A 576,716-nucleotide genomic window follows, 5' to 3' on the forward strand; every position below is an offset into this window, starting at 1 on the left:
TGCTTCCCTCTCTCTCTCTCTCTCTGCCTGCCTCTCTGCCTCCTTGTGATCTCTGTCAAATAAATAAATAAAATCTTTAAAAAATAATAAAATAAAATGTTTAATAAGATCCCTAGTTGATTTGTACGTAAAAGTTTGAGAAGTGTCAGACTGACTAATTTCAAAGTCCCTTTCTCACTCTAAAGTCCTATGTGCCTTTGAAATGTGTTAGGTGGTTTCTAAGAGAGCAAGGTACATCGTGGAAAAGTTGTAGTATGTTAAAGACGTAAGGTAGGTTTGTCATATTAACTACAAGAAATCTAATAAAGGAAGAAACAAAAGTCTTAACAAAGGGCAAAAAAAGGACAAATACTGAACTTACATTTATTTTTACAATTATTTGATTAATTTCTCTTTAAATGGTTTATATATTTCTTTTTTACTAACCGAAACTAAGAGCCTAGACAGTGCTTGGCATATGTCAAGCATTCCATAGTTTTTGACTGACTGACTGACCAGCAGACTGAGAGGTTAGATGCACTGTCAAAGTGGGTATTTATATGCCTCTGAGGACAATTTAGACACAGAGAGCTCAAAAGGGGAAGAATAATTTGACTCAGATGAGATGGCTCAGACTACCTAAGAAACATTAGAATTCATGCGAATTTGGAAAAGGAGGGTCTCAGAAAGTTCAGTTGGTAATTCATTAACTTTCTTTATAATTGGGGAAGCAGCTAAAGGAAATGCAGTTCCACATAATTACAACCAAAGAGGAAGAGCATGTTGAGGAAATAACAGGTGATTTTGGAGAAAGTGAGTATGCCAACTCCAAATTTACAATAGCTGAGGATCGGAGTCTTGGGGAAGCAGCTTTACATATAAAAAGAGCCTAAATGTTAGGATTGTGCAGATCTCAATTGAAGCTTCCGCTTTTAGACTGTGCAGTGGAATGACTTGAGACATTTTCCTAGTCTTCTCTGGACCTCTATCTTTAAAACAGGGTTGGAGATGATTACGATGGTGATTATGGGTGGTGATGTTGCTGTTGGAGCTGGTGGACACAGAACTGGCATCTTAATGAGTATTCGTGAAAATCAAATGCCGTGATGACTACAAATGGATGCTATAGCATCCAAACAGTGTTACACAAGTGACCATTACTCCTGGATCTTAGGAAGGAAATGAGAAAAACTCATGGGACTGCACAGTGATGTTCTCTGAAAAGCTCAGGTAATAAAATAATAGGGATAAAAATGGTAGGCAGAGGAATGACTTCCCAGAGTGAATACAAAATTTTGAGACCATTAAAAAAAGAGGCAGGAAGGCCACTTGATGAATGTGAGTATATGCTTAGTAAGAAAACAATAAAAATAAGGTAGGTGAAAAACTGCTGAGGACAATAGAGGGGGTATTCGAAGCTCTGATGGAAATCTAGTCAAAACCAGGTGGTGGGTATTGGAGAGGGCACAGATTACATGGAGCACTGAGTGTGGTGCAAAAACAATGGATACTGTTATGCTAAAAGGAAATAAAAAATTAAACACACACGCGCGCACGCACAGACACACACAAGCACCAAAAAGAAAATATCAAGGAGGGACAGGAAAGTCTTACAGCCAATACTTTAGAGCCAATAGTGTAACAATAGAAGTAACAATTCACAGGAAAACTCTACCCATAATTCTCACTTCCTATCATCTCTTTCTTTCCTATCTTTCCATCTTCCTATATTTTCAGGGAGAATTAAAGTTCAAGATGAAGAGAAGGAAAACAAAGGAGAGAAAAATAGTCATCTAGAACTCCCAACATCCAGCCTCCCATCTTATGCTTGAATTTCCCCCTTTATAGCTGCCCAACAAGCCAAAGTTTTAAACAAATTCTAGTTTCTGAGGATTCACCACATCTTTAATCAGATCGTTTCATTTTGCATGGCAAGAACAGTTAGAAAATCTAGTCTGTGTAAATGCTGAGTCCAAACAAGTCTTCCCACACCTTCCATCAGCCTGGGTCCCACCTTAGTGTAATTAGGAACAAACTAACTTTCTCTTTATGTAAAAATTACTTCCATATTCAAAGATTGCTACCATTTCCTTCTCCAAGTAGACCTCTCACTTCTTCAGGCTTAGCCCTCTTCTTTTCCTGTAACAGCTGGATCCTTGAATTTCTTTAGCATCCTCTGAAAATGTTTTCACTTGATTTTAACCAAAAAAATGTTCTTCCTATTTAAAAGAAATGGTGAGTGACAAAGGGCAATTGTTCTTTCGTTAAAGGAAAATTAAAAGTGTCAGAAGGAATTCTTTGAACTTCCCTCTACTGAATCCACTTGAACCTGTTCCCCACCTTTTCTAGTATCTTGAGAAAGTGATCTCCTAAGAAGAATTCCTCTACCAAGGCTCTGCACCGCACCACTTCTGCCCCCCTAGGCAGACATTGTCAGAGATCCCTCAGTCTTCCTTCTCGCAATCTCAACTCTCCTGTTCATAGCTGAGCTTCTCCTCTGTTCTTACTGCCTCCATTTTTTCACCTCCCCTTACTCTTTATTCTCTGAAAACTGGCTCTTAGGCCATCATTTTACTGGAAATGATCTAAGTTCACCAGGAATATCCATATTTCTAACTAAAGTAAGTATTTTTTTTCTTTCTAATTTTACTTCATCTCTCAGCAGGATTCAATATTATAGAACACTTCTTTCTTAAAATATGTTCTTTCTTTAGCCTTTTTAGACACCAGATTCTCTTAGTACACTCCTAGTTCCTTCACTTTGTCTTTCTTTCTTTTTTTTTCTTTAAGATTTTTTATTTATTTATTTGACACAGAGAGAGAGAGAGAGAGATCACAAGTAGGCAGAGATGCAGGCAGAGGAGGAGGGGGAAGCAGGCTCCCTGCTGAGCAGAGAGCCTGATGTGGGGCTTGATCTCAGGACCCCGATATCATGACCTGAGCCGAAGGCAGAGGTTTAACCCACTGAGCCCCCCCAGATGCCCCCACTTCGTCTTTCTTAATCTTCATAAGCCCAACCTTTTTATATTTCCTCATTAAATAACAGAGATCCCCAAGGGTTAGTCCTATACCTAACCCTCTTTTCTCACTATATAGTTAGACATGCCCTGCATTAAGTACCATGTGTATGATCTACGGATACCTCCCAGACCAGGCTTCTTTGCTTTCCAGACTATCATACTCAGTTGTCTCTTTCACATCTGCTTGAATGTCACAAAACACCTAAAAATCAGCATACTCCAAATTGGAATCATTCTCCCCCTTCACCAACTAGTAGCTCCCTGGTATTCCCTCCCCCGCCCCCCTCCAGGATCTTACTTCACCACTTCCCACTTGTGTGAGCCAAAAACTTGGAATTTATTCTTTAGTCTTGTCTTCCTTTTTTCTTCTCTTAATCATCCATCCCCAGAATCTGTAAGTGTAACACCTACGTAATTCCGCATCCATGCATTTCTCTCCGTCTTCACGGTCCCACCTCAGTTCGTATCATTTTGGCTGGACTATTTCAATCATGCACTAACTTGTCTTCCACAGTTTTTATCATTCTCTCAGGATCTGTCCTCCACACCGTAATTAGAAAGATCTCTCTAAAATTCAAGTCTGATCTTATCACTTCCCTGTTAAAATGTTTGGGGGATTCTCATTGTGTAAGTAAGAGCAGAATTCTTTAAATTTCCTGGGAGAGATAGCCTTTGCTTGCCTCACCAGGTTCGTTTCTTATTATTCCATCATCTCTAGTCAAACTGGCCCTCTCTCAGTCCCTCCTAGGCGCTTTGCTCCTTCCCACTATAGGACTTTGGCAAATGTTGTTTTTATAGTCACAAAGTGCTTCCTTCTCTCTTTCCTCATAAATTGTCTGAGGTGATTTCTTCTAATTATTCTCATGGAACTATAATTTCCATCCTTTAGAGAAGTTCTATCAGTACTGAATAACACATTCACTTTTTAAAAGTTTAACATCTGTCTCTAACTGCAACTTTATTCAGTGACAGTAGACTTTTCTGTTTGCACACCTCCATATCCCCGAGTCTAGTAGGATCCCTGGCCCACAGTATGTACCCAGTAAATACTTGTGGAATACATGAGTATACGGATGGGCCTCAACATTACCCTTTCACAGCTGCCGTGTTCTTTTCACGTGTTCTTCTTTCCTCCTGGAATACAGCCCTTCCTGCCCTTCCTCTCCTCATGCACTTGGTCTGTGGACCGCTCTTTTATCATTGAAGACTCACCCTTGAATATTTAACCTTGTCTTTCTAAGAGAAGTGAGCCTCCAAGAAAAGAGCGAGGTGCTCCAGGCTTTGTGTTCTTAATGTGCATCTCTACTTTAGCCCTTCTTACAGTGCTTGAGTATTTTATGTGCTTATCTGTTTTCCTATATCCTCCAGTACATAAGGAGCAAGAACTATGTCTTAGGATGTTGTCTGCGGGGCACCTGGATGATTCAGGGGATTAACCCTCTGCCTTTAGCTCCAGTCATGATCTCAGGGTTCTGGGATCAAGCCCGGCAATCAGGCTTTCTGCTCAGCAGGGAGCCTGCTTTTCCCCCCCTCCCTCCTGCCTGCTTCTTTGCCTACTTGTGATCTCTCTTTCTCTGTCAAATAAATAACTAAAATCTTTAAAAAAAAAAAAAAAGAATGGTGTCTGCAAAATATTAGGGACTCATTATGTGTTTATTGAATTAAACAATGGTGGTGCTAAAGAACCATTATTTGAAATAGTAGATTGGCCCCCTGTCCTCCTCCACTGCTCTATTGACATACTTTCTGAAATTGTGTATTTATGTGAAAAAGGGCAGTTTTCTTTAGCTAGAAAGAGATAAGCCCTTAACCAAGAGTACACAAGTACCATGCTGTTCTTCTAGACTTGCCAAATAAAGCAAAGAGGTGTTAGGAGAGCATCTCTGTTCTTTAAGTCATTTCATGTTTCTAGGTGCATTATTTGCCAGTGTATTGGAAGGACTTACCCATGTGGTTTTGACTCATAATTGCTGATCTTTGAGAAATCAGAAAGAACACAAACTATGTCATAAATCTGGGTGTGTGTGATAGGCAAATATGACCCCAATCATTAGAAAGAAAGATAGAATCTAGTACAGATTGTCAATCATGACACCAATTGTCTGAGAAATTCTAAAACAGATTATTAAGATATGGTTTGTAGGTCGTTTGGCAAAGGAGTTCTCTAAGATCGAGTCATGCTACAATGGTTTCTTTTCTCAGTCAGAGTTAATAGATTGTACCAAGGAGGCAAGTGCTTTAGACATGATATGTCTCAATTTCACGAAAGCTTTTGATCACATTTTTCCTGATATATTGGTGCACACTAGTGAATTTATAGTGGACTCACCGTCATTGCCCATGGAACACTGACTAATGGACTGATGCTGATCTAGAAGGCTGCTGGTGACTTAATACATCTCCATTCCTTGTCTTGTCCCAGTTAACATTTTACTAGGAGTGTAAATGAAAATATAGAATTCATATAATCAAAGGTTTAGGTAACAGATCCTGGGGGGTGGTGGGGGTCAAAGCTAATGAATTATTGGAATCATAATTTAAAAGGATTTTTAAGCTAAACACAATGTATGTTTTAGAATTAAAATGAAAAATATAAAGATTTTTCCCATATGTGTATTGTCTCACTTAATCATTATATATAGGAGGACAGCCTTTACTAGCCTTTTTTTGCATGCTTGAATGTGCTAGACCCTTTTCATAAATTGTGTCACTTAGTCTTTCTAAATAATCATTTAATATAGGTATCATTCCTCCATTTTACAGAAAAGAAAACTGAAAATCAAACCAGTTAAGCGCTTTCTCCAAAAGTCTCAAAAGTGGGGTTACAGCTGGTATGTACACACAGGCCAGTCTGACACCCTAGCTAGAAATGCTCTTTCCTATACTCCATTGGGTTTCAAATGAAATGTATCAGTAAAGTGTAAATGCTACACTTAGTTGAAGAAACCCAATGCTTCGAGTGCAGAACGGAGGAGATGTGGTTTCACAGTGGTTCGTGCAAAAAGGTGTGAGGGTTTGTTTGCCTGTAAGCACCTTATGAATCATCAGAGTGAGTCACTGACTTCTCCCCAAATGAATAAAATCTTGGGCTATGGACCAGTGCTCAGAACAAAGAAGGGCAAGAATCATACTGTGCTCTACCATGACTGAAATACGGTGCTTGCTTCTGGGACACTCATCCTAAGAAAGCACTGTTAGTGTGAGCAAGTCCAGGATGATTTGACCGGATACATTTAAGCCCCATGAAATATGGCTGAAGGAACAACAGTGCAGCAAGCATGCTACCTCTAGCTCTGTAGAGCTGACATTTGCTAATGGGTACTGTGGGCAAACACCAATCTAGAAGTTTTCAGCCATAATTCATTTAATCCTCACAATAATTTTTGGCATAGGTTTTGTTGTTATCACTTCTGTTTTACAGATAAAGAAACTGAGGCACAGAGTGGTTGTGAGTGGTTGTCTCACACTTCCCGGCGTCACAGCGTCGCAAACTCTGAAAGTGTGACTCCTATCTTTAACTGGAACAAGAAATTAGAAGAATTATATACAGTATTTGGCTACAGAAGAAAAAAGGTAAACCAGAAAGAATGCTCTAGAGGACCACAATTAGAATCTGTCTCAAAAAGAATATTGCTTTATAATATCTCAAGAGAATGTTGCTGAGTTCTCTGTCAGTACAAGCTTTCAGTCAGGCATATTTTTGAGGGATTTGCTGCATTGGAGCAGTATAGGCTGATATGACCTACGTGTTTCCTTCTGTTTCCTTGAGCTCAGTGTCAGCATGACTCCATATTGGTGGAGTGGAATGGGAGCATTTATCCCCTTGGAATCTTACGGTATGTGTAGAAAAATCTAGATTAACTGAAGCTAAATTTACAGAACCCTAAATTAATCAAAATATACTCAGCATTATGCTTTTCAAAGACAGAGGTGATTTTTTTAAAAAGATTTTATTTATTTATTTGACAGAGAGAGACAACACAAGCAGGGGGATGGGCAGGCAGAGGCAGAGGGAGAAACAGACTCCTTGCTGAGCAGGGAGCCTGATGCGGGAGTCGATCCCAGGCCCCTGAGATCATGACCTGAGTCGAAGGCAGACGTTTAACCAACTGAGCCACCCAGGTGCCCTGACAGAGGTGATTTTTTTAAAAAAGTATTTTCATATTCATTTATCCTTTCATCTGTAAGAACATACATCCAGAATGTAGAGTCCCTCCCATATGTGACACTATATCTGATCCCATCTTTAGTTGTCTACTGCTCATTCCATTTAATTATGAGAAAATTTAGGCTCAGAAAATTTAAGCGATGCCCAAATTCCCACAACTAGGAAGGGGCAGAACAAGGCCTGTAACACGGATTTATCAAACCTTGCTTCCCCCAGCATACTCTATTCCTTCCTTAAGAAAATCGAGTAGGTGGATATAGTTCACAAATAACTTCAATAACAAGGTTTTTTTCTTCCTTGTTTCTTTAGTCATTCCCTCAACAAACATCACTGGCCGCTCCTTTCACTTAGGGCCAACATAGTGTCGTTGATAGGGAGAAACACAAAGATTAAAAAAGAAACAAAATGAAAAACATCATCCTAGCTTGGAGGGGTTCAGTGTTGAGTACGGAGACAGATCTTGGAAACAGTTCTCAGCGATCCAGTGAGAGAAACGAAGAGTTAGCTTGCCTGGAATGTACATTCATCTCATCTTCCTATTAACTGGGGCCTTCCTGTAATCAACATCCAGGTTTATTCAACAAATGTGTAAGTTTAACTCTGTTCCAGCCATGGTGCTAGGCATCCTGGAAACAGAGAAAAAAGCACCAGACCTCACAGAGGTTACAGCTGCTTGGTTTCGGGCATTCTGGCCAGGCTCTTGAGATTCCCATGTAAGAAGTTAGAGAACATGAAGATCTATGTTACTTGAGAGTTAGGTTAGAAATCAATAAAAAAGACAAAAATGGAATACAAACAAAATTACTATTGAAAATAGCTATACTGGACATAGCATACCATATCTCCAAACATCCCCAATGGCACCTTTTGTTCTTTCCACCTGTGTTGCAACAAACCAATTTTTATTTATTTTTATTTGTGTGTCTCCACTCACGCTCACTCCAGAGCCTACACTCAAGACACTGAGCTACAGAGAGATGTGAGAGCTGCATAGAGTAAAGCTGGAGATACAAAGGGCATTCTCAAGCAACAAAAGGGCTAGGTAGAATTGTTCTCTCAAAGACGTGGAGAGCAGTTCATGCCCTTGAAGTGATAAAGTGAAGTTTGAGGGGAAGGCCAAAAGAACAGGAGATAAGATCATTACCTGAGAGCCCAAGTCCTAACCAATGAGCAGAGCCAGGGGGCAATGCTCAAACACCAGGGCAAATCTGGCAAAGAGCACGGGCAATGTGGGATCATGAGGTAGGGAAGGCTTGTGAGCCATAAGGGAACCCTTGATCTTTGCCTGTCCTCACTTACCTCTCAGAAAGTTTGTGAGTTCAACCTCCCATTTTTATTGGGGGCAAGAGAGAATAAGATGGAGAAAGATTCTTATATCTCTCTTGGATTCTTATATCCCTCTCTTGGGAGAGCAATGTTTATAATTGCACAAAGAACATATTAAGGAGTTCTGTGGTTTTGAAAGGAGATTTCTCCAAATCATACCCCATCAACAAAAGATGAATGTTAAATGTGGTGCAAAAGCTAGGAAAAATAACTGGTTTTGCTCCTGAGAGGGTGGTTCAGTTGGTCCAAGGACAGAGTGAAGGGAAAAGAAGGAAGGAGGCAGCCGTGCTGTCCAGAGAGCTGCATCGTGTTGAAAGCAACCTTCCCAGACCCAATGGCTGCTTCCATAAAATTCTATAAAATCACAAAATGCTTGGTGTGGGCAGATCTCTTGAGGAACTTCCTGAAGAGGCCACATTTTGGGTCAGGGATGATTTGGGGTAAAAGAGAGTCCACATGGACGAGTAGATAGGGAGCCTACTTGCTGATAAGTTTAGGATTTTTGTGACCTCTACCTGACCTTCAGACTCATATAGCTCACTGCCTCCACAACATCTCCACTTGGATGACCAAAAAGCACCCCCATCCCCACCAAAATCTGTTCCCCTCCAAATGCTCCCCATCAGAGGAAACATTCCTACCATCCAGTGGGCTGCCCAGGCCACACTCTTGGGATCTTTCTCACTCCTTTTCCTGTGCTTCCATTTTCAAAGACATCAGCAAGTCCTCTCTGCCCCACCTTGAAAATAGACCTCAAATCTTCCAATTCTCAACCTCTTCTCCCACTGCTAATCTTACCAAGTTCTTGTCACTTCAGAGGATGACAGCGGCAGTCTCCTAACTGGTTTCACCAAGTCTGTGTTTGCCTCAGTGTAGTTGATTCTCTTCACAGCGTAATCTTCTAGAAATGCAGGTCTGATCACGTCAATCCTGGGCTCGAACACATCTAATGACTTTGCAAAGTCCTTACAAAAGCCTAACCGCTCTCTGTGATCTGGCCGCCAGCTTCATTTCCTCCTCCTCTCCCTTACCTGGCCTTCCTCCAGCTCTTTGGAGTTGATGGGCACACCTTGTGTTGCTGCAGCCAGTCTGCACCATTAGCAGGGTGGGAGTCTAGGATTCCAACCTGGGCTGGGGGACTCCAGAGCCATTGCTCTTAAACCACTGTCGCTTGCCAACCCCGTAGCACCTATCACACTACCCAATAATGTAGTATTTATATTCTTGTTTCCTTGGGGTCTGTCTCCCCCACTATGAAATATAAATTTCATAAGTGCAAGGACTTTGTGTGTTTTGCTTATCACACAGTGCCTGGCACAGGGCATTTTATAAATATTCGTGGAGGAAGTGAAGCCTTAGCTGATTTCCATATATAATGGCTGACATTGAGGCATGTTTTATGCATTGTTTACTAGTCCTTACAGCAACTTCATTACTGGGTTACTATTCATAGGGTTACTATTATGTTCCTCATTTTAATGAGGAGGGAACTGTGGCTTGAGGAGGTTAACTCTATGCCCCCCGTTACACAGCTAAGAAGTAGAAAAGCAGGGATTTGAACTGGGATCTGTTCACCTTCGGAACCTAAGCTGTTGACCCCTGGGCTGTGTTTTTCCTACTACCCTAAGGTTCTTTATTCTCTTCTCCATGTGGCACCAACCTACACCAAGGAAATAATAATTAAATAATTAATATGTTTGAAGAGCTCAGAAAGAAATTAAGAAAATAAAAATGTCTTAGTGGAAAGCATTAAACTTTTTATAACTGGGTAGTACTTGTTCAGACATATAGTCTCTTCCTCTATTTTAGAGAGAACTTTGAGGTACAGAGAGGTTGAACGAGTGTCTGAGGCCCCGAAACGCCATGATGTTGAGAAAGTACACCAGAGTAGGGAACTGGAAACTCTTTTGGTAACTGTGCATTATGGGTTGAATTATATCCTGCCAGATTTATACATTGAAGTCCTAACCTCCAGTATCTCAGAATGTGACTTTATTTGGAAATAGACATAATTAGCTAATTGGATGTAATTAGTTAAAATGAGGTCATACTGGAGTAGGGTGGGCCCTTAACCTAATATGACTGGTGTCTTTATAAAATGGGGAAGTTTGGAGGCATACAAACACTGAGAACGCCACACAAATATGAAGGCAGAGATTAGGGTGTTGCATCTACATGCCAAGAATGTCAAAGATTGACTCAAATTATCAGAAGTTAGGGGAGAGTCATGAACAGATTCTTATGGACCTCAGAGGGAACTGTCCCTGACACCACCATGACCTTTGGACTTCTAATCCCCAGAACTGTGAGATAGTAAATTTCCACTGTGTAACCCAACAAACCCCTACCCCTCTCACCCCTCCGGTTTGCAGTACTTTTTTATGGCGGTTCTACAATGCTAATACACTGTATGATCTCAAACGGGTCACTGACCATCTCTGAGCCTTAGTTCCTTTATTTATAAAAATAAAGGGGTAGACCAGATGATCTCTGTGGCATGTTTGGTTCTAAAATTACATTCCTCATTCCAGGACTCAGAGATCAATACCTTTTTAAAAAAACGTATTTATTTATTTATTTATTTATTTGAGAGAGAGGAAATTTCAGACAGACTGGGCACATAGCCTGATTCAGGGCTCAATCTCATGATCCTGAGATCGTGACCTGAGCCAAAATCAAGAGTCAGACTCTCAACTAACTGAGCCACCCAGGGTACCCCTGCCAACATTATTATTATTATTTTTTTTTTTTTGGTTTGAAAAACTTTAGACATGGGTTTCCATTTTACTCTAGTATAAAACCACTGGATTCAGTTCAGTTTGACAAATGTATATATGTTCCAGATATTAGCATTGGAAATTCAGCAGGCAATAAGATCCAAGTTCTGGCTTCAATGAATTATAGTCTTTTGGAAAAGACAGAAACGCAACTTCAACATATAGCACGTGTTAGTAATTATAATATTTTACAGAACCTTATGTATATCAATTCATGTAATTCTTGCATAACCTGCTATAATCTAGGTATTATTATAATTATCTTTATTCTACAGATGATAGAGCTGAAGCACAGGAAAGTTAAGTCACTTGCCCAAGGTTACACAGCTAATTACATAGGTAAAGCTCAGCATATTCTAGGAGCTTTAAGGAAGAGTCCTTATCCCAACCTTGGGAATCAGGGAAACTTCCTATAGAAGGACACCTGATCGAATCTTGAGGAATGTGAGAGAACCAGCTTGGAGAATTCTTCACAAGGGGTACAGGACCCATAAAGTGTGGGTTTATAAAGGGAATTTGCCAGCTTTCCTGCCTCACCTGGGTTCCACAGGTTTTAAATCTCATGATCACTGATTTAATCAAGCTCTAAGACACAGACTCCAAGAAGTGGCAAAGAAATGGTGGAAAAGGCCTGGGATTATTACCTCTACCTAACAAATTAATAATCCCCATGTGGCTATAGCCCAGAGAGTAGGTGACTTGCCTAAAGTTGTCACCTGACAAATTAATCCCCATGTTGCTACAGCCCAGAGAGCAGGTGACTCATCTAAAGTCATATGGTTAGTAAATAGAGGAGACAGGATCGAAACCCAGGCCACTTGACTCTAGAAACCATGCAATAAACCCCCTTCCTTCACTTGAACTCCATTAGGCTTTGTTCAGTGGACAAGAACTTCCATGACTTCCAACTCCTGTCAAAATAAGCCTGTGGGAAAAGGTCAAGGGAAGGCCATCCTGTGGATTTCTGACAGTTCCTGACTCTGTAAGTCAGCCTTAGTCTCCCACACATTGTGTTAAGTACTAAGCTATCACCCTTGGCCTTGGCAAAGACGCCATAGTCATTTCTGCTTCCGCAGTAGCTCCCTGCCATTACGAACGCTGAAATGCCATCAGAGATAAGGGAATGGGTACACTTATGGCCTCTGCTCTAGAACCAGATGATTAACTTTCTTTTAGATTTATCTTTCTTGTGGTTTTCCTGAGAACACAATTATGATTTTGTGGTCTGCAGGGTAGATGGTGAGCAGCTCGGCAGACTGCAAGCTCCCGGCTTCTAGAGCTCCGTCTCACTCGTGTTTGGGCCCGGTCCCATCACTGTACCCGAACCAGCACCTGTCCATGGTGGGCGCACAATATCTGAAGACGGTCGTTGCGCAAGAAAGCTGCTATGGCCTGAATGTTTGTGCAACCCCCACCTCTGAAATTCATCTGTTGAAATCCCAACTCCCAAAGATGATGGTATTAGGAAGTGAGGCCTTTGGGAGCTGCTTAAGTCGTGAGGGTGGGGGCTTCATGAATAGAATTAGTGTCTTCCTATAAAGGGGTCCAGAGAGATCTCTAGCCCTTTCCACGGAGCAAGGAGCCTATTTCCGGCAGCTATGATCTGGGAAGTGGGCCCTCACCAGAACTCCAGTAGGCTGGTAACTTAATTTTGGACTTCGCAGCCTCTGGAACTCTGAAAAATAAACTGTTGTTTTTAAGCTGCCTAGTCTGTGGTACTTTATTATATAATATAATTTATAATATTATAAATTTATTATAATATTTATTATAATAATATAATATTATAATATGTTATAATATATAATGTGGTACTTTATTATATAATAGCCTGAATGGGCTGACAAAAGCCTTCGCTCCAAGCACAACTCTGCAGGAGCAGGAGCTCTCCACTCAGATCACACGTAGAATTACCTGGGGAAGATTTTAAAAATCTGGTCACCAAGGCTCTTGGGAATTCAGAAAGAATCTAGGAGTGTGGGTGGAACCCAAACCTTAATATTAAAAAAATATATATATATATTTAGGGGCGCCTGGGTGGCTCAGTGGTTAAGCATCTGCCTTCGACTCGGGTCATGATCCCAGGGTCCTTGGATCCAGCCCCATATCGGGCTCCCTGCTCTCCAGGAAGCCTGCTTCCCCCTCTCCCACTTCTGCTTGTGTTCCCTCTCTCGCTTTGTCTCTCTCTGTCAGATAAATAAATAAAATCTTAAAAAAAAATTATTCTTCAGGTGACTCTAATTTGCAGCAAGGATTAAAAACCATTTCTTTGTTGAAAACATACCTGCACATGTTTATAAATATTTATAGCTGGAGACATTATAAAAGTCACACCTGTGACAACGCTGACCAACTCACTTTTGTCAGTTAGTCTGTAAGAGCTCAGGGATGGTGGGTGTGGAATCAGAAGTCAAGGATGGTTGCTAAGTGCTGTAAACATTAGCTCTGGAACCCGCAGGCTGACTGGATGTGTGGTATTGGTTCATCTCACCTTTGTAAAGAAATTCAGTTAATTTTAGTTTATTGAGTGGAATTCTAGAGCAGACCCACTAACTGGTTCACAAACAGTTCCCTGTGGCTAAAGTAGTACATGTTATCCATTGACTCATTTGCAGCCTTCCTCACCACACACATACACACACACACACCCACATGCACACATACTTCTTAGCCTAACATTTTTTAAAGCTGATTTTAAAATTTCAACAAAGCATTGAAGTATTTTGCCTATGAAATTTACAAAGCTCTTTCCAGAAAGTAAAGCATAACCATATGATCAATAGGAGACTCCATGAATCATGGAAGACCACGAGAGTCAACCAATGGTCTGTGAATGGTGCTTGAAGAGGTCTCTTCGGACCTCAGCATCTTCGTGTGTCAAATGGATCAGTGGGACCGTCTGACTACATGAAGCTAATGTTATGCGATTCTGTGATTCCTTTTTCTGGAGGACCCAGCCAAGTGGGAGATTCCCTGAGTTTATCTAGTGATTTAAGCTTTTTCAGATTCCTTAAAGCCGTTCTGTTTGCTTCTCTGTAATCACCTCCTGCATCACTGAGCTCTGCGGCTCTTTGCTAAGAACATGTGAAACATTCTAAGCTCAGGGACTCTTTGGACATGGATTCTGAAACTTCAGTTGACAGGCTGGCCAGGCAAAGTGGTTGGTTTTCTTTGTGGGGCATGGTAGGAGAGAAGAGAAAGATCTGCTTTTGATAGGTCAGAACTAACCACCAAATAATGGGGCCTACAGTCTAATCTAATCATGCTTTTGTTTATTCACTTCATATAAAAGTCTCTTACGAATGCATCTGAGCACAATATATAATAATAATACTATAACATACATTGTGAGAAACTTTTGAAAACAATAAGATGTCCACCTGAAACAATGCAGTGTTCATAGACATACAGCCCATTGGTCATGCACATTTGTGCCATTTCTTTAACTAGTGAGTTACAACGCTGAACTGAACGCGTGGGATATATTTTACAGATGGAGACTGAAGCCAATAAGAGGCCTAACAAGTGTTATCAGAAGCTTCACATTTGCATAATTTACTACATCAGTTCACATTTTATTATAAAATTCACATTGTTTTATTGTTGGGTTTTTTGTTTTTTGTAATTAATTGGAACATGACATTCCTGCTTTAAGGGCAGGCAGGAGGCTTTAGCTTTAAAGTCAGTAGTTTGGGAACACTCAGAAGAACCATCTGTGAGCGAATGTAGTGTTGCTGTTTAAACCAAAGCCACGACGGTAGGAGAACCCAGTTAGGACCCAACTCATGCGGACACGGATTTGGATAGAACGTGGGTGAAAACTACATCCCCTTGCCCCCTACCCCTATCAAACTATACAAAAGTAAAAGCTTAGTATAAACCATTTTAGTATCGAATGTGAGAATCCTATTTCCAAAACCGGTTCGCAAAGGGGTTGTGCAGTATGAGCAACTCAGGGAAAAGAGCCGACCATCTGAATAAAAGCCCACAGATGTCCTCACCAGGGAGGGGGTCGTATGTCTCTCTTAAGCGATGTTCAGGTTATATAATACACAATACAAAACGTTACAAGAAAGGTCGCAACTCTTAGGCAGAGTTTTCTACACAAATGTAACACCACCATTGGCAGGCAATGTTAGATATATAAATTAATAACTTACAAAACATTACATTATATACATGGAGTAATAAATATACTGTTATAAACAGAAATGGAGGTGTTAGCGCAGAAGGCAGTGCAAGAGAAAGACGGCAGCGTCAAATTGGAAACGGTGTGTCACTGGGTAGAGAGCAATGGAGGGGAGGGGACAGGATGGGGGGCGCCGTACAGAGCCCAGTGGCTCAGGGCTTCGGGACACAACATGGCGCACGGCCTCACTGAGGGGAATTTTACACAGACTGTTATTGGGAATGACATGACAAACCCTTCCTACCTCTTAGTTTGTTCACTTTTATTCTGTTTGCAGCACAAAAAGTGACATTCTAAGAGGAGAAAAATATACTGCTCTAAGCGGGCAGACAGAGAGAAGTTATACGAACAACTGTGAAGCTGGATGGGACCAGTGGGGAAGGAAGTAGAATGTGGTTAGAAGTGTATCCTTTCTATTTGCAAAAGTAACTGTAGTAAAGTGAAAGATATTGCCCAAGAAAGAAGGAAGACCGTTTTCTTTCCTTTTTCCCCCCCAGAAAGAGTCAAAAAAGTTTATGTCAACTTTGAACGCTTCTCTGTGTAGAAGTTGATACTAAACTCTAGGTATTCAACAGGCATTTTAAAGACGTGAAAATGTTTTACAAAAAAGGCACACAGGTTGGCAGACAAGGGGACAGGTGAGCAGATTTATAAATGAAGTTATTAATCAGTCAGTTCGGTCACTAGAGGGGACAGATTCCCAAAACTTAGTGCAGAAAAATCTCTCAGTTTTGTGTCTTCCATTTTCAAGCCATTTACTCAGGATCTGATCTTGGCCTTCAGTACCAGATAAAGCTTCAGTTCTCCACTAAGCTTGCATATAAGGCAAGTCAACCGTGGCATTTTCTGAACTGCTGTTTGCTTCATGGTCTCGCATTCTGGCTCCAAACTCAAGTAACTGGAAAGGCCACGTGGCCCTTGTCCCGTGCAGGCCTACGCCCCCACGATGGGCTGGCCCTACCATCCAGCTGGCATGCTTGTCAAAGGTGGAATGTTCATCTCCACATGGAGAAGGTGATTATGTGTCGATCGGGGACTTGTCTTCTGCCCCAGTGTCTCCATCAGTCTCTCCTAGTGAATCCCTATGGTCAGGGTCGATCACACAAAGTGTCTTTGTGCTGCTGAAATAATTATGACCTTCTCCCTCTTTGTCAGGGCCTTCGGAATCCTCCTCTTCAAGGGTCAGTTCAAACTGAAACTTCTCCATCAGACCCTGGCAGTCTCTGTTCTGCTCGTCCAGTGGTGGGGAGGGACTCTGGGGTATCATGCTCTGATACCAGTTCCTGTTATCTTCTAAAGTATCCAGAATGTCCTGGGCGTCAGGCTGCACTAGATCTGCCCAGGTCTCCCACAGTGGGTGTACGATGTAGTCGATGAACCGACCCTGGAAAAAAAGGAAGGTTACACATCGATTATTACGACGGACTCCTGAAAACCAAACAAGCTCTCCTGGTTTCTAAGCAAAGAAAGAGGCACGAAAAGTCAAGAGAGATCGAGAATGATAGATTCTTCTATTTGAGCATATACTATACAGTACACCCTATATACTGGGTGTACTATATACACTATTGCTATACAGTACACCCTATATATTGGGTGTACTATATACACTATGGCTTTTACGTCCGCAAAGTATTGTTACCCACACTTTACAAAGGAGGAAACTGGGACACACTGAGATGAAGTATCTTGTCAAAGATCACAGAGCCAGGAACTGGTAGAGCTGGGACTTCGACCCAGCTCTGTCTGGTTCCAAAGCTTCTGTTTGTCTCACTCTAACTGACTACTTTTCCTCTTCTGTCTGCCAGAGAAGAAGTCTGGATGTAACCCTGGCCGGGAATGACTTTGTCACCGCTTGGATTCTGTGAGTCATTCTCCAAAGAAGGAAGCTCCAGGTCTAATTGAGTTCTGACTCAAGATTCTTTCCCTGATAAATTTAAAATATTGCCGCCACCCAAATGAAAAGAAGACAGCCCTGACGACTCTGAAATTTCTCGAGTTCCGTGGAATGTTTTTGTTTGCAGACGACTTTGGTAAAACATCTGAAGATACTTCCAGCGCCTACACAAACAAACATCCCCTCTGTGGACACGTCTGCAATTGTCTTAGATCCACAGGGTATGGTCACTTCCATCAGGAGAAAGGAGGGAAAATAAAAACAATCAAGCAGTTCCTTTGCTCGTGTTCCTGGGAATAAATACAAGGCTTATGGCTCTGTGACGGTTTACACAGGGGCCGTGCATCCTGCATGAGCTCCTCTGTGGCCTTATGCTGACCTCTCCATTGTCGACAAACAGGAAACATGGGGGGGTGGGGGCAGGTTGTGAAAAAGAACAGGCACTAGTTGAGTGAGGGACTGGAATTCCCCTGTCCTGGTCTGGGGGCTGGAGAGATGCTGGGTCTGGATTCGGAGGTAAATGAGCAAAGCAATGTATATGCTTCCATGGGACGTGATCCTGCTCTCTTTCCACACTATGGGTAACCTTTCCTCTTTTTTTTTTTTTTTTTTTTAAGATTTTATTTATTTATCTGACTGAGAGAGTTCACAAGTGGGCAGAGAGGCAGGCAGAGAGAGGGGTTCCAGAAGCAGGCTCCCCACCGAGCAGAGAGCCCGATGGCAGGGCTCGATCCCAGAACCTGGATATCATGATCTTAGCTGAAGGCAGAGGCTTTAACCCACTGAGCCACCCAGGTGCCCCGGGAAGCCTTTCCTTTAACAACATTCTTGTTTTTTGCCAAGTCGTGTGATATATCAAAATTCATATGTGACTCTTTTATATCTATATCTACCCACATCTGTATATTTGTATGTATTATCTATTTATCATCCATCGATCTATCTATCTATCTCTCATTACCTTTCACCTATCGACCTTTCTATCATCTCTCTTCTCCCTTCCGTTGCTTCCCTAGTCTTAACGTAATTCACACCAAAGTCAGGGACAAAGATCAGAGACCTGCAGTGAATCTGACTGCAGATATTCTAATATTTCTCTTGCTTCCACCCACTCCCTTTTCCTTCTTCAGGTGTATTTAATGGATTTTTGAGACTATTTTCAAGGTGTTTTCCAGGGACCTGAAAAAACAAGCTCAAGGCATTGGAGAAAATGGAATTGGCTGAATGCTGTGCAGTCATTTCCTTTCTTCATTTATTTTGCTTCTGCTAAATGCTCAGCACTTTTTTGAATGGTTGCCTTTAGTTGCTTATTTGCTGGGCCCTGGGAGGAGAGAGCTCTACACATCCTAAGAGCACCTAGTCAAGGGCTTTATTGCCAGACAACTCAGACAATGCTTGCTGGAGCCCATCTGCGGAAAACACCAGAGTGTACCATGATGTCATGGCAACAGGGAGACCTGCCTACAGTGATGGGAGAGTGAAGAGCTCTGGGCAGAGGGCAGCTGGGTCGATCAGGAGCGGTAAAACGAACCAGCCTCTCCATCTGATGCACTGGGAAAGTAGCTGCTGTGTCCGTCTCACAAAGCTGTGTGGGGGTTCAAATAGGACGAGGTCTGCGAAAGTGTGTGGAAAAACCACACAGAACACCATATAAATATAAGCCATCACAGTCGATAATAAATGGGAATTATTCTAGTTAATGAATTAACTAACTAATTGTTTGAATTAAGGCCTTGGGGGATTTGAATGGGCCCTGACAACTGAATGTTAGGATGCATTTTTATAGCATATTAGAATTTTAGAGGACTTTCACAGATTGTAAACTCATTTCCCTGGGACTCTTTTAAAAAAAAGCAACAAGATAATAACTGCAAGGGAACTTTGCATTGATATCACAAGTATATGTAAGTTTGGGGGTAGCAGGTAATGGGAAAAGAGGGTAAAACTAACAAAAGCACTCCTCATGCTTTTGTGCTAAAGACTTGGCATAGTCTGTAGACCCATTCTTAATCAGGACTATCCAGCTCGGGCCATTTGTTGCCCTGAAAAAAATAACATTTCAGCATGCCCTGAAGCCTTTGTAAGGATACTGATACTTTCTAGTATTAGCTAGAGGTATCTGAGGCATTTCTGCATCCCCCTGCCTCCAGCACATTGTCCCCAGTCCTTGGCGCACAGGGGATTTGTAGCTTTGGACACAATCCAAAGATGTCAGCATGTTCTCAGAGGTAGAGAAGCAACCTTGGAAGGGGACACAGGACGGGGCATTGACTGTGAGGGAGAAGAGGTACAGGAATGGGATTCACTCTTGGCAGTGCACTTGATTATGGAGAGACAACAGACACAGGGCAAAGAAAGCAAGGATAAGAGTTAAGTACTTGGATAAGGACAGGGATAAGAGAAGTCTGGAGGGATGGGGAGGAGGAAACAGCTCTGAGTTGAGGCAGCTGGATTTGTTAATGTCACCGATAGCTCTCTAAACTGCTAGAAAATACACAAACCAAACTTTGATGAGTTTCCGAGGACGGCTTTCCCTCCACCCTATGAAGCTGAGTGTAATGGAGAAGGCAAATGAGTCACAAATAGAATGGAACTAAATGGGTTGTTGCTTCCGTCTAACCTCAGGAGTTAGATCGAACCCTCCAGTTCGACAATCAGCAGAGCTCACAGAAACTTTGAAAATTTCGTATTAGATACCTGGGATTTTTCCACAGAAGCCGTATGCTTGTCACACATGGGGCTAATCTCCATTCCCCTCTCCCTCTCTTTGTCTCCCTGCTGGAAAAACTCCTCCATGATGCGGTCTGTCCATTGCCGATACAATTCCAAGGACTTGGTGGGGTTGCTCAGGTCTGCACAGTGTACCATGTTGCGAAGGACCTGGAATCATCAAGTTTTGAAAAATCCCATAAAATACAGTGTAAATACTACCAGAACATCTCATGCCTCTTGTACTAGTACATTTGGTACCAAACCCGAGAACGTTTTAGTTGCATTATAATCGTGGTGTGTGGACCAAAAAATCCTATTACAGTGACGCTGGCCAGACTTGGTTATTTACCATTATAGGAGTCCTGAAAAGGAAAACGTTGTGTCTTCTCAGATTGACAGTCATTGAATGTAAAAATTGGAAGGGACATGAGAGGTCAAATGCTGCCATCACTTCCCTTCCCCAGTTTGGAAAAAATGCAAAGAATTACTCAAAGTAGATGTCTTCATATTTTCCACTTGCGGAAAGAGACCAGCTGATGGCAGTTTGTATAATCAAAACAGACCTAACAATCTTCAAGTCGATGGGATTTATATCCAAAAGCGAGCTTTTGGGACCCACAGTCACGTAACCACTATTACAAGTGAATTTTGCCATTTATTTTTAGAACGCAGCCCAATTCAATAAATAGGGTTATGTTTTTCTTCATAAATTTGAGGATAAACTTGAATGTCCATTTTCCTTAGCTTGTTCTGAAAATAAGGCCAAGTTGTAATAATAACCAGATACGCGGCTAACTGAACCAATGTTTGTTTTCATTTTCCAACTGTTGTTTGGTTTAGCTTTGCAGTAAATCAAAGGTTCTCATCAAATACCTGTATACGATCCGTGTAGTTGTCCAGGAGAAGAACACCAGAACTTGTAACTTTCTTTGTTTCTACCATTGTCTTCAGGTCTGCCAGCAGGCTCATATGTTTGGACATATCAGTTGCTAACACCTAGGGTAAAAGGAAAATGAAACTCTCAGGAGACTTATCAGAGAGAACGGTGTTTCTCCTCCTGGGAAGGGAAAGGTAAGTGAAGGATGTAGAAAGGAAGTCTTACCATGTCGATAACCATTTTCCTGAGCGTCTGGCGCTGCTTCTTGGTGAGATTCTGGAAGATGTCACAGTGCTCTTCCTGCAGCAGTTTGAAACCCACAGCAAGGTGATGGTTTTCCAACACAGATTCATCATTATACATCAAAGCGAGTTCTGAATCTAATAAACAAGGGAAAATGATGACTTAATAAGAAAGGGATACAATTCTAACGCTGGCATAACTTCAGTGTGAAATCAGATCCAGTTCCCTCCAAATGATGTCAGGAACCAAGACCCACATGTCATTTCTCATCAGAGAAAGTTTCCCTTTTCAAGGGGAAGTAGTCCTTTCCCAAGCCAAACATGCTTATTGTAGATATTGGTGCATAAGCTTTCTCTTTGACTAAAATTCATGGTATTTTAAAATCCTTTTTCTCCTTCTTCATTTCATATGAAGAATTTAACATTAGGTAAGTGCACTTCCGAGCAACTAAACCCTATTTTTATCTCAGTTTGTAATTTCCTTTATGTCTTCACACATTTTGTGCTTTAGAAAGGAATAAACTAAAAATGCCACTAAACTTTATTATATGTATTGGGATTTTCAAACCATTTCACTTTTTTATAGATTCCCCAGTCCTGTCCCTTTTGACTTTTTGATTTTTCAAAGATGATAATAGTGTCAGTGTGAAATTTTTGTTTTGTCCAAATAATTTAGCTCTTTGGAGTTTTCTACAAATATGGTGACAAAACACTAATAATTTTTTAGAATAATCTTGACATCAGAGTTTCTGTCCTCTGGCCCTGTATGTCAGAAATAGCAACATCTGGAAACCTAAACGACAGCTTCCAGCCTGCCATTCACACGGAAGAAGCACAGACATCTTTTGTTAGGCAGAGCCATGGTCTGCACTGGACAATATGGTCAACAAATTCTGGAGGGAACATTTTTCTCTTAAGAAAGAATAATAGCCAAGTGATGGTGACAGGTTACTCATTGTAGATGTTGTCACTCATACCATTGCTTTAACTGTGTTCTTCGTGTTACATCCTCAGAATACGTGGTAGGATATATGAAGACACTTCAGCACTCCTGCCCCGTTCACCCTGTGATCAGTCCCAGATCTGCAAACTAGATTTCTGAGTTCTAGTGCTGTTGGTGGCTGCAGCAGAAAGACCATTTTCTCTGTGTGAAGCTACTGGCCGTTATATGGATTGATCTGTGACATACACTATGCCCACTGATATAATCCAATAGCCAAGTAGTTGTCCGAAGTTTATACTCTTTCAGTAGAAGAACAAGGTTAAAAATGAATCTACCTCACATCTAGATTATGCAGATATTTTGATGTAGGATAGGGACTCTTTTATAGTAAGGAGCTCAAACATTTCTATAAAATCATCAGCACTTGAAATTAATGATGACCACAACTGGATAGCCAATATTCTCAGAAGAAAAACGTACTGAGATTTTTAGCCTTTAGAAATAGTGCACTAACTGAGAAAATTCATGGACTTTCATTAGCATGGATACTAAACATTTTCAGCACGACAAAATCACTGAGTATAGCTTGGGATCCTAAGGCTGGACCAGCACCCAATGCCACTGAGGTCATCTTCCCTAGTATAGACCAAGCATTCCAGTGCTTTCTTTGGAATCTTACTTCTCTGGAGATTCCATGCTCATTTGGGCCTGTTTTCTTAGTAGAGAGGGACACCAGTGGGTCACCAGTGGGTCACACATACCATGTTCTGTGTGAGAGTCCTGCATAACACTGAAAATCATTATCGCATTACACCCAACCTTTCCTTGTCCTCACTGAATAATTCCACATTGGTTACTCTTTCCTCATGTATTGTATTTTCCAACTGTTGAATACTTTTTATGGCTCCCCTCTGACCCTTTCCAAGTTCTCCATGCCGCTAGCTCAAAAATAATGTTGCCAGACTGGACACATTATCCAGGAAAGGTCTGACCAGCCTGAGTGCAATGGAAGGATTACTTCATTATTATCCTTATTATCATCCATAATGAAAACATCAGGGGGGGAAAAAGTGAAACAATGAATCATACAATTATCTAGTAGTGAACTCACTCGTGTTGATGAGAAATTGGTTGGAGACTCCAGGGTGATCAACGTCATGGATAGCAGCTGCAAAAATGGCGGCCAGAATTTCCAAATCGGTGAAGACAGCCTGTCGAGCAAAACAAGCTCATTTAACTCCATGTCCCACTGGCCTATCCCGTGTATTCAGCTTCACATTAAAGTATCCCATTTCAGGGGCGCCTAGGTGGCTCAGTGGGTTAAAGCCTCTGCCTTCGGCTCAGGTCATGATCCCAGGGTCCTGGGATTGAGCCCTGCATCAGGCTCTCTGCCAAGCCTCTCTCTCTGCCTACTTGTGATCTCTGTCCGTCAAATAAATAAATAAAATCTTAAAAAAAAAAAAAAGTATCCCATTTCATTCTTGTGGGGAGAAGGACTGTTTGCTGATGTACATAATGTTTCAATGCACTGACTGAATGGAGATTCTATCCATCATCATAAGGTCTAACATGAAAGGGATGATGGCGGAAGCTCATGCGCACATCAGGCTTATGGGAAGGCATTAGCACAGTGCTCATAATGAGTGGCCAGGTGGAGCCTGATGTTTGTTTCTTGGGTAAGTGGTGTGGCAGAACGGTGCTTATGTAACACAAGCACATACAAGTCAAAAAAGCAAGTTAGACTGGCTCTTCCCTGAGATATAACAACATTCATGTTTCCAGGCTGAGTAACTTAGAGAAGAAAGGCTAAATTCCAAACTCGTAAGACTGGCAATAAATTATTTTCCAAGGCTTTTAGCTTCAGAAATAATTTATTATGCAGGGTGGACAGAAGCTTTCAGGTATTCATTCATTCATCCATTCCTCCAATTCCTACCCACTGAATGTTTACTATGGGCAAGATCTGAGAACATCCCTAAGAAGTGGAACTTGTGCCCCACTGCTCCAACTCCCTCATGCCATGCCGTGAAGCTCTTCTGCACCCCCTTGTCTACCAACACTTAAACCTAGTATTTGTGTAGGTATATATTCCTTCTGACTAAAAGGTCTTTCTCTGACTTGAATGGCTTTCTTCATCCTCTGTGATTACTTAAATCTTCTGATCCTTCAAGTGCCAGGTTAGTGTCCCCTCTCCCATGAAGGGTAACTGCTCAAGGACACGTTAAGCTCTCCCTCCTCTAAACACGTGTGGCCCCCGGTGGTCAATTTCTGGCTCCACAATAGGTATCCAATCAGTAACAGCAGGTAGTTGATGAACAGTGTTGGCCCACTCTATAATCCTTAGAACATACAAATAACACTATTTCTCTCCTTCAGGGGATAAAACAGCCTCAGCTCCATCTCACTTTCCCATCTTCTTGGATTTCTTTTCTCAGGAAATATGGAGCCCAGACAACAGTGCTCTGGCCAGTTTAATCTTTCTTCACCTTCCCAATCTGGTGGGGCTGATAGGGGTTGGCAAGCCCCTTCTAAAGTAAGCGTACACATTTTGGAAGGACCTGACTCCTGCTACTGTATGTCAAAGATATGGCTACTAATATCGGTGCATGGAAATGCATTAATCTACTCAGGAAGGAGTCACAGCCACCTTCTAGCAAGATGTCTAGCAAAACGGAACATGGTTTCCCTCTGCTTCAGCATTATTAATTCTAGATATTCAGTTACTTTTTCAACCCACAGAATCAGTTTTATGAATTCTTAGGAGAATAAGCCTATGAATGTTTATTCTCAATAGGAACCATATAGGAGATCTTATATTTCTCTGCTATGCAACACAGTGTTTGGGGTGGTGTAGGCAATTCAGATCAGTATATGCATACTGAAAATAAACTACATACTAGATGCTGAACTCGACACTTATTAGATACTGGAGACACAATGAAAAATAAAGCACCCTGGGGGCACCTGGGTGGCTTATTTGGTTAAGTGTCTGACTCTTGATTTCGGCTCAGATCATGATCTCAGGATCCCGAGACTGAGCCCTGGGTCAGGCTCCGCACTCAGCAGGCAGTCTGCTTGAGATTCTCTCTCTCCCTCCCCCTCTGTCCCTTCCCCCACTTGTACACACACACAAACTCTCTCTCTCTCAAATAAATAAATCTTAAAAAAAAAAGCACCCTGTTAATTGCTTGATAATGAAACAATTTCGAATGTAAGAGAGAGTTGCTCTGATATTCAAAAGCAGCCTAAGTAGAAATGTCGGTCATTTTTATTAGCAACCCAATGGATGGATGCCACGCATCATGAAGAACTGGTTCAAGCATGAGCCATTATTTCTGTAAATACAGTACATGTGGTACATAGCACTTTTTAGAAGAGGATGGGCAGGTATGCAAAACAGATCATAACTACTCACATCTAATGCTGGCGTAGAAAGGAGAACATGGGTTGACTGGGCTACATCAGCAGCGTGTAGGCTGTTATGATATGCCACATCAGAATGGTAATGGTCTTCTAAAGTCATCATGTAGGTTACAAATGTATCAGATGAGATTTTGAATGTCTTGAGGAGATCTCTTTCCTATGCAGCAAAATGGATTAGAAAACAAATAAGTGGATGTCCAAAAATGAGGAAAAAGCCAAATCAGGAAAATAAACTGGGATGGGGAAAAATAAATCATAAAGAGCCATCAAATTCAATAGGCAGTCTCTCTCCTTTTTACTCACCTGGAATATGGCATACATGATGCAGGTGAGGGGCCTGTTGTGGGAATAGCCAGCCACATTGAAGATGTTAAGGCCCCATTTGTTCAGGTCTTCCAGCTCCTATCACCAAAATTAGAGGAATTTAGGAACAAGGCCAGTTTTGTTAGCATGCCTCCTTATTTTTATTGAGTTTTTGGAGAATGGTTATCTAAGTCATTGGAGTGTCTATATAGAGTGTTCTAGTTGCATGAAAATTTGAAAATGGAATGGCCTAGGAGGTTGGGGGTCCTCTTCATTTTAGTTGTAAGTTTCTGTATATTTTGTCAGAAAAGGGAGATTGTGTGTCTAATACATAGATCTACTTGCTGACCTTTTTATTCTACACATCAGTCTTCAACCAAGTTGCTTTCCAAGATAGCTCAAGTGGCTGCGGGTCCCTCCAGCTTCATTTCCCTGACTCTCCTCTTTCCTGATCACTGGTCTATTAGTAACAGCTAGAAAACCATCTTGGGAGAACTCCTTTGCCCTTTGGTTATGATCACAAAGGGCCAGGTCGGGGAGACTCAGTTGCTAGAATGTGTGGAAGTCAACCTTAATTTAATGTAAAAGGCCATGAAGAATACCAGCCGTGGATTATTCTATCTTAGAGCTCTTGGGCCACAGACAGACCTGGGAGAAACATTATCCAGTCCTGTGTTCTAGGATTATTCCAGGATTATCTGATTAAAGGAATAATTTATTCCATTCTGAATTCTTGCCCGGAACAAAGGCAAGAATTCTTGCCCCTTGTTCTAATGGCATCTCTCAGAAAGCCTCACTGAATGTCCAAAGTTTGCTCACAGCGAGCTCATTTCCTATTGACACAAGGCTGCAAGGACCTCAGTGGTCACCTTAGGCAGACCCCTAGGGGACGTGTGAATTTTTTCTGTGCCTCCCTCCACTGGTGGGGTTTGGGCTGTGAGTCAGTGCTGTCAACCTCTCTCCTTTCTTCTCTAGCTCTGCCAGTCAGTGCAGATTTTCCAACTAGTCCTTGGCATCTAGTCCCGGATCTGTTCTCTATGACAATTCATTCCTGTCTCCTGGACGTCCTGTGACTTCTCCCAGTGGGCCTTTGGTAGGAATCTCATTCTCGAGGAACTCCCATTTACAAATCCAACTCTGAATAAAAAAATACAGGTCTTTTGTTGTAGGAAAAGGGTTCGAATTTGGTGCCCAGCAATGGACAAAGGGACCACACCAGCCCTTCTCACCATATACTCTAATCGTAAAGCTACAGTGATTGCTGCTATTTTCTAGCAGATAGTTTCAGGCAGCCGCTTGCCATAGAGCAGAGAGCTGCGTGCACACACACACACACCCCGCTCAGACATACCTTGGCCAGATGATCTTCGTTTTCCGTGTTGACGCCAAAGCGTGAGATGCTTGTATTGTTCAAGCTCGAACTATGCATCAGTTTTTTCACGCCGCTTATCTGGGTCATGAGCTGTTGCTTTTTCTTTTTCTCTCGGTCCTTCTGGGTGGGAGATGGAATCTCCACATCATTCTGCTTGTCTGCAACAAGCGGAAACATTTTTCAGCCCCCACATGCCAATGAGAACCCACTGCAGTGTCCAAAACAACATCTAATGTCCTGTAATGGATTTTACATCTGATAAAGGACTGTCCTACATTGTCTCACTTGACCTCCAGGATGATCCCGTGAGTTTGATGGGAGAAATGGGACAATTTTTTTCACTTCACTTTACAGCTAAACAACCTGAGGCCCAAAGGAGTGAAATAAGTTGTCCAAGCAGGACAGGTAGGACTCAAACCTCCACATTCTATCTGTTGTGTAATTTAGAATTATGCTTCTATATTTTCCACGTAGGTCAACGATATGTATATGTAGATTTTTTTACTTGAATAACTTATATGTCTGTGTAATAGAAAAGGTACGTGCAGCCAGGCCCAGGTTAATAAAAAAAGGCTTTAGTTCTGCTTTTTAAAATATATATATATTTTTTATATTGTATTTTTTAATTAAAAAAAATCCAACAACTTTAACTGGTTATAACTTGTCATTCAGTTTAGATGCGCAGAGTCTGTACATTAGAGAAATAAATGGTTTACAATCTTCAAATAATGACGTTTAAGCCTTGCTTATTACCACCACTTTGAGGGTTCAGAGGGAAAAGTATATCAGTTTACTTCATGCCTTATTTTTATTCATTCTACTAATTAATAATAAATAGTGCCTCTTGGTTGTCACAGGCATTAAATTTATTAAAATTTTATGCTTATTAAATTATGTATGCTTATGTCATTTCATCATTTAAAAAATTCTGCTACAGGGGTGCCTGGGTGGCCTCACCAGTCGGTTACGCCGGCTGCCTTTGGCTCAGGTCAGATCCCAGGGTTCTGGGATCGAGCCCCACATCAGGCTCCCTGCTCAGCGGCAAACAGCCTGCTTCTCCCTCTCATCTGCCTGCCACTCTGCCTACTTGTGGTCTCTCTCTCTCTCTGACAAATAAATAAAATCTTTAAAGAAAAAAAAAACCAAAAAACTCTGCTACAACAAGGTAACAGCAGAACTACGATTAGCGACGAAAACCTCTATCTTCTCATAGAAGCTCTTCCCTCTGTATCAGGCTATTAAAAGTATCAGTAGCCAAATATCCCATTTCATTTCACAGGGGCCTTTATCATGAGCCCCTGCACTGAAAAGTGCATTCACTTTTTCCAGCCACAGGGATGCCTGTGAGTTCCCAGAGGCAATCACTTACTAAACTGCTTTAACAGCTACTTCACTGAACTAAATTACACCCTGTGGCTGAAAGAGTTAATGCAGTTCCCGGAAGTTCTACGTATATCTCTGCTTGTTAGAGTAAAAATTAGGACAAAGACGACTTCTCCTTTAGAAAATGCCATGTTTCTGGATGGCATGCTGGGACCTGGACTATCTGCTTTCTACTCTTGCAAGATGATGGCACAGGTCTCATGTTTTCCCCAGAGACCTCCGTCTGTTCCTAGGACCCTGTGGACAAAGCATCAAAGCCAAACAAACACAGAGGGACCGGAGCAGGGGCCTGGACACCTCAGCACCTGGAGCAAGGCTAGTCTGTATCCCTAGCATCCCTGTGTTCTCTGTAGATATCCACAAGCTCCGAGCCTCATCAGTTTATGACTTTTGCCTAGGGAGGAATTTTAGTGGTCATTTCAATTGGTTTAGGGGTTTCCAACCTGCTTCAGCATCAGAAGCACCCAGGGAACTTTAGAAAAAGACAGATTGATGAGCCCTACCCAGTCCTACTGAATCAGTACATTTCGGAAAGCTTCCTAAATGTCTCTGATGATCAGAGCCAGGTTTGGGAATCAATAATAATTCCACACTCTCACTTTTTGGATGAAGTCAGCAATTTGTTCAAGCTCAAAGGGCAATTTATTCAACAGATATTTATTTTGCAATTACTCAGCTCCAGACACAGTGACTTAATAGCAGAGAAACCAAGCCTTGAGGTTCCTGTTAAAAATTTCTTTCTGGTCTCACAATCTCTGTCAAAAAACACTATATATTTTATTGTTTATGACATTACTTTTCCCTCTGTTGCTTCACTTGTAATAATTGTAATTTTCTGCTAAAACGAAAGGTCATAGTAGCCCTTGTCTTTCCCAACCCTGTTCTTTACCATTCCTCACGTCTGGTTATCTAAGAGGCTGTCAGATTCCCCTAGGCCACTGTAGATAGAGAAACCGCTAGTGGGCCTACCAGCTTTCCTCCATGTTAACTAACGATTCTTTGCAACAGCCAGTAATTGAGCTGAACCACTACCGTGTCTGGAACATTACAGTAAAGAAGAAAGCCATTATTCTCAGACAGCACCAATTTGACATTAATGGGTGTTTCCCTATACACGCAGGCGCTGGAACCACTGATGGGTTTCCTTATTCTGAATTTCCTGTTAAAAGCGTACCAGTGCATTGCGGAAATAACCTGAAACACGGACTCAAAGAATCACCATGAACACTTAGCGAATTGACATTCCTAGGATGGTTAGAATACAGTGGGGAAACAGTGAGATGGCGTAAGGCAAAGAAACAAACAAACAAAAAACAAATGCAAAATATGGTCATGTCAAAACTCTGTTAATGGCCTAATTTGAAGTGTTTTTCTTACTAGGGCTAAGCCTTTAATCCTGCAAAATTTCTAAATTCTTTTCCTTGAATCTTTGAAATTCTGTGTTTTAGCTTTGAGATGTAGTCGGGGATTTACAAGAATGAGTTCTTCTCTGTTGTGAAAATACTTACTAAATTATAATATCATATCTAAAAATCTTGCTTCGGCTGTGCTCCCTTCCTGCAGATCCTGCTTTACTTCCTCCTGGGCCAGCAACCTGGAGCTCATTATCCTGTAAGAGCATCAGTAAGTACCTACTTTGGTAAATGGACTCCTGCCTGCCTTTCAACTTGTCCATCTAGACACCATCCTCTTAGATGGAAATAGCAAAAGTTTCCCAGATCTTTGGAGTAAGGGATTCCCTCCTTCCCAGATGACACATTTTAACATTCAATGACTCTTAGTGCAAAAATGCTCTTTAATTTTAACTTAAAACACTGAGGTTTTTCCCATTTTTTTGCTCACTGAGATGGCTGCCATGACAAAACTCTGACAAAATTCTTTTATATTACTGGGAAAGGCTAAAAACATATTTTATGTTTAGGTTCAACAATCATGGTTCCTTAAAGATATCGCTTCAGAAGACTATAGCTATTACTTAAATGCCCTTTAATGTGATTCTTTTATATGGTCTGAGTTCCTAACAACCTTCTTTCCTAATTAAGGAAGTGACAGAGTGTTTAGGTCTGGGAATTCAGAGAGCAAAGCCTTAACTTCTGGCTCAGGGACAGGGTAGTTAAGTAATCTTGATTAGGTTACTTGCCCTTCTGGGCCTAGTTTTCTCTCCCATAAAATGAGGAAATTGGACTACAAGGTCATTAAGGTCCCTTGCAGATTGGATAGTTTATAAAGAAGGCTTCATTCATGCTTCTCCAGGACTATTCCTCCAGGAATATTTACCCCACAAGATAGGATTAAGAGTTCCATGTCCCACATTTGTAGTTTGGAAGCAAGGTTGGTTGGTTGGCTGGTTTGCTTTTCAGGATTATCCAACTGCAACCCTACAGTCCGTTACAGGGAATTTGTACCGCCAGGTATGTTTTAGCAAAACTGATCAACTCAGTCATATCAGAGTCAGAGAATATTGGAGCTGGAAGTGATCCGAGACGCCACAGATTCCAACTGCCTCATTGTACAGATGAGGCAACCGATGTTATCTTTTGTTGATATGAGGGATTATTTTTCCTCCCTACATTTCCCAAGAATATTTAAAATTTTATTCTGTCTAGTCTGTTTGGTCAGAACTACCTTGCGCACGCGCGCCCACACAAACACACACACACTCCTAAGGCTGAGTCTCTAAGGATTGAGATTCTAACACCTTCCCCAACAACCTTTATTTGATCATGTAATTTTGGGAATAACAAGAAGCCTAAAGATTGGTTTTCCTCAAGAGATGTGCCAAATGGCAAATGAAACATTCAAGAGAGCGTTGATGTTTGCTTGTTCTTGAGACACACAGTGTGGACCCTGAGAGCTCATCCTTACCCTCTTATCAGCTTTCTCATTTAATAGCTTATGATGATAAGAGAGAGATCAGTCTGCTAAACTATTCTTGCCGTCCTTGGTAAGCGGCTGGTGAAAGCTGCTCCAAGTGCACAGAGCTGTGTCCGTGAAGTCTTAGACGACAGAGGGCTCCTGCAGCCTTCTTCCAGTCCCGAGAGTGTCTCCCGAGACGACAGACAAGCCCTGGCATTTTAAAACGCAATGTTTGTGAGAACAAAAATGAATTCTTGCACTACTCGACTTCTTCTTCTCCCCCCTAGTCATTAACCTGGAAAATGTTAGACTTCCAGTTCATGAAAAATTCCTGGGTGTTGCACAGAGCAGAGTACATCTAAAAGGGACAGTGGAAAGGGCGCCCGGGTGGCTCAGTCATGACGCGTCTGCCTTCAGCTCAGGTCATGATCTCAGGATCGTAGGACCGAGCCCTGCAACAGGCTACCTGCTCAGCAGGAAGCCTGCTTCTCTCTCTCTCCCTCTCCCCCTGCTTGTGTTCCCTCTCTCTGTGTGTATCTCTTTGTCAAATAAATAAATAAAATCTTTAAAAAATAAAAAAAAAGGGGGACAGTGGAAGATGCTTGTGTTCAAAGGAACGAAGTGGGGGGAGAGTGGACTGATGGGAGAAGAAAAGGATTGGTCTGTGACACCTGCTGTTCAATTAGATTCCAGCTGCCTCTCAGAACTAAGCTATAGGAAAATTCTTCTCCTTTGTTCCTTGACAAAGGTGTTGTAACTGCCACTGGAGCAAACCAGGTGCGGAAGGCACCACAGAGAAAACAGCTGGAAAGGCACTTGTTAATCGCGCCCAGCCCACCTGCTGCCGGTTAATGTCAGGGGCTCTGCACTAGGCTGATCAAAGATTGATCTGCTGATAGCAGAAACGGCTTTGGAATTAGAGAAACAGGATTGATTTTTAAAAATAAAACCAGAAGAGGTGTGTGTTGCCCTAAGGCCCCAAGGCACATGGTCATGGACTTAAAAATGTGTCTCCATGCCAAAAACAAAGGGAGGTGTGATGTTCAGCTGTAAGAACGGGTTGGTTCCCTGAGTAGTGGAGTTCTGTGAACGGGCATAATTCAGCGATATTTGAAAGTCAACAGAATCAGCATCTAAATGTTACCTATTTATTTTAAAGTACAGGTCTGCATATTCTGCAGACCTTATTAAAGAAAAATACCATCCAAATAGCTTCACGATACAGTAGAATGGCTTTAAACACATGAGCTCAGAGATCCCAAGTAATCAGACAAGATGCCTGACAGGGGTTGAGGATCTCCGATGCAAACCTGTTCTGACAGCGTCATGTGTTAAATACCAGCAATGTGACAACACAGCACAACAGATAAAAAGCATCAGATTGGGAAGATAATGATGCAGCTTGCAGAAAGCCCAATCTTTCAGAGACAGAAGATTCTTCTCTTCCCATTGATCTTTAAGAAATAACTTAGCAAGGCAATAGTCAAATTACTTCCAAAGCTTGTTCCCATGGGCCAAATCATCACACTGTTATTCTCCAACCATATCTCTTACAAACCACCTAAGAGGAAATATTCTGCTCCAGGTCCAGTTATTGGGAGGATGTAAAGAATACCATGTCAGAAGAGCCCATAGTCTGGTCCTTCAGGTCTGGATGACCGGACCCCCAACCCCAGCCCCTTCAGAGGTCTCGGCCAAGATGAAAGTGGGTAGGTGGATAAGGGAGACCTGAGGTACACAGAAATACAATCAGCCTATAATAATCTTCTCTCCCTGATGGCATTCTTTTTTCTTGAAAACAGCTTTCTGCTTATTGCTTTTTTTTTTAACTTTAAATGTTCTCCTTAGTTCTTAATCGAAATGGCTTTTTCTGTGACTTAACCCCATTCCAAACTCACAAAGGGTTGTTGCTGATGGGTTGCAGAGATTCATATGGAAAAATCTCAATTATGGAACAGGTTTCCCAGTTAATATCTTACCTAAGAAGGTATTTGAAATATATTCAGAAACCTGGTTCCCTGATCGGCTCATCTCTGAGAGGTGTGTCAGCTCCCGGTTCAGCATTCTTTTGAACTGTGTATGAAGAAGAAAAATATATTATTCACCTAAAAATTAGCAAATGATCACTTAAGATGTTTTCAACTTTACTGAGAACCAAGAGATTGGAGGAGCAGATACAATTAAATAAATGATACTGCGTCTACAAAACACCCCCTTAATGCAAAATCATTCCAATGTCACCCTAGGGAGAAAAAGAGGTTTTCTTAAGATTTCTTAGAATTAACATTTGATTTCTTCTGAAGATGCGAACATAGAAAAAGGAATTTCAATAGAGGTCAAGACAATTTCACTTGAAAAATGTAACAACTTTTAAAACCCATTTATTAGAAATCAACTCGAAAATATTACTTGAGAGATTATATGTGAAAAGTTGAAGAGAACACTAAAGGGAAAAAGAAGCATCCTTTAAAAATCAAGCTGCAGAGAAAGAATCGGGTTAAAATACAACACAGTCTACTCGAATACGATGTAATATAACATCCCCTTATTATACAATAAGCAGCCTCCGCGGGCTAAGGGACAACACAAATTAAATCGTTACAGATGTTTTTCTACTTCACAGAAAGCATACAGATGTAAATGTTTCACATTCTATCAAAGACACATAACAGAATCAAATGAACCCACCTTGATGTAACCCCAAGATACAGATAACAAATAGTTTGCCTCAGGCATTTTGGAATGCTCTCCTTGCCACAATCCACAAATCCCTTTGAAAGAATTCACTGTTCTGAGAGAACAACCCCGAAAAGGACTGGGAAAGCCGGGAAAGCCGAGCAGATTCAGTGGTAAAATCATCAAAACTTATAAAAGACAGAGTCTCCAAAATTTAGGGCATTTCCTAATCCAAACAAAGCCCATCTTCGCACTCCATTCTTACAAGAAGCTTATGCTCCCTGCTTCTTTCCTGGCAGAGAGAGTCATGCAATCAGGAATTGCACGAAGGAACGAGAGTCTGTCTAAATGTATTCAGCTGGCTGGTTTGCAGCACTTATGAATTATGAATAGTCCTGGTGGCCGAAGGGGTTTCCACTCTAGATTAGTCCTGCTCAGCTGAACTCTGCAAGGAAGGAGCGATTCTTCTTTCCTGAGGGGTTGCCAGACTGGGAAACACAGCCATCTTTTAAAAAGGAGAAGATTAAAATGGAGGAAGCCCCATGAATATTTAAGTAAATCTGAAGTCAGTACCCTCCCCCATTTCGACTAGGTGTTCTTAACCCTCTCTCCACTGCACAGACCGTCCTCCACACAGTCACGCTAATGGTTTCAGAGTGATGGTGCATTTGAGTCATTTACTTTCTCAACGTTTAAAAAAAAAAAAAACTGAGAACAGGTAAGAACTGTGCCTGTCTTCATACTAGGCTTTCAGAATACAAAGATTTTTTTTTTTTTTAAGCTAGCTTTTGGGAGGAGTTTTTGCACACTGATGGTGTGTGACAGTGCCTTCAGCCACCCTTTACAATGAAACAAGTGGGAACAGAATGAACTTATTTCACTTAAAAACTACTTCATTTGTGGGGTGCCTGGGTGGCTCAGTCGTTAAGCATCTGCCTTGGACTCGGGTCATGATCCCGGGGTCCTGGGATCGAGCCCTCTATAGGGCTCCCGGCTCTGGCGGAAGCCTGTTCCTCCCTCTCCCACTCCCCCTGCTCTCGCTGTCTCTCTGTCAAATAAATAAATAAAATCTTTTTTTTTTTAAAGCACTTCATCTGCAGAATGCCGTCTTCTCCATTCCATCAGCTCATTAATATGCATACTAGATTGCATTCGACAAATGAATCAAACCCCTTAGACCTTTACATCCAGGATCCGGAACGTGCTGGGAAACATAAGCTATCCTTTGCTGCATGAAGGGTGAATTACTTGGGTTATGAAGGACTACACTTTTGGTATTTGAGTATTAAACATCGTTTAATTCTTGTTAGCAATATTTAGGAGTTACACTAAATTTTATTTCATTTTAGCAATCTAGGCCATGTTGAGAGAGTCCTTCCCTTCCTGTAGACTCGAGCTCGCTCTCCCCTCTCCTGCCCTCCTCCCTCCACCCCCCCTTTCCTCGTCAGCCTTAGACAGCACGGGCTGGAGGGAAGGCCAAGAGGAGAGTCCCACCGCAGCGAGCTTCCCAAGCCCATCCCACTCCCCTCCTTCTCCCTCCTCTCCGCTACCCCACCCTTGGACTCTCCGAAGTTCAAGAACAGCCTGCTAAAGCAAGAGCAAAGCACCATGGCAACAGCCCCCACATGCAATTGGCTCTCTTTCCTGTGAGGCTTTCTCCTTTCAAATGAGCATCCTGCACCAACAATGACTTCACTTCAAGCATCCAGGCCCCCGTCATACCACTGCCTGTGCCCAGGAGACCAGGGCCTTTCTAGCTGAAGGCAACGCAACTTAGTATTGTTGCCTGCTGGCTCACTGCACTATGCATTGTTCTCCGAGAGGTTCTGGGGGAACCCTGCTTGCGTATGTGTGTTTTCCCGTGATACAATATGTAGTTAGCAGTCGCCAGGGATGTCCGGATCAATTGTCTCGGCTGTTGTGTTTTACTGATGGAACCTCTAGGCAGCTTTGAACTCCAGGTGAATCGTGTAAGTTCCAAATTATTTATTTTTCAAGACAAACCTGCTTGGTCATAGTGGCCTCTCATTTTTACTTCTCAAAAGTCAGGCCCCTATGCTCAAGACTTGGAAGCCAGAAAAGACAGGTTTGTATGCTCTGACTGATCAGCTAAATTTTGGAAAAGAGGGAGACTATACTTGGAGTGCTGCTAAAATGTCTTGGAAAAAAGCAGAGACAGATAATTTCTTAAACTATCTCTCTGCATAAGACTTAACCGCAGGTAACATTCAAACACTCCATCCTCATTTGGTTCCTTCGGTTGCTAAAATATTTAGGAAGATTTTGGAGTCAATCAGGTTAGTACTAGTTCTAATAAAACCATTTTATCATGTATTTGATAAATACATTTTGAATATCTAAAATATGCCAGGAAAAGCATTAAAGATAGAGAAGTGAAAAACAAACAAAAAAACCCAAGAAAACAAATAAAAACAAAAAACAAAACTAAACTAAAAAACACCCTTTTAATTAGCTTTCACCCTAGTAGGAATAGTCAGATACATTGGGGCATGTTCCTTGACCCCAACAGTTAACCATCTGGAGAGAGTGGGGCCAGTTCTTTACTAGCTCTGTATAGAAGCAGGGAGAAATTCAATAATAAAAGACAAGGAAGGGAAAGACTTTTCTCCTTCCTTTCTTTCTATGACCTCCCACGGCCACAAAAACCCTTGAGATACACTGTTACTCAGTCCCAACATGGGAGCCGGGGAAATGGCTCTCAGCTACAGGGCTGAGAAGGAGCCAAACTCCTCACTTTTCCTGCATTGATTATAGAAGGAGTAAGCCGTGTAACTAATGACAGATGAATACTATCTCCTCCTTCCCTCTCACAGCTAAATTGCTCTCCCATGAGTCTTTTGCTACGGGCATGGCAATGCCACCAAAAAGTCAAGTCATCCTAAGGTAATCCTAAAGCACATAACGTGATGAAATACACCTATGGAGGTCATTCAGGGTCAGAAACTGACCCAATCCTAAAATGCTGCTTAGCAACAACTATTGGTTTCACTCCTCCATGAGGGAGGGCCCAACCACACTGGCTAAGGCCATCAAGGCTCTCATCAAAAAGGATTCATGAAGGGCCCACTTGTGTTGGGCTCTGTATAAACCACGGAAGGTAGCAGACGGGAGCATGTTTTCCATTCTAGCAAACGTAGAGGACAATCAGGCTGGTTAGCGCTGACCGTGCGATGTAACAGACCAAGGGGTAGAACAGATGGGAACTGTGTTTGAGGTTAAGGCTGAGGAGACAGTTGGACAATCTGGCTTGGCTTAGTTGGGTTTTCAGGGTCAGACCCCCATATGAGAGTGTTTCTGTTGAGCCAGAGACAGCCACAACGCAGTAGACAAATCCTGACTGTCAACTGTCAGCTCTGACCAATAGTCCTGTGAAGTCACTTCACCTCTCATATTGAAATGAAAATGATGCATGGTTTTCGGTTCTAGGCCTTCCAACCTGAGCCTGTCATGATTCTAGGACAAGTTCCATTGCATCTCCTATAGACTGGACACAACACTAACAAGCGACGATATTTCCCAGAAAGCAAAGTTCTCTCAAAACTACTGAGAAAAATAACCCAAATTGGAAACGCTTCAGTAGGCAAGAATAAGTCCCCAACAATGGGGGTGGGGGGGAAGCATTTCTAATGCCTTCAGAGTTTGATGTTCTAAGACTCTTGCAGTCTCCCTGTCTACTTATCAGGTTGGGTGTCCAGTCTGGATAGGAAGGTAGAAGAGTTCCTGAGCGAAACTGTGTCCCAAGCACTTACAGGGTTGAAAGGGAATGGACGTTATTTATTTTATCAAATGCAGCAGGGAAATCCACAAACAGGAGCACACTATTTCAAAGATAAATGCGTCTTTACTACCTAACGTACACGGATCCGATTTTTCTGTTAAGAATCTGCCTTCACAAGAAAACCCTGTTAGAGCCTACCTAGAAATAATGTCCCTAGAGGAAATGGCCAAAGCCCCTTTTGAGCACAGACAGCAAAGTTTGTGAATGGACCCTTAGTAACACAAATTCCTCCAATGCTTCCTTAAGCTTACGCCTGCCACTGGATACGCGAACACTGTTAGAAATTGTCGTTCTTTTTTGAAAATGGAAAAAGATATCATTCTCTATAAATGCTTTAATCTTGCTTGCCTCGAATATATCTGCTCTATCAAATCACACGGGAATGTTTTTGGATAGGCTACCTTTAATAGTGGGAAGTTATTTAAAATATATAGTAGCAAATGTGAAATTCAATTATGATATGAACGTTTTGTTTTATGGCCTCAATTTTTCTTTACCTTCAATGCTACATACAGAGATTATTGTCTTCCTAGCCAGTTTGTGTGTATGTGTGTGTGAAACGATGAAACCACTCTATCGTTTTTCTAGATTTCTCATGAGAGGACCGGTTTGAGCTTTGTGCAAAGACCCACAAGCAACCTAGGAGCTCTCTTGGTAAGGAGGTCTTAGCTACACTAACTACACAGGAGGCGAGGAGCAGAAGGATCTCAGAGATTCGTCCCAGTTCTAAAACTTGGGGGTTTTACATTTCTAAGAATAAAACAATTTAGAAGAGTAATCATATGAGGGGCTAGTATCAGGCACATAGAAGAGCTACTTTTAAGACTCATTTTGGATTGTGAGGGGGTGACCTGGATGTCACCAAGGAGAGAGCCTTTAGTGACCCACTCTATCTTCAGCCGATCAAAAACTAGACAAACAGGCACCTTCCTCGCATTGGTAACCTCACGCTGAAGTCAGAAGGTAAAAACTGTGTGGAGAAAAAAAAAAGAAAGGAAAAAAAAAAAAGAGCCAACGAGAGGAAGACCGCTCCAGCAGTTACCCCTGTGGGTGGCCGTCTACGCAGGAGCCCATCTGTGAGACAGGCGCCTTATTGTGTGGGACCTTCCTGTTTTTGCAGTATGAAACCACTGCCCAAGTCATTAAAGTCACAATGACTTTATTAGGGACTGCATTTTGACTCATATTTTACACTTTGTTAGTCACAACTTAATCAGAATTCCTGGGCATCGGGAAAGCAAAGGGGCTGAAAATTCCTCCTCAGAATGCTAGCGGTGGTAGCGGGAGTCACAACAGCTCAGGGCAACCCACACGTCAGGAGGGCTGGTCTCTGTCTCAGTTCTGGCACAAACTCCCCGTGTGATCTTGGGTTAAGACAAACTGACTTCTGGGGGCTCGGGTTGTTTTTAACGATGGGCATGGCTTCTTTTGTTATAAAACGGCTAATTTCAAAGATTCTTTCTGATTCCAAAGCACTGCTTCTTCATACCCTTTTTTTCCCATGGAAAGAAGACACAAAGAAGTGAAGAACTCTAATTGCTAAGTACCTACCCTTTTTTTTTTTTTTTTTTTTTTTGCAAAATCTGATGTAAACAAAAAAAACAGGGGTTTACTGTATTTTCTCTAGAACCCTTTATCAAACTGACAATTTCCACAATTCTTAACATTTCAGATCATCTGGCAGCGAGTGTTCCGTCTCTTGTCTCCTTTTGCTCTTTCCCTATCTATCATCTGTTTGAAACTCCATGTCACTGTTTAGCATATTTGAGAGGGAAATTAAGTTGAATTGAGTGAGTTGGTAACAGGATTTGGGATGGAAGAATATGCCACTAGTTGTCCACTAACATCTCTCCACTAGAAACCATAGTCCCATGATGGGCCATACCAGAAAACAAGCCCTGGTGTGTGAGTATCTGGAGCACACCGCTGGTACACGAGGGAATAAAGTGAGGTCATTCTAACTGTCCATGTGCCACATCAGAACGAAATTCATCTAAGCACACCAGAATTGAGTGATTCTCTTCTTAACTGTCCAGAGATGTAGTAATCCACAACAAATAAAGATTGAAAAAGAAGCACAAACATCTCTGGCATATTCTGCGACAAAACATTGGCATTTATGATGAAGCTAAAATTGAATAAACTCCATTTGCTGCTTAAAGGACAAGATCTGCGTGACATTTTAAAAGTCCAAAGAGGGACAGACCCATTAGTGTTTTCTACACAGAACTGAAAAACAAAAAGCAAAGCAAAGCAAAACAAAACAAAAGACCCTCAAAAGAATTTAAATACAACACTCTACAACTTGACAGTAGGTCTTAAACAGCCCTCAAAATTAGTAGGTGTTTCTTTCTACCTATTTATTTATCCTCTTTGCTGCTGTCCATTTTTCTTAGAATTTCTGAAACTTTTCAAGAGGAGATATGGCACAGAGTATTGGGACACTCAGAAATGGACCTCTCCTACACCCAAACTAATTCCCTTAGAAATGTTTAGAAAAACTTCCCATGACTTAACATTCCCTTAATTCCAAAAGTTGTTGCAATGATATAATTAAATAGACAAAAGACACTTTATTTATACCCAAAGACGTGTTGAAATTTTAGGTAAACAGTAATTTTTTGTTAGTATTAAGTGTGTTTTAGATAGTTCATGTCCCAAATATCCCATAAAGAGACTGGATTTAAAAATCATATACTCATATCTTGTTAGGTTTAGAGGTATTGTGTATTTTAAAATAATTGAAAATTTTCAAACTTGTTCCTTTTGACAGAGGTCTTTCCTTCTGGTGAGAAACACACCACCACTGTCTCTGTTACTAGAGCTTCACAGTTTCATTTTATGTAGTTGAGCCACTTCTTTTATCTGGCTGTTAATAGAAATAGCATCCCCTCCCCTAAAAAATGAGAGATAATTTGGCAAATCTGGGGTGCTGGCCTGACAAAGATAGCAAAGGCCTTTCTACAGCAGATATCATAAATCATTGCAGCCAGTGACAAAAAGCAAGGAATCAAGGTACACTATTTAGTTACCCTTTTGTTTCTGCATTTAAGCCATCTATCCTTTTTCTGTGCATAATGGCTAATATTTAACCTCAAGCTTCTAAAGCCAGTTCTAAGGCCATGGGTGTTAATGTGATTCCAAAGCAGATGACTAAGGTTTCTGTCGAACCATTTCATGGCCAGAAGTCCTACAAGTTACTATTTTTTTTTAGAATTTTTTATTTTTTTATTAACATATAATGTATTATTAGCCCCAGGGGTACAGGTCAGTGAATCGCCAACTTACTATATTTTTTAAATTAGAAATCTTACCATGGACTAGACCCATACCCATCCAGTAGCGTCCTCTACTGACCAGCAGAAAACAAGATCTATGCCTCAAGACCTTCACATCTGACTTGAAAGTCATTGATGCAGAACCCCCAATCAGGTTGAGCCCCCAAACAGATGCTTTCTTTTCATAATCCCATAACTATTAGTCTTGACTCTCTTTACGAACTGATTTCCAATTTTAGTTTATAATGTCTCCTGGTTTGTTTAAAATTCTGCACTAAGTATTACCTTAATAGAATCCTCAATATTTTTGCAGCCACAAATACCTACCATAGCTTGTTTTTGAGAACAATATTCTACCCTTTTAAATACATCATGTGACATGTATTGTGTTTAATATTAATTATATTGATTTCTATTAACTATGTTATGTTCACATCCCCTTTGAGATAAGAGACAATGTGATGCTTCAAAGCCTGCCAGGGGAATCATTACTTCTGTTTTCACAGTTTCCCAGCACTGGAAATTTGTAAGATCAACTCTAGGGACCATCTAATGAATAAAGGAAACCTATGGGCTACATAGACTTAGCATTTTATTCCCTGAAAACATGTAAGTGATCTGCTCTGGCATTTTGGTAATCCCTACACTGGACTATGCACTTGCAAATTGAGAAGAATCTGCCACGTGGTGGAGGGTAGAATGTATTTTTAAACTATAAAGGATGAAAACAATGGTCTCATCTAATTTTATTCTATAAAAAATTCTATTGTGCATTTCATTTTCTTTTTTTTAAGATTTTATTTATTTTTTGAGAGAGAAATAGAGCATGAGCATGAGCAGAGGGAGGAAGACAGAGGGAGAAGCAGACTACCCACTGAGCAGAGAACCCGATGCAGGACTCGATCCTAGCACCTGATCTGAGCCGAAGGCAGACGCTTAACTGACTGAGCCATCCGGGTGCTCTGCATTTCACTTTCTTATTAGCTACCATAATTTAAAATAGATGGATGAATGCTCTGCACAACACTGAACCCCAAGATGTATAGTTTGTTGGTTCATGGAAGGCTAATAAAGGTAGTATCAGAGCTGGAAGTATAGGTCACACATGAAGTAGAGGGGGTTCTGGTTATAGTTGGCCTTCCCAGACAGTTCCAACAGCATAAAGGGGACTCTAACAGCAAACTCAACATCATACTAACATGCCATCGGGTCAGGTGAGCATCCAGCTGAGTCTGCCAATAAAATTCAAGTCTGAGAAACTTGGCAAGTCACTGAGTCTCTCAGAGACTAAGTTTTTCCAACTTTAAGACTTTAAAATGGGTTAGAAATAATATATGTATGACTGGCAAAGTGTAGCATTTGTCCTTTATCTCACAGGATTTACACTTGATGCTTTATTTCTCAGTTTTGTCTCTGAATTTAATTTGATTTAATTTAAGAGGCGGGGAGGAGAAGAGGGAGAGAGAGAGAATCTCAAGCAGGTTCCATGCTCAGTGTGGAGTCGTCGCAGGGCTCGATCTCATGACCCTGAGATTATGACCTTGAGATTATGACCTGAGCCGAAATCAAGGGTCAGATGCTCAACCAACTGAGCCACCCAGGAGTCCCAGTTTTGTCTCTGAATTTTGAAAGAATTTGAGCTTATCGTAGGGTCTTCACGTGGGTTTGCTTTTGGGTGGAGCTTTCAGCTGGCTCAATGATATCCAAACTCATCTTGTTGACACTAGCTGGTAGAATTCTAACTACAGAATTCCCACAATATGCTACCGTAGGTGTGACACAACTCTATGTCATTTTGATTACATGACACACGAGTTACTCATAGAAGTTCTGGCTCTCTGGTTGACATTTAGATTATTCACCAGTCTAAGGAGTGTAAACCAGAATGGCCAGAAACGTAAATGAAGCCCATCCAATGAAACCATAACTCAAAATGGCCTGGGGTTAGAACTGTATCATTAAAAAAAAAAAAAAAAAAAAAGCCTATTCTGAGACGTCTCGCTGTTGCTAACTCTGTCCATTCATGATTCCATGACTTAGCCAAATTCCTCAAATAAAGAGACTTTAGAACTCTTTGTGTATGAACAAAAGCCACGAATGGCCACCAGTTGCCTGAAATAAGGATAAGTGCACCCAATATTCATCTTGCTTAGACTGCCACGGTTGAGGTCAGTCCAGTAACACATCCGAATTAATTGAATATGTGCCTGGGAGAGCAGTGAGAGGAGTATCAGCAACATGTCAGGAACGAAAAATACAGCCAGACAATGACAGAATGACTAAATGGCTACACTCCAGACACAACAGATATGTAAAGTGGCTGGGTTTCAGACACAACACGTGTTCATAAACATGTTCCCAGCTGAGTGTGCATCGCCAAGCTCCAAAGGGCTCAGATCCTTGGTCACAGGATGCAGACTTTCCAAGAGAAAGGTTAACCAAATGCTCCAATGCTGAACCAAACAACAGCTCCAATGTGCTTCACATTGCTATTCACAAGAAAAGAGCATTTGATCCTGATGATTTTGTTCTCTATTACCAGACCCTGAATTTGGAAGAAGGTTCAGGAGCAAGCTTTTGCACTTTCTGAGGGTAGTTTGAAGAGTCATTGTACACCAGATGGGAGTTTCTCACTCAACTGAACAATGAGAAAAATGAATTGGGCGTGGCAAGCACCTGCACAGGGCACCGGTGTAGTAGTACAACAGAAACAGGATTCCTGGGTTCTAATGGATTTGCTGTTAACAACGTCGTTGCTTCTGGACAAATTAGATTCCATTTCTGAGACTCATGCAAGGGATATTTATCTGAATGTCTACCACGTGTCTAGAGTTATTTGAAATTCTGGGACTACTCTAGCAAACGAGTTCATGTTCCCAATAACCTCATAGTCTAAACGGAAGAGATGAGTAAAAACCAAGTTTCATGACAGAAAAATCAAGATCATGAATTTGTGACAGCCAATTGTAAAAACCCACAAGGTACTGGGTTAGGATAATTAGAGAAGTTCTCTCCAAAGAGGTAACATCAGAACTGAGGCCTGAAAAATAAGAAGGGACCTGGATTGAGCTCTAGTTTTCAAAGTCTATGATTACGTGTTTTGTTACCAAGTTGTATAAGAATATAACAAATTACCTTGTGGATTTCCTTTAACTTTTATTTTTAAATCAATTGACTTTGGGGCAAAAAAGAACAAGATTTCATTCTAGGGCATCAGCAGTGAGTAGCTGAAAGGCTTGGACAAATCAGTGATGTCTCTTGCATCCTGTTTCACACGGAAAAGGGGGATATAGTAATGCCTTCCTCCTCGTAAGCATCAGAATGAGATCACACAGGGAGAGCTCTGTGTAAGCAGGAAAGCCCTCTTCAGGTATGTTTCCTTACCTTGCTACCTTGGATCTGGCAACACAAAAATAACAAACAGCAACGCATTTAGAGAAAGTGGCCCTTTATTTAATGCTCTATCCCAGGACCATAGGGAACTTCGAGAGCAAATAAGCTTTAAAGTGAAGAAAGGGGCCTTAAAAATCCCCACATCGCTCTACAACTAATATTCCCTTGGGCAGAATCAGAGTTCTCTGGGAAATACAGTCCTGGATCACAGGGCTAGATTTGAAAAGCAGAGCTCAAGACAGAAAAATCTTTCCTGAATTCTTCCTCACTAATATTTGCTCCTCTTTTCTTACCTTTATGAAAAAGGGCTCATATTTTACTTGTTTTAACCCAACATATTCTCTTGCTTTAAAGAAAGACCATTCCTGTCCAGAGATTCATGTTTTTATTTATTTTTTGCAAAACTCTCTTATTTTAGGATTTACTAAGGGCCATTAAGGTTGTTTCTTGAAAAGCAAAGTATGGCCTTTCTTAGTTTGAAAACTGCTCTATGCCCCATCTACAATGCGGCATTAGACAATGACCTTATCCTGTGAACATAAAGGAGGAGAGTATTAACAAAAGAGTATTTTTAATTAGTGTAATCAACATTAGATAATTTTTTTGAGATTAAATTATATTGATTTAAAAATATTTTAAAAATCATACTGGTAAAACCTGATGAGATTTCAGGGAACCTTCTGTGCAATGGGTAAGAAAGATGCAAATAAATTTCATGCAACTAGATCCTGAGTGTGTTAAAATACAGCAGGGAAAAATTCAGTGACCGCTCACCCTGTCCCCAACATAAATGAGTTACTGGACTTGGTCAAGTAAATGCAGATATATTTAAATCATTCTGACTTGGTTACAGAATGGAACTGGCAATAGCAATCAAACAGATAAGGGGCTGAGGCAGGGAGAACACACTGTGCCCTCTTAGCTGGGTAGATGGGTAGCATCCGGCTGGCTACATATGTGTCTGAGCAATGAGCAGGACACCTAGAGCATGTGTTGGGAGACCTTTCATTAGTGATCTGTCAGAGTCCCTAGCTTCTCACAGTCAAATGGGTGTGCAAGAGCATACCAAAAATTCATATTAACACTGGATAGTCTAAGCATGTTCCATGAAATTTTTGAAAATACTAAAAAATATTTCCATCTTTAATATCATGCTGTGCCCAGCAGCGAGGTCATTACCTGACCTAGAATCCATCCAAAGCCCTCAGGTCAACACATTTCTTAAATCACCCAATCAAGAAGAATTTCAGAGAAATTTTTTGAATAAGATAAAGCCCAAATCAACCACCACCAACTGACAAAAGCCTTCACCTGTTTTTCGCTTTTCTCCTGAGCCTTACACAGAAATAAAGCTATGACTCTTTGAGACTTTTTAGTCCTACCACTGAGCTTACACAGAGTCTCAAAAAAGTCAAGACACCATTGCAGGCCTCAAGAGCTTACAATCTGGAATAGACTTACATAAAACCTCAGAGAACTAAAATACTAGTTATGATACTAACCAGTAAGCTAGGTAAGAGAATGGTTTATGGAAATCTGGTCAAAGTCAGAGTACCTAAGTCAAGGTTTCAAAAAAAGAAAGCCAAGAAACCTGGCACTAGGAGTAGGTTCATAGTATGGGCTCGATGGTGCATTTGAGTCAAAGGGAAGTCTTTAGGGCAATGGAATGCCAAGAGAGAAGTAAAGGTCTATATTTCTTCATTCTCAAATTATCATAAAACTCTTACTTATATTCTTAAGCCAGGTTTTCTTACTTTCTTTTTTTTTTTTTTAAAGCCAGGTTTCAATAGATTTTCTGACATCAAGGAAAGAGAAGAAGTTGGAAGTCCATAGTTTGGCCAGTAGGAGCTACTAAAACTTAGTATCATTTCGATTATGTGAAGATAAAAATGTTAATCCTGGCTGCCTTTGCAAAATGAGATTTTCTTTTCTGATAGTATGCATACATAGTATATTTTGATGATATATACATATATTTTAATTCAGAAATTAAAACAGCAAAATGTGAAAAAAAAAAAAAAAAGCAATGCCAAAGGCATTTAAAGTAACTCATTCCAACTATTTCCTTCCAGATTTTGAGCACACAGTTTTCAGGAATACTAAATTAGTTCTCTTTACTTGAAGTCATTAGGACGTGGATAGCTTTCACTCAAGAAAGGTAATGAGGACAATGAGAAGGTTAAAATCAATGCAACTGATAGTGGGACCATCCCATGTCTTTAAGTATAATCAGCCTTTTGCTGAAGATGAACAGCAAAGTGGATTTGTAATCGGACCAGTATTTCACTACCTTAATCTTCTGCTAATTAACCCTGTGACTCTGCAGAAGTCATATCATAATGAAATTATATTTTATTTAGATTGTGTTTTATATTTTACAACGATCTTCAGAGCACATTAAATATTTAATCCTCAGTTTCTATCATCCTCATCTATAAAATACAAGGACTTCAAATCAATGATATCTAAGGTTCCCTATTGGGTTTAAAGTTCTAGGATTTTGTTTAAGGCAGCCATGGGAGACTATAACTGGAAAAAATATATTTTGATCTTTTTCTGGCTTGGTTTATCACCTTTCACCATCCGTACTGACCAAAGACATTACATAGTCGCCAAATGACCATTTCACTTTGCCCTGTCTGATTAGCTTTAGCTCATAGCCTATATGGTTGAGTTGGAAAGGTATTTTTATTTAATAACAACTTCTCTTTTTACTGTTTTCTTTTCCAAAGTACGTAACTAAAATTTACCTTTTCAGATAGCAAATGATAAAAACTCTTGTCATATATCTATACCTTCTTAAATTGGTTTAATCATTTTTATGACCGATATCTGTACTCAAATTTCAGTTGCACAACTGCTGAAGGTTATAACCTCGTACACTATGCTGCTAACAGTAAAAGGAACTTGGCCATTTAAAGTTTTTAAGAACATTTTTAAGACTGCCGTACTTTGAACAGCTAAAAAATATAAGTGAAACTGAGCTGCGAAGATGAAACTTATTTTCAATAAATTCGCTGAACTTCAATTTCTGAAGGCTTTAGGTTTCAAAGGTGGTACATTTCTAAACTGCAAGTAATAATCAGAAAGAAACACAGGACTGATGAGCAGAAATCCATGATTTATAGCCTTTAAAACGCAGCTCCATAAAAAGAAAAAGACCATCAGGAACTTCTTAAAGAGAAGAAGATTATCAGGCACTTCCCAAAACAGAAACAAAAGAAACAGAAGTTTTACTGTCTTCTTCATTTCTAAATAACTTAACAGCCCTTTCTTTGTGGAAACACTTGGCTACTTTAAAGTAAATCAAACAAAGGAAGTTACAGTAAAATATCCAGGAGACTAAACAGTTTGGCACCAGTGGAGGGAAACATCACGTACAATTGGGCAAGACAGAGAGGGCTGGCAGGTCCCTGAAAAATGCTAAAGTGGAGGATGTGCTGGGACGCACATCCACTGTTGGCACAGAGCCTTCCAGAGTGTGAAATCTATTGACTGTGGCACAAGTCTGCCCTCGCAGCTTCGGTTTGGTGAGTCCTGGCTTCCAGAAAGCTGATGTCTCTCCACTTGCTGAGCATACTTTTACGCAGAAGGCAAACTGTGGGAAGATCAGCCCAAGACTAGGGTCCATCCTTGGCTCTTCTTTCATAGAGAACAATGGTACCAATTTGGGAAGACTTTTAGATGAGGACGCATTCGAAAAAAAAAATTAAAGGCAAGAAAGAAGTAGGAAAAAAATGTGAAACAGACGTTTATTCCATTAAATCACTGTAATTCCATTTTTTACAACTAGCATTCTGGATTTATATTTGATACTCCAAACATAGTTGTCTGATTTCCCCCCCCCCCATAGGGACAGAAAGGCTCCCCTTAAAATGACTTATTTATCAGATTTTGATAATATAATCTTGTCTTACCAGCTAGCCAGGGGTGCAGCAATCAAAGGTAATGTGCCCTGACTTCACTTCTATTTCATTTGTAGAGATTTAATCAGTTTTTTTTGCTAGTTTTCAAGTGAAACTAGCAAAAAGATGTGTGGGGGGAGGGCTGGTGAATGGATTAGACCTCAATGAAGGAAATAGTTCTGTAAATATCAATGAAGAAGTATTTAAATTAACCAAAGGAGATTGAAAATCAAAGTTACTAAAAAGCACTAAACTTTCAAAATCTTTGATTTGTTAAATTTTCAAAGAGCAGAACTTAGAACACTCGATTACACAAGAGCCCTGTACTGGGCTCCGTGCTTGGCTGGAAGCCTGCTTCTCCCTCTCCTGCTCCCCCTGCTTGTGTTCCCTCTCTCTCTCTCTGTGTCTCTCTCTGTCAAATAAATAAATAAAATCTTTACACTCTCAATAATACAACTTATTTTGTCATAGAAAGTAACTGAGATAATGCCAGATAAAAAAACAGCTTAATCTTCTCTTTCTTCTTTGTTGGAAGACAAAATGTAATGCAGACAGTCTATATCTTACCTCTAGGAAACCTCCCTGTATTAATTATTGCTACTGAAGCACTGCTCCTCTGTTTCATGGTCTTGGGACATGTGTTAGAAAGGATGTAATATATGATGAAATTGCCCCAACTTTTTGGATGATAATTTTCAAAAAAAGAATAGCCTCTCCCCATTTTTTTTTAAATGTTGGGGAGGGGGTATAAAAAGGGGATTTGGGGGTTGGTTGTCTTTTAAACAAAACTTCATTGTTTTCTCTTAGGCCATGTTAGAGAATTGGGGAGAACAAATAGATCCTGAATTGAGCAAACCTGTCCACAAGAGGCAGCAGATTCGTTTAACACTGTTATTTACCTTTTTGATGAGTGCTTTACAGCCATCTTCTGTAACTATGGTTATTCTCCTCCTTATTATCTGTTAACAGACACTGCTTCCCAGCCAGGGAGACTGAATTTAAGGTTATTAATGGCTGGTGTGGAGGCCCAGAATATGGTCATTGCAGACCAGGATTCTGAACCAGACCTAAACAAGCAATGATAGCCAGAGTTCCAAGAAGAAGACCTCCCAGAAATGACAAAATTTCCTTGTAAGCGTTACTAAATACCTTTCTGTTTCGATATTTATCTGTCCCACCGGGATCAGTGACGGTGAGTCAGGTGGCCCTGGGTGTGAATCCCGCTCTCTTCTTCACCTTAGGCAATGTAATTCAACTCTTTAAACCTCACTTTACTATAAAATGGAGACAAGAATAAATAGTATGTATTTCCGAGGGTTGCTGAGAGTATTACTGACAATGTAGGTAAAGGGGCTCAGCACCACGTCTGCACAGATAGCAGAAAGCTGTGAAATTAGTTTGGCTGTCGACACTGACTGTCCCAACCATAAATGCAAGAGCTGCAAGACCCCATGGAAACAGTCTTCTCCAACTATTTCGTTTTGTAGATAAAGAAAGGCAAAGATTCCTAATGAATTAACTGTTTACAATAATATTCCTAAATGGAGGCAAAGCTAGACTTCAAACTCATGGCTTCAACCTAGGCTCCTTTCCCTTTGATGCCTCCAGTTCTATGTAAGTCTGAGAGAAAAGAGAGAAAACTTGGATCGAAAATGTTCAAGTGTCCCAGCTGGCTGTCAGAACTGATTTTCCTTCTATTCTTCCCTCGAATCGAGGTCATTTCTAACATGTGCAGGGCCACATAAATAAGTGTGAATAAAGACAGAAATCGAGCTACCTCCAATGCTCTTCCTACCTCAACAGACATCCCTTCCTAGCAGCTGGGAAGGTCAACGTGAAGTACACATTCTTGAATTTCCTGGTTATGGCCGTGCAAGGGGACCTAGCTCCAGGACCGCGCCCTGTCCCATTTCTTCCCCCAAAGAACACGCCTTCCCACACCCTTCTGACACCACCTGCCCGTACAAGCTCCTCCCACACACTTCTTTCAAGCTCAACTGCTGCTTCTTGGCTACTCTTTGGGCCCAAGTGAGTTCCTGCAGCATCTCTAGGAAAGAGACCTGCACAGGCCCTGGAACAGGGTTCAGAACCATTGGGCAGAGAATGCAGGGGCCCAGTAGATGCAACGTGGTCCTGGGCAGACACCACAGCTGCCCCTGGGCCCTGCTGGCTTCTCACCTCCTGCAGCAAAGCGCAGCCAGTGGACAAACCCAGGCTCTCCTAGAGCAAAGGATCCAGGAAAAGGACCCCTCGTGCCCTAAGGGTGGGAATGCTCTGTTTGTATCTTTTAACTTTGGGCAAAAGTAGAAGTAATCCCCTCCAGTGATTGGTCACCTGCCTATTATCTTCCTGACATAGCTCTGAGAGGAACCTGTTGACCAAGAAGATCTATTCCCTTCTTGGTTCTGCTGGATCTGACATTTCCCATACTTATTGATTATTCAGTTAGAAAGAAAATGACTCGCCCAAGTGTGGGGCAAACAGCCTATCAGAGTCACATTCCAGTATCCTGCGGCTTGAGTCCCGAGGGGCTCCAGGCTGATAGAACTATATGAGTTTATTCCTTTCCACCCAAGAGCACAGGCAATTATCTGCCTTTACTTTCAATACTCTCGTGCAGACACACCTGAAGAACCGGAAAAATAAACCTGCGTAGCCAGAAGGACTCACTTCCCCTTTGATGGTATCTGCTGCTGACTTCAGGATACCTTCAAAGGAAAAGGACCTTCTATCTCCCTGTCTTATCTTACAGATTTCCTTAGCAAACCTGGACTGAAGGGCTAGGTCCTGAGGCTTCATTCTAAAGACTCTACTGATAATATGCAGGACTGCTCTTCTCAACAATGAAACTTGCATTTTCACCGAGAGAGGGACCAAAACCTTTGTCCTACACATAAAAACAGCCCAGGACAAAGCTGGTCAAGAAAGAACAGGAGAACCGGAGAGTGTTTTGGGGGAAGTCAGGCTAGTGATAAGCTGCTTGAACAGAGCTCCTCGCTGAATACCACAGCATGTTCATCTTTTGAAAAACCTTCAACATGCTGGGTATAAATGACCCCTTTGATACTTTCCCCTGAAAAGTTGAGGCGACAGACTCTGCTCCTGAGTAAAACTCCCTGTCCTTGCCAGTCCCAACTACGCCTCACTGGGATTGTTTTGTGCTGGGCCTTCCTCAGCCACTGTTGTTGCAACTCTGTACTTTTCTGACGGAGTCTGTCAGGAAGGAGACAGGAAATTCTAGTCACCCGCACAGCAGCTGCGCCATTCCTCCTATCCTCCTCCAATGACGTCGGTTGGCTTTGGTGACACGAGGTCAGGAACTGAGCCACAGCGAAGGTCAGGAAGATAGGTCAGTGTTTATGCCGTGGTTGGGCTGGGGATCCTGCTGGGGCTATTTGCTTTCTTCCTTGCTATACTGTTTCTCTTTCCGTTCCTCTTTTTATAATGCAGAGCCAAAGCATCCTGTTTTGAAAAACATCTGACTGTTTTGTCACCGAGGAACTCATGCTCTGATGCGTTTGGGCTGAAGTGTAAGACAATTCTTCTAATTCAGGAGGCGATAAAAGTTGAAACAAAAATTAATGAACAAGTCTAAGAAGCCAAATTGTCGTTACAGAAAACAGTTAAAACAGTTCTAACACGTCTAACTGAACTTGGGCTGCTGGCAGAAGGTTCACTTGACATCCTTTTCATCTTGCAAAACAATGTCATTGCCTCATAAAGCTGCTGAATTTATTTCATCTTTGGGGAAAAACAACCTATAATATTAACCCGGCTGGCTGCATCTTTCTCTATAATCCTGTAATTCCATCTGGCCTGTGGCCAGCATTAAGAGAAATGAAGGAAATTGGGGTCTAGAAGGAGACCATGTTTCTAGAGGTCACAGAAACAGTTCCTTACCTCTCAGACTCTGAAATGCACTTGGGAAAACCAGTTATCAACTTTGAGTCACAATTTTCTTCAAAATATAAAAGGGTTGAGAAAAACAATAAACACACAACCCTACCCAGACGGGGTAAATATGAAAGACTGCTTGTTTTTCCTGCACTGGGCATGGTCAACTCTCTACCATTTGCACATTCCCAAACATCCCCCATGCAAAGAACTGGCTTTCCCATCACCGCTGTTGAGTAGGTAAAAACTCAGTAACTCCCTTAGCTGATCAAAACTAAGGGCATATAATTTTTGCAAAGATGTAGTGGCTGCTATTAAGAAGTCTTCATTTATTGAATCTTTACTACCCAGCAGGTGCCTTGCTGAGTGTTTCAGATGCATTATCTCATATAATCTTCACGGTGACTCAGTAAGGTAGGTACCACTTTTATCCCTGTCTTACAGATGAAAAAAATTAAGACTCAGAACAGTTAGGTAAGTTAGCCAAGGTCAAGTAGCTAATAAATAATAGACATAGGATTTGAACCATGATCTTTTGACTCCAAAGGCCATGCTTCTCACATACTTCCTATACAGAATATCTTCACACTCCCATCCACATCTATAACTCAGAGATTTGCCATGGCTCCTTCGTTCAGTGAGGGGAAGCAAAAGATGATCAGATACAACTACATAGTGATGATGATGATGATGATGATATTTTTAAACAGTGACTTGGATGGAATGTTCAAATAATTTCAACCACATTCAAAATTAAATGTGGGACTTTATTTTTACCACAAGTAATTAGGTCCCCCCCACCTTGCCCAAAACTGATATAGATCAATTTCTTTTTGGTGGCCACAAAAATATTCTTATTGTATTATGTTATATGTGCCATAGATTAAACTTTACCTGAAACAATTATATGGATAATCAGGATTTGTTGGGGTGGGGGGGACATGGTTGCTAAGTAACAAGAGAAAGAGATCTTTTACAAATAAAAATGACTTCAGCTGTCAGTTGAGCCTATTCCTCCTCTGTATAATTGCTTTGCCCTGCAACCTTTCCACTGTAGCTGCAGAAAGTAGGTGCACGCCTTCTCCTTAAGCTAACTGTGTCTGCATGAAGGGTTAGCTCTCTCTTTAGGGTTAGCTCTATTCAACTTTCATTGCTTCCTGCATAGGACACCATAAAGGAGGAGCGGAAGCCTTGAGTGATTGGAATTCTCACCAGGACTTACACAGTCCTTGGTCTCAGAGCCTTATTGACCACTACACTGAATATGGGAAGTTTTTAAAACAAATTCGCAAAACAGATGATGTTTAATTTCAGCACTCCAGACAGAAACCGGATCAGAATCTACAAGGCATCAACACTCAAAATGAAAAATAATGACAATTTGCAGCTTCTCAATGAGAATTCTTTTTCTCTCCTGGAGTTAGTTGGCTACTTTATCTTAGTAACTCAAGAAGAAAGTTCAGCATGTCTTTTATAGCAAAACCTGCTGAAAAACTACCCTTAAATATTGAATCTACATCTCAAATGTGTATCAATGCTCACAACATGCAGTAAATAGAGAATCTGTTCATGTTCCAAAGTAGGCTAAAGCATGTGTGAAAATCTTTTCACTTGCAATCTAGCGTGGTTTGGAGAAGTTACGCAGTTAAGCCCTCCTCATGGGGAAGCAGTTGGTTGAGATTTACAACAGTCTGGAAAATCCCAGAATTTTGTTTTCCACTTGAGAACTTCAGAAAAAAGTCAGCAAATAGTTAAATCTCAAAACTTTTCTTCTTTTTTCCAACTTGAACCTAAACTAAAATTTGGGAGACTTATTTCATTTTCTGTCCTTTTGTTAACCAAGAAACAAGAGTAAAAGGAGTCCGTTCCTCCACCCGTAGCCCCCTTCAAGATCTCCTAAGCACGCAAAGCTCCCTCTGCTCAGATCCTGTGAGCAAGAACCAATAAGCCTTGATAGGAAAGTGATACTTTTAACCCCAGGAGAAAGAGAAGAGGGACACACATTCCCTAGTAAACCTCGGGGCTGGAAAGGGCATGTTGGCAGGTGTGGAGCAAAAGCTTTTCCCGGCCCCAGAACCATAGGACAGTAAGACAATACCTCAGGCTAGGATGATTGGGGGTTCTTAAAATGTGTACTTATAAGGGTAGAGAGTTAAGGTTTTCCATTAAAAACAAAGCAGTCAGTATATACATAAATGCACACACATAATATATATTTATAAAATTAACATTCTCGGCGGGGGGGGGGGCACAAACAAAAGCAGCAACTCTCACTGCATAAATTAGCACTCTAAACCCAGGCGTTAATTAAACAAATGATATAATGATAGATAATTAGAACTCTTCTACACTAAGTTTTGTCTGGGGATTGTAAACAAAACTATTTCTTTGCAGTACGGGTGGAACTTAATTTCAAATAATTCTACTTTGAAAAGCAGCAAACTTTTAGGAAATAAATTTCTTTTTTGGAGATAAAGTATATTTGTTTCTTTTCTTTTTTTTATCTTAGGTTATGCCAGCATCACAAAAAAAATGTCAGAAAATCCCAGAATGTCCTTCTGAGAATAATTTTGGAATTTATAAAACTTCAGGGCGAACCATTTCTCCACTGATATACGGAGGTCACATTATTTTCTTGTCCAAAAAACATGTCTAACACCTGATTGCAATGTCAAGTGTTATCCAGTTTACCGTAGGAATTCACTCCGATGTTATCTTCCTGACCATTGTTTTTTTAAAAAAGGGGGATTTCATTTGTTCACGAGTAAGCTTTATAAGCACCCTCTCCCCTTAAACATACACCCAACTACATCAATAACAAAGAAGTTTGGTTTCTGGGAATTCAAGCACACGGAGGACTTTTTAACTTTTGCCGTAGCATCCAGACACTCGCCAAGGGTGGCACTTGGGGACAGAATCTTCCGAGGCAGCTCAGCAAACTCATTCTGACCGCCGGTGTCCTCGGATGCACCGCGGCCGCAGGCAGAGGCCAGGGGAGCCCAGGGGAGCGAGTGGGGGAGCTTTCAGGAACACGCTGTCATCTCTTACCTTGTTCGAAGCCATCTCACTGACAGAGCGGTAGGTCTGGATGGTCTCCAGCTGGTCTAAGCACCAGTCCAATTCCTCCAGCGTCTCCATCGCTAGTTTTTGATAAGATTCTTCTGCAAACAAACACACAGGCATGTAGTCAGGCTGCAGCGGCTGCAGGCTGTCCATAGCCGAGTCCCCGCCGCCGCCGCCGATCCCGGAGCTACTGAAGGTGGCCCCGTGCTCCTTCATTATTTGCGCGCCGACTCCTTCCTTCCAGCGCTCTCCACCGGGAGAACAAATCACCGCGGTGCTCTGCCCGGGACGGCTGGTGCCAAGTTTTCACCACCGCCCCCCGCCCCCCCCCCCCCGCGTCCTCCCCCCCGCGGGGATGAGGTGTCCGCGATCTACCAAGAAACTTCCTCTGAGGCAGGAGGCGGGGAACCATCTCTTAGAAGCTCATCTGCATACATGCGTCCTAAAACTAAAGGCAGAAGCAGTGAGTTTTCTCAGGCTCTCGCTGCCTTAGTCATCCTGGGGCTCTTTAGGGTGCGTGATGTCATTTCTGAGTGTTTGCAGTCTGGAGGAGAAATGAGGAAAGCCTTTTCTCATTCTGCTTTTCTTCTAAACGAAACACACACCGTCGACCACATGCGAGAGGCGGGGGACCCCGAGTTGCGTTGGAAGGCTACAGAGTCATTCATTCCCGGGCATGTGTACATGTTGGAGGAACTTTTAACTCGGCAAGCTCTGACCCACGCAAGCGAGAGGTGTAGGCTCTTCCTCCCCAATTCTGAATCCCTCCTTTAAGGAAAGGCAAGATGAGGTTTCCCTGATAGGAGAGGGTCTGAGAGAAACTGGAGTTTTACAAGAACACGTTTACTGGCCCCAGTAGGCAGCTCTTGTTATACTAAACAAAGCTTAAAACTTCTCTTCTGCAACTGCCAGGGTCACAGGGAAATTCTGAACCGGACTTTCAGGTGGAGCCTGATGTGAACACTGCAGATTTTCACTTGGATGAAAGTCCCGGGGTGGGGGGGGGGGGGGCTCTGATTTGTGGTTGTGGGACTCAGGACTTTCTGGAAATACTTCTTGGTGGTCCATTCAAAGAATATTGTTTTTAAGATCAAATGTGTTGCTGGATAATAAAGCTCTTTCTGAATGGTCACAACATGTCACTCCGTACCCAAACGTTTGTGAGTCTAAACTAAATACTCAAAAGACTATTGACTTAAGAACTCTATGTTAATAAACACTGAATTAACTTTATGAATGCTGGATGAATGAACGAGGAGGCTACAGACAGTGATAAAAGTCAGTCAGACTCTCCTGCATCCGTGCCTGATTTTGAGGGGAACAACAGTTATTCATTCCATCAAGCTTTCTGCAATGCAAACACACAGTAGGCACTAATAAAATTAAAAATCTTGTATGGCATTCTATTACAGAGATGATGGCATACATTCCTGTCAAATTTGGAATACATATTTCCCATGTTCACACAGAAATCTAAGGGAGACCACATACCCTTTTATTATTATTTGACATTTTCTGTGTGTGACGCTCACATTTCGAGCAGAACAGAGAATTAGCACAAGAGAGACCCCAGGGGACTGGGATTGCTTGTCCACAGATGCACACTTCTGAGAACAGATGTTTTATTTATCCCTCAAATATGCATACACCTCAGGATAATGTGGGGTTAATATTCAATATCCTGTATGTCATACTTAAAAAGCCACAAAACCACTGGAGGTGACTTCCTATTTTTTTTCACACTCCTCAAAAATGTGCAGACGAGAATTGAGGTGTTTTCAGTAAAACTCATCTGAAGCCAGACTTACACATAATCTTCTTCTCCTTCCCTCCTCAGTCTTGCTGGGCTGCTTCAACATGCAGAATCTCACGGCTTACTCTGTAGCGCCTTCCAACTGCCCCGCCCCCAGTTCCTTCCAGAGAACACTTCTTCCCAGGAAGCTTTTCCTCAACTACTTTCTCATCCCATCCCCAGCCTCTCATCAAAGGAAAAGTCCAAGTACTTCTCAATTACTTGGGCTTTACTACCTTGGTGTCTTCTGCATCACAATCCCCGATTTTCAGTACCTAAGATGCTCTGAGCCTTTTGAATGGACTTTTGAATGGACAATGACCTTTTGAACGCAAAAGGACTGTAAGATGATCTACCCCATTTCGTTCATGGAGAAGGAAAAAAGGGATCCAATTTCCACTCAGGGTTGACAATGGAATTATAATAATTATAGCAGCAGAAGCACTAGGAAGGAGGAGGACATTTCAAAGATCCACCAATACACAGCTCATCCACTGTCTGTGACCCAGCACAAGCACAGGTGAGCTCCCAGAATTGGTACAGTAGTGACATGCCCGTGACCAGCCAATGCATGTGACAGGCCCTTACCCTACTGCCCTTTCTTATTGTGGTCAGCTACAGTATTTTTTTTTTTTTACATTTTTTTTAACCTTTGATTTTTTTTTTATCTTTATTTTTTTATTTTTTATTTTTTTATGAACATATAATGTATTTTTATCCCCAGGGGTACAGGTCTCTGAATCGCCAGGTTTACATACTTCACAGCACTCACCATAGCACATACCCACCCCAATGTCTATAACCCCACCCCCCCTTCCCAATCCCCTGGCCCCCAGCAACCCTCAGTTTGTTTTGTAGCTACAGTATTTTTTAAGGGAAAGTTTTCTGAAGTTAGTGTGAAAGTTATTGAGGATTTGCTCCTTTTTAGATTCTTTTATTTTTTTCTTAAAGATTTTATTTATGAATGACAGAGAGAGACCACCAGAGAGGGAACACAAGCAGGGGAAGCAGGAGAGGGAGAAGCAGACTACCCCACCCCTACCCCCAAGCAGGGAGCCCAAAATGGGGGTCGATCCTAGGACCCTGGGATCATGACCTGAGCTGAAGGCAGATATTTAGTGACTGAGCCCCCCAGATGCCCCTCCTTTTTAGATTCTTAATATATAGTCAAGACTCTGTGTCCCATTTTAGACCCTACCGCCTACCAGATACTCGGTAAATATTCAGAGGAACAGAGACTAAAGGGCCTGCCTGAGCAGCCTGCAAATACTTGGCTACCCAGAGACTGAATGGGGAATCTGTAGACTGTGGAGAGAGCACCAGCTTTGGAGTGAGACTCATGTATTTTGAGTTTCTCTTCTACCATTGACAGTGAGATCCTGGAGCTCAGTTCCCTACATCTTAAAATAAAGATAAGAATACTTTATAAAGGGATTAGAGACAGAGTGTATAAAGCTTCTGGTAACGGTAGCCAGCTCTCAGTAGATGAGCAATACATAGGAGTGTAACGATTAGTGCTAATCCAGTAACCCAGAGGCCTGGCATTTGGGAGTGGGGAGGAACAGGAAGGGAGAGAGAGGACTTGTGCACCCCAAGAAGGGTTTTACAGGCCCAATCAGCTATGTAATTTGCAGGGTCCAGTGCACAATGAAAATGGGGAGAGCTCCTTGTTCAAACAGCAAGAAAAGTGCTGCTGAATGTCAGAAAGTATGAAGCTCTTTTTCTTTCTTCTGGAGTCTCTCTCTCACCTTGTCATGGTGGTCTTTTGTTTGTGTGTTTTTGTTTAAATAAACTTTTTATTTTAGAATAACTCTAGATTTACAGAAAAGTTGCAAAGCAAATACAGAGAGTTCACAGATAACCCACCCTGAGGTTTCCCTATTGTTGACATCTTACATTATTATGGCACATTCAGCACAATTAATGCGTGGTCTGCGTCTTTTATTTTCTCTCTGATACTGTGTTCCCTCGGGCATAAGGATACCATGAGAAGAGTGCAGAACTTCACAGGACCCCGGGCCCTGTATCTGGTGACTAGGGCAACAGACAGTTCACAAGTTACGGGGGTACCCCTAACCACCAGCTGCCAGACTGATGCTCTGGGGAAGTCAGACATTTCTCTTGCCCACAGTACTGACGCCTCACTCCACAGCAGCTAGTCAGTTCCTAAGGATGCTACAAGCTCTGCATTGAGGCATACTAGATACCTAGGTCAGGGTAGGACAAGAGGCTCCCTCCCACCAAGACATAGCCCATCTCCCCTGGTACAGATGCCAGCCCAGTCCAGGATGGCTGCTACCATGCCCCATCTGAGACTTGGCAAGTCACACATGCCCAGCTCAGACCCTCTCTGCACCTGCACCCAGGGCCCCTCTGTGAATGGATGGCAAGAATAAGGGATGCTGGATGAATTTAGGGGTGCCAGGGAATCCAGGAAACGGGTAGCTGAGAACATGTCCAGGGGAGGCAGGCAAGTGGCTGAAAAAGAGTACGAGAGCATATGAGCCAAGGCTCCAAGCCACTGGGTATACTCTATTTTCCCCTCAGACTTCACTTCCGAATACAAGATTAAAGACCAAATTATTATAAAATTCAAGACAGCAGCGAATGGCCCGGCTGGATGTGGGGCTCTCTGCACCTTGCACAGGCTGCCTGCCCGTGAAACTGGTCATTTCCTGTCTTGCAAAGATGGCTCTGAGAAGGAACAATGCTTAATGCCACAGAAGCAAGTCTCAAGGGGCTAAGAGCAGGTGATGGGACCACGTAGAGTCATGGGGTTGACTCTACATGGTCCCATCACCTGCTCTCAATGCAGAGCTTGTGGCCCTATTTGTCACAAATTTCCAAAGGCACAAAGAGAACCAACCTCCTATGTGTCCTTCCCTCTAAGAAAATGGAAAAGGAACATTTACTTCCTCTTGTAAGTCTGGTAGGTATTGCATTTGACCCTGAGAAACAGGAAGAGAAGATGGGTAAATAATTATAGTTAATATTAATCTGGTAATAATATGTGGCATTCATAAAGCCCTCTTCCCAAAGGAGCGCCAAGCACACTACTCATTTATCCTTGCAACATCTCTGTGATAGCCACCAAAGAGGTATGATTATCTCGAATTTACCTTAAGGCACAAGCCAAGAAGTCAGAGGTTGAATTATTTAGAGCAAGATTCCTGGCAAGACCGTATCTTGGTCTATGAACTAAAGGATTCAGCTCTGCACTAAAAATGCACAAATCTCTGAAAATGCTGATTTAAAGTGGTGTCTTACCCTTGGGTATTTTCTATTTAAAATTGTGTAACTGCTTTCTTAAATGTTGTCACCTTCTTGAGTCTCCTCTTCCCTTTTCTGCTGTATCTAATGCAGTCAGTAGCACAGGAAGGCTGTGCAGTATTTACTCTGAAGACCTGGTGTGGTTCTGGTTCTTCATCTTGCTTCAGTGGCTGACCTAAGGCAAGTTACCTAAGTGTGCTAGGACTAAATTTCATTATCTTGAAAATGAGGGTTAAGAAGAAGACTTACCCTATTATCACACGGAAGGTACAATAGGTGAATGCACACAAAACCAGACTGTTGACATTTAAGTATTGTGCATGTTATGTCAATAGCACAGTTATTATTACAGATGGGATATAGGTACCTTAGAGAGAATTAGAGAGAAGCAAAAATTTGAAATGATAAAAATGTAAAAAGTCACATTTTTACTAAGATCTCCATTATTAATGAGCATGTCTGTTCATATATGCACATGGAGATCATATGATACAAACTGTTGAGTTCTATTCTTTTCCTCGGTCAATGAGATCCCCTTTTCTGTTTTAATACTTTTCCAATTCAGCTAATGGTTACCCCACATTCCAATTTCCCCAGTTTTTTCCCCACACAAAGCCAGTAGAAGTGTGTGTGTGTGTGTGTGTGTGTGTGTGTGTGTGTGTGTGCGCGTGTGGAGAGAGAGAGAGAGAGAGAGAGAGAGAGTTGTTGGAAAGGACAGACCCAGAGATGGGATGGGAAAGGGTAATGAGAAATCTCAGCCTGGTTACAAAGAGCTAACTCCTCATAGCCGGAAAACATGGAAATAGATTTTAGCAGTAATGAAGTTAGTGGCCCAGCTAATAACAGACCTCAAGTGCCCTAAGAGTTGGCCCCTCACTCAGTGTAGGCAAGTGCAATTTTCCCACTGATCTCTGGGAAAAGTGGAGACAGAGGCCCCTTCCACACCTGTATCATTTAAACTTTGAAACCCTAAGTGTCATAATTCTAATGCAGATGAGAATTCAGCAAGTGCGAGCATCACATTATAGCCCAAATACAATTTTTTTACACAATAACTCAATGCATTTTTTATTGCATATGATTGACATACAAAAGAGTGGTGCATGTTTAATATGTATATCTTGATGAGTCTGAAGATAAGCATACACCTGAGAAGCTGTCATCATAAACAATGACATAAACTTAACCAACACCTCTAAAAGCTTTCTCCCTCCCTCTGTGTGTGTGCATGTGTTATGAGAATAGTTAACATAGGATCTACCCTCTTAACCAATTTTTAAGTATATGATGCATTATTGTTAACTATATGCACCACACTATACAGTAATCTTTAGGACTTAACTCACTTCCATATCTGAAACTATGGACCTTTTGATCAACACCTTCCCAATCCCCTTTCCCCCAAACCTTGGCAACTACCGTTTTACTCTCAGTTTTCATCTGTTTTATTATTTTAGATTCCTGATACTAGGGATCATTCTAAATGCAATTTTAAGATAGCTCTGTATATATCAAAAACCTATCAATCTAGTCATTCCACTTTCTACCCAAAGATAGCACACAACAAAGAAATGTAAATAACCTCTTATTTAGCTGCCTCACATAACCCAACTAACTCTTCCCAGTAGCAAAGCTGGTAGTTATTTGCAAGGTTGTGTAGTAGTTAAATTAGTCAGAACAACTCCACATGCAAAAAGAGATGAATCTAATAAATATAAATATCAAGCAAAAGAAACCAGATATTGCAAAGTGCATAAAAATGGGATTCGACATATGAAGTTCAAAAGAGGCAAAAATGAATCTACAATATCAGAAGTCAAGATACTAGTGACTGTGGAGGGTTAGTAACTGGAAGGGACTTAGCAGGGGTGGGAGGGCTTCTACAGGGACTGGTAATGGTCCATTTCTCCCTCTGACGACTAGTTACATGAATGTGTTCATTTTATGAAAACTCAATGCCTCCTAACACTTGTGATTTGCGCACTGTTCTCCATCTTTCTGATTTTCCAAGCATGCTTTCAACAGATAGTCCCATCTAGGGAAGCCCACTTGAAAAAACAAAGAACAGGGTTTCTTTAAAAAAACACCCATTTCCTTTCCTCTTGTTGAACTATAGCAATGGATATCAACAGAATTCGAATAAATCCAGCACAGCTGAGAAACACCTCCTCCAAATGTTAGTTTATATTGCATAGACCAGCATACTCCTATGAACTCAAAATTCACATGGCAGTCTGACCCAGACGTTCATAAATCCTGAGGGTGCCATTCCTTTATGAGCAGTGTAACCTCAGACAAGGTATCCTGGCTACGCCCCTTTCTTTACCTGTAAAACAGGAAGACGGCATAAACAGCTATGAGAATGAAGGGAAGCAACCCATGCCAGTGTTTGATACAGTGCTAGCATGTGTCAGGAAATTTTTGTTGCCCTGACCCCGTCTCCCCTATCCCCAGCTCTCTCCCTGTTTCTGGTTACTTTCCTGCAGATAGATTGCCACATATCTGATAGCTGAGTTGGGTGGAGTTTTGGCCTGGTCCTAGGGAGAGGAGCATGTGTAAGTGGCCATGAAATCCTGAAGTGTCCCTCCCACCGTCTGACCTCAGACAGACCTGCCTCTTGGTTGGGTTAGAGTTTGTTGGTGTTCACTTCTAAAATATAGATCTGGCCTGATATATCATTCTGCTTTCACTGAATCCTGACTGATAACACCAGACCAGTCAGTGGACCTTCAGCTGTAGAGAACTGTACAAGAGAGCTGATTATTTATTCACTCCACAAAATACACTGAGTATTTAGTATATGCCAAGGCTGATGTTAGGGGCTGGGTGTTACAGCAACGAACAAAACATGGTCCATTGCATTGAGTGATTATATAAGAAATGCCTTTCCCATTCTCCAGAATGGTCCATCTGTTGAAACTGGGTGCCTTAGCAGCTTCCTCCCCACCCCTGCCCCCTGTCCCAAATGTATACATTGCCTTGGTGAAAATTAGAAAAATGTGCCCTCTCTTGGCAGACACAGCAGAAAGCTTGGGAAGTGACGCATGGGCTGAATTTCAACTCTCCCCATCACCTGGCTGAGTACCTTTGATCAGTATCCAAACTACACCCTGACCTTACGCAATGGCCCAAAGACACATGGGTTGGGGGCAAAGCAGCATGGAGCTTTCCCCCACATGACCGGGAGTGCTCTGTGAAGGCGGAACACGGAACACAGAGTTACAGAAAATCCACACTTTTAAACCCCCAAATAAAGGAAACCCTTGACATTGAAAGGAAAAGTATCCCAAGACCTTCCCTAGCTCTTAATTTTGAATACCATAATAACTGAAATAGCATTAAATAGGCTCTAGAAAATAGCTTAAAATTTGAATTTGATAGACTAATTATTACCCTTAAATAGTTTTTGTTTTTGTAGACAAAACTTCTAAAGCAAGGATTCCACAGCGGGGAAAAAAATATTAAAGAAGACCTTCATCAGGGAAACTAAGAAACCACTCTTCTGATCCTTGGAAGTGAGAAGCGTGTATTAATTGGATTCTCTGTATTCAGCTTATGACTCCAGCATTAGCCACAAGCTTCTAACCCTATAAATGTCTTCTCTAGGTTCTTTGTGCCTTGAAGTTAGCAGGCTTATTTCATTCCTCCGTTGCTCCTCACAGCGCAATATTTGTTAAAATGCAAAACAGTTTCATACATATGGAAATAAGCCTCTCTTTATTTCAAGGTGTTAAGTTGTGGCTATTGGCCTATTTATTTAGTGGTCTTGGATATGACCTTTTTCCCTTTTACTAGCAATACTTTTCTTTTCATTTTAAGTTCTTATGTCCAAAGGTATTTCTTTTCTTCTGATGACTATGTGATAAATGAAATCTACCTGGGTTGGAGTGCAACATTTCGAGAAAGCATGTTGCATAAACCTTGAGTAAACTATTCTTAGAACAAATCACAGAAACTGGAAGACATTTATACATTCTGTAACACAGTTCTTCCAAAGGCAGCTTGTAAGCCCTATGCGGCCTTTCTCTAGGCAGGACTTTGTCAATGTGTCTTTATAAATATGGAACTTTGCAATTGCATATGACAGGGATTTCACTGTGGGTGGATTCGTGGAAGAGGAGGTTCACAGCCCTCAAGAGAAATAACAGTGAAAAGTAGGTCATTTTGATGCCAGTTTCTTTAGTAAACTCCTCTAAGACTACAAGTTCAAAAAAACCCCTCCAGTCACAACTAGCTTTTGCACATATAACTTGACAGTTTACCAAGTACTTTCACAGGCAAATCTTAGTTTTTCCTTGAAAAATAAATCCCATGAGATAGAAATTATTTTTTGTCATAATTAGAAGTTTAATATATGCACAAGTGATATATTTCCATTCCTTCCCCAATCAAAAATATCAATGATCATGCATCAGAAGATACTTTTAAGGGACTGAAAAGAAGAGATAGAAATTTTTATTATGCATTATTAAAATCTTCCATGGTGCATGTGAGGAAGTTGAGGCTTGTTGGGGTTTAATGATTTGCTCAATCATCCAATGAGAGAGAGAGATGATTTGAGAAATAGAGAGGAAGGATGGAGGGAGGAAGGGAACCTAACTTCTCTGATTTTAATTAAATTCCATGGTAATTTTTACTAAGCCATGGGGCCTGTTATAAACAAATGGTCCAACTTTTTCTTTCACCCAGGTGGGCTTAGGGCAAAATTGTTGTTTGGATGCACCAGCCTCAACCTCTGTTGCCTTCTGCCCTACCTCCCCCTCTTCCAATGTCCTTCCCCTTATGGATGCCTGCTCTTCAGAAGGACTCTGACTTTGGCATTTACTTACTAATGGGAATCTATACTCATCTAGGCAATAACATGCATCATCAATGGGAAAAAGTGCTCAAGGAACTTCACTGTTTGCCTATGTTAGTATTAAAGACCAGCGACACAAGAAATTGATCAAAGTTGAAGGTAAGTTGCTATCCAAATATTTTTCTAATACATTAAATATATGCAAGAGATATTTATGAAGACTATATAATAGTGGTTAAAAGCTTGATCTCTGGAACCAGACTGCCAGGGCTCATATTCCAATATCACCACTTAATGTTACCTAACAGTAAAGAAGTTACTTAACTTCTCTATGCCTCAGTTTCCTCCCCCCTGTGATGAGAATAAAAACAGTAACTCTATAATAGATTGTAGTATTTAATTAGTAAATAAATGTAAAATGCTTAGGACAGCATGTACTGGATAAATATTGACTATTTGTTGTTTGTTGGACATGACACAATAAAAAAAATGTTTTGAGTAGATTTGACACACAATTAGTTTTAGGTGCACAACACAGTGATTCAACTTCTCTAAAGCTTATGCTATGCTCACCACAAGTGCAACTATCATCTGTCAGCATAAACACAATTACAGTATCATCCGTCACATTCCTTATGCTGTGCCTTTTGTTTCTGTGATTTACTCATTCCATAACTGGAAGCCTGTGTCTCCTATTCCCCTTTACCCATTTTGCCCCTCCTCCTAACCGCCATCTCCTGAAACCATTTTATTCCCTATTATTTACGGGTTTGATTCTGGGTTTTGTTTGTTTATTAATTTGTTCTTTTAAATCCCGATATGAGTGAAATCATATGGTATTTGTCTTTCTAAATCTGACTTATTTCACTTAGCATAATACACTCTAGGAACATCGATGTCATTGCAAATGGTAACGCATCTTTTTTTATGGCTGTGTAATGTATATGTCTATATATTATGTAATATATATGTATATGTCTATATATACTCACATACACAATATATGCTATATACGCTATTATAAATGTCCACCTATATACATACATATATATACACACAAACACATACATATATGCACATACCAACATATATACACACCATATTAATGAATAGATTTTTTATAACTTAGGCTCAGCAGGAAACTCTGAGGATATAGTGGTAAATTTTACAGACATTGTTTTTGCTTATTTTAAACCTATATTCTAGCAGAAATAGACAATTACACAAGAACTTACTTAATTAAAATTGAGAAAGGAGCTAGTAAGAAGTGTAGATTGTCCTAAGAATTTGCCACAGGGATAACAGGGGACCCAAAAATCTGAGGAGCGGGGATGTGACAGAGGGAGTTCAGGGTAGTTGTGCCTTGGAAGGTTATGAGATCCAAAGGAGTAAGAATTGGGTACAGGGGCATCTGGGTGGCTCAGTCGGTTGCACGTCCGACTCTTGGGTTTCAGCTCAGGTTGTGATCGTGGGATCTCGGGATTGAGCGCTCTATAGGTGAGGAGTCTGCTTCAGATTCTCTCCCTCTGTCCTTCCCCCAGCTCTGTCTCTCTCTCTCATTCAGTCATAAATAAATAAATATCTTAAAACAAAACAAAACAAAACAAACCCCCTTGGGTACAAATAGGAAAGAACATTCTAGACAGGGATAACAGCAGGGTAAGCTTACTGAACTGAGAGCAGTACCTGGCAGGAACACAGAGAGAAAAAGAATAGTATGGGAAGTTTAGATCAGGTTGTACACAGCCAAGGAAGACCATGGAGAGGACTTTGGACTTCATTCTGAAATCAATGGGAAACCTTTTTGGAGCTTTATCAAAGGAGTGGCCTAGCCAAATTTGCATTTTAAAAAGATCAGTCTACTTGCAATTTGAAGAATAAACTTGAAGGCAGGAAAGGAGGCCAGCTAAATTGTACTTAAAAACCCAGGGTCTGGAGGAAGACAAATAGGAGTTTGATTTCTGGCCCTGCCATTTGTTTTATTAGCAGTGTGAACCTGGACAAGTTACTTCATTTCTTTAAGCCTTAATTTCCTCATCCTTCCCACAGCTTTGTATATCTTTCCCACCAAGTTGTATGTGGAGTAAATGAAATATCCACATCAAAACACGTAGCATAGTACCCAGCACCTAGTAAAGTATTCATGCCAGTTGCTAGTAGCATTATTATTTATTTTATTGCAGAAACCTATGCAGGAGCTGTTGTGCCTAGAGTTACAGAGCCATGGAGAAGGAGTCAGGTAAATAGGCTTGAGATGCTCACAAGCCGAAACCAGACAGCCTCTAGGAGGATGGTATTTGGCTGGTGACCAAAACTCCCAGTCACTTCGGCTTTACAGGTCCTGAATGCGATTTTTGTCAGTGTGATTTGACTTCGTTCTGTTTATATTAGTCCAATTCACAAGAAATTGAGAAGAGACCAAACAATTTAGAGAGAGTAATAATTTGGGGGAGTTTTTCATGTCATCTAGTCATTCCACATTCCTTGACATGGGAGACCAATGTCTATTCATAAGATTGCTTGGTAAGCACAAAATCAGTGCGGGGAGGCGAGGGGATGTGAATTGGATGATTATGTCACTTTCCTCAAGTCTGAAGTATTCAACTCTACTACTGAGGTAGACTGCAGTTTTTTCTACTCTCTCTGAAGTGCCCTTCCCAGCTTTATTCACCTGGCTAATTTTTACTTCTCTTTTAGGATTCAGTCCAGAGATATCGCCTTACAAGTTTTTCTAAATATTTTGAGGCTGGATTAAGCTCCCTTCCCTTTATTTCCAACTGACCATATTTCATTTAAATTATTTCTCTTGGTTTATCACACCCACTCGATAACCTTCTTGAGAGAAGGGAACATATCTTTTTGCCTGATCTTTTATGCAGGACAGCATCTATCATCTAGTAAAAGCTCAAAAAATATTGTTTGCCCTGTTGACTTGCCCAACATACCAATAGATGAAATATCGATTAACCGAAAGGAATGGGGCCTCTGTTATTGAACAGTGTCAGAGAAACAATGTCAGGAATTGTTGTTCTTGGTATACTTTCTTCAAACGAACCACCCTTTTTACTGATTTATTCCAAGTTACCACAATTAATGGGCTCTACATTTCTTTTGCATTCATATCTTGATTAGATGTCTAGGTTGGTTGAGTTTTTGTTTTTTGTTTTTTTTAAAGTAGGCTCCAAGCCCAACATGGTGCTTGAACTCATGACTCTGAGATTAAGAGTCACATGTTCTACCAACTGAACCAGTTAGGTGTCCCTTGGCTGGCTAGTTTTAATATGGGGGACATTTAAGGAGACTTCTGCAAAATCACATGAAGAACTTGTTATTTGACTCTCACTGCAGAGCTGTGAGAGCTCCTTACTGAAGGTCTCTGCATCAAGCGATACTAGAATTCCAAATATTTTGACAACTGTCATAAGAAAGATACAAGTAAGTTTAGAGGCAGCACAGAAAGATCTTAAAGACATAGGAGAAAGGGAGATCAAGAGAGATTTGGCTGGGTAAAAAAAGAATGAATGGAATTTTGAGAGAGGAAAAAATGAGGTAAAGCAATGAACAGTATGAATAAAGGTTTAAAATTAGAAATGCACTACACCACTTTGTTCTGTATAGGGAGATCAAATACAACAGTCCTATTTGGTTAGAACATTGGGTTTTTAGTAAGGGAGCAGAGTGGAATAAATTTGTAAAAGTAGGGTGGTCAAGGCAATCTTGAAGAACTTTTTATGCTAGACTAAGGTATCTGACTTTACTTGTCAGGGAATGAAGAGTTATTGAAAATTGTTCAACAGAAGAATGGCACACACAAAGTAGTTTATAAATATCTTAATACTGTTTTACAGTTGTGCAATGCTTTGCAGTTATAGATTCCTTTCATATGTATACTCTCTTTCAATCTTCACCAGAGCTTATGAGAGATGTATTATTCTCTCTATTTTATAGAGGAAGAGACTGATGTCTAGGGAGATTTAGTGTCTCACTCCAAATCCCATAAGTGGTAAATGCAGAACCTAGAGACTTGAATCTAGGCTTTCTGACTCCAAGTTCAGTGTTCTTGCTATTACAAGGATGCCTATATGAAAATGAATTATTGATCTGATAGCAGTAAATTGTAAGGGCTATAGGATAGAATAAAGAATAAGCACTTGATAAATTATTAATATCAGGAAAAGTTAGGACTTAAGAAGAAATGGGGTCCCAAACTAGGGTGTTATCAGAGGGAGTGGAAGGGTTATTTATACCTTAACCCTGTTTTTGGCTGGAGTATGAAGGTTGTCAAAGGAATTTCAAGAATAGGGAGTAGAAGAGTAGAAGCAAAGGTTTTTGCCATTAGGAGTAAATATGGTAGGTGGAGAATGAAAGAGGGCTAGAAATTTTCCTGGCTCTCAGGACGTTATTAGCCAAATTTCTTCCAGCTATCTATAGGAAAGCTCCATTCACCTGGTGCTCTCCTGGGTGATTTCTCACCCAGGACTTGGGGAACTTCACCGAGTGAGGATGCATTGCATTTGACAGTCAAGTGTTGTAGAGAGCAGAAAGACTCCATATAGTCTTTCTAGTTGACAAAGCACTTTCAATTTTGCTCATTTTTTTCCACAAACAAAGCCATGAAAGTCATCTCCATATTTACAAATGAAATCATTGAGGCTCATCAAGGCAAAGGGACTTGCTTTAGAATCTGGAATTTCTGTCTTGTCCAACATGGAAGTTACTAGCCATGTGGGGCTGCTGAGCACTAACACTTGGCTGGTCCGATGTGATATGATGTGACTAGTCAGTGTGCATGGGTAATATACACACTGGATTACACGGACTTCGGGTGAAAAAAAATGATGCAAAATAGCTCAGTAAAATTTCATATTTGGTTATATGTAGAAATTACAATATTGTAGATCTTATTAAGTAAAGAACATTATTAAAACTAATTGCATCTGTTTCTTTTTATGCATTCAGTAGCAAATTTAAACCTATCTATGTGACTTGCGTTATATTTCTGTTGGACAGCACTGTTACAGATCACAGCCTATAGCTAGGACTTGAACACACCAACATTCATAACCCCACAGATGCTTGTCTTAAGAGAGGTAGTAATAATGATTATAGTTAACATTCATTGAGTACCAGCTGCATTTTCTAAGCACTTTACATTCATGAACTGATTTTATCTTCATCAAAATTTCATGACCTGAGTCTTATTTTATATGTAATAGATCATTTTATTTTACAGATGAGAAACACACTACACACTACACTACAGCAATTCAGTAACTTTCCCAGGGTCACAGATTTAGTAGAGTCCAAATTCAAACTTAGGCAGTCTACCTCCAGTGCCATTAGGAATGCCTCCGTGACTGCCTCTGTTTGCTAAATTCCTGGGAGACATTGGGATGGGCTTCATTTTATTTTAATCCGAGAGACTTTGTATATTATCTCATTTAATTTTTGCAATAACCCCATTAAGTAGTTATTATTCCCATTTTATAGGTGAGCAAACTGAGGCCTTAGGGTTTACACAGTCTGCCCAAAGTTATACTGGATCCATGATGGAACTCAGTTTCTAATCCAGCCTCAATCTAACGCTGCTACCTGACCATGATTCGGGTCTCCTGGGGGTGATCCCCAGGCTAAACCTTGAAGTACTGACACAGTCTCTCTCCAGGGTAGCCATTGGCAGTTTATGCCGTTTAGAATTGGTCCAGATGACCCCCATTCTCAGCCAAGTTTGGTAATAACCACCCTATCTGAGTCTCATTTGCAGTAATTTTTTTTTTTCCCTATAAGTTCTTCCACCTCAAACTCTCCTGGGATCTGATGAGAAACATTTTTTTAAAAAGTGGAGGAAGGAAGGGAGGGAGGGAGGGGGAAAGAAAGCAAAGCAAAGAAAGAGAAAGAGAAAGAGACCAAACAAAACCAAAGGAAACTAAACAAAACACATAAAAACAGTATTCCCGGGCACCTGGGTGGCTCAGTGGGTTAAGCCACTGCCTTCGGCTCAGGTCATGATCTCGGGGTGCCGGGATCGAGTCCCGCATCGGGCTCTCTGCTCAGCAGGGAGCCTGCTTCCTCCTATCTCTCTCTCTGCCTGCCTCTCTGCCTACTTGTGACCTCTGTCTGTCAAATAAATAAATAAAATTAAAAAATAAAAAAATAAAAAAATAAAAAATAATAAAAACAGTATTCCCCTCAGGCAGGCACCAGTAGAGGTGACTGTTGATTTCAGCAGGGTCCCTGCTTCTTCCAAATCTCATCATCATCTACCCCCAGATGCGGGCCCAGTGATTTAATTAAACAGAGATAATCACAGATTTCAGAGATAAAACAGCTGGTCCTCTTGATGACACTCTTAGAAGCATCTGAGCAGCCCAGGGCTGTGTGCGAAATGAGACAGGTGGGAATGTGGAAAGTGCAGGTGTGGTGGGGGTGGGAGGAAGACACAGAGACCCAGTCTTGCAGGCTCTCCAGGTGATTTATGGAGTTCTGGATGTGAAGGAAGACACAGAATGAATAAACTCAAGCAGTTCCATTGAGGATGGGGTTTGTGCATGGTGTGTGTGGGAAGAAAGAGGAATAGCATGATTTTCGCAGCCTTGTTTGCAGGTAGACGAGCTGTTGTTTTCTGTGACAGGTTCAGAACTTCCAACTAGCGTGCCTCAAAATACAAAATCAGGTCGCAGGTTTCATGGCAACCCAACTTGACACAGCAGCAAACAAAAACGGAGAATATAGAAGAAGTCAACCCCGTATGGCACAGGCAGCTCGGCTTCCTTTGGCCGGTTTCTCCTGATTTAGCAGTACTTCCGCTCTTGACCTCATTTCCCCTGGTTCGTGAACTACGTCACTTCACTGAACTCAACTCCAGACTGCAGAAAAACAAAATTTTGTATTTCAGCAATGGTTTTCTTGGCATCTCTACCGAAGAGTCTCACTTAATTCTAACGTTCCCTTTCTATCTTTGAAGGATGGTAGCTATAAGCTGGGCTTACTCTCTCTGCTTCTCCCTTTCCAATGCAGTGTCTAGTACAGTATAATGCAGTGTCTGTTAAACCGTGATTAAAGATTTCAGTGTTTGCTTTAAACCAATATTTACCAGTGAAATCCCGCCAACATAAATGTGCAGGCGAGGTAAAAAATATTGGCTTAAATCAATCTCCCCCCTGAACACACACATACAGACAAGGACTGTAAATGTTTTATGTGTCACTTCTGACATTCTGGTCTCTTTTCTCTAGCTTCACACGTGTATCCATTTAACGCAGATTCAGAGCAGCATAACCTAGATAATAGGTTCCGATAGTGATTTTTTTTAAAAGTTGCTTTTCTAGCCAAGGTTTGTTGTTGTTTAATTTGTTTTGTTTTGTTTTGTTTTTGGTATGGTGGTTCTTCTGGCACTTACCACCCATCACTGTGTCATCTCATTTAAAAAGTTTCCTTGAATTATGAGACTTCGTATTATTCGAAATAAGAGCAAACGAGGGAATGATGATCTTTTCAAACGTAGCTTACACTACCCAAGCTTACTGTGGAACCATACAACAGGCATTTTGAGATTAAGTCAGTCTAGGTGAGGGATTACTTTAATTTAGCTAACATTTACTGAATCAAACTTACTGACTGATTGAATTTACTGAATGAATGAATGACTGCTACACTTTGAATGAATTTCAAATCGTTGTAGCTTGGATTAGAAGTTATTTTTCTGAAACTGAATAACCCAGGCAGCCAGCAGACAGAAGGCCCCAGCTGGCACCTGGTGGCCTCAGGAGAACTGGGGAGGGTGGAGCGCGAGGGAGTTTTACATGGCCAAGGCTCAGGACCAAGCCCTCAGTGAAAACTTTGAATTGCAGTTCCCATACCACACTTCCTCTTAGGGAGGGAGGGCCGGGTCTGAGATGAGGAAGGCGGAATGACTCATCTACAAAAAAGGCCACTGAAATTTATTAATGGCAAACCCTGAACAGTACCTGGCACACAACAGGCACTTAATAAATACTAGCCTTATATACAGGCAAAATCAAATGCAATAACCACCATCACATGGGGGCAGTTGAGGGTGGAATGTTCCAGTCAGGATATAGGGGCAAAAGCAATCCTATGTCTAGTAGTGATAAAAATCCCTTTGGTTTTTAACTCCAGATGCTCACGAGCCTGCACGCCAAAAACCGAAGGACCATGGGAAGGACAGATAAGACAGATGTTGTTAATGATAGCAGTAATCAATTGAGAATCGGCCTGAAGAGAATATTCTAATCTTCCAAAGAACATTATGAAGTAGATTGCATTATCATTAATGTATAGAAGACAGAACAGGCCAGAACGGAGATGGGAAATGAGGCTGGAAAGGTGGCCTGGGCATATGGACTTAATGGCGGGCCCCAGTGGGGAATACACAGAAGTACAAGACATAGTCATTGCCATCCTCAGGGTATGTGTGGGAGGGGAGCAGGGAGACACAGACACAGAAGGAAAACATCAAGGGCACACCATGGGCTGGGGATTGGACCAGTGGAGAAGAACTGGAAGCGGCAAAGGTGGGCTGTACTATGAACAGAACAGTGGTTAATAAATATTGGTGGCAGTGCACTGAACTTCATTAAGAGCCAGGTAAAGGTCATCATAGAAGAAAAGAAATGGGGTCCATGCTGAAATGCAAAGCAATGGGGAGACATGTCTTACCGAGAAGGCGGGTGTTGAAGAAAAATGGTTCCAGAGTCAGAGTGGGTCTAATTATGAAGCAAAGCCGAGGAGTCTGGACTCCTGAAGATTCTTGAACAGAGGAGACGCATGAGGAAAGTGGGTATTTAGGACAATTAGGCCAACAATTAGGCCAACCAATCAGATGGTTCTCAATGGGACGAAGCTCAAGTTAGGGACCCCAGGAAGACCCTAGGACAGGGATTTAAGTTTAAAACAATGCAAGCTAGAATAGAAGGTGACAACAGGAGGGAAGAAAAGAGTTAAATTCTAAGTAATGCCTGGAAGAAAACAGACATATCTTCATAAGAGATGGTATATAGGAGACTAGGGAGAAGAAGGTGTCCGAAATGGTCACCAAGGTTTCTCATCTTATAATGAGACATTAAGAACAGAACCATGAACAAATGTGAGGGATTTGGAGGAGGGGGAGGGAGAAACATTAAGACCACACTGAGTTTGGTGTGATTCCCATATGGCTACCAGGATTGGGGATGGTCTCTAGTGAATGGTCAGAGCTTCAGGCATGGATTACAACAAGGATTACAGGTTAGGGACTGTGAGAACATACTACCTGGACATGGCTCTTGAGGGCATGTGTCTATCTTCTAATTGGTTCCTGGAGAAAGGTTAATATCAAATTCGTAATTCCCCCAGATTATCTCACCAACTCCTTATTTTCCTCCACTCCCTCCTACCCATTTCCTCAGTACCCAGTTGTCACACAGTGTGATACACGTCTTGGGTGATTTCCAGCTCTGCAGGACACAAACTTAAGGCAGGGGATTTCTTTATCCTTAGCATCGGCAAGGAACTAGGTCAAATTTTCATAGTGCAGAGAACCCTTATAGCTGGAAGGATCTTAGAGACCCAGCTCCATGGTTCATAGGCAAAGAGACAAAGGCTAGGAGAAGAGAACTGACATCTCCGAGATCATCCAGTCTCCATGTAACATTGGAGACAAATTCTGAATTTTTATAGAATGTGTTGTTATTGCCACTATATTGTGCCTCCCCTCTGACTAGCAATATTTAAAGTACTATTCAATTAGACCAATATTTATTGGATACATAATACATCAGCCTCTATGCTAGGCACAGGGACTACCAAGAAGGATAAATAGAGCAGTCATTGCCACCAAGGCACTAATAGTCTCCAAACACTATTTTGAGAATAGGTGTAATTACTTCTCCTTGGGTAGGGGTATTGAGGAAGGCTTCTTGGAGGTAATTATGCCTTGAGAGGGTTTTAAAGGATGAATAGGAGCTTGCCTGGCAGGAGACAGAAAAAGAGGGTAAATGCATTCTAAGCAAAGGGATCAGTATGTATCAAAGTCAAGGGACAACACAGAATAGTGCTTGGAATTACCCTAAGGGTTCAGTAGTTTTGTGGCATTGAGGGGAAGAAGAGCAGGAGAGGCAGGCTAGGGGAGGTAGGTACAGGAGTGGAAAACATGAAGAAGATATCCAGAAGTTCCCTGAGTGATGTTCTATAGAGGTATAGTCAAATCAGAGATAGATGCAGTGCTACAGAGAAAAGTCAGTAAACTTTTAAAACAGCCAGAGAGCAATCCTTTTAGGTCCCTAGGCCATCTGGTCTCCATAGCGAATATTCAAGCTGCCCTTTAGGCATGAATGCAGCCACAGACAATGCGTAAATAAATGTATGTGGCTGGGTTCCAATAAAACTTTATTTACAAAAACAAGTGGCTGGCCATGGGCCATATTTGCCAAATACTGCTACACAGACATCCTGAGATCTTGACGTCACTCTCAATACTTGTGGTAGACAGAACAATGGCCTCTCAAAGACGGGTTCCTGATAACCCTTGCAACCTGTGAATATGTTATCTCCCGTGGCAAAGGAGAATTAAGGTAGCAGAGAATTAAGGTTGCTTATGAGCTAATATCAAAATAAGGAGATTGCTCTGGATTATCCCCAAAGACCCAGTGTATAAAGGTCTTTGTGGAAGAGGGAAGCAGGTGTGTCAGTGTCAGAGTGATGGAATGTGAGAAAGAGTCAACCAGCCATTGCTGGCTTTGAATACGGAATAGGGCCAAGAGCCAAGGAATGTAGGCAGCCTCTGGAAGCTGGAAAAAGGCAAGAAAATGGATTTTCCTCTAGAACCTCCAGAAAGGAACGGCCTTGCCAAAACCTTGATTTGTATTGTTTTAAGCCACGAAGTTTGTGCAATTTGTTAAAACAGCAATAGAAGACTAATACAATACCCACGTGAGCTAAACCTTCAAACACTGTGGAGAAAGCCGAGCCTCCAGCGTTAAGAATGCAGGCTTAACATCCATTTAACCACTTCATTTAGATGAAAAAGGTAAGTTTTAAAAGTCTGCATTTGGATGTGGGGAAATTAGGCAATGCTTTCAGGGAGTGTCTATAATAAGGAGCTGCTTTCACATGGAAAAGGCTTTATGGCTCCCTGATGGAGTATAAAAGGCACTGAAACAAAATTTCTCTTTATTTGTGTTTCTCCAGAGACTCTCAGACCTACACACTTGGGGATTTATACCTAAGGAAAGAGATGGTCTGGGCATGGGAGGGGGGAGATGAAAGTCCCAGAGCAGGTCCCCATCTGCGGCGCTCAGAGTGGGGAAGTGAGCTGCCAGAAATCAGCCCCCTGACTTTCTATTCCGCTGGCATCAGGCCACCCTCTGCCCGGCTGCTGTGCCACTGTACCATTTACGTCACGGGGAATACAGCTTGCTGCTTTAAAATGTGTGTTATGAGGGAAATGAGAACATGACGCTGGTGACATTTCACAAAGGAGGCAGCATTCCAAAGACGAGCTCGGGCAAGCCGGGCATGCATGTGCTGTTAGGGGTCACCTCAGAAACCACAGCCGCTGGGCACTCACTGAGGTAGGTCGATCGAGGTCAAGGGCCCCTGCCCAAAAGATCTCTTGGACTACCTTTCATGGCGGGGGGCGGAAGTCATGGGTCCTGACCTCCCTTCCATGCTGTAAACATCTTGAAGGCGGAGACCTCCTTGCAGCCCTGCTGACACAGTGCCTTCTACTCCATATTCAGGCATCACCGCACAGTGGCTAACTAATTATTAGGTAAAATCAACAGGACAGAGAAGGCAGATCTTGTCATAACAATGTGATACTTGTAACAAATCCAGAAAGTCCATTTTAATTTATAAAACATTCCCACGTATAGTCTCAAATTACCCTCCTAAGGATGCTGTGAAGCGAGTATTAGGAAACCCGTTTCGCTGATAAAGAGAATGAGTTTCACACACCGTGAGTGGCTAGTTCAACACTCCACTGCTAGCAGCTGGGAAGTGGGGCCTGAAGCCAGGTCTTTGGTTTCTTCGGTTGGAGCTCAGCCGCATCCCACAAGGGTTCCTCCCTCCCTCCTCCCTTCCCTTTTCTTTCCTCCTCCCTTCTGGAAACACTGAGTATCCATCATGTACCAAACAACACTGTCCAGGGCCCCACAGAAACAAAACCAACCAAGACAAGGTTCTGGACCTGAAGAAGGTCATAATTAAGCAAGGGAGGCAGACACATGACTGTGTGAATGAAGATACAACGAAGGAACCGACAGAGCTCTACGCGCCAGGCCCTGTTCTAAGGGCTTCACACCCTGCTAACGTGAACACCTTAGGAGGCACGCATCATCTGCCCCGTTTTATGGATAAGGAAACGTAGGTTTACAGTCAATGAGCATCTTGTAAGTTGCAGACATGATCTTTATTCTCTGCTGATTCCAGATCTCACGCTCAGCCTCTCTTCTGTGCTATGTCAACAGAAGCCCTGGCACAGGGCTCTGCACTGGGGCAGTGGAAGAGCTGGAGAAACACGGATGGGCTGCCCGGCAGAATTAGAGAAGGAAGCTTTCCATCAGAAGTGTGCATTCACGTCTACTGAAGCGTAGAGAAATGAACCAGGTCATTTAAAGATGATCTCTAAGCTGATCCCCAGTTCCAAAAACTGAAAAAGAGAATTAAGCATCCTAGAATTTGTATTCCACTTAAAAATGTTTTTCAGGGTTGTCCAGCATTGGACAACGAAAGCATTGTCCAGGGAATTCTGTGCAGATTCAAGGCCAGCTCTTAAGGAGATAATCCCGCATTTGCACTGAGACAGTCAGGGTGAACCCACCTCCCAAGAGCAAAGATTCTGAACCGAGAGTGGAAGATTTGGGTTCTCGTTCCAGGTTTATCATCCGTTCACCCTAGACAAGCCCCTCAGCCTCTCCAAGCTCCATTTCTTCAGCTGTGAAAAGCATGTGTTGGAAGAGATGATGTCTTAGGGTCTCTTTTAGCTCTGATGTTCTATTATTCTAAGACTCATCAACAAAGTACAGGGAAAGGCTTACCTAGGACAGTGGCATGGGAAGGGAAAGAATAGCTCACCTCCTCAGAAGCCCTCATAACTGAGATGCCTTTGGCACCTGAGTCTCACACTTGCCCAGCGGCCACTGACTTGAGCTGCCAGGCTCCCAGGCCCGCTCTCTGTTCTCAGCCTGGGAAGGGTTCCCCTAAATAATGAAACCATAAAACAGGTACTCAAGAGGTCCATGTTTGCCAAATGCCTTGCACATCAGCAGCACTAAGTGGCTGCTGGATGCTTTGATACTATTACAATTATTGTTGTTATTAGAGAATTCCAGTAACAAACACCATTCACAGGGAGCCTTCTATGGACAAGGTGCCATGAGGAGTGCTTCCTTACAATCATCTCTTTCTCTTGGCAAATGTACTGACTGTTCTTATCTCTACTCTACAGATGAATCTGTGGCTCAAGAAGGTTAAATGCCTTGTCCGAAGCCATAGAGCCCCAGTATGTCCTACCCTCCCCGTCTGATTTCAAAGACACAGTTGTTCATCCTCCTGCTACACTTTGCACACCTGTGAGGCTTCCAATCCAGGTCATCATCCTTCACTTTCACCTGCAATGAGCAAATGAAAAGGACATACGCCCACTAAGCACTGTATCATATTTACCTTACAACTTGCAAAGTGCCTTCTCATATGTCCCATCATCAGATTCTCATAGATGCTGGAGAGCTAGAAGGAGCATTGTCTTTATTGTATAGAAGAAGAAGAAGAAACTAAGTCTCAAGGGAGGTTGAGTAATTTGGAGGTTTCTTAAACCCACTCGCCATACCAATTGCATACTTGTCTACATTTCTAACCACTCTGCTACACTGTTTTTCAGAACATTATGTCTTGGGTCTTAAAGTGCCTCCTTCCCAGAGAGATATTACCAAATGACAGTTGGTTCTACCAGGCCTAAGTGTATACCATTGCCAAAAAACTAAGAAGAGTTCAGTGACTCCAAAAGTTTCAAACCCTCATAATGATAAATTTTCTTTTTCCAAACTACTGGTACATTCATCAAACCTCATTCTCTTTACTGAGTTGACAGTGTCTATGTAAGCTACACAGAATATTTGAAACCTCTTTTCTACACATAAGGGTGTATGTTGTGCTATAAGGTCATGAAGAGCTTCCTTAGCAAACCTTCTACAAACTGTACCTAAATGGAACTTGAACAGTTTCATATATACCAGAAACCTATCGGTCAAGTCTCCCCCTCTTTCTACCCAAGGAAAGCATATAGAAATGTATATAAGCTTTTGTTGATCTACCTCACATAATCAGACTCTCTTCCCACTAGAGAAAGGGCATAGCTATGCATTTGCAAGGTTGTGTGGTGGTTAAATCAATCAAAACAATTGCCATGGACAACAGGGACGAATCTCAGAAATGTAAACGTGACTTTTGTCCTTAATTCCTCCCCACATTTCCTGGTCTGCTTGGTCCTTTATCCACCATGAATCCCATCAACAGTGATACATAAAACAGCGACACTCACCACTGCCTGGGAACTCCTGGGAAACCCCCATGGGCCCTATTTCCTCTTCTGCTGCCACAGCTGAAAGCATCAAGGCTAAGTTCCTTACATCCACCCCACATGCCCAACATTAACCCCAGCCAGGCCCTAAGTGCAGTTTTATCATCTCGATACAGATTCCCAACAGGTGTTCTACTAAAACATCCTCTCTTCTGTCTTCTCACTTTTACCCTAGATGCAATTTCCTGCCTCACTGACAAGATAAATGTCAAGTTGAACTTCATCACCTGCACCCCTTCATGCCTGCTGAGGCCCCTTTCTGTCCCCCTTTACCCATCCATTTTACTTCACTCCTCATTTTATGCTCCTGCATTGCCTCTAGTACTCTGATTTTGGAAACTGGCTCCTCTACTAATGTGCTGAGTGACCGTAGGCAAGTCACTTGCTCTCACCAGATTTTCTTCTACATGAAGCAAAGGGACTGGGTGTAATCACAGCTTTTATAGCTATAAAATTCCATACTGCTGCATTTAAAAAGATAAAGCCATTATCTTCTTCTGACCTATAATTCGCTCTTTTCCCAGACCTCCATATTTTTATGAATGGTACCACCATTCTCCTAGTCATCTAAACTTCAAATCTCAGCTTTCTCTTCATGCCTCTATCTTTTCTCAAATTCTACAACCCCCCAGTTAGCAGGCTCAGTGGGTCCTACGTCAGAAATCTCCTTTGCATCCAGTCCCTCTTTTTCTCACTGTCCATTAGAGTACAGCCCTCACTTAACTAGCCAGGACTTTCACAGTCACTTTCTCCTGGGTCTCCATGTTCTGCCCCCCCAAAAGACTGATTTGCTTCACATGTGGCTCTTCTTGCTTTGAGTGCCAACTCAGAAACTTCTTTATCGACTCCCATGACGTCTGAAGACTGTGATTTGGTGTTCACCGTTCTACATAAACCAGGTTCAAAGTCACACATTCTTCTCCTCGACTTCTCTGCTGCGACCACAGAGATGGATTTTCTCCCCAGACAAGTCTTGTTATGTTCATCACCTGCTCCTAGCATGTGCTGTTTTCTCTGCCTAGACAATGATGCCTATCCTCTTCGTTGAAATCCTTCCCATCAGTCAAAACCGTGTCAGAGGTTAACTTTCACTCGACGGCTTCCTCAGTTACCACCTGGAGGCCACCTCTCCCTGTGAGAAATACCAATGCCACCGAATTCTGCTGCAGTGACCCACTGTCACGTTCTAAGTTGACTTCAAATGACTTAGGGATGCTCATTTTCCCTATTATCTGGATGGCAGAGGCCATGTCCTCAGAATAGTACTTCTATTGCAGGCTTGCAATAGAAAGGGGATACAAGAATGAGTTAAATATTAATATATTTAGTGTATGACAAAATAAAATAAATAAATAAGGCTCACAGAGAACATACCTTTGAGGATTATTACCCACTGAGCCAATTAGAAAGCAATATAGGATTTTCTAAAATATCAACACCAAATTGAACGGCTTCTGTTTTAGATTCAGATTTTATTCTAGCTCAGCACCTAGTAGCTGGATGATGTTAGACACAAACTGCCCTGGGTCACTTTTTCCTATGGGTAAAATGTAGAGTTGTCAGATTTGGCAAGAAACAAAGACTCCAATTAAATTTAAATTTCAGATACATAATATGTATATATTTAGTTCTTATAATTAGTTCTTGCACTAGAAAAAGTTGTTATGTATCTGAAATTCATATTTGAATGAAGATCCCATATTTTATCTGGCAATCCTAAATGAGGGAATTGCTCTTAATCATCTCCTAGGCTTTCTACTACAACATTGTATGTTCAGTGGCATTTTCAGAGAAAACAATGATAAATGTGCTATTCCCTTGGCTCATAATTATTTTCCCCTGGACCTCTGCACTCAGGTTTTAGCTCGATGATAGAGTCCCTAAGCCCTTCCTGATTCTCCTAAACAAAGAAGCACCTTTTTATCCTTCCATCTTCCCTCTCCAGTCACTCCTTATCCCACTAGCTTGTTTTGTTTTCATTATCTGAAATGATCTTTTTCACTCTCATGGGCATGTGTTTATTGTCTGTCTCTCTTGTCACTAGAATGTCATCTGCAGAGGGAAGGCCCTTTGCTGTCCTGTTCATTGCTGTCTCCCCAGCACCTAGAGCAATGCCAGGGCACATGAAACACTTAAATAACCAAAAAAAAAAAAAATCACAGGTGCTAAAAATGAATTTTTTTGACCAATGAGGGGTTAAGGGAGTCCAGAGAAAGAGAATGGAGTATGGGAAGGCTTCTCGGAGGAAGTGGGATTTTAGTAGTGCTATAAAGCAGTGGTTTGAGGGGAAAATGGGAGTTGACTGAATAAGCTTAGCAACGTTTTCAAGACATACCTGTCCCTAGCCCCACCTCCCCTCCCCCCCATTATCAGAATTTAGGGTGGGAGATGAGCACTGTTAATGCCAAAGGCTTCCCAGATGACTCTGATATGACCCCTCTATCCCCATTTGGGAATATCTACCATAAAGAATGGGTGGAATTTGGTTAAGCAGAAAGCATGAAGAATGTTATCATTGGTACAGAACAATGTGAGTTGAGCACAGAGAAGAAAAAGTATCAGGAGGTATGATAGCACTGGCCAGATCAGAGCAGAATTGAGGACATGATGCTTCAGTCTGCAGGCAACAGAGAACAAAAGAGGGATTTTTCAGGAGGAAACGAAATCGTAAAAATGAGACTGAATAGTTACAATTTACACCTGTGTCAGGAAACTATGGTGTACCAAACACAGCCTGCTGCCCATTTTTGTAAATAATGCTTTACTGGAATGCAGCCATGCCCATCTGTTTGCTGTTGCCTATGACTGCTTTTGCTAGAAGTTCAGTACAGTGCCTGTAGTGTCCCTTGCCAAGCTCTGCATGTTCTTTAAGATTCTGCCACTGCAGGAATGGCTTCACTGCCAAGGTTTGACTAATTCATTTCTTATGATGATTACATTCATACATTCATGAATTCCTAAATACTTCAAAGGATTTTGTGTACGTAGGTACTAGTTTAAGTGCTGGGTTTCATAGTTAGAGGACTTGTGAGTCCTAAGCCTCCCTCTTCATCTACCATTATTTATCATATTCTATCTACATGTGGTTCTGATAACACACATCAGTGGTATTGTAGGGTCTTCGAACCTGGCACAAACTAGGAAGATAAAGTTATAAATAACCACATAGCAAGTTCAAGTCCTTTTCTGGAAGCTGGTATCTGACAAGAAGACTGGCATGAAGCTTGGTTCCCAGCAATAGCACCAAACACATGAGCAGTCTGGGTGTCATGGCTAAGTTTTCCAGTAACTCCAAAAATATCTGCTCTTACCTCTTTCCCCATATAGCTACACAAACACTAACTTCCATACTTATCACACTTCTCATCCTCTTTCAACTCTAAGGCTTCTGGGAATGACCTAACATTTCAGGCAAAAGGCTGGAGTTTCATTTCCTAAGAGCTTCCTTCTGGAAACAGTACTGTTGTAGATGGTTTTTTGTTTTTTTGTTTTTGTTTTTAAGATTTTACTTATTTATTTATTTGACAGAGATCACAAGTAGGCAGAGAAGCAGGCAGAGAGAGAGGAAGGGAAGCAGGCTCCCCGCTGAGCAGAGAGCCCGATGCAGGGCTCAATCCCAGGACCCTGGAATCATGACCTGAGCCAAAGGCAGAGCTTTTAACCCACTGAGCCACCCAGGCGTCCCTATTGTTGTAGGTGGTTTTAAAAGAGCTTTCGATCTCCTCTGACTAGTGCGGATAGTAATATGGAAGCAAGATTCCCCATTGGCTATAGTAGATCATGCAATGTTCATTTGGGAAATATTTATCCAGACATTTATCGTGCTAGATGTTGGGTCACGATGGTGAAGCAGTTATTCACAAGTCAATAACTAACCTTGGTGACAAGGTAGCATTCTATTTCAATTTGGCAATTCAATTACAGTGGTAAGGACAGAGCAGTGATAATCATTGGGAGTCAAGAGAACCTACAGGATGGTCACCTAACAAAGTCTTGGGGACTTCTTGAAGGATGCGGTGTCTGAGTGATAAAATGAAGGAATTTCTAGATGAAGAGGAGGTTGGGGGGCGTCTGGGTGGCTCAGTGGGTTAAAGCCTCTGCCTTGGGCTCAGGTCGTGATCCCAGCGTCTTGGGATTGAGCCCCATATGGCATCATGCTCTCTGCTCAGCAGGGAGCCTGCTTCCCTTTCTCTCTCCCTGCCTGCCTCTCTGCCTACTTGTGATCTCCTTCTGTCAAATAAATAAATAAAATCTTAAAAAAAAATAGTTGTAAAAAGATAGAGAGAGAGAGAGAGGGAGGAGGTTGGGGGAGGGGAGGCGAAGGCAAAGTTCTAAAGGCCCAGAAGGAGAATGACATCGGAGTCCCGTGTTAACAGTATGCTATAATCAGTTGCTGATTGTCTGAGTATAGCTAAAATGCTTTATGGTAGATTCTAATCACTCTCTGGTGTGTTGCAAAAGGAAGCAGGGGCTTGGCTTTTATTCTACTTTTTATATTACCATTAGCATTTTTGGTGAATTCTGGCCATTACTTCACCTTTTAGCATATCAATTTTCTGATTTGTCCAATGGGGCAAAAAAACACCACCTGCCCTCTCAGGGCTTTGCAGGGATCCAATGGCACAATGTGTGGGAAAGTGCTTTGCATTCTCTAAAATGCAAAGGGATTATTATTCTAACTCCTGCCGCCACCCAGGCCACTCCCTGTTTCCACCTTCCACTGCCCATCCAGATTTGCTCAGCAAGTGCAAGCCCATTTCAATGTCATCTGCTGACAATAAATCAAATAAGATGATCAAGAGCCAAAAAACAGTTTTTAGATTCTCCCACACTACACAACAGAGGAGCGCATGTTGTGGTCACAGATAACAGTAGGATGGACCATCAGCTAGCCAACTGAGTAATCTGGAATTCTTTTTGTTTTTCTTGTTCATTTGACAAATGTGGAAACTGGTGCAGGGGACGGTCTCATGGATGTCACCCAGCTAGGGAGTGGTGCTAAACAGGGTCTGGTTCGTTTCTATCACCTCATTTCTCCAAAGCCCCTTGGTCCCTTCTTTTCTGGTCCTTCTCAAAAGCTCTAGAAACCAGTATAGAAACAGGGCAGTTCTATGTGCAAGCAGGGTAGTTTCCCCATTTTCACTCGGTGAAGCTGTGTTCTAATCCCTCTCTGCTTCTAGGCTCACTGTAACTGACTAGTGCAAACCTCTGTGGTTTAGGAGGCTAATGGCCACCTTCCAGCAAAGTTGATCAGCTGGAAGAACAGCAGGCTCCAAGCTTCAGCAGAAGTTTTCTCTACAGTTGTAAAAGTCTAGTGGACCTGTTACTTGTATTTCTCCCCTCACAAGGTCATTCCTTAGAAGTTCAGCAGGAATCCTTGCGAGGAAAAGGTCCTTGTAACGCACATGGATGGAAAAACCAAACCTGTCATTTGAGAAAGGAGCTCCCAATGATGCCCCAGGGGAAAGGAGGAATTACCGAAGAGATTCGCGACCTAGTTGCAGGTAGTATTTAAAATGAACTTTAACATTTTTATTTCATACTTGTATTGTATCATGAGGTCACACGAGTTTGCAAACATTTCTCTAATCTCTGCTTTGTTTTTAAAAAATAAGGGCAGGCAATCTGGTATAGATAAAAACAAAACAAAACAAAATAAGACACAAACCAAAAAGAGCACTGTCCTAGTGGCAAGAAGAATGGGGATCCAGTCCCGGTTTTATTAGTCACTAGTGTTGAGGGTCTTGGCATGTCACTAAACCTCTCTGGGACTCAGCTTCCTTCCCCGTGACATAGAGATAACATTATGAGTTCTTTTACCTCGGGATCAACTGGAGCAAAGAATGACAGCCCCAAGAAGAATGTAAAAGTGGCTTGAGGATCATGATCTCTGACTCAGTCTCCCATAGCCCAAAGGTCTTACGGGACTGAGAACGCAGCAAGCCCTCAGGAAATACTCATCCGTCAAATGGAGAAGTTCTATGATGGGTTCTTAAAATAAAGGAAGAGAGTGTTCTTAAATTCTTAAAATTACCAATTGACAAAAATTCTGCTTATTCAGTCAATATTGGTAGACTGATGAGTGTTGCAGCCAAGTGAGGTCAAGAATATATTCAGAGTTGCTACTGTGGTTCATTCATGAACAAACAAACGCTCTTCTTCTGTTTCAAAGAACCACACCCCATGCACACATATGCACACATACACACTCGAGAATATATGAATCTGGACTGACTCTCTTTTACTAGGGAGGAAATGGAGTCTATTGGTAGTATTACTAGCTTGACCTTAAGAGTTCATCCATTTAAATACTATTTATGAGTATTTATTAGTACTATTTATCAGTATTTATCAATACTGTCATGTTTGGTTGAGGCACCAAATCAGAAAGTTAGAAGATCAAAGAATATACCACTTATGAAAAAGATATTTGGATACTAGAAATGAAGCTGTACGTGACCGACTGTGATAGTCCAATCCATCCAAGGTAGAGAGATTGCCCTGGCATTGAGTCTTTTTCTGAATAGAACTCAGACCCTCAGGGAAGTCAAAGACACAAAGCAGGGTAAAGGCCTTGAGGGCAGGGTCTGGGTCATAATTCACCTTTGAAGTCCCAGCTACTCACACGCTGTCAGCATCCAATAAATGTTTGATGCATGTATTAATAAGTGAGTGACTGGGCAATGGAAGGAGTTCTGGACTCAAATCAGGGGATGTGGATTCTAACCCACACTCTATCATCAGCACTGTGAGCATAAGGAAGTCATTCCAAGTCTACCCCTCACCTGTGAAATGAGGGGGGGGAATAAATAATAGCTCACAATCAATAAAGTGCAGTGAATTAGCTGATCTCTTAGCTGGGGGATGGCATTACAGTCTCCTCTCCACCACAGTGTCATTTTCAGGCTGCTGGTGGGCAAGGAGAAGTGAGGTTCCAGGCTGCGGCCAGCAGGGCAGTCTGAGTGCTGACCAGGCTCCCAGAACTACACCGATAATATTCCCTTCTACAGTCAGTATCTCAGGAAGTCTCACGACGAGGGGAACTAAAATCACCAGAAAATAAACTATTCAAGAAAAATATTGGCTTCGACCAGCCACTCTGCTAACTGTAGGATAAGCCTGTCAACTCTGAGAATGAAACAGGACCCTTGAACGTCTTCTCACATGGAGATAGAACCAAGAACCCTATAGAGAAACATCCGTCTGGATGCCCGTGTTTGTGCAATGGAGCAAATGGCCCCAATATGTATTTAGTAGGATTTTAATATTCATGCCTTTATGAGTTTATATCATAGTATGTTATTTTCCTCGTAACATTTTCACTCTGCAATCAAATTTATTATTATTAAAAAAGTACTACAGGAATGGCTACCATGAACACAGTGCTTTCTGCTTCATTAAATGTTTTCAGATCCATATAAGGCAAGCAACCATAGTGGCTCAAAATCGGCATCATTTAACACTGCTACTTACAATATTCTGCAGCAAATATTATCAAGTGGATTTTGAATAAATGCATGAAGAAGTGAAGGCTAGGGAGTACGTGCTTATGAGAATTCTTCTCTTTCTCTCTGTCTGGATGGATTGTAAAAATGAAGTGCATCGTTCTATTTGTCCTGGTTTGTGGAAGAGTTTGAGAATTGCTTTTTAAAGTTTGTTTTTTTGTTTTGCTTCCTGGTAGGAATGAGAGATGTCTGTAACCTGATGACATTCGGAAATCCTTAAAACAATACCTTTATTACGTGGCACAAGAAGTGACTTATAAAAGTACTGAAAATGGGAAAGGCCTAAAGTGAGTCCTTGGAATACAAATATCCATTCATGAAATGGGAAACAGTGAAGGACATAAGGTAATAATGGATTTTCCATCCTTATGGATCTCACACAAAATCTGTGCAGAGGAAGGGAGGGAAACAAGTCTAGGAACACTGAGACAAGCAGTCATTTCCCCCAAGACCCTGAATCAGAATCTGCGTGAGTCTAACTAACATATAGTGAATGATGACCTGGCTCACAGATGTATAAGTAGAAGAGAGAGACAAGGAATGAAGCAAGAATCAAACACCCATATATGTGGCAACTTAAAAACAGAACCGACGAACCTGCACAAAATCAACTTTGAAATGGCTAACTTATTCTAGCCTAAAAGCATGAAATAGGACATTCTTCAGGAAGACCAATGTTTCTACATGCATCTTGAGTCCCTGAACGTCAGGGTCTTGGAAGTATCACCTCATGGGTAGGAGCCTAACTTCTGATTAAAGAATTTATAAGAAATTATTATGCACATCATGTATCTTCTAAGAAATCCTGTATAGAACTTGATGAGAAATTCACATGAATCAGAGCTTCTAGAAAGTACTGAGGGCCTATGAGGAGCAAAATATTCACTGATACAACAAGTATGTGCTAGGCAGTCTTCTAAATCCATGACAATGAACCAGAGTGACAAATATTGCTACCTTCATGGGGCTTACATCCCGTTATTTAACATCTACACAATTCTAAGAACAGCCACAGATGTTATTATTCCTATTCTGCAGATGGGAAAACAGAGAGTTTAAAGAACTGAGTAACATACCTTCAGTCACAGAGCTAGTAACTTGTGCCAGAATTCACATGCAGCTCTGTGCGGCTTCAAAGCCCAAATTTTTACCTACTTTACTACACTATCTTCTATTAGCAACAGAAAATGGATTCTACTGAGCACCCAAACACCTATTGCAACTCAAATGAGTATTCTCAATAAAAAAATTAATTCTTATTTTTAAAAAGATTTTATTTATTTGAGAGAGGGAGATCGTGAGAGGGAGCATGAGCAGGGAGAGGAGCAGAGGCAGAGGGAGAAGCAGGCTCCCTGCTGAGCAGAGAGCCTGATGTGGGGCTCGATCCCAGGACCCTGAGATCATGACCTGAGCCGAAGGCAGTTGCTTAACCAACTGAGCCACCCAGGCAACACCCGCCCCCCGCAAACTTAATTCCTATTTGCAGTAAACAGACTACAACTTACAAGGAGGCAGCTACTCAGTACCAAGTGCCCACCGTTGGCAGGCTCTCATTCAACCAAAATCTATTAATCGGGTATGGTGTCAAATCTTAGGCCACTTCTTAGGGATAAAAATAAGGCAAGTCTAGAGGGGAAGAACAAATAAATTGATCATCATAACACAGCATGATATGGTTGAGATAAAGAAAAGCCCAGAATCCTGAGCAGAGTATGAAAACAGGTCACTATAGACTGAAGGGAAGGAGTGTTGACCTCTGCATGGAGTCTCAGCCAGCAGGAGTGAGCTTGATGAAGAAAGGGGAGGTAGAGTGAGAAAATGCTAAAGTGCTTTGAGTAGAGAGGGAGAATGACATGAGCAGTGATGTGAAAGACAGCAAAGTGTTCAAGAAAATGCAAGCATTTCAGCATAAGGGTGAGGTGAGAGAGATGTTCCTGAAAACTGGATGTAGTATATTTTAGCAATGTGTGTGTTTGGCGAAGGACGCAGACAGGATAGAAATTGGGGGGCACACCTAGAAATCTAATAAGTAAGTTATGCAATCTACTTCATGGATCTTGGCCAGTATTTACTTAAAACAACAGAGGAATAGAATAGAATAAAAAATATCAAGTGTAACGTATGTATTAAGTTTTATTTCATAAAACATACACTATGTTGGGACTGAGTCTTGATATTTAATGTATGTCTTACTATCATGATCCAAAAAGCTTGAAAAGCACTGATCTAGTCTGTACCTTCCAAAAGGCAGACTGTCCCCTTTGAACTTACTCAACAGGGCTCCCCGGGGGGGACCTACTATCTATCTATTCCTGTCAGGAGAAAAGAGAGGTCGCTTGGAACAAACCTGTCCCAGTTTCTTAAAGACTTTCCATATTCCAAAGTCCATGATCTAATTCTAAATCTCAAGTGGCTATACAGATAAACTCCAATGACCAGGGCTATTTCTGAAAAGCAATTAATATTTCCATTTTGCAGAAGAGAGACAAAACAGGCACACAAAATGAAGCTTCAAATGACTCTAAGAAAGTGTGAGGCCAGTAGAAAGTTCTCTTTTCCAGCTATGTTTTCCACCAAATGAATCACCCAGGTATGGAGCCAATGCATATGAATCATGAAACACACCCTATGTCGTATCTCTCTCTTCTTTTCCTTTACACCGGAATTTTCCCTAAAAATTCTTTTAGGATTTTATTCCTCACTTTCTTTTTTTCTAAGTCCGGTCAATTTCTTGCCAGTTCCTTTGCTCTTTGATGTTTTCCTTCATGGTGTTTAAATTGTTTCTCTTCTCTTTTTGTCTGACCATCCTGAATTCACAAAAAAAGTTCATATACAAGAAAATCCATATAAATCACGACTTTAAAAGGAAAGGACTTAAGAGATTGTTGTTTCCTTTCAATTTAATACTTAAACTGGTGGCAAAGCACAAGAGTCAAAGAGAAAGTTTAACTGAAGTGGTTTAATAAATACCTCTTAACTAAATTATCTAGCTAATGTAGGCCATTAAGATAGTGGAATTGATAAAAACAAGTCAAAAATTGAATTTGGGCCTAAATTAATTAGACTATTGGTCAATATCAGAATTAATCACACATTTGAACCAACAATCAGAAGACAGCATAGGAAATGACAGATCACCTTTCATGCCCTAATTATTTACACTTCTCTAAGACTCTGTCTCTTCTCTGAGCTGTAAAAGCACCAATTTTTATTGGGAGGAGCTTTTGTAGGATCACAGACTTCTTGAACTTGAAAACAATCTTAGAGATTATCTGGTCCAGAGTTTCTTAATCAATTTTATGAGGTTGAGAACATAAAAAATATCACATGCCTGGTCTTCATGCAGATTCAAATGACCCTTTGGTTGGGAGTCTATGCTTTTTATACCGGCTAAGAAGTGTTTGTCAATCTCTATTTCCTGTGGTTCCTGAAAATATTTTTCCTATGTTTCTTAAATGAAAATGTAGTGTTGAATTTGCTTTATTAAACTATGTATGAAACTCAGGGCTTACTGATGCAGTCCAGTTCTCCATTTTACAGACCCGGAGAAGGCATCCCAAAGACGGTAAATAATTTTACACCGTTCTCCATTCTCCACAGACCTGGTGCAGTATGTACAAAGCACATGGCAAGGCCTGATAAATATTCTATTCAACCATTTTTAAAATGGCCATACAGGAAAAGAGTGAGCAAGGAAAGGAATGATAAGAAATAATTCACTGCTTTACAATCTCGCGGCGAACATTTCCTGGGGAGTGTGATTTTCCAGCGGACTGCAGAATTTGTCCTTAATTTCGGTCACATTTTAGTCACTCTGCCAAGAGCCCCACAGCAAATAGCTGCTGCACGTGAGGGGACACTTGTCTAAGCAAGTGGTGTGAAAACAAATGTTGCTTTGTTTAGAGCAACTCAGTGTCTTCCCTCCCTCCCTGCTGAACCTCAAGGACCTTGGAAAAGGTCATTTTATGAAGTTCTGGTGTGTGTATGAGTAAACTTGAATCATCATATGTCATAATCGGAACCACGAAACCAAATGCCATGAACCAGATTACCATGTCATCCCCAAATAGGTTATTATGGCAGGGCTGCTGGGTCACCAGGATCCTCTGGCTGGTCTTGTTTTTCATCTTACCCCCAGGGAGCTCTGGACCATTGCTAACATCTACAGCTAAAGCCATTGGAAAAATATCTTGAATTCATCAGAAAGGACAAAAGGACAAAAGAAATACTTATTTCACTTTTTAAATTCCATAAAATTAAGGTATCTGGGAGAGTCTCAGGCAAACATGCCCTCTAAGAAATTAGAAGGAAGGCGGATGCAGAGTTGATTAGTTGAGTAATTTAGGTACTTAATAAGGAGAGAAGAGTGTATTATATATGGGGCAGATATTTGAATTATAAATGTTCACTGATTACAGGGATCAAAATATGGGATACTTGTTAAGTTTCCAGCTCATTCCATTGACTAACCATAGCTACTATTTAATGAGTATCCGAATCCTGGCAGGCATACACCATACACTTGGTGCTTTATGTGCATTTTTCTCTCGTTCCTGCAAGAACCATGCAAGACCATTTACTTCATCTTTCAAACTGGTAAGTAGTAAAGCTATAATTCATATCCATGGTTATCTGCCTCCAGATGATGGCTTGGCTTTAAAAGACTCTAGTATCCTTCTAAAATCCTCATTTTGCCTTTTAGTAGTTATGTGATGTTGGGCTAGTTACTTAATTCGTTCCATCTCATTTTCTTTATCTTCAAAATAGTGTTGTTAATGATAGTGTCTGCCTAAGAATTCGTTATATGTGAAAAAGGCACATGAAGCACTTAGTTGGCATAGATTAAGCATTTAACCAGCTTCTGGCTTTTTTCATCATTGTAATGATAGCTTATTATCAGTAGATCCACAAATAACCTGGACAGTTGAGATGCCCAGATACCGAGACTAAACTTTTCTTACTGACCTCAATTATCTGGGAATTTGTGGTAAAGATCAAATCTCAATTCATAATTACATGGTGGGAAAAGATCAGGTCATCAGTGCTTAGGGTCCAAGGAGCTCAGCTTATGCTGTGTCACATGTGTCAACACGTTTGACTGCAGGGAAAACTATCTTAACGTAGGTCAATAGGCTTGCAAGAACCAACAACTATAAACCCTTCTCGTCAACAGGCTGGTCGCTCTGAAGAGAAGAAATCTGAAGAAAATCCCCAAGTTCTGTAGTCACTCCCAGTGAGTTAGTCCTTTATTTTGAGAACATGGGGGAGTAGAAACCAGTCTCAATCTAGTTGAAAACAAAGCTTGTGTGTTTTCTGAGGAAAATTTATAGAATGACAGCAACATTGATAACATATTGATACACACATTAGTTTTATCTGGCCTGGTTGCTCACTGATTCGTTACTATAATGTACTTGTTAAAAGAGTCTGGATTCTGGAGTTAGACTTCTGGAATCAACTCTTGGCTTCTCCGCTTGTTAACTTCCCAGTCTTAGTAAAACAACTTAATCTCCCTAAAGTTCAGTTTTCTTATGTGAAATATAAGCTTTATAACAATATCTACCTCACTGTGTTGTTTAAAGAATTAGGGGAGATATTGCATAAAAAAGGCACTTAGCCCAGAGCCTGATCAAAGAATAAGAGCTTAATAAAATGTTAGCTATTGCTATTTGTTGTCAATCTAAAGCTTTCTGGGTCAAGTAAAGGTTTTGAAACCCTTGTCCATTCATGAGATCTTGGCAATGGGAAAAGCTAATGGTGATTTCTTTGACAGAAACCTGGCAAGCTGTGAGGTACAGCAAGACAGAGAATTGAGCTTGGACCTCTGATACTTACAACGCTCAAACTTGGCCAATTTCTTTCATTATTCTGATGGGCTACTGTAGTTCACTCTATATAACATTCTTTTGTGGAGTCTGTATTTTCTCCCTCTGCCCTAAGGTTTGGGGGATAGCAGGTAAGAGAAGCACTCCTTGTGGCCACAATTCCAAAGCTTCAGCAACATTCATCAAGAGCTGGGTTGCTAGTAGGGGATACTGGTTTGTTTTATCACTCCTGGCATCAGAAATTACTCCTGCTTCCAAGTTAAGAATCAAGGCAGGCTACTCAAATAGGATTGGCTGAATGCTGTAGAAAACCCATTTGGATTTTGTGTTAGAGTCGCTTTTTATTCATGATTTCAAATCTCAAATAAAGTCTCGACATGGCCTGGAAGTCCCACTGAGAACTTTCTGTGACACTACGTACTACCTGCTCCCTTTTCAAATACCCCTCTCCTACCACAACTTAAATCATCAGATGAGAAAGAACTCTCTCAGTTCTGATCATGTGTACAAACCCATCTCATAAGGCTGTTGTAAGGATTAAATGAGTTAATACATGAAAATTATGTAGAGCATTACTTGTCACAGAGCTTACTCTGGAAATACTACCAGAGTATTAAGTAAGTATATACTTACTCAGGAAATACTACCTATAATGATGACTATTATTACTTGTGCCTAAATCCATCTGCTCCTTCTTCCACCTGAAAAGGTGTCCCTGCTCCTGACAAATGCCAAGCCCTCACCTTGCTTTCTGGGACCCACTGTCCTTTACATCCTCTAGAATTTTCCTTTGATTATTTCCCCTCTTTCTTCATCAGTAATTTCTCCTTCTCTCTAGATTTTTTCCATCAACATAAAAACATGCTTTACTATCCTCAACTGTTCAACCCGCTCTGAATCTGGCTTCTCTCCTTTAAGTCCTACAAATCTGCTCTTCTCAAGATCATCAGGGAATTCTGTTGTCGAAACTGGTAGTCACTTTCTATCCTCAACTTACTCCAACACAGCTGCTGGCTATGTTTCTCCACCCAGTGCCCTGTCTCAGGTTCCACACTTTGGGGTTTCCTCTTAACTCTCTAATCATTCTATCTCAATCTTTTCCCCAATCTTGTCCTTCTCTACTGAGTATCTAAATGCTGTCCCTTTCCATGAACATGGGCCTAGACTTGTACTCTCCCTCTACATCCCCTCTCATGCCCATAGATTTATCCAAAACATATGTGCTCAAAACTCCAAGTTCATATCTCTAGCCTAAGCTGTTTTATACCTACACCGTATCTCCTCTAGGATTCAAAACAACATTCAAAATTAATAGCTCAGACCAAACTCTTGGTTCCTTCCTCACTCCACCAGCCAACATTTCTTCTTCTAATCTTACCCATCTTAGTCAGGGGCACCTGGATCCAGGCAGTGGCTTAAGCCAGAAGCCTGGATTTCATTCTTGATTCTTGCTTTTCTGAAAGTTTCTACCCTTACCCCTTACCATTTACTCCATTAGCAAGGTTCAGCTATTCCACAGCCAACATATGTACCTGATGTCCACTTCTCTCTATCCCTGCTCCTCTACCATTGTAAACTAAACAAGCATCATCCCTTACCTAGTCTGCTTCAATGTTCCCCTCACTTCCACTTTTCTAATCCAATTTATTATCCACATTGATGTCTGAGTGAGCTTTAAGAAGTTATATAACATTTTATTCATTTTGGGGGGGGCTTTCTAATTTGCTTAAATATCATCTTACCTCTTTCCTAAAGCCTACAGGGCCCTACAAGATCCAGCCCCTGACCCTTTCTCACTCCATTTGGTACTGTTCTCCCCCACTCCTGCCCTGAAGTTCACCTCACTTTAGCTACACTGGCCTTCCTCACACACACCAACTTCAATACATTCTGTTTTAAACATTCCGCTTCTCTACCTGGAATAGCCCCCTTTTCCCTTCTCAGCTTTCTGTCTACAGGTGAAATGTCACCTCCCTGGGGAGACATTTTCTTTTTCCCAAGTCAACGATTTCCTTTCCCTCCCATTATTTTCTATCACTGTACCTTCTAAATATCCTTCAAAGAACTTACCCAAATTTGTTTATCTTCTTGTTTACAGTTGGTATCTCCCTCCTGATCCAAAAGAGAAAAGGTCCATTTCTATTTTACTCACCACAACTTAAGAAAATGCTTGATACAAAGTGGAATCTATGTAATACTTGCTCAATAAATGAGTGAAGAAACAAGCAGTCATTCAAATATTCATCTAAGCAGTTGCGACCATAGAACTGAAACAGAGCTTTGGCCAACTCACTTAAAGAGCTGGACCATGTCAAATTACTCCCCCAGAGAGCGGTGCCAAGTCCTGTTGATAATGGAGCATCTGATGACTGTGACTGGATCTTTCCTTCCTCAAGCTTATGCAAATTATATGCCTCCTCTGTGAACTCCTGACCCCTATTTAATTACTAACCAAGATCCAAATTGAACTCTCTGTCCTTGATGAACCCCCTCCCCGTATGTCGAGTCTTCACGATCCTCAGAAAAACCTACACTACTCACTTAATATTTATATTTATTTTATATTTTTATTATAAAAATATTTTGTGCATTTTTTATGAGCCAAAGCACTGGCTCAGGAAATGAGGATCAAACATTTCTATGAGGATCAAACAGTGTTCTATGAACACTGTTCATAGAACAGTGCAGTTCTATGAACTAACATTTATTCAGCATCTTTTGTCATGCTAAGTATTTTATATGAGTTAGCACTCATTATAATTACCTAATTATAATATCATTAGTACTCATTGTTCTCACTACAAACCCATTTTCAATTTATTTTTATTGAGCAAATATTTTCATAACACATACTACGTACCAGGTCTTAGTTTAAGAATGATACAAATATTCATCCACTTAATCTTCATAGCAAACCTAAAGGATAGGTAGTATTAGGATACTTTGGGAAACTGAGGCAAAGACAAGTTATTTACCCAGAGCCATAGAACTAATAAATGGCAGGCCAGAATTTGGGCCCAGGCATGGAGCTCCAGAATCTCCATTCTCAACCATCATTCTATGCCACCTTGCAACTCCTATCAGGTAAGTATGATTACTCTTCTTTCTAGAAAGTACTCGAGACCCTCAGGTTAGCCTTGCTAGGGTTACACAGTTAATTCATGTATCCAACACCAAATACTCACAGAGTGCCCTCTAAATGTTAGGCACTATGCAAAATTCACATATGTGTATCAAAGATATATGATAGCTGGGGTGCCTGGCCTGGATAGCTCAGTGGGTTAAAGCCTCTGCCTTTGGCTCAGGTCATGATCCCAGAGTCCTGGGATCAAGCCCGGAATCGAGTTCTTTGCTCAGCAGGGAGCCTGCTTCCTCCTCTTTCTCTCTGCCTGCCTCTCTGTCTACTTGTGATCTTTGTCAAATGAATAAATAAAATCTTAAAAAAAAAAAAAGATACATGATATCTGAAGAGACTTGTCCTCAGGAGTTTATAATATAGCTGATATGTGGACAGTGTGGGATTTAGATTTAAGGGTTAAGAAGGTTTCTTAGAATCCTTAGAACACTTCTAAGAAACCCTTCTCAACCCTTAAATCCAAGACTTGTGACCTTTCCATGACTCTATCCTTATAGAATTCGGTGAAATTGTTGGGTCTGGGGCACCCAGGTGGCTCAGTGGGTTAAGCCTCTGCCTTCGGCTCAGGTCATGATCTCAGGGTCCTGGGATCAAGCCCCACATCAGACTCTCTGCTCAGCAGGGAGCCTGCTTCCCTCTCCCCCCACCACCCACCTGCCTGCCTCTCTGCCTACTTGCGATCTCTCCCTCTGTCAAATAAATAAATAAAATATTTTTAAAAAAATTGTTGGGTCCGAAGAGAACCCCTCAAAGAACAGGTTGTGGAGCTGGGACAGCTCTGAAAAGCTTCCCTGAGGAGGAGGGCAACGCTCATCGCTTAGTGTTATTTAAATGCTTAAATGTTTCACATTTAAGTATCATCCCCATCCTCGCTCATTGCAGTCACCTTGAGGGCGAGGACTCTAACCTAATATTGCTCCCAGTGTCTGGGACTGTGCTGCACACACACCGTCCAATAAAGGCATCTTGAATGAGTTGTGACTGGCTGAGTCCTTACAACAGGGAACAAAGCTGGCAGTCTTCGGTTTTGCTATGTGTAAGATTTCTTCAAGCTTCTTCAAACTTAGACATTTAATTACTATGGCAGACATACACTAGGTTTTCCTGGCTCTCTGGGGACTGTCACTCGAAGAGTGAATGCAATAAAACCTGGAGGTGTTCTGAATTTTCTCCTTACCACATGGCCTAGGTCCTCTGCACTTCCAGATTCAATACTGTTCTCCCTAAAGAGGGAGGGGAACCTCACAGCACTGCCACCAAGCCCTCTGGAACCGGGAGTCCTGCCTCTGTGACCACAAATGCTCTTGTGTTTACGTTGCCAAAATAGGCAAACTGAATTCCCACATTTTTTTCACTAGTGCAATGGGAAGCACCAGGGCCTTGGTCCTAGGAAATGATGAAAACCCAACCCAGATGTATACAGAGCAAACACTGCTGTTTGCCATACTGCCTTGTTTGCTTTGGAGAAAAGTAGATTTATTAATAATAAAGTTTCACCATGGGGCAGGCACTTCTGAGTTACAAAGTATCAGTCATAGAAAGTAACTCCGGAAAAACCCCATTAAGTCACCTAGTCCTGCATGTGCCAAGGCTGTAGGCTATGTTTCTGACTTATGAGCTTTACTGGCATTTCAGAATAAACGATGAGACGTTAAAGAGCGATGGCTCACCTGTGATTCCAAATTACCATTAACGAGGGAGCTCACGATGGGCAAACGGAAAAGAAAACACACACAAAAAATCTCAACTCCTCAAAGTTTCAATTCATAACCCTGCGTAGGCTGCTGCCCCAAAATGACACAGAGAGAAAACTGAGGAGTAGACGTCAAGTCACAGAAGCACGTGGCATCTTCTGTGGAGACTCATGGGCAGGGGAGAAAAACAAAACAAAACAAAACAAAACAAAAACCCTACATTTATTTATTTAACACTTATTTATTTAACCTCCTGGCTGGGTTGGGTTGTTGAATTTGGTTTTACATCCTGAATTACAAAATTTATCATGGGAACGTGTGTCAGCTCTTCGCTGAGGGAAAGAAAGACTTCTGTTCCTTGTCTTCTCTCATAATAGAGCCAAGTGTCCCACATGGTTGTTTGGAGAAGTTCAAATGTGAAGACTGAGAGCATAACCCTAGCAGGGCTTCCTTCTCTACCTCTTCTGTTCTCTCTTCCTGACAGTGTGCTGCCTGTGCACGATCCTGGTGCCTCCTGCCTGGACTGCTGTTTAGCTTTTACTCTGACTCAAACCATCTGGCCAACAGCTGCCAAAATCAGTATCAGCTAAGATTTACTGAGAGTCAATCACATGCCCACTCTGTGCAGACTGTGATCATATATATATCCTTTGCTTAATTTATTTGTCACAACCACTTCGTTTTTGTTGTTGTTGTTGTTGTTGTTTGTTTTGACTTTTTTTTAGATTTTATTTATTTGGCAGAGAGAGAAAGCAAGAACAGGAACACAAGCAGGGGGAGTGGGAGAGGGAGAAGCAAGCTTCCCACTGAGCATGGATCCTGATTCGGGGCTCCGTCCCAGACCGTGAGATCATGACCTAAACTGAAGGCAGACGCTTAATGACTGAGCCACCCAGGCGCCCCTTGTCACAACCACTTTGTAACATAAGGAAGGGGACAGTGTGGACAGTAGCCAAGGCCATGGGCTCAAAATCAGGCAGGAAGAATTTTCAATCCTGGCTCTACTATATTCCCCCCCACCCCGCACCGAGCTTTATTGAGCTATAATTGACCTATAACCTTGTGTAAGTTAAAGGTATACAACGTGATGATTTGATACATGGATATATTGTGAAATGATTACCACAGTAAGCTTAGTTAACATACCCATTGCTCCACCTTTTTTTTTTTTTTTTTTTTTTGAGAAAGAGAGAAGGGAGGGACAGCATGTGTGGTGGGGAGAGGGGCACAAGGAGAGGGAGAAAGGGAGAATCTGCTCCATGCCTAGCACAGAGCCCGACAGGATCTCACAACCCTGAGATCATGATCGGAGCTGCAATAAGAGTGAGATGCTGAACCAACTGAACCACCCAAGGGCCCCTCCACTACTTTTTAATGGAGGTTTTGGAAAAGTCAATATCTTCATCTGTGAAGTGTGAATAAGAACAGAACCCATGTCACAGAGTTATTTTTGTCTTAAAAATAACTTTATTGAGGCTTCTTTTACATAAATACACCTTGTTTTCTCAAGTGAAGAATTCAATATTTTTAGTAGATTTACTAAGTCGTGCAACCTTCATCACAAATCAGCTTTAGAACATTTTTATCACTCCTCGTGCACCTTTACGATCAATCCTGCCTCCTGCTCCTTCCCCACTTTTTGTCTTTATCTCTTTGCTTTTTCTGGATAGTATTTCATGTAAATAAAACACAATTGATGGCATCATAACATATACGGTATCTCATATCTGGCTTCTTTCCCTGAGAAGAATATCAGCCATATCATATATAGCAGGTCTCCTCAGTCTGTTCCTTTTCACTGCTGAATAGTATTTCATTCCCTGAATATAGTTTCTTTTGTCTATCCATTTACTGGGCAGTAGACCTAATCAGGTTGTTTCCACTCCTTGGTTATTATAAATAATGTTGCTAACAAGACTTGCATTTAGGACTTTGTGTTGGATATATGTCTTTAGTTTTCTTGTGCAGACACCAAGGAGTGGAAGTGGTGGGCCATACAGTACACTTATATTTGACATCTTAACTCATGGAATTGTCCGACGCTTAAACATTACATAGAAATGGCCTCACCCAAAGCCACGGGGAATACTGATCAATGAAAGTTGCTCTTGTGGTTGTTGCTGCTACTTTTTGGAGGGATGTTTCCACTTGTTTACTGTGTAGATTAGGAGGTTAAAATAAAGCTCAGAGAGGGTTATCAACTTACTCAAGACCACACAGCTAATCGATGGACAAACTGGAATTCTCTTTCCTGTTTTCTGACTCCAAGCCTGGCTTCGTCTCCTGCCATCACAGCCAATACCACACTAAGCGTCCTGGGGAACACAGCTCTGCTAATTCAGTTCCCTGCAGAACAAATACCGCGGGCGCCTCACGGCACAAGAAATAAAATCTCGATTTGTGTGCTAGGCATACAAAGCCTCCTCCCATTTCCCACTGATCTTTCCTGCCTACTTTCCCACTGCACACCTCTACCCTATCCTCCCTTCGCGAATCCGCCAGGATGACTTTCATTCCAAAAACTCAGCCAAAACTCTTTGGGTCACAATATCCTTGTTGGAGCATGATCTGAGTTCTTGAATAATATTTCTCACTTTTACCTTATGAAGTCTTACCCAACTTTTAAGGCAGAGTTCAAGTCATACCTCCTATACTTTCTTACTTCCTCATCCTGGTGACTCTGATTAAAATTAACTTGTATTTTCCTAATGCGCTTAGTTATATAACAGATACTCATGAACACACTGACTTGAGCTGAAATGACTGGGGGGGGAAAAAAAGAAAAAAATAAATACTCAGCTGTGTAATGAATGACCTAGCTATGAGAAGTAGTAATTTTTAAGAATGCAACAAAAATCATTTGTAAAATTCCCAGGTATAGCAACACAGTGTTACTAGTTACAGAGTACCCAGGGTTGAATCCTGTTCCTCACTACCCATCTTCCTCTGTGTATCTAGAGCATTTTATTTGTGCTTTAGGCAACTTCTTCACACACCGTATTGTATATCCATTTAAATTTGTCTGTCCCTCAAGACTTTGAGCTCCTCCAGAGAAGAAACTGTGTCTTATTCATTTCTGTGTAACTACTGCCCAGCACAACACCCTGTTCACGTAATAAGTAATGGTGAATACTCACTCAATGCTGAATATATGAATGAGAGGGTTAGTAAATGACAGAAAGAGCTGCTCTCTCTGTCTGACACAGATCACTCACTAAAGTAGGTAGAACTCTCTTGCCTGACATCAGAGTTCTACAAAAGGTTTTTTCCTTTAAAAAAGATTCTAATCTTCCCATTGGCCAATTGTTAATTCCACTTCCTCTAAATCTGAGTACATCAGTAAGTATATATGTAGAATATTTTCTTCCCAGTTCCTTCCTTTAACTCTTTCTAAACAAGGGCCACAAAAAAAAAAAAAAAAGGAATAATTAAAGAGAAAAATTCTGCAAATTTTGTAAGCTCTAAAACACAGTGACTTTTCCTTTTTCCTAAGTAGGTTGTCAGATTCTAAGAAGGATCCAGCAGAGGCTTTGCACATAGTACCGGCATTGTAAATAGCTGCTAAATAATTGGATCCAATGAACATTTATTAAATGCAATGAACAAGACCCTGTTGCAACATTCTAAGACTCCTAGCACAAGGGAGCGAACCAACATATATAGTTGTAACAGAATCAACAACTATGTATTCATTCAGTCAGTCATTGTTCTACGACTGGCACCATTTCAAGTGTTTTATATGAAATAACTCATTTAATTTCCATAACTCTAAGAGGAAAGTATTAAAGATGAGAAGATGAGGATGAAGAATCTGAGGTTTACAGAAGTTTTCAGAAGTAATTAGTGTAATAAGCGGTGGAACTGGGACCCAGGCAGTCTGGCTCCAGAAACTCCCCATGAGAATGCTTCTAAGCTTAGGTGAGAGGCCACGTTCTCTCCATTTCTGTTTCCCCAGCACTCATAACCACTCAATGACCATTTGCTATTAAACTGTGCCAACCACAAGGCTGACAGGGATTAGGAAAAGAATACAGATACACTGTGTTACGCAACAATAATATGGTCTAATGTCAGGGTTGCAAGGAGTGGAAGAAGCCCAGGTTTGGGAGCCAGACCAGAGACCTGGGCTTGAACTCCAGATTCACCAGTAACTAGCTTCGGGGCTATTTCTTCTCTGGAAAAACAAAATAAAATAAAATAAAATAAAATAAAATAAAATAAAATAAAATAAAATAAAATAAAAAATTATCCACCCCAACACCCACACACTACCATTTCTGGTCCAAAAGCCATTTTGGAAATTTGAAGGCTCTGTAAGATTGGACTCTACCCTCAAAGACTCAAAACTAATTGAAAATAAAGATGACTAAGTCTGAGGTTAAAAGATTTACCTCAGGTCACACACCTGGTTGGTACTGGTACTAAAATTTAGTTTCCTGAGTTCCAGCTCAGTGCTCTTTCATTTAAGTCACAGAGTTTCACTTGAGGTAAAGAAGTTGAACAAAACACCACCAGAAGCAAATTATACAAAATGGGACTTTCCAGAGCCAGTCTGGAATTGGACAGCTGCCTCCTTGTGTTCAAGAGAGGCACACCCCAGTTTCACTACAGATCTGAAATCTCTCTCTCCTTGTGATGTCAGAGGCTGGGGACATCTTCTAAGCAGTGAGTAATGCTCTGGAGTTAAGTCTCCCCCTGCTCTGCTATATCCTAAAAATACTCCCTTGCCTTCTTCCCCTGTTGGGATGTCCTACTCAATACCAAAAATACCTTTCAGTGAAGGGGACTTACTCCTGGAAGAGAGAAAGACACTGTCACCTCCCTGCCAGCTCAGTTCTTTCCTTGAAGGGCGTGAAGTACATTTTCTTTTTAAATTCTATCTGGAGAAAAGAGCAGGTTAAATGTAGCACAAGAAAAGGAGGGTACTGTCCAGAGAACACTGAGTATGAGTGGAGCAACAGGAGTAAACATCCCCTCAAGGGTGGATATACCTTGAAGACAGATACCTGTGTGGGCATCGCCCACAGCACTTTACATACCTAACAGCACAGAGGACTAGTGCCAAGTACCTTTGGAACCAAAGAGCCAGGGCTCAAGTCTTAGCTCTTTCACTTACTAGCTGAATGTCTTCGTATTAGAAGCTGCCCTCACAGGGGCACAGTTTCAATGGCTAAAGAAAGTGAGATAATAATGACTTCATAAAGGGTGGATGATGAGGAAATATCTCATTGTAGTTCCTAATAGCAAATCTTACACTTAGCAGGGGTTTAATACTATGGTAACACTTCTCACCGTGTTTTGTAGCTGAACCAATTGTTTTAGAGTGGATTCTTTGGAAGGCAGCTATGCTCACCACTATACCACCAATGCCCGCTAGAGTGGATTCTTTGGAAACAAAGAAAACACTCTGTGGCTAGTATAGCACTGAAAAATTTTGTCTAACTGCTGTTCCATCACATCAGCTCATAATGCAGGGAAAATCTTGGAATTGGCTGAGTCTGCCCTTCTTCTGAATAAGAGAATCTCATGTTAAACTTTCTACATCTATCTAGATGTGCTCTTCCAGTGGGGCACACAAAATGAACCACCTCCCAGGGAAACACATTCTGTTTTCTGCCAAATCTCTAGTGGGCTAAAGGGTTCACTGAGCCAAAAATTGTCTCTGCTACAAATTCTACCCAGCATAACCTGCCTTTGTGCTTCACCCTGGTAACACAAATGGTGAAAATGGAATGTTTCCCCAACACTGTCCCCTGCTAAAAATCAGAGTGATTCTCCTGCACAGAAACCAGAGGAGTAGGAGGTAGTAAGTAATGCCACCAACAAAATCAGAAAATGAAGTAGAAGGAGCACATTCCATTGATGCAGAAAAAGAGGAGGTAAAGATAAGTGTTTCTACAACTTGAGTAAAACCACTGACTCAAGACCAGGAGAAAAGTCAGGACTTGGGGAAAAGGAACCAGCAGAGATGTCAATTGCTTGAACACCAGAAAGCAGCCATAGTAGGTTCAGTTTAGTAATTTGTCGAGAGCTGCTCTTTTTTCAAAATGTAAATGAGGTGAGGAGGAAACTGCACCTTGAAGGCAGGATCCTAGGTCTGAGGTGTTCCAGATAGAGGTGGTTATGGGAGCCACCTGGCTCACGGTTAAAGTACTCAGAGAGCCCCCCCGAGATGCAGACAGCTGAGGTGAGGGCAGAAGCTGGGCGCTGTGGTGAACATGAGGCTATGTGCTCTGGAAAGGGTCTAGAGACGTCACCTAGGATGTGTGCATTCTTAGTGGCAGCAACACAAGATGCAGAGGGAGCACTGGTGTGAGGAGGTTTTGGAGTCCATGCTTGAGAAAGAAAGGGTCTCGTGGATGACCTAGAGAATGGGGCTGACATCAAATTTTCTCAAGAGGATATGAATGTTCCAGACCCCCTTCTGGGTAAACAAGTACTGTATGTAAAGAGGACGCTTGCCACACTCCAAGATATTTCTGGCCAAATTAACCTCTTTTTGAGGTATTTTCCCCCACTGAGTTTGCAGTAATAAGTTGTGGTCTTCAGACAAAGGTCCCAGAATGACTGGCATTCTTGTAGAGCTGAAGTCCAAGATTCTCTTTTCTCTCACAGCTGCTCAGTAGAGAGAATGGTGAGAATTTGGGGCCTCTGTGGTGTCGCCAACATTTAGTAGGTGTGTCGCCACTGCTAGGGACGGTTGGGGTGTTCAAAATACAAACACGTTTCCCTTGTGGTCTTTCAAACCATCACATGCTTTTCCAAACAATTCTGTGAGCTGGGGAGAATGGCTATTTGACCATGTTTTGGAGTAAAGTTTCCGTTAGTCAGAAGGTATATAAACATTTTTATTCTCCTGGGTCTTATATATGTATTTTTTTATTTGTGTAGAGCTGTGTATAATTCTTGTCTGATACCCAGGACAGGCTTATTTATTTGTTGGCTGGTCCTTTCGATGATATATGTGTCAGCTTGGCTAGGTAATAGTACCTGGCTATTTAATCACTATCGATCTAGGTGTTGTGACGATATTTTGTAGATAATCAACGGATCTTAAGTAAAAGAGATTACTTTAGATATTATTGGTGGGCCTCACCCATCAGTTCAAGGTCTACGAGCAAAAATAAGTTTCTTGGAAGGGAACAGATTCTGCCTCAACACTGCAGCATTAACTCCTGCCTGAGTTTCCAGAAATTCAAACTTGCCAGTCCCCACAATCCCATGAGCCAAATCCTTAAAGTAAATCATAAATATATGTATATATGTATTCTCACACTGGTTGTTTCTTTGGAGAATCCTGACTGATACGGTCTACATCTTCAGGTAGCTTTTACTCTACACTTTTATTTCAGATGATGCAAACTCAAGATCAGTTTCTGAGTCTTATTCAAGTTAGCACTTCCCTTCCCCCCTCCATGGTAGCAGGCCATCATAAACATCTCTTGTTTACGGAACACACAAAAACCAAATGGATGAACCAAATGCCAATGGCATAAAGAACAATTATGTTTAAAAAAAAAAAATCAAGGCAGGACATGTATACTCTAAGACCATATATAAAGAGTGGGCCATAAGCAAGACTAATCGTAGGAGGCTTTCCATAGTAAGTCTTTGAGTCAGATTAAGAGGCCTGGAGGAAAGGTGGTTTGGCAGTGTGCAAGGCATGGAGAAAACAGCAAATCAGAGGGCAGCCTAGAAATGATCTGCAGGTAAAGAGAGACAGACTGGTTAAATGTGCAATGAGAGGGGAAGAAATAATAGGAAAACAGGTCAGTGAGGACAGAGGTCTATTGTGTTGACTAAAAAAACTTTTTGAAGAGCCCTTATTTTCCCCTGGGATTAAAAAAAAAAAAAAAAGAAAAAAGGTAACCAGCCAGCATGCATGCCTAACATGGCACAGAGCTGGCACAGGCAAGAGCTGAGGGACTCATTGTCAGGGCAGGTCCTCTGCACGGAGAGGAAGAACAGTTAGTCGCCACTGACTGCCCAAGACTCCTACTACACAAAGCCAGGCTTACGCATCACACTGAAGGAGTGGGTTTACTTCACAGAACTGAGCCTCTGCGGGCAATGTGGGGTTGAACAGGAAGTCACAGGGCTCTGCTCTTCGGAGGTGGGACTGTCCTCCAAACTCAGAGAATGGAGAGCTCTGGAGGTTTCACCTTCGCCTTCCAGACAGTCAGGTAGCCCCAGGGCATGCAGCAATTCTTGAAGGAGCCCAATTTTCTTTTTGTGCAGATGGCAATCCAGATTGGCGACACAGATCTTGAGACATATTTTTGTCTCATGGACATTGTTTCAAGTTCCCCAAAGCTGGAGCAACCAGGCAGCTGCAAAGTCATTCAGTTTCTCTGTCCCCAAAAGCCAATTTCCCCTCATCAGAATCTACCCCTGACTTAAGGATGTCCATTTTTCCATGAGTAGGTCAGCAATCTCTTTCTCCTTTTATTTACAATCCATTTCACTACTTGTCTTTCACTGTTCGTTCTTTTAGATGATTTTTTTTTTAAGATTTTATTTATTTGAGATAGAGAGACAGAGAGAATACAAGTGGCAAAGGGACAGAGGGAAAGAGATAAGCAGATTCCCCACTGAGCAGGGAGCCCAACGATGACGTGGGGCTCTATCTGGGGACCCTGAACCCAAGGCAGACGCTTAACTGACTGAGGCACCCAGGCACCCCTCAGTGAGGTTTTTCAATAAATATTTTTTGAGCATCTGCCCTGTGCTAGGCACACAGTCTAGAGGTGTAAGTAATTGAGAAAACAGGCAGTTATAATACATTAAAATTATTAACATTGATTTAGCGCTTTCTTTGTGTGTCATGGTGCTAAACCCTTTGCACACATTAAGCTAGTTCTCACAAGGATTCTCTGCGGAAGGTCCTATTGTTATCCTCGTTCTACAAAGGAGGAAATGAAAGTCCAGAGGCATGGAATTACTTGCCTTTAGTCCTACAGAAAGAAAGATACAACCAGGACTAAACTCAGCCAGTGTGGATCCAAAGCTTGTCTGCTTAGCCACAAAGGTGGATGGAAAGGCAGGCGCTGAGGTTGCATGAGAGAAAGCACAAGTCCCTGTCCCTGACCCCAGGAGCCCAAAGGCGGGTCCAGCAGCTCGACTGAAGGCTCAGGGAGAAGTAGAAATTCAAATCAGATCACGTCAATCTTCTCAAAATACCTCAGTGGCTTCCCATGTTCTTTAACCCCCAAAGACTAAAATTTGCACGTTTCACCCATGGCCTACAAATGCCCTGCTCCAGCTGGCCTTTCTCAGCCTCCTTGGCCTTGTTCTTCACTGCCACCCTATTGATCCTGATCTCAGGCTGGAGCACCTGGAAGGTGTTACTTAACATCTCTACCCACCCAGCTCCTACTCAGTGTTTAGGTCGCAAACTCAAGGTCATTTACACAGGCCTTTCCTGTCCCCTAATCTACATTAATCTCAATAATAACTAAAGATAATAATAATTAGAGCAAATGCTAAATAATACTAGATGGCAGGCAGTATCCTAAATGCTTTATGTCTAACAGCTTAGTTAAATATTACAACAATCCTAAGAGTAAGTACTAGCATTATTCACATTTTTACAGGTAAGTCAATGTTATAGTATTCTGTACTTTTCTTCATTATAATGATCAAATGTGTAATCATGTATTTATTTTCTTACTATTTCCTGAGCTATAAGGTCCACGAGGTCAGGCTCTAAATTCTTTCTCTTCACTAGTATACCTCCACCTCCACTGTCTAACAGTGTCTCATATACAGTAAGCATCTAATAAACATTGATGGACATGGACGTGTAATAGCCATTTCTTTTAAGATTTACACATTTTTATCACTTGCAATAAAATGGCTAGATAACAAAGGAATTAACCGGAAATTATACAGTAATTACTAAGGCTGTAGGTAATTCAGTATATTTGTTTGCTCTCCTGTTGTGAAATGTTCACCATCCCCCTTTCTGTCAGTTAAAACTTCCGAGGTTTACGATGGGGGTGGGGCAGGGACAGTGTGGTCTAGACTAGAGGAAAGAGCATGTGTTTTCAAGAAATGCAGACCTAGGTTTCAGTTCTGACTTTGTCACTGACTATGTGGTCTTGAGTAGACCCCATGTGTTCCCTGAGCCTCTTTTTCAAAATCTGTGAAATCAGGACAACAACCTGCGGGACAGATCAGCGTTGAGAACTATGTGAGATAACACACGCAGAGGGCCTAGCCCAGTGCCTGGCATATATCAGGAGTTGAGTAACTGCTAGGTCCTCTCCTCACCTGCACCCAGAGGCAGGCAGGTGGGCTTTCAAAATCCTATGCTTTGCTAGGCAAGCAGCACTAGCCAGACTATATCCCCGAAATGTGAAGTCAAAGTACAAGTGAGGGGGAGGGGGCACAGACTGCGTTACTGCCTCCACGGATCAAACCGGCTGGATCATGGCCGTGGCCCCCCTCACACCATGGACACAGCCACAGAGGGGGTAGGAAAGTATACAAAACTCTGAGGCGTGACGTTGGGTACTTGTCAACAGCTCTGGCTGGGAGTAAGTCAAGACAATAAATGAAGAAAAAGATCCAGTGAGTCCTGTTGCCTGTTCTCTATTTCAAGGGGACAGTCCCTGCTTTGTTTCTCTTCTCTCGGGTGAAAAACTGTTCCCTGAAATGCTCCTGGCTTCCGAGAACAGCTCGAAAAGCAACTCCAGGGAGTGCTGGCCAGGAGCTGATCAGAAGCAAGCAAGCAGAATTCACCCTGCCCCCCAGGATCATGTGGTTTTGGGGATGCAGGCAGGAGAAAACAGGGAACTTCGAAGGTTCTCTTCCTTCCTCCTCTATTTCCCAACATCCATGTTCGTTCTTCTCTAGGCCGACCCTGACCTTCTTTTCTCCCTCCCTCTCAGCGAATAAAGGGAAGAGAAAGAGGCAGATGGGTAAAAGGGGGCCTCTTCCCATTCTCAGAAGTAATGGAGAGACAGCACAAGACGTCAAAGCCCTCCCCTAAGCTGGACTCTGCTGGTGGGCTTTGTTTTCTCTCCAAAGGGAAGCGCTGTATCAGCTCCCACTGTTCATCTCTGCTGAGCTCCCCGAGTTGAAAAGCCCATGTCTGTGCAGGTATGTACCAAGCCCCGAACACTGTATTTAATCACAACTGTATTGAGTGGCAGAGCTGCAATTACTCTATCCTATTAAGTGAAGTCCTCTCACGCTTAGGCAAGAGAAAGCTCTCAGTTAACGACCATCCAGTTTATCAGAGTCTACCCTGAGCATTTTCTGCAATCTGTCTTTAAGAGAAAGAGCCACGCTTGTATGGTGTCGTACCTTCCCCTCCACATAATCAGATTTGTACGGTTTCAGGGGAAACAAATCTTAAACTTCAAAGACACCTTGTCTTCTAGATTGTATTCTTACAGAAGGGAAGTAGATCAGAACATTGTAGACAGATCCGAACAGGACTTTCTGTTTTGATTCCCAACTTCTGCCAGCAGGCCTGGGCTCTTAGCTTTCACACACTGACCACCTGCTATGTGCTGGGAGCTATGGGAAACATTTTGCATAGGATGATTAATAACATGATACTAATACTGACACTTTTCTAAGTGTCAGGAACTATTCTAAGTGCTTTTTGTATGTTTACACAGTTAATCCTTACAACCAATATATGAGGTATGTAAAATGTCCACCCCAATTTTGGAGATGAGGAAGTTGGGACACGAGAGGTTAAGCAATTTGTCCCAAGGTCACATACTAATGGAGCTGGGATTTGAAATGGGCAGTCTGGCTCCAGAGTCTTTACTTTTAACAACTATATGCATAGATAGCTTTTCTTATTCAACCCTCCCAGCAATCTTACACGATAGAATATCAAAACACCTACTTTCTAGACAAAACAAAGCTGAGTTTCTGAGAAGTAACTTGTCTAAGGTATTGGCCCAGGGATTCCCAGCCCAATTTAATTCAATATACTACTTTGTTCAGGCACTGTACTAGGCCCTAAGCGATAATACAGAGTAATAAGTTAGTCACATTTAGTAATTTTTTTTACTGTATTTATTTTAACACTGTCACTTTTATGGTATTTATTTTAATACCACCTGAAGTAATGGATGATAAAGAGCTTACTTCAAGTGAAAAAAAGTTACGTGTAGTCAAGATCAGCCAGGTATGTCAGCACTGTATACACGACTGAGAGCTAGAAGATATTTAGACCAGCCAACTATAAACTCTCTAATCCTTTCTGATTCAGGCATGGGTATACACTCATTTGTATTTGTTCAGTCCATAAACATTTATTGAGCATCCACTATATTCCAGGTCATGATTTATAAATTGGGGATGTTAAAAAAAAATTAGTATTTGAATTTGAGGCAGTCTTAGTTTAAAAGGGAATAGAATTAAATAAATAAGTACAGCATAATATGGCAAGTGCAATAATTGAGATTTGGAGATAATTAATAATTGAGAGTAATTTTGGATGAGTTGCAAGGAGCACATACAGAAGATGGCACATATGCTTAGTCTTAAAGGATAAGAAATGTATTTTTAAAATGAGGATGAGTAAAGGAATTAGCATTTACGAAGCAGGTGCTGTGTATCAGGCTCTGGACTGAGGCTGTGTATTTAGCTGAATCCTGACTCAGAATCTAAGAATCAGTGAGTGGAAAGAGCTGGTTCACTTGACAATGTAAGAACATCCTTGAGCTGAATATGGGAGTGATATTCTTGAGAAAAGGCAGCCCAGACAGAGGGAACCGCATGTACAAAGGCAGAAAAGCAAGAAGAAGCATGGCATATTGAAGGGACAGTATGTTCAGGGCATCTCGGCCATCAGCTGTGCATGGGGCTTAGAGTGAAAGATGAGAACAAAGAAGGAATTAGAAGCAGAATTCTGAAGGGATTTGTAAAAAGTGTTGGAGGTAGATGATAGCCAACTAAGGAAATAACTACGACTGGGTTTTAGAAGAATAATTCTAGTACCACAATGGAGGTGTGGGGGGGTTCCAATGGGGAAGGATTGAGGACAACACACCCAGTGGGAGGACCAACATAATGGTTTGGGCATGGGAGGATGAATCACTGAACTAAGAAAGAAGGGGTGAGGAAGAAAAGGAAGGGGGTTGATTAGAGAAAAGGCTACAAGGATTGGCTGTTGGAGGTGAAGAGAGAGATAAAGGACCGACTCTGAAGCCACTACTCAAAGCCAGGAATATAGGGGAAGGAGCAATGGTGGATGAACCCAAAGGGGTCAGCAACAGTGGTCAGATGTCTGGTATTTAAGTGCATACTAACTAAAAAAAGAAAAACAAACATATACATAAAATGTGCACACACACACACACACACACACACAAACTGATAAGCAAATGGGGCAGTGCGGGAGTAGGGCAGCACAGTTTAGAAAGGGAGCTGAGAGCAGAAACCAACATGGCGGGTTCAGATGACCAGATCTGAAGAAAGCTGTCTGCTCAAGATGGCTCTCTACCTCTGAGCCTGGAAGGGGGGGTGGGGGTGAGGGAGAGGAGTCCAGGTGTGAGATGAATCTTTGGCTCTGACTCCTGGGGCTGCCCAGGTAAATAGAGCTGTCAGAAATACCCAGAAGGAGCCAGCTGTTTCCTGCAGGGCTCTCTCCCACATGCCTGGGAGCTGCATGACCAGGCTTGAGGTAGGCAGCAGCTGGGCTTTGGGAGGACACAGGCACGTGGGCAGCCTCCTGCCTCCTGCGGCAGTGCCGCAGATGAGGCGGCTGAGAGAAGTGCATCTTTCTTTCTAGCCTCCTCCTCCACCTTTTGCCTCAGAGCTCCGGTGCCGCAGCACCCTGCAAGCCTCTTTCACAGATGAAGGGCTGCGGCCACGAGCGGACAGAAATGGCAGAAAGGACAGAGCTGCGCGTGTTTGTTCAGAAGAAACTGTTTATCTGGGGAACTATATGTCAAACACAGCCTTACTGGCCGACCATAGTGGTTTGCCCAGATAATTTATGCCACCAAATAAACATCAAGCTGGGCTGTGTAGAGCTAGAGGTGAGACGTGTTTTCAGAAGTGGGGAGCCACCCCTCACGGTCTCAATGACAGGAGATGCTTTCGCACACAAAACACTCAGGCAACAATATCTGGGCATCGCCTGAGCCTACTGTAACCAAAGAGAAAGAAAGGCCGGAACTAGAATGCAAAAGAAAAAAATAAACTGTGTTTGGAGATAGGTCTGCTACAATATAAACTTTTCCCTTTCTCTGGCTTACTGCTATAGCAAAACCTGATGGTTGTCTTTGTAAAAAACGTGTCTGTATCTAGGTCCCTGGCAGTGATTTGCCTCTGGGAGGGCCAGCAATCTATTTAATGACTCCATTGACGTCAATAGCATAACTGAAATACTTACTAACATGCATGATTCCAACTTTGGGGTGGGGGGTGGGTGGATGGTGTTTCTCAGCAGCGCAAAAACGTGGAGTGGAGCCAACCCGGAATGGACTCAAGTCTTTCGGCAGCAAGTGAGAGATTAGATGCTGCAGGTTTCACTGGGGTCCACCGAACAGGAAGCAGTATTCACACTAAATTTAGAAATTAATTTTGAACTGGTGGAATAGCTATTAATGAGCAGGGCTTTATTTCTGGCAGTGTTTGCTCCAGGGTAACGTTTTAACTGTTCACACTTGAGTTGACTTGTCAATGTTTTTGCAACTATCCACACTTAATTTTAGACATATATGAAATAATTGCAGATCAATATAAATAGCTTGATGTTGATGCTCTGGGGTAAACTTTCAGAAGAAGCCTATTTTAGACAAAAGCAGTTCTTATAAAACAACCATTTGGGGACTTATTCCCAGAATTACTGGGACTTTTCTCGTGCATTTGCCCTATCGTTTTGTATGCAGCCTGCTTAAACACTTGAGGAGAATCATTAGGACAATTAGCCCAATAATTCAGGCCACAGAACCATCACAACACTAATGAAAAACTTCTTGGAGATTTCTAGTGTTTTCTCTTTTTCTTTTCCGTTCTTTCTTCTTCTCCTGCCACCACCCCACCCTTCTTTTTTTAGTTATTCCCCCCTCCCCCAGTCTCTCCTTTGTCGTGCATGGCCATGGCCTTTGGCAACAGGATTGATTTTATTCGTTTTTGTCCATAAGTGTTGTAATCCCACCTCAGAGCTCTTGCTTAATGTAGAAACCAAGCAAACGTCGTGCTTATGCCAGGCTTCGTTTCCAGTCATCTGACACAGGCCACTGATGTGGTTCTCAGAGAGCCCTTTACTAGTGAACACATACAGTCCATCTCTCATCCCAGGCCCTGGCAGCTCTGGCAAGGAATGAGAACTCGGTCAGTGTCATGACTTTCTGAAATTCTTAGAATCCAAGACAACTCTCTGAGACCCTTGTCGGCTCCTCGAACAGTTCTTGTATCTGGCACACCCCCATGAGCTTTCAAGGGGATATTCATAATCAAGTAAAGATATGGGAGGAACTCATACTGAGAAATAGGCTTCTTAGCAGAAAGCCCCTTCTTCTGTTTTATCAACTAGTAAAAGCATCATTTCCTCCCCACAGAATGGCCTGGACACATAATAGAAGAAAGGGATTCCCATGAGCACTGATTATTTGAGTCTGTTTCTCACTTAGGCCAGTGTATTTCAGACACACTGGAAAGTCCTCTGTTATCACATTTTATTTCTCCATATACAGGCTTTTCTTGAAAAACGTCGAATGGACTGGTGTTGAAAACCACCGTAAACCAAGGCTTTGGAGACCCACGCTGGGAGAGACTCTGGTTCTGCGGTAGTCCAGCCCGAAGTCCTCAGGCAATTCTCCAATCATCTTCGTGGCATGGTTTTGCTGTCATTTCCAGTGACCCATAGACTTGGGAGTTGTTCTTTATGTCATCTGACATGTTATATTGGTGATGTTCTTGCTCAATATGTTTATTGTTAAATTTTAGAATGGGAAGATTAATATAGACTCTCCCACCTTAGACAACAATTCGACTGCTGAAACACTGTATATACAATATATATTATCAATCAAGTCATATTTATGGGAATCAGAGGTGTTGGCCATTAAAAGGAATACTTCTCTCACCCTTTTGTAAAGCAAAGAGTCATTTTATAAAGGCTGTGAACCCTTGATGATTTATCTTTTTAGGAAATTCTTGCTTCCCATGACATATCTGTACTCTCTACTGAAATGCATACAAAGGCAAGGGATAGAATGGGTGGGAAAGCGAGGCAATTACCCTACACACGTGTATATACACACACACAGTCACCCACCCACTTGTGTACACACACACACACACACACACACACATTGATTTTCCTCAATAGTCTGTTTTCTTTTTTTTTCTGTTGAAAATAGTTTGAGGCCTGAAATCCTAAAAATGACTTTTAGTTTCCATGTTGAATGTGTACAGATGATGGAAGCCTGCCTTGTTTTTGGAGTGTTCTTTCTTCTATTTTGTTCCCTTTTTGACACAGCATGTAGAAAAGGCCTGGAATTCCTGCTTGTGAAAAGGCAAAATGTGATAGAAATCGAGATGTTCCCCACACTCCACAGCATTAGCATTTCAATACTCCCAGGAGGATTTAGTGTATCTTTCTCCTTAAAGCAGGAACATATCATTTCCATGCTGTTATACTTTCTGCATTTTAAATACTCAATTACTTTACTCTGGCTTTGCTATTCAAAGTGCAAAAATGCCAACTTTTTGCATTTAACTCTTTTTGTCCAAAACCCACAGGACCGCACAATTATATATCTATATATGCTGTTAACAGAGTGTGTTTCAAACCTCTTTTCATTTCAATGCAGTAAATTTTTTTTTCATAGCAAAAAAGCCACAGTTGAATTTTTTTCATACCTACAGAGATAAAAATATTGACTCATTATTAAAATTTAATTTATGAACATTTTTCTTCAGATAAACTCTGCAAACATTATGCAGTTCTGGTCAAATCAAGATTTACTGTCTTCCTACTCCGTGAAAATAGCTCTGCCAATGAATTTTGAATGATAAAGAGATGAATAAGGTACAGCTCCTGTTGTCAAGGTGCTGCAAAGCAGGAGACACATTAGCCATGAATTACAATATAACCTAGAATGGGATTGTTGCCATAGCACACAAAAAGGAGCAATTACACTGATTCAAAAAAAAAAAAAAATATATATATATATATATAGGGATTCTTTGCAGAGGAGGGAAACTCGTGCTGTACCTCCAGAGCTGAAAAGAGCAGTAACCTTGGTTAAAACGGTGAGAATAAAGGTACTGAAGACTAAGCAATTTGCTTTTATTTCCCCCATGAATTACTTCAGTTAGTGATCCATTTGTAGGAGCAAATGTACCAATTTAACCAGGGGTTCTGACAAGTAGCTCTTAAAATGAATTGCCTTCCCTTCATTTAGATGAATGGGGAAAAAGCATTTAAAAAATATTTGGCTTTTCCCTTTCTCTCTCTGTCTCTCTTATACTTGTTTTTTATCCAAGAAGAGTTACAGCCGAAGTCAGTCAGGCTTTCCTACCAAACTGGATTGTTGCTAAATGTGTTTAAATGCATGGAATTCTTGTATCTTCTATCTTGGATTTCAACTGAAATGCATGGGTTCAACTTAGTGATAATAGATGAAAAACTGATCTTATTATCATGAAAAATCATCTTTTAAAAGCAGCACTCCAGCATTCAATTCTGTTTGCTCTGAGCTACTTTTCATTCCCTTTTAAAGTTTCTATTTAAACACACCTCTTTGTCACATGCTGATAAATATTAAAATACCAGGAAAAATCTGCCTGACTTATTTAAGCTGATAATAAGAACAAAACACAGGATGTGTGTGTCCTCCTTCCTTTTCTGGCTGTGGTTAAGCGTTAAGGAGATTTTGAAACCTATAATTACGTAATAATTGGTATCGCTACATTCTCTTCCCGACGAAAAGCCAGAAATTTTGTAGTTTGCCACAAAGACAGACGAAAACAAATTGCCTAAGTGGTATTGTCATTTCTTTGCTCCATTGTTTTAAAAGAATTTAGCAAAAGAATCCCTAGTTGCCAAGCGGTAGTTACTGTGCCAATAATCACAAAATGATCTTTCCAACAACATCTCCGGCTAATGAGCTAATTTATAGAGCCGTAAATATCACATATTCTCCCAATGTTTGTCAGTATTTATTACAAGAAAAAGAAAACAGTTTAAATATTCAAATTGATGTCAAAATCTTCTTAGCACATTTGCCTAACAGAAATGTGAGCGATGATGTCTCGCTGGTGAGCTAAGATGATGAAATGATAGGAGTTTCAAAACCAACTCCTTTGATCTTCAACTATGTAACACCAGTTATATGTTCAAACAGTCTATTTTGTTTCCTTTTATCGAACTTCTAAAGGAAATAGGACATCAGCACACCAGGTTTTTGAAGCCTGGGGACGGAGTACTATTTTCTTCTCTCTGTTTCGTATCATTGGGCTCTAGAGGCAAACTTACCTTTACTTAGTATCTTCCTTTCAACTTGAGTCTCGTTCTCAATCTTTTTTCTAACAAAAATATTTTTAAAAGTGTGTACCATAAATACTTCTGAAGCCAATGAGCCAATGGAACCTAAGTTTTTGTTTTTTTGTTTTTAGGAGTTGGGCTTTTATATTATTTCCGTTATCCTCATGGCTGTGATGCCAGGGGGAGAACACAACTTGCAAGAAAGGAAGATCGTTAAGGATAAAGCAAGGGGAAATAGCATAGCCGGAAAGAGAGAAGCATTCGAGGCAGTGCTATTTGGTGTTAAGCCATCTCAACAGAGCTCATCTGACTTGTTTCTCCTGTGGTTTTACCCAGGTCCACCATCACACTAGTGGGGACAGAGTCAAGGTGGGAAATGCCATTTTGGACTTGTAACTGGTTGCATCTTATGTCACGTAGAATTGCTGTCTACGAGGGGTTCCTTCTGCATAGCCCAACTCTCCACTCTGCATGGAAAGCATATGCACAGCACTGAAAGATGAGACGTTGGGTTTCTTAAAACACACACACACACACACACACACACACACTCTTGAGGAACAAAGTTGGATGACCTCCAAGGGAAATGATCTGTGACCTGGAAGAGACTTTGGTTTCACACCTGGAAAGGATGTGGATTCAAGTGGGACCTAGAGCTGACGCTTGGAGGAAAACCACTAGCACACCCTGTGGGATGCTCAGGCCAACCTGGGGGCCCCTCAGGGCCTTTGAAGTCAGCTGTCCTGGAGTTTATGGGGGCCCAGCAAGCTGAGGTGAAGTTGCACTATCAGTACATCTCCACCTCCTGCCTCCCTTCTGGGAAGCCCCATTACCACACATCCATCACAGCCTGAAAGCCCAGGTGCACGTATGACCGGAAAACTATTCAATACTGTTTTTCATTGGGTTTTATGTGGAATGAAGGAAAGCTCCACTATGCCTTTGAGAATAGTCACCAAGAGATTTTAGAGGGCCATGATATGCAAACAAGTGCAATGATCCTAAAAAAGTTTCCACACAAATGACACATGGATTATTTTGACACTCAATGTGATACGGCTTACCTTGCGGGTTGACTCTGGAGACAGGTGGCTGACTAGCAGCAGCTGGGGACCTCCTGTGGAGACCGAGAGGAAAGAAGGCCTGAGTCTTTGTGTGAATATCACCTTCACGTCTCCCTACCTCTGTCCCCCACCCCGAGATCACTGAAGAGTTTTCCAGGTCATAATGAGTTATCAGATGACATAATGCTATCTCCGGAAGGCCGTCTCCCATAACACTGGTAGATGACTGCAATCCCCTCACAGCCAGATGGCCTGGAATTTCCCTAGGCTCCAACTCTTCAGGAAGGAAGTCATTTACTCCAGGTCCCTAACCAGCCCCTCTGTTTCAGGTTTCACTGTTCCAGGGGGGCCCTCAGACAATACGCTTGCTCAGGAATAACACCAAATGTCAGAGTGGATCCCGATTCCTTTGGCAGCGCTGCAGAAAGTCATGCCAGAGGAGTCCTTAGAGACCAATCAGTCTGGGCCTCCCTTTTGCACCTCAGGAAACTGAGACCCAGAGAGATGAAGTCAGCTGCCAAAAGTCACACAGGAACAGGAATCTGGCTTCCTTAACCTCTGGAGTGGTCTCTTCGCAGAGGAACTGGGCATTATTCTACATTGCAATGAGCCTGCTGATGTCAAGAGACCAATGAAGCAAGCAAACAAACGCAAGCTCCACAAATACTGGGCTCCACCTTTTGGTTTCTGTTTTTCTTTTTTTCTTCATTTCCCAATCCCGCCCCTCTCGCCCCCACCCCCTCCCCTTTTGCTGCTCTCACCAACCTTTTCATGCTTTGTAGAACTTCTGCCCAGTGCATTACAGGGGAGCCTCTCCGAAATAGTCTAGAGCAGTGGCCTCAAACTCTGGGATCATCAGAATCACCTAGAAGGCTTTGCTAACACCCACTGCTAGACACAGTTCCCAGGGCGTTTGACAGATCAGGCATGGGGCGGGGGGTGGGGGGTGGGGAAGGAAGCCTGAGAAGATGCATTTCTAAAAGTGCCCGGTGGTACTAATACTGCTGGTCTGGGAGCCCATTTTCAGAGCCACTGGAACAGAGGGCTGTCTGCCCCACTACAAAGCAATAGGATATTAGCAACAAGTGAGAGGGAGATGCAAGGCCAGTCAGTGGTTCTCAAGCATGGATGAGTGTCTTACTCACTTGGCAAGCCATTAAAACTATGATTCCCTTCCCCATCCCCGGAGAGGCTATTGCAGTATCTGGGAATCTGTATTTTTCACATAGATCTGTGAGTTTTGATACACTACCACGTTTTAGGAAGGAAGCCATGTTCTAAATGACAGAGAATGGCCTACAAGGATATTGTGGAGAAAGGGTCTCGCTACTGGGATGGCCACAAGTTCTCTTCCCAGATCCATCAGGGGCCATCTAGCTTCTAGGTAGCACACCTGATAGCTGCAGGCTCTGACGGACATGGATCACACGTACAGAACATTTCCTAGCTAGGTCATCCTAGGCAAAGTGCCTTTAAACCCTCCGTGGCCTGACATGATCTTGTGTAGCAGGGGAAGAACAATCGCCCTCCAAAGATTACTTTTCTTTTCTGCTAAACATCATGCTAGGTCCTTCTTAGCTTCCACTGGAATATAATCATCTCATTTTAAGAAGAAGGAAACTGAAGCACAGGTGAAGAGGTTAAGAAACACGCTGAGGCACACGTGGTTTGTAACTGGCGTGGCTGAGATTCAAAGCTAAGTCTTCCTGAACCCAAAGTGCATTCTCTTTCCACTATTCCATCTGCTGATAACACCTGCAGTCATACCGAGGGCTGTTTTTCAGGAAAAGTTAAGAGATTAAATTCCAAACTCCTTAGCTTAGCATTCAAAGTCCTCCGCTCTTTGGCCCCAACATACTTTTTCCAGCTTATCGGTCGGAATTCCTGACATTTCATCTCAAACCATTGACTGGCTGTTTGATCTCAAGTATCTTGTGCTTCTCCTTAATAGCACTTTACAATTGTGATTAAAATGGGCCTTAAGTAGTGTTCAATATAGAACTCCGTAGTTTAAATATAAAATTTATGTAGACAGGAACGACTTGGTTACTACTGGATCCCTGGGATCCAGGATGGTCCTTCATATGCCAAGAACTCAGTGAATGCTTAATGAATGACATGAATGGGAGGAAGGAAGGAAGGAAGGAAGGAAGGAAGGAAGGAAGGAAGGAAAGAAGGAAGGAAGGACGGACTAACTCATATTTGCCTAGGCCAAACTTGATCACTTATGTTTCTGTGAACATGTGCTATCCCTCTCCTGATACCACTCAGGCTATTCCTCTGGAAGGGCAGCTCTCCCCCTGCAAATCCACACATGTCAGTATCACCTGCCTTTCTGTGATTTTGTGATTTAGAAGAAGAAATGTATATTTGATCTCTGTCTTCATCCCTACCACAGAGGTCCTCAAACTCTTGGAAAGTTGAAGAGAGTTATAAAAAGTGTCCTTTGCTATGTTAATGAGATTTATGGAAAGCCTCCAGGTAATCTAAAGATGGGGGCTGACTGCCAGGGGAACCAGCCACCTGACTGGAGGGCTGGCATTTTCAGCCCCACCTCAGGCCTCTGGAGAGACAACAGGAGCTGGAGATTGAGTTCGGTCATCAGTGGCCAATGATTTGATCAATCACGACTATGGAACAAAGCCTCCATAAAACCCCAAAAGGACTGGGTTTGGAGTGTCTCCAGGACAGTGAATGCCAGGAGACTGCGTCTCTTCCATTTGGCTGTTACTGAATTAATTATATCCTTTTATAATAAACCAGTATTCTAGTTAGTAAAATATTTCTGAGTTCTGTGAGCCACTCTAGGAAATTAATAAAACATAGGACGGGTGGGGTGGGGTGGGGCGTGGGTCATGGGAGCCTCTGATCTACAGTCAGTGGGTCACAAGCACTGGTAACAAACTGGACTTGCACCTGGTGGCTGAAGTGGGGAGAGTCTTGCAGGACTGAGCCCTTAATCTGTGGGATCTGATGCTATCTGCAGGTGGACAGTGTCAGACCTAAGTTGAATGGTAGGGTACTCAGCTGGCAGTAAGGGAAAATTGCTTGGATGTGTAGGGGAAAAATCCACACACTGGATTGGTGTCAGAATGGTACCTTCAAAATGAAATGCCACCTTTTGCAAAAGATGTCATCATGTTAGCTAAAATGGACCCCTCTTCTAATATCCCATGGTGCTTTGTATCTTTGTGGATTATTTCCTCCTGTTATAACTCGTATGTGTGCACATTACCCCCACCACTAGTCTGTGACCCCACTGATGGGGGGGGGATCCAGTGCTAACTCCTTTCCATATATCCTCTGTAGGATAACCTGCCCCACAAATAGTGGGCACTCCATAGATGTTGGTGAACTGTTGGTTGAATGAACCCTTGATGTGACAATCATTTGAGGAGCCAAATACCACATAAATGTTTTATCTGGTTTCCTTTTCCTCTACAGTCTCAGTTCTACATACCACTCACTATTCCCACAAACCCAGCATGTGCTCACGTTACTGGGCCTTTGCATATGTTTTACTTTGCTCACTCTTTCCCCCCTTTGTAAGTGGCAGACTCCTTCCCTGTACAAGGATTCCCCTCAGCCATCACTTCTTCAGCTGTGCCTTCCCCACTGTGAGTGGTCCCCCTCGGTGCTACTTGTGGCTGGCTGCCTTTGCCCGGTCCTAGCACTGCTCAGACTATCTTGCAGTTCCTACAGTTCCTATTTTCTTGTCTGTCTCCTCAATTCACCTGTGAGAAATTTAAGCAAAGACTGGACTTCATTCATCTTAGTAACCTTGGAATTGACCTCTTTATATTTGCTATGATAGAGGTATTCAATACGTATTCATTGGATTAATAATGTGTCATGAATAATTTTACTTTCCCTGTCTTCCTGAGTTCCAAAGAGGCTTTTGTGCAAGGAGACATGGAACGAGGGGACCTTAAAATGTTTGGGCATCTCGACTTTCTTCATAGTGGCTACTCGCAGCACCCGTTTCTCGCAACGACTTCTTGAAAATGACACAAATTACATAAATCCCTTTGTCCCAGGAGTTAATTTGGAAAACCTAGCTCTTATTTCAAGTTGTTAATTCAGATAAGCATCGGTATGGGTAAGCTTTGCAAAGGCAAGAACCACTTATTCCCAAGACCTGGTGCAAAGAGGCTCAACACACCTTAAATGAATGAATGACTTCTGGAAGCTGCATTATTGCTTACAGGGCATGAAGAGTGCCAATGAGAAAGTGTCATGAGTGCCAGAAGAAAATGGCATTGGTTGTCCAGTGGTCCCCAACTTATACAAGAATCATAAGAAGTTATATGCCCGGATTAAAGATGGTGATATTAAAATGAAGGATAATTTGGCCATAGCAGTTAATTTTTTACAGCCTTGAAAAGCACAGTGGAGAAAGAACTGGACTATGAATAAGAAGACAGGAATCCTAATCCTGGCTCTGGCACGTTCCAACTGCATAGCCCGTGGCAACTCACTGAACCTTTCGGTTTCTTCCTCACTTGGGGAAAGCAGGCGGCAACTAACATTTACTGCTAATTTACAATGTGCCAGCTCCTGTGTGAGCACTTGTACATATATTTCCTCACTTACTCTGAGGAAATTTGGCTGGGTTCTTTCCCCTCTGAGTGCTCAAGATTTTATTATTCTCAGCTAATTTAAATCCCATGCCAAAGGACATAAAGCAATGAAAGATATACATTGAAAACAAAATTAAGTGGTTATTAATTCTTTCTCAAAGATTACATGCATGTTGATTAAATTATGCCTCGGAAGAATGTTGATACAGAGATGTTACCTGACTTTCTGATAGCCACTGGTAATTTCTGTAATGTTAGAGGCACAGTTGAATGACGGGGGACACCTCTTTGCTCCCAGCTGCTCTATTCCCTGCTGATCAGACTGAAGAATGGTGGGTGTTCTTACTTGTAAGTGATTTCTCCATCAGCTGAAGCCAGTAAATGCTTTAGGGATGCTTATCTGAATTAACAGCTCTAAATGAAAGCCGTATTTTCAAAATTAACTCCTGGGACTAAAGAAATAATGGGTTTTAATTTGAAGCCAAGAAATACAGGCCCAATCAAGCATCTCTCAATGGAACATTTCATGGAAGTGCAAGGAAATCACCTCAACAGAAACTCAGATTTTTCACCCTTTGGGTGGTAAAGCTCAGGCGGACAATGAACTATTTTTGTGCAGAGCAAAGAGCCAAAAGATAAAGGAAATCTTGACTTATGAGAAGTATAGTTCTATGTGGGAGTCCTTTTCATAAAATAAACCACACTATCCAGATGTCTCAAGAAAACCATTCCAAGGACAGAATTATGGCTTAAATGTTACATTTAGGGCAAGGAGTGGCACCCCTGGAACCCAAGTCAAATACCCCAGAAAGCAACTTGTGAGCTCCACGAATCTTACAGTTTCAGTTGTTAAGACAAATGAATATGTGGGGGAAATGCTCTCAGTATGGTGGACCCATTTTTCTTGTCCTCGGTTTTTTCTTTCTCTCTCTGAGGATACTGATTAGGAATAGGATGGAATGCATTAAATGAACACTCAGTTTTCCAATTTGCCCCTGCTAGGCTGCTTCACTTGTAACTGAAGCCCATCATTCAGTTCTCAGCCTGAGTTAGACAGGCAAGCTCAACTCTAGTAGTACATGTGCCCTGACTTGAACTTGGGTTAGGTGGTATTGGTTTCAAGAAAATACTTGGAATCAATAAGAGGATCAACTCTGTAGAAATATGGGGATGGACTGGAGAAAGATCACCAGATACAATTCCCCTACTGCTGGAGATCTAGTCTGTTTGGTGAGTATGGTTTGGTGTAGACTAAAGGCAATGTAAAGGGCCATGATTTGGAGAGTGGTCCTCAGCCACAGTGTGAAAATGGACTCAGAGTCAGCTCTGTATGTGACAACTGTGGTCTTAGGGTACTCTAGCTCCTGAAGGTTTATGTGTCTCAAAACCCTCAAGGCTGTGGAAAGACCTGATTCTCGAGAAAGTAGCTTGAACTGACATAGCCTATTATTCAACATGGTTAGGCTGAATGCCCCCATAGTTACAGAAAAAGAATATTCAAGTTCTTGCAACACAAAGTAACTGAAAACATCCCCTATCCTTGCCTTGGGGCTGTGCAGTACGATGACCTTGAGTTCTGCTAGACCAAAGGAGCCTTTGAAATGTATCTTTATTAATCTTTCCTCCCTCGTTCCCACCTCCATCATCTCTTGGTCCAGGGCTTTGCTCCAAATATTTTAACATTAAAAAAAATTTATTTATTTATTTATTTTGAGAGAAAGAGAGTTGGGGGAGACACAGAGGCAAAGAGAGAGAAAGAGAGAGTCTCAAGCAGGCTCCACGTTCGGCGAGGAGCCTGAAGCAGGGCTCTATTCCAGGACCCTGAGATCATGACCTGAGCCGAAATCAAGCGTGAGGTGCTTAACTAACTGAGCCACACAAGTGCCCCATTCACTCCTAATACTTAAATTCCTGAAAACACTCTCCTAGCCTATGTCTCTGCCTTTGGGTTCTCTAACCTTCATCTATTCCATAAGTTCTTCCTAAACGACTCTGTTAAAAAACCTTTGGAGCTTTCTTCCCATAACCAAAAAGATGTAATGGGTATAAGAAATGCAAAGATGTGATGTAACAGAAATAGAATATATTGGTCTCTGCCCCCAATTCCTGGCACTGAGCTCCTACAACTCTTGTAACTTCCTAAGTGGTAAGAGCACTGGGAGCATCTTTTGTTCTAATGAGGCAACTCTGGGTAGGCTTCAGGGAGGGGCTGGTCAGCCCTACCTCTCATCCTCCAGAGAGGGGAGAGGGGCTAAAAACAAGAGTTAATAATCGATCGTGTCTATGTGATGAAGCCTCCATAAAATCCCAATAGTATGGGGTTCTGAGAGCTTCGAGGCTGGTGAACAAACATACCTATTCTAGGAGGGTGATCCCCCCCACCCCGTTCCATGCAGACAGAAGCTCCCGTGTTCAGGACCCTCCCAGCTTCATTCTAGGTAGCTCTTCGTCTGGCTGTGCATGTGTGTCTTTATCATGTCCTTTAGTCCCCTGGTAAAGGTAAATGTTTCTCTGAGTTCTGTGAGCCACTCTGGTACATTAATTGAACCTGAGGAGGGGTCTGTGGCAGCTGCGATATGTATGCCATAGGTGAGTAGCACAGGTGATAACCTGAGGGGTGACTGACATCTGAGTGAGATGCAGTCCTGTGGGATGGAGCCTTTAATCTAGGATCTGATGGCATCTCCAGGTAGATAGTGTCAGAACCAAGTTAAATTGTAGGACACCTAGCTGGTGTCCGAGACTTGCTTGTTATTGCAAGAATAGGGGACCTCCACATATTTGGTGACCAGAGTGTCAGAAGTGAAGTGTTTTCTGTTACTCAGGGAGACTCCCAGGGAAGAAAAACACAGGAAGAACTGGGTTTTCCCCTACACAGGAAGAAAACAACCATTTTTCTTTACAAAGTACACTGCAGTGAGAGTCAGGATATCAGGCTTCAGGTCTGATTCTGCCCTTTACCAGCAGTGGTGTGTTCCTATGGAAGTCATTTAATCTCCCTAGGCTTTGTCTCTTCATCCACAGAGTGGGGGCAACAGCACCTGACATACAGAGCATTTATGGTGATTCTAACTGAGATAATGGATGTGAAAACTCCAAAGCGTCACACTGTCCAGATTCAGGAAGACAGATTAACTATCAGTTACAATAGCTCATACTTATGGAGCATCTACAATGGGCTAGATGCTGCTATAAGTGCTCTACAAATATCAACTCATTTCAACCTTAGAGCAACCCATTTTACGGATTAGGAAACTGAGACGTAGAGAAGTTGTACCCAAGTCACTAACTGTCAAGTGGTTGGACTGGGTTATGCAATCAATAGGTAGGGCCCCAGAGGTCCTAGTCTGTAAAGAAAAAAAGGAATCTCTTCTGAAAAAATAATTGTCCCAGTCACTGGGGGTCTTTCTCCAATAATTATTTGTTCAAAAATTTCTATGTGTGATGCATATTCATGCGGCATATGCTACGCTTCAGGCATTATGTTACATCTTGGAAATTCGAGGAGGGTAAATATAATTCTAAAGGGGCCTCTCAAAGGACGTGAGGTCTACTGGTGGGCAGAAAGCCATAAACGGTGTGATGAGGTTGGGAGAGTGCTCTGGGGCCATGGAAGGGCACTCAGCCAGGCTCGGTGGGGTCCGGGGAAGCATACCAGCTGTAAGATACCAGAGATGAGCAGTAAGAGACCAGCAGGATTTAGCCAGACCATCACAGGCAGGTGGAGAGAGACAGTTTAGGAAGAGAGAACAGTGTCCACAATTGGGATGGGAAATAGAACATGCACGAAAAAAATCAGACCACAGTTGTTAGAATGTGATTCCATGTGGCCAGAAACCTGGGCTGATCGTTCACCACCATATGCTCTGGAACTTCCTACTTGAATGCAAGCTTTGAAAGGGCAGAAAACTTGTCTGTTTCAGTCACTATTACATTACTAGTTTCCGGTAAAAGGCAGTGCTGAACAAATATTTGTCAAAAACATACATGAATGTATGGATGACTAGTATATACTAAATAAATTCTTCTTGGGCGAATCATTTAATAAATGAACAAACAGGGCGTATCACTATCAAAGAGGCTGGGCAAGTCTCTAGCTTTGTGTCTACAGCATCAGATATAAACCCAATCAACCATCCATCGCACTAACTTGAGTTGGATCATGAGGTGCCTTGGGTGCCATTCTGAGGTCATTGATACGAGGACCTTCTGAGTCCTGTGATGACCTTTTAAAATGCTGGATAATGAACTGCACAGCACTTAGACTCACAGATGGAAATGATTTTGGAAGAGAAATTTGTGTGGGAATATCGAGTTCAAACTTTTCATTATAAAGATGAGGAGACCAAGGTTCAGCAATATTCATTGAAATGACCAAGGTTATATGGTTATTTGGGGGCAGAGAAGAAGATAACTTCACTCTTATTCACCAAATTATATGAACCTGTTTATACAGTATCAAAAAAAGGCAACTTGGACTTGAACTTTTTGCTACCTTTAATCTTGCATTTGAATCTCTGAGTTCATTAACAGCTATTCCAAAAGGATTTTAGTAGAATTTATGGCTGTTACTGCTAAGTATTCATACTTTCCAAAGTAGTAAATGTAAACGTCAACAAAAATCCTCGGCTCACTTTCCATTCGTTGAACTCTTTGCTGTCTACTAAGTGTTAAGGATGCAAAGATTCACAAGATTCAGACTAATTTCTAACGTCTTACCAGTTCTAAAATACTACGGTGCTCTATCCTATTTTCAAATTTCATCACGTGTCCTAACTCAGTTTGCAGGCCAAATTTTCATGCGATAGCTTTTGTTGTTGTTGTTGTTGTTGTTCTTTTTAATGTGGCTCAATGTTGTTGCCTTTATGGAAGGGATTCGTTACTCCACAAAACGTCCATACTTACTTGCTGGATGTTCCATGAAGGTTTGTCAGTACAGTAAAGTTGTTTCTCACACTTCGCAAGCTGGCGAGGACCTGGAAGGACAAGGATCCGGATGATTAGGAACAAAGGGAGACGAAGGGCAGGTTCAGAGGCCACACTTAGAAACTGCGCCCAGGGCAGAGGGAGAGAGAGCAAGCCAGGGTCAGCAGAATACATACCTGGGCAAAAGGTGTTACAATCAAGTCATCGCCATGTCTGGTGAAAAGAGAGAAAAGAAACACATAAAAATGAATTTGAATTATAACCAGGAGATATAAGCTGTAATACTAAACCGTATCAGTGTCATCAACACAAATGCTCCACAAGTCCTTCTACCTGGATATAGGGCAGGACTGATCTGGGCATAAATGGGAACCTTAGGAATTTGAAAGAACAAAATACCAGGTTCATGGCTCCTGGGCTTACAGTGACACAGAAAAGCACTTGCAAGTAAGCCTATAACCTCAGGGTACAATCCCATTAAATAGCAGACCTGGTATACTGTAATTCAAAGCGACTTGGTTGCCAGAGCCAGGAAATTCAAAGGGAAAGCTACTCACAAGCACACAGAGTTGGAAAAAATGGCCTAACAGTCTGGATAAAGGTTAACTTTGGATTTCCTGGCTTTTGTTGATTTGAACCACAGCCTTAATGCCATTTAAACACAGATCTCTGTCTGGGAATCCCATTACTTTTTGTTTTTAATATAACTTTTTTTTCTTAAAGTACCCAAGGAAAAGCTTTCAATGGGAGTGTGCAGACTGAGCCTACTATTACCATCTCTCTCTTGCTCATTTTGTCCCAAAGATCTGTTTAAGCCGTATGTAGTGTTATGCAAATCTGTACTTAGGAATAGTCAAAAGGATGCTTTCAGAAATGCACTCTTTCTCAGGCACATACTTCAGTAAATCTACCTAAGCCCACGTTCAGCAAGCTGTCCATAAAGTCCTTAGAAGACACAGTGTCCTTAGCGGCAGTCATAAAATCAGGCCAACTTACTATCTGTGAGTCAAGACCGCTGCATAGAAGTTGGTTGACAATGAGCTTCCTTTACTGTCTGATCTTCTCTGTCCTCACGATCACCATACATAAATGGTGCCTTACTGGTTAATAACGTGAGCACAACAAATGATTATTAGGCACCTGCCCTGTATCATCATATGGGATGCAGAGACGCAGTGCTGAACAATACTTCTGTCCATGTAGGCCTCTTCCCTAACACAGGCTTTTACTTTGGGGTCTTATTTAATATAATACTTTGCCTTCTACCTTGGTCTTTAGCTAGAAGTTCCCCTCTAATGCACTCTAGTCAAGTTCTTGTGCAACTACATTGTACAGTGACTACAAAAAGAACACTGATGAACATTCTTTGGATGATGACCCTATGTCAGGCCCCACACTAGCACTTTATGCATATTATCTCATTTAATTCTTATAACAAGGCTTAAGGCAGGTACCTTTACTATTCCCATTTTAAAGATGACATCAAGGCTAGGAGAAGTTAAGCCACTACTTAACTAGCACATGATAAGTAGAAGAGCTAAGATTGTCTGAGTCCAAAAATCCGTGTTTTTAACCACTATATTACCTATTTTATGATGACCCTGCATAGGTGGCAGATTGAATTATACAGAACCCATGACCCACCTCTTCACCGCCCCCCCAACTGCAGCATTCTAGGGGAGACAGAAAAAATATTCAAAACACTGCAACAGATACAGAATGAGAAATACAAACACTTAATGGGGAAATTTAATGGGGTGTAAAGGAGAGGTAATAATTACAAATTAGAGGAAGTAGGGCAAGCTTGACTGAATGACTGGTTTTGAGATGAACCTTGAAGGGCAGACTCTAAAAAACAGGGATGGGAGATGCCACCAATGAGAGAAATGGCAAGAACAAAGGCACTGAAATGGGAAAATATAGAACATGCTCCCTGAGATGGTTGGTGGCTCTTTGGGAAGAGCTGAACCCATTAACTGGAGATGTTTCTAGAGGATAAGATTGGAAGGTCCCCCCACGGATAAGATTGGAAGGTCCCCCACACTCATCTTAAGCGTGGTATGGACCACGGTCGTGGAAGTGGTGCTTCCACACTCCTTAACTCATACACTTCCTTAACTCACATGGAAGAAAGGAACTAGTGAAGGTTTTGAGTGAGTCAGGCAAGCAGAAAAGTGCTTTAGAAAGTAAAATGCCATGGACACCAAGAGACTGGAGAGAGAACAGAACGAAGAAGAATGGTTAGGGGGATAAAGCCGTCATTCAGATGAGAAGAAATCGGTGAGGCACAGGAAGAAACAGGAAAAGACAATTTGAAGAGACCTTAAAGGGTCTTGCCAAGGACTCAGCATTTAATTGGCTCAGAGATCATAGAGAAATACTACTTCAGTTTAAAAAAGGGGTGTGTGGGAAAATAGTGAAGTCATGAGCAAAAACAAGAAAGTAAGGAGAACATGGGGGAGGAGATGTGTCTCTTTCCCACAAGCTGAATTTTAAAATCCTCTCTCATATCCCAGTGGAGACATCAAGCAGGAAGACTGAAATATGGGAACTGGAGTTATACATTTCAGAGTTACCTACAACAGTGGGGGAAAGTTAAAGCAATGGCAGGGAGTGGCTTCTGGAGGTGGGGGAATATAGAGAAAGGGAGCCCAAGAAAGAGCCTCAGGGTTCCTGGAGAAAAGCCAAAGGAGAGACAGAAGAAGGTGCTGAGAGGAGCAGTTGTGATAAATGCAGGGTGTGAACTGTACGGTCAGCTGCTCCTTCCCAAGCCATTTTCTTGAGATGGACTTTACATGGCCGAACAGCTTGCTATTTGTTCAGATTTTGCCTATGAAGTTCACACTGTTCATAAGACATCGCGGTGAGGTGGGGGACATAAGGTAATAGAATTAAGAGTTAACAGGTCATCTAAAGCTCCTGGATTTTGGGAGTCTAAATAGCCAATAAAAGCTCAAAACATAAACAGATCTTATGCATTTGTAGTAGCTGAAGCTGATGAACTGTTGCATGAACGGGGAGTTACTAAAATGGTACAAAGTAATGATTAAAGGGAAGTAAACACTAAAGGGGTACCATCTCAGCATGACTTCATCATCATGGAAATTCCAGAGTGTAGGAAAGCAGAATATTCAGAAGCAAGAGATGGACTTGTGGGTCCCCAACGTTGGTTCCCTTAAAGGATCTGAATGGCAAAAGCTCATGCTGTACATCAGGTAGTAGCTGCTAGAGGAAAGGATCTGACAATTTATAGGTAATTTATACCCAGTAGAGGAAAGAAACAAAACAAAATTCCTATCTGAGTGCAGCCAGATTATTTATGAAACTATTTTAAAAATTTTAATCATAATTTGATATATTGATGATTAGAGTAACATGACATGGAAATAACAAAATTAATTATGATTAATTGTGAAAACTGATGTCCTTCATTTCCCAGACCACTAGAGAGGGCAACGCGGGATGTTCAGAACCAGGGCACGTGCGACATCTAGTGACAGAACCAGCACATTACAAGAACTTCAAGTGAGGGTAGGTCTGCACTGAACAGTGAAATGGTTTTCTGGAAAGCAAAAAGGCTACTTCCTTCAGCTCTACCCCCTGGGTTCCATTAATTTGGTCTTTCCTTGTGTCATACCTACACACGGAATTTTCCTTAGACATTGGTTTTAGTCCCTCTTACAGAGAGACATACACTCCTGTAAACAAGAGCAGAGATTTTGGAGTCCAGAGAACATTAGTTTGTTCCTATTGCACAATTACTAGCTATGGGACATTAGGCAACCTCTCTAGGCCTCAATTTCTTTATCTGTAAACTGGGGTGTTGTAAGAATTAAATGAGTTATTATATATGTACAACTCTTACAACAATGCTTGGCACATAAAGGCATTTACTCATTTGTTATAGTTATTCTTATTAGTAGTAGGTATCATTATTATGATAATTAAAGAATTGCATGTCTATCTTCCCCACTGGTGAGAACTTTTTGGGGAGAGTCATATCTGCCCCTTATTGCAGTCAAGAGAATGAATAATGTACCTTATAGTTTACAAAGCATTTTCACATTCATTATTTCATGGGATAAGAGAATGTTCTTTTTTTTTTTTTTTAAAGATTTTATTTATTTACTTGACACACAGAGATCACAAGTAGGCAGAGAGGCAGGCAGAGAGGAAGGGAAGCAGGCTTCCCACTGAGCAGAGAGCCCCATGCGGGGCTAGATCCCAGGATTCTGGGATTATGACCTGAGCCGAAAGCAGAGGCTTTAAACCACTGAGCCACCCAGGCGCCCCAAGAGAATGTTCTTGACCCTAAAATGTGGCGCAACCAGTTATTTTTTTGGTCAAGCCTGAAACCTCCCCCCACAGTCAGCCACCAGACCCTGCTTATGCTAACTTGCAAATATTTATTAATTTTTAATAATCTCACTGGATCTGCTCTAATATAGTTCCCTACCCTCTATTATTTGGATTACCAAAGCAGTCTTCCACTTGGCTCTTGGGCACCAGTCTTAAGGATTGTCCACTGTACAAGCCACTCTTCACTGTAATTAGAACTATCTTCCAGAAACATTCACCGGATTATGTATTTTCCTGCTTAAAAACCTTTAGTCGTTTCCCACTGATTTCCTTCAGCAGAAAGACCAACTCCTTTGGAGAGGCGCTTCCTGACGAGGTTCCTGCTCACTCCTCCAGCCTTGCCTCCCACCACCTCGTCATCCACTCACGTTCTCTGCCTCAGCTGCCCTGAGCTGAGCTTTCCCACAACTAGAAAGTAGTGAGCACAGGGCCCTTCTGCCTGCATAAGCCTCCGCCTGGCTAGCTCTTCCAGCTTAGCTCTAACTGCTCAAAGTGGCCTATCGCTTGCCTGGCCAGACCTTCCAAAGTCCTCTGCAAACCCTTCTGTGACTGCCCTTCTTCAAAGATATCAAAATTGCCTATAGAAAAAAAAAATGCCTATAGAGACTAATCTTTTAGCTCCCCTGAAGACACAGGAAATGTCTTATTTGTTAGCACGTCCTTAAATTTAAATTTGAAAGTCTTTGTTAAAAGAAAGAATGAATATGGTCCTCATAACAGCTGCAAAGGTAGGTAGAACAGAGATTAGTATCATTATTTTTATTTTTCATCTTCATTTTGAGTCTGTATTTATACTAAACATCCATATGATTTACTCATCCACACTCCCTGGATCGAAGCCTTGGTTACCCATTTATTAGGCATGTTACTTAACTTCTGTAAGCATCAATGTCTTTGTTTTTAAGACACAAAAATTATAGTACCAACTAAAGTAACATTATGGGAATTAAATGAGTTAACAGATGTAAAGTACTTTAAATAGTACCTAGCACAGAGGAAATGCACTTTTATTTTATGTGCACTTTTATTTACAGATAATTTAGACACTAAAAGACATTCAATGCCAATGTCATGACATTAGTAAGTGTCATGGCTGTAGGTCTAACTCAAGTCTTAAACACCACATTGTACTTTTTTGGTACCCCATTAATAAACTGGTCTTAAATTTAAATAAGCAGTTATTAATGCTTTTCTTCTTCATCCTTAGGTCTTATCTCCCTTGGGTGCTCTCTCTGGAGACCACTTAGTTCTCACACAAATGGTGGCTTTAAACAGCTCTCTGCCTATACAGGGCTTTGCAAATGGGGTGACCAAACGAAGGAAATACGGCTCTTCCTTCCCCGTGGATTTGCAGATGTATTGTCAAAACTCCACAGTTTTGAGTAATGTAACTGGTCTCACCAGTTTCCAGTACTTTATGTTCCCATTGGGAAATCTGTACCTCAGTGTACAAAGGCATTACGTTAGAGATGACTACAACACAGGAACAAAAAAGAAATCAGCAGAGTATTGCCACATCTAGGAAAGCATCCGAAATTTCCTCAGGGGACCCAATGATGATCTTGTTTTCATTACTAGAAAGCCTTATTTCAATATCTCTCTTGTCGTTAAAAATTAAAGCCAATTTTCTATTCACATTTTTACTCCTAATATCTTCTCACTCATTCTCCCTGCCTATGTTTCCTCTTACTCTTCTGAAAGTGTTCAGATGAGAAATGTGGAAAAGCCAGTGTTGTCCCTACCACTGGGGTTTACTACAGACAGAGGAATTAGGCAAGCTTTCCTGCATAAATCCGTGAGGGCGCCATGTTGAACATGAGGAGCTCCTGGGCAGGGAGCATCTCGTAGCCCCCACCCAATGGCCTTCATGTCAAGACTTGACCTATCATTGTCCTTCTTTTCCTTGGCTCCATAGGTAGAAGGCAGGAAAAGCAGGGAGAGGCTTGGGGGTTTCTGTTCTTCTATTCATTTCAATTCACTCTGAAGAGTAATAATCAGGTGAAATATTTTAGACAGCATTACTTCAGTTAAGTTCAAGCTACTTATATGAAACTGGACTTTTCAACGTGGTCCTGATAAAATGAAATACCGGAAAAATCTGGATATTATTCAAACTCCTCTTCTTGTTGTATTGAGAAATATAAATTTCTAAACTGACAAATATGTAAAAGTTTTACATAATGCTGAAACATTTGCAAAATAAAAAATCATGCCATTTTTATTCCCTCAAAGATTTTGATAGATTCTATGCTCAGTATCTTTAATAGGGTGATTTTACGTCACCCACTGTGTTTTTTGGGAAGGGCTGTCCTTTAATATGAAAGTGTGTCCTTTCTACATTTTTTTCTTTTAATTCTAAGAAGTTTTTTCTTAAAAAAAAAAAAAAGACATTGAGAATGATACTAGATAACTTACACATACAATCCTTACTTGCCTATATTTAAAGTTGGCAACACTACGTAGGTTCTAAGTTAGAGGGAAATTTTTGCTGGTTGGTTAAACTGAAAAAAAAGATAAACGGTGACTGCTAGGGACCCTACCTGCAGAGTCATTTAGAATTAGATCTCTCTTTTTAGAGCTATAGAATAAGTTGGACTGTCATCTCTAAGGTCTCTTCAGGTTCAAAATTCTTCATAACTTTTGGTTCTTTAAAAAAAAAATCTTCAGAGTTTAATCTGAAATTCAGTTGGAACATTCTGGAAAGCCTCAGAATGCCCCCGAGACTCATTATGCTGTTTGACAAGAGTCCAGGGGAACTGTGAGCTGCCTTCCAAAGCCAGTCTTTGACCTGTCAGACGCTATGTGAATGGAGCTCTAATGACCGTCAGCTCATCCCACCTTCATGCTCTCCACCTATGACGTCTAAAGAGGTGCTTCTGGGCAAAAGAGGAAATTCCAGGTAGACTCCGCCAAGACCCCATGCCAACCTTGGTCAGAAACATCCTCGGTTCTCCAGGATCTGCAGCAAAGTGGTTACCTCTCCTCCCACCTCAGGGAGGAGACTGAACTCATCTGTTTTGACTCTGAACTCATCTGTTTTCTACCAGCTGGTAGAGATTCTACTTCACGGTTTGAAGAACACAGGCAAATCGAATAGAAAAGGTTCACCTATGGTCCGACTCCGCCACATCAAGGGATACAGCATATGGCACAGAGTCATGGGATGGGGGCAGTTTTGTCAGTCTCTCAGAGGCTCTCTTTCATGACCTGTACAGTGGAGATAATGGTGGGACCCACCTGACAGGACTGTTGTGAAGATGAAAAGAAATAACACACATGTCAGGGCCACTGGCCCTGGGGTAAGCACTCATTCAGTGTTTCCTTCCACTCTGTAGTAGAGTTACGTGGGTGTGCCTCTTATATTTCTTATTAACTGTAACATCCCTGAGAGCATGCAACCTTTCTGAGAATATCTGTTTTTAACTCCTCTGCGATCTTTCTACTGTTTTGTTAGTCTTTCATCCCCAGAGTGTGGCACATAGGAAAGATTCAGGAAGTATTTGCCAAATGAAGGAAGAACACATGAATTTTGGCCCACCCGATGATTGAGGTATTTTAGTCCAGGGGTACATCTGTTAGAATTTGTTGGTAGAAATGCCCTGGGGAACCTTTCTCACTGGTAGCTTTAAAATGTCCCCTGCTCCTTTCATAAGAGGGTGACCCTGTTTAGCTTCTTTTCCAACAGCACAAGGGAGCCCAGTGGAAATTTCCAGGCTGGAGACTTTAGGGAGCTACCAATATTTTTATAACATACAATGTTAAAAACAATTGTACGTCTGCCCAGAAACCTTTTAAGGCATGCATTCCAGGATCCAACTTTATTTGGTTTCAGAAATTTGATAAATGAGTAATACAACCCCATCATTGTTCTTTTAAAAATGAGAGATCTATAATTAATAGCAGCAAAACAAAACCATCAGCTGTGTTTCACAGGGCATGGAGTGTGTTGTGTCTCACCAAGGAGCCGGCAACAAGTGGGCATTGAGTTAAGGTTCCAGAGAAGGGATGCAGACACATGGCTGGATGACAGCTTATTAAATGTATAATGTGTCTCACCAAGCAAAGACCCCTGAGAAAGGGGGCCTGTCCCCAGCTACTGTTTTTCTTTCTCACCATAGCCTCATGCAAACGGCACATGCTGTGGAAAATTCAAGTAGGATTTGCAAAAGGTGTTAAGGTTCTCAACCCATAAATGATTCAACAGGTCAGGAAATGAGGCTGAATGACAATTAAAAAAAATATATATTGGTAACAGATGAAAAAGTGTACACTGTGCCTGAGACTCGTATGCCCTTGGGGACCCCAGCTACATTTTTCTCCTGCTGTCGAGCACTAATTTCTTGAAGGATCATCAGTGTCTTCTCTGCTCAAGTTAATTTGTCTCCTCCTGCCTTCCCCCGGGTGAGAGGGGAAGAGCCGTTGCCGCCGCTGGGACGGGTTAAAGATGAGGTAAGCGCGAGACGGGAGGCCACCCAGGGCTCATACTTACTGCTCACTTGGAAGTGAAGAGTTTCTTGACATCGCCTTTGGTGACAAGTCATAGTCGCTGTCTGATCTGTAGAGAAACGACTCTCTGCGCTGGCTGTGCCCAGGAAAGGTGGCATGGAGCACCAACCCAGAGGAAGAGCTGGCCTGGGGGTCCAGAGGGCTCCGTCCTGGGGAAGGGCCATTTTCCACATCAAAGCTTAAGAGAAAGCAAAAAAAAATGCTGGTCACATAACCCTGGAGGAGGACATCTGACACACATACCTGGAGAACCAACATGTGCCGGGCATCTTACATAAAACTTTCATACTGGACGCAACATTGTAACCTTCCAGACAGCTGTGAGTTGTAGTCATTATTATTCACATTTTGTACCAAGGAAACAGTCCCACAGAAGTCCAGTCATTAGTGAACAGTGGAGGCAGGATTTGAACCCTGGAGCAAAGCCCCATGGCCTTTCAGGGGCAGGAGCAACTTGGACTTACTCAGAATACGAGCCAAACTTAAAATCATTTGGTGCTAATAAGCAACTTTGGAGACAGCATCCAACACAGCTCTAGGTGTCAGACGCTGAGCTATCACTTAATTGAGTCTTGGTAGCTGGGAGGGTTCTTCCTGCCATAAATAAACATCACGATCTCATTAAAGATACAATATGCATATTTCTCAATGTTTCAGGAACAAAGTGCTATCCTGAAAATATTCACTGGCTGATTAGATGCGAGGCCCGGTCAGAGACTTGCTATTCGTACGCAAGTTTAACCACAGAAAATGACTTGATTAATTTGATGATGTCAAATTACCCTGCAAGTAGAGAGAGCTTTATCTCTGGAGGAGGGTATAGCGACTGGCTCTAGCACAGGGGAGCCATTAGGATTTCTAGTCGGTCTGTTCACCCTAGGAAGGTACCTTCAAGCCCAGGTTAGTTGAACACACTCCAACCAATGAACACAATGATGGGAGCATTGGAGATCGCATCTCTTTTCTTCTCTCCCTATCCTGGTTTCACATTTAGGCACTGTGTCCCTCCCATGCTCTCCATCATCCCCTATGCATTTTCCTCCGGTGCACCTTTGCTTTAAACTGCCAGGAACCCTCTTGCCTAACATCTCTCTAAACCATTCAGTGGTTTCCAGCTACAGCTCTGCAGAGAGGTCCTGAAGAAGGTATGAACTTGGGAGTGTTCTCTCCTCCAAGCTAGACCACAAGAGTGGGCTCCCCTCATACTCCTCCAGCGGCCATCATTCATTTCTTCACTCACGGTCTTTTCTTTCACTAGTTTTTACAACCTGCTCTTTTTGGGGGTAAATTTTGCTTATATTTTCCTAGTATACAAATTGCTTTCTGATCTATGATTCTACTTACCCCTCGTAACAATGCTATAAATTGTACAATATGACCACACTCTACATTTGAGGGAGATTAGAGAGATTTTAGATCACTTGTTCAAGGTTACATGCTTGTCCCTTGTCGGTTGAGTACTGGAAGACCCAAGTCTTCCAACTCATTGCTCTACAACCCCAGACTTCTCTAATCACAGCATATCAGAATGGCTTGCTGGCTAACTCAGCGCAGTTTTTCTTCTGAGTTCAAAAGCAATTTGTGTTTGGTAACGTAGAGAATCAGTAAGATTATGAGCAACCTTGACTGTTATCTTGAATGAAGACAGGAGAAGCAGCAGATTACCCTGAAGCTATAGGCTTCTTTGAAACGGGAAATAAGAAATAACAAAATGTAGGGTTATAATGCTTCCCCGGAGACCATTTTGAGAAGCTGCTTTTCAGCCAACCTACAAACACCAGGTGTCTGATAAGAAGCAGCGGGTGAGACTCTCTGGTTAAAAGGACCGGGAAGAGCCACAACAATCCAATACGTATTTGGACTTTCAGGGCCCCCGTGCATGGATTTTCACAGCAGGCTGATGGTCTGGGATGGCGCTGCCTTTCAAAGACGGCAGGCAAGCAGGCAGGTGGGCAATCACTCACACGCACCAGCTTGTATCTCCGCTTGCCTGGAGGTAGAGCTACGCTGTAAGCCAACTACATTGCGGCGGGTGAAAATATCACAAAAGCTGACTTGCAAACTTTCCTTGGGGGAGATCTCTACTAGTAGTTGAGCGAAATAAAGAGCTCCTTTGTGAATAAGGGCTCCTTTGTGCCACCCAGATCTTGTAGAACTGGTAGGTCCTGACGCTGGCTCTGAACTCTTCTTAAGGACAAAGAGGAAAGTTCTTAAAAGGTGAACATGGCCCTATATAAAGCTTAAGAGTGGGCATGAGCTTTGAAGTTTCATGTGCACTCAAGTTTTCACATTTGGGATGGATCTGTTTGGCCTTGATGGATATTACGACACTGAAATACTTTTGTAACCCTTGGCAGCCAGCCGTTGCCCCAGGCCCTCCAAAATTTGCTGGTCTCCCCCGTGAGGCCTAAAGGGTTCGTGCCTGGAACAGCAGGGGCCTCTAGATTTAGTCGTATGGCCTGAGTTCATTTAATTGGTCTGTGCCCATGCAGTAGCGGTCATTAAATATTATGAATGTGTGTTCCTGTGCTAAAACATTAGCAGGGACCAAGTGGGTATGCCGAACAAAGTCTCAGAACTTTTTCCACTGAGAGTTTCCACCAGGCCTCACTCTGCCCCATGTTCTTCTAGAGTCATTCCTCGTGGGCAGAAAGTTTAAATCCACAAGGCATTCCCCTTAAAGTGGATGTCCTAAAGGATTCTGTCCCCAGGGTTTGTATATAAGAAGCTTGTCCTACCGGGTAGGCAGGGACTAGACCAAGACACCAAAACTCTCTCCCTGCTGTTCTCCTTTGTTTTTGTTTTGTTTTTCTTTATTCTTTGCTGTGCCTAAACTCTAAACCCCTAAAGAGCTTGCTGGAATTCAGAAGAAGCCAGTGAAGAATTCGGGTGCAAAGACGCCGTCTCAGTGAGACAAACGGCCTTTCATATTCCCTGGGGCACTGTTTCAAAGCAACCAACACAGATGTACAACTTAGGAACAAACATGAATCACCAACCAGACACCAGCCCCAGTCCCAGCAAAATTAGCGGGCAGACATCACAATACATCCCGCAGATCCAGGGTGGGAGGAGGGGCGTGGGCAAGGGGAAGACGGAGGACAGACTTAACAAGCAAAATGAATAGACCACACAAACTGAAACACAATTAGGGAGAAAATGGAATCTGAAATATCAGAAACAAACACATAAATGGCGATGATTCATTTAGGATGAATTCTGTAGGGTGAGTTTTTTGCGCCTGCCTTAATCAGGACACACATTTCACCTTTTGGCGTTTTTGTATTAAAAATTCATTATAACGGTTTTCTATATTATATAAAACACAGACAACAGGGAAAAAAATACCACTTTTATTAGTTTAGTATGTTGTTTCCTTCTGGATATTTTCCCTCTAGGCTTGGGTTATGATATTTTTTGTACAAGTATTTTCACGTACTGCGGTTTCCGAAATTATCATTTTCCATGCCCTGGCATCTAATGGTTCACCCGGATGCTGTATTGTACTTTCTTTTCTTTCTTTTTTTTTTTTTTTTTTAACTTTCATTTATTTTTTGAAATTTCTTTTCAGCATGCCATACTTTCTTAAGCATTTTCCTTACTGTTGGCATCACACTTAGGATCTTAAAGAACACTGTAGTTGAGATCTTTGAGCCTATGGTTACTGTTATAATTAGAAGAGGTCACTCAGAAGTTTCAGATAGACCAAGTCACTTGTGAGTTTCTGAATATCTCACTGTACTTTTCTGGAAGGGTTTGTCCATATCTAGCAGGTGGACAGAAACAGTACTGCCTTTCTTCTAGGTTCGGAGAAAGTCCCAGAATGGCTGTCTCCTGTCCAGGATTCTTTACACACCCCCCTCCCCCAACAATGATTCCACCTGCCTCTCCCTGTGTTGGCCCAACACCCTGGGCTGAATCAGTTGCTCCTTGTCTAAGACTGAATATTTCAACAACTTTCTCCTGCTTTGTATACAGAGTCTCGCTTCTCAAGGCAGTGGTGGTAGCAGGTGACATGAAGGGTAAGAAGCAGTGCTCCTGGAAACACGAATGCCCTTCTCGTCAGTCTCCGCTAAGTCACTATCTTCAAACTTCTGCTCGGGGCCCCTCCTCCAGGAAGTTTTCTCTGACAGTGCAGCCTGAATTTGATGTAGACAGATGTTCCTCCTCTGGGCTCCCCTCCGCTCCTTGACTGCAATACCGACCACAGCATGTGCCCCTCTCTACTTAATTCTCTATTTGACTTATCCCCACTGGACTCTTACATCCCAGAAAGAAGGGACCCGATATTGACTCACTTTTGTATCCCAGGCATCTGGGTCAGAGCTTTGTAAATAACAACAACAACAACAACAAAAATTCAGCCACACCGATTAAAAAATACTGTGATTCACCGTGAATTTTTTCTCCTTTCCCTTCCTTCTTCCTGTCTGCTTACTCTCATCTCTGTTTCCACTACCATGGGTTGCTGCTGTTTCTTTTAAATGAGTCTATAGAGATATGGCAGTGACTTATTTGATCAGCCTTATAAGGTGATGGTGTAAGAACACAAGGAAAATGAAACAGAACAAAACCAAAGAAAGTAAACTAAAACACACAGCTGTGTTCTCCCTGAATGAAATTGATCTTGCGTAGAAAAATCGCTGCCTTAGATATTCATTTGAGCGGTGACATCTTTACACAAACCCCATCACGAGAAAAGCCCTTGTATGCCACCGTGGTAGCCCTCTTCAAATCTCCTTCTTTTTTAAATAAAAGCAAGAACCTTCTCTGCCCCACACTTTCTCTGCTTGCGGTTTCCATTCTCTAAGAATCCATGCAAAGGCAGCTGTGAAGAGGGAGCCAGCAGATGGCAGAAGACAGCTACCGCTTCCTCCCGAGGCACCTCCCAGCCTCCCGTCGGAGCAGGTGGGGCTGCGTGCCAGTCTCAGAGGGAGAAATGTGACTGAGGCCTTATTCATAAGCCTAGGAGGAAAAATCAGGGATAAAGAACAGAACCGCAAGGTATACATGAAACCTTTTATTAAACTAAGAGAAGCTCTACTTCCAAGAATTCAAGCTAAGCCAGGTGATTGCAGAATTGCCTGCAATTGTTCCCAGGGCGGCTGTTTCCTGACCCCCAATTACCTGCACACACCCCAATTTCTGCAACAAAAACACACAAGGCAACCTCCTAGGGATAATTCGTTTCTGAATCAGAGGAGATTTTTCTGTTTCAACTCAGCCCTTCTCGAGGTGAGTCTCTGGTTTATTCTGAGGGATAGCAGCACCATAAAAATTGTGAACTCTCCAGAAGAGGTTTAAACACACAGGCCTGCGTTGTGGCTCACCACCGTTCGGGGAGAGGGCCCTGCTGTCTCAATTTTGCTTCTCTTTCCTAAAAATTTATTCACTCGAGTATCGCCTACATCCCTCCATTTTTACAACTCAGGATGGCTAATTCTCTTCAAAGTTCCCACTTCGAAGAGGAAAAAACAGGGTCTCCAAAATGTGACACTTCATTTGAAAAATTCTGAAGTGTGATCTCCTTTAATGACACCGAGCAGTCTGGGCCCAGGGAGCTCTCCTCCACGTCCCCGACCCTTCTTGACCCAGAGTCTGCCACGCTGGACTGTACTCCTCTGTTTACTCATCTTTCACTCTACTAAACTTGGACCCTGAAGCAGGGACTGAGCCTAATCTATTTTGTATTCCTGGGGCCTAGATCTGAGTCTCACACCAGAAGACTTAGACCCAGTATTTGTTAAACGAATGAGAGGCAATGAGAGGCGCTCACAGTTTACATTTCTCATCTGGCAAAAAGCTTCTTCTATTTAGATTCAAATCTCTGGCAGGTGAAGGCTTCTGAGAAGTGCCTCGGTGGAGGTGATAGGATTCTCTTCCCCCATTCTTTCCCACCTCCCTGCAGTTCCTGGCGACGGCATCCTGGGAGTTCCGGCTTCCGAGAACTTCTGGGTCTCTGTCTAGAATGGGCGTACGTGGATGGTTGTGGTACATTTGTGAGAAAATGCCATGTTTCTTTAAAGTTCTGTGGGGAAGTATTTCCCTCAATTGGATTCAGAGACTAACATCTTCAAAGGCTTGCTTACGGTTTTGATCAAAATACTTAGATTGGTCATCAGCTCAGTGTGCTATCTGGTCCCTGCAGACGGGGAAGCTGCACAGGGGTGACCCACCTTTATATAATTAATGGCGGCAGGCTGCTGCCAGTCCTAATTTTTAATGAAGGACTCAGCTGTGCAAAATCACAGCCAGCTTGATGTGGAGCCCATGTCCTCGCGGCGGGTAGGCAGCTCTCCTCTGGCCATAGTTACAGCCGAATATTGCAGGTCTGCCCTAAGGATTCAGTTCCAAAGTCTGCGACTTCCCTCCCAGAGACGAAGAAGGAGAACGATGATGTTGGGCTCATCTGAATTCTAGAAGCGGCTTCCCACTGTTTTCTTTTCTTCCTAGGGGCTTTGAAAATTACATTCCTGGCAATAATCCAAAATTGCTTTCCTCACAGAGAGGTTTAACCAGAGGTAGCCGAGTAATGTTAAAGAGCTCTGGGATTCTGAAGATCTGGCTTCTAGTTCCCGCTCTGTGAGGAAATAGCTGGAATGGAACAGAAGACTCCCCGTTCCCTGACTCACACACCTTAGTCTCCCCCACCCCGAAATAAATGAAGAAAAGAATGAGTGGAAGATCTCTGAGGCAACTCTGAGATTAGACATCTGACAGACATTTTGGAGATGGAAGGACTGGTTCTCAAGTGCGGCCTGCTGTGATTTGATATTGTGAATGATCATTCATTCAACTCATTCATTAAGTGCCCACTGTAAAATAAGGCACTGTTTCAGGCCTGAGAACACGGCAATGTGAAAGACAGACAAGGTCCTTGTGGGGAGGGATGGACAATCGATCGATCAAATAAAGTAATATCACATAGTGATAACTACTTTGAGGAAAATAAAACCTAACAGTGTGGGAGAGACAGGTATGGAGAAGAAAGTTTCTTTAGTTTGGGTGGTCAGCAGACCCACTCTATAAACCCCAAAGTGGTCTCCTGGTCTACACCAGGGTACCATCTCCCCCATAATCTTTCCCAGATGGTGTACTGGGATTGAGATCTGATAGAGGTAGTGGAAAGTCTGTCCCTGGGTTCTTTCTGATTTCCATTTCTGCTCCCTTTGTAACCAAAGAATTTGGTGAGATGATACTTGTGTGTGAACTCAGTGCCATCTATTAAGCTAGCTACTTAATTTTCCTCATCACTGCTCCCTTTCTGGGCTGAGTCAGTTGCCCCACTGTCTCACACAGCTATACATGTACTGATATCTATGCATATGTACCACAGCACTTGTCCAGCATGATTGGTAGTGTCCCAGTCTGCCCCCCAAACTGCTGTGTTCCTCAAGGACACAGACCATCTTTTTTCACATTATTTTTACCTCACTACTAATGGCCATGTCTGTCAGAATATGGGTACTTAATAAGTGTCTGATGGATATACCAATGAAAGCAATGAATGATTTGGAACCATGGAAGTTTTACCAGCATCTCTTGATACCCATCATAGCACAGATGTACTTCTCCAACAAGAAGGGATGTGAATGGTGTGGAGACACCAAGCTATCTTCTGCCCTCTTCTCTAACTGATCTCTAAAAGCTAGCACCATAAAGAAGAACCTGGGGTTTGCTATTAAATATCACCACGGAGAGGGCTGGAATACCATCCATAGGGTGCCCAAGGAGAAGGCAAATGGTCCTCCTTGGAAGCAGTCATTCTCATCCCTTGGATGGAAGTACCACGAATGTTCCTCTTAATGTTCCTTTGGTAGAACGTTTCAATATTGCTGAAGAATTTATGTTGTAACTTCTTTCTTTTACTTGTTGTTTGAGATCCTTTCTTGGGTTGTAAACATTTCACGAAAGAAAAGCATCAACAAAAATGTAATACCAATACTTCGTTTTTCTAATGAGATAATATGACTGTCATTTTTAAAAAGCGTTTCTCTTCAAATGCTAAGGAGGTTATTTTAATGTGATCCTTTAATAACTTCACACTATGGGGCGCCTGGGTGGCTCAGTGGGTTAAGCCGCTGCCTTCGGCTCAGGTCATGATCTCAGGGTCCTGGGATGAAGTCCCACATCGGGCTCTCTGCTCAGCAGGGGGCCTGCTTCCCTTCCTCTCTCTCTGCCTGCCTCTCTGCCTACTTGTGATCTCTCTCTGTCAAATAAATAAATAAAATATTTAAAAAAAAATAACTTCACACTATGTTGTATGATTTGATACACAAGGAAAACAGGACCAAATGCAAACAACCCTACCTCGTAATGATAAGAACATTATTTCTAACAAGTTTACAGAGTGCTCTGTCAGTCTATTTCCAGGTAAAAAATGATTTTTAGAAATATGAATGTTATAAGGTAAGTATACGTTTCTTTATGTGTTCTAATTCTCAAACCTACTTTCAGACTTTGATCCACTTAAACCTCCTAAGAGTTAGGATGACTCTTAACAGTAATGATCACTTTCTGTAGCTCATTGAGTCTCAGGAAAGGTAGGGGACCCCCAGATGATAATAATTTTGGGTGGAATGTGTGGCCTTTGTAAAGCATGGGAGAGGGACGAGAACCAAGATCGAGAACTTACTACTCTGTGGTGCTGTGGCTCTAAGTTGTACTGTGGGTATACAAATTCCCTATTAGCTCAATAGTTTCCAGCCTACATTTTCCATCTTTTCTAAAAGATTGTCATAGAAGTTATTCAGTCTCTTAACAGGATATAAGTATTCCCATTTATATGTTTGTACCCCTGCCAAAAAGAAAACTTATTAATTAAATGAAATATTTATTTAAAAATGTTGTGTCAGCTTCCAGTAGCTTGAAGGCAAGTGAAATTCCCTTCAAGAGAAATGATCCTGATCTGGGAAAACCAGTTCTTACTCAACCAGTGATGGCTTCCAGGAATTGTTGCTTTCTTTTGTAAGTCTTCAGATACCATCTGGAAATCAGTTCTAGAAATTCTGCTTGATACATAGTTAAAATATTAACGATAGGTGGTCACCTGGCTTGTTGGTATATGCTCCAGGGATGGGGAACACTTTAATCCCATGAGATAGAAATTTCACTTTCAGATTGATTTCATTGTTTATGACTTAGGCCAGCAAACTTGAATTAACTTTAGTCTTTAGTCCAAACCTCCCCCACCTTCATCCACTTACTCAACCAGTCTCCCTCACTGTGATAAATGGTGCTGCAGTGGCTCATTTGAATCATCCATGATTGACCCCCTTCCTCAAATTCCCTTCCTCTTCTTCAGTTGGCCAAGAAGTTCTAATTGTCCTGCATCAAATATACATCTCATTTTTTCAGCCACCGTGATTTCAGTGCATTAAAACCTATCTTGAACTAGAATAGCCACTCTACGAAGTTCCCTGCTGCCACTTTCCCTCATCCTCCATACTCTTCTCCATTTAGCAGCAAGAACAGTATCTCAACATAAAAATCAAATCATGTCATAGCATTTTGAATAAAATCCAACCTCCTCACCATGGATTACAAATCTTTATATAATCCAGTCCCTGTCACCACCCCTCTAACCTCATTTATACCACACACCCCCTCTGCGCAGCCTCAGGGGCTTCCTTTCTGTTCCAGGAACTTGCCAAATCCTTTCCAACCTCAGCAGTTTGCATGTGTGTGTTTTGTTCACTAGTATATTTTAATTGCTCTGAACACTCCCTGGCTCACAGAAAGTACTAAATATATATTTGTTAAATTAATAAATAAATGCTGGTTTCTCTGCTTGTTCTCTCCTCTACTCTTAGCATGGCTGCCGTCTTCTCATTCTTTAAGCCTTGGATTAAGTTAGCTACTTTAAAAAAAAAAATTTCTTTTCCCCATCCATTATTTGTGGAGGACCCTTTATCTTCATAGCACCTATTTCAATGTTGTGCTATATCTACTTGTAAGTTCATTATTTTTTAATCATCTTCATCTCTCCTAAAACTCTAAGTGCCATGAGGCTCATCTATTGTACATACATACCAGGGCATTGACTAGTGCCTAGTACTGGGGCTGGGACATACTCTTAGTTCTGAACTAATGTCTGTTCAGTAGATTAAACTGAGTATATAAGTGTATTAAACACTAACAATCACCTCAGTGATTCCTAGCAGATCCATTTTATTGCTATTTGAAAATATATATTTCTTTATTAGGAGAAGAGCTTTTTTACTGACTTCTTGTCATTGAGACAGCACCCAAACTAATCCTAAGGAAACTGAGATTTAAAATATCAGTTTGATTTAAAGACCTGCTATAGCATTTTTTGGTGATGATTACTTGGGCTCATTTCAGAAGATGAGACTAGTTTTCAGATCAAATTTCACAAGCCATTGACCTTTCAGAGAGAGCTGCACGGAGGTGTTGAGGTCTACGTGGAGGTTGCATCCCCAGTTCTAGGTGTGTGCAATGCCATTACCTAATATTTCAGGAACTTCATATTTTTACAAATTTTTTAAAAAAGATTTTATTTATTTATTTGACAGAGAGAGGTCACAAGCAGGCAGAGAGGCAGGCAGAGGGCGGAGGGGGAAGCAGGCTCCCTGCTGAGCAGAGAACCCAATGTGGGGCTTAATCCCAGGACCCCGAGATCATGACCCAAGCCAAAGGCAGAGGCCCAACCCACTGAGCCACCCAGGTACCCCAAGAACTTCGTATTTTTTAAAAACAATTTATATTCTCTTGAGAATGAATAGGCTACATATCTTTTTGGTGGAGGTAGGGGGCTGGGAGGAGTGGCAGACTGGTTTGCTACAAATTCAAATAATAATCATAAAATTGGAAATCATTGCCTCAGCCTCCGGTCTACTGAGCACTTAATAGTGTTTACATCAGTTAACATCTGGCCTCCAAATGTTACCAGTCTTAAAGACTGCACCTGCAGACAGCCTGGCATTTGAGCTTTAAATGTGTTCTTTTGGGAAGGAAGGAGGGGGGGAGAAAGGGGGATATGAGAAAGAACAGGTGGAAAAATGAGATCCCAGAATCTTTTCTCCTTGACTCAGGCAGTAAAGCTAAGAAAAGTTACACATTTTTTTTTTCCTCACAAGTGCAGAGCACTTACAATGTGCCAGGCCATGTATTCAGTGTTTGGTATATATTCAGCATTTCGTTTCATTGCTATCGTCACTCTGTGGGGCAGTTGTTCATTTGATTCTATGGATTAAACCCAAGTTCAAAGGGTTTAAATAATTTGCTGGAGATCACTCAGCTTTTAAATGGTGGATCTTCGATTCAAGCCTGGAAACCCAGTTTGATTGTATCTATTAACAGATCAATCAACTCACCAACATCAGTAAACATCTGCTCAGTCTTCCCTCTTGTGACTTTTGATAAATTTTCATGATTGTGTCTGAAGCCAGGTCTTCTGTTCCAAATCCTGCCCTTTCTCCCCCCCCCCATTCTCTCCTACTGCACCATCCTTTTCCATTTTGCACATCAGCAAATAATCTAACTGTAAAAATTTATATGTAAAACAAACCAACACACAAACAAAAAATAACCACCCAAAAGGCTTCCACCAGACATAGGAAAGTTGAAAGAATTCATCACCAGCAGACCTGAAGTTTCAGAAATGTTAAAGGAAATCCTTCAGGCAGAAGGAAAACGATGCCAGATAGAAATCAGCATCTACACAAAGGAATGAAGTTTTTGAATCCTTTTAAAAATCTCTTCAAAATACAACTGACTGACAAGAAGAAACAGAAATAATAACTATGTATTGTAAGATTTGTAATGTATGCAGAAGTAAATTAGATGACAGACAATAAGAGCACAATGGCAAAGAAGGGTGAAATGGATGTGTATCGTGGGAAGGTCATTACACTATATTTGAAGTGGTATAATAGTGCTTGAAGGTAGACTGGGATAAGATAAAGAGTTACATGAAAACAAAAACACCAAAGTAATCATTAAAATTTAAAGAATGAAGATCTTTACCTACGGAGATAAAAAAGGAAGCATAAAACACTTAATTATCCAAAACAGTAGAAAAAGAGGAAAAAGCATATAATGGATAGATAGGGTAAATAAAAAACAAATAGCAACATGGTAAATATAAACCTGACCCTGTTAATAATCCCTTTAAATGTAAACAGCCCAAACACCACAATTAAAAGGCAGACATTTTCAAGATGGATAAAAGAGTATGAGTCAACATTATGCTGCCTGTAACAAGCCACTTTAAATATAAAAATGCAAGTTAAAGGAAAAGGAGTAGAAATATATATATATATATATATTAATACTCATCAAAAGAAATCCAGAATGACTATATTAAAATAAGAACAAAAAAATTTTAAAACAGAGAGTATTATTAGGAACAGAAGGTCATTTCATAATGGTAAAGAAGACCATCTGTAAAGAGGATAACAATTCTGACAATTCATGCACCAATTTATGAAACAGGTTCAAAGTACATGAAAACAAGAAAAGCAAAAAAGGACTAATAGAAAAATCAAGAAATATAGTCTCAGTGATTGATAGAACTAATAGAAACGCAATAAGGATATAGAATACTTGAACAATGTTATCAATTTCACCTGGCATTGCTAAAACACTATACCTAATAGCAGCTGAAGATACATTCTTTTCAAGTGTACATGGTTCCATGTACACACACCGAAACAGACAATATTCTAGGCCATAAAATAAGTCTCAATAAGTTTAAAAAAAATCCAAGCCATACAGAGTATGTTCTCTGATCAGAGTGGGATTAAATTAGGAGTCAATAAGAGAAATATTTCTAGTAAAGCTCCAAGTGTTTGGAATTGAACATTCTAAATAACTCGTGGGTCAAAGACAAAATCAAAAGAGAAATTTGAAAGCATCTTGACTGACTAAAAATGAAAACATTCCATGTCAAAATCTGTGGGATGCAGCTAAAGCTGAACTTATAGGTAAATCTATGGCACTAAGTGCCTTTATTAGAAAAGAATAAAATAAATGACCTCAGTTTCTAGCTCAAATTTGAGAAATAATAGCAAATATACTTACCAAAGTAAGCATGAGGGAGGAAAAAGGTAACAAGGGAAGTAAAATAGAGGGGGAGAGAGAGAGAGAGAGAGAGAGAGACTGAGAAAGAGAATCAATGAAGACAAAACAGTTTCTTCACGTAAACACCCAAACTGACAAACTTCTAGTCAGATTTACCAGGAAAAAAAGAGAAGATGCAAATTAAGGATATCACGAATGAAAGAGTAGACATCAGTACAGATTCTAAAGATATAAGAAAGACAATAAGGAACCATTATGAGCAATTTTATGACAATAAATCCTACAACTTAAATGAAATGTCTAAATTCCTTGAAAAACACAAACTACCAAAGCTCACCAAGAAGAAAGAGATAACATGCATAGGCCTATATACCTATTATAGAAATTGCATTTTTAAAAAATTCACATCATTCTCACAAAGAAAACTACAAACCCAGATGACTTTTCTGGTGAATACTGCCAAAATTTTAAAGAGGAAATAATACTAATTCTACACAAACCTTCAGAAAGTTGAAAAGGAGGGAATACTTCCCAACTAATTATTTAAAGTCAGCATTTCTCTGAAAAGAAAATGTACAGATCATTTTCCCCATAAACATACCTGAAAAAATTTTTAAAATTATAGTAAATCTAACCCAATAATATATAAAAAGGTTGACACATCATAATCAAGTGGGGTTTATCCAAGGAATATAAGGTTGTATAGCACTCAAAAAACCATCAATGCAATTCACCATATCAATATTTTAAAAACTATGATCATCTTAGTAGATGTAGAGAAAAACATCTGACAAAATTCAATATCCATTTCTGGCAAAAACTTCCAGAAAACTAGAAATAGAAGGGAAATTTCTCAGCCAGGTAAAGTACATCTGTGAAAAAGCTACATCTAACATCATACTTCAGAGTGAAACACTGAGTTATTGCCCCCTGAAATTAGGAAGAGTAAGAATGTCTGTTCTCACCACTTCTACTGAAGATTTTACTAGAAACTGTAATCAGTGTAGCAAGGGAAAAAAATAGATAAAAAAGAATCTACCTTGGAAATGAAAAAGTAAAACTTTCTCTATTCATAGATGATATGCTTGTGTATACAGAATATTCATTGCAGCTTTGTTATAGTAAAAAACTGAAAATAACCCAAATGTTAACAGGTGAATACATAAACAAATTGTAGTGTTTTCATATAATGGAATACTGCTTAGTGATAAAAAGGAGCAAACTATCAATTCCTGCAACAATATGGACTAAACTCAAACTAATTTTTCTTGCATAAAAGAAAGTAGATCAAAAGAGTACATACTGTATGTTTCCATTTATCTAAAATACTAGAAAATAAAACTACAGTGACAGCACATTAGTGACTTTTGGGAGGTAGAGAGGCGGTAACAAGGAGGGTGGGAGGAATTGCAAAGGGAAATTTTTGGGTTTGATGGACATGAATTGCCTTGAATGTAGCAATGATTTTGTGAGTGTACATGTCCAAACTGCACATTTTAAAAAGTAAACTTCGACATGTCATTTGTTCCTAGATAAAGATTTTCTTTTTTTTTTTTTTAAAGACTTGTAATTACTCCATGCTATCCTCAACTATTGTCTCATTTCTTTCTTTCTTTCTTTTTTTTTTTATTTCTTTGCACTCTTTTAAAAGCAAAATTCTTCAAGAAGTTGTCTTTACTTGTGGTCTTCCCCAACATCTCTGTTCTTCTCAGCACTCTATACTCAGGGTTTGGTCCACAGCACTTCATAGGAAATCCATCTTGCTTTATGACATTAGGGCCCTATGTCTTGCCCAAACTAACAGTCGATTCTCAGTCACCATCTTCTTAAAGTGTCAGGAGCATCTGACACATTTATCCTTCTCTTATTTTGATTTTCAAGATATTACCTTCTGCTGTTTATCTCCTTATTACATTGGCCTTCCTAGGGCTTTCAACTCCCCCAGATTCTACATGTTGGAGCATCGGGACTCAGCCCTGTTTTCTTTATCTATACTCATTTCCTAGGTGACTGTATCATTGCATTTATCATGGTGTAAAATACTCTCTGTTCACCAATGACTCCCTAATGTGTTTAAAACGATGACAACTACAGAAAGAATATGATGAATGGTCCACAGGCTCGGAATGGGACTAGACAGAGCTGGAAATCGCAAGAACAGTCAAGGCAATTTAAAGGGTAAAGGCCTGAAAATGTGGGATGGATGCCAGGTACTGGTGCAGAGGCTCCTAGTCTGTGCTTTCCAGGGCATTCAAAACACTGTCTGCACAGCTTTTGTGCATCACTGTCCTCAGCTCTGGTGGTAATTTTATGTAAAATTCATCCTATTTCTATAAAACTACTTAGCATTGATTTTGCATCTGAAGAGTTTCAGAAACGTCAACATTCCAAAAATAAATGGTATCATGATTCTATTAGAGCTCAAGCAAAGTCTCCAGGCTTCACTGTTCTTTGCCATTATTTTTAGAAATTAAATCTTCCTGTAATCTAAGTCGAATGCCTCTGAGCTGATCACAGCTGGCCCTTCATCAGGGTAGGCAGCCCTCCTTTTCATTCCCTAAAGGTAGGACTGGTCAATCTTGGGGGATGACCTCACCATTACAGGACCTTTGGGGAACTATGAGGATCCTTGACCTCACACTTGGCCTTCATGGAGTATGAAAGCCGTAAATCACCATGGCAGACTTCAGCTTCTCTATCCACAGCAGCCCTTTCAGAAGAGGTACATAGCATCAGTGCTTTGAATTGAACAGGGAAGTCCTTTGTAACCAATCTGAATTCATTTTCTTCTTCAGATATCAATTCCCATTCATGATTTGTGATTTTGGAAAGAGCATTGTTCCTTAACAAATCCATCTTTTCAATAACAGAAACAATGATTGCCTCGAAATATAACTAGTTGAGGAAACCCCCTTGCAAAGTACTCTTTTCCTTTCTGCTGCTTTTCCTACAATCTTGTCTTCGAACCAACTCACTCACAGTTAAACCAGTCACTTGAAGGGCTGATTTATCTGCGAGAGATGTTCGTCTGAGCTCTGTCCATAATGCCATTTCCTCATTTTATCCTTTCACAACTAATTCTCTCAACATGGATTCCCTCTTTATTACTCAATTACATTAACTTACTGGTAAATTACCCAGTCTAACCAAAACATCAGTTTCAATAACCTAAAGGACAGAGAGGGCTCTTCACAAGGTGTTTCTGACTCACATATTTCTGACTCATGGATGGATGTACTATGTTCTGTGGCACCTCTAATGTGGCATTACTTGGCCAAATAAAAAACACCACCTTATGCAGCTAGCTGTTTCTTACATGCTTTCTTCACAATTTTATAAATGAGTCACTTCTTCAATAGTTTTCAAATGATTTTTTAAAAATTCTACTCAGATGTGTGACCATTCTACTCTAAACAAGGAAGCCATAAAACTCATTCCATTTTCCACACAGGTTTTATAATTTTGTAATTTTTCAAATTTGCAATTTCCATGCAGGTTTAACTAATTTAACATAGAATTAAGAGATGCTTAAGGTCATTCCTTACTGAATATAAACAGCAGCAACTTTAATTCTATTGGGAAAGTTGAGTTTGGGAATAGTTGATTTTTTTCTTTTGCCTATTTCCAGATGAACATTTCTCATGTATCAACTTACCAACCTCACTGCTATTTTGGGGGAAAAAAAAAAAACCAACATAAATGGATACAAAACTCTCAAATCTCCCTTAATAATTCCTGCACTAGTAGTATCATGTCTGCTTAGTACTCAAGGAACTTTTCAAACTTCTCTCTCCCTCTCTTTTTTTAAAATTTGCAACACAAAACACAAAGTATAGTCTGACTCTCCTGTGGCAAAACCTCTAATGCATCAATACTGCAGAAAGAAAAAAAAAAAATGACAGACTGACTCTGTCTGATAGTCAAGGTCCTAACGGTGTGATGTGAACTTGACCTTCTAAGCATATGTGCTAGGATCTCTGATATATACTCTAACCAAGCTAAAATACACTTTCCCAGAGTTATACTTACTTCACTTTTGTTTATGCTTGTCCTTTTCCTCTAGAATATCCTTTCTGACATTTCCACAAGTCTAAATCCATGTGTGAGCAAGGGGCAAGGTGGGGGGATGGAAAACACTAGAATTAGGGAAAACTCAGGAGCTCTAATGGGGGAGCAACTGCCTAGACACTATTAAGCTGCCCTATGGGGTCAGCCTCATTAAGAAATACTGAGAGTGACTCAAAGGCTCCTACACAGAGAAGGAAATGATTGCCCTGGGAAAGATCTGCTTTGAAGGAGTTTAATCATCAGGTCAGGCAAAGGCTCTGGAATGAGGCATATCAGGATCTGAATAGAAGCTCCACCATTTGCCAACTAAAGGGCTTTGGATTTAACTTCCCTGAGCCTTAGTTTCCGCATGTATAAAACACTGATAGAAAAGAAAGCTGAACGCTTGCTATGAGGAGGAAATTAAACACTGTGTGAAGATTTAGATGTTCGGTTCTCCAATTCACTAGTCCTGCCAGTGCAGGACAAACACAATGGAACAGAAATGGCAGTATGGTTTATTTCAACAGAGAGCCAGAGATTTTTACCTGCCCCTATTCTGGAAATGGAATTTCCCAAAATCTGTAGATATCACAGAGCAGACCCCAAAGTTCTTGTGTGGCCTGGGAAGCCGCTGAAGTGTGGAGTAGGAATTCCTCTAGGTGTGCGGGGGAGAGCGGGTTCCCCTGTAACAGAGGCTCTCGGGAGGACACTCCAAAGCCAGGAGGCTGAATTGAGTCTCGAAGATAAACAACTCAGGAAGAGCCGAATCATGTAGGGAAGGCACTGAGCTGGCTGTCCCAGAGGCTCCCACAATCTTTGCCTCTGACTGTTCTGAAGATAAGAGTGTCCAGCTGACACCGTTTTGGCCAACGACATGTCAGCGGAAGTCTCTGGGGAAGGTGTTCCTTCCCAAACCTTAGGTCAGACACATGAACTTTACATTTTTGTAGATTAAAAATAGTCAGAAGTCAGATATTTCAACCCAGAGAACACAAGACTCATTTCCTAAGAGAAGTTTGTCCTTTGCTCCTTCACCATTCCTCTTTACTTTTCTGCGTGGAGCAGGAGACTCAATATATAATGGGTATCAATCTAATGCCTTTGCAGATAAGTACCACAGCGGCAGAAAAAGAAGATAGAAGGATCCTGAATCTCAGGACAGCAGTGAGTGACATGGGGCCCTGGACTCCCGACCCCTGCAATTCTTGCTGTACAAGACAAACACTGCCTTGACTGCTTGGCCCCTGTGGTAGGGTGTCTCATGTGCATCTGGAAACAATGTTAATTGATGCCAGGGTACTGAGGTAGCAAGCAGAGGATGGCTGGACCTTCCCAGAGTGGAAGAACAGACTCCAGAGAAACTGGGTTCAGGCAGTAGAGCTTCTCTGGGGATGACCAGCGTATCTGGAGTAGAAGAAACCTTATGTGGCCTTAGAGGCAACATAGTAGGAAGCCTTTCCTGGAAAAGTCAAGAAGGGAAAAAGCAAGGAAGGGGAAGACAGGGAAGGGAGAGAAAGTTAAAGGGGAGAAGGAACATAGTACTAGGGAAGCTGCAATTTTAAACAGATGGTCAGGTTAGCAGGGTAGATATCTGAGGGAATTTCTGGGGTATTTGACTGTCAAGGAAACAGGAAATGAAAAGGTCCTAAAGGCAAGAACATGCTTGTGTATTTGAATATTAGCAAATAGGTTAGCATGGCTGGAGCCCCATGAGTGAGGGAGAGAGAAGGAGAGGAGATGAGGTCAGGGGACCATTGCTTAGAACGCTTTCATAAAGCCTGTGTGAGAAAGACAGGGACCAATGAGGACAGCAAGACTTTATACTTCAGCAATTAGAATGTGTGAGATGCCATCATCAGTGATGAGGAAGTCAACAGAAAGATCAGATTCTGGGCCTGGGGGTAAAGATTAAATCATGTTGGGTTTGAGATGACAAAGATCAAAGAGATGTCACAGAGCAGCCGGATATACAAATCTAGATGTAAGAGTCTGGCCAGAGACATATTTCAGGTTCATATGCATGTTTCCTTGATTGATAAGTCAGGGGTGGTCTGTGCAGATGTGCACATTTTTCAAAACTTGAAAAGTAAATCTGTGTTTTCATCTGTCTGTTCTCAGTCTCCATCCTGTATACTGATATTTAACCAGTATGGTTGATGTGAGGTGTTTGGGGAGGAACAGGTGAAATAATGTATACAAAGGGCATATCTCAGTATAGATATTCAATAAATAATACCTAATATATATTGTGTACTTATATTTTTCCAGAGATTTTCCAGAGTACTATGCATAAATCAACTTATTTAATCTTTACAATCAACTGACAAAGTATATAATATTTTAAACTCATTTTATAAAGGATGATACCATGGCTCAGACAACTTTAAGAACCCTGTTCCAGGTCACAGAGCTGGTAAGCAGAAAAACCTGGATTCATACAAAGATCTTTTTACTCCTAAACCCCTGTTCTTAACCTACATGCACTACAGTAGAGTTACAAACTCAGAAGCCCTCAGGGGTGATATATAGTTATGCGGTGACTCCTCTATCCAATGCCTACTCATAATTTATACAGGAGTGTCTAATAAGCATCTTAGACTCTACATGGCCAAAACAGAATCCTTTATTTTTCCAACTAAATATGTTCCTCCTTCAGTCCTTCAGTTTCCCATATCAGTTAATGGCATTGTTCATCTGCTAGTTGCTTAAGCCAAAAACCTAGGAACTGGCCTTAATATTTCTCTCTCTCTCTCTCATCTGATACATCCAACCCATCAGTAAGGCCTGATGGCTCTATTTGTAATATTTATCCCATATTTGTATAGTTTTTTCATATTCATAGTTCCAACTGTCATTTCAAATTACCATTATCTATTGTCTGGACTTTTTCAGTAGTCACTGGTTTTCTTATTTCCAATCTTGGCTCCTATATTACCCACAGAAACCAGAATAAACTTAAAAAAAAACAAACAAACAGACTATGCTTTAAAATCTATGGCTGTTCATCACATTTACATAAAATCCAACATCGTTACTAGAGCCCTAAGAGTCTCCCTAATCTGCTCTCTGCTACCTCATTTTAAACTAGTCTCCCTCTTACTCATTATATATATATATATTTTTCCTATTTATTTATTTATTTATTTTTTAAATTTTTTATTTTTTATAAACATATATTTTTATCCCCAGGGGTACAGGTCTGCGAATCACCAGGTTTACACATTATATTTTTTAAAGGCTTTATTTATTTATTTATGAGAGAGAGAGCGAGAGAGCAGAGGGAGGGACTGAGGGACAGAATCTTAACCAGACTCCACACTGAGTGCAGAGCCCGACACAGGGCTTGGTCTCACAAACCTGAGATCATGACCCGAGCTGAAATCAAGAGTTGGATGCTTAACTGATGGAGCCACCCAGGTCTCCCTCCTTTATTTTGGTTGCGCTGACCTTCCTTTTCCTTGAACAAAGCAAACTCTTCCTGTCATGGGGCTTGTACTTGCCGTTGGTTCTGCTTACCATCCTCTGTCCCTGGTTCATCATATCACTGAGGCCTCAGAGCAAACATCATCTCAGGAAGGCCTTCCTGGTCCACTCAAGCTATAGCAGTACCCCTCCTGCAAACACTCCACACCACATCATCTTATTCTGTTTTCTTATTTACTTGTCGTTATTTGAAATTTCTTTATTAATTTGTTTGCTTATTTTGTAAAGAAAGACTTTTTTTCTCTTAAATTCAATTAGCCAACATTTAACAGATCATTAGTTTCAGATGTAGTGTTTAATGATTCATCAGTTGCATCGTATAACACTCAGTGCCTATCAGTCTTTCTCCCCTAGAATGTAGGCGTCATGAGATCTGAGATCTTGCCATCTCTTTTTCTCCGCTGCATCTCCAGGGCCCAGTATGGTGCCTGATACACAGAAGAGCACCAACGAGGATTTGTTAAATAAAATTGGTTGAATATAAGATAATGGGGAGTAACTGTTGAGGTCTTCGTGAACTGGAGGCATCGTGTGCTTAAAGAAATTTAAATCTAAATTTATTTAGAATTCTTTGTTGGCCAAATCAAAAGGTCTGTTAGAATTTATAATCCCTGCACTCCACCACTCTACCCCCTGACCTACCCTCACTAATTCCGTAAGGTTGAAGACCTGAAAATTCACAAACAGAATGACACTGAATTTCAGTATGCAAATGAGCAACTTCTTCCCAGCAAAATATTTTTTTCCCCTAGATCTGCAGTGGTTTCCCCAAGAGAAGAAATCATTCAGCCACCTAATTTTTCTTTAAACATGACACATACAGTGAATGAATTACTTCTCCTTCGTGGGAAATTTATTGATGGGAAATGTTACAAATCTATGAAAAATAAATTTTTTCAAATGAGAATAAGAACCTAAAACCTCCAATCACCAGGAAAATGGAGTGAAACTGGAGACTCAAAAACTGTATGAATTTATGTAAGTTAAACAGAGGGTGATTTTTAAGAGATTTCATAGCTAGGTCAAGCATCAAATAGACCTTTTTTTCTGGTCGCCAGGCCCAAATACTCAGCTTATAGTTTTTTAAAACCCAAGTCTAGATGAATCCTGGCTGGAGCTGTATAAGTCTGGCTTCAAAGCCCATCAGAAGTGATGCCATGCCCAAGGAGGGACAGGCCTTCTTCACTTAATTCACTTCAAATCCACTTGATGACTGTAAAGGAACTCATTTCACTCAGGGTTTCCCATTAAAAAATGTGAGGGTGGAAAGATATCTAAGATAACATTAAGAATGCAGTAGTTCTTAGAAATCCTATGTACTGAGTAGAGTAAGATGAGGGTTGATAATGTACTGTAGGTTTGGAAAAAGGGAGAATACAGATGATGTGCTTTCTATTTGAGGGTAGTTTGCTAAAGCCTGCTTGAAGTGGTCTGAGGTGAGAATCGGAGGTGAGAAAATAAAGACAAAGTTTTAAAGAGTTCTGTTGTAAAGGGGAGGGCAGATGTGAAACAGCCATCAGCAGGGGCCTATGGAGTCCACTTGGCTTCTTTACTGTCATGTTCAAGTGTTTGAGAGATGGAAGAAATGATGATCAAGGTGAGGGAGGAGAAAGACAGGGCAAAGTCCTGGAGGATGGGCTCCAGGGTGCAGGGGAGAGGCTAGAGTTTGGAAAGTTCCATGAATCAGCTCTCCTGTGATTTCTTCTATTGTCTCAATGAGAGTGAGACAGATGACCTTGGTTTGTTAGGTTTTAGGACAGGTGACCTGGCATGAAATAGTTTTTATAAGAGAACATAAGAGTGAACTGACCTGAAACACACAGTAAATTTGCTGAGTAATACCGACAACTCATCTGAGATTTTCAGTCATTAAATGCAGAATGAGCTCAAGGAGCATGGTTGAGTATTTTTCTCCAATCATGTCCAGCTACTCTTGTGCTGAGGCTGAGTCAGTTAAGAGTCGGTCTAACTGGTTCTGAAATGCAGCAGGTGAGTAGGGCAGGCACCTAAGGGTATTTATCATGGAGTGGTTTTCATGTAAGCCCTGAAATCTAAACTAGATAAGGAAAGACATAGGGGAATAATTGTGAGAAGAGTTGAGGGGAGGAAGGGACAGTGAGAAGATGATGGTAGGGTCAGTGAATTGGAAGACATCACAGGGTACAAATCTAAGCAGTGAGAAACAGAAAGAAAAGCTGGAAGGATGGATAGTAAGAGTCTCACAGTTAAGATGCTTAACATCAAGATTTCGGAGATAGTTCAGTCATAGCTAACTAAAAGATCCAGGATAAACATGGGAGAGAAGACGGTTAGTTGGCATAGAACAAAAGATTATTCAAAGTGATAGCAAATAACCACAAAGTATTGAATAGATCGTCTATATGGATGTGGAAGCGATCCCAAATGATGACATAGTTTCTTAGTAGAGAGAAAGAGTGAGTCAGATATTGCAGTATTCAGAGAATTAGAAAAAGTGACCCAGAGGTGGATGGATGAATGACTACACCCAGGAGGGAGAGTGGGAGGTATAGTCCGATGGCATGTACGTCAAAGGAGATGGGCTTTTGTAAAAGAAGGGTAAAAAAATGGTCCCTAAGCAACAAAGAAAAGTAAGGACAACACTTCCACTACCTTAGGTCCTACAGTGCATAGAATATGGGAGAAAGAAAGGGTAGCTATCTCTTGAGAACAATGCAAGTGTACCTCTGTGGCCAAGGGAGAGCCAAGTGTCAGTTATAGCAAAGAGAGCTGAACAATCAGCTGAGAGACAGAGAATGCAGGAAATCTCGATTCCCAAACCATCTCGATTCCAGCATCATGGAAAGGAGATTAGTTTATAGTAGGGGATGTGTTGGGCCATTTGGAGCTAAATGTCAGAGTGGTTATGGGAGGTTTGGGCTACTAATGGTAACTGAAGGAAACAGGAGTGTAAGAAAGGAGCGAAATGGGAGGGTCATAGGGAGGAAAGTAGACAAGATTTTGAACCATAAGTTCCTCAAGGATCTTATCTGTTTTGACTATCAAATCGCAGAATAGGAGAGATAAGGAGGAAAGAACATAACATATATAATCAGCAGACAGTACTACATATGATTCTTTCACTTAACTGCTAGATGACTTGAGAGAATTTATATAATACATTTAATTCTAAATTACTTAATCTATAAAATAGTTATCATACTGCTTATCAGGGTGTTGAGGCAAAGATTAACTGGATAATATGTTTTACATTTTTTATAAGAAAAATAAAATGCAATGGATTTATTTATTTGTTTGCCAAGTAGGCAGTTCTCATTTTTAACAATATCTTAGTGTGCCATTAAAGCAATTTTGTCTTCCCCATTAGAAAAAGTCAGGTGACATAACAAGCAATCAGAGACCCTACCTAAACCAAACAAGGATCCAGAGTATAATCCTGGCTGTGCTATACAAGATGCCCCATCCTTAGACTTTAAATTCCCCCTACAGGGAGAAAGAAGTTAAAAATGGCAGGAGTTCCTTTCCTTCCTAGTGGGGTGGTCTTTATCAGATGGTTCTGGTTGGGGGGCCTTTCTGGAGGATCCTGCTCCTTTTTTCCAGAGCTGCCTTCATTTTTGCCTATTTCTGGGGCTGGATCCCCAGGCTTCCACAAGTTTAGGAGCTCCTGACATCTTTTCAATAAATTCCCATTTGTTTTAGTCAAAATCAATATCTTTTGTAAGAAACCAAGGACCTCTGATATATTAATGCATATTATATAAATATTGTCACCGCTACTGCTAATACTTAGAGCAATGAAAACAATGTACCTGTTTACCACTTCAGACAGAAATAGCCAAGTCTTAACTGGAAAAATATATGAAGATACCAACTTCGTGCCATTCCCTGGAGCCCTGGAAACATATCCAACCTATTCTCCTTCAAGGGACTATCAATTCCAATTGATGTTATTACCCATCCCCAGAAAGCTCACGGCAACAATTTTAAGGCACCTTTCTAAAGCTCTAAATTTGCCAAACCAGGCACAGTAAATCCAAATCTATCCCATTAAATAATTGTAACACCGGGAAAGGCAGTTTAAGACTGTGAGTGGGGAAGGATAAATCACAGATAAAAAGATAAATTAGCTACTCGAAAGACCGATGACTCAAGAAAGGAGCATGCATTCGAATTTATAATGCAAAAGGCTCCACTGTCATCATCCATCTCGGCCTGCACACAGCCCACAAGGCTACTTTGCAATTTCAGTAATCAGTTTCGATAACTAATATCCACATTAAAAGCCCCTCAACTTCATACTGCGTTAAGAGGATGCTAATGTGTCAGGCTCCTGAATGTCTCCCACTTTATCCTCTGGAATTCATGAAGAGACAATTTGGAAACTTTAAATGCTTTTTCTCCCTAATGGAAGGGAGATGAGGCTAAGAGAAAAGTACCTGAACAAAGAAGTACTGAATATTAATCTAGAGCTCTAATGCTTTGAAGTTAGAAGGGGATCAAAGAACATTCTTGTTATCAGCTACTCTGTGCTTTTATTCCTGCGGTAAGTAAAACATCCAATCTTGTGAGTTTTAAGCTGCTTAGCCCCAGACTACCTCCAAGACTCCAGACATTCCTGATCACCTACTTCCTTCCTTTTACTTAGTTTGTCCGGTGGTCATTAAGTAAATTTTGCCATACCTTGGAACTTTTCCTCTTGAGTCTGGCTTGGAGAATATAGCTTCCTCAGCCCTGTGTTAATTGGGAAGATAAGTAGGCAGGCCTTTCTAGTTTTAAGAGTTTCTTTTCTTTTTTTTTTTAAGATTTTATTTATTTATTTGACAGAGAGTGATCGCAAGTAGGCAGAGAGGCAGGCAGAGGGAGAGAGAAAAACCGGCTCCCTGCTGAGCAGAGCGCCCAATGCCAAGCTCGATCCCAGGACCCTGAGATCATGACCTGAGCCAAGGCAGAGGCTTTAACCTACTGAGCCACCTACATGCCCATCTAGTTTTAAGAGTTTTGATGCTACTCACTACAGAGAAACTGTCAAAGAATCCAAAAATAAAAAATGAGAGAAATGATAAAGGTTTCTAAAATTATATGAAGTCTGTAGTCTCTGGTCTTTCATTTGTAGTTCCCCTGCAGACATGGTAACTGGAAGTCCCTCTGTGTTCCTGCTCTCTGATTTTGTCATTAAGGATGAGGCTCATCTCCATCCCCATCCTTTCCCTGATCCTGTCTCTCCGCAAAGTTATGAGGAGTACTTCTGCAATAATAATCTTGTCAGTGCTTGACCTACAGATGCCAACTGTAATTTTTGAGAGTGTAATTTTTACCTAATGGAAATGAGATCATTGAGGAGTTTGATTTGGATAATTTGATCTCTATATTGCAACGCCAGATGAAGTAACACCTCTTCAAATGTCATTGCCCAGCCCAGAAATCATTAATACACCTTTCCGCATAAAAATGGGGTACAGAAACCAAAGGTAAACCAGGGACAAAGGAAGGTTTAATACTGTGCTTTGTGTTTCTCTGGATTTCAATTTTCCCCAAAGACTTGGTCGTCACCGTCACAGGATGAATAGAAATAGGACATTTTGTGCCCACAACTGAAACCACAGCTTGGGAAAACAATGTTACATGTGAAATGGTTTATGTCAACTATAAAATCTCTATGACGGTTTGCTAATCAGTTTTGACCTCTGCGAAACTTCTTTGGCACCAGGGCAAAGCAATGGATTCTCAGTAGCAGCCAAGAGAGCTGGGTGAGAAACATGTCACTTATAATATGATATATTATGTGTCTGCCGGTACCAACTACCGGTGGTTGCCATTATGCTGCCATTGCCTCTGGGCCAAATTCCAAGGGAAACAACATTAGAGGAAGAATCTTCTAGTGACTTATCTTTCATACACTTATATTTAAGAGAGGTCAGACATGACTAACTTCTGTGCTTGTGAGAATTTGGGTCCTACCTACTGGCATCCCCTGACTGAGAGGTAATTTGACTTTATTTACTCAATCTGAGGAGACAGAAATACTGATGCTATTAAATCCTGTTCCCAGAAATTATGAGCATTAGTAAAAGTAATGAGAGCATGACTTTTCTACAAGAAAAATACAACTGAACCCTATACTTAAACCCCCCAAAACAGATTTTTTAAAAGATGCCTACTAATAGTCTTGTAATTCCAGGTAATTAATCAACCAAAATTTCTCCAATTCTATCAAATGCCAGGACTTATGCTAGGTGTTAAGAGTGCTAACATGAATAAATAACACCCCTGTTTTTAAGAACGTTGTAGTCTAGTGGTGGAATAACCTATACACAAGGATCTGACAGGAGATTTCCTCCAAGATCCCAACATTTCTAGAGAATAGGGAAGAGGTCCCACAGCAGTCATGGAAATACTAAAATTTGGTGCCCTGGAGGTAGGGTGCTAAGAACTGACATTAAAAAGGACTGATTGCCTAGAAGTATCACAACTTTTGGCAAAGGGAAATATGACCATTAAAGAGGAGAAACAGCAGTAATCACTCAGCAAAAAGTTGGCTAATGAGTCTATCTCTTTGCCTTCCTCCTTTGCCCTTTCCAGATAGTTGAGAAAGAGATAAAGAGACTTTGGGTTTGTTCCACAATGGAAGCCCCAGGACCACTCCCAAATCCCACTCATGGGAGCCAGGAAATTCCTCTCTTGATGACTGTATCATTGGCTTTTGTCCATATTTTCTCTCTCATTGCATTTGAGAGCTCAGCTGACCTGACTGGGAGTATCCTAGTTCCCTCCTTGTCCTCCATCTGGTGGTTAGGAGCTACTATTTTGGAAGCACACATACATTTCCCATGCACCAGATAGTATATCACTATCTAGTTGCACCCAATAGCCTTACAGAGTGTTTGGCAGGTTGTTACTGAGCGATTGTGCTTCCTTCAGTGTTCTCCCTGGCCTTAATTTCTCCTCCATCAATGCATCTGATAAAATGCTGTCAGTTTAATCTTTCTCTAACCCATTTCTAACTAAGTCGTTCCCTTCCTCAACATCCTTTGATGTCTTCCCATTGCCTATCAAAATCCTCACCAGCCAATAAAAGTTCTCTATGATCTAGCTTCAAACTACTTTTCCACCTATATTTTTTTTCAGCAATGACATAGAACTTCTCTAGTCCCATGTGTACAATTCAGTATCCTGCCTCTGGATTTTGCCTGTGATTCCACTGCTTGAAAAGAAGTTTTTCTCTCTCATTCTTCAATACCAGCCATTATGCAAGGCTTTTTTTCAAATGCGGCCTCAAGAAAGTTTTCTCATAATACCTCAAGTATATTCTATGATTTCATATGCCTAGTGACCTCTGAATTAGTTTAAGGATATAAAAAACTACTAACATACATTATACTATTCATAACACTTGGGATTTAGACAGTTACCATTAGAAATCCCCCCCATACCAAAAAAAAATAATAATAATAATAAGTGGAAGAGGGAATACAAAGAGTTAACGATCTAATTGTACTCAGCAAATAAGATTGCTCTTCCTACTTGATTTCGGGCACACACAAGCTGTATTTTTCAGAAGTTCAAATGCAATTTCCCCCTTAACTTTTTTTCTTATCTAGGTCACAGTAGATGCAATATAATCCATTTTCTGTCTGAAGTTGGAAAAACAGCTTCAATGTTATAGCCTCATCATTGGTTACATCTTGGGGAAAAAAATGTACCACTAAAGTATGAGGATAAGGGTATAATTTGGAAATAGAAGAGAAATAAAATAGAATCATACAGAATAGACTCTCATAAATTTAGGTTTAAGAAAGTCCAGTGATTGGGCGCCTGGGTGGCTCAGTGGGTTAAGCCGCTGCCTTCAGCTCGGGTCATGATCTCAGAGTCCTGGGATCGAGTCCCGCATCGGGCTCTCTGCTCAGCGGGGAGCCTGCTTCCCTCTCTGTCTCTGCCTGTCTCTCAGTCTACTTGTGATCTCTCTCTGTCAAATAAATAAATAAAATCTTAAAAAAAAAAAAAAAGAAAGTCCAGTGATTTCACAAGTTAGTTGATAATCCATTAATCTAGAAGTTACCAAGATCATCTTTTCCTTATCTTCTAGAAATTATACTTAGTGTGTTGCCATTAATTGCTACTGAAAATGTGGCCAGAACCTCTCACCCTGTTCTTGTGTGTACATTGTGTAGGGAGAACAATCACAGACTCAAACAATTTTAGAGAGTTGGACTGGATCTTAGAAGTCAGCAGTGACCCAGTTGTTGTCTACCTGCACTCCTTGGGGACCTCCGAGGGTGAACCTAAGTAGGGTTGGGATCTTGAAATATACTTAACAGGACTCTGGGAGTCTTCTCTTCAGGCTTCATCCCGAGAATGGCAATTTCACTAATACTGTTTTAAGTTCCTAAGTAGAATCTTATTTTTTTAAGGTTGCTATGGTTAAACCAGTAATTCTGAAACCACTAAACTAGCCCATTTCTTTTACTGTCCCATGAAAGTACTGAAGCTCAGATAGTTAATGGGTCTTTCTCAAGGTCACACAAAAGATGAGTCAGAAAAGTACTCAACAACGTAATGTCCATTCCCTCATTTTAAATACTCCCCAAACAACTTAATGTCTATTTCCTCATTTTAAAATACTCTCTAAAGAGAAAATTAATGGACAGAGAGGTGGTTGGATGCATGGATATAGGGAAAGATACATGAATGATTTGGATAAATGGATGCATGTTATGACCATTTGATCCAGATGCCTCCATACTGAATACATCTACAGTGCATGGTAAGGAAACAGATTGGTCATCAGAGGTCTTGGCTGCAAATCTAAGCTTTGCCATTTATTAGTTATGAGAAGTTGGGAAAATTTACAAAATGGGGTTAAAATATATTTCCATTATGGTTATAGTAAGGAGTCAATGACATATTGTTCAGAAGATCCAAGGTGCAGTTTCAGTACCAGAAATGTTAGTAGATCATAAGTAATAACTGCATGAGAAAACCCAGGGTCTTGAAAGAGAAGCAAAAATTTTTAACTAGGGGCGCCTGGGTGGCTCAGTGGGTTAAGCCTCTGCCTTCGGCTCAGGTCATGATCCCGGGGTCCTGGGATCGAGCCCCACATCGGGCTCTCTGCTCAGCAGGGAGCCTGCTTCCCTTCCTCTCTCTCTGCCTGCCTCTCTGCCTGCTTGTGATCTCTCTCTCTGTCAAATAAATAAATAAAAATCTTAAAAAAAAAAAACTACTTTAAAAAAAATTTTGAACTAAATAGGATTTTAATAGGAAGTGCAAAACTAAAAAAAAAAAAAAAAAATTAAATCAAACCCGATAAATACCCCAAATAGCAAACAGATTATTCTACATTTCTTTCCTCTAGTCCATTCTCACTCTACTCTGATCTAGGGGGCTGACCCCTAGGATTCTTGCCCTCTAACTTTGATTGAATTCAGCCAATAGGAGACACTGGAAGGGGACAGAAAGGCAGGAAGACAAGATGTCTGTGCATTTCTTTTCTTGCTCTTTCCTGCATGGCACTTCAGTTCTGGTGGTGACTGCATATTACATTTTACCAACCCAGCTTCCTCCTCTTGGACCTTTAGGGGTCTTAGGTTACCAGCACAAGCAACCATTTCCCACTGTTGTGAATGTTGGGGAACTCAACATTCTTTATGTTTGGTTTTCTTCACTTTGTCTATATTTCTGTAAATAAAACTTTATCAAATTTCATTTAGAGGGCACCTGGGTGGCTCAGTGGGTTAAGCCGCTGCCTTCGGCTCAGGTCATGATCTCAGGGTCCTGGGATCGAGTCCCGCATCGGGCTCTCTGCTCAGCAGGGAGCCTGCTTCCCTCTCTCTCTCTCTCTCTGCCTGCCTCTTCATCTACTTGTGATTTCTCTCTGTCAAATAAATAAATAAAATCTTTAAAAAAAAAAAAAATTTCATTTAGAAAAATTTTCATTCAGAGTTCCAGCTGGATAGGCCTTATAGTCCCTGCCAAGACCATGACTGCTGCACTGTTGGGATAAACATCTAATGATGAAATTAAATAGCCTCACAAGGCCTTCAAAAATGAGTAAAGTTGAACTGATCCAGTGGATTAAATGTAGGTACCAATGGCACACACGGGCAAGAATCTGGAGAGGGTAAATGGAGACCTTTGCAAACCACTGTATTCCTCCTCTTCTACTTAATGACCTGCCTTATTTTTCATGTTGAAAGAATAAACCTGAAGCAAATGAAGCAGGTGGGATTGCATTGGAAAAAAAAAAAAAAGTAATTTGAGTTCAAAGCTTTACTCAATCTCAAGTGTAAAGGAATTTGTAAGCCACGGCTGGATCTGGGGCCATGACTTGTCCTCAATTCATCTTGCCATGCAGAGGTAATGAAGCTGAGGTTAAGGACATGTTATGCAGAGTCACAGTCAAGTCTGAAAAGAACTGGGCAAATTAACGACTATGCTATCTTCAAGACCAGCTTCTGCTCCACACAGCCTCCTCTTTCCTATGGCTGAAATGAGTTGTTTTAGTATCCCTTTTCCTTTCTTCCTGTGAACATCATAAACTAACTAGTAGGGAAATGAACATGTCACATTCTGTCCCTGGTTAACCGCTGACGATGCTTTCAGACATTTTTCATGGATGTCTTAAGAAAGCAAGCTCATAGTTAAGCTGCATTGCCTTCTTTAATAATCTAGAACATGCTCTTGTTAAAAGTAATATATTGCATTCAAGACTAATGTAATATATTACATTCAAAGTACATTCGCTAGATGTACTATAACTAAATCCATGAAATAATGTTCGAGATTCAGCCACTTAGCTGAATATTCGCAGATGAATACCATGGTACCTATAACACTAGTGTAACCAATGTCAACTCCACTGTGGATAAACCAAGAATTTTTTTTTCTAATTAGTTTCTTCCAATACACTCTTTTGAATTTCCCTTTGCTGTGATACTTTAATAACATTCTGGATAAACCCAACGGCTTTGCAGTTTTAAGAGTACCATCCATGCTGGTTTAAAACTCCACTCTCATATCCTCTGTCATCCTTTCTACTCGCTCATCACTGGCTTAGGCATTTAGCCTCTGCTCTTTCACCCCTCCTCCCAGTTCACACCTTATAAGCTGGGGTATAGCATCTGGTTCTATGTCAACTCTTCACCTTTCTTTTAAAGACCTACTTCCTCTGGGGTCAGGGGCAATGATAGAAAAAATAGCAGAGGCAGAAATATTCTTAGGTAACTGGTCACTTATTGGTTCAGGGGCGCTCTCGCTGGTCTCTTTCTGGCTCATGCTGCTGAGTTGGTCCACATGTGGTTGGGCTCTATGTTTTTCCTGGGATACATTCAGCTTCAATCCAATGTCCTGTCTGGATTAAAGCCATTAGAAATAAATATAAATATATAAATATATATAGTAAGTATATAATATATAAGTATATAATATATATACACTATATATAAAATATATAGTAAGTAATGTATACTATATATAAATAAATATAAATAAAAGCCATTATATTGCTCTCTGGCCCCAAAAAGAACCTATGCGGCTTTAGGTAGAATAATCTGTCACTTGTCCAACAGCAACCCGGCTAGCTTACTGCTCCTGCCACTTTTTACGCTCCTTCTTCACGTGGCAACATAGAGCTCCTGGGGTGCTCTTCTTTCTCTTTCTAGTAGAGCTGGGCTAGAAACTAGGACTAACACTCAGCCCAAAGTTCTTTACAGTGTCACTGCTAGTTCTCTCATCTCCTTAGCATCTCCCAGCCCCAGGATTTTGTCCCATGTACTATCCTAGAAAAACCAGGTTCTTCAGTGATTGTCACGACTACTGCCTCTAGAGTGAACTATACCCTTCCCATGGACATGGTTCCCATGACCTGAAATATGTTGAGAGAGATCTCTGAGGCCTTTTGTCTGCATCTTTATATACTGCCTGTGCTGAGCTTTCTCCCTCCTGAGCTCTGTCTACCTGTCAAAATATCCCATCATCTCTTACTAAACTTCCCTCACCCTCCCACAGCAGGTTTCTGTTGCCTATCACCAGAGTCTAGACTTTCTGCTTTCATTCTTATCTACTGCTGCTCTCATTTTTTAACCTCTACCCTGTGACAGTACCTGTTCTATTCTGGGAGGTGTGCCTATTTCCTCCTCCTGACCATCCCATTCACTCCTTGATCTGAAAGAGGATCACTTTCAGCTTCATTTAGTTTGCACTGAACTGCCCCAGCCAGTTGACTAGGATCCTGAATTTGTCATAATGAATCACAGGTATTTATCATAATTTAAAGTAATATCTTCTAATTTGTTAACAGGTTTTGGAACTATTCCAGACGTGAGCTAGAATTCTGGTTCTACTTGTGACTTGGAGTGAATAATGTCTCTAATTATAGATTCTGGATCTTCAAAACATAATGAAAGTGATGCTCAGATTAAGCAAGCATATTTCATGGGTTCTAAGATACTGTTAAAAAGTTGAAGGCATATTTTGGACTATTAAAATTTAAGAGAAATGCACAAACTAGAATTGATGCAGTAACATATGTTCGATGCCTCAGCCCAATACCTGCACAAGAGTAAGTGCCCAGAAGATGGGTGTTCCCTTTCCCTCCCTTGTCTTTGTGACTTTCCCTCAATCTACTGTCTCTGTCCTCTTCAAAAATCAAAGTTACAAAACAAAACCAGAAAGGAAAGTAGGGAATGAATAAAAAGATTTCTTTTTGCCTAAACAGAGGCTTTTTATCACTTAAAGTCTAAACATAGTAGTGATCCCAGAAATATCATTTTCTGGAGAAAATGGTTGTTCTGCTTTTAGAGCTAGGGAACATTTCATGGGCCAAGAATAAAAGAAAGTTTTTCACTTAAGAAATAAGGGATGCTGCTTAACTTTCATCATATTATATCCAAGATCATAGTATATCTCTTGCCACACCTATGTTTAGGGTGACATTTCATTTTTTTTAATGCAGAAATAATATTTTTGCATAAGTAGGCACCTATATGGCTGGCTGAAAGGTCTGTAAAGATAATCAGGACCAGATTACAGGGAAACTTTTGATCAACTTTTCCCTTGAAAGTGATGGGGGGCATGGAACAATTTTATGTAGAGATGAATAATGAGATCATCATATTTGCATTTCCAAAGAAATTGTTCAGGCCAATGTGATGACAAACTGAATGAATGATAACAGACATACTCGAAATCTACACTGGAGCCCAAACCACAAAGGGTCTTGGATTTCCAAGTCACAGGAAGCGCATGACGGAGGAGCAACAGAGCAAAAGCAAACAAACACAGGGAAGCCCAGTGCACATGTATTCCCCACCAGTCAGGAAGATGGGAAAAAAAAAAAAAAACCGACTTTGTTTTATATCGTTCTTTACTGCTTAAAAATTCAGGTTTCAAAGAAAAGATCCAACAGGACAAAAAGCATTAACTACATTAGGTCAGATTGAGATACTCAATGAAACATATGATTTTGCAATAATAATGTTTACAGTGCTTAAAGTTGCTATAAAAACAGAAACTCCACAGGTACTTATAGCAAGGATCTAGGGACTAAGATTGCCCAAGGAACACCTGGATATCAAGCCCAGGTACCAAGAGTCTTATTTGCAGACTTACAAGGCATTTTAGAGGAAATATCAAAAGCAATTTTAGGACAAATGATTTCTATCTGGAAGAACAGACCTGGGAAGGTACTTCCTGGAAGGGAATTATCTAAATCACTCCAAATAGGAAGAAAGTCGGGGTATTTTGGCCCTCTCTTGGGTCACTTATTTATGTTTGGTGGACAAGATTGTGCCATTGAATGTCATCTAGTTCAATATCAAGGAGCTTTCTACAGCTATCTTGGAAAGATTTCCTTTAGAGAGTTTGTGATGTACACTGAGAGAGTATCAATGAAATACAGACTAATTAGTTATAGAGTCTCTAGGGCTAAAATAAATCATCAGAACAAATTAAGAACCTTTCTGATTTGATTTTTTAAAAAATCCACGTCTAGAAACTAAAGCTTGATTGCCATATCTTCAGGGTCCTCCATTGGCTTTGGAAGCAATATAAACCATATTATTGTGTTTGGTCTAGACTCACTGACCAGTGACTTGAAAGCTTCTAGCTTTAACCAGGGTCCAGAGCAAGAGAAGGCCTTTCTGCAGTGCTATGCCATAGTATATACTGCTCTGCCAGTTTCTCCTTATTGAACTTATCCAGTGATGCTCTAAGTGTTGGTGTGGGTTAGGAAGCTATATGGAATCTACAGCATGACTTGGAAAGCATATCATGATGAAGGTCTCCAGGATTTGGATCAACTCAACAAATACTAGGAACCTAATATGGGCGAGGAACTGTTCTAGGTGCTTGCAATATGTCAGGGAACATCAAAGAGATAACATCAAAGAGTTTACATTCCATTGGAGAGAGAAGATAATAAAAAATAAAAACAATAAATAACTAAATTTTACAGTACATTAGAAAGTGGTAAGTGCTGTAGAAAAGAGTAAATAAAGTAGAACAAGATGATGAGGATAGGAGGTGGGATGGGGGGTAGCTGAGAATGTGAGATGGAAGCAAAGACTTGAGGAAGGTGAGGCAGTTAGCTATGTGGATAAAGAGATGGGGAGATTTCAGACAAAGGTAGCAGTAGAAGAGGTTTTGAGGCGGGAGTATACATATATGCTATGTTTGAAGAATAAGACAAAAACCCATTTGGCTAAAAAAAAAAAAAAAAAAGAGGGAGAAGAAAAGTAGAAATTAGAGAAGAAGTAGAGTTCAGAGAATGTAATAGAGAGCCAGATCAAATAGGGCTTTTACTTGGATTATGAGAGAAAGGATTCTGTGGTGGCTCCCTAGAACCATCTTCAAGCAGATCCTGTGACATGAATTTTGAGGGAATCCAGGAAATTTTCTGCAGTACTTTCTGATACCCATGTCCAGTGGTAGATGGCAAGAAAAGTTTCTGTCATATTCAGGACCCCAAGGATTAGATCCATTAAGAATGAAGGTTTGAGGGGCGCCTGGGTGGCTCAGTGGGTTAAGCCTCTGCCTTCGGCTCAGGTCATGATCTCAGGGTCCTGGGATCAAGCCCCACATTGGGCTCTCCGCTCAGTGGGGAGCCTGCTCCCCGCCCCCCTGCCTGCTTGTGATCTCTGTCTGTCAAATAAATAAATAAAATCTTAAAAAAAAAAAAAAAAGAATGAAGGCTTGAGTTCCCCCTTGGGGTAAAAATATCAATGATCTGAGATACAGGATTAAGGATTATCAGGTAATTTGGTACAACCTGTTGAAAAAGACTACTATCTTCTGCCATGCACTAAGGAACATCACAAAATTATGATAATATCTTCTGAAGCTGTCTTAAAGTTAAGCTGCTATATACCGATGGTGGAATCTTGAACACGTTACTTAGCTCCCCGAAGCTGTGGATTTCTTTTTTTAATAAATCAAGGTTAATTAAAGTACCTACTTGAAAAGGTTGATGAGAGTATTAAATGAGATGATGCATGGCATAAGACTTAGTGGAATCTGATTTTATTATTAATAAACCAATATCATTTATTCCAAGAGACAGCATTACTTTTTCATTGGTCTCAGACAGAAGCATGGATAATTCATCTACAGGCAGGAAGATAGAGTATTTGAGTGCAGATGCTAGTAACAGGGAATCTGTGAGGCTTTTCTCATTGCTTCAATTTACTCAGTGAATTGAAAGGCTCATCAGCTGAGAGTGGGAATGGGTGAAGCTAAGAGTGGGGAGGGTTTGAGGAGAGGTGAATGTGTGAAATACTCATCTGCAATTTTAGGAGAGGGAATGGACTGGAATGTACAGTGTGACTGCCTGGAGAAAAGTCATGTCTTTTATACAAGTAAAAAGTTGCATCTGACTAGTGTCTGAATCTGAGAAGAAACTGAATCTATAGAGCATGGAATGTCATATTTACACCACATGGGATTCGGGTGACGAAGAGGCCCAGGATGTCTATCGAGAATGGTGTATCTAATCTTCCTAGTTTAACATCAGACATGCCCTTCCCTGCTGTGCTCTGTTATGGGTAGAAACTGCTCAAGCAAGTCTTGATGTCTCAATTGGAAGGCAGGGGCTTTGGGTCCACACCTCTAGGGTGCCTGCTACTGCCCTCCACTCCTCCACAACCCATATCAATGGCCTCATTGAGAGTTTCTTAGGGCAAGCCTTCTGAAAGCAACCAGGAAATGGAATAACTAATTATGGTTTTATATCAGGAGTGGAAATGGAGAGTCTAGTGTCAGCAGCTGTGACAGCAGTGTCACCAACAGACTGTGATCTTAGTTGTGGTCCTGGCAACTGCCTAGCTTTCCTTGGTCTGCCTGTTTGCCAAACCTTGTTTTGTAGATTCCTGGTGATTACATGAACTAGCTTATATCCTTTCCATAAATTCGTCCACTTTTTATGAGAGCTTACTTGCGTGAAGTGAAAAGATCACCGACCTTAAAAGCAACTTAATCAATCAGAAAGACATACTGCAATGCAAATGGAAGTTAGTGTAGATGCATCATTAAATACCTCAGAGAAAAACACTTAAAATGAGCACGGGTTTCAGAAATTGGCTGGAGTACACATTATGTTCCATGAGATCAGGCTTGTGTGAAGAACAATTAGAGCCTCCTTCAAGACAAATGCAGAGTTCAAGAAAAGATGGCCATGAGCTAATAAACCTGGGATGTGAGTGTTCTTAGCAGCTTGATTCATAATAGCCTCAAACTAGAAACAACCACATATCCATCAGCAGACAAATGGAAAAACAAATACAGTATAACAATATAATAGAATACTATTCAGTAACACAAAAGAATAAACTACTGATATTGGCAACCTCGTGTGAATCTCAGAAAACATATCAACTGAAAAAAGCAGACTCAAAAGAGCGTATACTGTATAATTCCTTTTATATGACATTCTAGAACTGGTAAAACTAATTGGTACTGATAGCAATCACATCCATGGTAACTTGAGGCAAAAGTGGTGGTGGAAGACTGAAGAAGGGCATAAAGCAATTTACTAGATGGGTATGTTGCATAGCTTGAGATTAACGGTGGTCACCTCAAGTATCATTAAAAACATTACACTTATGGGGTGCCTGGGTGGCTCAGTGGGTTAGATGTCTGACTCTGGATTTCAGCTCAGGTCATGATCTCAGGGTTGTGAGACTGAGCCCCATGTTGGGCTCTGCACTGGGCATGGAGTCTGCTTGAGATTATCAGTCTCCCTGTCCCTGTCCTGCTGCCGGCGCCCCCACCCCGTGCGCACACTCTCTCTTTCTTCCTCTCTAAAAAAAGAAAAAAACCATCACACTTAAGAATGTGCATTTCATTGTATGTAAATTATATCTCCACAAAGTTGGTTTAAAAAAATTACATGTGACTAGGTACAAACATATGGTAACATGAGCTCTGACTTAACAATCGGCATAATCTGGTATACACTTGGAAATCAAACAGTGAGTCTGAATCCAAGACAACCAATTCATCTATTACCTATGTAATCTTGAATAATTTACTACAGATTTTAGAAAACTGGTATCCTTATGTATTTTTACAGTGAGGATTATAGGAGAAACAGCCTAACATGTAGTAGAAACTCAAGAAGTAATGGTCTCAATAAGCAACTGAATTGAATTCATGGTGCTTTGAGTAACCCTACACACAAACTTCTGAGCAGAACAGATGTAGCAACTCCTTTCTTGGAGAAAAGAAAAGTTCTTCCTTCCTTTCTTTCTTTCTTTTTTTAAAAAGATTTTTATATATTTATTTGACAGAGAGAAAGAGATTACAAGTAGGCAGAGAGGCAGGCAGAGAGAGAGAGGGAAACAGGCTCCCCACTGAGCAGAGAGCCCGATGCGGGGCTCGATCCCAGAACCCTGAGACCATAACCCGAGCCAAAAGCAGAGGCTTAACTCACTGAGCCATCCAGGTGCCCTAAGAAAAGTTCTTTCTTGGCTATGGGACAAGAAATCATCATGAGATGGAATTTCCACTACCTATAAAACACACATGGAAAGAAGTCGAAAGCTTATGAGGTGGTCTGACACGAGACTAAGGATTCATATCAGACATACCTATTAAGCACAACATAAACCCGGTGGAAGATTCCAAAATGGAAATGCATGGTTGGAGCATTTCCTGTGGACTCAAGACAGTCCTGGTCTGCTGCTATTTATTAGTTTAAGAACTTTGGGCATGCAAATTCCTTTCCTGGGCTTCAGATTTTCATCTATAAATGGGAGTATATAAAATAACTCAAAGGGTTGAGAATTAAATGAGATAATACAAGGCATTTATGCAGTATTATTTTGTAATTACTAGGTCAGTATCTTGTCCACACTTATTTAACTGACTTTCCATTATGGTACAGTTATTATTTCTAGTAGGTTTCCTCTAAACAACATATAGAGGAAGTCTTGCTTTCTAATATTTTAATGATTTTGGAGGAGCAAGAAAGTATGTTGTAGGAAATTAATAGTTTTATTGTATGGCTCCAGTCATAAAAATAAGCTTAGGAAGTTAAAGCATATTTTAGGCTACAACTACAAAGAAATGGGAATCTTCTGAAGAGGAAGATGATCAGAGCTTCTACTGACAATTATCTTGGGAATCAGCCCAGAAGAATCTTCAAGCCGCTAAGCACTTACTAACAACTTGCATTTTTACCTCTGTCTCTGGAACTGGCAGGTGCTGGCTGTAACAGCTTGCCAGAAGTGGATGTAACCTAGACCATAAATTCTTTCAGGTTTAATTCATCTTTCTCTCCCTAGACCTGACACAAGTATATACTCAACAGTTGTTAGTTGGGCGGGATGGGGCAGGGAGAGGAAAAACAAATGGCACTAACAAGAGCTTATATAAGAGAACTTGTGCTTGTCCTCAAGGCCCCTTTCAGAGAAAATTATGGGAATGATTAGTAACCATTTACGAAATGGTTAGGGACCAAAATGACAGGAAATATTGAAAGGAGCACACCTAGAGAGCATGAACATCAGCACCATAGGCTACTTAATTTATACAGGAAACAGTTATAATTAGTGGAAAAATATACTGGGTGATTGTGAAAATAAAAGTCTTCCCCTAGGATTTCTGTAAAATTGGTCTAGGTAACTGAACCATGCGAAAGGTAAAGAGATCACATTTTAACTTAAGAAGCTACACTATTAATTGGTAAAATCGAATATGAAGAGGATAAATAAGCTGAGACCAGACCTATTGTACTTTTTGTAATTCTGAAGACTTAATTTCAGGATACAAAAGTACTAAAAGAGTATTTTGTAATTACAAACCAATAAGAAAATCCATCCAGGAGGAATAATTATATAATTTCTGCACGGCTTCATTGTGTGAGGCCTAGAGAACGGGAATAAATAGATTCCTCTATCATTATGACTGCTGTAGGCAATGACTCACCATTACAAGTGGGACCACATCCTAGAATAGTTTCTTGTCCCTCTGTGTATTGTATAAGAAATTAAGCAGACTGTATTTCCCAATTACTTAAAAAATTTTTAGAAACCCCAAAACCTAATTCAGTTTTGGGGATTTTTGCCAGCAACAACATCAGCGATATTGTGAAGCTATTATTAAAAATTCAAGAATTTTTTGTTTTTAAATGTTTTTTGTCTGCCTTAAATTGTTGGTTCTCACTGGTGGGCAATTAATTTATATCTTCAGTGACCTGTAGTTTCATAAATATTTATAGTAGCAAAATGCCATCTGTGTGAATAATTGGGGTTTAGTTTCTAAATTTTTGAGACCAACACTATAAATCGCATTAAGAAACATTTCACTTGCTCTACTCCTGCTGAGTTTTAATCAATGAATATTATAACGACCTCATTATAATCTGCATATTAATAAATGATGGCACTGAGAGACCACAAATTTAACAGATAACAAAGAAGCAACATGATTATAAACAAGTTACTCTAAAAACAAAAATAAGAACCCTTAATCTTTTAACTCTCAATCTATCTCCATATGAATTGAATCTGTAAATTTCTGCATGACAAATTATGTTTATTTAGGCAGTTCCATTAATATTTCTAGCAAAGCTTGAGGCTGGAGGAAAAAAGAAAAGGTAGGGTTTCCTTTTAGTACGAGCCTTGGTAATTTTTCACCAAAGAGCAGGCTCAGCCTTCAGTGTTTTGCCTGAGGAAGACAAATAAGAGAACAGAAAAGGGCAGCAGTAGAGGGGTGAGTGGCAATATAATCAGGCTGTCTCGTTAAGCCAGGCCGCAATGCAGAATCTTGCTCATGTTTACCCAACAACCCACCTTCAGTTTCACGCACATGCTCTAAATTCACACGCTAGGAATTCCAAGACAAATGGAACCAGGCCCTGGGGTGGAGGACCACACAGTCTCTGAAATTCCATACATGATTATATGAGGTTGGGAATCTGCCATATGGGAAAATGGCGACCCATGAAGATGCTAGGTATACTTGGACTACCTGGTCAGATCCCAGTTCTGACTCTTTGCCTGTGACAGAATCCTAACAAGTGTATTCCTAACAATAAGCCAGATCCTGGCCACATGAGTGAAGGTCATTATAACGGGTGATCTACATCTCATGGTATCATTTATTATTACCCCAACCTAAAGGATTTTTGTTAAGAGGAAGGGATTATAGAATCCTTGGTATACCTAGAATGCTTATCTTCTACTTCTTGCTGCTTCCTCCATCTTCCTTTCCAGGGTTACCAGAACGCCTCCATTTCTTTCATTACCAGCTATACCTGGAAGGAGACGCTGGAGGGTGGGGCTGGGCTGCCTCATCCACTAGAGGTTTTGTTTGTGCTCCAGACCAAGATGCTTCCTGATGTTGGCCATTCAGGCCAACAGAAATAGAAGTCCTCTGAGAGATCAGTGGAACCCACCCCATACCTGGATTTCATTCCTACAGTGCATATTACAAATTTCCCTGAAGGAAACTGTGTTGGAAGGAGAAACAAAATGAGGCTCCTGACAGAAAATACCCATGTGTGAGGATGCCTGACAGTGTGAGCCATAGTGAGGAGTAGCAGAGGTTCTGGGGGAAAAACAATTATGCCTAACTATTTGGAAGCCATACAACTGCTCCCAACCTCACCGGTGTTCCTGGATGAGTTTACAAACTCCTGACGCCTGGCATGCTGCTTCCATTCTCTTCCTCATCTTTTCCCTTTACCCCTATAATCACTTAAGTGTCTAGAGACACCCACCAGGAGGACAGATACTATTGTGTAAAGGACCACCTTGAAGAACAACTCAACAGAATCAGTCTATCTGTGCAGAGAAATACCAGCAAAGGCAGTAGGGCATGGACACAAGGGAATATGATTTGAGATCTGAGACAAAGGACCACTTAATAGGTGTATGATTTTCTGTTCCTTTTTATATGTAAAATAGGAAAATTAATAATGATACCATGTTTCACAACAGCTGTGATGATCAAATGGAATATCTATGAAAGTATATTATAACCAGTGGCACATTGTAAACACGTTAATAAATATTATTTCACAGTGAGAGTAAGATTATATAAAGATCTTAACAATAATATAGCAGTAGATACACGCTATCTACTATGGCTGTTATTTTGTGGTTACTATTGATAAAAACAAACCATGAATGAGTACTAATGATGAAATATTAATTGGAAAAACTAAGATTAAAAATCTAACAGAAAGATCTTAATAACATTAAAACAGTACATAAGCTTAAGGGGAAGCCAGAAGAAAATCTACCAAAATGTTATCAGTAATTATCTCTAGGTGGAGGAATTGTAGTTTAAAAGGGAGATTTACTGCAATGTTTGCTCAGAATCTTTTTTTTTTTTTTTTAAGGAAATCTGCCCCCATGCCCTGGTCTATTTAGGTGCAGTAGAAGCAACCATGTTCTGTCCTCATACTCCCTCATCCCATCTGGGCCATACACGATTGGGCCAAGGATGGGCTACGGAAGTTGAGTCTGTGAGTCTCTTTCTAAAGAGACTCCATTTCTAGGTATGGAATGGAGAGAGAGTTGATAAGTAAGCTCTCTGTATAATTAAGGCATAAATTCTAAAATTTGGGAGCTTTGTGCCCATGCTTTCTGTTAAGAGGGCTAAAAAAAGACTGGATTACCAAAGACTGCTAAAAACACAGCAGGAGTGCAGAGAGAGGCCACATTAAGTCCTAATGGTCTTTGAAACTTTGAAAACACCTGCATTCCTCTCAGTTTCTCCAAGCTATCTCATTATCTCTAATACACGTGCCTTTTGGCTTTATCTAGCTTGACTGTGGTTTCTGAATGTTTTCCCAAATATAAAGAGATTTTTAAAAAAATACTTTTTGTTAAGTATTTTTTTAAAAATACTTTTTGTTATTTTTATACATTTCCCATATTGGGCATAAACTCCCTTTATAACCAGAAAAGCCATATTTCAAAAATAGCTGTGTTCATGATGAATGCATGTAAAGACAAAGATGCTTTAATGCCAACAAAGAACACCAACTATTTTGCAATCATTCAGGAGAGTGCATTTTTAAATCAGGCTTCATAAATGACCTCCACATCCAGGACTTGATAGGAAGGGGACATGGGGCTCACTGGAGAATGTTAGTCACTTGGTTTGCTCCTAAGTCTCCAGATCCAAATTAACATTAGTAACATTACTAGTGTATTAATACAAAGCTTCAGCCTACTTGATCTCCACTTACATTCTTCTTGCAACTGAGTACTTACTTGTAGCGGTCGTGAACTTGGTCCAAAAAAGCTCTTTGCAAAGAAAGTACTAAAAGCAGTATGATTTCTTTGGCTTGCTCTCTTTATTCCATTCAAGCACACTAACTTGCCAACTCAACAGAAATCTGTTTCTTCCTATTGCACTGAAACAGCAGTAAATTTTGAACAGAAATATACAGCCGTAGGGTCTTCCTTTTCTGTCTTACATTATGTACTAACGCACTTCAAATGCCCTGAGAATAAATCCCAGGTTGTTAGGGACTCTAAGTTTTATCATATATTTCTTGTTTGCTTTTGCCTTACATTTTAAATTAGATTATTTTTTATTTTGATCTGTTGAGAGAAAAAATGAATTTATACAAAATATGGATTCAAGTCCCAGACAGGGGATTCTGAAGAAACCAATGCTCTTTGGGTTTCATATTCTCCCCTAACAGCACATAGGAAAATAGTAAAGGAGGCTCTTTCTTGTTGTTTCAATGGCATATCCCTAGACTATCTCAATTTAGTTCTGTGTGAAATGCCATTCCTGAATATTCTACTTAATAAAACAATACATATGATGTGTGTTTCTGGGTGATATTTTTACTCTAATAACTGGAAAGACTGCTGCTAGCTATAAGATATTAACATCTAAAAGTTATTTTGTTTTTTAGTTTGGAGAAGTGAGTTGATTTATCATCTGTTATGGCCAAGATTGGCTCTAGGCCAAGCATACAAATAGACACAGTCCCTTCTAAGTGCAGAAAATATGGAGAAAAAAATAAAAATACAAGTTCTTCAAATATATTTTTTATTCCAAATAAAGAGATCTAATTTGGGCCATAAGTGGAAGAATCACAAATATCTAAACTTGCCAGCTCCATGATAATTAGATTACTAAGAGTGATATTCCCATTTGGTAAATTCAACAGAAACAGCAGTTCCACAAACAGATCCAGATGCCAATCTCTGAAATCTGATTTAGCAAAATAAATCACTTGTATGATTTCAGATTTCTATGGTTTTTATTCCCATTTTGTTGTTTTCTTTATCTTGAACATCTGCATAGTGTTCTTTTGTTATTGCTATTCTTTTCACTTTTCCATTTAGGTGACAAATGTTCTCACCAATCAGGACAGCATGATCTTCATCTTTTAGGAATGTGAGGGGGCAAAGTGCCTCTAGAATCTTCTTGTGTGCATAATGAGGCAGTTGATATTTTCCCTACAGAGATATGCTGGCCTGAGGTCTATATCACCGTGCAGAAGTCCTTCAAGGCTGAAGTTTTTTTTTTTTTTTTTTTAAAGATTTTATTTATTTATTTGACAGACAGAGATCACAAGTTGGCAGAAAGGCAGGCATTGAAAGAGGAAGGGAAGCAGGCTCCCCAATAAGCAGAGAGTCCTATGCGGCCCTGGATCCCAGGACCCTAGGATCATGACCTGAGCTGAAGGCAGAGGCTTTAACCCATTGAGCCAACCAGGTGCCCCCAAGGCTGAAGTTTTGATGGCAAAACAAGACAGGGGCCTCAATTCTTCAGGATTCCAGGTAGTATCTCTTTGAGGGAACAGCACTGTCTGAATCTCAGTGTTGTAGACTGTAAATACAGGAAGGCTTTGGATATTCCCTCATTTTAAAGATGAAGCAGTTAAGGCGCAGAAAAGAAAAGTAACTTGCCTGAGGTTATCTAATTTGTAAAAGAGCTAGCTCCAAACCTAGGACTCCTGATTCTTAGTCCAGATTTTTTCTCATGTTATTTGGCTTTAGCAAACTGTCATCAATTTTCAATTTTTAAAGATACAGTTTTTTAAAACATAGTTCCCCAAAAAGAAATACATTCTCAGAGGTTTATAGCTTTGTGTCACTATCAAGTGATCAATATCACTCTTGGAAAGAAATTCAACAAAATTTTATCAGAGTTTCAGCCACTTCTTGCAGGGGTCTCTTAAGACCATTGCACACACTAATTTTGTAAATCATATTATTAGCCATTTCTTACTAATGAGATGGGCAAAGGAGAACTGAAAGTGGAGGAGGTAATAAAATTACCAAGGGCCCAATAGTTCCAGGAGTCTTAGGAGCTATGTAACATATTCCCGTTTTACAGAAAAGAAAACTAAGGATAAAGGGGCTGAGTAACTCTCCAAAGGATCTACTTGTATGACAGACCTAAGATCTCTGAATCACTTTGATTCCAAAGCTCATGTTCCTTGAACCAAATATTTGTAAATCAATTACAAAGACAGGGAAAACTGTTCTTTAGAAAGATCAACATATTACTTACAGACACTCCTTTTTATATCCTTGACATAAAAATATTCCCTATATTAGTCCTCTGGCCCTTTGGCAATGTTCCCCAAGGAAGAAGGTCAAGTACTTAAAAAGACTCCTTTTAGTCATGTTGTTAATAAATAAAGCAATGTTATTTGAACCTCTGTGTGCTTTTGTCAGTCAAAGATATCACTAGTTTTCTCTCCCACATAGGGAAATGTACACAAGGTCATGGAAGTCTTGGAAAAATATAAATTTTCCAGAGTAGCGCTGCTCTCCTGGTGCCAGGGTGACTTTTGATGGTCTCTGAAAGGTCACCTTAGTCACATTTAAGTTAATTTGTCATTCTCAGCTTGCTCATCAGAAAAAACAAGGAATTAAGCTCCAAGCATTAAGTTTTATACCACTGATTATTCATTTTAGGAACCTAAAACTTTCATAAAAAAAAATTTTTTTTTACAAGATATTCAACAAATGGGTAACAGAAATGTTCCTGGGAAGATGAGTGCAAATCAAAATTCAGTTTAATTTTTTTTAATCCAGTATTAATATTGACTCTTTACAAATTAATAGTAATGACTCACAGTTATATAGAATTCAATCATTGACTAAACATTTTCAGATATATACTCTCATTCAATTCTTACAAGCAACCGTAAAATTCAAACATTAAGTGAGTGTAATCTATGTTATGAGTTGGGCTAGGCTCTGAAGGTCCCAAAATAAATAAGAATGGTTCTTTCTTATCTTCAAGCAATTTGTCATTTTTATTATTATCATCCCTATGTAACATAGTAGGTAAGTAAATCTCATAAAGAAGATAGTTGCCCACTGAGTCCAGTTACAGCCAGGACTGCCGCTGAAATTGTTCCGATATAAAAACTTATTCTAGTCTTACTACATCAAGCTTCTGCTCAGAGTTAGAGTAGAAATTTAGAGGCAAGTAACCAGTTTTTTTTTTTCTTTAAATCATCTCCCTTAATTTATTAGTTTTTAGTTACTGACTTTTGTAAATTCAGGATTTTTGAAACAATGTGCCCTCTTATAGTCACTCATGTGGCTAACAAAATGCTTCCCATTCATATTGTTAAAAAGAAAAGTTTTCACCATATGTTTGCTTAAAGAGAAACAGAGTCTAAGTTGTCATGTTCATGCAATTCACTGGGTACAATAGCTAACTAAGTATGTATGCTATATTTATTACCCTGGGAATCACGAGCTGAGAAGATGAAAACTTGAGGAAAGTTCAGGTGTGCAAAAGGAAGGTGATTAAAGGGTTGGGCAAAAAGAAATTACAAAGAAAGACTTAAAGAATTTGGCTTTAGGATGTGAGCTGAGTAACATCTTGATAAGAATCTTCATGTACAAGAGGAGTTATTATGCCAGCTGTTTTTTACCTCTGAGGATAGAAGAAAATAAATTCAAACTGCAGCCCAAGGGGTTTGACGGTAGCTATGAAAAATGATTTGCTGACAGGTAAGATTGTGAGTTACTAGCATAAGATACCACAGGAAACTGTGGAATCTCCCTTAAAAAACAACAACAACAGCAAATTTCTAATCTCTATAGTTCAAACGAGATATGGCTCCAGGCAGAAAGGTGGACTAGGTAACTTCCCAGGGTTCCTTTCAGTTCAAAGACTCTATCACTCTGAAGATCTCAGCCACCAAAATTATCTTGCCATGGTGAAAGCCAGCTTGATGCTAAAATTCATAGTACCTAAAGTTTCCTTTTTACTTTGCTAACAGTTTCGTATAATCATTTAGAAATAACAAAGTTAATTTACGGTTTCTCTCCAAATATCAGCTAGAATCAATTTAAAGGTGACTTGATCAATGTTCCTAAAGGTTAAAAGGCCAAATGTAGGACATTGTTAACATTTCAAGAACTGTTACCCTTCTCACTTTTTAACTTTCATTTTAATCCCAAACCATGTAGAACCCAGTAAAATTATCACTATAAAGCTCTGAGATGATAATATCCCTCTACAAGTACCCCCAAAAGCTTTCTCTCACCAGATTAAGTTGATTTGAGATTTCAGAGGTTGCTCAGAAGCAAATCAAACATAGCAGAAGGAGAAGAATAATGCTGAACCTCAGATATCATTCCATCTAGCTTATTTACTTGACAACCAAGAAATAGGTTTATGATATTTAAGGAATTATGCAGGATCATACAAATTAGTAAAATACAAAATTGAGAACAAAATTCAAGTGTTTTGGATCCCTATACAGTAGTGACAGTTCTATAAAACAATCTTTCATGTCAAAAAAAAAAACAACCCTAAAAAACAATTAAAAAAATAATTTTCAAAATATATCCAAATGCTTAAAAGACTGGAAAAACAACCTGAAGTTCCCTTTTTTGTGGAAACATCTGACTCTTCTCTCCACACTATAATGAAATCAAACCATCTTCCTCCACTGACAGGCATGTATAAGAGTCATTCCACTACTATGTGGCTACCACATTCTACTAACATACACAAATGCATATCTTCTCTAATGGGTTATATACTAATGCTATATACTAATCGCCAATTTCCCATAACCGTAAAAAATAGGTGTTGGAGGCACACAAATGAGTTAACTTGATTTTACCAACTCTTTAATATCTAGGTGACTTTGGGAAAGTTACTTAACCTTTTTAATTCCCCATCTGCAAAGTGAAGGTAATATTATTTACTAGATTGACTGAGATATGACTTTATGTTTAATACTTAACACAGGACTGGCATACATAAATGCTCAGTAAACTATAAGTGCTGCTTCTATATACTTCTTCTTCTTCTTCTTCTTATTATTATTATTATTTTTATTACTCCCATAAAGTTATCCTTACCAGTGATGGGGATAAAGCATTTCTATTAGGCATAAAGGATAAAAAAAGCTCTTTCTTAGGAAAATACTACTTTCCCTCCAAAGCCATATTTACATTGTCAAAAGAAAATTCAGTTGAAGTGACACTTTCTGCATTTCCTGAGGACCTAATACATACCCAGAGGCTCTACTAAGTGTTGGGGGTACAAAGATGAAAGAAAGAATCATGGCTTCAAGGGTTTTGTGGTCCAGGGCTGAAAGAAACATATGAACAAATAAATATAATATGACATGATACAGAAAGCAGTAAAGACAGTATAGTGAGAGGATGGAGGAGAATGGGGAGGGCTCGTGAGTGGAATTTGGAAATGCTTATCAGAAAATCTGATCAGGAGCTCCTGAGTGGCTCAGTGGATTAAGCCTCTGCCTTCAGCTCAGTTCCTGATCTCAGGGCTCTCGTATTGAGCCCTGCGTCAGGCTATCTGCTCAGTGGGGAAACTGCTTCCCCTGTCTCTCCACTTACCTCTCTGCCTACTTGTAATCTCTCTCTCTGTGTCAAATAAATAAATAAAATCTTAAAAAAAAAAAAAGAAGAAAATCTGATAAGGTAAATGGAAGGGGGTTTAAGACAGCATTGTAGGAAGACTTTGATCAGGTAAATGGAAGGGGGTTTAAAAAAGCACTGTAGGAAGACTATCAGCTCACCTTCTTCCATGAATACATAATTTACAGTTAATATGAACGATTTTCCTCTAAAAGGAGTCAAGAACTATGCAAATAGTACAACAAAAGACAAAGAAATGAGTTGAGAAGGGACAGGAGAGGCAGAGAATGTAGCCTTGCTTTGAATCCCACCTCAAATGCAATGATTCCACAATTGGGAGAAATCTCCCAAATATGGAACCTCTCCCTCCAGGAGTGAAGGCATTGTGCTCCACATCAGGCAACCCTGGGGTTGGCACTGGAAAGATGTGCCAACCAAATAGTCTCATTTTGAAAATCAATGTAATTAAAGAGAAGAACAATCATCGAACTACAAGGAAAGAAGACATTACTTGTTAAATCGTCATGGGCAAACCCACTCACCTGAGATCCAATACAGAAGGAAGAGCCTGAAAGCATTTAGACCTTAAGTGAGGGACACACTAATTTTAAAGCAGCTATCAGACAGACAGGAACCTGCAGGGACTTTATCTGACAATAGAAGTGCTTGTAGACACCATCTTTGCAATCTCATTCTAACTTACTGGTGATGAAACTGATGGATGATATTTTCATGCCCTCCCTCTATCCTGCTAACACCAAAGTTTGCTCTGCCTACACTGCCTACTGACCACCCTCACCCAGACTAGGCTAGGCATGTGCCCCATACCCCAGCAACCCCACACAATACCCAAGCTACAACTGGGCCAGATGAGTGCCCTGAGCCTTGCCCAACATATGCAAAGATTGAACTGCAATGGGCCACACAAGTTCCTTGAACCCGACCCACAGCACTCAGAGACAAAGATGCAACTTGGAGGGACAAGCAGCTTGAACACTGCTCTGCCTTTGCAGTGGCCAAACTGCCACCAGCCAGAGGAGTGTCCCAAGCTCCACCTCTCCAGCAGCAGGCTTAGTCCTATCACACCCTGCAGCCACATCAACCCACATAAGGGATGCCCATAGAGTGCCTGGCTCTGGTAGTCAGGTGAGATTGTGCTTCTGGGTCACACAAAACAGTTCCTACACAAGACCATTCTTCCAAGACTGAGGGAGGTAGTTGTTCTGCCTATTACAATAGACAAACACAGAGAGACAGGCAAAATGAGAAGACACGGGAATATGTTCTAAACCAAGGCAAATCCCCAGGAAAAAAGCCTTAATGAAATGGAGCTAACTCTGATAAGAGTTATAAGTACTGGTCATAAAGATACTCACCAATCTTGGGAAAAGAATGGATGAACACAGCAAGAATTTCAACAAAGAGACAGGAAATATAAGAAAGAAAGTACCAAACAGAAGTTATAATTGAAGTGAAAAATAAGTTAGAGGAGTTCAACAACAGAATGGATGAAACAGAAGTATAAATAAATGAGCTGGAAGACAAAGCAATGGGAAACACCCAGACATTAACAGCAAAATAAAAAAAGAATTAAGCAGTGAGGACACCTTAAGTGACCTCTGTCTGAGACAATGTCAGTGGAATAACCTTTTCATTATAGGAGTCCCAGAAAGATGAGAGAGAGAAAAAGGGCCAGAAAAAATTATTTGAAAAAATTAATGGTTGACAACTTCACTAATCTGGAAAAGGAAACAGGTATCCAAGCCCAGGAAGGGCAGAGAGTTCCAATAAGATGAATTCAGAGAGAAACACACCTAGACACATTATAATAATTATAATTAAAATGGTAAATGTTATGGATACAGAAATAATCCTAAAAGTAGAATGAGAAGAATAGCATATTATGTATAAGTATGTATGTGTTACATACATAATATGTAAGCATATTATGTGTACCCTATGAGGCTATCAGATTTTTTGGCAGATAGACCAGAAGGAAGTGGCATGACATATACAATATGTTAAAGGGAAAAACTGCCAACCAAGAATTCTCTACCTAGCGAGGTTAACATACAGCATTGAAAGACAGATTAAGAATTTTCCAAATAAATAAAAGCTAAATGAATTTGTCATCACTAAACCATCATTAAAAGAAATATTAAAGGGATGTCTCCAAGCTAAAAAGAAGAGGTACAAATTAATAATAAGAAAACATACATGTGAAAATCTCACCAGAAAAGGTAAAAAAAAATAATATAAGTAGTGGATTAACCACTTACAAAGTAAGCATAAAGAGTAAAAGACAAAAGGAGTAAAATTAATTTAAAATACTATAATTAGTTAAGGGGTACATAAAATAAAAAGATGTAAAATGTGTCACTGGAAATATAAAATATGTGTGGTGGATTAAAAATAAAGCTTTGGAATGTGTTCAAAATTAAGCTGCTATCAAGTTAAGGAAGCTATTATATATCTATAAAGGGTTATATAGGAACCTGACAATAACAAAGTAAAAACTTAAATACACAAAAGAAGAAGAGAAAGGAATCTAAATACAAGGAAGAAAACAATCACAGGGGAAGAGCAAAACAAAAGAAGAAAAAAGCAGAGAGGAACTATGAAAACAGCCAGAAAAGAATGAAACAGATAGTAATAAGTACATTCCTATAAAAAATTACTTCTAAATGTAAACAGATAAATGCTCTAGTCAAAGGACATAGGGAGGCTGAATGGATTAAAAAACAACACAAAAAAACCAACCAAACAAACAAACAAACAAAAACCAAGACCTTTCTATATGCTGCCTATAAGAGACTCACCTTAAACCTAAATATACTCACAGACTGAAAGTGAAAGGATTGAAAAAAGATATACCATAAAAGTGGAAACGAATAGAAACTGGGGTGGCAATACTTAAATCAGACAAAATAGACTTTAAAACAAAGATTCTAACAAAAGACAAAGAAAGCCATTACATAATAATAAAGGGGCTAATCCAACAAATGTCACAAATAACATTTGTAAACATCTACACATCCAGCATAGGAGCACCTAATATATAAAACAAATATTAACAGAAACAAAGGGAAAAAATAGACAGTTATATAACACTAGTAGGGGACTTTAATACCCCACTTACACTAATGGGTCAATCATCCAGACAGGAAATCAATAAGGAAATATTGGCCTTAACTCACACACCAGATCAGAAGGATTTAATAGATATACAAAACACTGAATTCCAAGGCAGCAGAAGAAACAGTCTTTTCAAATACACATAGAACATTCTTCAGGATAGATCATGTATTAGGTCACAAAACAAGTCTCAATACATTTAAGAAAATTGAAAATTATTTCAAGCATCTTTCTGACCATATGGTATGAAATTAGAAATCAATCCAAAAAAATATATAAAAAACACAAACACATGAAGACTAAACAGCATGTAACTAAACAACTAATGAGTCAATAAAAAAATCAAAGAGGAAATAAAAAAATACCTTGAGACAAATGAAAATGCAAAGACAATAAACTAAAATCTTTGCAATGCAGCAAAAGCAATTCTAAGAGGGAAGCTCATAGCTATAATGGTCTACCTCAAGAAACAAGAGAAATGTAAATACACAATCTAACTTTACAGTTAAAGGAACTAGGAAAGAAGAACAAAGCCCAAAGTTAGTAAAAGGAAGGAAAAAATAGACACTAGAGAGGATATAAATGAAATAAAAACAAAACAAAAAAACGATTGATGAAACTAAAACCTGTTTCTTTAAAAATCTAAACAAAATTGACAAAATCTTTAACTAGACTAAGAAAAAGAGAGACCAAATAAATAAAATTAACAATGAAAGAGGAGAAATTACAACTGATACCGCAGAAATACAAAAGGATTGTAGAATAGTATGAGCAATTATATGCTACAAAATTAGATAACTGAGAACTAAAAAAAAAAATAAAAGGATAAATTCCTAAAACATGATCTTTCAGGATTGACTAAGGAAGACACAGAAAATTGGAACAGACTGATTACTAATAATGAAACTGAATTAATAAAAAACAAAAACAAACAAACATACGAATATCTCAACAAATAGAAGTCCAGGTCCAGATGGCTTCACAGGTGAATTCTACCAAACATTTAAAAATAGTTAATATTTATCCTTCTCAAATTATTCCAAAAAAATTGGAGGAGCAAGGAATGATTTCCAAACTCATTTTGTGAGGCCAGCATTATTCTGATCCCAAAACTAGATAAAGACACTATGAAACAAAAAAGAAAGAAAGAAAATTACATGCCAATATCCTTGATGAACATGGATGCAAAAATCCTCAAAAAAATAAATTCAACAATATATTAATAGTATTATGCACCATAACCAATTCTAATTCATTCCAGGGATGCAGGGATGTTTTAACATCTACAAATCAATGTGATATGCCACATTAACAAAATGAAGGATAAAAATCACATGATGATCTCAATAGAAGCAGAAAAAGCATTTGACAAAATTCAACATCCACTGATAAAACTCTCAACAAAAACGGTATGAAGGAAACATACGTCAATATAATAAAAGCCATATATGATAAAGCCATAACTAACATTATACTCAATGGTAAAAAGATGAAAGCTTTTCCTCTAGGATCAGGAACAAAACAAGGATGCCCACTCTCACTACCTTTAATTCAACATAGTACTGGAAGTACTAGACACAGCAATTAGGCAAGAAAGAAGTAAAAGGCACCCAAATTAGAAAGGAAGGAGTAAAACTGTCACTATTTGCAGATGACATAATACTATATATAGGAAACCCTAAAGACTTCACCAAAAGACTATTAGACTAACAAATTCAGTAAAGTTGCAGGATACAAAATTAATATACAGAAATCTCTTGCATTTCTGTCTACCAATAATGAAATATTAGAAAAATAAATTAAGAAAGCAATCTCACTGACCATCACATGAAAAAGTTTAGTATACCCAGGAATAAATTTAACCAAGAAGATGAAAGACCTGTACTCAGAAAACTGTAAGACATTTATGAAAGAAATTGAAGAATACACAATTAAATGAGAAGATATAAAGTGCTCATGGATTGGAAGAATTAATATTATTAAAATGCCCATACTACCCAAAGCAATCTATTCACTGAATGCAACCTCTATCAAAATACCAATGGCATTTTCACATAAATAGAATAATCCTAAAATTTGTATGGAAGGCAAAAGACCCTGCATAGCCAAAGCATTTTAAGAAAGAACAGAGCTTAAGCTCCCTGATTTAAACTACACTGCAAGCTAGTAATTAAAACAGCATGGAATGGGCATAAGATGGACATGGAGATCAATGGAACACAATGAGAGCCCCAAATAAATTCATATGTGTAATGGTCAATCAATCTATGATAAGGAAAGCAAGAACATAAGATGGAGACTTAAAGACAGTCTCCTTCAATAAAATGGTGCTGGGGAAACTCAATGGCTACATGCAGAAGAATGAAACTGGACTACTTTCTTTCACCATACACAAAAATAAACTCAAAAAGGGAATTAAATTTCAGCCCTGAAACCATAAAATTCCTAGAAAAAAACAGGCAGTAAGCTCTTAAATATCAGTCTTAGCATATTTTTTTGATATGTCTTCTCAGGCAAGGGCAACAAAAGCAAAATATACAAAGGAAGTGACATAGAACTAAAAAGCTTTTGTACCATGAAGGAAACTATCAGCAAAACAAAAAGGCAACCCACTGAATGGAAAAAGAGACTTGCAAATGATATATCCAATAAGGGGTCGATATCCAAAATATATAAAGAAAATGCCCATACAACTCAATAACGAATAAAACAAAAAAAACTTTAAAAAAATAAACAACCTGCATAAAAAACAGGCAGGAAACCTGAATAAACATTTTTCCAAAGAAGACAACCAGATGGGCAACAGACAGATAAAAAGATGCTCAATGCTATTCATCATCAGGGAAATGCAAATCAAAATCACAATGAGATACCGCTTTACATCTGTCAGAATGACTTATTCAAAAAGATGAGAAATAACAAGTTTGGTGAGGACGTGGAGGAAAGGGAATCCTCATGCACTGTTGTTGAGAATGTAAATCGTATCCACTGTGGAAAACAATATGGAGGTTCCTCAAAAAATTCAAAATAGAACTACTATATGATTCAGCAATTCCATTTCCAATTCCACAAAAACACTAATTTAAAAAGATGTATGTACCACTATGTTCATTGAAGTATTATTTATAAAAGCCAGGATATAGAAACAACCTTAGTGTCCATCAATAGATGAATGGATAAAGAAGATGTGGGGGGGACATGTGTGGGTATAAAATGGAATATTACTCAGCCATAAAAAGAATAAAATTTTGACTTTTGTGACGTCGATGGACCTAGAAGCTGTTAGATTAAGTGAAATAAATCAGAAAGAGAAAGACAAATAGTGCATGATTTCATTTATATGTAGAATCTAAAAAATCAAACAAATGATCAAACAAAACAAAACAGAAACAGATTCATGGTTTCAGAGAATAAACCAGTTGTTTTGAGAAGGGAGGAGGTTAGTGGGATAGGGAAAATACATGAAGGGGATTAAGAAGTACAAACTCCCAGTTATAAAATAAATAAGTCACAGGGATATAATGTATAGCATAGGGAATATAGTCAATAATATTGTAGTAACTTTGATGACAGATAGTAAATAGACCTATTGTGGCGATCATTTTTTATAATGTATAAAAATGTTAATCACTGTTATATACCTAAAATAAATATAATATTTTAAGTCAATTATAAGCCAATAAAAATAATAAAAATTTTAAAAGATAAAATACTTCATAAACTAAGGGAAAAAAGAAAATTTGATTATTTCAGCTCAGTCTAAATTCTAAAATTAGATGATAAACCTTTTTTTATTTGATAAACCATTTTTTTTAACTGAAATTTTATTGTTAAAAAGAGGTCACTGATCAAAATAGTCACTTATCTATCTCATTCTCATTCATCTGGGCAGGAAGGATCACAAAATAAGAGTTTTCAATAAAGAGAAAGAGAGAACCATTTTAGACACCACCCAGGGCACTGGCACATACAGATCAGTAGCTATTTGCTGAATAAGCCTTTTCATTAAATCTGCATTTTATTGGGGGTAATTACCCAGGTAAGCAGGTAACTTCATTATCATCTTATTTTTATTAACACACTCTTCAAAGATAATTATCCAGGTGATGTTCTCAGTTCTCCATTTCAGCTTTCCCACAGATTCTCATTCTTAACTTAACAAAAGGCAGAACCATTAAAGGGGTCATTATCAATATCCTCAGGGTTTCTATTGACTTGGTAATAATCTAATTATGTGGCTAACATTTGTTTGGATGTGTCACAAGATTCTTAATGTCTGCTAATTTTTAAATACACATGGTAACTTATTTATAATGCTGATTAGGGGACACATAGGAAATTCTGAGACTTATGGATACATAGGAAAACCCACCTATACTCTGAGTAATAAATCACATAAAAATAACCTCAGGGACAATGATTAGATGCTTAAACTGTAAAATGCTTAAGATGACACAGCTCCCCAAACATTATCAATACACAAGCCCAGAATGAACCCTTCCCTGTGAGGAAACGTCATCCTAGACATTAGTTTCAGCAGATCCCTACATAATACCTAATATCATTTTTCATAATGTATCCACATTAGAATAGAAGCAGAAATCACAGAAACAGCAAGATAAAAAGATGATGTGGCAAGGTAAATTCCAAACAACATGGCTTCAAAATAACTTTCCTGAGATTATTTGAAAACACATAATGAATATAAGCATATTTAACTCTGCTTTAAAATGAGAAGTAAAATGGGAAAACAATGCACCAGATTAAGCTCTCTGCAATAGCCATACTTTGTTAGAATAAAAATACACGAAAAATGCCACTCATGTTTCCGTACCTCATCAGATCTGAGCTAGATGGCATCCATGTGAAGTGTTATCACAGTGCCAGAAGAAGGCTAGCTTTGCAGAGCAGTGCACTTTTAGCTAACAGTCTTTGGAGCATGTTCTGTCAAGCACAGAAATTTCCAAGTCAGTAACAGCTCTTCTTCCATTCAGCATGACCTGTTACTAAATGCTATTAGTTCGAGCTCCACAGTACTTGGTGAATTTGCCCCCCTTTTCCATTTCCTCCTTTAGACAACGAAAGAACAATGAAGTGGGGAGTTTATCAATCTGCTACTGGTATATTCTCACACCCAGAACAGTGTCTGACAGGTAGAAATGCTCAACAAAAAATGTAAACAAATGAATTCCCATAGCCCCACATTGTCCTATTTCCTCACAACTCCCCCCACCCGGACTTCTGTGGAACCTGCTAACTGGTATTATGAACAAGATTTTCTATTCTCCCATGTACCTTACACATGGCTGCTTAACTGATTACACTAAGGCACAGATTTAATAGTGACACTCCTTAGATTAAAGCATTTATGTTTCTTTTTTATTACTACAAACTCCTCATTCTGGCGCTTAAAGTCTTCCACGATGGCCCTGACCTTTCAACAGATCCCAGCCTTCAGTTTCACCTGATCTTAGCCAAAAGGCCAAGAAGCAACCCCAGCCTTTAGTTTCAAAATAAGATCCTTTGTATTATTCCTGTTGCCCCTTGGACCATCTTGCTTATTTGGCTCTGTTCATGCAGGTTCCTTGGCCCACAATGGCTATAGTCACCATAATGACCTATTGAAACACCAAGAGTCCTTCAGTATTTATGTGAAATACTACTTCATTCAAGATGTACTAATCAGATGCCATCACTTTGTCTCATGCAACTCTCTTATTCTTTTTTATAATAGTTACAGGTAGATCCATGTCTTTTCTTCAGTATTCTAAGTTCCCAAAGGTCAACAACTATGTCTTACACAGCTTTGACTATTAAGTACCTACCACATGTAGTAAATGGTAAACAGAAATTTGCTAAGTTGAAGTGATTCTAAAAGGTAAGTCACAGGATCAAAAAATATCCACCTCCTTGAACCTATGGTGAAGAAAGCAGAGGATGGGTAGACGATGGAAATTTGGGGTTGGAATCTGAGCTCTGCCTTTTACACGATTTTTATTTTTCCCCTTAGCCTGCCTGAAGCTCAGTTTCCTCATCTATAAAGTGATGGTATTTAAATGATGATCACTTTTAAACGAGGGTATAAAATGAAGCTCAGTTTCCTCATCTATAGAATGATGATACTTGTATTATCTACTGTACAGGGTTGTTGGTCAGACTGAAATGGAAAAAAAAACTGAAGTGATGATGCTTTGTAAACTTTGAAGTGTTAAATTCAGTTTTGTTTTGTTGTTGTTGTTGTTGTTTCAAATTTTACACCATGGAGCTTGTTGACTGAATAATAAACGAAAGCTACTGTGAGTCTTTTCCTGCCATACCTGGTAAAGAGTGAGGAAGGGGTAGGACTAAAAAGAAGGGAGAAGAACATTCTTCTCCTTCTGCCAGCGGTCCGATCACCCAGCATGAGGAAAATCAGCTTTTGAACATCATTTAACATTAATACTCAGCAAAGTCACTAAATTGCTATGTGATAGCATTTAGAAAAAAAAAAATTCCATATGATAAATTATTTTGAAGTTTATAGTTTATCATACATGTAATGTAGTAAGCTGACAAAAAGCTTTAAAAACATCACGAAGGGGGCGCCTGGGTGCTCAGTGGGTTAAAGCCTCTGCCTTCGACTCAGGTCATGATCTCAGGGTCCTGGGATCGAGCCCCGCATTGGGCTTTCTGCTTGGTGGGGAGCCTGCTTCCTCCTCTCTCTCTCTCTCTCTCTCTCTGCCTGCCTTTCTGCCTATTTGTGATCTCTGTCTGTCAAATAAATAAATACAATCTTTAAAAAAAAAATCACGAAGGTTTTGCTTTCCTCCTCTGCTTCCTCCTGTGTATTTTCTCTTTATAAATTCATTTTTTAAAAAATGAGGAAATACTTCCTTGGAAAATACTGTAATTCTGCTCTGTAATCATATCCTTGTCTATGAATGCCCCTCATCTGAAATGCAACACAAAAGGCCGTGTGTGAAGAAAGAAGAGGAGGAAATGGTGCCAGGAGCTGGCCTGGGTGATTAGAATAGTCCTGCACCACCACCCCCTCCTCCCCGCAACACACCCCAGGGAGAGCTGTTCCCCAGGCCATTTTCTGCTTCAGAGTGCCAGGATCTTAGAGACAAGCTGGATGCAGGTTATGCTATCTGAGAACCCTGGACAAATGTGGTTCATTGTGATGTAATCTGATTTTAGAAAGGCTTACGCAATTCGCATTCCTTGTTAGAGGCTTTCCCACATTTCTGGAGAGCTGATTCCATTTTAATAATTTTTTTTTTTAAGTGCAGGGAAGGAAAAAACAGCCCATTATCTGAGAAAATATAACAGCTACCTCTTTGGAGTGAGGGCTGGGTTATGAATCAGTGTTTTTCTGTTTCTTCATTTCATTTATGTGCAGGTTTACTAGACACTCCGGACTGGTTTGAAACCTCCCAATGACGTCAATGGGGCAGAGAAACTGGAGCAGCGGAGACAGCTGCAATGCACCAAGTCTACTGAGGTTTTATTCTTTTCTCCCAGGGTGACATCTGAGACAGATATTATCAATCAAGCCCTCTTGGCTCAGCATCAAATCAAAAGCACTTTATCATTCAAAGCAGTAAAAGCTGCAATTAGATGATCTGCTCAGCTTTTTCCCCAGGAATATCTTGTTCATGACAATTAATAATGCAAATAAAACTTAGATAAAAGAATGCTTACTAAAATATTTAATTTAAATATGGACATTATTTTTTTTACTGTTTAATTGTCACATTATTAAATATCACTCTCTACATATAGTTTGTATAAAAAATCCAGAACAATATTGCTGGCTCTTTTAAAACACTAATAGAAAGCAAATGATAACTTCAACCAGTTTCCAAGAAATGTCCAAATACCCAGGAAAATAGATATACCTGTATCTACAGCAAAGCTTTACTGTCATTTAGAAAACAACAAACAACAAAAACCCAGTCCAGTTTCTTCTTAACAATAGTTCTTCTTAACAACACTCAAAGCCAAAAAGAAGAAAGCAGAGCCTACTGCTTTTTTGTTTGTTAAGCACAATGTATTATTTACTGACTTTTCAAGCATCTCTTCTTAGGAATAGTCTTACCTGCCTGAGTATATAATAGCACATTGAAATCCAAAAACAAAACAAAACAAAACAAAAAACAAAACAGCCCTTAATCAAATTAAACAGTTTTAAAGAAAGGTCTCTGCTCTGTCTCTTCCCTTTTCTTCTTTCTCTTTCCCTCTTTCTTTTCTTTTTTTAAAGGGGGAGATTTTAAATTTCTAAAAATCCCCATGACTAGTCATAACAAATCTAGTGAGTAAACACCCTTAAAATGCGTTTTTGTTTTCAAACTTACCCAGGAGACCTAGGCATAGAACACTCTCACCAGAGTAAAGAATATGTAGAATACTTTCTTACCTCTCCCTGCCTTCTAGAGTGTTTGTTGGCAAACAGTGCTGGTGATAAAATAAACATAAACTGGAAGAGAGAGAAATCTGCGGGTAAAAATAAAGGAGAAAATACCAACGTCAATCTCAAGGCTATGTGGCCAAACTGAATAGGAGCCAAAGCCATTTAGTCTAGAAAATCAAACTGGCCAAGAACAGGGAACAGAGAAAGCAATACTCTATAGCATTTGTCTATTATCCACAAAGCATCATCATCTACTCCATGTAATTACATCAGGTAATATTATATATGATGTATCTTGTTGTAACTTAACAACATATTCCTAAAATAGGAAAAACAATGATGCAGGAGACTTACTTTTTCCATGAGAAAAAAATGAGAGAACTAAAGGTTTAAGTTAGCTAGAGTAACAGACGTTTGACAAGCAGCCATGTTTACCCAAGGTAGGGTATCAAACATGCTCTTTATTATTTGGATTTAAACATTGAGTTTCTTTTATCTACCCTCTTTCATTCATTTAGCTGTGAAATAGACAATAAATCATAGCTAAAGCTACCAAATATCTAGTGCGTTCTTTTTTTTAAAAGATTTTATTTATTTGAGAAAGAGAAAGTGAGAGTGAGCGAGAGCACGAGAGGGGAGAAGGTCAGAGGGAGAATCACACCCTCTGAGGAGCTGGGAGCCCGATATGGGACTCGATCCTGGGACTCCAGGATCATGACTTGAGCCAAAGGCAGTTGCTGAACCAACTGAACCACCCAGGAATCCTATCTTGTACATTCTTTACAAAGCTGAACTTCCTAACTGATCCAATCCTAAAGTTTCTCCAACCACTGGATTCATCCTCCTTTTATCCATTCCCTTTGTTCCGTATAATGGTAATAATATGTTGTATCCCAGCTCCCAGAAAAAAATGGGTACATGTCTTTGCATGACTCTGAATCTGCAAAATGGTAATGAAATGAAATAACACATGAACAAACACCTCGAGGGTGCTCTAAATATGATAGATTATATTTTAGATGTTTGCTTAAAAATGTGTATCATTGTGCTTTGGTGCAAAGTACTATGCTGCGCAGTGGTTACACACACCACACACACACACACACACACACACACACACAGAGTAAACCATATGAAATCCACAGAGTAAACCAAGCCAGCAACTTGAGAATCATTCTTCCCCCCATGTCTAATCATCAAAGCAAAGTAAAACACTTTTGCAGCTGGGGGAAATCTATCTTATCAGTCAATGGTCAGTGGCCTGCCTAACCTTCCCATACTGGTCATAAAGTAACAGCTCTGGTAGTTACCCAGTCCAGAGGATTCTACCTCTTTTACCTTCCTTGAATTGGTTTCCTCATCATCTGGCCAGAGATGACCTAGTTTATGTCATCTTTGTCTCTTTCCTAGATTACTCCAACAGCCTCCTAACCAGTTCCCTTGCCTTGAGCTTAATCTGTTAAGATCACACTTTTTTTTTTTTTTTCCCAACATATTTATTTGAGAGAGAGAGAGTTAGTTCATGATAGGGAGAGCGGGGGAGGAGGAAGCAGACTCCCCACTGAACAGGGAGCCCTACAAGGGGCTCAGTCTCAGGACTCTTTGACCTGAGCCAAAACCAACAGTTGGATGCTTAACCGACTGAGCCACCCAGGCACACCAAGATTACACTTTTAAAGGATAAATCTGGCCATGCCATTCCCTACTTAAAAGTCTTCATGACTTTTCCAAGCTTTTATGAAACAAATCTCTTCTTCAGCATGTTGCAACAGATCCTGTATGACACATAGTTTGACTTCCCATCTTCTTGATGCGCCCGCCAGTACCCACTCACGTTGCTCAGTTTCCCAAACTCACTGTACTATTCCACATTTTCACATATTTTCTGCTCTTCAGCTCCACCCAATACCCACTAACACAGGCTTTTACCCCCTAACACCCACTAACACAGGCTTTCACTGTGATGGACACAGAATCCTAGCCTATGTATCATACACAGATCTGCTTCCTCCCTACTTGCGTGTGAGCTCCCAAAGAAGAGTAATGACTACGTAGGGTTCACGTCTGTTTCCCTCGGCCAAGCCCACAATGGCATTCTGTTTTTTTGAAAAATGACAAAAGAATAAATGAACATTACTACCTATGATTTCAGTTGATCTAACTTACCAAAGAGATTTTAGAATCTTTTTTGTGGAACAGAGATTGATCTTCAGAGGACCTCTTGGGCAGGTAGGCCCCATTTCCTTCTCCACCTCCCCTAGATTTATTTAAACTGGGAATCAGGCCTGCATCCTCAAGTCATCAGAGAGGATACTAAAACTTCAAGAATTAGGATGAGAAAGAGGCATTTAATATCCACATATTAAGAGGGCTCCAAGTTCTTCTAAGGAGTGCACAGCTATCCATTTCAATCCAAAAACTGTGGTGAAGCCAGAGATAAGAGCCTGTATCAACTCATGTAGGAAGTCAATTAATCATTTATTGACAACTACACTTGTCCAAATGTCCTGAGCATCCTAAATTGTTTATTCATTCATTCAACAAATATTGATTGACAACTGTGTCATCCTAGACATTGCAAATTTAATGGTGAGCAAACAGGTTAGCTTGTACTTAGCTTTTTTTTCCCCCCTCCTCTAATACACTTTTGGTACGTGAGCAGCCCATGGAGAAGGGCCCCTTTTGTTGAAAGGTAGAATTTCCTTCTCCATGCCATACTACATGGTCTTCTCCATATAATTCCTGTTTCTGTATGCAGTCTCTCTATCTATCATTAGTTATATTCTGTGTTCCAAACCTCCTCATATGGTCCCACTATCCACTGCAAGACAGACGGGGGAAAAATCACTTCTCTCTAAGCACGCACAGGCACCTAGATAGTCTAGCATTGGCTACTCACAATTTGATGGTGCTTTGATATTAACAAAGAAATATATGAGTGAGTTGCCCTGGTAAGGTTGGCAAACATGAATGATTCGTGGCTCTAAATTAATCAAAGCAGTGAAACGTGAAGGTGGATTTTCTTCTGACAGATGACTGACATGCAGAGACTAGATATTAAGCATATATGCTTCATTATTCAAATGTAATTTTAAAGCCCTTGGGGGTCTTTCCCTTCTTTACATAAGTTTCAGCACACACTGTAACTTATACAGTGCCTTCTTGCCCACAATATGTGTGCCATAAAAATTTGTGGACTGTTGGGGCGCCTGGGTGGCTCAGTGGGTTAAGGCTCTGCCTTCGGCTCAGGTCATGGTCTCAGGGTCCTGGGATCAAGCCCCACATCGGGCTCTCTGCTCAGCGGGGAGCCTGCTTCCCTTCTTCTCTCTCTCCACCTGCCTCTCTGCCTACTTGTGATCTCTGTCAAATAAATAAATAAAATCTTTAAAAAAAATTTGTGGATTGTTGCTTTCATAAGCAATCAAAATATTTTTTGTCAAGAGCACCAAATATTTCTAAGTAAGCTACAAAATAAATATGATTTTTCTGTTTATAAGACCACCAAAAATTAAATGTAGTCATTAAATACAATTTAAATATTTAAAAACTTTATAAATAATAACAAACATTTAAAACCCTGTCATAAGCAATCAAGAAATCAGTATTTACACAATAGGCTTTATCATGTGTTATGAAGATCAAGACTTTTAGAATCATGCAGACCCAAGTTTGTATTCAGAATCTGTTCATATTCATTCCATAAAAATCAGTAAAATGATAACACCTAAACCCAGTTTATAATCCTTTACATAGGGATTATAATACTTAATAGGCTGTTATGAAGAATAAATGATTGTGTATGAAGTACCTTAAATGAGCATAGAGTAAACATTTAATATGTTTAAATGATATATTTTCATCTATTTTGAGGTATTTTGAGGGAAGAAGAAAATTTTACATGGTAATTTCAGAATGTGTCAGCAATCCTAAGATTTTATTTTATTTTTTAAGATTGTATTTATTATTTATTTGACAGACAGAGATTGTAAGTAGGCAGAAATGCAGGCAGAGAGAGGAAGGGAAGCAGGCTCGCTACCGAGCAGAGAGCAGAGAACAGAGAGCCCGATGCGGGGCTCGATGCGGGGCTCGATGCAGGGCTCGATCCCAGGATCCTGGGATCATGACCTGAGCGGAAGGCAGAGGCTTTAACCCACTGAGCCACCCAGGCACCCCCCAATCATGAGCTTTTTAAAGCAATGTGTAAGGGAATAAAAGATACATACAGAACCTCTTCCTTCTACTGTCTTTTTTTTAAGCAATGGTAGGCACTGTGATGAGACTTTACAGCATTTTTAAATGTGAACTATAATTCTGATTCCAGGACTTGTCCTTTGTATCTTAGAAAATGATTTTTGACTACGTGATTGAAATGCTTCTGTTTTACCGCAACATAATATCTACCCAAGCCTGTGATAGTTCTTCCAAATCCGTTTACTGAGCCATGATGGCACTCTACCTTTAAGAATGTCCACAGGGTATTCTTCTTGCTTACTTGAAATCAACATGGAGGGTCTATACAAAATATTTTTGAATGGGGTTTCCTAAAATGTCACAGCCAAAATATTTACTATCTGGTTTCAACATGCAATGAACACCAGCCTAACTTTGCTTTATTCCTGCCTGCAGCTTGTGACACTTAGGCAAATTCTTGATAGCAAAATATCTTTCAAGGTTTTTAAATCTTTGCTACTGTCAGAATAAAAGCTACATAGTGATCCTTAGTTTTAAATACCTGACCTTTAGGTCAGGTATTCTCAACAGGGTAAGAAGACCAAAGATCAAAGCTTGTCCAGTTCTCCTAAATCACTTGCATTCGTGGAGCAACCAAGTGCCAAGTCACAGAACACACACATGCAGGGAAGCGCACATGCTCACACACACACAATGCATTCTTTTAAGCAGTATTTATTGGGCTTACTGTGTGCCAGACACTCTTAAAAGCATTTAGAATATAGCCATTGATGGAACAGACTAAATTTCCTGCCCTCATGGAGTTCACATTCCAGTCTTGGGGCAGGAAATAATTTGAAAGGAATGAGTTCAGAAAATAAACAATACACATAAGCCATAGTATAGAATTTCTCTCTCCCTGGACCAGCCATGACCAGTTCCGTTTCCATTCCTTTGCATTTAGTTTGTCTCTATCTGTAAGTCCTCCTTATTATCTTCATAGACTAAGGCAAATCTTCTTCTGTGCAGCCTGTACTAGCTCTTGGGGTGTGAAGGAGCTTCTCCATTTCTCAAATTGTCTTCCAGTTGACATGCATCTGTCTCTTTCCCCAGAGGACTAGTACCTCCCAGGCAGGACCATAGCAAGGACTAATACTTAGTGATTATTGTATCACCAGCGCCATTCAATACAGAGCAGACTAGAGTAGTACCCTCAATGAATATTCAGTTAATTCTCAGTCTGGCTTATTTCATTTAGCCTCTATGTCCATCCATGTAGTCTCAAATGGCATAATATCACCGTTTTTATGTCTGTATTAATATTCTATTGTATTGATTTGTCACATCTTCTTTACCCATTCATCCACTGAGAGACACTTAAGTTGCTTTTAATATCTTGGCTATCTTAAATAATGCTGCAGTAAAGATGGGGGTCTATGTATCTTTTCATACTAGTGTTTTTGTTTCCTTTGAGTAAACATCCAATAGTGGAATTATTGATTCATATGGCATTTCTACTTTTAATTTTTTTGAGGAAACTCAATACTGTTTTCCACCAATTTATATTCCCACCAACAGTGCATCAGGGTTCCTTTTTCTCCATATTCCCACCAATACTTAAAATTTCCTGTCCTTTTGATTTTAGGCATTCTAACAGGTGTAAGGTGATACCTCGTTGTGGGTTTGTTTTTGTCTCTTAAAAAAAAATTTTTATTTATTTATTTTTGAGGAGGGGGTTGGGGAGGGGCAGAGGGGACAGAATCTCAGCAGATTCCCTGCTAAGTGCGGAGCCTGACACAGGGCTCAGTCTTATGACTCTGAGATCACACCTGAGCCGAAACCAAGAGCTGGACGCTTAACTGACTGAGCCACCTCGGCGCCCCTCTTGTTCTGGTTTTGATTTGCATTTCCTTGATGATGAGGGATGTTGAGCATCTTTTCATGTATCTGTTGTCAATCCGTATGTCTTCTTTGGAAAAATGTCTTTTGGGGTGTCAACTACACTCAAAAAAAAAAAAAAAGAATGAAGTTTTATTTTATCATAAAGAAAAAAAGATTAATTGTGAGGTTAGCTATGATTAGGATGTTTCTTTTTATATACCCACACCCAAGTTTGGATAATATATAAATTCAAGAAAAATTTTGCTAGACATAGAACTATTATGTGTGAAATACAATAGCATTGTTTTATTAAAAGTTAATTCAGAAGGCCTGGTAACTCAAAAGCTAGCTTTTAATTAGCTGATATAAATAGTCTTGATAGGATATTAATTCTATGACTTATCTTTTTAAAATGCTTAATTTCATCTGTGCTAGAGTCATTTGGATAATTTGAGAAGTATAGTTATTTATTTTCTTCAATCTTCCAATTAACAGAAGAAGATTAAATTACCATGTTGCTGTTAGAAGGAAGTCTTGGCCATCAGACTAACTTACTGTGAGTGGCACAACAGAGCTTAATTTGGGGAGCTGCAATTCTGAGGTAATATTCCAAGAATGGAAGTTCCAGCAGCTTTTAGACAGTGTCTACACCCCACTGCAGGATGACATCTGTGGTTCTGGGTGTGGGGCCCTGTCAGGTCATTACCCATCAGATTAGCTGTCTGCTTCTCTGTCAGTGACCTCCAATCTTCAAATTTTTCTTCTGTCTGTCTTCAGTTTGGAAAACTTTGCCTTTGTTTCATTCAACTATGCAACAAAAGAAGAAGCTGCCTTTTTACAGAGAGGAAAGTCTTAGGAGCATGCTAACATCCCTTTTGCAATCAACTTGCAGGGTAATTAATTTCAGATCTTCTACAGATCTGATAGCCTGTACCATCTGTGCTTAACAAGCCTATATGACTACATACTATGTAGCTTCTAATACTGATTAAGGATATGTGTTCCTTCTTGGTCTTTTCTATCCTGGAAACAAACAAACAAACAAACAAAATTTGCCTGACTTTTCAAGGAAACAATTTCATGAGTAAATGTTTATTCTTCTCTAAATTTGGGGCAAGCGCATTTACCCTTCATTTGCACACCTCTGACACCTAGCTTCCTTCTGAGCACAGCAAGTATGTGATGACTGATAGATTCCTCTGACTTAGAAGTGTGGGGCTGTGCGAGAGCAAGCTGTATGCACTTCCTTCCAATAGCATAGGAAGGAAGATGTAATGTAATTCTTCAAATATTATATACCATTTTCTTCACCAAAGCATACTCAAGGGAGTCACTCATTCTGCTTCTTCTGTGGCTAAAATCTCAAGGGAAAGATACCTTCTACAGCACAGAAAAAACACAAATGCACTTTTGAAAGTTTGAGAGTTTTTATTCCAGCTAAATAAAATAGTCAATTGAAATGAGTTTTTTGTTTGTTTTGCTGTCTGTACCTATCACTGACAATCAGGAAAAGATAATGTATTTGAATTTTTGTGATATTCTAATTTTGCTTGTTTTTATCTTCATCACAGGGACCTGATCTCAGGCACATTTTTTTCTCATGTTGGCTTTGGTTATTTTAGTATGTGTGCTGCTGACGCAAGCACTGTTGGCTTTGGTAATTAATGCAAAGGGCCTTCTTGGAGTTAAAAGAAAGTATCCCTTACAACAGAATTACAGATAGGATTAGAACTTAATGGCTGGCAAAATTAGCTCTTCAACAGTTTGAAAATTAGCATGTATGAAGTGTTTAACAGTGGCAAATACACTCTATCAGGCTCTATACATTTTTTTAACAACTATTTTTAAAAAAACACAAGTATTTGGTGATTTCTGAAAATGTTTACTAGTCTATAAATTAGCTTCTAGTATGACTGCCATGGAAGTCAACACAACTTCAGGTTAAGCCCATAATCCTACCTACCAAACATATTAAATGTAGGTATGCCCCACTTTAGGGAATCATGTAGTGTCATATATATAACACAAATAAATTGTGAAGTAATATTACAATAAGAATAATTCTTCTCATGGCTAAGATTTCCACCAGGATTCTGTAAATGTTTAGTTTTTCTACTGCACTTAAGTGATTGTTTACATATAATTAATTGACATCAGTGTAATTGAAAATGTGGAGAGCAATTTTATTTTCTCACCTGAATTTACTGTTAGCTATAAGAAAAATAAGCAAATAAGTATTTTTCAGTAAGAAAAATAGGTGTAGATAAATTAACTTAAAAAATATGTAAGTCAAATGGGGTCAATTGGAAAAAAAGGTAATTTTGCACTTAACTCTTAAGGAGTTATATAAAAAAAGATAAATATCACATAGAAGGCTTACAAGGATACTCTAGGCAGGTTTCCAAGCTTTTAGCAGTTGAACCTTAGAAACATTTTACCGCTTAAAATTCAACAGTCGAATTGTGAAGTTCCATTTTAATCACTGCAAATTCCCATCTAAGAGTTGACTGAGCTGGGTTACCTCAAAAATTACAGATAAACGCAAATGGACTCTTCTGGGCTTAGTGGCACTTGTCTGAAATTTTTTCCTCCAAAAATAGAATATAACTCTACCTCTGTGGGAGTCCCCAATCTCTGCCTCCCTGGGCTGGCCCCATCCAATGGCTTCTATCCTTCCGGCTTCAAGACTTTTAATGGTTGGTTTCTCACAGCTTTCAGGATAAATTTATAGCTACTATGAGGGCTTATGCAGCCAGACTTGTTTGTCTTCAGTGCTTGTCTCAAGCAATCATCTCCCTTCTAAAGAATTTGAAACACCCACAGTTTTTTCCCAAAATGAGTCATGCTAAGCTATGTTATGCCTGGAAAGTCTTTCTTCTTATTCTCTGTCTCGTTATGGCCTACTAATCCTCCAAATTGTAGTTATGGGTCTCCTTCTTTATGACCCAATCTGATATAAATGTATCCAAAGCAGGCTGTGCCCACATATATTATTGCTTTAACACACTGATCTCTAATCCTTGATTTATTTCTGGTTTTACTCTGATGGATCCCAGAAGCCTAGCACAGTACCTAGCATTATAGTAAGTGCTGAATAAATATATTTTCAATTTTAAGAGGTAAGTGCCATTTTTCAAAAAGTTGATTTAAACAGCATGTCATTACCAAAAATCCCCTGGATTTTTAATGAAATGCTAACCAACTTATAAATAACCTTAAGGTGATGAGATGAGGAGTTAAAGAGGCTAATTTTGTTGAGTTAATTATTTGGACCAGGCATTGTGTGAAGTACTTTTACATCTCATTTAAATATCACCATCAGACAAATAATGTCTATATAAGTTTTCATATTTCATGTTTAAAATAAACTAAGTATTTACTGAGTTATTCGTATGTGCCAGGAACTTTGTTGGGTGATTCACATCACATCACTTAATTTTCACATTTCAAGAGAAGCATTATGATTTCATTTACAAACAAGAAAATTAACACTCAGACTTGACAAGGTCAGACAGCTGGTAAACAATGAAGCTGGGAATTTCACTCACAATGATCTTGTTCTCTAGGCAGTGTTTGCTTCATGGAAACAGCACATCACTCAAACTGTTTTCCAGAGATCCATGAAGATATTAATAGGTATTTTGCTCCCCCAGAGGTTTTATAGTTAGGTAAGTTTAAATTACTTTTTCCTTTTTAAAACATGTCCTCTTTTTAGAAATGCACAATGACATTAGTAGTGTATCATAGCTCTGAAACCATCAGGAAACGTGTTTAACTGTCTAACCAAATGTTTCTCCAGTTTTAAGAAATCATCTCCTTTGTATTCTTTTACAAACCACTGAAGTTCTACTCCAGGACTGCCTCCAATTAAAGTTATATCAAAATGCAATAAAAGGGGTTCTTTTTTGACCCAATTCTCTCTTGAATTCCATTTTATTTACTAATTTATGTGACACAGAGAGAGAGAGAGAGAGCACAAGCAGGGAGAGCAGCAGGCAGAGTGAGAGGGTGAAGAAGAAGTAGGCTCCCGGATGACTGGGGAGCCCAACATTTGGCTAAATCCCAGGGCCCTGGGATCGTGATCTGAGCTGAAGGCAGACACTTAACCAACTGAGCCACCCAGGCATTCTTTGAATTCCATTTTTATGGGACAGTAAAAATTTTAACTTCCTTTTCCCTCCATGTCCCTCCTATTATCAACTAATCCTAGAAAAAAAATGTAATCAGGAAAAATTGTGGTCTGATTCTTGAGAACTAATTATACTCAAAATTAAGAGGAAGAGTACTTTGCTTTTCTGATTTACTCATCAACACCCAAAGTATTTGTTGAATGAACTGTCAGAAGACTGTGCTATGCACTGTGCAAAAAAAAAAAAATTATGCCAGCCATAATTTCTGTCCTTTTGAAGCACAAGCATTCAGAGCAATTAGAAAGTTAAATAAACCTCAGACAAGCAATGTCTATGTTTAAGATGTATGCTCATATTCCTGTTCTGATGCATATGTAAACCTGGGACTATGAGATGACGCAGGAGTAAATCAGTGCAAAACCACACAAATTGTCGTTTGGTTCTAGTTTATGTTACCCGTTGTCACCCACCTACCCATAATTCTGTGTTCCTCAGTGTCTTAACTCTCACAATGAAGACACAGTTCACAAGAGAAATATTGAAACAATGCAAAGTATTTCCATCTCTCACATAGCTCTAAAAAATAAGATTAAAAAAATATTCAACTCTTCACTAAGCACATAAAAACAGATATTCGAGAGTGGTTAAAAAACCTTTACAATTTATAGCAACTGCTCATTAGCTTAAATTCTTTTTGTAAGAGTCTGATATTGAAAAGCTTTTTAAAAATAGCCTTAATGCAAGCTGAGGAAAACTTCAAGTCAAGAAAAATAAGTATTATTCACAAATTTTACCCTTGCCTGAGGAATCAACTGATTCTTAAAGAAAAACTCCACTCAATTCATGATCTACTTCTAGAATTTGAAAAAAAGACAATTGAAAGAATTTTTAATATATGAATATATTCAAGTACTTTCCATTAAAAAAAATCATATAATTTTACAAAGCAGAACATAGTCTTTTCACACATCTTGAATTTCTTACGATTCAGTGCTTTTGAATATGGAACCATGTCCCAGCCCTGTCCTTGAACTGACAGGTAAAGTTTGTTTTTTCAGAGCATTAACAACACCTACCATATCCACGAGTGTCGCAGGGGAAGAAGCAAATCACTAACATGGAACATCCCGAAGAGCTGGTGCTCTATCTCTATCCCACCACTCGGGAACTTAATTTATTTTCATTAATTTCCCTGTGTTAATGCTGCCACATAGTTGCTGCTTAGCTCTTTGTCCTTTTATTTTTCCTTCCGAAGGCATGCCACTTTCCACCGCAGAGTAGGTATCATTTTCAGGACGAATACAAATGACTTAGCAATCAACATGTAAGCATTCAACTGGAACATCATCAGTAGTTTCCTTTAGATACCAAATGAGAAAATCGATTTGCAGTCAAATCTGAGTGATAGCTCCCATGGTGTGTGTAGCATTTCTTCCAATTTACCTCAGAGAAGGAAAGAATTTGAGTCTCCAAAAGGGTTGGAAAATCTCCCTTTAAAAGTATTCTCTGTTTTCTCTCTCATTTTGCATTTTCTCCACCACGCCTGTTGATATGACAACATGTTTTCGGGTTTTCTTTGAACTGAAATAGTGATCAGATTAATCAAATAAAAGTCTGTCTCCTTCTACCTTCTGCATCCTGTTTGGAGCTATCAGACATCTTGTCTGACTCGTTCTGCATTGTTTAGTCCATTCAGAGCACGATGAAAGAACACCTAACACATGGGGTCAGGTTTCCTGAATGACATATGTTAGACCACAACAAAGGAGAAAACCCTGGAGAGATTATAAGCCCTTTTCATCACAGGAGATTACAGAGTACAGAAAATGGCTACGTTACACAAAGAAATAACAGTGGACTGGAATAATGAATTCAACTTCACCCAGCTTTGGGACCAATACCCCTGACTGCTCTGAGCATGCCAGTATGTGTTTAAACTTCCACCTCTGGCCCATGAAGACCGGCCTCTAAGCAGATACAATAGCCCCTGAAGGCCATTGAGATCATCATTAACACAGCACAGCAGTAACAGATTCAAAGATCCTCAGATCCCTGAAGAACTAAAGGCATCTCCCAGCATGATAAATTATACCCCAGAGACATTCAACAGAGAGGACAAGGGTCTCAGCATTCTGAATCTCTGAGCAGAATGTAATCATTGCTCTGGCTCTCACTAACAAACACCAGCTTGCATCGAATGAGGACACATGTCTGAATGGCTTCCCCTTTGTCCCTTGTTTTAAGACTTCGTCTTATTTATCACCCTTCTGGATCCTGATCATCATGTATTTTAATTGGATCCGTGCTCCTAAAGGGATACCTGGTTTCTGTATTTCAGATCTGCCTTCACATTTCGACCTTCAAAACCTCACAGTGTCTCAGAGAAGCCGACCCATTTTACACAATGGTAGAGACAGGTATTAAAAAAATTTTAAAAAGTATATAAACACACATACACACACACAGAGAGAGAGAGAGAGAGAGAGAGAGAGAGAGAGAAATCAAAACTTAGAAATGAAAGCCAGCTTTTTAATTGGACTTCTTCTTGTGTCCTTGCCCCACTGCAGTCTATTTTCAAAATAGCAACCAGGGTAATTCTTTAAAAACCTAACTTGGGTCACATCATTCATTGGCTGAACACCTAATTGGTCCCCACTGCATTCACCGCAAGAGCCAAAGTCCTTAACAATAGTCTATGAGGCCCTAGACAGAATCTTCATCATCTCCCTGACCCCACAGCTCATTAGGTGCCCTTCCTCACTCTGTTTAAGCTGCAGTGGCCCTTTGCTGTTTCTAGAACATGCCAGGCGTGCTTCTGACTTTGGAATTTTTCAGTGGATATTCTCTCAACTTAAAATGCTCTTCCCCAGTTTGCTCTATGACTTTTTCCCACACTTAAGTCACGCTAAAATGTCCCCTTGAAATTGAGGGCTCCCTGATCACCCCTACTCTACCCCAACATTCTCAAAAGAGCGCTCTGTTAGTCCTTGTTGCTGGCTTTGTTATTTTTGTACACGGAATTTATCACCTTTTAACATATACCATTAATGTATGGTGTGTATGAACTATACCCTCCCACTAGCCTATGACTCCATGAGAAAAACGATTCCTGCATTTTTTCCACTGTTTTACCAATCAGTGCCTACTTTCATGCTGAGCGTAAAGTAGGTACTCAATAAATATTTATTGAAAAGTTAATTCATTGATTAATAAAAACAAACATCAGTCAGTCCACATGCTTACAGCTATAAGAAAGAAGATAGGTGTCCTATAGTTTATAATTCAATAAGAGTACTTTTCATGAGAATATTGTGAGTCGGTGAATGTGTACGTACCTCTCCCATAAGGAAAGGCTTTATCTTTCCTTGCAGTTTAGAGAACAATACAAATGTTGAGAAGCACTAAACAGAAAAAAGGGGGGCATTAGTGAATTTGGTCCATTTAATACAAGCAGGCAATATCATGCCTTTCAGGAAAGCTAATAAAGGATTGTTTTTAGATTATGAAGGAAATATAAAATTAGCAAAGGCTATCTGGGGAGACTTGATAAGGAGAATGGTTAAAGATGGCACGTGGCTAACTTACCACCACAACCACAGCAAGAAACTACGTGTTTACTCTTAGAAAGAAAAAAGGAGGCATATTATGTTATTTTTCAATTCCATAGGATTATAGTAAGTTTCTTCTCTTTTCAATAACAGCTTTATTGAGCTATAATTCATATGCTGTAAAATTCAACTTTATAAGGCAACCAATTCAATAATTTTTACTATACTTGCACTTGTGCAACTATCACTGCTACCCAATTTTCAAACATTTCCATAACCCCCAAAAGAAATTGCATCTTCAATCAATAACCCTCCCCTAGCCCATGGAAACCACTAATCTGCCCTCTGTTTCTATGGATTTGCCCATTCTGATCATTTCATAGACACGAAATCATATGATACGGGGCTTCTTTCACCTGACATCAAGTTTTCAAGGTTCATCCATGTTACAGCATGGATTGGTGTTTCATTCCTTTCTATACCAAGTAACATTCCCTTTCATGGATCTATCACATTTTGTTTTAGTCGATTGTCATCTGAGTGGCTTCCACTTTTTGGCTATTATACGATCAATGTCCCTATACAAATGTTTGTGTGGATGTGTTTTCATTTTTCCTGGATATATACATAGGAGTGAAATTGCTGGATGATGTGGCAGCCCCATATTTTACATTTTGAGGAACTGCCAAACTGTTTCTAAAGTGGCTTCCCCGTTTTGCGTCATCCGTAATGTGCGAGAGTTCCAATTTCTCTACATCATATCAAACATTTGTTACTGTCTGCCTTTTACATTATAGTCACCTTAGTAGGTATGAAGTGGTGTCTCATTGTGGTTCTGATTTTCATTTACCAAATGGCTAATGGTGTTGAGCATATTTTCAGGTGGTTATTGGCCATTTGTATGTTTTCTTTGGAGAAATGTCTATTCAAGTTCTTTGCCCATTTTTTGACTGGATTATTTGGCTTTTTATTGTTAAATTGTAAGAGTTCTCAATATATTCTGAGAATAAAGTCCCTTACAAATGTTTTCTTTCATTCTAATGGCTGTCTTTTCACTTTTTACTGGTATCCATGGAAGCACAAAAGTTTTTGATCTTAATTAAACCCCAAAACACAGCCAATAAGATATAGTGGTAGAGCATGGATTCAAATTATAAGTTAAAGAAACTAAGTCTGAAAGATACAGCTTGCTTAATGTCACTCATCTAAAGATTCTAGAATAAGAGCCCAAACCTAAGTCTTCTGACTCTTTTATTTCATGTGTAGAGTGTCCTACTGTCTATAACAAATATTGATGGTCTTTTCACAAGAGCTGAACTACTTATAGTAGAAATTCCTCCAGATGGGGAAAAAAGATTATACATATGGCATACATTACTCTAGGATAATGTCTAAAAAATGGACCTTTTTGGACTTCTATTAAAGCCTGTGTGGCTGATGGAGTGAATCCCAGCTTTCAACTGAGAAGGCTGGGCAACATCAGGAAATAAATGGAAGAAAAACAATGGCAGAGACTTACATACTTATAGGCAAACATCTCAGGATTTGTGACTAAAGCTCATGAAGTGGAAAAGCAACAGGGAATAATTATTATCTCAGAGCACAAAGATACATAGGCTGTCTATCAACAGCTAACAGCATGAAAGACACCAAACAACTTCACCTGAGCAGTCTGTTTCATTGAGTGATAAGTCACACACCAGTGCTGAGTAGAGACCTTCCACAGGCTGGCGCTGACTATCTGAAGTGTGATGGGCATCTAGATAGCCTTGAAGTACTTAAACAGGGCACCCCTTATTTTATTTCACTAATTTTTAAGCTCACTAGATTTAAATGACATTAAGAAAGTTATTTTCCTCAAAACACTAACTCCAAAAGATAAATGCACCTCTCTGTTAACTGCAGCATATTTACAATCGCCAACTTATGGAAGCAGCCCAAGTGTCCATGAACAGATAAATGGATAAAGAAGATGAGACAGATATATATATATACATATATATATGTTTATATATATATAGATATAGATATCTATAGATATAAGAGTATCTAAGTTACATATTCATTCTAATAGACTATTATTCAGCCATAAAAAAGAATGAAATCTTGCCATTTGCAACAACACAGATGGAACTAAGCAAAGTAAGTCAGAGAAAGACAAATACTTTATGATTTCACTCATATGTGGAATTTAAGAAATGAAACAAAGGAATAAAAAAGACAAACCAAGAAGTAGATTCTTAACAATAGAGAACAAACTGATTACCAGAGAAAAGGGGGGTGGGGAGATGGGTGAAATAGGTAATGGGACTCAACAGTGCACTTAGGATGAACACTGGTAACGTACAGAATTGTGGAAACACTATATGCTACATTTAAAACTAATGTAACACTGTATGTTAACTATACTGGAACTGAAAAACAATACAAACAAAAGAAAGTAGAAACTATTTTACTCAGGAACAATTTTACATGCTAACATGTGAACTTAGTGGTTAAAGTATAATAAATATGTCTCTGAATAAAATCTTCTGGGATGAAGAATTTGAAAAGTTATTTCCAAGCCATTTCCTTACATAAGTATTTCTTTCTTTTTTTTTTTTTTTAAAGATTTTATTTATTTATTTGACAGAGAGAAATCACAAGTAGATGGAGAAGCAGGCAGAGAGAGAGAGAGAGGGAAGCAGGCTCTGCCGAGCAGAGAGCCCGATGCGGGACCCGATCCCAGGACCCTGAGATCATGACCTGAGCCGAAGGCAGCGGCTTAAACCACAGAGCCACCCAGGCGCCCCCTTACATAAGTATTTCTTAAATATAAAAAATCAGAATCTATACTTTTGACTTAGAAATAATAAAAACAGTAAAAATGATTAGTAAAAAGACATTATTCTTATTACCATTATTAATAATAGTTATAGTAGTAGCAATATATCAAAATAACAGTGATAGGAGATTAACAATAGCACTAATAATTTATTTTATATAGTACTTTGGAATTTCCAAAGTGCTTTCACATTTATCATTGCATTTAATCCCCATCACAATCTTCTGGCAAGAGCATCCTTATCTCCATTTTATAGATAAAGGAATTAAAGTCCAGATTCAGTCTCAACAATCATCAGTATATCAGATCCTATGTCAGATATTGCTTCCCATACAGTATTAGCTACCCCTCACAACACTTGTCAAGGAAAATACGGTTAATTTCATGCTGCAGATCAGTCTCTGGGAGAATTACAAATTGCCCAATCCTATAGCTAGTAAGAAGCAGTAAATGATTTTGAGCATAGTTTTTTGCAGTCCAAGATAGTGCTCTTCTAGTAAGGAACCATAGTTCCTGAGATAATGTTTATAAATGAAACTGTTTGACAAAAAGTTTTCATGGTAGTTATATGGATAGGAAGTTGTATTTTGCTTCTGAGCTTCAATAAGGAAAACAACAATGATGAAAGAAATAGTTCACATTCACTGAATACTTACTATATCTCAAGCATTGAGTTAAGTAAGCACTTTGAACTTATTGTCATTTAATCCTATGCACAACCCTATATTATTATCTCAACTTAGAATATTGAAAACTAAAACTAAGAAAAGTTCAGTAAATTATCCATAACCATACTATGGCTGATTGAATTCAAATCACATTGAATTGGGTCTTCTCTTCTTTACAGAAACACAATAGATAATCCATCAATCCATTATCCTAATGACTCCTAATCCTTAACTCATTTTTCAGTTTATCTAAGGTCTGATACCACCTCATCCATACACAGTAACCAGAAACCAGCAGAGATTAGGCAACAAGGTGAGTCCATAGCCATGGAACAGAGAGAAGCTAGCTGGTTTATCCAAGATCTCATGCATACTTAAACCAAATTTACCAGCTCTTTTAGATGTGGAAAGAGCCAAGATGCCCTTCAACAGATGAATGGATGAAGAAGATATGGTCCATATATACAATGGAGTATTATGCCTCCATCAGAAAGGATGAATACCCAACTTTTATATCAACATGGACAAGACAGGAGGAGATTATGCTGAATGAAATAAGTTAAGCAGAGAGAGTCAATTATCATATGGTTTCACTTACTTGTGGAGCATAAGGAATAACACAGAGGACGCTGGGAAGAGAGAAGCGAGTTGGGAGAAATCGGAGGGGGAGATAAACCATGAGAGACTGTGAACACTGAGAAACAAATTGAAGGTTTTGGAGGCGAGGGGAGTGGGGGGTTGGGTGAGCCTGGTGGTGGGTATTAATGAGGGCACGTATTACATGGAGCACTGGGTGTGGCGCATAAACAATGAATCTTGGAACACTGAAAAAAATACAATAAAAATTAAATAAATACAATAAATAAACAAACAAACAAAAGATACTAGTCCCAGATAACATGTTAGTAGACTATGAAACAGCCTCTCTCCCTTCCCTGGAAGCCATAGACTACTAGATTCTATGTGTTTGTGGGTCATGAGATTGGCAGAGCAAAGTTAGCAAGCCCATGAACCTTGTGAAGAACCAAAGTACCACCAAAGAACCTTGTGAAGGCATAGCTTATCCTGTGTATTAGTTTTCAGTTACAGTGAGAAGGCAGAAAATCCCTGGAGACTCAAGACACTTCAGCACTGACCACTTTGTACTACAAAAGTTTGGAACTTCTAAAGACCCCCATACATAAACACTGGACTGGACAGACCACTACTACTATTACTACTGCTACTACTTCTTCTTCTTCTTCTTCTTCTTCTTCTTCTTCTTCTTCTTCTTCTTCTTCTCCTTCAATAGTCAAAGTCTTTTGGATTAAAACTAGAGCTATTTCTGCATGACAGCCATGCTATAGCCAGCTAGGTGAGCACTCTACCTGCCCCTATCCTGTGCTGTAATAGCAGCCGTGCCACAGCTGACAGGCCCATGCAACCCACACACGGGACCTACTTAAATGCCTGGTCATCTGATGGTCAGGGAGAATTCCACTTTTGGGCCCCATGGGTCATCTCCTACACAAAGCCACTCCTTTAAGACTGAAAAAGGTAGTAGTTTCAGTTATTACATAAAAACAAACATAGAGAATCAGGAAAAGTGAGGAGAAGAGGAATATGTTCTAAACAAAAGAACAAGATAAAACCTCAGGAAAAAACCTTAATGAAACAGTCTGTCTGACCAAGAGTTCAAAGTAATGGGTCATTGAGTAATGCCCAACAGTAGTATGTTACTAAACTTATTCATCTTATCAAACTTGGGAGAAGAATGGATAAACACAGTGAAAACTTCAACAAAGAGATAGAAATTATAATAAAGCACCAAACAGAAGTCACAGAGTTTAAGAATATAATAACTAAACCAAAAAATACACTGGAGGGCTTCAACAGTGAGATGGAAAAGGCAGAAAAATGGATCAGTAAACTGGAAGACAAAGCAATGGAACTCACTTAGATAAGCCAACAAAAAGAAAAAAAGTATTTTAAAAAGTAAATATACCTTAAGGGACACATAGGACAACATCAAGTGGAATAACACCCATATTATAGAAATCCCAGGAGAAGATAGAGTCCAGGAAATCCAGAAAGTTCTAAAACAGATGAATGCAAAGAAATCCACAGCAAGAAATACTACAATTAAAATGTCAAAAGTTAAAGAAAAAAGAGAGAATCTGAAAACAGCAAAAGAAAAACAATGTGCTGCCTATAGGGGAAATGCTGTAAGACTATCAAATTTTAAAGGAGAAATGTTGGCAGGCCAGAAGAAAGTGTCATGACATAGTCAAAGTCACACTGAAGGCAAAAATTTCTAGTGAAGAATGCTGTACCTGACCATGTTAGCATCCAGATTGGAAGGAGAGAAAAAGAGTTTTTCCAGACAAGCAAAAATTAAGAAGCTCATCATTACTAAACCAGTCTTATAACAAATATTAAAGGGAATTCTTTAAGCTGAAGAGAAATGGCAGTAATTAAAAACAAACAAAACATATAAATTAAAATCTCACTGGAAAAGATGATACAAAGTCAGAGCTGTGGATTAATTGCTTTATGAAGGTAACGAAGACTAAAAGACCAAGGTAGGAAACTCAATTAAAATATAATAATTATTTAAGGGATAAATAAAATTAAAAAATGTAAAATGTGGCACCAAAACTTAAAACATAGGTGGAAGATAAAGATTAAGATTTTGGGAATGGGTTCAAACTAAAGTTGGTACCAAGTTAAAACAGACTGCTATATACATAGGACTATATATGAACAGCACAGTAATTGCAAAGTAGAAGCTTATAGCAAATACACATAAGAAAATGAGAAAGAAATCTAAACATATCACTACAGAAAGTTATTAAACCAGAAGGAAAGAGAAAAAGGAAGAAAGAAACAGAATAACCACAAAACAGCCAGAAAGCAAGAAGAAAAATGGCAATACATACATACCTATCAATAATTACTTTAAATGTAAATGGACTAAATACTAATTAAAAGACACAGAATGGAGGTAAGAATTTAAAAACAACAACAAGACTCATCTATATGTTGCCTACAAGAGATTCACTTCAAAGAAGTAAGGACACAATGACTGAAAGTGAGGGGACAGAAAAAATATTCCATGCAAATGGAAACAAAAAGAGACCTGATGTAGCTATACTCATATTAGACAAAATAGACTTTAAAATGTTGACTGTAATAAAAGATGAAGAAGGGCATTATACAATGATAAAATGATCAAGTCAGGAAAAAGATTTAACATTATAAACATACATGCACCTAACAAACAAGTACTAAAGTACATAACAGAAATATTCAGAGACCTAAAGGGAGACACTGACAGCAAAACAATAGTAGGAGACTTTAATACCCCTACTTACCTCAATGGATAGATCATCCAGACAGAAAACCAATAAGGGAAACTTGGCCTTAAATGACACAATACACCAGAGGGATTTCATAGATATATACAGAACCATCCATCCAAAAGTAGCATAATATACATTCCTCTCAAGTGCACCTAGAATATTCTCCAGGATAAAGCACAGAATAGGGCTTAATTCAAGAAGAGTGAAATAATATTAAGTATCTTTTCCAACCACAATGGTATAAAACTAGAAATCAATTATGAGAAAACTGAAAAAAAAACTATAAAAATGTGGAGATTAAACAACATGCTACTGAACAGTGAATAGCCATCAAATAATAAATGAGAAATCAAATCAGAAATCAAAACATACCCAGAGACAAATGAAAACAGAAACATGACATACCAAGTTCTATGGGATGCAGTAAAAGCAGTTTTAAGAGTATAGTAGAGAGCAATATAGGCCTACCCCAAGAAACAAGAAAAATCTCCAACAATCTAACATTATATCTAGACAAGCCAGGAAAAAGAATAAACAAAAGCCAAAGTTAGTAGAAGGAAGACAATAAAAAAAGATCAGAGCAGAAATAAATGAAATAGAGACTAAAAAGACAATAAAAAAGATCAATGAACCTAAAAGCTGGTTCCCTAAAAAGATAAACAATAATAATAAACTGTTAGCTAGACTTATCAAGAAAAAGAGGACTCAAGTAAAAATCAGAAACAAAAGAGAAGCTACAACTGACACCATAGAAATACAAAGGGCCATAAGAGAATGCTATGAATAATATACATGAAAAAATTAGATGACCTAAAGTAAATGGATAAATTCCAAGAAACATACAATCCTCCAAGACAGAATTATGAAAAAATAGAAAACCTCAATAGATCAATTACTACTAAGACGATTAAGTCAGTAATCAAATACCACCCAACAAACAAAATTCCAGGACTAGACAGATTCACTGGTGAATTCTACCAAACTTTCAAAGATTTAATACCTATCCTTTTAAAACTCTTCCAAAAAATTGAAGAGGAGGGGATGCTTTCAAACTCATTTTACAAGGCCAGCATTACCATGATACCAAAACCAGACAAGGATACAACACACACAAAAAGAGAAAATTAAAACTAGAGTCATTTGATGAATACCTACTTGACACTGATAAGTACCCACACTGGAAGTGATGATTGTCAAGGGTTTTATATGGCTTTTTATTTAATACTCCTAAGAAGCTTTAATTTTGAAACCCTTAACTCCATTGTAAAGATAATGGAACTAAATATCCAAGAGATTAAGTTACCTGCTCAAGGTCACAAAACTAGTGGGTGAACTTGGATTCCAGCCCAGATATGCTTGGCTCTGAAGTCCTTGTTCTTTGCACTATCCAAAACCTGAATAGACTATCAGTCCCACCACTAATTAGTCATGTGTCCCAGGATAAATCATTTATACCATGAAGCTCAGTATCTTCATCTTTAAAGGCAAACTGTAATAGAGCTGCAATAATAATAAAAGACAAATAGGTAAAATATAAATAGTAAAACTATTGATGTGGTAACATAACTCAAATAGGTCATTTGCATAAAAACACCTGGTAAACAATAAAATACTACTTAAATATAAATTTAAAAATAATTGAAACTTCTGTAGAAAAGAGATTCCAAAAAGATGAACTAAAAAATAAAAAGATGAATTGATTATCTTATTCAAAGACTCAAGTGTTACAACAGAAATACATTCAGAGTAAGATTATCCTGGTCCTTTAGACTTGGGCAAGTGTCAAAAGGCTTCCATAGGGAGCAATTTCCCTGCACCCAGTCTAAGAACACGTTCCAAAAAAAACAAAGGCCAGTCTGTGTGTATGTGTGTGTGTTTCTGTTCGGGTTTGCATGCCTGTGCCTGTTTGTGCATGTCGGTGCTGAAAAGAGCTTCACTGTACGGATTTTATCGCTTAGTGTGATCATCTATAGAGCTCCAGATGTTCTGTAGGAGTTGTTGAGCACCTCATTTGAATGCCAAAAGAAAGGTGCTTATAGCATATTTCCAAAATAATGTGTTTCCGTGATTTGGGAGTGTACACTATAATTTTCAAGGAAAAAAAAATAAGAACTGCCTTTTCATCTTTCAGAAGATGGTTGTTTCTGGGTATTTTTTTAATTCCTTCCTGACAGTGCACACATGTCCTGCAGGATAGAACTCTGATCTGTAAATAATAACAGATTGATGTTCTGACAGTGCCGCTCTGGAGTTACTGTTACAGGGTTGGAAGCCAACTTGGAGGCTGATCATGAAATCTGACAGAGGTGCCTCCTCTTGATGGCTCTTTGTTTTTGTATTTGAATAAATCTTAGAGGCACCATCATATAATTAGATCTTTAGAGGCACTAAGAATCAATTCGACTTTAGAAAATTTTCCATGAAAACAAAAGGATCCTAGAGGTCACTGAGTCCAACTCAGTCATTTTACAAATATTTAAGCAGATGCACCTGTGGGGTCACTTGACTAGCTAGAATTTTTTTTCTGTAAGTACATTAAATACTTGTCTCCATTAAAACACAAACAAATACAACAAGAACAACAACAAAAGCCTAAGCAGACTGTGTCATGTTTAACTGCTTGCTGAGTGCTAACTTTTTTAGAGGGGTAGAAAAGAATGAGATAGAACAGTGGTGGTAGTTAGAAGCCACAGACCTGAAAATTCAAGTTTCACTGCCACTTAACAGGTAACAAGTAATTTAACTTCTCTCTACCTTGGAGTTTGTATCTATAAAATGGAGATAATATACTGTACTATTTAAGGCTCCTGTAATTCCAAGTCCCAAATATCCAATTAAAAGAGACATAAGTAAAAAAAAGAGTAAAGTATTGGCTCATATAATGAAGCCACTGGAACAAGTAAAAGATTAGGAATAGTGCCAACTTCAAGGAAGACTAAATAGAAAGATTCAAATGACTGTCTCTGTTGTGACTCTATTCTTTATCTGTCAAGTAAATTCTCTAAATCCAGCTCCTCCTAGTGAGATGTGGTCATAAGCCATGACACATACAGCCTTACGATTAGAAGGAAAAACAACTTTCCTCTTTAGCACTCACTGTAAAACTCCTACGTAAGAGTAATTGGGTCTCTTGTTTTTTGGGAGGTTTTTGATCACTGCTTCAATCTCGTTACTAGGTATCGGTCTATTCAGGTTGTCGATTTCTTCCTGGTTCAATTTTGGGAGTTTATAGTTTTCCAGGAATGCATCCATTTCATCAAGGTTGCTAAGTTTATTGGCATATAACTGTTGATAATAACTTCTGATGATTGTTTCTACTTCCTTGGTATTAGTTGTGATCTCTCCCTTTTCATTCATAATGTTATGAATTTGGGCTTTCTCTCTTTTCTCTTGGATTAGTGTGGCCAGTGGCTTATCGATCTTATTGATTCTTTCAAAAAACCAACTTCTAGTTTCATTGATACGTTCTACTGTAAAAAAAAAAGAAAAAAAAAAAGAATAATTGGGTCTTCCTTGGCCACACGATAACATCTCTGGCTAGCAGGTGGGAACTCTACGCAAAGATGTTATTAAAACATCCAGTGTTTGATGAGAAGAGGTATTTTCCAGAAGAAGGAGTCTATTCAGGACAGACAGAATTATAAATGTCTGCTAAAAATGCCTGCCTTAGGAATGCAAAGATCACATAAGATAACAGACTTAAAATATTGGACACATAATGAGTGCACAACAAATGGCACCTGCCCCATCCTGTTGTAAATCTTCTGGAACTAATTTTCCATGTCTTCTAGGCAAGGATGGGGAAAACAATGAACTCTTGGGTAACAATGGCATTTGGAAAAGTAAACCTTTTTAAAGTAATTCTGTAGAAGAAAAGAGAACACAACCCTAGTGTGCCAGGCCTGGGACAATCAGGCAGAACTTTCAAGATTACTTAAGTCTGTGTCTAAAATCCTATTACTCACGACACTTTATATAGAGATTACCCGAAGTGGTTTTAAAAAACTTGTTTTTTAGGGCAGTGTTCTTTTGCTACTCTTGGCTCTGTACCTAAATCTACACAATGGAGCATTAGTGTGAGAGAACTCTGAGCCAATGGAATGGTGTCCATGTCCCCATCATAAACGTGCACTGCAATTACCCAACTCAGACTGCAATTATCTAGTTGCTCTAATATGATACATATCTATTTATCTAGAAGAATCTGAAATTGAGATTCTCAAAATGCTTCTTCAGAATATTCTGGAGATCTAAAAAATATGGAAAGATGATCACTTTTAACTTTGCCTTTGGATCATGGAAAAGACCATTCAACCTCTAGTCAAAAAACTTGTGTTCACAATTCATCCTTTCATTCAACAAATATTTGTTGGACAATAATAATACAACACTCTTGAGCTTATATTCCAGTGAGGAAAAGATGGACCATAAACAATGAAGCAAGTATATGATATACTGACAGGCAAGTAAATAAAGAAAAATAAAGTGGGTTAAGGTACAAAAAGATATAGGATGGTGGGAGAGGTTCCCTTTGAGTAGAATCAGAGGGAACTGAGGGAGTGAATCATGGGAAACGTTGTAGAAGAATACTGGAGACAGGGCCAGTAAATGCAAATACCCTGTGGTAGAAATAAATTTGAACAGAAAGGTGAGATCTAGATCTTGAAGACCTTACAGGTTCCAGAAGAGACTTTACATTTTAATTAGAATAAGAAAAGAATCCCACTGGATAGTTTTACATTTAAAAGAACTACTTTGGTTGCTCCAAGGAAGCCAACTACAAAAGGGGAAAGAAAGGAAGCAGAGCCCAGACAGAAAGGTATTCCAGAAATTGAGGCTGGTGAAAATGTTGACTTTGCCTAGATTGGTAGAGGTAAAGATAGTAGTAAGTAGTCAGATTCTAGGTATATTTGGAAGGGAGAGTCAACAGGACTTACTGATTGATGAAATGCTGAGCCTGAAGAAAGAGTCATTAAGGATGGCATCTAGGTTTTTGGTGAGGTCACCTGGTTGAGTTTAGCACAGCTTTCCAGAAAGAATTAGAGCAGGATTTTCCAGAATTCTGATTTAGGAATTAAGCCTGAGATGCCTACCTAGAGAAAGTTAAGAGGACACCTGGAGGGGCATCTGGGTGGCTCAGTGGGTTAAAGCCTCTGCCCCTTTGGCTCGGGTCATGATTCCAGGGTCCTGGGATCCAGCCCCACATCGGCTCTCTGCTCAGCAGGGAACCTGTTTCCCCCTCTCTCTGTTTCTGCCTGCCTCTCTGCCTATTTGCAATCTCTGTCAAATAAGTAAACAAAATCTTTAAAAGAAAAAAAGATTTAAAAAAATCTTCCTGATGAAATTATTCTTTAAAAAAAAAAAGAAGAAGAAGTCTCCTGGATATACAAGTTTGGAGCTTTAGGAAGAGAACTGGGTTGAAGATACAAATGTGGGAATCATCAATTTGCAGAAAGTATTGAAAAGCAGGGTCTGGCACCTTGGCAGTGAGTACACAAAGACAAGATGAGAGACAAGAACTGAGCAGTGGGACACTTAGAAGTCTGGAGGAGGAGGAGCCAGATTGAAATAAGATAGTTGGAAAATTAGTGGAATATATCATGTCTGAAGCCAAATGAAGAAAAATGGCTTAAGGAGGGAGTTCCTAAGTACTTTGATAAAATCAATTTCAGTGGAGTCGTGAGGATGAAGACCAGATCTGAATTAGCTGAAGAAAGAACATCGGATGAAAAAGTAGAGATAGTGAACACAGGTTTGGGGCTTTGCTGTAAAAGAGAAGACACATAGGGTTTGTTCCTGATGGGGAACTGATGTTCTCAGAGGAAATCTTAAGGATTGAGAATTATAGTGTTTGCACATTGAAGATAATGGTCCAATGGAGACTGAGAATTAAAGTTTAAATAGGATAATCAGTGTGAATTTATTTTATAAATTAGAAAATGCTATACAAATTTCAAGTGTTTAATAATTTGATCTAAATGAACATTCACAATCTAACCTTTCATAACTAACATCTCACAGAAACATTGTACCATGTCCCTTTTATAAATATTTATGATGACATCATAAACACTCTCCTATTTCTTGTTTGTGTTCAACTCATAAGAGATGCTTTGTCAGTCAAAATAATAGCTATTGAGTTTGAAAAAAGATGAAATTGTTCATTTACCAATGAACTCACTCTTTAAATTTCCTTTCACTCACTCATTCCTACTGGATCTAAAACCAGATAAAACACAAAAGTCATGTTTTAATCCATTCTAACAAGAACATATCGAATGCTTACTACATAGAGGTAATCATGGGTTTTCTAAGATTTACACATTAGTAGATTTATGTAATTTAGATATTAAATCTTCTCAACCTGTCTCTTAAATTGTCTTCACTTCATCTCGTTCTTTGCATTTCTACTGATTCTGCTAGGTGAAAAGGCAAGGAAATTGAATAGAGCATAATGTATTTTATGAATTACATTGGTTTTATAGAAGCAAGAAGTACAAGAAACTGAGCAGGAATAGGAAATAAAGCTAAAGTAGGCTACAAATATCCTCATTCTAATTTGGAGAATAAGTGCTATTAATAATTTTAAGCAGGAAGTATCATGGCTTGATTTGTGTTTCAGAAAGATTTTTTTTTTTTTTTTGAAGATGAATTAGAAGAGGGTGAGTAAGAAGAAGATATCAGGAGCTTTATTTAACCATTCATTCACTATTTTGAGCATCTATAGGATGCCAGGAATTGTGCTGGATTCTGGGGATACCATCCAGGGAAGACATAAATAACTCTGCCCTAGTGGTAATAACTACATTACATATACATTATAAGTGTGTAAATGTAATATGTAATGACATAAATGTATATTATAATATAAATAAATAACCTACTGTTAATAACTTATAGACAGGTACCTACAATATATGACCAACTCTTGGTTATATTAGGAAAAATTATCCAATCTGTGGATCAACCTGTGGATCCTGCTTAAAATTAAGTTGAAAAGTATATTTGTAGAAAAACTAAAATTAGTATGAACCAGAGGGTTTATATTTGAAGGCATATATTTTTGAATCTGAACAGTTATGAGGTATTGGGGGTCTAGGGCAGTCATGGCAGGTCATGTGAAATTGTGAGAGTAGAAACTATAGGTAAGCAGAAGACATGAGAATAGAGAAGAGAGCTCTAGGGCAGGAAAACCAAGAGGAAAATGTAGCAACTCTACAGAAAGAGGAGACATCTCCAGAAAGGGAGTACTAATGAGAAAAAAACAGGTAATAGTGGACTGAGAGGGCATCTTGGTTTCAGAGTTGATTTCAGCTTCATCTAGATGCATCTGGAAAAACTCTAGCTCTATTACTTGAGAAAATTTGTCTAGGTCTGTATTCCTACAGCCACAAGGACTTGGGAAAAACACTTTGCTGGCGGTCTCTACTAGCTTATTCTTTGAGCAAAGGCAAGGGATAGTGGATGAGAGAAATATAAGAGGTTTGTGTTTTCAGTTCTTGCAGAAATAAAAGATAGTGTGAAAGCATTTGTGCTTTTCTAAATGAATCATGTGTACTCACCTTTCTAGCACAAATGCTTCCAGAAAAACTCCTGGCAGCTGACAGTGCTTTAGGTTATGTACTATAGAACAAAAGAAAAGAGTGTTTAATTCACAAGGTATTTTATCCATGAATGAAACCAGAAAGTGGAAAAGAGCAAAGAGCAGGATCAAGGATGGCTCCAGGGACAAACTGGTTTCCCTAAGGCCCCTTTTCTGCCACTTCTCAAGCCTCTTCCCTTCAATTCCCTTTCATTAAGCCTGTCCCCTAGATGTGTATTCTACCAAAGGAACATCTAGTCATTCCAGGAGTCCTTAGGGGATATTCCACTATGACTCTGATATTGTGCTAGATGTTGGGGTCACAGATACTAAAAAATAATAATAATAATAATAACCACACTTCATTCCCTTAAAAGCCCAGTCTACTAAGGACTTGGGTAAATAAAATAGACAAGTAAACGACAGAGAACAAAGTAATTATGTTGTAACAGGGAGACAGTGCAGTGGAGACCCACAGGAAATAACCCTAATTTCTCTATGTGGAGGGAGTCTTACAAGGAGGGCAATTTAGCTGTCTTGAGGAGGAGATGGTACAGAAGTAAAGAAGGAAGGGAAAGGAATTTGAAAAAGATATCAGCATGTGTTTTTAAGTAATTCCTCCCAGGTACATTTGCAGATAAGATAATTCTTGAGTGGATTCCCAATAGTGGCATATCATATCAAACATTACAGCACCTTAGTAACAGAGATATTTTTGGATCAGCTGAACTCTCTGATGCCCTTCAGAACACACCACATACACTACTCCTTTACAGGTTTTATGAAGACAGAGCTTTCCAGCCCACTACAAGCTGACTACCCAATGTTTATATATAGTGGTATTAAGGTGAGGAGGTACAGAAAGGAAAGTTCTACTTTTTTTTTTTTTAAGATTTTATTTATTTATTTAACAGACAGAGATCACAAGTAGGCAGAGAGGCAGGCAGAGAGAGAGGAGGAAGCAGGCTCCCCGACAAGCAGAAAGCCTGACGCAGGGCTCAATCCCAGGACCCCGAGATCATGACCCAAGCCTAAAGCAGAGGCTTTAACCCACTGAGCCACCCAGGCGCCCCAGGAAAGTTCTACTTTTAAGGCAGAAATAATATAGTTTAACAAATCTTTATGGGCATCAAAATTTTACTTACTTGCCTCCCTCACTAGACTATTAACTCTCAGAGCACTGAAACTTGTCTGATTAATCTTGACATTCCTCAGCAGCTAGCCTAAGACCTGGCACCAAGTAAATATAAAGACTGGTGCATGAATGAAATCTTTATACTCTGTAGGGAACATAGAAATTAAAAACAAAACAAAACCAACCCCCCAAAAGCATGAAGTTCTTAACTTCCTCAAGGCACAGAGGAGGAGAGATGGTCATCATGAATACATTTTAGAATAATGGTGAAACTCAAGGGGACTATACTGCCAGGAAATCTGCTGGGGGGTCAAGAGAGGGAGGGATGATATCTAACTGGGAAAGCAGTCAAGATTTGGGAAGGCAAATGGCATTTGCTTAGGACCTATGGGAGAAGACAAGGAATTTGATGGCTGGGAAAGGAAGGAGAGAGACTCTACAGAGTGGGAATAGGGGAACTGGCAGAGGCACCCAATGGGAGGCATGTACAGAGCTCTTCAGAACATGATCAGCAGTCTAGTGTGGAGCAGGATTAGGTAGGCAAGTTAAGAACTTATAGAGAGGGGCAGGTACTATGTGACAAAGGACCTTGTGATTATTAGTTTTATGTATCAAGTTGATTAGGCTACAGTACTTGATATTTAATCGAGTGCTAATCTGTGTGTCTCTGCAAAGGTGTTCTCTTAACTGAAGTCAACAATCAGTTGAGTTTATAAATAAAGATTTCCTCAATAATGTGGGTGGGGCCTCATCCATTCAGTTGAAGGCCTTAAAAAACAGGTTTCCCAGAGAAATTGAAATTCTGTCTCAAGACTAACACCTGCTTGAGTTTTCAGCCTGCTATTTTAGACTCAAGGCTGTAATATCAGCTCCAGCCTGAGTTTCTAGCCTGTCAGCCTTCCCTACAAATTTTAGATTTGCTGGCCCCCACAATCATGTGAGCAATTCCTTAAAATAAATCGTGTGTGTGTGTGTGTGTGTGTGTGTGTGTGTGTGTGTGTGTGGTGTTGTTTCTATGGAGAACTCTGACTGATGGAGACCTTGAATGTCTACATTAAAAAGCACAGGCCTTCCCTGGGTAGACTACCGTTACAGACAATGCTGTCACTCCACCTGCTCACCTTTGTCATGTGACAGGACAATATAAAAAACACGAAATGTGCTCCTCCCTTTGAGGGCCCCACAGTGCTACTGATTTTCCCATATTCCAAGGCATTTAAGTAAATGGCTCAGGGGATTGCTTCCAGATACAAAAAACAAAGCTTGTCATTGAAAAGCTTCTAAAATGGATTTCCCCTCCCTTGTATCAAACAGTGTTGTTATGATCACCAGAATCCCCAAACAGCTCTGTTACACCAGAAATCTTCAAGTGTAATTATGTTTCAAAACACAACAGAATTGTTTTGTATCTTCAAAAAGAAATGTCATCCAAACATATTTTTATCATTTCTATTTTTTTTACATCTACTTTGAGGCTTTTACGGTGCCTTTTTACTGAAGGGTTCAAAATGTGCGGCTGATATTATAATATTAATTTGTCATTCAGCTGAGTTAACTTCAATGAACATTTATCAATGTCACACCAGGTGCTGTGAGAAGCACAGAGAAGTATAATAACATCTCAGCAATACAGAATGCTGGGGGAAACTCATTCAGGATATCTGGGCTTCGCTATTAATTCAACAAATATTATTGAGTGTCTACTGTGTGACAGGAGCTTTGCTAGATTTGGCATAAAGAAATAAAAAATGGTTTCTGCCATCAAGGGATTTATAATCCCCAAAAGAAGCAAATTAAGAAAAAATACCCATATTTGTTAGATTTTCTTCATTGATATTGTATTTCAGGACATAAAAAAGTCTTTATTGTGAAAGAGACACTTAAATTTTTAACAATGAGTAGATGTTTATCAACTGCACAAAATTGAGGCAGTGAGGGAGAAGGGATAAATAAAGGCGTAGTTTATTCTGGGGCGTGGAAGCTTCATGAACAAAGTTATAAAGTGAGAGGAATTTTATTTCTGGGAAACTGAACATAGTGGCAATTTGAGATTATGATATACACTTAATATGGGGCCTGGAAGAGAATAACTATTATCATTACTTCATCATAGATAATGCTTATAGTGTGACAGAAGCTATGGCAAGAGATGAATGAAGCTGGAGAGGTAAATCAAGTTCTACACTAGGAGGAATCAAAAACTAAACTAAGATTGATTGATTTATATTTGAGAAGAGCTGACATAATGATTATTGACACATTAGTTTCAGGTGTACAACATGGTGATTAGACAAGTTTATACATTATATCTATGCTCACCACAGGTTTAGCTACCATCTGTCCCCATACATCACTCTTAGAGTGTCAATGACTATATTTCCTATGCTACCTTTTATTCTATTGACTTATTGTATTCATTACATAACTGGAAGCCTAAATCTTCCACTCCCCCTCACCCATTTTTGCCCATTCCCCTGCCAACCTCCCCTCTAGCAACCATCATTTTGTATTGTGTATTTATAGGTCTGATTCTGCTCTTTGGTTTTTTTTGTTTTTTTGTTTTTTTTTTTTTGCTTTGTTTACTTGTTTGTTTTTTAGATTCCACATATGAGTGAAAGTATATGGTATTTGTCTTTCTCAGTCTGATTTATTTCACTCAGCAGAGTTCCCTCTTGGTCCATCCATGTTAGCTCAAATGGCACAATCTCATCCTTTATATGGCTATGCATGTGGGTACCATATCTTTCTTATCCATTCATCTATTGATGGATATTTAGGCTGCTTCCATATCCTGGCTATTGTAAATACTGCTTCAATAAACATAGGGGTGCATATATCTTTTTGAATTGGTATTACTTTTTTTCTTTGGGTAAATATCCAGTCATGGAATTATTGGATCATATGATATTTCTACTTTTAATTTTTTTGAGGAAACTTCATACTGTTTTCCATAGCGGCTGTACCAATTACATTCCCACCAATAGTGTATTATTTTGGTTCCTTTTTCTCCATATCCTCAACAACACTTGTTATTTCTTATCATTTTGAGTTTAGCCATTCTTACAGGTGTAAGGAGATTATCTCACTGTAGTTTTGATTTGCATTTCCCTGATGAGTGATGTTGGGCATCTTTTCATGTGTCTGTTGGTCATCTGCATGTCTTCTTTGGAAAAAAGTCTATTTAGGTCCTCTGCCCATTTTTAAATTGGATAATTTGTGGTGGGTTTTTTGGTGTTAAGTTCTTTATATATTTTGGATATTAACCCTATATCAGGTATATAATTTGTGAATATCTTCTTCCATTCAGTAAGTTGCCTTTTTTTGGTCAATGTTTTCATTTGCTTTGCGAATGCTTTTAGTTTTGATGTAGTGCCAAAAGTTTACGTTTGCTTTTGTTTCCCTTGTCTTAGAAGATGTATGTAGAAAAATGTTATTAGGGCCAATGTCAGAGAAATTACTGCCTGTGTTCTCTTCTAGGACTTTTATGGTTTCAGGTCTCACATTTTAGTCTTCATTCCATTTGGAGTTTATTTTTATATGTGGTATTAAAAAGTGGTCCAGTTTTGTTCTAATACATGTAGCCATCCAGCTTTTCTAGCACTATTTTTTTTTTTTTTGAGATTAAATTTTAACATACAGACAACGGAGAGTCACTTCAGCTCCAGCTAGCTTGGCTTTCTAACTGTTTTTGAAAAACCAGTCAAATCCCATTACATTTTACAGTTTTCTCTGCCTGTAAATCCCTTGACCCACAAAACATCCAATAAAGAAAAGTCCAGGACCTGTTGGCTTCATTAATAAATTCTACCAGACATTTAAAAAATTAACAAAAATCATTGCCAAACCTTTCCAGAGGAAGAAGCAGAAGGAGGAGGTATTGGAGGAGGAAGAAAATGAAGAAAAAACAGTTTCCAACTCATTCTGGGAAGTCAGTACTACCCTAATTCTAAAACCAACCAAACACTTCACAAGAAAAGAAAAATAAAAGCTAACATCCCTTACGGATAGACATGCAAAATTCTTCAACAAAATACTAGAAAATTGAATCTGGCAACATAGAAAAAGCACTAGACATCATGACCAAATGGAATTTAATCCAGGAATCCAAGGTAGGTTTAACATTAAAAAAATCAACTAGTATAATACATGATACTCAAAATGAAGGCTAAAACCCAAGTGATCACCTCAACAGAGACAGTAAAAGCATATGACAAATTCCAACACCCCTACATGATATAAGTACTCAACAAACTAGGTCTAGAAGGAAGAAGGAATATAGAAGGAAGTTCCCTCAATCTTTGAAAAACACACAGCTATTATGGTCATATTTAACAGTGAAAGGCCAAATGCTTTCCCCTTTATAATCAGAAAAAGATAAGAATGTGGGCTCTTACCAATTCTCTTCAAGATTATACTGAAAGCTCTAGCCAGTACACTTATGAACGAAAAAGAAATAAAAGGCATTATGATTGGAAAGAAGAACTATTTCTACCTAGTGATTACATAATCTTGTAAATAGAAGATCTTAAGGAGTCCACTAGGAAACTATAAGAGCTAAAAAAGGAATTCAAAAAGGTTGCATGATATAAGACCAATACACAAAAATAATTGTGTTTCTATGCCTTAGCAATAAACAACCTGAAAATTAAATTAAGAAAACAATTTCGTTTATAATGGCATCAAAAAGAATAAAATATTTAAGAATAAATTTGACCATGTCCTGTGGCCTGAATGTCTGTGTACTCCGAAAATTCCTATGTTGAAATTCTAACCCGTAAAGGTAGTATCTTTCAGTAAATAAGTGTTTGGGGAGATGCTTAAGTCATGAGAGTAGAGCCCTCATGAATGAAGTTAGTGCCTTATTCAAGAAGCTGCTGAGAAACCTCTAGATTTTCCACCATGTGAGGACATGTTGAGAAGGTACATGCTATGAACCAGAAAGTGGGCCTTCACCAGAAGGTGACGATGCTGGTGCCTTGAATTTGGACTTCCAAGCTGCCAGAACTATGAGCAACAAATTCCTCTTGTTAATAAACAGCTGGTGGGATTTTGTTATGGCAACCCAAATGGACAAAGTCATCAAGGAAGCATAAGACTTCTACGCTAGAAGAATTAAATAAATGGAGAGATATCCCATGTCTATTGATTGGAAGAGTTAATATTGTTGTTTTTTTTTTAAGATTTTATTTATTTATTTGACAGACAGAGATCACAAGTAGGCTGAGAGGCAGGCAGAGAGAGAGAGAGGGAAGCAGGCTCCCTGCTGAGCAGAGAGTCTGATGCGGGGCTCAATGCTGGGCTCGATGCGGGGCTCGATTCCAGGACCCAGGGATCATGAATCGAGCCAAAGGTAGAGGCTTTAACCCACTGAGCCACCCAGGTGCCCCAAGAGTTAATATTGTTAAGATGATGATACTCCTGGGGCGCCTGGGTGGCTCAGTGGGTTGGGCCGCTGCCTTCGGCTCAGGTCATGATCTCGCGTCCCGGGATCGAGTCCCGCGTCGGGCTCTCTGCTCGGCGGGGAGCCTGCTTCCTCCTCTCTCTCCCTCTGCCTGCTTCTCTGCCTACTTGTGATCTCTGTCTGTCAAATAAATAAATAAAATCTTTAAAAAAAAAAAAAAAAGATGATGATACTCCCTAAATGCCCTATAGATTCAATGCCATCCCTATCAAAACACTAATTACCTTCCTCTCCCCGCTTTGAACAGAAAAGAAGAGCTCATCCTTCAATTCATACAGGAGTCCAAGGGATTCCATGGGGAGGATGGTGCAAATTCGTTTATGTGTGAATGTATTCATTTAATGATATAGGGTATGATAGCCATCACCAAAAGATGAGAAAACATAGTTATTCTCATTTCCATTGTCTCTCTGCAAGACTTGGTAGGGTTATTTTGGTACACTGCAAATAATTATAGCCCCACATGACAGAGTAATACCAAATCATCGGACACTTGTTCAGGCAGAAGTCCTACTACAAGTCACGCTTTCTTCATTCTCATTTCTCTTCCTGAATGATGTAAAGCATTTCCACATAGAACTCCAAGAAATAGAACAAAGTAGGTAAGAAATGCCCTCCTGGAAGCCCTCTATTACTGCCATCTAAAATTTGCTCATTCATCCTAAAGTATGAGTAAATCCAAGCTGACAGGAAGATTTACCGGATTTAGAAAATAGCTTTTACTCTGACCACGGCATTTGAACCAGAAAAGGCAATGTGTTATGTGTGGACTGTTTTGCCTCTTCCTTGAAACAGTTTGGTTATTGAGAGGAAAGTGTCAAGTGTGGGCATGTGGAAGCTATCTTTGTCACGGATGGTACTAAAGTTCTGTCTCCAAATTCTGTTATGAACTAACAATGTTATCTCAGGCAAGTCAATACTCAATCTCAGTTCCACCCTCTGCAAAATGGCAGTATTCCCCAACTTAGAATTGGGAGGGTCAAATATTATAAATAAGGTTGATTAACAAGAAATATTTACTGAGGATCTACTTTGGACTATGGCAATGAGAACATGAAGAATTTAAAGATGTCTTTGATTCAAAGAGGCTCACAGTCAAATTTGAGTGCACTTTCTAAAATATGAGGGACGCATAGGTGGCTCAGTGGGTTGGGCCTCTGCCTTTGGCTCAGGTCACGGTCTCAGGATCCTGGGATCGAGCTCCGCATCGAGCTCTCTGCTCCACAGGGAGCCTGCTTTCCCCTCTCTCTGCCTGCCTCTCTGCCTACATGTGATCTCTGTCTGTCAAATAAATAAATAAAATATTTTTTAAAAATGGCTGTCACAAGAATTGGAGGGTGCTCTCTTTATGTCTGCTAATATTTGCTTTGTGTATTCAAGTGTGTCTATGTTAGGTTCATAGATATTTACAACTGTTATAATCTCTTGTTGGACTCAGCCTTTTATCATGGTCTCTGTCTTGACATCTATTTTATCTAATATAAGTATTGTTAGTCTAGGTTTGTTTTTTGTTTTGGGGGTGGTTGGTTTGTTTTCATTTTTGTATTTTTTTGCTTTCATTCACATGGGACATCTTTTTCCATTCCTTCACTTTCTCTCTGCACGTCTCCTTGGGTTTGAAGTGAGTCTCTATAGGCAGCAGATAGGTCTTATTTATTTTTTTAGCCTTTTAGTGACCGCATGTCTTTTGATTTGAGCAGTTGCTTCATTTACATTTTTTAATTTTTAATATGTTTTATTTGGGTTTACCTGAAACACACTGTTTTATCAGTTTCAGGTGTACAACGTAGTAATTCAACAGTTTATACATTATGCTGTGCTCACTACCAACAAAGCTACCATCTTTCACCATACAATGATATTACAATATCACTGAATATATTCCTCTTCTTTTCTTTAAGTTTTTATTTAAATTTTAGTTAAACATACAGTGCAATATTAGTTTCAGGAGTATAATTCAGTAATTTGTCATTTACATACAACATGTAGTATTCATCACAACTGTCCTCCTTAATACCCATCACTTGTCTAGCACACCAGCCACCTCCCTGCATCAACCCACAGTTCGTTCTCTATCTCTGAGTCTCTTATGATTTATTTCCCTCTCTCTCTCTTTCCCCCTACCATTTGTTCATTTTTTTTGTTTCTTAAATTCCATATGAGTGAAATACAGTATTTGTCTTTCTCTGGCTTATTTTGCTTAGCATAACACAATCTACCTCTATCCACATCATTATGAATGGCAAGATTCCATTCTTTTGATGGCTGAGTCCATTGTGTATATATACCACCTTTTCTTTACCCATTAATTAATTGATGGACATTTGGGTTCTTTCTACAGTTTGGTTATTGTTCATAATACTGCCATGAACATCAGGCATGTACACCTTTAAATCAGTATTTTTGTATCCTTTGGGTAAATATCTAGTAGTACAATTGCTGGATTACAGGGTAGTTCTATCTTTAATATCTTGAGGAACATCCATACTGTTCTCCAGAATATCTGCACCAGTTTGCATTTCCACCAACAGTGCAAGAGGATTCCCTCTTTTCCACATCATTGTCAACACCTGTTGTTTCTTTTGTTAATTTTAACCATTCTAACAGGTGTGAGTGGTATCTCATTGTGGTTTTTATTTGTATTTCCCTGATGATGAGTGATGTTGAGCATCTTTTTCATGTGTCTGTAGCAATCTGGATGTCTTCTTTGTAGAAGTGTCTATTCATGTCTTCTGTGCATTTCTTAACTGGATTATAAACTGGATAAACTGAGCTTGATAAGTTCTTATAGACTTTGGATACTAACCCTTTATCAGATATGTCATTTTCCAATATCTTCTCCCATTCCATAGACTGCCATTTCTGTTGATTGTCTCCTTCACTATGCAGAAGTCTTTGTCTTGATGAAATCCCAACTGTTTCGCTTTTGTTTCCCTTGCCTTTAATGACATGTCTAGTAAGAAGTTGCTATGGCTGATGTTCAAGAGGTTACTGCCTGTGTTCTCCTCTTGGATTTTGATGGTTTCCTGTCTCACATTTAGGTCTTTCATTCATCTCAAATTTACTTTTGTGTATGGCTAAAAAAGTGGTCCAGTTTCATTCTGCATGTTGCTATCCAGTTTTCCCAACACCATTTGTTGAAGAGACTGCCTTTTTTTCCCACTGGGTATTCTTTCTTGCTTTGTCAAAGATTAGTTCACCATATAGTTTTGGGTCCATTTCTGGGTTTTCTATTCTGTTCCATGGATCTATGTGTCTGTTTTTGTACCAGTACTACACTGTCTTGATGACGACAGCTTTGTAATAGAACTTGAAGTGTAGAACTGTGATGACTTCAGCCTTGCTTTTCCTTTTCAGGATTACTTTGGCTATTTAGGGTCTTTTGTGGTTCAATACAAATTTTAGGATTGTTTATTCTAGCTCTGTGGAACATGATGGTAGTATTTTGAGAGGAACTGGATTAAATGTATAGCTTGCTTATAGACACTTCAACAATGTTTGTTCTTCCAATCCAAGAGCATGTAATGTTTTCCAATTTCTTTGTGTCCTCTTCAATTTCCTTCACAAGTGTTCTATAGTTGACAGAATATAGGTATTTTACCTCTTCAGTTAGGTTTATTCCTAGGTATCTTATGGTTTGGGATGCAACTGTAAATGGGATCCATGCCTCAATTTCTCTTTCTGCTGCTTCATTTTTGTTGCACAGAAATGTCAAGACTTTGCTGAATTCATGTACCAGTTCGAACAATGTTTTGGTGGAGTCTTCTGGGTTTTCCACATAGAGTATCATGTAGTCTGCAAATAGTGAAAGTTTGACTTTTTTGCCAATTTGAATGCCTTTTTATTTCTTTCTGTCGTCTGATTGCTGAGGCCAAGATTTCTGGTGCTATGTTAAATAGTAATGGTGACAGTGTACATCCTCATCTTGTTCCTGACTGTATGGGAAAGCCTTTCAGTTTTTTTCCATCGAGGATGATATTAGCTGTGGGTCTTTCATATATGGCTTTCATGGTTTTGAGGTGTTTCCATCTAGCCCTACTTGTCGAGGGTTTTTATAAAGAAAGGATGCTGCATTTTGTCAAATGCTTTTTCTGCATCAATAGATTATATGGTTCTTATCCTTTCTTTTATAAATATGGTTTATCACATTGATTGATTTGTGAATACACTCCTACAGCCCAGAAATAAATCTCACTTGATTGTGGTAAATAATTCTTTTAATGTACTGTTGAATTCAACTTGCTAGTATCTTGTTGAGAATTTCAGCCTCCATATTCATCAGGGATATTTACCTGTAATTCTCCTTTTTAGTGGGATATTTTCTAATTCTCCTCCCAGTGGGGTCTTTGTCTGGTTTTGGGATCAAGGTATTGCCAGTCTCAAGTTTTCCTTCCATTTCTATTTTTTGGAACAGTTTCAGAAGGATACATACTAATTCTTTTTTAAGTGTCTGGTAGAATTCTCCTGGGAAGACATTTGGCCCTAGATTTTTCACTTTTTGGGAAATTTTTGATTACTGATTCAAATTCTTTACTGGTCATGGGTCTGTTCATATTTTCTATGTCTTCCTGTTTCAATTTTGGTGGTTTATATGTTTCTAGGAATTTGTCCATTTCTTCAAGATTGCCAGTTTGTTGGAATATAATTAATTGTTCATAATATTTTATTCTGTTATGATTACTTGTAATTCTGTGGTGTTCGTTGTGATCTCTCCTCTTTCATTTGTGATTTGATTCACTTGGGACCTTTCTCTATTATTTTTGGTAAGTCTAGCTGTGGGTTTTTGTTTCATACTGCTTATTTCTACTCTAATTATCATTTCCCTTTCTGCTGGGTACAGGCTTTATTTGCTGTTCTTCTCTAGCTCCTTTAGGGTCTGTATTCCAATTTGCTTCCCCCTTGGGAAGGCTTTTGCTTCGTCACAAAGTTTTCGGACTGTCATGTTTTCATTTTCACTTGCTTCCACACACTTTTTTACTTCTTTAATTTCCTGGTTAACCCATTCATTTATTAGTAGGATGTCCTTTAACCTCCACGTATTTGTGGTCTTTTCAAATTTTTTCTTGTGGTTGATTCCAGGTTTCATAGCATTGTGGTCTGAAAGTAAGCATGGTATGATATTGATCACTTTATACTTTTGGGGGGTTATTTTTGTGACCCAATATGTAATTTGTTCTGGAGAATGTTTCATGTGCACTTGAAAAGAATGTATATTCTGCTGCTTTAGGATGAAACATCCTGAATATATCAGCTGAGTGCATCTGGTCCAGTATGTCATTCAAAGTCATTATTTCCTTTTTGATTTTCTGCTTAAATGATTTGTCCATCGCTGTAAATGGTGTGTTAAAGTCCCTATTATTATTATCTATGAGGTTCTTTATGTTTATTATTAATGGATTTATATAGTTGGGTGCTACCAAGTTGCAGGCATAAATATTTATAATTGTGAGATCTTCCTGATGGATAGAATGCTTAATTATGATATAATGCCCTTCTTCATCTCTTATTACAATTTTTGTTTTAAAATCCAGTTTCTCTTACGTAAGTATGGCTACTCTTTCTTTTGACATCCATTAGCATGAAAGATGGTTCTCCATTCCCTCACCTTCAATCTGCAGATGTCTTTAGGTCTAAAATGGGTCTCTTATTGGCAGCATATAGATGAGTCTTGTTTTTTTTTTTTAATCCATTCTGATACCCTATGTCTTTGATTGGAGTATTTAGTCCATTTATATTAGAGTGATTACTGAAAGATATGAATTTAGTGCCATTATGCTGCCTGTAGAGTTGGTATTTCTGGTGATATACTCTGTTGCCTTCTGGTCTTTGTTGTTTTGGGGTCCCCCCTCCCCCGCTCCCACCCACTCAAAGAGTCTTGCAGGGCTGATTTAGTGGTCATGAACTTGTTTACTTTTTTCTGGGCAACTGTGTATTTTTCCTTGTATTCTGAATGACAGCCTTGCTGGATAAAGTGTTCTTCGGTGCATATTTTTCCCATTCAGCACACTGAATATATCCTGCCAAATCTTCTGTGGACAGATTTGCTGTGAACCTCATCTGTCTTTGTAGATTAAGAACTTCTTTTCCTTTGCTGCTTTCAGGATTCTTTAATTGTCTGTGTATTTTGTAAATTTGACTATGATATTCTTGGTGATGGCCAGTTTCTGCTGAATTTAATGTGAGTTCTCTGTGCTTCTTGGATTTGGTATGTGTCCCTCCTGATATTAGGGCAGTTTTCAGCTATAATTTGCTCAAATAAACATTCTTCCCCTTTTCTTTCTCTACATCTTCTGGGATTCCTATGATACAAATCCTTGAATGCACTAAGTCTACCTTTCTGATTTATTACCTTTCTCTCCTCTTTTCAGCTTCCTTATTTTTCATAATTTTATCTTCTATATCACTGATTCATTCTTCTGCTTCATCCATCCTTGTTATGTATCCATTTGGGTTTGTGTCTCAGTTACAGCATTTTAAATTTTGGCCTGGCTAAAATTTTACTTCTTTTATCTCTGCAGTAAGGGATTCACCAGTGTCTTCTATGCTTTTTTTTCCACCCCAGCTAGTATCCTTATAATTGTTGTTTTAAATTCTAGTTTAGATATCTTATTTATATCTGTATTGATTAAAGCCCTAGCTATTACTTCTCTTTTCTGTTCTTTCTTTTGGGGTGTATTCCTCTGTCTTGTCATTTGTCCAGAAAAAAAAAACAAAAAAAAAAACAAAAAAAAAAACTAGGCCCTGGGTGTCTTTTGGTGTGCTTGTTAAAAGAAGCTAGATCAAAAAATTTTTAAATAAAATAAAATTAAAAACATACATAAATAAAACTTTTTTAAATAACAAAAAAATTAAAAAGGAATTTTAAAAATTAAAATACTTAATATAAAAATAAAAAAGGAAGCTAGGTACTATTTCCCCTAGAGCTGAAGCTTTGCAGCACTCTACAATCAGTAGACTCGGTGCATGTGAGGTGTTTTTTACTGGTTTTCTGGGGGAATGGGCCTGCTATGCCAGTTCTCAGGTGGACTTGCCCTAGTGGAGATGAAACAGCAGGGTGCACGGGGGGTTAGGGCTTGGTGTAAGGAGCTCTGGCCTCCACTAGGTGGCATGGGGTTTTTTTTTGTTTGTTGTTGTTGTTGCTGTTTTTGCCCCCTGAAGACTTTTAGCATAGATGGATAGGGTGAAAATGGCATCACCCTGTTCTCTAGCTTTGGAGCTGAGAGTTAGTGCCTGCCATTCTTCAGGAAGTCCTCAAAGAAGAGCAAACAATCATTTCTCTGTGTCCCTGGCTTCAAACAGATACTTGACTTCACCCTCACTGCATCACAGCTGTTTTATCTCAGGTGCCCGACTGGGTTTCAAAACTCCAAATTTTAGGGACTCCCATTGTGCAGACCTGCACTTTTGTCTTTTGCTGGCCAGTTCCAGGAAAGCAGTGGTACAAGCACATAGCAGTTCAGAGTTTATGGCAAAGCAAAGCAGAAAGCTGGCACCCAGGCTCTCTACCCTCAGCTGGAGTCTCCAGTCCTATGCCTTGAAACAGTGCAAGCATACTGGTGCCACCCATTCGTTTTGTGCCCCAGGGGGATCCTCAGACCACACTGTCCACTCCTGGGTCTCTGAGCACCTGAGCACCTTTAAGCCAGGCACAACTCTGGTGGTGGTGGACTTGCTAAAACTTCTGATCTTGTGCTCCACTGCTTATAATACCTTGCAGTTGTCTCCATAAGCAGGACTCCCTCCCCTCTGCAGCACCCACAGTTCTTATCTCCCCCCAAATCTCCCCTCCACACCTCCTACCAGAAGGTGGTCACTTTTCTACTTATAGACTTGCTTTTTTGCTCTCTCAGTCCTCAGACTGATTTCTTGGGTGAACAGAATTTAATAATTATCTAACTGTGTTTGAGGGATAAGGCAAGCTTAGGGTCCCCCACTCTCTCACCATCTAAAGTCCTCCCCCATCAAGTCTCATTGGCTACATTTCTTATGCTGTACCCTTTTCTCCCATAAAGTATTCATTCTGTAAGTGTAAGCACATTATCTCCCATTCCCCTTCACCCCTTTTGCCCATCCCCCTGGCAATCATCAATTTGTTCTCTGCATTTACAGGTTTGATCCTGCCCTTTGTTTATTTTTTGTTTCTATTTTTTAGTTCTTTAGATTCCACATAGGAAATGAATGCATATGGTACTTGTCTTTCTCCGTCTGACTTACTTCACTTATCATAACACCCTCTAGGTCAACCTATGTTGTTGCAAATGACATTCTTCTCATTCAGAATCAGCAATTTTAATATATTTATGTTATTTTGCTGTGAGTAAAAAAGAAGGATAAGAATATCTGACAGCAAATGTTAGAAGTTACTTCTAGAAATGAGAGGAACACTGATTGACCTGTCAAATGTTTTTCTACTCTTTCACTGGTGGTGGGAATGCAAGCTGGTGAAGCCATTCTGGATAACAGTATGGAGGTTCCTCAAAAAGTTGAAAACAGAGCTACCCTAAGACCAGCAATTGCACTACTGGGTATTTACCCCAAAGATACAAACGTAGTGATCCAAAGGGGCACATGCACCCCAATGTTTATAGCAGCAATGTCCACAATAGCCAAACAATGGAAAGGGCCTAGATGTCCATTAACAGATGAATGGATAAAGAAGATGTGATGTATATACATATAAAGGAAAATTATGCAGCCATCCAAAAAAATGAAATCTTGCCATTTACAACAACGTGGATGGGAGTAGCAGGTATTATGCTAAGCGAAATAAGTCAATCAGAGAAAGATAATTATCATATGATCTCACTGATATGAGAAATTTGAGAAACAAGACAGAGGATCATAGGGGAAAGAAAAATGAAACAAGATGAAACCAGAGAGTGAGACAAACCATTAAAGACTCTTAATCTCAGGAAACAAACTGGGAGTTGCTGGAGTGTAGTGGGTGGGAGGGATGGGGTGGCTGGGGGATGGACACTGGGGAGGGTATGTGCTATGGTGAGCGCTGTGAGCTGTGTAAGATTGATGAATCATAGACCTACACCCCTGAAACAAATAATACATTATATGTTAATTTAAAAAAATTTAAAATGTTTTTCTATCCTTGATGACTTTTGTGAAACAAAACAAACATTGCAATCATCCAGCAGTCACACAATTTCAACACACACACACACAAAATCTTAACAATAGCGGGGATCATAACTCAACGTCACAGAACTGATGCTATCACTCTGCGGAAATAATTAGGAGAAAAACAATTTTCTGTATCTGTTTAGAAAAGCACAACAATCCACTGTGGGAAGCAAATTAGCAATGAAATGGCTGGAAAGGCACTGTCTACATCTTACCTCATCCCACATTTCTTAAAGGGCAAGCAACAATAAGGCATAAAAGCTTTTGTGGAAATCAACTGCCATCATCTGAAGACCACAGGACTACTACTTAAATGAAAGACTTGGAAACAACTTCCAAAGGTCCCTAAGATTAAAGACTTCAAAATACACTGCATTTATCACACAGAGGTGATAATGAGATGCCTTTCTTCCCATGAAAGGCTCAACTTTTGTCATACATGAGAACTAACACCACCTCAGGGTATGGTTATTCACCTGGGCTCTCTTATCCTATTTGTAGTAAGGTCCAAACACCAGGGCAGAGAAATAACAGCCTTCCTCATTGTACTGCTTGAATTATACTATCTACAAGATTCTCTTGGACTCTGATACCATTAAAACTGTTTGACTTCCTACTAATTAACCCTTCATGCACTTTCTGAAGCTCTTGCATGTATTTGCTCTGGAAACTGCTACCTGTCTGTTCCCTTTCCTATGAACGGGCTCCCAGAGCTTAAGGGCAACATGCTACTCTACTTTGTTTTCTCATCACCAATCGGTGTCGGGCACACAGTAGGTGATCAAAAATGTTTGCTGGATATCTGGAAAGGAACATATCAATGCTCAAATTAAGTGTTTATTTTAGGATCTAGCATTCAAGTTTGTAGATTGCTTTTTGTGGTCATCAGAACACTATCAGAGTATAAAGAGGTTATATTTCTTGTATCAGTCCATTCTACTACCTTAGAAGTTAGATATTTGTTGGGGTACCATGGTTTTGAAAAGTAGAGATGGAAGCCTCTGGAAATTCACCAAAGCAGAGTAGCCATCCATGATAACTACCCTGGAATAACTGAAGACATTTATATGTCTCCCAAAATGGCCTATCTTCAGCTATCTAATTTGTTTTCCTTTAAAAAGGCAATGACTGTGTATTACTTTAACTCAAAATCACCAGTGACAAAGTACCATGGTGTCTTTTCTTCTGTGTCACTTATACATTAGTGCCCAATTCAAATTCCAAATTGTTGGTGCAGCTGAAAAACAATAATTTATTCTATATTTGAATTTCAGAAATTTTTTAAAATCACATTTTTCAAATTTGACCTATTTATGATGAACTCTGACACCCTCATTTTCATTCTATCATGTGCTTCCTAAGAGGCCACATCATATATATTTTTGTATCCCTGGAAACAACACAATGCCTGACACATAGCAGATGCACAACAAATATTTATTTGATTGAGTTATGGATGGATGTTCTAAGAAAGTACAATGGTTCAATCAGTTAAAAGAGAGAGAGAGAGAGAGAGAGAGAGAGAGAGAGACAGCAAGAGAGAACCAGAACCCTTTGCAAAGTACTGACTTGAAAATATCAAGAAAGTTTCCTTTTTTCCATCATCACAATTCTTAGGACTTAATAACTCCCAGTCAGAATCACTCTTGCTTATTTGGTCAACTATTTTTGCTTTTACTCACAAGCCATCTTTACCAATTAAGATTGAATTTAACTGCCTTAGTAGAAGCCTGGCCATAGTGTCTTAAGCAATTAAGTTTATTTTTTCTCCTATAACAAAGAGCCTGGTGTAGGCAGGCCAGAGCTATTGCTTGAGAATCCGTCTCTTCTTCCTGCTCTGTCATTTTCAGTTTAAGACTTTGGTCATCCCTGTGATGAGATGGTTTTGCATCAAAGTGAGTTGAGTAGAAAGAAGGGCACACAGCAATATGAAAAAGACAAATTTCAGTTGTGTCTGTCCGATTTTAAAGAGGCTTCTACAATACCATCTGAGCGCTTCTGCTTGTATCTCAATGGCCCAAACTAAGTTACATCGCTATTCCTGGCTACAAAGGCATTCTGAGAAGGTTGTGATTTTATGTAGGTATTTTGCCTTCCAGATTAGAATTACGGCCCTGCTCATAAGGAGAATAGGAAGCATGGGTACCAGTTGGACACCTAGTAGGGTCTGCTACTCTACCACCCATCCTTGAAGCATCCTGGCTAGCAGTCTTCTGATTGCACTGCCCCACTCCACTGTACCCCTCCTGTTAGTCTCACCTCCCTCCCTCACTCCTCAATGCTTTGATCATAGTAAGACTATTGTCCTGGATTCCAGTCTAACTACCTGATATTGACCTACTATTCCCATTTCCCCCTTCTCTGCCTGTTGATACCCTCCCTATTTGTTGAGCCTCCACTCAAAAGATATCTACGTGGTGAAATTTCCCTAATTCTCTTGATCAAACTCAATCAGTATTTTGGTGTACTAATGGCTTAAGATAATATTAGGATACAATTAATTATGGGTAGATCTGTTGTCCTCACTGGAAGGCAAACTCTTGAGCATAAAGGCTATGTCTTTTATTGTATCTCACTGTCTGGCAAAAAAGATAGGTCTTCAGTAAGTATCTTTTATACCGAGACATGCTCTTCTTAATTCTTCAAACATTCTCTGTGGTTCTTATACTAATCCACTGTCCAGTTCTTGTATTGATATTCTCACACTGCTTACACTGCCTTTTATCAGTGCCTATGATAACACTAACTAAAAACACCGAGGTGAACTGAACTGTTCTCTCTGCTCAAGCTTATTCTCTATCTAATCCACCCATGCTGGGAGTAGACTTTCTTTAGAGATCTTTCCTGGTGTCCAGTGTGAGTACTGAAGGCAACCCTCAAATGTTCTTTCCTTCTAGCCCCTCTCCAAACTGAAGGCTATGTACACATAAAAATTACCAAATGTGGACAGATGTCAATAAAAGAGTGAAATACAGATGTTACAATATCATTAAATCAGAATATGATCCCAGAACTTCAAATGGAATATAAAGGTTGGCCTGCAATGCAAATGCTCTGTGTATAAATCTAACAGTAACTTCAGTGTATTTCTTTTTTGTTTATGGACTTTTCCACATACACGCATACAAAAATTGGTCCAGAAATTGTTTCCTTCTAAGAGTGGGAATAACTGCTTTATTTTTAAAGCAGGTGTTCTTGTCTATGAACTCTATGGTATTTGCTTTCTAATGCTGTTTCTTGTTTAAAAAGAAAATTTGTACACACACAGACACACACACTGTCAGGGTGTTGGCATACTGCAACAAAATTCAAGTTCCTCCTATGGTTTTCTTTATTAGACAATATTTGCATACTGAACTCCTGGCAAAGGATTGCAGCTTTTCTAATTTTGGAGAGAGCCCAGGGAGACAACATGTGCACTGGCAGAGGCACCACACTTTACTGACTTTCTTAGAGGTTACTTACAAGATTTTTCCACTCTCCTGCTGTTTTCATGATGCCTCAGGTACATAATACAGTGTGATGCTTTCCTAGTTTAAGCAACAACTGACCTGGGGGTTGGGGGAAGTCCACCAGCCACATGTAGCACCACCCAAGATGGGCTGGAAAATGTCGCCCTAAACACAACTGCTAGAGGAGTCCTTCAAGCCCTGTTTCTCACAGACCAGAAAGCCCAAGTGACTTCCCCTAGATGATGATCCCCACTCCCTGCTCCTTAGAGATCCAGAGCTGGAAAAATCTGTTTTTCCAGAAAAATCTGGAAAAATTCTGTTTCTGGAAAACAGAAACCAGTAATGAAAGTTATATCCCAGGGCAGATCACAGACACAGCCTGAGATGCCTCCTCAATCTCTCTTCTTTTGTTTTCTAACTCATTTGCCTTTTCTTTATATCCCATCCTCCACTAAACTGGGGAATTCATCCAGTCTGAAAATATACCCCAAATACCAGAAACCTCAATAAACAAATTACTTCTAAAGACTCGTTCACTAAAATAAAGTCCTCTCCAGGAATCCTTGCTCAATTCTTTCTGCCCTAGTTTAGAGTTTCTTTCCCATGTATTCCCAGAGCTCTTCACATGCATTAACTGGCTGCTAACACAGCATTTACCACAATATACTGTTCTGAGCTTTCCTCAACCAGAATTCTGAGAGCTCTTGAGACAAGATCCTGTGTCTTAATACCCTTAGCATTCTCAGTGTTCAGATCACTACAGGAAGCACAGGTGGAGCTCAATAAACATATAATATATAATAAATAAATGAAGGTACATTTCCTAAGCTATCCATAAATATATGCACCTAAAAGCGTAAGTACCTACATACTTACATACACACATACATACATATGTATTTAGCTATGATTAGATTGATATATTAGACGAAACACTAGTACAATTCTGGATCTGCCAAAGTACAGCATATGTGAAACCACTGTATCCAGACAGAGACCTAAAACGTTAATATGATGTTTTTAAATATATCTCACAAGCTTCAAAACAGAGCTCTAAAATGTAAGTGGGTGGCAGAAGTGGGGAAACCAACTGCCACAAAGCTAATTTTCAAGAGAGCAAAATGTATGTGAAGTTATATTTGAAGTAGTAGAGCACGAGCAGTCTGTGAGACACCTACTCCTCCCAATGAAAATGCCTCTTTCGTACACATAAGACTTAACCACAACTTTAACAAGCACACATATCACATTAAGCACTGTCATAAGATAACAACCCTCTTGTACTCAAATATATCCACAGTCCCATAAGACAGATATTTTTAAAGTCGGACAAAATAAACATAAGGATTCCTATAAACACACCAAAAACATGACTGATTGCTGCATTTCTGCATTATAAAACAATGCTATTTTCCTTTTTTTTTTTTTTTTGTATAGTACAAATTGAGATGTGAAAACAATTTTGCAATTTTTTTCTTACATGATTGAAGAAGCTTCAGGGCTTTTGACATTTAAATTATATTTCATGCTGCTTATGTAATGATGTGTCATTCTTTGCATTTAATTTGTAGTTGTAAAAGTTGCATTGCGTCCTTTGTTTCTTGGTGCTCTATTTTTAAATCTGAAAATCTTTGCTGACCTTTTTCTCAGTCCCTGGCCCTCTCTGAGGCAATTTCATCAAGTGGCTGGCCCTTCTGTGTTTGCAAGATTGGCACTGCATAGGGGGTGTGCCAGTTGGGGCAAATTGCATGTTAACAAACTGCTTTTTACCTTTCACATCATTTTTATCTGATTGAGGACTTTAAAATGAACATTAAGAACAGCCATCAAAAGGACCAGCTTCAAGGTGTTTATCCTTCCAGCTGTTTAATATATTTATCAATATACCTGTCATTTTTCCTAGGCAGAGCTATGTTTTATTTGCTTGGAACCTGCTTCAATTATTAGCATGGTGTCTTATGTTATATATAGTAAGAGCACTGTTGTGGTCACTATTCACAACAGCTGTACTTTACAAAGCACCCCACATGGGCCAAGACTGGTCCGATGCCTACTATATATACAGTGGAAGCCCTGATGAAAAATTTTTTCTACAGATCATCTCCTACTCTTCTCTAACTAGAACTGGAGAAACAGCAGGAAGATATCTGTCCCTGAAGCAGATGTGTATACTTAGAGTCACTTCAGTTGCCCTAGCCCCATTGTCCTAGGAGGGAGAAAGTAGTAAGCACAAGGACCTCCCAAGATGTCCACATCCTAATCCTCCAAAATCTGTAAATGTGTTACATTAAATGGCAAAAGGGATTTTGTAGATATAATTAAGATTTTAGGTCTTAAGATAGGAAGATGATCTTGGATTATGCTGGCGGGTCCCATCCAATCCTGAGTCCTTAAAAGTACAGAACATTTCTTCTATTGGAGGCAGAAGAGAGATGAAGCATAAGGGGAAGTCAGAAGATCTGCAGTGTGTGAAAGATGAGGCTTTGCTCGTTTAAGGATGGAGGGGACGATGAAGCATTCGGGCAGCATTAAGGGGCGGAGAAGGGCTCCTGGCTGACTTTCAGAAAAACGAAAGAGAACAAGGACCATGGTCCCCCAGCCACAAACTGAATTCTGTTAAGAATTTGAATGAACTTGAATGGAATTTCATTCCCAGAGCTTTCAGGAAGGGACAGCCATGCTCACACACAAAGTTTGACTTGTGAAACTCGGAGCAGCAGACCCACTTGAGCCGTGATGCCCTCAGACTTCTGATTTATCAAACTCTGAGGTAATAAATAGGGGCTGTTCTAAGCCATTTAGCTTGCAGTAATTTGTTATGCCAGCAATCAAAAGCTAAGCCAGAAGTCATACCCAGACCTTTGGGTTCCATTATAAGCTATCCCTCCCAATACACCTTTGATAGGTGGATAAATGAGGGATAAAGCCAGTACATTTTTAATGTGTGCTAAAGAGCTTCCTTAGTAGTAAAAGGAATCAAGACCCTTACTCACTTACTTTTTGGCAGCTCCATGTTACTATAATTTATCACAATTTGTTGAGAAGGTTCTAACTTAGATTTGTTAGTAATAAAGTTCCCCAGGGGGAATACACCTGAAAGAAGGGAGTCTAGCCTGGTAATGTAAGTTATATATGCACATTAAAAAAAGGTCTACTTGAACTAAGGGACTGTTCTCTTTGATCAACCAAATTAAACAAACACCTCTTCACCCTAAATATTAGTAAAATGTGTGCCAATGTAGACACAGAGGCGAGTAAGGCATGGTCTGCAATTCTGGGTACTCTAGGATGAGATATATTGAGTGAAGAGGCAATGAGTATTTGCTGGATGGGGGGGTGGTGGATGGATGGATGGATGTGAATCCTCTGCTTTGTCTAAAACCTAGCTCTTGCTTTCTTCATTTCTTTTTATAAGTTTTTTTAAGATTTTATTTATTTATTTGACAGAGAGAGATCCCAAGTAGGGAGAGAGGCAGGCAGAGGAGAGGGGGAAGCAGGCTTCCCACTGAGCAGAGAGCCCGATGCGGGGCCCGATCCCAAGACCCTGGGATCATGACCTGAACCGAAAGCAGAGGCTTAAACCAGAGCCACCCAGGCACCCCTTTTCATTTCTTTTTAAATAAAATGTAGTACGGATATAATTTTGATGGATCCTCAGAGTTTTGCTGCTGATTTTCAAGCTCTGTCTATTTGTACCTCTCTCGGATTTGTGAGTCAAACCATTCTAACCCCACCTGCCAGGCAACGGAGTCCATATGCTGAGCTCTTAGATCTCTAATTGCCTGGACCAGTCATTTTGCAATTCATCACGTCCTATTATTATTGCTTTTCTTGTACCATATATCTTCTTGCCATTGATCCCTTTGTTAAAGCCAACCTTGTTTTCCTTCTGCTTTCCCCCAAAACACAAGCCCCTCAAGAGCAGGAACTATGTACACTGTAATGGATAAAATTGGGTTCTGGAGCTATACTAGCCTAGCTTTGTCATTTAATACATGAGTGATCCAGTGGAAGTTAGTTAACCCCACTAGACTTTGGTTTCCTCGGTGATAACATGGAAATAGTAATAGTTCTCCACTTTCATTGGGTTGTTGCGAGGATTATAGTCATTTATATGTGTAAAGTACTTAGAATAGTTACTGGAACATAGTAAGTACTATTAAATATTAGCTGCATATTTGGTTTCCCAGCATAAAACCTATCATAAGATATGATAGAGGATAAAAGATACTCATTAAACAATGGTTCACGTGCAGCTATGAAGAGGAGAGAGGAAAGGTGGTAAGAGATTTTTTTTAAAATTTCTATTTTTATGCCTTATCTTTTATGTTTACTTTGGTAAACACAAAACATACAAATCTTTTAAAGACTCTCAAGTGTCAACAGCCTAACAATCTGGAGACTCCTGATACAGTCCAGACTCTGACACTGGCCACCTGGGTGACCTCAAGACAAGTCACTGAAGTATTCTGAGTCACTAGTTCCACATCTCTATGTTCGGCATAATAATACCCTCCACTCAGCTGAATTTTTCTAATTTCTAAATGAGTGGATTCAAATGAGTGACTCAGATCCTGATTCATCACATTCAGCAAAATAGTCTTACCCCCTACCATCAGTGAGAAAACGAAAGCCATCGTATGTAATCCCCTTCGACTTTCTGCCACTATGAACAAACAACATCCAAAAGCATGCTGATGTAGCTCCCCTCCTTTCTCAGAGAATGAGATATCATCCCTCCTTCATACTGGTACTAACCTCTTAGCTGTGCTCTTGAGTTCTTTCTTTCCTATACCCCATGAGGTCACAAAAATGTCTATAGGAGGAATAATCAGCTTTAAACATCTGCCATCAGTCACCTTGTTTCCTGTATTATCTTTCCTTTTTTTTTTAATATTTTATTTATTTACTTGACAGAGAAAGATCACAAGTAGGCAGAGAGAGAGAGAGAGAGAGAGAGAGAGAGAAGCAGGCTCCCCTCTGAGCAAAGAGCCTTATGCGGGGCTTGATCCCAGGACCCTGAGATCATGACCTGAGCTGAAGGCAGCAACTTAACCCACTGAGCCACCCAGCGCCCCCGTCTCCTATATTTTCAAGTCATCCCTCACTAATGCCTGCTTTCTCTCCACCTGTGAACATGTGTCTGTTTTTCCCATCCCAAAATCTCCACCTGGACCCTCTATCTAACATCTGTACTCCTCTTTCATCCAGGCTCCTCAAAAGCCATCCTTGTTCCCCTTTCTTTAACTGGATCTGCTTGAGGAAATGACTGGTCTCCTAACTGCTAAATCAGATATTTCCTTATGCTAGCCTTTCTCTAACTACATACACTCAATACAGTGTTGTGCCCTCCTTACAACTCTCTACTCCGTAATTTCAGTGACTCCTCACTCTTGCGGTTCTCCTTCTTCTTCTCTGCCTCGCCTCATTTTCTGCATGATGTTTTCCCCCAGAAATCTGTCCCTCTTCCACTTATATTCCCTTGAGAGCATTCTTGAATGGGTGGAGGGGGTATTATCAATTCCAATAAAACTTCTAATGAAATGATTCATATATCTTTGAAATAGGACCTTAAAAATGGGATTCATTCTACCTTGGTTTTGGTTGAGGCTCCAAGATAAAGGATGTCAAGTGGTCCATGCTCCAAATAAGGTGCTATAGCACCTGAGCAGAGCTTGAAGTGAGGAGCATATGTTAGATTAGAGTCAAACTAAAGCAATTTTACAAAGAGGTACTGGAGAGGAGAGGCTGAGGAGAGGCTAGAAGCTACTAGCCAAAGGAGACACACTACTGGCATGGAGGGATCTGTAGTCAGTACAGCTCAATATAGAATTCTTCAATGAGCCCACAAAAATGCCCATGAGAGAAAGAAACTACCTTGAAACATTTGAAACAACCAGAACAACTCAAAACCCTATTATATTGGTACCAGTCAAGAAAGATCTTTCCTAATCCTTGTACGCCCAAAGGGTGGGAGGGCAGAAACTTTAACTTAAAATGGCAATTTGAAATTTCAGCTACTACATGGGATGGAATATTTTAATTACTAAAATGAGACTATTTGGGTAACTAAAAGTGACCAAAAGGCTCTACAATCACTGTCTCTCAAGCTGCATCTATTAAGTAAAATGAATACATCTATATTACTGGGACAAACTCTTCTCTGAGTTTCATATTCATGACCCTAACATCCAACCATACATCTTCGTCTGGAAGCCTTAAAATATATCTGGTCCAAACAAAACTCAAGGTTGCCTAAACTTCTTTCTACCTCTCTCTCTATATATTTTTTAATCATTGGCATCAACCATCATTGATTCCCATCCTTAAGTCCCCATACATAATTAAGGGGATACTTAAGTCCCATACTTTATATATCCCAAGAGCCAAACCAGTCTCCAAGTACTGCTCTTTTCTTTACACTCTACTCTTCATGCCATTGTGCTGATTCAGGTCTTTGTCTTTGCCATTTCTCCCCCTGGGACTACTGGTCTAACCTGTCACTCTGACTGTGGTCTTGAAATCTCAAATCTACTATTGACCCAGTGAAAACCCTTCACTGAGTTTATTTAAAATTAAAATCTAATGGTAAGAGATCCTTTAGTGATGTCTCACCACCCAAAGGATTAAGTCTGAACTCCTTTTCAGAGTAATCTGAACTTTAACTACCTCCTTATTTTCTTCTCTAGCTACATGTTGCTTTAAGTTGTATTAGTAAGGGGCACTGGGGTGGAGTAGTCGGTTAAGCACCTGCCTTCCATTCAGGTCATGATTCCAAGGTCCAGGGATCGAGCCCCATGTTAGGCTCCCTACTCAGTGGGAAGCCTGCTCTCTCTCTTTCTCTGTCCCTCCCCCTTCTTGTGCTCTTCCTCTCTCTCAAATAAATAAGTAAATAAATAAAGTATTCAAAAGCATATAAATAAATTGTATTAATAATTGTAATTGTATTAATACTGCTCTAGCAGTATAGATTCTTTACTTCTACCAACACATACCAACACCTGGGTGTTTGCTACTTCACTGTCTTTTTTTACAATGCTATTACTGATACCTTGGAATGTCTTTCTCGCCTATCCTCCTCATACACCAAATTCTTCTTCATCCTTTATGACTCAATGTAGGTATCAACTCATTCAGGAAGCAATTCTAGCACCACCCTCCTATATACAGACTATGTGGCTACCTCTCTTACGCACGATATGACATAGTTCTCTCTCTACAGATAGAGTTTTGCACTGTGCTTTTCTATTTATCTACTTTCTTGACTAGACTATACTGCTCAAAGGAAGTGGTTGTATTTTACTTATTTATATAGCTCCAAAGCAAAGTTTCTGGCGCATGTCAAACATGTAACAGACATTTTTGGGGAAAAAAGCTAGTAATTTACAAACCTGCTTCCATCATAGTATTTCATTTGAACCTCAGAAGAAAATTATGAAGTAGCTATTTTTATTTCTATTTTACAAATAGGGAAACTGAGACATAGAGAGCATAAGCAACACGCCAACCACCACCAAGTGAATTAAGTACAGCAAGGGATACGCATTTATGACCAGGATCCATGTTTAGCTCACTGAAGCACACTGGTCACTTTGAATGCTGACCTAAATGTACCTGTGAAATAAGGCATGAGGTGTCCAGTAACATAACAGGAGCTTCCTCCAGTCCTCAAACCTCAAGAAAAAAAGAATCAAACGACAGGAAAAATAAAACAAAGGGCCAGAGCTGTTTGAGTGTGGACAGAAGAGGTAAAGAACCATGTACCTTTGAGAGCTATGCTGTTTTATATACCACTTACATCTCAGTGCATCCCATCACTAAATAGAGAAGTTTTCTTTTTTTATAACTATATAATATACTTTTTTAAAAAATTTTTTATTTTATTTTTTTTTATTTAAATTTTTTATTTTTTATAAACATATATTTTTATCCCCAGGGGTACAGGTCCGTGAATCGCCAGGTCCACACACCCTACAGCACTCACCAAATAAATGTTGAAAATATAACTATATAATATACTTTTATCCCCAGGGGTACAGGTCTGTGAATCGCCAGGTTTACAGACTTCATAGCACTTACCGTAGCACATACCCTCCCCAATGTCCATAACCCCACCCCTCTTCTCCTAACCCCCCTCCCCCCAGTAACCCTCAGTTTGTTTTGTGAGATTAAGAGTCACTTATGGTTTGTCTCCCTCCCAATCCCATCATAGAGAAGTTTTCTAGAATACCGCATAACTGCATTGCTTATCCAGACTACCTCCACAGGGCCAACTCTGTAAGTCTCTGCCTAAGACACAGTGTTTCTCAGGGTTCTCAGGAAGCCAGCAGAGTTCTGGCATGACAAGAAAACTGTTCTTTTGGTTTCAACATACTCATTTGTATCTATACCTCAATTTTGAAAAGATTTCCACTCTTCAGCGGCAGATTTAGGAGTCTTCCCCCACCAAATTTTGTCTATATATTTGAGAAAACCTATGCTTTTCTCTCCCTGCCTTTTCCTTGTTCTCCTATCGCCCATTAAAGTAAAGAGGTAGGCTTTGAGTTCACTGCCCCAGTGGAGGAAGTGGGGAAAAGCAGAAAGCTTTTAGTATGGCAGATAATGGGAACACAAAGAGGCCTCAACATCATCTACCAACTCTCCTCAAGACTTCCTCCCCTGAGTTAGTTTCCTGAGAATAGAGGTGTCCTGGGCTCTGCTCACCAATAATACCATCAGGAAGGTGGCAAGGCCCCAGAAGGGAGAAGGCTTCTTAGGGCTTCTAGGCAGATAGGATCAGAGGAAACCTTCATTAAGATTATTGAGCCCCAAGCATGGCAAGGAAGCAACAGAAGGCTGCCAGACTTGAGTAAGCTATAAGAATAGGGATAGCAGGCTCCTTCTCATGGTCAAGTTAGCCTGTAGGTCCTTTTAATGATCAGAGACAAGGCTGTCCTATGGTCATGCTGGGCAGTAAGACCAGGAGCTGTGAGTCACCATTGAGGGTAAGAACTCAGGAAGACCTGAGCTTGAGTTTTCCACCAGTAAGTAGAGTAAATCTCAGAGACAGAAGTTAGGATGTGTTCATAAAAGTGAAGGAAGTAGTATTTCTTGCATTTCCAAGCTTATGAACTGAGATTCATAAATAAGCAATAATAATAATACACAGTGGATGTCTCCAGATACTGAGAGTGATATCTAAGTTGACTCCACCATACAGGAGGTTGGTAGGATCATTTGGGCCTTAGAATGTTGTGGGGCATAACACTGCAAAGGAAATGTGAACAGTCCCACAGAACAGAGAGACCCTCCCCACCTCTGCGTCAGAGTCCTTACTGCCAAGTTTCCTCCTGCTTCTACCAAGTTCTTCCTATTCACTTTAAAACAAAATCACAAGACTGCAACATCAGAAGAGCTTGCTAGGACCCTTTGCCTTTAAGGCCAACGTTCTAAGCAAGTAACCTAGAGGTTAGTTGTGTCAATTCCTGCATCCAGCTGCTGCCCCAGAGGAATAGATTTTCCAAGCATATTTTCCACCATATGCTACTGTTGCCTCTGAGCTGTATCTGAAACTCCCTAGTCCTAAAAATCCTGTTAAAGAAGTTGGATGACCTTAGTCTTCTCCCTGCTTTATTCCTGAATCACTGCTAAAGCAAAGAGTATAAAATACAAATGCATACACTCCATAAATGTACTGGATCATCCCAGACTGCTATCTAAGATTGCCCTATGTAATCTGAAGACAACACAAACAGTCGGCCTGGGGTATGGGATTTCAAGGCATCAAGAAAATAGGGGGAGAAATAAGAAAGAAACATTCCAATCTTACAGGTGCAGCAGCTTTTTACTCCCAACTCCTTTAAAGCTAAAGAGCCAATAAAACAATTCTTTTTCTCTTTAAGAAAGGTTGGAGTTTATTTCTAGGCCTTTCTAGCACCAATGAAAGTAAGAACAGAGAAAAACAAGCATATTGCATGGCTATCCATTCAGTCCAATCCTCTACATTTGTCTCTATCAGAAATATGGAGCCCCGCCCCATGTCGGGCACTGCATGTGAGCCATCCAATCCTGGAGACAGTCCTGCAAACTAAGTCTTTTTACAAATAAGGTGCCTGGGACTCAGAGGATAGAAAAGAACAGCTGGAATTTGAACTGAGATCTGTCTGAAACATGGCCCCTTAGCACCTGACACTAACTGATGCTGGAGTGGCTACTGAATATACTCACATTTTTCAGGGCCACTTGGAGTCAGAATAATCTTATAAAAAATACAAATAAGGTCATGTCATTCCATTGCTTAAGAGATGCTAATGAATTCTCATCATACTCAGAACAATATGGAAATTCTCTATAATGACCTGGCCTTCAACTAACTTTAAAGCCACTTCTACCCTCTCCCCATCCACTCCAACCATCCTGTCCTTTTTCTTGTTTGATCAAAGTTCCCTTCCTTTTTCTAGAGGGTTCTGTGTTGGCCTGTTGCCTGAAGGTTCTTTCCACAGATTCTTAATTGGACGATGCTTCACTCTTCAGCTGTCAGCTCAAAGAGTGGTGTTTTTGAAATATTTGTTTATTTACTTGTTGACTGCGTAGCCCCAATATAAAGTAAGGTAATGCGGGAGGGACCACATAGCTATCATTCACTATTCTAGCCCCATTACTTAGAACAATGTCTGGTATACACAGTAGTAGCTGTGTATATTTTTATTAAAAGATTTAAATCTGTCATTCCTAGAAAAAATAGCAATGTTAAATGACCATCCTTTCACTGGTTAATATACACTTGGCATTCACAAAATATAGATGGATAACATTGGCATGAAATCTGATTTTGTCATTTTCATAGGCAACATAAAAGGCGTTTAATATAAACACAAACCTTCTCTCACATCCCCGGCTCTTCTAGACTCAAAATCTGTTTTCTGTTTCTAATAGGTGTTTTTTTTTTTTTTTTAACATGATTTCCCATAAATATTTTAGGTTCTTTATAGTTCTTTATTTTGATTGTCAGTTTTTTTAGTTGCTTACTGAAAAGAATGAGATTAGGGGTGCCTGGATGGCTCAGTGGGTTAAGCCTCTGCCTTTGGCTCAGGTCATGATCTCAGGGTCCTGGGATCGAGCCCCACATGGGGCTCTGTGCTCATCGGGGAGCCTGCTTCCCCCTCCCTCTCTGCCTGCCTCTCTGCCTAGTGCTCTCTCTCTCTCTCTGTGTCAAATAAATAAAATCTTTAAAAAAAAAAAAGAAAAAAAGAATGAGGATAAAAAATATCTGCTAAGTGGAATTGACTTCTTAACAAGATCCCAATAAAATAAATTATGTAAATGTATGTTTCCTCTTGGTAACACTTTGAGTTTCATCCGTTCACTAGCTCCCACTCACTTCTTGTTAATGGTGACATTTTGACATATCTATCCTGCCCTTCGAATTAGCTCTGCACAACCCTTTTGACCAATTCTGAGAGCATCAGACCACCAGTCTGGGGCTGAGAAATTAAAGTGACCTTGCAGAGGCTTATTTCTGACCTTAAACCTATTTCTAATTGCTGGCTTTTACAGTATCATGACATTTGGACATGAGATCCTGACTCCACCACATATGGTCATGTTGGCTTGTGTGACATTAAAAAAAAACAAACCAAAAAAAAACCTCCTTTAACCTCAGATTCCTCATTCATAAAATAGATCTTCAGGAAATAGACTCTGAGTCTTCAAGATTTGTGTGCAGGAGGTTTAGTCAGCCAGTGCTTTTGCAAACATCACCTCTCTGAGGGGTGAAGGGAACAGGATTGGACAGAGCAGGTGAACTGTGATACTGCTCCAACAGGGGCCTCAGCCAAACCTACTTATGCTCTGGAGCTGTGATGGCCCTTCAGTGATGTCCCCAGTGGAGATGAGCTGTTGAGCTTTTATAACCCATGTCATCAGTCCCTGGATGCAAAAAGGTGTAGGACACTGAGCAAGGCGGCTCGCTTCGGTTGAGAGCCATTTTTTTTTTTTTAAATATTGTATTTGTTTATTTGACAGCTAGAGAGAGAGCACAAGTAAGCAGAGTGGCAGGGAGATGGGGAGAGAGAGAAGCAGGCTCTCTGCTGAGAGCCTGATGCGGGGCTTGATCCCAGGACCCTGGAATCATGACCCAAGCCGAAGGCAGCCGCTTAACCAACTGAGCCACCCGGGCGCCCCGGTTGAGAGCCATTTTTGATAGGGAGTCGTGCAAGAGCCTTCCGCTGCCAACATCTGGGGGCAGCTGAGAGTGAGTGCTTACTTATTAAGAGGGGTCTGAGTAGCACCCCTTAGCAGTCATTACATGGAGTTAATCATATTTCTTTCCCAAATGTCACGTGTTATCAAATGAGAGCATGTGTGTTGAAAGCATCTAGCCTAGGCCCTGGCATTTAGATGGCCCACCATAAAAATCTTCCTCACATGAATGAATGAAAAAAAAAATGAGTAAATGTTTCATTGATGCCACATCTTGTTGTCAGTATCTGCTATTTCCTGTGTGCCACTGTCTGTCATGTGAGCTTCTTTCACAAAGTATGTGACTATACGGACTAAAATTTTAGAGTGACTCTGCTGGGTCCCCTGGGTCTCCATTTCACAGATCAATTTTCCCATCTTCTTTGGTTGGCTGACTATATTTTTGAGTTATGGAAAAGACCAGACTAAGTGGGTTGCCTTAGAAAGCACATATTGGATCTTTGGAGACAAAATTTGGGGGATTTGCAGTATCAGGGTTAGGCTGACTGGAGTCCGATCTATCAGAGAATTAAAAAAAAAAAAAATCACTTCTATCTTTTAGATTCTAAGACTAGCCCAGCAAAGTGATATTTTCTAATTATTTCATATTAGCTGGCTTATATTGGAGATTTGCAGTAGATCAAGGCAAATGTAATGACTCTTAAATCAAGAGAAAGACATATCATGTGGTTACTGCTTTTACAAAGGAAGAATTCATAATCCTGTTTATGGAATACGTCCATATTTTAAAGAAATTCTTTCAATAAATATACTGTTTACACATATTAATTAACAACCTTATGAGATAAAGATTTCTTTCCCCATTTATAGAGAGGTTTAAGTGAGCGGCTGAGCTGCAGAATTTAAGGGACAGAGCCATAGCTTCTAATTTTGACTATTATACCATCTCTCCTCCCTCCCACCCCCAGAATACCACCACGATTTTGTTTTCCACTTCAAAAATGTGTATTCTTACTACATAATTATTCCATTCCATCATCAAAGATTTTGTACTTATTATATCCCAGGTCCAGGCTGCAAGATGAATAAAACGGTGTCTCTAAATGCAAGCTTGCAGAAGGGGAAGATCAACTATTACAAGAGATATATCCAACAAGAGATATATCAGAAAGAACAAAGCCTCAGACTTTTGTGAGCTGAATCTACTTCCTGCAGTTTCCTTATTTGTTATTCAGTTTCAATCACTAGAATATGTAAAGCCAGGCTATTTATATGGTTTTCAAATTTCTTAAAAAGAAGCAGTCACTTCCAACTTCAAATAAATGCCAATAAAGAGTGAAGTTCTTTTTCAGCCCCCAGGGTGACAAATACCGTCCTTGGAACAAGCTGTTTCTTCTCAAGTGAACATCCTGAATACATGTTATTTAGACTCCAGTATAAACATGACTTAATGGTCAGAGGGAAATCACGTTCTCCTGGAATTGTACATTTTATAACCTTACTAAGGTGATGACAACGGTTCTGTTGTTAATTTTTTTGAAATCCAGTACAATCACAATTACACTAATGCAGGATGATTTTAGAGGGAACAAAAAGAAAATAAAGTGTTCCTTTGGAAAAATCTCCAATGAGAGCTATCTTATGACACGGTATCTCCCTGGAGACTGGTTATGGAATTTTCTTGCAGAAAACATTTTATGTGATGAAAATGGAGTGCATTTGTTTCCTTGGAAACAAACCCTTTCACCTTTATTGCACAGAATTTTGAGCAAAGAAAATTTAGTAATTAGACCTAGAATCTACCCATTTTAAACTAGTGGAATTTTCAAACACATGATATTATTAGAAATAACGTGCAATAAAACCCACTTAGCTCAGTTATGGTCAAACAAATAAACCTTTACATGACTTACAAGTGTAGACATCTGGCATTCTAAACACAGAAACAGGATTACCTATAAACTCTGACACTTCAATAGCTTAGAAAATCCCTGAACTAAAATCATCAGCTGACTGAAATAATCCCAGTCACAAAAAAAAGCAAAGAAAACCCTAAATTGAGTAATAAAAATATTAGTTATTAGAAAGCTGCATAATGTGAAAGTCAATCCTGTGCCTCCTGGCCAGTAGTTTCAAGCTAATAACATCTTCTGGGATAGAAAATATTTTCTATAGGGAAACAGATTTTTTTTTTTTTTGCTACAGAGGTATCTCACAGCCCTCTGCTTTTTGACATCCCAGAATCAACCTCTTGGATAGACTTGAGAAGTCACATGCTTTCTTCTTTGGTATTACACATGGTAGCCCCCCTTATCCCTGGTTTCTCTTTCCACAAGCAGCTTCTTTACCCAAGGTCAACTGTTCTCCAGAAGTGACGTCAGAAGGCCAACAGTAGCCTTGAATAGCTAGGTAACCATGCCTACATTATCACCTCACCTCATCTCATCCTTTAGGCATCTTACCATCTCGCATCATTATAAGAAAAAGGGTCAGGACAGTACAAGATATTTTGAGAGGAGAGATGGTGAATACATAGTTTTTACTGCAGTGTAATTGTTATAATTGTCCTATTTTATTATTATTTATTCTTGTTAATCTCTTACTGTGCCTAATTTATAAATTCAATTTTATCATAGATGTGTATGTAGAGGAAAAAATAGTATATATAGATTTTGGTATTATCTGTGGTTGCAGGCATCCACAGGGTGGCTTGGCACTATCTCTTGGAGATAAGATGGGGCTAATCTACTCTGCAGCATAAAGATCAAAACATTGGTGGGGCACGTTAAGACAGGTTGACTACTTCTGACATTTTACAGGATCAAAGTTACTTTGGTAAAAGCAATCGAGCCCCGCGTCGGGCTCTCTGCTCAGCAGGGAGCCTGTTTCCCTTCCTCTCCCTCTGCCTGCCTCTCTGCCTACCTGTGATCTCTGTCTGTCAAATAAATAAATAAAATCTTTAAAAAAAAAAAAAAAAAAAAGCAATCATATACTTCAATTAAATTCCATACTTTAACTTCTATACTTCATTTAAACACTAGAAGAAAGATGTTACAGAAATGCATCCAATTTTTCCTGTATCAAAATTTTCTTTAATGAATAATTTGGATAAGCTTTGAACATTTTACCCTGTCTTTGAAGTTCAAATCACTTCTAAGTGTCCCTAATATATCAAGAGAATTATCTTTTAAATTTTTTTTTGCCTTGAAATAATTTTAAACTTATAGGAAAGTGGCAGAAAGAGTAGAGTATTGCTGTATACTTTTTACTCTTCACTCAGTTTCCCTAAAGTTAACATACTGTGTAACTATAGTGCATTTACCAAAACTAAGACATTAACATGGTATTATTAACTATTAACTAAACTGTAGTCCCGATTCATATTTTACTAGTTTTTCCACTTCTGCCCAGTTTTATATTCCATGATCTAATCCAGTATCTCACATTACATTTAGCTTTAAAATTTCCCTATGCATCTTCAACATACAATGGTTCCCCCCTCTTTATCTTCCATGACCTTGATACATTGAAAGAGTACCCATCAGTTATGTTGTAAAATATCCCTCAGAAGTGATGAGCTCTTTGAGTGTATCCTATAAAAGGATACATGGTTTTGATATATCTTATTACCAATCATATTAAACTTGATCATTGGTTGGGGCGCCTGGGTGGCTCAGTGGGTTAAAGCCTTTGCCTTTGGCTTAGGTCATGATCCCAGAGTTCTGGTATCAAGCCCCACATCGGGCTCTCTGCTCAGTGGGGAGCCTGCTCCCTCCTCTCTCTCTCTCTCTCTCTCTCTCTCTCTCTCTGCCTGCCTCTCTGCCTACTTGTGGTCTCTGTCTGTCAAATAAAAAAATTTTTTAAAAATCTTTAAACTTGATCATTGGTTGTTACTGAATTTGCTGGGTTTCTCCACTATAAAATTACTATCTTTGTCTCTGTAATAAGGATGTTATAGGGGGTAGATACTTTGAGACTATAGAAATACATGTTCTTTCTCACACCCAGTAGTTTTAGTGCCCATGGGTGGATCTTGCCTGCAAGTCTTACTGCTATATTCTAACGGTGACTTTCTGTTTCTATCATTCCTTCTACATTTATTTTTTTTTTTAAGACTTATTATTTGAGAGAGAGAGCATGAACAGTGGAGGGGCAGAGGGAGAGGGAGAGAGAGAATCTCAAGTAGGTTCTCCACCAAGGACAGAGCCTGACATGGGGCTCCCACATGACCTGAGCTGAAACCAAGAGTCAGATGCTTAACTGACTGAGCCACCCAGGTCCCTCTTTCCGCATTTATTAACTGGAATTCTTCTGTAAGGAGGAGTTATAAGGACAGTTTTCTTGTTTTGTTTCTTCAGTTTGAAAATAATGGTCATTTTACTGCTTTGTCCTATGTCGTTTAAAACATTTCTAAGCTTTAGAAGAGCAAACCTGTTATATTAATTAGGTAGGGCAGAGATAAAGGAATGTCCCCATGTGCCAAGGAAGTTAAAGTGAAAGAAGGAGAGGAAGAGAAAGGAAGGGAGGAAGGAAGGAAGGAGGAGGAACGGAGGATAAGAAGAAAGGAGGGAAGGAAGGAAGGAAGAAAAGGAGGAAGGAGGAAGGAAGTGAGTACCATAAAGCAAATACCACAGGGAAAAATTCTACCGCTGAAACTATTTGTATTTGGTATTAGTAACAAGAATTATATTAGAATGTTACCAAGTCTTGATTATTCAGTTATATATGAATTCCTGACATTTTGCTAGGTGAGGAAGTGACCTTTATTCATGATTCAACTCAAACACCTCTTGTCAAAACACTCTTTTGACTTACTCTGCATAGTAATTATTCGCCCCTTTTACTGTCTGGGAGTAGGTACCTCTGATATCTGCTACATTTTTAAATTACAGATGTTTTCTCTTTCTCTTTCCCCTCCCCTCTAACACTCCGTGACATCAGCCACCGCATCCCATTCACTCTTATATCTCCATCACTTAACACAGTGTTAATACACATGAATCTTTAAATCAATGTTTAATAAATTCTTGACACATTCCTGGATGGATGGATGGATGGATGGACAGATGGATGGATGGATGGATGGATAAGTCAAAGTACCCGCCTTCAGGGAGCATAGTTTAGTGAGGATTTGTCTTTTTGTTTTAAGTCTTTTTGTTTTAAAGATTTTATTTATTAGAGAGAGAGAGGGGGGAGGTAGGAGGGTCAAAGGAAGAAGCAGACTCTCAGCTAAGCAGCAAACCTGAATATGGGACTCTACGTGGGACCCCAGGATCATGACCTGAGCTGAAGGCAGTCACTTAACCAACTGAGTCACCCAGGCACCACTTTAGTGAAGATTTGAATTATTATAGTCAAAATATGAGGAGCAATATATAGAAAGACTCTGGCTCAGCTATTATAAAAATCATGTGGCAAAATCATTTTGCCCTTCCGGGTTTCAGTTTCCCCATCAAAATAACAGATTAGATGATTCCTGAAGTTGCTTTCAACAATACTATAGTCCATCATTCTAACACCTACTTGCATATTGCTGAAATACGAGCACCCCTTTCTAAGGGTCCAATTGAAAAAAATTTATAAGCAAGTACATGTATTCTAACACCTGAACTCCTATGTTTTATCTAAATTGCATCAGTGTAAAATTAGATCCTTTTTCACATTACTGTCAATCTGCTAGCTCTTTAGAATTAACCAAAGAGAATGATCATCTTCCATTTTAAGCTATGGCAAAGCAAGCACATTTTCTGGTGCCTTCCCAGCTCCCCTAGAACTACATTTATGCATTATGCTAGTCCTGCTTCACATAGCCTGATGCTGTTAAGAACATCACTTCTCATGGGATGAATCCATAATTTGAAAAATAAAATTAAACTCTTAATGGCACCACACAGACTTCAGTTTTCTTTAAACTTGCTACTGAAAACGGTACCTTGTATTTGCTTTGCATTTTATATTCTGAAGCGCTTTCACACAACTCACCTTGTATAAGGAAATATTTTGTAAACTTTCATGCACTGAATAGAAGTTATAGGTTATTATCATTACTGTGATTTCACTATTTGCATATATTAATGCGTGAATAACACTCAAGAACCCCATCAGATGAGGTAGACAGGAAGGGCAAGAATCATTATCCAAGTGTACAAGTTAACAAAGTTACAGACAGGACAAAGGATCTCCCATGATCACAAGCACTGTGACTTCTGGGTACTTTATTTATTTATTTATTTATTTTTAAAGATTTTTTCTTTATTTATCTGACAGAGATCACAAGTAGGCAGAGAGGCAGGCAGAGAGAGAGGAGGAAGCAGGCTCCCTGCAGAGCAGAGAGCCCGATGTGGGGCTCGATCCCAGGACCCTGGGATCATAACCTGAGCCGAAGGCAGAGGCTTAACCCACTGAGCCACCCAGGTGCCCCGACTTCTGGGTACTTTAAAAGGATATTTTGCTCTTGCCCTAAAGGTATTCACTATCTAATAGACGGTATACAAAGACAACTAATTTGTTTTCGTTGGATAAATTAACAGTGAGAGGAGGACACAAGTGTATGATGATTATTTAATTGCAACATTCATCAATTTAAAAGAATCAGGATGATATTAAAGGCTTTGAAAAAAAGAAAAAGAAGGGATAATGGCGGGAAGGAAGGAGTGGGAGGGAAAAAGAGAGGGTCCCCTCCCATTTAATATTCCACCTCTTCACTTGAAAACTCAAGTTTAAATCATAATTCAAATATCTGAAAATGCTGGTGAACATAAATGTTTTAGGAAGCAAGTTACATAGGTAGACTAAGGTACTATGGAGGAAGAGCTTTCAAAATGGTGCTGAGAAAGATACGTTTGTACACTTTCTTGTCAAACCTGTTAGGATCTCAGTTACCATACCTGTTGGAATCATAGTTATCAGAACAGATTTAAATTCTGCTATTTTCTCTTGTTAAAGCCACCATCCTAACAAAAAGGTACCAGGAATTCTTTGACCTATTTCAAAGAGAATATGCTTACTTATGTGTGGAAATATACTGACCTTTTCAAAGGTATGGCACACTGGATGTTCCCAATAAAGGAAAAAAGAAAAGAAAATTAGATAACTGGTCAAAACATGAAAAAATTCCTTGATTTTTAAAAATCCTTTAAAAACCAAGACCCCCTCAGCTCTTACATATAAAGTATGTCATATCCCAGATAAGTTTCTCTATTTCAAAAAGAGAATATAACAAGTATCTTTAATATGGAGAGATTTTTCTAAAAGTAAAAGAGATTTTCTAAAACTAAAGGGTTATATTTTTAAAATATAACCACTTACCATTTGCCACCCAAATGCCCAGTTTTCTTCAATGTTTGACCAAGTCCTACGTTTTTCTATGTTTTCTGTTTTCCACTAAAATGCCTTCCCCAAGTACAAAATTTCCTCCTGGTGGTCCCACTCAGAAGTGTTCTTTCCTTCCTCTGAATTCTTATCTAACTACAAAAATTCAATGTCTTCCTTACATGGAGCTAGGCTGTAAGTTCTACATGTTATTTCATAATAATATTTGTTTTCAATATCAAGTAAATCTCTAAGCTCTAACATGAAACAGTATGATTTATTTCTCTCCATATTTGCAAAAAAGCCCATCCTCAATGAGGACGGTAATAGTTAAAATAACAGCTAATATTTACTGAGTACTTAACATGGGCCAACCACTGATCTAGGTGTTCTGCATGTATCAATGCCTGAATATTCTAAAGAACCCTATCAAGTGAGTATTATTATCCCATTTTGTAAATGAGAACACTCAGGATCAAAGAAAGTAGGTGATTATCTCAGGGTTTCACAACCAATCAGTAGTAGCACCAAGATTACAACACAGGACATGGGACTCCAAAGCCATCGCTCTTCACCTCTAAGTTAACTTACACAGGTAAGGAAGGGAGCAGGGAGGGAGAAAGGAGGAAGAGAGGATGGGGAGACAAAGGGTGGGGAAAAAAGGAGCTGGGACCAGAAAAGCGAGACAGAAAAGGAATGTGAAAGGAAAGAATTACTTAACTTTTGTTTCAAAATGGCAGATTACTTTTCTCTATGGCCCGCTATGATGCTCAGCTCATATGACTTGAAACTACTTTTGTGAAAGTAAAGCATGCAAACTCACTCACATTAGATAATTGGGGGAAGGGAAGCAGTAGCAGAGATAAGAGATGCTGTATTGCTTCTTTAGAACTGCCTACCAAGAACTGGCTTGACCCACTTTCCCTCCAAACTGCTACTAATTAGGGAACATAAATGGGAATTTTCCACCATGAAACTTAACCAGATGCAAACATTAAGTGGCCATTTTTCCCTTTTGAGAATAGAGGTTAAGGCACAGCTTCCTTGTCTAATTCTTAGTTAAAACCAAAGCATAAAGGTAGCTCCTTTTAAAAGACTCATAACTCGCTGCTGCCTAATCTCTTTAAGCCTGACTTTCATGTTCATGTTACATTAGATGGTTCCAAATGACCCTCTCTAACTTATTCCACAAACTGAATTACTTGCTATTTCTCAAAGGACCAGATGTTTGCCACCCAAATGCCCAGTTTTCTTCATGTTTGACCAAATCCTATGTTTTTCTAAGTCCCCACTAAAATGCCTCCCCCTAGTAAAAAATTTCCCCCTGGTGGTCCCAGTCAGAAGTACTCTTTCCTTCCTCTGAATTCTTCCCTAATTCTGCATTTGTCTTAACACTTCTTGCCATTTTATTCTTGAATCTCTTACATGCATGATTCAGTATCTTACTTCCTCAAGGTAGACAGTAACTCTCTTGATGCAGCACCATTTTCTGGTCTATCTCTGTGACCTCATGGTACTTAAAAGATTGATTTATAGACAATGGACAAAGAGATTTTTTTTTAACATTTTATTTATTTATCTACTTATTTATTTATTTTAGAAAGAGAGCGAGAGAGAGCACGGGTGGTGGGGGAGCAAAAGGAGAGGGGCAGGGAAAGAATCTCAAGCAGACTTGACTGGGCAGGGGGACCGAGGCAGGGCTCAATCTCACAACGCCAAGACCATGACCAAGAGCGTGAGGCTCAACCGACCAAGAGTGTGAGGCTCAACCGACCGAGCCATCCAGGTGTCCCTGGGCAAAGGGATTTTTAAGTGAATATTTATTTAATTTCTGCAATATACTTTGCACTATTGGAGCATACATAAAATCATTACAAGATGTATACACGTGTAGATATATAACATGTAGCATATGAGGCATCTATAATGACTTAATCTAAATTCCATACTTCCAGAAAAAATAACAACAACAACAAAAAAGAGTTCTCATAATACCATCCATGGATGCCCCAAACTCAAATGCCTGTAGGGATCATGGAGATAGCATTCATGAGAGAAGCCAGAAGAGGACCTAGTGTAGGAATAACAGGGAAGATAGAGAAAGCGGTGTGTGGAAAATGCGTACCCCTTCCCTTTCATTGGAAGTGAGGTGGAAATAACTCATTACTGTGTGGGGATGCCTAATGTGCCAGAAATTCAGATTTGGGTGTGAAATCTTAAAATGTTTATATCCTTGTAACAAACCCTTATGATTATGTTGTGGTTTTTTAAAAAGATTTTATTTATTTACTTTAGAGAGAGAGGGAGAGAGAGTGTGCATGAGGGCGGGGAAGGGCTGAGGGAAGACAGAGAGAATTTCAAGCAGACTATGTGCTGAGCGCAGAGTCTGACCTGGACTTGATCTCACAAACCTGAGATCACGACCTGAGCAGAAATCAAGAGTCAGATGCTTAACTGGCTGAGCCACCCAAGGGACCCTTTGTGTTTTTAATTTTAATAAATCATTGTATAGGCAATAAAACCCATTTATGTGCTGAATCCAGGGTTAGGATATCAGACCTGAATTTTTCAGATAGGTGTGATAGAAAGAATGAAGGCCAGAGATCTATGACTTTTATATGAGACACACTTTTCTCTAATTCTTGCCATCACTCCTAAGGTAAGGGGAAGAAGTATTTAAAGTTAATTTCTCCAGAACAGTGAAGAAGGGTGAGATGCCCCCAGCCATGGCATTCTGGGTGGTTTAAATGCAGAAATTTATGTCTCAATTATGGAGATCAGAAATTCAAAATCGAGGTGTTAGCTTCTGAGGACTATGTAGGAGAATCTGTTCTATGTCTCTCTCCTAGCTTCTGATAGCCTCAGATGTTCCCTGGCTTATAGACAGCATCCTCACTAAGTGTTCCTGTTGTTCTGCTTCTGTGCATCTGTCTCTGTGCCCAAATTTCCCCTTTTCGTAGGATACAGTCATCCACAATTAGAAGCCACTCTAATGACCTCATCTTAACTGAATCATCTGCAAAGATCCTATTTCCAAATTCAAAAGGTACTGGGAATCAAAACTTCAACATCTTCTAGCAGAACACAGTTCAATCCATAACTAGGTTGTCCACAACCCAGTGCTTCTTGCGTAGCTCTCTCTGATCCTTGGAAATGCCAGGAGAAAATTACAGTAAGAATTGTAGCAGTAACATCAGTTTAAGGGCAGCGACCTGCAACACGGAACTGCTTTTCTACTCTGGTTGATGGAGAATGACAGAAGCAGTATTATTTACCTGAGAAATAAGTAAATATAATTCCTGCCCCTCTATAATCTAAGGATACAGTTAGCTCACCTCACATGTTGTTAAATGCACAAGCAGCTGTTCTCTGTGTCTCACTCTAGACTAGTGGCATTACAGCGTCAGGTCCTACTTGATTTTACAAGAATAAATGTTCCAGTTTCCTTTGCACAGAGTGACACACTAGCCAAAGTCACAGTAGAAAACATACTACTGAGCTTCTGCAAATACATGAACTACATGGTAAGGAGGTCTTCTAAATGGTAAGGAGCATCTTCTACAATGAACTCCTGATCTCTCTGCCCCCCTATTTTCTTCTCAGACACCTTTGGAATTCAACCACAATAGTAATTATTCAGAACTCAGCTAGGCTACCTGGCCAATCACAGAGAGATGACATGTGGCTTGAATGAGACTCCTCTGTCTCTCTGAGGCCCTTAGTGACGTGAAACCTAGAAAACCCCAATTTATCTCTCTGGGTGAACTATGCTACTTATAAAAAGAAGTTGAAGAAGGTGGCATATATAAAGATGAAGATGGTGATGTGTATCACATAGAGGAAATAACATAATGCTGTAACCGTGAGACTTTAGGAAGGCTTTACAAAAAATGTGACATTTGAACAGGTTCTGAAAAAATTGGTAAGGAATTCACCAAGAAACAGGGAATGGACATCCCAGGCAAAGAAAAAAGCATGTGCAAAAGGAAAGAGGCAAGAAAAGTACGGCACACTAGAAACAAGTGAGGAATGTATCTACTCAAATCTTCAATGCCACCAACTCTAATAGAATTACCAATATAACAGATTTAACAATAGTGTTGTTGTATTTTTGTTAGAAAGAGCACTAACACATATCAATTCTCATACACATCCTCTTTTCAACAATGATTATATGTGAAGAAGAAAAGTGTCCCAGAATCAAGGAAAAACCAGATGATCTGAAAATTCTTTCCAGCTTTCCTATTTTATAAGCTGGTGGGCTGCCAGCGTCTCAGAAACTAACTCAGTTCATCAGCTGAAAACTGAGCACATATTCCCAATGGATAAAACTCTATAGTGAGTGCTATGGGGGAAATACAGAAATAATTTAGAAATAGCTGCTGCCTTGGAAACCTTTTAAAAGAAAACTTAAAAAATTCCACAAGTGTTAATATCACCTATCTTCCAGTATGTATACTTAATCTGCTAATTTTTCTGCACTGAAGTACAATCATGTATCTACCAGTATTAAATGTTACCTTGCCAGATATTTCATAATAATAGATTGTGAAGATACTCTATGCTTCTGGGTTTTCTACTGAAATTGTTTTAAGTCAGGGTTCTAACACAGTAGTTATTCATAAACAGTTGTCAAGAGGCTCAAAAGGAATTTCTCATTATCACTCAAGTATCAGGATCCATGAATTTAAGAAGTTCAGGAAATCTTTTACTATCATCAGTTTTTTGTTTGTTTTTAATTAGTGAGAGCTTTCCTGAGCAGACAAAGAGATGGAATGCAGCTATGTATATAATCCACATTTAATTATGTATGCGGCAGCCCATATTCAACAACTTTTCTGAATGTCTGCTTTACTTTATCCATAACTGTTTATCTTCTTTTCCTCCTTACATATATATTTAAAATAATAATGGACTTTAAAAAAATTCTGATTAACTACACAAAGATGGAGAGAAAGGGGAAGGGGTATGTCCTTGGCACTTCAGAAGACCAAAGCTGGGTTGAAAAGGGGTAAATGATGACACAGGGCAGAGACGGACAGACTCAGGCTAGTAATATCCTGGAGGCTTCAGCTAAAAAGGAAGTCAGAATAAGCCCTGAGCTAGAAAACTGGAAAAACAGTCTAAAGTCTTTATATAGATTTCAAGAGATTTATGCCCCCATCCCAGTCCTCAGGCAAAAAATTGGAAGAGCTCCTAAAGAATTTACCAAACAATATGGTGAAACTGCCAAGATGTATGAGTGGGTTGTGGGGCCAGGGGCCAGGGGGGTGACTCAGAAGGAGTTCAGCATAAAATGTCCTGTCCACTTACTATGCCTGAGTACCCTAAAGCTGGACCTATCCTTACAAACAGAACTCCAAACAAATTTTTTTGTTGATTCATCCCTGAATCTGAATGGACAATCAAGTATCACCAGACATTTGAGGAAAGCTACAATATGAAAAAAAGACCCAAATAAAGAAAAAGAAAACAGACATGCTTTGACAGTTTTCAAAATCTGGGTATGCCCACGCAAGTGAGCATCAACCTTCATGAATGTCTCAGTGGAACACTAGATAAAAAGCAACTAACTGTTCTCTAATGTTTGTTCCATCTCTCCAAATTTCCTATCTTCTATACATTGATGAGCATTCTACAGGCTATGCTTCAAGGGCCCTAGAATCCTTGACTAAAGCAATCAAGGAAATATAATAGAAACAGAATGATGCCAATGCTAAAAACTGTAAGATAAAGTATTATATCTAAAGAAAGGAGAGTTGAAAATAAAATCATAGAAGCACAGGAGTCAAAGAAACAGGTTTGGCAAATGTAATTAAAGATACCCACTTTTAATTTTCAAAAAAGTGCTAAAATACAACCCTGAATTTATAAGATACCACAATTTGAACAAAAGAGTGTTGTCAGTAATTGACGAAACTGGGACATTTTATCAGGATTCCCTACACCTTAAGAAAATATGCCAACACTCAACTCTGCTCAGATCAGCCTTCCAGAGTAATGATTTGATGATTATGTCTGCCCAGCTAATCAAAAAGGAGGAAGAGATTTTCAGATGGTGGATGTGCCCAGTGGAGAATCCCCAAAGTTCCAGGATTCTACACTGTATATCAGAAAATTTTATGTTTGACCAACATGTTATCAATTTCCTAGTGTCTGATTAACTCTTACGGCAGGATTAAAATCAAATTTTGGACCTTAATGAATCCATCAACTTTTGATGGATTCTTAAAAACAGTGTCATCAATTCTAGATAAATTCGTAAAAACAATGCCATTCTGGATTATTCTGGCTGGGTAGATAGGTTGTTCCTTGCCTGGTGATAACCCTCTGTATTTCATATGCATAGCATTTTTTTCTAAACCAGTGCTTTTTTTTTTTTTTTTAACTTAAATTCAATTAGCCAACATATAGTACATCATTAGTTTCAGATGTAGTGTTCAATAATTAATCAGTTGTGTGTAACACCCAGGGCTCATACATCACATGTCCTCCTTAATGCCCATCACCCAGTTACCCCATTACTCTACCTCCCTCCCCTCCAACAACCCTAAGTTTGTTTCCTATAATTAAGAGTCTTTCATGGTTTTTCTCTCTCTCTGATGATTTCCCATTCAGTTTTTCCTCCCTTCCCCTATGAGCCTCCGCACTGTTTTTTATATTCCACATATGAGAGAAACCATATGATAATTGTCTTTCTCTGATCAACTTATTTTGCTCAGCATAATACCCTCTGGTTCCATCCACATCAATGTAAATGGTTAAGTATTTATCCTTTCTGATGGCTGAGTAATATTCCACTATGTATATATACATATACCACATCTTCTTCATCCATTCATCTGCTCTTTCCACAGTCTGGCTATTGTAGGCATGACTGCTATGAATGTTGGGGTGCAGGTGCTCCCTCAGATCACTGCATTTGATTCCTAATAGTGCAACTGCTGACCTGTAGGGTAGCTCTATTTTAACTTCTTAAGGAAGTTCCATACTGTTTTCCAGAGTAGTTGTACCACCTTGCATTCTTACCAACAGTGTAGCAGGGTTCCCCTTTCTCCACATCCTTCCCAACATTTGTTGTTTTCTGTCTTGTTAATTTTAGCCATTTTGACTGGTGTGTGGTGGTATCTCACTGTAGTTTGATTTGTATTTCCCTGATGCCAAGTGATGTGGAACATTTTTTTCATGTGTCTATTGGCCATGTGGATGTCTTCTTTGGAGAAGTATCTGCTCATGTCTACTGCCCATTTCTTGATTGGATTATTTGATTTGGGGGTGTTAAGTTTGATAAGTTCCTTATAGATCTTGGATTCTAGCCTTTTACCTGATATGTCATTTGTAAGTATCATCTCCCATCCCATATCAAAGCTTGCCTTTTAGTTTTGCTGAGTTTCCTTTGATGTACATAAGCCTTTTATCTTGAAGAAGTCCCAATCGTTCATTTTTGCTTGTTTCCCTTGCCTTTAGAGACAGGTTTAGCAAGAGGTTGCTGTGGCCAGGGTTAAAGAGCTTGCTGCCTATATTTTCCTCTAGTATTGTGATATTTTCCTGTCTCACATGTAGGTCTTTCATCCATTTTGAGTTTATCTTTGAGTGTAAGAAAATGGTCCAGTTTCATTCTCCAACATTTGGCTGTCCAATTTTCCAAACACCGTTTATTGATGAGACACTCCTTTTTCCATTGCATATTCTTTCCTGCTTTGTCAAAGATTAGTTGGCAATAGAGTTGAGGGTCCATATCTGGCTTCTCTCCTCCATTCCATCGATCTATGTGTCTGTTTTTATGCCAGTACCATACTGTCTTTATGATAACAGCTTTATAATATAGCTCAAAGTCTGGCTTTGAGCTATATTATAAGAAAACCACCTTGGTTTTCTTTTAAAACATTCCTCTGGCTATTCAGAGTCTTTTCTGGTTCCATTACAAACTTTAGGATTATTTGTTCCAGCTCTGTGAAAAATGTTGATGATATTTTGATAAGGATTGTACTGAATGTGTAGATTGCTCTGGGTAGCATACATATTTTAACAATATTCTTCCAATCCATGAGCATGCAAACTTTTTCCACTTCATTGTGTCTTCAATTTCTTTCATAGTGTTCTGTAGCTTTTAGAGACAGATCCTTTACCTCTTTGGTTAGCTTTATTCTTGGGTATCTTATGTAAACAGGTGCTTTTCAATTTTGACTCCACATCAAGATTATCTGGGGAACTGTTAAAAAAAACTGTAATGTCTGGCCCAACTCCAAATATTCAGATTCATTTTATCTGTAGTGGGATCTGGGGATTCATATGTTTTAACCATTACCCAGGTGATCCAAAGTAGGCAAGAGAAGGGAACCATTGCTCTGAGATAAATCACTGTTGGTCAGGAGTTCAAAATAATACTGGGTTCCAACAACTCAGTATGAATTGCATCATCCATTTTGAGTATCAAACCTATTGTTTGTATACCCATTTTTAGTATTGTTTAGTATACCCATTTTTGCTCCGTGATTCAGACAATTTCAACAGGGGGGAATTATGGGAGAAAGACTGTTACTTAACAGATAAAATATTTTCTTTATGCCTGAAACTTCTCAAGAATAAATTAAACCACATACTCCCTAACACTGAAAGGCTTTTAGGTTAAAGAAGATTTAATATTTTCTGTGGGCTACTGTATGGAAGGACATTAAAAAATGAGTTAGACATAGTCTCTATTTGCAGGCATTTTTTTTTTTAAGATTTTACTTATTTATTTGAGAGAGAGCACGAGAGAGGAGAAGTCAGAGGGAGAAGCAGACTCCCTGCTGAGCAGGGAGCCTGATGTGGGACTCAATCCCAGGACTCCAGAATCATGACCTCAGCTGAAGGCAGATGCTTAACAACTGAGCCACCCAGGCGCCCCTTGCAGGGCATCTTTAATCTAAGGTTCTTTCTCATTCTAAGCTTGTATAATTTTACATATCGAATAATTTATTTGCATCAGACTAATAATAAAACTCAGAACCAGATATTAGTAGTTCTGCCCTTTCCTGGTTTTCACTTTTATTTAAAAACCTATCAGGGCACCTGGATGGCTCAGTGGGTTGTCTCTGCCTTCAGCTAGGGTCATGATCTCAGGGTCCTGGGATCGAGCCCCCCATCCAGCTCTCTGCTTAGCAGGGAGCCTGCTCACCCCACCACTGCCTGCCCCTCTGCCTACTTGTGATCTCTGTCAAATAAATAAATAAAATTAAAAAAAAAACAAACAAAAAGAAAAACCCTATCTTGTTATTTTATGCTATACCTACATTTTACCTTAGGCAACTTAAATACTATAAACTTCAGTTTCCTCATCTCTAGAAAGAGTTCCTAGGAGTGGAAGTGATTACCCTCAAAGGATTCTTGCAAGCATTAAATAAATATAATGTACTTAGCATAGTACCTAATACAAAGTGTTTAATAAATGTTTATTATTATCTATCAAATCTCAAAACAATATATTCAATGCATAATTTACTCTTTTTTCCTACTATCACCAGAGTTTAAAGAAACTGAGATATTTTGAAGAATTCTTCTAATGCCCTGACAAGAATTCTATTGACTGTGCATGTACTGAATACATTTTTTTTGTAATTTTTTAAAGAGATATGAAGAGGAAGAAACACTCAATAAATAGTATTAGACTCACTGTTAATTTAGTTACAAGTGCTGCCTAGACAGACATCCAATGTACATTTTACAATCAACTGTTTCATTTTCTTCTTCACATTTGGGCACTTTATTTTCTTAGAGCAGCTCTATAATTCAATCATTAGAATTATCTTATTATGGAGTAGAACAGTGAATATAAAACACATATATGAAAATAACAGGATCTTGTATTAGGAAATGATTACAACACAGAGCAGCAATAGCAATTTTGTACTCACTTGTCCTGACGAAACCCATTTTTGTTTTATAAACCATTAGATATTTTCCAACTCTGCAAAATAATGTAAATTGATGTTTTCCCCCACAAAGTGCTAGTTAAAGTAAAATTTTGATGGTAATTATAATTGTAAATTGATCACAAGCTTTGAAATATCAAATGCAAATAAAGCAGCTCAAAGCATAGGACATCTGGAGCTACACAGCAATGCAACTGCAAGGTTTTTTCTCCAGTGCAAAATGTTCTAGTTGGGTAAACAGATTAACCTTTTTGCATGCTATTCGCACATCTGACTCAAATCCATGGGGGAAAGCACCTTTCAGTGCTTGAGAATTCTAAATGAGAATCCCAATTTTGTTTAAAAAACTTAACACCAAGGGAGAAGAGAAACAAAAAAGAAACTTGGCCATTTCAGACCCTGTCACCAATCACTTGAGACAAACCACAAAACAATCCCATTGCTTCGGGCAGCAATAGATTCGGAAGACCCAGTTTTCAGTTCTGTTCTGCTGTGTATTTGTTGTGTTATGGTGGGAAGGTCACCACATTTCTCTGTTTCTGAATCTTTTGCAAAGTGGGGAGGACACTACCTCCCTTGCAGAGGTACTATGGAAATTTGCTGATTCGTGGACAGGAAGCCCTGGGTAAATTAAGAAAACACTTCAAAATGATTAAATATAATAAATTGTGGGTGCACTGATGCTTGACACATGGGAGGAAAATACAACATAGAGACTAGAGGAGACGAGCTGTATAATAATCAAGCAGCACACATGGCAGAGGCATGATATACTTAGGTGTTCTCCTCTCCACCTCGTTCACGATTGTCATCTTGGCTATGGTGATTATGAGATATGCATGAGATCGTATGTAAACCATCTGGCTCAGATGGTAAGTCTTGGCTTATCCACATCAAAGTACTAACCTATTGCTTATTTTTGCAATCTCTGTATATGTGGTTATTTACTTATTTCAATAGACATTCACCAGTGCCCCATTTTAGGGAAAAAAGGTGTAATTCTGTCCTCATTAAGGTCTGGAGTGAGACACACAGAGACTCAATAAATAATTTCTCTAAACAGATCATCATTAATTGTAATAAATGCTCTGAATAAAAAACTAAAAGGAAGCAACACAAGAACATCCAACTTGGAAGAGTTTGGGATGATTTCTACCTCTTTATTACTCCTTTGATTTTTCAAGTAGGTCTCCCTTTTCTCTCAAATTAAACATAAACTCCTAAGTATGTGTATGTATATATTGAGTAAGTACACACATACTAAGTATGGCTCCCAATGAATACATGACTTGCTGATCCACAGCTGGTCAGAAAGCTGACATCAAGTAGGGGACAGTGCCCTTCATCCCTAAGCCTCACTCTACATGCAATCATACCTGCAAACATTTCCGTGACATACACAAGGCCCCAGACTATAATGAGTGTGACTAGTCAACATCTGTTAGACAGCAACAGTTATACTCACTTGGGACTAAAAAGGCAAAGAAACATGATTTAAGATCATGTTTTGAACCTTAGTGGCAATGAAAAAAAAAAATTAGCTATAATTAAAAAAAAAAAAAAAAAGGACCTCACTGTGATAGATGTTCCTGCAGATGCTTCTTATGTTTGCCAGGTCCAGTGAGCTGGATAGCCTCTACTTGTCCCCTCTACATGCACTCCCCACTATTCCCTGCTCTCCTTCATGCTACAAAAGGCTGCTCTTACGAAGGGAGTCACTTGGCTCTCTTGCCCCAACTTCTCTTTGTGTCCAGCCAATGGAGAGTAGAAGCAGGCTGCCCGGGGAAAGGATTCTCCAGAACTCTACCCTGAGAGGTCATCACAGACTAACTGGCAGGCTCATCTCCTTAGACCTCTCACGTGTAACAGGCTCCCTCCCCTCTCTCTTGAGGCTTTAGGGACAGTGAAAGCACCACTGTTTCCAACCTGGATAACCGAACTGACCTTTGTGGCAGCCTTTATATCCCTTTGTAAATAAATCTTTTTATAAAGCCCTCAAATGGAGAGTGCCACTTCTCTCCTACATTCCTGTATTCCTATGAATAGATATTTATCCATGGAATTTTTGATTAGAGAATAATTCACACACATTAGTATACCACTTTAGTTTTTAGATGAAGAGGGAAAGTGGCTTGCCCAGAGTGAAAAACCAAAGGGCAAAACCAGTACCTGAGGGATTTTATGAACTACGATAGTGCTTCAAGGCAGTGGTTCTCAGAGTGTCCTCCCTATGCCAGTTGCTACAGCAGGCAAAGCATGAGAAGGGCAAACTCTCGGCCCCTAGTCTAGACCTACTGAATCAGAAACTTGGGGGTAGGGCACAGCAATTTGCATTTAATAATCTCTCTAGGTAGGTGATGCGGATGCATATTAAAGTTTGATAGTCACTGTTTTAAGGTACGATTTTAACATCCAACATATGAGATAAGAGAAAGTGCACTAATTCAGATAACTATGGGAGGATGTTCATTTTAATGCAAAGCCTAAGCTTTAGACAAGAGTCTTTAAAAAGAAACAGATACACCAGTGTACATGACAGCAGCATTATTTACAATATCCAAAAGGTAGAAACGACTCGAAAGTCCATCAACAGGTGGATGGACAAAACATATTTGATATACACATACAACAAAATAGTATGAATCCTTAAAAAAGAGTAAGATTCTGACACATACCACAATGTAGATGAAACTTGAAGACATGATGCTAAGTGAATTCAACCAGACTACAACTGGATAAATATTACACAGTTCCATTTGTAAGATAAACCTAGAAGAGTCAAATTCATAGAGACAGAAAGTAGAATGGGGGCTGCTGGGAGAAGGAGGGAGGGGGGAATGGGTGCAGAGTTTCAGTTTGTGAAGATGAAAATGTTCTAGAGAATGATGGTGATACTTGAACAACAATGTAAATGTCCTCAACGCCACTGAACTGTTCACTTCAAAATGATTTAAATAGTAGTTTTTATGTTATGTATATTTTGCCACAATTAAAAAAAAAAAAAAAAGCAGGTGTCAATTCCTTGAAAACAATATAACTGCCGGAAAACTGTTTCAAAGTTTATACTACATGAGGCTTTTCTTAGTGAATTTTGGTGCTCAGGTCTTTTCATGTTGGTAAGAATTTGGCATGCCTTTAACTTTTTTTTTTTTAAAGATTTTATTTATTTGGCAGTGAGAGAGACAGCGACAGAAGGAAAACAAGCAGGGGGAGAAGCAGATTGGGGCTCAATCCCAGGACCCTGGGATCATGACCCGAGCTGAAGGCAGATGCTTAACAACTGAGCCACCCAGGTGCCCTGGCATGCCTTACATTTTGAGCAAGAGAGTATGACATCCTCATTTATAAATAGTTTACTAAAGTTGATAAAAGTACTATATCAGATAGATTAATCCTCTTGATAACCTGTTTTTTCTCTTGCTCCACAGGTGTTACAAATTAAGTTTCAGCCCTGCTCCAGGAGGTCATACTAACTAGCTCATGACTCACCTAATTCTGCTTATCCCAAACCTCTATATTTCCCAACTAATTCCTAACAAGATAGTCAGGAGAACAGCAGTTGCTGTGGTCCTGGTGATGTTAGTGGTAATTATCGTCACAATTGCGGTATTAGTAAAAGTCGCTGATACTTAAACTGAGCAGTACCTACACACTAGAACAGTGTTTTGATTGCTTTGTATGTATTGGCATTTATTTTTCGGACAACTATATAAGGAAGATCCTATTAATACCTTGTAAGCCTCCAAGAAGTTAACTAACATTCTCAAGTTTACCCTGCTGGTTATCACGGAAGCAAGATGAAAATACAGATGGTTTGACTTCAGAATCTATGTTTTTAGCTGTTAAGCATTACTGCCTGCTCCCCCCACCCCTTAGTACCATCTACCATGGATTTGGCACTCATTATGTGCCAGGAAGAATGCTGCGTGCTTAATCATATCTTATCTCTGAAAATCATGCTCAAGAGTTGGAGACACAATTTGCAGAATGGTGTTCAAGCACTGACCTCGATCACTTTCTCTCAGGTTTATACAATGGGACTCTCCTAGACTAGTTAAAGCTTCTTAAGTTAAAGACAGTGAGGCACCCCAAGGTCCTCCAACCACCTTCATTTGCACTTCCATACTCAGAAATGCTACAGAAATGTGTCCACTGGTTATCATTATCTCAAACTCACATCACTTACTGCTCTTTATTGAAAATCTAGGTTTAAGTCATGATTTGAAAATCAGGATCCTCTTCAACAACACTGATATGCATTTATGAACACTTTCAAACTTCTACCTAGAACAGTCAGGTTTTTATGTGACCTAGACCCAGCAGAAGTGCTGGAAATTTAAAGTAAGGCTAACTTTTCAACTGAAAAGTGCTGACAGTGAATGACTTGATCTTTCTACAATCAGACAAATCAGAAGATCTCTTGTCTAGGAGCCCACAATCCATAATAATTAACTCCACATGAGTCACCTGTGTATCCTTTTGGAAAGAGTCCCACAGATTTGATCCTTGATATACTAACAAAAATACCTATCACAAAAATCCTAGCAATATTAATATGGCCATCTAACCTCACCTACAGAACTGTTGTTATGCCTGAAGAATTGTATCATCATCACCAATTACCTGTATATTCTCACATATAATTGGCAAAGAAACTATGAAACAAAAAGAATTACAAGAAGTTTCCCAAGACATCTCTTAGTCTATTTTAAATCTATCTCCACCAGGATCATCTAAAACAGAGATTCACTAGCTCTATGTCCTACTTACAATACATTAATAGCCTTACCCTTTAATGATCAGGTACAATGACTAGCAAGAGATACTAAAATAATTTGGTTATTTTAGTCACAGATTTCATTTCTCCAACCACCCTCTACACCACAGACAAAACAATGAGCCAAAAAATAGTTGAGGAGATTAATGGATGGAATCAATAGTGCAGGAATAGAGACTTTCTATATGACCAATGGTTTGATTCAAATTCAGTCAAATTCAAACAAGTTTTGTTCATTGGAAGAGGATATGAAATCATTCGTTTGACTTGATCTGTAAATTGAATCAAATAATTTAAAATGACCCTGTGAGTAGAACGGAATATTTTGGATACTATGCTCAATAAATACAAATACATATTAACATCACAGTATCACCGATAAAAGATAAAATGAATGTGTAGCTTTTTAAAAGAAATTTTCAGATGAAATGTCTAAACTCTAGTTTCACCCTAAGTGTCAAGATTTGTTGCTGCTGTTGTTGTTTTACTGACATTTATTTCATAGCAACAAGAGCTGCAAATAGCTTTTACTGTCTTAGGTTGACACGTTTACAACTGAGATTGATTATATTCACCTAGAAGCCTGGAATGGTTTTTGTGTTCTACACTATCCAATTTGTCTTCAGAAAGATCTGCTTTACCTATCTCATTAAATGTTTAGAATCAGGAAAGCTCCTAAAGGGAAAAACACTAGCAAATAACTTGGTGTTCTGCCTAGAAATGAATACATCTGCATGACAGTATACCATCTTTTGAGACAAAACTCTACCAAATAAAAAGTCTCTCTGGTGCATGCTGGTCTTAACCATTAAAAGGCCTCACGGGAAGACAAGTATTTTTTTGCTGTTTTCTAAACAAGCCAGAGAGCTGAAAACTTTTTTTTTTAAGTGCAAATACGAAAACAGTTTCTTAAGATCACTATAAACCATCATCTCAAAAAAATAAAGGGAAATGGGTGTTAATAACCCAAGTTCATTACTGTGATGTTCTCATTTCAACTGTACATTGGAAATAACAAATGATGGCTAGAGATCTTAATTTAATTTGTATGTAATGTGTTGGTGCATATTTATGCATTCACAGTGGAATAGGACTTCCCATTTCCTGGAAAGTAATAGAGCCTATGCTTTAGCATAAGTAGATTGGTAATGAAAAGTGAATTTCACTCAGAGGCCACATGGAAGCCTAAAATGTTCTCACAGATTGCACAGGAGAAAAATATCTATATAGTTGATTCATTGTGTTTAATGGCTATCATACCAATTTAATGTTATGGAATTATACTACACTGTCTATTTATGTGTGTTTATAGGCTTGTTTTTCTCTGTGATTTTAATACCATACTAAAAATACAAGTATAGATTACCATGATCTTCACTGGAAAAGCCAAGGCTCCTTCTAGAGCTTATTTGGTGTAAATTGACGTCTGTCCTCTATCACTGTCAATATCTATGGAAAAATACTTCACCAAAAGAGGAACTCTAAGGACTTTTTCCAACAGAGACATGCTGGCCCCATTTCAGAACTTAAAGACACAAAATAGGAAGCAGGGCAAGACCAGGAAATCTGACGAAAGAAAAAAAATATTTTAAAGTTCCAGCCTTTTGGAGAAACACACTCAACATCAGCCCTGTCTCAGATCCTTCAGCTTCCTGAAGATCTCAAGAAGGAGAAAGGGACACCAAGGAGCTTCCACAAGGCAGAATTTCTCCTATTTCATGATGCTGAGTGGTATCAACAACTCACTGCTACCTTTCCATGAAGAGTCACAGTGATTCTTCAGCAGCAGATGCCAATTTTTAACAAAATCAACAGTTACGAATGTTTACAATGCATCCTACAACTGAACTAAATAATCTGAGGAAGGCAAAGTGATTTTACTCCATTGCTAATACCAAACCTTTATGCACCAGTTTCAGAAAATGCTGTTTTCACAGAAAGCCATTAAGATCCTTCCTTTTCTATGATTAATTTCTTGTAAAGGTAGACTGTGGTTTATTTTCTGGCAAATATACCTCTATGAGCAAAATTTTACTATTGAAGCAATATTTAAGGCATGATGTCTAAAGAATTTGGAGCCAAAGAAGTTTGATGTATTAGTAAACTGGACAGGTTTCTGATGTGCAGTCCTGACCACCACTAACTCTGTGTCTTGCAGAAAGTCATGTTCTGACTCAGGAGAGTAAACTGAAGAAGTGGATCTAAATGTAATTACAGGAACACCTGGGTGGCTCAGTAGGTTAAGCCTCTGCCTTTGGCTCAGGTCATGATCTCGGGGTCCTGGGATCGAGTCCTGCATCGGGCTCTCTGCTCAGCAGGGAGCCTGCTTCTCCCTCTCTCTGCCTGCCTGCTTGTGATCTTTCACTTTCTCTCTGTCAAAAAAAAAAAAAAAAAAAAGATAAATGTAATTACAGATCCCTTCTGGGTTTTTGTTTGTTTGTTTCTGATTATAAAATATCTGTTTGCTTTATTTTATTGAACCATATTAAACAAATATGTAAGAGAAATCAAACCATAGAAAAGAGATCTACTTTGCAGAATTTTAGTGGAAGTCCTCTATAAGGATATAACAATAAACCCAGATATTTTTCTCATAAGTTGAAAGTGTATGGCTAAAAGTCTGTGATGGTGAGCTCCTAAAACATCAAAGACTCTGAGTACAACAATATTGCTCACTTCACCAGCAATACTCACAGCAAAATTAATCCCATAATTTCCCATGTGTGGCTAGAATGATAATTTCTAATACACAGAGTTTAGTCTCTCTGGGAATAGTAACATTTTCATAAAAATTGAAAATAAGTAATAAACCATTTATTCTTCCTGAAAGTATGATGCAATTCCATATTCAAAACAGAGTAATAGCACAATGCAGAAAATTTCCTCAAAAAATAAACCAAAAATCTTTAAAGATCTTAGTATGTAACACCACTGGGGTCTATTTGATTTAACTTTTGGAACTGAAGTATTAGTATCTCAAAATCAGGGCACCTGGGTGGCTCAGTTGGTTAAGTGTCTGCCTTGAGCTCAGGTCATGATCTCCAGGTCCTGGGATCAAGCCCGGTATAGGACTCCCTGTACAGCAGAGAGTCTGCTTCTCCCTCTCCCTCTGCCCTTCTCCCTCTTCCGCTCCCCCCACCACACACCTGCTCATGCTTTCTTGAGCACTTGCTCTCTCTCAAACAAAAATCTTTAAAAATCAATCAATCAATCAATCTCAAAGCTTAGATTTTAGCCACAGATAGATGATAGCAAAGGTTTTTGGCATCGTATTTCAGCCTTAATGCCTTTTGGGGATGTACAATTAACTTTACGTCTACAATACCCTTTATACAAACAATAGGAAGTTTAGAAATTGTATTCTCAATCAGTTCTAATACAGCTAGCCAGCAGCAGGAGATTCTAGCTTCGAATAGTTCAGGCTAAATATAAAAGAGCTATAATCAGATCAACAAAGAATTCATTTTTTATTCATTTATTGGTTGATCAAGCAAATATTTATTGAACATTTACTTGTATGAGGTACATTTCAGGACCTATGAATACTGTGATAAACACACCAAAGTTCTTTCTTTCATACAACTTACTTCAAAGTGAGGAGGAGATGGAAATAAACACATAATACAGACCGTCCGGTGGTAACAAGAGCAATGAAGCATCACAAGGCAGGGTAAGAAAACAAAGTGTAAAGAGGGAGTTCCATTTTAGGAGCTATGACCTGCAAAGACGTCGTTGATGAAGTGACATTTAAGGAAGGACTTAAATGAAGCAAAGAGCAAGACAGGAGATTATTTGGGTGACGTGTATTGCAAGAAGAAGGAACATTCCAAGCAGAGAGACTGCTTTGTTCTAATAACATCAATAAAGAAGATAATTCTGGAGTGATTGTGCCATCAAAAGAGAGACCACATCCCTCAATTTATTTCCCAGCATCCACCACATTTTGTGCATTGTAGTGCCAATATGTGCTTGGCACTGAGATAAATTGACTTTAATAAATCTCTGCCTGCTCACTTACCTATTCAAGAAAGGAAGAAAAAAACATGTTAACTATCTTAGTCTACCAGCAAATGGACTTCTGTTTTATCAGGGTTTGCTGAATTCTGTGTCTAGCACTGTAAATATAGAAAAATATTTTATTTTTTTCATTATTTAAAAATGTATATTTTGCTATTAAAATCATAATAACATAAAGGAACAACAAAGTTGAAATTAGTTAAAACTACAGAAGTATGTTAAATGACCTCTATTAATTTATTCTTTCATATTGTCCAAGATTTTCACAAAGCCAAAAATAAAAGACTGAAAATTAGATTTAATTCAGAGCTTTTTGGCAACCAAGGGAGTAAAAAAGTAATGCAAGGTTCAGTACAGTAATTTAAGTTTCACTCTGTGGTTGTAGCGAATGTTTCAACTGACGGTACAATATGCTTTTATATCACCTTAATGAAAGCTGTAAGCACAACATCAAAATATAGCTGAGTGAAGCCATTTATGGGAGAGTTCAAGGAAAAGTACTCCAGTTAAAATGTATTTTAATGCTCTAACTTGATGTAAAAATAGAACCTTAAAATTTAGAAACAAGCATGTTTATTATAATCTGTAGACTGCCTTTTCTTGAATGTTAGTATGTTAATATTCTTAGCTGTGTTTCCTTGGAACCTAGAGGGCAAAAATTGAACTAGCCTCTTAAAGACTCACCAGGAGGGCTGACATTTTGAACTGGTGATGGGAGGAAGAACTCGGGGTGCACAAGCAGTGTGTGCAGGTTTAAAAGATATTTGATCTCAAACCTGAAAGTATTTGGACTCCTGCTTCTAGCCAGGACAGAATAATGAATGAACACTTCTGCATCAAACAACTAGAAAACAGGACAAAATATGAAACAATGAACTGTGATTCCTTAGAGAAGGTAAAATAAATCCAATGAATGTGCAAGGTACAGCCTGGGGGTAGCTGTCAGGCCGCAGTGCAGAGGGGAATCCAGATGGAGACCCGGATTCCCAATGAGCTAAGAAGAAAGAGAGCAGAGTTAGGGAGGGCAATGGGGGGTAGAAACTGCAAGAGTACCCGAGTACCAGAGATGAGCAAGCTCTGCAGAGACAGTGCTCCCAAGTCTGTTAAGGGGTCCCCTTGACTCTGAAAATACCAATATGCAATTGTATTAGAAGAAACTACCCAAGCCTGGGGGAAAAATACAAAACAACAATAACAACAACAAAAGCAAAACAAAACAAAACAACAACAAAAAAAACCCACAACCCACCTCAATCTGAACAATTCTCAGAACTCAGGAAGAGATAACCACACACAGTGCCTATTTCCACCAGCCAGGGTGATCACATGGAATATCAGTAAGAAGCATCACACAGTCATCACCACAGCAGTGAAAGTGAATTATCCTGAGGCTTAAGGCTACTCTGAACCCACTTTAACAAAATTTAAAAGCAAGCTTCAAAAGAATCAAGCTGATTCCACGTAGCCTGCACCAGAACAAAGTGTATCATTATTAAACTGTATATAAAAACCCAGCATAAACGACATAAAATCCAAAATGTCCAGCATCAATGAATAAAGAAAAAAAAAAGAAAATAACATCAATAAATGGGAAAAAAGATCAATCAATAAAAACAGACCCCAAAATAATAGGGATAATGGAATTCACAGAGAAGAATCCTTTTTAAAAAATACTACAAAAATGCTCCATTTGTTTAAGAATGTAAGGAAAACTGGAATATGAGGAAGAAAATATGTAAGTTTTAACAAAAATAACAAAGAGCTGATTAGAAATATAGAGATGAAAACTGTAGTATTTGAATGAAAGAAATATAATGCATTATATTGTCAGCAGGTTAAACACCGCAAAAGAAAAATATAAATGAGCTTTAAGACATAAAAATAGGCACTACCATATCCAATGTATTTAAAGGACTCTTTACCCTCTCAACCCAACTGAAGGACAAAAAACTTTTAAAAACTGGGCAAAACACTCAACTGATAACATCTCATCGAAGAAGAAATATGAATGGTAAATAAGCAGTTGAGAAAAGATCCTCAACATCATTAGTCTTAAGGAAAATATAAACTAAAACCACAATGAGATATGATAGACATTCCTGTGAATGGCTAAAATTTGAACTGACAATATCAAGTTGATGAAAATACGAAGATCTAGAGCTATCACACTACTAGCAAGAACGTAAAGTGTTATAGCAATTTCGGAAAAGAGCTTAGTAGTTTCTTCTGCTAAGAAGAGTAAGTCCAATGTATACTTATCCTGTACTATGCAGTAATCCCATCCTATTTTTACCCAATAGAAACAAAACATGTGTATACGTAAAGACTTGTACGCATATATGCATAGCAAACTTACTACAATAATAAGAACATGGAAACAACCCAAATATCTTTCAGATGAGAAGTAGATAAAAAACTGAAATAACCATTCATAAATACTGCCCAACAATTAAGGAACAAACCACTGATTCATGACAACAGGGATAAATCTCTAAAAGCATTATGATAAACCAAAGAAACCAGAAACCACTGCATGATTTCACTTATTTGATGTTCTAGAAAAGGCAAAACTACAGTAACAGAATATTAGTGATTGTTAAGGGCTAAGATGGGGGAAGAAGATTAACTGCAAAGTCTCAAGAGGAAAGATTTTAGGGCTGATGGCAATGTTCTGTATAAGCATTATCCAAAAGAAGTATAGTGCCAGGTACGGGTGTGACTTAAATATTTTACTAGCCAAATTCAAAAAGCAAATGGAATGGAGAAAATTAATTTTAATAATACATTCTATTTAATATATCTAAATATTTCTCAATATATACTTAAAAGAGATACTCAAATTTTTTCATAATAAACCTTTGAAATATAGTGTGTAGTTCACACTTAAGTCCCAATTTAGTTAGGACTAGTCAGATTTCAAGTGATCAATCACCACAGGTGGCTAGTGGCTACCATTTTGGATGGAGCAGTTCCATATCAGATCGTGGTGGTGGCTACACAACTCTATACACTGGTCAAAACTCATTGAATCATATGCTTAAAATTGATACAATTTACTGTATGTAGAATAGACCTCAACAAAGCTGATTTTTTTTTAAAGTAGTTAATTTGTGGGTTTGCTCACATCAAAGACCTTTCTTCCACATTGGAAGGTAAATTTCAAAAACAGAGAAATAAAAAAACACATGACCAAGAAACAGATCCCTCAGTGAGAATTTTGTAATCTAACTGGGAGAGGAAGAGTAATATATATTATATTACACAGAATTCTTTGACATTATATGTAATGTAGAAGTAGTATGGTTCAAACTTCAGTAAACTAGCTTGAGGAAGTAAAACCATAGATTCTGAACTGGAATAACAGGAGACATACAGATAAATTGGCAGGATACTTTTTTATGAATCTTGTCACTACTTCATCCTTTGTATAGTTCAGTGCTAGAAATAGAGTCATCAAGAAACCTAATTTGTACCCTGGATATTCCACTACTAGCTTTGTGATGTAATTTCTATGATTTTAGTTGCCTCTTTGGAATAATAATACTTGCTCCGTTTTCTTTTAAAGATTTTATTTATTTATTTGACAGAGAGAGATCACAAGTAGGCAGAGAGGCAGGCAGAGAGAGAGAGGAGGAAGCAGGCTCCCTGCTGAGCAGAGAGCCTGATACGGGACTTGATCCCAGGACCCTGAGATCATGACCTGAGCTGAAGGCAGCGGCTTAACCCACTGAGCCATCCAGGTGCCCTACTTGCTCCATTTTTAATTACTTCATATATACTTGGTACTGTATCAGGCGCTTTACATCATTCCTTTCTCTGTACAACATAATTTAGCAAGTATGATTATCCATATTTTATAGATAAGCGAACTAAGACTTAGGTCAATTACCTTGCTGGAGAGTGCAAGATAACAAGTACAAAAGTGGATTTCAATAAAGGTTCTTCTAGCTAAAAATGCCCCTATGCATTCTCCTAGAGTTCTTGCCCAGTGTGGAGTTTGAATGGAGATAACCATGAGATATTCTTCAAGAATGAATGATGCTTCGTAGCAGAATAATGATTAAGACTCACATTCTAGGGCCATATATGGTAAGGCTGAAATTCTGTGTGGGTGCAATGCTGGAAAACTCATTGAACCATCAGTCTCTGTTTCTTCATACTATCTATAGGTAATGGTTAAATGCAGTTTCTGGAGTCAGACTGCCCAGGTTGAATGCTTATTAGCTGTATAATCTCGGTGAGATCCCTGAACCCTTGTGTTCTTCCATTTCCCCCATCTTAAAACAGAGATGATAATAATAATTTTAGCAAAGGTTGTGAGGACAAAATATGTGAACTTAATTTAAGCATACAGAGGTGTGACTTTGGAGATCACTTTCAATCCTAAAATTCTAGAGTTTTCATAATGTATAAAATACTGTGTACCAACAGAGAAGCTGTTTTCCCTCTGAGTCCATTTGTGTCATTGCCTTAATAATTATAAAATGATTTTCTAAGTCTGTAAGCTGAAAGTGATTTTTAGTTTTTAGGAGATTAAATCCTAATAATGAAAAGAGACTGCTTTCAATACAAGTCTCAAAACTAAAAGAAGACAGATTTGAATTTAGATGATTTCTGGGCAGAGACTCAATTGTCATTAAATAAGTGATAGATCTTTGAAAGTCTCTTCTATTAACCAAGAATTATAAACTCAGTTTCCTAGCTTAAATGGTCATTAACCATAATTAACCATTAAGTTTTTATAAAACCTTAAGTGCAGCCCTTCTTCCAACCTGCCAAGAATGCTACTTCTTTCAGTGTCTTTGTCAAAGCTTTCTGTTCCCTTTGCCTTGAATTTACTTCTTCCATATGGCACTCCTTAGATTCCCTTAGATTTCTTTTTTTTTTTAATTTAAATTCAATTAGCCAATATTAGTTTCAGAGGTGGTGTTCAATAATCATCAGTTACTTATAACACCCAGTGCTCATCACATCACTTGCCCTTCTTAATGCCCTTCACCCAGTTACTCCAACCCTCCATCCACCTCCCCTCCAGCAACCCTCAATTTGTTTCCTAGAGTTCCGAGTCTCTCATGGTATGGCCCCCTCTCTGATGACTTCCCATTCAGTTGTTCCTTCCTTCCCTTATGATCCTCTGTGTTGTTTCTTATATTCCACATATGAGTGAAACCATATGGTAATTATCTTTCTCTTTTGCTCAGCATAATACCCTCCAGTTCTAACCACATCGATGTAAACATAAGTATTCATCCTTTCTCATGGCTGAATGAGAGCCATGAACATCCCATTGTGTGTCTGTATATGTACGGGTGTGTATGTGTATGTGTTCTTCTTTATCCATTCATCTGTCCATGGACATCTCAGCTCTTTTCACAGTTGGTATTGTGGGCATTACTGCTATGAATATTGCCCAATATTCCAGGTACCCCTTAGGATCACGACACTTGTATTTTTAAGGTAAATACCTAATAGTGCGATTGTTGGTTTGTAAGGTAGCTCTATTTTTAACTTCTTGAGGAACCTCTGTACTGTTTTCCAGAGTGGCTATACAAGTTGTATTCTCATCATCAGTGTAAGACGGTTTGCCTTTCTCCACATCCTTGCAAGCATTTGTTTCCTGACTTGTTGATTTGAGCCATTCTGACTGGTGTATCTCATTGCGCTTTTGATGTGTATTTCACTGATGCCCAATGATGTTGAGCATTTTTTTTTCATGTGTCTGTTGACCATCTGTATGTCTTCTTTGGAGAAATGTCTTATCAGAAGTCACTTCCTTCAGATAGTCCTTCCTTGACCAACTTTTATTGTTTCCATCCATTTTACTTCATATCATTTCCTACTCCCTGATTTCGAATTATAATTCATTAGATTAATTGTGTCCTATGGTGTCAAGGACTTGTTCAGTGGAGTATTCACAACACCTAGACAACTGTACCTAGCATATAGTAGAAATTCAATTTAAAAAAAAAATTCACTGAATGTATCAATGAACTTCAGGGGCTCAAATGACCTCTTTGTCCTTCCAGTTCTAAATGTTTGACTCTATGATATGAGGACCGTAAAGGTAAATGGTTTTGTTACTCTTCCTCTTGATACCAAATTAAATACAACAAATTACAAATACATCAATTTCAAAATGATTGCTAAGCATGCAGCTTTAAGGATAATTTAATATAGTTGTTTGAAAAATAAATATAAAAATAAATAGTTACACTGAAAAATAGTAAAGAAGAAAATTAGTGCCACTAAATTGGGCTTAGTGTTACCTACTTTCTAGAAGCCTCAGTTAAGCAAGATTAGGATATGTCTTTGCCTCTCTCATTGCTGTCAGATACCATACATAAAGGGTATGTTGATGTCAAGACACTATGACCCAAACTATAGCACAGAAGAGTAGAAAAATGAATTTTTATACTGAAAAAAAGCACAGCTTTTATTTATTTTTTAAAATATTTTTTAAAGATTTTATTTATTTATTTATTTGACAGAAAGAGATCACAAGTAGGCAGAGAGGCAGGCAGAGAGAGTGGGGGAAGCAGGCTCCTCGCCTAGCAGACAGCCCGATGCAGGGCTCAATCCCAGGACCCTGAGACCATGACCCGAGCCAAAGGCAGCCGCCTAACCCACTGAGCTGCCCAGGTGCACCAACCACAGCTTTTAGAACCCGAGAAAATTCTAGATTCTAATATCAGTCTCACTGCTATCATGTTATCCAGGATATATTATTTGCAGTCCCTATTCCTTGATTTCTTAATATTTTTAAAAATGGAAAAAAACACCCATTTTGTTATGCAGTTGTTAGAACTAAGTGAAATGATGTATATAAAGCATCTGCCATAAAAATCATTTTCAATAAAGTCTATTGTCTACCCTCTCCTACATTGCTGTATTCTTTGATTCTGAGCCTCTGGTCGCTAGCCTTCCTGCCTGGATTATTAAAGCTGCTGTCTGGCTTTCAATTTTTTCTTAATTAGACCCCTTGTCCATTAGCGAAGTCTGTGCCAATGCCACTCTTCACACCACTAGCCATATCCTGTAGCTAACTCAATTCTTTTATAACCTAAAAATTCAGCTTTTACTTTCAAATTAATGTCTTAAGAGACTTTTTTTTAAAGGTTTTATTTATTTATTTGACAGACAGAGATTACAAGTAGGCAGAGAGCCAGGCAGAGACGCAGGCAGAGAGGAAGAGGGGGAAGCAGGCTACTGAGCAGGGAGCCCGATGCGGGGCTCGATCCCAGCACCCTGAGATCATGACCTGAGCTGAAGGCAGAGGCTTTAACCCACTGAGCCATCCAGGTGCCCCTTAAGTGACTTTTAAGATACACTTATTATTGTAAATGGTAAAGTGCAACTACGTGCAATATTTTCAAACTTCTAAATTGATGTTCCTAAATGCTGAACATGGCCTATAATGCCAGTCAAGGGACCCTTCTGAACCCTCTGAAACTTCCTCTCATTCTGTGCTCATTCCACCTTCTCAAATTTTGTTTCACTGGACTCCCTTCAGCTCCTCTTAAGTGTCACAGGTCCTTTGCACATGCTCGTCTCTCCACGTTATTACCTACCTACGCTTTTCTTTTGTCATACCTACTCCATCTTTCATCTCTCAGCTTAAATGTTACTTCCTCTGAGAAACTGTCCCTGGCCATCCACCCCCAAATCAGAACAGGTTTTCTTGTTAAACTCATGGTCTTATGCAGCCCTGTTTGTACAGTATTTATTAAGTAATTTTACTTTTGTTTGGGCTATTATTTAATTAATTTGTAATTCCCAATAATTTTATTTTCCTAGTTCTTAGAGGCAGAAATCATTTTATTTTTTTTTTAATTTTATCTATTTATTTGAGAGGAAAGAGAGCAAGAGAGTGGGCGAGGGGTGGGGAGGGTGAAAAGGCAGAGGGAGAGGGAGAAGCAGATTCTCTGCTGGGTAGGGCTCGATCCCAGGACCTGAGATCATGACCTGAGCCAAAGGCAAATGCTTAACCAGTGAGCCACCCAGGCGCCCCAGGAATCATTTCATTTTATCCACCATTTTACTCTGAACATTTAGCACAAAGCCTGGGATATAGTGGGTCCATAATAAATATCTGAAGGTATAAATGAATAGCATGAAAAGAAATATACTCTGACTCACAATTTAAAATTCTTACGCATAGAATTCATTATATTTTTCTCCTCCAAATTTCCTTATTTTAACCTGTTGATCCACACACAAAATCTTGATTTCTACCAGAAAACCTGAAGGAGCTGCTGACCCTGGTCATTCATTAATTCAGGCTTTCATCTTCACCACAAGCTGTGCTCTAGGATAATCATTGAAGATGCAAAGATAAATAGTCTATGTGGCACAAATTCTACTTCTAACCATGTAAGCTTCTAGTTGGTTCTCCTGTTGATGTATTGTGGATTTTAGATATATCATCAGAGAATACAGTTACTCAAAGTAGTTGTTTTGTGGAAATGAATATAAAAGGAAAAAACAATTCAGTAGATAGAAGTTGTTAATGTTAATCATACTATAATAGAAATTTACTCATCAGTGTAAGTTTACAGTTAGTTAATGGATTCCCACCAACGAGCCATCTAAGCCTCTACTACACACTTAATCAGTAAAAACAATATGGTATTATTGGGTCCTACTGTTGAGCAACCACAACACTGCTGTCTTCATAAATGACCCCTCGTGCAATTATAAAAAGGTGACTAAATTTCATCCGGTGGGTATGTTTATGGACAACAGTCAATCAGAAGAGACAGGAAAAGTATCCCAATTTCAGGGAAAAAATTAGGATCAGGCATATTACAAAAACAATGAAAAAGAATGCATAACCTAACATGTGATTTTACTTTGCCATCTCCACATGATTATCAGAGTTATTAATGCCCGTGGAGAAGAGTTCTTCATTAGAACCAGAGACACTCAGCAAGCAGTAACCTGAATTTTTTGGAACCTCATTCTTTAGAAGGAGGGTTTTCTTCTGTGCTTTTGAAGTTGCCCACAAGAGTTATGTCGTTGCTTATAACCAAGGAAACCACAGGAAACTTGGTTGCTAGGAAACCACTGAATTGTCTCCATGAAGATCACCACAGTAGGCTTGGCTTGAATAGAACAGATGCTAGGAAAATAAAATTAGGAAGTTACAGTTACTTTTTTTTAAGCCTGGGATGCCTCTTTAATTGCCAGTTAAATCTTTCCACCTAAGAGAAACTATTTGTCATTTCTGAAAGGCCATTACACAGGTAAAACGGGGGAGGGCCACGACAGGGTGCTGCTTGGGGCGGCAGGAGAGGGGCACCACAGTGTGTGTAAGCCTGAGCTCCAATGTGCACATTCTTTTTTTCCCAATTAACTTGGCTACCTAGGGAAGGGGTATGATGACAGCTACTGAGGGATAGATTATTTTTAAAAACACACACTTGTAATTAAGTATTTTCAAACCTGTGACTTCTAACATTCTCTAGTGTACTTTATGCAGAATAGAAGTCTATCCCTCCTTCCTGAATTTTAAAATTTTTAAAAAACTATTAATTTCATAATGTCAATACACACACACACACACACACACACACACAAATATATATATGGAAATGATTTTGTCATCCAAGGCATTGATGAACTTGTGGCAATGTGTTCCTTTGGGTAACTGGACTGTGAGAATACCTAACGTAAGAACAAAGAAATGGGTAAACTTGGTCCAGCTTCTAAATCATCCACAGTAAGCTCCCTCTTATAAAATAGGGTGATTCAAAGTTCCCTTCAAATACCACATTTTCTCATGACCTGTCCTGCACTCTATGGGACATATTTATACATCTATCTGAACCTGTTTAGACTCTCAGCTTATACCATCCTTGGTAGAAAGAGGATTCATAGTCTAACCATGCCATCACAGGAAGTGACATTTCCTTTTATAGGTCTCAAGCCTAATTCTCAAGGCAATTCTTCTTTTATTCTGAAACTACATTTACCTAATTTACTTCTTGTCTTTCTCTAGTTCTGCTATGCCAGTTTGTCAAGGTCACTTCGTCCCAAAGTTCTCATCTCTTCCACAATATCTATTTTTTGTTTTTCAAGATGAAGTTATGTGAGTAATTCTTATTATTCTTTCTTCTATTTCCTAATGGTTAAAATTTATCGGCCACATAAATCAAGGGTGTATTATATGCTTCTCCACACATAGATTTAGGTTTCTCAATTGAATGGATAAAACCCTCTATACACTTTGTCATGTGAGCAAGTCTTGTGGGACCAATGGAGAGTTTTAAATAAAGGGTATGGCATAAGCCGATAATCAGATTATAATAGATGGCTCTATGATGGCAGAATGATGTAAGTTTTGGTATAGGATTACACGAAAGTAAATAAAATACTTAAGAAACTATTTGTGTATTTCAGAACACACGCAATAGGCTTGTCCTGGTGGGGGGGAAATCCAGAATATTACTAAACAAATAGTTTACAGATATTCAAGAAACCCAAGGGATTATCTCAGATACAGTCTTAGCAAGGTGACTGGCTTAGTGCAACCCTTTTCATATGGAACTTCTGAGAAGAGTTCTATATCTTCATGGACCAGATGAAAAATCTGGGGCTATTCCAAGGAGAATTGCTGGTACAACACAATCTAAAGACACTCCATGAATAAATGACATACCTGTGAGAACATCTATGTTGGCATGACCACCCAGCTATGTCCTTGGCCTTATCCTATTTCCCTTTAGCAGCAACTGCTCAGATAAACATATAGATAATAAGTTCAATAAACCTGAGTACAACACAAATCTGAAAGGGTATTACAAAATCAATATACTAAAAATGAGTAACTGTTCATAAATACAATAATAGCTGCAAATTCGTGAATGGCTATGACTATTATAAGGTACTCCGTACCCTTCATCTCTAATCCTCACATGGCACTGGCAAACTCAGTATCGTTATTCCCGTTCCAAAAATGAAGAAACCGGTGCTCAGAGAAGTTGTGCAACTTGCTCAGAATTAGTTAATTCGTGACAGAGCCCGAGCTGGAGCCCACGTCTGGTTAGCTCTTTGCCAGTCAGACGGGCTGGTTTATGCTCTGAGAATAACAAGCTCAGTGGTTTACTGCAGGAAATTTTATTACTCACTCACACTCCCTAAGTGGGTCATATGGGGAACTCTGCTTATTACAGTCACTCAGGAAATCTGATGAGCGGCGCTCCTGTCTCCCGTCTGCAGAGGCAGAAAAGGGGGGTGTGGTGATTCGCAAACTCACTCTTAAAGCTTCTGCACAGGGATGATATGGTCTGTCTACTCACATTTTCAGAGTTAAAAACTAGTGACCTCGCTAAATCTCCAGGGGCCCAAGGGACACAATCTTACTGCCCCAGGGAAAAGAGGGGACCTGGAGCGTCTGTGAAAAGCCTCAAGTGATTACCAGGTTCCCTCAGTCCAGTGTCTCCCCACTTCACCTTACTGAATATTCAATAGGATGACATTGAAGAGAGAGAAATGGATGGGCCTCTACTCCACTTGGGGCAAAAGGATACCAGAAGTACAGCTCTCACACAGCAAAACAAGACGTAAAAATACTCCGAGTCATCTCTAGAGGAGATATCTATGTGATGAAGCTACCTGAATAGGTTTATTAATATCACTAAAAGTCATGATGTGGATGCACAATTTTTATGATCCAACTCAAATATCACTTTTCTCAATTACACCTCTCTCTTCAATATGTGCTTTTTGCACACTTTACCATTAGTTCCATCCAATTAGCATCCACATCATGAACAAGTCCCCAGCTTTCAAATCCATGCCTCCTGTCAAAACTTCCTTCCTGGGCTCCAGGCCTCTTCCTCTAACTCAATACTAGACATCTCCATTCGGATATCCAGAGGTACTCAGAATCCCTCATTCCAAAACTGAGCTTGTCCTTAAAACATAGCTCAAGAACTTTCTCTTCACACACCTCCATTAACTGACACAGCACCAGCTAACACCTCAAATTAGAAACCACAGACTTGCATTCTCTCCCTCTTATCTTCTCTGCTTCAAATAGCTGTCTACTAAATTCATTTGATCTTTGCCCAGCAAAGTCTCTCCCTCCTAAGGGCCCCAGCCCAAGTTGGGGTTCCCTTTGGATATACTCAGAACTGTTGCCACAGCCTCTTAACTGATCTCCCTGCTTCTAGTCTAGCCCACTCTAAACCCTTCTGCCTCCTTCGGTCAGAGTAATCTTTCTAAGATGCTGCCTTAAATACACTCTCCCTACTGAAAAGCCATTGACTGCCCTTCCAGTACTTGTAAGGTAAAATTCAAGCCAAGTTGTATGGAACTTAAGACCCTCCGCACTTGGGATTCTACATGCCTGGCTTTATCTTCTGCCCTCCAACTCCCACTTTGTGGGCACAGAATGACCAGCTACTCTCTAAACATACCAAACATTCTGCTCTTCCACAACGGTGTGTGCCCCTGGACTTGTGTGTCTCTCTCCCTGACATGAGCACCTTTCTCTTCACAGTCTGGTGAATTTCCATTCAATTTTTATGATCCAACTCAAATATCACTTTTCTCAATTACACCTCTCTCTTCAAACACCTCTATTATTATCCTGATCACACTGTGTTGAATTTATTTTTTTACAAGTCTATCTCCTCTACAGACTACATACTGCCGTAGGAATTAATTGTCCTAGAACTTAGCATGGGCCCTAAAGTTTTGGAAGAATTAGGATGGAGATAAGCTGGAGAATAAAATGCTAATTGGATGGAACTAATGGTAAAGTGTGCAAAAAGCAAACTTGAGTTACAATGTTCAGAAACTAAGAAAATTGGGAAAATTCACCGACAAAATAACTTAAGACACAAAAACCAAAGTGTGATTATTAGCAGTATTAGTAGGTAAGATATTATTGGCCTGCTCACTCATTAAAATTCCCTCACGAGGGACGCCTGGGTGGCTCAGTTGGTTAAGCAGCTGCCTTCGGCTCAGGTCATGATCCCAGCGTCCTGGGATCGAGTCCCACATCGGGCTCCTTGCTCAGCAGGGAGCCTGCTTCTCCCTCTGCCTCTGTCTGCCATTCTGTCTGCCTGTGCTCGCTCTCTCCCTCTCTCTCTCTGATAAATAAATAAAATCTTAAAAAAAAAAATTCCCTCACGATTGATGACATAAGAAAATAAACTTGAGAGCGTGGGATGCCAGGAAGGACAAGTACCGTTCTGAAAGCAGATCTCCCATTCTATCCTTTTAGAGCACTGCATGAGGAGCTGAAGAACATCCCTTGGCCCCATCTCGTGAACTGCTGGCCTTGGTTAGATGATTCTAAAATTCTGTGGCTCGCTTTACTGTGTTGCACCTACCAACTCCTTTATGAAAACTCAGATAGCAGAGAGACAAAATATTAACATCACACCTGACTACATGCTCTTTGAAGAATTTTAAATGAGCACAAAGGCTAATGTTTCCCCTGAGAGCTATTCTGGCCTTTTTTTTTTTTTTTTTTTTTTTTAAATACCTACTCATTGCCCCTGGTACATGAGGCCAGAGCAACATGCTTTTTATAAAACACTCCATAAATGAGGGAGGGGTGTGTTTCATTACCCTGGTGATAATTCTGCATCCCCCTACCCCCGCCCCCATCTGAGAAGAGAGGCACTGAACCCCACTGAGCTGATAAAATAGGCTCAATGAATCCCTACAGTGAGAACAGCACTAGCTGTGGGATTGAACAGATTTCTTATTGCCAAAGCCTGGGTAGCATTTCATTACTGAAGTTGCCTGATTGCTTTGGTTCAAGGCTTTTCCCCAATTCTTTTCTTTCTTTATTTAAAATCACCACAACAAACAAATGAAACAATAACTCAACAAGCAGCAGTGTGGGTTGAGCTCCTCATTACCAGTGACAGCTGCACAAACTTGTAGCCAAAACACCTACTTTTTAAAGCTCACACAAAGCTTGTCATAAATCCCCATAACCTGTCACGACCAAGGGGAAAGTGCACTGCCTGCCCTGGATAGGTGCATGCCATCCAGAATCCAGCAGAAGTTTCCAGAATCAGAGTGCCCAGCCATTCTGCTAATTATGGCAACCTATCGTTCTGATTTCATCTGCTGCCAAGTTATTATTTCCCTAGCTGCACGTAGAGCCACTCTAGATTTCCCTTCTCCCAAAATAAAACTTCTTAGATGCTCTTAGAGCTGCTTCACAGGAGGGTAAATGGCAGAATGTGCTGCTAGCTCATATTAAAATTTCCCCATTCATTAAATTTGTACCTTCTCCCATTATTAAGAGGGCTTCTATATTTCCCTGTCTGTACTTCTCTCATAAAAGTCCCTTTTTAAATTCAGTGACTTGTTCCAAGCCACTTAATCATTCTATGTTTCATAAAAAATTTAATAGTATCTAATCCTCTAAGTCCTACTAAAACTATTCTGTCTAATGTCAGCTGCAAATCAGCCTAAGAGCAAAAATTCATACTTGAAACTCACAGGTTCTGCCCCACTTTGCCCCTAATTCAGTGGTCCCCAAATCTTAGTCTTCAGGACAATCACGTGAGAGTTTCTAAACCATCTGCCCAAGACCTGTGCCAAAGAAATGAGTCAGTAGGTCCTGGATGGATGTGGATGGTTCACAGGAGTGTGAACATGGACAAGCACCTGCGGGTGATCCTGTTCCAACACAGAGAACCAGTGAAGAGACCATCAGAACTGGCCCTGGCATAGGTCCCTCGTCATCATCATCCTCATCCTCACATTTGGTGTATCCAACCTAAACAAATCACCACCCTTTAACCTATCAAGATAATCCTATATCCTCCACCATTTCTGCCCTAACTCCATGCATGTGCTGGCGTTAGCCCTGGTTTCTTTCTTTCTTTCTTTTTTAATTTCTTTTTTTTCCTTTTTTTTTTTTTAAGATTTATTTATTTATTTATTTATTTATTTATTTATTTGACAGACAGAGATCACAAGTAGGCAGAGAAGCAGGCAGAGAGAGAGGAGGAAGCAGGCTCTCTGCTGAGCAGAGAGCCCAATGTGGGGCTTGATTCCAGGACCTGAGCCGAAGGCAGAGGCTTTAACCCACTGAGCCACCCAGGCACCCCTTAATTTTTTTATTTCTTTTCAGTGTAACAGTATTGTTTTTGCATCACACCCAGTGCTTCATGCAATCCGTGCCCTCCATAATACCCACCACCTGGTTCCCCCAACCTCCCACCCCCTGCCCCTTCGAAACCCTCAGATTGTTTTTCAGAGTCCATAGTCTCTCATGGTCCACCTCCCCTTCCAATTTCCCTCAGCTCCCTTCTCCTCTCCATCTCCCCTTGTCCTCCATGCTATTTGTTATGCTCCACAAATAAGTGAAACCATATGATAATTGACTCTCTCTGCTTGACTTATTTCACTCACTCTTCCAGTCCCGTCCATGTTGCTACAAAAGTTGGGTATTCATCTTTTCTGATAGAGGCATAATACTCCATAGTGTATATGGACCACATCTTCTTTATCACTTTGTCCGATGAAGGGCAGATGAAATCTACCATCTCTGATCCCCTGGATGCATGTTATCCCCCACTTCTATACCTGAGCCTTCAGACATCTGAAGTACTCATCTGGACCAGTACTTCATCTGAGAGATCAAGGCCCTTAGCTCTTCTACTAGATGAGTTTGTGAGGTCAAAACCACAACACTTGCTCTGCTCCCCATGTGAGAAATTGTTCTTACTATATCTCACTTTGTTGCTATGATGTCATTGGTTAGACTCAGGGTCATTACAAGAAAGATTCCTATGAAACTCTATTGTAACTATTATAATGATGTCAGCAAGGATATGGTTCACTAATTTAACTGATGTCCTCCTTTTTTAAGAAAAAAGGATTTTTATTATTTGTTTGACAGAGAGAGAGAGAGAGAGTGCACACAAGCAGGCAGAGCAGCAGGCAGAGGGAGAGAGAGAAGCAGGCTCCCGCTGAGCAAGGAGCCTGATGCAGGACTCCATCCCTTGACCCTGTGATCAAGACCTGAGCCGAAGGCAGCCACTTCACTGACTGAGCCACCCAGGCACCCCTACCCGATTTCCTCTTAGTAAGAGCCTTTGGGGAGAAATTCTTGTCGGGTCTTCATACCAAAAATAGACTTATTACTCATGAGCAATTGATTTGTTTGTTTGTTAACTCATGGAAACTGAATCTTATAAGAGGATAACTTCTGTTCTTGCTTTTGACTGCTAGTAAGCAGAGCCTGCCTCTAGTATTACGTTACATGTTTTAAGTCATATTTCCAGCAACAATGTCCCCAGTGTTGATTTTTCTATTTTCTTTCATCCCCAATACTCTCATTATAGTTCTACCTCTCAGAGACTCTTCTAATTTTCTGAAGAACTGAGGCATATTCCTGACTGCATCCCATGTTGCTCCTCTGAACCCAAGATATCATGGTAACTCAAAGGCTAAGGATGGCAACCTGTCCACAAGCATGTCTTACACATCCACTGTTGCTCAGAAAAACTGCAGCTCCTCTGAGGAAGTAGTGAGGGACTATGACGTAATACAGAGTGCCTGCTCTTGAGGTATCTACAGTGTAGCTGAGGAAAGAAGACTGGCACATATACAAAAATAAAACACACTACAAGGGTGAAGGTTAACACCAAGGTGGTGGAGATGATTAATGCTGCAGGAGTTCAAAGATGAAGGAAGTCAAGGAAGGCAAGAACAATTAGATGTTTCCTAAAAGAGAGAGGACTGGAACTTGCACATAGATCATGGACAGAATTTAAAGTTTCAGGTTTACAGATGAGAGTATGGTCTGCAGCGTGTCCAGTGTAGTGTAGTACACAGTACAGCATGGCGCAGAGGGGCAGTGAAAAGAGAAGAAAGTGGAGGTGAGACAGGAATGAGTTCGAATCCTGACCTGACATGGGCAAATTCCATAAGGGGATTCTTTAGCCTCTCAGAATCCATTCCCGCCTTTGTAAATTGGGATAATGAGGTCTATCAAGTCTCACTTGTATAAACATCAGAGATAAACTGTGTAGAAGAGCTATGCAACTCCAAGCACACCTTCAGCACTCAAAAGTTAGCCATCCCTATGACAAGGGTGACAAGCCTGGAGACGAGGTTTAGTGTCTCCAGCATGAGGATTCCATCGTCCTACGGCAGCTGCTAACCCTGAGAAGCAGAGACATGATTACAGAGTTGGGGACAGAGGGTGGGTGGCCCTGTAAGTTAGCAGATAACTTTGGACTTGATAGAGGAGGAAAGAATGAGCTATTTAGAGTTACCGAACAGGGCAGTGACACGATGAAAGCAGTGTTTAAGGAAGATTAATGTGGTCATGGAGGGAGAGAAAGAACGAGAAAATCCTACAGGCGTGGACGCTAACTAGAAGGCTGTTGCCGTGATGGGCACAAAGTGACAAAACCCAGGATGTGGAGGACTGCAAAAGGGAGCCTTGGAGACACTTTAAAGAAAATGTTTGTTCCTTTTTTGGGGGATGATTTTGTGATTGACTATGTAGGGGAGATGAATGAGTCAAAGGTCAAGTCTAATCACAGTAATTCTCCTAATTGCCGGCTGTTTGTCTATATCTCCCACTAGATTCTGAACTCTAGAAGGGAAAAGGACATCGCTATCTCAGTCACCAGAGCCTAGCATAGTATTTTAAGCATAGAAGATATTCGTAATATTTTTAAATGTTTTCCATTAATGAATAATGAATCATGAGTGAATTTTATTCATGGAAAATAAATGCAATGAATAAATAAATAAATAACACGAATGACTGCCATCAATAAAAACAGAGTGAAGATTCACTGAACACTTTTACTGAACATTTTGTAAGGTTTTAGGTAACTTATTTTATTTCAATCCTAACAAAATCCCTATATAGTAGATACTGCTGTTGTCTTCATTTAAAATGAGGCACACTGGGCGCCTGGGTGGCTCAGTGGGTTAAAGCCTCTACCTTCGGCTCAGGTCATGATCTCAGGGTCCTGGTCTGCTCAGCAGGAAGCCTGCTTCCTCCTCTCTCTGCCTGCCTCTCTGCCTACTTGTGATCTGTCTCTGTCAAAGAAATAAATAAAGTTTAAAAAAATTTAAAAAAATAAATAAAATGAGGCAGAGCAAGTTTAGGCAATGTACCCAAGGTCACTCAATGAGAAAATGACAGAGCCAGGATTCAAACTTATGCCTTCTGAAGCCAAAGCCTGTGGACTTTCTTGAGAAAGCGGGAATGGGCCTTGGTAAAAGAGAAAGTCCTGTCAAAAGAAAAACAGAAATCATGAGAACCAGTTAACTTTTTATACCTTGCACTTAATAAACCTCTACTCTTCATATCAATTCCATGGGTAGATATTTCCTTAGGTTTACATTGACCACCTACTGTGAATAAGCAAGTTCTCTAAAAAGAAAAAAGGAGGCTCTTGGTTCTCAAACACAGGAATCTTGTGCTGGAGAAAGTAGTTGTGACAAGTAAAGTAAGCCAAAAGATAACAAACAGTAAAAGACACACGGCAAACCTGCCCTTAAATATTTAGCAAGGAGGATGCAGATGAAGAAATGTTAGGACTTGGGGAACAGGGGTGAATGCCATCATGTTCCTTTGCCCCCATGCTTCTCTAATTCTATTTTCTCACTTCTTTCCCCATCTACACTCCTCCTTATAAGACTGCACAAAACACATTAACCCATTTCAAGAGGATTTTTGTTTGTTTGTTGTTTTTACAAAAATCCCCCTTTCCAGGCATTTGATGACACTTTTGAATAAGTGACTTAGGAAGTGAGTACGTGGCATATCAGCCGGTAAATCCAGGGTACTTGCAGCTACACACACACTGCCTGCTTCGCGCCCGTGTACGGTGATTCTGTAGTAAACAGTTTCAACTGAATTAAGAATTTCTCAGCTTCTACATTAGAACTAGTTCTGTGAAGTATTTTAGGTATCTCTATACTACAAGAGCCATCACAGACCAAATGTACACAGAGGAAACATTTATAGAGATGAATCTAAGGCAATGAACATTATCCAGTTTCTCAGAAAGCTAAAAATACCCCAAATAAAGACATTTACATACAATGGGAATACTTAAATATAGGTACTATATCTTTTGTCACCTTAATAAGAGGATGCAAAATATGTAACTTATCTTTAGATTACAGATTTAGTCGCACCTTAGAATCGACTGGAGAGCTTTTAAAAATACCAATTCCTTGAGCCCCACCCCACATGAATTAAATTAGAATCACTGAGGGTTGGGCCAGAACATCAGACTCTTTGTTAAATGAGTCAGATGATTATAATGTAAAACCGGGATTGAGAACCACTACTTTAGATTATGACTCAGAGACATCTTTATGAATATCAGTTATTTCTGTAGTCACTGCCCATAGCTGTAGGAAGGGATGGAGAATTGTTGGCATTCTAGACTGATGATTTAGCTTGCCCAAACTGTTGATCTCTGAGAGGGCAGAGGTCTTCCTTCCAGTATTAGTGAGTCCTGACTCTGTGCAGGTACATTTCCTCAGTGTATACTTCTCCACACTTGGTTTCTGCTGAAAGAACCATCTTCTTATCTATCCCCAAGCACCCAGGGAAAACTTTCACAACACCAACCAACCAATGGTAGTATATCCAACTCTCATGTCTTTGGTTCACCATCTTGTGTTCATTCTGGTTACTCAGGAGCTGGCTCCTCATCTTTAAAGCAGGGAAGGTTATGGCTCACACTGTTTACAGGGCCCAATCCAGCATAGAAACAGAAAAGCTCCAAAAGCTGGTCTCTGGATAATGCCAGAGATGATCATTTCTGAAATATTTGCTAACTGCCAGGCACTAGATTAAGTGCTTTTCACAACATTATCTCATTTGATACTCACAGGAACCCTGGGAGTGAGTATTTTGTTCAGGGTCCTGTCATTAAAACCAAAAACCAGGCTAGAAATTTCAAACCAAGGAGGTTTACTTACAGGGAATTTGTTACACAGATATTAGAGGATTAAAAGAGAAATAAGGATGCTGAGGTAATCCAGGTCTTAGTTACTGCAAGAAATAGCTAATAGTCTTCAGGCTGGAAGAAAAGAGGAGATGTGAGGCTTGACAGAACTTATAAATACAGAGGAAGAGTCCTCAAACGGTTAGTGCTCAGAAAGCTGAAAGGGCATGACTGGTATGAGGAGTATAAAAGAAACAGAAATCTGGAGACTGCCCTGGGATGTGCTGTTGAAAAGATGCTGACAGGATCCAAAAATAGGAAGGCAGTCTTGTCTTCCAAACTCCCACCTCTCCATCTCCCACCAGTGTCTCGCACTGGCAAAGCTAACTGGGAGCCAGCGAAAAAATGAGTTTGAGAAATGTGGTCCACAGAGTTCCCTCTCAGCATCTCAGCTATAGAAGGGTATAAAAAGGGAAGGATTTAGAGATGAGAAACAGTAGGTAAATAATTGGCATTGGAACATATTACCATTTTCCCTAATTTATAGATGCATGGGAAAAAAAAAAAAAAAAAAAAACTAAGTAACTTGCCCAAGGTTACACAGGCAACAAGTAAAGGAGAGCAAATCCCAATCTGTTACCACATCTATACTTCTAACTTCTGGGCAGCTTCCATGTGGTACAGCCTTAATGATTTTTTTTTTATTCTTTTTTTTTTTTTTAAGATTTTATTTATTTATTTGACAGACAGAGATCACAAGTAGGCAGAGAGGCAGGCAGAGAGAGAGAGGAGGAAGCAGGTTCCCCGTGGAGCAGAGAGCCCGATGTGGGGCTCGATCCCAGGACCCTGGGATCATGACCTGAGCCGAAGGCAGAGGCTTTAACTCACTGAGGCCACCCAGGCGCCCCAGCCTTAATGATTTTTAAACCATGAAATAATCACATTCCTTCATGAGAGTTAACATTCACTGAAAATCTTCCATGTGTCTCCAGCTTTGGACTAAACCCTTTACACAGATTACTTTATTTAATTCTCAGAGCAATACGATGAGGTGGGTACTACACTATTATTATCATCGTTGGCGGCAATATAACAGTGACCAATATCATGGGTCATGAGCTCTGAACTTTCAAGCACCTGGATTCAAATTCCATTATTACTAGTTATTAGCTGAATCTTCCATGAATAGTTATTTAACTTCTTTTAATGCTTCAGTTCTCTCACATATAAAATGGGTTTATCAACAATACTTAGCTAAGCAGTTGTAGGGAGGCATCAGGTGGCATAGTCGGTTAAGCGTCTGCCCCTAAAGTCATGTTTTAAAGAAAATTTCATTGAACTATATATTCTAAAGATCATCTATATGTACTGATTTTTAAAGCAGAATAAAGAATATATAGTAAATAATTTAGGAATAAAGAAAATTCTATTTATGGAACTAGCAGTTCTGTATCATCGATGACTCGAAAGGAAACATCACTTTTTGAAAGAGGACTTGGTAGCAACATGAACTAGGGGAATGTGTCAGGCTGGGATGGTAGCCTTGCAAATATCTGTTGCATTTCTGCTCACTGGCCACTTGATCTTAAATTGGTCACCTCTTAGAGCATCAGTTGACAGACGGGGGTTAATGAAACGTGTGTTTCTGTAGAGTATCAGAAGTTTAGTCCTGCCATTTACCATCTATACATCCTCCAGTAAATTACTTAACCTGGCGCTTAGTGTCCTAGTCCATAAACTGGCAATAACAATATGCCCACCTCGTGGCGTTGTGAGGATCAAAGGAGCTAAGACATGTAAAGTGCTTCAGTAATGTCTGGTACAAACTAAATGTTATGGAAGTGTTTGTTATTGCAGCATTGTGTAAGGATTAGGTTAACTTTTATCACCTATAAAATGGGGTTAACAACTGTAGCTTGTGCTTACCGAATGCTTAGTCAGTATTTTAATATAATATCTCATTTAATATAATTATTTCCTTTATAATTATTTACAACTGTTATATTATTATATTAATTGTGTTATATAATTATATAGCATTATTTACAATGTTATAATCATTCACAACTGGTTTTTTTTTTAATATTTTATTTATTCAAGAGAGGAGAGAGAGAGAGAGAGAGAAAGAAAGCAGGAATGGTGGGTGAGGGGAGGGGCAGAGGGAGAGGGAGAAGCAAGCTCTCCACTAAACAAGGACACAGGGGAAGGGGAAAAAGGCGGGGGGGTGGGGGGAAGCAAACCATAAGAGACTCTTAACCATAGAGAACAAACTGCGGGTTGAGGGAGGGAGGTGGGGGGTGGGGGGATGGACTCGATGGGCATCAAGGAGGACATTGTTGTGATGAGCACCGGGTGTTGTATGTAAGTGATGAATCACTAAATTCTACTCCTGAAACCAAATTTACCATAGATGTTAACTAACTGGAATTTAAATTTAAAAAAATAAAATAATAAAAAATAAATAAATTTTTAAAAACTAAATGTAAAAAACAAAACACACACACACACACACACACACACACACACACACTCATGGCTGTGGTTTGGGGGACTTGGTTAGTAGCACTTTGACATGATTTTCCTGCATGAGCTGGAATAACTTTCTCACTTGGGAAAGGAAAACACAGCAGCACAGGAACACGCAAATGTCCTAGGCTGGGCAAGAGCTCCCATTCCTCTCCCAGAGGTACCAATGACAAAAATTCTAAAGAACAATTTGTTTAATATTGACTGGCTAGCCCGGGCCTAGGATTCTGCAAGACCACACATTGTAGGAACATCTGGGGACAGAATGGGCCTTTGCTGGAATAAAATAAAAGGACTGCTCAAATTAGAAATTAATAAATGCAAAAAAAGAGCAGATCATTTAAACTGTTCAACAGTAATAAAATTGTTTTCTTTAAAAACTTGTTAGACCATTTTTATGCTTATTCTTCTTTCTTCAAAAAAAGAAGGGCTTCGACTTTACAATTGAAAAGACGACTTCATAATAGCACCAATTTTATTTCTAATAGCGTTTCACACATACTTCACATGATATTCTCATTCTCAATTCTGTCTCACTGCCCTTAACGGCTCTTCATTAGATTATACAAAATATTGTTTCCTCCTTATCATTTAGCATCTTCAAATAATATCAAAGAAACATTAACTCTCCCTTTAGTTTCTGCTCAGTCAAGCTGTGTGTAATTAGCTCCTTTAATCTTTTCTCTAAATAACTCTCTCCGCTCTCTTAAACAGTCTGTGGTGCATTCTCGGAAGTTTCTTGAATTTGCTGCATTTGATGAGCTGCGTTACCTTTGGCTTTACAGGTAATACCACAAAAACTATGGACAATACAGTTGATTGCCTACCCTGCAGAATATCCACGGGGAAGTGAGGACACCGCAGGTCTACAGACAAATGTCACATGTAACGTGCAGGCTCCCAGGTATATAAAGCAACAGAGATAAAAGGCCAGAATCCCCAAGCTCCCTCAAGTTACCAGCAAGGGCCCCTGTGCAATTGTGACTCAATCAGCAGGAGCCTTTAACCAGAAACAGTTACATTTTAACCATGCCCCAGAGTCCACTAAGAAAGCTTTAAATGGGATTGAGAGAGACCAAAGGAAAAGGAAGGAGACAGGCAGGGAGATACAGACAGCTCTGAGACAGTACAGGAGAATGCTCGAGGAACACTCTTTAATTGTTTAATTCTCTTTCAAGCAAATCAATATGTACTATATGAGAAAGACGTGTAGGCTATCTAATTGTAAAATTCATCATATTTTTTTAATCACCAGATCTACCTGATCTGTATGTATTTGAGGTCAAGCCCCTAAGAGACAGGAATGGTAAGTACCTAGTAGAGGCTCTAACACCGAAACATTTCTGGAACAAAACAGGGGGATTTGTGGGTTGGTGGTTAGGTTCTTTTTCCTTCCCTTACTGCCCACTCCCCTCTCCAAAGCTATAATGGACCCACACTTGGAGAGAACAGAAATGGTTTTTGATGAAAGTTACAAAATGATTTAATAACGGAGAGAACCTCCCCCCCCCTTGCCTTATGTGGGTTTTTTTCATAAGAGCTCCTGTGCCAGGCTGTGGTACAGAAAATAAGAGCTAAAATCTGTGACAAAAACTAAAGTACACTTTAACATAATGATGGGGGGGGGGGAATGTCACCATTTTGTACAAAATGAATTGCTCAATAAACAACAAAGTAGGTTCGAGAAGGAAGAAAGAACCAATTTTGACTGTATTCTAGGGACTACGGAGATGATGTCTCAGTAGAAAGATGGGGAAGAGGAAGGAACATACCGGGGGGGGGGGGGGGTAAGAAAAGAACTTTTGGGCCAAACAGGCAGTAGTCTGAATCCCAAATCTGTTGTTTGCTGGCCATATAAGCTTGGACAGTTCCCTAATCTACTATTCAACTTCACCTTTGTAAAAATGGGTGTAAGAATAACAGTCAACTGTGCTGGCCACGCAGAATATCAACGCGTTACCTGAATTTACTCATTTAATCCTCACAAAATCCAGGAGCTAGATATCACTACGAGAGGTAATTCGCATAAATTGCTTAGAACAGTACTGAGCACGTGATGAACGTGAGACCAGTCAGTCTTGACTAGCATTCTGTCACTACCACTATTTTTTTTTTAAAGATTTTATTTATTTATTTGACAGAGAGAAATCACAAGTAGATGGAGAGGCAGGCAGAGAGAGAGAGAGGGAAGCAGGCTCTCTGCTGAGCAGAGAGCCCGATGCGGGACTCGATCCCAGGACCCTGAGATCATGACCTGAGCCGAAGGCAGCAGCTTAACCCACTGAGCCACCCAGGCGCCCTCACTACCACCATTTTGAAGACAAGTTAAAATTAGGCACATGGAGCTATGTCATTTGACCACCGTCACGCAAATCATAACTGGCAAAGGCAGGATTTGAATCAGAAAGTCTATTCCGAGAGAACAAGTGACTAACTTCTCCATAGTGTGAAGAAGTATGGCCTCTATTAATAAAATAATAGCTAGGGCATGTGCCTGATTAGAGGAGATTTACATAGCCCGGCACTGGACTCAGTCCAGGGGTCATACATGTAAACAAAACATGGTGCTGGCCAACTTGCTTATAATATAGAGAGGAAGTCAAATTCATAAATAAGTCACTGAAGTACTCTGGGAAGTGCCATGTGGGAATGAGGGTAAGGAAATGGCCCCTACCTTATTGAATTGTCAGCACAATCAACTGATGTATGTCAAATGCTTCAGCTAGCATCTGGAACATAGTACTTAGTATAAATACACTAGCTGTTGGCATTATTGTTATTACAGTGTTCTGAGTGAGGGTATACACATTAAAAAAAAAAAGAGCAGAAGTAGTAAACTGATAGCCTGTGAGCCAAATCCAACAGTCTTGTCTTTCTTGGCCCACACAGTATGTATTTTTGTTTGTTGTTTTTTGTTGCCTTTTCTTTAACGGGAATGAATTGGCAACATTTCCAAATTAGAAATACATATAAAAATCCAGACTTCCAGTGTCTCTTAAAAAAATCAAAATCTGGAAACACATTTCTGCCTGGCAAACGTTAGCAAAAGCCGGGCATTAACAGCTCCAAAGGCCTGGGTGTCCCCATCTCATTGTATGGTGTAGAGACCAACTTGGAAGCAGGAGGCCCAGGGTTCCAGTTGCACAACATCTTGTGAAAAGGGAATGATGCAGGACTCTTGGCCAGAAAACATGCAGAAATTCCCCTCTAGATCTATATCTTTCCTAATAAGTTTTTTACGGGATTTTCGTCACCATTATGAATTGGGCTTTTTTTCTCTCATTTTTATATCTAAGTGGATATTGCTAAATTTCTAAAGAGATGAGAATAAGGGCACTGACAATGTTCCTAATTTCATAAACTCTAAGCAAACCAGAGAATATAAAACCTGGTCTCACTTAAAAAGAAGACAAGGATTCCCAAGTAAGTTAAAGAATTATCATTTGACCCTGAAATTCCACTCCTAGATAGATACGAATAATTGAAAACAACTTTCTAAACAAAAACTTTTATAAAACTGTTCATAGCATAATCATTCACAATAACCAAAAGGTAGGCACAACCCCAATGTCCATCACCTGATGGACAGACAAAAATATGGTATATCCATATAACACAATATTCAGTCATAAAAAAATATTGATACCTGCTACAACATAGATGAACCTTCAAAAAATTATGCTGAGTGAAAGAAGCCAGACATAAAAGGCTACTTCCATTTATATGAAAAACCCTGAAATAGGCAAATTCATAGAGACGGGAATAGAAAGCAGGTGAGTGGTAGCCAGGGGCTGGGGGAGCGCGACATAAGGAGTGACTATTTTAATAGATACAGAGTTTCGTTTTCGGGGATGAAAAGGTTCTGGAACTGGATAACCTGACAGGAAAAACTGTAAATGTACTAAATGCCACCGCATTTTACACTTTAAAATGGTAAATATTATATGTATTTTACCACAATTTTTAACAAAAGGACTGTTCACAGGACTTAGGTTCTCAAAGTGCAGGGGATAGGTTCTCTTTTGCCAACGTACCTTTGTTCAGTAAGCTTCTCTTAAATAAGTGATTGGCTTAATTACAACCATATGAATATCAGATAATTAGCAAGTGAAAGAAAGCATGTCCTAACTGCTCCTCACTAAAGGCAGGGGTCATTGATACTAACAATATTTTCTGACCAAGAAAACATCTGGATATGTTTGCCATTATAAATGTACAAATTAATTCATTAAACCAAAGGACTTCCAACTCCTCCTCTAAGAACATAAAAATGAACAATCACACCTCCAGAATCTCTTCTGACACAGACAGTGAATCCAATATGGGCAGTTACACTGAAAAAGCAGGTACTATTGGTCTATGCTCTACTTACAAGGCCCACCACATAAACAAAATGTCTGAGGGACTCAGTTTCCAGCCTTGATGTTTCCAAAGTCCACACCACTCATAAAGCCCTCCCTATATTTAAAGGTAGCTCTTCTATACCTACCCTATTTCTACTTTTTCCCTTATTGAACATCTCCAAGTCATTCAATTCTTCCCTTCTATCCTATAATTTCTATACTATTAAGCAACCTACACTCTCTTCCTGGGATGCTCTCTAGTTTTTTTAATGCCCTTAAGGACAGCCTCAGAAACAAGGCTCAATGTTCCAAATGTGATCCACAAGTGCCAGAGAAGGATTTCCAGAGTTCTAAAATCTGCATGTCTATTGATGCAGTTTAACTTAATAGTTAGGGGTGCCTGGGAGGCTCAGTTGGTTGGCATCTGCCTCCGACTCAGGTCCTGATCTTGGGGTCCTGGGATTAAGCCCTGCAACTGGCTCCCTGCTCAGCACAGAGTCTGTTTCTCCCTCTCCCTCTCCCTCTGCCCCTCCCCCATTTGTGCTCTCTCTCTCTCTCTCTCAAATAAGATCTTTAAAATTAATTAATATTTAATTTGGGAAGATATGAGGCATGTTATTTGGTCTCCTATTGGGTTTGTTGCCAACTAAAACTTGAGGGTGGCTATATATTTTTTCCAAGCAATATAAGAGGGAGACAGAGTCACAACTTCATATACCAAAGAAAGGACAGAAGGTAAGAATGGGGACAGTGGGTCTGGAGAGGCTGGAAAAGGAGAGTGTTATGAGCTGGTTATCTGGACCAGGGCTGCTAGGACTCCTACCACTGAGCTTTCTGTCTCCTCAATAGTTGTGCATGTCATCTTGAAGCACTGGATCTAGTATTGAGGCTTTGCTCTCCAGACGCAATTCTAAAACCTTAGCCAGCACTGCCTCACCGAACTCTCACCATAAAGCCATGAAACAGGTTTAGAGAAATGAAGTCACTGCCCAAGATGGTGCAGACAGTTTGTGGCAACGTCTTGGTTCACACACAGGTCTTCCTGACCTCATAGACTTTGCTCTATAAGGTGATGTTGTAAAGGAAGATACACAGAGATGTCATAGAGGAGTTCAACTCACTGGGCACAAAATCTTCCCGCCAGAACTGGTCCTGCCATACCCAACAAGCAGAGTACAATGGTGTCCCAGGGACTCACGAGATCTGGAGGACCCACCCATCAAACCAAAGCAGGACTACCCTTGAATTGTTATATAACAGCAAATATTATCTTGTAAGGAAATGGCTCTGTTGTCTGAAAAAGATGAAGCAGTAGGAATAATCTGTGTCAAGAGAAGCAGGATTTTCTTTGTTTATTTGGCGATTCATTTAATTTCCCCTTCACCTCCATCAGTCCTACCCCAACTCTACAATACACATGAGACATCCTGACTCCGTGCTCCCACTTCTATCATACCAGTTTATTACATTCCATTCGCTTGTCTTTCTCCTCCGCTAAAATTGCAGAACTTCAAGTACGGGGACCATATATGACTTGTCTTGGTTTTCCTAGAACTTATCAGGGTACCTAAAATAGAACAGGTATTCAGGAAATAAATATTCTGCATAGTTTTTCTTTCAGAGCGGAAGAGGAAAACATTGTAGCGAGGTGGCCATTTGGGAGCCATTTTGCAAGGCAACATTACAGAGGCAGAACATCCTCAAAACGACACATTCACTCTCTAAGAGGAAAAGTATCCCTATAGACTGGAGAGCTACCTGGCTGTTCTCTCCAAAGAAATCTTAAATATACAAACTAAAATCAATGAAACCATTTTAGGATTAAATTTTTTCTTAAAGAAATCCCCCCCCCCAAAATATCCATGGAGTGAAGTTAACAAGTGTGAGCGCTGAGAAGAGGTAAGAAAAATCTTAATAAAGCAATTATAGAAGAAGCCAGGTCTGTCTCCTTCGTGTGGTAGTGGTCTGGATATATAACTTTCTGGAGGAAGGTGAATCTTATTTAGATATACATATGCCACTCTTCACTGCTTTCTCATTATTTCTGAAGCATTCCCCACAATATTCATCAACCTCCAGACTTTTTATTAGAGAAGAAGTGCCCAGTGAAGGATCTGTCTTCCCTATTCATTTACATGAGCAGTCTGATTGCGTGTATTTATTTGTGGTGGCTCTGGGTAGGCTTACAGAGGTGAGGGCATAGGCTAAGGTATACCCAAGCCATGACGTGGAGATATACAGGTGCTGTGGAGGGGACACTGGCTAACAAATGGGAAAAACAGCCTTAAATACATCACCTTATTTCTTTGTCCCCCAGTGTTTTCCCCTTTAAAATGGAAGATGGCTAAGTTCACCTCTAGGTCTCTCCTACTTTTAAAGTTGTATGATCTTAAGAATAGGAGAGGGCTGGTGAGTACTGTGAAGTGTGTAAACCTGGTGATTCACAGACCTGTACCCCTGGGGATAAAAATATATGTTCATAAAAAATAAAAAAATTAAAAAAAAAAGAATAGGAGAGGGCTTTTAGCTACTCACAATGTCTAAAAAATCAATATGCTATCTTCTCCTAAAGTTATAGATAACACATAGTCTTTTAGCATCTAAGGATGCTTTCCTTCTATTTTTCTGAGATACAAAAGATCAGTAACAATCAGGGGCCATCCAAAGAGGACTACCTGTTCTCCTTTTGGAATACCAAACTCTGAATGCCAAAAAGGATGACAAGAGGTGGCAGTCAGGAAACAGACATTCTCAAAAAGCCAATTCAGTCCAAGTGTGACATTTTAGGTATATCAGTATCTGTTAGGAAATCACGTATTCTCTGTAAGTTCTTTACATTTCAGTTTTACAGGGCTGAAAAAGCAAGGAATTGCTTCAGAATATATTATCTTAAGTATTCAGCAAAGGGAACCTTGAAATTGAATCCTATAACCATACAGGTAACAGTAAAGTTTAATGTCCTGCTTTATCAATCCAAATCTCTACCTGTTGCACTTCTATAAACATGCACATTTTTAACATCTAATTTCTCTATATCCTTCCACCACAAATATATTGACCAAAATAGTAACTTTCACATGTTTCTATCATAAGTTGACAGTTAAATAACCAACATAAACTTCTACACCGAGAAAGGATATCAAAATTCAAGCTGTAAAAACTTGTTTAGAGAAAAAGTAAGCCTGTTTTAATTGTATCGCAATACTTGAAGTAGTCTTCTCTTAATATCTGCAGAGTATTTTATGCTACCATTCAATGCAAATCAAAGCAATAATGTACATTTTCTTAAGTAAACTGCCATTATTAACATCACTTTATATAAAGAAAAGAGTAAATTCAAAAGATTCATGTTCATGAAATGTTTCCATAGCTTAAATAGCAAATATGTCATTTTTTTAAAAGGATGTCATAATTGTTTAAGAAATTGTCTTATAGAATTGAAATGAAAGAATATTCCCTAAACTTCTGTAAATATAACTTCCTAAGATAGAAAAAATGTTCTTCAATCTTAAGGAATATTAAAAATAAATTACAAACCAAGATGTAGCAATTTTAGACTAGATATTTAGCTAAAAGAAATAAGGAATCACTTCAACTGCATTTCTCTGAATGGTTATGTTTCCATGGCAACTATCTCTTTCCTTCCCCGCTTCCTAATATCCTCATCAATCAATATTTTCTGATAATTGTTTCCATGGAAATTTGAACTTGTTTATTTTTCCCTAGCCTACATCGCCACCTTCCCAAAAGATGAGCCAAAAATTTTGGCTCATGATTTTTCAGTAAAATTCAATTTAGAATAGCCAGCACTTTGGGGACAAATTATTTTTAAATGGTTTATTGTCATTTTGTGTTTCTCTTTACCACCTTTCACTGCCCCCAGCTTCCCACTCCATCTACTTCTCTCCGCCACCTTCCCATATACTGACACATTCCTTTCTTCCAGCTTGCAAATCTGTCCTTTCCGCCCTCAAGCTACAGACTATTTATAGTAACAAGAACACTCATATATTCCAACTACAAACTGCAACAAACCTCTTTCTCCTAAAAAAAAAAAAAAAGTGTATAGAAACACATTAATCAATTTAGTTTAACACATTTATTGAGTGCTTGCCCTGTTATGTTATAGGCATTGAACAGTTCAATGCACTTGTCCCAAAAGTTCACAATCTTGTAAAGTATATGGACATGAAACAGATAACGTTCAGAGTAGCAAGAGCACGAAAACACTGTATAACCTAATCAAGATTTCATAGTCTAGACACACAAACACACACACACACACACACATTCACACACACACACACACACACACAAGCATAAAGAGGGATGGAATAAATATTATAACAAAGATTTGAACCAAGAATTGAAAAGAAAGTCAATCTAATTTTTAATAATTATAAATATACAAAGAGAATTCTACCCAAAATGGTTTAAATGAGGGAATAGAATGAAGAGGTCATTTACAAAGTAATATTTAACTTCCTACTAGAAGTTGTTTCTGGTCTAGACCTGCACTATCCCCTAAAATGAATTAACTTAGGAGTCATTCTTTGTAATCCATGACACTCTGTTATATATCTATGATGGTATTTATCATATTCAGTGTTAGAGGGCTTTCTTCTATGTCTTTGCGAGACTTGTGATCTGGGAAAACAGGGAGTATGGCCATTTCTTCTCCATACTTCTAGTATCCAAAGGTAGCATGTGTTCCACAGATGTGCGTCCTCTACTGAAGAAACAGAATCATAAATTATTAGGGATATAATATCTAGGTTATTCGTATAATGCAGAGCTAATTGTAGCAAACGCTAAAAACAGATTCAAAAATGTTATGGGAGAGCTGAGAGTAGGAATTAATCCTATGATAATGCAGAAAATTATCTTAGTGGATGATGACAATTGGAAGTTTGGTTAGGATTTCATCATACAGAGATAAGCAGGAGGGTATAATGAATGGCAGCATGTTAGCAGGAAAGAAACAGTGCATGCGCAGAAAGGGATCCCCTTTGACTAGATATCAAAGACCCAATAACAGGAGTAAGGTTGGAAAAGTTAATTGGAACTATGGGTCAGAGCTTGACTGTGGATGAACTTCAATGCCCAAACTGAAATAGACAAAAGACAACCATGTAAGGACAGAACAGAGAGTTAATCTGGCCACCAAATAGAAACAAAGAGCCCTGATCCAGAAGTCATTCTTAGAAGGCCTCCTATATGCCCCACCCACTCTTTGTCAAATGATTACTTCATTTGTCAGTTAGGTATCCACATGGTCCTGGCACCAATCCACACAACTACAAGTTTTATTCACTACCTATGTCTCATAGGTAGTGAATAAAAGAGTGGAATTCTTTTAATTCAAGACTTTATGAAGATAACATAAAATTTAATTCAGAGTGATTTAGTCACACTGTGAGATGAAATCCATCTACAGTGAACCAAACAGTGCATAAGACATGTACCAACTGCCAGAAATCATAAATAATGTACTTGTATCCTGGTATTTAAAAACTGGTCAGGAGCACCTGGGTGGCTCAGTTGATGAAGCATCCAACTCCTGATTTTGGCTCAGGTCATGATCTCAGGGGTCATGAAATCACAAGCCCTACATCAGGTTCTGTGCTGAGTGAGCATGAAGCCTGCTAAGGATTGTCTCTCTCTCCCTTCCCCTTCACCCTTCCCTCCATTCTCTCTCTCTCTAAAAAAAGAAAAAAAAAAAAAAAAAAGATCAAACAATGGGAAATATCTATGGCCTGATGCCATTCCAGGTTTTCCTTTTCTCTGATTCTATACTGGTCTTCTTGAGGGTCTGTCTCCTTATATTCTACATCCTATTTCAGTCTGTATATAATCATTTTATATGAAAGTACAGGTTGTATTGGGGATTATGTTTAAATAAGAATTTTTCCATATTTCCCTCCGCAATTTTATCAATGTAGTAATTAAACAGCAAAGCGCGTATTATCTTATTACTTCAATCCTGAGATGTGAGCTATTATAAGACAGAATTAATTTAATAGCCTTTCGTGCCTGGGGTCCTGGGGATGGGGGTGGGGAATGGGACATTAAACTCAATTGTAAGGTCACCTCCAAATTCTGAAATGTTAAAATATAAAGTTTGAAAGGGTGAGTTGAGTGTGCTTTGAATTTTAAAAATAGAATAAACCATTACTTTTAAAACTTATCTTCACCAATTCTGCTTTTATGGTTCTGGCTGTTAATTCTAATATGTGCTACACAAATCTTCAAAGAGGTCTCCTTCTTTTTAAATGCTTACTCTGCAAAATGCTTGCTGACTCTTATTCTGTTTCCCTGGGAATAGCTTCCCTGGTTTTGAGTTGTATTTCTGTTCTATGCTATCCTTTTAGTGAGAGTTCTCTAAGCTGTGTTGTACTCCTGACTTTTTAGAGGCACAAAAACAATTATAGCTTTCTCAGGGAACTAACATTTGGTTGTTGAATCTTATATGTTCCCTAGCTTTAGCAATTTAAGTTTTTGTATAAATATTACAAAATAAAAACAGCAGAATTATAGATAGATAGATAACATTATACATGGAACCCAAATATACATATATATTCATTTCTTGCTAAATTTTTATAATAATCTTGTAAAGTTCTACTATATTCTATAAGAGAACAGAGTCTTTGATCAAGTAACATGCCTAAAACCATACATCTAGTTAAGACTCTGAACTAAAATTTATATTCAAGCATTTGGAACTCCAAAACCAACACTCTTAAATACTGGGCTTCAAATGTTGTACGTTCAGAAGATTAGTTGGCTTGGGAGGGTGAAAAAGAGATGTAAGATATAAGGCACTGAAAAGCTGAAATGGACACAAAGCTATAACTTTGTAGACAGAATGAAGAAACCCAAATGGTATTTAAGGAATATATATGTATCCACCTGGAGCTTTCAAATTTTATATACATTTTTCGGAATGTTGACACATCACATCGACATTAACATTTCACCAAAGTTAGTGCCAAAGTGTGGTAGTTAGAGTCAAAGGCAAAATCAGTGTTGTTTACTCAACAGAAATACAACCTACCAATCATTTCCTACTTAATCTGGAAATAATTTATCTTTGAACACCTGGGAACTTTGCATTAAAAATACTACTCACCAACCTGCAAGGCTTCAAGGTAAACTTTTTCTTTTCATGTAATCAATGATATAAAAGTAAATGTAGATGATATATACTTGAAAACAAAAGATTAAAAGCATATTAAACCAGAATAGTGTCTACTACAAAATAAAGTTTAATTCAGTGTGTTCAGTTTACAAGTTTTTCTACTTTCCCCTATATCTATATGATTCCAAAATGGATAGTTAACTGGGGACATTAGGGAGGAGCAATCTCATTGCTAAGTACAAAAAAATTAATTAAGAATATGGGAACTACCATCACAGAAATTGAAAATTAAGTGTTTGATAGAGATTAAATGAATAAATGACCAAATTAAACTTATGCATATTTTATTTTTATACAAGTTACATATACATGTTTTGTACAAGTTATTTACACATGTTTATTTCTTTCCCTTTCGTTTTTGTTGCTAGAAGAACAACAAGGGCACCCAAAAGAAGACAGGAGGAGCCATTCAGTATAACAATAACAAGATGAAATTTTCCTAAAGTAAAAGCTATTATTAACATAGATACACACACAACTGATAGTGACACAAAGGTGTCACTGAACATTTTTGTACTAAAGTTAAATGACAGTAAAACTCTAACACCCAAATAGAGTATTAACATTGGGGTTAGTTCTCATTAACCCCCACAACTAATTAATTATGAACCTGACGAACACATCCTAGACACATTTGTTATCATTCACTGAGTATGTACCCCTTAAAAACTACACTGTAAAACAGGCAAAACCCTGGACCAGGAATTTAGGAATTGGATTTTAATTTCCACTCTGCTACTGACTAGCTAAGTGATCGGGGCAAGTTCACACTTCTGATTCCCTCTTCCGTACAGGGGGAGGCCGGACTACATCACTCAATAACTTCTAAAGTCTCCTCTATCACAAACATTCTGTGATATATTGTGAAATCACACTACAGAAAAGGTCAAAGACATAACACAGCTCCTACACTAAAAGCACAAAATAGACTTACTGAAAAAAGAAGAGCCACATATAAAAATGAAACCCAGTACCCAGATAATGTTTTTTGTTCAGTTTTATTTTGCTTTCCTTTGATTATAAATCCTAGATCATAAGCTATTTCTCAACCCAAGTTATTCTAAATTAAAATATACCCATCGCATGGATTCAGCAATTCTAAAGCACACATTTTTTCACACTTTAATACTTCTGAAATCAGGTTTTTAAAAATTGATGACAGCTTATATTCAATGATATATATGACACACAATAAATATTCTGCTCAACAAATGAGTGAATGAGTGAATGAAATAATAAAAGGTTTATGTAAACTGAGAACATGTTGATTTTGGTCTTTAATTTCAAGAAATCATTAAGACATAAGGCAACTATAGATTTCCATACAGGTAGCAGGAAATAAATAGACTTCAGAATCAAAACAAAACAAAACAAAACAAAAACAAAAACACAGCAGATCATGAGAACAAGAATCAATGAGATCATTATTGGTCAGTAGTCTAGAGAGGAAGCTCTACTTGACTTCCTTTTGGATTTAACCAATGGTAAACACCCACAGGAAACTCTAGGTCAAAAGAGAGACAGGCCATAATATTTCTTCTGGGTAGGCTTCTTGCTGTAGGCTGATCTCTTTTCTTTTCTTCCTCTTCTTTTTTACTCTTGTATTTTATCCTCTCTCCCTCTCTTTTTCATGACTTTCCATTCCCACAGCTCCACTGAGCATCCATTTCCTTTAGCTTCAGCTCATGGCCCCCTTAACACTATTTTTATTTCTTGCCTCTTCAGACCTAGGCTGCCCAAAACTGTTAATCTCTTGGTGTCTCATCACCCCTTGCATTGTCCCCTACCTTTATCACAACTCTGTAAGCAGCTTCTTTATGAACATCTCGTTACAACAACTACAACAAAGTCCGTTTTGGCTGGGTCTCTGACTGACAAAGGCCGATAGAAACTCAACCGAAACCTGAAATATGAACCTTGAGGAGTATGAAAATCTAATCCTGTTTGATGATACCTCAGTGTTTTTCATAAGTTCCCTCATCACTCTCAGGAGAAAAGCACCAACAACTTTGGGTAACTATGGTTACTGCTGTTAATCCTGACGTTTCCCAAATCTCACTATACTGGTTGGTATTCAGAGTCCTAACTAGATAGGGAAGCATCTGCACATTTCAGAGGACCCCAAGTACTAAACTTACAGAATAGTCTTTGTGGATTACTTTCTGCAAGAACATCTATAAAACTGTCTGCTTCTGATTTTGGTTTTGATACTTCAGTTATTCTAAAATACTCAGAGACTTTCTATTTCAGAATTTAAGAAATAAATATATCACAAGGGGGGAAAAGCACTCCTCTCCTCAGGATTATTATTTTCTTTAATAATTGCCCTATTTTGGATGTCAGCCAGCTTTTATGGGATTTGGAAGAATATCAATTAAATACCAATTAACTCATTTATCCATTATAGTATATTAGAGAGTTTCTGAGACCTCTGCGGCAGCATATCTGACAGACTGGTGATATCTGAGGGAAAGGAGGCTGGAACAGAAAAGCAAAGGAATGACAAATGTCACATGAGGTCTACCTGAGAAGTGACCAGACACACTAAGGAGCATCTGGGTGATAATCACTCAACCTCCTTAGGTTGTAGGCATAGCAGTTGATTGAATCTATTACCAAGGTAGTGAGTTTTTCTTAGGACTCAAGGTTTACAGAGCTGGGAAAGCAACCACAAAAATAAGGAGCATGAAGACAGCCTGGATCCTCAGGGAGTGCGAGATCATAGCCAATGGATAGCAAACAGGCTCCAGAGAATCCTAGACTCATCCACTAGGAAATCAGCTGCATGGTTGTAAGTCAGATGCTCCTGGCTCCCAGATATTTATAACTCAACATACATCCGCAGGACACCTCGCAAAATAAGGCCTTTTTCTCCCAATCATCAAAACGCCATCTTATGCAAAACTGCTAGAAAACAGGTTGGCATTATCGATTCCTGAAGATCCACCACTTTGCTTTCTTGTGGTCATCATTACGAGGGCCCAAGATATTAGATATTTGTCTTCCACATCAAAGCGAGATTCCTGTGACATTCTTTCCACACTTAACACTTACACTTCAAGTGTAAGTGTGTTTAATTTGTTGCAACTTCTATGTAAGAATAAGAGTCTTTTCATCTTCATTCCCACTTACTCATTCAGGCAACTATCCGATTGTTTCTTTTACTTGAATAAAAATTTCTCAAGGGGTGCCTGGGTAGCTCAGTGGGTTAAGCCTCTGTCTTCGGCTCAGGTGATGATCTCAGGGTCCTGGGCTCTCGGCTTAGCAGGGAGCCTGCTTCCCTCTGTCTCTGCCTGCCTCTGCCTGCTTGTGATCTCTCTCTGTGTCAAATAAATAAATAAAATCTTAAAAAAAAAAAAATTCTCAAGTGCGCAAAACACGTCAAAACCATACTAGAAGGTACACCAGTAGATTAGGCCCGGGTCGCGTGCCTACCTTTAAGGAATTCAGAACTTTGTGTCAAGGTACATAAATTGTATAACTGAGAATATGTTCTATAGGAGAGATATGAACTGGGTATGCAGATGATGGGAGTAGCTAGTACCGCCTAGAAGATATTAAGGAAGACTTCAGGAAGTTCGGTTAGATTTAAAACATGAATAGGCCTTCTCTGGCCTAAAGCAGAGAAAAGCATGTCAATCTGTTGGCGTAGCAGATGCAAAGGCCTGAAGGCAGAAAAGAACATCTTTTCTTGTGTCTTCAGTCTCTTACTCCTTCTTTCAAGACAATACTCATCACCTCTGAGAATCGTGTTCGTTCAGAGAGATGGGTGCAGCGTTCTCTAGGGAAGACAGTTTCCCTTTCTCTACTAAAGACACAACTGAAGATTCTCTATACAAACGAATATCAGCTCGGTGTCCCAACGGTTAGAATAAAGAATCTCTCATTATTTCCAAGTTGGATTGAATTTAATTTTATAAAATAAAATAAAGTTGTTCATTAACTTCTAAACAGGGCTGAAATGGGTAAGTGGTGAGCTAGGATCAGTGTTGAGATGAATCCAATAAAGGAAGGTACAGAAGGTTGAAACATAGGTACCTGCTTTAATTTAAACTTTGAGGATACCCCTATAATACTTCTTCTCACTTACATGCATTCTTAAATTCTTTCATGACTGGAAGAAACAAAAGTGGACAGAAAACTACTGGATTGAGAACACGTACCCAGAGAACTATGCCATCCATTATGTGGTCTCCGTAGAAAAGCTTAAAACTGCTGATTCACCTATTATTCTCTGCCCTTCCTTACAGGTGTTGGAGAACTTTGGCATACTGTCTAAGGACATTTTAGCAGGTCTATATTCTTATAAATAATTCTAAGCACACTGGGAGAAACGGATTTCTTCTATTTGAAAACTTAGAAAGGAAGAACGGAACATTCAAGGGACTTGGTCTTGGGAAAATAAAATGTGTATTTTTAAAATCATCATAAACACCATAATTCATAACTCAGTAGAAGTTCAGGCTGGCTTTTTTTTTTTAAACTGTCCGTATCAAAAATGCTAGAAGCCACTTATATAAATGCAGCTATTAATGAATTTTATATCACCCCTGATTCCAAGACCGTTTATAAAAATCCTTAACCATTCATGTAGCTTCAAGGGTTGAACTGTATCAATAACCAAATCTCACTGACCTAATCATTTCCAAGATTTACAAGGGGCTCCTTCGACTCATTATATTTGTCAGATTACAGATAAAAATCCTTTGCACACAAACTTTTTATAGATATTTCGCTTAATTTTGATCCATATATAAAACTGTATTTTGTTACAACTACCTAGCAATTTTTTTTTTAAGATTTTGTTATTATTTGACAGACAGAGAATGCAAGTAGGAGGAGCATCAGACAGAGGGAAGAGGAGAAGCAGGCTCCCCTCACTGAGCATGGAGCCCAACTCAGGGCTTGGGATCCTGACCTGAGCCCAAGGCGGACACTTAACCATCTGAGCCATCCAGGTGCCCCATAACTGCACAGCAAATTTTTTAGCAAAATGTTTAATAACTTCCATCAGGAATGATCTTCCCTTTCACTCCTTGGTTAAATTTTGCTCATCCTCCTCATGACCAGAGAAGCCCTGCCCAGACTTCTCTGATTTGGTCAGTTCCCTGTTACTACCTGTTCTCACTGAGTGGTAAATTTTCTTGGTACCTGTCATTGACACCATGTTACATTAGTTGACATTATTGTTCAATTCGTGTCTAGAAGCTCCAGGAAGACAAAGACTGGTTTTGCTCACCCTCATCTCCAGTGATAGGATGAGTAAGTGAAAAGTCTGCTAGATGAAAACGCTGAGCCGGGCAGGTCAGGGACTTGGGTCTCGAGGAGGATGCAGGTTTTTGCAACTAGGAGTTAGTAAGAAGCCGGCAACAATAACAACAACAAAAAAAAAAGTCACAAATTTGGAGAACCTGCCAGAATTCTGACTGTGCATACATAAGAGAGCATTTTGTTCACAAAGTTGATCAGGACACTGTAACTGGGGGAGGTTCTGCAGACACTGTGCACCATCATCCTACAGTGAACACTGAGCGTGGTTTTCAGGCTTATGCCTGAGAGTGGTTTTCAGGCTTCTCCATATCCCAATGGTGCTGCCCAAACTTAGAGCTTTTGAGAGCATGCTACACACATTTTTAAAAAGACTTGAGAACTATTTCTCTACATCCTAATGTCCCTCCCAAGAAAAAAGGATGATGTTAGAAAAAGGAAGACCAGTGCTTCCCAATCTTGGCTACACATTGGAATTACCTAGGAAATTGTCAAAAGAGAACCAGAGCCCAGGAACCACTTTAGTCTAATTTTAAAAATCTCTGAGTATTAAACAACAACAACAACTCAGATTCTTAACCAGGGTTAAGAACAGCTGAAATACATAATTTTCACCTTCTCCAACTGCTCTCCCATTTATTCTTTCCAGCTTAAAACAAAACGAAACAAAACACACATTCCTATCTTCACCATTTTGTGAGGGTTTTAAGTTTGTTTTCAGATCCTCACTGTGCAAAACTACCAGGGTGCAAAATGAATGCTATCTACAACGAGACGGCCGTGTGCAAATACGCTTCAGGAGGTCTTAGCTGATCAATGTTTTAATAAGGTCAGAGCATAGACTGGCTGTGCATACAGAACTACCGTCCACCAGGCTACGCTACGTGTGGGATGGCTGCAAAAACACCTACACTCTTCCATCACCTTTTAGCAAAAGGGTTCTTGCCTGCAATATGAAAATCCATTCTAATAAACATATTCTTCATTGCACTGAAGTGGGTAATACAAACTGTCAACAGCTTTAAGTACATAAGTGAATTTCATTTGGCTTTCAAGGATTAATGCAGTCCGGATACTGAATGCTTTCTTTTTAGAAATCTGTTAACACAAGCCAATAATTGCTTTTCATAGAATCTTAACATTGAAAGGTCTCTGAAGGTTAGCTTGTCTAATATTCTACCTAATTCCTAGCTAAGGTTGAAATCCCATTCTAGCATACGTCAAAGACAGTTTTCTGTCCTCTGCTTAAATGTGTCCTCATGGGTGAACCTGACCTCCAAGTGCCACCACTCTGACTGTTATCTCTATTCATCAGGAGGTTTCTTAACACTTAAAAGAAATCTCCCTCATCTTTAACGTCATATGTTCTTCCTAATTCACCTGAAGTCACACAGAATAAGTCTAATTTCCTATAGTGTCTGAAACCATTTTAAATTCTTGGAAGAGAGCTATACAGAATGTCTAAGTTGTCTCCCCCAGTGTGTCTCTCAAAGCCACCTTCTGTAAACTCCCCAGGATACTAATACATGGAATGCCATCGTTATTTAGGTGCTATAGTTACAATAGTTCCCATGATTAGCTCCCAGCAGCTTATCTGTACAGCAGAAAATTGCATTTTGTAAAGAAACCCAGAGCATCTCCCACTTTTTATCTTTACCAAGATATTACAGTGCTTGGGTTTGCTTGCTTGGACAAAATTATCACCTTTGCATGGCTCCAAAAATAGAACATTAGCAATTTGTAAATGCTAAAATGGCTAAAGTATTCAACATTTTGCCAACTACGTGAATAAGCAAACTCTCCCCCACCCCTACCACCTCTTCTCCTAAAAAAAAGCAAAGACCCATTTGGAGAACTAAGCGTGATCACTTTTAAATTGCTTCTGCATAAACATCACTATAACATCCCTTTCCCTGAAGATAATTAAGAACTTCTAAAACAGATGTTCATAAGCAGTAAGAGGATATTGAAAATCTCTCTCCATTTTGCTAACACAGAACTCATGGTTTCCTCCAGTGTAATAGCTTAAATAAAATAATAAGATTCAGCAGATTACATGGCAATAACGTTATCTTTTATCAATTCCACACAATAAGTATAGTTCATAGCAACAAAGCCTAGAAAAAAAAAACGTTAGAGTTGGATAAAGGCTTAGAGACTTAATGATTCAACCTCCTCTCTCTGCATGCATTTTATAGATGATTCTGCTATCTCCATCCTCTTCTACATGAAACTAAGAAGTCTTTCCACTTAGTGGGAGAATAGTCTGAACTCAGGTCCAGGAGACATTAGGTATTTGGTTTCTTTGGAAAGCCTGAGCCCTTGGATAACCACTTTCTAAAGCTCTCATAACAGAATTGCAATAAAACAATGAATGCTATATTGCAAATCAATTTCAGTCACTGTCACGTCAAAAGAGTATGAAATCAGAGTATTTACTCCAGCCCACCCAGTTCTTCCACTCAAATTAGTTGAAAGTCTGTCACTCTTACATTCTCGTGTTCACATTTCTGGATAGGTGTTCACAACCCTATCTCATCTTTATCTGGTGAATCCCACTTCTCTCTCTCTCTCTCTCTCTCATTTTGTTCACCATTTTGATGGCATATCAATGATGTTCTAATCTTTCTCTGATGCTTTTTATACCTATTGATCTATCCCTTAAAAACCTCAGAAAGAGGGGAAGGATCGAGAAGGAGCAGTCTCACCAAGCAGAAGTCACTGACCTCACGCTTAATATTTAAGAAGCCAAATGTGGCTTCCTGTATTTTCTTACAACTGGAATAATGGATTTAATCATCTAAAGCAGCATTGTCCAATATGACCTAAAGGCACAAAACTGAAAAACAGATGCACTTACAAATTTTCTAGCAGCCACATTTAAACAAGTTAAAAAAAGGTAAAATTAACTTTAATAATATATTTTATTTGGTCAAATACATTCAAAATATTATCATAAAAATATAAAATATAAAAATATAAAATTTATTACATAAAAATATAAAATTTATTATGAATTTTTTACATTCTTTTTTCTACTATACTAAGTCTTCAAATTCCAGTGTGTATTTTATACTTGTATCACATCTCAGTTGAGATGAACTGTGTTCTAATTACTCAGTATTCTAACATGTAGCTAGTGACAACCATACTGGAAAGCACAGAGACAGAGCCGCATCTCTTTCAATGCTCTTCAAGGGAAAAATAAGTTACTATATTATATATTTTAAATATAAGGAGAATTTGCATAGCAAGTAAAATTTTTTAGAATTTTTTTAGGTCCTAAGGATTTTTCTTCTAACTTTTTTGCATAACACCTAAAAACTTAGAAGTAGCCATCGAGCACACTGAAGAAAGTCTTAGGCCCAGTAGCCCTACAAAATGTAGTCCTGAGGCTTCAGAACACAGTGATAAATGAAGCCATATTGAGAGGCACAAAATATAATTTTCTGGCTGTAGTCTCTCCAGAATCAAAGGAGAACTGTTGGCATTCACGAAGCATGTTATGCCATAGTAGTTAAAGAATTAATTTTGGCAGATGTCACTCATAATTTAGTTTTCACAGAATAACTTACTTAAAACCTCTTTCTGAAGTCAGAGTTGGATTACGAATGTGTGTCTAGACTTGGAATTCTATTTGGGCTTTTTCCTTGCTCATTGCCCATCTGGCAAAAAATTGTTTCAGATTCTCAGGGGTTCTATAACAATTGTTCTGGAAAACAATGTGATAAAACCAAGGAATATGACTTCTCTCCTAATTTCACATTATATGGAGAAACCTTAAAATAAATAAGTATGGGGTGCCTGGGTGGCTCAGTGGGTTAAGCCTCTGCCTTAGGCTCAGGTCATGATCTCAGGATCCTGGGATCAAGCCCTGCATTGGGCTCTCTACTTGGTGGGGAGCCTGCTTCCCCCAACCCCCACGCCCCAAACCCCGCCTCTCTGCTGACTTGTGATCTCTCTTTCTGTCAAATAAATAAATAAATACATCTTTAAAAAAAATAGTGTATATGTATTAGCTTCCAAAAGGCTTCTGTCCTTTAAAAACTCTTTGTCATCATAATGGCAGAACAATAATAAGTGGAAACAGAGAAGAGAGTCCTTATCCTCAAGAAAGGTGCAGTCTAAAAGGGGGACTATTTGGCAGGACCTGTCGTGACAAATGTGACAATGCTGTGAATAAGGAATGAGGCTATTATCTTTTTCAGCACTCCAGCACTTAGCAAAGTTTCTGGCATATACCACGTGCTCTGTAAATACTTGCTGAATGGCGGAAATATCCCTTCTATGTATATTCATGGTGCAGCAAAGTGAAGGCAACTATAAACAAATTTGCCTTGGGGGTGCCTGGATGGCTCAGTGGGTTTAGCCTCTGCCTTCAGCTCGGGTCATGATCCCAGAGTCCTGGGATCGAGCCCCACATCGGGCTCTCTGCTCAGCGGGGACCCTGCTTCCCCTCCTCTCTCTCTGCCTACTCGTGATCTCTGTCAAATAAATACACAAAATCTTAAAAAAAAAATTTGCCTTGGGTGGGGGGTGGTAATTTAAACAGGTATACTCAAAGATCATGGTAGAGGTGAATGTACATAAATTCAAAACCATAAAAATATATCTATTGCTTTCAATGTAATATGAAATGTGAACATGTTTGTGTTCATTTTTTATTGCTGCTGTAGCAAACTAACACAAATTTATGGGGTGCCTGGGTGACTCAGTTGGTTAAGCATTTGCCTTTGGCTCAAGTCATGATCCCAGAGTCCTGGGATTGAGCCCCATGTTGGGTTCCTGCTCAGTGGGGAGTCTGCTTCCTCCTCTCCCTCTTCCTCTCCCCCTCCCTGCTTGTGCTCCCTCTCTCACTCGCTCACCCTGTCTCTCTCAAATAAACTTTAAAAATCTTTAAAAAAAAAAATCACAGGGACGCCTGGGTGGCTCAGTTGGTTGGGCAGATGTCTTCGGCTCAGGTCATGATCCCAGCGTCCAGGGATCGAGTCCCACATCGGGCTCCTTGCTCAGCAGGGAGCCTGCTTCTCCCTCTGCCTCTGCCTGCCATTCTGTCTGCCTGTGCTCGCTCTCTCCCCTCCTCTCTCTCTGATCAATTAAAAAAAAAAAAATCTAAAAAAAAAAAATCACAAATTTGCTACCTTAAAAAAACTCAAATTTATTATCTTAGATTTCTGGAGGTCAGAAGTCTGACACAGGTCTAACTGAGTTAAAATGTTTAAATCAAAGGTGTTGGCAGGGCTGTGTTCCTTTCTGGAGGCCCCAAGGTAGAAGCCAGTTCCTAATCTTTTCCATCTTCTAGATGCTGCCTGCATTCCTTGACTCATGATGACCTTTCTCCATCGTCAAAGCTAACAACATTGCTTCATTCTAACTTTTCATTTGTAGTCACATCTCTGACCACAACCAATAAAGGCAGGAAAGGGTCTCTGATTTTTAAGGTCCATGTGATTAGATGGGGTCTATTTGGATAATCCAGGATAAGCTCTCCATCTCAAGATCCATATCCTTAATCACAGCTACAAAGTCCCTCTTACCATGTCAAGTAACATATTCCGATTAGGGCGTAGACATCTGTGAACATCATTACTCTGCCTACCACAATGAGAAAGATGAACTGTAAAACTATATATATAGCCTGTTCCCCAGCTTTTCCTATGTCCAAACACTTCGTGCCTTCTTGGGCTTGTGGCCACCTTCCTCCAGCTTCAAAGCCATCAGCATGGCATCCCTCCGACCTTTGATCTATCATCACATGCCTTTCTGACCACAGCCTGTAAAGAGTAAATTAACACCCTCTCTTTCATTCATTCTATCTCTAATAGACCAAAGGTCTTAAAAAGAATAAAAAAGTAATTGCACTCAAATAGCAACTTAAATTAAAGTGGAAAATTCTACTTAATTCCCCCAACTATCTGTTTCTTACTTCCTTCCTGTGCTGAAACACATTATATTACAGAAGATCCAGGAAAAAAAAAAAAAAAACCTCAATAGCAGCTCAGAGATAAAGTATCATCTATATACCTGATTATAAGATATATCCACATATAAACTAGCATCCATCCTGGGGAAAATATAGTTAAAACCACTTTTGCCCTTATTACTGTATCCTAGAGGACATACAGCCCAGAAAAAGATACATATATTTGTTCACAAAAAGCAGTAACTAACTCTGTTGCAATATAAATGAAATTATTTTGAAGAATGAAACATTTCTGATATTTACCTTCTTATGAACAAAATATTCAACCAGAAGCTCCCTACCCAATGTCAATAATCTAACATTTTTAAATGGAAAATTTTTTTAGGGTTTACTGTAGCAATTTCATTATGACTCAAAGTATCACTGACTGTCCATGTCTGGACTTCTAACTCATCATTTTATGTAAATAAAAAATGCTTTAAAAAATAAAAATACCTGGTTTTCTTACACATTTACTACTGAGGCATGGGGGAAAGTATTACATAGACCCCAAACTGACCAAAAAAAAAAAAAAAAAAAAAAAAAAAAGGCATATCTATAGAGGGAAAGAATGTGATCTGTTTAAAAATAGTTTCTTATTACTGACTTAACCATAACCATCCATTCCATCTACTTTTTTTCTCATCAGAGTATTAGAAGAAACATAAAATATGTTGTTTTTAATGTGCTTTTATCTATAAACAGGATGATAATTCTTTAACTGAAACTAGTAACAGCTGTTATGTGCCAGGTATCAAACTGGCTCTGTTATTAACAAATACTTCATCTATTTTTATCCTCACAACAGCTCTATGGTAATAGGTATTGCCAGCCCAAAGACAACTGAGGCCCAGAGAAGGTAAGCACCAGCCCAGTGTCACTCCTTGGTACACGTGTGCTCTTTACAATGCTACATCAACCTCCAATAATATAATTAATCACTGTGAGCCTCCAGGCATTTATAAAACACTACCTTCAAATAAAGAGACTATAAAAATTGGTTAATTCAAACATTCAGTGGTTAGTTACTTACGGTTAAGATCACGCAATTGAAAAAAACTAATTTAAGGGGCGCCTGGGAGGCTCAGTGGGTTAAGCCTCTGCCTTCAGCTCGGGTCATGGTCCCAGGGTCCTGGGATCGAGCCCCATGTTGGGCTCTCTGCTCAGCAGGGAGCCTGCTTCCCCCTCTCTCTCTGTCTGCCTCTCTGCCTACTTGTGATCTCTCTCTATCAAATAAATAAATAAAAATCTTTAAAAAAAACTAATTTAATATTCCTTAGTTTCTAGACAGTAACGCCCCTCAAAATCAAAATCATTCTAATCAAAGTCAAAAATCACGTCCACCTAAATTGCCTGCACTCAAAACCCAGCTCAATTAATATCTTTTCTTCAAAGGTGTCCATGACAACACTAGTTTAAATCAATTTCTCTCTTCTTTCAAATCCTACGGCAGTTTTACTGGCACTATGTTACAGAGAGATGCCATGAAACTGACGAAGGAGGTAGAATCATGGAAGAGAGGGAATGGGGAAATAATAACACTTAGGGAAGGAGGAACCTAACGGGGAAGCATGACATCAAAGAAAGATTAGAGGCACCTGTGGATGTTGAACCTATACATTCCCCATTCCAGAACCCTGTGGGAAAGTGGAATAAAAGTCGGGTACCTATGAGAAAGATGTCATTCACGAGTGACCCATGAGAGGCAATTAACGCATTACTTTATGAGTCCTAGTGACTTATGGGAAATAAGGAAAAGGCTAGGGAGAAACCGAAGTATAAGAAAAACAAGTGGTGGGGTACCTGGGTGGCTCAGCTAGTTAAGTGTCTGCCTTCAGCTCAGGTCATGATCCCAGAGTCCTGGGATGGAGTCCCACGTTGGGCTCCTTGCTCAGCAGGGATCCTGCTTCTCCCTCTCCCGCTTCCCTTGCCTGTGCTCTGTCTCTGTCTGTCTCTCTCCGTGTATCAAATAAATAAAAGAAATCTTCAAAAAAAAAAAAAAAAGTAAAGTGAATTCCCCGCTGGCAAATGACATGAAGCCAATTAAGAATCAGAACATAAGATCTACCTTAACTTTCTAAATTGTATAAAACAGTATTGTTAACTATAGATACTATTTTGTACAGCAGATCTCTAGTACTTATTAAAAAATGAAGACAAAGAAACTTTTGGAGGTGATGAATGTTTACTACTTAATTATATTGATGGTATCACAAGCATATGCTTATGTATAAACTCATCAAAATATATACATTAAATATGTGCTGCTTTTTGTCTATCAATTCTATCTCAATAAAGCTGTTCAAATAAAAGATTAATAATATTATTACTTATCCAAACACATTACAACTTAGTAAAACATGATCACTTTTGTGATAGATTTTGTACCAAAACACAAACCATGGCCATATGATGGAAACATAGAAGGCAGGCTTTAGAGTCACACAGTGGAGGGTTCAAAAGCTGAATCCACCACGTTCTACCTAAAGGACAGAAGAGCTCTGTGCTTAAGAGTGTGGGTAATTGAGCAGATAGCTTGGATCTAGGGGGACCAATTGTTCTGGGTTGCCTGGAACTGCGGTCATTTCAACACTGGAGTCTCGAGTCCTGGGAAACCCCTCAGCCCTTGGCAAACCAGGGTGATTACTCACCCTAGGTAAGCTGAAGCCCACTCCCACCATTTACCCACCAGGAGACACTGGTCAGGTTGCCACATCTCCCTCTGTCTTACCTTTCTCACATATGCCAGTGACAACAACAGCACCTGCTTTAATGGAGTCATTCTGATAAATAAGTAATTAACATATATTTACATACGTAACGCTCTTAGAGCATGTCTGGGACATAATAAAGAGCAAGTGCAAGTAATTATCTAACTTAAACTTGATGAGCCTTAGATTTCTTATCCAAAAATAAAGACCATAATATCTACTTCATGGTGTTACTGTGAGGTTTAAATTAAGTGAGATTATTATATAATGCCCTTCTCTAGTGTCTGAATATAATACTATGCATTGTATTATTTATTTGAAAAATATTTAACTATGTAAGTGAAAGCATTCTATACAATGTTAAATAGTTACGAAAATATTATTAAAGCATTAGAGGAAAGATACACTGACCTCAACTAGTTAGAGATAAATAGATATAAATACAGAATAAATCCAGGTCATACCCTCTGGAACATATTTAGCAGTAAGTACCTTGTCTTTCCACATTGCAAAGGCTAAAATAGTCTCTGAAATAGCACATTTTTTTTCTCGATTGCAATACCCCTAATGGAATTTGTTGAATCTAATTCCTAAGAAATACTGAATGTAATTCTCATGTTCATGGGAGGAAGGCACAAATGTGTAGTCCTGAATGGGAAATGGAGAAGCTGTCCCTCAGCCTGCCTCCTGCCTTCTCAGGAAGAAGGACTGGGTAACATTCATTTCATCTTGGAGAACTGCTTAGTGCCATGCAGTTCAGAAAGCGCCCACTAATTTGATCAATTTTAAGCACTTTCACAAGTTGACAGAATTACAAGAGCTATATGTGCCCTTTGTATACCTCCCTACACACACCACACTCCTCATCATTTCTCTAAAAGGATTTTACTGTTCTGGGAAACAGCTGCGGCTTAGGGATATGAAGAAAGAAACTGGGCTGAAGGAACAGAAAAGAAAGATTTAAAAATTGTCTCTGAACACGAGAAGCTAAGGAATTAGTAAACCTATCTTGGGTTCTTACCTCTAGTAGGACAACATGACCCTAAATAAGTCCTTTTACGTAATCCTGTGCTCCAGCTTCTCCAGTGATTCAGTGGATTTAAAGGGATCTGTAAGTCTCCTGAAACCCCATAGATATAATCAGGCATTTCCTTACAATTCTTAGATTCTGCATACAAAATGAGAGCAACCTGGAATTTTGCAAGCATTTCTTCTTTGTAAATTCTTAAAGACTATAAAATAGATAATTTCATGTCATGTATACATTTTTAATTTTATGCACATAAACATACCCATGTAAGAATTTGCATGCAATAGAAAGAAGTACACGGTGCTGGTTCGGTTCTCCAGAAATCAAACTCTGAAGTGGAGTTCAGCATGTACGTGTTTCATCAAGGACTGCTCTGGGACTCAACGCCTGTGGAGGGAGGGGACGAAGGAGGGCTGACAGAAGGAGAATCTGAGCTACAGTGTAGAGCATCCCTACTGTTTGGGTCCAACAGGACATTAGAGTTACTCCGTATCGGGCCCAAATAGCTGGACCTTTATACCTCCAGCTTCCATCGGCCATGAAAGTGGGCTGCTCTGGGAATGGCATAATCTTGAATGAGGGGGTAGAAGCTGAGACAAGTATTTCTTTGGAGGGATATCTGGATGGCATATCCCCATGTCTACCATAGCACATAATTATATTAACCTAAAGGGAAACATTTCTAGAAAACATATCCAATTTTATAAAAATATCAACTTTGTATTCTATTCATGGCATGAAGAGATGATTAAAATAAAATTGTACCTTGACAATCTATCCAAGTTAGCAAATGAATATAACTATCAAACCTAATAAGATCTTTTTGAAGGTCGAAGGTAACATTTTAATAGCAATTTATTCATTTTCTTTGCAAATTATCATTCAGCTATATATTTTACATGTATATAATAAATATTTCCTACCTCCATCCACAGACTTCAGACATGAACAAGTCATTGTCTTTTGTAAAGAGAGGCATGAGGGAAACAAAAGGTCTTTTCTCTTCATTCTCAAATGCTCAAATGAATGATTTATATCCCAAGTTGAATTTCCTAATCTTTTCCCTAATTAGAGATGTTTTATCCACAGACTGGGGTTTAAATTTGGTTCTTTCAGGTACTGTCCCAGTGATTGTGAAGTTGGTATTATTTTATACCCTGTTTGAAGGTAAGATCAAGGACCTTACCCCAAATTCCTATACTTCTCTATAAATCACTCCATGCATTTTCTTGCATTCCCATTGGATGGCACCTCTTCTACCCATTGCTTTCCTACTCTTCAAGGAGTTGTGTGCTCATGATGCGGAGGAGCATTTGTTTCTATAGTAAAAATGATGCACCCCTCATGGACCTCCGGATACCACAGACGAACACAGCCATACAGGACAACCTCTTTTTCATTATTTTTAGTTACAGAGGTCCAGAAAGGGAAATCTGAAGGGATCATTTCTAACAAAGGTAGACTTCAGAATAGAACCAATGTTGTACATTTTCTCGGGCCTGTCAAGTCCATATGCTGCTTCATTTAAGGGTGTGGCCTTTCAAGTAGTAAGGTACTGCAGTACATGAAAAATTCTATTCTCGGGGCCTACAGAATGTTGTGAATCTCATGCATTAGTAGGAAAATCTAAACAAAATATTTTATTATGTATATATGCATGCATCTACATAAAATTGCTACGTATATGTAGAGAAATCAATACTGCCCATTATATTCCAGTAGTTTTCACAGAGTCAAGAAAAGAAGCCACTGCTTTGTTTCCTAAACTCTCCAAATTCTATTTTCACCAAATGATGTCACTAATGTCATGGTTACAACAATACTGCACAGAGCCTCGCTCCTGCCACTGGCCACTGATACAATAGATTATTTGAGCAGCTGAGTCATTAGTAACAAACGATAAATTTTCCACTGATCTTAAATTAAATGTATGTTTCCAATTAAGCATACGATTTATGGAAGCAAATTTTAAAGTTGCGCAGTGTTCTATTAAGTGACCATGAATATCCTGGGTTCTTTAATTTGTTAAGGACACATCTATACACAAGGCTGTATGATGAAGGAATAAAGAGAAAAAAATAACATCTTTTGTTGTCTGGTCTTCAAAACAACTTCTTTTTTAAGTTCTTCTAGGAGTATTTTAAAGTATATTGTTACTTATTTATATGTCTTTTCAATTGCTTTTCTATAATTTTCAGCATCAGAATGGGAACCTTAAATATGTTTTTCCATCCCTAAGGCAGAAAGTAACTCAGGGTTCAATTTGTATTTCTGCAAAAGAAGAATGAAAGGAATTTCACCACCTGTGAAATACAAAGGGCCAAGAAATGCTAACTCAAGTTCTCTGGCATCACTGGTTTCCACCCCCACCCCCAATGCCTTCCTTGTTTATACTTGCAGAAGACCCATACCACACTGCAAATAAGCATGAGTCAAGTCCTAGAACTCCAATTTCCTGCTTCGTTCTCTTGGAGGATTATTAAGAAAACCCATGCTTATGTGATTCAGTTTTTAAAAACATGCTAACACACTAATGTTAATACAAATCAGCGACATTTTAATTATATGTAATTTTTAATATGAAATGTAGGCTTCCTTGGAAAAACCACCAAAAATATCTCCGTGTTCTTACTTAGAAATTCTCTTCAGCATCTTCTCATTACTTAGTGAGGAACCCCGAGATGGTCTTTTTGCTACTCAAACATACTACTCCTATTTTAAAGCCTGTCAGCTGACAATACAAACACAGATGCTAAACTCCCACCCTTGTCCCTCTTCCAACAACCAGGCACTGGAAATGTATGAAACGCATAAGGGTAACTAACATGACAGTTGTAAATTCAAGGACTTGAAGCTTTTCCCATTCATACTAACTGAAAGGGATATCAGATGTCCTTTAGAGCAATGCCCCCATTTTACATGTAAGGAAACTGAGCCAAAGAGTGGTTAAGTGACTTGCTTATGATCAGACTTCAGGTTCACAGCAAAACTTAGAAGAGAACCTAATCTCCTTATCCTAAATTTATGACCTTTCCTCTCAAAATAACAAGCAACTGATTTTTAAAAAATTAATTTGAACAGGAGATAAAGAATCCAGTAAAACCTCCACAGTTTAGGAGGCAAATCAATGACTGTGGCAACTGTGGTAGACAGATTCAAGAAAGACCTAGAGCTAATTAGTTCGGACTCCCCCCAAAACATGGTAACTTAAAAAGAATGAGTCTACACTCATTCCATCACTTAGTTACTAATATGTGAAAACTGGACTTCCTGTGTGTCTTCTCACATACCAGTTGAAAAGAAAGCTACCTCGAAGAGCCTTCCAGCCAAAAACATTCAGACATTTTCAAATATGTTATCAAGTTATGAAATGTTAGAGAAAGAAGAGCACTGGGCTGTGAATCAGAAAGCTATCTCAGTGTCACTTCAGCTCCTTGACTGTTTGTGGCCTTGAACAAGTTAACTCTACTTGGTTTCACCTTCCACAACTACAGGATAGAGGAGTCACCAAAGAATCATGTTGTTCCTTCTATCACTAAACATCTGTGGATTCCACAAATTATTTCTCCTTGACTATATTCTTCATAGCATTAGTCATATTGAACATGATCGTTACACCTTCTAGATAATGATTGGAAAACATATTGGATACCATATTCATATTGTTTTACTCTCCCAAATTGGGTAATATCTGGTCAAGATTGTTCCTCACCATCCCCAAGTCATTAAGAGGGTACACTCATGGGAGTCTCCTCATTACTGACTGCAGAAAAGATTGTTCACTGGCATGTGGGAGGATGGCAGAGCTGATTGCTCCTAAGCTGTCAGGAAACAGCTCATCTTAGAAAGAAGACTTGAAGTATGGGGGTGGCTCAAAAGGAAAAGTTTACTCATAAATACAAATGATGCCTGGGTAAGGAATTTTAGTGATCAAAAGCCAAGGAAAGTCATAAGGACAGTCATCTAAATTTCATGTCCAGAAAATGGTGCAAGAGGAACCACAATAAGGAAACCATGAGTTTCCTACCTGGATTAAGGGACAAGTTGTTGGGACATAATGAATAAAAGAGGAAACTGGAAGCACGTCTGAAAATGGCAATGGTCTGCCAAGGGTATTGCCAAGTCATGATCCAAAGAACAGAACTGATGTGCAGATCTTATGGAAATGACTCATCTGTTGCTTAGTTCCTTAGTCCTGTTCACACCCACAGGTGGCCATCACCAGTATCAACAAGATCTTTAATGCTAAATAAACAAGCAACACTTCCCTTCACAGGGCAGGAAACTGATGGTGGAGTGGAATTTATTTAATTTATTTAATTACAATCTATCTCTTCAAAGGACCTGAACTCATACTACCCAAAGTTAAGTGAGGCCAAAGTCTTAGCCTTAGTCTTATTCAGTGGAAGCCCCCAGTAACAACAGCACTTCCCTGTTCTCAAACAGAAAAGTTACTGTTCAGGGTGCCTGGGTGACTCACTCAGTTAAGCAGCTGTCTTTGGCTCAGGTCATGACCCCAGGGTCCCTGCTCAGCGGGGAGTCTGCTTCTACCTCTCCCCCCAACTCATACTCCCGTTTGTTCTCTCTCTCTCTTTCTCATAAAACAATTTTTTAAGAAAGAAAAGTTTTTGTTCAATCATCTTCAGAATCCATCCCTGGACCATTTGGAATCATGGGTTTAGGACATAAAAAGCTACTTGGAAATTTCTGCCACCTCTACAATATTTCATTTCATTCAGCTCAACATTTATTGGGCACCACAAATTATCTCAAAACACCCACATGGAACAGTTTGGGAAAATGCTGGGCTGGATTTCAGCTTACCTGGCACAGTGGCTAGAAATAGAGTTTGGAAATCAAGCTACTCAGTTGTACAGGGACTTCTAGGCTATTCTATGGAAATCACTATTCCCTCTCTTTGGAGAACAAAAATAACAAATACCTATATATGCCTCTTTATTGTGTACCAGGCATTGCTTCTAAGATCTTTCCATCTATTGAATCTATAATCCACTCAACAGTAAAGTAGGTATTGTTATCCCCCGCTTTTTTTTTTTTTAAGATTTTATTTATTTACTTGACAGAGAGAGATCACAAGCAGACAGATAGGCAGGCAGAGAGAGAGGGGGAAGCAGGCTCCCTGGGACTCCATCCCAGGAACCCGAGACCATGACTTGAGCCGAAGGCAGAGGCTCAACCCACCAAGCCACCCAGGTGCCCCTTGTTATCCCCTTTTAACAGATGATGAAACCAAGACACAAAGAGGTTGATTACCTCTTTGTAATCAGTGAAGCTGGGTGTCCAACTCATTCAGGTTTCGATATGTAGTTCTTAAAGACCATACCAGAGTCCACTATATATGAATACTGTAGGCCATTTTATTCAGCAAGGTACAAAAAGAACAAATACTGGAGAAGGATTGTATTTCTTTGTAAAGCAACATTACAAACTGTTTTCTTAAACATATATCCTTCCTTCACTCCTCACTATTAAAAATTATAATCATTATTAAATTGGGATTTTTTAAAGATTTTATTTGTTTATTTATTAAGAGAGACAGTGTGTGAGCAGAATGAGAGGCAGAGAGAGAGGAAGAGAAGCTCAAGCGGACTCCAGGCTGAGTGGGAAGCCTGACACGGGGCTCAGTCTCACGACCCTGAGATCATGACCTGACAGAAATCAAGAGTTGGACCCTTAACCAACTGAGCCACCTCAATCATCATTACATTCTTAAGGCCCCAAACATATAATTCCAAAACATATAATTCAGAATTCTGATTTAGAAATTGAAAATATTTTGTGCAGACGAAAAAAAAAAAAAAAAAGAATGGTTTATATCTATGTTGTTACTCACCAGTCATGACGGGTCAGTTTGCCACCAAGAAATAAAGGTTCTGGGATGTATTCTACCTCTATTGATTCTCTTAACACTTGGTTTCCTCTGTCGTATTCTTTGTTGGGGGGAGATATTTAAAATGGGCACAGATAGTTTTGGGATATGGCTAAAGGAAAGTTGAGATGGTGATACATTTAGTTTGTACTTAATGAGACACATTTCTCTGTAAATTTGGTGAGGTTTATGGGTTTTGTCATTTTATCAAAATGTGTAATTACATGCTTTCTTTTCTAATTTTAAGTAAATATTTACTTCCATACCTCATTTTGCTTTCATAATTTTGCATATGAATTTTCAAAAATTGTGTAAGTTTCAGGTCCCACAAAACCCAGATTTGTTCTTGCTGCTCCATGTAAACATTGAGAACCCTTCAGACTTAATCAAATATTTCTCTAGGTTGTCTCCTTCCCCACTGCTATCACCAGAGACTTACTCCAAGTCTTCATCATACCTAGCTTTGATTATTTGTTGTTACTTCCTACTCAGTTTCCCTACCTCCAGTTTTGCTGATTTCAAATGTCTTTTCACACTACTGCTAGAGAATAAGTTAGCTAAAATTAAAACACAACAAAGCACCCCCATCATATGCAAAACCAAGTCTGACTCCCCAACATTGCTCCCAGCCCCAGCCATGACCTGTTTTCACTCTATACCTGCCCATCTTTCACTCACCATCTCCCTTATGTATGCCCAGCATTATTTCACTGCATGGAGTTCCTTCAGCACAGCCTCAATCTTCATGTCTCTTGCCCCACCACCTGTTATGTGCATTCCTGTGTTCCTAGTCAGACTCCCATCCATTCACTTTTCAAGACTCATTATGCAAGTACATCTTTTCTTTGATTGAATCTTTTATCTCCTCAGAAAAGTCCATACATGTTAGGTCTTTATGCCCCTGTCCTTCTCTTAACATGAGCATCTTGGGTGTTGGGCATGTGTCTTAGCCTCCTTTGTGTGTGCAGCACCTAACAGGGTACTTACAACATCACAAAACCTTCGTCAATGCTTAACGAACTTCTGGCTACATACTTGAGTACAATTAGGAGGCACACATTAGGAAAATATTTTCACAGGAGAAATTTATGAAAGGAATCATTTCAGTAAGACATGCTAGGAGGAGTTATTTGAGGGATGTTAGGGATTTGATCACATCTCTAACTTTGAGTTAAGAATGCCTTCTTTTTGGGAATCAGCATGATCTCTGGGAAACTAGAAGAGTTAGATTAGGCTTCAAAACAGAAGAAGCGAAAATTTGGCAAACAAGTGCTTTTTTGAAATTCTAAACTGAATGAACTCAGTTAAAGGAGATGAGAGATTGGTCTGCAAAGAGTCTTAAGTCCTAAGTGAAAAGTCTATCTCCAGACGTATGTCATACACTGAGCAGGAGCTTTACCCATATCATGTGGCTGGAAATTAGAATGTGGGTATGTCAAAGGCACAAATTGGTTGGTTAGTCCTGTGGTAGGGACTTAAAAACATATCATTATTACCTGGAAATGGATAACTTAACTGTTTTTGTTTTCTAAAGTGAAGACTAGGGTTAACCAAATTTATGTTTCATAAAAGTTGTATCAGCTGCAGTTACAGAAAAATTCAATAGTTGATGCATATAATGATGGCTAAGACTCAAGGAAAGGAACATAGTAAGGCAGAGTAATCTGGAATTTTCTTATAGAGATCTTTATTCAAAATGCTAAAAGTAGGGCACCTGATTGGCTCAGTTGGTTAAGCATCTGCATTCAGCTCAGGTCATGAGCCCAGGATCCTGGAATCAAGCTCCATGCTGGGCCCCCTGCTCAGTGGGGAGTCTGCTTCTACCTCTCCCTCTCTCCTTCCCCCCCACTCGTTTTCTCCCTCTCTCTCTTTCACTCTCTCTCTCAAATAAGTTAAATCTTTCTAAAAATCTAAAAATAATGTCTTTCCCTCACAGAATTAAAATTCAATTGCAGTTATATGGGATATCTGATTTACATCTCACAAAGCATAAAAGAAATGTAATGTTATTTTGCTGAACATGAGCATTGACTTCATGTAATACTATAAATTATAAAATATAGTGAGATATAATTGGTATAATATACCAATTTTTTTCCGATTTCTTCACTCACTGTGAGTGCAGATATTTTAATCTAATTAAAGGTATAGCCAATCTTTCAAACATTTACTTACAAAACATTGAACATATCATTTCTCTGCTTAGGCAACCCAAACAAGCTGCACGATTCCTAAGCCAGAAGACAGAAATACTGCTGAGTCATCACATAGGTCATTACTATTTTTCTTTTAAAACAAATCTTTCCATTTCACAACAGATAGTCATCTATGTAAAAACTTGCTCAAACGAGTAACCACAAATTTTAGCCATGTAAAGGCTTTTAAAATAATTTTTTAAAAACTTATTGTCAATATTCTCAAGAAGGAACAACCTACTTTAACCATTTTTAAATCCATACAAATAAGACATAAATTATAAATTTCTCAAAAAGTAGGATGATGTGTTGGAAAGAGCTGGAACACACCTGAGAATCTACCCCGGATCCCTCCCTTCTCAGCTGTGAGAACTTTCAGAAGACACTAGATCTCTCAAGTCAGTTTCTTCAGAAGCTAAAATGAGGTTAAAACAATTCCTACCCCCACAGAGTTGGTGACAAAATTAGATGAGAAAACACATGTAAGAAGCTTAGCATAATGCTTAGCTGACCCTCCGTGATTCTCAATGCCTTCCCAGAACCAAGTGAAAGATAGCTTTTTTTTTTTTTCAATTTCAAGACTACATCCTCAGTTCTTGCCTGTCATAATTCCTAAATGCCAGTAATTTACAGTACTCAACCAAATTCTCTCATTTGCCTCTAGACTCTTACAAAAGAAAACCAAAATTACTGCATGATCCATATTTTACTAGAGAACATGATTTTGTTGCCTGTTTGGTTTTGGTTCTGTTTGGCCCCTTTGCTGATTTTTCGGTGAACTAGTTCCAAGCGCTGCTGAACTTTAAAAGGAGATTAAACTGGATTTCCTCCTATAACTGCCATTAGAAACCAGTTTTCGTAAGTTTGATTGGTCCTGTTGGTCTTTAGGAAAGAGATCCAGTTACTCGGGGTGGGGGGTGGGGGAATAATCTTCAGGGTTCTGGGCCACTTCAGCAGAGACCCCTGACGCAGGAGCTGCTCTCAGGTGGTACAAGAAGACAGTTCAGTATCTATGTTTCCCTGAAGTTTCCATATGGAAGTTATATAAGTTGAAACCACTAAACCAGTTCAATGAAACCCAAACTGCTGAGTTTTGCACTGCTTTAAAAGAGGCCTTCTGTTTCCTAACCAGCATGAGCTTGGGAAATTTTCCATTTACTTGGAGGGCTGTCATGTAAGCCGTTCAACCAGTTTTGCTCAAAGATCAACACAGACTGACTGAAATAGTGGAATAGATCCAATTAGTTGACTTCTCCATTTCACTTTATTTTATAACTGCTATCTACGGTCAGAATTCAAAGGAATTTTCTTTCATTTCCTTCCTTATTCTGAAAGTTCTAAAGAGCTATTGTTAAAGGCCATGGGCTCAGAATTATTTTTATTCTAAAAGCACTAACACATACAGATACTCAGTAGGCACTGAAACACACAGTAGGCGCACTGATCCATCTGCCCCCTTCTTCCCTTATGAGGCCTCTCAAAGCTCAATCCATAGCCCTAAACTCAAAAGTACATCAGACTTTTTATACTCCCGTGTTCATGAAAAGAACACAAGAATTTCACACAGTAAGAAAAAAGCTGAAATAAGGGATTACACTGTAAAGAACCACACCATTGGTAGAGCAGTTTCAGTTTGATCCACTATATACTGGGCTCCTACTACGAATCCTGTTTGAAAATTTCATAAGCACTGGATAGTCAAATATTTTTAAGTAATATATCCAATTATTTTTAAGCTTAAGGTGTGCACTGTGTTGATCTGATACACTCACATATCACAGAATGATTATCACCATACTGCTAGTTAACTCCTCCATCACCTCCCATAATTACCTTTTTTTTTTTGGTGAGAACCTTTAAGATCTACTCTCTTAGCAACTTCCAAGTGTGTAAGACACTATTATTTTTTATTTTAATTCCAGTGTAGTTAACCTATAGCATTGTATTAGATTCGGTGCACAATACAGTAATTCAACAATTCCATACATTACTCAGTTCTCATCAAGATAAGTACACTCTTAATCCCCATCACCTATTTCACTCATCTCCCTACCCACATCCCCTCTGGTTAACTATTTGTTCTCTATAGTTAAGAACCTGTTTTTTGGTTTGTCTCTTTTTTTTCTTTATTCATTTGTTTGGTCTTTTAAATTCCACATACGAGTGAAATCATGGGGTAGTTGTCTTTCTCTGGCTGGTTTATTCCACTTAGCATTATACTTTCTAGATCTATCTGTGTTGTTACAAATGGCAAGATTTTATTCTTCTTTATGGCTGAATAATATTCTATTGTGCATATATATATATACATATATATATATATATATACACACACACACGGATCTTTATCCATTAAAAACCTATCGATGGACACTTAGACTGCATCCATAATTTGTCTATTAAAAATAATGCTGCAATAAACATAGGAGTACATATATCCCTTCAAATTAGTGTTTTTGTCTTCTTTGGGTAAATACCCAGTAGTACTGAATCACAGGGTAGTTCTATTTTTAATCTTTTGCAGAGCCTCCATACTGTCTTCCACAGCAACTGCACCAGTTTGCATTCCCACGAACAGTACATCAGAGTTTTTTTTCCTCCACATCTCTGCCAACACTTTTTTGTCGAGTTTTGGGTTTCAGCCATTCTGACAGGTGTGAGGTGATAACTCATTGTTTTGATTTGCATTTTCCTGATGATGAGTGATGTTGAGCATCTTTTCATGTGTCTGTTGGCCATCTGGATGTCTTCCTTGGAGAAATCTCTATCCATATCTTTTGCCCATTTTTAATTGGATTATTTGTTTGTAAGACATAATTATTGACTATAGTTGCCATCCAATATATTTTTATATTAACAATTATATACATTTTGATAATACAAAATAACCACCCTTTCAATAAAATTTTTTTTCCTTTAACAGATCAAAAACTTTTCAATGCCAGTAAAGCGTCTTATTAAATACACACTGACCCAGAAACCACTGCAACACACTGGTTGAACAATACTTAGGAGGTAAAGAAAAGAGAAATGGTACCTTACTGAGCACCTGCTGTGTGCTGAGATAGGACTGATAGCTTTCCTTACATTACCTCTTTCAAATCTATTAACAATTTGCACTACCTAATATAACCAACCTGTTCCAAATGAGGAAAAGAGGGCTCAGGAAGATTAAGTAACTTATGAAGCTTTTAGAGCTATTAAATGAAGGACTTAGAATTGTAACTCAAGTTTGTTGTATTGTATAAATTTGTTTTTTTCAGCCCTGGCTATGCCTTGTACATCATTCAAAATTATTCTCATCCTCAAATTCAGTAAGGAAATCTCTCATTCAAAAATGTATCTGACATGTGAGAAGAATTGTTGCCGTTATGTATGCAGTAATGAACCAGCATACTGAGGTATACTCAACATGTTTTCTTCAGATAAACAAACATTATTTTTTTAATCTATTAATGTTAAAATATATTAAAAATTAAGTGGCAGTGGTCTTTCTTTCTTTGAAAAACATGAAGAAAACTCACCTTATGGAAAATGTTAACATTAAAACACCTTTCTTTTCAGCTATTTCAATTTATAGTTATATAAATCAATTATGCAAATAATTTTAATATTTACTTGAGTTGAAGGTGTTCAGGGGAAAAATCACCTGAAGTTGGTTGAAAAGGAGTTAGCACATGATTAGTGGCCTCCTTGTATGACAGTGGCTAATCAAACCCTGTACATCTTTCTAAACCTTTGTACTAAAAATAAAATCGATGAGTTTATTTTCTTCAAGGAAAGTAACTCCTTTAAAAACATTTACTTAACATTTACATATCATATATCCATTATATAAAGCACTTGAAATTCATATATTCATTTATTCTTTCAACCTACTGGTTACCTACTGAGTCAGACACTATGTTGAATCATATGTTAGGTGCTATATATATGCAAAAACATGATCTCGCTCCTCAAGTTACTCATGACCCAGGAGGAGGGGGCAGGAAAAAGACATGTTCTATGTTGTGATAAATGCTATTATAAAGTACAGAAATCCAGGTGAAGCACATAAGAGAGATGGCTGATTGACATACCAGCCATTCTTCCTATAAGAAATCGAGCCCTGTCTTGAGGATTTAGTAGTATGAGGCAAGTGAAGAAGTAAGTGAAAATGTTCAAAATACTGGGTACAGCACAGGTAATGACAACATATTGTAGTAGCTGCAAATAATTGTATATAGCTGGGTTTTAATTTGGGAGAAAAAGAAAGGAAAGAAGAGAGGTTGGTAAGGTCTAAAGACAAAAATATACCCCTATGTTTATTGCAACATTATTTACAATAGGCAAGACACAGAAGCAATCTTAAGTGTCCATCAATAAATGAATGGATAAGGAAATTGTATATATATACAATGGAATATTATACAACCACAAAAAAGGATGAGATCATGACATTTGAAGCAACATGGATGGACCTAGAGGGTATTATGCTGAGTGAAAGAAGTTAGATTGAGAAAGATTAATACCATATGACTATACTCATAAATAGAAACTAAAAGAATGAATACATAAACAAAAAGCAGAATCAGTACTATAAATACAGAGAACAAACCAATGGTTGCCAGAGGGAGGGGAGTAGAAGTTGGGCAAAATGAGTAAACAAGATAGAGTGATGCAGGCCTCCAGTTATGGAATGAGTAAGTCCTGGGAATAAAAACCAGAGCATTAGGAACACAGCCAATGATACTGTAATAAGGATGTAATGGGACAGGTGGTAGCTCTACTTGTGGTGAACATTAGCATAATGTACAAACTTCTCAAATCACCAACTTGTACACCTGAAATTAATATAATTTGCATGCCAACTATACTCAAATAAAAAGAAAAAAAGAAAAGAAAGGAAGACAAAATGTTTCAGGGGCTACACTAACAATTATTGGTTTTGCATGATAATGTGGAACAAACCAGTATCAAGGGGGTACTGTCAGTGCAAAGATGGTGCCCATTTGGTTACTAAGGACATGCTGGAATATTTTTGGACATCTGTAAGTACTTGGTGGTACAAATTTGAGAAGCCAACTACTAAAATTGAGTCATTTTAAACCATATTCACTAAATCAGAGGTTATCTTTGGAACACCATGCTAAGTTACTTTGCTTAGCATGTTTGCCCAAGAAATAAGTAGCTGCCACCACCCCCAGTCCTTATGTTTACAACACAATGTTAATATGGGTCTGTTTCAGGGAAGGGAAGGAATTATTCTATTCAACAAGAAATCATTTGAGGATACTCTCAGTTCTCACCCATTCCAATCTTACCAATTCCAGAAAAGATGGGCAGAAAGGATTCAAAGAAGATGGAGCTATTACAACAAGAAGATCAGGCACATCAAGATTTTAAACAAAATTATCCAGTAAATGAGGATGGTTTTGTCTTTCCTACTTCCTTCCAGTCTTCTCCCACATTAATGCCTCCTTCCCAATACTCTCAGCAGACGGCTGACTCCCAAATGGCTCCTACATGTAAGACCTGAGATTCTCCCTAAAAATGAGCCCAAACTGCTAATCCCTTCTTTATATTTTTATTCTGTCTCATCAAAACTTGTATTTCTTGAATAAAAGTACCTCTTTAGAACTGTATCCGAACAAGTCTCGGACATTACAGGATTACATTTTTGTGTCCTATTAGAAAACACACCTGCTCTTACTCACAGCTGTTCATCAGATCCCTCGTACATCCTTTATCTTCCAACACTCTGTACCTGAGCACATTCTTCTTATTAAAAAGAGAACCCAAAACAAAAAAAAAACTTTTTCCCTCTAGGTGCCTAGCTTATCAAGAAAAGTGTCACCTGTCATTTTAATCTCCTAATGCAGCAAAGAACTGTAACATCAGCCTACTCTCTCTACATAGCCTTTGTCTTTGGGAGTGGGAAGAAACATGTCTTTGTGTCTCCAGCCCCCTTCATCCTGGTGGCTAAGGAAGCAGAGAGATTTAGGCATCACTCTAAGAGACTCCGAAGTTTCTCCACAAAGAACAAGCGTCTTGTTTCTCCATTGGATAACAGTGAGGGCCTAGGTATTTTGAGTGATCTCTGCTAAAAGATTTAAGTCCTAGGAGTTGGGCATAGACAAAACCAATGCCAGGAAGCACTCTTCTTGCCAATACAAAAGTCATCGTCATTGAAAAGGCTTAAAGATGGACATAGAGTCCTTGGAACAGTCAGTGTTCAGATGCTGCAACTATCTTCCCTAACAGGAGGACCCATGCCATCCTACATGCTGAAGACTCCTTTGGATACTGACAGAAAGAGGGACATACAGAATCCCAGCTTCATCCTCCCAACCCCCATTCTTAAAGGGGCAGCATCTAAAACCAGCCTTTCCTCTCCAAATGTTTACCAGAATTGACTAGAAAACATGAATTAAGTCATGAGAAAGCAAAAGCTATTTAGGCCTATTTAAAACCACAGAACAATAATACCATTAAAATGTATCAAAAAATAACCACCATGTAATACATGCCAATTACGAAATGCTTCATAGATATTAGTTCTAATCCTGCCATGAACTCTACAAGACAGGAGATATTATTCACAGTTTTCAGATTCAGAGGCTGAGGCTCAGTAATTAACTGGCTTTTTTGAGGTTATAGCTAAGTAAAGCCAACAAGATTAAAATCCATGTTTATGGCGCACCTGGTTGACTCAGTGGATTAAGCATCTGCCTTCAGCTCGGGTCATGATCAGGGGCCTGAGGATCAAGCCCTGCATCAGGCTCTCTGCTCAGCGGGGAGCCTGCTTCCCCCTCTCTCTCTGCCTGCCTCTCTGCCTACTTGTGACTTTCTCTCTGTGTCAAATAAATTAAAAAAATCTTTTAAAAAATAAAATAAAATCAATGTTTATATGGGAATAGATAAATCACTAAATTTTATTGCTGAAACTATTAAGACACTATCTGTTAACTAGTTTTAAATAGATAATTTTTTTAAAAAAACTTGCTTATCTGGCTTCCAGAGTACATTTTGTGGTGATAGATAGATAGATAGATAGATAGAGAGATAGAGGGAGAGGGGGAAGGGGAAGGAGTTGGAGGAGGAGAGAGAGACAGAGAAAAAGAGAAAGATGGAGACAGATAGGAAAGAATGAATAATGTCCTTGGGGACCTCTGAGACCAGCCACTAAAAATGGAAAAACAAAACATGTTGTGATATATGTCACACTAAAAACTAATTAAATATCCTGTTAGATAAATAAATTACTATTCACCCTTCGTGAGTTGAAGAGGAACAAATCTTTCTGCTTTGGACATGAAACTGATTTCAACAAGGAAAGTACCAGTCCTTTCAAAATTGCAGTCTTTTATTTAAAGATACACTAAGAAGCTAGACAATAAGACAGGCTACATGTGGAAAACAGAGAAAATGTACCTGTTGACTTTATTCATTTAGTCCCTCAGTTCATCAGTAACAATATCCACCATAAGTCCACTGTGTTCCAAACTCTGCCACAGTTGTCCACGTAAAATAAGGAACAACCCCCTGCCCCCAGTCATGAGAAGTTAACAGTTTTATTCAGGGAACAAGAACATAAATAATTAATTGTTTCATAGAGTATATGCTAACAGAGGTAGAAATAGAATTCTGTGGGATTCTGGGGGAGTAGCCATAACTCTTCCTGAGGGAAGAGGGAGAGATTTCACTGAACATATGATTTGAGATACACATGCTCAACTTCATTTTTTTAAAATAAAGACAGGAGCAGAATAAATAAATAAATAAAATATTTTAAAAATAGGTGTGAAAAGATGTCACAAAACTGAAAACACACACAGGATTCTTGTCACATGGACATTAAGCTAGCTTGACTCATGAAGTTATTACCCCATGTCTGCTTATATGCAGTTACCGACCATCTGACCTTCACTGCAGTCTTTTCCTACTCCAATCATTCAAGAATCCGTCACTGCCAGATGGTTAGAGCAATGCCTTCACCAATCTACCTTCTGCTCAGAAGTTGCTGAACAACTCAACTATTTTCTATCTTACAACATATGAGACCAAATAGGAGACCAAATATCTTACAAAATATGAGACCCCCTCCTGAAATTCTCTGACTTCCCTTCCTATATTCAGTTCCTATAACCACCTCGGATATCGTGCCTACATCTGCCTTTCTTCTGTATTTTCAACCGCTCTCCATGGACTGAGTTGCCGATATTAAAGCAAAATGAAACGAATGTTCTTTTAATCTCTACTTTAGATTTTAGGGTCAGCGTCACTTCATCATGGAAGTGATATTAATGATGATGGACATATTAAGACCCCCAGCTATATCCTTTCACGGCTTCAAGTTCTTTCCCTGTAAACACATTTGACATGGCTCATGACTAATTTCTTGTTTAATTGTTCAATTAATACCTATAAATGGATACACTTTATGTTGTATGTTTTTATTTCTGCCTGAAACTCTGAAGCTTTGTACAGTAACTGGCACAGGTAAGCGCAACTAGGTAACCCTTTGAATATACCACTGACTGAGTAAATGAATCCTGCCCACTGTGCACGTCTTGCTCCAGGTGTGCACCATACCAATGTGTACCAATTTCGTGCCACTAACTAATGTCCCCTCACTGCTGCAGTTCTGAGCTCCTGGAAGACTCTCCCCAATTTTTCTCTAGCCAAATTGTGTAAATCCTTCAAAGTTCTGGGAAAGTTGTAGAAAGCCTCTTACTTCATTACCCTTTTCTTTCTGATCTGCCATACAACTGGCATTGAAGATGAATAATGATAAAAGAGGAGCTTCTTCTGTTTCATTTTCTTTTCAGTAACATTTTTCCAATTCATAATCTTTTACCTAGTGATGATAACAGCCTCCATAAACAATGTTTACTACAACCAAAATTTAAAAATATTTTTATTGTTAAACAATATTTTTTTTTTTTTTTTTTTTTTTTTTTTTTTTAAGATTTTGTTACAGAACCTGGACTGGATTGCCCTACAGAAGAATCAAGCAGCCCTTGGAGAGCTCGGAGGATAGGAAGTTTATCTAACATCAGCAGACTCAGAGAAGAATGATCTCCAAAGGTCTGAGGCCTGAGCACAATCGAGGAGGGTAACATACACTTATACTTCCACATACGTGGCACTTTTGGGGCAGCAGGAAGCAGGGCAAGGAGAAGAACCCAGAAGAGTCCTGGGACAGGGACTGGGACACTTCTGCTGGCTTGGTCAGCCATCTTAGTGCACAGATTTTTCCTCTTTGATTTTATTTATTTGACAGAGAGAGTGAGCACAAGTTGGGGGAAGGGCAGAGGAAGAGGGAGAAACAGACTCCCAGTTAAGTCGGAAGCCTGATGCAGGGATCAATGCCAGGACCCCAAGATCATGACCTGAGCCAAAGGCAGATGTTTAACCAACTAAGCCACCCCTGTGGCCCAAACAATCTTTAATTAAACTAAAATTTCAATTTTGAGTTATCACATTTTTGCAATTGATACAGGAAATGATCCAAACTACACACAATAAGAGCACAATACAAGGAAGTACTAGAAGAGAGCCCTAAAGGTCACTGATAGGCTGAGAACCTCCTTTCTAGCAAAGACAAAATATCAAAGAGGAAGAGGGGGAAAGAACAGTGACCTGAAAGTAAAAAGGTTTAAGTAATATCCCCTCCTTAATTCTATAAAGTAGAGAGAGAAAGGATGCCTTAGCAGACAGAAATGACAATGCAGGTCCAGTTGAAGGGTTTCCTGAGAGACAGTGAAAGGTAACATCAAAACTTTAGGACTAGAGAGGAAAAGCTAGAGTAGATGATGTTGAACAGAGGCAGAAATAAAAAGGAAATATGGTCACTTCCAAGAGTCAGAACTTGCAGCATGAATTCCTAGAAAGGCTAAGGGTCTAGACAGAAAAGCAAAGGTCGTCCAAAGCATAGAAGGAGAAAGAAGAAAGTTGTGAGTTCAATGCCTTTACAGGCTGAGGTTTGTACAGAATTGTTCAGTTGTCCAATTGTCTAGACACAGAATTGTGTGTTTGCTGTCCTTTTCATGTTTGATATATATTTCCGAGAATCTTTTTTATAGTTAAGCCGATTCATAAAATTCTGTGGCATTAAGCTAGAGGAATAGGCAACCCAGCAATAATCCCATGACGTCATGTATAAACTAAATTATTGCCTAGTAACATCAAAAGAACAGTTTAAGTTAGAGGTGATGATTCTTGGTCTACTGAAACACTTTGACCTAGAATCCAAAGAAGGAGTTGATTGTATTGCAAAACAAACAAAAAACCCCACTTTTTCTCTCATTTGAATGTGAAATTTCAAGTTTTCAACTTGCTACTTAAGGGAAAACTAGAGGCTGTAAATCTTTATGAAGTAATGACAGTTAATATTTTAAACATACAATTCAACATCCATAGCATGTATAGAACAGAAGGAAAGGTATGCAAAATACTTTGAGAAAAGGAGAAGAGAAAAAGTTAACTCATAAAAGGAGAGAAAGAAATATAGAAACACAAAAAGAAATAGAGGGAAAGACTAGGAAACCAGAGGATTCAGTGGAACAGGCAAAAGAAACTCATAAAATGGGATGACAGGGAAGCACAAAAGATGAAGATCAGGGGAGAGAATTCTGAGGAGTGGAGGGCAGGGTGGGGGGTGGCTGTGGGACCTGTATCACTGGGTTAGTCAAGCTGACATTCATAGCGTGGGTGATTCACAGAATCATCACCCATTGTCTCTTTCTTTGAAATGTTAATGAGCCAAAAGTCTAATACAAACAGCTAGTCCAAAAAGCACAAGACGATTTGAATGGATAGCTTAAGGCAAAATAACGAAAAAAAAAAAAAATTACGCTCAGCCTCCTTTCTTGTTCCTCTAATTTTTTCAGCTTTGGAACTTTTGTCTTCTCTCGTTTGGCACACCTCCCTGCTCTCTGGCATCTTTCCTGAAGATAGTCTTGCTTTTGACTGGCAACTAACATATTCTGGCTAAGGTTCTAACTAAACATCAAAGTATACTCTCAAATACACTACTTTGCAGAGGTCTGGGTATTTTTAAGAAGAGACCCCAAACACACCCAGTAAGTTGACTAACAGGATGCAGTGGGCCTGGGAGTTAGTCATGAACAGACACTACCCTTTTGAAGCCCATGGCAGTTCTCTAGAAGACAGAAAGTAGCGTGGCAGGACGAACAAGGAGAGCCTGGTCAGATACCAGGTGTGAGGGCCCCTGGGAAGCAAGACGTTTTGGTGAACACAGCAAGAGTGGGAGTAACATGTTTGCTGATGCACATGGACCATAGTGCTTTACAGGCTGCCTTCTCCGGACGGTTCTCACGTGATGCTTCTGCTGAGAAGTTTAGTTGCATAGGAGTGAGATTAAAGTGACATCTGGGGTCAGAAGGCGCCTCAGTGGCTCAGCGGGTTAAGGCCTCCACCTTTGGCTCAGGACATGAACCCAGGGTCCTGGGATCGAGCCCCACATCTGGCTCTCTGCTCAGCGGGGAGCCTGCTTCCTCCTCTCTGCCTGCCTCTCTGCCTACTTGTGATCTCTCACTCTGTGTGAAATAAGTGAATAAATAAAATCTTAACAACAACAACAAAAAAAGGTGGCATGGTACCTTCAGGATAGCCACCATCTCTTGGGTTGTGACAGCACTGTATTTGTTATTTCCTAGCAAAAACAGCGTTTGGCACAGAGCAGAAGTAAAAGAAGGCGAGAAGGAAGGGAGAGAGGGAAGGCAGGAAAATAGACTGCTTATTCAGAATTGAATAAATGAGATCATGGCATATAAACCTCCACCCAAATGGGATAGTCTGTTTGCACACGGAAAGATTAAGTATGCCATTATGCCCTCGTGAAATTACATTAACTTTGTATATACCATCAAAGAAAATTGGGCAGTATCCTAAAAATTTTTATCAGTTCAGGATCTTAAAGGATACTTCAGAATTTATTATTCCAGGAGGCATATATGGCTTTACACAAATCCTAGAGCTGGAAAAAAACCATAAAACTATAGTGTCTCAGGATTATAATGTGAAGCAGCACTCAGGCCTCTCATCAAGAAAGCCGTAATTACTGTGAGTAGCATTTTTCTCTACCACTTCATTATACTGCCAACATAGTATCATTGCCTTAGAAGAGATTATTAAATATTGACATCAGTAATATATGATGAACACTTTCTAGGTATTGCTTCAATGCTCAGAACATTTCGACAAGGTAGGCCCCGTTGTATCTCCATTGTTACTGAGGAAAAGTCACTTAGAGAAACTGTACTACTTGCTCAAGGTAACAAGGCTACTAGTTGCTGTGATCATAGTGATATGATCATGGTTTAAACCCAGATCTAGTTTGTCTCAGCTCTGGGCCGGAGCTACATTTTAACCGAGCATTTTATCATCTAAGCCAATTTTCAAATTCTGTTCAGTGAAAGCCCCAGGCTTTTAAGGAGCTACCTCCAGGGCCAACACACAGGGATAAAAAGTTGAAGGGGACCGTGGCATAATAGTCCTTCCTTGATGCAAACCAAGAAGCTCCGCTTAAATGTACTTTAAATAAGTTTAAGTCCAGATTATAATGTAACTTGAAGAAATAGCTCTACTGATAATAGGAAGGGGAAAAAAACAACTTTGAAAACCACTGGTCTAGATTTTCAAAACCTGACTTTTTTCCACGATACGTTTGAATTATTAAAGAGCTGTGAGCACCAGAACCATATGAGGTTCATCAAGAACTAAAGAGGAAGGAAAAACGCCATTCCACCTCCGCATTAATAGAAAATGAACCTTACAGGCAGCTGATCAATAATTAAAAATGAAAACAAGTGCTCTCTAACTTACTTGTAGGCCACAGCCCAATTCTGAAATAACACACACATACATACACACACACACACACACCCCAAATAAACACATGGGTCACTGAAATATTTCATTCTTATTCTGTATCATCAATTCCAAAAATTTGTCAATTTAGAAAATATGAATTTGATTGTATATTTTGGGTGAACTCCACCAAATTTGTACCAATGGAAAACAGCTTTCCTACTGGCTAAACCATGTTTATTGACTATGAATTATTTCCATCCTTGACCATGTCTCCTTGCCCTTCCTGCTTTCATTCCCCTTTTCCGTAAAAGAATGTCAGAGAAGAGTAAAGAAGAAGGGATATGGATTCCTATTTCTTTAATCTCTGGCAAAAAAGTGCTATACCCTCACCTACAATTCCCTAATCAACTATGTTAGTCTAGTTCACTCTAAATAACTACAAATCCAGTATTTGACAGCAGGAGCCCAGAATGAAACACCAATTTTGTCACTACACTTGTCTACATCGTTTAATCCCTCCGAGTCTCTGAAATTAGGATTAATAACTTTTTAGTGAGCAACAAAAGGGATGAAAGTGCTTTTGTATATCAAGCAAATATCATTCATCCTTGTGATCATAGATAAGAAATTAGAAACTAATTATTTCAGGCGCCTGGGTGGCTTAGATGGTTAAGCGTCTGCCTTTGGCTCAGGTCATGATCCCAGAGTCCTGGGATCGAGCCCCGCATCAGCTCCCTGCTCCTCGGGGAGCCTGCTTCTTCCTCTACCACTCCCCCTGCTTGTGCTCTTCACTCTCTCTCTCTCTCTCTCAAATAAATAAATAAATTCTTAAAAAAAAGAAAGAAAGAAAGAAAGAAGCTAGTTATTTCATAGTTAGAGTTATAAATATAATCAAAAAATCCTAAATTTAACACTTAAGATATTTCATGATTTTATGTCCAGGTGTTGAGGAACAGATCTCATTATGTTATGATGATTACAAGTAAGAAATTTTGTCTCTACTGATGATTACAGTAACATGATTTATAATTAATATTATAAAAAGCAAAATTATCATTCATAATATTGTATATAAATCAATACAGGGGCTGTCTCAGCTTAAGAACAAAAAGTCAATAAAGTCATCTTTTATCTTCTACTCTAAAACATTTTTAGCAGTGGTAAATTGGAAAAATGTCTGCTCTAAAATATTTGTAATATAAATAATATTTATCTCAAAATGTTTCTATTCAACTTTATTATATTAAATTACATTCTATAAGCCCAGAGCAATCTTCCTATCTAATCATATACTTTTGAATTTTACTGGACCGTAACACTAAACAGGAAAGTGCGTAAAGCTAAGAGGTAAAATAAATGCCACAAATTTTAATATAAATTTTCACAGCATCACAGGGGCACAGAATGGATAGTATCACTCAAAGTAAATCTTGATTTGCATCTGTGAAAAGGAAAAAGCAAGTTTACTCAGCCATATATTGAATAATAGTCCTTCACAGGCATATGATATGATATTGCAAGGTGAAATGTACCCCCATCTTCAGAAGGTCATTGCCCAGCCCACTTTGTGGTTTTCTTTGTTGAAGAGAAGAACATGGATTTGCATTAAGAGGATATACTTTCATCTGTTTTTCTTTGTGGCCAAAGTCTGAAAGAGTGCTTATGGAAATCAGAATGGAGTTTCTGGCAATAAGAGTAACAGCTAATACTTTACTGAGTACATACTATATGCCAGGCACTATGCTGAGTGCTTTATATATGGATATCAGTAATAGCAAACAAATAATTGTTATCAAGTGCTGGTCAGTGTCCCAAGCACTTTTTATATGATAACTCATGAAATTCTCACAACCTTTTGAATTAAATTTTAGAGATCAAAAAACAAAGCCTTTTTCCTGGTATCATAGCTACTGGAACCAGATGTGTACTTAAACTGCCTGACTCCAAAGCCTGAGAACTTAATCTCAAAGGCTATGCTGCCATCCTATGGACCCTTCCTAAGTAGGGCTACACTGGGATAACAGAGGACGTGAGACATAGCGTTAGCTAAAGTTAGAAAGGAACCATCAACAGCATCAAGCCCAGGCTCTATTCTGCGTGAGACTGATATTTATTCAAGGTCTAAAGCCAGACTGGGTCAAGGCCGAAGGTGTAGCCATGAGTCTTAATCATAACCATGGCCCCTTCTACTGTGTATATTAAACTCTTGAGAAAAAATTATCATTGATATTTCAAGCACATTTTTTAGGTTTACTAAAAAAACAATTTATTTATACTTTTATCTCTAAAGCAATATGGACCGAATGTTATTGATATTTAAAATTCTTTTTCAGAGTTGTAACCCTAAGGATCATGAAAACATTTCATTGATCAGAAAAAATATATATCATTAAATGTTTATATTCTGAAACATATATATTCAACAAGTTTCTTCAAAATTGAAGCTAAAAATGAAATTACTAAAATCCATTTACCATCCTAAGCTTGACATGTAACACTATAAAAATTTCCAGGGTACATGGTGAAATTAAAAGCATTAAACTGCTATGGTTAGTGGAAAACCTAAGTGTTTTACTGTACCTAAGCAGATAGGGCATTTTTCTTGGTAGATACTGCAAACAGAGAATCAAAAGAATATGACAGCCAATTACTTATGAAATGGGGAAGAGGGGTTAAGGTTAAAGTTTGCATCCCAGGAGACTTAGAGGATACAGACATAATGGGAATTAGGAACCTCATGGAAGTGTTGATCTGGGAAGAAACGCATACAGCTTCAAGCCTCTTAAATTTGTACTGTGGTAATCTAAATTGGTATAGCAGATTGTAAGAAAAAAGAATAGAAAAGTATTATTTTCTTTCTTCTCCATTTTACTTCTTAAATCTGTCTCTGTACCACTTTGTTCTTTGAAAATACCTATCCTTGATAAAATCCCAACTTCCACTATTTGTAGTACTCCAAATGCATCAGTAGCCCTCCAAAGAGATCAGATTTTAGCTTATTTGGCAGTGTCAACTATCTATTCCTTTTTATGCACTACTATAGTGTTTTCCCCACCTATGGTACTTTTATATGAAAAGTACAGCTTTCTAATATTTATTTTGCAGACATTACTTCTATCATAATCCTCCTTAAAGTACCAACTGTCTTAATATTATCTCAAAGCCTATTTTTTTAACTTAGTGAGTTCTAATACGTTCTTGAGCCAAATCCTAAATGTTACCATATTGCAATCACTTGAGTCCAATTAGAAAGAACAAGGATGCAACAGACAATCAAAATGCTGTTTTCTCAAGAAGACTATTTGAATAGGCAAAAACCTATAAATCCTTTACCCTCTATCATAGTCTTCAAAGTGGGGTGTATAAGGCACTTTTTTGAGATATAAATATAAACCATGTATGTTCGCCTAAAATATTTTAAAATATGCCTATTTAGTATATATACATAATATTTTAGTTTAGTATTTCATATTTAAATTTTAATATGTATTTAAAATAAATGCATACATGTTATTTTTGTATATACATGTCAGGTTTGCTTCAATTTTTTACACTAATAAGGTATGCAATAAAAAAATTACATTACCACTCTGGAGGACATTAGGATAGCAATATGCTCCAGCTGACATTCTTCTTTTATGAAGGAATACACCAAATTCACTTACACAGTTAACATTTGAAAAACACAGGTTTGAACTATGCCAGCCCACTTATCAGTACAGTAGTGTAGATGTATCTTCTTTTCCTTATAATTTTCTTAATATTTTCTTTTTTTCTATATTACTCTATTGTAAGCATACAGTACATAATGCATATAACATGCAAAATATGTGTTAATGCACTGCTTATGGTTTCGGTAAGGATTCCGTTCAACAGAAGGTTATTAGTAATTGAGTTTTGGGAGCAAAAGTTATATGTGAATTTTCAACTGCATCAAGTGTTGGCACTCCTGAACTCCATATTGTTCCATGATCAACTATACATCAAGAGTTCATCCATTATTTAATAGTGAAAAAGAGAAAACATAAGAATTTATTCATCCATATATCCATCTACTGATATAGTTGCTCAGTTGGTTAAGTGTATGACTCTTGATTTCAGCTCAGGTCATGATCTCAGGTTCATGGGATCAAGCCTTGCATCAGGATCCATGATCAGTGGGGAGTCTGCTTGAGATTCTTTCTACTTCCTCTGCCCCCCCCCCATTTGTACACTCTATCTCTCCCTCTCTAAATAAATAAAGTCTTTTAAAAAATCTATTTTCTTACTAAGGGAAAACACAGCATCTTTATTGATAACTTTATCATTTGTAGGTCAAAAAAATACCTTGCACATATGTGCCTGATAAATTTTGTTGAATAAGTATACGAATTGATCTCATTGGTATAGCTTCCTTAGAAAAAAATTGGAACAATAGATTTAAAGCCAGATACCAAGATGCTGGCTTAATGCAAGACCTTTTTAAGTGTTAAAGTTAGTCAACAGTGGAATGAACAACTGCTTTGGGAAGGGAGCTTCCATCTTTGAAACTGTTCACATAGAACCTGAAGGCCAATTGTCAGAGATGTGATAAAGGGGAATGGCTACCGGGTTGGGTTAGGAGTAAATGAGGCAGCATCTGAAGTATTTCCAACACCAAGATATTGTGATACTAGATTTGTATTTTTAGAGACATTCTGAAATGCCCTAGTGAAAGACCTGATTGAATACTATTCAATGACACTACTTATGTGGCCATTATTGATTATTTTTCAATCATCTAAAACTCTGAAAATACAAGCAACTCTACTCCACATTAATGGAGAATACTTGTATGGAGAATCTCTCAGAGTAGAGAATCCGAAAGTCAAGAGGCTGGCAGAAGTATGAGCAGTAGTGAGTAGGCAGCACAAAAGCAAAAAAAAAAAAAAAAAAAAAAAAAATTACAAAATAAACTCAAGCTGAAATAACCTACAGAAGTACTATTCAAAATATGTCTGACTGAGATATTCCAGCATACAGTTTTTTCCTTAATCTATAGGTATTCCTCGTGAGGCCCATTCGCCAGTCAATATACTTAGCACAAACAGAAGAAACAGAAAATACTAACTCAGATCAGGAGACAAATCTCTACAATATTGCCCTAATTAGCCCTACCAGCACTGATCTTTCATTCCTGAGACTTTATCTCCAAAGCATCATTATTAAGTTTATACTTTCCCTCTTTGTTCTTTTACTACATATCTGGTTATTATTCTAATATTGGTTCATGCTTGCAATGTTTCTTTTCTCCCTCAGGTGGACTATAGGCTATTTAAGGAGAAAGACTTTGTCTTGTAATTAAATTCCCCCCAAATCAATGGAATGTTGAAAATGGTTAACATTTTTTCCACCTGAAATTCCCTCTCCCTTCTCCCAGATTGTCTGAACCCTTTCATTATACGGGGCCAGCTATTGTGTGGAGTCTCTCATTCTATAGCCCTCATTAACAACTTCTCTGAACTCTTACAGTGTTTGTTGTCTCTACCACCACTTGGGGCTAAACACACACCACCTTGTTCTTGGCAACACCTCTCCTATTTGAGCCAAAAAGATGATCCTTCTACTGGAGAGAAAGCAGGAAAACACTGTGAACCCCTGACAAGCTTATTTGTCTTCCTCAGTAGGTAAGTAACTTTGAGAAGCCAAAAAGTATTGTCCATGATCTAGTGTGAGGGACAAAAGGTTTCAGTAGGATGAAAATGACATCCTGACACGACCGCTCAGTCTAATCATATCAAATTAGAGTAAAGCTGCATTAGCTATCTTTGTAGTTCTACCACAGTGACAGAATTAATCAGGTAGGCATTAAGCTAGGAAAACCAAAAACCTCAGTAAAACCTTACACAAAATTAAAGGCAGAGGTTACTGAGAACTCTCCAAGGTACCAAAGGATTATAACCATTTGGTCTACCCACCAATGGCAAGAGTCCTGTTTCTCAGTGTTCTTCAAGAGACACAATTTATTTGCTTTATTTATGTATGACTTCCACAATTATGAGGTCAGGTGTCTGCTTTAATCTGAATATTACTACATGTAGCAAACTGCTACAGTGCACCTATTTTCCTAACCTAATAATGATGGGTTCTTGCAACTAGCCAAGCTAGCTACACTGTGGACCAGCAACAAAATTTCCAGGCCAAATTTCAAATAGGCATTTAAAAAAAAAAAAAAGCTGAATCTCCCCAACATTAATGAAAACTCTTGAAAGACAGAAACTGTGCCATTGAGTATCAATAAATGCTTATTGATAATGACTACTTAATTTTTCTTTGAATTCTATGTACACAGTCTAGTGCAGGTCTTGTCATGAGTGACCATTCAAAGAAATCTTATTGGCTGACTGACTTAAAGTGAAGAATACAAACCTGGGGCTTGAAAGATATTTGCAAATGAACCAAAAAAGCACATAATAGTGCCTGTGTGTCTCTGAGTATATCGTCTATTTAACTAGCCTTCCAAACCAGATCTGGACAGTCTTCCAGCTTAGATTTTGGTTAGTGCTATCCGGTAGAAAATAAAGAGTATGGTTACATGTGTAAATATCTAATTGTCCGTGTTTCTGTATGCAAAAGAACTCCCATAGGAAACTGGTTTGCAAAGGACTGCACATAGGATGTGATACACTAAAAATAATTTTCTAAAAAGTATTTGCTGAACTATCCCATAAATTTGCAAGAGACCTTTAAATAACTCTATGCAAACTGTAAACTTATTCTAAGAATTTATTTTAAATAAATTAGGTATCAGTTCTCTAATTAATGATTTCTAGGCCAGAAAAAGCACTAATACACTTAGCTGTCAATGCAATAATATCAAAATAAAATAGGCAGCAGACTACTAGCCCTAGGCAATTTTCATTAGTATTAACCAGGTCATCAAAACTGTATGTCATTGTATCAGGAAGCATCTGAATGTGAAAATAGTAAGTACTCCTACCATTAATTTAAGAATGTAATTACACTAAAAAGCAGCAAAAACCTTAAAAATGGCATTTTCAATCTTATATTTTCATTATAAAATATAGCATTATCTAATTGTAACATCCTATAGCATTTTATTTTTTACAATTTATTTTTTATTTTTAGATCAGTCTACATCACAAACTCTTTTCATTATTATTGTACACATTTGTATCCTCCTTAGCACACAGTGGGCCCTCAACTGACACTGGAGAAAGAGAGAGAGGGAGAGAGAGAGGTGGCATTCTCCACAGATTTAAAATTATGTTCCATTGACACATTTATAATACAGTATCATTTGAATCTGATAATGCTACTTCTTTCCAAAACATATCCTTAAGTTGGATTATTTGGAAGACCATCTAGGATACTGACTGTCACCATAAGACAGTTTCTAGGGGCCCAGATATTTTTGAGAAGGATATTATTAGAATAAGAACCTCATATTGGAAATGTCTTGTGAGACTTTTGTTTGTGTCTGCGAAAGCAAAGTAAAGCACAAAACTGAAACACTGAATTGTAAAACCTATCTAGTCAGAAAAAACTGGATTACAAAAGTCAAAACCACATACTCCTTAGGCAAAAGTCTTTGTCTTACTTCTCTAAAACAGCTAAATAGGTCATATTGCAAGAGTAACAGTAAACTAAGAAGCAACTTTCACCTCAAAGAGTCTATGATCTGTGGAGAGCTATGTAAAAAATAGCCAGCTCCCCAGGTGCCAGTGTGTAAGTGGTTTTAAAATACAACTGGAATAAATCAGTTAATTCTGATTTCCACATGCAAGTTTTTATATACTTGGTGAAATGTAAATGGCTCTTAGAAAGCACTCTTGGATAGAAATTTTCTTAAATCTTACTGATAGTGGGTTATCTCCATTAAGCATTTCTACACTTCACAAGCAGTAAGAGGGAATAATCAATAGTTGCTCCCACCTGAGCTTCTAAACCCCCCAAAAATGGGTTCTTTAGAGATTTTTACCAGAAAAGGATGACTTGTTTCATTTTATAATGGCCTAGAGAGGTCTCTGATTCCATCATAAATGAAGTTTTAAAAACAAGAAAATCTATAAAAGCACCAGAGACATTTTGCTATTTCTACATTACTAACTATCTTGAACAGAGTAAATCAAGTTAGCGAGACAGTATGATCCCATATGCAATTTTTGGCCACAAAGAATCAGTTGTTTACTACTGACATTGAATATATGTAGAATAAATTCAAACAGTATTATAGAAATGCTAAATTACTATCCTATGGTAACCACATATTTTTATTAAGTAGCTTTTATTTTTAGACACATCAGTATTGAACAAATTGTAGGCTAAGTCTAGTGGATATGATCCCTTTTTCCAGATTTATTTTAATACTCCATTAATTGATATAGAAATGGATAAATTAATTCAGCATATATATATGTGTGTGCATATATATACATATATATGTATATATATAAACATATATATATATGGGCTTTTATATACTTAACACAATGAAAGATGTTGCTTATCCAAGTATAATAAATTTCCTGCTCTCAAATCTTTGTTCTCATAGTCAACAGTCTGACAGAAGATGCCAAGTCTGTAAACCCCCAAAGAGCAAAGAAGTGTTTGTATGGGCACAATCTAAATTCATGAAAACCATCCTCCAGCCTTCTTGCTTGAAGCTGGTGCTCCCTACGCTAGCTAGTCCTACTCCCCATCCCACCCCCACTCCATTTGCATCTTTTCTCTACAAGAACACTCAACAGAGCCTACACTCCTCTCCTTCAATAGCTGCCATGTGTATTCTGCCTCTTGGAATATCTCAACACCTCCTTCCACTCACATCTGACTTGGGATTGAAAGCGAGCTGCATTGTTATGCTCCTTATCCATTTATTTCTGATCCGAAATCAATCAGTTAAGTCCTTGTGAAAGAACTGGAAATATAGGAAGCTCAGGGAATCTACAAATTTATTGATTATTCCATTACTTCTTAAGATATCCTATATTGCTTATTTCTCTTGTATGGTATCTCTTGGCTAAGACAATTCATCCTGTTTCTTTTTAGATGCTCTTTGTCTTTTCCCTCTCACTGACTGGACTGCACTTGGTACTGTCATTCACAATTGTGCCTAAAAAATCATCTGTGCAATTTATATCTCTAATACCTGTACTCTTCCTTCCCCTAGAGGCAGTTGCACTGGAAAGGCATTACAATGTGAATATACGTAACACTACTGAACTGTATACTTAGAAATACCTAAGATGGTAAATTTTATGTCATGAGTATTTCACCACAGTTAAAAAAAAAAAAAACTGCGTTGGTAAAGAGCAATGAGTGTAATGAAGACAACTCTCTCATCAGATTTGAAAATTCAAAATCCAAAGCATCATCTTAGGAATCGAAGGCCCTTACATATGGGTCATCCTTAAGTACTAGGACCCACTGGCATTTCTGAATGAAGAGAAGCCTCTCCACAGGCTACCATTGCGATTGGCCTATGGTTTTACCTATTTCAAGTACATCAAACTAAGTCATTATTGTAAAAACACTTAGGTAAACAAACATTCATTGAGTGTCAACTCTAAGTCAAGCATATTGCTGGGGGAGTTGTGCAGAGTGTGCAGTTCAATTTTGGGAAAGTAGTAATAGATTTTTGGAAATTGGTGGCTGAACACACTCAATCATAGCACAGTTCAGTAGTTAAGAACACAGACTGGGGCCTGACCACCAAAGTTTGAATTCTGGTTCTGCTACTTGCTAGGTATGACCTTTCTGTCTTTTTGCCTGGCATTCCTCATCCTTAAAATGAGGATACTAAAACTACTTTATGCATAAAGTGGCCAGGAGGATTAAATGATTTAATATTTAGGAAGCTGTCAGAGCATTCCCTGGCATATAGTAAGGGTGCCCGAAGTGTCCACTAACGAAATTCACAGATATATACACTGAGCACTTAACTAAATGGAAAAGTCCCTGCTGGAAGTGATGATGAACATTTGTTTGAACGGTGCCCTAGAACCTCCCATTTAACATGACTTGTTTGGCTCTTTCAAGAAAATATTCAAGTCCTTGAAAATATCCCCTCCATCTGTGATGACTGAGAACAGATTGTTTAATGAAGAGAAGAATGATGACGGCTAAGACTCCTTATACCAGACTCCCAGGGTGGTCACTTTTCCTACCCTAGAGCTTCAAACCGTGCAGAAGGGGGAGAAGAGCAAACTGGTTGGTGGGGGAGGCATGCTGTGATTGTTTTCAGAGAGAAATACACCATTACAATTAAGTGTTATTCTTAGGTTTAAAAGAAGAAAACAAAAGCGAACACCAAAATCCAAGTTAAAAAAGTATCTGCTCTATCAAGCCAGGGTCCTGGATGGAATTATAATGATGCTTTCTGAGCAGGAGCCTGAGCTGCATGACAAATGTGAGATCTTTTATGAGGACCAGATGGAGACATTAAATGTCTAAAGAATTTGAGAACATGTTAAAAATGAAAATCCCAATCCAAACACAATAACTGTGTCTGATGTGTGCTACTGCAAAACCAGAAAATATTTAGGACATAAACTCCTTAGAAGATTGTCTTTCACTGAAAACTAAACAATGCTTAAGAGATCCCAACTGGTGAAAAGTTGGATAAAATATCTTGCACTGAAGTTCAAAAAAACAGCACTTGGACCAGAGCAAAAAGTGATGATGTAAATGCTGATATTTGTCATTATTACAATATGAAAAAGAAAACAATTATAAAACCTAGATCTCAACTAACAATGAGTTTCTTAACTGAATCCCTAGAAGGAAGAGACTGCAATTATTATAACCTAGAAAACCAGATATAAGTTCTGTGTTTATAGCAAAAACCAAAAATGTAGATTGTCTCTCATTTTGTTAACTTGTATAGCACATCTGTTCACATTTTAGAAATATCCTAATTGTTCTGACAAATGGTATGTGAGCAGGTTTGCTCATTCACAGTAATGCAACGTAATTACACTATTGTATCCAACAGTTGTATACAATATTGTATACACTTAATCATCCTCAGTCTATGACCCGATGGTAAATAGGGACAAAAATAAGTTTGTTTCACGTGCAGTAAAAATACAGACACCTTAGGGGGAAAAAAATTACGAAATTCAGTTCAACAGCACTTACCAGTTACCCAAAAATATAAGATTACATTTATTGCAGTGATCATTTCACTGTAAACACATATATCAAATCATTATGTTGTATAACTTATACAATGCTACATGTCAATTATATAACAAAACTGAAGGTAAAATAAAAGAGTTTGCCAAAAAAGAAAGAAATAGCACCTGGAATGAAAGAAATTAGTCTAATATGATGACTCCAAATACTTTTTCTTCCACATAATGCATTTACAATTGTAATACTCTCTCCTGAAAATACTCACGTCACTGTCGCTGTTTTAATAGCCTGGTTATAGCTGGGGTAGGGGTGGGGGGAGGAATACAGTCATGGTTTATACTATGTGCAATTCCCAGTGCCCTTACTCTATGAACACCATATCCACGTCCATTTCTGATATTAGTGACATAATAAGAACAACTGTTCCAGTGAGAGTCAAAGAAACTTACTTCCAATTGAAAAATATTCACTTATTACTAATGCTGAAGATGGATCCACATTTCTGCCTTTAGAAATATAGCTAAAGCACTAACCAGTTTATACACACACACATACACATACACACACACACACATCATATGAACATACATATTTATATATATAAAATCTTTGAGGGATGATGAAGCTGATTATAGCATTACATGATGCCAAAAAGTCTTATAGGAAGAAAATGGAAGAAAGTCAATGAGGTGGAAATTTAGGAAGTCATTGAGAAATGATGGAGTGTTAAGACACATTATAGAAGACTAACCTGGGAGCATAAAGTGAAGTACTGGATATGAAAGGAAAGAAAAATAATTTCTACTTAATGTTTACTAGATATCATATTATCTGACTTAACCTTCACAAAAATAAAATAAATTTGATGGCATAGTGGGTACAATGGGAGGAACAAAACGGATTATGCGTTCTTTTCCTAAGATCATACAACTAGTGAATAATTCAATTGGAGTGTGAACTAAGGTTTTTACATTAATCTATTGTTAAATTTTAATATTTTTTAAATTTATTTTTGCGTAGAGATTAAAATATTTACTTTTACTATTTTTATCTATCACGTTGTATTTTAAATTATCTGTTCACGTTTCTCTTTCCCATTTAACTTGGAGTCTTCAGTGCTTAAAACTGGGATTCTTAGGGGCACCGGGGTGGCTCAGTGGGTTAGGCCTCTGCCTTCGGCTCAGATCATGGTCTCAGGGACCTGGGATCGAGCCCCGCATGCGATTCTCTGCTGAGCAGGGAGCCTGCTTCCTCCCTCTCTCTGCCTGCCTCTCTGCCTACTTGTGATCTGTCTGTCAAATAAATAAATAAAGTCTTCTTAAAAAATTGGGATACTAAACCAGTCAGTTCCATTCATTCATTCATTCATTCAACAAATATGCATTAACTGCTTACCATGGGCTCATTTGTTTTATAGGTTTAGGATATTCAGCAAGATAGATACATAGATACACAGATAGAAAGCTATGACATGGGCATGAATATAGATGTGGATATAGATGTAGATGTATATATCAGGTACGGATAAGAACTATACAGAAATTCCAGCAGGGTTAAGAATAGTAGGAAGGCCAAAATAGAGAGTATTATTTTATATAAATGGTCAGTGAAGTCGCCTCCAATTAATTACATGAATTGAAGCAATGAATGACCTGAAAGAATAAAGTGGACCATGCAGATGTCCAGGAGAAATTCTTTTTAACAACAAAAAAGGGCACAGATCCTGATGGGATGCAGCATATTACTGTTTGAGGCCCAGCAAAGAGACCAATATGACTGGAATGGTGTGAGGGGAAGGAATGGAGTTTGAGAAACAACAGGTCGGAAACAATAGGGCCTCCCAGGTATAGTCCAAACAAGTTATTCCACAGTCTGTGTAACAAAGTAGCCCATCTTTGAAAGATTCTGAATAGACAACTGGTACAACTGCTCTCACGTATAAAGAATCACCATGGCAACTGCATGGGGACTACATTGTAAGGATGAAATCATGAAGATCAGTTAAGAGGTTAATTTAACAAACCCAGTACGAGATAATCAGAAGGGTGGCAGAAGTGGTAAAGAGGAGTCAAATTCTGGATACATCGTGAAAGCAGAGCTGATGGGATTTGCTGAAGCAGTGGAATGTGACATGACTAAGAAAAGCAGGAGTCATGGAAGACTTCAAGGTTCCTGGCCTAAGCAATGAGAAAAATGGAACTGCATTTTAGTGAGATCGGGAATGGATGGCAACAAGAGCCAAGATGGGGTGAAAATCGTGATGTCAGTTTTAGATTTCGAGGATTTAGCAGTAAAGTTGGCCTTTGGATAGGGATCTAGTTCTGGACTTCAGAGAAGTCTGGTTAGAGATATAAATTTGGAAATCATCAGCATACAGATATCATGAATAGAGCTATGGCTCATTTGCAGAATGACAGATATAATCTAATAGGACAGCAGATTGATGATGCAGGACAGAACAGAGGTCGTGCAACAGCAAACCCTTTGAGGGTGAAGGAGAAAAAATGTAGGACATGGTGGAAGGGTCGACTTCAATGAGGTACAGAGAATGGATCCACAGAAATAGGAAGGCAGGCAGGAAACATGGGCATGAACAGGTGGGCAGTATATTTAAATAAATGAAAGGTTTGCTAATACAACTGCAGGCCAGGGACATTTAGCCCATCATCTGGGTCCGTGCCTCGAGGGGACTGAAATGCAGGTCCATCCCCCAAAATACTTCCCTTTGCCTCTGCTCCCCATGCACAAAATTCTACAAGCAGAAATTAATTGTCTTAAAGTTTATTTTCATAAAATGGAATAACACAGGAAACCCCCAGAGTCACTTATGCTTAAATGTGAATGAATCTGTCAGGTCGTCCCTGTGAGAAAGCTTTCAATAAGGAGACATGAGAGTCTGAGAACCCTGAGGATTTTCCCATAGGTGTTTGGAGTTGGAGGCTGAGAAGGAGGTGGAGTGGAAGAGTGCCACTGACTCTATGGAACACGTCCATATAAATATTGTATAACCCTAAATCAGGACATACGGGGGCACTTCTTGGCTTACTCCTTTGTAGCTGGGTTGGCTAGCATCAGGCAGTGGATCCTTCTGAATCTCAGTTTCCTCATTGGTAAATGGAGATAAGGATAAGGATTACTTGATATAATATGCATGCAGTATAGTTTTTAGTGTAAAAAATTTTAAACACCTCTATCTTGTATCTTTCTCTCTTGGAGCACCCTTCCTGCTTGTTCACACCAACAGACTACTTCCTGGTACACCAGTTCCCAGTTCCTCACTAGTGATTAATTGCTCAAAAAAGTCAGTCATCCTAACAGGGCAGATTCAAGGATCATAGACATTTGGAAAGAGGAACTGCACCACTGCTCTGTAAACCTTCTAGTTTCATAATCAGGTTGGCACCACTTAATAGTAGTGAGAGAACTCTGTATTGTATACTTGTATTCTTTTATCACATATCTATCAAAAAAAGTTATTGCACATGCCGAATAACTGTATACTCTCCTTGGCTAGATTAAAGCTCCTTGATGGCGAAATGTTATGATGTTTGCCTTGTATGTATATTGCCAACAATAAACATTTGTTGTTTGGAATCCATACAAAAATGAAAATGCAAGGCACACATCAGAAATAATTCAGTCAGTGATGTCTATCTGGTTTTTAGCCTTTGAAAAAGTACTGACACATACAACAGTGTTTTAAGAAACTCTAAACATAAACATCTAAACTATCAGAGTACCTAGTACTTGGCAAATGCATTTTTAGCATTCACATAAAATATAAAATTTATTAATGCATCTTAAAGGGAAGTCACATTTCTAAAAATCTTTTATGCCTAGAACTTCTTAGAAGCCTTTTTTTTTTTCCTTCTGAATGTCTCTGCCAAGTTACTTTGCAAAAAACCAAAGCACTCTACAGCCACTTGAATTCAATATGCATACCATAATGCATGAGGTTTGGGTGGCAGAACAGGTAATCATTAATTCCACTTAACAAAAAAAGCTACCAGCAGCAAATATACAACGTATGTGCTCACAGGTCTTTTGGGATGCAGCTGGCATTAAAACTGAAATCCTCTGAATCCCAGGCAAGTACTGTGTTTATAAAGATAGCTCCCTCATATTAGACTCCACAAATCTTTATTCAGATGAGGTAGTTGCTTAATTTAATCTACAACTACCAGATAGGGTCCTAAAAATCTTATTTTATTCATTTAGACAGAACCAGAAGCTTGGCATGATCCCTGTGAAGCCCCAAATCATTTTACTTTATTTTACATTGTTGCAAAGCTTTGAATTTATCTGGATAGCAGACTTTCCAAGGATGTACAAATTCGCTTGAATAGAAACACCTGTCTTAAAGATACCTTTTACTGCCTTTCAATTGCTAGGAGACAGAATCAACCTGATCAATGATAATGTGAGAAGGAAGTCTGTGTCAAAAGAAAAGCAATAACTTTTATTTCTGTTTTGATGCCTAAATATTCTTGGAAATGACCAAGAAATCCAGAGCAATTTGATTTAAATGCTAGAAAGTCTTCTGGATAAATATTAAACACAACTTTCGCTGCCCTGAATACTGGTTATATGAGCTTTCTATTATCTTTCTGCAGGAAGCACAAAAGTGATGTCAAGCCCCATGGGGGCAAATAAGATCCAAAGTTACCATTTAGTCCAGCCCCTGTCTCCATTACAGTCTCTCACAAAAGTGGTCCCACTGAGCAGAAACTCGTCTCTTTGGTATGAAATAAAACATCTGTGGAACAATGTGTGTGGTATTTAATAATGTTTACTAACAGGATGTTCTTTACATACAACCCCAATACACCTGCACCTTTGAAGCCAGTCACTTTATTTTGTAATCCTTAGCAATGGTTTATCATTATTTTGTCCCATAATTTTATCTTTGCTCTTCTTCCAGCAAAGCAGTTCCAATTTTTTATGTTTTTCAACAATTCTAACTAATTTTATAAATGTTATTTATGAATAGGGAAAAGGCTGTTTTATTTCGTCTTTACTGATGAGGAACTTGAGGTTCCAAAAGCTTAAAGGACTACCTCTGCCCCATTCAGAAACAAAACAAAACAACAGTTTGTAAGTAGTGGCGCCAGGATGTATGTCTAGATTCTTTGGACTCTAGATCCTAAGCTCTTTTACCATTGCTTCTCATGAATAAACTCTCTCATATAAACAAATAACTAGGAGGTTAGAGTCTACTGACTAGGGAAAACAAATTCACTGACATTCTGATATTTGGAAAAGAACTTTTTAAAAAAAATTCAGTAAAAAGATATTTAAACGAACTTAAAGAAATAGTGTTTCACTAGATATTTAAACGAACTTAAAGAAATAGTGTTTCACTGGCATCCAGTTTCACAATGAGATACAAGTATCAAATTCAAGAAGGTTACTGAAATCTTAAAGAATACAGATCATTTTACGGACAAAGTTGTTTGCAGTTGTCTTTGTAAAGAATGAAAGTCCTTAAACCCCATCACATGGTGACTTCTCTTTCATTTTAAATTTTATCTTACTGTGGCAAGAATAGCTCATATGGGCTTTAAGATAAGGTACGATCCTAGGAAACTAAGTATCCTATGAAACAAAATGATATAAAAAGAATGAACATGTGCAATAGTCACTTAGCAAAAACTTAATTAAGCCATGTCATGTGAAATATTTAATTAATTTATATTATGATATATATGCTATGTATTTTTGTATGGAACCCTAAACTATGGATACTTTAGTGACTTAATGTCTGCTGATTACCTGTCACTGGCTAGGGATTGTGCTAAGGACTAGACCCACATTCATTTAATCTCCATAGGGACCTAATGAGATACAAAGTAGCATTTTGTCAATTTAATTTTATGTAAATTCAATTAATTAATATATAGTGTATTATTAGTTTCAGAGGTAGAGTTCAGTAATTCACCAGTTGCATCCACCACCCAGTGCTCATTACGCTGTGCCCTCCTTAATGCCCACTACCCGGTTATCCCATGCCTCCACCCACCTCCCCTCCAACAACCCTTGGGTTTTTTTCCTATAGTTAAGAGTCTCTCACAGTGGGTGCCTGGGTGGCTCGGTTGGTTAAGCGACTGCCTCTGGCTCAGGTCATGATCCTGGAGTCCTGGGATCAAGTCCCACACCAGACTCCCTGCTTGGCAGGGAGTCTGCTTCTCCTGCTGACCTCTCTCCTCTCATGCTCTCTTTCTCTCTCTCTCTGTCAAATAAGTCAAATCTTTAAAAATTAAAAAATAAAGAGTCTCTCATGGTTTGTCTCCCTCTCTGATTTCATCTTATTTTATTTTTCCCTCCCTTCCCCTACAGTCCTGTTATAATTTCTTAAATTTCACATGAGTGAAATCACATGATATTTGTCTTTCTCTGATTGACTTATTTTGCTTAGCATAATACCCTCTAGTTCCATCAACGTCATTTCAAATGGTAAGAATTCATTTTTGATGGTTTAGTCCTGTGTGTGTGTGTGTGTGTGTGTGTGTGTGTGTGTACACAATGGGATACAAGTATCAAATTCAAGAAGGTTACTGAAATCTTAAAGAACACAGATCATTTTATGGTCAAAATTGTTTGCAGTTGTCTTTGTAAAGAACAAAAGTCCTTAAACACCATACACATTTATTAACACATCTGTCAATGGACATCTGGGCTCTTTCCATAGCTTGGTTATTGTGGACATTGCTGCTATGAATATAGGGGTGGAGGTGCTCCTTTTGGATCACTATGTTTGTATCCTTTGGATAAATACCTAGTAGGGCAATTAATGGGTTGTAGGGTAGTTCTATTTTTAACTTTTGAGAAACCTCCATACTGTTCTTCAGAATGGCTGTACCAGCTTGCACTCCCACCAACAGTGTAAGAGGGTTTCCCCATTTTCCACATCCTCGCCAACATTTCTTGTTTCCTGATGTGTTAATGTTAGCCATTCTGACTGGTGTGAGGTGGTATCTCATTACAGCTTTGATCTGTATTTCTAGGATGCCAAATGATACTGAGCATCTTTCATGTGTCTGTTGACCATCTGAGATACAAGTAGTATTTTTCTAATTTTTCAGGTTCAGAAAGAGGAAATAAGCCAGGTTAAATGGTTTGCCTAAAACCTAGTGTCTGGTAAAAGGTGGAGTTAGGATTCAAATGCTATGCTCTGCACTAGACCACCCAGCTTCCCACAGTCCCTGTGTTGTTTTGGTAAACAAGAGCATGTTAGAGACACAACTCTGGTTCCTGACTGAACACAGACCTGGCAGAGAAAGTTGATAGGTGAAAAGAAAGGGCATAGTTAACCTCCAGAAGGTAAAATATGCATTTGGATTTCAGTGGTAGAATCTTGGGAAGAAGGAGTGGGCAGCTAAGATACTAGCAAGAGAGAGCTGGATCCCTGAGTTTGGTGACCTTTCTTCGGAGACAAATAGTCCTGATGGTGAAAGAGGTTTCCTGTATAAAATGCGGAGGTAACGGTGGCCCAAGTAAGCCACAGAAGCACTCTCAGACCTTCTGCACTGTAATAAACAATCTGAGCTTATTAATTTGTGGAGGAAAAGAAAGTGTAATAAGGAGACATTTTGAGATAAGTTTTTGATGACACTGGAATTTTTCCAAAGCCTTTGTTCACTTAATCCTATATTGGCTTTTTATATGTGGGATCTTGAAACAAACAAGGCATCGTCTTATGCCTTTTTTTTTTTTTTTTTTTTTTTTTTGCATTTGCTTTCAAGCTGATTAGTGCAAATGGGTGGAATTACTTCAGTGTGGTTCTCTTTCTATCTCTTTCACACAGTGGACAATAACAAATGACTTTTCAAAATATCTTGGTGATACCAGCCAAAAAAGGTCATTAAGTTTCTTAAGAGGACATAAGCTATTCACACTGGGTCTTCTAATATGCATATCCGTATAATTACACACGGTTCATTAGAACGTGATTATCACATGATAACAAATAAGTGATATTTTGTTTCTTCAGTATATGGAATGGTCACACTGTGGATATTATAAAATTATTTCTTTGCAAATTCACATGCATTTTCACTCTCAAATTGGCACAGTCCATAACTAGTGATGCTTTTCAAACAACAAAAAATAATTTCTGCTTTAGCAACCAAGGCTGACAATAACGTGAATGTCTGTGTATGTTTAGAGATTTAGAAAGTTATTTAATTAAACAGTAGCATCTATTATGTGATTTATAGTGCATGGAGTACTGTGTTAAGTACTTGAATACACTATCTTAGAAGATAAATAGCTAATAGACCAGATAGATAGCTATGTTCTTTAAATTAACACTTGAAAATATTTAAACATAAGGCTATTTTCTCTGTTTTGCAAATGAAGGAACTGAGGTACTGTACAATTAACTAATCTAAACTCTTAACAGCAAAGTCAAGAGAAAATAATGAAACCAACTGGCTTTCTTGGCTCCAGATAATATAACATAAAATGAAGATTAATAGTAATAAAATTCCAAATAACATCAAAATTATACAATCATAGAACCTCATGTGTGGTATATGAAGACATTATATAAGGTTCCATTCTAATGATACAAGTTTCATAGTTTTAAAAAAACAAATAATATCTCCTCTTGGGGAAAGAAAATTTATATGCTATAGACATCCATCCTCTTAGAAACTGCTTCAAGCACCTAAAACCAACAATTTATCACTAGGAAAAGTCAAAAACTATTAGAGATGCCTCTAACCCTCCATTGTAACTGTTCCAATAGTTGACTTTAAAAATGGGGACCCATGGGACGCCTGGGTGGCTCAGTTGGTTAAGCGGCTGCCTTCGGCTCAGGTCATGATCCCAGCGTCCTGGGATCGAGTCCCACATCGGGCTCCTTGCTCAGCAGGGAGCCTGCTTCTCCCTCTGCCTCTGCCTGCCATTCTGTCTGCCTGTGCTTCGCTCTCTCCCACTCTCTCTCTCTGATAAATAAATAAAATCTTTAAAAAAAAAAAATGGGGACCCAGCTTATTTATAACTTGTCAGTGTGCTAGTATACCATTAAGAATTAAATTCAAATCATGATATGAGAACATGCTGATAGAATGGAAATATAATTCCATACTTTAAAAATAAATATGGGGAATGCCTGGGTGGCTCAGTGGGTTAAAGCCTCTGCCTTCGGCTCAGGTCATGATCCCAGGGTTCTGGGATCAAGCCCCATGTCGGGCTCCCTGCTCAGCAGGGAGCCTATTTCCTCCCTTCTCTCTCTCTGCCTGCCTCTCTGCCTACTTGTGATCTCTCTCTCTCTCTCTATCAAATAAATAAATCTTTTAAATAAATAAATAAATAAATAAATATGAGTCTCTTTTTTTGTTTTTATAAATTTTATTTCTTAATTTAATTTTTTTTCAGTGTTCCAAAATTCATTTTTGTGCACCACATCCAGTGCTCCATGAGTCTCTTTTTGATCCCCAAACCACTGCTCTCCATCTAAATGTGCTCTCTTCAAAATAAAGAAAATGGACACTGTTTTAGATGTGGAGAGAGAAACAGAGAATAAATGTAGAAAAATATTACTAATTAGTAAATCTAGGTAAAGGGTGTTCATCGTGCCACCCTTTCAACTTTCTGAAATTTTAAATCTTCACTCCCGGGGCGCCTGGGTGGCTCAGTCAGTTAAGCATCTGGCTCTTGACTTCAGCTCAGGTCATGATCTCAGGGTCCTAGGATCAAGCCCGGTGCCAGGCTCCGGGTTCAATGGGGAGTCTGCTTGGGATTCTTTCCCACTCCCTCTCTCTTCCCTTTGTCCCTCCCCTGCTCGCTCTCTCTCTCTCAAATGAAGAAATAAACAAAATATCTTTTTTTAAAAATCTTTACTCCTAGTGACCTCTCCTCAACCCAGACATTTCCACCTTATGCATTTGGCTTGCTGCCATTCCCGGACTTTTTTTTTTTTTTTTAAAGATTTTATTTATTTGACAAAGACAAGAGAGCTAGGGACACAAGCAGGGGGAGTGGGAGAGGGGGAATCAGGTTTCCCACCAAGCAGAAAGCCTGATGTGGGCCTCCATCCCAGGACCCTGGGATCATGACCTGAGCCAGAGGCAGACACTTAACGAATGAGCCACCCAGGCGCCCTCCTGGACATTTTAGATGCATATAATTTTTATGGTAGAAATTGTCTGCAAATCTCTATGACTTTACCAAGCACAGACACACAAATTTTTCCTGTCTCCATTCATTAATCTCTTAAACTGGTGGTTTTCAAGTACTTGGATATAATGGAATCTCTGTGAGACTCTTCCCAAGTTTTCCAAGGCTCCAGTCATCCATGTTGCTTATTTCGCCTGGGACCAGAATAAAGATCGTGAGCACCCTATTTTTCAAGGAATACCCAAAATGGTTTCCAGCACACAGATATTCTAGAAAATGCCATTTGAAAGAAGTCGTTTTCAAAAAAAAAAAAAAAAAAGTCATTGTCTTGAAGCCATACCACCCCTCCCCCCTTTATTTTCTATCTGTGTAATTCACAGTAAGCCTGAGTCGTGAGGGGTATAGGTAAGAGAGGACAAGTGGGTCTGTGGGAGAAGCATGCCACGTGACAGCTGTTCTCGCCCACAAAAGGTCTAGAGAAGCAGTCATTCGTATTCTCCCTCAAAGAGAAAATGCCTCAGTTCTAGCAAGAAGTAATCTGAGACGGTCAACAAACTACTTTTTTTTCCCCCTTTTAACTTAAAGTACACAATGAGACTGAAACGTATCTGTGTCAGACAAATTACTGGGAGTGACAGAGGTCTCACCCTCCAAGTAGAGAAAAAAATGAGGCAGTGCCAAGTGAAAAATTTCACTCCTGCTGTCTTTTCTAAAGGACAAGGGTTATTAATTCACAATTTCCTCACTCTGCAAGTCATAGGCTCTTACTTCCAAATTCCCCGTGGGGAAATCCTACAAAAAACTCAAACAGCCACAGCTCTTGCTACTGTTAATATTTTAGGTGTTGCATCAGTGGGAAAACATAGATAACTAAACATTTTGATATGTAATATGCAAACGTTTTAAAGGCCGAATAGCAAATAGATTCCTTTGTACAACACTTCCACCCAGTTAATAAGAGATATGTAGAGCCTTCCTGAGCTGAAGCACCAACTGTGCTATTTGATTCATGAAGAATAACCAAATAAATCACTGTACAGTGCTCCGGACAAATATTTACTTTATAGCATTATAGGCTAGGTGGTAGGATTTGTACAAAGTGACTTAATTAAACAGGCTACCATGTAAAACACTCAGCCTCCAGCGAGATATTGTAATTAACCCCGTATCTGTAATACCATAGGCCACAAAATACTTAGCAAGCTGGAGTGGACCTACTGGCAGAAAGGGAACACAGCTGGTAAGAGATGGATGGAGTATTTGTAGAATGAGTATTAACTAAGCTTCCTTTTCTCTTCCCTCGTATCAGGCCAAAGGAAAGACCTTTGAAGAACAATCAGAGCCATTCCTTCTTTTATCTTTTTAACAAATATTTATGAAGCGCCAGCCTTGCTTGTAGGTGGGTAGGATGTGGTAAAGAAGACAAAATCCCTGCCCTCATCTAACTTAGAAAGGTTGACAGATAACAGAGGAAGAAAAAATATATATATATAACAAATGAGCATGTCTTTTCAGGTGAGTATTTTCAGGTGGTGGTAAGTGCCAATAAGAAAAATAAAGCAGAGTAAGGGACTGGGAGGTAAAAGAGTGCCTTTTTTCTTTTTTTCCTTTTTTTTTTTTCAGATGAAGGGTCAGAGAAGCTTTCTTTAGCAAGTGACTTTTTTTTTTTTTTAAGATTTTATTTATTTATCTGGCACACAGAGATCACAAGTAGGCGGAGAGGCAGGCAGAGAGAGAGGAGGAAGCAGACTCCCCGGCAAGCAGAGAGCCCGATGCGGGGCTCGATCCTAGGACCCTGGGATCATGACCTGAGCCGAAGGCAGAGGCTTTAACCCACTGAGCCACTCAGGCGCCCCAGCAAGTGACATTTTAAGGGAAGCCTGAATAGAAGTTAGAGAGTGGGCCATGTCCCCATCTAAGGGACTAGCCTTCCAGGCAGAAGGAACACCAAGTGCAAAGGCCCAGGAGCGGAAACATGTGAGGTTTGTTGAAGAACAGAAAGGAGGCTACTCTAGCAGGAAAGTAGCAGATGCGGACACAGGTGGCCTGAAGCTGGATAATGCTGGGCCTGGTAAACCCTGGTAAGCATTTGGGATTCTTTCCTGAGAGTCCTTTAAATGCCTCAAGCATAATATTGCTGGTGTCTTTACAGTGATGTTAGAGAAGAGGGCATCTATAAACATTCAAGGAGAAGAACTGGGAGACCATAGAAGAGGGAAGAATGAGAAAGGAAAGCAAATGGGATTTCACGAGGGGGGATAAACTCTAGCAGCTGGTCAGTGGGCATGCTTCCCAGACCACCTTCCAGCATGTATCTTGGGAGTTGTCATCGTTACTCTAGGAAGCCCCTTTTACAGTAAGTATTTTAAAAATTCAATATATTGAAGACTTGTGGACACTAAGAGACAAGGAAAACACCATTTATACACTTGCATTACTGAGAAAATGCTTGCTCTGATTAAAGCAATAGACCGGGCTAGGAGGCATAGATTTCTACTGGCATTCAGTTCAGTCCATAAATGAAGATAATTTCTGTAAACACATATACAACTCTCCAGGACAGACGCGAAACACAACACGAGCACCTCCAGCAAATTAGGACCGAGCAATAGGGTTTTCCCAGACGCACCATCCTCCCAAGCACCTCTGCTGATTGTCTGATGCATTTGGGGACCCTGTGCATCAGCTAGCACCCTGCATGGCATCATGTAATGCAGGGGATGATAAATGTAAGGGGATACCAAATTTACATAGTTGCCTCCCGTTTTCCATAAACAGTAATTTGTTAAGTCACAAAGAATGTCATCGGCACAGTTTTCAATGTTATGGGATAGAAACACTACTTAGAAGCCATTACCCTCAAATATACATTCTTTTTCCCCTTGCCTTCTAATCTCCTCACCCACCAATCCATTCTCCACAAAGCCTGCCAAGTCTCTTACCAAAGTCAAAGCTACTTATGGCAATCCCCTTCTCACGACCTTGCGGTGGTTTCCCACTGATGATGGAATAAAGCCCCACGTCCTGTTCCTGACAGTGAAATCTCTAAAGTATCGCTCCAGTCTACAGGCAATTCCTATCTTGGCCACCTTGCACCTCATGCTGGTGACTCCAGCGAACTTTGCTCACTCTCCCCCATCCTCTGAGCCAAATCCCAGCTCAGCCCCTTATTTGCTGTGTAACCCTGGGTCCTCCCTGTGCATCACTTCTTTTCCTATAAAATGGAAGTACTCACACTGCATACTCATAACACATGGGCTTTTCATGGGCCTAAGTAAATATACTTAGAATAATGTCACATACACGGCAAGTGCTAAATAAACATGAGCTCTTATTATTGTTATGAATTAATGGAATTTCCTTGTTATTATTTCTCTGACCAAAAAAAAATGGCCTTCCTGCCCACTCTTCTCCCAGAAAACTCCTACTCATTTTTCAAGACCCCACAAAAACATCACCTCTTCTCTAAATCTTTCCTAACACATTGACTCACTTTCTAGTGGTCTTTAATTCTTCTGTGCTCTCATGATACACTGGGGCATCACTCTTCAAAAGCATTATTTGCACAACATTGATTAATTATTAACACATAAGTTTGCTTGCCAGGCAGTATATGAGTCCTTTGAAGTTCTTTGAAGGCAAGTCTATGTCTTCCTCATTTTATATCTCCTAAACCCAGAGTAGGGCCTGGAGCACAGTAGCCTTCCAACAAATGCTTTGTTCAATCAACTATTCAATCAGTAAATATGTAAGGACACACATATTTCTCAAAAATTTTCCAATGTTGCTTGGAAATATTGCGAGGAAACTGAAGAATACAAGGCACAGATTTAACAGGTTTAGCTAAGAAACTCGGCCCAAACTGCGTATGTTTCTTGCCTAAATTGTGCCTAAAACTTGGCAAAAGCCTGGCATTATTTACTGGTTTGTTTTTACTCTTCCTCTAGTCATTCTAGTATTGACTTGTCAGGCAGGAGCTCCTTACAGTATGAATGACGTCCTTTAATACAATTGCAATCAATCATTAGGCACAAGAGTACACATTTCATGAACCTTTGTTAAGATGAGGGAAGAGTCCCAAGATATAGGTAGAATTCAATGGGGGGAAAGGGAGAAAAATACAAGTCTTTCTATTACTGACTCCAAGCCAAGGAATATTACTCCTTGAACAGGGACATTCCCATGGGCAAGCACGGATAGATGGACAGAATGCATTTACTCTTCAGGAGGGGAGTGCTAGGGGAGGTGGGTAGTGAGCCCAGAAAGTAGGGAAGGCCATCATCAGTAACTTTCTTCACAGCATCACTGTTGATGGTGGAGGAGAACCACTGACTGTAGTGAGAACATCAGCAAAGGAAAGAAGGTTGAAGAAGCTGGACACTGTGGCAAGTGCCAGTCAGGAGAAAGCAGGCCACAGGAGTCAGGCAGAATAAGATTATGCCTCAGAAGCTGTCACCCTTTGAGGTTAGGGAAAAATAATATCCTGACCTAAGGACTTAATTTTCTAACTCCCTAACATTTCACTGACACTTTGCAATGTAAGATGTGTTTTTTATCGATATATATTTTTAAAGATTTTATTTATTTATTTGACAGACAGAGATCACAAGTAGGCAGAGAGGCAGGCAGAGAAAGAGGAAGGGAAGCAGGCTCCCTGCTGAGCAGAGAGATCGATGCATGCGGGGCTCCATCCCAGGACCCTGAGATCATGACCTGAGCCGAAGTCAGAGGCTTTAGCCCACTGAGCCACCCAGGCGCCCCTCGATATTTTTTTTTTTTTTGTATCATCTAACAATGAGTGTGGCATCTACTACTGGGGTTCAAAACTGCAAGGAGAATTTGGAAATTTGGGATGGTGATTCAGAGTCAAATTAATGGGTCACAAAGTAGATGTGCATGGAAGAAGCTAAAGCAATTGAGAATATTTTTTAAATATCTACAACATCTAATCGTGCAAAGAACATGAATTTAGAGTACTCTTATACTCCAAATGAATCTTAAATGAGATAATATACAAGAGCATTCTAGCAACTAATTTAAAATACAGTAAGTGTTGGAAAGCATATAGGTAGAATCTGAATTTCTTCTTGCTCATAGCAATGCTCAATTCTGTATGTTGAGGATATTAAAAAAATAGTTCCTATGGGACCATTTAACCCTGATCTTTGGATTCATGCAAGTCTTTTTTTTCTTAAAGATTTTATTTATTTATTTGACATGGAGAGAGAGAGAGAGCACAAACAGGGGGAGCAGCAGGCAGAGGGAGAGGGAGAAGCAGCCTCCCCGCTGAGCAGACGGGGCTCGATCCCAGGACACTGGTATCATGACTTGAGCCAAAGGCAGGCACTTAACCCACTGAGCCACCCAGGCACCCCTTATGCAGGTTCTTATAAGCTTTTCCTTAGTATTTTACTGAGGAGCAAAAATCAGATTTTAAATATTGTTATATACAGACTGATGACCATCCAGAAGCATTTTCTAATACCTGGACTATGAAGTAGTGAGACTGTGTACCAAAAGAGATTATAGAACTATTTTCTCCAGAGTCAGAATAAATAGGGCAGATTTTCATATGTCAAAGATGGAGTAATTGTGGTCTGCCCAAGGGTAAAAGGAAGCAATGAGATAATCACCCAAATTCCTTCCAGATTCAGGATTGTTTAAATAGTCTGATTAGTGACAACCCACTGGATATCTACTTCTGTTTTCAGATATTTTAAAAATAATCCCAGAGTCAATATTTCACAAGTCCTTCTTCAATCTTCTGCCATTAGCCCACACTTCATAACTTGGGTTTTCAAAACCAGAACTACACGTTCTTCTGACCAAAATATGAAATCTACAAATAACTAAAGATAAAAAAAAATTGTTCAGTGGGTTTGGACATAAACTGCATCTTCTGCTTGCTTAGTTTCATCATGAAAATTACTTTAATTTCAATGCTGGAATCAAAACAATCCAGTCTTCTTAAAAGAAGCCTACTGTCTACTGTAAAGTAATAACATGTTTTTAGAGACTTCTAAGTGCATATCTTGGAATTTCTAACTTAAATGCATGGTTTGGAAAATACCAATCATTGATCGTGAAAGGATGGTTACATTTCATCATGACAAAGAAGCAAAAATAACGTACTTACACTCCTATTTACTCATGTAACTATTACATATGATGCTAAAAAAAAAAAAACGTTTTAGATAAGAAAAAAGTCATTCAAATACGTAAGATGTGTATATTTTCTAAAAAGAAATTTTCATGAAGTGTTTCACAAAAATAAATTTGAAAAATACTAAACATATAGCAAAATAAAACAACAGAAATAAATGTGACTATGAACTTAATCAGGGCTTGGAAACAAACTGATACAGCTTTACTAAGCATGATGAGAAGGGGAGTATGTGAGTTGAGAGGGGGGAAAAAAGTGAAAATGAATCATGGCCATAACTAATTTTATTAGTTTGATGACTAATTGATTCTTTAAACCTATATTATGGTACATTATAACCAAGTCATGTGTTTTAAAAGGGGGGGTAGTTCTGACAATTTGCAGTAATTTTTGTTTTAACTCGGCTAGAGGATCATTCCAATAGCATAAATTAACTTAGATGTCATTTAATTGTTCTTTTTGTAACTTGCTGCAAGAAAATTTATATAATACATGAGTGAAACTGGCTCTTTCATCACTTTAAAATTTGGGTTCTTTTGAAAAGAAAAAAATCCAGTATTTATAGCTCATGTTCTTAGCACATCAAAAATCTATTCTCAGTAAAAGAAAAGTTACATTATTATATTCAGAAACTCTATAATAAGGAAAATATTACCAAAATTTTAGGAAGATTTACCATTATCTGAAAATTAGCTTATTAAAATTAAATGTCCTTCTGGTCAAAATAATGGTTGATATTAATACAAGCAGTAAAACATGTAAGTCTGTTAGTTAATTGTACATTTTCCATCTTTGTTCTTTTTATGAGAGTGAATTATACCCACATCCCTTCTCCTATTCAGTTATACTACTTAGCAAACTATATGAAAATACTCACATTAGGGGTGGAGTAAACCACAAGAGAAAGGAGTTCTTCAGTACATACTTATATATAAATCTCTACATACCTATGCTGCCATTGGTAGGCTTTAAAAAACTAATCATGTGCATTCTATGTATGAGACTAAAATTAAGATTTAATTCATTAAAAAGATGACCAAAAAAATTCTCCAATGAAGAAACTGTATGAGCAGTAGTCCATTTTCAGAAAACAAAAATAACTGTATCATTTTTAGCTAGGTAAAGTATGCTTTAAGCTAAACACGTGGTACCCATCAAAGGCAAGCTATATATTACTAGGAGTAAGTTGAATTTGCCAAAGCACTGTGCAATGTATGAGACAAACATTTCGGAGGAGTGGAAAGCAGAATGCAAGTAAATATTAATCTGCAAACCCAGACATCCTCGGTTTATAATGCTGGCTGGCCACCTAACATGCAGTGATAAAAATCACTGTTAGAATTGTCTGTCAGAAAAAAAAAAAATTATCTGTCAGAAGTACCTACCTGCTCCCTTTATTGCAATGGTCCTTATTAAATAAAAACTATACAGATACCCAGTTTTGAAGGGTATCTTTATCTGAAAGAAAATATATCCTTCAGAGAAATCTGAAATGCCCTAGCACTGATGATGAAAGTTTATTTACTTTCTAGTGGGCTTTTTCTTACACTTCATTATCATACTGATTTAAGGAAGCTCCCCCCTTGAATGTGACATACATGTTAAAGGTGGCAGATTCAGTGCAATTTTTATAGAAAGTTCTTGAATGTATTTACTTGCTATTCCTAAGTAAATGGGGGAATTTATTTATTATTGCCAATAAATCTGAAGTTCTTTTTTTTTTTTTTCACAAGAGGCTCTTAAAGAAAACAGCAATTTGAAACCAAATCAGACTAAATAACCATGCCATTTCAGAAGTGGGAACTTTGTTCTCCCTTTCCCTAAGTAAAGTCAATAGATCAAAAACCCACTAGTCTCTACACTACAAACATGGCAATGCAACAATGAAGTTTGACTTTAAACATAATCTTAATAAATAAACTAGAACTAAGCTTAAAATACTAATTCTCATACCAAAAATACACTACTGAAAAATGTCAACAACAGCCACCAAACAAAGCCCCCCAAAAAAGTCAGCTCTCACCTCAACAAAGATTAAACAAAAACCTGAATGTTTATAACTCCTTCGGTATTTAATTTACCTGGAATCAGCTAGGTATTTTTTATAAGCAGTAATCTTAAAGACTCCCCACAGTTAAAGGCTTATTTTATCTGCAAACAGCTTGGCAGCACAATGATAACTGAATACACAGTACACTGTGTCTTCTCCAGCGGACTCATTCTCCATTCATTTCACACTCGTGGTATGCATTAGGAACGAAATTCAAATGTTCTGTTTTCTACATTTCTGAACCACAGCCACTAATGAAAAGCACTGCAGACACCTCCAAGTCCCGTCTTACCATGTATGAGCCACAGTGAAGCGCCGACGTTGCCGGATGCTTTTATTCACCAGCAACTTTCTGAAAAAGCATGGTGAGTTCCTCGGTGAACTGCGTGGAGAAATTTTAGGAGATGTAGGTCTGTTTCCCGGTAGTCTCGGAAGCTCGAGTTCTAAGTGCATTTGCTCCTTGAAAGTCTTGATGTAAACCTCAGATTCAGAAGCAGTAAGTTCTTTTGAAGACTCTTTGGCTGTCATGTCTTATACAGAGAGCTGGCTTTCACCACCCAAAACAAAAACCTCAAACATAGCAGAGACACAGCTGCAGGTTAGGAGGCTGATGAGTCTGCAAACTGTTTTCCAGTTTAATTTCAGAAGCCGCGGCTCCCGTGCGTGAGCAGCTTAGAGCAAGAGCAGCATACTCGAAGAATGGCAAGTCAGGCTGTCACAAGGAGCTTTATCAGCCTGGCTTTGCCTCTGAAAATGCGCCAAAGTGCTTCCTATGTCAGTAGCCTCCTTGTGGATGAGGTTCGTCTGCAAGCTACACACTGACACTCACTGAATTCATTCAGCTGAATATACCAACTCATGAAATATTCATAAGGGCTTCTGATAAATCCTTTGCATGTATTTTTTAAAATCTTATCAAGCAAGCTGCATTCACTAATGGATAGTCACCAAAACCTAGGCACCTAGTCACCTGTTTTGTTCACACAAAAAGCAGAACTAGAGCCCTTCCAGCATGTGTGATGTTTAAAGTCTTCATTCAGAATTATCTTGCCCTGTAATGCACACAACAGTGACTCCACCTACCAAATGCTTATTGGCCTAGGATTATTTAAATAATTGCACTCTGGTTCCCCCTCAACAACACTCTTCATTGCTCAGATTTTCACAAAATTTGTAAAGCTACTGTGCTCTTCACAGTGAAAACATTAAATCAGGGACTATCAAAAAGCCTAGCTAAAACAACCCCCCATATTCCATTTTCTGAATGAAAAAGCTGATTTGCTGAAGTTTTTTTTTTTCCCTCCCCTCTCCAGAAGATCCAAAACAGCATCAACATTTACAAAAAAAAAAAAAAAAAAAAAAATTTCAGCTAACAGGAAAACATTGGCTTTGGTTCATTCCCCTGAGGAATTTAAAAGCTAATCTTTATTCCAATAAACATTACCCTCATTCTTCTGTTTAAGCTCATTGTTAAAGGGTTGCCCACAGCAGCCACTCTGTTAGTTAGATGCAAAGTCACTTCTGAAACCCAAAGCTCCGCAGAACAGAAATGGAGGTAACAACCAGGAAAAACGCTGCCCAGGAAAAATACTGCCCGGGAAAGTGCAGAGTCCAAAGGCAAGCGCTGTGCGCACACGTGTGTAAGTGTGCACATGCGCGCACGTACAAAGGCACATGCCTGCTCACGTACTCGGGTAGGTGTGCAAGACAGTTTACATCTGTGAGTGTGTGTGTGTACTTTGTTCACAAGGGCTTGCAAATGAGACGTATAGGCAGGGGAATCAAAAAAAATGCCTCAAGTTCCAAAGCAAATCATTATAACCTGAAATTTCATTTAGAAATAGACTGGAATCCAGCTCCTATACTACAAAAGGTACGTGGAAGGGAAAGGAATATGGTGCTGCTCAAAGTGTATGGATGTTGTAGAAAGCCTGCTCCAGCAATGATTGCCACCAGGGCCAGCCTGATCTCACAAAAATTTGACAAAGCACAATTCCGGCTAGTCCGCGAGAGGCAGTTAAGAAATGATTCACAGGAAGACTTCAGGGAATAGGAAGACATTAATTCTCCTCTAAGGTGTGAGGACTTCCACCTTTATAAAAGTCATTCCCATATGTCATGTACTCTGGCTGAATATCTGAAGGACCAAATAAGAGCAGACGATGACCTGGAAAAAGAGAAACCCCACACCAGCCTTTGGGGGAATTTGGTCAACGCTAACAGAAGGGATATAAACTCCTAGCGTACAGGTACTATCTTGGAAAGATACCAATACTGCAATCATACACTCGGAATATTTCGTGACAGAAGTCAAGTCAGGGAATTTCACAGTTGTAACAAATCCCAGTAATCACCTTGTACAGCTCCTCATTTCAAAGACAGATAGTCCTAGAGAACTTGAGTAACGTGTCCCATGTCATATTTATAGTTGATGTTAGAGCTAGAGTTAACGATAAAGAAGATAAAGTCCACAGGCTTTCTGATTCCCAAGAGAGCACTCTTTCATTATATGAAACTGAGAAGCCAAAAAAGTCAGTTTGTCCAGCTAGGCCCTGGCACATCTTCCGTATATATTTGAATATATTTTAACTGCCCTACTTGAGAATGGATTGTTAGTAATATCATGGCAGGACATATTGCTGGTACCTATTATTTACTGCATGACAAAAACAAAGCTAGGACTTTCCTCTGACAATCATGTGATTTAAAACTGAGACATGAGAATATATGATCCTACCAATATTCAGTGACTCATTTACTTAAAAAAAAAAAAAAGACAATTTGAAGTTACCAAGGTCTTTCTCAGATTCACTTTTTAAGGCTGCCAAAATATAGGAAGCATTTCAGGGATTGTTTTTCTCCCAAATGATGGCAAATTTCATAACCTAGATTTAGCCGTACGTAAACCAGGGTTCAGATAAGGAAATACTGCCAGAGCATTCACTTACCTGAAGCAGCATAATGATGTAATTATAATTACTTCTGATTCTTTTGGGCAATTTATGTGACATTATGTGACATTTCACATTACTCTTTTCATTTGCCCACTATGACAAGCCAATGTCCCAGTTAAAGAAATTTTGAGAGACATCCTAAGAAATAAAATTCTCAAAAATAAAATCTTGTTAACTCTACCTAGTTTTGATAATATTAAGGAATACCAAAGACAGTTAATTGAGATGCAAAACTTAAAAGATAATCAGACTATTTTAAAGCCTGAATTAGTTACCTCTGAAGAAAGGAAATGCATGTCCACAGGTAAATGCATTAAAGTTTGTTTCCAGAGCCAAAATGCCAAATAGAAACTCAATACCCTGTTAAACACTGAAGTTAAAAAGGAATCCAGAAAGTAGGAAACAAGAGATGGTATCTAAGAAAAAGTACACAAAAGCAAAGTAAAGGCAGATAATACCCTGTTATATTTCAGCAAAGAATACACTGTTCGGAGAGAGAAAGCCAGGAGAACTGAAGAAAAAGCCCAGAAGAAAGCAAACAGAGTTTACGTGCCCTTCTGAGAGCCTAGGAAGGAGCCAAAGTAAAAACCTTCCTATCTATACGCCATGCTTAGTCCTTGGCACCTCAAAAGGAGAGATGAGTAATTCTGAGTCAATTTATTAGTGCGCAGATAGTTGCCCTTGGGAATTACTTGAGAATTCCAATTATAGCTGTGTCTCAATTTTAAATAATGAAATTCCTGGTATCCACATCCTGTGAAAGCAATAAGGATCAAGAATTTTTCATAACAAAATATCATTAAAGGATGTGAATAGAGTTATATGGTTAAAAACAATCAATAATGTATTATTTATTAATATGAGAGACAACTTAAAAACATTCTGACTTTTCATTAAACTGAAATGGAAAGTAAATTAATTACAACCAAACAAAATGATAAACTTAGAGTGCAAGTATTAGAACATTGTTTAAATGCATTTTAAGGCTTATGGTTTTGTAATCAAATTATTTTAAATGAAATCAATTACACTCTTTCCATATTCATTATCTTTCAGACTTTATAAGTTTACCTGGAATAAATTTTCTCTGAACTGAGTGACCAATTTTTAACTAACTGCCATTATAAAACTGAAGTATTTTAAAGGCATAAAACCACAGATTCTATGCAATATTATGCATAACAGTGTTGAACATGAAATAGCATGGCTCACATTTACTAAAAATACAAATCTGGATATTTGAGAAGACAGAATTTAGTCAGAAGCTTCTTTCTGAAGAGGAATAGATTTAAGACTATCAATATTAACCGAGTTAAACCATTGTGGATTATATCTTTATGTCACTGACCCTTGTTCTTTTTCTAAAACAACATACCATCTGAGCACAGCCATTAGGCTCTACTCAATTAAATACAGACAAGCTCTTCTTTCAGTCAGACAAGGTAAGAAGTGAATATACAGAACACCAGGAAACACTGGTAGCTTCTTTTAACAGAATGCCCCACTCACCACAGATGGCAACTTCTCCCAATTTCTCTATTTCAGAAATTTCTTTATTTGAAGAAATAGAGCTGGAGTTATTCTAACATGACTTCGGAAGAGATAACATTCAGCTGAATGGAAATAGTTGTCTAGCCATCTTGGAGCAGAACCTTAACTGACCACTCTTTTTAGAATTAAGGCTTACAAAAGAGGAGCTTTTATTGATTACATATCCACTGGGTGCTCAACTTTGTTGTAAGCATTTCAACAAGTTATTTCCGTTTATACTCATTATAAACTATCTGACAAGTGGTATTGAAATCTTTGTTGGACTTCCCGATAGTATCAACCTCTGAGGGTTCTTGAGGGCTGGGCTGAGTCTTGTTCATTTCTAGAATATGGAACCGAGTCTGGCACAGAGTCGATACTCAATAAATATTTGTAGAATGAATGCCCATTATTTGGTCATTTTCAGATGAGATCATCAAGATACAAAATTGTATCTTTTTAAGGAGTTGACCCTACACTACAGTTTTTGTAACAAAGGAACCTAATGGGACAAAAGAGGGAATGCATGCTCCCAGGGTGGTCTGGACATGTCACCAAAAGTATATTTTCTCAAGTACTATATGTCCTTGACTCTGAAGTCATCTAGTATGTTATCTTTATAAAATAATATGAATGCTTCACTTTCATCCATATGACACTACTTAATTACTCACTATTACAAAATTAGTGCTCCAGAAGGATCAGTTTTAACTCGTACCATCTCCAAAGTCCGCTGAATCCCAGGGAGGGAAGCTATATTGCTTGAGAGCAAGAACTTTGTTTTGTTCACCAGTATAATCCCAATACCCAGGACAGTATTGACCACACAGTAGATATTCAAATAAATATTTTTTGGATGAATAAATGAATGATCTCCTCAGTACAGAATATGATTGGTGGGGAGTAGGTTGGCCAAAATGGGATACATGACCTCTCTCAAAGGACAGCAAGAGTGATAGTGGCATTAACCCATAACCCTTCCACAATTCTGCACATTATTTTATGTAGTTTCACTGCCTAAACATGTTACTTCTCTACTTTCTTTGCCAAGAATACCGTCTTATCCATTAAGGCTAAACCCAAAGAACTGGATTCATCTGCAGAATGTTTCGGAGGATATCACACTACGTATTTTTGTTTGTCTCCCAGAGTAACCTATGAGCTCTCCAAAGACATAAACTATTTCACTCATGTCTTTATCTCCACAGCCTGACATTGCTCTGATTGATTAATATTTGTGGATTGAAAACAGGAATAGAAAATGAATACAGTGCCCAAATCATGCCACATATTGTTCTCACTGTCTTGACAGCCAGTCCAGCCAATATCCTAACTTCTTGTACTTGAGCTTACAAATGTTTCTAAAATAAGCTTCTTAAATCCTAGCGGTTTGGTTATGTTTCCCATTTTAACTAGCATATCCTCATTCTTAAAAATAAATAAACAAATAAAAATTACTATTATTACTATTATTATCATTCACATTCCTACTGCAGGGCTAAAGCGGAATGTCCATGTATCACGATCTCCCTTCATTAGGTGGTATAGAGATAGGACAGACTGGCGAGGCCCTCTCCTCATGGTGCTTTCTGGTTTTGGCAGAGTAATTAGGTGCTTCTCTCTCAAAGCACATCCTCTGAAGGCAGACTGCATAGGCAAAAATACTAAGGAAGCTCCTTTCTTTGTTTCCTAGGTCATTGTTAACATCAAAATATATTAGCAAAGATGAGTCAGATACCTAAATGCAAGGAGAGAAACTGTTCCCAGGGTAGGTGTTTTTAAATCTGCATTTCAAGAAGATATTCCAGTTCCCAAAGATAATACTAACCTGTCAGCAAATTTCTTAGAAGGGTGATTTCAAATGAATAGGATATTAGGAACATATATGTTAAAAACAAAGGCACATTGGGAAAACCTCTTTCTCTAAATGAGCTTGTATCTCTCTATTATTTCTACTCTGTCAGTGGTGTTCTGTGAAATATGTAAAGAAAAATGGTATGGTATTAAACTATAGTTCAAATTTTTAAATGTAAACAATTATCTGTATAAAACCAATTAACTATGATACTACAGAGATCATAAAAAGAATATAGCACACATGAAAACTAAGTCAAATTCACTCCGCTGCTCTTAAAAAAGAGACTAATACTCAGGGATCCATTCGTGTTTGAGTATGTATTTGCGAGTATTTTACAGAAACAATATTTTCCTAAATTAGTTTGAGTCTTCCTAAATTAAATGAGTCTACAAATAGTACAGAACACACATGAATATGGAAAATGTTTCCCAAAATGGTGGATTTGATCATGATTGGCTCACTGAATTTCAGCATTTGTGTATTTACAACACATTCTGTTAAAGTCTATTCGCATTAGAAGTTTTTTTAAATTCAGTAACATTAATGATGATGGCTTTTTGATTTGTAATAAAGAAAGCAAAATTTTACCTATTAAGACTATGTATGAAATTCTACTATTAAGAAGTAACTTAAATTTGGGGTGTCTGAGTGGTTCAGCTTTTAAGCATCTGCCTTCAGCTCAGGTCATGATCCCAGGATTCCAGCATCCAGGGATCAAGCCCCACCCACCTCAACCTCCCTGCTCAGTGGGGAGCCTGCTGCTCCCTCTCCAACTCCCCGGTGCTTATATTCTCTCTCTTGCTATCTCTATCATAAATAAATAAAATCTTAAAAAAAAAAAAGAAGTAACTTAAATTTAATTTCATATAAGGATTTTATACCAATTAAACACTGCAATATTAGCATATGTAAAATCCAAGAGTGGGGATATTTTATATGTAAGCATGTTAAACTTTGTAGCAAAGACATTTAAATAGAATGTATATTTTTATAAAGCTCCCTTGGTTACTTTTCATCTTTCTTGTTTTATTTTTAAATTTATCATACAATAAGATTGACCTTTTTTGGTTCACTGTTCCATGAAATTTAACACGTCTGGATTCATATAACCTTTATTATAATCAGGATATCAAACAGTTCTGCTAACCCCAAAATTCTCTTGAGCTATACCTTTATAGTTATACCTTCTCTACACTCCTGATTTCTGGGAATCCCTATTCTATTCTCCACCACTGTAATTTAATGTTTTCAGTAATGTCATAAATAGGGGATCACATGGTACTTAACCTTTCAAGACCAACTTCTTTCACTCAGTACAATGTCTGACATTTAGACAATGTTACATTTATTAATAGCTCATCTTTTACCGCCACATAGTTTTCTGTTGTATGGATGAACCCAGGTTTGTTTTTTTTTTTTTTTTTTTTTAATCCATTCACCACTGAAGGGACATTTGGGCCATTTCTAGTATGGGGCAATTTTGAATAGAGCTGTGATAAACACCATGTGCACATTTTTGTGTAAATATATGTTGTCATTCCTCTATGGCAAATGCCAAGTAGTGGGATTTCTGGGTCACAGGCTAAGTGTATATTCCTCTTTATAACAAAAAATCAAGTTGTTTTCCAGAACGGAGGCATCATTTTGCATTTCCATCAGGAACTCGAAGGTTCCCAACAGCCCCATGGACTTGCTAGCACTTTGTCTTTTCAGTATTTTAGCCATTCTAATAAATGGGTAGTATATACCTCATACTGATTGTAGTTTACAGTTCCCTAGTGGCTAATGTTGACCATGTTTCCATATGCCGATTTGCCATTAGGACAGCCTCTTTGTAAAGTGTCTGTTTAAGATTCTTGCCCATTTTCAATTTAGACTGTTTCTTTTCTAACCATGGAGACTTCTTTCCCAATCTTCCCACTAACATTTACTTTCCAGAATTCTCAAATAGCTAATCCATGCATTCTGTCCAGCACCTCAAGCTGTATTTAGGCATAGAAAGAGAATGGAGCATGATTATTCCCATCTTACCTCGAAACAAACCATTAATATGATAATATCAGCTACAAAATCTGGAAGTTTCAAATTGACTTTATATTTTATAACACTTTTACATTAGCAACATTATTCCTGAAGACTTTAATGTTTACATTATTGACTTGGCCATTCCTTTACCCCTGGGGGGCTTGCATTTGGACTATTGGAGTGACCTCTAACATTCACCCTTGCTGTAATTAGTCCTCAGTGTGGCTTCTCAGGGCTGGGGCTCCATCACCAAAGAATATCAGAATGTCTGATGAATTTTGTGGCTAGTTAGAAAGAGGCCCCTCTAGAAATGGATTCTAGGTGACTCCCAATTTCTCTTACCCTGACCACTTTTCAAAGCAATAGTTTCCTTTTTCCACTGTGGTATCATGAATACTTCTGAAAGAAACCTCACCTTTTCACTCCTTCTCCTTACTTATTTCTATGTTTCTCCTAATTTACACATGCTTCAAAGATATTCTTACCAGGTGGGTACTATATGCCAAGAATAGGACGTCCTATTATCTTTGGTAAGTCTACACTATTGCTTGAAATTTTCATATTTGATACTCCACATAAAATCACAATTCTAAAGAGCTTTGTTTTTATTTTAGTGAATCTTTATTCTCTACATACATAATAAGTCTTCATTGGCAATGATGGTATACTATCTGAGAAAGCTTTAGCATCAGTCTTATAACTGCTTCTTTATATGTATGTGATTTACAAAAAAAACTCTATGCTCTTAGAGAGTAAAAACCCTAATATGTTCCTTTTTTTTGAGTGGCTAACATTTTTATTTCAAAAATCAGGATACTGTATATAACATTTTCTGAAAAATAAGTAAGACATGTAATTAAATGAACTCTGTGGATTTTTTTTTATTAAAGCATATTCATTTGACACTGAATATTGAGTGAAGTCACAACTGTAATACTCATCAATATTCAAATTCTTTATGTGTCAACCTGCAAAATTCTTGCACACATATAAAAAATGCTTTGTGCATAATAAATGAATGTTTAAAAACCCAGGAATATGAATTAATTGTATGTACATAATCACTGGTATTAAGTTAACTCATAGTTAAAAATATGAGTCAGGCAGTGAGCTAGTTCAAGGAAAACTACAGTGAGTAAACTAGACCATGTCCATCCTCATGGTACTTACAGTCTAATGGCACAATATCATATCTCAATTCTAATCATAATTCTAAACTAATCTGCCTCATTATTCATCTGCTCTCCTTTTAAAAAAGGTCAAAACCAGGTTCTCTTCTATTTCTCACAGTTCTTGGGTTCCTCTCTATTTCACAGTAGATTATCCTCATTCAGAATGTCCTACAAGATAAATAAGGAAGCATTCTTGATCAAGAGGGTTTTTTTCCCCCTAAGCATACCCTGCCAGTCCTTATTCCTTACTCCTAGCTCAGCATATAATTTTTTTTTAATACTGAAGGAATGTTCATGCCCACCCAGTACACACACCAACTGATGCAAACAAACAAACAAATAAACAAATAGAACCTCTTGTTTCATCTCTCTCTGGATTCTAACTGGGGCAGACGTAATTTCTGTCCAGTTTTTAAAGTAAATAGCAAATAGTTTCTCTTCCTCTTAAACTAAAGTATGACTCCCAGTGGTTTTAGTTCTGTGACTTGGAATTACAATGCCTAAGTCACATGAACGACTTTCAAAGATCTATCCTCTAACACTTGACTTTATATGCTAAATAACTACAGCTCTTCCAACTATTCCTTATCAAACACAGATCAGATACTTTTTTAACACCTAGGCTGAACCTTTGACATATGTAATAGTAATGGGAGAGGGTGTTTTGGTTTGCTGGGTCTGCCATTACAAATACCACAGATCAAATGGATTAAACAACAGATATTTATTATCTCCAGTACTGGATGTCAGAAGTCCAAGAGCAAGCTGTCAGCAGGACTGCCTCCTTCTGAGGGCTGTCTTCCCTCATGCATGACTCTGTGTTCACATTTCCCCTTTTGTAAGAACACCAGTCCTACAGGATTAGGGTCCATTTTAATGACCTCATTTTACCTTGATTACATCTATAAAGATCCTGTCTCCAAATAAGGTCACACTGTAAGGTAATGGAGGTTAGAACTTCAACATATTAATATGGGAGGGACATAAGTCAACTCGTAACTTTCTACCTTCTGACTCCTCAAAATTCATGTCCTTTTCACATGCAAAATATATTGATCCCATTAAATGTTGCCAAAATTCTTATCATTCTAGCATCAACTCTGAGTCCAAAAGCTCATTTAAATCATCCAAATCAATTATGGGTAAAATCTTGGGCAAGATTCATTGTGGGACAAAATTTCCTCTTCATCGTGGTGTGCCTGGTTGGCTCAGTGGGTTAAAGCCTCTGCTTTCAGCTCAGGTCAAGATCCCAGGTTCCTGGAATCGAGCCCCACATAGGGCTGCTTTTTCCTCTCTCTCTCTGCCTGCCTCTCTGCCTACTTGTGGTATCTATCTGTCAAATAAATAAATAAAATCTTTAAAAAAAAAAATTTCCTCTTCATCTGTGAACCTATGATACCATACAGAAACAAGAGGTAGGACAGGCACAGGATAGGTATTTCCATTCCAAAAGGGATACACTTAAAAGAGGAAACGGTCATGGGTCCCAAGCAAGTCTGAAACCTATTAGAACAATTTCCATTAGAATCTGAAACTTGAAAATAATCTTTTTTTGCTCAGTGCTTGGTCCTCTGGGCCCTCAGCCCTGAGCAGTGGGGGCCCTGCCATCCAGAACCAAGGAAATGGCTCGTCCTCTAAAACTAAGGAAGAGGCTCCTTTCTGAAATCAAGGAGGAAATTGCCCCACCTTCCTGGGCTTGTGCCTTCTGGGCTTGCAGTGTCAGTAGCAGCCACTGGCCTCTGAATCACCTTCAAGGTTGTTCTTCACTATTCTTGTAGGATTACACATGCTTGAAAGTTTGGATAGATCTACCAGCCTGTTTCCTACCTGTGGAATCTCAGAAGTCTAACAGCCTTCCTTCCTTTCATTCTGGCTCTGTCTCCCTTCGATCCAAACTGACAGTGTTTCTGTTGATACACAGTTTTTCAAAAACCTGGGTGTCTCCCATGCAATTCACAGGGGTCCAAGCCATCAGACAAGAGAGTCCATCACAGATCTTTTCTGGGTAACCACAGCTCTATTCCTGACTTCTGCCGAGATGACTGGATCCATGGGTTGCATGACTGTCCAGCTATACCCTTGATGTTCCCTCTAGAACATATTCTCTCTCTCTCTCTCTCTCTCTTTTTTTTTTTTTTACAAGAGGAAAAAGCCAAGAATTTCCCAAGTCTTCAACCCCTGGTTTCTTTTTACCTAACAATTTCTTCTTCAATTTATCTCTCTCCTCTTCTATTTTACTTAAGCAGAAAGGAGAAACCAAGTCATGCCATCAACACTCTGCCTAGAAATCTTGGCTGACAATCCAAGTTTGTCACTTAAAATTTCTTCTTTCCACCCACAAAAAAACTAGAACATAATTCAGCCAAGTTCTTTGCCACTTTAAACAAGGATGACCCTTTCTCCAGCATTCAACTCCATGTTCTTCACTCCCACCTAAGACCTCAGCAGAAGCACCTTAACATTCATATTTCTTCCAAGTCTCCTCAAGGTAATCTAGCTGCTACCCACAACTCATACATCAATTCCAAAGCCACGTCCACATTTTTAAGCATCTGTTACAGTAGTACCCAACTTCCTGGTACCAAAATCCCCAAACCAGTATTAATGGGACAGGGCTGCTTAGCCCTAGGTGTTTAAACAACATAAATTTATTGCCTCATGGTTTTGGAAGCTAGAAGTACAAAATCAAGGTGTTGGCAGACTTGGTTCCTTCTGAGGGTTGTGAGGGGAGGATATTTTCTAGGCTTCTCTTCAGGGAGTGAAAGGCAGAAGGAGAAAGAGAGCAAGTTGGGGGACAAGATATAATAACTAGTATTTATTGAGAGCTTACTATGTACTAGGTGCTTTTGCATACATTATCATCATATACCTTGCAATAGCCCTTTGAAGTATGAACAAATGAACCAACCGAATTAGAGGAAAGTAAGCTGAATTACCCAGTATCATCCAGTTAGTAAGGATTTGAATCTAAAGTCACTGAACTTCAAAACTTATACTCTCATCTGCTATACTGCATTGCAAAGGAAAAACAAGAAGAAAACATAAGGATATGCCCTAAATATAAAGAAAATTTCACTGTATAAAAACTTTTTAACTTTAATTGTTATATCCAGAAACTAGAATTGCTTCTTTATAAATGCCATAACAGAAAATAATTTGAAGATGCAATAAAAATTACTGGTTTCACCTCAGCAGCAACTAACTTCACTACTGAGTTATTTTCTAAATAATTTTGTCTGGGAGAGCCTGGGTGGCTCAGTGAGTTAAGTGTCTGCCTTCTGCTCTAGTCATGATCCCAGAGTCCCTGGAGCCCAGCAGGAGGCTCCCTGCTCAGTGGGGAGTCTGCTTCTCCCTCTGCCCTTCACCCCACTCGTGCTCACTCTTTCTCTTTCTCTCTCTCACTCTCTCTCAAATAAATAAATAAAATCTTTACAACAGCAACAATAATAATTTTGTCTGAATGTGCTCTTATTAGTTGTAAGTCAACTTTGCGAGGGAGAACAATGGCCAATGGGTATTAGCACATTCATTCATTGCAACTCAACATTACAATTTATTTAACCTTCCTATGTTGTTAAAAACCAGGAATTTTTCCTATAAATCTCCTTTTGTTTCTGATCTTAAATATTAAAGATAAGAAATATCCTCCTATGATTCTATTTCTAGCCTGTTTCAGCTTCTAAACAGAGACTCATGAAATATTTTTTGACTGCCAGGTTAAAAATTTCATTCTCTTGGTTATCATTACTAGGAACAGTATTTTCCTATGAAATCCATACGGTCTGGGCACCTGGGTGGCTCAGTCATTAAGCATCTGCCTCCAGCTCAGGTCTGGATTCCAGGGTCCTGGGATCGAGCCCCACATCAGGCTCCCTGTTCGGTGGGAAGCCTGCTTCTCCCTCTCGCACTCCCCCTGCTCGGGTTCCCTCTCTCGCTGGGTCTCTCCCTGTTAAAAAATTTAATAAAATCTTTAAAAAAAAAAAAAGAAAAGAAAAGAAATCCAAGTTCAAGTTCTGGGCTTGGATGTTAAACTGTTTTATTTGTGCTACCTTAGCCATAACCAATATTTTTATTTTATTTTTGGCAATTTACAAATTGTAGAAGTGAGAGACCAACTTTTTAATGACACCACTTTTGTGTCATCTCTACATTTTTATCTTCTTTGGAACGCGGGTCCACATTTAGCAGATACACTAAGGTGCCACCTCATACCAACCCCCAAAGGAAAATGTAGGGGCTCTTTAATTCCACTTCTCAATCTGTGTTAGCACCAGTTCTTGGTTCAGTTTTTCTGGATTTCCAGACACGTTTTGGGATTCAATCTGGGTTACAGTACCCACTAAAATTCATGCCCACCGCTTGCCATACCCAGAAGCCAAAGAAAATTTCATCTTCAGAAAAATATACATGCAAAGTAAAGCATATTGAGAACATAAATGAGACTCAAATAAAAAAGAAAAGGAACACCCTTCCCCCTACATAGCAGGTGACTTACACTCTAAAATCACAGCCTATGATTATGCCTGTAAATTCCATCAGATTATTTTTTACTGCTAAGGAAATGTGCCTCTTAAGGCAGAGATCCAAATTTCTGAATCGTGACAGCAACAGCTGAAGACTAAAGATAGACAGTCAAAATAGCATTTTCTGTACATTTTCAGTTGTTAAAAAAGCAGTTACAGTACATAATGTATGAAGTATATTGTTTTAATCCTGTGATGGCTCCACAGGGGAAAGACTTATGGCAGAAAGTATTATTTCCTGCTTTCATCGTACACACATCTTTAAAATGGTGATGGTTTCTTTTGTTAATAGAGTATTTCCCAATGTATTTTATATAGGTATGTATAAGCTTTATGAACAAAACGTTCCTGTTTTAAATAAATGTTGAATTTACATGTGGCCTATCACACGGCCAAGTACACGCACCTCAGGGGCTATTTGCTTTTTACCTCTGCCTGGAAAGCTCCTTCTCTAGATCTTCCTATGGTTTCCTCAGACTCTGTTCATGTATCTTCTCCTCAGAGAGGGTCTACCTACATATTCTATGTAACAGAGTGCCCCCAGCCTCCCTCTCACCTTACTCAGCTCTATCTCTCTCGGACAGTGGTTGCTGCTTGGCCCTCCCACTGGAACAAAAGTCCCATGAGGACAGAGACCTTCAGTTTTCTTTACCATGCTGACTCCAACACCGAAAACCATGTCCAGTATTTAGGAGGTGTTTAATAAATGTCTGCTTACCACATAAAGGTCACCTAGTTAAACTGTAAGAGCACTTATCAATGTCCTCATTAAGTACCATCTGTCCCTTGTCAGTCACCTCAACCAAGCCTTAAGCAAATTCATTCTTACAGTCCTGAAAAGAGATGCTGAAAGACACGTTCGAGGGCAAGGCTAAGACTTGTCTTGATGTCTCCTCTGCTAATGGCCTTTCAGCCACCACGGACGGGCTACCATTGAAAGTGTAACCTTCCATATGCTGCGAATATCCCAACTATCTATGGCTTAGTAGGAACGCTTCTCGCTAGACAGAAGGCAAGCAGACATGAACTTGTGACCTTCCCCGATGGAGCTGCCACACCACCACCCAGCGGGATTCCCTCTCTCAGACAAAACACAATGGTAACACTGTGTACAGAGGAATGATTCACAGGAGACACAGGAGCTCCGCCAAAGGCAGGAAGGCAATCTGTACAGAAAACTGTATGCTGAGAGGGCTTTCTTTTCATTTCAAAATGAGAAGCACACACTTTGGGGGATGGTAACTTTCCATGCAGCCTTATATGTCCCTGAGGTGGGAAGACCCAGGATGTGGGAATCATCTCTCCTTTTCTGGAGCAAGGTTCCGATAAGGAGCTTCGCTCTGATGAGCGAATCAAAATGTTTCTGGAACTTGATATCCTGTTTCTCATAGATCAATAAATACTGGAGGAAGGCGATGAAGATGATGATGATGATGATAAAAAGTAGCAAAATGTTTCAAATACAACGGAGTTAGATGGCCAAAAAATATTTATTAAACTGATGATGGTTAATGGGATATTGAAGAATACCTCTTAAGAATCCAGATATATATAAAAGAATGAGATGCCAAGATAAGAGACCCTTAAATCTGTCTAAAATTCAAAATGATTCAGTATTCAAAACATTGAGCTTTTTTTCAAGGAGATTTGTGGCAAGCATAGTAATTCTCCTTTCAATTCTAAGCTATCATTTATATTGTCCAGAAACGCTGCATTATAATTAAGAACTATTTTGCAATAGATAACATTACATTTCCTAAACAGTACTCTTGGTGTTTTTTATTAAGATTACTAAGCGCAAAAATACAGCAATCTATAAAAATCTGTATGTGAGAATACTTATGTGGAAACAAATTAAACTGCTGGTAAATGGAAGTGCAATCAAGTAGGAGAATGACCTAAGAGAATGAATTATTTATCAGAAGTCTGTGCCTTGAGATCTAACTTAAGCCAGCTTCTTCATCATCATAGGGTAATTCGTTCAAGCTCTCTGTTTCTCAGTTCCTTGCCTGTAAGATGCAAACGTTCATACCTAGCGTTTTGCAGGGTAATTCACGTAAATTAACAAACTCCAATTTAAAATTTAAATAGCATTGCATTTGCAATGCAATCTGGTAGGTACATACATTCGGATAGTATACTCCCTTGTAGGATCTAAAAAATGTTATTACAGACATTATCACATTCATTTTTAAGTATTCCCTGTAAAGAGGGAAATTCTGGGCTCACTGTGGCTCCTCAGCTTTTGTGCACCGTTCCCTGCTAGGCTACCTTTGTTCTCCTTCCCCAATGTAAACAAAGTAAAACTTTCTCCTCAAGACGTAAGGCAAGATTTTCAAAGCAGAGAGCATATATAGCAAGAATACCATGGAGTTCGTTTCTGATGATTAGTACATGAAACATTTCTTGGAAGAAAGAGCACGAACAATACATCACTGTCTCCATTTCCCTATAGTGACCAGAATAATGCTAGATCTGGTTGGCTGGTTGTTTTTTTTCTGTTACAACGTGCAAAAAAAATTCAAAAGGGAATAAACATTTGTGGAGGGATCATCTGTACTAAATGCTTGAAGTATTATCTCATGTAATGCTTAAAATAATCCCATGATGCAGGTTTTCTTATAGAGAAAACTTCATAGAGAAAATAGTTTAAGAAATTTACTCAAAGTCAAAGCACTAATAATGATGCACCAGACACTTTTTGTCTATTATTCTTTGCTCCTTTCATTATAGCAGCGCTTTTGCGAGTGTCTGTTTCCATCGCTGGCACCACCAGCATCACGTTAAGTTTTATTTCCCAAAGCACACTCTGGACCTGTTTTTAAAGCTGCCTACACCTGAATCAGAAACCCCGAGGGCAGAACCCAGCAAGGTGCTTTGACACATTTGTGTCAAAATGATTGTGATTGTGATGCACACCAAACTTTGTAAACTATGGCATTCCACCACATTTTCAGAGTTGAGACCATGGAATTCTAGCATATAATGAAACCAAACCAAAAAAAGAAGAGAGAGAGAGAGAGCAGAATTATACAGTTAGTTGGTCAAGTTTCCTAAATATAGGTTTCCTGGCTTAGATAAATCTGCCTTCAGTTCAGAAAGTCAGCATGGAATTCTCAAATTCAGAAATGCTTAGGACAGAATGACAAACAGGTGTCATTGCAGGTGTCAAGTCAAATCAGTTTGGTTGTGACTGCCTGGAACACCAAGATGAGATAAGGAGGTTTGTGAGGCAGCATTCAGTGGGAAAGAACAGAGTGATCAATGTCTGCCTTGGGTCAGGAAAGAGGGAGTGGCAGCTTTCAGGAAGTATAGACTGATCAGCTGAAAGGACCTCTAACTATGCTAATGACTGAATAGAGTACTTCCTGTAGAGAGAGCCAACTTAAAGATATAATTTGAGAGACTGAGGGCCTCCCGGAAATAATAGTGAGAGTTTAATATAGAATTGAATCGAGACAACTCAGGATAATTACAAGCACATAATGTAGTTGGACACATTAGTCACCCATAAGGGTTCTCAAGAACAACTTTGAGAGGACTAAAAGTATTCTATAGGAACCTGAAATGATTATTACTAAATGAAAGAAGCCAACCCGAGAAAGCTACATACTGCATCATTCTAACCATATAATATTCTAGAAAAGGCAAAACTATGGAGAAAATTAAAAAAATCAGTGGGTTGAGAGATGAGCAGGCAGAAGACAGAAGGTATTTAGGGCAGTGAAAATACCCCAATAGTATAAGGATGGCTAGATATCATAATACATTTGTGCAAACCCATAAAATGTACCAAAAGTAAAACCCGAGGTAAACTGTAGACTTCTGGAGGGTAATTATGACATCAATGCAGGTTTATCCTTGGTAATAACGTGCTCCTCTGGCAAGTGATGTTAATGATGGGGAAGGCTATGCATGTGTGGGGGCAGTGGGTATATGGAAAATCTCTCTGCTTCCTTCTCAATTTTGTTGTAAACCTAAAAGTACTCTTAAAAAATTAGCAAGACAGGAAACAACATGTGTTGGAGAGGATGTGGAGAAAAGGGAACCCTCTTACACTGTTGGTGGGAATGCAAGTTGGTGCAGCCTCTTTGGAGAACAGTGTGGAGATTCCTCAAGAAATTAAAAATAGAACTTCCCTATGACCCTGCCATTGCACTCCTGGGTATTTACCCCAAAGATGCAGATGTAGTGAAAAGAAGGACCATCTGTACCCCAATGTTTATAGCAGCAATGCCCACGGTCGCCAAACTGTGGAAAGAACCAAGATACCCTTCAATGGACGAATGGATAAGGAAGATGTGGTCCATATACACTATGGAGTATTATGCCTCCATCAGAAAGGACGAATACCCAACTTTTGTAGCAACATGGACGGGACTGGAAGAGATTATGCTGAGTGAAAAAAGTCAAGCAGAGAGAATCAATTATCATATGGTTTCACTTATTTGTGGAGCATAACAAATATCATGGAGGACATGGGGAGTTAGAGAGAAGGGGGTTGGGGTAAATTGAAAGGGGAGGTGAATTATGAGAGACTATGGACTCTGAAAAACAATCTGAGGGGTTTGAAGGGGCGGGGGGTGGGAGGTTGGGGTACCAGGTGGTGGGTATTATAGAGGGCACGGATTGCATGGAGCACTGGGTATGGTGAAAAAATAATGATACTGTTATGCTGAAAATAAATAAATGAACCCCCCCCCCAAAATTAAGCCTTTAAACAACAAGAAAGTATTCTCTTACATCTAGATCTAAGTAGAGATGGGGAGGGAGGGCAATGATGATATAGAATTTCAACCTTCAGGACATAAAAATCATTCCAGCTCTACATTTCTGTACCAGCCGGGTTTTGCATTGTTCTGTGCGTTGTATGTATTGCCTCAGATTTGTCTGATGTGTGAATGTGTCTGTCTCCCCATCTAAACTACAGCAAGCTACTTCAGACAGAGATCTTATTTTCTTTGTGTCCCTCCCACAATATCTTCCTGCAATCTTTTGCTCATAATAGAACTTCAATATTCATTACAAAATAAGCAACAAAAAAAGAAAGAAAATAGCTTCTAATTCCTAAGTGTCTACTGTGTTCTAGTAGCTTTGCAGATATTACAGTACTTTTACAATATGTATTTTTATCTCCTGTTGTACAGCAAAAGAAACTCATGTTCTGAGAGGTAAGGTACTCAAAGCTGAAAACTAGTCATTTCTGAAGGCTTTATTCAGACCCAGCTGTCTCTCTTTCTTTCTCCCACTAGAATGTCTTCACTAAAATTCAATTACTCTATAAAACAGAGCATGTGTTTATTATTTTATACATAAAAATACATATATAAATATAAATATAGTCACTGCATTTGAATACCTACTTTAGGAAACATGTATTCATTCATAATTATCTATGAATTAATGAATTTCTCTGGTATCCACCCACTTACACTTAAATTCTGTAGAAATGGGCTATATTAGAGAATAATTCTGTGTGGCTTTCTAATTAAGGAGAAAAGGAGCTTTGTGCTGGAGCTGACATTTTTCCCCCCAATATTGTCATTAGCTAATGCTCAAAGCTAGCTAGCTCTGGGTTTTCCCGACAGAAACAGGAGGGGCAAATTTTTCAGCCACAGAACACTTTGCTTCTAGAACTTTACCTAAAGGCAAGCAAAAGAATGTACAAGACAACATATTCGCTAGACTAGAAATTCTCTAAGGCCATAATTTGTCACATTCAACTTTATGCATGATACAATGTGGGCATTCAAAGTAAGTTTTGTCCTAAAGAAGTTAAAAATAATAGAGTGGGGTGCCTGGGTGGCTCAGTGGGTTGAGCCGCTGCCTTCGGCTCAGGTCATAATCCCAGGATCCTGGAATCAAGCCCCGCATTGGGCTCTCTGCTCAGCAGGGAGCCTGCTTCCTCCTCTCTCTCTGCCTGCCTCTCTGCCTGCTTGTCATCTCTCTCTACCAAATAAATAAATAAAATCTTTAAAAAAAAAAAAAAAAAACAAGAGTGTACTATTTTCTCCTCTCTTTATGGTAAAAGTAAGAAGACTAGTAAGTTATAGTATAATTCATACAAATAAGGGAAAAAATGGAAAATACTGTCCAGAAAGAACCATGCAAAAACAGTCAGTTAATCAGAGTATACTAGATAGGGTATGATCCCTATCCCTTTTCCTTTACCTGCACTACTCTGGTAAATAGAAGACCTTCAGGTGACTCTACGTCATCCAATTCCACAGACACTAGTCAAAGAATATAATCGTTCTCTGGCCAATGTTAGTTTTAATCCCAGAGAGACTGATCCAGAAAATGACAAACTGTCCCTTCTTTAGGGAAATATTTAGGTTTATCACACCTCTTCTCAAATACTTTTAAATCGATAAAACATTGCAGGATTAAAAAAAAAAAAAAAAGCCCTAAGTTTCAAAGGGTAAAGATACACGGATTTCCTGAGAACTTAAGATCTATAATAAATGCATAATCACAAAGACCTTTTAGAAAACCCTGTGAATGTTCTATAGAAAATCCACGGAAAATCCAACAAATGAATACGAATAACATTTTAACAAAGTTTTTTTTTGTTTTTTGTTTTGTCTCATTTTGTTTTTGTACCACAGTCTCCACCTAGCCTGGCTAGAAAGAATAGTGTGATTTCCTAAGAGAGAGAAGCAAGAGTGGTGGCTATTTTTTGGTAACACAGATAATGGCTTTTATATTCACAAGTTATAAGACAAGGCATTTAATTTTAGAAGTCCAAAGGAAGAGGGATGATCACCTCCTTTGTTTTGTTATGCATCGAGATGCTCATTTCCCAAATCTCTCAAATTATGTATTGTTATGGCTACAGGAATTCAGCAAAACACCTGCTCAGACATTTCAGGAGATGATTATTTAGAGTTAGTAAATTTTGGCACTAATCACTCCCCCTCATTTTTCTCTTGGTTTGTCAAAAACAGCTAACAGCATCCTCTCTGAACACTGTCAAGGCCTATCACACTCTCCTTCTAAAATAATTGGAATAAATGTCATTGTCAGCACTTTCATATCACTTCCCCTACATACCATTTTCCCAACTCTGCCGGTGGCTACATGTGTGCCACCAACTCTTGCCTTTATTCACTGATGGGTTCTTGCATGTAAGTCTGCATGAAATGATTCCCTCAGAAATCTCCCCAGGATACCTACTGCTATCTATTAATAGAAATGCCTAAATAAGTACCCAGCACCACATAGATTTTCATAGCTGAGGCAGGCAATGGTGCTATTAACATGTCTGCTGCTTTCTAACAAATGCTCTGGTCCTTGAAAGAAAATTTAATGGAGATATTTTATGTAGAAAAAGCCATCAAATTATTAAAGGACCAGCTGCCATTTCCTATGCACACAGTCATACTATTATAAATTAAAGTACAAGAATTAGTCACCTATCTCAACTGCCAAGACTCTAGTCACTGGAGATTAAAGCAGATGAAGCCAAGATTTAAGTCCTGTGTGCACCAGGTCTCACTGTCTCATTTCTCCCCCTCTGTCTCCCTCCACCATACCTTATTCCCTGAACAGATCAACCTGGCCGTGTCACGCTCTTGCTTTGATCAGTTGCAAGATCCCAGGCACAGGGAAGATAAATTCCAGTCTCTTGAGCGAAAGCTTCTCCTTTTCTGATCCTAAAAAAGTAATATATTCTTCTGTGGCAAACCCAAGCCAAGACCCTGTTCTGCCTGGCCCCGGGCTTTCGTTCAGCCTCCTCTCCTGCCAACGCTCCCCAAACACTCCTCGTGCCCATGTACTCAGCCCTCCAGCTGCACGTTTTCACACTTCCATGCATTTAATCACTCAGGCTGCTTGTTATGCTTGCAGTGTTCTTCTCCCTCCTCTCCGGCAAGAAAATTCCACTCAGAACCCCAGTAAATGTCATCTGATTACCCGACTCTTGGAAGATTTCACAGACACCTCCAGGTTGATTTTCCACAACCTCTTGGTATTCCCATTGTCCTCGGTAGGTAACTTTACCATAACATCGATTACATTATATACTTGTTAATTATACAGTAACATATCTATTTTTCCCAGTTGGCTGTGAATTCCATGAGAACATGGTTTGTGTCTTAATGATCTTTATATTCTAAATTTCTACCAAAGTGTAAGGCCCACATTCGACAGATAGCCACTTTCTTGGCTGGTTAAGGGAATAAAGAATGGATCCTGGAATATTTAACAGCAACAAAGTGTACCAGTACTGCTAGTTAATAATCCTCCAAATGTATATATCACTCTCCTGCAAAGCCTCACAGGAAAAAACTAGACTTATCCCTGCCACTGGACATACTCCAAAGTGCATGTTCTACTGTCAGGTTTGTGTTCCCAGCTTCATATGAAAGAAGGGTCGTTTATGACCCTTAAAGCATCACTAACTTCCTTAGAAAGTCATTTGTAACTCCTCATACATTTTTAGTAATATCCATATAGTTAGATCAGTTTGAGTGCCTGTTACAGTTAGGAGTACAATGAAGATTTGCTGAATGAGCAAATGTATAAATGAATAAAATTATTAATGTATATAAAAATGATGCCTTAGGGACATCTGAGTGGCTCAGTTAGTTAAACGTCTGACTCTTGGTTTTGGCTCAGGTCATGATCTCAGGTTCCTGAGCACTAGCCTGGGGTCCAGGCTCTCCATTCAGTGGGGAGTCAGCTTCTCTCCCTCACCATCCGCCCCTCTCCCCACTTCTGTGTGTCGCACTCTTTCTAAAATAAATGAATAAATCTTTCAAGATAAATTAAAAATAAATAATAAAAATGATGCTTCAGTATGAAAATGTAAAGGCATTCATACATTGTTTGCTACTTTACCTAAGAAAGTCGAATAATGAAATGAAACTTGGAAATTAATCATTAAAAATCTTGTGAGTCTAAAGCAGTTTTCTGACCAAGTCCTATCTGCTTCAGCTCAGAAGTGCCTTAGAATGAAAAATTAGTATGCACACGAGTAGAGTACTGTCATAGAACAATACTGAAATACCAGTGCAAAGCAAAACTGTGAAAGAGTCTGGTGAAAACACAGGGGAAAAGAAGAATTAAAGGGGGGGAAAAAAAAAACACCTCTACTATAACCTAAACTTACTTCTTTTTTTTCAAAGGCTTTGAGACTCACAGTAATAAAGTTGATTAAAACCCCTGGGCAAGAGTGTAGAAATATAATCCCCACAAAGGTTGTCATAAATCTAAATTTTGAGTATACTGATCAAATTTCAGCAATAAATAACACAACGCTGTATATCTTTTCAAGAAAGATGGTGCTTTGATATTTTTTTTTTTAAATGGTTTCTCGGGGCTCCTGGGTGGCTCAGGTCATGATCCCAGGGACCTGGGATCGAGCCCCACATCAGGCTCTCTCTGGCCAGCGAGTCTGCTTCCCCCTCTCTCTCTGCCTGCCTCTGTCTGCCTACCTATGATCTGTCTGTCAAATAAATAAATAAAAATCTTAAAAAAAAAAATAGTTTCTCAAATAAACAAGTGGCTGGGATAACCAAGAGTTAATTGATTCCCTAGCAAATTAAGAGAGCTAATGCCTGAAAACAAGCCTTTCATGCTGTGTATGGCAGCAATTGCTGTTACTCATCAAGTATCCCAGGTGTCTTCCTCTTAGGCAGATGGTAGGACAGCAGTTCCCTGCCCCCCTGTGAGAATATGTAGCATGTGCCTAATTCTGACCAATGGACTGGTAAGGATATAACTCAATTCACTGCCACAGCAAGACCTTCCTCAGCTCTCTTTGTCCTCTTGCGTTTTTCATGAAGTTGCTGGAGATGGTGGCTGCTATCAGCCTGAGTCCCAGAAGGATTATAATCTAGTTACATCTAGCTCAATATCCAAGATGTGTGCATAGTATGAGAAAAAAAAATAAATAAATCTGTGTTTTAGCCTCTGCGAGTTTGGAGATTTTTGTTATGACAGCATAACCAGCCTATCCTGACTTACCCTGAGAAAGCGAGATGTTTCTTAGGTAAAACTAGATGGAGTATCTTAGTATATCCACAATTAGATCAAAGTAATAAAAAGATCTCTGCTGTGCCAAAATATGACTACAATCATTATAATCTAATTGCTCCCATTTTATTCAAGTACAGAGATGATCTGCATTAAGAAAAATTTTATAGTAAAAGAAAAATGTAGGTCATAATTACACGATATACCTTCACTGTACATCACTGAAACATTCCTTCTCATCATTCGTTTACTCTGGTATGTTAAAAATATGATTTTTTATCAAATATAGTTTATAGCCTGCATTTTGAACATATATCTCCATTGTAATGTGAAGTATACCCACTATGCCACTAAAAAGCTAGAAAACCTAAATTTGTCATTGTTCTGGTCTATTTGCAGAGTTAACAAGGAAATACAAATTGTGAGTTTAATCTTTCTGAATTCATCTGTCTCATCAAAGAGAGCCCTCTGATGACAATTACCCATAAGAAGAGCCTCCCATGACTACAAGATCAGATTTTAAACAATGAGAAAAAATTTTTAAAAAGTAGTCAAGTAGGAAGGCACACAATTCCCTCATTGGAAGAAGGGACCCCAAGACCAGGGACTATGTGTGCCTTGTTTGACACAGCACAATGCCTGACACACAGAGAAGACATTCAATGAGCATCTGTGGAAAACATTAAAACATTAATAAATACATGAGCTTTGGCAATGGGGAGAGGAAGGGGGAATGAAAAAAAACCCTGAGAGATCCCGTTGAAGAGCAGATACTTAAATATGAAAGAAATTCCCCTACAAGTTGATCTAGTCCAATTCCCTTTTTAACATACAGGTAAATGGAACACAAAGAGAAGTCACATTGAGATAATAAAAGGGCTGGGATTAGAACCAAGTCATTCAAGTCACCCGTCTCTGACCTTTATGCTTTCGTTCATGCCTTTTTATGCAAGGGCAAGCACAGATTGGAAACTTCAGGTAAGCACATTTTCAAGCTTTATCAAGTATGCATACTTTTGGGGAGCGCCTATTCTGTGTCAGGCGGTATGCCAAGAACTCGAGTAAGATGTGATGTCTGCTTTAATGAAATTTATGCACGGTTACTCTGATCCATTAATTGGGAACCATCATGGTTGACAGTATTTATATTGCAGTTCAATTCCCCCTCCCCCAGATAAACTGTTAAAAAAAAATGTTGTCTTAGATTTATGGGAAATACATCCATTTTTAAGTAAAAAAAAAAAAGCCAACAAGATTCCTAGAAATGATCATCACTGTTTAACATTTAAACCATTAAAGAGGTTTGCTCCATTTAAAGTATATTTAATTTTTGTTTCAAGCATGCCATCTTTCCATGCTGGATTTACTTTGACAACAATATGTGCTTTGTAACCCTTTGAGAATAGGATCCTGCACCAATTTCACTGAAGTTTGTAACCACAGACTATGCAAAGCTGAATTCTAATTAATAGTACAGTAAAAGCTTTGTTCTCCTTGTGCAATGAGGGAATGAGATGCCTTAACTCTTTAAGCAGGCATCAATTCCTGTTATCTAGGTGTTCTCATTCTTCTAGGTTACTTCTGCTCACCTTTCTAAAACCTATCCTTAAATAAAAGGGCAGGAGCTTAATGAATTATTCAGATGTCCCTGCTCCATAAATTTAGTATATATGTATGCCTGCATTTTATAGTTCATTACCTCTGACCATCCTCATCAAAATCCAGAAAACTCACTGAGAGTAACTTCTCCTTTAATGAAAATAGTCAAGTTATGCTCAAGGCAATATAAGAGAACACAATGAACCATGTAAGTAGGAAATGAAGCAATATGACTTGAATCATTCAACCCAGGTACAACCACTGCCAACAGATCACGTTAGTATATATATTTTTCTAGTCGTACACACACACACACACACACACACACACACGACACACATATATGTAAAAAATGTTACAAAGTTTTGTAGCTAGTTTTCACTACTTAGCAATATATTCTGAATCCCTTCCCACAGGGGCAAATATTTTCTACAGCATGGTTTTAAGGGGTCTGATAGCAATCCATTATCTGAAAATAAACCAAGCTCATCTATTAGATATATAGAATTTTTACTCTTTTTTCAGAATTTTAGGCAATGCTTTCACAAACATCTTTATATATACTATTCTGTGAATATCTATTTAGACCCATGTCATTGAACATTAGCAAGGACATTAATGAACACACTGTAAGCACACAGAATTTTGTGGTGAACTGACTGCCACATGAGGGTTTCATAAAAATTCATTTCTCTTACCACAACCCAAAGTACCAAGAAGGGTAAATCTTGATCTTGACTCTAATGCATGTCTACTGAAAGCTGGCACTTAGTGTCTTTAGTTACAAGTATAATTTTGTACCTTGATTTTTTACAGTACTTTGGAATAATGTCCCTTGGAAAATTTTTTGCTATTTAACCATTTTATTGGTCAACACATAAACTAGGAAGACTTTTGTAAACAAACAACTATGTGAGCAATTCAGTTAAAAAGGAAAGTGGTTGTACAAGGTAATACAAGGCATTTCAGCTTGATTCATTTCAGCCGGGAAAGACTATGTGTGTGTGTGTGTGTTCATGAGCACATGTGTCTGACTTGAAATACATTCCTGTCCCATTAAAGGTGCAGTATCAGTCACTCAACAATAACACATCTAGCATTTTCAGAAGAAATGTCTTCTAGTTGTATCTCTTCTCAAAAACAAGGAAATCTGCTTTTAGAAAACTGTTGGAAACTGAATTCTGCTATTTCACCCATCTCCAAGAATGTATACAGATCTTTACATATAAGCAAAAATAGGACTAACAAGGTAGAGAAAAAAAAAGAAAAATCTAGATTGCCAGCAAGAACACATTCTGCACCATCTAGGCTTAACTAAGAAGTTCAGGTGATCACCTTAATTCTACGACAGGTTGGAAGATTCCAGTTTGAGGAAGGGAAAGGTGGTGTCCTTTGAAAAATGAAGAACCAGTCTGGCAACACTTGCCTCCGGGCACTGTGAACAAACTAATCAGACAGTACCCATGTGGCCATAGGGTAAGACTGTCCCGTAACTGAAGTAATAAACTTCATTCTCTGCTTGTGGTAGGCTATGGTTTGACAGGGGTTAGTGTGTTCACACAATTGGATTTCTGTGAGAATGTCAGAGCCCCAGGCTCCAGATGGCCTGAGAAGCTGTGTTTGCTGTCACAAAGGTGCCTTCCCACCGCTGGCAAGGAACACAGTGGCTGTTTACTGAGTACTGTGTGCTCCTTACCTCGCTGGGCACATGCGAAAGGGAAAAGGACGCTCGGACAAGGACCTGGAAGGGAGGGTTGTAGGCAAACTTCCCACCGCCTCCAGTCACAAGATCAAATGCACTACTTCTCTAGTCTGCGCTTTTGGAGTTGCAAGGATCCAGTCCACTCAAAAGCCTATGTACAAATACAAAGGAGGGGGCCTGGGGGAGAGGGTGTTTTAGGGACAGCAGCCAGCATCCAGGGTGTAGTGGGTGCAGCTGGCTGGTCATAGGTTGAGAAAGTTGACGGTTGAATTTTCAGGATTTTTTTCAACTGGTTGAGGCCATGTTGGGAGCTTAGAATCAACCATGGTAGGACTATCTACACCACGGAGTCTGGAAAGCCTTATAAATTCAAATTTGGTCTGTCGTCGTGGTTGTCATTGTCATTTCCTGGAGTGCACGTTGTTGAACACGTCCCCACCACTGCATACATCCTAGTTTATGCCTGTGATCTTCCATCTTATGCCTGCAATTATTTACAGCGCCCTTCTCTGCCTCTGTAAACTGCCATTTGGGATCATAAATCATAGGATCCCCCTAGTTTTAGAATACAGAGATCTCTGGCACCCAGGACAGGAAGCAGACCTGCCTCAGAAGGCCTGAAGCGCTGGGAATGGGGATGGGTGCAGCAGAAACCAAAGGGCTACAGTCCCCAGGTCTTCAGAGACCTTGGGATGCTCCATCTTCCCTCATCCCTGCACTTGCTTTATCGTCCTCCTCCTAAAGACAGCTTCCTAAGCAGTTCTGACATGGCCTCAAGTAACTTCCTGGGCACCCCAGTTTGGAGAGCCTCCTTCTTCCAGGATCATCTATGGAGGAGGAATAGTCTTGGCATCCTTGCTTCAAAGCCTTGAAAGAGAGAATCAGATTCACCCAACCCATCTGTTTGGGCCAAGCCACACAACTCATGTGTCCCTAGTAAGACACATTCTGCTACAGCTGAGTTAGGGCTCCATCTCTCCCCAACCAGCCATGGCTGGGAGGTGTCCCCTGTCACAGGAGCCAATCCTCCTTGGCACTTGTGGGCAGAACATACCTATTAACCTTAGTGTTATAGATTCTACAGTCACATGTAACTGCTCGCTATTTCCTGAACAAACCATGCTCTTCCGAGCTTCCCCGCCTTTCTTTCTGCCAGGAGATTCTCCACTCCCACCCCGTTCTCCTGCCCGCCTAAGGAACCCATCCTCACCACCCCCCCCCCCCGGCACGAAGTCACATGCCATCCCCTCTTGGTAGCTTTCCATAAGCCCGTCACATCATTATGTATGTTTCACTCACTTGTCTTCCCAGTGAGTCACCCCACAGCTTGCACTTCCAAACAAGACCAAGCGCTATCTCCCCAACTTCCTAGATGGGTTACCTTAGGAAGGTTATGTAAATTCTCTGAATAACAGGAGATAATTGTATTTCTTTGTTAGGGTTGTAGGGACTATCCTAGCACACAGCAAATAGTAAGAAATAATCATTGCCATTATTATGAACTTCTTTAAGAGAGGAACTGTAAAGTCATAATGTTACAATAATAGATATTAACTCTTAGAGAGACAAGAAATTATGTAGGAAACCCATGGGTTTTGCATGGTTTTCCCGGTCTTCCAGCTTGTTTTTCAAACATAGTAAACACACTTTCACCTTTCAAAGCATTTCACTTTCTGTTCCCTCTGCTGAGAACTGACTTACCCAGATAGATATGTGGCTCAGTCCTTTATTTAATTCAGGTTTCTGCTCAGTTTTCACCCTCTCCAAGAAGCCTTTAAGCTAATTCCATCTAAAATAGCAGCCACCATCATTCTGTAAACTTTCACCAAGCTTTCTTCTTCTTCTTCTTCTTTTTCTTCTCTTCTTTACTGTTATGAGCAAACATTCCACATGTGTGTGTCTTTACCATCAATCTTACCAATAAAAACTCCAGGGGCAAAGGATTAGTTCACTTTGTTCACTGCTGAATACCCAGTGCCTAGCACAGTGCACATTTCAGAATGAATGAATGTTTCCCTGGCATGCATTTGGTGCTCAAGAAAGGCTTACTGACTTGAACTAATCAGCTAAGTACAAAGGCAAGGGCATGGATCAAGTGGACGCTGGGCTCAGAGAAGGGAGCCATTAAGATCCTGTATTTTTACAAGGCTTCAGGGTTTAGACACAGCCATGTTTTTCATTAAACTTCAAGCCTTCTAGAGACACCTAGTGGCCTCAATAGGCACTGCTTAGAATTGCAGAGGACTGCGTGTCAGAGGCTGGTCTCCTTGCCACCAAGCAGTGTAAATTTTTAAAATATGGCCGTTACTTTTTGAATGGGTGTGTGTATGTGTGTGTGTGTGTGTGTGTGTGTGTGTGTGTGTGTGTGCAAAAGAAGGAGGAGAAGGGGAAGAAGAGGAAGGAGAAAGAAATACAGATTTCTAATTGTGTAATCTCAGTCTGAGCCCAAATGCCTGATTTACCAGGGGGGTTACTAATAAAATTCGAAGTCCAAGTCGAAAGACCCCAAAACCAGGAGTGGGGATATCCGAGGGCAGCGGGAGATGTCACAGCTCAGAGAAGCCATCCACCCTTCTTCAGGCTTTTGTTCTCTTCAGGCCTTCAAAAGACTGAATAATGCCCACCTCCACTGGTGTGAGCGATCTTCTTGACTCAGTCTATTGAATCAAATGCTAATCTCTCCCAGAAAAACTTACAGACTCGCCAAATGATAATGTTTTACCACTATCTGAGCATTCCTTGGCCCAATCAAACTGACACATAAAATTAACCACAACAGTAGACTAGACTAAATCCTGCATACGAACTGGATGGGGTAGGGAATGAATAAGTTTTAAGATCAAATCAGTTTTGTTTTGTTTTTTGGTCAAATCACTGAATTCCATCTCTCACTGTTGATGGGGAGGCAATGTGAAGTAGTGGGAAAAGCTGTCAGTGCTGCCAGTTAGCTTCGTGCACAGAGCAATAAAGCCCTTACCCCAGTGAAGCCTTGTTATAAATATGAAAGTAAAAATATGCACTCTACACGATTATTAAGAATAAAATGCTAAGCAAATAAAGGATCTAAAATACAGCAAACAACTAAAAACACAGTACTTTTTCTTACTAGTATTACTAGTACTACTGCGACTACTATTATCCTTGCCCTCCTACTCCCCGTCCCCAAGAGCACTCACGTGTGTGAACTTGCCAGAAAACTTGGCAGTGATCCTCCTCTCTTGCAGACACGTTATGTCATATCTGACAGGAAGTTTACCTGCTCTGTGTGTCCAACAGGCCTATTACCTGGTACTTGATCCACTTTCTAGAAGTAGGACTGAAAATTCCACTTAAGTGGATTCAGATTTCAAGAAAATTACCACACGTCAATGCTTCAAAAGACAATACTACCCAGTCTTCTTTTCGGAAGTGTTACAGCATCAGAAACGATGAAGCAAATATAAAATGTCTAAAATTTGTGTGAAGGCTCATCAAAGGGTACTGGTGTCAAAACTAGCATTAAAAAGAATTTCATGTGACTGATAAATAGCCTGGGTCTACCTTTGCGCAATGCTCAACTGATTCTCTATTTCAAAGACGTGCCCTGTGTGTTTAAAGAAGAGCCCAGCAAGGCCTATGGAAATGAACGGCGCAGCAATGCTGCCCCCTTGTGCTGGAAAATAAAACAAATGAATATTTATTCCTGCTTATCTGAGGACCGAACAAACTCATGAAATGATTATTTAAATATAATCCATAATCCTTTTCTCATACATAATTATAAAATAAAGTATTTCAATAAAAACTTTTAGAAGAGCACGCTTGCAACTGAGGGTGGGTGTCAATAAATCAAAGGCATCTGGAATATAAATTGCTATAAACAGTGTCCCTTCTAGCTTATGCATCATCTCCCGCTGCACCTGAGACAAAAATACTGTGGCCTTTGATCAATCACACGCTGGGCAAGAAATAGGCTGAAATCACCTCCTATCCACCATCAAATATACATGTATGTTTTGTTCATTGCGGTTAGTTGGGTTCTTAATAAGACAAAGAATGTGTGGGGCCTGGGGGACCATGCGGCCCCGTGGCATGGATCCCACCCCCACCGCAGCTCTTTCCTCCAGGTGACCTTTTGTTCCACAAAATCCAATGTCTAGGACTTCATGGGTCCTCACGCCTGTGTATGTTATTCATTTGCTTTGAAGGTAATTCTGCTGCTGACAATCACAGAGAAGAGGCTGAAAACAGGAATGAAAAGCAGTTTGAACAAGAGAAGCCACGTGTCTGGTTTCCTAAGGCTACTACTGCGAAGTGCCCCACACCAGGTAACTTAAAACAGGAATGTACTCTCCACAGTTCTGGAAGCTAGCAGTCAGATATTAAGATGTCATCCGGGCCCTGCTCCCTCTGAGATGCTGGATGAAATACTTCTTTGCCTCTTTCTAGGTTCTGATGGTGGCCACAGGTCCTTGGCACTCCTTGGCTTGCCCCTGGGTCATGCCAATATCTGCCTGTCTTGTCATAAGGCATTCCCCCACTTGTCTGTGCCTTCACGTGGCATTTTCCTTTTCTTTTAGAAGGTTGTAAGTCACATTGAATTAGGTGCCCCACCCTTCTCCAGGATGACAGCATCTTGATTACATCTGCAAAGCCCCTATTTCCAAATAGGGTCACATTGATAAATACAAGGAGTTAGGATTTCAACATAATCTTTCAGGACACACAGTTCAACCCACAGCAGCAAGGAAAATACTCTCCTGATAGGGGAGGATCCACTCAGTTTCTTCCTGAACCTTTCTAACCAACTGAGCCACCCAGTGCTCCTTTCCTGAACCTTTCTAGTAATTAACTAATCAATTAGTGCTCAGAGAGCATCAATCCAAATAAGGAAAGGGAAATAAAAACACATGAGGGAAGAAAATTGTCAGAAAGGGCTCATCTTAGTTAGCTCAGGCTGCTATTAACAAAATATCACAGACTAGGGGCGCCAGGGTAGCTCAGTCATTTGGCTCAGGTCATGATCTCCGGATCGTGGGATCGAGGCCTGCATCAGATTCTCTGCTTAGCAGGAAGCCTGCTTCTCCCTCTCCCACCCCACCGCCCCACTTGTGCTCCCTTTCTGTCTCTCTCCGCGTCAAATAAATAAATAAAATTTTTAAAAAAGAAAAATACCACAGACTATGCAGTTTAAACACAATTTTTTCTCACAGTACTAGAGGCTGGAAGTCTGAGATGGGAGTGCCAGCATGGCTGGCACTGGCACTGGTTCTGGAGAGGGTTCTTTTCTTAGCTTAGGTAAGGTCACCTTCTTGCTGTGTCCTCACACGGCTTTACCTCAGTGTGGTCTATGCAGAGAGGAATCTATCTCTTCCTCTTCTTACAAGGCCACTAACACCATCACGAGGGCCCCATCCTTACAATCTAATCTAACCCTAATTATCTCCCAAAGGCCCTCCTACAAATACCACCAGAGTGGGGATTAAGGCTTCAACATGTGGATTTTAAGGGACTACAGCTCAGTCCACAGCTGGGATACAGTAATCTAGAGGAAGGACAAGTCTGCTTTTGAATAAAACAAAACAAAAGGGTTTTATTTTCCTTCAGTTTGGTTATTCACAGCACTATACCTTGGGACCATCCTGAAAAATTCTGGAAGAATTTGGACTTCCCTCTTGGAGCTTATCCTGGCCCCTTCCTCACTTTGGCGTGACAAATGAGGTAAATCATAACTGAAGGAGCCAAACGCATCCTGGGGAAGCTGTGCTCAAGGGTTTTCTTTTTTTCTTTCTTTCTTTTTTTTTTTTTTTTTTTAGATTTTTAAAAATTTATTTATTTGACAGACAGAGATCACAAGTAGGCAGAGAGGCAGGCGGTGGGGGGCGGGGAGCAGGCTCCCCGCTGAGCAGAGAGCCTGATGCGGGGCTCCTTCCCAGGACCCTGAGATCATGACTTGAGCCGAAGGCAGAGGCTTTAACCCACTGAGCCACCCAGGCACCCCCTGGGTTTTCTAATATGAAAGTACAAGAATGTAAAACAGCACCCCAGAATTAACTACACAGAACATACTGACAACAGATATCCCTTCTCCTCAAGGGCACACTGACCGACCCAGAGGGGAGTGCTAAGCGGAATTTACATTGACAAGGCCACATGTTTGGGTCTGTAGCTTATAGCTTTCATGTCCTTCACTGTGATGTTGTTCTTATGTCTTCCCAACCTTTTCCCTACAAAAGATCCTTTTGATTATTTTCTACAGCACACATGTTTTATAAAAGAGTTTGGGAAACAGTTAATATTTGAATGAATACTATATACCAAGTATCATGCTGAGAAGTTACAATTCACTCTTTTGACATTAACAGCACTCCTACGATTGGTCCCAAACAATGTTTAAGGAACTTATCCAAGGCATCACCAAATTATAGATTATAAATTATAAATTACAGAGCTCAGATAAGAACCTAGCAAATCTGATTCCAGAACCCACTAGTTTACCGTCACTAATTCTACTTTTTCACATGGTAGCAACTGCAGTGATATTTGTTAATTATTTTTAAAGCAAATTTCCAATATATATAAGCTCTGTCATCAATATATTCTCAATAAAGAAATAAGTCCAGAGGGTTTAAGAATCCTGCCTAAGGCCATACAACATGGGGAACCAAGGCTGGATTCCATTCCTCATCTTACAGATTTATAAGGGCCATATTCCTCTTTCTCTACCAAACTATGTACCCAAGACCAGCTACATTATTTGTGAGTTCAATTGAAAATGAAAATATGGGGCTCCTAGTTCAAAAACGATTATGAATTTCAAGGCACAAAGCATTAAAGCAAGACCTGGGACCTTCCAAATGTGGGACTCTGTGCCAATCACCCGCTCATGAAGCTGGCCTGCATCTAACTCCACGTCCACTAGCTGGGACTGTGTCACTGAAAACAAACAAGCAGAATAGTAAATAGTAAATTTCTTTGTTATAATGCCTTTGGCTATTTTCTCTATACTCTTCATTTGATGGTCACAGCTCTGAACTATCTGAAGAAACTTCTGGAAGTATTCAAAGAAAGAACAATAAATACAGCAAAGAGGCAAAGAGGGGACAAAGCACTACAGGCTGGTAAGTGCCTTGGTCTCAAGGGTGCAGGAACCACAGATCTCTGCAGTAACAGAACTTACAGAAGCATTAGAGGTCAGAGCTCAATGCCCTTCTGATGGAGGTGAGAAGAGACTACAAAGTGAGCAGGTGACCTTTGGTGAGTTATTCCAACTCTAGGATCTCGATTTTTCATCATAGAATGACATCAAGTTAGATTATTTCTACATGGCTCCCAGGACGAATTCCTGACATGCGTAGATATTTTAAATACGTGCTCTTTAAGAGGGGAATGGAGCCATGCTAATTCTAAAAATTTTTGTAAATAAGGCTGTTTGGGATCAAGTTCCCCCCCAAGAAAGCATGTAACAAATCATGCTGATACAACTAAATGTCTATTAAAAAAAAAAAAAAAATGAACGTTAGACTTCACACCCTCCACAAAAATTAACTCAAAATGGAGCAAAGACCTAGACGTAAAATGTAAAACTATAAAACTCCTAGAAGTTAACACTGGAGAGAATGTAGATGACTTTGAGTTTCATGATGGCTTGCTAGATAGAACACCAAAGACAAAATCCATGAAAAACAGTAATTGATGAGCTGAACCTATATTTTTTTAAAGACTTTATTTATTTATTTATTTGACAGAGATCACAAGTAGGCAGAGAGGCAGTCAGAGAGAGAAAGGAAGGGAAGCAGGCTCCCTGCTGAGTGGAGAGCCCAATGAGGAACTCAATCCCAGGACCCCGAGATCATGACCCGAGCCGAAGGTAGAGGCTTTAACCCATTGAGCCACCCAGGTGCCCGATGAGCTGGACTTTAAAACTAAAATTAAAACTCCCTGCTCTGCAAAAGACAGTGTCAAAAGAACTAGATGAAAAGCCGCAGACTGGTAGAAAATATATGCAACAGATACCCAATAAAGAACTATTATCCAAAATATAAAAGGAACCCTTAGTACTCAGTAAGAAAATAATGCAATTTAAAAATGGGCCAAAGGGATGCCTGGGTGGCTCAGACAGTTAGGCATCTGACTTGATAGAAATCAGGTCACGATCTCAAGTTCCTGGACCAAACCCTACCCCGGGCTCCACTCTCAGCGCAGTCTCCTTCAGAGTCTTCCTCCTTTCCCCCTGCCCCTCCTCACTGATGGTTGTGCACACACACGTGCTCACTCTCTCTCTCTCTCTCTCAAATAACATCTTTAAAAAAAAAAAAAAATATATATATATATATATATATATATATATATATATATATATATGGGCCAAAGACCTTTATAGCCACCTCACCAAAGAAGAGATGCAGATGGAAAATAAGCATATGAAAAAACCACTAGGAAAATGCAAATTAAAACAATAAAAAAAATTATTATGGCCAAAATCCAGAGCACTGAAAACATCAAATGCTAGTACGGATGTGGAGTACCAGGAACTCTCATTCATTGCTGCTGGGAAGGCAGAATGGCACCGTCACTGTGGAAGACATTCTGGCAGTTTCTTACAAAACTAAACATGTTCTTCTCATACGATCCAGCAATCGTGTTCTTTGGTATCTACCCAAAGGATATGCAAACTTCTGTTCACTCAAAAACCTGCACACAATATTTACAGCAGCTTTATTCATAATTGTCAAAACTTGGAAGCAACCAAGATGGCCTTAAGCAGATAAATGAATAAATAAACTGAGGATATCCAGACCATGGAATATTAATCAATGTGAAAAAGAAATGAGCTATCAAGCCTTAAAAAAAAAAAAAATGAAGGAACTTTAAATGCATATAATTAAATGAAAGAAGATAATCTGAAAAGGCTATACACTATATGATTCCAACTACATGACCTTCTGGAAAATGCAAAACAATGGCAACAATAAAAAGATCAATGGCTTTGGCTGCAGGGTTGGGGGATAACAAGCAGAGCACTGAGAATTTTTAGGGCAAATACTCTATGTGATATCATGATGATGGATATATGTCATTGTACATTTGTCCAAACCCATAAATGTACAACAGCAAAAGTAAACCCTAAGGGAATCTATAGACTTTGAATAATTATGATGTGTCAGTGTAGGTTCATCCATGGTTAAAAAAAAAAAAAAAAGGAACCATTCTGATGAGTGATGCTGATGGGGCAGGCTCTGCATGTGGGGAGCAGAGGAAACATGAGAAATCTCTGTACCTCTATCTCAATTCTGCTGTAAATGTAATACTGCTCTAAAAATAGTCTTACATGGCAAATTTCAAAAATTCTGAAAAACTGCTCAACTTCATTAGTAATTATATACACACAAATTAAACCAACAATGTGATACCATTACATACCAACTAGATTGGGAAAGATGAAGAAGTCTTGACATTATCAAGGGTCAGTATATCAATTAATAGGAGCTTTTATACACTGCTGTAAGACCTTTTCTGCACTTTGAAAAATTATTTGGTGTTTCCTCGTTAAAGTCTGAGGTGTACATACCCTTGAAACCATCACCAATGCACACCTCTCAGAGAAAATCTTGCACAAGTGTACCAGGGAGACATGTACCATAACATTCACAACAGAAACAAAAGTAGCAAGTTTATGTCAAGCTCCACCTCATTTTATCTCATTAATTATTCATATACTTCACAAACATTTATTGGGAGTCTCTATGTCACTGGACAGTCACGAGAGAATCACACAGGAGGAAATTCATCAGAAATCCAAGGAACTACAATCTGTATCTCTTTCTACACCTGCATATAAAACAGCATTTCTTGGGCACCTGGGTGGCTCAGACAGTTAAGCATCTGCCTTTGGCTCAGGTCATGATCTTGGGGTCCTAGGAACGAGTCCCATGTCAGGCTCTCTGCTCAGCAGGAATCCTGTACCTCCCTCTCCCTCTGCCTGCCATTCTGCCTGCTTGTGCTCTCTCTCTCTCTCCCTTACTTGTCAAATAAATAAAATCTTTAAAAAACATATTAAATTAAACATTTTTAATTAAAAATTTTTTAAATAAAATAACATTTCTATGTGATGTGACACTCTGTGTATCTGTGAGCACCTGCAGACATACATGTGTGTGTTTTCAATGAAATGGCTTTGAGAACATGGAGGAAGGAAGGAGTGAACACCTCTGCTTGAAAAGGAGAACGGTTGGTGGAAAATCTTTAGAGAGGAAACAGTAAGGGTCTATCACTGCCAGTTAAACCAACACCTTTTATTTCCTGAACTAAAACGGGACCGTTTGCCCAAGAAACTAAAAATACTGCTCTTTAAAATGTGCTGAGTTTAATATTCTCAAACCTTAAAATATACCCCAGGAGTCAGAACGAAACTTTGGCAATTATGGCCGTGCTCTCAGAGCTGCTACATATCGTTTAAAAGAACTCCTTCAGGTGAAATATCAGGAAGAAACTGCTGACAGCATGGAACAGCCCATATCTGAATCAACTACTGAAGAAAAGTGGGGAATTGTCTCAGGATTCCTCCTAAAATATCCCAGCAGCTACTCAGTCTGGAACCTGAAGACATTGAGTGACTTCTGAACGTCATCCCCATAACTTAAGATTATTCTGCATTTCCTGAATTCCTGTGGTGGTAGATTTCTTTTTTAAGATCATGGGCTTTCTTATTGTCCCATTTAACTTAGTTAAAAATTAGTTGTTCAGCTCCTAATAGACTCCAGACCCTCTGTTAGGTCTCAGAAATGCAGAAATGAAAACAGTCCTCCTTGTCCTCAAAAATCAGGAGAAGACTAGCATGTAATCCTGAGGACAACTAAATCCTGTGCTATCTGTGACATCAGAATTATGTTTACAAAGTTCAAAGGGGATCAAGAGGCCTTCCTCACGAAGCAAAATACAAACTGGTTTTGAGTGACAAAGGTATGGCTAAGGTGCTAGACAATTAAATGAGAGAAAGAAGTAGATCAGGAGGGAGACAAACCATAAGAGACTCTTAATCTCGGGAAACAAACTGAGGGTAGCTTGGTGAGGGGGGCGGGGATAGGGCAGCTGGGTTATAGACATTGGGGAGGGTATGTGCAATGGTGAGTGCTGTGAAATGTGTAAGCCTGATGATTCACAGACCTGTACTCCTGGGGCAAATAATACATTATATGTTAATAAAAATAATTAAAAGAAAATTTAAAAAAGAAAATTTTAAAAAGAAAAAGAATGTAGAGGGGGAAAAAAAAAGAAGAAGAAGAAGTAGATACAATACTCTTAAGGGCTGGAGGACCAGAACCAGCTTTGTGTGAAGCCAACCTGGGCTTGAATCCCAAGTTTCCCTGTTATTAACACAAGCCTGAACAATTTAAATTCTTCACAGTGCATGGGTGCATGCGTGTGCCCGTGTGTGTGTGTGTTAGCCTACATAGAAGGGCCACGTGGCTATTATATTATTCTGCAGTAATGGATTATGCCTTTGTTGCCACCATCAATTTCTGCAGGCAACGGGGGGAAGACACAGTTTGGTGGGTCGAGAACAGAATATCCCCTCAAAGGGTGGGTGCTGCCCCACTGAGTGCCTAGAGGGCAGTTCATAAACTCCTTGCCCCAGAGAAGCACTTCTCTATAGTTCTTGTCCTAGTGCTCAAAATAAAAGTTCATTATGTCTTAATACTTAAAGGTTTACAGCCTGTGACTGACACTGAGACAGACATAGCTTCAGAGTAGGGGGAAGGATTTCAGTGAAAGAAAAGATAAAGTACTTAAATATATCCTCTCATACAGAATGAGTGCCTAGAGTCTCTTATCCTATATCATTTTCCAGCCATGCAAACCATCCATTTTCTCACTTCTCTCTGTTCTTGCTCATGGTGTTCAAGGTACTCACAAACTGGACCGGTATTTTCAACAGCTGCACGTGGAAACTATGGAACATTCTGCAAATTTAAACAGTCTGCATTAACAATAAATTCGTATATATGGAAACCTGGATGTAAAATGCACAACGCATGATACAGATTTTTTTTTTTTTACATTGGCAACCAGATAGACACAGAACCCTAGAATTTTTTAATAGGTATCGTTTCCTGGACTATTTAATAAAATTCTCAAAAATATCAAAGATATTTTTATTTTATTTTAATAATTTGAAATATTATTGAGGATAGGCCTACAAAACTGGCACTAAACAGCTGGAAAAAGAAAAGTTTTTTCAAGATAGATTTTGGTCAAAATTCCAGAAGCATTCTTTGCGCCAGGTAGAGCCAGTGCACGGTTTGAATTTATTACAAGAAGATACAGTCACAGCTGGGCTGTTAATGATGACTCTGTATGAACAATTTAAATAGTACATACAATATTGTACAGGTCTCCCCAAACTAAAACATCTAATTAAGATACATATCCAATTTACCGTCAAAACCACTCTTGGCACATGATGGGAATGCCAACGAAATGCTATTTATAATTTTATTTAAACATGATAAAGGATGCCTAAAAAGAAATAAGCAAAATGACAGACTATCCTCAAGAGGGACAAATCAAGATGCTTGGTGAAAACGTAATTAATTTTAAATTGGGGACGATTCATCATTATTTAATATGAATTGTTGCTTACTATCAGTTATTTAGCAAAAGCTTTACAAGAACACCTACACAGAAATGGGTTTGGCTACTTCATTTTTAAAAGAATAAAAAGCATTTTTTAATTTCTTGAAAAAAAATTTCCAAATTAAAATAAAGTTGCATATGAAATATGTTCCAAAGTGACCTGCCAATAAAATACTAAAAAAATTAGAAAAGGAAGGTAAAAATATTTGTATAACAATGAAGGAGAAGCTTTGAGTACAAATAAACCTGAAACTATATTCTGGCCGCTCCGGGTCATCCTATAACTTCAAGTGAAGTGAAAGTTTTGAACAAATTAAGCATCATACTTCTATTTTCTACATTTTCTTTTAACATCCCAGGAATTGGAAAAAAATTAGAAAAAAAAAAAGAATTTAAACAGAACTCCAGGAATCTAGAAATTATTTTATAAATGTTAGAAAATACATCTATATTGGACAGTAATCTATTTCCTTAAATTAAATATTTGGGTTTTTTTTCCCCCCAGACCATAATAGTTTATCATATGTAATCCCCTTAAAATATGTAAACAAGATATATAAATTGATAGTTTATTTCTAAATCTAACTATTCTTTAGAGAATTAAAATTTAGAGTTTAAATGATAATTGAGTTGCCACTGCCCTGGTAGAGCCAAATTTCTCCAAATTAAAGGCAACTTACAATAACTCAAGGAAGGTGGTCTAATTTAGCAAGCCTGTCTATTAAAAACAAGTTCTCTGAACAAAAGACTGCATAATGATGAAATAAAGGCAAGAACAACAAATGAAATGAAATAAAAAATAATTAAGGCATTCATTTTACTATTTATTTAAACATCAGTGGGTCATTCACAGACCATTCACTACACAAAATAATCATTAAATTCAATCATCACTGAGACCCTACCACTACGCAGTCTTATAAAAGCGTTCGTCCACATTTTTTATATTTCATGGTTATGAAAGCAAGAGGGTTATGGATTCCCTCATGCTGCTATAAAAATTATCACCAACTTAGTAGCTTAAAACAACACAGACCTATTACCCAAACAATCCTGAAGCTCAGAAGTCCAAAATGGGTCACCAGGGCTGCATTCTACCTGAAGGTTCCAGAAGAGAATCGATTTCCTTGCTTTTCCGTCGTCTACTAGCTGCCTGCATTCCTCGCTCTTGGCACGGTATACCACTCCAACTTCTGCTCCTTGTCACATTTTCTCAGACTCTACTTCCTCCCTCCTACAGGGACCCTAGGACCCTGGTGATTGCATGGGACTGGATTATCCAGGATAATCTCCCTATCTCAGGTCTTTAACTTAATCACTCTACAAAGTCCCTTTACCATGTAAAGTAACATAGTCACAGGTTCCAGGGACTGTGGGGGCAGTCCTCCTGCCTATACAGAGGATAAAACATTTTTTAGCTTGCTCTGTAAATTACGACTATAAATACATGCTGTGTGGGCCTTTAATTTGTACTCTTGCTCCCAGCCCTGTAAATGGTGGGGATGGGCCTGATGTTTTCCCAAAACAATAGCCTGGATAATAGGAGGGTATTGAGACCATGACCTGGAATTTGGACTGTGAGAGTCAGATTTGGGAGAGAGAATCTCTGAATTTCTTTTGGCCTTGACTCCAAGGACCCTAGACATGCTTGGGGAGTTTCTGAATTACAACAATGAAAACGTTCCATGGCCCGTGAGGTGGCCTGAGAACTCATCGCTGAGATCCACTGCAAAGCGGGGCTAGGTCCTGAGGATGACTAAGCAAAACCCAATTTGTTACCATTTACTGAACACGTTGTATGAGTCAGGAGCTCTGCTAATTGCTTTACCTTCTTCATCTCCCTTAATTTTTGCAGCAGCTCTAAAAGGCAGATTATTACTATTATCATCATATAACAGATGCAGAGCCTTAATACCAAGGTGAATAAGTAACAAGCTGGATTCAAAGTTTATAGTTTGTCTGACTATAAAACTGGTGCTTTTAAACCACTCCAGCACATTTCCATATTTTATGAATCATTGTGTCTAATTACATTTTACTCTAGAAATTCATTTTCCTTTCATTATGGACAAACCATTAGGAAAGTTAGTTTAACTGTTTCAACTGTGCCATGGCAACGAAGGGTTTTTTTTTTGTCTAGCGTGGTAAATGAGGGAGCACACTCCCCGAGACCAGAAAAATGGTATCAAAGATGATCAGTAAGAGAGTCCCCAGAGAGTGATTCTCCAACTTTAGCAACGTCTCAGAATTACCCGGAATGTTTATTAGCACACAGAGGGTGAGCCCCCTACGCAGAGTCTCCAGTTTAATTGGACTGGGTTTGCGCCCATTCCCTTCATTTTAATAAGTTCGTTAGTGACGCTAATACTCTGTCTTGGCAACCACACTTTGAGGACACCATCCCAAGAAAAGGAGTTCCCCTCAGGCAAGAGAGTCTCAGTAGACAAGAGTGAGGTCCACAGGTTTCTGGCACGGTCTTCCCCACAGCGAGACGCAGCCTCTGATGTCAAACTTTGGAGTATCAGAATCTGCTTCCTATACCAGGGATTCAGACCAGAATTAGGGGTGAAATTTTGATATCTCGGGAGGAGAAAAGAAAAGGAATTGCTGCAAGTGGGAGAAAGAATCCCAGGCTGGAACAAGGGATTTATGTATGGGGTGAAAAGGGATATAACATGAATAGAACTTTAAGGGCAGACTTTGGAGAGGTTAATGTAAAGCAGCCATAATGTCTTCCTTTTATGTGAATTTTCAGGTTTCGAAGCACATCAGCGTGCACCGCCATTTTTCTGGTGTTCATAGAGCACAGGCTTCTTATTCCACAGTGTTCTCAGAGCTCTGGGGAATAAAGTACAGGATGGTTCTAATCACATACTACTTTCTGTCAACTGGAGAGGCAATGACTTATTTACAAACCCTTCAGAACACTGAAGCCCTGAGCGGAAGCTATCTACTTTCTTTGCCTGGCCAAAAAAAAAACACAAATTCCCAAACTCATGCTAAAAAAATAGGAAATAAAAAATCTCATTCTCAACCATTGGTACCTTACTTTTGGATCCTCCTTTTCATCTCTCCTCTTTTATTCTTTGTCCCCCTTTCAGAAATAATGTATACTAGTATAGAGACATTTTCACTTGCACAAGGAAAGCAAAAAAATCCATTCCAAATGGGACAATGTATCTGAAAGAACTTGTTCTCGTAATCTCTCACTCCAATGATGATATAGTAAAAGCAAAGGTAAAAAGGGGAAAGAAAAAAATTGATGAAATAAATCCAGGTCACAGTGGGAAATGTAACATTCCCAATGCGGGGACCCTAACTGTTGACAGCAGACTGGGAGGGAACATCTCATGGGTGTGAGAGTCCTTAGTCAAAGATAGCAAAAAGAATATTTGGGTTTTATAATCAATGGGATTGAGTGTAATCCCACTAAAAGGAAGGAAAGGTAAATATAACCTTCCTAGTAAAGCCTACAGTAGATTTCTAAACAGTATAAAGAAATACATTGTTTTTACCTTACATACAGAATAACTCAAAAAATACCATGCTGAATGCTATTGGTGCCTGCCCACATCCCTCCTCTGGCTGGTGCATGGCTGTCCCATTCACTGTGATTGTTGGAAATAAAAATACAGAGGATTGCCCTGGACCGAATGGGGGGAGTGACTTGCTTGAGAAACTACACCTCTCCCCACCCCAATCAGGGCTGACTCGGCCAATGACTTGCTGGCATGGAATACAAAAGGTGAGCCCACTTGTCCCCATGAGACTCACTTTGTCCTGTCATTTGTGCTCTAGAGTATCTTGTGGGATCAGACTGAACCTAATCTCTACTGATAACACATCCATGTTTGCCATTTTTCCTGCCCTGTTCTGTCTCCTTCACCTCCCTTTTAATGAGAGCATATTCCCAATAAGCACTTAAGCAAGAATCCTTATCTCAGGTTGGTTCTAAGGAACCCAACCTAAGACAGTTGATACCATAGGTGTTCCCGGGAAGCATACTCTAAATATGGGAATCCTGGTATTGGGTCATTTTCCAGCTGTATTGAGAATCCCATCACCGGAAATAAGTAAAACATGGGTTGTCCTTGGAATGCTAGAGCATTCTTCTGGCTCCCCGCCTATGAAAACCTGTGACGGGATACACATGGAAGAGGTCGTAATGACTGCAACAAAACCCTGGGTGTTTTAGAGGTATGAAAACATAATAACTGGGAACTGTGGAATTGGCTATTGTTGCTAGGTACCATGATTGAAGAGAGAAAATGGTAAGCTCAGGCCTATGAATGAACAATTTAAATCAAAGTGGGACAGTAAGAGAGTCCATGGCAGCTTATAGAGTACATTTCTTCTCCTTCAGTGGGACAGCAGTCACAGAACAGGGACAGTACTGAATTGTTAGCAGAGACTCAGGAAAGGCTGAATCCCAGCCCAGGTCACTCTCTAACACACATTCAGGGCCCTAGAGGGAAGAACTGGGAAGCTGACACTTGAAGGGATTATCTGTGTAGACACAGTCACAAATCTCAAATCATGAGGCACCTGCTGACTCGGTTGGTTAAGCATCTGATTCTTGATTTTGGCTCAGGTCATGATTTCACAGTCATGAGATCGAGCCCAGCATCGGGCTCCATGCCGGGGTGTGAAGCCTGCTCCTTCTCCCTCTGCCCCACTCTGCTTTCTCTCTCTCGAAAGAAAGAGAGAGAGGGAGGGAGGGAGGAAAGAAATCTCAAATCCTTAGTCCTCAAATTCTGAATCCTATAGCCTCAAGAAACGGTCAGTTCCCCCTTATGAGAAGATAGAGCTAGTCACACACACATATCTGAAATGCTACAAAGGCCTCAAATGAGGATAAGGCTCTTAGAAGATAGTTCTTGCCCTTTTCATGATTTGCCTCACCTCCTCTCTTGGCTCATAATTAAAGTCAAATTGCAGTATAAACTGATTTAGGAAGTGCTGAGCCAGCTAAAGCAAAGGAAAGTATATGCCTAAAAAGATGCTACCTCGGGGCACCTGGGTGGCTCAGTGGGTTAAAGCCTCTGCCTTCGGCTCAGGTCATGATTCCAGGGTCCTGGGATTGAGCCCTGCATCGGGCTCTCTGCTCAGCAGGAAGCCTGCTGTCTCCTCTCTCTCTGCCTGTTTCTCTGCCTACTTGTAATCTCTGTCAAATAAATAAATAAATAAAACTTTTTAAAAAAAAAAAAAAAAACCAAGATGCTACCTTGAGGAAATAGGAATGGTTTACGGTGGGGCTAGGTGAAAAGGAAACAGAAAATAAAGCTGAATTAGAGTGAGTTGTCGCTATGGTGGTACTTTCCAGTGATACAGGATTTAGTAGCCCAGAAAAGGCCCTGATGCCAGTTATAATAGGCTGTTGGAATGAATGACCCCGGGACACCTGAAAAAGGCAAAAGCCTTTATTAAACAACATAGAGATGCTACAACTCCTATATCAATGTATGGTGAAAGAGTTTGAAAGCTCAGAGAAGGTCCACTCTATTAGACAAAATCCCTGTGGTGGACCACGTTCCTTAGGAAGCCACAGAAGACACTCCCTCTATCAAGGCACAGAGGTTAGAAAGACATCACAGCACTCAATAAGCTAGGAATAATGACAGGAGATATTATGTGCATTCCCTAATAGCAATGGGGATGAGAGAACCCAAGAATAGCAGACATCAGTGGCAGCATACACCCCTTAGAAAGTAGACAGAATTACTATAAACTGTGACAAATCCAGAATGAGTCAGAAAGGCCTGACCCACAGAAATTTATGGAAATCATTTCATCCTTAGGACCAAGATAGATACACAGCCAAAATAAGTACATACAGGGGCACTTGGGTGGCTCAGTCATTGGGTGTCTGCCTTCGGGTCAGGTCATGATCCCAGCATCCTGGGATCAAGCCCTGCATCAGGCTCCCTGCTCTGCCAGAAGCCTGCTTTCCCTATCCTAGTCCCCCTGCTTGTGTTCCCTCTCTCATTGTGTCTCTGTCAAATAAATAAATAAAATCTTTAAAAAGATTTTAAAAAGAAAAAAAAAGTACATACATACATGTGTATATACATGTATCCACACCTACAGGCAATGGGGATCAAGGACACATGAGGTCAGCCACCCCCACTGAAGAGCTGTGTTCGTATGCCCAGTTCTCTGACCCAGAACACATCAACTAGAGAAAAGGAAAGATCTTGCAATTACTCAGATTTTTCAAAACTACTGCATACAGATTGAACTGCTAGCCAAAGATCCCAAACACCATCACGAGTTTCAATTAAGGGGAGAGGTATAGGGAAGTCAGCTAAGAAACTGAGTTCCAACTGTGTTTGTCTTATAGTGAGTCCTGATGGTCATCGTCATGGTCATTTCCCTGGTTTCCAAATGTGTAACTGGAATGAATATACTTGGCAACTGGCAGATGAGAACACTTGCCATTAAGTCCTCCATAGTTTCCTGGGTGTGCTATAGGAAAGTACCACAAACTGGGTGGCTTTAAAAGAGAAATTTAGGGGTGTCTGCGTGGCTCAGTTGTTAAGCGTCTGCCTTCGGCTCAGGTCATGATCTCAGGGTCCTGGGACTGAGCCCCGCATGGGGCTCCCTTCTCAGTGGGGAGCCTGCTTCTCTCTCTACCTGACAACTTGTGCTCTCTCTCTTTCTCTCTGTGTCAAAAATAAATAAGTAAATAAATAAATATAAAATAAATAAGGCCTTAAAAAAGAGAGAGAGAGAAATTTATTCTCTCACAGTTCCGAAGGCTAAAAGTCTGAAACTAAGCTTTCAGCAGGACCATACTCTGTTCAAAGTCTCTATGGGAGGATCCCTCTTTGCCTCTTCCAGCTCTGGCAGCCCTCAGGCTTTCCTCAGCTCCGGGCAGTGTTAACTCCTCCAGTCTCTGCCGCAGTCTGTTTTCCCTCTATTTATCTTCCCTGAATATCTGTATCTGTGTCTAAATTTCTGTCTTCTTCTAAGGACACCTGTCACATTAAATTCAGGGCCCACCCTCCTCCAGTATGACCTCATCTTACCCAATTACATCTGTAATGACGCTCTTTCAAAATAAAGTCACATCCACAGGTACAAGGGGTTAGGACTTCGAAACATCTTCTGGGGGATGCAGTTCAACCCACAATAACATCTCAAAGAGAGAGCAAAAATCAGTAACACTCTCAAAATCTTAAAGGATGTAGGAATGGTGGTTCCAAGTAATACCCTATTAATATACCAGTCTTGTCCCTGTGGTAATTAAAAAATCTACAAGAGACTATATAATTGACCACCACAAGCTAACCAAGCATTCACCTCAATTTCAGCTGCTTTACGAAATATACCAGGTACATTTACCAGAGCAGATTAATAGTCTTGACTATTTGGCAGGTCACCATTGAACCCACAAACGTTTTCTTTTTCATTCTTATCAAGGAAGAAGAATCAGAAGCAGCTCACAGTCACGTGGACAGACAACAGTGCATGCCACAGTCTTGCCCTGGGGCTACATCAGTTCTCCTGTGCTCTGTCATTATATTGTCAGAAGAGCCTTCCGTCCAGATGAATGTTCTAGAGATAACCACATTGGCCCACTATATTGATGAGGTCATGTTACTTGTAATTGGTGAGTAAGAAGTAGCAAGTGCTCTGGACACCTCAGAAAGACATGCATATTCCAGAAGGAGACAAAACCCAGAAATATTTAGGAGCCTGCCACACAGGCAAAGTTTCTAGGGGTCCAGTGTTCTGGGCATCATGGGATATTCAAAAGTGAAGGATAAGTTATTACTTTGCAACGCCTAGCACTAAAAAAGAACCAGAATGCTTAACAGGCTTTTTTAGGTCTGAGAAGCAGCTTGAAAATAAATGCTTGGAAATACTGCCATGACCCATCTGTCAGATGATGTCAAAAGCTGTTAGTCTTGAGTGGAGCCCAAGGCAAGGAAAGGTTCTGCATAAGGTCTAGGATTGTTGCTTGATCCACTTCACTCATAGTACTGGAATTATCTGTGGTAGCAAAATATATTATATAAGTACTCATTGCTAGGGTTCTAGAGAAAGTGATGACATCTGTGGCAGGAAAGTAAAAACTATTGACAAACCACTCCTAGCAGGAAACTGGGCCCCAGGAAAAACTGACCATCAAACTGTGATGCCCCAAGCGACATCAAGTGGCCAAAACTTCTATTATCAGCTGGATATCATGATATGCTAGAGAAGAGTTTCTACCAGCACATCTCCCTGTGACCTTACTTTGGCAGCTTGAAATCAGCCATGGTAGGAATATTTATACCACAAAACTCAGCAAATGCTACAAATTAGGGTGGTATTTTTCAGAGATAATTATTAAATATTTACCAGCATACCTGTGACACTAACAGACCCAACCAATCATAAGGTCAGGTGACCCCAGCAGCCATGCATCAGAACAGGGATGAGACACAGCTGGGATCAAATCTGAGTGGTCCAGAGAGTAAAAGAGAATGGCACAAATATGTCCCTAATTCCCATGTCATCTCTCTCTCCTACAGCAATGCTTCTCTCCTGTTTCACACCTATGTACACATGGAGGCTTCTCTGGGACCAGCTGATGAAGGAGGGAAAAGTTCAAGATCGGTACATGAATGGGGGCCAGTACTGGGGTACAAGCTGAAAATAAATTGCTCTTACGCTACAGAATAGCCCTGAAAAATATCAATTAGGGAAAGAAAAAGAGAAGTGGCCTATAATTCAGATATATATATATGTGTATATATATATATATATATATATGTATATATATATATGTGTGTGTGTGTGTGTGTGTGTGTGTGTGTGTGTAAATATATATATATATATATATAGTCTAATGACTGGGCTGAGTTTCAGGGTCCTGAAACAAGTAAGATTTGAAGACTAGGTATAAGAAGATCTAGGTAGGAGGCATGTGGGTGGGCCTATGGGAGTGGGCGCCAAGTGTGGAGATTGTCCTATGGCATGTTCATGCCAACCAGAGAGAATCCACTGCAGAGAAAACCTTAAAAACAAAGATGACTTGGCCAGTAAATGTCAGCTAGTCTCTGCACTTGGGCACCTTGTAGACTCATCCATGGTCTTATGAACAGAGTGGCCAAAGTAGTAGAGATGGAGAATATGAATGGCTCTAACAGCATAATGGACTTCCCCCCATCTTGAAAGCTTATCTGGTAACTACTGCTGCTCACTATTGGGTCTGCCAGCAACAGAGAACAATGCAGAAATCATCCCTCAAGGAGACTAACAGGCTACTCGGTAGCAAACTGATTACACAGGACACCCTTCACTCAAGAAATAGCTGTGTTTAATCTAGTCAGGACAAACATACATGCTTGGTCTGGGTTTGCCTTTCTCACCCAGAGTATCTCAGCCAGCCCACTATGCCAGGATTAAAGATTATGATGACCAGATTGGAATCCCACATAATACTAACTTGGACCAAGGGATCATTTTACAGCAGAGGCAAAATGGTAGAAAGGAAATGACTGAGGCCCTGTACCCTGATCCTACTATCACCACACCATCCAGAAGTTCCATTAGAAAGGAAAGTAATGGACTCAAAGTTGTGACTGAGGTGCCAGTGTGGGGTTGACATCATTGTAGGATGGGGCATTACCCTCTAGAATGAGGTCCACACTTTAAACTAGTCACCATTATATGGTTATAAAGCCTTGGGCAGGAGAATGTATGTGTCAGGGAAGGAAGGTATAGAAGCAGAAGTGGCCTTGCTCACATTCATTACTCTGTGACCTGTTTGGGATATTTGCGCTTCCTATCTCCATTAGTCAGCAGTAGTCTTATATTCTCTTGATGATTAGAGTCCACTAACCCTGTCAATATGGCAACTTCTTTTTTGCTCACTGGTTTACTGACAAAAGGAAACCAAAGTGACCAGAGAGCAGCTATGGCTTTAAGTTCAGCAGTACGACATAATGTAGGAGTGTCCCCCATCTAGGAACCTTGACCACTAGATTCATAGAGCTAAAAAGGGGAGTAATTGAAAGGCATTAAAATTTGGTCTCCTAATTGCCAGACTCAATTCACATTCCCTGCCCTTATTTCAGCTGACTTATCTGTAGCATGAAAACCTTAACCACTCCATCTTTCCTAACACCTGTCTCCTTATTCCTGTACCATCAGAGCTGCTCATGCTTCACTGTCTTCACTCTCCTTTGTCTTCCTCCTCCTTTCAAATGTTGTCCTTTTCTCATTCTAGAAATTCCTTTGAGGATTTTCTATTTCTCTAGCTATAAAAAATTCATTTTATCTCTCAAGACTAAACAAATCAGCATCTCTACATCTAATCTTGCTCCTGAGTTAAGACTAGTATTTCTCATTGCCTGACAATGCCCCAGGCCACCATTTTCTTTTTCACAGATGCTCCCCCTATACTCTCAATTGGAAAATAATATGGCGATAAATACTTGAGGAATGCGTGATCCACTGAGTAACTGTCATAACATCAATACGAGTAGTAAAGGAATTATCTGAGAAGAGTAATTCTTTACATTTCAAAAATGTGACAGTGTATTTGACTTCTGCCTAAAAATGCACATACTCAAACAGAATATATGTGGAGATTACTAGGACCTATATGGGGAACTCAACATTTTTGGTTCTAAAATATATATTCAATCTGTAGTTAAGTAATACACATTCTATGGTAATAACATGTCTGTTCAAGGAACTACACTGGCCAAAATGCTCTAAATGAATAATGGGAAAGTTGGCACAGATCTCAAAGTTATAGGACAAGCCATATTTGACCCTAATACAAAGAGTCATACTAAAATAAAAGGTGTGTTGGCTTCTACTTGTTGCTTAAAAGGAATGCTGTTTTAGGAATAAGGAAAAAAACATCAAGTGGCCTGGCAGATAACACAGCTTTATAAAAATGGATAAAAATTTAACAGATGGGGTCCCTGGGTGGCTCAGTGGGTTAAGCCTCTGCCTTTGGCTTAGGTCATGATCTCAGGGTCCTGAGATCAAGCCCCTGCATCAGTCTCTCTGCTCAGCGGGGAGCCTGCTCCCCGCCTCCCCTCCATCCTGCCTGCCTCTCTGCCTACTTGTGATCTCTGTCAAATATATAAATAAAATCTTCAAAAAAAAAAATGTAACAGATAGTTAACCTACTAGAGTACAAGTATGGGAAGCAGATGCTTGCTAACCAAAGAGGGACTGTTAAGTATGTTCCTTCAGAAGGAAGCAGAGTATCTAAAGGACTATCGTCCAGGCCACTGGTAGTAAAAGTACAAGGAATAAAATTCTTAAACGGAGAACATAATTTGTTTAGGTGCTCACTTACTGCCAAGTCCCTACACTTAACAAAAATCAAACATATCCAAATAGTACAATTACTCAAAATTGGAAACACAGAACAATTAACTAGAATTTTACAGATGGGGGAAGATAGGTATCACTTAAAACACAAGGTCCTTTGGGAACCTTTATCAGCACAATCTTATAGTATGAAATGGGGGGCATATGATTATGCCGATAAACAACTTAAAATCAGAACTTACTGAGATCTGGCCCTTAAATTTATACTCCAATCTGTGACAACTTGTTACATAGGCTAGGGCTATTCTTGCTGGGAAGTTAGTTCTATGTGACATTCTGTAATGATCTTAGCCTAATTCATAATGTAACTACTATTTGATGTAATAATTAAGTAATTAGTAAAAATAATTTGATTTTCTTTAAAAAAATCATAACACTGATATCAATGATCAGGTGTATGGGAAATTAAAGCCCCCACATGCTATTCTTCCAATGGAAGCTGACTGGCCCCAGGAGGAACTAGATTTACCCGACAATCAGTCTCTATATTAAATGAATCTCTTGACACCTTAGATGAAATTCACATTTTGGTGATGAAAGGAAATAAAAGGGCTGATGAATATGTACATGATTACAAACATATCCATGCTGGATATTTGGAAAAATCAAATATTTCTTTAAAGCAATACCAATACTCTACTGGATAAAAGAAATAATTTGTATTTTAGTATTTGTATGTTTGCTTTTCTGTTATTGTTGTCCCATAAATGGTAGAAAAGAATGATAATGAGCAATGTATAATTATAAAGCCTTGATCAAGAGTCAGGTGGGTGGAATGTGTAACATAGAGTTATATTACAGCTGAACGGCCAGAGTTCCTTTCTCATCCTCAGGGACAACTGGAAGTCAGGTACTGATTCTTGGCCAAGATAACAATGAGTAGACTAATGATGTATAATGTGCTGTTAGAGTTTAACACTCCCCTGATGGCACCCAGGGCCAGCCTCTTTGATGGCTTACAACTGCTGTAACCAATATAAGAGCCTTGGCTTGGCTATGGAACCAATGGAGCCTAAGAGATCCGTTGGAAACTTTTGCCAAAGTTCTCCAGAAATAAAACAGGTTTTTTGGTTTACCCCCCTACACCCAGCCAAATCTTTTGCCAGGTGTTTCCAACTTCAACAAATGGCACCACTACTAATCCAGCTGCTCGGGCAAAAACCATAGCATTGGATCTTGATTTCTCCCTTTCCCAGACCTCTACATGCATTCTGCAGCAAGCCCTGTCTATCAGGCTCCTTCTAAACAACACGAATTCTTTCACTTCTTTCCATCTACTCTGGCATCACCCTGTTTCAGATCACCTTCCTACAGTAGACTCTGCTTCCTCTCTGCCCCTACACATTGTACCCATATCCAAAACACTACTTTTTGAAACTCAGATCATGTCCCATTTTTGTCTACAAACCTTGTAATGGCTTCTCATTGCTCTTAAGATACAACAAAACTCCTTACTCTAGCCCATAAGTGTCCAGGTGATCTAGCTGCTCCCTGCCTCTCTAATCCCAGCCATAGTCTTCCTCTCCCCCTTGTCTTCTGCACTCTAGCCACACTGGCCTCCTTTCTCTTATTCAAACATCCTGGTTCCCTCCCACCTCAGGACATTTATATTTCTATTCCCTCTGCCTATAAAGCACCCCCCACACAAACTTCTTGCTGATTAACTGGTTTCTATCATTTGGGTTACCAGTCAAATATCTTCTCTTCTTGGAAGACTTCCATAGCCATCTTACCTACAGTATCCTTCCTTTCCTCAGCTCACACTCTATCCCATCATGTTTGCTTCTTTCCTTGCATTGTTTCAGCCTAGTCTTCTGTTTATTATTGTAATCACTATTCTAATCAGCTTGTACGTCAGTAAACAGACTCGTGCTTTTATCTATGAATTAAAACCAATTTACTTGAGATAGGATTCATAAATACAACTAATAATAAGATGACATAATGAAGTACATAAGATGAGAAGACATAATGAAGAGATACTGAGCTCCCAGTCTCCCCTTTCATCACACTGGCTGGCACCCCCAAGTGTAAATTCTTTGCACAAGTAGGTCTCTCTTGTCTGAGGAGCAAGTGACTGGCTAGCCTGGGCCTTTAGGAAACCTCCTCCTTGCATGCCAGGTACAATTAGTACTTATTTTGGACAATATGTTAAGCCTAACCGATTGGGCTGTATACAACACACATACATAATTTACTCGTACTTTTAGATGATTGCTTTGTGGGATTCTTGATCCTGGCATCCCCTTCATGTAAACCGCCATTATAATCGTTTATATCTCCCAGTATTATTTATGATACAGGTTCGGCGGCTGTAGCAGACAGAAACCCACAGCAACAATAGAACTGTATTTACTTCACATTCAATCCAGTCTGGTGTGGCTGCCTCCATGAAGTTGTCACTTGCTCAGCGCCCTTTGGTTTTGGAGCTTGATCAGCCCAGTGGTTTCACCTGGGTCACAAGGTGCAAGAAGTCCCACCCCGGCATGGCCAATGCAGCTACTAGAAAAGGGGAGAGTAGAAGGAAAAGGATGCCTCTTCATTTCAAGGCATGCTCTGGCCAGAGCCTAGACTCCTAGGCTCTAAGACTAAGAGGGAACTGCAAGAAAGGCTGAAAGGTGGCCTATCTCCTGGGTAACCATGTGCTCAGTTACAACTCCACATTTTCTTACTGTTGGAGAGAAGCAAAGAATGGATATTAGAGAGTTCTCTCTCATGCACCAATCAGAATGCCATCTTCATAAAAACAAATAATTTCTCTGTCCTCTTCCACCATTACATACCCCACCTCCTAGAACAGTACCTCGCATGTTCGTCTTCCTCTGACCATTTTCCTTGCCTTTGTCCTGACTCAGCCATCAACACTGATGTGGTTTTTGGATGTAATGAGGTTTGGCAGGGTGAGATCGGGAACCACCAAGAAGTTTTCTTGAGATGTCTTTGGTGCAAGATGGTGGTTTTCTTAAAGCATAGGGTCAGGACTCACAGGGGAAAAGACCAGGCGCACCTGGGTTGTTAAGGAGTGACGGATTTTATACTTTGGGATGGGCCGGAGGTAAAGATAAGGGAAGTTCCAAAAGGATTTTCATATGCTAAAGAAGACTTCCGGGAAACCAGCGGCCTTCCTATTGTCGAGCTAAAGCTGTTTTTCTTAATGTTTAGCAAAGCATTAACACAGTTAGGACCTTCCTGGAGGAATGTTACTCTCTTCCTGCTTCAAGTATTTGTCAGTGGGCTGCAGGTTATTATGATGTCTAATTTTATCTGTATGTCCTTCTGGAAATTAGATTATTGATAAGAATGTTTTTTTCTTGTAAATCACTAAGACCTTTGTAAACTGAGGGAGACACAGGTCTTGCAGGACTGTGATCTCTAAAAGTTAACCATTTGTTTTTCCTTCCCTTAGCTTTAGGGCCGCCCTGAGTGCCTGAGGAATGTCCCAGAGATCCCATCTTGGGCGGGAGGGTGGGGGGTCCATTTGTGTTTTGTCCTCAGTTGCCTTCTGCTCCCTCATCAATCACCACTTGGACATAAGCTGTGTCCTTCTAAATTACTTTTCTGTCTCCGTGCCAATCTATCTCCCACACTGCCATCAAAGCTAACTGTTTAAAATAGGAACAGTCTTCTTTTATTTCTTTTCTTGAAGTGCTTCAATAGCTCACCAATATCCTCAGGATAATTTACCAGCAGAGCCTTCAAGGGCCTCGCCAACCATATCGCACCTTCTCCAGCCAAATAAAGCTGAAAATGATTCTTTGAACGTTCCATTTTTTTCATGCTTTTACATCTCTGCATGCGTACTATGCAAACGGTGAGGAATATCCATTCACTCTTCTGCATCCCCACAGTATCTTGTACATACTACCAATGACATTATTTTGTGAGTTTTTAAATTTAACGTCTTCCTCTTCTATGGGCTGTTACTACCGAAGGGAAGAACAGGGATCATGTCTTGTTCATCTTTCAGTTCTTAGCCAGGAGTTAAGCACAAAACTTTCTTGTTGCTGTCTGCAATGACCACATGGTTGAAGGAAGAAAGCACCAGTACTTTATCCAGAACTCTCCTGGCACCTAGCATCCCGTGCTGGACGGTGGGCTGCTCCTGCCCAGGAATTTATGGGTGTCAGGATGAATGACACGTGAGGAATAACAACTATGAAATAACGTTTACTATTCACAGAGCAGAGAGCAAAAGGATTCCCCAAGGAGAAGAGCTCAGATTCTATCTAAAAGTGAAACAAAGTTGAGAGGGAGGTGGAAAGTGGCTTAGGGAATTATTATGATTAAGGGGGTGGGTGCATATTTTTTTTTTTCTCTCTCTTTCCTATGTGTGAGGCAAAGGGGAGGGGTGGGGAACTGAAAGTTATCAGCCATCAAACATCAAAAATAAATTATTTCTGTGGAGCATAACAAATAGCTTGGAGGACATGGGGAAATAGAGAGGAGAAGGGAGTTTGGGGAAATTGGAAGGGGAGGTGAACCATGAGAGACTATGGACTCTGAAAAACAATCTGAGGGGTTTGAAGTGGCAGGGGGGGTGGGAGGTCGGGGTACCAGGTGGTGGGTATTATAGAGGGCATGGATTGCATGGATCACTGGGTGTGGTGCAAAAATAATGAATACTGTTATGCTGAAAATAAATAAAAAATAAATTTTAAAAAAATAAATAAATAATTTCTGTAGTATGAAACTCTTTCTTCCAATGATTGTACTTTATTTGAAGTCACTCTTTATTTGTTTTTGTTTTACCTTCAGAAATAAACCCCACCTCACAGGGTTGTTGTGCAATTAAATCTAAATAAAATAGATGGAAAGGATCTTTTATACTCTAATGTATGATAGTGAGAATATTATCTATACTCTGAAGTATTACAGCAATTATCATACTCATACAGGCTAGATCCTATCATCCCAATACTTTCTACATAAAACCCACACTTCCTATATTCCAGTAGAATTTTGATCTGATAACAGGATATATAAGCAATGATGACTGGCAGGGATAACACTGGATTTTAAATATCATCGCCCATTATCTCACATACCTGAGATGGGGACCCTGGGATAGGGGGTGTTTGTGAATTGCTGACTCATAGATAGCAGTGCTCAAGGCACGAGTCACAAACAGGGTGTCCGTAGCCAAAAAATGTCAGTGGGTGGTGAAGCCTGGTGGGAGCTACACAGATGTGTGTGTCATCAATTTCCCATCCTCTCGCCAGCTTTTGTTGAATCTATGGCATTTGCTCATAGCATCTGTGGGTATTTTGATCTCTAAAACAGGGCTTTAGGATCTGTAGCTGAGAGGCAGCTCAAAAGTGTAAAATATTTTTATTGAAAACCTCATCAGACTGTAAACTTATGACACATTGTAGGAGCAATAAAGCACATCCCCTGTTTCTGAGTCACCACCCCCTCGCCGACTGACCAGTTCCCCCTCTGTAATAGTGAGAACAGTTGAAATTGCTTCTAGCCCTCCACCTAACAACAAGGAAACAGTCACTGCTCTCCCCAAAGGAGGTAAAAGTTGGGACAGTGAACATGGAGGACATCACATCTCATTTAAAGACACCCCAATAGAATCATCCTGTTCACAGCTGAAACATTTCGAGAAGCAAAGCACAGCCTTCAGGCAAGCGGAGAAGGGAGACATGCAAACTGATACTTACAAACTTCTTTGAACTAGTAACACGGGAGAAGCCAGACTGTTTCTTAAGAAAAAGTTTACCATGAGGAAATCCCTAAAACAAGGTTCCCTGCCTTTTTTTTTTTTTTAAATCTCTGAGCTTCTTCCTACCCAACTGAAAATGCACCTGATACCTGACAATATTTCTACTGCATCATTAAGACGTAAGCATTCTAAGAGCAATACTGTTAGCTAATAACTGGGAGTTGAATTCCACCACAGGTCAGTTGGCTTGGCACAGAAAAAAGAAATGCCCCCAGATAAAAACTCATGCTTGGTGATCTGCAGCAATGTATACCTTTGGCTGAAAGGAAAGTGGAAAGTCCACTTCCTCTTATTCTCAGTAGATGAACTAACCTCCTACTACACTGAGAAATTTGAATTCTCAAAATGTGGTCCTCAAGTTGGTTCCATAAATTTCATCTGGGAGCATGTTAGAACTACATAGTCTCTGCCCTAACCCAGACCTTTCAGTTCTAGGGTGGGGCCCAGCAATCTGGTTTTCAATAAGCCTTTCCAGGAATTCTGATGCACTCTAATATCTGACAACCAGTGACGGTGACAACTTTGGAAATGAGTTTTTCTACTTCTCTCCTTGTCACTTCCAATATATTCATTCTTCTCTAACTTGGATTTACACATCTCAAAAGAAGAGATTTCTAATATTATCTGAAGTTTATCTCCTTTGGAGGGGGGGGTGCCGTATTCCCCCAAGCATATTTTGTATCAGCCATTGCCCATCTCTCTTATCTTTGATGTCTTCTCTTCTGGTTCCTTCCATTCAGCATAGGTAAGTCTCCACATTATAGTCTTCTCCTTCATCAAGTCTACTCCAATCAGCTTTCATTCTTACTCTTTCGTTTCACTAATGAAAACTTGAGAGTAATATCTCATTGCTATCCTTTCATCCTCAGTTCTAATTTGTGTTTTAAAGTTGTAATTTGTCCCCTAGTATCACTTTCAACTTAACATCCAATATACAAAGGAACCTATGTACCTACCCAACAGAACCACATTACCACTGCATTGCTGTATATGCCTCTCTGCCCCTTGCCTCCCAGTTCATCCTTAAATCCACTGTATTCTGACTTGAACTCCACTGCTCTCATTAGTGTTGCCCGTGCCCATTGAGTTGAAGTATCAGACGGACTTTGCTCAGTACTCATCTGACTCATACTCTGTGCAATTTCTGTCTTTGATAATCGAAAACTTCCCAATGGCTAAGTTCTGTGTCTTTGTGTCTTTGACAACCATTCTCTATTATAGTTCTCTTCCTATTTCTCTGGTTATTCATTTTCTGCCTGCTCCCTGGATCTTCCTTCCTTCCTTCACCCTTATTTCCTTGGGGCTATATCATGATGATGATGATGATGATGATGATGCCTTGAGGCTAAATATTCCCAGTTGAAGGTGGAATTGATGTTAATTAATCTCTTCATACTTGGTCTGGGCAATCTCATTCATTCCATCACTTCATTACCACTTGTACATTCATGATCTCCAAACTATAGGACAGACACACATCTTGAATGGTTCCCAGACAATGTCCACTTAGTACATGTCTAGAGTACTTTAAACTCACTCCATTCAAAACTAAACCCACATCCTTCACTTCATAGCTTATCCTCCCCATCCCAACTTTTTTGTCCTTGTTCATGGCATTAGCATTCACCCAGCTGAACAAGCTAGAAACTGCTGTGTGTCCACAGCCTCTCTTCCTTGCCCCTAATCCATATTCAACTCATCACCGATTCCCACCATCCTACCCCAAAGTTGCATACCTGGAATAAATCCCAGTTGGCTTTGATATATAATTCTTTTTATATGTTGCTGAATTTTATTTGCTAATTTCTTTGAGGATTTCCATATCTATGTTCATGGGAGATACTGATCTGTAATTTTTCTTTCTTGTAATGTTTTTGGTTTAGTTATTAGGGTAAAACTGGCCTCATGGAATGAGTTAAGATGTGTTCTATCTACTTCAGTTTTCTGGCATAGATTGTAAAGATTTGGTACCATTTCTTCCTTCAGTGTCTGTTAAAATTCATCAATGAAACCATCGAGGCCCAGAGCTCTCTTTTTTAGTAGGTTATAATCAATGTCTTTAATGAATATAGGCCTATTCATGTTTCCTGTTTCCCCCCAGTAAGTTTTTGTACTTTGTGTCTTTCAAGAAATTAATCCATTTTATCTAAATTTTCAAGATGTGGGAATAGACTTGTTCAGAGTGTTCCTTTATTATTCTTTCAGTCTCTATAGGATCAACAGTAATGATTTCTCTATCATTTCTAAAAGTGGTCACATGTGTGTTTTCTTGTTTTTCTTGGTTAGCCTGAAGAAAGGTTTATCAATTTACTGATCTTTTCAAAGAACTATTTTTTGGTCCTTCTAATGTCCTCCATTGTTTCCCGGTTTTCAGTTGCATTGCTTTCTGCTCTAATTTTTATTATTAATTTTCTTCTGCTTGCTTTAGTCTTAAATTGCTCCTTTTCTGTCTGGTTTCCTGAGACAGAAGCCTCACTGATTTTACCTCTTTGTTTTTGTCAAGTATATACATAACACTATAAATTTCCCTCCAAGCACTGCTTTTACTACATCCCACAAAATAGGGTAAATTATATTTTTACTTTCACTTAGTTCAAAATATCATTAATTTTCTCTTGAGATTTCTCTTTGATCTGAGATTTAGAATTGTGTTGTCTAATTTCCAAATTTTGGGGTTTTTTTTCAACTATCTATTACTGATTTCTTGTTTCATTCTATTACGGTCTGAGAACATTTTTTGTATGACTTTTATTCTTTTAAATTTGTTAAGGTATGTGTCATAGTTCAGAATAGATGTATCTTGATGACTATTCAACATGAGATTGTGAAGAATGTGCATTCTGTTGTTGGATGCAGTATTCCACAAAATTTCAATTAAATCCAGTTGATTGATAGTGCTGTTCACATCAAATACATCTGTAATGATTCTTCTGCCAGTTTGTTCTATCATTTACTGAAAGGTGATATTGATATTTATAGCTGTTTTGTTTTGTTTTTTTTTTTACTCATTGCTTTTATTTGCCATCCTCTCCTTTTTCTGCCCTCTCTGGTTCTAATGGACCATTTTATTGATTCCTTGTTTCTCCTCTGTCAGCATACCAATTATACCTATTTTTTTTTTAATGTAGTAGTTTCTCTAGAGTTGTCAATATACATTTTTGAGAAATCTAAACCAGCCTTGCTCTGCAGGGCTGCTACTTTGAAACAAAATAGCCCCAATTACTCCTTCCTGCCCATGATGACATTGGTATCATTTGTTTTACTTATCCATATAGTATCATTCCCCAACACATTCTTACTACTGTTACTTTAAACAAAAAGTTAGGTTTTATATAGCTGAGATTAGTATAAAAAATTAATGTTGGGGCCCTTGGGTGGCTCAGTCAGTTAAGCATCTGACTTCGGCTCAGGTCGTGGTCTCAGGGTCCTGGGATTGGGCCCTGCCTCTGGCTCCACACTCAGCAAGGAGTCTGCTTCTCCCTGTCCCTCTGCCCATACCCCAGCTGGTGCTCACACAATCTCTCTCTCAATCTCTCTCTCTCTCTCTAGTAAATATATAAAATCTTTTTTAAAATGTTATTTTAGGGGTGCTTGGGTGGCTCTGTGGGTTAAAGCCTCTGCCTTTGGCTCAGGTCATGATCCCAGGGTCCTGGATTCGAGCCCCACATCAGGCTCTCTGCTCAGTAGGGAGCCTGCTTCCTCCTCTCTCTGCCTGCCTCTCTGACTACTTGTGATCTCTGTCTGTCAATAAACAAATAAAATCTTTTTTTAAAATGTTATTTTACCCTCATTTACTTCTTCTCTTACATTCTTCCTTCCTTTATGGAGATTCAAGTTTATGCCATATATAATTTTCCTTCTCACCAAAGAACTTTTTTTTTTTTTTTTTTACAGAGAGAGAGAGAAAGCACAAGCAGGCAAAGAGGCAGGCAGAGAGAGAGGGGAAAGCAAGCAGAGAGCCTGATGCGCGGCTTGATCCCAGGACCCCAAGATCATGACCTGAGCCAAAGGCAGAGGCTTAGCCCACTGAGACACCCAGGGGCCCCAAAGAACTTCTATTATCATTTCTTTTGGGGCAGGAGTATTGACAATAAATTCCCTTAGGCTTTGTTTGTACAAAGAAGTCTTCTTCACTTTTGAAGGATAATTTTGCTGGTTATAGAATTCTAGGTTAGTGGAGGCTTTCTTTCAAAATCTTACACTCTTCTTGTTTTCATAATTTCTAACAAAGTTTGCTTCTTGCTTATCTTTCTCTATATACATTTTTTATTCGTTGGCTTCTTTCAAGATTTTATCTTTGTTTGGGGTTTTCTGTAGTTTGAATATGATATGCCCAGATATAGATTTTTGAGTATTTATCTTTATTGACTTTCTCTAACTTCTTATATCTATGATTGAGTATCTGTCATCAATTTTAGAAAATTCTCAGCCATTACTTACATATTTACTTCTCCTCTGTTAGTTCTTCACTTCTCATATTCCAAATATGCTTATGTGATACCTTTGAAAATTCTCTCTGATTTTTGGATGTTCTGTTGTTTGTATGGTTTTGGTAGGGGTATTTTATTGTTTTTGTTTTTCTCTTTACATTTCAGCTTGCAAAGTTTTTATTTTCAAGTTCAGTGATCCTTTCTTCAGCTTTATCCAGTCTACTAATGAGCTCATTTAAGAAATTCTTCATTTCTGTTGTAGAGATTATTATTTCTAGCATTTCCTTTTGATTTTGTCTTAGAGTTTCCATTTCTCTGCTTTATACTAGTCACCTCTTGATTGTTGTTTACTTTTCCCATTAGAGACCTTATTATATCCAACAGTCACTTTATTTATTTATTTGGCAGGGGGAGCACAGGGAGAGGGAGACGCTTAAGCAGGTTCCATGCCCAGGTCAGAACCTGACACTGGGCTCAATCTCACAACCCTGAAATCATGACCTGAGCCAAAATCGAGAGTTGGATTCTTAACCAGCTGAGCTACCCAGGTGCCCCTCCAACAGTCACTTTAAATGTCCTTTCTGATAATTCTAATATCTGTGTCATATCTGGGCTTCATTCTGATTCTTACATTGTCCCTTCAAACTATTTTTTCATGCTTTTAGTGTATCTTATAATTTTGTTGTTGTCATTAAAAGCCCAACATGATCAAGAAATGGGCAGAGGACATGAACAGACATTTCTGCAAAGAAGACATCCAGATGGCCAACAGACACATGAAAAAGTGCTCCATATCACTCGGCATCAGGGAAATACAAATCAAAACCACAATGAGATATCACCTCACACCAGTCAGAATGGCTAAAATAAACAAGTCAGGAAATGACAGATGCTGGCGAGGATGCGGAGAAAGGGGAACCCTCCTACACTGTTGGTGGGAATGCAAGCTGGTGCAGCCACTCTGGAAAACAGCATGGAGGTTCCTCAAAATGTTGAAAATAGAACTGCCCTATGACCCAGCAATTGCACTATTGGGTATTTACCCTAAGGATACAAACGTAGTGATCCAAAGGGGCACATGCACCCGAATGTTTATAGCAGCAATGTCCACAATAGCCAAACTATGGAAAGAACCTAGATGTCCATCAACAGATGAATGGATCAAGAAGATGTGGTATATATACACAATGGAATACTATGCAGCCATAAAAAGAAATGAAATCTTGCCATTTGCGACAACATGGATGGAACTAGAGTGTATCATGCTTAGCGAAATAAGTCAAGCAGAGAAAGACAACTATCATATGATCTCCTTGATATGAGGAAGTGGTGATGCAACATGGGGGCTTAAGTGGGTAGGAGAAGAATAAATGAAACAAGATGGGATTGGGAGGGAGACAAACCATAAGTGACTTTTAATCTCACAAAACAAACTGAGGGTTGCTGGGGGGGAGGGGGTTTGGGAGAAGGGGGTGGGATTATGGACATTGGGGAGGGTATGTGCTTTGGTGAGTGCTGTGAAGTGTGTAAACCTGGTGATTCACAGACCTGTACCCCTGGGGATAGAGTATTATGCCTCCATCAGAAAGGATGAATACCCAACTTTTGTAGCAACATGGACGGGACTGGAAGAGATTATGCTGAGTGAAATAAGTCAAGCAGAGAGAGTCAATTATCATATGGTTTCACTTATTGGTGGAGCATAACAAATAGCATGGAGGACATGGGGACTTAGAGTGGAGAAGGGAGTTGGGGGAAATTGGAAGGGGAGGTGAACCATGAGAGACTATGGACTCTGAAAAACAATCTGAAGGTTTTGAAGGGACGGGGGGTGGGAGGTTGAGGTACCAGGTGGTGGGTATTATAGAGGGCACGGATTGCATGGAGCACGGGGTGTGATGCAAAAATAATGAATACTGTTATGCTGGAAATAAAAAAAAAAAAAAAAAAAAAAAGCCCAACATGACATATCAGTGAACAGAAACTGAAACATGCAGGTCTTTAATGTAAAGGCCTTGTATTAATCTGAGCAGAGTTTAGACTATGTTCAATGTGTGTTGCAACTATAAATGTTAGAGACTTCCAATTTCTCTAGTGTCTTTCTTTTGGTCTTCCTTACTTTCCTATGAGCTCCTATAAGAACTCCTCCTTAGCCAAGTCCTGTTACTTGCAGCTTTTTAAGCCGTAATCTACTCTTACTATCTTGAAGGAATATTGGTGTGGTGGTAAGTGGTTGCAGAGAGGAAGCCCTCCATAATTGTTTGATTAAACATCACTCTTGCAGTGGACTTATGTCGTAAGTATTTCTTAGCTTTTCCCCATACATAAGATAGACAGGCTAAAGGACATGGGGTGGGAGAAATGTCCTCCTTCTAGGCAGGATATGGCTCCAGTAAAGTAATTTCCCTTAAAGAGTAGGATGTTCTGGAAACACTTTAGGCGTATTTCACAATGGTTACTTTTCCTCTCCCTGTGCCAGAGCCAAAGGGAGTCCTATCTTAGCTCTTTAACATAGGAAATTGTTGGGGTTATAGGACGTAAAGCCCCCTAACAGTGTAACCACCATGCGTTTCTCATTCTCTTGCCAGTCCACACCTAGCTTTAAGCATTCCCTTACAATTACCATTTAAGTTTCCCCACCAGTGTATGACTCCAGTGGCTTCTGCTCCATGGGGACAGATCTCAGCTGTGACTCTCTGGATTTACCTATATCTCTCTAGAATTTGAAATGGTGGTTGGTTTTGTGACCTCAATTCTCTGTTGGATCTAACAAAATTGTTGACTCTCAGTTTGTTCAGAGTTTTTCTTATTGTAAAGATGTGAATGATGACTTCTAAGCTTTTTATATAGCCGTGCTGAAACTAGAAGCTACCTTATTCCTTTTTATATTCTAATCTCAAACAGAATTCAGGACATAGCAACTCGACAGACCTGAGGAAAGTCTCTTGTGTTGTTTTCTTTTGTTTTGTTTTGTCACAAGAGTTAGGGCTGCAACTGTTAAGTTTTTTGTTGTTTGTTTGTTTTTTTTTAAGATTTATTTATTTATTTGACAGAGAGAAAGTGAAAGATCACAAGCAGGCAGGCAGAGAGAGGGGGAAGCAGGCTCCCAGCTGAGCAGAGAGCCCGATGCAGGGCTCGATCCCAGGACCCTGAGATCATGACCTGAGCGGAAGGTAGAGGCTTAACCCACTGAGCCACCCAGGTGCCCCTGCAATTGTTAAGTCTTAAGAAAATGAAGTCCAAGCAAACACATGAAGACTGTGAAGGCCTTGGTCAGATGCTGGTCATGAGAGCTTAGCAATCTGCCCTCAGCAAAGATGTAAACCTTTGGTAGAGGCTGGTCCTACTTCATCCTGACAGTGTTTTGTAAACAGGTATAAACTGAGGCAAAGGTTTGGCAAAGGGGAAAAAAGTGTTTGCCTGCCATTTGCTAGCATTCAATATTTTTGCAATATTCACAATGCAGGTGAGCTCTTCACGTTTACATAGCTCTTGTAAGGTTCTACTGCTGATACCAAGCCTATGCACGCAGCATTAGACTGAATTTCTGAATTCATTCTACATTAAGGACCAAGAAGAAAACTGTGTAGAGAGAAATCTTGAATTCATGTAGATTCACCAAAGACCATAAATTTGAAAAATACTAAAATAATTACTAGGTGGGCTTTCAGGTGATACAATTAATTGCAGACAGACCTTCAGATTTTTCCTGTGCCCTGAAAGATAATAACCCCCATTCCCCCCCTCCCCCACAAAATCATGGAACTTAGACTTGGAAGAAAAGCAGAGCAAAGATGACGCATATTATAAAAGAGCCCAATTGTACAGTAATATAGTCCAGACCTGGATGGGGGAAAAAAAAAAATCTCCTGGGTAGAATCTATGTCTGAAAGGCATAGACAGATAAAAATTTATTTCTACAATGGATGCCTTTATCAAATCCAGAACTCATGATTCAGGGCTATGTTAAATAACAAATAACAAAGAGAAAATTCAAAAAGTAATCCCAGTATATACGCACTAAAGGAAAGAAGATACTAAGATAAGAATCAGATTAGACAATTATAAACTAGATGGTCTTTTATGAAAGGGACATGAAACAGTAGAAGCATTAATGTCTCTTACAGAAAATAAGAAACATTATTACTCAAAGTCAAGAACATTCAGATACTAAGGTGTGATGGCTAATTTTATGTGTCCACTTGGCTGGACTAAGGGATTCTCAGAAAGCTGGTAAAACATATTTCTGAATGTGTTTGTGAAAGTGTTTCTGGAAATGATTACCATTTGAATTTGTAGACTAACTAAAGAAGGTCACTCTCACCAATGCAGGTGGGCCCTGTCCAATCATTTGAGGGACTGATAGAACAAAAATTTGAAGGAAGGAAAATTTGTTCTTTGCTTGGGACATCCATTTCCTCCTGCCCTTGGACATCAGTGCTCTTCATTCTTAGGTCTTTAGACTGGAACTAGGACTAGTTCACCCCCATTCTTGAGCCTTTAGACTTGTACTAGAACTTAAAACAACAGCTCTCCTTTCCTCAGAACTTTGAACTTGGACTGAATTACACTACTGGCTTTCTAGTTCTCCAACTTGCAGATGACAGATTATGGAACTTTTTGGTCTCCATGATTACATGAACCAATTCCTGTAATATATCTCTTTGGATATCCTATTGCTTGTATTTCCCTCAAGAATACTAATATGTGGGGTGCATGGGTGTGGCTCAGTGGATTAAGCTGCTGCCTTCGGCTTGGGGTCATGATCTCAGGGTCCTGGGATCAAGCCCCACATCGGGCTCTCTGCTCGGCCGGGAGCCTGCTCCCTGACCCCGTCCTGCCTGCCTCTCTGCCTACTTGTGATCTTTCTCTCTTTGTCAAATAAATAAATAAAATTTTAAAAAAATACTAATAACCTGAGGAAAGACTGTCTTCAGGGGCCTAAGTCAAAGAAATGGGCCTCATTAGCCCCTGGAGCACAGCCTTAAGAAATAGGAAAAAAAGCTTCCATTCAAGATTACACTGAAGGAAATCTCAGAGATGAAACAAATGTGGAATGAAGGAGGCTAATAAATCCATAGCATGAAGCTATAAAGGGTTTCTGCTAATAGTGAACTAAATCATTTCAACTAACCCTTTGCTTTAAAACAAAAGATAAGTACCTATTTACCTCCTTAATATCATCAAAGTGACCAGTTAGTAAGGAAATAGCAAGCCAAAATCTAAAGGGAAGTATCTCACCAGAGCTACATGATAATGAGCCTTGAGGATCATGAGGCACTTCAGTCAAAGCTCAGACAGGCCTATGGTGGGGAGTCCAAAAGGAGAGTCTTCCCCAGTTAAACTGGAACTTCACAGAGGTATTTGCTCAGAGTCAATGTAAAACAGAAAAAAACAAAAACAAAAAACACCAAAGCGGAGGGGGAATGTCCTTAATAGGTTATGACCATCAGCATAAATGATTGAAAGAAACAAACAAACCAACAAACTCAAATCACTCTAGAAATGCCCCAGTGACTCTGTAGACCTGGTAGAATCAAATATATTCTCTATAGTTGAGCACACCTTCCTTTTCTGTTTTAAACCTGCCTACAAATAATGTTTCAATGACAATGAGCAGCACACAATAAAGAAAAAAATCAAGCACATTTTGTAAACCTAACATTGAGGGAAAGAAACCAGACCCAAATGAGTATATATTGTGCTGTGTCATTTATATAAAGAACAAAACATTACTAACCAATGTTGTTAGAAGTAAGGAGACATTAGTGACTAGAAAGAAGCCAGCTTCTGCAGTGCTAGTAAAATTCAGCTTCTTGATTTGGATGCTAGTTATGTGTTTGTGTTGAGTATTATATAGATAGATAGATAGATATAGATATACAAATATAGATATAGATAGATAAGGGTATAGCCTGATAAAGAGGGTGTTTTGGTGGTTTTTTTTTTTTTTTAAGTATGAAAAAGAACCATCAGAAAACACAGATAATAGAAAACAGGCCTATGGAAACTTCAGATATCTAAATGAGCAAAGGAGCAAAATAATTATTCTTACTATACTTGAAGAAATTTCTAAAAGTTTGAAAATTTCTGCAATGGAGTAGGCAGCCTTTAAATTGATCCCCAATTTGTGCTCCTCCTTGTGTTCATGCCCTTGTACAATCCCTCCTTTTGTGTGTGGGCTAGACCTAATGAACATAATACGTAAAAGTGATGGGATATCACTTACAAGATTAAGTTGTAAAAAGATTTTGACTTCTATCTTGCTCACCTCCTATTGGTCTATCACACTCTCTCTCAAAGTCCTTGCTCTGGAAGAAGCAAATTATCATGTTATAAGTAAGCCTATGGAGAGGTGCACATGGCAAGACTGATATTTTCAGTCAACAGGCAATAAGGACCTGAACCTATCAATAACTGAGCATGGAAGCAGATCCCATCCACCCAGTCAAGCCTCAAAACGATTACAACATTGGCCAGTAACTTGATTCCAGCCTTGTGAGAGGCTGAATCAGAGGCACCCAGCTAAGCAACAAGTAGATTCCTGATCCACAGAAAACGTGAGATAATAAATATTTGTTACTTTAATTACTAAGTTTTCGAGGTTATTGATTATGCAGCAATAGATAACTAATTCATATACAGAATAGAAAACTACATAAAATTATCTAACATATTTAAAAAGTAAATCAATACAGGGGTGCCTGGGTGGCTCAGTGGGTTAAACCTCTGCCTTCAGCTTGGGTTATGGTCTCAGGGTCCTGGGATCAAGCCCTGTATCAGGCTCCTTACTCAGCAAGGAGCCTGCTTCCCCCTCTTTCTGTCTGCCTCTCTGCCTACTTGTGATCTCTCTCTCTGTCAAACAAATAAATAAAGTCTCTTAAAAAAAAAGTGAATCAATATAAATACAAACTCTGAAAATAAAAAAATATAGTAACCAAAATTGAAAAAAATGTAACAGGCTTAACAGCAAATTAGACATAGTTGAAAAGTGAATTAGCAAACTGGAGGGCAAATTAAAAAAATATAGTCCAGAAAAACAAAATAATTTTTTAAGAAATCCAAGAGATTGCCAAAAATGGAAAATAAAGAAGTAGGTACGAAATAGATTTAATCAGAAATCCAAAAGCAGAGGAGACAGAGGTTCGCACAGGAAATATTTGAAAAGATAATGAAAAAGTATATTCCAGATATCATGAGAGTGACATCAATTTACATGTTCAACAAGTCCAATAAATCCCATATAAGATAAATAAAACAAAACCCACCCATACACACATCAAAGTTGGACTTCAGAAATTCAGAAACAAACAAAAGGCAGATTATTTATATGAACAACAATTAGATTTACAGCCAATTTCCCAAGAATAGCAATAAAACCAAAAGACAAGGGAAAATAGTTACAAAGTGTTGAAATAAAGTAACTGCATACAATGAAAAACAAAAAGGATGCTTTCAAGAATGAGAGCAAAATAAAGACATTTTCAGGCAAATAAAAAATGAGCATGAATCCTAGAGGACTGACTCAAACAAAAAAGCAAGTGATCCCAGGGGGTCTAAGATACAAAAAGGAACTAAAAACAGAGATAGTGCTAAACATCTAAATCTAAATCAAAGGCTAAATACAAAAATAATGCGGGTGTACTGTGGGGTTAAAAAAATAGAGATAATTAAAATATATGAAAACAAACTGTAAACAGGGAAGGGCTGGCTAGGAGGCAAAGTATTCTAAGATCCCCATGGAGGAAGATTAAAATTAAAAAGTTAACTCTTGACTTGCAAGACTGAATATTGGCTTATTTCCTAAATCTGGCTGTAGTGACATCACTTTGATAAATGTGGCAATTAATAAAGTCCTTTAACTATTTAAAACGTGATGACACTAGAGATATGGCACTGGACTAATTCAACTTATATGGGACCAAGGAAAACTACAGCCTTTACAGTGGAACATGACTTAGGCTGATGCTGGTTAGAAGACATCACCCTACAAAAAGCTGAAGAACACCTAATAAAGTGAGAACATTTAAAAGGTGAGGTGAATAAATCTGAGGCCTTAACTTCCTTGAGCTTTAATTTACAAGGGCAAGAAGCTTCAGTTTCAGATTCATCTTTACATGCGCAAGCAGCGATTGATATTGGAGAAACAAGCTCACAAAGATGGCAGTCACACCGTCCTAATGATCTTCTCCTGCTCTGTCCCTCTAAAGAACAGTCACATCCCTGATGTGACCCCAGAATTAAGAGGAAGAGGAAGACAACTGGGGAAATGGCAAAGAAGAGTATGTTTTTCCCATTCTTTGATGTGCCTTCCAAGTGTTAGGAATGCCACCAGTTTAACAGTCCCAGCTTCCTGTTAGCTCAGTCTTCCTCAAGGGGAGGGCATACTTTACTCTGTGTTGGTGTTCCCAGAAGGAAAACATGGGCAAGCACAACTCAGTCCTTCCCCTCTACTTCCTCACGTGAGCACGATTTCTACAGATCTTCCCTGCTACAAGTTTTACAGGGTGAGGTTCTCCCTCTGAAGGTGAGGCTGCTCAGGTCCAGCATCTCCTGTTACTGGGTGGTAAGTCTGTCAAATTCTGGTGTTCAGAAGAACACTTGCCCACACACATAGATTATATATTCTGACATCAACTTTATTAGTAATTAACATAGCACCTTGTTTACATATCTGACTTCTTTTTTCATCCTATTTCCAAATTGTTTCCAATAACTCAAGTGGCGAAGTTTCCCCAGAATTCCCAACAGTAGAAAATGAATGATTCTGGCATCTCAGTCTACATATAACAATAACATCAACAATAATAATGGAACAACATCAAAATAATCACCAAGCGCTGGTTACTACGTTCTACGCATTGCACACATTATCTTTATTTGTCTTCACAATTCTTAAAAAAGTAGGTACTATCTCTCCACTGTTTATTCATTTGGGTTTCTGTGGAAGAATGAAACTTACCCAATAAGTAAAAGGAAGGATGTCTACCCAGCTAAACACAGATCCTTTCTAACTCATTCTTTCTCTGTGGTAATTTAAATCACTCTTCTTATATTCTATGCAATGATGGCCGGCTCCTGTCATTAACGTACTCTCCCCAAACAAGGGCTAAATTTATAGTAGTGATTTTCTGTTTAACCTTCTATACACTGGGCACCACCTTTCAATTGTACTCACTCAAAGTCCTTCCCTAGCTTTAAAAAATCTCATCTCTAGCACACAGCCCTATACCTACGGCTCATTTACCACACCAACCAGGAACTCAAGATCAGTTTCACCCAGTTGTCACTGTCAAAGCAATTATCAGAGCAGGAGTCATGTCCCAGAGATATTTTTCAGTCTAGATCAGGAGTTGCCAAACTGACTGGCCCCCCAAATCTAGCCCACTACCTATATATGTAAATAAAGTGTTACTGGGACACAGCTGCATTTATTTATTATGCATTATCTACAGCGACTTTCACATTACCACAGCAGGGTTGAATATTCAGGACAGAGACTGCAAAGCCCACAAAGCCGAACATATTTACTCTTTGGCCTTTCCCAGAAAGTTTGCTCACCCTCCTGGGTTAGACAAGGAGGTTGATTCTATATTCTCAGTACTCTTAAGTGGTTAGTATAATTCTTTCTCACATATGGTCATAGGCTGTATCTTTTACATCTGTTTTCTTGCATCAAGTTGATGGCAATAATGACAGTCGGAGCTCTACTTCCCCACTTCTAATCAAATGTCTTTCAGTCAGATTCCTCAGCCAGCAATTCTATCAGTCTATAGCTATCAATACTCCAGAGACAGCATTTTTAAGGAATATATAGAAATGCTTTTAGTTACCTATATTTAAAAATAAATGTAGAATCAATGACTGATACTCTTTCATATATTAAGAAGAATCCAGGTAATTAAAGTGAAAAACATGTTATGAATGAATTACTAACGTGTAGTATTACCAATGGCACAACATAAACTCTCTGGATAATGGCTAAACCCTCCATTTCAATCTGAACTATGGACACCCAGCATGAGGCCACTGATACTTGAGACATGGTTTCTAGTTTTCGAAAGGCTTTACTGGATAATGTTCGAGAGAAGAGAAACTATTTGTTGATAACTTGACGTGCTTTTTAGTAATATAGGTACCTTATAGAGATTATTATATTTAACCTTCACAATACCCATGAGCTGAGTGCCATTACTGTCTCTGCACAGAATAATACCCCCAGCTGAGAGAGATAGACAAGCAGGTCCCAAAAGTCAGTCGGGATCTGATACTTCTATAGGAAGGACAATTGCCACAGCTCTCAAGGTGTCCTTGAGTTAAATAAACTCAAAATTTGCAAGGTACATTTTATCCAGATTGTTATTCTAAAGAGCATATTATCAACACCGGCCAAAACCAGAACACACACCCCCCCCCCAAACCCCATACCAGTCATCACTTCTTTAGTTGCTGGATTGTGAGCAATTTACTTCTGGGAAAGAGTCTGGGATGGTACAAGGGGCAATCAGAGAACTCAGGAAAGCATACATTCACCAACTGGTATGAAAGCATTTCAATATTGTAACAACTGGTACAACTGTACCAGTGCCAACTTGCTGAAAAATAAATCTGTGGAATTCTTTACAACTCCAAATCTGCAATTCTGCAGAAGCATAACCAAGACTAATTACAGAAGCTATGCAATTGAGTAAGCGATCTGGGAGTGATATGCCCATTTTAGTTCCCCATGATTGGCTATGACTATTCTAATGTTAATTCAGCTCAAGAGAAGTCAGGGCTTTTCGGGTTTTTAACCCATTCTCCCTACAATGTGTTACCACACTTCTCTATCACATCCAGACTGTCTGATGAACCATTTCATGCCAATAATTAGAATAGTTAGAGTCTCAGTGATCTAATGCTGAGTGTATTTGAAAACCACCAACTAAAAAATGCCCTGCATTATTCAGTGGGTATATACTGGGCTACTCATCAGCACTGCAGAGCTCAGCAGGTAGCAAGGATGTATGGCACACCATAAAAATCAGATTTTAATGAGTGAATACATTTAGTCCTTCTCCTTAATAAATGATTTAAACAAAAAAGGTACCATATTTTTACAATTTAAAATTGTATAAAATACAGAGAAAATATTTTTCATTTTAATGATAAAACTCCATGTTAGGTAAGCAGGCCATTTGTGGAAGATCTTTGAAAATTACGTAGAGGAAAAAGAAAAAGAAAACGTTGATTATTAAATATATGATAAAACACACATTTGAAGTAGCATCACAGTGCAATTTTAACTACAGTTATAAGATTGTATGTACTTGATTAACTTCTCAACCCTAGATTAAAATAGCCTCTTTTTACAAGTATAGACTCGGCAAAAACAGTCCATGCGTCTCTCACAGTATAATTTCCATTCCTCTTTTGATTTATAATAAAGTGTTTTATTTCATACATAATCACAAACTGAGATTAGTAAAGTGGTATTGTAGTAAGAAGAAGCTAGGAATAATTATATGTGGAGCAGAGCAGTAAGAATATCTTCTGTCATATATACACATATAATTCCTTTAGGCACTTTCCTAAGATTGTGCTTTTCTAAATGCAAACATATTGATGCACACTAATGGTTACTTTAAAAAAAAAAAAAAAGATCATAGGCAGTCATTTTGTTTTCTCTTGACCTTAATAAAAATGTATCTCATTCCCCCCACAATGGGCTCCTTCCCAATCTTAATCAGGCTGAATATATCTCCACTGTACCCAAAGGAAAACAAATTCTCAAAATGTTAACAGCCTTAGTTAGTCCACAAATAACAAACATTTTAGTAACAGGAAATTATGTTGGAATAATCAGAAAGTAAAACTTAGAATTGACACTTAATTATAAAACTACTCACCACTCCTGGCTTACAGTTGTAATAGCAATGCTTGGAAGTGTTGTCAAAGGCAGCGTGGTCGGTCTGGAAATGCCATCTCCCTCGGGAGTCCGCGCTCTCTCACTCTGTCTTTGGGACAGTGGTGGTAACTGTAAGTTTCCTGAGCAACACCTTCTCCCTCTCCAGAGGTCAATCCCAAGTGTGTTACTCGAAGAACTGTAGGATTTACTCAAGCTACATTCCAAATAATCTTTAACATTCTGGAGGAACCACAGCAGGGGGGGGGAAAAAAAGAAAAGAAAAAGAGAATGAGATTCAAATGTTTCAGATGATGTGAAATAAAAATCCAAATAATCAAGTCATCCATCATAAAGTCCAGATTCATGATCTTACAACCAGAATCTAATATTGACGTCAAAACCTTGAGAAAAGACAAGAAGTGGGCGGGGTGGTTAATTCTGAGATTTCAGAATTCTTGGTGATTTTCAGGGTCCCCATTACAGGTTACCAGTTACAGCATGTGGGTTAGAGGGCTTTCTAGCTTCTTTCTCTTTTTTCAACTTGTTTTTCTTTCTTTTTTTCCCCTTCTTTCTCTCTTTCTTTTTTTTTTAACTTGCTAAAATGAAAGCTTATAATTGAACATATATTTGGGAAATCAATGTTTTCATTCTGAAACATGGGGAAAAACTATATTAGCTAAGGTATATACCTTCTTGCTGAGTGTTTTAAGGTAAAAATATTATTATCTTAGGACAGAAAGATGTTGATAATAATGGATAATTGAATATCCCTGTTTCCATGAAAGATCTTCTCAGAGTTGAAGTTTCTTTTTCTTCCTTTGCTTTTTTTTTTTTTTTTTTGGTAAAATTATGTAAGAGCTCAGAAAAAGAAGAGCACACTTTATCCTTTATCCAGCCCTGAACTGAGCTACATGTGTTCAGTACATCCCTAATGCTGACAAAAACGAAATACTTGTGAGAAGATAAAGACATTGTAGTATAACCACTGGTAAGAGTTATTCATTTCTCCTAAATCTCCTAATGACTGTGGTTCTTGGTAGAGCTGGGAGTGAGAGGCCCAAATGAGACATGGCCTGGGTACCATTTCTCTAAGTTCAAAGATAGAAAATGTCATAGCACAGCAAATACCCATGGAGAGCAACATGGAGTTCAAAAGATGTAACTGTCACTCTCTACTCTTATCTAACTCCAAATAATGGAAGTCCTATCCCCAGGCCACTGTGTCTCACCTGAAATTCATTCTGTGGTCCTAAAAATACTGGTCCTTCCTGCTAGTCTCAGAAAAGACTTAGGAGAACCTGGGACTAGACCTCCGAAGGTTTAAACAAACTAAAGTTCTCTGTCTCCCACTCCATCCATCCCTACCCTAGTTCATGCAAGAACAATCAACTTAAGTTTCAGGCTCTAGCTGGCTCTGTGCAACAAATCTATGATAGTTTTGCTCTGTGCTACTTAAGGATACAACAGCAAAAGGAAGCCCAGTATCTATTCACACAGAAAGAAACCTATATTCTAGTGATTTATGCTTATCTGAGTCACACAAGACCACATTTTGATGAAGGAAATATGGGCATGAATAGGCCTGACAATTTTCAGGGGCCCCACTCTTCCTACCTGAAATGGGATATCGTCACATTACCTTGGGCTTGACAAGAATACCATTCATCTGAAACTTAGTAGGATGACAATTCAATAACAAGACAAAACAATCTGTAATTTTCCAGAGTTAGATTAAAACATTCTGGAATGTGTTCAGTGTTTCACTATTTACTAACTGGTTATCATTTTAAATCTGCTGTAGGCCTAGCACTTAGACAGAGCGTGTGTGTGTGTGTGTGCGTGTGTGTGTGTGTGTGTGTGTGTTTTACAAATAAGAAGCTGAGGGGAAAGTTCAGTATATGTAAGTCTTTTGAGAAAAAAGACGTAAAGACAAGTTAATCAAACAGAATATACAAAGTTTTCCGGAAGAAATTCAAAAACAAACTGAAAGCCAGAACTCATGATTATAAGTCAGACTACTTCCAAATATTCATGTAAAGAAAGTACTGATTATCTGGAAAGCAAATCCTAAGTATAAAGTTCACCTGCTATGCAACAGACTTGATACCAGAGAATAGAAATAAGGATATCATTTAGCAAAACCACTAACCACTATAGTCTCCTTAATAAAGTTTTTGGATATTTTTCTCTTTTAGAAAAAAGAAGTATTATCAAAAAGGTTTAACTGTAGTAGAGGAACTAAATGGGTGCTTATTTGGTATTTGCTATTTGAAAAGTAACAAAATCACACTTACCACAAACTATCTCCCACACTGACTTGCCAAGAGGCTTGAATTAACAAATTTGAAGTCATTCTTTGAATTGAAAGAATTCGTTTTAAAAGACCCCGTGAAAGTGCATTGCCACAAAAGAACATAATGGAGTGGTTTTCTAGAAATTAAGTTAAACACTGGGAACATTAATATTGTTTTACAAACACTCATTAACCCATGTAGAGTTATTCATAATTACCTCAGGCTCTCTCAGTCATACTCATAATCTATATAGCTCTCCCCCCAAAATTGTTAACATTCTCAAGGGACCAACCTAATTCACCCAGTTCTCAATTACTGAATTTGAGAGCTTAGACTTATATTCCTATTTTAACTAGCATGATCCTAGCTGACTACACCACTCACCAGATCAAAGATCTGGAGAAAAGGAACATTAATTTGAATGCTACTTCTAGAAATCACAAATTTTAAAATATATATCCTGCCACCCCAAATTCACTCTGTATCTCTATAATCCTGAGGGATACAACCCAGTTTGGGATTGTCCTCATGCTCCTGGAAAGCTGTTTGTTTAAAAATTGTTATGTTTGCCAATATAATTCCAGAAGTTTATCACAAAGGAGAAGCTAGTGTGAAACCCTCCATCTAAGTGGAAAGAGTCTGAAGGGAGGAAGGTCAGGGGATACCAGAGGGACTCAGTCCTAGCCCCATATCAAAACTGACTCAGTTAGGACCACTGAAATGCACAGCTGAGGTATAAGAGTGCTTAAGTAGTTTCAGATTTGTGGCTGTTGCTTTATTTTGCCTTTGTTAAGTCTCTCCCAGTGATTTTTGGAGTTGGCTCCGACTCTTGAATTCTGATTAAACTCCTGGTGGGGAAATGGGATTGGGTATTTCCAAGGACTTCTAGTGTGTCTATTGGGTACAACTCAATCTGGACCACAGGCTCTTCAAACCTTATAAAACTGGAGATGGAAATTATGGAAAGCATCAAGTGACACTCAGGGACTCTATAAAGATTAAATGTCACGATGTTCGATGAGACAATAACAAAAGTAACGTTGTCTTTGAAAAACTCAGTTTTATCACAGGCAATCACCTTCAGTTATGAGTAGTTGCCCAGAGGTAAATAATGTATTTTATATATAAAATCAGCCCCTCTCTCTTTCTGTGTGTGTATGTCACCCACACACATATTTCCTGGTCCTTCTTTCCTACTCTCTTTAGCCATTTTCTCCTTTTCAATTCCTCCCTAACCCAGCAAGTTCCACCTCTTTAAGTTATTCTGTAATCCCTACACAGTCATAATTATTTGCTTGTGTTCAGTACCTGAATAATGCTGAATTTGCCCCTCACTTCTGGGACTTAGTTCCCTAAGGCAAAGTACTTAATGCATACTGTGCCTATGTCATTCATCACATTAAGTCTCCTATTGAAGGTATTTGTGTACTGCAAATAACTGTATGCAAACACAGTGGTCACAGTTAGCCATTTGCTTATTCTGACAAAGCTAAACATAGTGTCTTACATGTGGTAGAAGCCTTTGCATATGTCATTCCCTTTGCCAGAAATGCTCTTCTCTGAAAGAAAGAAGGAAGGAAGGAAGGAATGAGGTCTCTTCCCTCTTCAGAGGCCTCACTCCCTCACTACGCATATGTCCTCTCTGTCTGTATGCCATCTCCTCACGTTATCCCTCCCTAAACACTCTATTCTCACTATCCAACCGTTCTTTACCTGCTGACCAACTTCATTTCTCTGTACAGACCTTACCATACTTGGGATCATTTTATAATCTAGCTATGTGTTCTTTCCCCTCCCCTCTGGAATCTAAGCTTCAAAGGGACACGAACACTATCTATTGAATCTCTAGAACCTAACCAGTGTTTGGAAGATAACAGGTGCTAAATTAATATTAAGTGAATATTTAAATCATTAAATAAATGTGTGCTGCATTAAAATAAATGGAAATATGATAAAATCCTCCTGACTTAAGGGTGAAAACTTATTTCGAGAGTGTGGTATATAAACTGTAAAATCTGCTAAGTTGTTCTAGTTGTGAGGGAGGAGATAGTGTGTCTAACAGTAAGTATAAGTTTACACACTGCACTTGATGAGTCAAGGTGCACTGGGAAAAGTTCTGGGTCATCACTCTCCACTAGAAATAAAGTGCAAGCCACAAAGGGGAGCCAAAGGTACTAGATGAAATTTCAAATTTTCTCATACCCACATTAAAAAAGTAAAGAAGGATCAGGTGAAATCACTTTTTAAAAAATACGAGTATAGTTGACATGTTACATTATTTAAAGGTACAGACAAGTAAAATTACTTTTAATAGTATATTTTACTTACACTAGCATATCCAAAATATTGTTATTTCAAAATGTAATCTATATCAAAAATTTTTAATAATATACTTTACATTTTCTCTTTGTACTACTATATATTCACAATCCAAGATCTATTTTTACACTTAGAACACATCTCCATTCAGATGGGTGCTTAAGAGTTGCATGAGCCTAATGGTTACCATGTTGGACAGGGCAAATCTAGGTAACAATTATCCACTCTGGTAGTTTTAATAGTCTTCAAATGTGGTTTTCTTTTTTCACATTCTTTCTTATATGCAATGATACCTATCTCTTGTTCCTTGATTGTGATAACAAATTGTCTTATGGGAAGATCAGGATTATTATGATAAGGATCCAATGAAAAAGAAAGAATCAGTGTCCATCTTTTATAGATAGAATGTGTTGCTTATTCTTCCAAAAAAAAAAAAAATAGAATCTTGTGGCACACACTATATAGATAGTATTAAGAGACAATCCCAAGGTTTTTTTTTTTTTCCTTTTTTTAAAGAAAAATGATTTCTAAATTACAGAAGTTTCCCTTTAGATGTCCAGAGCAGAACATGAAAATATGAATATCTCTTTTTACCATGGGTACTGAGAACTCAAGAGTGTGAGTTAAGGGAAGTTTCCTTGTGGTCAGGGAGTAGAGAAGGGGAAAATAAAGAAAGGAAATGTCACAGGTGATAAGACTAGAAAACTAATCAAGAGTAGAAATGGTGATGGCAAAGGGATGTGTTTTGAAGGTCAAGAGCCTCATAGCATAGCTGAGTCTCTCTCTGGACTTGTGGCTCCAAGAAGTTCCCACAAGCACCTACAGGGACACAGAAAGAACCTGAGATTTAGCCTCAGCTTTCCTGCTAAGAGATCTGTTTCAACATGAGGCAAAGGGACCAGAAATCCTTGCAGTGAGCAGACCAAAGGTAAGGACTAGACAGAAAGCAAAGCTTTTAAGCAACCAGAATCCCCCACTGAGAGGTCAGGTGAAGAGTCCAGGCAGTGGGAGAGAAGGTCAAACTCACAGCGCAGTTAGAAGGTGCACTGCTCACAGTGACAGCAGACAGACCTGGTACTGTGACATGCCGAAGCAGCACTAGAACAAGGACAGAGACTAGACAACCAAAGATCTGGGGAAATGAGCTGTTCTTCCACTGAACAACAGTAGATGCTAGTGGAAAGGGGACAATACAAGATAAGGACAATACCACACATCTATTACAATAATGTTAATTAATGTTAAGTCCTTTCGACTAATGCCATGTAACTAGAGGGAAGGAGTAAGAACTGGGAGAAATCCTGAAAGACAGAGCATTTACCCAAAAGGCAGAATTTTACATTAATTGGCAAGTTCAAGTTCCTCCCAGCTTCTCCCCATCTGCGGAACCAGGAGCTTAACAACAAGATGAGTTATCACAGAAAGCAAGGAAAATTACTTCTTTTTCCTCCCTCCCTTCCTCCCACACATCAGATTGGTGGCATAGGATTTTTAGTTCAATTACAAACAGAAACTGAGTAAAAACTGGACAATTAAAGACACACTAATGGGGGACTGGTCAACTGAAAGCAAAGGAGATAATCAATCTCAGCTGTGCAAGATACGAAGCTAGGAGATGGTGAGTTTACAGATTTCTTCAAACGACCTGGCTCAGAGTTTCTAAAAGAATGCATGTATCAAGCCACCCTGGGCTCTTGTTATAATGCAGTCTGATTTGTAGGATTAAGATGTAGCCTAAGATTCTGCATTTCTAATAAACACCGAGGCAAAGCTAATGCTGGCGCCCTAAGGATCACCCTTGAGTAGCCAAGACCTAAAGGACGTGTATATCACAAGCTTCGTACGAGCAGTTGTCAAAGATCCCACCATATGAGGTGACTCTCGAGGATTAGCTGTCCCTGGGTGAAGACAGGGAAGAAAGTCACCGGGGAACTGATAAGGCAGGCAGTATAGAAAGAGAAGTTTCTAAGAGCTAGAATGTGAGCATCCACTGCAGAGAGATTGGGGGGTTGGGGAATGAGACCATGAACTTCAACCTGAGCCCTCTCCCAGGGCAGAGAAGACAGTGTTCCTGCAGTCTACCGTGCAGAAATATGGGGCCAGGTGCTGGCAATGCCTGGGTCACTAAAACAACTAGTGACAACGTGGTGGTGTTCAACAACCTTGCCCACCCTTTGGATAAAATTATGAAGCAACTTCTCCATGGAGCAGACAGAAAGTGGGTAAAATTGAGCAACTCTGATTTTTGGAACTTACATCATCAGCCGTCACTGCCATGACACTCCTGCTTTTCTTCATTATAGAGGTGAAAGATATCCCCTCTTAGGATGTCTGTTGCTCAGCACAGTTCTGCTGCTGATTTTTAAGATCTATGGGGGGGAAAAAAGAGACACATACACAAAAAAGAGCTCAGTATCCTTAGCTGAATATAAATACATGGTTTCTTTGTATTCTCCAGACTAACATTTGAATGTACGCAGTGTACACATATAAGTAAATACCACAATTTCCCAAGACAGTTCAATCTGATATGTGAGAAAAGAGGTTTGCACGATACAAAAAACTCAACGAAATTAGTGCAAAGCTACTCAGGAGGAGAGAAAAGAATAAGAGGCTGACACTTTGGCTCCCAAATAATCCACAATCATTAAAAATATAGAAGTAATACATATTTCTGAAGGGCTTTATTTTTTTTATACAGAATTTCATCTATATAGTAGTCTGTGAGATTATTTCCATTTTTTTCCTAATGTGGGAATAAATGATCAGAAAAATAATTGGACCAAGGTAGCACATTTAAAATATGGCAGATTTAAATTTAAGGAACACAGGGCTTTGATATTATGGTCCAAAAAAAAAAAAAAACCAATACAGAAAATATACATCACCAAAAAACCCTTAATTTCAAATTTACCATCACTTTAAATCTCTTATCTGTATAAGCACATAGTTAAATACTTATTAAAGATAATTTTAATTAAAAAGAGCTAGAATTCCCTGGTCTAAATCACACCAACCTCCCCATTTTGAAGAAGAAACACTGCAATTCATGACATTTTTGTGTGGATCATTGGAAGCTCAATACTACCATCAAAATTTAAGGGTACATCTTGGTTGTGCAACTCCACAGAGAAAAACTCATCTCTTGTTTTGAAAACCCAAGCTTTTTAAAAAGGTACAAATTCATAGTTTAGGCATCCAATAGTCTATGAGAGAACATAAAATATTCTGCTTGCAGAAGCAAACTGGAAAAGATATACTATAGAAATCCCTGAATCCAAAACGTGTTAGTCCATATGGTCGTTTCTCAAAATCTTGGTAAAAAAATGTCCTGCATCATTGCTGAGCTCAAGAAGGTCCTATGTTTTCTCACTCTATACGTTTAAACTCTTAATACATGCCTGATTCAAAAAGTCTGCTTCTCGAACATGAAGATATATATAGATTAAGAGCGTGATGGAATTGTAGCTATGTGACTAGGAATACTAAGTAGTGGCATTGTACCATCACCCAGGAAACCAGGGTTGAATTTCTAACATAATTTGACTATATTATGCAGGAGTTGGCAGCAGAACTGATAGAGTGGGTAAGAGAGTGGGGGAGGGAGGAACTTTGCCTCTGTGTGTTCTAGGGAGAGAATCCCATAGGTTTTTCAGGAGTTTGATTCAATATGCCAAGGAAAAGCATTTTCTCAGCATACACCAAGGAATGATTGAACTTTTCTAATGCTGACCAAACAGGAGTAGCCAAACTTCCAGAGCTTTTACTCAAAGGTCCCTTTGACACCTAACAAAAGTAGACAAATAACATTTTATCACATAGGGATCTTCAATATTGAGAGCTTCTGTAAGGTAGAATCTGGAAAAAAAAAAAGGGGGGGGCATGCTCCTAAGTTTTTTGTTTTGTTTTGTTTTGTTTTTAAAAAGCAAGATTCAAAATTAAAGTTTTACATTCAGGATACAGAATTAGATATACCCAATGATTTTAATTCTGTAAAAATAAAAGCATGGAAAAATACTAAAGAAGCTGTGTAAATAAAAGCATGGAAAAATACTAAAGAAGCTATGTAAATGATGATAGTGGACATCATGTAAGGGTTCTATAAAAGGTTTTTCTCTCTCTTCCATATTTTCCAGATTTTTTGTGATATATTATTTTATAACCCCAAAACTGATTTCATATATATTTTATAAATTTCATTACATATTATATTATTATATATTACATATAACATATTAGCATGTATTGTTAATATATATTATTAATACATGTTATTAATTATATAGAATGTGTATTAATTTATATAAAATAAGGACCCACAAAATACATAAGAATTTAACTTATTTTTTAAGTTATTTTATTGCTATAAAACTTAATGCATCATATATTTGGTGGGCCATCTTTTTGTGAGGTAAATGATATCTGTTTATCCTGGGTGAAGAAACTAAGGAACAGTGACAGCCTAGCACTTAAGTCTTAGGCCGTAGCTAGACGATTAACTATGTGGTCTCTTAAATATCTATTAGGAAAGCACCAAATGAATTTGCACAGTTAATAAAATACATGCAGCATTATATCACATCATGTAACTGGTAAATTTAGCATCAGTACTATCAAGATGTGGGGCACGTGGATGGCTCAGTCAGTTAAGTGTCCAACTGTTGATTTTGAATCAGGTCACAGTCTCAGGGTCATGAAATAAAGCCCTATGTCAGGTTCCATGCTGAGCGTGGAGCCTGCTTAAGATTCTCTCACTCTCCCTCTGCCACCACTCATACTCTCTCTTTCTCTCTCTCTCAGGAAGGAAGGAAGGAAAGAAGGGAGGGAGGAAGGACTATCACAACGCGAATGTTATTCACAGTCAATTTCAAAAAATTATAATTAATAGAATGTGGGTCAGGAAAAAAAAAAGAACACCAAAGCAATCTCTAATAAATGGCTTCACATACTAAATTAGTAAGAAAAATCTATGAAGCAATATCTACTTTTTATCTTACATCAGTTTTGCTTGGTAGGAATTGCACACACACACACACACACACACACAAAACCAGAATAAAACACAGCAACTGAAATAGAAATCTCTAAGCTATCTTCAGCAGGGAGGGACAATGATCAAGTTTCCCTAGTAGAAATAAACATCTTAAATATACCTTGTTAGACTTACACCAAGTATGATGAGAGCCAAATGAAGCTCAATGCCCACTTAGGTTGCTTCGTGTCTTGGCTACTGTAACTAATGCTGCAATAAACATGGAGTCCACCCATAGACAAATGGGTAAGGAAGATGTGGTACACATAGATGATGGAATATTATGCTGCCATTAAAAAGGAGTGAGCTCTTTCCATTTGTAACAACATGGGTGGACATGGGAAGATATGATACTAAGTAGAATAAGTCAGACTGAGAAAGTCAAATGCTATATGATTTCACTCATATGTGGTATCTAAAAAAAAAGACAAATGAATAAATAAACAAAAAAGCAGAATCAGATCTATAGACACAGAGGAAAAAAACCAATGTTGTTAGAGGGAAGGAGGGTGCAGGAGTGGGGAAAATGGGAGAAGGGAAGTGGAGATATAGGATTTCGTTATGGAATGAATAAGTTATGGGACTAAAAGGCACAGTATTGAGAATATAGTCAATGGTATTATAATAGCATTAATGGTAACAGATGGTAGCTATACTTACAATGAGAGAGCATAACATAAACAGAAGTTGAATCACTATGCTGTACACCTGAAAATAATATCACATTGTGTCAACTATACTCAAACATAAATAAAAATATATTTTTAAAAATGAAGCTGAAGGCAAATATGGCCCTTGAGAATTTTGGAAGGAAAAACTTACACATACTAACTATGTACTTGGTAGATAGTAACTGCTCAAAAATATTTGTAAAATTAGTAAATCAAAGAATATAATTAAATGCTAAAATCTTATGTGTAGATAAAACTTTTCTTTGAAATAAAGAACTAGTTGGTGCTGGGTGTCAGGGAAGCTTAAGAAGGAAATGAGGTTTCTTTTTAACCTTAAATAATTGGGGTTTGTTTAGTGGAAATAATGATGAACAACGTGGTATGCAAAAATATGGAATGGAACTTAATACACTAAGGGTATGATACAGGCAGAAAGATGCTATGCTTAGGAAATTTAGGCAGAAAGACAAAATGTTCCAGCTAACATCAGTAGATCTTCTGGCAAGCAAGAATACTTTTAAGAGGTCTGAGCCATGGAAATAAACTTCTATCTTATGACACTTTGAGTGTGAGAGCTTATGGGATAAATTTATGTGCCTTTAACTAAGATCATGTCCTGGCTAGGAAAAAGCAGGATCTCAAGTTACAAGGCAGTTTTCCAAGTGTTATATATTAAAAATATTTTTACTTTATATTCAGAAATAAAACACAACATCTGTTATATAACACAGGAAAAAAATAGAGGCGAGATATTTTCTGGATATCCCTCATTTTCCAACGAGATCCTCCCCTCTACCTTTTCCATCCTGGACATAGTCCACAGGTTTTCTAGCCCTCTGGCTCCTGGGTGTGTTCAGCCAATGGGAAACAGAGGCAGTAGACCAGAGGGCAAGAGGAAAGAGAGGTCCTTCTCTTTTGGCCGTGGTGTAGCAATGGCTAAAGTTTTCTACTCTAGGTCACAGCTCTGCAAGCACCTGTCTTTGAACATCCTTAGGTTCCATTAACTAGTGTCTCCACTGACCCTTCAGACGAAGGACCGTGGCTAGCCTTGTGGTACCTCTTCATGCCTTTCTGCTTATCTTCAATCCTGACCAAATCTCTTGTAAATAGTACCTTCACTAAATAGTACCTCTCTTTCACCCCTTTGAGAGTACAACCTTCTCCCTGCTCTATTGATGAACAGGGGTTGAACAAAGCATTTTATTGCTGATTGTTAATGTCAGCTGCCTTTCATTTAGGCTAACATAGATTGAGAAGTTATGCCAGTTTAAGCACTATACATACATGATTTCCAATACCAAACAGCCAACCAAAGGAGGTGGGCACGATAATAATGACAGGTTAGGAAATCAAGTCTTAGAACAGTAATGAAATATGCCCAATGTCACACTCTTCGCTGCTTCAGACCAGAACATTCTGATTCTAAAGCCAAGCCTCTTAACCCATCAGTGTGCAGCTGATTGAGTCTTATTCACATCTTTTCAAGGCAGTAGTGAATGAAGTGATTTTTACTTCATTTTCTGATTTTGGAAATACAAGTTAAGTTGATTAGTTTTCTGGAACCTTCCTCCCTAATCAGGTGAGGACAAAAAGAAACACTTTTTAAAAGATACTGAAGTCTTTAAGTGCCTCAAATTTAAAGAAAATGGAGACAAGAGAAGAGATCAAGTTCTCTTAATCTGAGATTATCCTTCCATTAGCAAAATTTGCCTCTCAATATATAGAACATGATATGTTTCATTAAAGCAAAATATTCCTAAGAATTTCTAAGGGGATGAGTGAGTATGAGGACTATAAATTCCATTTCTGGCATATTTTAATCATTTTCCTATGGTTCTATATTTCACCACCTAAAAGATGCTTTTAAGCTTACATTACTCTTTCATAACATTCTCTTGTGTTCAAAGACTACAGTATTCTTCATTAATTTCACCTTCCCTTCTTTCTCTTTCCTCCACAGAGATTTTAAAACTAAAATGAGGGAAAGGACTCTAGCTGCTATAGCACCAGTATGAGTTTCTCTTTTGACAGATTATAGCTATCAATACTAGTAATCCTGGGCTGATAGAAATTTCGATGACTAATAATAAACATTCTAAAATCCTGCATCATGGATACCTCCTAGATAAAGCCATGAAGAACTGAGAAAAACAAGAGTAATATTTTTGAGTTTTTAAGAAAGCTTTTTTTTTCCCCAGCTTAAAGATTACCCTTTATTCTGAGATGATTTCCAAAAAGTTTGATTTTGATTTCTGTGTAATTGATTTACTGAAGAATCTGAACTCAGTAGGGCACAGATACGTAATAGTTTAAAATTTTTTCCAGTAACTGGTTTCCATCTGCAACATCAAGTCCATTTTCTCTTCTTTAACAACAGTTCAAGGCTGAGTCCCTTACTGCAACTTATAATTGCTTTAAATCACATCTCCTTCTCTTTTCCTAGCTCAATGGCCAGGCTCTGTGGGACCACTCAGAGGCCAGTGTCTAGGACTTCGAGTGGAAAGAGGGACTGGTCTACTCTTTTAGTCCTCTTCCTTCCTTCCTCTTCAGGTTCTAGTTCTTCCCACATTACAGAAGAGAAGAAGAATTAATAAAAAGGAGAAAAGCCTTTTTACTCAACTGGACATTTAATTGTGGCTCTATTGAGTGCCACTGCTTTTCCAACAGAAGGCACTATATAGAGCCACAATTAAATGTCCAGTTGAGTAAAAAGGCTTTTCTCCTTTTCATTAAAGGGGTGTCCAAATGTTCATTCTATTCTTAGGGGTAAGTAGGAGATTCCCCATTGGGAAAATAAATGTTCTAGACTCCTCAGCTCCCATCCCCATTAATTTCTGTTGAAACTCTTGCTGGTATGACCCTCTTGGGCAATAGTTCACTCTCTTGATCGAAGTACTGATAAAATGGCTCAGGCCATAATGCACTTGATCCAGAATAAGCTCCAGCATCCTTGTCACACCGAGTAGTGAGAGTATAGGGTGTTTTGCCATTATCTCTTTCCTCTGTCCTGCTATCTCCCTCTCCATCTCTTTCTCCCTTGCTCAAGAAGTCACAAAGAGCAGATCAGAAAGTATTCTGCATAAGTGATCAATGGAGAAATGAGATACTATGTCAGTAACTTATTAATATCTTTCAGCCCCAAGCCAATCATTCTACTGTTCTGTGACGCTGGGGCAGAGACATTGCAAACTACATTTAAAGGTTCTCTTCCTAACTAGCTTCTTTTAGGTGCTGACAGTGGGAATCACTAGTAGGAAGCTGGAAGAGAGTTAGAGAAAAGGGACTCTCTTCCTGCATCCAAGAGTACGGACAACTTTGGCACTCCCTTCTAGCAGATTCAGAACCACCCATACAATACCCCATCAAACATCTGCTACTAGCTTCAGAGCAACCCCTTGGTGGCCCCAGCTCCTATGGTAGGAAACCCTCTTGTGTATACCTAGATCTCATAACACCATCTCCCCTACTTCCCTAGGAATGGAAGCCACTTTACCATTCTTTGGATTACCTGGCTGACCTCTTTTCACTTTCATCATTCAATACTTGCATAAGCAGTTTCTTGCATTAAATCCCTTTTGCTTTCCTAATTAGAATCTACGAGATACAGAAGCTAGCCCTCCTTTTGTGAAAGATACCCCTGATCTCTACAAGTAGTTTTTCATCTCCAGTAGGCCAATAACTCACTTCTCCCAATCCTCTCCACATCCAACCTCTCCCCATCCAGAGTGATTATATGGGCACTGGGAAGTTGCTGGAGTAATGGTAGGTATCAGAACCCACCTGCTACTTCCACAAGGAGTTGCCTGACCACTTTTGTATATAGCTCGCTATAGAAAATGTTGGATATTTTGATGGCTTTAGTCCTCTGTTTTGGATTATAGTTGCCATTAGTAGCATAACAGGAAAAGTCCTAGTCATCATTCTTTCAGATGTTAAAATTTCCTTCCATGAAATGATGATAATGTAATGGGGCATGAGCATTTCTTTTGTTTCTCAATGGCCTCAACAGAAAAAATGAAACATTGGCAACACTTGTCAGTCCTTTGATTCTTTAAAAATCTTACTGACTCGTAAAGTACAAATTTCTAAGATCCTTTGCAGCACACCAGTTAATGTCTTACCTTTTTAAAATAACGAGCATAAAATCTAGTTCAAGAAAGGGAAGGTTTTCTAATGTAGCATGCATTTGGGGAAGAAATGCTGGACAAAGAGGAGTCTGAACTGGTATATCTTTTCAAAGATCCATAACCACCACACTATAGTTATCCCCTATGAAAACTGATAAAGGAAACCTCACTAAAATGGATTTGAGGGGTCAGAAAGGGGAACACAGAAAGGGAAACCATACGACTCAAATGTCAAATAATAAGATTGTCAATTACAGACTCCAGCAGAATTATCACCAGGAAAGAATAATTAATTATAGGTCTCAATAGGGAAAGATGTGCATTGTGTCTCCTATGAGGAATTGATCATCCCTGCAAGCCAGTCAATGAGAAACTATCATCAGCTTGAACGCTTAATTTTCTCCAGTGGACTTCTATTCAAAACCAGCCCTTCCAACTTCCTCTTTCTCCATAAAATCACATTCCTCTCCTCTGTTTGACTTGCCTGTGGTTTTGCTATAGCTTGCATGTCCTCAATTGCAATTCTTTGCTACTCCCAAATTTTTGCTGATAAAGAAACTTCTAATTTTAAGGTTAACACTGCCTAGCTCTGGAACTTTCAACATTCTCAGTTGTCAAGGGGTTTGTTTAGGGGTTGCATTATAATTATCAACAAGCTTTATGAATCTAATGAAATTCTAGTAAACTAGTGGAAGAAAACAAACACTATAAACATCAACTCTCCAGAATCAGAAAATAGATAAAAATGCCCAGAATTCGGGGCACCTGGGTGGCTCAGTGGGTTAAAGCCTCTAACTTCAGCTCAGGTCATGGTCCCAGGGTCCTGGGATCAAGCCCCGCATCGGGCTCCCTGCTCAGCAGAGAGCCTGCTTCCTCCTCTCTCTCTCTCTGCCTGCCTCTGTGCCTACTTGTAATCTGTCTGTCAAACAAATAAATAAAATTTTTGAAAAATGCCCAGAATTCAATACATAAAATATAAAACTCCTCTCTTGAGTTTGCATCTACTGGTCTTAACACATTTTGAGAAACTTAGGACTACTGTACTCAATTGTAACTCATTTGGGGTTTGACTATAGGGAAGATACATAGAGGAGACAAATGTGCTTCCTAAAAACAGCTCTAGTGGAATGCAAATAATGGAGACCAAACAAATTTGAGGAAAAAATGTGTATGTAATAAGACATTTTCTGTGTAAAACTCCTTAAGACTATAAGCACCCGACACTTAGATATAAGCATTTCTGGGAGAGAAAATCAGTTCGTTTAATTAGGCAATAAGCATCAAGGACTTTTGAGATAAAAATTTAAAAGTATTAAGAATTAATATGAATTTAAACCATTAGTTTAGCCTGAGAGAATAAGTAACAAAGAGATAATGGAATTCTTTTAATAGTCATCAGACTGCAAAGTAGCTAGGCTAAATGCTGCTCTGAGTAAAATGTGTCTCCTGAACAAACATTCAAAATCAACTTCTACTATGAAATGTGTTCCCTGTAAATTACTAATAGGAAACAAACTTGAAATCAGTACACATGTTGACAGAAAAGAAAAAATTCTTAGTATACAATAGGTTTGAATGAATGTTCATTTCTCACAACAACAGAATGGAAAGTGACAAACTATTCCCATTATATAAATATATATACTTATATATATATACACATATATGTACTTATATAAATATATCATTATATATTATTATATATCATATAAATATATATTTATACAGTATTTATAAATAATAAATAAATATATAAATATAACTAAATAAATTTATAATTATATAATATATTATATTTAAATATAAAATACATATTATATTTATATAGATATATAATATGATATCTATATAAGTATATAAATATATAAACATATAAATAATGCCTTAATGGTCTTCCACAAAATGGTGGCATAGGAAGATCCTGAATTCCTCCTCCCACAGACACATCAAATCAACAGCTACATATGGATTAGTCACTTCTGAAAAATATCTAAAAACTAGATGAACTGTCTCTCCACAACAAAGGATAAAAAGACCATCCTCCCCTGCCTAAATGTCTGGCTTCCAATCAGCCTGAAACTAGGCGCTTAATGACTTTCTTGACTTTATTTTTTTAATTTATTTTATTTAAATTCAATTAATTAACATACAGTGTAGTATTAGTTTCAGAGGTAGCGGTCAGTGATTCATCAGTTGTAGATAACACCCAGTGTCATCATATCCTGTGCCCTCATTGATGCCCATTACCCAGTTATTCCATTCCCCGACCCCCCTCCTCTCCAGCAACCCTCAGTTTGTTTCCTAGAATTAAGTCTCTTACGTTTTGTCTCCTTGACTTTAAAGTGCCTACAGTCTTGTCTTCAGAGGAATGAATAAATGATTATTCATTCGACAATACCTCATGTGTCCTTGGAATGTGTCAGGATCACAGCACAGCGTCATAAGTGCTATGACAGGAATAGACAACGGGCTCATTTGGTGAACAAATGAGTGAAGGTCAATTCTACAGGCAAAAATTATAAGGAAAGCTTCGTAGAGGAGGTTACAGTTCTTTTACAGGTACTGTAGCTAAGGAACAAAGAAAGGAGCCGTTCTATCCTCCTTCTATCTATTCTCCAAAGTGTTTTTTTTTAAATGCAGAATTGCCTCTATTACTTCCCTGCATTACATTCTTCATGGCTTCCTGTTACATTCAGGATAATCCAAAACCCTATTATGCCATACAAGTCCCTACCCATCTGGTCTCTCCTTGCCTTTGCGGCCTCATCTTCTTATGTTGGTTTCCACCTGCTTCCCCACCTAATCCCACATCAGTGTCCACTTCATCTCATCTATCTTTAGCCAAATTGCATTTGGGATTTACCCACCATGTCTTCCATGCCTCAGGACTTTCCCTGCACTGTAATACTTCCTCGGTTTTGCCTGGCTCACTCATTCCTCAGCCTTCAGTTTAAATATCTTTCCTTCAGAAAAATCTTTATTGAATTACCTGTCTGTCACAAGGTCTTACCACATCATTACTTTTTTCTTAGTCACAGTATTTATCATAATTATAGATTTATTTGTAGGAAGGCATAGCCTTATACCTCTCAGAAGCTCATAGTGAATCTTGCTAGTCACTCTATCCCTGTGCCAAGCAATAAATATTTACTAAAAAATATTTAAATGAATAAAATATATATGATCTGTGTTTCTCCCTGAAATACTAAACGTGTGATAATCCAAAAGCAGCAGATAGAGGAGGGGGCAGGAGACTGAACCAGAAGGCCTCATGAACTACAAATACAACCTCACAAATAACCAATATAGACAGAATGTATGCTCTTACTCCTGTGATAGGAATACTAATAGTCTCGTGGTAAGCACGATTTTATAGTCCCTAAATATATTATCTCATATAATTCTCACAACTACTGGTGTCTCTATTGCACAGGTAAGAATTCTGAAGCATTAAAAGGGTAAATGAGGGGGGTGCCTGGGTGGCTCAGTCGTTGAGTCTGCCTTTGGCTAGGGTCATGATCCTGGGGTCTGAAAATCGAGCCCCTGATAGGGCTCCCTGTTGGCAGGAAGCCTGCTTCTCCGTGTCCCCCTCCCCCTGCTTGTGTTCCTTCTCTCGCTGTGTCTCTCTCTGTCAAATAAATAAATAAAATCTTTTTAAAAGGGGGGGGCAGTAAATGAGGTAAATGACTTGTCCAAGCTAACACATCTAGCAAAGAACAGAGACAGGATTCACACCCAGTCACTGTGACTCCAGAATTCATGCAATTAACTACTATCCTCCACTGCTTCTTGGAAGAGGCAAACAAGCATTATTATCAGAGACCAATGACAAATGAAGATGGGTTACAGCCATGATACAGAAGATAATTGGGAACAAAAGTGGAATTTCAGGACAAGATAGGACACACATAATTCTTAAAATAATGAAACAAAAAAAGAGTCTATTGTTTTCAGAACATATGGAGCCTATAAAAAGCGGATCTTTTATATAATCTCAAACAGATTTACATTAAGTTGGAAAACTTAGACTATGTGTATAAAACATAACTAAAAAGGCATACTAATTTGCCTCTGTTTCTCTTAGACTTGAGCAAGAATTCACAAGTATTTTCTTTTTCTGTCTTTGCTTCAATATCTAAAATTATTTTAAGTTAATACAGAAGACTCTTGATATTCATTCACAAGGACTACATCTGAATGTAGCTTTTAAAAATTGTCTACCAGTATAATGCTTTTCAAATATGTTTCATGGGACATGTGAGAGATAGATAGGATTTTGATCAAAGTCTTTTTAGGCTCAAAGACCCCAGGCACTCACCATAAATGTTTTTTCTTAAGAAGACTGAAATCAGAGGTATGTGGGTGGCTCAGTGGGTTAAGTCTCTGCCTTTGGCTCAGGTCATGATCTCAGGGTCCCAGGATCAAACCCCTCATCAGGCTCACTGCTCAGCAGGGAGCCTGCTTCCCCCTCTCTCTCTGCCTGCCTCTCTGCCTACTTGTGATCTCTGTCTGTCAAATAAATAAATAAAATCTTAAAAAAAAAAAAAAAGAAGAAGAAGAAGACTGAAATCACAAAGTATAGTGAGACAGTGAAACATCACAGTGAGACCTTGCCTATTCAGTGATTATTGCCTATTCAGAAGCAGACATCCAATTTAGGGCCAGTCTGTCCCAGGCCTCCTAAAAGATCAGGGACCCAGATCTAGGGGGACATAGGAAAGGAAAAAAACCTCACAAGCAGAAGGCTGAAACTAATCTGGTGACACCAGAATGCTGGGTAATATTGTTTTGATATGGCATAAAAGAACATAAGAAAACATTTGCTATCGGTCTTTAAGTATCTTTATAGTCAGAAACTGTAATTCCCTTGCTTGTTTTTAAAGATGCAAAATTAGGCCTCACCGTGAGAATGGACTCACTCATGAATTTAGCAAAGACTTGATACAACTTACATGTAAGAGGGGAGAGAACAGAAGGAGTAGGTATTAGAGAACAATGAGGCTTGGCCGCCACAAAATCTCAATTTTTATATATTTCACATTCTGAGTCTCTTTGTAAGATTTTATTTGACAAGAGGTTCTAACCCTTAAAAATAAAAGTTGGAAAACCGCTATAGTCCTCCCTATTCTACCCCCATAAAATGCCTTAGAACAGTGTTTTCCAAACTTTATTCAAGTACCATCTTTGTAACTTTCACCATCCACAATTCCCTCATCTTCCAGATGCAATAGAGAGCCCCTCAAAGCTGACTTGGCATTCACCTAATGAGTGCCCTAACTTGGACTAAATACCCAGTAATCTGGATTTGGTCCACAGTTTGTCCCACTACAGTGCCTTCATGTGCCCCTAAATTAAAGGCTTTTGTTTTGTGTTTGTATTGCTTTTGGCAAAGTCTTATTTATGCATCAGAGAGCATGCTAACACACACACACACACATACACACACGGCTTCAAGGCCAAGCAATTTATTTATGAATTCATTCATTCAAGTACTCAGGCATTCATGTGTGCATTCATGTATACAGCAGTCACTCATGAGCACTGCTGAGAGCCCTGGGCTTTCTAGGCACTGAGAACACACAGAGGAAAAGGCAGGACGTCTGTCCTCAAGGATTGCAGAGCCTAAGTGGAGTAGAGTGGAAATGGACAGTTCACATAACTAATTAAATTACAGATACGTACAAGGTACGGCAGCCGCATACAGGAGGGTTACAGAAGTCTGCCTCGGAAGACCAGAAAGGACTTCCCAGGGGAGGCAGGTGGAAGCCATGCTCTAGTAAGACAAGTAAGATTTTACCATAAAGGTGAAGGAAAGTATGATTCCCAACAAAACAAGAGGTCCTCTCGCTGATCTTTAGCCACCAGTAAGAGCCCAATTAGTGACTATGAGATCTTTAATAAGTCATTTGATCCTTCTAATCTTGTGCTTCTATGGATGAAAAATCATTATTTGCTATATCTATTCCTGATATGGCTGCTTTCATATATGATCAATATTTTCAAATGTTAAAATGTTGCATGCCTTTGAATGATGGAAGCAGATGTGATAGGCATCTGCGGTTTTCCAGTAGAAACTGTATCGAGGGCAACCAATTGTTGTAGAACGGAAAACCCTCCCAAAGTGAATTCAAAAAACTCTAGGCTGAGATTCTAACTCTGCGGCACATTTAGCAGTTTACTTGACCTCTCTGAGACTGTGTTCTTATTTATAAAAGCAGGCACAATGCCTCCCACTTCACAGGGCTATTGTAAGAACTATATGTAAGAGTGAACGGCACCTGGAAGGGTCTTGTACATAGTGGGGCCTCATTAAATGATTTGCTGAATCACAATATTTCCATGAAGTCTTATCTTTTCACCTTATCACAAAGATGCCCACTTTTAACCTCCTTTCTTTTGGAAAACATAACTGAAATAACAAGACCTTATATAACTCTGCTTTAGAGCTATTTATGTCTGAATTTTCTTTTTACCAAGAGAACATAACAACTGCGTCACTGGGGAAAGTCTCCAGAGATCTGAGCATGGGGTCAAGATAAATCTGAGAAGATGAACATTACAACCCTCACAAAAGGACAATCGTCAGATGAGAAAATAATATAAGTCTGGAATGACATTAATCCCAATTCCTCTATCGTCCATTTATGTATGATTCTAAGAAGTAACAAATACTTCCCCTCGGTAATTCATGAAAAACAAGCAATATCTATTTTTCTCTTTCATCATAAAGCTAAGTAACAACATCTGGGTCACAAAAAGTCTTTTGGCCTTAGCTATACCTTACAGATTGTCACTATAAATGGGTCCTTGTCCTAACAACAGCCAATCCAGATTAAAAGCTTTAATAGTTGTTCTACTGGCTGTGTTGTAGAAATTAAACATATACAAAATACACACACACATAATGAGAATCTAGATCACATTTTTGCAAAAATCTGAACAGACTCTAATCACAGAGGGCAAAGTTTACACAGATCTTCCTATTTACTTCTTGGAGAAATATTACTGACGATATGAAGCAGTGTCATTACATTTTATCTTTGCCTGGAGGACAAGAAAACAACAACCATTATCATTTGTTACGCATGTATTAAGTCTAAAACTATACTAAGTTAGACTGACTAGAGAGAAAACTCTCTCTTGATCCATAACTTCTGTCTGTGAGTTCTCCTGTTCATTAATATTTGGTCAGGTTTTTTAGCGCCTGACAGGAAATGAGGTGATGGTCTCAAGCCTAAATCTTATGAGAAATCAATCATTTATTTTAAAAAGGAAAAGAGGGGCACCTGGGTGGCTCAATCATAAGCTTCTGCCTTTAGCTCATGCAGGTCATGATCCTGGAGGATCGAGCCCCTCATCAGGCTCCCTGCTCAGCTGGAGTCTGCTTCTCCCTCTCCCACTCCCCCTGCTTGTGCTCCCTCACTCACTGTGTCTCTCTCTGTCAAATAAATAAATAAAATCCTAAATATATATATATACTTATATATATATTAAAATTTGTTTATCCTTTTTCCTACTGATAGATAATTGAGTTGTAAACATTTGGAAGCATTATAAATATCATTGCCAGAAGTATCTCATACAAGATTTCATGTGTTCCTATATGTTTATTTCTCTTAGAAATTATTTCAGAGTGAAATTTCTGAATATAATCACAGAGTATATTTGAAAAAAAATTGTTTTATTTATTTGACAGACACAAGTAGGCAGAGAGGCAGGCAGAGGGAGAAGGGGAAGTAGGCTCCCCACTGAGCAGAGAGCCCGATGTGGGGCTGGATCCCAGGACCCTGGGATCACAATCTGAGCTGAAGGCAGAGGTTTAACCCACTGAGCCAATGAGGCACCCCCACAGAGTATATTTAAATTTAAAAGAAACTGCCAAGCATTTTCCCTGTGATTTTACTGTATTATATGCCAACCAGCAATATATAAGAATTCTAACAGTTACAAATTCTCACCAGCATTTGGTATTGTCAAGTTTGTTTGCTTTTTAACTTATTGACATTTTACAAAGTATGAAATGGTATCAAATTGTGGTTTCAATTTACATTTCCCTGATAATAGCACCATTGAGAATTTTGTCATGCCTTTTTTGGCCTTTGGCATATCATCTTTTATGAAGTATCTGATTGAGTAAATTGGACATTTTTAATCAAGTTGTGTTTTCATTATTAATTTTTATTGGCATTCCTGAATCCTGATATAAGTTCTTCACTAGATATCATTCCTCCGGTCTGTGACTTGCCTATTCAGTTTATTAAAAGTGTTTTTTATGAAAAGCTTTTAATATTGGTGAAATCGAATTATCAATTTTTTATTTACATTTATTTTATATTCTGAGACCTCTGCCTGCCTAAAAAGTGCAAAGAGCTTTTCCTATTCTACTGTCCTATTTTCCTGTTCTTCTAGAAGTTTTATTATCTTATTCTTTATGTTAAATACTATGTCTATATGAAATTAATGCTTGTGTTCAAGTGCCACTGTAAAAATCAGCATACCTGAAGTAAAAATAATATTTAAGTCACAAACTTTAAGTTAACCAGAGTACAGTTCTACAACATCACCACAATTGAGATACAGAGTATTTCCATCACTCCTGAGAGTTCTCTCTTGCCCATTCACAACAAATCATTTCTTCCACAACTAGTTCCTGGCCACCAGTGATCTGTTTCTTGTCACTCTAATTTTGCCTTTTCTAAAATTTAATATGAATAGAAGAATATAGCAAGCAGACCCTCCCATATGGAGTCTTTCATTCAGCATAATGCTTTTGCGATTAACCCATGTGACCATACGTATGAAAGTTTTATTGTTATTCCCAAGTGTGTTCCATGGAATGAATGTACCACAATTTATCCATTAACCAGCTGATAAACCTTTGGGTTGTTAGGGGTTTAGTGACTGTGATCAAAAACTGAAGGGAACATCCAAGTATAATACAGTATTTATAAGAATACCTTGTTTTCCAATCCCTATCACTGGGATTGCTGAGTCATTTGGTAAGTGTGTAACTTCATAAGAAATTACCCAGTTGTTTATCAAAGTGGCTGAACTATTTTACATTCTCCATAGCAGTGTATGGTTCCAGATGCTCTGCGTCTTTGCCAAAACTTGCTATTGTCAGGATTTGGGTTTTTTGTTTTCTTACTTTAGCCATTCTAGTGGGAATGTAGTGGTATCTTATTATAGTTTTGATTTACATTTACCTAATAACTAATAATGTTGAGCATTTTTTTATGTGTTTATTTTCCATTCATATAACTTCTTTTGTGATTCGTTCAAATCTTTTATCTGTAACTTTATCTGGTTGCTTTTCTCCTTACTGATTTGTAGGAGTTATTTATATATTCTAAACACAAATTCTATACAAGATATATGCTTTGCAAATATTTCCTCTGAAGCTGAGGCATGTAGTTATATTTTCTGAGTAGCATCTTTTAAAGAGCAAAGCTGAAAAGTTTGATGATTTCCAATTTATTTATTTATTTTATGTTGTGGGGATTTTTTGTGTGTTCTAAGAAATCTTTGCTTAGCCCATGGTCACACAGATTATTCCTTTATGTTTTCTCTCTAAAAATTGTATATATTTTACCATGCATGTTAATTAACTAGAATTTAAATAAAAAATTGAATTAAAAACAAAAAATATTGTATATACTATGTCTAACTTCCAATTTGAGGTTTTTCTTAATATGTGATATGAGTTATGGTCCGGATTATTTTTCCTCACGTGTATATTAAAATATCCAGCACTAATTGTTAAAAGTTCTGTATTTTCCCTCATTGAGTTATATAGTATGTAGTTTAAAAGTTACTTGATCATATATTGCATGGGCTATTCCTGGATTACTACGTTCCATTGGTCTTTAGTGTTTATCCCTATACCACGCTGTCTTGAAATCAGTTAGTATAAGTTCTCTATTTTTCTCAGTCAAATTTCTTCAGCTATTCAAAAACCTTTGTCATTATAAATTTCAATATAAATCAGGAAATATCTAAAAGGTATTACAGTTTTATTTTTAAATGCAGTTTGAGTGAAAGATAGCCATGAATTCCAAAAAGGCCCAAAGACTGATGAAAAAAAAAAAAATGGTACAGAAAGAATACTCCTTCCAAAGAATGATTCCCACAGACTCTCCTTCCACAACCACTGTCCATCATTAATGTCATCACTTCATCCTTGAGCAAGTACAATAAATTTTCATTATGTTGCCTTCTGATTACAAACCATCTTTATCATGCTATTATTTATTACTTATAAGCTTGTTTTCTATGGATACTTTCTTAATTTATGAAAATTATTGAGTATCCTGGGATAGGATGAAACCAATCATATTTTCTCCACGAAAATATGTATTTTTTAAAGATTTTATTTATTTACTTGACAGAGATCACAAGTAGGCAGAGAGGCAGGCAGAGAGAGAGAGAAGGAAACAAGAAGGTTATTTATTTATTTATTATTTGACAGACAGAGATCACAAGTAGGCAGAGAGAGGAAGGGAAGTAGGCTCCCTGCTGAGCAGAGAGCCCAATGCGGGGCTCCATCCCAGGACCCTGAGATCATGACCTGAGCCAAAGGCAGGGGCTTTAACCCACAGAGCCACCCAGGCGCCCCTCCATGAAAATATTTTTTCATTAAGGCCTTTTCACTAATCAGCAGAATTTTAAAAAACAAATTAATTAAGCAAGGTACTGGTATCTCTGTGCCTTGTCATAATGATACTAAGTAGCTTATTTACAAGAGGGCTTCCCTGTAAGAGTCTGTTTTAAACACAAAACAAACTGAGGGTTGCTGGAGGGGAAGGAGGTTGGGAGAAGGGGGGTGGGGTTATGGACATTGGGGAGGGTATGTGCTCTGGTGAGTGCTGTGAAGTGTGTAAACCTGGCGATTCACAGACCTGTACCCCTGGGGATAAAAATATATGTTTATTTTAAAAAAAATTATTTAAATAAATAAATAAATAAATACAATATTTAATTATGTGTGATAGTTAACTCCTAATCTATGTTATTAATTTTATATGTTTATTAGGGGGTGTTATTTTTATTCATTGTTATTTATTACAATAAATAGTTAACTTTTCAACACTATATTATTTATTCCACTAACTACAATTTCACTCCTCCCTACAGAGTGAGGGATGCGTCTGAATTACTGACATGGAGGTAGCATCTGTAGGCAATTTCTTCATGGAATTTAGTTATATAGAAAAAGAGCCAAGAGAATCATATCTAGAGAAGAAAAAGCAACAGAAGATGAATAAAAGATTTCTATTGTTGTTTCGGGTAGGAGTGGACTTGAATAAGCCTGTTTGTGAAGAGGGACGAGCTGATACAAAGAGAGAGGCTGAAGGCAAAAGGATAATGATGAAGTAGAAGGGGACTGAGATCTACAGCACGCAATCAGCCGCAGACAGGAGCATGGGCTAGGATTAGGATGGGTGCAGATGCAGACGCTTTCCTAACTGATGACCTAGGTTAGGTGGAGAGGGTTTATATCTAATATTGAAAATTTTCTTTTAAAAATTACTGCATAAGGGCACCTGGCTGGCTCAGTGGGTTAAAGCCTCTGCCTTCGGCTCAGGTCATGATCTTGGGGTCCTGGCATCGAGTCCCACATCTGGCTCTCTGCTCAGCAGGGAGCCTGCTTCCCCCTCTCTCTGCCTGACTCTCTGGCTATTTGTGATCTCCCTCTCTTTCAAATGAATAAATAAAATCTTTAAAAAAAAATAAATAAGTAATAAAAATAAAATAAGAATTACTACCCAATATTAGGAAGCTGAAGGCATCATAACTTGCCAGACTTAATATTTGAGTTAAAGGCATAAAGAGACTTTGAAGTATGTTTTGTTTGGTTATTCCCTTTAATAGTAAAATAAGATCCTGACCTATTTAAATAAGGTCACTCAGTCTTAAATAATCACCCATTTGTGGTGGCTCCTGTAAAGATGTTTAAGTCAAATGCTCTTAAATTACACACATACTGTCAATATTATGAGCACCTCTGATTTGCGAAGGTTGATGCAGAAGACCTGAGTTTTAGTCTGTTTAAATTACTATAAATTTAAGCAAGTAAGATATTTTCACAGGCCTTGGTTTCCTCAAAACAAAATAAAAGGATTCTGGAAGACAATTGCTACACTTCCATCTCCAGAATTCTATGATTCTATGGCTTTGCTAGGTTTTAAAAGGGAAATATGTTATAAGAGTTTCCTTTACATCAAAGCACAGCGAGATGAATGGATATTAAACATAAGACACCTGCAGACAAGATTTAACAATGTGCCTTTACTTCTGAAAAGGACAGTTTATAAAGAAGATAATTAGATCATGGATGACATCATGGGCCATCTGAGACTGTATCCAATCTGTTAATGACTCCTAGAACAACTGTTTGGCCTCCAAAATACAGTTATTATCTACAGTGAGAAGTAAAAATATGTTCTTCTTAATATTTATCATGCAATCCCTCAAACCAATTTGCACAGATGCCAACTATTAGTACATTCGACCCTGGAAATTCTGCCATGACCTTCACTAAATGAAAAAGCACTTCAGTCTTAAATCCATAAAATACTGTAATATTAAACAAATGAAATAACTAAGATTAATTGCAGGGATGTACTGTATTTGACATTTCTTATGTCTTTTGTTACTGAAACAAAAAAGGCATGTTTTGGGTACCTGGGTGACTCAGGGGGTTAAGCCTCTGCCTTCAGCTCAGGTCATGGTCTCAGGGTCCTAGGATCAAGCCCCACATTAGGCTCTCTGCTCAGCAGATAGCCTCCTTTCCCCTCTCTCTCTGCCTGCCTCTCTGCCTACATGTGATCTCTGTCTGTCAAATAAATAAATAAAATCTTTAAAAAAGAAAAAAGAAAAAGAAAGGCATGTTTTTTAACAGAGCTCAAGCAGATAGGATTGGCCAGTTCCTTTACTGAGACTCTCAGAAGATGGTACATCAAAGGAGTATAATTACACTATACTATACCCTTATATGAGCTGTAATAAGTGTAACTACCAAGAAATGAGAAATGACTAATCCCTACTAGAATATATATTTCCATCAACTGATAATTATTTACATACATACATACATACATACATACATAAAAACAGGTTCTCGTCTCAGGGAAGCTTTAGCAATAATCAACAGTAACACACTTACGAACATCTTCCACAAAAAGCATTTAGTAAGATCTTATTACATGCTAGATATTATCCTAAGTACCTGATGTCCTTCAATTTTCTTGCAAAACAGATGTAAATATTCCATGGTATGTACCCTCAAGATGTTTGCATACTCTCTTCTTTTGCTTGTCTACTCTCCTCCATATATCCAAATTCTTTAAAATCAGCTTCAACGCTCATGGGACTCTATGCCTCTCTCAACTCTGATTATAGCAGATTTCAATTATCCTTTAATTGGTCTATATTACTTTGTCCCCACATCTAGAGTGAAAGTACATTGAGACTGAAAATACTTCATTTCAGCCTGTCACAATGTCTGGTTTGTTCAATGAATAAGTCCCCTTGGATGCTCAAGTGACCACAGGAAGAAGTAGAATAAGTATATTTGCACCTGCTATGGTGTCTAATTACTCAACTGATTTAATTTCAGAATTCTCAGGTTTCCAGGGTAAAAAAAGTTTAGGTCTTAACTGTAGTAAAATAAAAATACAACTTCAGGGCGCCTGGGTGGCTCAGTCGGTTAAGCGGCTGCCTTCAGCTCAGGTCATGATCCCAGGATCCTAGGATTGAGCCCCACAAGGGGGAGCCTGTTTCTTCCCAGCCTGCCATTCCCCCTGTTTGTGCTTGCTCTCTGTCTCTCTCTCTCCCTTGCTCTCTCATGTCAAATAAATAAATAAAATCTTTTTTTAAAAATGCACTCAAACACATTTATTCACCCATACAATCATATATGAGCAGACCTAGAAATGGTCTTTCAGAGCACATGCAAAAAGCAACATAAGACAAATGAATTATCTTCAAATTTTTTAGTGTAAGTAGGGTAACTGAACCGAAATTTGAAAAATAAGTAAAAGTGATACTGGATTTTGCCAGTCAGGGGGAAGATAAATTCACAAAGATTTAAATTACTGAATTTCCCCAAGTCATTATAAGATTTAGAACTCCAGCAATTCTAAATTCCTCATATAGTTCATGGTACAAATAGGATTTTCTTTTTTTTTTTTTTTTTTAATTTATGGATTAGCTGTTTAAAGGCAGAGAAAGCTGAACTTCAAAACTCTTGAGTTTGCCAAATTAATAACTATTCAGCCTTGGCATTATTCAGTTTAGGGGTGAGTCTGAATTTTGGTAGGATTATAAGTCCCGTGGCAGCTCTGCAGTAGGAAGGAATATGCACTACACCTTTAATCTTCAGAGCTATAGCTATGCACTCTGCAGCACAGAATTGTAACTTTTTCATGAAGAGGTCTACTAAACACAATGACTCCAAATGAAATGGAACTTCTGAGTAAAGGCACATTGTAGCCCATATGTTAATGCAATGTGTCTGTTCGCAAGTGCCCCCACCAAATCAGCAGCCACCCAGTAGGAGGTTGCTGGAGTGTTCTAGGAAGACTGTCCCTGTCTCTCCCCCAGCCAATTCTCAGTCAGATGCTGAGTTATCTGGCACATCATTAAAAGGACAAATATTTTCCAGCAGCAGCATGTGCCTTCCTTGGCTTCAATTCTAAACATACTTGGTATTATGGAGCATTTTATTTTTCAAAAAAAAAAATTATTTCATATTTTTAGCACCTGGCTTTAAGTTACCCACTGTGTAGATACCTTTTTTTTTTAAAAAAAAAAAGATTTTATTTATGTATGTATGTATTTGTTTATTTATTTATTTGACAGATGGGGATCACAAATAGGCAGAGAGGCAGGCAGCTAAAGAGAGAGGGAAAAGCAGGCTTCCCCCTGAGCAGTGAGCCCAACATGGGGCTTGATCTCAGGACCCTGGGATCATGACCTGAGTTGAAAGCAGATACTTAACAAACTGAGCCATCCAGGCCTCCCACACCCAGTGTAGATACTTAATTGTGAAAAGGAGGGAGTTAATAATAGAGTTTACGTAACATTTTACAGTTTACAAAGCATTTTCACCTAGGAGTCTCAGCTAATTCTCTTAACCCCGTAAAATAGATAATTTTTAGTCCCATTTTACAGATGAGCAAATGAGGCTGAGAAAGGGCAAATGGTTTGTCCAAGGTCAGAAAACTAAACAATGTGATAGAAAATAAGGACTCCAATTAAGGCCTTTATTCCAAGTTCAATGTTCTTTCCACTCTTGTGGTCTAAATTAGTTCTTTTGTATCTTAGAGGCATTTTGATCTTCAGTGTTCTCTTTTAAAATTCAAACACTCCTATAAACTGTTGCATTATTAGATTACACCTCTTATACAACCTTTTTGAAAAACATTGCATGTATGTGTGTATATACCATACGGGCCTATATAAACATTAAAAATTCATTGTTCATCCGTGAGCTGATCCTCTCATACATACATCACTTTTTCCCCAAGTAGTTACCAACCAACAAGAAAATACAATTTAAAATCCCTTGTTTAATCTCCCCTTACATTATAAACCCTTCACTATGTGGCTCTTCAATATTAATAGCAGTTATTGACAGTATAACATTTCATTATATCTTCCTTATTAGACATGGAGATCATATCCAGATTTCTGTTACAGACTGTGCTATTGAGAATAAAAAATTCCTCACTTCTAGGAAGAGACTGATTATTCAGTAGCCATGGTAATAAGTAGTTACCCAGCCAAGTTTATACTTATTTAATTGGTCAATGACAACTCACCTCAATAACCAAGTTTCTGAAAGTCAGCCAATTAAAGACACGTCGGCATTCTCAAAGTCAGCCAAATGAAAGCAGCTTCGCTTCAGTGATCACACTTTTGAAAGTCAGCCCATCAGTGACTGACTGGTAACCAGGCTACTACAACCAAGGGCCAACCCATCATTAAACAGTTCCACGTTATTTTAGGCACCCAAATGCTTAAACTCCATGCTCCCCCAAATCTTACAAAATCAGATTCATGCTTTGCTCAGAAAGGCCTGTGCCTAAAACGCAAGAGTCTCCCTTCCTTAAAGAAGTCAGAAATTCAGTATTTTGTTCCAGATGGCGAGCGATAGTCTCCTCTGTCAACAAAGATGATAATTTGTGCATATAGCTTTGTTCTTCCTTTTAATTGTGTAAGAATACATTCTCGGGAAAATGATTGTTAGGCCAAGTAGCATAACACTGTATAATGCCAAGCTATTTTTCTCAAGAGTTATTTTTATTAACAATGCCGTCAGCAGAGTATAAATATATCTGTGCCACAATAACTTCAACAATGCTGGATGATATTATATTTTTAAATGTTTGCTGACTTGACCTAGGTAGGCAAGAATTGGTAGTTTGGGTATCTTTAATTAGTATTTTTAGCTCATTTTTCTCCAAGAGTACACACTGACCTAAAGGTATGAGAAGACCATAAGGGACCCCAAGAAAATGAACTGGGAAGGTACAAAAACAAAGCTATGTCCATTGTGGGTTCTGTTGGTAACTACAGGCGAGAGAAGTCAATTAATCTTTAACAAGAGTTGGTAGCTCACATGCTGTTTAAGAATGAGTGCTGTAGGGGCTCCTGGGTGGCTCAGTGGGTTAAAGCCTCTGCCTTCGGCTTGGGTCATGATCTCAGGGTCCTGGGATGGAGCCCCGTTGGGCTCTCTGCTCAGCAGGGAGGCTGCTTCCTCCTCTCTCCCTGCCTGCCTCTCTGCCTACTTGTGATCTCTGTCTATCAAATAAATAAATAAAATCTTTAAAAAAAAAAAAAAGAATGAGTGCTGTAAATTGGGATCTCTGTGAAGTGGGTGCTGAGGCGGAGATCAGCATTCCATGTAATTATCAGCGAGCCCTCTTGGCATCCATATTTGTGCAAGTGAGGGCAAAGAAACAGGTCTGGCAGGGGGAGAAACTCAGCTTCAGTGCAGTCCCAGGAGAGGCGTCAAATGATCCTATGACTGTCCCCTGCTGGGTCCAAAGGACCAAACCCTTCATTTCCTGCACATCAATCAGTTACAGGATGCAGGCTGCTCCAGGAAGGAGACGGGACCTTCATGTGGGCCACTAACTAAAGGCAGTCCCTAAGAGAGCAAAAAGCTGGGGCACCTGGGTGGCTCAGTGGGTTAAAGCCTTTGCCTTCGGCTTAGGTCATGATCCCAGAGTCCTGGGATCCAGCTTTGCATTGGGCTCTCTGCTCAGCAGGGAGCCTGCTTTCCTTCCTTTCTCTCTGCCTGCCTCTCTGCCTACTTGTGATCTCTGTCTGTCAAATAAATAAATAAAATCTTAAAAAAAAAAAAAAGAAAAGAAAAGGAAAGAAAGAAAGAAAGCAAAAAGCATTTCCTCCATCCTCAAGGAGGAACTGCAGCATGTAGCCCAGCATCCAGAACACAAATGGAGAAGGTACTCCCAGGGTTCATTTAAGAGCATTTGATGAAGGGACGTGTTACAAGCTACAGACAGGGTTAAGAAAACAGGTAAGGAATGGTGAAGCATGCAAGGATGAGCAACAGTGGCCCTTGTCACACCTCTAGGCCCAGTGAGGCACAGGAAGGGTATGGTGCTACCGAAACCTAAAAAGAACTGGAGGAAAGATTGAGTGAAAGGAACACAACCTCAGCCAAAACTACAGTCTGGGAGGAGGAGGAGGGGTGACAAATACCTCAACCCCCGCCACTTTCTTCACCTTCCTTCTCCTCTTCTACTACTACCTCCCACAGGCCAAAATCAACAGGAACCCAAAGAGCAAGGGAACACCAATAATGGAGTCTTAGAGGTCTGCCTCCGAGAGCGCAGAGATGAGCAGAGGTTAGATCTGGAGGAACAGAGAAGAACCAGAACAGGCAGAGAAAGATTTTGCTACTTGAAAGATTTATGTCATATTGATGGCCATCTAGGCAGGCCTGGCCTGATTCACTTTGGTCTAAATTCTGAGTCCTCACTTCTCAAAAGTCAGCAGAGGTATTCACAGAAGCTGACATCACTGGAGTCTCCTGTCCAGGAACTGGCTACACTGGAGCAGCATAGCTCAAGCGATTGTCCAAATCATTTCTTCCCTGGCCAGACCTAAAATCCAGCTAGTGAAGAGGGGAAGAGTAGAGAGCCAGACCAAATGTAAAGAGTCTGCATCACCTTCTCCTGTCTTGTGGGGATCATGATGCATATGAATATCTGGGGAAACAGCAAATACTAATGCTTTGGGAAAGCATGCCAACTGCCTTTTTCTTTTTCCTTCTGTAATTTCATTTCAAAATCCTTGTATCAGGCAAGGGAGACACTCAGAGCACAGGCAGCATTAACCTTAGGCTGGTGTGTGCAAGCAATGAGAAGGGGAAGAAGATGGATACAATCTTATCTTCAATAACCTAGGGAGTAAACAGTCCTCAATTCTGTTTAGGAATTGATGCTCTTCAAATACATAAATGACCCTGGCCTAAAGTGCAACTGACCATTCTCTTTGCCTTTTCTTTCATATCCCTTATACTCCAGCTTTCAGGGCTGAGTCACTGTACCTGATAAACAGCTCTCTTTAAATCTTTCAGGGCATTCCTGCTTTCCCTGTGCCTGAAGCCTAACTAACTGGGTTCCAGAAAATCTCCTTCTTTCGAAACACAGCTCAAATCACATTCTTTGTAGCTTTTCACACTTCCGATTCCTCTGGTCCCAATTAAAGCTTTTCTCATCTGTTCTTCTGTAATACTCTTTATACATACTTAATTTATATTATTTATGTTTTTACATACGTTATTTATTTATGAATTTGTCTCTTCCTCTACTAAGCTGTTGATTTTACATATCACTGAATCACATTCATCTAGCAGGTACTTAACATGTGTTAAATAGGTGATGACCAAGTAAATTTCATATGATACTTTGGAAACAACAAGGGGGAAAAAAGCAGTATACAACTGTGCCTGCTACACAATAGGCACATGTTAGTTCTGAGCCTGTCTGTCCTGGGTTCCCGTCCTTGCCCTTCTCCTGGTTTGGTCTGTTTCAGGGGTACTGAACTTTGAATACTGCATTTCCCAGGAACTCCTGATCAATGACTTCCAGCTTGGGTCAGCTGATGGAAACACTGATGGGAGACTGGTGAGCAAAGTGAAGGGGGAGAACTTAGCATCATTTTAGCCAGTCTCAGTTTTTTCATTTCTAAAATGGGGATTAGAATACCTGATAGAGTATACACAAACATAGGTGTATGAAGAGTTCAGATAATACCTGGCACATGATAAACCCTCAATAATTAGTTTTTCTCATTATTTAAGTATTTTCTAAATTTTTTCATATTGACTTTATATTTTTTTAAACTCTGCTAATCACATTCATTTGAAAACGTCACATAGAAACATACTTACAGACTACCATTCCCAACCATGAAAATATTTTAAATTATATGAAAATATTTCAAATTATATGAAATATAATTTGAAAATATTTCAAATATTCAAATATAATTTGAAAATATTTCAAATTATATGAAATATAATTTATGATTATATAAATATTTCAAATTATATGAATACAGGTAACAGTGATCAATAACTATATATGTACACTGTGTCATAAAAATTTATTACTGAACAGCTTTAAGATCATATATTTTGGGAATTCTGATAACTAATAATCGAAATTATTAACTGTGGAGAACCCTGATGAATCTAGCCTGTGCATTGACACTAATATAAAAAGATAGCCATTATTTTCTAATTTAATAAGTCTCAACCTAACAATAAAATTTGTGTGTATATATATATGTGTGTGTGTATGTTTATATAATATATATAAATATATATAATATATTTATATATATTATATATATTTATATATATAATATATAATATATATGTACCATTGATATTTATTTCAATCATTTAGACAAATCATTTTTCCATTGTGTACTATGATTTCATAAGAAACTTTATAACCCAAAGCAATGGATCCTAACAACTTCTTAGAGACTATATTTTAGTTAACTAAATTTTTGTAAGGATTGATGGCATTAATTATATGAAGAAATGTTTATGGTTAAAAAAACTTGTACTGTGTATATACTTGTTAATAGTGGGGAAATCTAGAAAAAAATAATGAAGTAAATATTAAGTGATTTAAAGGTGGAGATTTAGGATATATAACAAAATTTTTCATCTACATTGTTCTTTAAATCCTAAGACATCCATCCTGCCTGTCCACTATAGATCAATTTTGGAACTACTTTCACTGTATATGAAAATAAATAGACTGCAATAGGATAAAGACCAAAAATAAAATATAAAGAAAAATCAATTTACATAGATATCCTTGAATAAAATATGGAGAAGCAAAGAATCAGAATTTGACAAAATCTCTAGCTCTATTTATGAAGTATCATGTCAAGCCCAACACAGATTTATAGAACTCAATACTTCTAAAAAATACAGGTCTTGAACATTAATCTGAAAAAAAAAATCCTGATACCAAAAGAAAATTATTAATTTTTACATATTCAATTAGGAGTTCTTTTATATTAAATTCCTAATTAATTCCCAAAATATTTTTAATGTCTTTTATATTTTTTCAAAGAACGATTTAGGAAAATTTTTTGATCACTCTTCTACTAATTTCTATAAAGGCTTCATATAACATACTTCATTTTGGAAGAGAAATGTTTTAAACTGATCATTAAGAAACTGGTTTCTTCTCATCTCTCATCTCACACCTTATAATACACACATCACACTCTATCATATTAATCTTTTTTTTTCCTTAAGATCATCCTAATGCTTAAATATCCTCAAAATCCCTCACCTCATAAAGTTCAAACTTTGTGCCTGGTTTTCTGGGACTTAATTCCTAACCCTTCTCTCCAGGCATCTTTGCTGCCTCTAGCCAACTGATCTCCCTATCTTACAGTCCTGGGTTCTATCTTGATGCCCCTGTCTTCTCCCCTTATCTTTGAAGGAGAGCACCTGTACCCCAACCTCTGTGCCGCCCCTCCGCCACAATACACAACTTCAAAACCCAGCAGAAACCCCTGTCTTCCGAAGCTGCCAGGGTGAAAAGGGCTTCCCTCTGAATTTTCAGTGCGTTTTCCCTTGCATCTACACCATCTATCCAGAGCCCAGTAATTTTTTTTTCTTTTTTTTTTTTCAAAGATTTTATTTATATATTTGACAGACTGATTGAAAGAAAGCCTGAGAGCACAAGGTAGGGGATTGCAGGGGTTGTTGGGAATGGCAGATGGAAAGGAAGAAACAGGCTTTCCACTGAGCAGGGAACCCTAAGTAAGACTCTATCCCAGTACCTGGGATCATGACCTAAGCTGAAGGCAGATGCTTAATCAACTGAGCCACCTCAGCTGCTAGGGCCCAGTATTTTCTACTTGGAATTATTATTTTCCCATCTCCCCTTCTGAAATGTGAGTTCCAGGAAAGCAGGGGTTGTTATCACAGCACTAGTACTTGGGCACATAGTAGGTACTCAATAAACATTTTTGAATGGATGCACATTTATATACGAAGATGAGAATCCACATGCAAGGCCTGCAGATAATTGAGCAAATCATCTAATTTCAAAAACCCTCAAGATGTCTTCAGTGGAAAAAATAGTAACCTCTGTATTCCTTCCTCACAGGGATGGTGATCACATGAGATGCTACGTGTGAAAGATTTTCTTTGCTTGAAAAGTGACATAAATGCTTATATGGTACATTCTTACATCCCGCCACAATGCTTGATATACAGCACTTTGCCCGCAGTGCTTTGCATACAGTAAGTATTCAATGCAGCATGTTGATTGATTGAAGCTGGAGAAAAATTCCACATCTACTAACACTGCTATTCTGTCCTCCTTTGAAAACTATGATGGCTAAATAGCTCTTTTTTCTCTTCTCTAGACACTAAGCGAACTGAGATTTACTTCGGCAATCTAGTCATTGAGTGCAGAGGATTACAAAGCTGCTACAGTTCGGAATTGTTAATAACTCCTTGATCTAAGTACTAAGGGTATGCTTAGACCACCGCTGTTCTTTCTTTCCTTCCCAAACTTGCGGTGAACCCAGCATCAGCCAAAACGCCGAACTTAACCGGGAGGTAGCGGCTCACGGCTGCATTTTTAGGACTATACATTATTTGAAGCCAGAATCTCTTTACTGTGTTTCATTATTTGTCATTAATTATTAACAATTATTCAATAAATTGCACATGCAACTTCATTACTCATAAATGTAACCATTCATTATTTCATTACTCAGAAACATAACCATTTTTCTGAAAGTAATTTCAGACAAAGTCCTACATAATTTGACATGTAGGCAGCAATTTTTTTTTAAATTTACACTTGCTGAAATGTGGCCAAATTTGGCACTTAATAAATTTGAAAAAAATGAGTTTGATAAGCAGTAACAAAGGAACTGGATAAAAACTTAAAATTACATATGTAGGTTTTTCCCATAAAATTAATAATGAAACCAAAACAGTACAGTTTCTAACTTCATCTAGACTGTTTTTGTTTTGTTTTTTTTAAGATTTTATTTATTTGACAGAGAGAGATCACAAGTAGTCAGAGAGGCAGGCAGAGAGAGAAGAGGAAGCAGGCTCCCCGCTGAGCAGAAAGCCTGATGTGGGGCTTGATCCCAGGACCCTGGGATCATGACCTGAGCCAAAGGCAAAGGCTTTAACCCACTGAGCCACCCAGGCGCTCCACATCTAGTCTGTTCTTAAAAGCATATTTGCATCTTACGCTTACTACAATTCTCAGGTATGCACAAGAGAATTATCTACAGGGGTGCCTGTGTGGCTCAGTCCATTAGGTGACCAGCTCTTGATTTCAGCTCCAGTCATGATTTCAGGGTTGAGATGGAGCCTGGGGACTCACTCAGCAATAAGCATAGAGCCTGCTTAAGATCCACTCCCCCTCAGGGCACCTGGGTGGCTTGGTGGGTTAATCCTTTAATAAAATTTTAAAAAAAGATCCACTCCCCGTCTCTCTCTGCCCCCCCAACTTGTGCTTGTGCACCAGCTCATGCTCTCTTGCTCTCTCTAAAAAGAAAAAGAATTACACACACAGACACACACACACACACACACACACCACAACTCTCCATATTAAATTGTATTCAAGAATGGAATGTCATATTCAAAGTTTAGGCAAAATTGATTACTATATTAAACAGATCTCTGGAGATAGGATTTCAGATGTTCTATTTCTTGGTAAGTATTATCACAGGGTTTTTACTGATACTTCTTATGGAACTGTCTCGCAGTTCTGTCAGGCTGACAGGCACAATGAGAAAGGCAAAAGGTCACCTACAGAGTGTCTGGTCAGATGACAGAAGATTGCCTGTCAGCTGGAGCCTGAGAATCAACACTTCAGGCAAACTTAAAGTCCTCATTTTATACCTGGAATTACTTATAATTAAAAATAAAGTACAAATTCTAATGACTTATGTGCCAGGAATTATGCCTACTACTTTATAACAATCCTAATGAGGCTGTGAAATAATTTTCTTATTTCCATTATATAGGTTAAATAACCTGACCTGGATCCCAAAAGCTATTAAAAGGATCTAACACTAGAACTACTAGGGCACCTGGGTGGCTCAGTTGGCTAAATGACTGCCTTCAGTTCAAGTCACGATCCCCAAGTCCTGGGATCGAGTTCCGCATCAGTCTCCCTGCTGCATAGGGAGTCTGCTTCTCCCTCTGACCCTCTCCCCTCTCATGCTCTCTCTCCCTCTCTCTCTCTAATGAATAAAATCTTAAATACTAGAACTGCTATGTTTAACCACTATGCTGTATGTTAGTTAGCTCTCTCTCTCTCTCAAATAAATAAATAAAATCTTTTTTAAAAAGACAAAGAAAGGGGCGCCTGGGTGGCTCAGTGGGTTAAAGCCTCTGCCTTTGGCTCAGGTCATGATCTCAGGGTCCTGGAATGGAGCCCCGCATCGGCCTCTCTGCTCAGCGGGAAGCCTGCTTCTACCTCTCTCTCTGCCTGCCTCTCTGCCTACTTGTGATCTCTATCTGTCAAATGAATAAATAAAATCTTTAAAAAAAAAAATAAAAAAAATAAAAGACAAAGAAAAAGCTTTATATCTTAATTCTCACCTGCTGGCTGTGGTCCTGCCTCCCTAGACGGAAACCGAGTTCTGACCTTACTTATGGGGAGATTTAAAGCATATAGCCTATCACATGAAGGATACTGACTCTAGGTCTACCCAAATTGCCAAGCTTCTATCTTCTCCTTCACAGTAAATCTTGGCCTGGAGCCCCAGTTCTGGTAGCTAGGTTCCCTGCTATTGCCCCCTGTTCCTAGGTCTAAATACTCTGTTCCTAGATCTCAATGTTGAGCACATCCCGGGGCGGCAGGGTTGCCTTTGCCCATCATGGTCCTAGCAGGGTCCTTCCTCTAATCCGGGATCTCCTGACCCACATATTCTGTTTCTTACCTACCTGGCTTTTAGACCATTCAAATTGCCTACACCTGGACCCACCCAGGTCACCACATATTGCTACCTATCACTATGCTCTCTGATAATCTTTCATGGCTCTAAATTAAGCAAGGATAGGCTTAGCCACGCTTGTACGTTGACAATAAGACACTCAATAAGACACTGATAATTGGCTTTAAATAGTCTCATCTACATGGGAAAATGAAAACAAAGACCCTTTCCTCACTGAAGACTAATCAATAAATTAGTTACTGATGATTTGAGAGATGAATTAGGATATCGTAACTTTTTTACTGATTTTCTTTTTTAGTCTCAAAAGATTCTTACAGAGGGATGCCATCAACACACCCAGATGGAAATTTATTGATTTTTTTTTCAAACTAAACACAAATATCCTCTGCATCAGTTTGCTGTGTTCTAGCTAGAAAGTAATTTTTTCACTTGTCTATTCTTTAAATTTTTAGCCTTTTTTTTTTTTTTTTTTTTTTTACTAATGGTAGGGGAGGTAAAGGGCTTAGTAAAGGACTATTAAGAAATGATACCCTTTGACATAATAACTGTGTGCTCAATACAGAATAGAATGTGCTATTATGGGTATTCCAGGCATGATCTGAGGATAAAAGAACATCCAAGAGCATGAGTACTTCCGTTCTGGAGACATGGCTAGGATATGTAAACAATATCTCTGGGCCTACCTCTGAAATTTATTCAGCTGGGAAAAGAATATTAATGCATAATGAATCAATCCTCCTGGGAAACAATTCTATCTCTATGGTCAAACGTTTCTTGGATATTTTAAATCTTAGCACAATACTGTATAAATGGAAAAAGTGAGCACTGAATGAAAAAAAAAGTCTAGTCTAAAATTAATCTTATGACATATGTGAGCTGTCTTAGTTCTCAAATCCTTCCCACAACCAGACTCATATTTTTACCATCTCTAATGAAACCAGTCAAAGTTACAGAGATAAGGCCTAAAGGCTCTAATTGCCTTTAAGGGACAATTTCTCTGAGATGATGAAAAAAGTCACTTGTTCTAAGGAAGTTAAAGTAAACTGGAATTCTTGCCTTTCCTACAAAAAAAACACAGAAATTCACATTTTTAAAAATGCAATAAAGGCAGATAATTGGTAGGGCTCTATTCCAGCATTCTAGTGACTAAAACTTAAGACAAATAAATTAATACAAATATCATCTCAGAAATTGTCAGGAGTGAATTTCAGTCAGCTGCTGACCAGTGTGCAGAAATCCTACAGCCTCCCTCTCAGAAGAAAAAGGAGTGGAATCCCAGCATTCCCACATGTACTTCCTGTTATTGGAAACTGACAATTTGCTACTATCAGTGTTTCACCAATTAATTCTATGACATTCTGTAAGCTCCTGAACTATTCATACTCACAATGTGCACACACACACGTGCCCATACACACACGCATGCATACGGACACATCTTGCTGTTTCATCCTTCCAGAAATGCCACAACTAACATTAGTTCAAAATCCCAAACTTTAACCAGTTACATTTATTGAGCACCCTCCCTGTGGCAAAAGTTCTTGAGTTACATAAGTTATATTTAACAGTCCCAGGAATCTGGGGGCATCTGGGTGGCTCAGTGGGTTAAGCCTCTGCCTTCGCCTCAGGTCATGGTCCCGAGGTCCTGGGATCAAGCCCCACATCGCATTGGGCTCTCTGCTTGGCAGGGAGCCTGCTTCCCCCTCTGTCTCTCTGCCTGCCTCTCTGCCTACTTGTGATCTCTGTCTGTCAAATAAATAAATAAAATCTTAAAAAAAAATAGTTCCAGAAATCTGTAGGGTAGCTACCTTTATCTTCATTTTACAAATATGAAAACAAAGGCACAGAAAGGATAGTTTTGCACAAATAATACATCTGGGATGCAAACCCATGTAAATGGCACATAGTGTACCTAAAATGTAAAATGATTTAACTTGCATTAGCTACCTATACTTCCAAGCTATCTAATTATAGCCCAGAGTTAGGCTGGGTTTCCCATTCCCCCGTTTGGACTTGATCTGTGAATGTCTGATCCTGTTCCACTCCCCATCTCTGACCCAGAGCATCTGTATTCACCACATTGTCTCTCTTGGACTGGTGAGGTACCTGTTCATCTGCTAAATCCCTGTCACATAGTATGTGCTTAATAAATATTTGTTCAATGAATGAATAAATAAATGAGTGTTTTATTGTTAACTCCAGCTACCTGCAGAAGGGAAGGTCAGTGGAAGGAAAATGTTAACCCAACCATGTGCATTATCCTTTGACACTCAGCCTAATGTTCACATTCTGTGAAGCCCTCTCTTTCAGTGTTGTCCCAAACTCACTCTGTTCCTGAGCATTCTTGTTACTAACACAGTGTTTAACATTCTCCCACTGGGCAGCAAGATTCCCAGAACCTGGAACACAGTAGGATGGTCAACTACTGGTAAATTAACGGGAGATGAAAATGTTAAAAATGCCTGTATTTCCTCACAATCAAGAGCAATTGGTGAATTATATGAAGAGCTGGAATAAGCTGGGGCCGGAGGGAGTCTAAGGAACCATCTGGAACCTTACTAATTATGAAGTTTCCATAAAGCAGAGGTCATAGAGGTCAAATTTAGTACTGAGAACAAACAGATTGAATACTAAAAAAAGAACAGGGGAGTAGGAACCATATTTCACAGATTCGCCTCTCTACCTCCAGGACCCAGCCCTGAGTCAGACATTCGTTAGCCACTCATTAAATGTTTATTAAATGACCACTGAGAGAGTTCACTGGTGACCTCTGTAATATCAGTATCAGTGGAATTTGCAACATAAGGGTCAGTCTCATAATAAAGGGATTTTTTATAAAGAACAGATGGTGAGGCAAAGTACATATTCTCCTACCCCCCATGCCTAGGAAATCAATAAGTATGTGTTGGTTGACAGACTGGCATCTGCTCCTTTCTGAAGTGTGTACCCCTATTTGAAAAAGACACTGACCACTCAGATATCATGGTTTAGTTTAGTGCTTTTCAAGAATCTTTAGGGTATGACACACGTCAGAAATTATAACATCTGTATAGTATATTAAGGTAAAAAGACAAGGCTGCTTACAACTAAAGCTGAAAGTCCTAGGGGTGCCAGGGTGGCTCAGTCAGTTAATCAGCTGCCTTCTGCTCAGGTCATGATCCCAGAGTCCTAGGATTGAGTCCGTATCGGGCGCCCTGCTCAGTGGAGAGTCTGCTTCTCCCTCTCCCTCTTTTTATACCTCTCTCTCCCTTTTTCTGCTGCTCCACCTGCTTGTGCTCTCCCTGTCAAATAAATAAATAAATAATAAAGCTGGGAGCGCCTGGGTGGCTCAGTGGGTTAAAGCCTCTGCCTTTGGCTCAGGTCATGATCTCAGGGTCCTGGGATCAAGTCCCGCATTGGGCTCTCTGCTCAGCGGGGAGCCTGCTTCCCTTCCTCTCTCTCTTCCTGCCTCTCTGCCTGCTTGTGATCTGTCTGTCAAATAAATAAATAAAATCTTTAAAAAAAAAATTAAAAAAAAAAAAAAGCTGAATGTCTTGGTCAAGGAGATTAGATGGCCCAGGCACTCCAAAAGTTAAAGCAAACCTGTAATCCATTCTCATCTCCCATGCTGGGAAGCTCCAGTTTTGTAAAATGTCAAGAGAGTTGCCAATCTGTCAGACAGACTTTTTAAAGTGCAAGACACAAATATATTACAAAGTTAAAAAGAAAGGATTTTGAAATTAACTGCTATTGTAGATTGCTAGGGAGCCACAAGAATTGAACAGACCTAGGATTTTTACTTGATATCCAAGATTTTAAAATCCGTTTTGGCCCTCCTTCCCTTCCCCTAGAGTTTATAGCCCATCCTCTGGTCCTTACAGTCTCATTTAAGCATCTTTTTGTTCTCTCAGTGGATTTTAAAAAAATGATGATTACAGAAATTTTAGTATTCCACAGTAGAGAGAATATTATAAGGAACCTCCATCATCCAGCTTCAAAAATTATTAACTCATGACCAATCTTACTCTATCTATACTTCATTTAATTTCCTCACCCCAGACATCATATTATTTTATCTGTAAATATTCCATTATGCAACTCCAAAAGTTAGGGATTCTTTTTAAAATGACCACAATACACTTATCACATCTAAAAATTGGAAAATAGTAATTCCCTAATATAACCAGTTATGTTCATATTTTCAAAATTTTATTTTTTTATCATTTGCTTGAATGAAGATCCTAATACAATCCATATATTATAATCAACTAAAATGTTCTTTTGTCTCAGAAATCTCTGTATTCCTTTTGATTCTGTTACTTGTTAAAGGTATCACTTCTTCAGTAGAATTTCTTCCCACAGTCCAGAATATGCTGATTGTATTCCGTAGTGGGGTTTATTTATTTTTTTTTTTAAGATTTTATTTACTTATTTGACAGAGAGATCACAAGTAGGCAGAAAGGCAGGCAGAGAGCCCAATGAGGGGCTTGATCCCAGGACCCTGAGATCATGACCTGAGCCGAAGGCAGTGGCTTAACCAACAGAGCCACCCAGGTGTCCCTGTAGTGGGGTTTAAATGTCCCTATACCATACTGACAGGAAATGGGTAGTCATACCTAGAGGCTGTAATGATATGGGTCTTACTACTATTGACTGTATTTAGGGATTCAGATCTTATCAGCTACATTTTGTTACTGTTAATGTCTATAGGCTTGAGACCCATTATCCTGCTTGCTTTTTTTAATGGTGAATTCAGGAAAATTTTAAAACTACCTATTATCATTATCATGTACTAAAAATACTTCTTCAAATTGACTTTATTTTTTAGTTAAAATTTCAGAATTGTGTTAGTCTTTATTTTTAAGTTTGAGAATGCTAAGATGATTCTTTTATCTCAGATTTTCTGTAACTTATGTGATACATGAATGTATATTATAGGAAGAGCATGCTCAGGGATTCTTGGTGTTGGCTTAACTCATTTTCATTGTAATTTTCTTTATATTTGAGTAACATTAAAAAGGAATGAAATCCTTCATAAATTGTCCCCATGTAACCATAAAAATAAAGCAAATTTACAAAATAAGTGAATGAAAAAAAAAAACAACTGTTGGGGTTTGACAGGTGCAATAGCGATTAATTCCTCTCCCTCCCAAGATGGGAACTAATCAAGAAAAAAGAAGGACAGAGATCAAAATGTCATCTTTCATACTGATAAGGCCATTAAAGAACTTGGCTTAGTATTAGGATAAGCTTTCCCTGACCCAACCCTTCAAGTCCAATGCTGGTCCAGCTTTTCCAACTGATTCATAGAAAGTCTGGCTCTACAGAGCAGCCACAGTCTACAACAAACCAATGGTTATCATCCTCCCCAATGGACAAGATTGAGGGTTGCAGCAAGATGTCAGGAGTGTATCTATCTACACAGAAATAAGAAGAGTGGAAAAATTTCCTCTGACCAAAATTACAAAACAATTACCAATCAATTTATCTACATTAATTTAAAGTGATGTATAATGTTTTTCCAAAACTGAGTTGTCAACATTGAATAAACTAATGAAAAGCTGTATTTACCTGGAGTATTTATATGTTTTATGTCAGTTACTACTGGTTTGATTATTATTGTTTTGAGCATATTTTGACCACTGATTAATTTTTATTATTTTCCCTTTTTAATAGCAAACTCAACTTTGACAATCAGTTGTTCATTTTGTGTGACAAACATATTAATACACCAAAATGCATTGCAATGTTGTTAAAATATGGGTTATGAACATAACTTCATTTAAATGCAAAGCAAAAAAATAAATATTGTAATTTTTACGAAGATAGAATCTAGCCAATAGCCCAGTCCATTCATATACAAGATAAACATGGTATGGTACATACTCTTGGTATTTGAGATCCCTATACTTGCAATTTCTGATGATTAAATCCTCTCAACTCTTTTCTCAATTCAAATTAAGGCAAAACTTTTGCATTAATTATCGTGATGTCAACTGACTCACTTTGTTCCAATGTAAATGTAAACTCAACAGAAAAAGGGCATCAGGGTACCTGGGTGGCTCAGCTGGTTAAGCGTTAGACCCTTGGTTTAGGCTCAGGTCATGATCTCAGGGTTCTGGGATCAAGCCTTGCATTTTGGGCCTTACACTGAGTGCAAGGCTGCTTGTCCCTCTCCCATCCCTCTGCTCCTCCCCCTGCTCCTGTGTGTGTGCTCACACTCTCCCTTTCTCTCTCTCTCAAATAAATAAAATTTTTAAGGAAGGAAAGAAAGAAGGAAGGGAAAGGAAAGGAAGAAAATGGGCACCCAGATAATCTAGAATTTTTTATGTCAATTCCCTTATCTCATCCAATGGAAAATCTACACATTTTCCTTGTACTCATGAATAGCCAAAAATAAGTTCTCAAAGATTTAGGTATCTATAGATGCCAGTTTGAGAACCATTGGACACAGACGGGCAATACACAGATATCTGAGGTAGAATACATGGATGCGAAAATGTGGCATCATAGTAAATAACAAAATTCAAACAGCATCAGCGGAAACGAAGAATTCACACACTATCACAGGCAAATACCTCTAAAATAGGAGCAGAAGTCTCCCTCTCCCCATCTCTCTCAGGGATAGTGGACTATAGAACATGGATCGTTAAGTTATGGGAGGGAGGCTGAAGAGAACAAAGACAGAGACAAATACAAAATCCTTTGTAAAGTTACTGACTCCCTGCCACGCCCCAGGACATCGCATAGTCTAATCACATATTGTTCATGGCCACCATGAGATCCAGAAGTGTGTTCACTTTTTCTAGAGAATGACCTGGTCTCTTTTTCCTATAGGTCACTTAGTGACTCTAAAGGACCACAGTGGGCGCCTGGGTGGCTCAGTGGGTTGGGCCTCTGCCTTCGGCTCAGGTCATGATCCCCGGGGTCCTGGGATTGAGCCCCGCATTGGGCTCTCTGCTCGGCAGGGAGCCTGCTTCCTCCTCTCTCTCTGCCTGCCTCTCTGCCTGCTTGTGATCTGTCTGTCAAATAAATAAATAAAATCTTTAAAGAACCACAGTTACAACATCACGATAAGAAGAGCATTAATTGGGCGCCTGGGTGGCTCAGTGGGTTAAGCTGCTGCCTTCAGCTCAGGTCATGATCTCAGGGTCCTGGGATCGAGTCCCGCATCGGGCTCTCTGCTGAGCAGAGAGCCTGCTTCCATCTCTCTCTCTCTCTCTCTCTCTACCTGCCTCTCCATCTACTTGTGATCTCTCTCTATCAAATAAATAAATAAAATCTTTAAAAAAAAAAAAAAGAAGAGCATTAATTGTCTTTGCAAATGTTCCAGACCAGAATTCAGAGCTTAACTGCACCACCTGTCTTTCATATACCCTGCTAGGAAGTTGCTTGGCAAACAAAATCAGGGCCACAAGAACAGCCCTTTGCCATCATGTGATACATTCTCTGTCCTGTTAACAAAACTCCTAAGCTCTTAAATGTTAAAATGGCCAACCCTAGTATCTAATTTGCTAACCAGGGGATGTGGGCACAAAAGAAGAGAATGCTGGGGGGAAAAAAGGAAGAATGAAAAAACTATGAAATGAAGCCTAAACGTCATAACTCAATGTTTTTAAATTTCTAATTTCTGTATATAACATTCACTCAACATTGATTATCACATTTCATCCAATATAATGAAATGTTTCTAAGTAAACGCAATCCCCAGCATGTCATCAAGCTATTTTCAAAAATGTTTGCAAATCAGTTATTTGGAACTTGCAGCCAGATAGCCTCATAGCTGCTTTGAACTTGGATATACTTTCTCATAGAAAAAAGACTATAAATCTTGTAGGTACAATGATACTACTAGAATGACTGTTCAGCTTCATGTGAATTAAGTAGGCTTTTGTGGGTTGTCCTGGACAACTAACCAACATTTATTACAAGGAGGTGGCAAGGAATAAACACTGATTATACGAATTCAAATGCTCACAGCTGAACTGAACTCATTCTTAACACTTCCAAAGAGGTTATCTGTGACTACAGTGAGTTGCCCTGGAATTTAAATTGGTGTTGCCAGCTGAGAATGAAACCTTTGGAAAGAAATCACAAACAACAAAATTAGTTCCCAATAAAAGCAACCCAGTGCAAAAAATATACAGTGGGGTCTATCTGGGGACCTCTAAGTCCAAGCAAAATAACGGGTGTGCTAAACCACGAAAATATGTCTGAACACAAAAGAAAACTCTATGCTAGTCTTGGGTTATTATGTAGCCTGCCTGCAAAAAAAGAATGTGGCAATAGGGTGGTCTGTGTGAAGCCTGTAAAAAAGGGGTGAGGGTCATAGACTAAGAGCCTGCAAGTTTTTGTACAGCACTGTCAAAGGCAAAGAAATACCGAGTCTGGAAGACACAAGTGTTGGATCACCAAGATAACTGACATCAAATATTCATTTATTTCACAGATATCTCTTGGGGATATACAATGTTCTCCATGATATTTAGGCAACAGAGATATTCTAATGATCAAAACAGAAACTACACTCTAGACAGGAAGAAAACAAAATAAATTGGTAACATATTCATGCTGTATGATAACGAATCATACCGAAAAAATAAAATAAAAACAAAGAGAATTATGAGGAGGGAATGGGGTGTAATTTTTTTTTTTTAGATTTTATGTATTTATTTGAGACAGAAAGGGAGAGAGAGTATGAGCAGAAGAGACAGAGGGTGAGGGGGAAGTGGGCTCCCCACCAAGCAGGGAGCCCAATACGGGGCTCGATCCCAAGACCCTGAGATCGGGACCCAAGCCAAAGGCAGACACCTAACCGACTGAGCCACCCAGGTGCCACACATAATGTGACATAGACTGATCAGAGAAGACCTCACAGAGAAGGTGACTGCTGGTGGTGAGAGAACAGTTGATGCGAAAAATCAAAAACCAAAGAGAACACAAAGGTTAAGGCCCTGAGGAGGAAACACACCCGGTGTGTTTGAGAAACAGCAAGGGCACCTCAACTTCTGGAATACATTGCAGGTTGGGAAAAGAGAAGCAAGTGAAGCTAGTCTATGTAGGGCCTTGCAGACTACTCTAAGGAAATTGGCTTTTACTCTGGGTAGACGGGAAATCATTCCCTTAGGTACTATGTCTGCATCAACTGGATGGAGGGGTGTGTGCAGGCTGTAATCGACAGGGCACAACAAACAAGAGGGAGCTACAATATTCCAGGCACGAAATAACAGTAACAAGCATCCTTTGGTGACAAATATGGCAGCAGTGAAAATGGTTGCCAACATGTTGGACTATTCTGACAGTAAGGCTGAAAGATTTCCTGAAGGACTGAGTGGTGTGTAAGAAAAGATGAGATGTCCAGAAGGACCCCAAGATGTGTGGCATGACTCATGATAAGCTGGGTAGATTTTAACTGAGGCGGGGCAACGAAGGAGGGGTATACCTGTGATACTAACGGTGTTTCCAAGACTTTTCTGTGGCTGACGCAAACCCTTAAGAAATCTCCAGGCTCACCAGGACAGCTCTCAATTGTTAATACCTAACGGTGTTAGGGATAGAGTACCCAGGATAACAGATAGGAGTATCTTAGTCATAACAAGGTTTATCTTCTATTACTTCTATTACTTTAAAGTCTTGTTTTCGGGGTGCATAGGTGGCTCAGGGGGTTAAGCCTCTACCTTCAGCTCAGATCATGATCTCAGGATCCTGGGATCCAGCCCTGAATCGGGTTCTCTGCTCAGCAGGGGGCCTGCTTTCCCCTCCCGTATGCCTGTTTCTCTGCCTACTTGTGATCTCTCTCTCTCTCTGTCAAATAAATAAATAAAATCTTTGGGGGGAAAAAAAAAAAGGTCTTGTTTTCCTGTCTGCTCTTAAGTATTTATCCTCATCACTAGCCTTTGGCAATTTAATTATGATATGGGTGATTATTCCTGTGTTTATCCTTGTGTATATCCTTTCACTAAACTGAACTCATTATTAAAATCTTAACAACAAAAATTCCAAACCCAGATAGCTTCATCAAGGAATTCAATCAAATATTTAAGTAAAAATACTATACCAATGCTACATAAACTCCTTTAGACATCTGGAAATGAAGGAACTCTTCCCAATATATTTTATGAGGTCAGCATAACCCTCATAATTTAGCCAAAGTAAAGACAAGAAAACTATAGATCACTATCCTTCATGACTATAGGTACCAAAAAAAACAAAAACAAAAACAAAAAACAAACTCAGCAACTCAACTTTTTGGGAGTATAATCCAGCATTATTCAAAAAGGGGTACCATACCAAAACTATGAAGATTTATCTCAGACATGTAAGATTGGTTTCACATTAAAAAATCCATCAATGTAATGCACCACATTGACATAATAAAATACATATTATCTTCTCAATAGATGCCAAAAAAATTTCCTAATATAAAAAGTTCTGAAACTCTCAGAGAACTAGAAATAGAAGACTTTCAAAAATTCCTTCTAACATCATAACGATGAAAGAATGAATGTTTTCCTCCTAATATTGCGAAAAAAGTTGAGGATTCCAATCTCACCAGTGATATTTAATGCAATAGTGCCCAGTACAGCAAGGCAAGAAAAGGAAATTAAAGGCAAATGGACAAGAAAGAAAGAAAGAAATTCCTAAGTAATTTAGAAAAACAGCTTCTAGAACAAATAAATTACTTTAGCAAGGCTTCAGGATTTAATATCAACACAAAAAAATCTAGTTTATTTCTATACATTACCAAGAAATAGCTCCTGGAAAATGAATTTTTAAATACCACTTAAAATAACATCTAAGGCCATTAATTATGTATGAATAAATTAACCAAATTATGTATAGACTTGTATATTCAAAACTACAAAGAATTGTGGGTATAAAATAAGGACCTAAATATATGGAGAAAAATGCTATTTTAATGGGTCATAAGACCAAAATTGTTCAGATATAAGTTCTTCCCAAATTGGTCTATTAATTCAACCTAATCCCAATTGAAATCTCAGCAAATCCCTTTGTAGACTCTGACAATATAATTCTAAACATGTACAGGAATGCAAAAATAAAGGGAAAAAATTTAGAATAGCAAGAACAATTTTTTAAAAAACATGCAGAGGGCTTATACTGTTGGATTACAAATTTTAACATAAAGCTACTGTAATCAAGACCCAAAGAAAAAAAATACATATTAATGGGACAGATCAGACAGTCTAGGAAAAAACAGACCAGACATATGTGATCTATTGATTTCTGACAAAGTGCCCAAGGTAATTCAATAGAAGAAAGTCTTTTCAACTAATGGTGCTAGAGGAACTGAGTGTTCATATAAATTCACATTCTTATCCATATTAACCTCAATCCTTATCTTATCCCACACAGAAAAATTAATGTGAAATAGATCATAGAATTAAATGTAAAAACTAACTCTCTAAATGGTACAACCACCCTGGAAAACAGCTGTTTCTTACATAGTTAAACATACAATAGTAAACATCATTCACTAATTCCACACATGTATTTACCGAGTGTGCCAGTTATCAGGTTATTAACTCTAGTTCCATATCTACCTTTCCTTGCCTGCTATGTGATAATGGAGATGAATACTAGAAATATTTCTCCTTTGGCAGATGGTGTAATGGTAAACTTTATAGTAGAGGGTTCTGGAAACAATGAAGAAAGAAAGGTTTTTTTCTTCCCAGCTCAGGTATACTTCTTACATTGGGCTCTTCTGGTGCACACAGTTGGGTTTTTTTGTTTGTTGGGGTTTTTTTGTTTTGTTTTGTTTTTTGTTTGTTCTTTTATTTGTTTGTTTTGCATTGCCCAGTAGCCAAAGCATATATATGGCACTTCCCATGGAGATGGAATGCTTCACTTGGCGTTCCATCTGGAGGTTTTGTAATAGAAAGCCACTGTGAATAGCTTTCCCCAAGACCCATAGAGCAACTTCCCCACCAAGGTCCCCCACTAAGCACCTTCTCTTGAACAGCTTTCCCTGTCACCCGCAGAAAGGTATCACTAGCAAAGCAACTCGACTGGACTGGCTTCCCTCACCAACCTCCCATAGGATGCTCCTGAATTGTATGTCACTGCATGCTCCCTCTGAATAAACAATTTCTTCCCTTGGTACACCAGACAGTGACTTCCCAGTGCATGGGCCAGCGAGGCGCCAGCCCTTGGACAATCTCCTGGCCCCATTCCCGGTATCTTCACAGTGAGTTCCTGAGCATAGCGCCTCCCTGTGGACACTTCTCTCCCTCTCCAGCACTCCTGAAGGCAGATAAGCAACTAAGTACGGTTGGTTAGGCACCTCACTGAAATTCTCCACCACGCATTGAGCCAGGGCCATACCCTTTCAACTGAGCCCTGACCCTTAGCTCAGCAAAGGGAGTGGCCTCCTCCTTGGGTATTCTGTCTCAGTGCCAGGGCCAGTGGCTGCACCATATTCTGCCAATCCTGTATTCTTTCGAATTCTCTCTACCTCTTAATAGCCCATTCCCCATTACTCCATTAATCCTCTAATAATAGTCTCCTATTAGCAATTACCTGATTTTTAATTATTTTATTAAATTTTTCAATTAAAGTTGTTCTGTTCAAATTACTGTGTATGGTTTCTTCTCTTGACTGAGCCCTGAGTTACATCCACAAAAAGACTTGTACATAAATACTCAGTGTAATTCTATTCACAATGGCAAAAAGCTGGAAACAACTCAAATATTCATCAACAGGTAAGTTCTTGAACGATAGAATAAAACGAAATAAAATCTTTCAACAATAAAAATGAACGAACTACTGATACGTGAAATAACATAATCAATCTCAGTAACATTTTGTTGAACAAGAGAAGCCACCTACAAAAGGTTCCATTTGTATGAAGCTTTGAAAGAAAATGTAATCTATAGTAAGAGAGAGCATACCAGTGGTTGTCTGAGGCTTAAATTAAAGTAAGGCATGAGAAGTGCCTACAACTTGGCACAAGGGACTTTTAGGGAGAATGAAAAGCTCTGCATGTTAATTGTGGTTGATGTTTGACAGCTGTATACATTTTTTAAAATTCATCACACCGTACACTTTAAATGAGTCCTTTTTACTGTTTAAGAGCTAGATCTCATAGCTGATTTAAAAATTAATGAGTTCACAAAATTGATTAATGCATTAGTCCCCATTCATTAAATTCTGGTGAAGTTGACCCCTGAACTTCCTCAACTCTCATTATACTGACAAAACTGAGTTTCTGGGTGTTCAAAGCCAACGACTTGATACTGAATGATGCTACTATACGGAAGAGGTTCCACCTTTCAGACTTGCCCTTGATACTACCTCTTTCTCAGCACGCTACAATTACATGAAGACAAGAATGACAATAAAGAAGGGACAGTGAATGAAGTTGTGTCACTCACACACAGGCTACTCAGAAATGCAAAAAAACACAGCAACGCACCACATCCCCACACTTTCGAGATGCCCATTCTGCTATAGTGATAGTGATTGAGAGACATTCGGGAGGAGGGAGGCTAAGAGAAAAACTCATGGTTGACCAAATACAAGTTTTTAAACAAAATCATAAGTTTAGTTCTCTCCTGGTTAAAGAACATTCAATGGCATCATACCCTTTCCTAAAATAATTACCTTGGATCTCTTCAACCTAGTATTCAAGGCCCTCCACAAATGTCCCGAATTTTTCTCCTTTCTGTAGGGTGGTCATTGCCGCCCCATTCCACAACCAAATTGGACTATTTCTTTGTGTCAAACATGTCCTTTTCATCTCTGTGTTTATTTCAGCCCTCTAAAATCCCACAATCTTTTCCTCTGTTGATATGTAACCTGTCAAATATTTAAATGTTCAACAAAGTCTACCAAAGCCTGCCACCTGTTCCTACAAGCTTTGGGAAGTGCAGAGTTTGTGGAAAGAATCCAGTCCTTCCTCTCCCTGTGCTTTTCTCTTGCTAGAACTATATGAGCGAGGCTCCTAGAGACTCATTTATGGATTAGGAAGTCCTGATATCCATCCTGGCTGGATGCCTCCTTGGAAGAAAGAACTGGCAGGTCTACCCTAGTTCTCTCATGGAGTTGAGCAAGATGAGGGAGAATAAAACCCCTAAAGTTACAGGCATAGGTGCCAGAAAGCCTGAGATCCTTTTCTAGAAAACAGAATCCTGAAGATGGAAAGACTACTGAAGTGGCCAGACCAGCAAGGTTAAAAGAGACTATGGTACAGCGCACTTTGAAGAATGAGATGGGAAGCCTCTTTCTTATTCTCTAAGCCCCTGGAAAGGGAATGAACAGGACAAGTTTTTGTGGGTCCAGTGGTGGGGGCACCCAACCAAAGAAGGGAAATACAGAACTCAAGAAAGATCTGACTTCCCCAATCTGACAGGGTGCTTGGGCATAAAGGGAGCAGAAGTAAAACTGAACACAATTGCCCCCCCAACAAAAAACACACACAGCACCTATGTGGATAGCCCTTCACAGTGACTAATAGAGGCCACCAAGATCAGCCAGAGCCAAGACGGACTACAAACACAGCAGGGGCACTTCCCAGCTTCACTAGTATAAAACCAGTTATACTATAAGATCTCTGTTTCCTTATTCTTTCATTCTGCCCACCCTTCTCCAAACGCAAAGAGCTTAGCCTCAAAGAATAAAGTGGAAATGGTGTCTCTGAGGCAGCCCATGCCTTACCCCTATAATAAAGTCAGAGCTACAGCTCTAGCCCATACTATGGGGAGAGGAAGCTTTGAATCACATATGAGAGTGAAGCTTTAAAGTAGACTAAACCTAGTTTTAATAACTGAAAATTACTGGAAAGCTATAGAATCTATGTAAGGTGTTGCTAAGAAATACTAACAGATGATTCACATGGCAGGGTTAAAAATCTAGACTTGAAAAAATAAAATTACTTCATATTTATGCTGCAATGAATGTTTATTCCTCAATAAATCATTCTAACAAGCTGTCTTTACAATGTGGAAGTAAGTATGGCATATTCACTCACTTCTAAAAACCGCCAAAGATGTTTTGTTGGATGTTTATGCTGGATGCTGGGATATTATGCAGAGATGGAGAAATTGTCTGAAACACCAATTAAAAATGATCTGTCGTGTCACAGAAAACCAGAGCACAGAAACGCTAGCTAGAGAGGTGCCTTAGACAGATGGGGGTGGGCGGACTGTCCAGGCAGCTCCTAACGCAACAGCTGGGGACAGTCTAGGCTTATCGTCATCACTTATGTGTCAAACTACAGCCCACCGAAGCAATACAACCCTCAAAAAAGTTACTCCTTAAGGGAGCTGCTTTACAAATCACTGTCACCTCAGAATTCCTTAATCATTCTATAATAAAAAAAACAACCAGTCCGTTCATCTGCTGATGATTTCTGGAAAGCTGCCCAACTGGTCATATCTTACCCTTGAGAAAAAAAGCAGGATAGAATTCCTGTCTTCCTCTGCTTCTTTATACCTCCCTCTACTAGCTGCAGTTCTTTCAACTAATTTGGTTGGAGGGGAAAATAAACTACATAGTAAAGGAAGCAGCCTTTTGATTTTGGTTACTAAACAGTCTTGGAACAAGACCCTTTTCATAAGAGATTGCAAGAGACCCAAATTAATTTTTTGTATTGTTTTGTTTCAATTTTTGGTGGGTTTTTTTGAACTTTTTTTTTTAAGATTTTATTTATTTATTTGACAATGAGAGACACATCAAGAAAGGGAACACAAGCAGGGGGCCAGTGGGAGAGGGAGAAGCAGGCTTCCCACTGAGCAAGGAGCCCAATGCAGGGCTCGATCCCAGAACTCTGGGATCATGACCTCAGCCAAAGACAGACGCTTAATGACTGAGCCACCCAGACAGCCCCCAATTTTTGTTTTGAATTTCAAATCCACCACAAAATAAGCTCATAAACCATTTTAGGCCCCCAAGTTAACAGTAATCAGAAAACTAGTTTAACCGGAAGACTTCCATTTGTCTAAGAGGACACAAGGGTCTCTAAGATTCCAGCTCTGAGGACATATTTCTTCTGTAATGTTAGACTGATCATCAAAGCAATGCCAAACACTCCCATGTGTACCGCTTCATTCTCCTTCAAAAAGGTATTTGTATTTGGCCCATTTGGCTAAGTTGTAGGCTACCTGAAAACAGAGAAAATATTTTCTTCCTCAATTTAGTTCTCCCCTACAGCACCAGCACCCTCATTGGTATGCAATAAATGCTCTCATACTATTGACTGCTTTTGCTGTTTTGCCCACAGGCCCAAGTCCACACATACAAAGCAATTTATGTATGCCAGATGTCAGGCCCTGCAGATGAACCAAGTATTATGATAACACACTGAAGACCTGTGGATAAGAATAAATACAGTTAGATGGTACTTTGAGATAAATGCAGTTAGATAGTACTTTGTTTCCCTCAAGATAAAGCAGAAAATATAAAGCAGGAAAAAATAAAACCAGCTACCTGAAACTTAAAAAGAGAATCTAAGCCAGCCACTCATATAAGCCTTATATGGCAACTTTGTTACCAGAATTATCTATAATTGTTCTATTCCCATTTATGTCACATCCTAGAAACAGGCAAGTCATATTCAATTTCACCAAGCAAGCATATGTAGAGATATGCCATTTTTAGGATAATTATATTTAACTGAAAGAAAATTTTAAGTTACATCTTCAAAAATATGTATCTTTATCCTTAAAAAAAAATTGCCAGAATGATATGTTTGGGTACAAAAGTTCTTAATTTGCAAATGTAAGAGAAAAAGCAGACTTTGAAAAAATATATCCTGTCTTTCAACATCTATGGACTTCAAAATAAATCCAACACAGTGATCAAATGCATGGATTTTCTTATGAAATTTTTACCTTTACTTTCAGAAGAAGAAACTCAGGTTTAGACATACTAATGAACATGCCCCTAGTCAGATAGTTAGGAAGTGGAAAAGCTGAAACTCCAAAACATATCTCATGTTTCTTAAGGTTTAACGTGGGCGGGGCACCTGGGTGACTAGGTGGGTTAAGCATGTGCCTTCGGCTCAGGTCATGATCTCAGGGTCCTGGGATTGAGCCCCGCATGGGGATCTCTGCTCACCCCGCCCCCACGCTGCCTGCCTCTCTGCCTCCTTGTGATCTCTGTCAAATAAGTAAATAAAATCTTTTGAAAAAAGGGGGAGGGGGCTAACACAGGGTATCTCTCATGGCCACAAGTAGCTTTAGTAGGGGGAAATTTTCACAGGTTCTTAATAGCTGTGCCTTGGAGAAGGAAAGGACAAATTTTCCCATATAGGAATTAGAGTAACTAGCTGGTAACTGTGCCTAAAATCTAACTCTGATGTCACCTCTTTTCTTCATAATCTCTTAGCATATTCCAGGGATTCCAGAATAAATACACAGCTCTTAAGCATGATGGATAAGGTCCTTTAAAAAATGGCCTCCACCTAAAACTCCAGTCTCATCTTCCCTTCACCCTTATTCACACGCACTCTAGGGATCTAATATTTTCCCCAACGATCATGCACTTTCCAATATCCATGCCTATGCACATATAATGCCCTCTATCTGGAACCCCATTTCTTTATCTACCACAACTACCATGAATATACATACCTTTTGACCATGAATTCTTTGGGGGCACATATTTATTCTTCTTTGCTTCTATTCTCAATATTTTTCACAATACTTGGCATGGAGTAGGTATTCATTTATTTTTTCAGCACATACTCATTGAGCACATACCAAGTGCTAGGGACCATGCTAGAATGACAAGTCAGATAAACTTGACCCCTGACTTTAAGGAATTTATAATCCAGTAAAACTCCATATTTGCAGAAATAAATAATATTTTTCATTATGGTCTGTTTAAATAGTTCCACTTAAAAGCCTCCACACATGGTGGTCCTTGTGCCTGGATGTCCAACCCCCTCGTCCACATTCACCCAAATTGAGTCTGTCCTTCAAAACCCAGCCCATATTCCATGCTCCTGAGCTTTACATGACTGGTCCCACCTACACTGACCTCAATAAGAATTAAACTCAGTCTACCATCTTCCCTTCCTCAACAATTCATCCTTCTTTCTTATCACTGCCAACAGCAATAGCCTCCTCCCACTGACCCTCCCAATGACCCAGTGCAAAAACGCTGGCTCATTTCAGCCTTCACTCATTCCCACACTTCATCAGCTGTCAAATCCAGCCTCTTTTGCCTCTGCAGTGCCCCCGAAATCTGTTCCCTCCTTTTTGTTCCCAATGCACCTACCCCTGTCTAGCCTCCCGTTACTTCTCGCCAGTATATTGCTACAGCAGGTGTTTCTCTGGTCCTCTCCACATTTCAGTTCATTCTTGGTTAACCCGCAGAGAGTATAATTCTATATATTTTCCCCTTGTTCACCAATCCGTAATACTTCTTCTCTCCCTCAAGGATAAGTTTACTCCTCCCTTGACCCTGGTTTACATTCCAACTTTAGTTCTTGCTGCTGCTTTATATAGACCCTGTGTTCCAGGTCAACTCAAAGATGTACTGTATTACAAATATGCCCTTAATCAATGTCTGTGCTCCTGCCACTCCCTCTCTGCTCATCTCCTCTATATTAACTTGACCACAATCAGGTTTCCACAAAGCCTTTTTTCTATTTTTCCCCATTCAACCCTCCTTATAGACAACAGAGAACTCTCCTTCCTCAGAAGCTTCCTTCATAGCAAATTATGATGCACTATATTTCATCCTATATTTTAGCTATTTATTTATTTATCATGCCACTCAATTAGACTTGAGACCACTGACAGTAGCCTTATGGGTTCGTATGATTCTTCTGTTTTCCCATGCACCTTTTTCATATCTGAATTAAAACACTGGATCACAGCACCATAACGATCTGTTTCCGTGTCTATTTCCTACACTACAACAGTCCTTAATGTTGAAAGACCATATATTTTTTATTAGTGTATTTTTCGAGTGGGCATATAGTCAGTGTTCAGTAAATGTGCCTTGCATAAATGGATTAACACAACACCTTGAAAATATCTCCTTAATATCTCAGTTAGAATTAATAATCTATTTTCCTTATAGCCAGGATACTCTTAAATATAGCTTCCCTGTAATTTTCCCTGGTGTAAGATTCATCTCCATGACTACTCTGAAATGAAAGAGTATGTTGATTTAGTCTTCCTAATTAGATAATGGGTTCTTTGAAGAAAGATATTGGTATACCCTTCACTATTCCCTTTTGTTACAACAGTTCACAATATATAATGGTTATTTATAAATGTTCATTAGCTGCTTGATGGGGTAATGATTTTGTGAGGGTAGGAACCAAGAAAAACCCCAAATGGGATTTCTTTTGTATAATAACAAGCTGAAAGGTTTATCTCCTAACTTCAATCTACTGAATAAAATTTTTACATGTTACAACTAGGCACTCTTTTTAAAAGTAAAGCAATCTCTAGAGATAATTCAGGCCAGAAATTAAACTCAGGGTGTAAAGGGAATATAGACTCCTGAGAATCTGTTGAGGTTTGATCTTCACGAAATAAATTATATTCTCAAACATCTGCATATCATTTTGCATACCATTCATTGTTATTCAAGTCTTCCGTTAAGGTTATTTGTGGCTTCAGGTTAAAAATCTTTCTTTGGGGGTGCCTGGGTAGGCTCAGTCAGTTAAGTTTCTGCCTTCAGCTCAGGTCAGGATCCTGGGATTGAGCCCCTTATAGGGCTCCCCTGCTCAGCTGAGAGTCTGCTTCTCCCTCTGCCTGCCATTCTCCTTGCTTGTGGGTGCTCGCTCTCTCTCTCTCTCTCTCTCCCTCTCTCTCCCCCTTCTCTCTGATAAGTAAATAAATAAAACCTAAAACAAAACAAAACAGAAACATTTTTCTTTGGTCTTCATGTTACAGATGAAAAATCTAAGGTTCAAAGATGGTAAGCTACTTGCCAAGATCACATAGCTACCCTACCTGCAGACTTCTGTTCTTTGCACTCTATTGAGCGTTAAAATAAATACGAATGTTTAACACCATAAACCCAAAGTGCAATGTTATTATTTGAATACTTGACCCCTGACTTTAAGGAATTTATAATCCAGTAAAACTCCATACTTGCAGAAATTTACTAGAAATTTCAAGAGATCCTACATCTGTATTTTCTTCCATTAACAAAATTTTGAGAAGTGCAAGTGTATGTCACTTTAATGACTCCAAGATACTCAGTTTTTTCTCTCTTGCCACAAATATTCAACTCAATGCAGCAAGGAGATATAGACTGGTTTTTATGTGTGGAACTCTGTGCTAGGTGCTAAAAGTACACAGATGAGTAACACACATACAAGGAACAAAGCCAGCACTTCAACTGTCCCTAGAGACAGAAGTTTATCTAATTCATTCAGTGCCCAGCACTGGAATTGGTAACGAATGACTATTCCTAAGATATTTGTATAAAACAATATAAGAAGTAGTGCACACCCTTAAATCGCTCATATTTCCTGGAAATGATATTTTACTATTTCTATTTTCCTAGACTGAATCATTAATCTGCTGCTTTGTTTAGTTTTTTTTTAACATTGTTAATGCTTATCATAATACTTAAATATGCTAAAAACAAAACAAGTAAACTTTTAAGAGATTATATAACTATTCATTAAAAATTAGGATAATGTTTAAATGGCCTAAGAAAATAATTTTTTTAATCCAATAAATTGTGATTCTTTGCATCATGTTTAAAAAGTCTAACTACATGTTTTTCCTTTTAAATTTTCATTCTTCTAAATCAAGTATTTTAAAGTATATGCTACAATGAATATAGCTTCTTGGTCTAATCTATGTTTATTTTAAGGAATTTACATTTATTTACTTGTACTACAACCTTTCCATTCTTCCCATAGTTATATATATATATATATATATATATATATATATATTTTTTTTTTTTTTTTTTTTAACCAGAATCCTTACCATATTTGCTGAGGAATAATATAACCAACAGAATTCTTTTTTACTGTAAAAAAGGGTTGTTTTCTTTTCCAGATAATTCATTGTTAGTATATAGAAACTTTACTGTAAATTTCATATCCTGAAGCTTCACTAAATGCATTGATTAGATCTAATCAGTTTTTTAATAGAGTCTTTAGGATTTTCTATATGTGAAATCATGTCACCTGCAAATAGAGACAATTTTACTGCTGTCTTTTAAATTCTCATGCCTTTGATTTCTTTCCTTTTCCTGATTCTTAAACTACTTATTAACTGGATTTTAAGGACATGGATAGACCACACAGTTTAGCTTTCTATTAATGTCAGTAATCATCTCTCAGGATTGCAAAGTGCATATCTTCATTTTGCTTATCTATTTTTTATATGTAAAATCACAGAGAAAGTGCATCTGACAAGGGAACTCAGAGCTAATCTTGGAACAGTGAAGGTAAAAAGGAGAGGGATTTTAATGTAGGAATTTTAACTACAGCTCTTAACTTATTTCCAAATCCTAGAGGATAGAAAAAATTCTATATCTTCCATATGCCTACTGCACAAGCCACTAGTTACAACTAATTTTCAGAAATAAATCATTGTCACCAGTACAACCTTTCTAAGTTCTTCAACCAACACAATGAAATTATACAAAGCATATATTAGCTTCAAGGTCTTTTTGGGTTCCACAAAAACCTTTGCTTGCACTTGCCATTTTTAAGCAAAAGAAAACCAAGAGCTTGTAAATCAGTAAGAGTGATTAACATTAGAGGAGCTTTTCTAAACATGCAAGAAAAATAGGATTTTTTTTTTCTGCCTTCCTTATTAAAGGAAAAGGAAGGAAAAGAAAAACAATTAGAGTAACCTCTTTGTATTGTCAAGTATTTTCAAGTCATCTCCCAGGGCTAGATCAATCACTAGCACACTCTGCCCCTGCAACAAAGAAACACAAAGAGAAAAAATTTGCACTCATCTAGAGGAAGAAGAAAGAATCGGTGGGACCAAAATGTAAATTGTACAAGCAAAATTATATCTAAATTAGACAGCTTATTAAATCTCGGAAGTGTGTTTTCTGCCATAGCTCCTATTTCCACATCATCTCTAATGTGATCCTCCACAACCAGGAGACAATACAACTTCTTGTCCTTATGCACATGTTTCACACAAAATGCAAAAATATCAGTGAAATGCCTTACCTGTTTCGAAAAACAATGTCAGTTCTTAGGTACTTGAAATACAAATCACATACAGAGGCTTCACTGGCTAGATACATTTCTATTTTGAGCAGAAAATTCAAGAGGAGAAAAACTCAACTCACTAGACATATCTCATGGAGCTATGAAAAAAAGGTATTTTATTTTTATGATAATATTTTACATCCAAGAGGGGAAAAAGACAGCACAAAAATATACTACATTAGATGTGCTTTAAACAAAATCATATCCCAACAAGATTGCCCATCAGCTTGTACCTTACACTCTGGCCCTCAAGCTATGGCCACAGCTGGCCCAACAGAGACAGACAGCGTCTTTATCCTTGTGAACCACGCTGGAGAACTACTATTTCAGAAGCTGCCCATTTGGATGTGATAAGCACTTTGTCCTTTATGTAAATAAGTATTTCATGTAGTCTGCAAAGAAAGATGCTAAATGTTTTGTTCTTTATATATGCATGTCTAGGATACCTCTCACCACGGCTGCTTAATAGCAAAGATCCGGTACTGGCTAATCTATTCATCTTAGAAAATTATACAGGGACACTTTCAGCAATTGGTCTCTTGAATATTATGATCAAATTTTACCAGGATAATATGGTGGAAAAAGAAAAGAAGTATTTTCCCCGAGTTCCAGAATTCTCTTTTATTTGTTGTTGTTTGGTTTTGTTTCTGTTTTTTTAAGATTTTATTTATTTGTCAGAAAGAGAGCACAAACAGGGAGAGCTGCAGGCAGAGGGAGAAGCAGGTTGCCCTCTGAGTAAGGAGCCTGACATGGGACTTGATCCCAGGATCTTGGAATCATGACCTGAGCCAAAGGAAGATGCTTAACCGACTAAGCCACCCAGGCTCCACCCAGAATCCTCTTTTAAAATCAGCATTTTGGGGGCACCTGGGTGGTTCAGTCAGTTAAGCGTCTGCCTTTGGATCAGGTCATAATCCCAGGGCCCTGGGATCGAGCCCTGCCTCAGGCTCTCTACTCAGCAAGGAGTCTGCTTCTCCCTCTCTCTGCCTGCTGCTCTGCCTGCTTGTGCTCTCTCTTTCTGTCAAATGAACAAATAAAATCTTTTTTAAAAAATTGGCATTTTTTAAAAATTGCTTTGAGCCCCACAAAGATTCTAAACCAAGTAAATGCTCTCTCTTACAAGAAGAGAGAACAGAGAAGCAACAAACACCCACTTTCACTTCACCCAAGGCCCACAGTCTTTCTACCACAGATAACCCTTTAGTGGTTTAGACCCTTTAATGGTCTAAAATACACAGGAAGAGAATAATTATCTTGGAATAATGCTGGAGATGGAAAAAGAGACATAAAGAGTAGAGATAGAAATATAAACGAGATGGAAACAAAAACCAGAAGAGAAGAGTGGAAGAGTATTTCCATCACTCAGTGGAAGCACAGAAGGCTAAAGCAGTAAGAACCATTTCTCTTACACCTAAGGAAAATGAGACCCCAGAAGGTTAACTGTCTAGTGCAAAGATTACTGGCTACCAAACAACAGAATATAGACCCTGTTAGCTACCCAGCTGCCAAATGTTACCAATATTATATGGGGGAAATGACCATTCAGCAGTATCAAAGGAAAATAAGAATGAGGCAAATAACCCAACAGAGCAGAGCGGAGTACAAGACATCAGGACTAGGTGGGGATGATCGTGAACAAGAGAATGTATGATTCCCCTAACGAGGTTAGGATTATTTAACTCAAGGGGAATCTTTGCCTTATGGTATTACAGGTCGGGTGTTACTGGAAATACTGAATTTTCCAAAGAAGTCAAAAATCCTGATTTTTAGTGGAAATCCCTTGGTACTGTTGGAACCTATTTCAAGTTTTTTAACTCCTACACAGTCCTGACATATCTGCAGCCCAGACACTGCCTACAACTGTTAGCCTATAAACCCTGGTCTACAGCAGTCCAAATGTCCTCAAAAAACACTTTTTTAATGTAGTCAAACTGGTCCAAAAGTGTGCCTTTCGTGACTTCAGTTGGATCACCAATAGATTCTGGCCTACAGAACTTTTCACCCACACCTCTTTCAGATGGCTGGTGCGATTGGCCTTCTCTTCCTCTTGCTCAGGAGGGCTTCCCTGAGGGCTACCTGACTGGGCAGGCTTCTCTGGACTGACAGACACACCACTTCACAGTCTTATCTCCTTTGGGTTTGCTGAGATTGAGTTTTGGGGATGAAGGTTTTTCTGAGTTATGATCTTATCTCTTTGCCTGTCACTCAGCACTCCTGCTTGCAAATGCACTTGCATTAAACACATCAAGAGAAGAAGAGGTGTCAGATTTTCTTCAGGAATTTGTGAATGGCACAGGGATTGCTTTAGGAAGCTCTCTTCTAATTCCTGTTTGCAAACCGAATGCTTTTAAATGCTATCTCCCGTGTAAAACAGCCAAGGCAGCAAGGTACAGGAAACACAGCCACACACAGAAAGCAATTTCAATCTCATTTAAATCTTCTCACTCCTGGTCTCCGGTCTCTGATGTTGCTTCTGTTACAATTCCTGTGGGGCCTGATGTTAGTCAGTCGTTAATTAATTCAATAAGTAAATATTGATTGAGCACTGACTGACAATAGTGAACATAACAATGTGTGTATCCTCATGGAGCTTAAATTCTAGAGGCAGAGAGAGATAGATGCCCACAGTGGTGTGCTGGTAAAAGTTTAACAAGCAGCTCTCCAGAGAAAAGAGTCTGATTTATAGTGTTTAATGATTTCTGTGGTATAAATACTCCCATCATGGATAATTTCAAACTTCCAACACGACATCACTGAATATAAAGCTGAAGGAGACAGTCATTAGCACGTCATTGTATGTTTCCACGATATCTATGTGATAGACAGAAATAACTTGAAGAGCGTAAGCAATAGAAAAGTGTAGCAAAGTAATTGGGAAAAGATGAATTTTTAATAGTTGGTCCTCATCTTTTAACAGAATGTATTTCATTGTAAGTTTAGATAATTTAATATTTAATAACATCTGTTTAACAACGGTTTCCAAAAATTCCTGAAATTTCAAAATTTGGTTCTCTTCACCTAGTACAAGCTGATGCCAGCACGCTACTGGAGAGAGATGGACAGACAGAGAATTTTGATATAATGTAAACAAGTGATAAACTAAAGAAAAACAAGGGAGAGAAAGCGATAAAGAATAACAGAGGAGGTTATCCAAGGACGAAATCTAAGAATCTAAAGCCCAGAGGCTAGAAATGGTTAGCCAGTGACAGAATGGCTTCTCTCACGTATCTGTCTAGTATAATCAATCAACGCTTTAACCCTTCCCAAGAAGGGAACTCTCTACTTATCATGGCATTCTACCTTTAGATATGTCTGAAAGAAAGTACTTCCTTTTATGGAACTAAAATCTACCTTCCTGTAGTTGTGGTTTTTAAATTGAGTTTTATGAAGATTTAGGAGTTCTACAAATGGGCCCCAAGGATCCCCAAATCCTCACAGTCTGATGAAAGGTAAGAGGGGAAAGGGGCAAGTGGGGGTCATTCCAGCTTCTGCTTCTAATAAGGTCGCTGTGCAATTCATCTCTTTCTATACTGGGAATCTCTGTATGTTCATATTTGAGAAAATATGTTTTATCGTTAAAATCTGGTTGAAACCCACTTCTATATGTATAGATACTTATTACTTCCATATTACTTATTATATACTTATATGTTATATACTTCCATCAATTTATGAATGTTCACAATAATGTAAATGTTGGTATCAGTAAGGATAGGCTAGATCATGCAACAGTAACAACTAATCCCCAAAGTCTAAGTGGCTCATGACAAAAGTTTATTTCTCACTTATGCAAATGTACTCCAAGTCTAGATGATGTTGCTCATTTTTGCTCACTTTCATTCATCATGGAAAGTCACGAGGTTACATGTAACTTCAAGGAAAAATCAGAAAAGAGTATACCGCCTGCACTCAGAAGGAGCAGAACTGAAAAATCATACTGAGTAGCACTGATATCTACTACAATTTTCTACTCATTTGGCTACCGACTATTTATAACCAGCTAATAACTTCAACCAACTGGTTCTTTAAAAGTGCTTTATGAAATTCTGATACTTATCACTACCTTCGTTTTTTATTCCTTACTGAAAACCACTAATTGAAGAAGAAGATATACCTTTCCACCACTTCTTTTTTTTTTATAGGATTTTTAAAATTTTATTTATTTGACAGACAGAGATCACAAATAGATAGAGAGGCAGGCAGAGAGAGAGGAGGAAGCAGGCTCCCTGCCGAGCAGAGAGCCCGATGTGGGACTCGATCCCAGGACCCTGAGATCATGACCTGAGCTGAAGGCAGAGGCTTAACCCACTGAGCCACCCAGGCACCCCCTTTCCACCACTTCTAATTCTGACTTTTAACACTTCCAAAGAGGTTATCAACAATTACAATGAGTTTAAGTTAATGTTGCCATCTGAGAATGAAACTTACAGAAAGAAAACCACAAATGGCCAAATTAGACCTCAGTGGAAATAATTCACTCCAAAATATATAAACTTGAGTCTCTTGGGGACTTCCAAAGTCCCAAAATAGTCCCAAAATATTCCAAGCAAAATAACTAGTGTGCAAAGCCAAGAAAATATATCTGAATACAAGAGAAAGATAAAAGCATTAATGTGTGGCTTTTCAGCTTTATTCTTGTTATAAGGGCAGAAGTGATACTCCTTCCAGTTCTGTACATTTTCAAGCTGAAAGCAAAAGTTACCTTCACACTACATACAGACAAATGCTAGAATGCTAGAATATTTCCTTCTCTTTCTTTCTCTCTTCCCCTTGACATTTACATTAAGTTCTCTCAGCTGTTTACCTCTATTTTTGGGGTGGTAGAAGCTTCTTAACCTTAATGTTCCAGAATAACCCTTTAGAACAAAGGTTGACAAACTGCAGCCCATGGACAGAATCCGACCTACAATTTGTTTTTATATGACCCATGAGCTAAGAATGGCTTTTACTCTTTAAAGGGGTTATGAAAACAAAAACAAAGAAAAATATGCAACAGTGACCACGTGTGGCCTGCCTGTGAAACCTAAATTATTTACTTTCTGGACCTTTACAGAAAAAGCCTACCCTCACCTGCTCTAGAATTAAAAGCCTCATACTCACTGAATTTCTATGTTTCAAGTGCAATGATTCCATTAAATTCCATCACAAAGTTAGAAAGTATGAACAAAAAAACAACTTCTACTACTAAGGTTATTTTGCAAGGAAGCATCACAACAATTTATGGGTACACTTAGCTCCAACAAAGCAAAGTAAGAATTCTCATGAATTTCTAGGATGTGTGGAGGGGGAAGAAAAGTTGTCCTGAGAGTGAAGAATTTGTTAAAACCCCCTAAAGGGGCAAAATTCCTCTGTAAACCAGGCATTCCTCCACACAGATGAGAACAGAGTATTTTATGGCAGTCCAGATGTAAAATATGATGAAATTTTAGTGTGAGTCAGATTTCCATGAAGATAATAATATCATCACCATAAAAGTATTCACAATCAGTGCCAGAAAGATGTAATATATAGAGAATGAGTAAGGAGTAGTTATCTCAGGAAAAGGAAACTAAAGGAGAGTCTCTCGAAGCTCATTTCAGGACAGACACCAGAAAGCTCACCAATAGGTTCTCAAATTATAGACAGAAAGATGAGAGAGAAAGGTGAGGGAGGGAGTACTTTCAAGATTATGGAGATGGGGCGCCCGGGTGGCTCAGTCAGTGAGGTGTCTGCCTTCAGCTCAGGTCATGATCTCAGGGTCCTGGGATCGAGTCCAGCATCTGGCTCCCTGTTCAGCAGGTGGTCTTCTTCTCCCTCTACCCCTCCCCCTGCTTGTGATCTCTCTCTCTCTCTCTCCTTCTCATGCTCTCTCTGCTCAGTAGGGAGCCTACTTCCCTTCCTCTCTCTCTGCCTGCCTCTCTGCCTACTTGTGATCTCTGTCTGTCAAGTAAATAAATAAAATCTTAAAAAAAAAAAAGTTAGATTATAAAATGAAAAAATTGGGGGCACCTGGATGCCTCAGTTGTTAGAGCATGTGACTCTTAATTTCAGGGTTGGAAGTTCAAGCCCCATGGTACGTGCAGAGATTACTTTAAAAAAAATTTAAAGGGGCACCTGGGTGGCTTGTTCAGTTAAGTGTCTGCTTTCAACACAGGTCATGATCCTAAGGTCCTCGCATTGAGTCCCTTATCAGACTCCCTGCTCAGCAGGGAGTCAAATTCTCCCTCTCCCCAGCTCATGAGCTCTCTCTTTCAAATAAATAAAATCTTTAAAAAGATAATTTTTTTAATTAAAAAAATTTTAGATGACAAGAATGGTTTTAAATAAGGGAATTTAATGGTGTATGAAATGAATATATATGCAATATTCTTGGAGATATATATATTTCAGTGATGATGTCATCTCTAAAAATATTTTTGGAACATTCATGTGGAAATGACTTTAGGAACAATTTATAAGTCACATAAGAAATTCAGTCTTTCACATAAGAAATTCAGTCTTTCACAGAAGAAATTCAGTCTTGCACATCAGTCTTATTTCTTTATATTTCTATATAATTAACCCTTCAATAATTTTTTCATATAGAGCCCTATCAATATCTTTTATAAGTAATACAACCCAGTTACTTAAAAAGTTTAATCACCAGATTTAGTTCCTAATAAAATTTAACTGTTTTCTTTAAGTAAACTTACATTAAAGCATTTACTATTTCTCATTACTAAGTTTTTTTTGAAGCACCTTTAGTCTTATAGGTACAGTTTATTGTTTGACTTTAAATATGTCTGCTTAGACAATATCAACAATTGAGCCCATGGTCTTCTTTCATCTTCACACCAAGCATGTGAAAGACACTCTTGTAAGAGTTGCACACATGAGTCAGAAGACTGTTCATAGACATGAGGAGTTGACTAATTTAACAAAAAGAGAAAAGAAGTCTAAATTATGAGATGTGGGCTCTATTTCTCTTCCATGGTTTCATTCATTCACAAAATATTGGGAACATCCTTCATATATAAAAGACACCAAGATGGAGGTAGAGAAATGAAGGATTGTACCTTCATGGTTTCATTGCTTGGCAAAGAGAAGTATAATACAAGGGAGGAAAGGACAAAAGGAATAAGGGAAATATAGTCACCAGAGGTTACAACAGTAGAGTGCATAAGCCTTCGGGCTTGGAAGGAAGAAACTGTGATGCTTGTATTAAGATTAATAAGATATCAGGGTAGACAGAAGTAAAAGTGTGTGATAAAACCAGAGGGACTCAACTTCAGAGATATAAGAAGGTATTAATCAAAATGGTACAATAAGTTCAGACTTTGTTTGCAGACAATGGGAAGTCAGCCACATTTTTTCCAAGGCAGTTAGATTATCAGTCAGAATGGGTTCCAGGAACAGAACCTGGTCAAATGAATGGACTGTGGGGAGGCTAGAGGCTCAGAGGCCAGTAAAAAGAGTACTACAAGTAGGCGAGATATGCCAAAGTGATGGGAGCCTGACCAAGTTCAGACACAGTAGGAACAATGAGGAAGAGTCAAAAGGGTGAGACATAAAGACAGTTACTCTCTCACCCCTGGCTGTTTGCAGAGTTACCTGTGGAATTTTAAAAATTCCAGGAAAAGAGAGTAATGAATTCTGCAGAAGAGAAAGCAAGAATGGTAAATACACATAAGAAAAGATCCTTCACCTCATTAGTTATCAGGAAAATGCAAATTAAAATCACTGTGAGATACCATTTTACATCTTCCACTATAAAAATGAAACACAAAAACAGAAACTTGGACATTAATAAGTGAAGACAGAGATATGGAATAACACAAATTCTCAAGTACAACTGGTAATAAATAGCTACAACCACACAATCACTATGGGAAGAAAATATGGCATTATTTTGGAAAGTTGGAAATATAAATGTGAATATACAATCCAGCAATTCCACTCCTAGGAAATGCCCTAAAGATGTTTCATGTGGAGACCTGCCCTCCCCCCCACCAAAAAAAGGAAGGAAGGAGAAGAGAAAAGAGAAAAAAACAATGTAAATATCCATCCAAAAAAGAGTGGATGAATAAACTGGGTCATGTTCATAAGTGTGGTACTACTCTAAGTAAATGACCCACAGCAGTAGATCAGCGGGCACCATCTTGGATGAGTCTCACAATCATAGTGAAGAATAAAAAAGGCTAGTCACAGAGTATGTACAGTGTAACATTGTTTATATAGAGTTCAAACAAAATTTGACCATTTGTTGTTTAGAAAGGCAAATATCTGTAATAAAACTATAATGAGGGGCGCCTGGGTGGCTCAGTGAGTTAAAGCCTCTGCCTTCGGCCCAGGTCATGATCCCAAGGTCCTGGGGTCAAGCCCCGCATCGGGCTCTCTGCTCTGCAGGGAGCCTGTTTCCTCCCCGCTCTCTCTCTGCTTGCTTCTCTGCCTACTTTTGATTTCTCTCTCTCTGTCAAATAAATAAAATCTTTTAAAAAAAAAACTATAATGAAATCTAAGGGGAAAGATAAATATAATATCAGAATAGAAACCACCCTTGAAGGGAGGGAGAAGGTAATGAAAGACCAGGAGTGCACAAGAAACCTCAGCTCTACTGGTAGTGTTTTGTTTTATTTTTAAAATGAGTGGTAGATAACAAAAATCATTTTATTGTATCTATATCTTGTTTTTATATTTTATATTGTAGTTATTCTTCGAAGTCTACAAAATTTCCACAGCATAGAATACGGATACCAGTAGCCCAACATATCCGAGAGTGGTTTTCAGGAGTGGTACTTTTAAAAGGTCCACAGGTGACTCTCACACATGCATCCAGGAATGAGAACCACTGTATCTAGATGACAAAACTAGTAGAAGATCAACAATTTCAGGTTGTGAGGTAGGACTATAAAATGACACTCAATTTTGAGCTTCTGTTCCTAGAAAGAGAAACAGGTACCATTAATTAAAACAGAGAATTCAGAAGGAGACCTAGATTAGGGAGAACAGTGGACAAGTACATTTAAGATGCAGGTAGGACCAAGACCTCTTGTTGAAGGTAACTGGATAAAGCAGTTAATTTTTCAGTTAATTTTCATTACACTGGAGAACAACTATCTGTTTGAAGAGCAGGACCAGAGAAAGTAGATTTCTTGAAGAGGTAACTTCCAGCCCCCAAGGATTATTATTCAGAATCTATGCTACTTTCCAGGAAAATGTGGCAAAAGAACTTGCTAAATTGCTTTAAAATTAAAGAATTTGTTAGTAAATTATAACGGGATTAGGACCTGCCCTACCTCCAATCTTTCTACCAGGGGGTATCCTTGTGCTTATCTGCATGGAAAGAGATAGCTGTTGCTATGGCAATTACTCTCCTGCTTCCTTAAGAACAAAAAAGGTGGTGTTTATAAATGACACAGCACTTTACTCTTTTCAGGGCAGAATGAGCCATGTTCCCTGTGCCCGACCAACCTGTGGTCCAGTTGGAGTCATCGTTAGAGAGAGAGAGAGCCCTATTTCGGTCTCTGCACTCGTCTCTCCTCAATTTCACACAAGGTGTGGGATTTGCCAATTATGGTCAAAGTATCTGAAATTCTGTATTCAGCTTCCAAGTAGCTAAATGGATTGTGAGGCTATGGGGCAAGAACTTCCTCCTATGAGGACCTCCATGCATCATAACCCTGACTTACCTACCTTACAGGGATATCAGGAAATTTCCAAAAGTAAATCAGTGCTGATCAAATTGCCTTTCTAACTTCACTTAACCTTGCTCTTTCCTAAGAGCTAAAAGTGGGTTACTAAGTAATTATCACTGTAATTATTTCAATTAGCACATCATTGGAGTTACCATTGATTGCCAATATTGCACACAAATTATTACTTATTATGATAAAATGCCAAGGTAAATATTTTTATCCCCACTTTATAGATGAAGGAAGTAGAAATCAAAGAAATGAGTTTTCCCATGGTCTTACTGCTATCAAGTAGAGACTGAATTAAAATCTAAATCCAAGGAGTTAAACAAGTTTTTAAAACAACCTCGATTTATCTTACTTAAAACCTAAGCTCTTCCTCTGCATCAAGATCTCCTCTTGAGCGAACTCTCTCATTGCCCACACTGAATGTCTTGTTCTAATACACGTTTCTGGGACCAAACACTATCTAATCTCATAAGTGAGAAAGCAATGATTTGATAAACTTTTATGATTTCCTATTCCACTGCAACCATAAAAGAATATTACTAAAATTTCAAAAAGTACCTATCTAACTTACATTTGGAGTTCCACTTTTTTTGTATTGGATTATTGAGATTGTTTTTGATCATTCAAGGAGAGCAACATGGTTGGTCAGGACTAGAATCCATTCTTCATTCTTAAAGATATATGTATCTGATAAATGGAGAACCAGACAACTTGAATGTACTGCAGAGAGAAAAACTCTCTGTACCTCAAATATGGGATCTTGACAGTACTCCACCCTTGATCTCAGTCTCAGAATGCCCTGAATGATAAATATTGTCACTGTCCATTCTGCCTTTGAAAGTCTAACCAAATCTGAAAATATTCATTTGTTTGCTCCTTTGGCTCCACTGAAGTATTCGATGGCAAAACTTTTTCTAACCAAATCAGTCTTTTTCCTTAATCAGTTTCTTGCTGTGTTCAATGCTGCTCTTACTCTTTTTCTTACTGAGGTTTGTTTTTTTTTTTTTTTTCTTGACCTGATTTTTCAGAAACTATACGTTCCTGGTCTCATTCTATGTCTGACGTCATTTTCTCTCTAACTTCGTCATGGCAAATATGCTATTTACAAAATCATGAAAAACAAAGCCAATACAAGACAGAGTGAGCAGAGAGGTATTAGAGAAAAGGATATTAGTAAGCACCTGAGACTACATAATGCAAATAGAAAAGTCAATCAGAGTGGGCTCTGAAGTTAGACTAATCAGATCACAGCTCTAGTGCACCTACTAGCTTTGTGACATTCAATCCTTCAGTCACCACATATTGAGCTCTGTAATGGACCAGGCACAGAAATGGGGGTTGAGTAGACAGTGGTAAACAAAACATCTAAGTTCCCTGTGGTAGATTATGTTAACATTTGCCAAATGTCTCTCTTTCCTGTCTGAGGAGCCATCCTCATAGGAGGATTATGTATACCCATCCTGCTTCACTTAGGAGTGGTCATGTGACTGGCTTTGGCCAATGAAACATGGGCAAAAGTTCAAAAGACATCACCGTGGTTCCCGTCCCTGTTCCTCCAGTTGTGACAACTGGCAGTGTTCTAGATAAAGGCTGTTCTGTCAGAAAATAACAATACAATAAATATTCCTCTCTAAGCTTCAATTTCTTTGCCTGTACAATAACATCTGCCTCATACATGTGCCATGAGGATTTTAAAGGCGGTGTAGGTAAAGTTCCTAGCTTTATACATGTAAATATTAAATGTGTGTTATATAACAAGCCCTTAGCTAGCTGAGGAGAACATTGTTCTGGCCTTTGTGTATTTCCCAATATTTACAGGGAAGACACTCAAATAGCCAAAAAATTACGGTTCTGTACATGTGGTGCTGGGAACACAGAAAAAACAGATTCCTCTGCCAGGTAAAACTGAGCTCATTAAAGGAAAAATAGACGTCCTCTCCAAAGAAAGGGACAGTTGCAAGAATGAAGGAGGGGAGAGGGAAAAAGCAAGAGAAACAAAGCAAAAGCATGAAAAAAATGATCACAGCACCCCAGGAAAATTACAAGTAACTTAATAAAGCTAAAGGATAGGAGGCAAATAAGGAAAGAAGCAAGACCCCAGGCAGGGAAGGCATTTAGGCAGAGTCCTGAGGGGGAAGAGCCTCGTGTGCCAGGCCTGGAGCTCAGCTTTATGACACAGGAAGAATTTTAAACAGGGAAATAATTACAGCCAGATCTGCATTCCAGAAACATCCCTCAGAAGCAGTGTGGGGGGTGGAAGAGGCTAGAACAGAGAATAGTTAGAAGGCTGCCAAGGGTTCTAAATGAGATATGATGAGAACAAAATCAATGGCAGTGACAGTTAAGCAATGAATTTAGCTTTGACTACTGGTAAATAAAGCAGAAGAGGCCCTATATTTTTATTTGACAAAAGAAATCTTACAAGTTTACCTGGAGAAACATTTTCCCGAGGTGTTCATCTTTACGAATGGCAGTGGTATGTGGATCCTTATAAAATGTAAATCAAGTAACACAATGAACACCATTTTCAATTATGATTTTGCAAAAGCCACAGTTTTATAATCTATATTATGCAAGAAAATAAATTATACTTGTGAAAATACAGGGAAGACTAAATATGTCACTACCTTGCATCAATAATCCCACTACCAAAAAGTAACTATCATCAATTTTTAGTGTATATTCTTCTAGCCCTTTCTGTGCATTCATATATGTACAATATAAAACCACATTTTTTTTTTTAAAGCACAGGTTTATATAGAATCTGGCTATCATGTCAGTAAGAGTCGCAGTAATGAGGTGGGAAGGGGTGGCTTGAGTTTAACACAGCACAACTGGAAAACAATAAAACCAATTCATGTGTACACTCCAGTGAGTTAATAAACCTTAATAAACCAAACACCCACTGATACACACACATAAGCCTTCAATTATTAGAACAGTCTCCCTTTGATATCTAAGGCTCAGTCCTCTCATTTTAAACCTTCTACCTGAAACTGAATTCAAAGCTCTTCTATTCCCCTGTCACCAGTGAAAGCTAGACTTCTGTTGCCAACTCTTGAAAACTGTGGTAATAAGGTGAGGCATCCTGACTACCACGCCCTTCCTCTCAAAGCTAACTCCTCTGTAAGGGGCGGGGGGAGGGGGGTGGGCAGAGAGAACAGCAGTAAATCTCTCCTAATTTAACTGGGAGAGATTGGCATCCTCCCTCCTTTCCCTGTACCCCCCCACCCCTGTTCTTCCGGTTATTGCTTCTCTGATAAATAATGACACCGGGCTATAGATGCCATCCATGTGGCAAGAATCACCACTATACCCCTTTCACAGGACGTCTCTTCCCAGTGCTGCACTCGCCCAAGAGACAACCCTCTTTGTGGGGTATGTAGTAACTTTTGTTCTCAGCCTTGGACCTCAGCTGCAAGTCCAGAAAACAAGAATGGTCTCAGCTGCTACACTTTTTAATGGATATGTTTGTAAATATGTTTCTTGTTTTGTTACAAAATTATTTCTCAAATTATAATTTATAAAGATCTTACACAAAAATTTTTTCATAAAGAGGCTGCTTACATCGCCAGCATCATACACTTAATATTATACCTTGCTTTAATCTAATTTACACTACATCATACGCATCTTTCAATTCGCCGCTCTTCAAAACGTGCTTCTTATAGCTTTACTCATAAGTAGTACAATGGTCTCATATTAGACAATTAGGTTGCCTCATTTTCGCACCTTATAAATAATGCTGTGATTAACATTCTTGCTTATAAATCATTGTGAAAATCTTCACTAGTACTTTAGATTTTATCCTAACTGTGAAATTGAGTATGGATCTTTATGGCTATTGATACAACTTGATGATTTGGAAAACTGTACCAATTTATATTCCTGTCCACAGATTAAAAGATTCTTACACTACAAATTTTTCAGTAGTAGCTGTCTTTGCTTCTGAAGCTTTTTCTGAATTATCAACTTAGTAACAGAAAAAATGGTTCCCTCTTACTTTAACTTGCATTGGTTTGATTACTATGGAGAATTAATATATTTCCAAGTGTTTATTAACTGTCAGGGTTTTGGATAACTAATCACACTCTCTACCCCCATCCATACACACACACTCACACACCACACACACCCTCTTTGTGTCTCTCTTCCATATATACACAGAGTATACTAATAATATATTAATATAATTAATTATATTAACTATAATTATATGTTAATTATAATTAATATAATTATATAAAAATATTATATATAATATAATTATATAAAAATTGAAGCAAGAATCACACTAATGAAAAAAATAACTTTCTTAATGTTTAGGCTGATAAGAATACTTAATTTCTGCTAACAACTGGGTGTCCCAAAATGCTTCTAAAATTGAAACCTAAGCAACAGAGTTGCATCTGTAGAAAAAAGAAGGCACAGAAAAAGCCTAGCCATGCCTGTGTGATATTTTTTCTCCCAAATTATTAAAATCAAATAAGTCAATCCTCCCTCATTTAGGATAGAGTGAGAAATGGAGAAATTAGCCAAGTTCATTCTCCAGCTGAAGTTCCCCTAGGTAGAAACATGAGGCAGTAGAATAGAGTCTGTTCCTTACATAAGCCAGATGTACAAACTATTTATTGACTGTCTTTATGTTGACTCATTTCTCTTCTGGGGAATGTGTATTTTTATTATTGACTTATAAATACATCTTATTTAATACGGACATGTCTTTGTCATATATATATTAAATGTTTTTCTCACTTTAATGTTACTTTTAGCTTATAATGTTATTAAACAGAAGCTCTTAATTATACACTTGATATCTCAGTGAACTTTTTAAAAACACAAAACTTTTTATTTTCACATAGGTTTAGATTCATAGAAAATCTCCAAAGATTATGTGGGGTTCCCATATACACTCCACTCATTTTTTACTAATGCCCTTTTACTGTTTCAGGATCCAATCCAGGATACCATATTGCATTTAATCTCAGTTTGACTTGTAATTTTGGTTGTGCCTTTTTTTTTTTAATTTAATTTATGGAGCCAAGACTGTTCAATTTCTGCTCCCGAATTGACCAAACATTTGATAAATAATCATTGTGTTCTCCAGTGACTTCAAACACCAGCTTGATCTTATAAATGACTTCCAAATTGATACTTCTTAAATTAAATTCCTATAAAAGCAGAGAAGCAATATTTAATTTTGGCTTTCTAAGCATGAAATGTGTTTGCTCAAGAATGTGTGTTGAGTGAAGAATGAATGAATACATATATTCTGGGAAATGTGACAATTTTAGCATAGCCATAGACTTTCTGATAATGTAGAACAGCCAACCTATTCCAGAATTAGGTATTTACCCATGACAAAGGAAAACATATGTTCACACAAAGACTTCTTTAAAAATGTTTGTTGCTGGTGTATTTGTAATAGCCCATTGCTAGGAACAATCCAAATGGATAAATAAATTGTGGTATGTCCATACAGCAGTAAAAAGAAAAGACATTAAGTTGAGTGGGTGTAAAAAAAAAAAAAAAAGAGAGAGAGAGACAAAAGAGTAAATATTGTATGATTCCATTTATATAAGGTTCTACACCTACAAACTAAGCTAGAGTGAAAGAAAGGAGATGGGTGGTTGCCATGGGCTGGGGTGGAGGAAGGAACGACTTGCAAAGCCCCATAAGGAAACTTTTGAAGATAATAAAAATATCTTGATTGTTGTGGTAGTTTCACAGGTGAATATATTTGTCAAAATCACCAAGTTGTAGACTTTAAATGAATGTAACTTATTGTACATGAGTAACATCTCAATTAAGTTGTTTGAAAAATGCAAAAGGTACACAAAATAATCCACCAGTTATAGGGGCATTTATTACAACTCATTTTTTATCAATTTATTAGATCTCTATACATTTCTGTTTTCATGAATTCTCTGGATTATATACACACATACATATATATTTACACACACACAACCATACATACATAAGATATAATAAGGTGCTTTAAATAAATTTAGTTGTACAGATAAGGGAGATTTAAAGACTACCAATCTAGCAAACTAGGGAAAAAGGGTGATTTGTCTCTTGAGCCGTTTCTGTCAACCAACAGCTGTCTCAAGCAAGGTTTTGGCAAGCAATGTACTTTAGCCAATTCACAACTGAATTTTCTGTTAAGTGCCCAGAGTGCCCTAGTCCTTCTGTTCACCTGGCTCTCTACTCTGGGTATTGCCCAAAGCTCAAAACTTGGCCTTCTGCATCATTCTGTCTTTACTCTAAACCTTCGTTTGGAGCTCAGATTCACCCAGGCTTCTAGTCTGTACTCCAATCTCTCATGTTTCCCTTCGCCACAACTGCCACTTGTCGGACGTGCTATTTTTCAAAGTTTTATCTCAACTCAAATTCAATATTTCTAATCACATATTTTCCTAAATTGATTCCCGTTCATGGTCTTGTACTGCCAAGTTAAAAAAAAAAATACTGTAAAGTTATCTTTAATTCATTTTCCTCTTTTACTTTAAAATAACCACTCCTGCCAATTTGCTTTTTAAGTCTTAATTTATTATCTGTGGCAGTGATTCCTTATAACTATGGAGGTCCCTCTCTTCAAAAAGACCACATTGGTACACAAATTTCTTCAGACAGTTTTGCATATGATTTCCAGGGATCATATGGCGGGACCACCCCCACCAATCAAAAATGTATGGATCTCTACACTGTTCATTTCTAACATCTGATTTCTCTGATGAGACTCTTTCTTGAGAGTTTCAGAACCACTTTCCAAGTACTGTCCACGTAGCTGTTATTTGATGTTACACAAATATTTCAAACTCTGGATATTCAAAAACCCAATGTGCTATCTCCCCACCCCAAATGGCAACTTTTTCTTGCTCCTTTTGTTAATGATTGGTAACTCCATCCCCCAATTAATTAAAACAGTAACATCAATATTATTGATTTCTTTCTTCTCAAACCCCACACATCTGCAGGGTAATTATGGTGGCCTGACATCATTGGTTAAGGGATTTAAACATAGTTTTATTTGCCAAACTGGTAAATGTATTTCTAAAAGCTGGCCTACCATACACACTCAAGTTATTCCTGTATGAATATAACACAAGGGACTCATTCCTTTTCAGTTTGGTAACCAATGCTCCAAATTATCAGTACCTCATTGTTGGTTTCCCTCAGTAACCTCAGAGCTCTCACCTCATTCTCAGTCCCTTTCCAGTTCTAATATCTCCCACCACCTTGTCTTGAAATGGATTCGACTCTGCCCTCACCAGCCCCCTACAGAAACTCCAGCGGTCTTATCCTCATTCGTAAGTCTTTCTACTCCTAGGGCAGCTCTTCCAGGGTCAGCTGGGCCTTTAGAAAACATGTGATAGCCAAATAGAAAATGAAAAGGCTGAAGAATACTGTTTAAGATTTTACACTCTCCCACCCCCAGTCCTGTTATAATTCGCTTCTCAACCTGTATGCCACTAGGTATAATTTTTTAAGAAGGTCGAGCAACTCACCCCTCTCTCCCCGCACCATGGCCATGCAGGTCCTGGAACGGAGCACAGTGGTATCTATGTTTCTCAGCGTTCCCTACCAATGTTAACATTCCCAAAGTATGCCAAAAGATGAAGAAAACATTTGAAAGCCACTGCAAACACAAAAAGGCCCTCAAGAGTCTAAAAGAATGAATTTGCATCATGACATTTTACTGTCTGGGGAATTCAACACCAACCACCAACCTATAGTTAAAACCTGAATGATTATGGCCAATTACTTTTGGAAGGGAAGTTTGGCTTAGGGCCAGAGGGAGCAGCAGAGGGTGAGAAATGCTACCTCTGAGCAGTAGAAGGGCGCGGAGGGTAGTCACCTCAGGAAGGAGTCCAATGGGGGAAAAAATCAAGTTAGTAATGAAGCTGAAAGAAGATCCCAGGCACCAAGGAAAGGAAACCTCCGAGCAGACGCTGAAAGCCAGGAGCAGAACCCAAAAATGAGTCAGAGGAAATGCGGCAAAAGGTCAGACCTTAGGGAAGGAAGCAGAAGATGCCAAACCAGCAGACGGCTGAGGGCTGAGATCAGGGATGAGTCAATTCAGCTGTTGTTGAGGCCAAAAGAAGGCTCTCCTTTGAGCAACAAAGAGGGTTAACAATTCTTTACTGAAATGAAATGGGCTACACTTAATTCTTCACTAAATCCTAAATAATTAGGTATATTATTTTAGTCTGTGCAATAGTCCTGTTATTTTGCTTGCTTAGCCTTACGTTTCCCCCCCACTTTCCTTATTTCTCTTCTGAATCTGTTTTTATTTTATGTCATTTTTTTAACTTAATGTAACACAACAGCAGCTTTCAAGGTGTCCCAGGTAGACAAAACATTTTTTTCTAACTTAATTGAGATGTAAATACACGTAATAATTGCATATTACAAATGGAAAATCAAAACCATTTTATTGGGGTGCCTGGGTGGCTCAGTGGGTTAAGCTGCTGCCTTCGGCTCAGGTCATGATCTCAGGATCCCGAGATCGAGTCCCGCATCGGGCTCTCTGCTCAGCAGGGAGCCTGCTTCCCTCTCTCTCTCTCTCTCTCTGCCTGCCTCTCTGACCACTTGTGATCTCTCTGTGTCAAATAAATAAATAAAATCTTTAAAAAAAATTTTATTATCGTAAATACTATGATTCTTTGTATTACTAGTAGCTACCCTTTGCCAAAATTTTTTTAACATTATGTCATGCCTTCTGGTGGGTGACAGTTATTCCTCACAATATCCACAAGAGGAATTATTAGTACCAAACAATGAGGAAATGGAAGCTAAAAGAGGTTAAAATTTTTACCAGGATCCTAGAACTAATAAATGGCAAGGTTGAGATTTAAACCTGCCATGTGTCTGATTCCAAACTCTGTGCTGTTAATTACTACACTAAGCTAAATTTTATTTAAAAGATCCTTATTTAAATAGGACTCACATAAAATGGGTCATTTGTCTAATGAACATCTGTCAAAGCACTGTGATAGTAAGTATTCTTCTAGGTGCCTCTGGGGCAAAAGAAAAAGAACAGTATGACAGAGCCCAAGCCTTCCAGAAATCTATCTGAAGTTAGGGCTGAGGACACAGTCCATGAACTAAAACTGAAATTGTCCAAAGATATATGTAGGCCTTCAGTTTGTGTCCTTGAGATATCACTGCCCAACAATGGGACTCCGAGCCAGTTAGGTCTCCTGTGTGAAATGGAGGTCGTGAGGGTGTGAGCTTTACACGGGGCTCTGAAGATAAGATGAGACAACACAGACCAGCGTTTCTCAGCCCAAGGTGATTTCCTCCCCCTTCCTCACCCCAAAGGATATTTTGCAATATCTAGAAGCATTTTTGGTTGTTCCAACTGGGGATAGGTGGGGAAGAGTGCCATTGGAAGAGGCCAGGATGCTGTTAAACATCCTCTAATGGACAGGACAATCCCCCTTCCCAAAAACAGTTGTCTGGTTCGAAATGTCAACAAGATTGAGGTCAAGAAACCCTAATGTAGTAACGACATATAATAGGCCTTCAGTATTAACTCTTATTCTATTTACATGAAAAGGTGGTACTGTATGTACTTCGGTTGCAAAAAAAAAATTTGATTACAAAAAAAAAAAAGGAAGAATTTGGAAACATAACCCTTAAAGACAAAGACTTACAAGGCCATGTAATAGGAAATAGTTTGATCCCAGCCCTGTGTGAGGTTGAGTAAATGACTCAATGTATGAATCTCTCTGTTTCCTCATCTTTAAAATAAAATGTACCTACTTCTCTTTTTCCTTTTTTAAGAAGATTGAATGAGGTCATTATGCACCTGGAATATAATAAAACTCTCAATAATTATTTTTAAAATTTTAGCATAGTGAATCTTATGCAGGGCCTAGAAAAATACAGACTTCGGACTGGTGAAAAGAAAACAAAAATCACCTCTTGTTATACAAAACTAAGTCAATTACTTAATTTGGCCAAGACTTACTGCTTTATAATAATGCCTCTATCACAAGGGTATAGTAAAAATGAAATGAAAGCATTTTAAAGCACTGAGTAAGGTGTTTGACCCATGGGGAGTACTCAATAAACACTAGTTGCCTTTGCTCACAGAGACAAAAAACAAGGTTTAGGGGGCACCTGGGTGGCTCAGTCATTAAGCATCTGCCTCTTGTTCAGGTCATGATCCCAGGATCCTGCGATCCAGCCCCTGTGGCGGGTTTCCTGCTCAGTGGGAAGCCCACTTGTTCCTCTCCCTCTGACCCTCTCCCCTCCTCTACTTGTGCTGTCTCTCTCTCTCTCTCTCTCTCCAATAAGTAGAATTTTTAAAAAAAGAAAGAAAGGAAGGAAGGAAGGAAGGAAGGAAGGAAGGAAGGAAGGAAGGAAAAGAAAAGAAAAGAAAAGAAAAGAAAAGAAAAGAAAAGAAAAGAAAAGAAAAGAAAAGAAAAGAAAAGAAAAGAAAAAATAAGGTTTTTATAAAGGTACTAGGGTTGAAATAATAAGATTGCCTTTGCTGGAGCAGAAAATCTAGACAGAGGGGGATGGGACTACTCCGTCATTTATAAACACTCCACCTTGGAGGAGCCTCTAACTGCATCTGAAAGGAAAGTTACATATGCATCTCTCTCACCTCCCACCTGCTTTCTACAAGCATCCTTCTTTGGGCCTAGGAATGTCACTATGACTTATTGAGGCCGAAAGAGAGTGCAGCTCTTGGCGGCAGTTACTGGAAGAATAAAAATTGAATTCTTCAACTACAAATTTAACTGCATTTTATGAGCACCAAAATGATCCACAGCGGTAACTATTCATAAATGAGCTAAGGGCAAGGCATAATAGAAGACAGTTGCTATTCTGTCTCTAAAAAAATGATCATTGATGAGGTTTATGACTGTCTCTGAAAATCACTGTCAGGGAGTAATACCTAAGATGAAATTACTTATTCAGTTATTGACCACCAAGCTGAGGCAAATTACCTAAAAGTATAATAAATGCTATTTCAGAAAATACAGTTTAAATTTCAATGAAAATAAGAAATTATCATAAACCATCCAACTCCAAGGTATCAATGTTAAGGCTTTTTAAAAATATCCTGTACTATATGCTTAAGATAATTTTGCAACCAAATGAAGGCAGTGTTTAGGTATCATTACTCTAATATTTAAAGTATGAATGATATGTCCATATATAAATGAAATACGAAACATACAACCTTGCTCATCTAAATGGCTTAATGACTGCATTTTCCATTTGAAATGACACATTTGCTGCCATTTGGCCAAGTTGATAATCTTATGGCAAGTCTATAGGGTGTCTTTGATGCAGTTTCTGAATTCATTTTCCATTTTTATATGCCAAATATCTACCCACATACCACACAACATGTGCAAAAACAATTTTACTTTCTGTTATAAGCCGTACATATTCTAAAGGCCTGACCTATCAAGAAATGAGCTACCTCCTCCTTCCTTTTATGGGAAAAGAGAATAACAACAGAATACTGGAACCCTTCACCTGGCTATGTATCCCTCCAAACATAAATCAGCCACAACTAAAGAGGTTCTAGCTTACAAGACACATATAGAAACCAGAAACACAACCTTTTGTATTTTGCCTACATACATTTCCAATGTCATTCAATGCTATTTATTCACTTTCCTAAAATATGACATTTGCAAGTCTCACCATACCAGGACCCCAAAAATGTCAGAGGTCTTCCACTGCTCTTAAGGTAAAGAACATTCTCCTTTCCAGCAATCACACTACTGGGTATTTACCCTAAAGATACACATAGAGTGATCCGAAGGGGAACGTTTATAGCAGCAATGTCCACAATAGCCAAACTATAGAAAGAACCTAGATGTCCATCAACAGATGAATGGATAAAGAAGATGTGGTATATATACACAATGGTACTATGCAGCCATCAAAAGAAACGAAATCTTGCCATTTGCGACAACATGGATGGAACTAGAGTGTATCATGCTTAGCGAAATAAGTCAATTGACTCTGACTGAAGTCAATCAGAGAAAGACAATTATCATATGATCTCTCTGATATGAGGAATTTGAGAGGCAAAGTGGGAGGTTTGGGGGGTAGGGAAGGAAAAAATGAAACAAGATAGGATCGGGAGGGAGACAAACCATAAGAGACTCTTAATCTCACAAAACAAACAGAGGGTGGCTGGGGGAAGGGGGGTACAGAGAGGGTGGTTGGGTTATGGACACTGGGGAGGGTATGTGCTATGGTGAGTGCTGTGAAGTGTGTACGCCTGATGATTCACAGACCTGTACCCCTGGGGCAAATAATACATTATATGTTTATTAAAAATTAAAAATATAAATAAATAGATAGATAGAACATGCTCCTTATACTCCCATTTAAGACCCACTCAAAATTCACAGCCTGTCTTCCACTCACCTTGCAAACACATCCTCCCCTCTCTCTCTACTATGTGGACAATGTTCTCAACCATTGCCTCACTCTACCGTATGCTGTTTGCTGTCAAACGTTTGTGTTCTTGGACCTGCTTGGTGAACCCTCCCTTTGCTCTCCACTAAGAGCCCAAAGCCCACACTTATAGTTCCCCTATTTATTGCCCCAAGGCCACCCAGTCTATAGGACTACATAGGATCATACAGTTTGAGTTCCCAAGGCCCCATGATCAAAGTACCCAAACTGTGCTACCTGCAAAGCATCCAGCCACTTAGGGAAAGAAATGACTAGGATCTCTGGGAAGTGAAAGGGTTTAAGACAGAGTTCACAAGACCTCCCAAGACTCCAGGGCAGTAACTACTCATTCCCCAATAAATACCTTCTCCTAATATCCATCAAAAAGCTTCTCCAGCCTCCCTGTTCATAGCCATCCTACTTGGGCAGCCTCTTTCTCTCTCACAGGAAACCACAGCACATTATAAAGTTCTTCAGGGAAAAAAAAATTAATTAATTAAATAAATTTTTAAAGAAATAATAAAGTTCTTCAGGGTCCCTAGTAATCAAAGATAACAAATCAAAACCAACAAAGAAATCATTTTCCTCCTCACATCCATGAAAGCCCTACAAAACCCAGAATCAGAGGGATGTGAGGAAATGATCATTCTGATGAATGGTTGGTAGAAGTTAAAATTGGGTATAACCTTTATGAAAGGCAATTTGATGGCAGAAAATCTTTATAATGTCTATTTTCCCTAACTCAATGAATTACAGACATTTATGTAAAGATGTTTATTAAAGCATTGTTTAAATGCAAAAACTAAAATGGAAGCAATTTAACATTCATCGTTGGAGAAAAGATTTATTAATAGAATACTACGCAGTCATTCATAAAAATACTAGAAATCAGGGGTGCCTGTGGCTCAGTCGGTTAAAGCTTTTGCCTTCGGCTCAGGGCATGGTCTCAGGGTCTTGGGATAGAGCCCCATGTCGCGCTCTCTACTCAGTGGGGAGCCTGCTTCCTCCTCTCTCTCTCTCTCTCTCTCTGCCTCCCTCTCTGCCTACTTGTGATCTCTGTCAAATAAATAAATAAAATACTTAAAAAAAATATTAGAAATCTATACATTTCACTCAAATTTGACCAAATATATCCAGTTATAGAATAGCACTTACACTGTGAATGGGAATCTATACAGGAGGACAAATGGGAAAATATTTTCCACTGCTTTTAGGCATGGCTCGCTGATGCACCTGCAAAAGATTGCCTGAACATAAACATGGTACTTCTTATGTTTTGACCACCTCCAAGTTCAGGTGAGTCTTCTGGCACATGTGCTACTATTAAAGGTAAAAGATCCCCAGGGATTCTTACCATTCTGTCTTGAGAAAATTTAAGTTCTTCCTTACTTTATAAATAGGGACACAGTAGAAGAGTCAGAGACTATATCTCTTTATTGATACTAACAGAAATTGTAAAACAATATGTCACGATGTGAAAACTGGATTTAAAAAGATGAGAAACTTTTACAGGGTTCACCCAGATGGCTCAACATATAACTATCATGTACATTTTCCACAGTTTTATAGATGAAATCTGATGCCTCTTAACAATTGATAGTATCCTACCATTGTTCTCAGTGAGGCAGTGGTTGTCACGACCAGCACATTCATGAAAACTTGCAGAATGAGTGTTAGTTTGGTGGGAAGAAAACCCAAGAAATGATAATGAACACTCCCAACATCTAGAAATCCTATGCTTGTGAGGAAGGGATAGAAGCAGCGGAGAACGAAGGATTTTTAACATTCCTGGAGCAGAAGTCACAAAGCAGGCTCACTTGACATGATCGCTAAGCATCTTTTCAGGGCCAGCACTACTGGATTCAGAAGATGGGGCACATGGGTGGCTCAGTTGGTTAAGTGTTCAGTGGCTCTTTGTTTTGGCTCAGGTCATGATGTCATGGGTCATGACCTCATGGATCAAGAGTTCAAGGCCCATGTTCAGATCCACAATCAGTGGGGAATCTACTTGAAGATTCCCTCCCTCTGCTCCTTCCGGCACTCCTGCTCACTCTCTCTCCCTCTCCCTCTCTCCCTCTAAAATAAAAAAATAGGGGCACCTGGGTGGCTCAGTGGGTTAAGCCTCTGCCTTCGGCTCAGGTCATGATCCCAGGGTCCTGGGATCGAGCCCCACATCCGGCTCTCTGCTCAGCAGGGAGCCTGCTTCCCTCTCTCTCTCTCTGCCTGCCTCTCTGCCTACTTGTGATCTCTGTCTGTCAAATAAATAAATAAAATCTTTAAAAAAAAAATAATAAAAAATAAAAAAATAAATCTTTTAAAAAAGGGATTCAGAAGAGATAAATTCTAAATATGAATAAGTTCTCAAAATAACTTATTCAATTTATTTTAGTAGGTTTTCTTTTTTGTGCATTCACAGAAACACATGATATCTTTTAATTAAATCTAAACATATTCTTTCCATCAGAATAAAATCAATATTCTAAGAGATAATAAAACATTTTTCATAATTTTATTGTAAGTATATTTTTCTTAGTGATACATAAAATAATGGTATATCTTACAATGGAAAGCATATTAGATTAGATGAAATATGATAACTGAAGTTCCAGAAAGAGAAAAACCAAGAAAACCAAGTGAAAGAATTCACAATATTTCATCCAAAACTCTTTGATCCTGGCTCTATATTTTTATTCATATACACAAGTGTCAACAGAATGTTTTTTACATAGCCACGTCATGACTATCCCTAGCCAATGGCTATTATAAGATAATATGAATTTAATATGCACCCTGGCTTGAAATGTTAAATTATTATGGGAAAGTGACTTTTTATAAAAAATTTTTATTCAAGTGCAATCAACACAGAGTGTTATATTAGATTTGGGTATACAATGTAATGCTTCAACAATGCTATACATTACTCAGTGCGCAATATAAGTGTACTCTTATTCCCATTCACCTGTTTCACCCATCTCCCCACCTACCACTTCTCCGGTAAACCACCAATTTATTCTCTGTACTTAAGGGTGTGTTTTTTTATTTGTCTTTTTTTTCTTTGTTCATTGGTTTTGTTTCTTAAATTCCCCATAAGTGAAATCATATGACATTCATCTTCCTCTGGCTGACTTATTTCACTTAGCATTATACCCTCTAGATCCATCCATGTTTTTGCACATGGCAAGACCTCGTTCATTTTTATGGCTGAATAATATTCTATTGTAAAAAATGTATTCCACATCTTCTTTATCCATTCATCTATGGAGGGACACTTGGGATGCTTCCACATCTTGGCTATTGTAAATAATGCTGCAGTAAACATAGGGGTGCGTATATAATTCTTATTTAGTGTTTTTTCATATTCTTTGGGTAAATACCCAGTAATAGAATTACTGGATCATATGGTAATTCTATTTTTAATTTTTTGAGGGACCCCCATACTGCTTTCCATAGTGGTTGGGCCAATATACATTCTCACCAACAGTGTACCAGGGTTCATTTTTCCCCACATCCTGAACAACACTTGTTATTTCTTGTGGTTTTGATTTTAGCCATTCTGAGAAGTATGAAGTGATAACTCATTGTGATTTTAATTGATATTTCCCTGATGATTAGTGGTGTTGAGTGTCTTTTCAAGTGTCTGTTGGCCATCTGTGTGTCTTATTTGGAAAAATGTCTATTCAGGTCCTCTCCCCACTTTTAATTGGATTATTTGGGGGTTGTCTGATGTTGAGTTACATAAGTTCTTTATATGTTTTGAACAGTAACCCCTTAGCAGATATTTCATTTGCAAATATCTTCTCCCATTCAGTAGGTTGCCTTTTTGTTTTGGTGATGGTTTTCTTTGCTGTGCAAAAGCTTTTTATTTTGGCACAGTTCCAACAGTTTGATTAGAAATTGACTTTAAAACTGATAAAATTCATCATAGAAGAATAATTCCTAGAACGGAAGGACGAGTGTCCAGAAAGAAAAGACCCATTGAGTTCCTATACACAATTAATTAGAGATAACCTACACCATAACACATCATCTTGAAATTTCAAAATTCCAAGTGTAATAAGATGTTGCTAAAAGCTTCAGATTGGGGGGCAATAAGCACATTTGAACGATCAAGATCAGGATAGCAGCAGACTTCTCAATAGCTAACACTACAGCAAGACAATGAAACATGCCATTAAAATGCTGAGAGCTAATGACGTCCAACAAGAATTCTACATCCAGGAAAATTATCCACCAGGTGTAAAACAAAATAAAAACATTCTCAGGTATAAAACATCTCAAAATTTTTAACTTCAACACACTCTTTCTTAGGAAGATACTGGAGGACATGCTCCACCCATCAAAACAAGAGACTAAATCAAGAAAGGGCAAAAAGCTATAGAAATCAGGAAACAAGGGATCCAACATAGGAAGAGGTTTAAAAAAATTAAAAAATTAAAAAATTTTAAAAATCTGCAGAATGATTGTACTGCAGACACAATTAGCTGCCCGCCAAAGCTCATTTCTTTTCTCTGGACACTCAGCAAAGACATTATCTCGGTCTCTCCTGCAGCTTGGTTTGGACACAAGATTGTGTTCTCAACAAAGATATGTAGGTGGGAGGGGTGTCAGCCATGCCCAGCACCACCTCCATGCTCTGACTGAAAGCAGTGGACAACTTTGGAACTCATCTACTGAAAACAGTACTGCCTCTAACCAGGGCCCGTGAGTGACTTCAGGAAGCAGAGCAGTACCCCGCCCCACCCCCCCTGAATAATGGGTCACCCTCCCAGCTCACGTGAAACAGTTCAGTAGAGTGACATGAAAGGGAAATAGATTTCTGCGGCGTTTGAAAGATTATAGATGTGAGGGCTACTTGTTACCTCAGCCCACAGTGACCCTAGTTTGCATGGGAAAGCATGATTCCAAAATGACAACAGTGAGCAAATGTATGCACAGCTTGAGGATGCATGTGGCTAGTAAAAAGATGAAATGTATAGACTGTCTGATGAAACTAAATATACTGAGAAAGTATTTACAGTTGAGATGCAGCATTTGTGGATGAAATAGGAAGAGGGGCTTTAAAAGCTCTGAAAAATAAAATAATTAAAGCACCTAGGACATAAGAAGGAAATAAAAATACTTACAAGGAAATGGAATCATAGTATACCAAAGGATTCAGCTGTGAGGGATAATTCCAGTCTTAGCACTTTGAAAATTAAATTGAGGAAGCAAAGTAAGTGAGCGTGTGTGTGTGTGTGTGTGTGTACATATGTGTTAGAATCCATAGCAGGAAACAGGTAAAGAAGAAAACTAAAAAGCAAGAGTTAGCAGCCTACACATCTTGTTTGCACAACTTGGAGGTGAACATGAAGGAACAGTAAACTCTTTGAAAGAAATGCCTCTAGAAAGTCGGAATCCGAGATGAAGAAGGAGGCAACAGAGGACTGCTGCTCTTAGATGACATATCAAACTGTAAATCTGCAGTCTGATAAATTTGCAAACATTTGTTGCTTTCTTGAATGAACATGAATATCAGATTTGTTCACTTTTGGCTGAATTGTAACTTCTCAGAATGATAACACTAGTTATCTCACATTTAGTTGGAAGCTCTAATTGGCTGCCTTCTATGCTTCTGGTTACTTTAAAAAGATATAATTATATAGTTTGGTGGACAAAATCTTTCAAAATAAAGGATCCAGAAGGAAGAAAATATAAATGGCTGTGAAACTATGACTTGGTCCAATCCTCTCATTTTCCAGATGAGGAAGCTGCAAGCCTTCTGGGAAACTGCCATCTTCTTCAACCAAAGTAAACACCAAGCTTTCAAGGTGTACAGTGGAGGAAGAGTCTGCATTTTGAAAATGGCGGCTGGACATCTAGCAGTATTTGGCAGCCACAGCTCCCCAGTCCCCACCATAATCTCCAAAATGTCTCTCGAGAATTTCCTACTCTCCAGTGATTACTCCTATTGCTACTACCACACTGGTTTGGGCTAGAGGGAGGGAAGTCTTCCCTCTACAACTCTTGCTGAAATTTGACCACCCTCTTTGTTTTCAAAAGACAGCTAAAACTATTAAACAAGACTTCCCAAAGATTTGAGGAGAGAGAGAGAAAAATCTGGATAATCAGATTTACACACTGTCCTTAACTGGCCATGTAGTTCCATCTTAGCTACTATCTCCTTAGCATAAACCACCAATGAGTTCACACCTAAGCACTATCTTCAACAAGTCACCCAAGAGCTCCTTGTGCTCACTTCCAGTGTTCATGGCTAGTTTCCTGGTTGATGACCCATCACCTAAGACTGACTTGAAGGACGAGCAGGACTCTGCCCTCAGAGATGTGATTTTGCCCTATGACCTCAACTGGTCAGCTAAGCCCCTTAAGTCTAGAACGCACAAAGAGGAGAAAGAGATAGATGGCTTCAAGGAGGTTGCTCTGCACAAAGAAACTAAATAACTTTCTCAGTCACATGGATAAATTAGCGGCAAACCTAAGACAGGAACCTTGCCCCCTGGATCAAAGTCAAAGGCTCTTAATACCATATAATGTGATTCACTTTTACTGGTGACTAGCAAATAGAAGGTACGGCAGTGATGTTAGAAATAAGGAACAGCTGCCTATCCCAAATTATCTTTCAAGGAATATCCTTCTGGGACCAAGAGGATAACAAAAACCTTTACTGAAGATACTACAAAAATCTCTTTGGAAGATTTTTATTTTGAAGATTTCTATGAGTTGAGCAGAACCTCATTATTTTCAAGATGTAGCCACTGGAAGTCCAATTCTAAGTTTTAATCAGAGTTCACATTTTAATCAGAGCTTTCCCATTTCCCTAACCACTTAAGAGACCCAAAGGACTTCTTAGATTTGTGTAAAATCTATTACTACATTGCAGTACTCAACAAATCACCTCTCTTTGAAATTCTTTCTATACATTCTCTTCCCCCTCACATTGAGCTCTACCTTTGATATTTTGATGCAAGAATGCAAGAATGTTTTGCTATCTTGCTCTCCTTTGGGAAAAACTGACATTGAGGATCATGGTAAAAATCCCTAGTGAGGATACTCTCTTTTTGAAATGCTCACCCATCATCTTATTTACACATTAATAATACTATTTATAGAATTTATATAACACATTTCAGAGCAAAAAAAAAAAAAAATGCACTTCACATCCATTATTTCATTTACCTTTGTACCATCCTTCTGAAGTGTGGTGAGAACAGTTGCCTCACCCTATTTTAATGGAAAAAAATTAACAGAGAAGATCCATTATCCTTCTTGATGTGGATAAACAGCTTCTAAGTAGAGTGCCTACATCAATTGGAGAATAAACCTTCAATTACAGGATATTTCTGTCAATATCCTGAATGAGAACAGCAAAGCAGAAATGCTGGAATTCAGCCAATTTTATTCTTTTTAAAATAAATATCTGCTCTTGGGTATTTTTCATACATGCCATTAAAATTTTTAGGACAAAAAAATAGCCAAAATATGTAAATGTAAATTAAAACAAAAAATAAACCATAGTATTTCATGAATGGCTGCACTAATATGTAATACTGTCACTGTCATGATTTCTTAGAATTTCACACTTGTGTATGTCATTATTCATTACAAAAAAATATGATGACTTTTTGCCCATGATTAATTTAATACCAATGACCATCAAGATATACTTTAAGTTTTATGTATCAGTCAGCTATCTTGACACAAAGTGGCAACTGAAACAAAAATTTTAAATGACTGTAACTTAAGAGGTATTTAAGGTAATAATAATTAGTAACTGTCTTTAAACTGTTAAAATTTAAGAGATCTCCAGAGTATGCATTTATGATATAACACTACAAATAGGACTTTTTTTTTTAGATTTTTTATTTATTTATTTGACACAGAGAGATCACAGGTAGGCAGAGAGGCAGGCAGAGGAAGAGGGGGAAGCTGGCTCCCTGCTGAGCAAAGAGCCTGATACGGGGCTCCATTCCAGGACCTGAGATCATGACCTGAGCTGAAGACAGAGGCTTAACCCTCTGAGCCACCCAGGTGCCCTACAAATAGGATTTTTAAAGCTGGGAAATATGCTTCATACAATGACAGTGATGGTTGGCTACCCAGTATCTATTCTCCCCTTCTTTCTTAATAGAACAGAATCCTGATGTTTGGAGAAGTACCAACTTTCCCTTATTTTTTTTAAACAGGATTAAATGTACTTTTATTCTTAACACATGGAACATATAAAGATTTTATACTGAATACATGATATTCGTTTAACGAGAGGAAAAGGAGGGATTTACATGAATTTTTTTTTCTTCTTTTTAAACTGCATTATTTTGAGATACAAATGTGGATTTTTGACACTGAAAAATCTTTGCACTTGTGTTTCTTCTTTTTCATTGTGTTTTCTTTCTTTTTTGTCTATACTGGTAACTATTTTCTAAATCAATCCATATATAACCATTTCCATACCTTGATACATGAAGCAAACTGTGACCTCCCAAAATAGAGCATGGTTTTATATGTACAGGAATGTGTACATCACCCTCCTTTTTTGGTCTTTGTGGGGGTTTTTTGTTTGTATTTTTTTTCTTTTTTTATGAAAAAATAAAATAAAACAAAAAAACCTCTATTTCTTAGACGTCCCTGTAGTTAGGGAGACCAATTGACATAGTTCTGGTCAATAAGATATTGGTAGAAGTAACCAGATGCATCTTCCTGGGAGCTTTCACTTTCCTTATAAAAAAGAGTTGATGGCTGGTTTGTGCCTTGCCTTTTGTCCAGCCCCTTCTTCCCGCCCGCGGTCCAGCTGCCATTCCTGGATGCTCACTATCTGTCTTTCCACCAAGAAAAGGAGAACCATGCACCAATGACAATGGAGTCAAAAGCAAGAAGGAGCCTAAATCCTTGATAACCCCCTTGTGCAGTGGCCCCAGACTCAGGCAGTCTCCTTCCAGATACTGCATGTAAAACAACCAACCACACACACAAACCACCCCCCTTACTTCCAGTAGTGCATGTCAAATTTTCAGTTACTCTCACATGGATGCATGTCTAACTGAAAAAATCAACACAAATACATCCTAATTGAATTCTTTTTCTCTCATATGACTTATATGCAAAAAATTAATTCCCTGCCTTTAAACCAAATGGAGAGTGTGCAAATGCTATGTCACACACAAAAAAATTATTGCCCATCTTCTATATCCACATACCACTAAACAGCCATCCTTCTTTAATCTTTAAAGTCCTTCTTTAAAAGTATTTCAGTCATATGAAAGTGTGAGGTCAGAAGAAATCTGCTGGAAACAAACTTAGACTAAACAGTAAAGTGGGCAACCCAATCCACTATACATTTTTGTCTATAAATCAAATGAGGAAAACATTTTTTCAAGGCTCATTGGTATTCTTCAGCTCTATCCCCATCTTACCAAAGATTACAGTAAAGTGGGAGGTGTGACTCACAGAAATAGTTTTCCTCATATAAATTTCACCCATTGAATGAAATTTGAAATATTCTTTAAGCAATATAAGACAGAGACAGTTTTCTGCTATTCTTCATGCTATGAACAATAAAATAAAAATGTTACAAATTATCCAAAATTTTCACACCCAAGCTTCCTCAGAATGAGAATATTTGTACAAACTAGCCTAAATTTTGTGCCCAATATCAGTAATTACAAAAGTCTATAAACACTAATTTTATCCTTCAAAAATGCAAAATGCAAAGTCTTAATAATTACCTTACATATTCAGTTGGGAATGTGTTTGGCTCAGAGTAACAGAAAACCTAATAAATACTGGAAGAAACAGGGGTTTTATTTTTTCTCATGGAATAATAAGGCTGGAGGTAAGCAGTACAGTGCTGATAGATTTACTTTAAGAGATCATCAAGGATCCAAGCTACACCTATTTTTCTGCTTCATCATCCTAAGTGTCTGGTTTTATTTCTCACGCTTGAAAGATGGTGCTCACCTCAAAACAGGGCATCCATGCTCTAACGAGAAAGAAGGGATAAGGGCCGAGGATAAGTACCTTCTCTTTAAGAAGCTTTCCCTTTTGTTAGAGAAGGAAAGCATTCCCCAGGAATCTCCATCTAATCTTTGGGCCACTCTTAGTTTTAAGGGAGACTGAAAGGTGAATGATTTGCCTTCCAACCTGCATAGCACAGGAAGAATAAAAAGAAAAGGGGAAAAGGAGGATGAATGAACAACCTACAGTATCATTGCACCTCCAGACCAATTAAATCTAGTGCCAAAAACATTGGTGTCATCACCACGGCCATGGTCACCATCAGCACTAAAGTGCTTATTCCCCAATTGTGTTGTATTGTACCCACATAGGGAGTCCTAACCCAACCATGACCTCCCTGATTAATGCAGATTTCTGACCATATCAAGGTCTTATAATAATTTCAAACTTAAAAATTAGTTCCCTGGAGAACTTTCTTATGACTAATCCTTAATTATAGGGATCTATCAAAAAATTCCCCTAATGTGTCACATAACAACTACTAAAATTTCATTAAATCATAATGCTGGAAAGATTACCATGCTTCAGCATCTTAATTTATACCTTAAGGCTGACACAGAGGATGTCACTTACCCACTTAGTGGTACAACAAAAACCACCTTTAGGTCTTGTGAGTCCCAGCACCCAATTATTCAATTACTAAAGAGCAACCCTGAAAACAAAAGTCCTTTCAATATTTTAAAATACATAAAAGCACTAAAAAATAAATCTGTCACTGTATTATTTCTTTGTGTACAACCTTCCTGGCTTTCTGCACTGAGGTTTTTCACTCTAGTATACAGCAGGGCACTTCAAATCATGTCCGAGTCTTATTTCCCTTCCGGGGCCCCATACAAGTCACAGAGAATTATATAGGAGCTTCCTTTAAGTAGACACAAAAACAGGTTCCTTAAAACTAATTTAAGTTCAACAATTTCGCAAATGCTAGCCTCACTCACTCGTTGAATGTAGAGTTGTTTATCATTCTACGCTCTCAGATTTTTTTGATCCATTCTGTAAGAAACACATGGATGTGGTTTTCTTCTCCCCCTCAAACAGTACCCAGTAAATACAACAAATGGCACTAAAATGCTTTCTTCTTTGAACCCCTAACATCTCATGTGGGTGAAATTTGGTTTAAATGACTACCAGAACAGCCTTCCTAGAGCAAAGGAGGATTATCTCCAAAGGGCAACGTTTCTCCACACAGTAAGGGGTGACGCAGACGGGAACAGATGAAGGATCTTTCCAAGGAATCTTGAGGTGTGTGTGTATGTGTGTGTAGGAGGAGAAAGCAAGTGCTGTGGGCTCAGTTGCCTGTTTGTATTTCCCACAGTCTGCTTTAACACCTGCTGGTCCTGTTGTGTCCTTCTCTCCTACTGGCTCTCTAGAACTTGCAGAAAAACAAATTCCCCCAGCATACCAGTGCGCTGTACCCAGGACAACCACCAGATCCATGAGCTCTGAAGGCTAAGTCTGCCTGTAAAATGAGGCATTATCCTTATGTCTTCTCCCCAGCAAAGACCAGCCACAGATATCAGATGGTACAAGACAAAAAAACACAGTATCTAGCAGTCTTACCTAGGAGTTCACAAACCCTCAATACCACATGCAAATTTTTGAGTTTGTGTTCAATTTTCTGGATATTCGGTCCATATGATTATCAGATTTTCAAACATGCCTATTTTTTTAAAGAGTACCATGATGCCATCCCAACTTATTTCATATTTTTTCTCCTCATTAGAAAAAGGAATGAGAAATCGTGCTTCAGTATATAATTTCACTTTTCTCCTTTTCACAATTAAGTATCTACACCAGGGGTGAGGTGCCTGGGTGGCTCAGTCTTAAGCGTCTGCCTTTGGCTCAGATCCTGATCCCAGAGTTCTGGGATCCAGCCCCGTGTCAGGCTCCTTGCTCAGCACGAAGCCTGCTTCTCCCCCTCCCATTTCCCCTGGTTGTGTTCCCTCTCTCGCTCTCTCTCTCTCTCAAATAAATAATAAATTAAAAAAAAAAAAGAAAACAGAACAAAATTAGGAAATATTACGAATTCAAAATAAATAAGCCCTGCTGTTATGGAACTGAAGGAACTTAGGTTCCCTTATTTGCAAGGTATCGGGTTTCCTTAACTATAAAACAATACAGCTGAAATAGGTTATCTCTAAATTCACTTTCAGTTCTGAAAATGCCAGTATTCTATGAGTCAGCACTGTGGTGTAAACCAGGACAGCCAAAGACAGAATCCTGGTATCTTTTCCTTAATCCATTCTAAATATCACCAAGTTGCTTGTGCAAATAATGTCATTTGTTTTCTCTACGGTTTAAAGTATCCATTTGATAAAGTATTTTTTTTAGTATTGCCCAGAGATAGCAAATGAAAAAAGGCACTCATATTTTTCAAAGGCGATAAAACAACTTGGAGAAAATACGTTCATAGAGACTATATCACATACATAGATTTTTGTCTTAGATCCCACTGACAACACTGACTTAATGTTTAATTATCCAAGTACAGTTAATATTAATTAACCTAATTTGAATTTAACTTAACTTAAGCAAATTTAAGGGGAGGCTTGGTCTATGTCTCCCTCATAGATGCATTACAGGAAAACACAGTCAAATGAGTATTTTCAACTATATCAGTGGATAACATGGCTAATGAGTCAACCTGGTATTCTTAAAAGACATATACTTGTGGTCCACACAAGATGGTAGACACTCACCTCTCCCAGCCTCTCTCCACTTAGCACAACTAGAAACACTGGAAATAACACAGGAGGCAATCAAAGGAGGACTCCAAACACTAAAAAGAGGAGGTGGGTTGGTTAGTCACCCCAGATCAGAGGGACAACAGAGCAGTGGGATGCCTTAGGAACTCCTGATCCCACTGAAGGTTATCCAGGCCCAGAGTCTCCCAACTGCAACTTGGCAGTGGTTAATGTAGGCGGATTTATTCCTCCCCTGCATCTAACTGGGGGTCCAGCCAACAACAGCAGATGGCCTCACAGCACTGGCAGGGGGAATCCCACCACAACAAGCTCTGGGCTAGGGAGAGCTTTTTATCCCTGCAGGCCAAAAAAATCCCTTCCGCACTCAGACGCACTGGCAGGCACGGCCTGGGGAGGCTCCTTCCACCCCCCTCCGGTGGGATCAGCAGGGTTCAGTGGGAGCCCAGAAGCACCTGACAAACCAAACAGACTAATAAAACAGCCAGCAAAGCCCCTGGAAATCAAATTGTCACTGAAACCACAGCCCACAAATGCAATCCAGGACCTCCGTGCTAAACCTAAACAGAGTGACTGTCTGCTAAAACACAAGATGCAAACAAGACTTGAGCCTAATATGCCAGCCGGCACATCCAGGATATATCAGGATATATCACAGGATGTATCAGGTTATATCACAATGTGAATGAGGAAAGTCAATCAACTGACACGAGTGCTAAAATGAATCCGATATTATAGGTATTTGGTAAGAATTTTAAACCATCCCTTATAAAAAGGCTTCAACAAGCAAATTCAGATTCTCTGGAAATAAATGAAAAAAATATATAGAAAATCTCGGGGGCATCTGGGTGGTTCAGTGGGTTAAAGCCTCTTCCTTCGGCTCAGGTCATGATCTCAGGGTCCTGGAATCGAGCCCCGCATCGGGGGGGTCTCTGCTCAGCGGGGAGCCTGCTTCCTCCTCTCTCTCTGCCTGCCTCTCTGTCTACTTGTGATCTCTGTCTGTCAAATAAATAAATAAAATCTTAAAAAAAAGAAAATCTCAACAAAGATGTGTAAGTTCTTTAAAAAAAATAGCAATGGCAATTGCAGAACAAAAAATAAAACATTCAATGGCTGTTACAGTAGAGGTGACAGAGGATAGAATCAGTGAACTTGAGAAAAGCACAATAGAATTTATCAAATCTGAAGAACAGAAAGAAAGTAAACAAACAAACAAAAAAACATATATAGAACCTCAGAGTCCTGTGGGACAGTAAGAAAAAAGCCAATCTTCACATCATTAGAGAACCAAAAGGAAAGACTCCTGAGTGGCTCAGTCACCATTCAGATGCCAAGGCTCTGCCTTGGGCTCAGGTCATGATCCCAGGGTCCTGGGATCAAGTCCCACATCAAGTTCCTTGCTCAGCGGGGAGCTTGCTTCTCCCTCTGCCTGCCCCCCCACACCGACAAATAAATAAATAAATAAAATTAGGGAAAAAAAGGAAAATCAGAAGGAAATGAGAAAGACAATAGAGCTGAAAGGGTATTTGAAAAAAAAATTCCAGAAAACTTCCCAAATTTGGTGGAAAGACAAAAGCATATTGATTTAAGAAGCTAATCAAACCCAAAGAAAACAAACCCAAAGAAATCCATGCTAAGACACACCATTACTAAACTTCCAAAAACTGAAGATTAAAGAAAAAAAATCATAAAACCAACCCGAGAGAGGGAAAGAGCTCATTGCCTTTAGTGGGACATCAATTCAAATGACAATGATTTTCTCATCAGATACCATTGAAGCCTGAAGGAAGGGCACATTTTCCAAGTGCTAAAAGAAAAGAACTGTCAACCATAAATTCCTTCTCAGTATCAGTTGCCTAAATCATTTCATATCCAATGATTGAAACAAACAAACAAAAATAGTGTCATATATTCAAAACAACAGCATATACAATGAAGCAAATATAAAGAGATATAAATATATACGCAAGAACCAACACAACCACTGAGAAAATTCTACAAAGAGATACACTCTAAAACACTATAAATGAATCAAAAATAGAATCCTATAAAACATTCAAGTAACTCAGAGGTAGGCAAGAAAAGAGAAATAAAGGAAGAAGAACAAACAGAAACAGTAAAGCGGCAGACAAACTCTGACGTAACACAGAAAACTGAATCATTCATACATTGCTGGTAGGAATGTAAAATGGTACACCCACTCTGGAAAATAGTTTGGCAATTTCTTATCCAACTACACATGCCATTATCATAGGACTCAACCATCACACCATTGGGCATTTATCCCAGACAAATGAAAACTCACATTCACACGAAACCCATACACAAATGTGCAGAGCAACCTTAGTCATAACAGCCCCAAACTGGAAAAATGCAAATGTCCTTCCACGGATGAAGGGAATACTGCACAGCAATAAAAAGGAACAATGACTGATAACACACAACTTGGATGAATCTCTGGAAAATTACACTGCATGAGAAGAGAAACAATCTTTAAGGCCATATTATCTATGATTCCATGTATTTTTTATTATCATTTTTGAAATGACAAAACTATAGAGGTGGAGAACAGATTAGTGGTGGTTAGGGGTTAGAAATGGGGCCAGGGAGTGAGAGGGAGGCAGTGGTAGTTCTAAAGGGGACAGCATAAGGGATCCTTGTGGTGACAGGAAAGTTCTGCACCCTGACTGTGGTTTTATAGGAACCTACCCATGAGATAAATCTGCAGGGAACTAAATGAAATAAGATGGGATCAGGAGGAAGACAAACCATAAGAGATTCTTAATCTCAGGAAACAAACTGAGGGTTGCTGGGGTAGTGGGTGCGGTTGGATAGGATGGCTGGGTTATGGACATTGGGGAGGGTATGTGCTGTTGCGAGTGCCGTGAATTGTGTAAGACTGATGATTCACAGACCTGTACCCCTGAGGCAAATGATACATTATATGTTAATAAAAATAATAATAATAATTTTTTTTAAAAATAAGAAGATACTGAATTCCAAGTTCCTAAGGGCAAGGACCACGTTCTTTGAGATTCCCATGGCTTATAGCACATTAGCTTTGAAACTGAAGGTATAATTATTTGTTGGGTAAATGAATAAATAATATTGATAAACTTTGGTCACCTGGGTGGCTCAGTCATCAAACATCTGCCTTCAGCTCAGGTCCTGATCCCAGGATCCTAGGATTGAGCCCCGCATCAGGCTCCCTACTCAGCGGGAAGCCTGCTTCTCCCTCTCCCACTCCCCCTGCTTGTATTCCTTCTCTCGTCTCTGTCTCTGTCAAATAAATAAATAAAATCTTTTAAAATTTTAAAAAATATTAATAAACTGTATTTGCATAGAAAAAATAAACTGCACGGAACTAAACACACACATTCAAAGGAGTGCAACACAGGGGAAATCTGAGTAAGATCTATAGATTCTGGGGCACCTGGGTGGCTCAGTGCATTGAGTCTCTGCCTTCGGCTCAGGTCATGATCTCAGGGTCCTAGGATGGAGCCCCATGTTGGGCTCTCTGCTCAGTGGGGAGCCTGCTTCCCCTCTCTCTCTGCCTGTCTCTCAGCCTACTTGGGATCTCTCATTCTGTCAAATAAATAGATAAAATATTTTTTTTAAAAAAAGATCTATAGATTCTGTTGATGTCAATGGCCTAGTTCTGCAATTGTATCACGGTTTTTCAAAATGTTACTCTTGGGAAAAATGGAGTGACGGGTACACAGGATCTCTCTGCATATTTCCTACAACTGCATATTAATCCATAACCAGCTCAAAAGTTTAGAATCAATTTTTAATATTGGGGTGAAAGTTGTGGGGAAGCAGGTTTTTCACATAGTCTCAAAGTTAGAAAGACAAAATGGGAAAGCTGGTAGGTATTCCCCTTTCAGGTGGTCTCAATCAGTAAAGGGACAAACAGACATTCCTGCTGTGACGTAACAGGAAGTACACGTCACCCAAGTAGGACTGTTCATGCCAAAAATGGTTAACCTGAACCGCACCAAGTGAGTAAACCACTAGACAAACCCAGACTGCGAGACACTCAGTAAGACATCTTTCTTGGACTCAACACAAATTTTAATGTTACAGCAAAGAAAGAGAGGAAGAGAGAGAGGAAAGGGGGGGAGGGTAAGGAGAGAGAAAGGCTAGTATAATTAAATTTTTCTTTAAATAATGTGAAAAAATGAATAAAAATAAAAATAGGGTGAAAAGATTGTTGGGGGGGCGGCTGAGAAAATGATTAAAAAGAGTCGGTACTCAAAGTGGATACAGTCACAGATGGAGGTCGTATTCCACTAGCATGGCCGGCTGAGTGAATGTGGACCCAACTCCCTCTTGCTACAAACACACAGATACTAAGATTTTTTAAAGACCAGGATAATTGAATACATTAAATAAACTTGAAGAGAAAAAAAAAAAGATAAATTGCAGCTATCGAACAGAAAGGAAAAAAATATCAGAATAGCAGGCCCGTACATTGGCCCCACAGCTATCCTAAAAGACACAGAGCTTAGACAAGGACATTAATGCTGTGAGGGTGGAGATTTCACGTGGGTGTAGAGACAAGCCACTTGGTTTGGGGTCTGTGAACGGAAGGTAACTAGAGCCAAGACCTTTGTATAAAGGAGAACTCTAAAGATGTTGACCCCTTAGTTTAAGGACTAGAAGCCTGGTTGAGGAAGTAGAAAGAAAATTTGTCTCTTCCTGGGGCTCTAGATGGAAGGCAAAAAAGAATTTTTTGGATTAAATCCCTAACCAACCCCCTCCACCCCCCCCCCCAACACACACACAGCTAGAATGTAGATCACCTGCACTGTGCAGGAATCTCACGCCAGGAAATGAATGTAAAAGGTGATCTTCTCCATGCTCACTAGACAACATGGTGATCATTTTGCAATACATACAAATATTGAATCATTATGTTGTACACCTGAATATATAATGTTACATGTCAATTACACTTCAACAAATTTTTTTGTTAAAGGCTGACCCCTGACCAGTAAAACTCCTGAGCTATTCCGCAAAGACAAACACAGAATCACTCTAAGGGAAACATTCAAAAACGGGGGGAAAAAAAACTACTACAGGAAAAAGAAAAACAAACAAAAGTAAAAACCTGGCTGAAGACGAGCTCATAATCCCAGTAACAAACCACATGAGGAAAAGATCCATTTATAGTGGATATGTAGCTTTGGAAGAATCAGCAGAATTTCAAGAAAGAGAATGATCTGAGACTGTAACATAGTACAGGTATGATTATTAAAAAGATGGGGCACCTGGGTGGCTCAGTGGGCTACGCCTCTGCCTTTCAGCTCAAGTCATGGTCTCAGGGTCCTGGGATCAAGCCCCCATTGGGCTCTCTGCTCAGCAGGTAGCCTGCTTCCCCCTCTCCCTCTGCCTGCCTCTCTGCCTACTTGTGACCTCTCTCTCTCTGTCATATAAATAAATAAAATCTTTTTAAAAAGATAAAATAAGGACAAAATTCATAACAAAATGATAGAAAACCTAAGGGAAAAAAAACAAGTAGATATGAAAAGGTATCAATTAGCACTCTAGAAAAGAAACAATAAATCATAGCTTAATGGAACTATAGCTTAAATAAAAGATAAGGTATGAGTGAAGAAGAATTGGTTAGCTGGAAAACAGTCCTGAGGAATTACCCCAATGACTCTTAAAAGTATTTTCTAACTGGAAAAAAATATATAAATATACATACACACACACACACACACACACACACACACACACACACACAGGTAATAGACATGAGGGATGAAACAAGAAGGTCCAACATATATCTAGTAAGAATTACAGAGGAAAGAATAGAGGAAAGATAATATACGATGAGACATGTCACAAATTTGTAATAATTCAAGAAATACAAGGGTTACCTGATTAGATCATGAGAAGACCCAAGAAGAAAAGGTAGAAACAAACCCACATCTGAGCATACAATAATAAAACTGCAGAACACCAAAGACAAAGAGGAATATTAAAAGCAACCAAGAAACAATCTTATTTGATTATTAACAGAGGCTGGAAGACAATATACTCAAAGTGGTAAGAAAAATAATTGTCAATAGAATTCTGCTCCCAGATAATCTATTATTCAAGTATTAGGTTAAAATACAGTTTCAAACAAACAAAATAGATGAAGAGATCTTTATCATTTGCATATGCTTGCCAAAAAAAAACTACCTCCCTAAGAAGGAATTTGCATCCAGACAGAAGGAAAGAGACACAAGAAGATCCAGTGAGCACAGAAAATGTGGGTAAGTTTAAATAAGCATTGACTATGAAAACAACCCAACAACAACAACAAAATTCATTTCCATAAAATGACAGTGCATGTGAAAAATGTGGTGGAACTATTATACCACAAAATACTATGAAATACAGATTATGATCAGAATTATAACTTAATAAGGCCCTTATATTATGCAAGAAGAAAGCATATTTTTTATATTTCTATTTTTATTAACGTATAATGTATTATTTGCCCCAGGGGTACAGGTCTGTGAATCGTCAGGCTTACACACTTCATTCAACATATCACATACCCTCCTCAATGAAGAAAGTAGATATTTTGATTCATTTCATCTGTTAAGACAAAAATCTGAATGTTAAAAACAAAACATGCCTACTGAAGGAACAGAAATGGGATATATAATTTTGAAATCATTAGACGGAAAAGAGACTAAAGACACTGCAGATCCAATAAAAGGGAAGAATGAGAAAACAAGGAGGAACAGAAGGGCAGCAGAGATATGGAAATGCCTTCCAATGAGAAGTGGTACTATATTTTACAAGATAAAAGATTAAAACTGGCAAAATGAATGTGCATGGAGATGATGTTATAGGCTGGCCTCTCCAAGAAAGCCCACTCTGAGATGAAGTTGGGTATGCAATTTTATCAAGGACCGCCTTGCTATCAACATCTGAGAATGAAGAAGGAAGGAGAAAGAGGAAATGTCAAGCTGCAATGCAAGTCCCGTAGGGAGTTCCAGAGCTAGAATGGTCCTACAGAGTTGTCTGGAGTTGGGCTGAGATGACCAGGTCTTTATACTCCCACATGGGTCAGCCACTGGGTGTGAACTGCCTGGGAAAAAGACATGATCTTGGACAAAGATGCTTTCTACAACTCAAGCAATCCCCTTCAAGGACCTTTGCAGGCTCTCTGTTGACAGCACTCCGGAGAAGCTGGAGCAACAAGTTCTTCCTTGAAGAGGGACTCAGCACATCAATGTCTGCCATATTACCATGAGGTGAAGCCAAACAACCAGTGCCCAAAGAAACCCAAATGTCAGGTAACCAACTACATCCTCACACCTTCTACAAACTCTGCTCCTCAGATTTTTCTGGAAAGCGCAATGGATTTTTATGCCATAATAATGAAAGGTAAATCCAAATTACTAACTCCTAAATCTTTCTCACTCAAGACTACATCATGTACCTCTTACTCCCTAACCAAAGTCAGCCAAATAAGATACTAAGAGCAACATGAGATTCTTTATTCCTTCATAATTTTAGATCTTCAGTTTATAAACCAAAATGAAAATGTCATTTCTGTGTCTAATATTTTTATGAAACATGAATCCTTACTTATGGATACCATCATTATTAAATACCTATCTCCAGGCAGGGAAAGGACACTAAGATCAGAAAACCATGTATGATTGATTTCTTAATCCTCAAACCAAAACCAATACTATTCAAAAGAAATTAGCAGGCTCAAGTACCCCTTAGAGAAATTTAAGATAATTCATCTTTGCAAAATATGTCAAATCAGAAATTAGAGCGGATTGGCTGAGGAAAAAAAACAAACTACGTAAGTAGACAAAATGCAAAACTGTTTAGCTCACAATCATAATGAAGAATATAGAGAGAAGATACATATGCACATAGCCTCAATGTGTCAATCATGCCATCTCAACAATTCTAGTCTATTTAACAATTTTACTTATTTTTTTGTAGTTGGCATGTTGTTGTTTAAAAAGAGAAAGAACAGAAACAGCCAGCAAACATGTTACTCGCCAAGTCCTTGCAAGCATTGATTGGAAGAGTTGGTCAAACCACTGCGATGCTTAAGACACATGTTGGTAGTAAGGGGGTTTCTCTGTTGGGATACCAGAAGGCAAAAGAGGTGTCCTCAGAAGCAAGTGCGACTGAATTTTCTTTTACCTGAACTGAAATCATTTGCCTTATCTACCTTCTTGTCAATTTGGGTACAGATATATTCCAGACCCCTGCCTATACCTCAGGCCTAGGTAAAAACACTTTGAAGCTCCCTAATTGTTTTTGTTTTTATGAAAATTATTGGCATAACAACAAGCTTTTAGCAAAAGGAAAGAGCTGTACATGGATAATGCATCAGTACTTTTTCTTTTAATGTAATGTGACTTTTATTCCTACAGTGCAGCCCGAGGCTTTCAAATAGCTGGAAATCTCTGAATTTAAAAGATGGTTGTGATTCAAAGAACAGTTATAGATCATACAGATCTAAGACACAGAATGCATAGATTTACCATTTCTGTTTAACAGCAACATGTACATGTGATGTAAACATAATGTAAATGCAATATAATTTTAGGTGAGAATCTCAAAGTATTTCTTAAAAATTACCCCAGGCCTGTGTGTATATTATATATGTATATTATACTATATATAATACATTATATGTTATTTACATACAAATATTTTCATCTTTAAAATGAACCACAATGTAATTAAGAGCTATTCCTCTGTGCTCTCTTCTTTTTACTTGCTTTAAATTTATTGACTACAGGGGTCTGTATTTTAAGTACTGCACGTGGTGGGCTGATCTATGGGAAAAGGGCAGGAAGGAAGCAAAAGAGGGATATGGAAGAGGAGGGAGAGCAATAACTCCCCCCACCCCCATCCACACACACACTTGTAGCTCAGAAATGGCCAGGCCTTGAATACATCCCAGCACCCCTTCCCAAACATGAGACAAGGCTTCCCAAAAGTTCCTGGCAGAGCCTGCCTTAGGCTATGGTTTAGGTGCGCCGCACTTGGTGCCCCAGACATCGGGGCGCACAGGACCATCCTGGGGACGCAGCCCCAGCAAACTCTTGGTACTTCAGGCTCCCCCCCCTCGCCCGCCGCCCGCAGTCAATCACTGGGCAATGCGCGCCAGTCCACCCACTCCTGGGCGAATTCTTCTGCCCTTCTCCATCCTCCCTTAGCTCGCTCTCTCTGGCTCAGGGCTTAGCCAGGAGGTTCAAGGGCGGAGGCAGAGGCAGAGAAGGAGGGAGCGAAGAAGAAGGGCCGGTTGGCGGATTTCCTCCAAGGGACACCAACGACGCCCTCAAGGCGACCACCCTGGCGCGGCCCCAAACCCTCTTCGCCCCCCATCGGCCCACAGCACCCCACACTCTCCATTTAGGCTTCGCTGTTTGATGAAGTAAGGGAAGGAGGAAAACAAGCCCGCAGCCTCCGGGGCAGCCCTTACCTCCGGCTGCCCTCGCGGAAGCCGCCTTCCTCCTGTCCGAGCACTTCTGGTGCACCGCCGCGGCTCCGCCCGCCTCGGCTCGTCTGTGCCCTGCGCTCCCTGGGGCACGAGAGCCGGCGGGGGACGTCCGCGCGCCGCTCGCGTGCAGCCCAGCCGGCGACAAGCAGCCCGCAGCCGCGGAGGCGGGGCCGGGAGCCCCGGAAAGGGGCGCACGAGCCGGGGGCGGCCGCTGAGCGCGCGCGCGGACCGGCCGGCCACCGGGCGTGGAAGACCCCGGCCGGGGCGATGCAGACGGCCGCGAAGCACCCAAGCTCGCGCCGCCTCCGCTGGCCCCCCCAAACCCCCTCTCTGTACCCCCACTAGTCCACCCTCCCCCCGGGAGACCGCTCGCCGGTGGCACTTGTTCTGCCGCGCTGCGCTCTTCCGCCCGGTGCGGGGAATAACAATGTGATCATATTGCACGGACTAGATGCTAGTAGTAGGTTGTAACTGCTGAGGCCACCACCTGTCAATTCTAGGAGCAAGGCGCACCGTCCCCAGCGGGCTGGCCTTTCCCCGATACCCTACCCGCTTCTTTTCCTCCCCCACCTACCTCGCCGACCTCCCGCAGTACTCTGCTGCACGATACTAAGGGAGTTTTGCAAAATAACCCTCACTCCCAGCCAGGAGCTCACCGCATCTCCCTTCCCACCAGAGCTGAAGGATTACGCACAGCCCTGCGTGCCTATCCAAAGCCGGATGCCGAAGATCCCGGTTTGAACCCCACACTCGCCGTCCCCCCCCCGCCCCCATTCATAATCCCAGCGGCCGTCTGCCACTACACACCCTCCCCCTGCCGCCCGCGCTCGCTGCGATTCGCTGTCCCTGGAACGTGTCAGTCACTCTCTCTTCATCTGCCATGAATACAGTACTAGAAGCTCCGCAGCCACGGTTGCACAAAAGGGGATGGGGAGGGGAGCACTCCGAGCTGGCGGGCTGGGGTCGGGAAGGAAGGCAAGGGAGCAAGGGGGGGGGGCAAATTACGTGGAAGGAGCCGGTATGAGGGTGAAAACCCGCAGCTCTCCTGTTGCACAAAGGAGCTCCAGAGTGGATAAACACAGTGCTACGGAAACAGTGGGTCAGCTCACCTCCAAGGAGGCACTCCGCCAAGGCACCCTAGGAGTGGGTTTCACAACTTGGGCATTTGCAATGATCTAGCAACAGACTCCTGGGAGCCTGACTGCCCCAGTTTGAAGAGCACAGCTGGGTGGGGGCCTGCCACTTGGAGGGGAGGGATTGGGGGAGAGGGGCTGGGGGGAGGGACGGGGGGGGGAGGTGGGAGATGGGGGAATACACAGGTTTCCATTTCTCCCGTGGTCCAGCTCTTTCAGTCAGAGAAAAGGAGAAGCAAGCTGGGGAGGAAAAGAGACAGAGATACAGTAACTTTGCATATGGAACTATACAAGTATCTGAAAACCAGAAAGACTTTAATGCTTTAATGGATAAAATTGGCCTATTTCTCAATTTATTCCAATAAACATTATGGCATACCCATTTTGCACTGAGCACAATGCACTGTGCCAGGTGCTGGCATACAGACATGATTAGGACCACAGTCCCTGCACCCAGGAAGCTCATTGCCTAGCAGGAGAAGCTACTATGAAAGCCCCAAAATGGACAATACAATATTACACACAGAAGCATGTACCAACTACACTAGGGGAGACAATTTTCTCTAGTTGGAATGGAAATGGATCAGGGAATTTGATCCCTTTTGAACCGTATATTAAAAGGCAAATAGAAGCTTGCCAAAGAAGTGACAGTAAACTTTTGTTATTCCCCCATTAACCCAACCAGCCTCAAGTACCCACACAATGAAAGTCACACCTGAAAGCTTATCAGTGGAGGGACTTCATGAACTCCTGCCCTGCACTTGGTGGTTTGGGAGGAAACATTTCCAAATACCAGCACTTGGAGTGTGGAACGCCTAGCTCTCCAAAGCTGAAATGTGCCTTTTTTGGACCTGTTGCTTACGTTCTATACTGTCTATTTATCTATTAGCTTGACATTGAGCCCAAAGCAAAAATTAATAATAGTGAGGCAATAGGCCTCTGGAGGGAAGCCCATAAATCCTGCAATGCAGTCATGGTTCTGTCACAGTCTTTGTCTCAAAAATGATGACAATATAATCTCTTTTTCCTGAGCTACAGTGAGGATTAATTAGTCAGACTTATTAAATAGAAAGAGACCATTGCCCGAACAGAGTGTGGGATGGCAACCTAAATTGTGATTCAACCTAGGAAAGAAAGAATCATATTGAGTGGCATGCTCCTCCTGTGAATATGAGAATTTTGAAAGGTCTTAGTGATTACTAAAGCACTGAAAGTTACTACATCACCTTTGGAAAAACATGTCTAAAGGTTCTGGTTGCAAATAAGGATTAAATGGACTCCTGTATGAACATGATGTCATCTATTAAAACATCCTTCCCCTTCTCCCTAGAAAATATATAAACTAACAAAGAGAATGGAAAAAATGTTAAGCACCATTTTCAGCAAACTTATAATACAGATTTGACTGACAAACTCCAAACTCCTTGTAAAGGTTGCTAAAAGCAGCTGCATTTGGGCAGAAGTCATATGGAAAAGGCCCAGGAAGAGTCAAAGAGAAGCAGCCATAAGGACTTCAGAAAGTACCAGCAAAATTATGTTTCCTGAAAGTAAAGGGCTTACCTTAAACTGTGAAAGCAGTTACGTCTCTCACAGAAGTAGAGCAAGAGCAGGACAAGTAAGGCAGAAGAGGCACAGAGATAGGGAGAAGAGGCACAGAGAGGTTCCAGGGAACCCACTAGCATCAGATCAGAGGGAGAGCAAAACTATGATCCTTGAGGACGAGGTGATCACTGTGAGATGTAGAAGACCTATTCCTGGTCTTTAAGAACTGGGGAGCACAGCACTGCTGGCAGATGATCTCCTGAGCCAAATTTACCTCAGAGACTTAGAAGGAATGAGTCTACAGAAAAGCCATAATTACAGGAAGCAGACTGTTTGGGAGGCAGCAATAAAAGTGAATCTATAATCTATTGCCGCATGACAACCCCACCCCCAAAACAATAGCTTAGGAGCTACCAATTAGTTGCCTACAGTTGAATGAAGTAACAAATTAGGATGGGCTCAACTGGGTTGGCTTATTTCTGCTTCATGTGTTGTCCCACTCAGCAGGTCTCACTCATGTATTTGGGCCTCGGAAGGGAGGCCTGGGGCATCTTTCCAGGCAGCTAGTTCAGGCTTTTTCATGTGGAGTTGGAAGAGTTCATAGCAGCAAGAGAGAGTGTAGGCTCCAATATTCATGCTCCTTTGAAGCTTCTGCCCATGCCATGTTTGCTAATGTTCCATTAGCTAAAGTAAGTCATATAGCTAAATCTAAAGTCAATGTAAGGGGAAGGGGGCTACGTAAGGGCATGGTTTTGGGGAAGTGTCAAATGTTGGGGGTCATTAATATAACAATTTGCCACAGAAAGTAAGCTTTTGGATTGAGAGAACAGGAAAGTTACCTCGAATCCTCCATTTCAGGAGCTTTCTACAAAGAAATGTAATTCATTCAGGAGTGAGTATTGATAAAGTAGAAACCGGTGCAGAAAGAATACAAAAATACTATAAGAAAGATTCTGGGCCATCTGGATGTCTTCTTTGCAGAAATGTCTGTTCATGTCCTCTGCCCATTTCTTGATTGGATTATTTGTTCTTTGGGTGTTGAGTTTGCTAAGTTCTTTATAGATTCTGGACACTAGTCCTTTATCTGATATGTCGTTTGCAAATATCTTCTCCCATTCTGTCAGTTGTCTTTTGATTTTGTTAACTGTTTCCTTTGGGGATAAAAATATATGTTTATAAAAAATAAAAAATTAATTAAAAAAAAAAATAAAAGAACCTCAAAGTCAAAAAAAAAAAAAAAAAGAAAGATTCTGGGGCTGCCTGGGTGGCTCAGTGGTTTAAGCCTCTGCCTTCAGCTCAGGTCATGATCTCAGGGTCCTAGGATCAAGTCCCGCATCGGGCTCTCTGCTACGCAGGGAGCCTGCTTCCTCCTCCCTCTCTCTCTCTCTCTCTCTGCTTGCCTCTCTGGCTACTCGTGATCTCTCTCTGTCAAATTTAAAAAAAAAATCTTAAAAAAAAAAGAAAAGAAAAGAAAAAAGAAAGATTCTGAAAAGGAGCATCAAAGTTACCAGAAGATGTGGGGGGAGAAAAAGTTGCCACAGAGCCAGTGAAAATTGTAACTATATGTAGTATTTCTCCAGCATCTGTGCTCTTTTTCATTAAGCTATACTGACTCCCTAAATGAAATATATTTCCCATTATGTTAATGAAGCAATATACTATATTGTCCGGTGTGGTGAAGCACAAATGCAGAAACTCAAGAAAGAGATGAGGATAAAGTGAGCTGATATAAATCAGTATGAGGAGGAAAAAAGGACCAAACTGTCACAGAAATGGAGACAATATTGGAAGAAACACAGAAGGGAATAAGCACTGAGGATGAGTAAGAGAAAGAGACAGCAAAGGCATATATAAGAAGAATGGTCAAAATTAAGTGAAAATAAAGAGAAATATATTTTTAAGCATTGTGTGAAAATGGTAACAATAAATAAAATACAATACAGAGCCAACATACCTATAATTGGAATCTCTGCAGAAGAAAACCTTAGCAGGTTTCTTTCAAAGACCTTCAGAGGCAGAGCAAATACTTTCAAACAAAATTATAAAAGAACTTTTGTGAAATTAGAACAGAAGTCTCAAATCTCCATATTGAAAGCAAACACCGTGTACTAAAGAAAGTTGATTCACAATGGTTAAGCAAAGACATATGCCAACAAATTATTGAAATTTAATTTTATTTTAATTTAAATTCAATTAATTAACACATAATATATTATTAGTTTCAGAGATAGAGGTCGGTGACTCATCAGTCTTATATAATACCCAGTACTCATTACATCATCCGCCTTCCTTAACATCCCTCACCCCAACCCCCCAACCCCTCCCCTCCATCAACCCTCAGTTTGTTGCTTATGGTTAAGAGTCTCTTATGGTTTGTCTCCCTCCTGGATTTCATGTTGTTTTATTTTTCCTCTCTAGTGAAAGAATCTCTGAAGCAGAAAAGCAAAAAGATCAAGTCTTGTATAAGGAAAAACAAGTCAACTTCACTTCAGTCTTCTCCGAAGGAAAGTCAATGGAAAAAAACATGAGCTTCTCAAGGCAAGAAAACATGATCTCAGTATTTTATATCTAGCCAAGTTGTTCATCAAGTATAAAGACCATATGTTTAAAACATTAAAAATCAAAGACTATTCTGAGGAATCTTAAATGTGAGGAAGCTTTCTTAAAAAGACTCACAGTAAACAATGAATATACTTGTATTCTAAAATTTAGACTATTAAAAATGCATAAATGCTATAGACTTTGAAAGTATAGGGATGACACAAATCAAATATTCAGAAGGAAAAGGAAAAAGATGGTGGTAATTGGAGCACATTCACTGACTGACTTATCTATAACTGTTGAGGTTGAAAAGGTCATTTAAAGTTGACATACAAGTAGTACATTAAATGTGCATAACAGTGCAAAGATAAACACTAGGAAATTTAATGTTTTTTTTAAGATTTTATTTATTTGAGAGAGAGAGAGAATGAGAGGAGATAGGTCAGCTGGAAAAGCAGACTCCCTGCCGAGCAGGGAGCTTGATGTGGGACTCGATTCTGGGACTCCAGGATCATGACCTGAGCTGAACACAGTTGCTTAACCAACTGAGCCACCCAGGCACCCTAGGAAATTTAATGTTTTAAAGAAAATATGATAGGGTAGAGTCAGGAAAAAAGGAAAATGTATACTAACTTATCATTGTTCATAACTAATAATATCTAAAATAATAGAGGACTATGAACATAATATGAAAAATTAATATAAACATATCCACTAGAAAGAAAATATGTACCTTAACGCACACCTTCATAGATAGAGGAACTATACAGATATATGTACACACACACACACACACACACACACACACACACAAATGTATCCAATAATTGACACAAATACTTTTAAATCAATACATATTTCAAGTTATTCTTTAAAAGGCTCTTCAGGGGCACCTGAGTGGCTCAGTGGGTTAAGTCTCTACCTTTGGCTCAGGTCATGGTCTCAGGGTCCTGGGATCAAGGCCTGCGTCGGGCTCTCTGCTCAGCGGGGAGGCTGCTTCCTCCGCACCCTCTGCCTGCCTCTCTGCCTACTTGTGATCTCTCTCTCTGTGTCAAATAAATGAATAAATAATCTTAAAAAAAAAGACTCTTCAAATTGCATTAAAAGCAAACTTTATAGTGTAGACAGATAAGTTAGAAATAAAGATTCAGAATGGTTGATAAGGAAAGGAAATTGAAGTTTTACCTGAACAATGCTCCATCCACACACAAACATAAAGAAATAATAATTAAAGAGCAAAAGTTTGACCTTAATTTCAGACAAGTTGGATTTAGGACAAATAAGTATTGTATGATACAAGAATGATACTTTATAACACAAGAAGCAAATTCACAATGAAGATGTGAAAGTTTTGAGTATCTATGATATAAATGCATCATAGCAACAACTTATATGACAATTTTACACTACAGGAGACAGAAAGAGATATAGAAAGGAGATCAAAAATAAAGTAATTTTAGGGGCGCCTGGGTGGCTCAGTGGGTTAAGCCTCTGCCTTTGGCTCAGGTCCTGATCTCAGGATCCTGGGATCCAGCCCCATGTCAGGCTCTCTGCTCTGCGGGGAGCCTGCTTCCCCCTCCCCCTCTGCCTGCCTCTCTGCCTGCTTGTGATGTCTCTCTCCCTCTGTCAAATAAATTAAATAAATAAATAAATAAATAAATAAATATAAAGTGATTTTACTCATCCCCCCGATCTTAGATATATCAGGGGCTGTTTCTTGTATGCTTTTTTAAAGATTAATATCATATTCATAAAATATAAGTATATATCAAGCCAGGGAGAAAATGTTAATAAAATTTGAAAATAAGGAGTCATGAACAATATTCCATAATCACAATATAATACAATTAGAAATTAAGAGGAAAATCAGAAAAACAAAAATCTCCATACCTAGAAATAAACAAAAACTCTCTTAAGTACTCTTATAAACAAAATTATAGACTTTCTAGAAAAGATAAATGAAAACATTACTCATCAGAATTCTGTGACACAGTGTTAGCTAAATTAATTAAATAAGGACCAACTGAAAAAAAAAGAAAAACACTATTTAAAAAACAGAAGGAAAACAGGAGAAAAAAAGTAGTTTAGAAGAACAAATAATGAGCATATAAAAGAAAGAACAGTGATTAGAATTAATACATAACCCCAAAAGCTGTTTTTTTGTAATTATGAAAATATTTGAAATGATCATTAATCAAGAAAAAATATACAAATATAAAAAAATTAGAAAGGTTAAAGGGTTTAAAAAACAGAAACAGAAAATGTTAAAATACTCTTAAAATATTTGAACATACTACATGTGTCTCCAACATTTTTTCATTTTTCTTCCTCCTAAGAGAAAAATTAAGTTTCTCCCCATGAGAGAAATTAAACTTTAAAAAATTTGTTGAGAGTGTGGAGATTTAGTGGTTACAAACTATTGTAATATGAAAGATATACTGCTCCATTATAAATGCATACTGTAGATAGAAAAATACATTTGAAAACCTGGGTAAAATGAATACTTTTAGTGGAAAATATAATTAACCCAAACTGTCCCTAGAGGACATAGAAAATCTAAAGAGAAGAAATCGTAAAAATTGTCAATCCTCCATCCTCCTCCAATGAATTACCAAGCCAATATGATCTTCAAAGTGGAATTTTACCAAATTATTTAAAGAGCTGATAACCACAATGAGGTATAACCATTTACTAGTCAGAATGGCTAGGATCCAAAAAGACAAGAAATAACAAAAGAAAGAAAGAATCCACATTGGCAAGGATGTGGCAAAAAGTGAACCCTGGTGCACTGTTGGTAGAACGTGAATGTGTAGCCACTATGGAAAACGGTATACAAGCTCATCAGAAAATTAAAAATGGAAATACCATACTACAAAGTACTTACCCTTCTGGGTATTTCCCAGAAGAAAATAAAAACACTAATTTGAAAAGATATATGGACCCCTCTATTTATGGCCACACTATTTACAATAGCCAAGATATGGAAACAACCTAAGTGTCTGAAGCGGTGATATACATATGTACACATAAAATATTACTCAACTAAAAGAAGAATAAAATCTTGCCATTTACAACAACATGGATAGACCTAGAGGATATTATACCAAGTGAAATAAATCAGACAGAAAAAGACAAACACCATATGATTTCATTTATATGTAGAATCTAAAACACAAAACAAATAACAACAACAAAAACCAGAAATGGACCTCATAAATACAGAGAACAAACTGGTGGTTGCCAGAGGGAAGGTAGGCTGGGAATGGACGAAACAGAGGAGACTGAGAGCCAGGAACCTCCACTTATAAAATAAATAAGTCACAGCAATAAAAAGTACAGCATAAGGGATACAGTCAATTTAAGAAGTGGATAATTGTTATGATGCCTAAGTTCTTAAGAAGCATAAAAAGAATAAATATTTTCAATTAAATGTTATAAAGTAAGTGACACTGAAATTAAAATCTATAAAGCAAACTTACAGATCACTCTTACCATAAATTCAGAATCTAAGAATGTAAGAATAATTCATTACATTAGTAAATTCATTCAGATAAATAATCATATGGAAAGATCTAAGGAGCAAAAACCATAGTTATTTCTAGAGACATTGAAAAGGTATTTGAAAAATTCAACACTCCTTTCTTGATTTTTTTTTTAAACTCTCAATTATCTAGGAACATATGAATACTTTCTTAACAAAACAATGTGCTTGTCTCAGTCTAAAAGCCATGTTTAAAGATAAGACATTAAAGGAAATTCTACTAAAGTAAGGGAAAGGACCATGATGCGTTACAGCTATTTTTAAACATTATTCTGGGGTTTTAAGTCAATGCGACAAGGAAGAAATTAAAGATATAAACATCAAAATTTAAGTAAAAACTTTAAGATTTAGGGGTGCCCGGGTGGCTCAGTCATTAATCATCTGTCTTCAGCTCAGGTCATGATCCCAGGGTCCTGGGATTGAGCCCCATTTGCATATGGGGAGCGGGGAGTCTGCTTCTCCCTCTCTCACTTTCCCTCCCTGCGTTCCCTCTCTCACTGTGTCTCTCTCTGTCAAATAAATAAATAATCTTTAAAAAAAAAAAAAACTTTAAGATTTTAAAAGACTAAATAGAAAACCTTGGGATGCCAAAAAAATAGAGATAAAAACATTAGAGGACAAGGGGAGATGGAGAGGCGATGGGAGTTGAGGGAAATTGGAAGGGGAGGTGAACCATGAGAGACTATGGATTCTTGAAAAACAATCTGAGGGTTTTGAAGGGGTCGGGGTGGGAGGTTGGGGGAGCCAGGTGGTGGGTATTAGAGAGGGCATGGATTGCATGGAGCACTGTGTGTGGTGCAAAAACAATGAATACTGTCACGCTGAAAAGAAAGAAAGAAAGAAAGAAAGAAAGAAAGAAAGAAAGAAAGAAAGAAAGAAAGAACCTGGCGACCAATCACACACACACACACACAAATTGGAATTAAAGCTGTAAAACTGTTACTATTTGGAGAAATTCTGAAAGTATATCTGGGAATACTATATACATTTATTTTTTGCAACCTTGTCTGGAATAATGAAAGATTAGAAACAACTCCAGTGTTTTTTAACAGAGATACAGTCTTAAAATGGGATACTACTATGCAGATACAAAAAATAAAAGAAAGTATACTACCATGAAAAATTTCCATGACCTGTTTCTAAGTTAAAAAAAAAAGAAGAAGAAGAAGAAGTAGGTTACGTTTAAGTAACAACAGAATAAAAGTAAGAATATATATTTGTCTTAATTGACTATGCATTTTAAAAATCTCTGAAAGGATACCCAACAAATAAAAGTGGTCACCTCTGGGAATTGGATGGGGATCCAGGACATGGGTAACCTTGGCTTTTCAGTGAACTTTTATAAAATTTGATTTGAAAATCATGATAATTATTAGCTATCTACGGATTAAATAAAATAAATTTAAAAGTCATTAGGCGTAATGTGAATTATGTGTTTTTATCTGTCATCCTCTCTTTAACATTGGGGTGGAAAAACGTGCGGTGCCACAGAACAATAATAGTACTACACGTACTTTCTTTTTATGAAAAGGTCAAACTAATTTCCACATGCAGGGTATAATCATGTTAGCAGGCATGATTCATGTGGTTATTTCAGGTGCGTAGTCTTCCTTTTTTATTAATTAATCATATATTCAAGTGTCAAAAGGAATGACAACTTCTTGGGCACCTGGGTGGCTCAGTGGGTTAAAGCCTCTGCCTTCGGCTAAGGTCATGATCTCGGGGTCCTGGAATCGAGTCCCACATCTGGCTCTCTGCTTGGCAGGGAGCCTGCTTCCCCCACTCTCTCTGCCTGCCTTTCTGCCTACTTGTGATCTCTGTCTGTCAAATAAATAAATAAAATATTAAAAAAAAAAAAAGGAATGACGACTTCTAAGTAAATGATGTATTTACCCATAGCCCTATTTAAATGCTCTTTTATATTAGACTAGGCCAAGATGGGCTGACTTTGAAAGCCTGAAGTTAAGCCTAGCGACTTAATGAACTGGCAGCATCTTCAAGTTCAATGCTTCAAGTTCAATGCTCTCGGTCCAAAACCGAGAGTCATTCCCTGGTCATGCCAGGCTCAGAAAGACATCCAGCTCATCTCACAGACAGCCACCTGGCAAAAATTTAAAGTCAGGGTCATAGTGAATACTGGAAGAACAGGGTCATGTGTGGTCTGGGAAATTGCAGACTTGTTCTGGTTTCACCTCTGTGACCCATTCTTTGAGAGAGTGAGTCTAAACAGACAGTGACCTATTTTGCAGTAAAAACACAACTTGAAGGCTATTCAGATCTTCATGTTTTCCTCTACAACCTACCTCATAAATAAACTTCAGTTATTCCTGGTAATCTAAGCACTCACACAGATTGCGACATACAAAGTTGGAAAGTCCACTAATTTCATCGGCAAGACCCAGAAGAGTAGCAGTGTTACTAAAGTTGACAGTCTTGGCTATATTGGGATATACAGTAGTCTCCCAGCAGTAGAAGTTGCCAGGATTTTATATAGTCTTGAATATGTGGTTATTCATAATATGTACAATAATATGTACTCCAGAGAACTGTTGGAAGATTGAGTGAGAAAATACGCGTAAAGCGCTTGGCATAAATTTGAGTCATTCGCTTATTTCCAGACTAGTGAACAGAATCAGTTTGCTTGGCCATAATGAAACCAACCCAATCCTCCCATCTTTTATATAGCAATTAAGCCATTATTTAAGAATTTGGAGAACTCTTAATATGATTTCAAACCACAGTTTTACATTGAGTTAAAATTGTGTTTTCTTACCATTTCCAGGAGAATTTCTAGTAATGAATGTTTGCCAAATGATTTTGGGTAGTAACTTCTAGTCTGGATACATGCACTATTAATCCTACAAACACCAAACAGTATTGTGACAAATACCAATTTGAAAGTAGCATATGTATCTCCAATGAGCTCATTTACACATCATCATGTGAACTCTGCAGGCAGGGAAGGGCAGAGAACATCCTCATTTCTAATGGCAGCACTGTAAAGTAAGCCTTAAAAAAACAGAAAAAAGAAAAGCTTATTTAATTATCAATATTACAAAAGAAGACTTTGCTCCATGTTCCTTCATTCAGTCAACATTCATCAAACATAAAACATATCGAACAGTCCCGTGTTCCATGAACAATGCTGAGTACCTAGAATACAGTGTTGAGCAGGAGGAGCACCAAGACTGCCAACGACTATCCAGTATCACACTCGGCTTCTGACCAGTCCAACACAGAATTTGCCAAGGGACTTTCAGCTGAGCCTCTGGCTTTTTCTGACTCTTCTAGAGAAAGCACAGCTATAATGTGGCTACAGTGGCTTAGAGTTAAGGTACAGATGTTCAAGTTCAACCGTGAATTAAGACATGGCAGAAACTAGTCCATGTTATAGTTACTGGACCCTGGTTTTCTGGAGCTACATGAGAATTGTCTTAGTTTGCTTCAGCTGCCATAACAAAATAGTATAGATTGAATAACATAAATAACAGGTATTTGTTTCTCAGAGTTCTGGAGATGTGGAAGTCCAAGATCAAGGTGCCAGCAGGGTTGATATCTAGTGAGAGCTCTCTCCTTCCACTGCAGGTGGCTACCTTCTCTGTGTGTCCTCGCATGACCTTTCCTCAGTGCATGACAGGACTGGAGAAAGAGAGAGAGAGAAGGGGAAAGAGAGAGAGAGAGAGAGAGAGAGAGAAGCAAGCTCTCTAGCCTCTTCTTATCAGGGCATTAATCCCATCATGAGGACCCCACCCTCATGATTCCATCTAAACCTAACTAGTTCTCAAAGCCCTCATCTCAAATACCATCACACTGGGGGCTATGGCTTCAACACAGGAATTTGGGGTGGAGGATGTCACAATTCAGTCTTGAGCAGTGACCCGAGACCAGAAGCAGTGGAGTAGCTAGCTTTCACCCAGCAGAAAGATTAGACCCATGACACTCCAAAAGATATTAACCCATATTCTCAACACGCTGAACACTGCTTTATAAATATGCAACTCACCAATTTATAGCTGGCATATAAAACCGTAATTCTAGATAAGTTCACCTGAGCAATGAATTCAGATAGCAAAGAGAAGAGGTTTAAGAACTATGCCTTAGAGGACACCAACATTTAAAATTCATAGAGATAAACAGCAAGAGTCTGAAAATCAGTGTCCAGAGAGCTAGAAAGAGAACAAAGAGGAAGTGGCAGTCCTAGAGCACTTGAGTAAAGCGTTTAAAGAAGGGGAGAACCATAGTCAGGTCAAATGCTGGTTTTGTTCAAATAATATAAGGACTGGAAACTGAACGGTTTTTGTCCATGTGGAGATCACTGATGGCTTTGACAATAGTCAGAGTTGGGGAGAGAAACTTCAATAGAGTAGATTCAAAAAAAGGATGGAAGGGAGCAGATAAGAAGAGGATACAACGAGTTTAGGCAGGTCTTCTGAGGACATTTTGTACGCAGGAATGAGGCAGTAGCTGGAGAGGCCATTTTATTAGAACATTTTAGTGTGTTCTCTGGCTATAACCCAGTAGCCTGCAAAGAGTAATGAAGCAAGAGGGGAACACATGCAGGAGTGATATCATAGGGAAGAAAAGAAGGAATGAGATACTTTGTACAAATGGAGAGAGTCCTTAGCTGGGAGCAAGGACTCCATTCAATGAGGAGTGAAGTTGTGGCCTCTGGATAGGGTTACAAGTAGCTAAGATGTAATGGCAGCATTATGTGGAAGTATTATAAATATGCCTGTTTTCTTAATAAAAACAGGGGATGCAGGTTCATCAGCACAGGGTAAAGAGAAGGCCTAAGGTATTGGAGGTCTGGGGCAAGAGAGGGAAAGAAATAGTAATCTGAAAAACTAGAGAGTGAATTAACTAGGAATAAAAATATAACGGATTTGTCTCCACAAGAGCTGCCTTGACATTAATGGTCATAAACATACCATGAGAACAGTCAGCATCATTGTACATTTTTCTTCAGGCACATTCAGCTGCCCAGATGCAGGCACAGAGGAGATGATGTTGGATGAAATAAAAATTCAGTCTTACCAAATCAACAGAAAAAGTCAATAGTGTAAATCAGGGAGTAAGTCTAACAATTAACAATGGTATCCAAGCTGACAAAGAGGGAATGAATGATACACGGAACAAAAAGGATAGCAAAATAGGTGAGAAATTTTAAAAAAAAAATGTATTGGAGATGAAACGTTTCAAAAAAAGGAGAAACTGAATCCTAGCAAGGAGACATAACTGGCCAAAAATCAACCTGAAATAAAAAGCAGGCATGATATTCAGTTGACCTCGGAACAACATGGGTTTGAACTGTAAAGGTCCACTTATATGTGGATATTTTTTCAAAAAGTATTGCCGACATTATTGCACGTTTAAAAAACTTTTCCTTTCAGTTTGGTCAGCGCCTTAAAGATAGGAATTGTGTTTATTGGAGGCTGATTAGCATAGTAGAAGACCACTGAAGAGGAAAATACTAGCTTTAAAGTAAGACAGATTTGGGATTAAAACTGTTTTGCCACTTACTAGCTGTATGAATTCAGAGATTCAATTTCCTTATCTGTGAAAGAAGGAAAATACTGCCCACATAGACTGCGGTGAGAATAATAGGTAATGTAAGCAAAGTCTTTAGACTATTAAATAGCACACAATCATTATTCTTTGAACAATTGTTACTATTATTGCTATTCTTGATAGTTGTATCCTTAAAACAATTCGCCAATTGCCTTAAAGAACCATAGTAAGGGCCCATTTTTCTTAGCGGTACGACCTATTGTAATACCAAATACCTATCCATAATAACGTATTGCTATAGCAAATTACCTATCTATAACTTCAATTAACATTATCAGTATTAAAGTATAGTTTTCCAAAGGTTAGAAAAATTTATATTCTTATACAAATATAAAGTATGTGTCAGACATTTTAATTCAATTCATAAGGGAACTAATCAAAAACCTATAAATTAATCTCTGTTCCCACACAAATTGTGAAATAGTCTGGTCAGGAGAAGGTCAAGCCCAACAAGCCCAACAAGTAATCTCTCTTGCCTACTTCCAAATTTGGGGTAATTTTTCTAATAGTCTTCCCTTTGGGATTATAAATAATCTCCAAATAACATCCATGATCACAAAATAGCTGGGCTCATTAACTGTGGTCTGATTGTTTATATAAATGCAAATAGAATGTCATTACCATGTGGCCTCCTTGAGTTTACTCTGCCAATGTAAAGCTGCACAGTATTGAACAATTGTTAATACAAGATAATTGACTTCTGTCTGGGGGTTTTCATAAGGAATCTTGGACTGAATTCTTAAAAGTCTCTGTTATTTGCCCTTCTATCTTGAGACTAGAAGTCAAGATCAAGATAATCTCTCTCTCTCTCTCGATTTTATCTACAGTACCTATAGTTTTGGGAGAATACTTTTTTTTTTTTTGGAGATCTTCAAAATTTGCTAAGGAGTGGCCTGCCACAGAGTATTGTGTTTGTTTGTTTTTAAATCACCTATCAGACTAGAATCCTCTGGTCCACATACAAGCCCAGTTTGGATGCCTAATAGTTTAGACTATTAAATAGCACACAATCATTATTCTTTGAACAATTGTTACTATTATTGCTATTCTTGATAGTTGTATCCTTAAAACAATTAGCCAATTGCCTTAAAGAACCATAGTAAGGGCCCATTTTTCTTAGCCTATGGGATGCCTATGAACACATGGGATTCTCACATAAGATTGATCCTTGTTCCTTATTCGTGAGCTTATGGTACCTGATAAAATGAGATTTGTTACTATAGACATGGCCTTCGTTACATAATTGATTTGCTCAATCTTATGCTGATAGAAAAGAACAAAGGTCATTGTTGAATATATAAATAATACATATTATCATTGAAAAGTTAGAAGATGGGGTACCTGTGTGGCTCAGTCCATTAAGTATCCAATGCTTGATTTCAGCTCAGGTCATGAGCTCAGGGTCTTGAGATCAAACCCTTTGTTAGGCGCCATACCCCTCCACCTGTATAAATACATACATACATATTTTTTAAAAGGAGGAGAAAACAGAAAAGTAAGAAGGCTCAGTAAAAGATGTTTCTGAATTCTTAAGGATTAATATCAAGTACTATTTTAAAGAGTTTCATTGAAGTTTATAAAAGCATAGTCTCCCAAATGGGTTAGAAATAGCTTACAGGGAGAGAAAAAGGACTTCCTCACATATACATTTTAAAAGAGAATATTAAAGTTACTATGAACAATAATCCAAACAAAAACCAATTCAATTTCCTTCCTCAGCCCTAAGGTGTTGATCTGGATTTTGTATCAGCAGTCAGCTTTTGGATGTACATCGACTTCCAGACTGGAAAAAAGTCTTAAAGATGTTGACTCAGTCAGAAAATTATCTAACTGAAATAAGCCTGGAGGCCTGTACCCAACAGTTTATGTTTTTACACACCAATTATTCAGAATGACTGATATAGTCCTTTCTGCGAGGCTGAGTCTGTCCCTATATGTGGAAGACACATGTAATAGCCTGAAGCTTGTGTAGTGGGATCTTCAAGCAAGTAGCAAAGGAAAGCAAAAACCTATTTGAAAATGAGACTGAGTGATTGTGGTTATTTTAATCTAATGACCAATAATATCAGAATGGAGGAGAGTAAAATTATCTATTATGTGCAGTACGTTACTATCTTCTAAGAGGCTGGTCAATGCTTCCTTTATGGTTAAGAGCATATTACGGATCACAAAAGCAATAAAAAATCTCTAGGGCTTCCCATAAAAGTACACAATGTGTGAAATATCTCTATGGATGTCCAGTTTCCTATACAACCTTAACCCAAGAAAGAATGAGCATATTTTCTGGTTTGACAATTCTTCCCAGGCAACTCTTACAATAGCTTTCAACCAATTAAGAAATAGAAAGCATATCAAACAAGCCTAATTATTTTCAACACTCTTATTTTTATAAGGCACAATAAGAAACTTTTGAAAATTT

The 576,716-nt window shown here is 39.0% G+C and overlaps 1 protein-coding gene and 1 long non-coding RNA gene across 6 annotated transcripts; both read right to left on the minus strand.

Moving 5' to 3' along the window:
• Positions 1-14,525: 14,525 nt before the first annotated feature.
• Positions 14,526-461,543, minus strand: PDE4B (phosphodiesterase 4B). 5 transcript variants are annotated; one of them, XM_032302838.1, is made up of 16 exons: positions 461,433-461,543; positions 454,565-454,803; positions 135,961-136,155; positions 127,289-127,325; positions 127,092-127,162; positions 117,607-117,659; positions 55,461-55,573; positions 33,447-33,540; positions 27,208-27,386; positions 25,857-25,955; positions 25,546-25,710; positions 23,242-23,341; positions 21,171-21,325; positions 20,942-21,064; positions 20,054-20,236; positions 14,526-16,843 (listed from the first exon to the last, which is right to left on the minus strand). In XM_032302838.1, the coding sequence occupies exons 1-16, from the start codon at positions 461,472-461,474 to the stop codon at positions 16,478-16,480; spliced, it is 2,214 nt and encodes a 737-aa protein (XP_032158729.1). In that variant the 5' UTR covers positions 461,475-461,543; the 3' UTR covers positions 14,526-16,477. The 5 variants fall into 5 exon arrangements, with proteins under 5 accessions (XP_032158729.1, XP_032158730.1, XP_032158731.1 ...); XM_032302839.1 differs by lacking the exons at positions 454,565-454,803; positions 461,433-461,543 and adding an exon at positions 381,512-381,753; XM_032302836.1 differs by lacking the exons at positions 454,565-454,803; positions 461,433-461,543 and adding an exon at positions 207,646-207,710 and having other exon boundaries at positions 16,664-16,842.
• LOC116567635 lies at positions 410,774-435,822 on the minus strand. The gene is made up of 3 exons (XR_004276282.1): positions 435,119-435,822; positions 425,631-425,640; positions 410,774-410,784 (listed from the first exon to the last, which is right to left on the minus strand). It is a non-coding gene; the product is annotated as an uncharacterized LOC116567635 (long non-coding RNA).
• Positions 461,544-576,716: the final 115,173 nt, after the last annotated feature.

The sequence above is a fragment of the Mustela erminea genome, chromosome 10, assembly GCF_009829155.1.
Source record: "Mustela erminea isolate mMusErm1 chromosome 10, mMusErm1.Pri, whole genome shotgun sequence".
Taxonomy (NCBI): Eukaryota; Metazoa; Chordata; class Mammalia; order Carnivora; family Mustelidae; genus Mustela; species Mustela erminea.

Coding starts and splice junctions, on each gene's coding strand:
- PDE4B (XM_032302838.1), bottom strand. CDS start 461,474: ATGAAGAAAAGCAGGAGTGTCATGGCAGTGACGGCTGATGAT. Junction 117,660..127,091: donor CTTCATGGAACATCCAGCAA/GTAAGTATGGAC, acceptor CGGTCTCCACAG/GAGGTCCCCAGCTGCTGCTA. Junction 23,342..25,545: donor TTTCTACGCCAGCATTAGAT/GTGAGTAGTTAT, acceptor TTTGCTCGACAG/GCTGTCTTCACCGATTTGGA.